Source organism: Lethenteron reissneri, chromosome 6, assembly GCF_015708825.2.
Source record: "Lethenteron reissneri isolate LAM-NWPU_2019-01 chromosome 6, ASM1570882v1, whole genome shotgun sequence".
Classification (NCBI taxonomy): domain Eukaryota; kingdom Metazoa; phylum Chordata; class Hyperoartia; order Petromyzontiformes; family Petromyzontidae; genus Lethenteron; species Lethenteron reissneri.
The window spans coordinates 7,565,586-8,084,019 of record NC_083784.1 but is presented as its reverse complement, the minus strand read 5'-3'; the positions used below and the strand labels follow the sequence as shown (position 1 = coordinate 8,084,019).

General features: G+C 47.6%; 10 protein-coding genes and 1 long non-coding RNA gene across 21 annotated transcripts; 5 read left to right on the top strand and 6 right to left on the bottom strand.

Moving 5' to 3' along the window:
• Positions 1 to 7,405: 7,405 nt before the first annotated feature.
• Positions 7,406 to 48,661, bottom strand: LOC133354539 (thiosulfate sulfurtransferase/rhodanese-like domain-containing protein 3). The gene is made up of 5 exons (XM_061571449.1): positions 48,415 to 48,661; positions 13,037 to 13,212; positions 11,391 to 11,601; positions 10,625 to 10,787; positions 7,406 to 9,176 (listed from the first exon to the last, which is right to left on the bottom strand). Exons 1-5 carry the CDS (start codon positions 48,518 to 48,520, stop codon positions 9,119 to 9,121), a joined length of 714 nt encoding a protein of 237 aa, XP_061427433.1. The 5' UTR covers positions 48,521 to 48,661; the 3' UTR covers positions 7,406 to 9,118.
• A 9,386-nt stretch (positions 48,662 to 58,047) lies between these two features.
• Positions 58,048 to 92,680, bottom strand: LOC133354534 (centromere protein J-like). The gene is made up of 18 exons (XM_061571435.1): positions 92,561 to 92,680; positions 86,997 to 87,282; positions 85,464 to 85,646; positions 84,236 to 84,335; positions 82,362 to 82,475; positions 81,771 to 81,921; positions 81,219 to 81,312; positions 79,426 to 81,031; positions 76,891 to 77,038; positions 76,265 to 76,430; positions 73,701 to 73,949; positions 73,042 to 73,264; positions 71,504 to 71,652; positions 70,578 to 70,700; positions 67,325 to 67,465; positions 65,302 to 65,386; positions 63,165 to 63,285; positions 58,048 to 62,529 (listed from the first exon to the last, which is right to left on the bottom strand). The coding sequence occupies exons 2-18, from the start codon at positions 87,234 to 87,236 to the stop codon at positions 62,331 to 62,333; spliced, it is 4,092 nt and encodes a 1,363-aa protein (XP_061427419.1). The 5' UTR covers positions 87,237 to 87,282; positions 92,561 to 92,680; the 3' UTR covers positions 58,048 to 62,330.
• Positions 92,681 to 102,615: 9,935 nt separating this feature from the next.
• Positions 102,616 to 142,544, bottom strand: LOC133354517 (interferon lambda receptor 1-like). 3 transcript variants are annotated; one of them, XM_061571423.1, is made up of 9 exons: positions 142,026 to 142,544; positions 131,990 to 132,081; positions 120,056 to 120,196; positions 113,719 to 113,839; positions 112,641 to 112,825; positions 112,068 to 112,213; positions 110,416 to 110,593; positions 106,668 to 106,834; positions 102,616 to 105,335 (listed from the first exon to the last, which is right to left on the bottom strand). In XM_061571423.1, exons 2-9 carry the CDS (start codon positions 132,009 to 132,011, stop codon positions 105,207 to 105,209), a joined length of 1,089 nt encoding a protein of 362 aa, XP_061427407.1. In that variant the 5' UTR covers positions 132,012 to 132,081; positions 142,026 to 142,544; the 3' UTR covers positions 102,616 to 105,206. The 3 variants fall into 3 exon arrangements, with proteins under 3 accessions (XP_061427407.1, XP_061427411.1, XP_061427405.1); XM_061571427.1 differs by lacking the exon at positions 131,990 to 132,081; XM_061571421.1 differs by lacking the exon at positions 142,026 to 142,544 and having other exon boundaries at positions 131,990 to 132,197.
• Positions 142,545 to 157,949: 15,405 nt separating this feature from the next.
• On the bottom strand, positions 157,950 to 249,367 carry LOC133354507 (chloride intracellular channel protein 5-like). 2 transcript variants are annotated; one of them, XM_061571400.1, is made up of 6 exons: positions 248,799 to 249,367; positions 180,544 to 180,653; positions 169,131 to 169,256; positions 164,850 to 164,956; positions 162,537 to 162,718; positions 157,950 to 161,068 (listed from the first exon to the last, which is right to left on the bottom strand). In XM_061571400.1, the coding sequence occupies exons 1-6, from the start codon at positions 249,294 to 249,296 to the stop codon at positions 160,907 to 160,909; spliced, it is 1,185 nt and encodes a 394-aa protein (XP_061427384.1). In that variant the 5' UTR covers positions 249,297 to 249,367; the 3' UTR covers positions 157,950 to 160,906. The 2 variants fall into 2 exon arrangements, with proteins under 2 accessions (XP_061427384.1, XP_061427394.1); XM_061571410.1 differs by lacking the exon at positions 248,799 to 249,367 and adding an exon at positions 196,478 to 197,101.
• Positions 249,368 to 256,848: 7,481 nt separating this feature from the next.
• Positions 256,849 to 278,055, top strand: SCCPDH (saccharopine dehydrogenase (putative)). Its single transcript, XM_061571389.1, has 12 exons — positions 256,849 to 257,269; positions 261,361 to 261,473; positions 264,284 to 264,364; positions 264,921 to 265,050; positions 268,725 to 268,774; positions 269,064 to 269,194; positions 271,863 to 271,980; positions 272,710 to 272,829; positions 273,815 to 273,871; positions 274,580 to 274,691; positions 275,456 to 275,537; positions 276,349 to 278,055. The coding sequence occupies exons 1-12, from the start codon at positions 257,080 to 257,082 to the stop codon at positions 276,464 to 276,466; spliced, it is 1,302 nt and encodes a 433-aa protein (XP_061427373.1). The 5' UTR covers positions 256,849 to 257,079; the 3' UTR covers positions 276,467 to 278,055.
• A 5,510-nt stretch (positions 278,056 to 283,565) lies between these two features.
• On the top strand, positions 283,566 to 311,407 carry LOC133354493 (opsin-5-like). Its single transcript, XM_061571377.1, has 5 exons — positions 283,566 to 284,000; positions 293,778 to 294,068; positions 302,129 to 302,225; positions 305,002 to 305,236; positions 310,740 to 311,407. The coding sequence occupies exons 1-5, from the start codon at positions 283,913 to 283,915 to the stop codon at positions 311,364 to 311,366; spliced, it is 1,338 nt and encodes a 445-aa protein (XP_061427361.1). The 5' UTR covers positions 283,566 to 283,912; the 3' UTR covers positions 311,367 to 311,407.
• A 10,566-nt stretch (positions 311,408 to 321,973) lies between these two features.
• On the top strand, positions 321,974 to 372,210 carry LOC133354466 (adapter SH3BGRL-like). Of its 6 annotated transcripts, XM_061571320.1 has the most exons (10): positions 321,974 to 322,233; positions 336,499 to 336,684; positions 338,541 to 338,621; positions 340,098 to 340,160; positions 347,219 to 347,323; positions 348,949 to 348,984; positions 352,005 to 352,034; positions 356,116 to 356,160; positions 370,421 to 370,456; positions 371,388 to 372,210. In XM_061571320.1, exons 1-9 carry the CDS (start codon positions 322,189 to 322,191, stop codon positions 370,433 to 370,435), a joined length of 606 nt encoding a protein of 201 aa, XP_061427304.1. In that variant the 5' UTR covers positions 321,974 to 322,188; the 3' UTR covers positions 370,436 to 370,456; positions 371,388 to 372,210. The 6 variants fall into 6 exon arrangements, with proteins under 6 accessions (XP_061427304.1, XP_061427340.1, XP_061427311.1 ...); XM_061571356.1 differs by lacking the exon at positions 347,219 to 347,323; XM_061571327.1 differs by lacking the exon at positions 352,005 to 352,034.
• Positions 372,211 to 373,113: 903 nt separating this feature from the next.
• LOC133355180 (SH3 domain-binding glutamic acid-rich-like protein 3) lies at positions 373,114 to 396,521 on the bottom strand. Its single transcript, XM_061572530.1, has 3 exons — positions 396,358 to 396,521; positions 375,573 to 375,740; positions 373,114 to 373,883 (listed from the first exon to the last, which is right to left on the bottom strand). The coding sequence occupies exons 1-3, from the start codon at positions 396,400 to 396,402 to the stop codon at positions 373,818 to 373,820; spliced, it is 279 nt and encodes a 92-aa protein (XP_061428514.1). The 5' UTR covers positions 396,403 to 396,521; the 3' UTR covers positions 373,114 to 373,817.
• A 9,100-nt stretch (positions 396,522 to 405,621) lies between these two features.
• LANCL3 (LanC like family member 3) lies at positions 405,622 to 436,016 on the top strand. Of its 2 annotated transcripts, XM_061571298.1 has the most exons (7): positions 405,622 to 405,677; positions 409,821 to 410,264; positions 411,712 to 411,983; positions 419,706 to 419,829; positions 424,289 to 424,486; positions 432,266 to 432,473; positions 432,951 to 436,016. In XM_061571298.1, exons 2-7 carry the CDS (start codon positions 409,862 to 409,864, stop codon positions 433,111 to 433,113), a joined length of 1,368 nt encoding a protein of 455 aa, XP_061427282.1. In that variant the 5' UTR covers positions 405,622 to 405,677; positions 409,821 to 409,861; the 3' UTR covers positions 433,114 to 436,016. The 2 variants fall into 2 exon arrangements, with proteins under 2 accessions (XP_061427282.1, XP_061427271.1); XM_061571287.1 differs by lacking the exon at positions 405,622 to 405,677 and having other exon boundaries at positions 409,658 to 410,264.
• LOC133354456 (uncharacterized) lies at positions 429,539 to 444,128 on the bottom strand. 2 transcript variants are annotated; one of them, XR_009756588.1, is made up of 3 exons: positions 443,578 to 444,128; positions 440,357 to 440,472; positions 429,539 to 432,456 (listed from the first exon to the last, which is right to left on the bottom strand). It is a non-coding gene; the product is annotated as an uncharacterized LOC133354456 (long non-coding RNA). The 2 variants fall into 2 exon arrangements; XR_009756586.1 differs by having other exon boundaries at positions 443,796 to 444,128.
• A 9,882-nt stretch (positions 444,129 to 454,010) lies between these two features.
• On the top strand, positions 454,011 to 485,910 carry TRAPPC3 (trafficking protein particle complex subunit 3). Its single transcript, XM_061571273.1, has 5 exons — positions 454,011 to 454,114; positions 461,188 to 461,285; positions 463,250 to 463,349; positions 464,797 to 464,979; positions 483,653 to 485,910. Exons 1-5 carry the CDS (start codon positions 454,073 to 454,075, stop codon positions 483,770 to 483,772), a joined length of 543 nt encoding a protein of 180 aa, XP_061427257.1. The 5' UTR covers positions 454,011 to 454,072; the 3' UTR covers positions 483,773 to 485,910.
• The last annotated feature ends 32,524 nt before the right edge of the window (positions 485,911 to 518,434 follow it).

Sequence of the window (518,434 nt, the reverse complement as noted above, 5' to 3'; positions counted from 1 at the left end):
TGAACACGCGCGCGATGCAGTGACCAGGATACACTAACCCTCTGAAACCCTTCGTCCTGCAGCAGCCTCTGTTGGAAGCCACCTTGGGCCTTTGGACTCGTTTTTGAACCTCGAGTCTCGGGTCTCCATTGAATCTCCATCGCGCCCTTTCAGATGCGCTTCTGCGGCCGTCTGGAACGCTCTCCCCTTCCGATCGTAGTAAGCCATTGGGGCTATGCACTGTTAAATCATCCCGATTTAAAACTAATGTTTTTTAGAACTGCTTGTTGTTAAGGTGTGTTGTCCTTCCCCCCGCACCTCCGATTAGCATGGTTGGTTACGTACGGTGAAAAAGAAGTTCAAAGTGCCTTTACAAATCGACCCTCCAAGAATATCTAGAAAAGGCAGGGGATGTAAAATTTTTGGCTGGGCTAGTTGAATACACAAAAAAATTTTGATATTTATTTTAGAACAACACATGCCAGGTACTTGGTTTTGCAAACACGTTTAAGTCTGCTCCTAACGTGTATCATATAATTACGTGCCAGGGACTCTATGAGATGATATGACAATAGTCTGAGTCCATAATTGGCAATAAGTAACGGCAAAGCAGTTATAAGTGACTCACAGAATTGTGCGCAGTTGCGTCTACAGTCCACGACTTCCCTGAAGGCATCAGCACCTTCAGCGAGCGCGATGCCAATCACACGACGCGGTTCGAATTCGTCCCTCGATCGATGGCTGCGCCATCGCCGTACACGTGTCGAATAAAAAGCAAGGGACAAGTCCTTACTTACTAACAACTCCTTACTTACTCACAATTCCTCTATCATTTTTCATTGCTGGAGGGGTTGCCCCCCCCCCCCAACCTGAAAATCCTGGCTCCGCCATTGCGTGCACCGAATAATCCATCTATGTTGGCTGACCTGTTCTTGCTTGTATATAAGGGCATTTAATCGCTATAATGAAATAACGTGTTGTCTCGCTTTATAAGTGTTCTCCCAGATTAAAGTGGAGCTTCTCGAACAAACATCCCACCTATAGTTAAACCAACGCCTGACAATGTGAACACTGATAGAGGTGCTCGCAAACACTGCGCCGGCCTCTAAACATCGAGGGGCACTGCGGGTGCCTGGGAGATGCACAACATGGTACCATGGTGGCTAGGAGATGTTAACCACCTCGCCTGGTCTACAGGAGGTCGTGGGTTCGATCCAGACCCTGGCGCCTGAGTTTGCATGTTCTCCCCGTGATCGCGTGGATTTTTTTTCTTTCTCCGGGTTCTCTGGTTTTCCTCGCCACATTTAGAAACAACATCACGCGTTCAGAGTATTTGGCTGCTATAAATGTCCGCATGACAAGCCAACTTCGTTGAGCTGTCATTTGCGACGGCCACATCGCTTCTGAAAAAGAGCTACGTAGCTCAGTGGGCCTTCCTTACCTGGTTAAATAATATATATAGTTTATAGTAATCATAAAAAAGAAAACCACAGTATAGCTTGCTTGGAATCGGACCGATTGGGATGAGCTGCGTGATGTGAGGTCTTTTGAAGGCACCGGGGCATTTCAAGCGCGCCGACAAATGCACATCCTTATCCATCGGCAAAAACGATTGTATGAACGTAAAAAAAAATATTACGCCAGTATAAAATACGCGTCCGTTCTGTGGCCCGCATCCCGACGCTGAACGAGTTTGCGGGCTGGCAAATATTGAATGTGGAAGAAAGCCCACGAGCCGGTGAATGAAGTTGCCGACGGTTGCCAAGTTTGCGAGCCTTCCTTTGCCGGCCCCAAGTTTTTGGTGAGAATTCGCCGGTTTCTCCACCGACCACCTGTGTTGGATCATCACATTGTTGAGAATGTGTTTTTTGTCGCTGTGTGAATCTGGCCCCAGTTATTGTGTCTGCCCTGAGTCGTACGCATTTCCTCTTTCCTACCTAACGTCCTCAATGTGATTTATATTGCCGGTGTGTTATATACGTGGCCGTGTATATAGTGTAAACGTGTTTCCATTGTAAAGTTGTTACTCGGCAACTTAAGGTTACTGATTACATTTTAGCACTATCGATTTATTTTTCATTAAACACCATTTTTTTTACAAAATTTAACGTGTGCTTGTTCACGTTATTTGCTTTTAATGTGTTATCAAATCAGGTGAATTGAGGGTGACTGATTTGCTTGCCATGCAGCTTAGCTCACTGGAAAAAAAAGTGTCTAGAGTATGGATGAGATTTGGATTTTCAGATGTTCAAGGGCACCCCTTCATATCTTTTTTTTCCAATTTTAGATCGTCCAGAATGTCGAATTTAGGACCGAATTTATCAGACGAAATCCGAGTCTGCAGGCCTCTCGTGCTCACGAAGTTGCCCCAAGATCGTACAGAAATAAACAGGGGTCCTGACAGAGGAACGTGGACAAACGGTGCAGCCAAACATTTACCCAGCATTCACTGCAGCACAGAGACGTTTTCCGTCACTTAATAATTGATGACGGGTGGCAGGACGGAGCTTAGTGTCGCCTTGCGCCATCCAGTGGCAATGATTGTGCAGCGGTAACACTTGTGCCTCGGCAAGACGACTCCTGGGTTCGATTCCCCACTCAGGTGCCTCGATGTGGACTTTGTATGTTCTTTCCCTGTTCTGCATAAGTTTCCTCCAGGTTCAGCTAAAAATAAGTAATGCAATTCTTCTTGGTTCTTTCGGTAAAGTCACATAGAAGGGAAATAATAAAATAAAAAAAAATTAAACATAATAAAATAATTCTCACGACGTTTCAGCCACAATGCAAGCAGCCGTCCTCAGGTGAAAAACAGGTCTGTCGGAAAGACAGCGTCTGAATGAAACACCACCAGGCTTGGCAGCGTATATGTAAGCTGGGTTGGAGGGGGAAGAGCGCCTTGACAAAATAATTTGCATATCAAGAGGAATTTAGCATATTTATGGGAAATGCAGATATGGGATTAGTCACTACTTGTGGAATGCGTAGGAGGTGGGTGGGGGGTTTCAAAGTCATATTATGCCCGTGCATTATGCAGGATTAGCAGCATCAAAGGGAGGGAGTAGGGTTAGCATTAATAAAGGGAAGGAATGTTAATAGTATGGAGTTGCAGCAACTAAACCACCACGTAAAAAACTAAAGTATAAACTACATAGTATCATCAGTATACTAAATATACTCTCCAATAAGCTGAGCTACTAACCGTAAGACATACAGCGCTAACCCTAACCCTAATGTACCCACTAGTGGACCATGGGAGGTAATGACAGGGGAGTCAACTTGCAGTACGAATGGACTGGTGGCTACGAGAATGATAAAGAATAGAAGCGGGGCCAGGTGTCGGAAGAGGACAGTAGAGTCTGCCGGTGGAGCAAACATCCAGAGCCAGCGAGAAGGTTCGGGAATGGGGGCGTGGCCTCGGACTGTATATAAGGAGACTCGGGGCTGTTGCAGTGAGGTCTCCGCTTGTTGAAGTGGGGAGCGATAGTGTAGCGGTTAGCGCGCTGCGCTATGAACCTAGCGACCCGGGTTCGATTCCCGCTCACGGCCAACACCAGTGACGATTATCTGAACCGGTCCTGGGCCTCCCCTAGGTCGACTCAGCCTGAAATGAGTACCTGGTGTGGTGTGTAAACATCGCCACTGGGAAGACAAAGGCGGTCGGGCGTGGTGCTGGCCACCCGCCCCCTCGTGTACCGTTCCGGCCTTCATAGGTGCTCGCTAACAGCACTTGCCCCTACAGTCTGTTAAGACTATACGGGGGACCTTTGTCTTCAATAAAGAAACCATCTCAAGAAAGTGTGTCAAGTCGTCATTACAATAATAACCTCTAGTGTATAAAGCACCTTTCATACTCAACTATCTCACAGCGCTGTACATAAAAATACAACTACACTCACGAGTATAGATATAATCTCGGCGAAATAGAAAGCTGATAATAACAATATCAATGACTAACACTCGAAATTTCGACTACAATCGAAATACCCGTCTGTTCTCCTACAACCGCGCGTGTTGTTTTCATAACGCGAATTGGACGTAACGCGATTGAGTGAACGGAACTCCGTCGCGCGCGAGTAATAAGCGGTTGTACGGCTGACATGGCGTAGCATCGTCGCACGAGGCACTGGGATACTGCTGGATGCATCTAGATGCCGTCCACGCGGCTCAAGTCTTTGTTCAGCCTGCGTACGCATCTCACGTGTTATCGCGTACTGTGCGGTGCTCTTCAGGAACGCATCTTCCACCACGTTCTATGAGAACAGACCGTAGTGGCTTCGTCCCCTTACTGCAAACATTTGTCAGGACCCTCCTGAAAAGTAGTCTTAAGACTCAGTGAGGCTTTCCTGGGTCCACCAGAATAGTAATAATAATTAAGAGTAGCATTCTGGATAAAATTATAGTTTGCATTGCATACGATTTCAGCATGGCAGTTTTAAAGAATATGACACCAGAAAAAACCACGTGAACTTTTTCTCAAGTTTTAATGACTGTTAAATATTTAATTGAACGATTCTGGGCATATCTCGACAACGCACATTTGCTTTAGAGCATCAGGCTCGTCTTGAAATGAGCATCAGTCCTATTTAACAGTCATAGTTGTTACTTTATGTGAGAGGGGGGAAAAAACGTGCTTTTTATATTTCAGAGAGAGAAACACAACCTGTGAAAGTTCATTGTTTTACACGTGAATGGATTTATAATCGTTCAAAATAATTTGTATTTCATAGACAAAGCATAGCGCTAAATATGCAACCATAGTTCTACAGAATGTTCCTTGAGTACAAATGAACGTGCATTGTAAAAAAAAAAAAAATTCCAAAAGCAATTCGTTACAAATTTCTTCCCTATCAAAACAAAGAACACAATTCGTTTCGTAATTTTCTCACAAACGGACCAGTTTTAGTGAATCCACGCACACTGGGCTTCACAGATGGACCTGTTCAAGTGAACCGAATTGTGACATTGTGCTTCATATTCTTGGATCTTTCGGTAATGTCACGTAGAAGGTAAACAATACAATTATAAAAATTAAACATAAAATTCTCACGTCCTAATTAGGACGCTGTCTTTCCGACAGCTCTGTTCTTCAGCTGAGGACGGCTGCTTATGTTGTGGCCGAAACGTCGTGAGAATTTAATTAGATGTTTTAGTATTATTATTTAATTATTTCCCTTCTACGCGACTTTACCGAAAGATCCAAGAATATGAATCCCTGCAGTAGTCACGAAGCTTTACATCGAAATTGTGCTTCATATTCACGAGTAAGAGCCAACGGGGAGCTCCGGATAACTGCAAAGTCACAGGGACGTGTGTAATGATAGTTGTCAGATTGTAAGACGTAGCAACTCAAAGAGTGAGCCAGACCCCGCCACGGGTTGTCGTTGTCGCCAGCCCTTGTCACTTACTCTTACAGCACCAGGTGTGCTTGGGGGTCAATCACCCGGCAGAGATTACCAGGCACCCCGTGTCAGGAGTCAAACCGTGGCCTGCGGTGTTGCTCATCGGTTCCGCGGAGGTGGCCACCAGTGCAAGGCCATGACCCAGCGACGAATCGGTAACCGCAAAGTGGAGATGGCAGCCTTGAAATAAACGCAAAAGTTTTCAATCTCTTTTCTTTATTCTGGAAAGACTTAATATTTGACGCAACGTGCTGTAATTTTAACAATATTATATACCATGATATAGGATTTTGGGTTAGATCGCGTGAATTAAAATGTGTCGTTAAACCCGCCACCACCCGACACAGCCAACTAGTAAGGTTTGTCACGTAAACAGAACGTGGCAATTCGTTACTAGTACAGCAACACCGGTGTGTTGGAGAGCCAAGCCACAACATTTACCATACTAATTGGCTGTGTGGGGTGGTGGCGGGTTTAACGACACATTTAATTCACGCGATCTAACCCAAAAAAAAACCTATATTATAGGTGCTGCCATTTCTATTCATTCCACGTGAGTGCCTTTTGAGTAAATGAAATAAAAGATTACCCCCCCCCTCGGGGAAATGTCATGGTAACATTACGGCTACAAACAACACCAACAACCACGTGCACACAGTCGAAGGAAAGGAAACCCAAGACAGACGTCAGTCTCGTTCAAGCGCCGTTAAGATTCACGGCAACGGTTGTACAGAGGGCGGAGAGGTGAACTTGTCAAAGTGTGAACGTCGCGAACGAGTCGACTTTTTGCGGATTTACAAAGACGGTCATCATACACAGGGTGTTCCAAAATTGATGGACCCAATTTCAAGGCAGTATATTTCACAAACTGTTTAATGAGTTATCAAGTTTTAGTAACCAGTTTATAAATTCTCTATGTGCCCTGCACCTGCTGTACGGACAACATCGAGACGATAGTTGAATCCGTCCCAAACGCCTCTCAAAGTGTCTTCTTCCACTGAAGTCACCGCTGCCGTGATTCTGTTTTTGAGCTCTTCCAGATTAGTCGCTAATGGTGGCACAAAAACACGGTCTTTGACGTATCCCCACAAGAAAAAGTCGCAAGGTGTGATGATGAAACGCACACTGCACCACAATTACGGATTCAGTCTTGCTGAACTGCAGAACGCACGCAAAACGCCCCTTGTGTGTTGCGGGGTCACCGTCTTGCGAATGACTGAGGTCAGGGGCTGTTTGTGCGCTGGGAGAGGCATCCAGCAGAAATCATTTCAAACTCTATGCCCCACCCTCTCTATGCCCCGCCCTTTCAAGTGGTAAGAGTTTCATTCATGGGCGGTTCGTGGTTGCAGAGATATAGCGATTTCAAATCGGGTCCATCTTTTTCAAACACCCTGTTTATTTGTTGTTGTTTTTGTCTCTAGCTCCGTCGATGATTCGCAGACATTTACATTTCGTCGGTGTCAACGTCTATGTGGTGGCGGTGCATGCAAAACCGACCTCAGGGTCGTACCACAATGAGGCTTCTTCTTTACGTACACAACACGATCACTTGTGAATTGTAAGTGAACTTCATTCATCATTCTGTGCAATCAAATCACTGCACTACATCGGTACGCTGTCTAAGACCAATACAGCATTGTGTCTGTGGGAAAACTTGGGATAATTCGTCTAACAGGTTTGACAGAACACCAACGTACCCACAATTTCATGAAACCATATTTATATTTATATATGAGGATCACGATAAGAATTATCTACCGAAAACACTTACGTAACTTAACAGTATTATTTAGAATTTAAGAAGTGATAATTTGCCACATATAGGGCTCGAGATAGTCGTATGGCTGTTGCCAGGGTGACGGGCAGGGCTACCACCGTGGGGAGAGGTTATGGTTCTGGACAGGGATGGTGCTAAGGGGCGGTCCATAAATGACGTCACGTGATTTTGGACGATTTTTGACCCCCCCCCCCATCATCACACGGCGTCACAAAATGTCAGACCCCCCCCCCCCCTCAAACATGACGTCACAAAGCTCTGCCCTCCCCCCTCCAAAAATATAACATGCTTCAAATCGCTTTCAACTATTGTCATTGTAGTGCGTATTTAATGCACTCTGATGTTGTAGGAGAAAACATTTATTAAAAAGTATATTTAATTAAGTAGAACTTGTTTATATTTATTTAAAGTTGCGTATTTTGATGTGACGTCACATTTCTCAAACACACCCCCCTCGTCACACATCGTCACAAATGTCTGACCCCCCCCCCCCAGGTGCGTGACGTCATTTATGGACGGCCCCTAACGGTTTTGTGACGGGGTTATGGTTCGACCTCCCATCGCGGCCAGAGTGCCAGAAGCCGCGGGAGGTTCACGTGGCGTTGTCTAGAGGGCAGCCCTGGCAAATCGGGCTGAGAAAGCCACCAGAGCCGTCCGCGCAGCAGCCGTGGAATTCGACCTCCACGTGCTCACGCACAAATCCCCCTCGAGGAAGACGGCCACACACACGCAGGGGTGGGCGTCGAGGAGTGTCACGGGGCTCCCAAATGAATGCTGTGGCCAGGCCGAGTGTTTCGCGGGGCGAGCGAGTGTTGTTATTTAGAGGGCTCTAGGGTCGGTGAAGCGTTATGGCGAGAGAGGCTCGGGTCCCTAATCCACCTTTTCCACTTTACAAGACGGTCCAGATTTCTTATCACCCCCATTTAATTCCCGAAAACGTAATATTTGTTTTTAAGTAAGGTTGATTTTAAACAGATATGAATATGCAAAGGAAAAATAAATGTTCGGGGTTAATTAATTGAGGGGGATGTCGCAAGACATCTGGACCACCCTGTACTTTAGACTAAACCTGGTAATGTTTCTCCAGTCAACACTTGGGTTTAATGAAACTGTGCAGTATTTGTTTTTTGTTATCCGAAAGTTCAAATCAATACTGGTAGAAGACCTCACTTACGAAGGAATTCCTGCCACCCGAACAAAGATGCCGATCCCAGACTGTTCGTGTCAAGTGGTTGCCACCTGTCCGAGTCAAATCCCGAACAAGTGGTGGACCAATGAGGAACATCGCAGCGACAGGGTGAGCTGGAGAATCTGGGAATCGGCAATTGTTTCTGCGATGTGGAACTAAAGCAAAATGCAATGCCCGTCTGCCCTGGGCTGGCGATGGAAGGGGTTAAAACAACCACTCGTTCTGCGGTATTCGACTTGGGGCTGATTGAACTTGGGGCCAATTAGCCGCAACAAATGAATGACCGTGAATGGGGTGGTTCTGGACCGGGGTTGGACCACCACCGATTGGCTGCGAGCAGGATAAGTACGCACCGTTTCCACCTCGCACACCACCACCTGACCATCGTTTATTTCGCCACACTTAGTGAATCGGGCCAGGATTGTGGTGGCAACCGCAGTCAGGCATGATGTTAGCCCTGCGTGGCTAACTACTGTAGCCAGTCAAGGTCATGGTTAGGGTTCATTTGAAGTTTTAGGCTTATTTGAACCGTGGTTAAAAAAAAGACTTTGACTTAGGACTAGGACCAGGTCTCGCGTATCATTTGAAGTTAAGTGAGCCACATGAACGGTATTGGTTTAAGGATAGGAGCCAGCTGCTATTGTGAAAGGATATAGGTCTGTGTCATGGGATAGTATTCGGCCCTTGTGGCCAGAATGGATCGCGTGAAGACGGTGGCGTTGGCGGGTGTGCCGTGGGTCCAGGGAGTTCGTGGCTTGCTGGGGAGGATGGCCATCACGCCTGCTGTTCCCTTCTCTCCCAGTCGAGCCAGCCTCCCCCATAATGCCGAGCCCTGCACAATTGGTAAACAAGCACACACGCGCACGCACGCACGCACGCAATCCGTTAGGGCCCACACACCGCCCACACAAGATGCCTTCTCAAGCAGGAGCCCTAATTCTCGACACTCCAGGTATGGCACGCGGGTGCCTGCTTCCGTCAACCTCAAGGCAATTTTTTGCTGATACTGAAATTATGGAATTGATAATCCATATTTAACTTTTTTTTCTTGAAAAAAAAGGAATTTTTTATATTGCGATTATGATTTGCTATCTATTTTAAATTTGGCGTATCTGTTATTGTTTATTATTGAGTTATTTTACTGTGACTTGTGCGTATGTTGGGGAAATGGCGGTGTTGTTTTTGGTTGGTTAAACACCGATTTAAAAGCTTATTGGCTCACGGGGTAATTAAAAATAAACTGAAACTGGTTGGTTCAGTTTTTGGTTGATTGCGCCACATCCACCATCAATATCAATCAATGTCATGCAGCTTTAGTTCATGTGGCACCCTTCACCGACAGAATTGTCACAGACTGCTGCACCAGTCAACGTAACATCACATCAATGAAAGTTACACAAAATAGTAATAGTAGACACCTTAGTTAAAAATATAAAAGAGAGTAGAATATATTTAAACCCCTTAGATGACATGTATATAGAACTTATTTTGCACCATACGTAGCGAAACGTGCTAATCGGACACGGTGTTCATGGTGCCCTGGACCACAAACACAAAACCATGCTCAGAATCCTCAAACTTGGGACTACGAACCCACAAACCCAGACTACGAACCCACAAACCCAGACTACGAACCCATAAGCCCAGACTACGAACCCATAAGCCCAGACTACGAACCCACAAACGTGAACTAGCAAACCATTAAACTCAGACTACGATCCCATAAACCCAGACTGCGTACCCACAAAGCCGAGTGTTGTTGTTGGTAAGTGTTGTTGTTGAGTGTTGTTGTTGCTGACTGTTGTTGTTGAGTGATGTTGTTGTTGAGTGTTGTTGTTGTTGAGTGTTGGAAAGTGTTGTTGTTGCCGAGTTGTTGCTGAGTGTTGTTGCTGAGTGTTGTTGTTGAATTGTTGTTGCTGCTGAGTGTTGATGAGTGTTGTTGTTGGTGAGTGTTGTTGGTGAATTCTTGTTGCTGCTGAGTGTTGTTGTTGGTGAATGTTGTTGTTGGTGAGTGATGTTGTTGTTGAGTGTTGGTAAGTGTTGTTGTTGGTAATTGTCGTTGTTGATGATTGTTGTTGCTGAGTTATTGCTGAGTGTTGTTGTTGCTGAGTGTTGTTGGTGAATTGTTGTTGCTGCTGAGTGTTGGTGAGTGTTGTTGTTGCTGAGTTATTGCTGAGTGTTGTTGGTGAATTGTTGTTGCTGCTGAGTGTTGCTGAGTGTTGTTGTGGGTGAGTGTTGTTGTTGTTGTTGTCGAGCGTGTGGCGGCTGCATCTCGTGTACCTGGTGTATCCCAGCTTCTGCGCGACGAGCAGCGCCTCCTTGCTGCGCCTCCCCGCGCGGCACAGGAAGACGGTGTTGGGGGCGCTCGGGGCGGCTAGCTCCGATCCGTAGCGCGCGCGGAACTCACGCGGGGACAGTTGCAGAGCCTCCCGCAGCTCCCCCACTGCAACAAAGACGAAGATCTGCCATCGCGTGCGGACTGTTGGGGCAAGCGCTGCTCGCGAGCCGCGTCCTGCGAAGGCCGGCCCCAGGTGGCTTATCGAGTGGACATTTACAGCGGCCAAATGCCTACACGCGTGCGTTCGAGGGGGAAACACTCGATCCCGTAAAGGGGGACCAGGTGGCGTTCGCACATGTTTGCTGTCGCGCCTTAAAGCCACCCCAACAAGCGCGATGACGACTATGACGACGATGATGACAACGACTATGACGACTATGATGACTATGACGACTATGATGACTATGACGACTATGATGACTATGACGACGACTATGACGACTATGATGACTATGACGACTATGATGACTATGACGACTATGACGACTATGACGACGACTATGACGACTATGACAACGACGATGACGACTATGACAACGACTATGACGACTATGACAACGACTATGACGACGATGACGACTATGACGACTATGACGACGACGATGACGACTATGACAACGACTATGACGACTATGACAACGACTATGACGACTATGACGACTACGACGAAGACAATAATAGCAACAGCGATTGGCGGGCAGCACTCACGTGGGACATTGACGCAGCCCTCGATGGTGCCGTTCTCCTTGAGCTCCGAGGGCTCGCGCACGTCCACGAGCCACACGGCAGAGGCCGCCAGCAGCGCCTTCAGCTCCTCGTACGGCACCGACACGACCCCCTCGGGCCCCTCCAGGGGCTGCGAAGCCGACCCCAGCGCCGACTCTCCGGCCCAGGCGCGCTTCCCCACCAGCTCCTCGATCTGGCGGCGGCCCAACGACAGACGGGCAATGTCGATTCGACGAGCCGTGGACTCGCCACGCCGTCGATTCAACGAGCTTTCAACGGATAAAGCATTTGGGAGGCCTAGTTGGTGTGCTGGTGTATGATCGGTGAGTCGGTGTGAATGAACAGGCATCACGATGGGTCTTCTATTCCTATTTTTTTTTATTTTACCAGGTAAGGCCCACTAGGTTATGGAGCTCTTTTTCAGAAGCGACCTGGCTATCACAAATGGTAGCACCAACGAAGTGGCTTATCGCGTGAAAATTTGTAACAGCCAAATACTCTGAACGCGTGGTGTTGATTAAAAACGTGGAGGGAAAAACCGGAGGACGCAGAGAAAAATCCACACGATCACGGGGAGAGAGAGACAGGCAAACTTCAAATGTACAGCAGGCACCAGGGTGGGGATGGCACCCACGACCTCCTGTATACCAGGCGAGGTAATTAACATCTCCTAGCCACCGCCTGTAGGCTGCCTGTGTGTGGATGGTGGCTGTGACGAGTGAGAGACACGTGGGGTGATCTGGGGCCCCTCGAGTGCCGGGAGAGACACGAAGCAGAAGCAAGAGGACAACGGCGTGTGGCCTACCGAACGTTGGCGACTTGATTGGTGAATAACCACCCCGCGTGTTCACGGCGAGGGTCACGGCCAGAAGAATGAGACACGATGGCCACGAGTTGACACTGGAATCAACCACTTTCATTTATTCCATCACCCTGGCCTTTCTGTGGCTGTGATATGAAAAAGGGCTATTGGCCAAAACGTCACTTTTTACAGATAACTTTTTCATTTTGTAAGGCCGCAGAGTGCTATTGACGAAAGTGTTGAGTTGTTTTGTGGCATGCGCGTCTGCGCACCGCTATTTGAAACAAGTCAGAACCATCCAATAATTGGAGGAATCTGTGATCGCGTTTCGTAAGACAGTATATACGTGTAAGACAACGAATTTTAGTGGGAATATTTTGAACACCACAATCGGGCCGGGCTCCATCTCTCGGATCAGGCGGAACTGGGGGGGGGGGGGGGGGGGGGCGTGGTGCGTGGATGGCAGGGAGCGGGGGTGAGAGTTGTGGATTGCGGCCACCATATCAGTGGTACAACCACGAAGAAGTCCGGGAGCAGGCCAGAGCGGATATCTCACTTGCCGGGACCACCGGATGCGGTTGTTACTTTCGCAGTCTCCAACACTTCTCAACGTAGCCAATCGCGGTGAATTACACGACAACACACTTTCAATTAGTGTCGGGGAGGGTGGGGGGCTTACTTTGTTGGCCACGTAAATACATCGATAGGGCTAAAAGTGTTGCTACCATTGAGGTGGGACTCTACCGATTCCTGCTCTGGCACCATGGGCTCCGAAGGGAGATTTGGGTTGGGCCAGAGGGAGATTTGTGGGCGCACGACCACGTACGTCGTCGATCTTGGCCTGAAATCCATCGTTGATGTCGTCAAGTTGTGTCCCTGGCCGCGCGTTGCCGACGTCCGGCCGGGCCTGAGGGCGACTGCTGACCTCGTCGGCGTGCGTCGCCAGCAAGGGGCGGCCTGCAGTCACCAGGCCGCGCTGCCACCACGGGGTCAACAGGGCACCTGTGGACAGATGCGGCAGCCACGGACGGACACTCGGAAACGTTTCTTCGAGGGTGCCACGGTGGCGAGATGTTAACTATCTCGGCTGGTGTGCAGGAGGCCGTGGGTTCGATCCCGACTCTGACGCCTGCTGCTGTGTATTTGGATTTCGCATGTCTCTCTCTGCCCGTGGTCGCGTGGATTTTTCTCCGGGTCCTCTGGTATTTCCCTTCAATTTTAGAATCAACGTCACGCGTTTAGAGTATTTGGCAACTAAATTTCTACCCGATAAGCCACTTGTTAAGCTATTATTTGTGGCCAGGTCGCTTTTGACAATAATAATAATTCAAATGTATAATGCGCATTCCATCCTAGGAACTCAATGCACAATGCATGGAAAGCAGGAAACAAAAATAGAACCGGGGCAACCGACCAAACTAAAGAGGGAAGGCCACTTTAAAGAGATGGGTTTGCAAAGCAGACTTAAATCTATCTACCGACTCCGATTGCCCTGATTTCAAGTGGCGAGGCATTCCATAGTTTGGGTGCCACGCAAACAAAAGCCCGATCACCAAAAGTGCACAACCTAGACCTGGGAGTGCTGAGCAGTTGCAGATCAGAAGTTCTTAATGACTTTGATTGAATATATAAATGTGTTAGTTCCTGCAAGTAGTGTGGGTGAGCCCTTTTAAAGCATAATAGGTTAATAGCAGTATCTTAAAATCCACTCAGAGTTTGACCGGTAGCCAATGAAGGAATAAGAGGACTGGTGTAATATGCTCACCGTACGGTGTACGTGGTGTAATCACTCTAGCAGCTGCATTCTGAACAAGCTGGAGTCTGCCCAGTACTTTGCTCGGTATCCCAATCAGTGAGGCGTTGCAGTAGTCGAGATAACACAAAAGCATCGACCAGTGTCTCCAAGTTTGCGGATGGCAGGAAACGATGCATCCTGGCAATATTTCTCAGGTGTAAAAATTACATTGTGAAGAGATATGTGCCTCAAAGGAGGCGGGCCTTACCTTGTAGAATTAAAAAAATAGTTTTGAATAGTTGAGTTTATTCAACCCGGCAACGATAGCGTGATGGGCAACACTGTGACTCGGCAGGGGCTTAACTAAACACGGCGTGTTCGACCGCGTGGCTCGGCGGGAGGACAGCCATCGGAAACGCTGCGAGTTCAAATCCTCAACTAAAACTACGACTAATTTGACTTTACCAGGTAAGGCCCACTAAGCTATATATCTCAACAGCCTGTCAAACATTTAATCATGACCGGGCAAGCCGATTCACGCCAGGGTGTGCCTTTGTGTATCATATCATATCTTGTCATTTTTTCATTTATTTTACCAGATAAGGCCCACTGAGCTATATTGTTGCCATTTTTCAGAAGCGACCTAGCTATCACAAATGATAGCTCAACGAAGTAGCTGATACCGTGGAAATGTATAGCAGCGAAATACTACTTGCATGTTGATTCTATATGTGGAGGGAGAAAACCGTAGGACTCGGAGAAAAATCCACGCGACCGCGGGGAGAGAGAGACACGCAAACTCCAATTATAATTGGATCTCGACCCTGACGCCTGATCAAACCCACGACCTCCTGCATACGAGGCGAGGGAGATAACATCTGGCGGATGACTCAGAGCATAATCTCATCCATCTGGGGTCGATCACATAAGCACCACTTTGTAGGGAAGTCAACAGCAGTTGCCTTATGGATAGACTTCACACTGTCATAGGAATGTCGAATTTACACGGTGGCACAATAACGACACGTTAACTCCCTTTCTCAGTATGCAGGAGGTCGTGGGTTCGATTCTAACCTCGAGATCCGTATATTTGGAGTGTGCATGATTCCCCCCGTGTTCACGTGGATTTTTTGCCGGGTCCTCCGGGTTTTCCCTCCACAATTAGAAACGTGTCCTTGGAGTGTTTGGCTGCTATACATTTCCACATAAGTCACTTCGTTGAGCTATCATTTGTGGCCAGGTTGCTTCTGAAAAGAACCATGTAGCTCAGTGGGCCTTACCTGGTCAAATAAAAGTAGGAAATACTGTAGTAGTAATAGTAGGCAGAGCAGTGCTTTTAGTGGTAGCAGCCAGCACCACCATAAGCACTGCTTCTGCCAGTTGTTGAAGTCACAGCTTCATGGTTTAAATGCAATACTGTCCTGCTTCTTTGAAACTAACAGGAATACCTCGAATGCATTCATTTCCTTTCCCCTACACACACCGTATCTAATATTGCTCTTGCTCAAGTGCAAGCAAAAACCATTATCTCTTTCATAACAATCAACAATATTTGTCCGTTATCTCAAACCTCCTTGAATTGATAGAGAGTTCCATTTCCGCGGTTACTGATTTGGCACCGAGATCTAGGAACCCGTTTCCAGGATACTTTTGTTCACCGAAGCGAGTTTGAGGTTTTGCCACATCACCACGGGACATCTAGAGGGCATTTCAAGTTGACCTGTTTTTAAAAATATTTTTTATTAGATTTTTGCTGTACATAAGAAGAAAGGCCCGCTGCAGAACGTTGGGCGATATGCATCTTTCTTTTCTGCATGGATCATTAAAGACACCGGCCACAGCAGTTCGATTGTGGCCCATGCAAACCAAACTAGGGACCGTATAGTAATTTTCTTGCTGTGGTTTTCCCACCTCATGATGATTGCTTGTGTTGCAATCGAAACGTCGTATTTAATTTATTTTATACCTACGTGACTTTACCGAAAGAACCAAAGAGTATGGATCCCTGCAGTCACGAAAACTTCAAATCTAGATTATACCCACTGTAGTCTGCTCTTCTTCAACAGAGGAATAGCAAAATTCCACAATCTCTCTCCAAAAGCCCTCTCATCGTGACTATGAGACCTCGACATTGGCATTGTAACTCCTGAACCCGTATTGCTGCTGTCATCATGCGCAAGAGTAGAATTGTTGCACCGACCAACACCTGGGAACTCCACCTCTGGAGACAGAATAAGTATAACCAGTAAAAACAAAGTTTTTCACTATAAATCCTTTATATGCGTGGCGGCTAGAGTCCTCTCGTCCTCTGGCTTGAGATGGCTGCCACCTATGGGTCAGATGATTGCATTGCACCATTAAGCAATTGGTAATTAAATATAATATTTTTGTCCTAAAAAGTGTAAAATTTTGGAAAAAAAATTTCACGAACATTAATTGTCACGCACAACGAGTCTGTGTGGAAAATGTCAGCTCGATTGGATCACAGGAAGTGGGTTAAAAAACGACCGAAAGATTTGCACGGTCCTAAGCAAGCAAGCGGACTTAATATAAAGGATTTTAAAATAAGTAAACCCGTAAAAACAAAGTTTTTCACTCTAAATCCTTTATATGCGTGGCGGCTTGAGTCCTCTCGTCCTCTGGCTTGAGATGGCTGCCACCTATGGGTCAGATGATTGTCTGCAGTATTAAACAATTGGCAATTAAATATAATATTTTTGTCCTATAAAGTGTAAAATTTTGGAAAAAAATTTTTACGAACATGAATTGTCACGCACAACGAGTCTGTGTGGAAAATATCAACTCGATTGGATCATGGGAAGTGGGTTAAAAAACGACCGAAAGATTTACACGGTCGTAAGCAAGCAAGCAAGCACGCAAGCACGCAAGCAAGTGAACTTAATATAAAGGATTTAAAAACCCGGGACGCATCACGGGAAGATTTAGAATAATATCTCACAGTACCCGAACGAGGGATCAACATGCGTGTTAAGTGCATGGTCTTACGTGGTGCATGATTATACACTCTTGGTGTCGAGTGGGTTGTTAAAATATATTTTCTGCACAGCTGGTAACCACGCGAAAGAAATAAAACAAAAACCCGGTAATCATTTTGTTGTTGTTGTTGTTGCACATTGAGAAATGTCTCGAGCAATAAAGCACGGAATATATAACGTTCAGCCGACAGCTGGGGGGAGTTGCCGCGGTGGTGGAATTGTCAGCGCCATGGAACGTGCAACCCAGAGATGACGCCGGGTTCGATCCCGTCTCCTGGCACGACGGTTGAACTTAAAGACGCAGGGTTCTCAAGCCCCAAATGGGCATGTTTCTTGGCGCTATAACAAATAGCCCATTGCCTGAATTGTCACCACTTAGAGATACATATGTTCGTATCTGTGTATGTATATGTAAGGTTTTTAATAGAAATTTTGAAATATTTTTTTCGCTCGGGCAACGCCGCTAGTTATATAAAAATATGTTCGTATTATAATGCAGCGGTAGTTTCGGAGTGCGTTGAGTTTTGTGCTTTTGCTTTAAGCCCCCACCGCGTCTGTGCACCCGACCGTGTAAGTGGGCGAACCGTGGTCAGTCCATCGGCAAGGCCACGTGTTGGTGGGGCAAAGCGTGATTTACACCCCCCACACATCCTCCGAGACGTCTGCTCAGTGTGGAAGAGCGAATCAAATATCCCTCCTCGAGGGCTGGTTGGGGTCCCAGTGCCACCAATTTGCGTGGGTTTCCAGGAGAAACGCATTTCCCGTGAGAATGCGGTCCCGATGCCAACACACGATGTTCGGCTCCCTCCAACGGCAATCGTTATTAAAAATAATTCACATGCAGGACTTACTGTCTTCAATGCGCGGATTTGTTTTTTAAACGGCGCCCGTTCTATTTTGCCAATCGTGGCACTGCTGTGTAACCGGCGTCCGTGCCACGCAAGGAGTCCATTCGGAAATCTCACAGGAACTCTCCGGTCACCCAAAGTGTCTAAGAACGGGCAAGGGACAAAGAGGGTTTTCACAAAGCTCCTTCTTCTACTTAAAAAAATAAACCCCCTTCAAGGGAGATTTTTAGGTTCACGCGATAGGGGGCACGTTTACCCGGCACACGCTGCTACAAGATTGGCGTTTTGTCGCTCGGCGTTCAAAGTTACATCCAAAGTCTGAGAATTACAAATATTGAAATGTCAGGTTTAACTGTCACGGTCAAAATTGATATTTTAATTCTGAGGTTTGGAATTTGTCAATATAAATATAACATTTTTTTTTATGATGGAGGGGTTTGCGTGCAGTTCTGCGTGATCTGGCTGCGAGAATTGATCAGCTCCACTTGACAATCGAGTTTACAATCGAGAGAACCCCCCCCGGGTGTACGTGATCGTGGGCGGTTCACAAAGGCAGCGCCGTCTTCGGCACTCCGAGCACTCAGCCAAATGTGAACACAATAAACGCACGCGCTCCCAAACACGAAGACAAAGATCTCCCGCATAGGACCTATGAAGGCCGGCACGGCACACGAGGGGGTGGGTGGCCAGCACTACGCCCGGCCGCTTTTGTCTCCCGAGTGACGATGTTTACTACATACCGTACCCGGTACTCATTTGAGGCCGAGTCGACATAGGCGAGGCCCAGGACCGGTTCGGATGATCGCCACTGGTGTTGGCCGTGAACAGGAATTGAGCTCGGATCACCGGGCTCCTAACGCAGTGCGCTAATCACGACCCTTTTTATTTAAAATGATCAAATGCTACGTTGAGCATGAATGTGATTTGCCGAGAAAGGTGCCGCACGTTTTAAAACCAAAAAACATTCCTGCGGAGGGAGCTGGTAGGAACGTTGGGTTGCTCGGTCAATGGCCAGGGTCAACGGCGGCGTGGTGTATTCTGCAAATATGCCCGATTGTGAGGGCGGGCACAAGCCAGCGTGAGTAGGTTAAACGTTGAGTTTTATAAGGGCACCCAGCCCCACCCTCCCCACCCAGCCCCTCCCCACCCAGCCCTTCCCTCCCCACCCAGCCCCTCCCTCCACGACGGACGGACGGACACAATAATCCCCTGTGGGCTGGTGTAACCAGGGAGGTTCCTACCAGTATTAAACTCGACTTGCCTCCCCAACACACACAGACACACGTGTCGTCACGCACACCAATGTAAATACGATTAGGAAGTGGAAAAAAACCTTCCAGACTCAGAAAAAGCAAATTCAGGAAACTCGAGTGGGCCCTGGTAGAGGTATCCAATCTAGAGACACCTCTCTGCAGCTGAGGATGGCCGTAAAATTGCCGAAATGAAAATAAATAAATAAAAGCACGAAGAAGGGCTGTTGCCCGAAACGTTGCCCGGTATTAACTTGTGTTGCCTTCTTTTTTTAAGGCAGTGCTAGTGACGATTGCGATTGAGTTCATGTCAATAAGAGTGATCGTTGTTTTTTTTATTTTGTATCCAGGAAAGCCACGCTGAGTCGAATGACCCTGTTTCTAGAGCAGCGGTCGCGAACCTATGGCTCGCGAGCCATATATGGCTCTTCCGGTGACGGCATATGGCTCCCAGACAATTTTGAGTTGAAAAAAAAATCAGTTTGGAACTGATTTTAAAATGCTTGCGATATTACGTAATAATACTGTGTCATTATAAAGTAAACAGAAATTAGTTTTGAAGATAAATTTCACGGGTCACGCCTGCACGAAGCTCAACCTCGCCACGTATGAACCAGACTACAAGGCCATCAGCAAAACCATGTAGCACCAGAAGTCGCATTAAAAGTAAGACATATTTAATTTATTATACGTTAAAAATACTATATGGCTCTCAATGAAATATATTTAGAAATATTTGGCTTTTATGGCTCTCCCAGTCAAAAAGGTTCCCGACCCCTGGTCTAGAGGGCGTTTTTTTTATTTTAGATGTTTTCAGCCAATTCATGACGAGTGTTAATCATGTGCAGGGTCGGGGCAATGGAGAAGCTCAGGAAAAAAATATCAAATGAACTCAGTTCAGTGTCTAGATTTGAAGCTTTCGTGACTGCAAGGATTCACTCTTAGGTTTTTCGGTTAAGTCACGTAGGTAAAAAAGTAAGTAAATAATAAAATAATAGAGGTAATAATAGAAATAAAATAATAAATCACGACGTTTCGGAGGCAACACAAGTCTCCGTCATCAGGTGGGACCGTCACAACTAAATTTACTGCATCAAGTGATGCAGTAAATTATTACTTCTAGTATTTTATTTTTTATTTTTATTTTTGCCTACGTGACTTTACCGAAAAAACCTGAGAGTATCAGTTCAGTGTCTCTGCAAATAAACAGCAATTTATGTGTTTTTTCTATCAGCCTATCGGCCTTTCTGACCGATATTATCAAACAAAATAAAAACCTCTGGACCAGTTTCGACCTTTTGGGTCTCATCAGCCGAGTCGGGCTTGTTAAACAAATGCTGCTTGGATCAACAGATCTGACCTCCGTACAGGCAAGAGAGGGGTGAGGTGACTTAGAGGATTATACGCTTGGCTAGAGGGGCTTACAGGGGGAGGCAGTATGGGACAGGACAGGGATTGCGACCAGCAATTGAATTTCAAAGAGTGTGGACGAGTTTCTGCTGGTGGAGCAATGGGTCCTTGCAGTGACATCGAGGCACATTGCTCTCCTTTTGAAATGGATCGCTCTCTTACCCCTCATCCATCTCTCTCATCTCTTTCTCATCTGTGGCGAGATGTTAATTCCCTCGCCTGGTCGACAAGAGGTTGTGGGGTTCGATCATGACCCTGACGCCTGTTGTATATTTGGAGTTTTCGTGTCTCTCTTTTTTCCTCCACGTTTAGAATCAACATCACGCGTTCGGAGTATTTGGGTGCAAGACATGTCCACGTGATAAGCCACTTCGTTGAGCTATCATTTGTGACCAGGTCTGTTCGGAAAAGATCTACATCGCTTCGTTGGCTTTACTTGGTCAAATAAAAATAGTTCAGGTAAGTTAGCTAAGCTGCTCACGCCAGATTCTCGCCAAAACGGGTAGAAGGTTATTTCTGGGATATCACTGCAAAACAATAAAAACTTATGCTGTTAAAGGCTATTTTGAGTCTTTATAGAGCCAAGAAGGGGCACCCGGCTTGCCACGAGGCTCTTTGTCACGTGACGAGCCCCCCGCCCCCCCCCCCGCAAACAAAGGAACCCCCCACGCCCAACTGTCCAATCACCGACGCGCATCTCCACGCGCGCGTGCACGAGACCCATTCGGTGGGTGCGGCGTTTTTGACGGTGCCGCTGATTGGTGGCCCTGACGCTGATTGGTGGCCCTGACGCTGATTGGTGGCCCTGACGCTGATTGGTGGCCCTGACGCTGATTGGTGGCCCTGACGCTGATTGGTGGCCCTGACGGGGGATCTCTCTGCTCAAGTCGTGTCCGTCGCGGTGCGGGAAATCTTTTTTTTGTTTTTTTTTATTCCACGCGTCAAAGTTGTTGTCTCTACGGTGTCACGAAGATCGACGTTGTAGAACACCACCCTTCCGTGGGCAAACAGAGTAAGGAATTCCAACAGCCTGTCAAATATTTAATCATGACCGGGCAAGTCGATTCACACCAGGGTGTATCTCCTTGTTGCCCTTTGTGTAACATATATGACGATTTATTTTTGTATTTTACCAGATAAGGCTCACTGAGCTAAAAAGCTCTTTTTCAGAAGCGACTTGGCTGGCTATAATCACAAAATGATAGCTCAACGAAGCGGCTTATCGTGTGGAAATGTATAGCAGCCAAATGCCGCAAACGCGTGATGTTGATTCTAAATGTGGAGGAAAAAACCGGAGCATCCGGGAGAAAAATACACGCGACAACGGAGAGAGAGACACACCGCAAAATTCAAATATACTGGTAGGAACCTCCTGGTTACACCAGTCTACAGGGGATTATTGTGTCCGTCCGTCGTGCAGGGAGGGGCTGGGTTGGGAGGGAGGGATTGGGAGGGGTGGGGCTGGGTGGGGAGGGGCTGGTCACCCCGTGGTGTCCTTATAAAACTCAACGTTTAACCTACTCACGCCGGCTTGTGCCCGCCCTCACAGTCGGCCATATTTGCGGAATACACCACGCCGCCGTTGACCCTGGCCATTGACCGAGCAACCCAACGTTCCTATCAGCTCCCTCCGCAGGAATGTGTTACAGCAGGCGTCAGGGCGACTGCATCCAACCACGTGGCATATCATGTGGCGTCAGGGTCGTTTAATGATGATGATGATGATATATGTCGTCATCATATAACCCAGCCATGATCAATCCGCTGCTGGATGAAGGCCACCCCTAATCTGCCCGTCGCCTTCCACGACCACTGCGAGATAACAAACCCGATTTCATCGCTCCGTCTCTCAACTGGACGTGCTCTCGGAGGGCATTTGTGATCCCTGGACTTAACACTCCGTTGTTGTTCTGGACCATCGTCCCTTCGAGCCGTGACACGTCCTGCCCAAGCCCCCCCCCCCCCCCCCCGCTCCACTCGCTTCCCTTAACAGGCTGGGATGGCTGTCACAAACCTGTGTATGTTCTCCAATCAATGCTGGCCCCTTCCCGTCTCTCAATGTGCAATACCCCACCAATACCCCACCAATATCCCACCAATACCTCACCGTTTGCCACTCAAGTCACGGTGACGTCGCCACGGTGCCTGTGCCAGGCCAGGTGCACTCTGAGGCCACGTGAAGTGTCAGAAGGCTCGCTGCTGGCAGGAGGTCACGGGGCAGGCCTAGGTGCCATGGGTTGGCTGACTGAGATGACCGGCAGATGCACCAGCTGTACCCCCTACTGTGCCAACTTGCTGCATTTTATCGCCAACTGCCCTCCGTTGTTGCTGGAGGGCCACTGCTTACAACTGCCCAGTAGCAGCGTCCTTCACAAGCCTCCTCATCTCAATGTGTACGTATTTATATACACGCATTCATAAAAAAAAACACTGATTCATATAGAAGTGTAAGTATTGATTGTACAAGGGGAGTGCACATTCTCTTTGGAAAGGTATATCGCAGTGTTCTTCACTATTTTCAGAGCGGGGGGGGGGGGGGCACATTCGCTGATAAGACATCATCAGTGAAACCATTGGAAGTTTGACAGCACGATGATGATGATGATGGGGGGTGTTTTCACTCTTTGTGTATTGTCGGGGGCCGCACTTCAGGGGCTGAACTAAAGGCCACCAGGAGCTGCCAGTGTCTCGCGGGGCCTTGCAATGAAGACCACCGGTATATCGGATTTGTCTCTGATTTTATGGGAAGTCTGACCATGTAATTGCAAAAGAGCAATGACCAAAAATGAGAGAACGGGCAGCAACACACGAGGGCATCACGCCTACCGAGCCGAGTTTGTTTCTCCCAGTTTAACATTCACACACGGCACATGGCACACCAACGCCAGCCCACCCACTCACTAAAACGTCAACCAAAAGCACCTCGCCTCCGGCTCGAGCGCTGATCCCCCTTCTGGGATCGCACGATCACCATCCTAAAATCTCACCCAGATGCGGAAGGACGAGGCTGTGTGAACAGAGTGAAACAACACGGACGTTCCAGAGTAAACAGCGGCATTCGGACCCAAACATCGCGCCTCCTGGCTTTGGCATTCCTCGAAGACACTCGTGGAACCGTCAGCCGTATCAGAACATCAACAGGCAGCTTGCGCGCGTCTCCTTCACGAATTGAAAATTGAAAACACACCACAATGGCGTGATTGTAGCCATGAAACCCAAACTATGGACCATATAATAAACCAATTTAGTCTGCACTATGAAAAGAGGGAGGATAACTACACAAATTATCTCCTGAAGCCCTTTCATCGTGGCCAGCAGACCTCAACATTGGCATCTAGCTGTTGGGAGATATTGCCATACGCATGAATAGAACCACACCAAGAGCTGAACTTGAAAATGAAAAGTGGCATTGCTTACCTGCTGTGACACATTTATTAGAAACATGGACAATGCTGAAGACTATGGAGCAATTGACAAAAGTGCGCAAAGAAGCGTGGAGAGATGCACGCTGGGAAAATTACATTGGAGAGACAGAGGAACAAATGGATTGGAGAATACGCATACATCTCCATATATATAAAAGGCAAAGTTGTGAATATGTGTGTCTGTTCAAAATGTTTAGCGGACTTCCCGACATGCAACAAACTGGAAATTTGCCATGTGGGTACTTTCAAGACTGTACACCATGCAAAAATTATAAAATACACTTTTTTTGGGGGGGGGGGAGCTCAATAATGCATATATTTTTTGCACAGCAAGTGAGCTGTGACGTCAATCTGTCACGTGACCCGCGCATGTGGAAGCGTAACGCATTGTAGTGTGGTGGTTAGCGCGCTGCGCTACGAACCCGGCGACCCGAATTCGATTCCCGCTCACGGCCACCACCACCACCGGTGATGATTATTTGAACCGATCCTGGGCCTCCCCTAGGTCGACTCAGCCTCAAACGAGTAACTGCTGTGGTGTGTGAACATCACCACTGGGGAGACAAAGGCGGCCGGGCGTGGTGGATCCAAGTCTCGGGCGAAGCCGGATAGTACAGCTAGTTATCCATAATAGAAGGGTTTTTTTAGTTAGATCGTGTAAATCTAAATGTGTCGTTAAACCCGCCACCACTACCCAACACAGCCAATTAGTAAGGTTTGTCACGTAAACTAAAGGTGCCAATTCGTTACTAGTTCAGCACACCGGTTGTGTGTTGGAGAGTAAACCCACTACAACATTTACAATGCGAGTACAGTGATACCTCGGTTCACGAACGCTTCGGTTCACGAACAACTCGGTTCACGACCAGAAAATTTCATAAAAATATGCTTCGGTTCACGAACAGGTGCCGCGCAGATTTTTATGCTAATTCCAGGCTGTCACATGGTCAAGGTAAAGTTCCTCCCCCCCAACACAACACCACTTCTGCAGCCCATGGACCAGCAAGTCATCTGCAACTTCAAGAAGCTGTACACAAAGGCGCTCTTCACTAGGTGTTTTAAAGTCACTGAAGAAACGTCCTTGACTTTGAAAGACTTCTGGAAGAAACATTTAAATGTTGTCCACTGCATTAACCTCATTGACAAAGCCTGGGAAGAGGTCACTCCCCGAACCCTAAATTCAGCCTGGAGGAAACTGTGGCCAGAATGTGTCACTGAACGTGAACATGACTTAGAAGGGTCTGATGCAGAGGTAGTGGAGGAAATTGTGTCCATGGGCAAGAGTATGGGTCTGGACGTTGATTGTGCTGATGTGGAAGAGCTTGTTGAGAAACATAGGGAGGAGCTGACCACGAAATAACTTTCTGAACTCCACAGTGAGCAACAGAAGGCACTTCTTGAGGAGCATTCCACTGAGGAAGAGGAAGAAAGGGAGGAGGTTAGCAGTGATGCCATAAAATCCATTATGCAAAAATGGAATGAGTGCCATGACTTTTTTGAAAAGCACCACCCCAACATAGCTGTCACGAACAGAGTGTTAAATCTCATGAATGATAATGTGGTCTCTCATTTCCGGAGGGTTATGCAGCGCAGGAAGAGACAAGTGACATTGGACAGATTTTTCAGCAAAACTGAGCCTGCAGCTAGGAGACAAAGGAGAGAGGAAACCCCTGAAGGAGATCCCCCTGATGTCCTTATGGAGGGGGACTCTCCCTCCAAACAATAACCGCCTCCCACCCGCCTCCCACCTGCCTTCCTCCATGCCAGAAGTCATCTCAAGCAAGGTTAGTGTTCTCTCTTTATACATTACTATACTGTACAGTACTACAGTAATGTGTATTGTCATTTGTTTCATATTTTTGTGCTTCAAAAACCAAAAAAAAAGGTCAGAACGGATTAACCGGATTTACATTGAACCCTATGGGAAAATGTGCCTCGGTTCACGACCAATTCGGTTCACGACCAGAGTCATTTCACGAATTAAGTTCGTGAACCGAGGTATCACTGCGTTCAGAGTATTTGCCTGTTGTAAATTACCACGTGATGAGCCACTTCGTTGAGCTATCGTTTGTGATAGCCAGTTGGCCTTACCTGTTAAAATACAAAATATATTTTTAATTTTAGTTTTAGCTTTGGGGAATAACTGACGAGCTGAGGATACCGGGAGGATATTTGGGTTAATTATTTTTTTATCGAAGCGAGAATGTTTTATCGAAAGAGAAACAAAAAAAATCTTAAGAAATTATTTATTCGCTTTGTTCAAGAGGATCCAGCATTTTGATGTTTTAGGGGCGTCCATAAATGACGTCACGCGATTTTGGACGATTTTTTACCCCCCCACCCCCTTCGTCACACGGCGTCACAAAAAGTCAGACCCCCCCTCAAATATGACGTCACAAAGCTCTGCCCCCCCCCCCAAAAAAAACATGCTTCAAATCGCTTTAAACTATTGTCAGTGTAGTGCGTATTTAATGTGGCGCTGCACTCTGATGTTCTAGGAGAAAATATTTATTAAAACGTCTATTAAATTAAGTAGAACGTGTTGTCTATATTTATTTAAAGTTGCGCATTTTGAGGTGACGTCACATTTCTCAACCCCCCCCCCCCCCCATCGCCACACATCGTCACAAATGTCTGACCCCCCCCCCCCCCTGGTGCGTGACGTCATTTATGGACGGCCCCTTAGCTCAATTCCTTCAAGTATGTGGGAGGAATCTGGGGAGAAGCTACCCAGAGAATACTCAAGTATCTGCACAAACCATGGCACCAGCATATACGGTTATTCTTGGTGGTGGTGGTGATGATGATGCTCTCATGGGAAATTTAAATCCTTCGGTCAGTGTGCGGTGACTGTGATCACTACCCAGAACAGAATCACGGAACACAAAACGACTCAACGGCCGACTCACACAAACTAAGGAGAAGAAGGAGGTGGTGGTGGTGTTGGTGTCATCACGAAGATGATTCACCACTACGCTCCTCCTCACGCAATCGTCTGGCTCGTGAACCACCACAAACTACCAAATCATCGTTGTCGCTCGACATCAATGGTGCCCAATTGGCGTCTCCCCAGCCGCGTGCGCGCTCTTTAATCCATCGCACGCGGCTCTAACGAAGGGGCATAACGTGGACAAAGACAAAGATCCCCCGTATAGCCTTAACGGACTGTTCGGGCAAGTGGTGTTAGCGAGCACCTATGGAGGCCGGAACGGTGCACGAGGGGGTGAGTGGCTAAGACAACGCCCGACCGCCTTTGTTTCCCTAGTGGCGATGTTTATAAATTGGGTACTCATTTGAGGCTGAGTAGACCTAGGTGGGGCCCAGGAACGTTTAAAAAAATCGCAACCGGTGTTGGCCGTGAGTGGGAATCGAACTCGGGTCACCGGGTTCGTAGGGCAGCGTGCTAACCGCGACACCACCACTCACCTACCATAACGTAGAACATCCTATCACAGTAGCAAAGGGTAATGAATGTCTCCCGTGCTGTGCCGGAAACTGTCAATATTATTAATTGGCTATGTCGGGTGGTGGAGGGGTCAACGACACATATTTACGCGATCTAACCCAAAAACCTCTCTTGTGGATGACTGTCAATATACAAACGTTGTGCATATAAACTTGTCTCTTTGCAAAACTCACAGCTACCTTTTGCCTCTTGGTCTGTTACGGGTCGGCCACCACTTCCTCGACATCGACAGCCTCACGGAGAAGAGTGAGATGAGTGCAGAAATCATCAAAAGTAATCGCGAGGTGTCGTGCCCAAGCTCAGATTGAAGTTTATTCACGGCAATGGGGATGTGGCAGAGAGAGAGGGGATTTGCCGCCTTCTTCACGGACAAAGCCAGGACGTGTTTCTCAGTTCGCACGAGGTCTATGTCCACCACTGTGCAGTGTGTGTTACGTTGAACTGTAATAGAGTTCGACACGGCATCATCGGTGCCAGATCTCGGTTACAAATCAATTCTTGCCAACCACACACACACACAGATGTCAGTTCCCGTACTGCCCAGGCCAAATACAAACAGTCTGGATTCAATCCACCAAAACGTGGGTCAAACCCGGGACATATTAAAAAAGAACCCTAAAATGAGTAACACATTGACATGGGGGACCGTGCAGTTAGGCAGCGGTGAATGTGTGGCAGTACTAGCCCCTTCATCCTCTGAGCATATACCACGCCATCCTACATGACCTTACCTCCCTGGCCTCTCTATATGCTATAAAGAAGGATCTTTGCCTGAAACGTAGCCTGTTTTATCGTTTCCTTTGTAAGGGCCGCAGTGTTATTGACAAATGGCTTAAGAAGAGAAGGGCATCCGTTATGTAAGATCCATTCTTTGGCGATGCTGCAGCTGCATTGGTAGCGGTGCACAGAGCACGGCGAAGAACAACAAATATCTCAAAACATTTGGCAAGAACTCCGTGGCGAGATGTTAACTACCTCGCATGGCATGGAGGAGTTCGTGAGTTCGATCCCAAACATTAACCCTGCTGCTGTATATTTGCAGTTTGCGTGTCTCTTTCTCGCCACGTGGTCGCGTGGATTTTTTTCTGCGTCCTCCGGCTTTTGCCTCCGCATTGAGAATCAACATCACGCGTTTTAGAGTCTTTGGCCGCTGTACGGTGCTTTTTTCTGGAATTTTTGCTGTTTTTTTCCTGGATTTTCAGTTTGCACATAGTCACTTTAAGATGTTTTCTTGTTCATGTTTTAGTTTTTTGTTTGTTGCGGTTGCACCCGATTCAAGAGCCGAATGGCTCCCAGGGCTCTACCTAATAAATGAACTTGAACTTGAACGTGATGAGCCACTTGATTGAGCTATCATTTGTGGCCAGGTCTCTTCCGAAAAAGAGCTACCTACATAACTCAGTGGGATTTTTTTGGTAAAATAAAAAAAATAGACGACGTTTTGGGCATGGCCCTTCATCATAGCACACAGATCAGGAAGGAGCATTGCCTGAAACATCACCTGGTTATATCATTATTTTATATCCTTAATACAGGTTTTTTTGGGGTTAAATCGCGTAATTATAAATGTGTCGTTAAACCCCACACAGACAGTTAGTAAGGATTGTCTATGCCTCTATTTCAGGAACGAAACAGGAAGATTTCTCCACAACTATGTCTGATGATGCTCGTTGTAATTACTGGCGAAACGTCGTACTCAGATTGTAAATGTTGTGTATTTGCTCTCCAACCGGTGTGCTGTACTATTTGTTTATGTGTTCTGTTTACGTGACAAACCTTACTAATTGGCTGTGTCGGGTGGTGGCGGGTTTAACGACACACTTATATTTACACCATCTAACCCAATGCATTATGGATGATATTGGTCGCAAAAGCCTACGTGTTAAACTGTATTTAATATATATTTACATATTTTTGTTCTTTTTAAGGCCACATCGTGTTATTGACGAACGCGTGGAGTCAATGTTTGTGTTATCTGTGCTTGTGTACCAATGCCAACGCAGCCTCCATAACCGGATAAGTTGCGCTTAATTCATACTGGCAGGAACCTCCTGGTTACACCAGCCCACAGGGGATTATTGTGTCCGTCCGTCCGTCGTGCAGGGAGGGGCTGGGTGGGGAGGGAGGGGCTGGCTGGGGAGGGGCTGGTCACCCCGTGGTGCCCTTATAAAACTCAACGTTTAACCAACTCACGCCGGCTTGTGCCCGCCCTCACAGTCGGGCATATTTGCGGAATACACCACGCCGCCATTGACCCTGGCCATTGACCGAGCAACCCAACGTTCCTACCAGCTCCCTCCGCAGGAATGTGTTAGCGAGCACCCTCCCTGTTTCGTTTCCGCTCCTCCCTCAAGACCCTCACCTCTCCTCCCTGGCCCATCCTTCCCTCTATCCCTAGGTACCCACCGTAATTCCCGAACCCACTCACCTCCTTCACCGCATCACTTTTAGTAGCTACCCTCATTGTACCACTCATAACCCTTGTAAATATAAATACTAGCTTAACTACCCGGCTTCGCCCGGGACTTGGATTCACCACGCTCGGCCGCCTTTGTCTCCCCAATGGCGATGTTCACACACCATACCAGTTACACGTTTGAGGCTGAGTCGACCTAGGGGAGGCCCAGGACCGGTTCAAATAATCGTCACCGGTGGTGGTGGTGGCAGTGAGCGGGAATCGAACTCGGGTCGCCGGGTTCGTAGCGCGGCGTGCTAGCCGCTACACTACACCGCGTGACGCTTCCACGTGCGCGGGTCACGTGATAGTTTGACGTCACAGCTCACTTGCCGTTTGGCCTCGGCAAGGTAAGTTAAAAGGTAAAAACAACGAGCCTACCTTTACCCTACCTTTTACCCTTACCCCAAACAAATTACCTGATTACAGGGTAATTACTCGGGTACTACTACACATGAACAAGGTGTATAACGGTAAATGCTACAAGGTAGAGCGCTTTATTCATTGAGAATACTCTCGATGATTCCAATTTTACACGCTTGTCGTTGTTGTCATTGTTGTTGTCGTTGTATCCTCAAATCTTGTAACTCAGTTTTAACCCACTTCCCAATGTGGTATCGACTGCAACCTTGCATTACTTATGTCATACTGATGACAATACTATATTCTATCATAAAAATATTATTTTTTTATATGTTATGTTTCGGCTTGGGTCTAATTGTCCACGCTCAACTGACGTTGGCTGTAATTGGCCACGGTACCCTTACGTTATGGCAAGCTTCGGGACCACTTCCTGGAGTCGTGGAGTTCTGCCATTACTAGTACATTTCATAAAAGCGTGTTTAAAAAAAAAGTTAAAAAAAAATATTACTTATTAAATGGAAGCCACGGACTGCGCCATGGAGCGGTAAACAAGGTACCGTATTTACCGGCAAATAATTTGCGCTACCTTTACCCTACCGGGTAATTCTTCCGAGCTACCTTAACCTTACCCTTTACCTTACCCCTTGGCATGTCGACACCTTTACCTTTACCCTTTTACCCGGTAAAAAGGGTAAATTACCTTACCGTGCCGAGGCCTACAAAAAATGTATGCATTATTGAGCTCCCCCCCCCCAAAAAATAAACTAAAGTGTATTTTTATAATTTTTGCATGGTATACAGTCTGGAAAGTACCCACATGGCAAATTTCCAGTTTGTTGCATGTCGGGAAGTAGGCTAAACATTTTGAACAAACACACATATTCACAACTTTTCCTTTTACATATACATGGAGATATAAGATTCACGTAAAAATAAATACTGCGTTCATTAAGAGCCCAGGCTCGACCCTTTGCAACAGAGAGGCCGATGGGTTTAACTTCATCTCTTGCTCAAAGCGATGCAACAGGGCGCTTACATAACGACAAAGCGGAGACATTGAACTCGCACATCGTGCTGGAGTCAGCAGGCGATTTTCCATGTTTAGAGCTCTTGCCTTGAACTTTGCATCTTCCCCGACCTCTCTCCCCATGCATAGTTGGGAAGACAACGCAGATTCCTCCCTCCCCCATCACCCCAGGCCTGCTGCGCTTCTCAGTGCTCACAAAGTGTTGTGTTTTACACGGGGGGAGCATTGTGTGGTTGTTTTTTTTGCTGGGGATTGGACCAACGGCGATGTTGCGCACAGAGGGTGGAATAGAAAGTTAATGAATAACCAAGTGGTTTAAGATGAGATAATTTTTGGGGAGCGATCCAATAAGCTATTGGGGTAAATCAAAATCGTCAAAGCCATGATCTCCGAGGCGGTGCTCGTCTGCTGTTTACAATCCTGAGCCAGTGGTGGAAATTCCACATTCCTATGACAGGGGAGAGCATCTCCGGAGGGCAGCCACCGGTGAGGTAACGACGCCTTCAGCTCAGAGGGGTGCGGCAGTCGGTCAGGTGAGGCCCTTCAAGCTGTTGCTGAAGACAATCTCACGGTGCGTGTCAGGAGGGCGTGGGGGGGGGGAACTAAAAATAACAAGAAGAGATATTAAAAATATATATATATAATTCGGTAAAAAATAACAACTCAATATTTCAAGAGCCACACTGGCAGTCCTTGAAGAGCCACCGCATGCGGCTACGGAGCCGCAGGCTGCCGACCCCTGCTCCAATATGAATAGATGATCATGCTGAGTGTCATCTTCATCATCAGCAGCAGCCATGGCAGTCAATGCCATGCTGGATGTAGGCCTCACACGAGTCGCCCACGTACTCCCAGCGCTCCTGTGATGTAACGATCCGCTCTGTTGGGGGGAGCCCAACTCAAGGAGGGGGGGGTTGTCAAGGCGGGGGGGGGGCACCAGGGAGAGCCAAGGCACCCTCTGTGCCTGCCCCCCACGTTCGTAACGCTACGAGCAACCACTGCTGACTTCCCCCCCCAACGGAGTGATTTTCTACTGCTCATTGTCAGTGACCCCAGAAGGGCAGTGAGCTGAGTCAACCAGCCCATCACTTGGACGCACGACCAATGCCCCTGCAAAATGTTTACCATTCGATGATGTAATCCGCTGGGTGCACTTATTGTATTATCCGCATTATAATACCCCCCCCCTCCCGCCTCCTCCATGTATTCTCTTGCGAATCGTACAGTTTGATCTTATAAACGCGGTAGGCGTGTGATTGTTGTCGTGCATGTGTGGATGGGTGCGAGGGGCTGGTAACCCCTCCACCTTCAATTAATTACCACTAAACCATGAACAGAAATATCTAGCTAAGCTTGTGCCGGAGGCCCCGGGGGGACAGTCGTCTATGACGTCTCCTGGCCTAAACCCCATTTGGCGGAGCCAGGAGATTGAATCCTTACCCTTGGGGTTCCTCCAGAAACAGCAAAAAGCCACTGCGGGTGGCCACGTGGAATGTTCGAATGCGCCACTGCAGAGGAGAGGCTGCCACTCCTCTGTTGGGAGCCAGACCGGTACCACCTGGATTTCTGTGGTATTCAGGAGGTCCGGTGGACCGGCTCTGGCTTCAGCCACGATGAGGGGTGGACAGTCCTCTACTCAGGGCAGGAGACTGCCAAACTACAGTGAGTGGCTCTTCCTCTGAACAAAAGACTGAAGGGGGCGCGGGAGCGTGGCGGTGAGGTGTGGGAAGCTGTCAGTCCAAGGCTACGTTGGGCTCGCCTTCCCATCAACCAGAGGTGAGGAGTAGTGGTCGTGGTTACTTATGCTCCCACTGAAGACGAACATCTGTGGAGGGATGTAGGCAAGGCCGAGGAGTCTGATGCCTTCTATGACCTCCTGTCACAGGTGCTAGTTAAAGTGGCCCCTCGGGATAGAGTCATCCTGTTGGGTGACTTTAATGCCCGAGTTGGTCATGATGCTGGCACCTGGTCTGGAGTAATTGGAAGGCATGGGCCAGATCAGCTCAATAACAACGGTAGGAGGCTGCTAGATTTTTGTGCAGCCCATGGGCTTGTAATAACCAACTCACTGGTCCGGCATCGGCACATCCACACCACATCATGAATGCACGACAGGTCCAAGCAAGAACATCTGCTGGACTATATAGTGATGGAACAGCGGATGCAGGCCCATGTCCTTGACTCCAGGACCTACTGTGCAGCTGATCTGCCCAACGACCATCGACTTGTCATCATAAGGCCCACTGCATCTCCGACCAGCACCACCTATCCAGTGAACTGGAGCACGTACGCCAAACCCTCAAGTTGAATGGATATTCGGACCGCACAATCCGCAAAGCTGTATCCCCAACCATGGGTAGAGAACCATCTGAGGACCCAATCAAAACCATCACCTTCCCATACATAGCAGGGGTTACCAAAAAGATTTCCAAAATCTTGAACAAACACAAGATCCAGGTTCGATTCAACACAGTTTACAAAAACCGTGACCTGATCCCATCTTTGAAAGATGTGATTCCTGACATGCAATACCCTGGTGTCTACAAAGTAAGTTGTGTCTGTGGTAGCAGTTACATTGGGGAAACGAAACGACATGTCTCGGACCGTGTTCGCGAACAGAAGGCAGATTTGAAACACGGCAGAACCAATACCTCTGTCGTGGCTGATCACTGCTTGAACACGGTGGGCTCACACGACATTGTTTTTTTCCGAGACCAAGGTACTCTGCAAACTTTCGGGCTACCATCAATGATTTGTTCATGAAATCATTCAGATATATAAACACAGACATAACTTCAACCGAGAAGATGGGTACAAATTGAGCAATCATTAGAAGGACGTTATTAACCAGGTAAATCCTAAACTGATTGTTGATGTTTCCATCCTACCTGCCATTGTCATCAATTTTTTCCGACTCTCTGAGTTACATTACCAAGTTAAATGTATTTACTTTAACGGGCTAAATGTCTCACTAACAAAGCCAACTGGCTGTGATGTTGTTGTGTGTGTGTCTCTGTGTGTCTCTGTGTGTGTCTCTCTCTTTGTGTGTCCCTCGGTTTGTGTGTGTGTGTCTCTCTCTCTGTGTCTCCCTGTATGTCTCTCTCTTTATGTTCCTTTGTGTGTATATGTGCCTCTCTCTCTCTGTGTCACTTTGTGTGTGTCTCGCTCTGTGTGTGGGTGTGTCTTTCTGTGTCTCTCTCTCTCTGGGTGTGTCCCTCTATGTGCGTCTCTGTGTCTGTCTCTGTGTGTGTCTCTCTTTGTGTGTCTCTCTAGGTGTCTCTCTCTCTCTCTATGTGTGTGTCTCTCTCTCTATGTGTGTCTCTCTCTGTCTGTGTGTGTCTCCTGTTGTGCGCTCTATCCCCCAAGTGGCTGATATACCGTCAATACACATTGACATGCTAATCTCTCACAATACAATGGCCACCTCCTCAGCACAATCTCTAGCCTCCACCCTCTTGCCCGATGTGGCAACCCCCTCCACCCCTCCCGGCTCTATATATAAAGACTTGTTTCAGCAGCCTGTTTCTCACTCCCACCTGAAGACGGTTGCTTGAGTGGCGATCGAAACGTCGTGATCTATTATTATTTTTTACCTACGTGACTTCACCGAAAGAACCAAAGAGTATGGATTCCTGCAGTCACGAAAGCTTCAAATCAAGAAGATGCGCCTGCCATTCTTCCACTCTGGTGGTGGGTGTACACCTAGGACCCCATTCAAACCCACAGTGGCCTGGTCTCAGCTAGCTGAAGAAAGTTGCAAGCGAGAATTTCATCATCGCTTGCAGCTGGGGTTTGCATCGTCCTCCACTCCACCTGATGCCGAGGGGAAATGTGCGAGGTTTAGGACCATGGCTCACGCAGCTGCAATGGCTGCTTTGGGTACACGGTCCAAACCTCCCCAGATAACCTGGCTGACAGAGGAGGTGTTCAGGCTGGCTGAGAAAAACGACAGGCCCACTCTTACCGTCTATGGCGTCCCACATCAGTGAATGAGGAAGCTTACCGCAGCCTTCGTTCGGAGGCGCTGCAAGGATGGGTGGTGGTCGCGGGTTGCTGAGAAGATGGAATCTGCCTCAGTGGCCCGCGATCACAAATCACTCTTTAACTCCATCAATAAAGTAACTTTCAGCGGCACACCTATCACGATCATTAGGGGAAAGAACGGTGATCCAATATTCGACCCCCAGGAACAGGTTTGCAGATTTGCTGAGCATTTATGTGAGGTCTTGGGGGAGGGGAAATCCCTCAGCCTGGAAAACATCATGGGGCAAAGTGGGGATGACCCTGCTGAGGATGCGGAACCTCAAATATTGGAAGTAGTCATCCCCCGTAAGTGGCAGGCTGAGGTGCCATCTGTTGAGGAAGTACTGAAGGCGATCCAGAATCTGAGACCAGGAAACACACCGGGCAGAGATGACCTCCCAAGCAAAATGCTGAGGAAGGGTGGCGTTTGTGCACAGACTGCCCTATACGACATCATAATAAGTCTGGACCACTGGACGGGTTCCGCAGGATTGGAAGGCTAAGAAGGGGGACTGCACAGACTGTAACAACTACAGGGGCATCTCACTCCTCAGTGTGCTGGGAAAGGTACTGGCAAGGATTATTCAACATCGCCTTGCTAGACACGCTGAGGAGAGGCTTGCGGAGCCCCAATGCGGTTTCAGGAAAGGGCGGTCCTGCACAGATGCCATATTTTCTGTCCGTCTGCTACAGCAGAGGTGTAGGGAATTCCAACAAGACCTACATCACTGCTACATCTCGGCCTCTGTGGAGGCTCGTCAAGGACGCTACTGGGCAGTTGGAGGCAGTCGCCCTCCAGCAATAATGGAGGGCAGAGGAGTGACGCTCACAACAACGAGCGGAGTGGCGGGTGGCTAAAACAAAAGTCGGCACAGTAGGGGGCACAGTTGGTGCATCGGCCAGTCATCTCTGTCGTCTCAGTCAGTCGACCCATGACAACTGCTGGGCCTGCCCGTGACCTCCTGCCGGCGAGCGTTCGGCTAGCGTGCTACGCTACGAACCTGGCGACCTGGGTTCGATTCCCGCTCACGGCCAACACCAGTGACGATTATCCGAACCGGTCCTGGGCCTCCCCTAGGTCGATTCAGCCTGATATGAGTACCTGGTGCGGCGTGTAAACATCGCCACGGGGGAGACAAAGGTGGTTGGGCATGGAGCTGGCCACCCAACCCCTCGTGTGCCGTTCTGGCCTTCATAGGTGCTCACTAACAGCACTTGCACTAACAGTCTGTTAAGGCTATACGGGGGATCTTTGTCTTTGCGTGTAAGATCAGATTTGCGTCACAAAAAAGAACGGGTTTTTGGGGGGTGGAGAGGGTGGAGGGGTTGGGGGTAGAGGGGGCGGGGGTGATGGAGGGGGTGGGGATGGTGCGTCTTACTTTCCAGTGAATCCTGTAATTCAGAGAATGCGGTAAAGTGTCAGTTGTTTAATGGATTTAATGTGTTGTATGTATTTAATGTATTTAATGCGTTTATTGTATTTAATGTGGTTAATTAATTAAATGTGGTTAATGCATTTAATGTGTTTAATGTATTTAATGTGCTTTATGTATTTAATGTGTTTTATGTATTTAACGTGTTTAATGTGTGTTGTGTATTAAATGTGTTTTATGTATTTTACGTGTTTAATGCATTTAATGTTTTTATGTATTTTATGTCTTTTGTATATTAATGTGTTTTATGTATTTAATGTGTTTAATGCATTTAATGTGTTTTATGGATTTAATGTGTTTCATGGATGTAATGTGTTTTATGTATTTTATGTGTTTTATGGATTTAATGCCACAAGTTGCCATACGTGCGTGCACCACGCTGGTCGATGTTGTTGTGGTTGTTGTTGTTGTGGTTGTTGTTGTTGTTGTTGCGAGCTGGCTACATGCGCGGTCAGGTTTCAATGCGATCAACACGGGGTCCTTATAAAGCTCAACGTTCATCCTACAAAGTCCCATCACAAGGGAGAAACACAAACAAATAGATATATTTTGCTCTTATTGAAACGGCTGTACGCCGTATGGACCTGACAACTCAATGTCCCTGTACACGAATACGGGGTAAGCCGTACGGGTTGACAGGTATGAGATTGTCAACGTCTGTAAAGATATTATTACTATGAATTATTCGCGCTTGAGACTTTTCGCGACTGCGTTCCATGTCGACGCACGATTTTGTTTCGATGAAACTGAATTTCGGTTTAAAGCTTTCGTGACTGCAGGGATTCATCTTCTTGGTTCTTTCGGTAAAGTCACGTAGAAGGGAAATAATAAAATAATAAAAATTAAACATAATCAAATACAATTCTCACGACGTTTCGGCCACAACGCAAGCAGCCGTCCTCAGGTGAAGAACAGGTCTGTCGAAAAGACAGCGTCTGAATGAAACACCACCAGGCTTGGCAGCGTATATTTAAGCTGGGTTGGAGGAGGAAGGGCGCCTTGACAAAGTAATTTGCATATCAGAGGAATTTAGCATATTTATGGAAAATGCAGAGCTAGTTCTAGACAGAATTCGTTTAGATGAAACTGCTTTGAGCGTCATCAGGCAAGCAAATCTTATGTCGTAATAGTAATGAGTTTGTGCTGCACAGTCATTATTCAAGGGGGTTTCTGTTCCTAAATATCTAACGATTTACCTTCTTTTGCACCGTACGTAGCCAACCGCGCTAATCGAAGGTGCCGGGGGAAGGACAACAAGCTAAACGCGAATATTTGCTCGTATAATTTCCGTTTGCTTTGACGGTTCACGCGGCATTTTAAAACTATTCATCAGGCTTAAAAATATATATATATTCTCATCAGGCTCCAACCTGGTGCATCGTGAGTTTAACATCGACAGCGTCAAGCTTCATCAGGCAGTGAGCTCGCTGTTTCTCCGTCGTCCTGTCGTCAAATCAAACAAACAAATCCACTCATCAACACGTTCGTCAGCGACGCTGTGGCCTCATCGTAACGCGTACGCTTTCCATTTAGGACCGAGACAGGAGGAGGATTTCTCCACAACTCTGGCTGTCGCCTGATGATGCTGGTTGCTGTAATTACGGGCGAAACGTCACTATACTTGAATTGTAAATGTCGTGGGTTCACCCTCCCAATGCGCCGCTGTGCTGAACTAGTAACTAATTGGGGGGTGGTGGCGGGTTTAACGACACATTTATATTTAGCTAAAAAACCCTCTATTATCGATAATCTATGCGTATTCCCCAATCCATGCGTTCCTCTGTCTCTCCATTGTCATCTTCCCAGCGTGCATCTCTCCACGATTCCTAACCCAAAATTCTCTATTATGGATACTGTGGCCTCAACAGGATGCCGTGATGGCGAGATGTTAACTACCTTGCCTGATATGCAGGAGGTCATTGGTTCGATCCTGACCCTCACGCCTGTATATTTGGAGTTTGCATGTCTCTCTCTCTCGCCGTGTAGATTTTTCTCCGGGTCCTCCGGTTTTTACCTGTGCGTTTAGAGTATTTGGCTACTTTAAATATCTACATGATAAGCCTTTTTTAGTTGAGCTATCATTTCTGGCCATGACGCTTCTGAAAAACAGCTCTATAGCTCAGTGGGCCTTACCTGGTAAAATATTAATATTTTATAGTTTAGTTTTATAGTTTATAGTTTTAAAAAGGGATATAAATATAATAGGCGAAGTTACGAGCAATGATCTTTCTTCATAGCGCACGGTAGATGGGCCATTGGCTGTAAAGTTGCCTATTATGTTTTTTTTTTCCTTTCGTTTTAAGTCCTGTTGATGAAGGTGTTGAATTATTTAGTTATTTGTTGCTTGTGCACCACTGCCAATGCAGCAGCAGCAGCATCACCAGAAAATGTGGTGATTCCTCCTCGGTATGTATGGATTCATAATCAACAAGCACCATGCTTTTGTTGTTGTTAAGCGTTTGCCCTCTGAGCTAGATTTTGAACAAATCAATGTAACGTGATTTATAGTTTCTTTTTGGTGGAGTTTTTGTGCAGTGATTGGGGCAGAACCGTCCGAGACAATGATCAGAATCAGAATATTTAATTCTACTGAAGGAATCCGATGAGCTATGAAGCTCTTTCATCACAGGTGTCCAGTAGGGTCACGGGGTAAGAACGTTACGACAACAAACGGAACAACAACACGATAGGGGTGCAAAGTACAAGAAAGCTAAACAAATCACCCAAACACAGACATACAAAATACACGTGTACTGGGTTAGATCGCGTAAACATATGAATGTGTCGTTAAACCCGCCACCACCCGACACAGCCAACTAGTAAGGTTTGTTACGTGAGTTTGCATGTCTCTTTCTCTCTCCACACAGCCAATTCGTAAGGTTTGTTACGTGACACCTTCGACACATTTATATATTTACGCGATCTAACCAAACCCCACCCCACCCCCCTGTATTATGGATGATATCGATCTACGTGTTAAACTGACATACATACAAATACAACCATCCCCAATTCAACTTTCTCCACCAGACATCCCAGTTCTCTCCGCATCGGCAGCCCAAGCTTCTCACTCACGCGCTGGGCACTGCTCAGCACTTTCTGACATTTGCATCGGTCACCTCCGCTGCCCCCCTGCCCCACCCCGGAGCAACTGGGGTATGCGTCACACCTTGGTCTGTTTTCGTATGGAAGGGTACACGCCGGGTGATGGGGCATGATAGCTGAAGGATTCAAGAGAGGATGCTGACTCGAGAATTCGGATCGCAACGGCGCTGTAATCAAAAAAATGTGGCTTTGCCTCCCGGGACACTCAGAACGTGCACGGTCAAGGTTAGGTTAATGTTTTTAGACTGTCAATCATTGCTATGACAAAAAATAATAATATAAAAAGCAGCTATTAAGGTCAAGTTTTCATTTCTCACGAACTATTTACATTAAAGCTGCGAGCTTAACTTGGTTTAACTTAGGATACATTGGCGTAAGGCACTACCACTAGAGTATACAATAATGGTCAGCCGGTAAGGTCCATTGAGCTTGGCAGCTCTTTTACAAGGACCACCAACCTCCCTTGGCCTCAAGTAAGAGGCTGCAACTTTGGAATGGAGGCCATGACCCAGTAAACGGTGCCAACGTTGGCACGTGGTGGGCAACGTTGTGCCCAGGCCCAGAGTGGCCATAGTGGCAGCAGTCCGTAGGGGCAAATGCCCGGTGGGGCAGTCCATTTTGAAGGCCGGTGGGCCGGTGTGTGTGGAGGAAATTGCAAATGTGATTAATTTTCAATTAATTTTTTGAGTAAAAACGACCCCACCAAAGAGGGCATGGCAATACTTTACAGTCTAACTTAAACGAGTAAAAAGTAAAATGTTATTACCTCGAATGTGTACGCTACATTACTTATTTACGCTCTCAGTTCGCATTAAGTCACCATACATTCGGCAGCCCCAATGATCACTTTCTCACCGGCCCCATATGTTTTTTGGACCCAGCCCCAAATGGGCCCAATGAGATCGCACGGCAATTTGGGGCACCCTCTGTGTTTACAAAATGCCTGGGGCTGAGTTGTTGTTGTTGTTGTCCCAGTCCGCCACTGGAACGTCCTAATTGTAAATTGGTCACCCCTGATTAACTTTTTTTTACCTATGATTTAATCTCAATCAATTAGAAATGCCAACAAATGTTAAGAGCGTGACTTTGATAAATCCCACTTGATGTGAATTAAAATACGTACATTTTAGGGTGTTTTTATTTGAATTAGTTTTTTTTTATATTCAAGTAAATATACGAATATTATTAAACGACGATCACTTTAGTGGGGGTATAACCCCATCTAATCAGTGACTGTTTCGTGAATTATTTTTTTGTCCTGCACGCCGACCGTGAATTGTGCCAAGAATTCCCGTGCCAAATATGTCAGTCTTTACCCCAAATACATTACTTTGTTAAAAAAAAGAAAACAATGTGTTAACTGCTTATTACCTTACAAACGCTGTACCTTGTACCTTTAGACACACACACACACACCGTCCCTGCAAAATAGATTTGTCTCAAACTACCGTGCATGTGCAGTGTAGTAGAACGACACGACTGTGGCTCGGTATGGGGGCTGTAGGCGGGTGTCACGGAGGTCGTGTCAGGCCGTGACACTCTGCGTGAACCCAACAGGACACGTGACCGGATAAAGGGGGGCCAGGGGCCCCAGGGGGGTCACGTGCTTGGGGGCTCAGGCCTTCCCGAAAGATCGGGAAGGGGGGCGTGACCTGGGGCGGATCCGGCCACGCCGGAGTGGTTACAAGCGGGGTGTGGACGGAGATCTGGGCTGTTCTGGGCTGTTCTGCTGGGTCAACTCTGGGATGAAGCCACCATCTATGATTCTAGATTTGAAGCTTTCGTGACTGCAAGGATTCATATTCTTAGGTTTTTTCGGTAAAGTCACGAAGGTAAAAAATTAAAATTAATAAAAGTAAAACAAAAATAAAATAAAAATCACGACGTTTCGGAGGCAACACAAGCTATCCGAAACGTCGTGATTTTTATTTTATTTTTATTTTACTTTTATTAATTAAAAATTTTTACCTACGTGACTTTACCTAAAAAACCTAAGAATACCATCTACGATCCTCGGTTTCGGGTCCAGAAATTGAGTATCCTGGTGTGTTAGCTAAGTTAGGAACGGTGGTTACCACCCTATGTCGTTATCCTGTTGATGTTACCCGTTGTGTTTAGCTAATACATAGTGTTGCCTCCAAAGTCCAGTGTGTGCCTGAATTTAACCCACGACACACGTAACTGCACCTGACAGACAAAGATCTCCTGTACAATCTTTAACAGACCGAAAGGGGCACATGCTGTGAGCGAGTAGCACCGATGAAGGCTGGCACAGCACACGATGGGGTGGGTGGCCAGCACCACGCCCGGCCGCTTTTGTCTCCCCAGTGCTGAATGTTTACACACTGCACCAGATACCCATGTAAGGCTGAGTGGATCTAGGAGAGGCCCAGCACCGGTTCAGATATTCGCCACCGATATTGGTCGCGAGCGGGAGTCGAACTCGGGTCGCTGGATTCATAGCACAGTTAACCATAGTGCCACCACTCCCCACAGCCGTACCTGCATGCACACATGCACAGCTACCCCAGTGAGTAATATCGATCATCACCACCACACAATGCAATCATTGAAATGACAGCACGACATTGGCATCATATACAGCAATCATCGCGCCTCCCTCGTCTACTGCATTAACTTGGCAGGACCCTCCTGAAATAAAATCATCACGAGACTCAGTGAGGCTTTCCTAGGTAAGCAAAGCATAGTAATCATAATACAACATCGGCTGAGTCAACCTCAGGGAATAGTCACTGGGATTGAAAGCGCAGCGCCGACAATGACACCCAAGAGTTCCCGCATGCCACGTGGCCACAGCCACTGGCAAGCACCCTCCCCAGGAGCAGCCCTGGCCTGATCCAGTAATGCCACGCTTAAATTTGTACTCTTAGGTTTTTTCGGTAAAGTCACATAGGTAAAAATAAATATAAATAAATAATAAAATAATAGAAATAAAATAATAGATCACGACGTTTCGGAGGCAACACAAGTCTCCGTCATCAGGTGGGACCGTCACAGCTAAAATTGAGACAGTAAATTTTTGCTGTGACGGCCCCCACCTGATGACGAAGACTTGTGTTGCCTCCGAAACGTCGTGATTTATTATTTTATTTATATTATTATTTATATGATTTCTATGATTTATTTATTTTTATTTATTTTTACCTACGTGACTTTACCGAAAAAACCTAAGAGTATGAATCCTTGCAGCCACGAAAGCTTCAAATCTAGAATAAAGCTTATATTTGTATTAAAAATTTGACGATCGCCTTCACTCAAGGCGCTTAGCATCGTTACAAAAAAACGGCGACAGAATAAACGAACGGATTAGATGGCAGGAGGGGGGTTGAGGAATGAGTGGCAGCATTAGAGGGTTACTTAGGGGTCACGAGAAGGTAGGGGAGGGACGGGAAGGCATGGAGGGGCGCGCGGGGAGGGAAGAGAATGGAGAAGAGGTGACGCTTGAAGAGAGGAATGGAAGGAGGTTAATGACGGGGACTGCTTTATCCCAGTGGAGGGGTGCAAGAAGGTCGAAGGACCAAACACGAGCTGGAGGTGAGAGAGGCAAGATGAAGGTGGGGCAAGGCCATGGAGAGATTTCGAGACTCACGTCAGAAAAGACAGCGGTGTCGTCGACTGGAAGCCAGCGGAGTTGAAGGAGGAGAGGCGACGTGTGAGAATTCATGGAGGGATTGACAATCACCCCGCGCGGAAACATTACCAAATTGTTGGATGGGAGTGACAGAGCATCGGCAGGGAGACCAAAAACGAGAGAATTACAGGACGGAAGGACGGCTGGCCGGGTAAAGATCTGAGAGTGAACTGGGAGTTTGAACGCAGAGGAGCGAGAGTGTTGAGAGAAGAAGCGATCGCCACATCGCGAGTGGAAGCGGCGGTGTCGGGGTGAGCAGAGGAGGCACTGACCGTGGTGGCTCTCAGTGTTTTTGGTGGCTTCTGTGACGTCTCAATCGCCCTTCTGTGACATCTCAATCACTGCTCCCTACCTTCCACAGCCAGAGGGAAGTGCGATTATAACTAGATGTAAAAGTTTAGTCAGGGGTCTGCAACCAAAATGACAAGAAGAGACATTTTATTTTTTCGAATTCGGTTTAAAAAAGTTCAATATTTCAAGAGCCACAATGCACCGCGTGGTGAACACAAGACGCCCTGGTCCTTACTAAATGACGTTACAAAGCGGTCCATTCATTGGCTACCACATTCTGATGAGCCCCCCCCCCCCCTCTCCTCCCCCTCAACTTGCTTTTAAGGGATTACATCTTGAATCATTGCCTCACTTGATGCAGCTAATCCGGCTGTGACGGTCCCACCTGATGACGGAAACTTGTGTTGCCTCCGAAACGTCGTGATTTTTGTTTTATTTTATTTTTATTAATTTTGATGTTTTACCGACGTGACTTTACCGAAAAAACCTAAGAATACGGTCCTAAAAGAGCCGCACACGGTTCTGGGAGCCGCAGGTTTGCCGACCCCTGGGTTCGGTCATGCTACTCGAATTTTGATTATTTCTACATAAAAATGTTTCTGCGTAAAATAAATGCAAAAACATGGCCCTTAAATTGAAACGAAGGACATTAATGGGGGGGGGGGGGCCGTAATGCCATGAGTGGTTCGGAGAACAACCTGCATTGAAACGTGCTCTCTATGCAATGTGTTCTATTAGCCTCGTGTTCATCTGCGCCAGTTGTACCATGTCGATGATGTACGACCTTACGTGACCGTGTGCTATCGTTTGTGGCCAGGCCGCTTTTGAACAATAAGTTAATACCTCGGTGGACTTTGTATGGCAGGATGGGGATGGTTTAGTTGTTGTATTTGTGTGTGTGTTTTGGTGATTTGTTTACCTTTATTGTACTTTGCACTCCTATCGTGTGTTTGTACTGTTTGTTGTTGTTGCGTTCTTACCCGCCCTGACTGGACATCTGTGAAACAGAGTTGTGTGTCCATGTGTGTGTCTATGTCCCTCTCTGTGTGTCTATGTGTGTGCCTCTCTCTGTGTGTCTCTCTCTGTGTGTCTCTGTGTTGTCTTTCTCTGCTTGTGTGTCTGTCTGTGTGTGTCTCTATCTGTGTGTCTATGTTGTGTCTCTCTCTGTGTCTCTCTCTGTGTTGTCTCTCTCTGCTTGTGTGTCTGTCTGTGTGTCCCCGTGTCTGTGTTTTGTCTCTCTCTCAAATTTAGCAATCTTTGGAAGAACGTAATCAACCAGGTAGGGTGTTGACTGTTGTGTTAGCCGACTCTCTGTGTTGTATTGCATTGCATTTCTAAGTTTATTAGGTTTGTTTTCTACCTGATGACGATTGCTTGTGTTGCGATCGAAACGTCGTATTCTATTATTTAATTTACTTTCTGTCTACGTGACTTTACCGAAAGAACCAAAGAGTAATTCCTGCAGTCACGAAAGCTTCAAATCAAGTTTGAGTTGGACAGCTCCTCAGATTCCTCCTGCAGGATAAATTCATATTCTGATTCTGTATTGTTGTTTTTGTATTTTTTTCATGGTTTTTGTTGTTGTTGTTGTTACCAGGTTTCGGTAACCAGGGTAACCAGGTCCCCATGGCGAAAATTCGCATTTATTGCCCGACCGGTTTTTTACCCGTTTCAAGATAAAATCTTAAAAGCCATACTTTTCTTGTTTATTCCGATCGTATTTTGTTGTATTGTTATTGTTGTTGTTGTCACTTGATGACCAGCCCCTACGAGACATGTGTGGGGAAAAATAGCTTTAAAGCTCATCGCATTCCTCCAATATATAAACAAATATTCTGCAATGAAGAAAGGCCATGAAATATCACCAATTTTTCTCTTGTTGATTTTATTTTAGACGAGCAATTTTTGGAGGTTATAATGAATCAATGCGAACGCGTGGCTTGGCGTGAAGAGCGAGCCATCCGTCTCACGAGCTTGTCAACTTGAGCTCGGGACCACGTTGCCGTGAAAACGTGGGGCCATGCCCGTCCAGGTCCCGTTGACGAACCAAGCCGACCGGCTTCACCGCTGGTCGTGGACACGAGGCCTTGGGGGCAACGCTTGGCACAGAGGGGCTCGAGTGAACGCACATTATCGAGGCTGAGTCGACCTAGGGGAGGCCCAGGACACTGTTATCTGTTCTAGGTCACGAGCGGGGATTGAACTCGGGTGGCCGGGTTCAGTGCGCTTATCACTAAACTAACGCTCCACACGGGACACAAAGATCCCCCGTGTAGCCTTAACAGATTTTTGGGGCAAGTGCTGTTAGCGAGCACCTATGAAGGCGGGCACGGCACACGAGGGGGTGGGTGGCCAACACCGCGCCCGGCTGCCTTTGTCTCCCCAGTGGTGATGTTTACACACCACGCCAGGTACTGATTTGAGGCTGAGTCAACCTAGGGGAGACCCAGGACCGGTTTAGATAATCGTCACTGGTGTTGGCCGTGAGCAGGAATCGAATTCTGGTCGCCGGGTTCGTAGCGCAGCGCGCTAACCGCTACACCACCGCTCCCTACACACCACACGCACGGACCCTCGCAGGCGACAGTGTGGATCGCTTACATGTTGTGAATCTCCCTCTCCGTGGGCATTAGAGGAGGTGGTATAATCCTGGATCTGCCAGGGAACGGCGGTTAAGCCTGTGCCGTGCGGGATCGAGTGTTGCGCCCTCGCACGCGTGGGTTTTCTCCGGCTGTTTCTGGTTTCCTCCCATACAATAAACACTCATTGCTTGGCTGAGCGCATCTTAATATATAGAGAGATATATAGAGGACCGCAGAGCTTGGGAAATTGTTGGCGCCAGCTCACCGCCTGGCTGCTGCTGCCATCCCACTTGCCTTGTGGTTCATCCTCGCCGCCTGTGAGTCAATCTCTCTCACTCTGTGTCTGTCCTGGAGAGTGAGCAAATGCTGTCCGCGTTGCAATTTGCAATTATTATGATGTGCAAGTTCCATTAGCGAGCACGTGTTAAGGTCGACCACGTGGACACACACAAGGTAAAGCTTGTTTTTGTCATTGCCAACTCCCAGCTCCGAGTACTGTACAGTAACCTATTGTTTACAGACTACACCTAGAGCTCGTTTACCGCCGAGTCTACCTAGAGGGGGTACACGTCGGGTTTAGATACAATCTGCCACCGATGTTGTTCATGCCTGGGAATCGAACTCGGGTTCTCGAGTCCGATTGGTAGCACAGTGGAGAGAATTGACTGTGGCATCACAAAGACAAAGACCCCCCGTATAGCCTTAACAGGCCGTTGGGGCAAGTGCTCATTTGAGTCTACGTCGACCTAGGGGAGGCCCAGGACCGGTTCAGATAATCGCCACTCACAAAGACAAAGACACACACACACATTACTGTGTTGTACGCAGTGCGTAATGCATGAATGCATGTATGTATGTACGTTGAACGAAATTATTGTATGAACTTCTTTCGCACCGTACGTAGCCAACCGTGCTAATCGGTGGTGCGGGGGAAGGACAACAAACTTAACAACAAATAGCAATTCTAAAGAATGAATTTACACTCTAGATAACGATTTAAAAGTGCATAGCTCCAGCGGCTTCCTAATATCGGAAGGAAGAGCGTTCCAGACGGCCGCAGAAGCGCATCTGAAAGCGCCACGCGATGCGGTGACCGCCGTCTTCATACAAATCAACAGCAGAGACGAAGATGCCCCTGTAGCAGACTGTCGGGGCAAGTGCTGTTAGCGAGTAGCACCCAATGAATGCCGACAGGGCACACGAGGGGGTGGGTGGCCAGAACCACGCCCGGCCACCCTGATGGTGATCTGTGTTTACCGCACGAGGCATTCCCAGGTGACCGGTTCAGGTTTGTGTCATGAGCGGGAATCGAACTCGGGTCGCCGGTGTGATAATCGCAGCGTCAGCGCCTCCCCACTCACGAACACAAACACGTGGACATCAATACACACAGATGCATACACACACACAGACGCACCCAGACCCAAAGACGTGCACACAAACACACACATATGCACGCACGCACACACGTACACAAATACATGTATACACACATGCATGTACCCACACGTACACGCACACATGCAGGAATGTACGGGCAGACACGCGCAATCGCACAGTCAACAGCACGCACATGCACACGACGACACACACGTGCATCCACCTACACATGCATGCACACACACCTGCACACACACAGACACACAGACATACAGACATACGTACACTACACGTAAACACACGCATACATGTACACACACACATGCACACACACGCACACATGCACAAACATGCACACATGCACAAACACGCATGCACAAACACACATGCACAAACACACGCACACATTCACACGACACACACATAAACAAATACACATACACACGTGTGTACACACACATACACGCACGCGTTATGCAATCACACACACACACGCGTTATGCAACCACACACACACACGCACGTGTACACACACACACGCACGTGCACACACACGCACACACACGTGTACACACACACACACACGTGTACACACACACACGTGTACACACACACACGTGTACACACACACACGTGTACACACACACGTGCACACACACACACGCGTACACACACACACACGTGCACACACACACGTGCACACACACACGTGTACACACACACACGTGTACACACACACACACGTGTACACACACACACGCACCGGCTCGCTGGTGTGCGGCCCCCGGCCCCGCCCGCACTGCGCCCCGCAGCAGCCCCCAGCGCGCCGCCTGCTGCAGAACTCGGCCCAGCTGCATCGTCGTGGCCATCGCCTCTCTCTACCTCGTCCTCCTCCTCGTACTCCTCGTCCTCCGCCGCCGCCTTATATATATATGTGTGTGTGTGCGTGGACCTTCTCGCCCGGACAAAGCAGCCGTAGGGGCAGGAGCGCGTCTCTCCTCCTCCTCCCTCCCCTCTCCTCCCCCTCCTCCTCCGCCCTCTTCTCCTCCTCCTCCGCCCTCCCCTCTCCTCCCTCCCCTCCTTTCCTCTCCTCTCCCCCTCCTCCTCCTCCCCTCTCCCCTCTCCTCCTCCCCTCCCCTCTCCCCCCTCCTCCTCCCCTCCCCTCTCCCCCCTCCTCCTCCCCTCCCCTCTCCCCTCCTCCTCCCTCCCCTCTGCTCCCCCTCCTCCCTTCTCTCTCCCCCTCCTTTCCTCTCTCCTCCTACACCTCCTCCTCCCTCTCCTCCTCCTCCCTCCCTTCTGCTCCCTCCCCCCTCCTCCTCCCCTCTCCTCCCCCTCCTCCTCCCCCTCCTCCACCCCCTCCTCCACCCCCTCCTCCTCCCCCTCCTCCTCCCCCTCCCCTCTCCTCCCCCCCTCCTCCTCTTCTCTGTTGACAGCTCCGGCTGACGTCAGCTCGCGAGTCTCAAAGCGAGGGGAGAGCTCCCAGAGGCTGGGGATGGCATCGCGTGTTGTGTTGTGATTGTTTAAAGATTAACAAATGAATATCGAGTATCTACATCAGCGCTTCTGGTGACTGTGAGCGGGAGTCGAACTCGGGATGGCGCCCGGTTCAGTGGCGCAGTGCGCTAACCGCTGCGCCACCGCTCCCCGCGCGCGTACACCAAGATCGCTTGTGTTGCGATCGAAACGTCGTGGGTTTTTTGCTTTTATTATTTAAAATATTTTATTTTATTTTTTAGTAAATGTATAATTTTTGTTTTATTATTTTAATTATTTTTATTTTATTTAAAACATTTAGATTTTTTGTTTTCTATTTACGTGACTTTTCCGAAAGAACCAATAACACGTAAACATCAACACGCGCGTGTGTGTGCACGCGCAGGCGCGCAGACACACAGACACCGATACAACAAAGACACACACCGATACAACAGCCGTTCGCCACGACGTGACGGTGACGTTACCACGGCGCCTGTGCCAGGCTAGGTGCACCTTGAGGCCACGTTGAAGCATGCTGTCAACCCATTCGGTTTACCTGTGTTCTGCAGGTGCAGGGACATTGAGTTTTGAGGTGCAAAGGGCGTACAGCCGTTTCAATACGGGCAGAAAAAATCATCATATTTTTGTCTATTTGTTTGTGTTTTTCCCCTTGTGATGCGACTTTGTCGGATGAAGGTTGATATTTATAAGGGCACGGGGTGACCAATGAGGTCTGCATTGGTCTGTAATAAGGTAGGGCACTGATAAGGGGTTGACAGGTGTGGTGAAGTGTCGACGGTTCGCTGACAGGAGGTCACGGGACAGACCCAGCAGGTGCCATGGGCTGGCTGAGATGACCCGTAGATGCACAACCACCTGTACCCCCTACTGTGCCAGGCTAGGTGCAGGAGGTCACGGGACAGACCCAGCAGGTGCCATGGGCTGGCTGAGATGACCGGTAGATGCACCACCACCTGTACCCCCTACTGTGCCAGGCTAGGTGCAGGAGGTCTCGGGACAGACCCAGCAGGTGCCATGGGCTGGCTGAGATGACCGGTAGATGCACCACCACCTGTACCCCCTACTGTGCCAGGCTCGGTGCAGGAGGTCACGGTACAGACCCAGCAGGTGCCATGGGCTGACTGAGATGACCAGGAGATGCATCACCACCTGTGCCCCCCTACTGTGCCAACTCGCTATATTTTATCCACCCGGCGCCCCGCTCGTTGTTGTGAGTGTCACTTCTCTTACCCTCAGTTGTTGTTGGAATATACAAAGATCTCCGTGTAGCCTTAACAGACTGTTGGGGCAAGTGCTGTTTAACGAGCATATATGAAGACCGTCACGGCACACGAAGGGATGGGTGGCCAACACCACGCCCGGCCGCCTTTGTCTCCCTAATGGCGATGATTACACACCGCACCAGGTACTCACTTCAGGCTGAGTCAACCTAGGGGAGGCCCAGAACCGGCTTAGATAATCGTCACTGGTGTTGGCCCACCCAATAACAACAATAACCGCCATTCGCCACTAAGTGGCGGCGATGTCACCACGGCTCTTGTGACAGGCTATGTCCACGTTGAGGCCACGTGAAGTGTCGAACGCCCGCCGACAGGTCACGGGACAAACCCAGGTGCCATGGGTCGACTGACTGGCCGATGCACCACCTGTGCCCCTACTGTGCCAACTTGCTGTGCTTTAGCCACTCGGCGCTCCGCTCGTTGTTGTGAGCGTCACTCCTCTGCCCTCCGTTGTTGCTGGAGAGAGACTGCCTCCAACTGCCCAGTAGCGTCCTTCACGAGCCTCTTCCACAGAGGCCGATATTGACACCGCTGGTACCAGTCATTGGCAAGTCCACTCAGCTCCACGTCCTCCTGTACCACATCACTCCATCTCTACTCTATCCCGTGCAACGCCCGTTAAGCCCCCTCGATCCGGCCGAACAAAAGCTGCTTAGGCCTGCGGTGGCTGGGCATGCGGGCTACATGACCCAGCCAACGCAGCCTTGCCTGCCGGAGGAGCTCCCCAATGGGACTTTGCCCAGATCTTTCAAGAATTTGTGAGCTCCTTACACAATCCAGCCGGTTAAATCCAGGAAAGATCGTAGGCAGGTCAGCCAAAATGTTTCTAACTGGCGAAGATGTTCCATTATGGGGGTCTATGATTCGCAAGTGTAGAGAAGGGAGAGCATGACCATGGCCGAGAAGACCTAAAGCTTCGTGTGGAGCGAGAGACCAGGTAGCTTCCACACAGCGTTATGCAATGAAAAGATAATGCCGCTCAACTGATTCGGAGTGAGACATCTGCTGTCGCACTGAAGCCGGTCATGAGGACAATGCCCAGGTATGGGAAACTCTCGACTCTCTCCACAACTGCCCCATCGCCGATTGGTAGTTGTGAGGGTGGAGTGTCTGATGGTTCAAAATACCAAGGCAGGTGCTTGGTTGTGGTGGGGCTGGTGGTAAGGCCCCACCTCTTAGTGGCAAGCCCCAAGTTCAGCAGCAGCGTCCCCAACTCCTCCTCTGAGTGAGCAGCAATCACCAGATCATCAGCATACATAACGTGGTTGACCATTAGGGAGCCATCTCTTGACCGCACCCGGGCATCGATCAGCCTCCCATTGTATCTGTACCAGATGGAAATTCCTCCGGTACAGCCATCGAAAACTTCACAAGCTATGTGGTCGAAATAGATGTTAAATAATGTGGGGGCCAGAGAACATCCCTGTCGCACTCCAAGGTGAACAGAGAATGGCTCCGACTCCCGTCCACGTAGTTTTACCCGGGCCCGCTCACCATCACGAAGGTCCTTAATGATTGTGAGCAGAGAGTCAGGGACTCTGAAAGCAGGAAGAACAACCAAGAGCCCAGGCCTACTGATAGTATCATAAGCCTTAACCATGTCAATAAAGCTTAGATGTCGGTGTTGTTGGCATTCCCTACACCTCTGATATAGCAGACGGACAGAAAAGATGGCATCTGTGCAGGACTACCCTTTCCTGAAACCACATTGGGACTCCGCACGCCTCTCCTCAGCTTTCTTGGCAAGGCAGTGTTGAATAATCCTTGCCAGGACCTTTCCCGGTACACTGAGTGAGATGCCCCTGTAGTTGTTACAGTCTGTGCGGTCCCCCTCTTAAAGAGAGGGACCACCAGGGCATCCTTCCAATCCAGCGGAACCTGTACAGTGGTCCAGACTGTTATTATGATGTCATTATATTAAGCCAATGCTGATTTAAAATAATTACTCCAGGAAAACTGTCTGGCTGATGGGATGTGTAAAAAACAATGTGTTGATGTGGAGGGACATTTTATGGGAAGGAGGCGAATTTGTCTGCTTGTATTTGCTTCATTCTGTTTGGTTTCTCTTCAGTTCGTTTTGTTTTAACCGCGTGATAACTCTTCTTAGAGATCACGAAAGTCTCAGCTTGCGACCTGAGGCCACGAAAATGAGAAAAGCAATGATGTTAAATAAAAAGTACAGACGTGAGGCAAATAGAAATCGAATCAAAAACCAACTGCGTTGCATGAGAAGAATAAAAAAGAGCATGAACTCTATTCAATACTCAATTAAAACAAAATCTTGGAACGAAAGTTGGTTTAGACAAATTACTTTGCTTGCTTCGAGTACAAATTTGTGACGATGTGACGAGGGGGGAGGGGTTTGAGAAATGTGACGTCACATCAAAATGCGCAACTTTTAATAAATATAGACAACACGTTCTACTTAATTAAATAGACTTTTAATAAATGTTTTCTCCTACAACATCAGCGTGCAGCGGCACATTAAATACGCACTACAATGACAATCGTTTAAAGCGATTTGATGTTTTTTTTTTTTGGGGGGGGGGCAGTCATATTTGAGGGGGGGGGGGTCTGACTTTTTGTGACGAGGGGGGGTCAAAAATCGTCCAAAATCGCGTGACGTCATTTATGGACTGCCCCTTGCCTGATGGAGGCTCATTGTCCCCACACGTGACACACGGCACCGCTTTAACCAGTCGGGGGCGACGATTGCGATGCATATTCCCCGTGGCATAACTATGAAACTTGGCACAAATTGGAACCACGACCTATTCTTGCGAATTGCGTCACGGAAACGTTCCTGTGAAGCAGACAGCGTGCGGCTTGTTGTTGGTTAATACATCCACAGCACTAACCAGGGCGGCCGCTGGATTCCAACCGTCAACCTCTGCAACAAGCGGGGATTACACTACCACTGGCTGAAAGCAAAATGCATCGTTTTGTTAATTTTACAAGGGGAGGCGGGGACTGTTTTAGTTCTGACGCTGTTAGTCATATCAGGGAAGATGTTTACCGGTTTTTACTCAATGGCGTTTGTGTTGAAAACCATAATCGAGCAAATCTTCACGGTTTGGTCAGGTTTCTCTTTAAGAGCAGAAACGTCTCCTGATAGCAGCAATGAGGTCTGGGTGGCATCAATGGCGTGTGGCCACGATGACGTCTCGAAGTTTGAGAGGTCCGTGAAAACGAGGAACTAGTTTGGTATGGATGCTATTCACAATTCTGGTTAATCGCTTGATGGAGTTGGTTGTAATGAGCAGTGAAATTTCGTACTCAAATTGTACATGTTGTGGGTTTACTCTCCGACACACCAGTGTGCTGAACTAGTCACTAATTGACACGTTTTGTTTACGTGACGCACCTTACCAATTGGCTGTCGGGTGGTGGCGGGTTTAACGACACATTCATATTTATGCGATTTAACTCAAACACCTTTATTATGGACTTTAATGTATGTAGAACTTATTTTGTACCATGCGTGGCCAACCGTGCTAATCGGAGGTGCAGCTGGGACTCGAAACTTACGTGAAGTTAGGGCGCGGACACCAGGATAGATTGGAGGGAATGCCATTAAATGGCAGTGCCATGCTTTATTGTTCACTAAAGCCACAGATAAACAAAACACAAAAACAAATCTTTATTTACAAAAAAAATAACACGCAATTTTGACCCTTAAAATATCAAGGCCCCGTTTCACAGTTTAAAGATAAAAAAAAAAACGTTAATATTCATATCAACACTGCACACTTTAAGGCACACGTGTAAAAGTGATTTCAGCTCCGAGAACTTTGTAAAAGTATAAGCACAGCACCGTTTTTGTATTTCTCACGGCGATTGTTGACCCGCCACTTTGCCAAGGCGTTCACGTTCTCTTCTATAAGAGACCTGGTCGGGAAACTGTCAAAGGTCGCAGGTGACACGTTGCATGTTGGCAGGAGTAGGTTCCACAAGCCGTGTGAAGTCTTGCGATTTCTCCACGGCTCTGTGACGATTTCGTCTGGCCACTGCAGCTCCCTCCCAGATGTAAAAAAGGCACGCATCTGATATACCGACGACTGGACCAAACATCCCAAGAACAAACTTTCTGAAAGTATCGATCCTCAGATAGGCCCTCCTGGGCAAAAGCACATCAACACTTTCACAAAACGTGTCTGTACAAAAGAGCAATGCACTCACAAACATACCACAAAGGATTGACCCACCACAGGATTTTAGTTAACAAGTATAAAGTTTTTTCCCCATAAAAAAAAACACGAGGAATTCGTTTTTACTCGGATAAAAAACACACCATCACACGCCATGGTAAGAGGAGTAGAGTCAAGATATATACTGCACGGGAAGAATTCGTTTTGATTAGGATAAAAAAAAACACTGTCGCACGTCATGGTAAGAGGCGTAGAGTCAAGAGATGCAACGTATGGGAAGAGAGAAAGGAATGGGAAAGGATACCAAGACAAAAATCCACAAGGCGAGAGAGCAAGGGCTAAATGAAGATTTAGCAGCAGGAAGAAAGACGTGCTGGACAGAGAGAGAAGTAATGCCCGGGCCAAGATGTGTGCGATAAAACTAAACTATTCTATTATTTACCAGGCAAGGCGGCCTGGCCACAAATGATATCGGAACTCGGTGGCTTATCACGTGGAAATGTATAGCAACCAAATACTCTAAATGCATATTTCTAAATGTGGAGGGAAAAACTGGGAGGACCCAGAGAATAATTAATGCGACCACGGAAAGAGCGTGCAAACTCCAAATATACCAGCGTCAGGGTCGCGATCAAACTCACGACCTCCCGCATACCAGGCGAAGGAGTTAACATCTCGTCACCGCAGATGAAAAGGCGATGAGAGGGGACACAGAAGAAAATGCGGGAGCAGAAGTGAGCACTGTCCGTTTTCATTCAGGGCGGGGGAGAGATTCAGAGCGGGGGTGACCACATACGTCAGCTGATTTACGGAGCCTTGAGCTTATTTAGAGATATTTACGAGATTCTGGGGCAATGGTTTGATAATCACCAGAATGGAATGGACGGCTGGGGATGTGGAGTAAGGAGATGCTGGAGTGGCATTCGGGTTGCCCAGGACGTTGGCGAGGTGGTCCTACACGTATTGAGCGCGCGGGGTGCAAGTACGTGCACAGTGTGCGTGCACATCAGTAATTACACGGTGTCCGCAAGGATGTGTGCATGCGCTTATAATGTACATGCAAGAAGAATTTATATTTTGTACGTGCAGGTGCTAGGGGTTGGTTATGACATTGTTAGATGGTGGTGGCTTTGGGAGGCGTTCATAGAGCAATGGATTAATCATAGAGATGATGATAATGATGATTTGCCATACTAATTATTTATACATCAGTCATGTGGATACTTTTGGATTCGCCTTAATATGACATGGCATGGAGCAACCTTTTGGTGGAAACAAAGCCCATGGGTTTATATTAGGCAATCCATGGATACCCCCTAATGCCCACGGAGTAATGTATTCCTGAATCCTGAGCTCCACTTCACAGCGGCGAGCTTTTCTCTAGTCTGGTCAACCAAGCGCTAGCCGATGTCATCTGAAATCACCAAGTACAGACCAGAAAAAAACCTCATTCATAAGGAATGTAACTGTAATTGAAATTCGATAATAATTCCATGCATATTCATTGTACACAGTTCTCAGAACTCACTGGCTCATACTTGCATACATACATCGCAAGCCCATAAGTATGTACCGGACATACATACTTAAAAAAAAATGTATAAAAAAACAGATCAGCCTTCATCACGAATGTTTGACTGTAGTGGCCGTGGAATCCTTGTAGGTACGATACATGTGCAGCCCTGCAGCTGCTTCCTCATGCCACTGCTGGCCAGACGGGCCTCCCCACTTGAAGGAGCTCTCGAGGGACAATTGGACAATTGGCCTAACGCTTCCACGCCGACCAGACATGTTGGAAGAGGTCGGTGTACCCACAGTTTACCCCCCACCACACGCGGCCTGCCGATTGACGTCGCTTCGACGAACCCATTTATGCCGCTGGTTGGTCAGAGGCAGTGGTCGGGTGATGGGTGAGGTGGAGGGTGAGGTGGAGGGTGAGGTGGAGGGAGAGGTGCAGGGTGAGGTGGAGGGTCAGGTGGAGGGTGAGGTGCAGGGTGAGGTGGAGGGTGAGGTGGAGGGTGAGGTGTAGGGTGAGGTGGAGGGTCAGGTGGAGGGTGAGGTGCAGGGTGAGGTGGAGGGTGAGGTGGAGGGTGAGGTGGAGGGTGAGGTGTAGGGAGAGGTGGAGGGTGAGGTGGAGGGTGAGGTGGAGGGAGAGGTGTAGGGTGAGGTGGAGGGTGAAGTGGAGGGTGTAGGGTGAGGTGGAGGGTGAGGTGGAGGGCGAGGTGGAGGGAGAGGTGGAGGGTGAGGTGGAGGGTGAGGTGGAGGGAGAGGTGGAGGGTGAGGTAGAGGTGGAGGGTGAGATGGAGGGTAAGGTGGAGGGTGAGGTGGAGGGTGAGGTGGAGGGTCAGGTGGAGGGTGAGGTGCAGGGTGAGGTGGTGTAGGGTGAGGTGGAGGGTGAGGTGTAGGGTAAGGTGTAGGGTGAGGTGGAGGGTCAGGTGGAGGGTGAGGTGGAGGGTGAGGTGGAGGGTAAGGTGTATGGTAAGGTGGAGGGTGAGGTGGAGGGTGAGGTGGAGGGTGAGGTGGAGGGAGAGGTGGAGGGTGAGGTGGAGGGTGAGGTGGAGGGAGAGGTGGAGGGTAAGGTGTAGGGTAAGGTGGAGGGTGAGGTGAGGTGGAGGGTGAGGTGGAGGGAGAGGTGGAGGGTGAGGTGGAGGGTGAGGTGGAGGGAGAGGTGTAGGGTAAGGTGGAGGGTCAGGTGGAGGGTGAGGTGCAGGGTGAGGTGGAGGGTAAGGTGTAGGGTGAGGTGGAGGGTGAGGTGGAGGGTGAGGTGGAGGGTGAGGTGGAGGGTGAGGTGGAGGGTGAGGTGGAGGGTGAGGTGGAGGGTAAGGTGTAGGGTAAGGTGTAGGGTAAGGTGGAGGGTGAGGTGGAGGGTGAGGTGGAGGGAGAGGTGGAGGGTGAGGTGGAGGGTGAGGTGGAGGGTGAGGTGGAGGGTGAGGTGGAGGGTGAGGTGGAGGGTGAGGTGGAGGGTGAGGTGGAGGGTAAGGTTTAGGGTAGGTGTAGGGTGAGGTGGAGGGTGAGGTGGAGGGTGAGGTGGAGGGTGAGGTGGAGGGTGAGGTGGAGGGTGAGGTAGGGTAGGAGAGTGGGGTGAGGTGGAGGGTGAGGTGGAGGGTGAGGTGGAGGGTGAGGTGGAGGTGAGGTGTAGGGTGAGGTGGAGGGTGAGGTGGAGGGAGAGGTGGAGGGTGAGGTGGAGGTGAGGTGGGGTGAGGTGGAGGTAAGTGAGGGTGAGGTGGAGGGTGAGGTGAAGGGTAAGGTGGAGGGTGAGGTGGAGGGTGAGGTGGGGTAGGTGGAGGGTGAGGTGGAGGGAGAGGTGGAGGGTGAGGTGGAGGGAGAGGTGGAGGGTGAGGTGAGGGTGGTGAGGGTGAGGTGAGGTGGAGGGTGAGGTGGAGGGTGAGGTGGAGGGTGAGGTGTAGGGTGAGGTGGAGGGTGAGGTGGGGGGTGAGGTGGAGGGTGAGGTGGAGGGTGAGGTGGAGGGTGAGGTGTAGGGTGAGGTGGAGGGTGAGGTGGAGGGAGAGGTGGAGGGTGAGGTGGAGGGTGAGGTGGAGGGTAAGGTGTAGGGTGAGGTGGAGGGTGAGGTGAAGGGTAAGGTGTAGGGTAAGGTGGAGGGAGAGGTGGAGGGTGAGGTGGAGGGAGAGGTGGAGGGTGAGGTGGAGGGTGAGGTGGGGGGGAAGAGAGAAATCTGCCCCCCATTGTTTCCACTGCCTCGCTGGGAGGTTGAGTCAGACCCGGAGCGCTGTGAATTGCAAGTCGAGGGTGCAAACCATTCACACAGCTTGCAGGTGCCGTAGGTAACACCTCTTGCAACATGACCCGCATTTCGACTGAATAAGCCAGTGCTCTTCAACGCAAGGCCCGCGCGGCGCCTGACAATACACAAATGGTGAAAACACCCCCCCCCCCCCATCATCATCGTGCTGCGATCAAACCCCTAACGGTTTCAAATGTGTGGCGGCTCTCACACTGATGATGTCTTATCGGCGAAAGTGACCCCCCCCCCACTGAAAATTAATGAAGAATGCTGGAATAAGCAACACAACTGTTTACAATCTTAAAATATCAAAGACATACGGATCATCATCTGATTTGCGGTTCGTTGGGACTGCCTACATCATGTCGTATTTCCAAATAAGATAATGATCGTGTTATTTTTCCATTGGAATCAAGTGACAGTGATCCCGATGCAAGATTTTGATCGCGAAATGACCGTACCTCTAGAGCCTGTGTCGCCTGAAAACCCGGCCTTGTTAAGAGGTGGGCCTCTAAATGGCTCTGAAGGAGTAGGTGCAGGTTAATTGTTGCGAACATGCATCGGGTTGGCGTTCCCCAAGCCAGGGGCTGATAGGTACTGGAATGACTAAATCCTGACATGTACTCCGATGAGGTCGGGGGTTCGATCCCGACCCCGACGCCTGCTGTATATTTGGAGTTTGCATGTCTCTCCGGTTTAGACTATTTAGATTATTTTGCTGATAAAAATGTCCAAATGAGCAGCCACTTTGTTGAGCTATCATTTGTGGGCAAATCTTTTTTGGAAATTATTTAATGCCTCAGGGGGCTTTGTCTGCTAGGATGGGGATGGATTAGTTTCATACTGGTAGGAACCTCCTGGTTACACCAGCCCACAGGGGATTATTGCGTCCGTCGTGCAGGGAGGGGCTGGGTGGGGAGGGGCTGGGTGGGGAGGGGCTGGGTGGGGAAGGTGGGGCTGGGTGGGGGGTGGGAGGGGTGGGGCTGGGTGGGGAGGGGCGGGTCACACCGTGGTGCCCTTATAAAACTCAACGTTTAACCTACTCACGCCGGCTTGTGCCCGCCCTCACAGTCGGGCATATTTGCGGAATACACCACGCCGCCGTTGACCCTGGCCATTGACCGAGCAACCCAACGTTCGGACATCTGTGTTAAAGAGCTTTAAAGCTCATCGGATTCTTCCAGTATAAATATTCTGATTCTGAATTAATCGTACCACCGATTATTATTCCACTGAATGGCGTGAGCAGCAATGTTTTTAGATTTCTGCATGTTGTATGTGATGGGGTTACGGGACATCTGCAGCTACTTGAGGCCGCTACATTGACTTAAGACATCAGTTCTGACTTGGCACGCATGCTAGCATGGGTTCGAATCCAGGCAGTGGACTGAGATTAAACCTGTTTCTCAAGTGTAGTTGCTTCATCTCAGCCTGATCACCAATGACCGCACAACAACAAAAAATCACATTTGATTTTCCCCTTGATTTTGCTAAAGTCCAGCTTTGAGAATTAAAAAGATCAGCTTTGCCGTCGCGCGTCAAACATTACTCTGTAGCTGGGTGGGCGGATGACTGATAGTGTACGTTGAACTTCTTTAGCACCGTACATAGCCAACCGTGATAATTGGATGTGCGGAAAATCTTTAATTCCGACTCCATCCACCGTGCGTTTGCCTTGCAATCGTGTCCAGAAACTGCACGTGGTCTTGCCTCTCCGTTATTGGCCATTTGTGATGATCTGATGGAGCTAAGTGTACGTTGCCTGTCAGTGTAAACACCTGCCAATAGCCTCATCTCCCATCATTGCGTGGGAAAATCCCAAAGTTCTACAAAGATTGGACCAGCCGTGCGCATTGGTCCAAAACACATCAGCTTTGGCATTTTAACGACCGAGGAGGCATCTCTGCTTGACTGCTCAGCAGTGGCAAGCGCTGAACATATGTAAGTATTAACATTACAATAAAATGTTTGGGGGAAGAAAAAAAAACGACAGTTGTAGATTTGACTCGCCAACAAATATCGGCACGATCTTCCGGATCGCATGCCCTAAAGATTGCAAACATGAGCAGAGGCAGATTTTTCCGTAGATAATAACAACGCAGCTGCCAGCTCAGGTGGCGCTGTGGCAGGCGCTCCCGCTCACAATCGGGCAGAATGAGAGAGCTCTATTTGGGGGTCAGCTTTACCCAGGGGGTCGGCAACCTGCGTCTCCGGGGCCGCATGCGGTGGCTCTTTAAGGGGCTGCAGTGCGGCTCTTGAAATTCGGGGAAAAAAAATTGGCTCGTCTTGTTATTTTGGTTGCTGACCCCCTGACCATGGAAGTCCAGTTCACCATGGAAGTCCAGTTCACCATGGGTAGGGGTCACCAACCTACGGCTCCGAAGCCGCATGCGGCTACTCAAGGAACTGTTTTGTGACGTTATTTATTAAGGAGCACCGTCTCGTGTTCACATCGCATTGCAGCTCCTCTTGAAATGTTTTTATTTTATTTACAGAATTCAAAACAAATGACTCTTCCCGTTGTTTTCGTTGCCGGCCCCCGGCTTAACCCATCGTCGCAGTGGCCATCCTCCAGAGGCAACATTGGCTCAAGACCAGCAGCAGACACGTGCTCTGCCTCATGCTCGTTTCAAACAGGGGGCACTGTGACCTAATTTCTACATTCGACTAATCTGTTAGCTTATAATGAACCCATGTTCAGCCGTAATCATATCGTTAATGAAGAGTCACTGATAAAAGTAAATAAAATAATGCAAGTTGATAAGCAGCTTGTTCTGTAAAAAAATGCATCGATTTCCAGTGAAGGAATGCATACCTACATATCAAACTCTTGATAAAGCAATCCCACAGACTTGGACCTGAATGTTATGTGAAACTCATGAACCCCTACTGACCCATCTCAGGCACGGGGATCAGCCGACTCCGACCTCCTTCGTAGCTTTGCCACCCTCTCCGGCAGACATCGGCAGTGGAATCATCTGCCAAATTAGTGCCAAAATTCTGAAGCCATCTTTTATGACACATTCAGGATTGCCCTTCTTTGATCTTAAGTCACGTGTAATTCCTTCAGTGAGCACGGCTTATATGAGATGAGGAAGCCGTGGCTCGCGGTTGAATATTGTATCATCGTTAGTTTTTGTCAAGCTTTGTTTACCCGTGAAAGCCTCGTCGAGTCTCAAGAATCTTTATCGGGAGGCTCCCGCCAAGTTTTGCAATCCCAATAGAGGAGCTGAAGTGCGAAGTGTGACGTACGACTTGGCACATGATAAGGCACCGTGTGCTGACTCTTTGACAAAAGGCACGACAACAAATGTGCATATCTATTGCATCAATATTATTATAAAAAACATTTTAAAATAACTGTGCCAGTGGGGTTTTTTTTCTTCTTCTTCTTACATCGGTTTGAGTGAGTGAACGCTGCCGGGTGGTGGTGGCCTTAAAAAAACAATGCCCTTCTGTGCCCTGCTATAGGCAGGCTATGCGGGTGGAAGTTCAGAACGACTGTTCCATTGATTTATACAAGGATCCAATTTCAGATCTGTATGGAATATGACAAAGGCTGTGGGAATAAATGTGTCAAGGGTTTGGGACCTGTCTTGGATGAGATGAGAGATCTGAATTGGCACGTGTCTGAGTGGATGCATTGAGCATTTTGAAAGAGATCATTAGAAGGTTTCACTGTAATTGTATGAGATGTGTCAGATTGCGTTTTAACCGTGTCTATAACCACGACCATTTTCAGTGTGCCACAGCTTGTTCAGTGTACCATGACGTACGAAAACATGCCAGAGCTTTCCACGGCATGCGACTGTGTCACAGAGCAGACTGCAGCACCAACCGGCACCGCCACGGCGCGCCACAAAACTTGGTTCATCGTGCCACGGCATGTCACCGGCCCAGCTCACGCGACGGGACTTGAGCCAGGGGACAGAGGGCGCCAGCGCTGATGTACGTACGCACGTTGAACTTCTCCTCGCGCTGTACGTAGCCAACCGCGCGAATCGGGCGGCGCTTAGTGGGCATCGGTGCCGTCAAAGACGATGTTGCCGGCGCTGTCCTTGAGGCGGAGACGCCCCGAGGCGTATCGCGTCTCCTGGCGTCCGTCGGGGAACACCGTCTTGACGGTGCCGTCCGGGTACTCGCGCCGCTTGTAGCGCGCCGTGTGCACCTCGCGCTGCCCGTCCGCAAACTCGATCTCGCGGTCGCCGTTGCTGCGAGAACAACGAACGCAAAGTCAGCAAACGCAGCGTCGCCGCTGTTAACCTTGCACCACGGTGACTAGGAGATGTTGACTATCCCGCCTGGTATACAAGAGGTGGTGGGTTCGATCCCTGACCCTGACTGCCTGTATACTCGCGAGTTTGCTTGTTCTCAGTGTGGTCACGTGAATGTATCTTTCCAGGTGCTGCAGTTTTTCCCTCCACATCTAGAAACATGCACTTCAGAGTATTTGGCTGCTATACATTTCCACGTGATAAGTTACTTTGTTGAGCTATCATTTGCGATAACCAGGTCGCTTCTGAAAAAGAGCCGAATAGCTCAGTGGTGCCTTACCTGGTAAAATAAAAATAGTTTAATAGTTTTAGTTAATTTCAACTACAAGGCATCTCACATTCCAAAGAAATGTTACATTACTGGCATTGCCCGAATGCCATGCTGGGCTCCACATAGCCCAGCGCCCACCAAAATTCTCCTTATTCCATGACCAGCTAGGAATCGTACTCGACGCTAAGTACGGAACCGCAATGGCAGGCCAGCAATCGCGGCGATCGCCCAGCCCTGGTTTGGTGTTGGCAGTGACGCTGGCGACCGTAGGTGAATGTGGAGGTGAGGGGGTTTGGCTCACAGCTGAGTGTGAATGACGGTGCCATCTGGACAAATCGTCTCCTCGCGCCCGTCCACATGCAGGTGCTTCACGGTCTGGTCGGGAAACACGATCTCCTTGCTTCCGTCCGGGTAGTGTTTCTCTGCATGTACACAGGCAGCAACCGAAGCAGCAACAGCACCAAGCAGCAACAGCACCAAGCAGCAACAGCACCAAGCAGCAACAGCAGCAAGCAGCAGCAAAAATCAACAGCAGAAAGCAGTAACAGCAGAAAGCAGCAACAGCAAGCGAAAAAAGCAGCAGCATCCGCAGCAAGCAGAAGCAACAGTAGCAGCAGCAACAGCAGCAGGCGAAGCAGCAACAGCAGCAGCAGCAACAGCAGCAGCATCCGCAGCAGCAGCAAGCAGCAGAATTAGGCGGGGACCTCAAGTGGGGGTTTGGTCACCATGGCACACGTGCCAGGCCATGTGGCGTGGTCAAGGCTCACACGGGGAGGTAAAGCGGCCGGCCCAGGTGTTGAGTCATAATCGCACCTCCGATTAGCACGGTTGGCTACGCAGTGTGAAAGACGTTCAACATGCATACTGTACATACAACCCAGGTGCCATGGGTTGAGTAACAAAGGCTTCCTGACTGAAAAGCCACTCCCAAGTTAAACTTTTAAAAATATATTAACGCATTGTAAAAACAGCCTTCCTGGGTCAATTGCGTTATTGCTATCATATATGTAAGTAAACGCAGCAGATGGTTTATTTTCGTTGACAATCGCAAAAAAAAAAAGTGTGTGTCATGACTTTCCATCAAACACGACAGTTAATGTCAAGCTCTGACCACAAAAACATTAATATTCACGAGCATTCAAGTAATTCATATTCACGTTCATGCAAGGAATTGTCTCAGGAGCGAAACACGCCCCTGTTTGAATAAAGGACTTGTGATTTTACAGCGGTAACTTGAATGGGATAAAGATTGAGCATCATACTTCGTCTGTTGGGCTGCCTTACTTTATTCAAACAAAACAGCTATGGGGGAAAAAAAGATTACAATAGGCAGTCGGAGGCTGGCGAGATGGAGCCATGATCCACGATGTTAAGTTGTACAGATGGCAGGAGTTCATGGGGAGAAGTAACAAGGTCACTGCAAACCTATTGTGCAGTAGCTGCAGGAATCTGAGAGTGTTGGCGATGAGGTGTGGTGGGATCAACGGCTTTGGCGATGGGCGCCACGGTGGCGAGATGTTAACAACCTCGCCTGCTATACAGGAGGTTGTGAGTTCGATCCCGACCCTGACGCCTGCTGCACAGTTGGAGTTTGCATGTTCTCCCCGTGTTCGTGTGGATTTTTCTCCGGGTCCTCCGGTTTTTCCCTCCACATTTATAAACATGCCTTTAAGAGTATTTGGCTGCTAGAAATTTGCACGTGATAAGCCACTTTGTTAAGCTATCATTTGTGGCCAGGTCGCTTCTGAAAAAGAGCTACATAGCTCAGTGAGCCTTACCTAGAAAAATAAAAATGGTAATTTTTTAGTAGTTTAACGGAGGTGTGGGGGCATCAATGGCTTTGGCTGTGATTGAGTCTTGATCTTGATAACAAGTTGGTTTGTTTTGAGGATGGGGCAGCCGGAATCAGAGGAAAGAAACAGACTTGAGTCCAGGTGAAAAGAAGGCTGAGATCGAACTGGAATGAAGACAATTGCACCAGGAGAGCTCTGTAGCCGATGACAGATGACAGCGGGACCTTGAGAACTGGTGAAATGTAGTTCCCTGTTATAAGTTCAAGTGAGGAACCCCAAGCGACAACATTCTGTTTCAAGGGAAATATCATCAGGATCCATCTTCTTGGTTCTTTCGGTAAAGTCACGTAGAAGGGAAATAATAAAATAATAAAAATAAAACATAATAAAATAATTCTCACGACGTTTCGGCCACAACGCAAGCAGCCGTCCTCAGGTGAAGACCAGGTCTGTCGGACTTCACCTGAGGACGGCTGCTTGCGTTGTGGCCGAAACGTCGTGAGAATTGTTTAATTTTTATTATTTTATTATTTCCCTTCTACGTGACTTTACCGAAAGAACCAAGAATATGAATCCCTGCAGTCACAAAAGCTTTAAATCGAAAAAAAATATCATCAGGATCATCATCAGCAACTTAATACTCACCAATCTGATTGTCCGGGAACTGTAGAATCTCCAAACCGTCCGGAAAAGTGGTCTGTGTGGTCTGTGCATCTGCGTAGTAGTAAATCTAGAGAGGAAAGTGTAGAACATTATTAATATTTATATGGCATACGTCCACATGACGGCAGGTGATATGGCTCGTGACAGTTCTGCGATTGTGCTCAAGAGTGAGGACATGTGGGGTCACGTGGGGTCACTGGGGTCACGTGGGGTCACGTGGGGTTTGACGGCAGCGTCAGAGCCAGCACCTCGGTCTCTGGTGAAAGCAGCAGCAGCAGCCAATTTATGGGAAAGCGACAGAAATGACGGAAAAGTTATTATGCATGAATAGTTATGAATCGAAATGGGTTGGTTTGGTCGTTACAGTTATTCAGAGTGGTGTGGAGGTTTGGTTTCTACAGAGAGTTTGTCTAACCCCTAGTTAAATGAGAACTTCAATCAGGAATGCATCACTCAGTGGATTATGCTAATTATGACTTTACAAACCTCGTTAAAACAAGCAGTTCCACCCATAATGCATTGTGCCAGCCAGTTAAAGTTTTATTTTAATACAAACGAGTTTATTTGGTAGAAATAGTTGTTTTATTATTGATGAAGGGTGAGTCTGCTGCTGATTAGCTACCAATACTGTATTCATGTGCCAATTAAAAAATAGTTCATCAGGATTTTTTAATTTTCATTAATTCCCACAGTGTTAAGTGCAGACTACAATTATTATCCGTAACAGTTTTTTTTTGGGGTTAGGTCGCCTAAATATAAATGTGCCGTGAAACCCGCCAACACCCAACAGTGCACAATTAGTAAGGTTTGTCAAGTAAACAAAAACATGCTACTCTGTTACTAGTTCAGCACACCAGTGTGTTGAAGAGTAAACCCACGACATTTACAATTCGAGTACGACGTTTCGCCGGGCATTACAACTAGCATCATCAGGTTGGTTGTAACCACATTTATATTTACGAAATCTAACCCAAAAAAAATCTCTATTATAGATAATATTGGTCGTGAAAGCCTACGTGTTTAACTATTATCCACTACCTCCCTGTCATGCTATGAAGAAGAATCATTGCCTGAAAAATCACATTACATATATTTTTTCTATTAAAGTCAAAGTGTGCATGAGACATGTGTTGAGTGTTTTGTTCTTTGCGCTTGTGTACTGCTGCCAATGCAGCAGCAGCAGCATCACCAAAGAATTTGTTCTAAAGAGAGAATCGTATGACATCACATCAGGGACGGACCAGGGGAGACGATGCCACACGCGATGATACCGCCACCGATATCTCTGCAACACGGGGCCCCTTTAACAAACATCCGCAAAACACCGGCTCACGTTGCGTTTAACCGAATTACGTCTAGCGGCGTGGAAGGGCGGTGATGATATCTTTGTGCAGTCATGGGTGACGACTGGGCTGACATCTCAAACTCCCCACAGATAAAACTTTGCTCCCGTTTCCTCCCACATGTGAACATGAATAGGCCGTTAACACCTTCACACACGGAGGACCGCAGAACTCGGGCAATGGTTGGCACCGGCTCATCGCGCGGTTGCCTTCCCGCTCGTCCGTGGTTCCTCCTCTCTCGACGATGAGCGAGGAGCGTGGACCGTGCAGCGACGCGTTACAAGTTGAAATGAGACGTCTTGATGCGCAAACTCCCGCAGCAAATTGCGCACTTCAGTTGGCGGGCGACGTTCGAGGTGGACTGCGACCCTTCAAAAGAATGGCGCCACCTACATCATTGTCGCCCTCCCCGCCACCCCCCCCCCCCGTGATCCATGGATCACACAAATCACTCGAGGCGCCAGTGTACGGCAGCCAAGAGCAGTTTTGTCGCAAGAGGTCTCGCGTTTGGGCGCAACTTTCCTCTGCTGACTACGCGTAATGAATGAATGAACTCCGCGCCTCTGCATGCAGTACTGTGACTTTAGCACCAGTGGCGACTGGCGACCAGGCGAGGGGGGGGAGGGGGGGGGAGGGGGGGTGGGGGGGGTTGGATCGCTCACCACGCGCTGGTCGGGCAGCACGCGTTTCACGTCTCCGTTGAAGAAGGCCACGAGCACCGAGCGCCCGCCGGGGCTCACCTCCCTGCGCGTGCCGTTGGGGAAGCGCAGCGTGCGGCGGCCGTCGCGCGACACCACCTCCACCTGCGGCGCAGACAGCAACGCGTGCAACCACCGTCACCGCCGCTGCCTTTCTAAAACTAAACTATTTTATTTAACCAGGTAAGGCCCACTGAGATATATATAGGGACTCCTCTACTTATGAAACATTCGACTGATGAACTTTCAGAAATATGAACAAACCTGCCCGTATGTCCAGTTGTCTGTTCAGACCGAGATTCGTAAGTTCAACCGCCGCGCAATAGATGGCGGTGGTGGCATCTACATCTGCAGAACGTGAAGAACCAGTGGCATCTACATCTGCAGAACGTGAAGAACCAGTGGCATCTACATCTGCAGAACGTGAAGAACCAGTGGCATCTACATCTGCAGAACGTGAAGCACCAGTGGCATCTACATCTGCAGAACGTGAAGAACCAGTGGCATCTACATCTGCAGAACGTGAAGAACCAGTGGCATCTACATCTGCAGAAAGTGAAGAACCAGTGGCATCTGCAGAACATGAGGCACCAGTGGCATCTACATCTACAGAACGTGAAGAACCAGTAGCATCTACATCTGCAGAACGTGAAGAACCAGTGGCATCTACATCTGCAGAATGTAAAGAACAAGTGGCCTCAACATCTACAGGAGATTATACAACTTTTAAAGCCATTCTTCGACAGGAGTAAAGTTGGACTTACGAACAGAACCCTGGAACCTAACTCATTCAAAGGTAGAGGAGTCCCTGGAGTTGTAACTTTTAGACCCACATGGACCGGGTGCCGCGGTGGCGAGATGTTAACCACCTCGCCTGGTATACAGGAGGTCGTGGGTTCAATCCTGGCCCTGAAGCCTGTATATTTGGAGTGTGCATGCTCTGCCCGTGGTCACGTGGATTTTTTCTCAGAGTCCTCCGGTTTATCCTCTACATTTAGAATCAACATCACGTGTTTAGAGAATTTGGCTGCTATACATTTAAACCTGATGATAAGCCACTAGGTTGAGCTATCAATTGTGGGCAGGTCGCGTCCGAAAAAAATTAAAATAGTTTATAATTTACACTGGACATCTGTGAAAATGAGCTTCAAAGCTCATCGGATTTCTCCAGGATAAATAAAGATTCTGATTTCGATTTCAGAACCGACCTAGCCACCAACGACAGATAGCTCAACGAAGTGGCTTATCGCGTGAGAATTTATAGCAGCCAAATAATCTAAACGCACGTTGATTCGAAATGTGGAAGGAAAAACCGGAGGACCCGGAGAACAATCCACGCGACCACGGGGAAAACATGCAAACTCCAAATTTACAGGCATCGTCAGGGTTGGGATGGCACCCACGACCTCCTGTATACCAGGCGAGGGAGTTAACGTCTCGCCACCATCGTGCCCCAGACGACTGCGCCTGGGGACCACGCAGGGAAAGCAAAGCTCGGTTTATAGTTTCAGTCTCGTGGGGCTGCTTACGATGGCCTTGGGTTTTCCAGCGTATGGAATGTGAGAGCAGTACCCCCAGTAGATAGGAAGCACGTGGTTATGGCCTAGCATGGGTGTTCAATGTCGCTTCTGCATTCCAGTTAATACATTTTTCGCCTCCACGTGTCGGGTGGAAAATGGAAACTCAGATTAAACGGTGCCAAGCCACCAAAGGATTTCAAGGCGACATAAAACATTGTCGCACAACCCATTGGTGGCATTCCCTCACCAGCACACACTGTGGGTACATTCATCATCAGACACGGTCAATCCATTGCTGGATGAAGGCCTCCACAAGTCGTTGCCATCCATTACGGTCTCGTGATGTCACGATCCATCTCGCTCGCGTAAACGAGCTCGCTCATATCATCGTTACATCTCCATGGTGGTAATCCTCTCAGGCGCTATTCCATCACCAATGTTATCCATCGACCGTCATTCCCTTTTTGCCACGATGGGTCCAAAATAGTACATTTAAAAAATCACCCACATTTTTCTCATATGCTGTTATACAACGGAATCATCGTCCACTACCGGAAGACTAATGTCCCATGTCACTCTTGCATATGAGACTCTCCTGGCCTGTAGCGTTCTCACCTGGAAAAACTTAAATAAACTTGAAAGTGTCGTGCTTTGTCAACAAAAACCAACATTCTTTTTCTTAACTCGGGAATTGACCTTGCGAAAGCGAAGGGACGATGCATAACTTTAAATGTCAATAATATGCAGCGAATATCACGGCACTGCGATGACATGCAAAATTGGAGATTACCAGCATCGTCGTCAGATAATCTCGTGTCGTCTTATCGCAGCGACCCTCACGTCTAATGCCCCTGTACGGCGGCAGCCGCAACCTCTCCGTGTTTCTCAAATTGACTATCGCCGACACCGACCGCCCTCATCACAGCTGGTAAAACCCTATGGATACAAACTAAAAACTTAACTCAATCGTAGAAACCTCCCCCCCGCTCTCGCACATATTTCTAAAGGTCAACGGGTGCATATTTTTCTTGACCTAATGCAAATAATATCTGTGCAGCATGTGCATCGGGCGCCCTGTAATTCATCTACCGGTGCCGGTGAGAGGCTAAATGGGTGCCGGTGAGTGGTTGGAGAGTGCCGGTAAATATTGGGCAGGGAGCGACATGCGTCGAGTGTTATCAAGTGAAGTGGCAAATGTGCGTTAAGTGCAGATCGCAGGGTTCTAGGAAAGGGGGTGATGTTTTCTGACCTGTGTGACGTTTATGGGCACAGCCTCCGGTTGCGAAATCACTTCATGAGACTCCAAGGCAGTGACGGCTCCCACAGTTTCAAGTGAAATTTATCGAACACAAGGGTTATCAAGGTGGAACTTTTTTTGCTATCACACATTTTTCATTTCAATGGTGATAGGGTACAGGCCAGGGCAGAAAGGAGCGTGTGTGAGCACTCCACCAACTTTATTAAAGGTGGGGTGAACAAGTGAGCACCGACTCCCTGCGACATGTTTTAATTTTGCCGTGTTTGACCTCGCACCTCCAATTGGCTGAACCTTTCAAGTTTTTGACTCGCCATTTTTGTTGTTGTTGCGCATTTCAGTTTTTTGTCCACATACAGAGACAGCTTCTCACATCAAATTGCAACAGGCACCTCGGGCGGACACCTACACGGTTTAACGCAATGGGCCATAAGTCTCTTACCTTGCCATCGGGATGTGTAACCTCTTCCAGCACCTCCTCGTCCGCGGTCCTGCTTCCGTCCAGCGAGCTCGCACCCCAGTCGGGAGACTGCTCCACACCCGGGCCGCAGTCACCGCCGCCCTCCTTGCGCACACAGCCAGGAATCGTTTCATGTAAAATGGCGTGGAGCATGCATCCGGGCTCCAGGTGGTTGGGTAGCTCTAGAGGTTCTGCCACCAGCACCGAGTCGGCAAATTGCCGACAAGCCAACAACCAAGCTGTGGATTTCACACCTGATGATGATTGCTTGTGTTGCAGTCGAAACGTCGTGAGCATTTTTATTGTTATATATTTATATTATTTCCCTTCTACGTGACATTACCGAAAGAACCAAGAATAAAAATAAATCCTTATTTACGTCAGAAAACCCCCTTCAGCCTTTCACATGCAGTCAACTTCAGCTTTCCACCTTTGCTTCATGGTGATGGTACCCGGATTAAACTATCCGGGAGTAATTTTCAAGCGTAATTGCATAGTAAGTATTTGGTTAGGTGTCATTAAATGTGAAATAATCGTGTTAGGTATGAGATGTAAATTAATAATTTGCAGTACTCTGGACATCCCCCCAATACCAGAAAGCCAATTCGTCCAGTTTTAATAGGGTTTAACCGCCGATGTAATCAGAAAAAGGTGGTTGTGATGGGTGGAACACGCGTGCAAGACGGAGGAGGGCAGGTTACCGAGACCGGCGCGAGAGTGGTCAGGGACCGAAGAAAAGTCCACAAATGCCAAATTTGGTGCGGGACTGAACGAGCAGACCTTGAAGGTCACTCGACAGCCGAGGGATAAGCAGAGGGAAGTGAGCTGCGCCGCGTTGCCATCGTCGGCCGTGACGATTGACTTTTTCAAGGCGGTGCTGAGATTGAGTGTGTGGGGCTCGGTTTTACCGGTTTGTGGTGAGAGGTGCCGAAGGGATGCGACGAGTCTTGAGTGGCGGCTTTCAGGGTGGCCGTACGTGGGGTGTCCTCCGCTGCCGCCGCCGTCATCGCCGCTGCTGCTCCCGTTGAACTCAAGTCCGGCCTCGTGGTCCTGGAAGCTGAGAGACAGCGACATCGGTGTTGACAACAACTGTAACATACGTCTTGAGCACTTAAGTCCAGTCCCATACGTGTCGTTGTCATGAACGCTCCCATTCTGAAACACGTGAATGTTAGACTGACGAGTTGTCACGGTATGTGAGATCTCAAGACTTAAGCGGTTGTGCTTTCGCTACGTTGTCCCCACCTGAAGACGGCCGCTTGTGTTGAGCCCGAAACGTCGTGATTTAATTTAGTTGTTTTCATTTTTTAATTTTTATTTTTTTACTTACGTGACTTCACCGAAAAAACCAAAGAGCATGAATCCTTGCAGTCACGAAAGCTTCAAATCTAGGACTGTAATGTCGTTAATGGTAGAGGAGCAGCTTGCAACTGGTAGGCAGCAAAGTTCAAAGCTTGGTTGGGGGTTGCCTCGGCCGATCGTTCCTCCCCAAGCGCTGGGGTCGAAAGAATCAGCACCACGTTGGGGACAAGTCAACAGTGGCTGGACTTGCAGCTGCCATAGGAATGAGGAATTGACACCACTGGCTCAGGACTACAAACAGAAGATGGATGAGCACCGCCTCAACGTTACTTTGGGCAGGAAATCGCTCTGACCCACTTAAGTCGTTAATTCACAACCGTATTTGTTTAACCAACAACACAGATAATTATACTAATAGGGTTTTTCCCCTTTTTTCTGGCAACAAAACTGACACCTTTTGCAAGGAATCATGCTTACATTAACCACAATACTTGCAGTCAAATGCAAACAAAAAACAATACTCTGATAATTTATGCATTGTCAATGCATAAATTATCAGAATATTGTTGTCAATGCATAAATGATCAGAGTATTGTTTTTTTTTGCATTTGACTGCAAGTATTGTGGTTAATGTAAGCATGATTCCTTGCAAAAGGTGTCAGTTTTGTTTCCAGAAAAAAGGGGAAAAACCCTATTAGTATATTTTGGTACTGGCAAAGGAGGTCCCATTATGTTTTATAAACAACATCCCATTGTTTTTCATAAAGGCAAAATGTATCCCATTTACAGCTTTCATTAATTTTGCTTTAATACTGAAACCAAAAAGAAAATATAAAACGCTGAAATAATAAAATCTATGTAACCTCTCTCTCTCCTCTCTGTACCAGCGTGCACGGCACCCTCATGTTCACCTTATGAAGCGCTCGCTCGTCACCGTGGCGTGCGCGATGACCACCACAGCCACGTGACTTTTCTTTTGTATTGTGCGCGGTGCTTGTAGCGCCACAGAGCGTGGATTTGTAGCGTTTATTTTCATTTGTTTGCTGGTGACTTTGTGTATTTCGAATCGAAATCGCCTCCAGTGCTGTTGCTGCTGGCGGCAATAAAAGTTGTTTAAAAGTCAAAAGTCTCCTCTGACTCTCACCAGCTGACGCAGCTTGGCTAGGCCTCCCCAGTTTGGTTTCCGTGCCCTTCTGGGATCCTAGGCTGGGAGCCTGCGACTTGAGAGACGAGGACTTTGGCTTCAGGGCGCCAGCCTTGGCCGCATCACTTGCAGGAAGGTGACCCGCCGCCACCTTAGTCGGAGCGCCATTCGCAGGATGAGCGGCGAGCTGTGGACCCACGTCCAACTTCTGGGTTCCCAGAACCTGGCAAGATATACAAGCGGCAGCGTTGAACGAATATCACGAAACGTCGTTTGTCCGTGATGATATGTGACACTGGTATAATAAGTAGCAATCTCAATTGAAATACTTAGAAATTTGAGATCTTGGTATTTTTTGTAACCAGGTTGAGACTGCCAGATTTTCGAAACTTAACAAGTTGATTCCATCACGATAATGAGGACCTCAGCGGTGTCACCTCGGTGTCTATAGCCAGACCACTGAATGTTCCCCGAGACACTCAGCCTGTCCCTTCCGTTCTCCCCAAAACTTCGGAGAACACCGTGGAATACTTACAAATTTTAGACGTAAGATTTGCTCTTGGTTTTGTTAAAACGCCGACACCACCCAACCTTATACACTGGCAAAAATTGGTTCTATCCTGACCGCTTGCCCAAAACGTCCCGCGTCCTAGTCTTGCCTGCAGAGCGACCGCCTCCCTGTCCATCGCGGGTCCTCCCGCGGGGGCCCCGCCGTTGCGCCCAGCCGCCCCGCGCCGCCGTACGGCCTGCAGACGCAGGCGCTCGGCGGTGCTGAGCTCGCGCCGCAGCTCGGCGTTGAGCCGCTCCGCCGCCTGCAGCTGCTCGCGCGAGCGCGCCTGCCCCGCCGCCCAGCGCGCCTCCCGCCGGCGCAGCTCGTCCTGCAGCTCGGCCAGCTGCTGGCGCAGGGTCTGGGCGGGCAGCAGGGAGGGGCGGCGGCGGCAGAGGGATAAATAGAGAGGATCAAGATAATCGTTTGCATTCACGTGGCGCTACCAGTGGAGGAGGCTCGTGAAGGACGCTACTGGGCAGTTGGAGGCAGTCGCCCTCCAACAACAACCGAGGGCGGAGGAGCGACGCTCACAACAACGAGCGGAGCACCGGGTGGCTAAAGCACAGCAAGTTGGCACAGTAGGGGGCACAGGTGGTGCATCAGCCAGTCATCTCGGTCATCTCAGTCAGTCGACCAGTGGCACCTGGGTCTGCCCTGTGACCTCCTGCCAGCGGGCGTTTGACACTTCACGTGGCCTCAAGGTGCACATGGCCTGGCACAAGCGTCGTGGTGACGTCAACGCCACTTAGTGTGGTTGTTGTGGTTAACGTGTGTGTATGGGTGAGAGTAGTAACGCGGTAGCGCGTGTGTGTATATGGTAGTATGGTAGCACGTGTGTGTATGTGGTAGTGTGGTTAGCGTGTGTGTATGTGGTAGTGTGGTTAACGTGTGTGTAGGTGGTAGTGTGGTTAGCGTGCGTGTATGTGGTAGCGTGTGTGTATGTGGTAGTGTGGTAGCGCGTGTGTGTAGGTGGTAGTGTGGTTAGCGTGTGTGTATGTGGTAGTGTGGTTAACGTGTGTGTATGTGGTAGTGTGGTTAACGTGTGTGTATGTGGTAGTGTGGTTAACGTGTGTATAGGTGATAGCGTGGTTAACGTGTGTAGGTGGTAGTATGGTTAACGTGTGTGTAGGTGATAGCGTGGTTAACGTGTGTGTAGGTGGTAGTGTGGTTAACGTGTGTATAGGTGATAGCATGGTTAACGTGTGTGTATGTGGTAGCGTGGTTAACGTGTGTGTATGGGTGAGAGTAGTAACGCGGTAGCGCGTGTGTGTATATGGTAGTATGGTAGCACGTGTGTGTATGTGGTAGTGTGGTTAGCGTGTGTGTATGTGGTAGTGTGGTTAACGTGTGTGTAGGTGGTAGTGTGGTTAGCGTGCGTGTATGTGGTAGCGTGTGTGTATGTGGTAGTGTGGTAGCGCGTGTGTGTAGGTGGTAGTGTGGTTAGCGTGTGTGTATGTGGTAGTGTGGTTAACGTGTGTGTATGTGGTAGTGTGGTTAACGTGTGTGTATGTGGTAGTGTGGTTAACGTGTGTATAGGTGATAGCGTGGTTAACGTGTGTAGGTGGTAGTATGGTTAACGTGTGTGTAGGTGATAGCGTGGTTAACGTGTGTGTAGGTGGTAGTGTGGTTAACGTGTGTATAGGTGATAGCATGGTTAACGTGTGTGTATGTGGTAGCGTGGTTAACGTGTGTGTAGGTGGTAGTGTGGTTAACGTGTGTGTAGGTGGTAGCGTGGTTAACGTGTGTGTAGGTGGTAGTGTGGTTAGCGTGTGTGTAGGTGGTAGCGTGGTTAACGTGTGTGTATGTGGTAGTGTGGTTAACGTGTGTGTATGTGGTAGTGTGGTTAACGTGTGTGTATGTGGTAGTGTGGTTAACGTGTGTGTAGGTGGTAGCGTGGTTAACGTGTGTGTAGGTGGTAGTGTGGTTAACGTGTGTGTAGGTGGTAGCGTGGTTAACGTGTGTGTATGTGGTAGCGTGGTTAACGTGTGTGTATGTAGTAGCGTGGTTAACGTGTGTGTATGTGGTAGCGTGGTTAACGTGTGTGTATGTGGTAGCGTGGTTAACGTGTGTGTAGGTGGTAGCGTGGTTAACGTGTGTGTATGTGGTAGCGTGGTTAACGTGTGTGTAGGTGGTAGCGTGGTTAACGTGTGTGTATGTGGTAGCGTGGTTAACGTGTGTGTATGTGGTAGCGTGGTTAGCGTGTGTGTATGTGGTAGCGTGGTTAACGTGTGTGTAGGTGGTAGCGTGGTTAACGTGTGTGTATGTGGTAGCGTGGTTAACGTGTGTGTATGTGGTAGCGTGGTTAACGTGTGTGTTGGTGGTAGCATGGTTAACGTGTGTGTAGGTGGTAGCGTGGTTAACGTGTGTGTAGGTGGTAGCGTAGTTAACGTGTGTGTAGGTGGTAGCATGGTTAACGTGTGTGTAGGTGGTAGTGTGGTTAACGTGTGTGTAGGTGGTAGTGTGGTTAACGTGTGTGTATGTGGTAGTGTGGTAGCGCGTGTGTGTATGTGGTAGTGTGGTAGCGCGTGTGTGTATGTGGTAGTGTGGTAGCGCGTGTGTGTATGTGGTAGTGTGGTAGCGCGTGTGTGTATGTGGTAGCGTGTGTGTATGTGGTAGTGTGGTTAACGTGTGCGTAGGTGGTAGCGTGTATATGGGAAGCAGGATGCACGACACCTGTGCCTCGTTGCGCTGCTGTTTGTCGGGGATGGCCCGGGCGGCCGCCGCGTGCTTCTGGAAGACGCGCCGCTCACGCTGCAGCCGCTGCTGCCCCTCCAGCCGCTCAGCCTCGAGCTGGGCCACCCCCTCCGCCCTGTGCCTCTCGAACGCCTCCCTCTCCTTGCTGTGGGATAAACGCGGCTGGTTTAGGTGGTGTCAAGGTGGCTTGGGCTGCACGGGTAGCGGTTGCCATAGAGCAAGAAAAGTAAATCGGAAAGGATTTTTTCTAAATCGAGGAGCTAGTGTGAGAGAATGAATCGCGGGATCTATATATTATATTGAAAACGATGTATTTATTTTACCAGGTAAGGCCCACTCAGCTACATAGCTCTCTTTCAGAAGCAACTTGGCCACAAATAATAGCTCAACAAAGTAGCTTATCATGTGGAAATGTATAGCATGTTTCTAAAATGTGCAGGGACCCGGAGAAAAAATCCCCGCTACCACAGGGAGAGAGTCACGTAAACTCCAGGCGCCAGGGTCGGGATCAAACCCACGACCTCCTGCACACCAGGCGAGGTAGTTAACATCTCGCCACGGCGGCGCCCCCATCTAGCTCGAGAGAGAAGTTTATGGGCGAGCACCGTAGGGTTTCCAGCGAGGCCTCGTGCTCGGCGCGCAGGCGGGCGAGGGCGGCGTTCTCGGTGCGGAAGCGTGCGATCTCCGTCTCCAGCTCGGCCAGTCGCTCCTGCAGCAGCCGCGACTGCCCCACGTCCGCCGCAGGGGCAACAGCTGCACCCCACAGAGGCGGGTTAACGTACGACGCATTCGCGGGAACGCGTATGCCAACGCGAGCGCTCCGTGTGCGGTAACACCCATATTACGTCTCCCGCTTTGACATCGTTTTGCAAATACGTCGTCGCTTTATGAATACCGCCACCTGAATTGCGTCGCCTCAGTCAACACTTATGTCGCTGACACAGCATCGTCCGTCCTTTCTCGTTATCCGTCGCCTCTCAGCCTTCGCCTCCACCACCACCTACCCCGTAAATCTCATTGATTGACTTTGTTTCGATGTTCGTCGTCGCACCTTTTAGGAATGCATCCCTGACGTAAACTGGGGCATTACCGTAAAAGCACTCACTAATCGGCCGAAAACATCTTAATATATAGAGAACTGCAGAGCAACTGTTGGTGCTGGCTCACCCCCTGGCAGCATTCTAGCTTGTCTGTGGTTTCTCAGAAATTGTGAAATGCAATTTGTATGAATAACACTACAAATTTCACAAATGTCCAATGACGATAATCAGACGAACAGATGAGAAGTTTTATTGTACGTGGACAAGGATGGTGGTTTTTCAGCATCTCAAGTGAGAATCACTGCAACTCTTTGCCATATTGTGTGTGCATTTTGCGTGTTGACTCGGGCTACTTGGAAGCATTATTCGGCTGTAATGCAACCAATGCTGCTGAAATTATGCACTGCTAGAAGGCCATGTGGCTGATAGGACGTGGAAAAACAAACTTTTTTTATGCGGAGAGATATGGGAAGTAGGTATATTGTCTACTTATTCATTCGGCAATACAAGGTTCTGGGTGCAATTAAATTTGAAATGCTTGAACAGGAGCGTCCCATTTGTCACAGGCTCCAAATGGTAATGGGCTAAATTATATGAAGGTTACATTTTCTCTCACACTGATCATCAGTGAAGAATAACGTGTTCACATGAAGATGGTAAAATAATGCTTTCAGATTTGCCAAGTGAATACAGATTTTGTATGAACTGAAAACCAATCTGAAAAACCTGCACCGAAGTAAAATTCTCGACACCGGTTTAAACCTTGCGCACAAATCACAACTCTACGTCATTTAAGTCGAGGAACTAGCACGATCGCCTTTCAGGGTTATTAAAACGTCTGCACGTTCTAAAAGCCCTCCTATTTCTCCTATTTTTGGATTTTGCTGGCGATCCAGCAAAAATCTACAAATTTCGACATTTTGGAAATTTAACTGGCACTCAATCGTGATTTTCTAAGCTGCGGAGAACACGGTCTGCTCAGCGACTTTTGACAGCAGCCACCGTGGTGCCTGAGTTGACTCCACAGATCCTGTTAATTCGAGTCACGTCTGAGCTGGCATGAGAAGCTATAACGGAGCTTGTGGTTGGTGGCTGGCAAGACATCGCTTTCCCAGTGTTAGTGCTCGCCACATGCCCACAAAAGGACATGTCCACTCGTAATAATGACACAATTACCCATTATATCAATAGCTTGTGGTGGATGTTATAACCACTCATAATAATTACATAATTACCCATTATATCAATAGCTTGTGGTGGATGTTATAACCACTCATAATAATTACACAACTACCCATTATATCAATAGCTTGAGGTGAATGCTATGTCTACTCATAATAATGACACAATGACCCATTATACCAATAGCTTGTGGTGGATGTTATAACCACTCATAATAATTACAGAATTACCCATTATACCAATAGCTTGTGGTGGATGTTATAACCACTCATAACACAATTACCCATTATATCAATAGCTTGTGGTGGATGCTAGGTCTACTCATAATAATTACACAACTTCCCATGATACCAATAGCTTGTGGTGGATGTTATAACCACTCATAATAATTACACAATTACCCATTATATCAATAGCTTGTGGTGGATGCTATGTCTACTCATAATAATGACACAATTACCCATGATACCAATAGTCTGTGGTATATGCCATTGGCTTACCATAGGCCTATTATATCTGTGCGATACTAGGCGTGCAAAAACCAGAGACCATAGTGCCTTTAGCAACCACTTTCAGACAATGCCTACCTCTAGTGCATGTTCACCATGATGATGAGAGGGGTTTCTATTCGGGCATGTAAACAAATAAACCCAAACGCTCGCACACCACCTCGCATGCTGCTTGTGCACAGCACCAGCGATGCCGCCCCTGTCAGCTTCGTGGCTATAATCATCTGAAGGTTTGGATCTAACCTAGAGGATCCTAAAAAATATGACTTGGATCAATCTGTCCCATTCCTTAAAGAAACTCTGTACCAAAGGTTGATGAAAACAATATCTCTGCTGGAGCAGTGAAATGAGTGGCGAAACCAAACATTACCCCATTTAATATTTTTGAAACCATTTTTTAAACACTTACCGACGTCTTTCTTGGGCGGTTTAAGTGCCGGGAAAAGTTTTGCCACGAGTCCAGATGTTGGCGGTTCATTAGGAGACACCTTCCCATTGTGAAAGTCGCCCAAGTCTGTCCTGTCTACTGTCCTACACTGTGCCACCTTACGCGTGACCGCTCGTTGCTCCGAGCCCTCCAGGCGTGCGTGATTTCTATCCTCCGCCATGTGGTTCTCCTCCACCAGAGTCCTTTCGTCTTCATCAACAACATCATTGTCGTCGTTCCACGTGTGCTCATCTTCAAAACCATCAGGATCCTTGCAAGGGGTCGGTGGCTTTTCACAGTCGCCATCGTCATTGTCGTCTAGATCGTCACACTCCTCGACGCCGCTTAAAAAGCTAGAGACTTCAGAAGCATCGGAGCTGTCATCGCTCATCAGTTCCGCATCTTCAACAACTCCCGGGCGAGACGGCAAACAATTCGTGGCCCCCAGGGCCTCCGCCACGCCGCCTCCACCACCACGTTCATCGTCGCACTGTCCGTCGCCTCCATCGACTCCTCTGACCTCACCGCCCCTGTCACCGCCAATCTCCGTGGGCTGCTGCCAAACGGACTTTAAAGCCGTAGCATGTTTTGGGGCCTGAGCACCGGGTACCTCGCTTGCTCCTTCACTCTCCGGCGTGACGGCCCTCTCCGACTCCTTGATTGGCGTCGACGACAGCCGACGCCAGTTTCCCCAGTTGTCCAGGTTCATCGGAGGCGGCAGCATCTGCGGTGGCGGCGCCCTCGTCGTGGTCAACGAGGCGTTGCTTGCAAACGAGAGGTCCTGCGCCGCTTGCTCCAGCAGCTCAAACTCCTGCAGTTCGTGATCGTCCACGGCTCGCTCAGAGTCCCAGCGTTCCATCTTGCGCTGAAAGGACGTCTCAAAGGAAGACTCGGCCACGCACGACACGGGCAACTGGGCCCCCATGCACAGACCCTCGTGCCGCTGGCTCGGCGTTTGTGCGGCGAGTTGCGCTCGATCAATTTCAACATCCTGCCTCGTTTCATTCTGTGTCTGTGGATACGACTCCTTGATCGCAGGTGGCATTCGCAGGTTCTCTTCTCTGAGCTGCGAGCCAGACATTTTAGCGGAGGGCGGGTCATCGGGCAGGTCAAATGTGACCATTTTACGGGGTTGTGCGCTACTCTGCGCATTCCTCGCAGCCTGCGTCGCCACCTCACTGGCCCTGCTCGCTGACCGTGCGCTGGAGATCTCGGCGGGTGGACGGGTACTTGCGTACGACCGTTCTGCTCCACCGGACACCAATTTGGACCCGACGGATGGCTTTAGCTTCTCGTTTCCCCTGCTCGCGTGCATTTGGCGATCCGGTTTCTGGACCTGCGGATGACTCCCTCTCGCCTTCTGCACCGGCGCTGTGCTCTTTAACGACATCTCTTGGGCAGCACCGCGTTGCGTTTTTGCAGTGACGATCGAACTGCCATCCTCACCAACGCCCTTGGACATTCTAGCCGGGACTTCTTTTCCTCTATCAAAGCGAGCGATGCCTTGACCACGTTTCAAAAATGGTTTCCGTGCACGACCGCCACCATCGCCACCTCCAGTATCTCCTCCAGCACCTGCAAAAGGCTTCTAAGTGGAAATAAAGTAATGACAGTAAAATTGTCGGAATAACGTTTCTGTGCACTGATGCAACAGCTTCTGCACATCTTGAGCTACGGTTACGTGTAGATGCTTTATAAATCAAAATTGTATTGCATTGCAAAACTACACCAACAGAAACAAGTGTTACGTTAGAGACACGGGAAGCATTACACACCTCACATCCTCTTAGTCTCTCCTCCTCAGCCTTCATCTGCTCCTCCAGGAGTTGCTCAAATCTCCGAGCACCTTGAATGCCAGGTGTGATGGGTCTATAGATGAAAATGCACAAAGACAAATTTGTTGCGAAAAAACCTCACAAGCTCCACGAAAAACACCGCTAGACCATCAGCCTAATTCTCATGTTAATAATCTTAAGGGATCCCCCATGTATTTTCGCGTTCTGACCACGCGGCTCTTCCACCGCTCTGCCACATCGGTTAGACGACAACAAACTCCGCGAGGATCAAGCAACTACCGCTGCGGACGACCAAGGCAGGGAAGACTCTCAAACCACGCGAGCGAGGCTCTCGTAAGGCAACGGGTGCTGCATCGCATGTCTACACCGAGAAATATCCGGCTATAACAAAATAAAATATTCGCCGAGCAATTTCCAGACCTGCCGTCCGCGATCTCGTTGAGCGGATTCGCTCAGGAATACGCACGCGGCCACGGAGATGGAGACAAGCGAGCGAAGAAACGCGCAGAAACGCAAGAGGCCCGGTCGTACCTGTCCTCCGGGTGGACGGGAAGCGGCGAACGTTGTCGGTGGTCCTCCAATTCGCTCTGCTCGCTCGGCCATTGCTCGGGGCTCGACGCGCCGCGCGGGGAGTACCTGGAGCGCTCGAGAGAGATGCTTTCGTCGTCTGGTACGCTTTCACCTGAGCCACATGGAGGCGGGGAAATAAAAAAAAAATGAAAACGTCATCGGCGCCGTCACTTTCATTTTTTCGTGCATATGTTTACTTTCGACGCAGAGTAAATAACGAGCAACAAAAAAAGGGCCAACTTATAATGCAAGCTATTGATCAGACGATACATTATTTGTCTCACTTTAGAACACCGTATTCTACCATGTGCAGTTTAATTAGCGTGCGGCAGTGTTCTGATAAAAGGCTTTAGGTTTTGATTTAAAGCTTTCGTGACTGCAGGGATTCATATTCTTGGTTCTTTCGGTAAAGTGGGAAACAATAAAATAATAAAAATATAAAACAATAAAATTCTCACGACGTTTCGACTGCAACACAAGCAGTCGAAACGTCGTGAGAATTTAATTGTTTTATAGTCGGCTGCGACAGGAGCCCAGCATCCTGCAACTCACCTTCACCAGGAGAGCTGGGTTTATGGGCCTTCGCATGAACATCAGGCTGCTCGGGCCTCCCCATGCTCCCAAAGTGTTCCATTGGTGGAGGCTGTGATAGCTTCTTGCCAGCTCCTGTGTTGTTATCGAAATACAGAAAGCTGAATCTCGAAGGTACACTTTAAAGCGACACGCACGATAAAACAGAAATTACTGTACGGTTGTAGTGGGAAGTGAAACAGTGACTCCTTTGAAACTGCCCTGAAGAGGTGATGCCTGCTGATGTGAAGTCTATTGGTGCTTTTGGCAGCACAACAAATATAAAAAAAGCAAGTCTGGACTGTGGCCAACGTCAAAAATAAACATCTCATACAGGACCCTAAAGTCGAACCTCCCGGTTTAAACTTTCCACGGCGACAACGGTCGACCATCAACCCAATCAGGACCGGGCATGGCCGATGTGACCACTCGATGCACAAATGGCGCGTCGAAGATTCGGCGGCCTGCGAGTAGTGCGGCCAAGAATCCCAAACAATCGACTGCATCGTAAACACCCCACCACTGCTGCCGCCTTCACTCCTTGAAAGGAGGAACGGACGAGATCCACTCTGCGTCTGAACAGACGTTTGAGTGGATAACAAATCTAAAATTACATCTCTAAGCTGATATTAATCCATACCAAAGAAGATTTGTGAGAGCAGCAAGGCTCGCAAATGTGATTCTCGAACCCGAAGTTCAGCTAAGGGTCTAAAGTTATCGCCGTCCTTTCTGATAAAATGAGCACAGCTGAGGGAGGCCGCACTATTTGGTCAAAGAACGACAAGAGTGGTTGTCGTCTTTAAGTGCATTAGTCACACCACCTGACCACCCACCCAAAAAAAGAGAATTACTTAATCAGAATCTCTATTTATAGTGGAGGAATCTGATGAGCTATAAAGCTCTTTTTTTTTACAGTAGGGGCGGGTTAGAAAGTTACAACAATACAAAAACACGATAGGAGTTCTAGATTCGAAGCTTTCGTGACTGCAAGGATTCATACTCTTAGGTTTTATCGGTAAAGTCACGTAGGAAAAAATAAATAATACAAATTACAATAATATAATTAATAATAGAAATAAAATAATAAATCACGACGTTTCGGAGGCAACACAAGTTTCCGTCATCAGGTCGGACCGTCACAGCTAGATTTACTGTCTCAAGTGAGGCAAAATTCCAAGAGACAAGCTCTTAAATACAAGTTAAGGGGGGAGGAGGGGCTTATCTGAATGTGGTAGCCAATGAATGGAACGTGTTGGGAGGGTGGGCGGGGCTAAAAGAGAACAATAGGTGCACATGTTGTTGTACCCGGTGTTGGTTGACAATCCAAATACATAAAGGAGAGTACTGTTAAACGCTGGGGATGTCAACACTCGGTAAAGTAGAATAGTACCTGTCAAATAAGATGGTCCAAATATGTGTAGTTAAATCTTTTTTTTTTGTATAGTTAATAACATCTTTCCAATGATTACTCACTTTGTACCCATCATCACGATTGAGTGCAAAGTATAGGAAAGGTAAGATCCCAGGATCTCCAACAGAGATGAGCACTTTGCTACATTCATTTGGCCATGGGGCCACCTGTTTACACAGGGACTGCACACGCGAAAAATGCTAGAGGTTTTAAGAGATGAAGACTTTTTTCGTATTATTAATTTTGAACCCAAAGAAGAGGCGTCAGAGTGGATACATTCTGCATGTGCACAACATCCTCGGTCCAGCCACGAACTCCGAATTCGAACCACAACCTCTAATTCTCCCCCGAATGGGGGCCGATTAAAGTTACCCAGGTTCAACTACCCTGTAATGGTAGGGATAACGGTCGGTAGCAGTGGGGGGAAGATTGTATTTATGTTTACCTCTGTGGAGCCACGGTCCAGAAACCAAGTTGAGGACAGACATCTTCTCCTGCTGTAGCCGCTGCATCTGCTGCTGCTGGTGAGCCTGCCAAGCCTGCAGCTGTATGAGCACACGGTACAGCAGTTAACCTATGCAATTTCCCAATTGCTATGTTGAGTCGTTCAAGGCCATCAGTTAGACTGATGGCCTTAATCTAAGTTGTCTTGTGGTTGTTGTTGTTTGACTTGCATCCCACTGGGATTTTTGCACACAGTGTTGGTGTACGGTGCTTTTTCTGCAATATTTTGCTGTCTTTTCTTGGATTTTCTGTTTGCACATAGTCACTTTAAGATGTTTTCTTGTTCATGTTTTTAGTTTTTTGTTTGTTGCGGTTGCACCCGATTCAAGAGCCAAATGGCTCACAGGGCTATACCTAATAAATGAAACTTGAAACAAAAAAATCCATGACTTAACATAAAATAAAAAATGTCATCCCGCTGATGCCGACTAGGTCAGATTAGGTGGAAGGGAAGTGATTTCTGCCATCATTGGTGCGCCTAGGGTGTGACCGTTACGTCTGCATGTTAGTACAGCGATACTTTTGACTTTCGTCCACTTGACTTTCGTCGCTTCGCTCTTTCGGCCGTTTTCAATTATCACCACATTTCAAATTTCGTCCACGCGTCTTTCCTCTCGTCCGATTTCATCCCCAAACCTTCCACGCCGTTCGTGCCACGCGCCGTCTTTTTCGTTCAGACTTTGAATAGGAGTCGTTCAGTGAGCATCTCTTATATTTGTGTTTATTCATATATTATTAATACTGTACTTATTTCTGTGATTATACTGTTAACAGTTCATAGTTATTTTCGTGATAACAGTATAATATTCATACTGTGCTTATTTTTGTGATTATATTCACTGTAGTTATTTGCATGCACGTTTTTCGTTGGCCAAAATAAATTTGCCAGCTAAATAAAGGCTCTGCTTTGACATTCGTGCATCTTTGACATTCGTCCATGCTCTGGTCCCTAACCAGACGAAAGTGCAAGGTATTCCTGTCACCTGGTTCAATCGCAAGTGGTTTTGTGGATTGGACCCTGGCTCGGTGCCGACACAAGCACTATACACGCACCACTGAGATAATTAGCCACGTGAGCAAATTTGCATTTTGACAGCTAATCAACAGCAAGTTGATGGTGCAATGTAAGTAAACGGTACGTGGGTCAGGGGTAAAATGTCTCAGTGCACCTGCAGCAACTGCTGCTCCAGCACGGTCCCTCGACCGGTAGAGCTGAGAGCGACGGGGTCAAAGTGCGTAGTTCCCAGCATGCCCGGTGAGAACGGTGGCAGCAGCTGCATCTGTCGTGGGTCCTTTCCCGCCGCGACACGCTCGTCTGCCGCCAGGCAGGCGGGCCGCGGGTAACCTTCATCCTGCACGCAAAGGTACAACACACGTGTTGATTTCCACCTCAGTATTGTGAGCTTGCCTCTTAGCAGAACTACTAATTGCATGCAATGTAGCAAAAAACGGCTTGCACTGGGGTCCCACTGCCCTGCTGTTGGTGCAATTGGCCTGCATAGAGCTCATCTGTCTTGAGGTTTCTAGTTTGTACTTCACCCAGGGTCCCACACTCCGAACCCAGAGACCCCTTAATCGTCACTTTAAAAACGACAAAAGCATTGATGTGGTGCATCTCACAAGGATCAGAGGGATGGGGTTAGAATTTGGGAGATTAAATAACATTGAATATAATAGCAGTATTGGTCTCTGTATGTATATATCCATATACCCAGTGACTGCTTATGCTGCAGCCGCAAGCCTGGAAGTGGAGCCCAGGTTGGGTGCAACTCTGCAGTCTATGTCTTGATAAAATGGAGAGGTAGTGGATTTGGTATCATGCCAAACTCATGAGTAGAGGTGCTTTGTTTGATTACTGAGTTTTTGAGCCAGTTGGTCCAGCGTTGGGCATAGGTAGAGCCCACTTTTCACCCCTTGTTTACGTACGGTGCAAAATAAGTTCAACCAGAGCACAGACTAGATATTTTCTGACTTATCGCAATAACAACAATGAACCTACACTTAGATTGAAACAGAGCTATAGACGAAGCAGAATCTTACAAAACACACCAAGTAACTGCCCGGCAACGAGGTACACACACACCACTCCCGGGGCCCTCCTCCCTGTCCAAGCCACTATTAAAAATAATAATGATGCCATGTTGTGACGTGCCTCAAGAGTATTTACTCTCATAGACGGAGAACAACTCAGAGGTGCATGGAGGAACCACAAACAAGCAGGAAGGCAGCCACAAAATGGGCCTGCGCCAACAACTGCCCAAGCTCTGTGCTCCTCTATATAATAAGGTGTTATAGGGCAATTAATAAGTGTTTACATGTGGGAGGAAACCGGAGCAGCCAGAGAAAAGGCACGCATGCGAATGGGAAACACTCCATCCCATACAGAGGGAACAGTTGGAGTCCACATTTTTGCTGCACCGCATTCTCCTGGCGTGCCAGGGTATGGCACCTCCTCAAGGCCCACGGGAAGGGAGTTTTACGACATTTGTGCGAACCACCAAACCCGCGCTGCCTCAACAGTGCTCGATTACAGACCAATACCAATACCCGCCATTCGCCACTAGGTGACGGTGACGTCACCTCGGCACCTCTGCCAGGTGCACTTTAATTACATACCACGTGAGTAGCTACCACCGCTCGGCTAACCCACCCTTACAGTCACAGTGATCAACAGGTGTGCGCCACCACAGGAACACACTCACCTGTTGCGACATATCCCCGTACACCTGCGCTGTCGAGTCGAGGCTGCCCACGAGCATCGGTCGCAGGGGTTGAAAAATCTCGGGGCCATCGGGGTGAGCGGGACTGGAGCTCATCCGCCTCTCTTGCCGAGACCCAGCGAAGCGCGCCGGTGGAAGTGGCTCATCGAGCAGCACGCCGGCCCGCGCCGTGTCCACCACCTCCCAGCGCAGGAACGCCGCGCGCTCCACTTCGCCCGACATGGCCGCTGTTCCCGGGGCAGTCGGCACCAAACGTGGTTTTGTGGCGCTGTGGGCGACGGAGGACTCACTCGGTTATTGGTGCTTTTTAAACGTTATTGTCAAGTGCAGAACACGTACTCCCACTTTCTCCCGTGTGTCTTGCAAGCGTGGAAGAGTTGGACAAAAACCACTCCAGTTTCCTCTCGCTGAGGCCCTTCCGCCAGCAGTGGTTTGAGCAAGAGATGTCACGGCTGCACCTTTACCCTTGTTTTCCACGTGGGTAGATTATCAAGCGATGCAGAAGAACACCAATTTTGGTCCAAGTGTTGCTGTTCAAGCCGATCATTAATCCCTGATGTTCATCAGAAGCATTCCCAAAAAGCCGAGTCAAGTGTCGTGCGGCAACAGAGCGATGTCCCTTGGTGTTGTGTGACTTCCGAGCACATGTTGGAAGGCAGGGGTTATCGAACCAAATGACTACAGGGTCGTCAATGATTGGGGTCGTTGGCCAGGTCACATCAGCCACACCTTGCGTGCACTTGATGCTATCACACGGACAGATGACAACACAACGTATAAGATGATGTTGGCAAGCCACGGGGATGGCTGAATGACGACACTCCCAGCAAACTTGGAGTGTCAGTCTTCACAACAGAGTTAAGCAGGGAGCCAAACTTAATCTCAAGATTGTTTTCTTCCGGTAATTTAAACACTACGGATAAAATAAAAGACTCTTTACACACAAGACGACGGGCAACATTCAAAACACTTTAGTTCAGAGGAATGTGCACACGAAAAAAACACATAATAAACGTACAAACATAACGCAGCTTTAAATAGGTTCAAATAACTAAGAGAAAAATAGAGTATAGTAAAGCACACAATTGCATTTTACAATGTGGGAAATCAAAAGATGTCTCGCATCAGCAATCCATCACTGTTATTACTCGTCCTGCGTCCAGTGGTGTAAAAGCACAAATAACAAAAAGTTATTCAAGAACACTGCCTTAAGCTCATGTGCCATGAAGAAGGGCCATTGCTGGAAACGTTGCCGATTATATATTTGTTTTACCTTTAAAGCCACAGTGTTATTTGATGAACGTGTTGGGATTTGCCCTCATAATGGAAGTACCTTCACAATCATTACCACCACCATCGCAAACAATAATTACCACCAACACCATCATCATAAATGTAACGCCTGCCGGCTACTGCCACCTTTGCGATCACTCCTTGCTAACTACACACAGAAGTTCGCTGTGAGCGGGAGGAAAGGTCACACGGATAATAGGAGTTTATAATTTCCATTGAATCGATGGTCTGCGATTAATAATTTGGTTCAACACGTATGCCTTCACGACCAATATTATGCATGATAAAGATTTTGTGGGTTACGCGTTCTAACCAAAAACAAAAACTTTATCATGAATATATTTATTTACTAACCACGTTTGCCGAGCACCGGCACCATCAACTTTCTGAACCGCCCCTACTCGACATCTGTGAAAAGAGCTTCATAGCTCATCGGATTCCTCCAGGATAAATAACGATTCTTGATTCCGTGAAGGACCAAGGGGGAATTCCGAAGTCGATCTTCACACGGGAAGAGAGCGGTGAGAGTCAGTGTGGCGAGTGGGGAGCGGTGGTGCAGTGGTTAGCGCGCTCCACTACGAACCCGGTGACCCGGGTTCAATTCCCGCTCACGGCCAACACCAGTGACGATTATCTGAACCGGTCCTGGGCCTCCCCAAGGTCGACTCAGCCTCAAATGAGAACATGTTGCTGTGTGTAAACATCGCTACGAGAGAGACAAAGGCGGTCGGGCGTGGTGCTGGCCCACTCACCCCCTCGTGTGCCGTGCCGGCCTTCATAGGTTCTGCTCGCTAGCAGCACTTGCCCCTACAGTCTGTTCCAGGCTACACGGGGGATCTTTGTCTTTGTTGAGTGGGTGGGCGAGTTTGGTGTCGTGAACCTGCAGTCAGCCCCCCTGGGTGACACCGCAGGCATCAAGGGGGTCAAGTTCACGGCAAATCGTAACCAAAAGAGCAGCGACGGTGACCGACTGGGACTGAGCACGTGAGTGCTGGATCATCAATCAACCCGTTGGATATAAACGACGTTCCAGGCAACCGACCAAATTCCTTCCAACGACACAAGAAATGCGTGTGAAGTTGGTTATTGCCCGAAACACACGTGTGTTGTTGAGTTGTTGTTGTTGTTTGTGTACCGTAGCCAACGCAGAATCACAACAACAAAAACAACAGCAGCAGCAATTGCTAGAAATCAGCAGGGATTGTGTCTGGTGATAGGTGCCGGCGTGAAGTGTGTTAGGAGCATGTGTTAGTGTGTTAGTAGCATGTGTTATTCATGCCTTCGTGTGTCCCTGTACTAATGTGTTAGTGTGATTGTGTGTAATGTGTCAGTAACGTTTCTCCCCTCCCTTCGTACTCATTGACATGTAAATGTTTTCCCTACCCCCTCTCTCTCTCTGCCTCCGCCCCCCTCTGTCTATTTAAGGCCACTTGTTTCTTTCGGTAAAGTCACGTAGAAGGGAAGTAATAAAATAATAAAAATAAAACATAATAAAACAATTCTCACGACGTTTCGGCTACAACGCAAGCAGCCGTCTTCAGGTGAAGAATGAGACACTACCAAACTAGGAGCTTATATATAAGCTGCATTGGGGGTTGAAGAGCGCCTTAACAAAAAGAATGTGCATGTGAAGAGGGATTTAGCATATTCATGGAAAATGCGTAGGCGTTGGGCGGGGGGGTGTCAAAGTCATATTATGCCCATGCATTATGCAGGATCAGCAGCAACCAAGGGGGGTGCAGGGATTAGCAGTAACAAAGGAAAGGAATGTTAATGATATGTAGCTGCAGTTACTCAACAACACCGTAGAAAACTAAAGTATAAACTACATAAAAAACTAAAGTATAAACTGCATCGCACCATCAGTATACTTACTATACTCTATAATAAGCTGAGTTACTAACAGCAAGTAATACATTACATTAGGGTGTGTAGAATAATACATAGTGTGATATTAAATGTATAAGATATAGGTTGGTTTACAGCAATACAGTATATAATTTAATGTTGGGTTTATCTATGGCAGTATATAGTACGGTATATGCTCGTGTGATGTAAGAGAATAAGGTTTAGATGGAAGCATATTATAGAATTTTTACGAGGTAAAATTGTAATGTATTACTTGCTGTTAGTAACTCAGCTTATTATAGAGTATAGTAAGTATACTGATGGTGCGATGCAGTTTATACTTTAGTTTTTTATGTAGTTTATACTTTAGTTTTCTACGGTGTTGTTGAGTAACTGCAGCTACATATCATTAACATTCCTTTCCTTTGTTACTGCTAATCCCTGCACCCCCCTTGGTTGCTGCTGATCCTGCATAATGCATGGGCATAATATGACTTTGACACCCCCCCGCCCAACGCCTACGCATTTTCCATGAATATGCTAAATCCCTCTTCACATGCACATTCTTTTTGTTAAGGCGCTCTTCAACCCCCAATGCAGCTTATATATAAGCTCCTAGTTTGGTAGTGTCTCATTCTTCACCTGAAGACGGCTGCTTGCGTTGTAGCCGAAACGTCGTGAGAATTGTTTTATTATGTTTTATTTTTATTATTTTATTACTTCCCTTCTACGTGACTTTACCGAAAGAAACAAGAAGATGTCAGTAACGTGTTGGTGTTTTAGTAGTGTGTTCGTGTGCAGTGTGTCAATAACGTGCGTGTGTGTAGTTTGTAAGTAACTGTGTGTAAATGTGTCAGTGTGCAATTGTATAGTGTAACAATGTGTTAGTAATGTGTAGTGTAGTGTGTTAACGTGTGCAGTGTGTCCGTCTGTAATGTGTCGTGTTCGTAGTAGTGTATTAGTAGTGTAGTGTGTTAGTGTAGTGTGTTATTAGTGTGTTGTTAGTAGTGTAGTGTGTTGTTAGTGTTAGTGGTGTAGTGTGTTAGAGTTGTTAGTAGTAGTGTGTTGTTAGTGTGTTAGTGGTGTAGTGTGTTAGAGTTGTTAGTAGTGTAGTGTGTTGTTTGTGTTGTTAGTAGTGTAGTGTGTTAGTGTTGTTAGTAGTAGTGTGTTGGTAGTGTGTTAGTAGTGGTGTGTTAGTATTGGTGTTTTGTTATGAGTGGTGTGTTGTTAGTAGTGTCGTGTGTTAGTGGTGTAGTGCGTTGTTAGTAGTGTGTTGTTAGTAGTGTAGTGTCAGTAGTGGTGTGTTGTGAATGATGTGTTAGTAGTGTGTTGTAAGTGTGTTAGTAGTGTATTAGTGGTGTATGAGTAGTGGTGTATGAGTAGTGGTGTGTTAGTAGTGTATTAGTAGTAGTGTATTAGTGGTGTAGTGTTAGTCGTAGTGTATGAGTGGTGTAGTGTATTAGTAGTAGTGTGTTAGTAGTGTAGTGGATTAGTAGTAGTGTATTATTAGTATTGTTAGTGGTGTATTAGTAGTGTAGTGTGTTAGTAGTAGTGTATTAGTGTATGAGTGGTGTATTAGTGGTGTATTAGTGGTGGTGTGTTAGTAGTAGTGTATTAGTAGTGTATGAGTAGTGTATTAGTGTATGAGTGGTGTATTAGTAGTGTATGAGTGGTGTGTTGTTGTTAGTGGTGTATTAGTGGTGTATGAGTAGTGTGTTAGTGGGTTATGAGTAGTGGTGTGTTAGTAGTGTATTAGTAGTGGTGTATGAGTGGTGTATTAGTGGCGTAGTGTATTAGTAGTAGTGTGTTAGTGGTGTATGAGTGGTGTAGTGTTAGTAGTGGTGTATTAGTGATGTAGTGTATTAGTAGTAGTAGTGTATGAGTGGTGTATTAGTGTTGTATTAGTGGTGTAGTGTATTAGTAGTAGGAGTGTATTAGTGGTGTATGAATAGTGTAGTAGTGGTGTATGAGTGGTGTGTTGTTAATGTATTAGTGTATTATTGCGATGGTGGTGTTAGTGTATTAGTAGTAGTAGTGTATTAGTAGTGTAGTAATGTATGAGTGGTGGTGTTAGTGTATTAGTAGTAGTAGTGTATGAGTGGTGTATTGTTAGTGTATTAGTAGTAGTGTATTAGTAGTGGTGTATGGGTGGTGTATGAGTGGTGTGTTAGTAGTAGTGTATTAGTGGTGTGTTAGTGGTGTATTGTTAGTGTATTAGTAGTGTATTAGTGGTGTATGGGTGGTGTATTGTTAGTGTATTAGTGGTGTATGAGTAGTGTGTTAGTAGTGGTGTATTAGTGGTGTATGAGTGGTGTGTTAGTGGTGTATGAGTGGTGTGTTGTTAGTGTATTGTTAGTGTATTAGTAGTGTAGTAGTGTATGAGTGGTGTGTTGTTGTGTTCGTACCTCGCGTCCGCCACCCAGCTACGAAGATGCCGCCTTTCGCTCCCGCCGCGTGACGTCACCGCGCACCGCCTCCCGCCGCGTGACGTCACCGCGGACCGCCTCCCGCCGCGTGACGTCACCGCGCACCGCCTCCCGCCGCGTGACGTCACCGCGCACCACCTCCCACCGCGTGACGTCAACACGCACAACCTCCCGCTGCGTGACGTCACCGCGCACCGCCTCCCGCCGCGTGACGTCACCGCGCACCGCCTCCCGCCGCGTGACGTCACCGCGCACCACCGGGCGCCGAGCGGCGTCGCCTCGCCCCTGTACCGCGTGACGTCACCACGCACCGGCGCTTTAGACAAAGGTCCCCCGTGTAGCCTGTGACAGACTGTTGGGGCAAGTGCACCTGGCCTGGCACACGAGGGGAGTGGGTGGCCAGCAACCCCGCCCGGCCGCCTTTGTCTCCCCAGTGGCGACGTTTTTTTTACACACCCGGACTGGGTACCCGTTTGAGGCTGAGTCGACCTAGGGGTTGAATGTATAATCGTCGCGGGTGTTGGTGGCCGTGATCTTGAGCCGCGAGGTTCGCAGCGCTTCCCGTGAGCTTCACCAACAAAGGGGCCGCCCATAAATGACGTCACGCACCTAGGGGGGGGGGTGAGACATTTGTGACGATGTGTGACGAGGGGGGGGGGGTGAGAAATGTGACGTCACATCAAAATGCGCAACTTTAAATAAATATAGACAACACGTTCTACTTAATTAAATAGACTTTTTAATAAATGCTTTCTTCTACAACATCAGAGTGCAGCGCCACATTAAATACGCACTACAATGACAATAGTTAAAGCGATTTGAAGCATGTTTTATTTTTTTGGGGGGGCAGAGCTTTGTGACGTCATATTTGAGGGGGGTCTGACTTTTTGTGACGCCGTGTGACGAGAGGGGGGGGGGTCAAAAATCGTCCAAAATCGCGTGACGTCATTTATGGACGGCCTCTGAGGCTGCGTTGACTGGGTCACGTGGCCCGCACCGCTCAAGACCACCGCGTGGCCAAGCAACGGCGGTGGGTAAACCAAGAAAACAACGATAATTCTAGATTTGAAGCTTTCGTGACTGCAATGATTCATATTCTTAGGTTTTTTCGGTAAAGTCACGTAGGTAAAAAACATTAAAAAGTAAAATAAAATAAAAATCACGACGTTTCGGAGGCAACACAAGCTTCCGTCTTCAGGTGGTACCGTCACAGCCACGACAGCTGTATCAAGTAAATGAGAGATTGCAGAAGCTACCACTCCGTATATATAATGGTTGGAGAAGGTGGTGGGGCAAGGGCCGCATACTTTTATTAATATGGTAAGGTGAGGCTTGAGACTAAGAATAGACTGCATAACAAAGGCTGAGCCTTTGTTAAGAGGATAACAAAATATCGAATTCGGTAAAAAAAAAATCCGCAGCAGCAAACTCAATACTCTTAGGTTTTTTCTGTAAATTCACGTCGGTAAAAAATAAGTAAATAATAAAATAATAGAAATAAAATTAGTATTAGCAAATAATAAAATAATATTGATAATAATGGCGATAAAAGAATATTTTTTATCTATTATTTATATTATTTTATTATAGTAAAGTAATATAAAAAATATAAATAAAATACTTATTTTCGATTATTATCAATATTACTTTATTATTTACTTATTTTTACCTACGTGACTTTACCGAAAAAACCCCAAGAGTATGAATCCTTGCAGTCACGAAAGCTTCAACTGTAGAAGCAAATTTCGATTTAAAGCTTTCGTGACTGCAGGGATTCATCTTCTTGGTTCTTTCGGTAAAGTCACGTAGAAGGGAAGTAATAAAATAATAAAAATAAAACATAATAAAATAAAATAATTCTCACGACGTTTCGGCTACAACGCAAGCAGCCGTCTTCAGGTGAAGAATGAGACAATGCCAAGCTAGGAGCTTATATATAAGCTGCGTTGGAGGTGGAAGAAAGAGCGCCTTAACAAAAGAATGTGCATATGAAGAGGAATTTAGCATATTCATGGGAAATGCGTAGGAGGTGGGCGGGGGGGTTTCAAAGTCATATTATGCCCATGCATTATGCAGGATCAACAGCACCAAGGGGGGGGTGCAGGGATTAGCAGTAACAAAGGAAAGGAATGTTAATGATATGTAGCTGCAGTTACTCAACAACCACGTAGAAAACTAAAGTATAAACTACATAAAAAAACTAAAGTATAAATAGCATAGCACCATCAGTATACTTACTATACTCTACACTAAGCTGAGTTACTAACAGCAAGTAATACATTACAATTCTACGTCGTAAAAATGATATAATATGCTTCCATCTAAACTTTATTCTATTGCATCACACGAGCATATACCGTACTATATACTGCCAACATTAAATTATATACTGTATTGCTGTAAACCAACCTATATCTTATACATTTAATATAACACTATGTATTATTCTACCCACCCTAATGTGTGTCGAAATGGTTTATTACGTCCTTCCAATGATTGCTAAGCCAGAATCCATCTTCTCGGTTAAAATTGTCTCTGTGTTTGTATATGTGGATCGCCTCATGAACGAATCTCTCATGATAGCCAGATGGCTTGCAGAGAACCTCTGAAATCCTACGGCCTTTCACTGGAAAAACCACCTCTGCGGTACTAAACTCTACTGACCTGGTATCGACAATCAAGGGGATTGCCCTGTCCCCAGACGACCTGCTTGTCAGTTTTGATGTGGTTTCCTTATTCACCAAGGTTCCTGTACCTGATACCATCGCAATCATTGAAGACTTGGTTCATCATGGACTGAATGCTGGGGTACCCCCCCTGGTGAGACACTGCTTAACCAATACATACTTCACCTGGAATGAAACTTTCTACAAGCAAACTGAGGGCACCCCAATGGGCTCCCCCCTATCTCCGGTTGTAGCCAACATCTTCATGGAGAAATTTGAGACGGACGCCATCCAGACTGCCACTCTACGCCCGACCTTATGGAAGAGGTACGTAGACGACACTTTTGTCATCTGGCCACATGGCCGTGCTGCTCTAGACCAATTTCTCGACCACATCAACTCCATACACCCAGCCATCAGATTCACCATGGAAGTCGAAAAAGATGGCAAGCTACCCTTTTTGGATGTCCTAATCAAAAGGAGACCTGATGGTTCAGTGAGCCACTCTGTCTACAGGAAAGCCACCCATACGGATGCTTATCTAAAACCGGATTCCCACCACCATCCATCCCAGAATAATTCCCTCATCAAGACTCTATATCATAGAGCCCAATGCATCTCCGACCATGAACACATTGCCAGTGAACTCAAACACGTACGCCAAGCTCTTAAGGCTAATGGTTACTCCGACTACACAATCCGCAAAGCCATCACTCCAACCATCAAGAAGGATCCTGTTGAGGAGCCTTTCAAGACCATCACCTTACCCTACATTGCTGGGGTCACAAAAAATATCTCCAAAATCCTGATTAAACACAAGATCCAGGTCCGATTCAACACAGTACATAAAATCCGTGATCTGGTACCGTCTGTAAAAGATGTGGTTCCAGACATACAGTACCCTGGCGTCTACAAACTAAGTTTCCTCTGTGGTAGCAGTTACATTGGGGAAACCAAACGACATGTCTCGGACTGCATCCGTGAACATAAAGCTGACCTGAAACACGGTAGGACAAACACCTCAGCCGTGGCAGATCACTGTTACAACTCAGTGGGCTCACATGATATTGACTTCTCCAAGACAGAGGTTCTCTGCAAGCCATCTGGCTATCATGAGAGATTCGTTCATGAGGCGATCCACATATACAAACACAGAGACAATTTTAACCGAGAAGATGGATTCTGGCTTAGCAATCATTGGAAGGACGTAATAAACCATTTCGACACACATTAGGGTGGGTAGAATAATACATAGTGTTATATTAAATGTATAAGATATAGGTTGGTTTACAGCAATACAGTATATAATTTAATGTTGGCAGTATATAGTACGGTATATGCTCGTGTGATGCAATAGAATAAAGTTTAGATGGAAGCATATTATATAATTTTTACGACGTAGAATTGTAATGTATTACTTGCTGTTAGTAACTCAGCTTAGTGTAGAGTATAGTAAGTATACTGATGGTGCTATGCTATTTATACTTTAGTTTTTTATGTAGTTTATACTTTAGTTTTCTACGTGGTTGTTGAGTAACTGCAGCTACATATCATTAACATTCCTTCCTTTGTTACTGCTAATCCCTGCACCCCCCCTTGGTGCTGTTGATCCTGCATAATGCATGGGCATAATATGACTTTGAAACCCCCCCGCCCACCTCCTACGCATTTCCCATGAATATGCTAAATTCCTCTTCATATGCACATTCTTTTGTTAAGGCGCTCTTTCTTCCACCTCCAACGCAGCTTATATATAAGCTCCTAGCTTGGCATTGTCTCATTCTTCACCTGAAGACGGCTGCTTGCGTTGTAGCCGAAACGTCGTGAGAATTATTTTATTTTATTATGTTTTATTTTTATTATTTTATTACTTCCCTTCTACGTGACTTTACCGAAAGAACCAAGAAGATGTAGAAGCAAACTCAATGTTTCGAAGAGCCGCGATGGACTGCGGCGAATACGAGACGGGCACGTCCTTTTGATCGAATTAACGTCACGAAGCAGTCCTTTTTTAAAGAGCCTCAGGTTGCTGACCATTTGGGGGCCGTCCATAAATGACGTCACACGATTTTGGATGATTTTTGACCTCCCCCCCCCCTCGTCACACGGCGTCACAAAATGTCAGACCCCCCCCCCCTGAAATATGACGTCACAAAGCTCTGCCCCCCCCCCCCCAAAAAAAAAAAACAAATAAACATGCTTCAGTCAAATATACAACAAATTCTTAAGATTTTTTTAAAGATTTAAAGCTTTCGTGACTGCAGGGATTCATCTTCTTGGTTCTTTCGGTAAAGTCACGTAATATGACTTTGAGACCCCCCCCACCACCTACACATTCCACAAGTAGTGACTAAACCCATATCTGCATTTTCCATAAATATGCAAAATTAATCTGTTGATATGTAAATCCCTTTGTCAAGGCGCTCTCTTCTAACCCAACTTAAATAAACGCTGCCAAGCCTGGTGGTGTTCATTCAGACGCTGTCTTTCTGTCAGCCCTGTTCTTCACCTGAGGACGGCTGCTTGCGTTGTGGCCGAAACGTCGTTGTATTTGATTGTTTAATTATTTTTTATTTTATTATTTCCCTTCTACGTGACTTTACCGAAAGAACCAAGAAGATACATTCTTAAGACTTGTTTCAAGAGAGAACCTGTCAATGTTTCATATTAAGTGATCACCCTCCCTGTCTAGTTCAAGACCCCACCTCTCCTCCCTGGCCCACCCTTCCCCTCCATCCCGAGGTACCCACCGTAATTCCCGGACCCACTCACCTCCTTCCACATACCCCATCCCTACTCACCGCATCACTTTTAGTAGCCACCCTCATTGTGCCACTCGTAAAACCTTCTTATTGGTTCTTTCGGTAAAGTCACGTAGAAGGGAAGTAATAAAATAATAAAAATAAAACATAATAATGTTTTATTTTATTATGTTTTATTTTTATTATTTTATTACTTCCCTTCTACGTGACTTTACCGAAAGAACCAAGAAGATGAATCCCTGCAGTCACGAAAGCTTTAAATCGTAAAACCTTGTTAAGCGCCTTGGATTAAAGCGCTATATGAATATAAGATTACTATGTTTTCCAGTTAAGTAATTTGCGGGTAAATGTTTTCACATTTGGACCATGACGCCACGGCATCTTAAACGTCCAATGCGAAGCAGACGCCACGTATGATATTAATTTCGATAGGTAGATTCCCGCAGTATTAACCAGGGCGGTCACTGGATTCGAACCTGTGACCCTCTGCAACAATCGGCGAACACCATATCGCTCGCCTCGTGGCATTGCTGCACTGGCAGGGTGCGGTTTCCATTTGCACGACATAGAATTGTAATGTATGACTTACTGTTAGTAGCTCAGCTTATTGGAGAGTATATTTATTATATTGATGATACTGATGTAGTTTATATTTTAGTTTTTTTACGTGGTGGTTTAGCTGCTGCAGCTCGTTACTATTAAATTTCCTTCCCTTTATTACTGCTAACCCTACTCCCTCCCTTTGATGCTGCTAATCCTACATAATGCACGGGCATAATATGACTTTGAGACCCCCCCCCCCACCTCCTACGCATTCCACAAGTAGTGACTAATCCCATATCTGCATTTTCCGTAAATATGATAAATTCCTCTGATGATATGCAAATTCCTTTGTCAAGGCGCCCTTCCTCCCCTAACCCAGCTTAAATATACGCTGCCAAGCTTGGTGGTGTTCATTCAGACGCTGTCTTTCCGACAGACCTGTTCTTCACCTGAGGACGGCTGCTTGCGTTGTGGCCAAAACGCCGTGAGAATTGTATTTTATTATGTTTTATGTTTATTATTTTATTATTTCCCTTCTGCGTGACTTTACCGAAAGAACCAAGAAGGTGCGAAAGAAGTTCAGGTCCGTATGTGGTGAGTCAGGCGTCATACGCCGTCACCACGACTGGTTATAGGCAGCGCCAGCCATGGGTCAACAGGGGGCAGTAGCGGCTCCCTCCTGTACCAAGTAGGACCCGTGGGTCAGGCAACCTGGAGGTGGACACTCCAGGCCCCCAGTAGGGGCTGGGGGATTAGGGGCCGTCCATAAATGACGTCACGCGATTTTGGACGATTTTTGACCCCCTCCCCCCATCGTCACAGCGTCACAAAGTCAGACCCTCCTCAAATATGACGTCACAAAGCTCTGCCCCCCCTCCCCCCCAAAAAATGCTTCAAATCGATGTAAACTATTGTCATTGTAGTGCGTATTTAATGTGGCGCTGCACTCTGATGTAGCAGAATTTTTATTTATTAAAAAGTCGATTGAATTAAGTAGAACGTGTTGTCTATATTTAAAGTTGCGCATTTTGATGTGACGTCACATTTCTCACCCCCCCCCCTCGTCACACATCGTCACAAATGTCTAACCACCCCCCCCCCTCCGCCAGGTGCATGACGTCATTTATGGACGGCCCCCAATGATGAACGGAACGAAGTGATCCGTCTTCCCCTCGAACGCGTTCTCTCATTTGGCTGCCAATTCAATCACGATTCTCGTCTATTGCCCTGTCCAAGCCCAACGTTTCCAAGCAGTGAATTTATGATGTCTGTGCTGTGCGTTTGTGCCTCGTCCCGGATGTTCCTGGCAGTGGCGATGCACGCCAGAGGTCGCAACCGGGTACCCGATACCCGTACCCTACCCGATACCTGGCTACCCGTACCCGTTTGCGACCCTGGTGCGGCTGGGTACGGGTACGGGTAGACCGTGAGTCACTGGTAACTGTTTGTCACTCATTTCCCAACGTCTTGTCTCTTCTCACAATTCAAGTTCCTAGAATCAACCCACCCGCGCCTGCAATATGGCTTCATCCCAGAGGTCGCAATCAGGTACGGATACCCGTTTGCGACCCTGGTGCGGCCGGGTACGGGTACGGGTAAGGAATCAAAACCCGTTTGCGACCTCTGATGCACGCCGATAGTCCAGCACGGCGGAGGTGAGGGTTGATGGGTCCCACAAATGTTGTGGGCATCCAGGAGACATGGCTTCATTTTGGTGATTTCGAGAACGTTTTTTGGTTTGGCCATGTTTGTTTGTTGGAGTACGGAGTTCGACTGATGGCCTTAATCTAAGTTGTGGTCAGTGGCGGCTCCTGCAAAATCTCTCAGGGGGGGCAAATGTCTGGATGATTGATAAGGATAAGGTCCACCCATGCAAAGGATAAATTAACAGCTTAAGCATGTAAAGGCAACTTCACTTCTTAATATTAATGAAAAATAAAGTGACTCTTACAATACATCTTGTTTGTTTCTATACTCACTATTAATACAATCCACTCATGTTTATTTTATTAAAGATTCCACTAGGTGGCGACAAATAATTTTGTTGGATGAAACGTGCTTACGTATGATGACGTAAGCACGTTAGTGCGAGCCCTCCCGGAAGCCATAGAGAATGCATTGCAGCGCCCCCCGTTCGAAAAAAAACATCTTTGAATGTAAGTCTATGGGACCACTCGGGGCGATTCTCAGCCGGAGGGAAATCGCCCAAAAAGAGGCGGTACTCCACAGAACGTAGCATGACGCTGATTGGACTATATCCAGAGGCACAGTGACGGCTAGCGTGACTCTGTGGTTGAATGACATTGGTGGTGCGTCGCCCAATCGCCCTAATGAAGAAACCGCCCCTGGTTGTGGTTGTTGTTTGACTTGCATCCCACTGGGATTTTTGCACACAGCGTTGGTGTACGGTGCTTTTTCTGCAATATTTTGCTGTTTTTTCTTGGATTTTGTTTGCACATAGTCACATTCACTTTAAGATGTTTTCTTGTTCATGTTTTTGTTTGTTGCGGTTGCACCCGATTCAAGAGCCGAATGGCTCACATGTCTATACCAAATAAATGAAACTGAAAACTGAAATGCCCTGGCTTGCCATGAGAAGGCGGTACAGAGAAACGTGGACTAATCCCCCATCCGTGTTTCTTCTGGATGATGGTGTTCCCCTCGTGCGCGCGTAGGGTTTCTCCCGGGTGCTGCAGTTTGGCCAATTGTTGGCACCAGCTCGCTTTGTCTGCGCTTCCTGGCGCCTCCCGAGTCTTCGAGGGGGGCATAAACTGTGCACACTGCTGTACAAGGTAGTTCATAATACACCACACATGCTGTGTTGGTGTAATTAGAGGCATGCATGCAGGCAGACATGCATAGACCAATGCCTGATTACGAACGATACATGCATAGGGTTCACAACAAATTCCTGCGGAGGGAGCTGGTCGGAACGTTGGGTTGCTAATCCCGTGGGCTGGTGTAACCAGGAGGTTCCTACCAGTATAACACTGTATGTGTAGGGGTGTTACCGGTGGGCAAATAAACACACAAGGGGTGTTTGCGCCCGCACACATAAGGGTGCCTACATCCACGTCCGCAACGGTTAGCCCTGGGGGGCTGTGGTGGCGCTGTGATCCCCCACAGCCCCACCCCTCGGGGGGGAGTTGCTATATAAGGCGGGGAGCCGGTGGGCTCGAGGTCGAGTGTTGCAGCTTAACCAGCGAAGATCGAAGGCCAGCAGAATAGGCCCAGGGACTCCGCTGGCTCGCTGTCCTTCTAAGGACCGACCAGGGCAAGCCAGTGGCGCGGCCCTGAGAGCCCAGATCCGATGCTCTTGTAAGAGCCGGTCTGGTTGGCTAAGGGTGCCGAGATCCGAGCTTGACCAGGGCCGGATCAGCTAGCCTCCCCTAACTCTCTAGTGGAGGACCCGGGAGCAGACTAGCCGGGGTTAGCGCTAGTGGTGTCTCTTTGTTAGACGGGTGAAGGGGCCGCTACCCCTTCAAGAGCTGTATTATTCCCCCGGTGTGTAAATAAATAAGTGTGCCTCCGACTACGTCGTCTATGTCTCCTTGAACGCACTACATATGTAGGCTTACAATAGCAAAATATCAACTTTCTTGCTATCCCAATAGATGAAAATTAGGTAAAGGCGCAGTCCTCGAAATGTCTTGCTTATGCCACTGCCAGCGGAAGGGGCCTCCACTGGAGACAGCGCTTGAGAACCCCTCCGAGGAGGGGCGGGACTTTGGCCTACTCTTCCACACTGGGAGTCGTCTTACAAGAGATGGGAGTACCAACGCTCTACCCTCGCCACACTCGATCTGCCGATCAGCTGTGGTGTAAACATTTCTATCGCTGGGTGGCCAGACACCGGGTGGTGGGGGGGAAATTTCAAAGAAAAAAATCTTGCATCGTTGTTTCAACTGCCGAGCAGAGAGATCGAAGCAAATGCAGTGTGCCAGCATGCCCGCAAACCGAACCCAATGCAGTCAATTTATTACAAGGATTCACATTGACAACATAGATTGTTCATTGCAACAATCAAGTAAAAAAAATGTACAGGTCACGCAACGGACTTGGCCAAGTGCAGTATGCGACACGCATTTACGGTATTTTATTGTGTGCAAAGAAGTTGAACATTCAAAGTTCACGGATGCGAGATCCAGTGTTTATACGAAAGCATGGAGGAATTCAAAGCTAAACAGGATATTGGAATAATCTATATTACAAACTAATTTTAAGAAACGGATTCCATCCTCTTAACCGAACCCCCCCCCCCCCCCCATTTCATCATGAATAAATAAGAGGGGTTCCCCCACTACTGTTTAATATTTCATTAGCATAGTGGTTAACGCATTTCAAACCAAGGCAGTAGAGTCTTCAGGTGGTCAAACACCCACGTCAACAGAAGTCCACTTTGTAATGTAACTGAGTGGTGAAGAGGTCAACCTTCTGACAAGTGACTTTTAAGATCATGTGACATCATTAGCGAGAGTTACGCAGTGATACGACATGAAGTACATATTACCTGCAATCAGTGGCGGCTCCTGCAAAATCTCTCAGGGGGGGCAAATGTCTGGATGATTGATAAGGATAAGGTCCACCCATGCAAAGGATAAATTAACAGCTTAAGCATGTAAAGGCAACTTCACTTCTCTAATATTAATGAAAAATAAAGTGACTCTTACAATACATCTTGTTTGTTTCTATACTCACTATTAAAACAAACCACTCAAGTTTATTTTATTAAAGATTCCACTAGGTGGCAACAAATTATATTGTTGGATGAAACGTGCTTACGTATGATGACGTAGGCACGTATGATGATGTAAGCACGTTAGGGCGAGCCCTCCCGGAAGCCATAGAGAATGCATTGCAGCGCCCCCGTTCGAAAAAAAACATCTTTGAATGTAAGTCTATGGGGCCACTCGGGGCGATTCTCAGCTGGAGGGAAATCGCCCAAAAAGAGGCGGTACTCCACAGAACGTAGCATGACGCTGATTGGACTATATCCAGAGGCACAGTGACGGCTAGCGTGACTCTGTGGTTGAATGACATTGGTGGTGCGTCGCCCAATCGCCCTAATGAAGAAACCGCCCCTGCCTGCAATGACAAAGTGGACCAGGAAACACGGTCTAAAAAATGGGGCAAAAACTCCATAAGAGGTTTTTTGGGATAAAAACTGTTAAGTGCACATAGAAGCATGGGGGAGGTGCATGGTTGCAATTACGCTGAGAGACAGAGGACCACACGGACAGGACACAAATCTATGTCTCATAAAGCCAGGTGGATCGCTATGTCCATGCATTTTCCAAAAAGAGTGATCAAACGGGCTGGATAGCAAGTTAAATTACACTCCACGTGTTAATGTTAAATGCGCGACACCGATTCTAAACTGTCACTCGTGTTCCCTCGGTTTTGCATTGTAGCACAACTCAAACCCACACGCTCCAATAAACCGCCATGTCCTATCATTTCGCAAATTAACCGTAGCTCACGACTCGTCCCAACATCTACGGGACACGCTGATCCAGAAATCGTCCGTGAATCGCGGATTTCTGGATCTCTTCCGATGAGGGCTTCATTGTAAAGCGCTTCGCATTGCCAAGGGGCCGCTGGCTTCCATCCAATCCATCCAAATTCGCACTGTAAAGTGTTTGAATAGCCTAGCTGCAGGTAAAATCGCGGAGCTGCAGATCGCAACGGAGGCGAACATTATTTGCCTTTGTTTGACAAGGTAGGGAAGATGGTGAATTATGTTACAAAACGATTTTAATAAATGGTTAAAACCGGAAGTATCTTACGCGAAGTTCTTGAATAATAATTGCATGAACAGAGATAAATGTGAGGAAGCCCATAATCGCTGACATCTTTGAGAAAGGACATGGCACAGAGAAAGACTTGGATACCGAGTCTCAAAAGTGCACTAACATCCTTTAGCATTGGCCGATGTGTCAGAATTGTCTCAATTTGGGTCTTGAAAAAAAAAGTATGACCTCGAAATCCGCAAATTTATTGTGGATTCATGGAGTAACTAATCAGGTGATGGATTAACAGAGTCACATGGCTAATTACTCCTGTAATCCACTGTTCACCGATAATTGGAATTTTGCTGTATTCATTTCTTAGAACATGTAATCATTAAGTACTCTTTTGTCCAGTGTAAACACAAATACTGTACACGCATCATAAAAATTACACAAGTACTTTGAGACTCCGCGCGTGAACAACCAGGGGAAATTATGAAATATTAATAAAATATATGTACGTGTAATATATACATAATTTAAAAAGGTACTGCAAAATTGGTTGTTTCCAATGCTTAAAACATGTCTTGTTAACCTCAGCAGGCCAATATTATAATATGTACGACGTTTGGGCCAACGGGCCTTTCTTCATCGGTTTGATTAATTTTAAATGATCCATGAGAGTTGAATTAACCAACATTTCTGCTGATCCAGTTTTAAAAACAGCAACGAGACATGGAGTCATCATTGATAAAGAGACAAAATCAGCATTGTGACGAAGGCTCATAATGCAGCATTTGTACAAGAGTGGGAGACATAACCCTAAACTTGTCTGTCAGTTCAAAAGTGTCTCTAAATCCATTACACGTCAGTGATGGCAAAAAATGTTTTTGAATAAAAAAAACAACAGAAAGGACTTTAGAAGCTATGATTGTAGGCCTAACCCGTTGACAATGTAGTCGTCTTCCACGTCGTCACACATGACTTCAACAGTGCTGCAGATGTTCACTTCTTTAATCACATCTTTATCAGAGCTGAGTAGAAACGTTCCGTTCTGCAAGCAACACACGACAGCTGATGTCAAGAGTAACGAGGCCAGACACTAATGGTGGTAACAGAACAACCTTTACCCGTGGCATACAACGGGGAAGGGGGTAGAGTCAATGGATATAACATATGGAAAAAAAATAGAAAGTAATTGGCAAAGGAAGGGATGCCATGACAAGATAAACCCCAAAACAAAGAGGGCACAGCTCAAGATGAGCAGCAGGAAGAACAAGTATAACCCGTAAAAACAAAGTTTTTCACTCTAAATCCTTTATATGCGTGGCAGCGAACTTAATATAAAGGATTAAAAAATATATTCGCCTGTGGAGGACGCGGGGATCGATCCCGCGACCTTTGGCATGGGAAGCGAGGGCGCTACCAACTGCGCTACTCCGCCACGGCCTGTCGAGGGGTTACGCTCTGGGCTCTTATACTGTGACGTTCAGCCAAAGCCAAGAATGAGTTCTATTTGAATATATGTAAAATATTATTTTTTTGCCTAAAAAGTGTAAAATTTTGGGAAATTTTTTTCACGAACATTAATTGTCTGGCACAGCGAGTCTGTGTGGAAAATGTCAGCTCGATTGAATCACGGGAAGTGGGTTAAAAAACGACCGAAAGATTTGCACGGTCGTAAGCAAGCAAGCACGCAAGCAAGCAAGCAAGCGAACTTAATATAAAGGATTTAAAAAGGAGCGCTGGGCAGACAAGTCCCCTCCAAGCTCTGCAGTCCTCTATATAACAAACATTTTTTCTATTTTACCAGCTAAGGCCCACGGAGCTGTATAGCTCTTTGTCAGAAGCGACCTGGCCACAAATGATAGCTCAACGAAGTAAGTGGCTAATCATGTGGACATTTATTGCAGGCAAAAATATTCTAAATATATTTTGGGGTTATCAGCACAATTGACAAATGTTCACGTGTGGGAAGAAACCGGAGCATCTGGAGAAAAGACACAAACAATGCCAAGGTTGAAGCGTTGACAGATGTTACTGCACGCCATCTTATTTTTGGTGATATGTGGCAAATGTTAACGGGTAGATGAAACCAAACAACACTCTTACCTATTCTTGGGTCTTTCAGTAAAGTCACGTAGATAGGTTCAAAGAAAATAACAAAAAATAACAAAAATCTACGACGTTTCGATCGCAACACAAGCGGTCGTCTTTTTTTTTCTTCCTGAAAACGACCGCTTGTGTTGCAATCGAAACGTCGTAGTTTTTTGTTGTTATTTTTTGTTATTTCCTTTGAACCTATCTACGTGACTTTACCGAAAGACCCACGACTATTAATTGCTGCAGTCACGAAAGCTTTTAAGTCAAGATTTAACACTCTTACCTGTTTGGAAGGTATGCCACAGAGAGTTTTAGGAAGCGGCATATCCACTACAAAGACGTAGCGAGCCATTTTGAAGATCTTGTGTCCCAGCAGCAACAGCGTGAACACGACGGCAAATGAAACGATCACCGACACCAGGAAGGTGGTGAAAACCATCCACTTTGACGCTGCCAAGAGAAAGTTTGTTCAGGGACAAATACAAATCACGTGGAACTACAGGAACAATAAGTAATATTTTAAAAAAAACTTTTTGAAAACACGCTTTAATGAAATGTACCGTACTGGTAATGGCAAAACTCCACGACTCCAGGAAGTGGCCCCGAAGCTTGCCATAACGTAAGGGGCCGTGGTGATTTACATAACATATAAAAAAGATGGTTTAATTTTTTTATTTTTAATGTTAGAATATAGTATTGTCATCAGTATGACATAAGTATACCAAGTTTGCAGTCGATAGCACATTGGGAAGTGGGTTAAAATTGAGTTGAGGATACGACAACAACAACAGAGTGAGTTAAATAAAAGCGTGTAAAAAGCACTCAGCATTTGTGCATTATGCAAAAACCATCATCAGATTCTGATGAACTGCGCGGTTGTCCTCTGTTCTTCGGTCAACCTCAAAATAAATTTAAGCACGTGGCCTGACTTGACAGGCAGAAGTGAGATGGAGACTGGAAACAGGAGACCAGTTTCGTCCATATTAGGACTCATCGGTCTACTCTTGAGTGTTGCACAAAATCCTCAGACGAGGCTGGCTCCAAAGTGCCACATCACAGGCAACGACAACTGCGTGTCACGTGCTTTTAGCTATAGGACTCCGGACATACGCGTACGTGCGTTAAGATTCGCCACAACATGACAATATAACGTGGCGAAAAATGTTATCCCCGTGTTCAATCCCAACCATGACGCCTGTATATCTGGAGTTCACGTGTTCTCTCTCCCAGTATGTCACGTTCATTTTTCTCCGGATTCCTCCGAGTTTTAGCCTCCACATTTAGAGTATGCATCAATATTATTTGGTTGATAACATAACTTCCCACATGATGATGTCAGTCATTTCAATGAGCTATCATGCGTTGATCAGGTCACCTCTTTAAAAAAATTGCTTATAGCTCAGCGGACTTGACCTGGTAAATAAAATAGGGGGAAAAAAATCTCTAGTTTTAAGGTACCAAACCTTTTGAAAATATCGTCATATGTGATAATTGTTGCTCATTTAATACTTTCTAAATTACATTTGTAACATTACCCGATGAAAATGTTATGAAACAAGAAACTCTGTCATTAGAGTTGTTATCCATTACACTGCATTTTGCTAAATGTTTGTTGGAGTGCGATGGCAAATAATACTCCATCGTTTTGGCAGTCCAGTAAATTACGTAAACTATTTTGTGATGCTTCTGCGTTGCCAGTGGTGCACAAGCACAAATAACAACACTAACACTCGTTTTATTTTGCCAGGTAAGGCCTATTGAGCTATATGGCTCTTTTTCAGAAACGACCTGGCTATCACAAATCATAGCTCAAAGAAGTGGCTTATCACGTGGAAAATTACGGCAGCCCAACACTCTAAATGCACGCGACCATGGGGAGAGAGACACTCAAACTCCAAATATACAGCAGGCGTCAAGGTTGGGATTGAACCCATGACATCCTGTATACCAGGCGAGGGAGTTAACATCTTGCCATCGTGGCAAGAGCTAAAAAATCACATTTGTCAACAATACCGTGGCCTTAAAAGGAAAAATATGTTAATAGGTGATGTTTTGGGCAACAATCCTAACATGAAGAATGTGCCATGTAGAAGGGCCATAGCCCAAGGCATTGCCTATTACTGATAGGCACCTCCTGGTTACACCAGCCCACAGGGATTATTGTGTCCGTCCGTCCGTTGTGCAGGGAGGGGCTGGGTGGGGAGGGGAGGGTGGGGAGGGGCTGGGTGGGGAGGGTGGGGCTGGGTGGGGAAGGGAGGGTGGGGAGGGTGGAGAAGGGCTGGGTGGGGAGGGTGGGGCTGGATGGGGGGTGGGAGGGGTGGGGCTTGGTGGGGAGGGGCAGGTCACCCCGTGGTGCCCTTATAAAACTCAATGTTTAACCTACTCACGCAGGCTTGTGGCCGCCCTCACAGTCGGGCATATTTGTGGAATACACCACGCCATTGACCGAGCAACCCAACGTTCCGACCAGCTCCCTCTGCAGGAATGTGTTATATAGTCATACCTGTCAACCCATACGGTTTACCCGTATTTTTGTGCAGGGAAATTTTATTCTCAGGTCCATACAGCATACAGCTGTTTCAATACGGGCAACATGTTTTTGTCTATTTGTTTGTGTTTTTCCCTTGTGATGGGACTTTGTAGGATGAACGTTGAGATTTATAAAGGGCTCGGGTGACCAATGAGGTCTGAATTGGTCTGTAATAAGGTAGGGCGCTGATAAGGGGTTGACAGGTATGTATAGTTCGCTATTTAAGGCGACGCACAGTGTTACAGACAAATGTGTTTTGCTTTTCGTTAAAACTATTCGATTATTTTGCGTGTAACTTGACAGCGTGTGCGTTATACGCACTGCGGACTGCAAATGTGGAGTGATTATAGGCGGACAATTTTTAGGGCGTTGCAGAGTGAACTGCCGTGGAAGAACCTTGACGCAATCTTTATTTGTACCAGACGTACAGCGAAGAGCAATTCATTAAAGTCTAAAGCTATGGGAATACAGATATTGCGATCGTCATATAGTGAGATCTAATATCGTATCGCGAAAGATGATATGGCAATGTGAGTGCACGCACACTGGGCATGCAACTACACACACAGGTGCACCCCTTTCCACAAAAGTTCTTCACTAATTTTCAGACATCATCAGTGTGAGGGCCGCCACACATGTGAAACCATTGGGGGTTTGACAGCACGATGATGATGATGATGGGGGGGTGTTGTCACTCTCTGTGTATTGTCAGTGCCCCGCACGTCAGGGGCCGCACTAAAGGACACCAGGGGGTCACGGGCCTTGGAATGAAGACCACTGCCTGACACACATCGGGTTAGAGTAATCCCCTACGTTACGGACGCATAGCCATTAATTAGCTTTAATTAACCAGGATGGTGGTTTCCTGTTGTGACTTAGTCCCCCTTTTCTTTACCCCTATACAGCCCCATCCCACCAAAGAAAATCCCATACCCGTTAAGTTCGTACCTGTCTAAACTATTTTGGAGAATGAGTAAACACGTGGGTCCCCCCCCCGACTACTGTACGTGTGATAGCGATATCATCATTCTTCACCCAGCCCCACCATTTACCCCCCCACCCACCCCCCGCCCCTCTCGACCCGACACCCAATTCCCCTCCAGAGTGTAAACTTAAAATTCCGGTTGGCGCTTTCAAACCTTTTTAAATCCTTTATATTAAGTTCGCTTGCTTGCTTGCTTGCGTGCGTGCTTGCTTGCTTGCTTACGACCGTGCAAATCTTTCGGTCGTTTTTTAACCCACTTCCCATGATCCAATCGAGTTGACATTTTGCACACAGACTCGTTGTGCGTGACAATTAATGTTCGTGAAATTTTTTTTCCAAAATTTTACACTTTATAGGACAAAAATATTATATTTAATTACCAATTGTTTAATACTGCAGACAATCATCTGACCCATAGGTGGCAGCCATCTCAAGCCAGAGGACGAGAGGACTCTAGCCGCCACGCATATAGAGGATTTATAGTGAAAAACTTTGTTTTTACGGGTTAATTATTACCTTTCTCCTTTTCGGTCGTGCGGCACACCTGCTGGGACACGGCACTGAGCTTGTCCCGATTATTATCCACTTCCATTACAATTTGGCCCGTAAAGCAGTACTCGGTGTTGTACTTGAGATTGCTGAAGTCCATGCTGGTGGTCTCGGGCGTGTAGTACTCGCACTGCTGCTGATGCTCCTGACAGTGACACAAAAATAATCACAAGACACACAAAGACAAAGAGCCTGTTAGCGAGGAGTACCTATGAAGGCCGGCACAGCACACGAGAGGGTGGGTGGTGAGCACCACTGAGGACCACCTTTGTCTCCCCAGTGGCGATTTCTTCACACACCGCACCAGCTACTCATTTGAGGCTGAGTTGACCTAGAGGAGGCCCATGACCGGTTCAGATAATCGCCACTGGTGTTGGCCGTGAACAGGAATCGAACTCGGTTTGCTAGGTTAGTAGCCCAGCGCACTAACCGTTACACTATCACTCCCCACACACACACACACGCGCGCGCATGCTATTTAGAAACAACAGCCAACACCATTCTAGTTTGGTACGTTTCTTTGTGTAGTGAGTAGCTCTCGATGCTCAGTAGTTAAGTGAGGCTTTTAGGGCTTTCTGCACCAATAAATTTCATGATAACGGTTTTTTTTTTTGGGGGGTTATATCGCGTAAATATCAATGTGTCGTTAACCCACCTCCGCCCGCCACAGCCAATTCGTAAGGTTTTTGTCAAGTAAACAAAACGTGCCAATTAGTTACTACTGCAGCACACCGCTGTGTTGGGAGAGTAATCCGACAACAACATTCACACTCTGAGTACGTTTCCCTGGTAATTACAACCAGCTTCATCGGGCAATTTCCCATGTTCGCATTGCATGGCTATCACTCACTCCCCATTCATTCAATCCATTAATCAGCATTGACTGTCATCAATTTCGCTTTCACCGATTTCGCATCATGACAGATTCGCCCCCAATTGCTTCATCTATTTTTATTCACCTCATCGCCATTACGTTCACACGTTGTTCCATTCCTAATTCTCTGTAAAGTGCCTTGGTCAGGGCGCTATATAAATTCCGTTAAGATGTCTTCTGACCCCCCAATTAATCGACCCCTAACATTTTTGTCCTTTGCATATTCATTTCTGTTTTAAATGAACCTTCAAAAAAACATTAGGTTACGATTTAAAGCTTTCGTGACTGGAGGGATTCATCTTCTTGGTTCTTTCGGTAAAGTCACGTAGAAGGGAAGTAATAAAATAATAAAAATAAAACATAATAAAATAAAATAATTTTCACGTTTCGGCTACAACGCAAGCAGCCGTCTTCAGGTGAAGACGGCTGCTTGCGTTGTAGCCGAAACGTCGTGAGAATTATTTTATTATGTTTTATTTTTATTATTTTATTACATCCCTTCTACGTGACTTTACCGAAAGAACCAAGAAGAAAACAACATTAGGTTTTAGATAATTTAATTGGGGTCACATGACATGTGGATCACCCTGCAGAACACGCACCCTCCAAGATCTGTCCTGACAGCATCCCTATATCTGGTCCAAAGTCTCCTCTGGCTCATCAGACACGTGGCCACCATACATCTTCACATCCCAATGCCGTTCATATATCCCCATAGCAAAGGGGGAGGGGACCGCTTACTCACCTGAATGCCCACACACAACGTAACGTTGTAAATGAAAGAGTTGTACACGTATTTAATGTCCTCTTCATGTAACTTTGGGGGCGACATCGCCATTTTGATGTGGTTTCCGACGACGTAGAGGTCAATGTAAGGAGCTTCTATCTGCGCTGTTGGATAAAATTCAGCATGGTTATTCAAGCAAAATTTCACTTATGTGTCACACACGGCAATAAAGCAAACATACTTCACCAGGATCTGTCATCAAACTAAAACTATTTTTTATTTTACCAGGTAAGGCCCACTGAGTTGTAAAGCTCTTTTTCAGAAGCGACCTGGCCACAAATGGTAGCACAACGAAGTGGCTTATCGCGTGGACATTTACAGCAGTGAAATACTCTGAGAGCTTGTTTCTAAACATGGAGGGGAAAAACCGGAAGATAAATCTGCGCGGCCACGAAGAGAACACGCAAACTCCAATATACAGCAGGCGTAAGGGTCGGGATCGAACCCACGCCCTCCTGTATACCAGGCGAGGGAGGTAAACATCCCGACACCATGGTACCCCTATCTTTCGCGCTCAGGTAAGTGACTTACTGTCGGTTCGAACTGAGATCTCTTCCATGTCGGCACAAGCCAAGGCGCTCGGGGTCCAAGCGCAGACTTCGATGTCGTAGGGCGCCCATATGGAGAGGGCATCTGTGAGGTTGCAACTCAACTTGCTGGTCCTGTTGCAGCCGTCCATGACGAGCATCGTCTCATTATTAAGTTTCTCGAAAGGTCTGCTCACACAAAGGCACACACATTTCGTCCATCGGTTGATGACAATAGCCGCACAACGATCTTGTCGTACGTATTTACACATTTCAGCCTCGGCGGCCGGGTATGTGAGGTCGTGTGTGTGCCGTGTCTGGATTTTGTCATCATCATCATCAGCACGGTTAAGCCACGGCTGAAGGCCTCCCCCACCAAGCCGTTCCTTTGCCAGCACTCCGTCATTATCCACGACTATCGGCCATCGTGCCTTCTAGCCGTGACGTGTCCTGCCCATGCAGACTTCGCTCAATGGTTCAAACGACGTCATCAATCTCGATTCACAAGCTCATTACTTTAGAACTGCTTTTTGTGATTAGTTTGTTGTAATTCCCCAGCACCTCCGATTAGCAAAGTTGGCTACGGACGGTGCGAAAGAAATTAAACATGCACACACACAACCAATGTGCATTTCTCAAATCCATGTCTGCTCTCTGTCAATGTAACTTCTGTCTGTCGATATAATTCTGAACACGCATCTCTTCACGGTTCTTTGCATGGTTTAAAACATATTTTTAGAGCGTTTGTAATGACCCCTGGTTCTGAACCAACCGTACACATGTACGTATGACACTTTTCCAGGAGGGTCCTGCCACGTTTGTCGCAGTAAAGGGGGGCGACATTGCTTGGTGTGTGATCCCACTTGAGTAATTTTCAGTGTAATTTTCTTCTCCGTTATACGGAATGCAGTGAACCCATGCCCTTGGTTGCCTCAATCGTTTCACACCACTGCCGTTGTTCTCTTTGGCACTCGTTTTCTTTTTACGTACGCACGTTGATCTACTTTCGCACGGATGTTGAACTTCTTTCGCACCGTACGAAGCCAACCGTGATAATCGGGGGTGTCCGTGTCCTGACTTACCCTCTGTAATGCACCAAGTAGAGCTGGTCAGCTGGCGCCCCATGGCTCGGTTTCCAGCTCACCGATGTGAATAAATTTACCGACCTCAGCACAACGTCACGCGGGCGGGCCAGAGGCCATTCTGAAACAGACCCCACCCCCCCAAAAAGGCAACATTTTTGTTAAGCTACGGAACATGAGGCTGGAAACTCAATTCCAGGAAGTTTAAAAGTTTAACAAATAACAAAAAATATCCCAGAGCCCTGTTGTGTAAAAACACAACAGAATTCGCGGAGCCGTTAATTAATTCAAATGCATTATTCCGCGCACGACGACGCATGCACCCCCCCCTCCCCCACCCGATGAATGCGTGCGAGAAGCACGCTCCAGAAAATTTCATCATCACATTTGGGCTGGGCTGTACGAACAGGACTTAGCGCGTGTGGGAAACAATATAAATGAGAGCGTAAAAAAGAGAGAGACGAAAATATGATCTCTTCTTGAATTAAATTGCGACCCTGAATTGTGACACAATGAACAACGTGGGAGGGTGGGGGCAGGGGGAGGGCGGCAGCACTCGTGAGGCAGTAAACAACACATCATTAATCCACTGCTGGATGAAGGCCTCTCCATGATGGTGTGTCGGCCATCGTGGGGGTTGTTCAACCATACTTTACCACAATGGTCAATATTCTGGATTGCAACGTGAAGCGGACTCAAGGGTTAGCTAAGGGGAGCCGAAACGGTTCAGGTGTTGGCCGCTACTGGCGTTAGACGTGGCCAAGAATCGAATCCTGGTTGTTGTTGATTAGAGTGCAGTGCAGCCGTACTGTTTTTGTTCACGTTACTGCAAAGAAAATTACCAACAGAAAGGACATCTCGCAGTCATCCTTTAATATACCAAACTTATATTTCAGAGGCGCAAAAAAAAGTGCAAAAATTAGGTCCATAAAATTAGGTCCATAAAATAAGAGAGTAGACATACAAGACACATTACAAAAACAAGTTTAGCGCTGTCCGAGTAGAGAATCAAAAGGCTTGCTCAAGGTTGACACGGAGAGAGAATGGATTTGAAATATAGTCGCAAGAGAGCTTTGTGAGAGGCGATGTATCCACATGTATGCGTCGCTTAAACACGAATGGGGATTTGCATAGAACATGCAAAACTTTAATAAAATACTGCACGCTTCACAGCTTCGACAGCTTCAGCATTGCACCCTTCACGGTGAGTCCACGGCTTCGTGGTTGAGTAGGCAACATTGTAGCAATGTCCGTGTACATTGAGTCCACTGCTGGATGAGAGTCTCCCCCATGCCGTGCGGGTCAGACCGCTACTGAATCCTACGCCGCGCTTTTCCGGCACGGGTTGGCAAAGGCCCGGGCAGGCGTGGGAACATAGGATCACAGTACAACGGCCGATTGTGCAGCGATGCGCCGCTCACAACGTGGCGCGACTCTGCGGCGAACCACCTACGATAACCTGGTGCGCGTGATGGTTGCCCAATTCGTGGGCTGTCCAGGGTAATGCCGTCGCAGCTGATGCAAAAGCAACGCGGGTGGGTGCATTCTGGGGGATTCCGTCAAAGGCAGTACAAGAACAAGGTGTACACGTATTGTATGGCTTTGCCTATACTGTATTAAAATCTATATTTGAATGTTTGCCGCTGTGAACCCGTCTACAGTACATGAAAAGCAGCTGTTACCCTTACGCGGGAAAAAAAATCTGCATTGCAGGAAGGTTCCCGTTGACTAGAGGGGTTTTTGTGTAATTGCTCATGACGCATTAAGCAAGGGGGCAACTCCGTCACGGTGAAGAAACCAATCTTTGGATACATGGCGTTGTCTTCGTATTATCTGCAGGAAAGAAAAAAAAACAACACACCTCTTCCTGTGACTGCTACCTACCATAAGCTGCCCAATACGTGTGTTCGTCTGGCTAAAACGATTACAGTCGGCCGGCTCTGCCAATTTAAACGAGCGGGGAGTCGTTTCGAAAGCTCGCAAACGTTTAATTTGTACGGGGACGAGGCGAAACACGCTGAGCGCTCCGGCTCAATTGAGCTGCGGCGTTTTGAAAAGGCACGGCGCAGGACACCAATCTCGCTTTAAAATCATGTGTCAGATAGGCGTGCACAGATAGGAAGGCACAGATAGGAATGTACAATCGGGGCAAGGGGTGCGAATGTGAGGAGGCAGAGGTCATGCAAAACTCGGCCGGCGTCCGGCTCATCTGCAATAGCCTTGAGTTTTATCTACGGGACTTTTTTTTGCCAGAATCCAAGTTTCGCCTTTTGGCGTTCTCTGGTCTAATACTGGTGAGACAAGGCCACGAATAAGTAATATTTAAAAAAAAACTTTTTAAAAAACACGCTTTAATGAAATGTACCCGACTAGTAATGGAAGTACTCCACGACTCCAGGAAGTGGTCCCAAAGCTTGCCATAACGTAAGGGGCCATGGTGATTTACAGCCAACGTTAGTTGAGCGTGGACAATTAGACCCAAGCCGAAACATAACATAAAAAAAAGAAAAAAATGATATTGTCATCAGTATGCCATAAGTATACCAAGTTTGCAGTCGATACCACATTGGGACGTGGGTTAAAATCGAGTTACAAGATTTGAGGATACAACGACAACAACAGACAGTGAGTTAAATAAAAACGTGTAAAATAAAATCTTTAAAAATACTTTAAAACACGATTTAATGAAATGTACTGTCCGAGCTGCCCATCCCCCTGCCCCCTTCCCCCATCGCCCCTCCCCTCCTTCCACATCCCCCGCCCCTGGACGTGGCTCCCCGAGGCTTGCCGTGACGTAAGGCACCACGTGGTGATTTACAGACAACAACGTGAGTTGAGCGTGGACAATTAGAGCCGTTAAAAAGATTGTTAAAAAATATATATTTTTCATTTTTAATGATAGAATATAGTATTGTCATCAGTATGACATAGCTATACGAAGTTTGCAATCGATACGACATTGGGAATACGGTTGAAATTGAGTTACAAGATTTTTGGATACGACAACACATACAGGAAGTTAAATAAAAGCGTGTAAAAAGTTTTAAAATATATATTTTGGATTTTGTATTATAGAATATCGTGTTGTCATCAGTATAACATACCTATACCAAGTTTGCAGTCGATAGCACATTGAGAAGTGTGTAAAAATTGAGCTACAAGATTTCTCTTTTGAGGATACAGCAGACAAGCGTGTATAAAAGGCTGTCTCTGGTATAGACCAATCAGTTTCAAAGACGATGCATATATCATCAGAGCGTGTGCATTTGCATGTTTTGCCACAAGTATGTGTGGCTCATGCAAACTTGGTGCCTTGCAAAAGGTACCTATTTTGTATTCGAACATCTTAACACCTGCTTCATTGCACAGAAATAGTAAAACCTACTCCGATTTTTTCATCACCCTTGAGTATGCCGTGCACCGTGTGCGTAATGTGGCCGCGTACATGCGGCAGAAACTTGGGGGCTCTCAACGGAGGAACACGTAACGAGAAAGAAGGGGCACTTATTGTGGGGTCGTCGTGGGAGTCTGGGAAAGGTGAAGGCTAGGAGTGGGACCCAGGGTAGGGGAATCTAACAAGGGGACTAAGACTGGCTCTGTTCCCGATTAACCGAAGTTGGATCATCCCTCGGCCAGTCAAGGAGAAGAGCCTGGATAGTTAAGGGGGTATTAGGGATTCCCAGTACCCTTCCCTGGGGGGGGGGGGGAATAGAATAGCCAGGAGTGTCGGTGGGAGCAATAACGAGTTAGGCATAAAGCCTCAAAATAAACCTTGGCGTCATCCCCTCTGAAGATCTGTCTCAGCGTCACCACAATGAATGTATTAAAACCACCACGGATATCCCACGACCAGCTCAGCACTGTCTAAGGAACACATATCCACGGTGGAAAGATGATTTCTATAAACAAAAGGAGGGAGCAGCAATGGGCTATCTTTTGTACAAAGCAGACCTTGAAGCAGCAGCTTATGTGGATGACACATTGGTGATCTGGCCACGGGGTATAGATAGACTTCATGTATTTCTAAATCTACTGAACTCGCAAAACCCGTCCATCCAGTTCACGATTGGCAGTGGAGGTTCAATGTCTGGATATTCTGCTTGGGCGTGGCCAAAACGGTAAAATAACACCGAGTAAATGGCAAGCAAACGCACACTGACGCCTATCACCCCCCGCATAGAAATCCTCTCTCATCAAGACGCTCATACATCGGGATAAGAAAGTGTCAGATGGTGAAAGCCTGAGGAGTGAGATTAAACATGTTAAAGAAATGTGAACGGTTACAATGATGCACAAATCGACAGGGCACTGAATGCTAAAACCAAATAAAATGAAACTGATCAAGCAATTAAAACTATTAAAATAGCTTACATTGCGGAAGTAACTGATAAACTAGCCAGATTTTTGGAAAAACAACACATCCGAGTGAGATTTGGCACGGTACATAACATGCAAAAGCTAATGTCTGTTACTAAAGATGTATTACCGACGCTATCAACAGAAGGTGTGTACCGGATTAATTGCTCCTGTGGAAAATGCTATTTTAGTTAGGATGAATTATCAGCACGAGACTAAAAGAACACAAAAGGAACATTAAATACTCCCGAATAAAATTGTCGGCAGTGGCAGGACACACGTGCCAACAAGGACACTCAAATGATTTTGATAATGTTGAAGTTCTGTGCAAAACTAGTTACTACTGGCCAAGACTAATTAGATAATCTATAAACATTGTAACCGTATGAATAACCCAACCGGTGATGGATATACATTATACAGTAAACCCTTATTCATATTCTTTGTAATAATTCAACACATGATGTTCTGGCCTTGCAGAATTATCCAATATTCCGATTTATGTACATTGGTGATCCCCAGTGCCTCCTGTCCCAATAAATGTCGTTTTTTTCAAAATTAGTTTTCCAAACATTATTTTCCAAAAACAAGTAACCAGCACTGCAGGCGAAGAAGGAATATGCGGTAGGTTCTATGTGGTAGGTGATGGAGGTTGTGAAGGGGGGCTTCATGCACTTAGTATGCACTTACAGTACTGCATGTTCACTTTAGCACGACATTTTCACTTAAACATCAAATGACACTGCACTTAAACTTCACATTTATCACTTAGCAATTCATGTTTACTTTGAGACATTCTTTTACACCACATTACTCGCTGCCAGACGACACCAGCTGATGTGACACTTCACTGCTGACAGAGGTGCCTGTGGAAGAATGTCCTTGATCCTCTTCTGCACCTTTTTGTAGCTGCTAGGGTCCTTCAACGTTCAGGCGCTGGAGGATCATCCCAGGCGCCACCACGAGACTGACTCATTGTTTTGGGTCATGCCGAAATTGGACCATCCGGTCCGGCAATTCGGCTCATGGCGAATTACTAATACTGCATATGTGCTGAAAGCGCAGTTGTGTTCAAGTATCCCCAATTACGAATGATCAAATACCGAAATAACGAGGTCTTATTATAATTTATACGCATACATTAACCCCCCCCACCCTCTGGCCTTCCCATATGATTTGCTCACGTGTGACATCATCATCACATGTATCCCTCTATTTAAGACCGGGGCAGGAGAATTTCTCCACAACGCTGGCTGTCCGCATGATGACGCTGGTTGTAATTACTGGCGAAACGTCGTACTCGAATTGAAAAAGTTGTGGGTTTACTCTCCAACACAGCGGTGTGCTGACTCGTAACACATTTGCATGTTCCGTTTACGTGACGGGTGGTGGTGGGTTTAACGACACGTTTATATCTACGCGATCTAACCCAAAAACCTCTATTATGGATAATGTTGGTCACGAAAGCCCACGTGTTAAAACCTATCAGTCCCATAGAGCGGTGATCGAACAATGCCCGATGATTAATTGTTAAAACACGACCCACATGAACGCGTAGCGCCTACCACATGATGGGCAGCAGACAGGTAGTGTAGCAAAAACTATCGTTGTGCTGTACTTCTATGCTCTCGCGTAGGTACTCCCCACCTTCGACAACCCACAATGACCAGCGTCGTGAAGTGTAGATGTCAACGTGTCCCCCATGAGTCGCACGGTTTGCAGAGGCCCTCATCCAGCAGTGGATCGACAAAAGGGGCTCTACATGTACATTTATGTACGTTACCAAGTGACCCACAAATAGACATGGATGGGTATGCGTTACGTACACATACAAATCATGGATAACAGGATGAATTCGGCTGCCTGCAATTCCTCTTATCAGAGCTGTGCGTATCTTTACGGATAAAAGATAACAGACCGCAGCGATAACAGGAGTCACGGTTTTCGGGAATACTAATAGGTGAAAGTGGACTGAACTCACCACTCGAAGACGCTCGCTGGACAAACGGCAGCATACACAGCAGCAACGTGAAGCCACAAAAGGTCTTCTTCGCATTGAGATTTTGAGGGTTGTTGTTGTTCGCAGATAAATCCATCCCCTTATCTCTGTCGTCTTCACAAGCTGTGCGAATAAACACAATCGCAGAAACATTGCCACAACAGCTGCTCACAACGTATGCCCTATTGTTGATTACAAGTGCTTCTGGTTTGTCTGGCAGTGTCAGCGGAGCCGGGTCTAGGCCTGTCCCCTCTTCCCGCGACAGCACTGCCCATCACAATGACTGGGACGCCGCGGTGGCTAGGAGATGTTAACTACCTTGCCTGGTATACAGGAGGTCGTGGGTTTGATCGCGACCCTGACGCCTGCTGTACATTTGGAGTTTGCGTGACGTCTCTCTCGCCGTAGTCGCGTGGATTTTTATCCGGGTCCTCTGGCTTTTCCCTCCATATTTACAAGCATGTGTTTAGAATATTTGGCTTATATACATTTCCACGTGATAAGTCACTTCATTGAGCTATCCTTTGTGGCCAGGTCGCTTCTGAAAAAGAGCTACACAGCTCAGTGGGCCTTACCTGGTAGAATAAAAATACGTAGAATGGAATGGAAATAAAAATAAAATAATAAAAAGAAAACATAATAAAATAATTCTCAAGACAGAGTCGACAGACCTGTTCTTCACCTGAGGACGGCTGCTTGCGTTGTGGCCGAAAGGTCGTGAGAATTATTTTATTATGTTTTATTTTTATTATTTTATTATTTCCATTCTACGTCACTTTACCAAAAGAAACAACAAGATGAATCCCTGCAGTCACGAAAGCTTTAAATCGAAATTTAAAAGAATAAAAATAGTTTATAGTTTTAGTTTTTAGAGTGGCTTCAGAAATGCCCATTACCAAACCACTCAATGTCAACGATGGTTATGAGTGGATGAACATCCTCAAGCAAATGATGATTATCTTACTTTTTTTTTATTACCATTGGGTTTTTCTTATCACCAGGCTGCACTATTTTCATAGGTTTTCCACTGCATTTTTCGTCTGTTTTAAACTGTATTTCCCTTTGTACCTCTGTACAGCAACTTTGGAAGGTGCTATACCGGTGTGCATTATTATCAATACCACCACCCGCTAAGATCCGAAGCATTGCTACTTTTGGCAAAAATAAATTTCGATTCCAAATGAAGATGCAGGTCGAGATAAATTAGTCACGCAAATAGAGACTTCCAAAGTTGGTAATTGGCTATATATGTAAATAAAGACATGTATGAGATCACTGATTGGCTGACACTGGGTGGGTGGGGGGTAATTTCTTACTCCTCACAACAACGTTTTTTAACTAAGAGTGGGTTCAGTGTTCTGACCGCTTTTGGTCAACTGGACAAAAAGTAATGATTAAAGGAAATCCACGGACTCAGACTTGCAGTACATAGGAAAAGCGCCGAGTAGTTAACGGCTGCCCACAACGTGTCCTTACTTGGACGTCACAACAAACACCTCCACAAATTAAAGTGCCTCCAAATCAACAACATGTCTTGCGCTATTCTGGGCATCAGGCGTGGCCCACGTGGCTTCCATGGCTATGTTAACAACCATGCACTGGCTCCCCCATCAAATCAAGGACATGGTACAAAACCACTATCCTGTGCCACCATCCTGTGCCACCAAGGTGTCTCTCTCAAGGTCTCCCCGCCCCCACACCTCTCTACCCTTCTCACTCCACTGGACCATGGAACACCACCGCGTCCCGCCGAGCAAGTCCAACAATCTGCTCATCGTACCCAGAGCCAGGACCGTCCGTGGGGGAGCGGCGGTTCTCCGTAGCTGCACCGGCAGTCATCCGAACTCTCTCCCACTTCTCTTTGGTTCTTTCGGTAAAGCCACGTAGGTATGATGACGGACGCTTGTGTTGCGCCCGAAACGTCGTGATTTATTTTATTTTTCTACCTACGTGACTTTACCGAAAGAACCAAAGAGTATGGATTCCTGCAGTAACGAAAGCTTCAACTCAAGATCTCTCCCACTGCTGCACACGCAGCGGCACCCAAGCACCATGATCCACCTTCAAGCAGCAACTCAAGTATCTCACCTGGTTCAGACTCTCACCTGGTTCAGGCTCTCACCTGGTTCAGACTATCACCTGGTTCAGGCTCTCACCTGGTTCAGTCTCTCACCTGGATCAGGCTCTCACCTGGTTCAGACTCTCACCTGGTTCAGGCTCTCACCTGGTTCAGGCTCTCACCTGGTTCAGACTCTCACCTGGTTCAGACTCTCACCTGGTTCAGTCTCTCACCTGGTTCAGACTCTCACCTGGTTCAGGCTCTCTCACCTGGTTCAGTCCCTCACCTGATTCAGTCTCTCACCTGGTTCAGGCTCTCACCTGGTTCAGTCTATCACCTGGTTCAGTCTCTCACCTGGTTCAGGCTCTCACCTGGTTCAGACTCTCACCGGGTTCAGTCTCTCACCTGGTTCAGGCTCTCACCTGGTTCAGACTCTCACCGGGTTCAGGCTCTCACCTGGTTCATGCTCTCACCTGGTTCAGGCTCGCGTATGAAGGACTCTAAACTCTGGCTCCGTGCCTCAGAGATCTCGAACGATGCGTTATGATTCATGAAATGTGCACACTATAAAGTGTGTTTATTGATACTACCAAGGCAGTGATTTTCCACAGCTTCACTTTATTGTGCTGAAAAATCCCCTGTGTTGTTGACTATTGCCAGAACTATTTATTACACAAGCCACACCCCGCTGAACAAGACCCAGATAAAATTCAACTGATGTTGATTTATCTGCTTAAAGAAATGCTACCGGGAAATTGTTCCTCACAGCCTGTAGGTTGGTACTGCATTGTTCCAGACACCCCCATATGGTGGACCTGCATTGTTCCAGATAGCCCATAGGCTGGACCTGCATTGTTCCAGATAGCCCATAGGCTGGACCTGCATTGTTCCAGATAGCCCATATGTTGGACCTGCATTGTTCCAGATAGCCCATAGGCTGGACCTGCATTGTTCCAGATAGCCCATAGGCTGGACCTGCATTGTTCCAGACACCCCCATATGGTGGACCTGCATTGTTCCAGATAGCCCATAGGCTGGACCTGCATTGTTCCAGACACCCCCATATGGTGGAACTGCATTGTTCCAGATAGCCCATAGGCTGGACCTGCATTGTTCCAGATAGCCCATAGGCTGGACCTGCATTGTTCCAGATAGCCCATAGGCTGGACCTGCATTGTTCCAGATAGCCCATAGGCTGGACCTGCATTGTTCCAGATAGCCCATAGGCTGGACCTGCATTGTTCCAGATAGCCCATAGGCTGGACCTGCATTGTTCCAGATAGCCCATAGGCTGGACCTGCATTGTTCCAGATAGCCCATAGGCTGGACCTGCATTGTTCCAGATAGCCCATAGGCTGGACCTGCATTGTTCCAGATAGCCCATAGGCTGGACCTGCATTGTTCCAGATAGCCCATAGGCTGGACCTGCATTGTTCCAGACACCCCCATATGGTGGACCTGCATTGTTCCAGATAGCCCATAGGCTGGACCTGCATTGTTCCAGACACCCCCATATGGTGGAACTGCATTGTTCCAGATAGCCCATAGGCTGGACCTGCATTGTTCCAGATAGCCCATAGGCTGGACCTGCATTGTTCCAGACACCCCCATATGGTGGACCTGCATTGTTCCAGATAGCCCATAGGCTGGACCTGCATTGTTCCAGACACCCCCATATGGTGGACCTGCATTGTTCCAGATAGCCCATAGGCTGGACCTGCATTGTTCCAGACACCCCCATATGGTGGAACTGCATTGTTCCAGATAGCCCATAGGCTGGACCTGCATTGTTCCAGATAGCCCATAGGCTGGACCTGCATTGTTCCAGATAGCCCATAGGCTGGACCTGCATTGTTCCAGACACCCCCATATGGTGGACCTGCATTGTTCCAGATAGCCCATAGGCTGGACCTGCATTGTTCCAGATAGCCCATAGGCTGGACCTGCATTGTTCCAGATAGCCCATAGGCTGGACCTGCATTGTTTCAGATAGCCCATAGGCTGGACCTGCATTGTTCCAGATAGACCATAGGCTGGACCTGCATTGTTCCAGATAGCCCATAGGCTGGACCTGCATTGTTCCAGATAGCCCATAGGCTGGGCCTGCATTGTTCCAGATAGCCCATAGGCTGGACCTGCATTGTTCCAGATAGCCCATAGGCTGGACCTGCATTGTTCCAGATAGCCCATAGACTGGACCTGCATTGTTCCAGATAGCCCATAGGCTGGACCTGCATTGTTCCAGATAGCCCATAGGCTGGACCTGCATTGTTCCAGATAGCCCATAGGCTGGACCTGCATTGTTCCAGATAGCCCATAGGCTGGACCTGCATTGTTCCAGATAGCCCATAGGCTGGACCTGCATTGTTCCAGATAGCCCATAGGCTGGACCTGCATTGTTCCAGATAGCCCATAGGCTGGACCTGCATTGTTCCAGATAGCCCATAGGCTGGACCTGCATTGTTCCAGATAGCCCATAGGCTGGACCTGCATTGTTCCAGATAGCCCATAGGCTGGACCTGCATTGTTCCAGATAGCCCATAGGCTGGACCTGCATTGTTCCAGATAGCCCATAGGCTGGACCTGCATTGTTCCAGATAGCCCATAGGCTGGACCTGCATTGTTCCAGATAGCCCATAGGCTGGACCTGCATTGTTCCAGATAGCCCATAGGCTGGACCTACATTCAGTTCATTTCAGTTCATTAATTAGGATTTACCCTGTGAGCCATTCGGCTCTTGATTTGGGTTCAACCGCAACAAACAATAAAATTACAAGATACACCTAAAATTCATTGTACACAAATCTAAACATCACATACGTAAACAATAAAATCCTACGTTAAAAAGCGCAACCCGTCCATGCTGCGTACAAAAAAGTGCAAAAAATTCCATTTCGATGTTTGATCCCAATAACAATCATAATACAATAAAGATCACATGTTTAAGTATAAATCTATACTAAATAAAAAAATCGGGCCAAACCAAGCCCCTCTAAAACTTACTAAAACAATGCTATATAAACAACGTAACAGTTTTCCCAACAAATGTGATTAAAAGTTTACAACAGCGACACACACAGACTGGACTTACATTGTTCCAGACAGCCCTTAGGCTGGACATTTTATTTAATTATTTGACGATGATGCATACACGTGTCTATTAAATCGGTAATGTATTAAAACGACAAGACAAGAGGTTTTTAAAATCTTTTTTTCATATAAGACATCCTCTGAGTCACTTCTTCTCAATAAATCATGTTACCCATAAGAGAAATGGGATCCAAGACCATTCCCCTGCACCCACGGGATCTATAAACAATTTAGACACAAAACACCCTTCAGCTTCTCCCGAAAATTCCATCCCCATTGCGTTGTCAGCGTCACGGGACGGAGAACGCGTTTGGATCTCTCGCACGGCAGCGTAACCCTTCAGATGCTGCAAGATCCGACCTGCATTGGCTTCCGGTTGCCGAACAAATACGTTCTAAGATCGCACTCATTGCACACATACAACACACACACAGTTTTCTTCTCCCACGCGTTTGTCCCACTCATGCGGGTTCCTCTGACCTGGCCACCTTCTCCACACTGCCCTGTCCTGTGCCATCTCTCTTTCCGCTTCTCGGGCCACCATGTCCGATCGCACCACATCGCCCCACACACACAAAGTGACTGCCACAAACGAATCACCAATAACCTTGCTGATCTCGTCAAGGAGTATACAGACACGTACGGGCCTAAACGAAGAGCGATTCCCCGCGACTAAAACAAACACAGGCCACATTTTTGCCAAATAAATAATCGGATAATGCGTCTCCTTCACATTTCCATCTCTCCACGTAAAAAAAAGTATTTTCTGTTACACAACCCATCGGCCATACTACGTCCTTCCGGGAGTGCATACTTTCAACAGCACTGTTCGAGACACGCAAACTCTTGACTCATGTCTTGTATCAGCAGTCAGGCTTGCCTGAATAAATTTGGTTAACCGCTGATCGTACAGGCAAGCACCCCTTCCTTTCCTTATGCTATAGGAGCCCATCTGCCCCGGGGTTTGACCCAGAGAGTCGGGGCAATGGCATCTGTGTTTGGGCGGCAGGAATTCATCTATACCGGTATTGCGCTGAACTTTTATTGCAGCAGAACTACCTAGGGCTGACCTGAGAAATATGTCCGCGTGCACGCCACTGACCCCGGCACCGTGTAGGCGAGGCTTTGTGGATGGCACAAATGCTGTGAAACTCCCTTCCCGTGGGGCGTCGAGGTGCCTCAACGCTGGCTCGCCAGGAGAAGGCGGTTAAAGCAAGTGGAATGATCGCCACCTGTTTCCATCTGTACAGGGATAGAGCGTTGCCCCCTTGTGGGTTTTCTCCGGGTGCTTCGGTTTCGTCCCACAACTACAAGCAACTCGTCAGTGATTGGCCGCAAACATCTTGAAAGAAAAACCCAATGTAGCAGGACCCTCCTGAAAACGAGCCCTGTGACTCAGTGTGGCTTTCCTGGATAAATACATTATTATAGCTAAATCAGCCTGACCTGCGTGCTTCCTTATCGCATTACCAAATTAACATTCGAACATGTGTACACTCCTGCATGGAGTCATGAGCATACCAGGAATTGAACCGGCCACCCTCTTCAAACTGCTTCTGCGGTCAGAGTGCGCTGACCAGTTGGTCGGAGATCCAGCTGCCCGATTAACGTAATCGCGCTACAACCATCCGATAAAAAAAAAGCATTAAAAAATACGAGGAAGGTTTTCGACGTTGTTTCTACACCTCTCTGTGTACAGTGTTTCGAACATTTGTCAAGGTGCGGCATTGCAGTAGTTTGTGGATATCTGTGAAAAAAATTGCTTCATAGCTCATGGGTATTCTCGACGACAAACAATATAAAGATTTTGTCGATGGACATGAAATGCGCGATAGAAGCAGAGCAGTGTCATCTTATGAAGGGGAAAAAGTGGCCGTATTTAGTTCGACGTCTTATCGAAGCAGCATCTGTATTCCAGTCACTTTCACTTTTTGACTGACTAGCCTTAATACACGGCTTCGCCCGGGACTTGGATTCTTGTCTTGGATTAATACACGGCCTACACGGAGAATGGGGGATGCGTGACGTCAGCAGGCACACTGCGTGACGCTGCCGCATGCGGGTGACATCACAGATGTGACGTCACCGCTCACTTGCCGTGCAAAATATTACATGCACTATTGCACCCCCCCCCCCCCCAAAATGCAAAAGTCTAATTTGATACTTTTTGCATTGTGTACAGTCTGGAAGATACCCACATGCCAAATTTCAAGTTTGTTGCATGTCGGGAAGTATGCTAAGCATTTCGAACAGACACATTCACAAATTTCCCTTTTACATATATAGATGAGCGTTCAGCTTTTGTTGGCTTGCATTCTTGTATAATGTTTTTAATTCCTTTGAACGGCTTCTCTGATGGAAGACAGTGCGATCCTTGGCTCACATCTGCGATTACGGTGCTTCTAAGTGCGGTTGTTGTTCGGGCAGGGAGGGTTCAAAGCCCAAGCCCTTCGACGGACTCTTTTCACCAGCAGAGAACTCGCACGCCACTCCACAAAGGTGGACACAGAGCATAGGTTCCTGGAAAGTAGTGCACTAATGTACTATCTTGTACCAGAAGTGACTGAGCCTGAATCTACAACGTCTTTTGGCCATACGCAGAAAAGGTGAAATAACAAATGTTACTTTTAAGACCGGGCTAAAAAACATATTTTTTTTTCCTTCTGTTCAGTTTAATGTTCTCAGTGCCGTCCGTGCTTGCATCTCAAGTTTTTTTTCGTGTGTGTGCTGAATATGGCACATCATTCACCTTGGAAGGACCGATTGAACAAAATGAGAACGGTCATCTACAGCCCTTTGTCCATCCACCGCTGGATGAAGGCCCTCCCCAAGAAGCATAGTCGTGGGAGGCAACAACCCCGGATGGCACGATGCCATGTCAGCAATGGTGGTTGTTTGACCACACGTCACCACGCTGGTCAGTGCCGATTGGTGAAGGTGGGAGCCGTCCCGGATATCGCTTGCCGCTGTTACCCGTGGCCCAGGATTCAAACGTATGTGGCTTATATCGATGGGACCTTTTTTGTCCCATTGATATAATCCATCCTACCAATAAAACAGGAGGTGTTATGATGTTCAAACACCAAATAGAGATACCTTTTGCAAGACATCAAGTCTGCATTAACCACACGGTACTTGTGGCAAAAACATGGCAACAAGCATGCTCTGATAATGTATGCATTGTCTTTGAAACTGATTGGCCTACACCAGTCAATCAGAGAGGTGGCTTGGTTCATTCTGCACTGTGCTAACCGCTACGCCGAATGGCGTTCAATATAACTTACAAACAACTTGTGACAGACCAAACACAGAAGATCCCTGGGTTTTTAAACTTCTATGAAGTTCACCCTAAACAGCATCCGCACAAATAATGGTAGATGCGGATACCTGATGCACAAATGTAAAATTAAAAACTCTCCAGTAACGTGCGACTGTGGTCATCCAGGACAGACCGTACAGCATGTAACGACGCAATGCCCCGATCCAGGAATACGAAGAAGACATCACAGCGATACACTCCGCTGCTCCTGACACAGTCATCTGGCTTGACCACCTGAATGTGAAATTGGAGTTGTTGCTCTGCATCTACATCAGTCGTACTCAAGAAGAAGCAGCCCGCTATGCGACAACTCACCAAATGGGCGACTTCTTATTACCAATCGTAATTATTTTATGTAGTTGCAACCAACTTTAAGTTTGTATTTGAGCACTAACTCCTGTATAAGATGGCCTACATGTGAGAATAATCAAGAGTGTTTGACATCCAATGTTCTCTTCTTTAAAGGGGTCAGTGGACCCGTGGAACGAAGTGGATTAGTCATCGGTCCCTGAACCTGGGACATGCAGTCGCCCCAGTTACACTGTAGTCAAATTCTTTCAAAACCTCCTACATATCAACCTGCAGGGCATTCATGAGCTTTACATATTTACTGTGTTTACTTATTAACCAGAAGTTGGTGCACGCGATTGATCGTTCCGATTACACCACGAAATAATCATTGGTCTCATTGCGTTTCCGCTGCTGGCAAGGTCACGGGACAGACCCAGGTGATACTGGTTAACTGACCACACAAACTTAGACACGCCGAATACGAGGGGGTGGGTGGCCAGCACCATGCCCGTCCGCCTCTGTGTCGTTGGGCGTTGTTTGACCGCATTTCACCGCGGCTGGGGTTGTGCGCCTGGGGTTGTACGTGCCGGTGAAGGTGGGGGGAGCATGAACGTGGGAGTGTAGAAGTGCAGTGAAATGCAGTGCCCCCTTCTACCCACCACGTAAGAAGCGCTGCCCGCAAGTGCTGCGTCTCGCTGTCTGGCACCAACACAATTATATAACAGTGCGGGCGACCTTTATTGTCTACATGTCCGACCCCTGACACGTCATCAGCATTCCAGAGTTTTGTCTTTGACACCGATTGGTCTACACCGGAGACAGCTTTCTTTATGGCCCAGTCTCAACCAGTGTCAGACCAGACAAGACAATGCATGTATCACCGGAAGCATGTTTTTTGTTTGCACGTTCACCACAAGTACGTGTGGTTAATGCTGACATGATTCCTTGCAAAAGGTTTCTGTTTGGTGTTTGAATGTCTTATCACAATTGTTTTATTGCCAGAAAGGTAAAACCAATTCTAATACGCTTTGAGAACACAGCCAAGAGCTTTTGAGTTTTAGTGTTAGGCAAGTTTCATCATCATCATCATCAGCTAGGGTCAGCCGACTGCTTGATGCAAAGGCCTTCCCAAACCGATGGCTGCTCACGATTCTGCGATGTAAATAATCCAAATTTAGATTTAAAGCTTTCGTGACTACAGGGATTCACGTAGAAGGGAAATAAAAAAAATAAAACATAATAAAATACAATTCTCACGACGTTTCGGCCACAACGCAAGCAGCCATCCTCAGGTGAAGAACAGGTCTGTCCTGACCTTACCGAAAGAACCAAGAAGGGTAAATAATCCACCTAAACTCCCGCACACACGAATTGATTTCATCGCTCTGTCTCCTCGGTAGACGTGCTCTCCGATACGCTCCAATCCTGGGTTGCCACTCAATCATCATTCTCAGCCATCGGCCGTCGACCCCTTCCAGCGGCATGCCCTGCACTTACATTTGCAGAGAAGTTTGAAAGATGTCTTTCACCTGCGTATGTTCTACAATCAGTGTGTTCCTCTCGCAGCATCTCAGGGTAATTGCAAAAGTGCATTTGGAAAGTTTTAAGTGTGTATTATGTTTTTTTGTCACTTGATAACCTTTGCTTCAATGCAGCAGCATTGTTTTGTTTTCAAATTCTAATGTCAATCGTGTAATTTTCAAATGTATTATTACCTTTTGGCATTTTTATTTGCTTTTTCAAGTGTGGATAAAAAAAAATCTGTGTAATTTTTTTATATGAAATCAACTTTATTTTAAAACTTAATTTTTATTCCTATTCTGTATTTTTCTTTTCTTTATTCTTTTTCGTTTCATTAAAACTAAAATTCTGCTGTACCCCCATCCTCTGTCTCTTTCTGATGTGTTCACGTCTATCTGCATGTCAGATTCTTCTCGTTGTTTCACTTCTTACACATTCACTTCCTTTTAGTTTATTATCCACTGCCCTCACACTGTGCCTCTAACCCTTCGCTTACTTTACACAATTTCACTTCTTTTTTCAAATTCCTATTTAGTGCTCCCCCCATTGCTCCCCCCTCCACCACATGTCTTTAATTGGCAATTCATCCACGCAAAACGCAAACGGCCACGAGTTGCGTGAGAGGGTGGAGGCCTTCCCCACACAACTATTACGATAAACTAAACTTTTTTTTACCAGGTTAAGGCCCACTGAGCTACATAGCTCTTTTTTCAGAAGTGACATTTCCAAATGGTGGATAGATGGGTCTGGAGTTTGACAGTAACAATCAATAGCCCATTTCATGCACAATTCAATTTGGGACAGTTTCAGAAATTCTTTCAATGGTCTGGATTAAAATAATTCTAGCTTCTTACACAGATGTTTTAAAACATCGGTGTAAGATGGGTTGCTTTTGGCTTCAAAGGCGGCAGGAAGCTTATCGGCAAATTGGCAAATACAAATGTCTCAGATACTCGTCACCTGACATTTACCTGCCGAGGCAAAGTCAAAGACGCCAAGTGCAACCAAGGACTCCGTAGAGAGATTTACCCACATGGGGAGGGTCTTGTGGAGCGCCCAGATAAAATACAAAAATTGTAAATATTTTTTTTTAGGCGTTAGGGTTGGAATCTAACCCACGACCTGTAGACCAGAGCGAGGCAGTTAACATCTCGTCGCCGTGGCGCCCTAAATATGTGACTTCTTCCCAACACCGGCGGAGCCAGTGGGGGGGGGGTGGTACGTGCCCCAGCAATGATCCGACCTTAATCCATAATTTCGATCGGATCATTGGGGTTTATTAGTAATAAATCGGCATTTTGCGACCCCCACTGCCACTGTGTAGCATATTATTACGTGCCAGAGACTCTATGAGATGATAGGACAATAGTCTAAGTCCATAATTGGCAATAAGTAACGGCAAAGCAGTTTTAAGTGACTCACAATTCTGCGCAGTTGCGTATACAGTACACGACTTCCCTGAAGGCATTCACCTTCAGCGAGCGCGATGCCGATCACACAACGCGGTTCGAATTCGACCCTCCATCGATGGCCGCGCCATCGCCGCACACGCGTCGAATAAAAAGCAAGGGACAAGTCCTTACTTACTAACAACTCCTCTATCATTTTCCATTGCTGGAGGGGTTGCCCCCCCTACCTGAAAATCCTGGCTCCGCCATTGCGTCCCAATGTGGTGATGATGATCCAATGAACCCCACTCAACAGAGAGAGGCCCATGGATGTCCCGCACTGGCACAAGGAAACACGTTCGGGGCAGAAACAGATTGGCTCGCAGACACGGACACCGCGAACGCGCTCATAGCGAGAGCGGATCGAGAATGGAAATCCCCCCCCCTCCCCCTCGCGTGTTCTGGTCAGTGCAAAAGAGGAAGAAGAGAGCCAATGGGAGGAGGATGATAATGGCTTCGTGCCCTAGCCGGCGTGGGTTTCATAATGCTTACACGTGACAACACCGCTGACGCTTTCCAGCCTGTCCCTCAAAGGGCGAAGGTTGCACTGCTTATAAAACGTATGCGCAGACGACGAAAACTATTGTCTTCTGCGAATTTGCTTATGTGCAAACGAGCGGTATTTCAATGTACTAGACATGCTTATCCCCTTGTCAATTAAAGGTTGGCCGAGGCAACTGCCTGCGCCATGTCAGCCATGGGGGTTGCTTGAACATACTTCAGCACGCCGGTCAGTGCGGATTTGGTGACGGGGGGAGGAGGCCCAAGACTGGTGTTGAGCCGTGACCAGGAATCAATCTCGGTTCTCTGGGTTCAAAGTGCAGTGCGCTAACCACTATGCCACCGTTCCACCCCCATACTGTCAAAGACAAAGTGAAATCGACGCCGATGCACGCTTCTTCAAAATTTCGGTACCCCTACGGAACTTGGAATTCCTCACTAAATAAATCTGAACCGACTGTGACTGAAAGCACCGTCATGCGTAAAAAACGAGGCACAATTTAATTAGGAATTAATTTTTGGGTTAAATCGTGTGACCCCAAAAATCGAATGTGAAATGCGACATTGGTCATGAAAGCCTGTACGCATTTCACGGCACAGTTAACTTCCTCATTAACCACGTCCCTTGAGCTCACTCCAGTGGCCTCGTGGCTGATCTTTACTGAGCGTCACCATCGGCGAAGGAGTAAGCAGATCTTAATGAAGGTGAAACAATGCATTTTAGAAATAGTTCGATCTATTCTATTATTTTAGCTAAATACCAAAGTCAAGGTCTGCTAGTCGCGAGAAGGCTTCAGGAACGAGCTTTGTGTAGTTTTGGCATTCCCTTGTTGATGGAGCACAGACGACAGTGGTTTACGATATGCTCCAAAGTTTGGGTTGCATGACCCCAATCGTACTACTCTGGCTTGTGTTAAAATTAAAAATGTATGAAGGAGATGTGCGCATCGCCCTGTTGATGTTCGGATCCGGTTGATGGTTACAACACAGTCAGTTAAACACAGGAGGCCTTCACGACCAATATTATCCACAAGAGGTTTTTGTACGAGAGGAAACGTCGTACTTCGAACGCTTAATGTTTTGGGTTTACTCTCCAACACACCGGTGTGCTGAACCAGTCACGAATTGGCATGTTGTGTTTACGTGACAAACCTTACTAATTGGCTGTGTCGGGTGGTGGCGGGTTGAACGACACACTTATATTTGTGCAATCTAACCCAAGAAGGCCTCTATGATGTTACACCAGTGTCTACGATGAGGAGCGAATGCCATATCCAAGAGGTGTGCTTGCGTTGCAATCGAAACGTCGTATGCTAGTATTTAATTTATTTTTTCTTTCTACGTGACTTTACAGAAATAACCAAAGAGTAAGAGGTGTGTGACGTTTGGGTCCCGATTGAGGCGTTTACTCCGAATGTCGTTCCACCGTGCACGCCAGCACTCTTCCAGATCTTTGTCGATCATATTTACGTGAAGGATACCGCTTTATTATGAACTACAGAACCGTGCTGAAGTACATACTCTATTAAAAGTGGGCGTCAACGATAACATCAACAGCTGTCACTTGCCACCAAGTGATGATGACCCAGAGGTCGCAACCGAGTACCCAATACCCGTACCCTACCCGATACCCGGCTACCCGTACCCAGCCAGGTACAAGTACGGGTACCCGTTTGCGACCCTGGTGCGGCCGGGTACGGGTAAGGAATCAAAACCCGTTTGCGACCTCTGTGATGACCCCCCCCCCCAGCTCGTGCACAGTCAGGTGCACTTCTGAGTGTGTTTGAAGTGCCAAGTGTCATAAAGCTCTCCAGGGAAGGAAGTAAAAGGGACACACACACACACATCCCCCAGTTGGTAATGGGTTAAATCGAGACGGGCTGGCAGACACGCCACTGGATAATTTTGGGATTGGGGAAACGTTGATATCAACCCGCTCTCCAAATAGCATCCTCCAAACCTGTCAGGTCCATGGACGAAGTGGCAGGAATTTCACGACGCGAGTCACCAATGACTCACGCCCCCGTATGCGCCAACGCACGGACCTTCGGTTTCTTGCACAAAGAAGAAGAAACCGCATGCCACTGTTGTAACCGCCAGCATTTGTTGTTCACCTATAACAGCTGTGGGCTGATTACATTCAGCTCGCACGTACTCAACAAAAAGCCCACACACACACCTCACGGGGCCCGCCGGCTTCGTTCACAGCAGCGATCGCCAATGCCCGATCTTATTCGAAGTCAGGGGTGGGCGGCTCGACACAGTCGGTGTCGAATGAACTTTGAACAAATATTAAATGCTAAACCACACAATCTGATTGTGGATACGGTGCATTCTGCTCCGGCTCTCACCCCGCTGTGTGTAACAAGGCTGCGACACCCATCGCGAATTTGTGCTGAGTTTTCTAAGTACTGTGTGTTGAACTTCTTTCGCACCGTACGTAGCCAACCCTGCTAATCGGAGGTGCGGGGGGTAGGGGAGAGACAACAAACTGCACACAAAAAGCAGTTCTTCAGAAAAATTTTAAATTGTCTTCTGTCCAGTGCCCTCTGCCACTGCTGACAATATCCCAACATTCATAAGGTTAATTTATTCACTTGACAATAATAATTTACAAAGGTGGGGGGGGAGGGGGTCTCAGCTTTCAGCAGGGGGGCTAAGGCCCCTCCAGCCCACCCCTCCCTCACCCCCCCCCAGATGCTACAGGGCTGCACAACAGTGAAGGCGTTGTTCACGTGTTCCATTGTAGTTTGTGAAGCATCTACCAAGAACAAAGGGAGTGCAGAAAACAATACATTGTTGCACTCGACTATAATTAGTATTCCCAACGTCTAAGCTTCCCGCCGGCACCAACTCAGCAGTGCGCAGAAGTGTACGTGCACCGACAAAAACCTTTTTTTTTCTCAAAATTCCAAGCAGGACATTTCCTGCGAATGAAACACCGACGGTACAATTTTAAATAAATTTCGCAAGTCGCTCATGACTCACAACCGCCAATGTTGATAAAAGGTGTTCCTGCTAGAACTCCCAACACCCAACAGTGGCCCCAACGGTGGCCATGAGCAAGTGGTTTGAAATTCCACATTCCCATGACGAATGGCAGTCCATCCTGAGTGAAATCGCGGTATGGAATATATGCACAACACTTCTGTGCGGAATTGTGTAGTGATGCCACACAACCATTGTGTGTACATACCATATTGCAGTAAAGCATTCAAGTACATGCAATACATAATGGCATCATTCTATCTATGGAAAAATAAGGGAAGGATAAGTTGGGTAATATGGCTGTTAGCAAAGGCGGAGCCAGGATTTTTAGGTATGGGGGGGGGGCAACCCCTCCAACAATGAAAAATGAAAGAGGAGTTGTTAGTAAGTAAGGAGTTGTTAGTAAGTAAGGAGTTGTTAGTAAGTAAGGAGTTGTTAGTAAGTAAGGAGTTGTTAGTAAGGACTTGTCCCTTGATTTTTATTCGACGCGTGTGCGGCGATGGCGCAGCCATCGATCGAGGGTCGAATTCGAACCGCGTCGTGTGATCGGCATCGCGCTCGCTGAAGCTGAATGCCTTCAGGGAAGTCGTGTGCTGTATACGCAACTGCGCACAATTCTGTGAGTCACTTATAACCGCTTTGCCGTTACTTATTGCAAATCGTGGACTCAGACTATTGTCCTATCATCTCATAGAGTCCCTGGCACGTAATAATATGCTACACAGTGGCAGTGGGGGGTTGCAAAATGCCGATGTATTACTAATAAACCCCAATGATCCGATCGAAATTAGGGATTTCGATCGGATCATTGGGGGGGCACGTGCCACTCCACCCTCCCGCCCACTGGCTCCGCCAATGGTTGAGTAATCGGGTTTGCAAAATGAATGAGATATGCCAGCAGGGGAACGAGGCAATGGTGCAGGGGGTTGAAGGAGGTATGGGTGGAGCGTGATAGTGTATGAGGCTGATAGAAGGGTGTCGCAAAGCAAGGCATTAAATAATACATTGCACAGGAATGCCCTCATCACGTGAAGGTGTATGGGTATGTGGGCATGTGTGAGTGCGTGGGCACACCTCTTGGCAGGCCTTAACGCATGCCACAATTACCAGATTCAATGAAGTTAAATTAAGTTAGCTGGAATGTTTATTCATTGCTGCTTTCATGATTGTTTTGCATGTGGGAAAGAAACGAAAGTACCTTCAAGGTCAAGTTAATTTGTTTAACCAAATGAGAACTCAAATCGGCCACGAAAAGCCTTATTTGCATGAGTAACCTGGGTCAACAAAATGACAAAGACGACACAGAAATCAAGCGAACAGAAATGAGACCCAACAAACCAATGAGAACATCGCACTTGTCAAAAAGCCTACGCTGATGAGGCAGTAGCACTTAAAGGTCATCACCGACACATTCACGTACACCCACCGAATTGCCATCGCTTTCGGTCCGGCACATTTATTGTTCCCCTTCCTTTCCGGCACTTTCTTCAGAAAAGTTACGTGGGTTGGGTTCGGGTATGGGGGCATCTTACGAGAAGCCAAAACGTGAATAACAGGAAGGAATTTGTCGCAAGCTCCGGGTCATTCGTCTTACCCGTGGGAAGGGGGGGGGGGGGCAGCGAATAGGACGAGACTATTCCCATGTGAATATTATCCACAAGGCAATGTGGGTGATGGGTTAACACCGACAACTTTCTGGTGACCGATCTGTAAAAAATACACGAATAGGAAGAGTCCATCCACTGACAACAGGATTTATTTTTACAAAAAAATTACGCGTCTTTGTGGAGAATATAACAAAGTAGATAAGCAGACAATGTTACTTTCATATGTCTCTCTCTCCGTGTAAAACAGTTAAGTATTTCTGACATAACCCAGGTGCCCAATGGCCTTCTGGGAGTGCATAATTTCTGAGATCATATAAAAGTATTTCTTACATAACCCGATCTTGAGATCATGCACTCCCACAAGGCCACTGGGCCGACAGGTTGTGTAAGAAATACTCTTAGATATTTTACGTTGACAGATATATGAAGGAGACAATGTCTGATCAACTATAATAGGACTTTTCACAGATCGATGGTGGCAGCGGATATTAGGAGTCATGGGTAAGACGGCCACGGATGGGATACATCTTGAGTTTCACTGCACTACGATGAGAATTTGATTGGGCAGGAGTGCCCAAACTGCTTGGAACGCAAAACCAAAATTCTCATTTGTGGCGAGACACGAAAAAACGTGAGGCAGGGGCATGGTTCGCGCTACGCAGGTTGGCTGTGGAGTTTTGAAATTAGAAATCTGGTGTACTCACACGCCTGCGTCTCTTGCTTCCAGGGATGAGCACCCGGGACCCACTCCTACTACTACCGCGGAATTATTTCTGTTAAACTTAAAAGCTGCGTCCAAAAGTTAAACAATTAGCCGCGTACAATTGCCCGGGGTCCACACGCAACTCACGAGCCGTGGTGTGGTCGATTCTATTATACGTGCCCTACGATGAAAATAACCACACTTTGTCCACTAAATTGTGGCCGAAAATCGGACTACAAACTACAGTGGTACCTCGGTATACGTCGTTAATTTGTTCCAGAAGGTAGGACTTAAACCGAAAATGACGTATACCAAACGAATTTTTCCCATAAGAAATAAAGGGAAAGGAAATAATCCGTTCCAGAGTATAAGAAATTATATTTCACATGGCATATTATACATTAATGGGGTTGTATAAAATCATTTAGACACTACTTATTACTAAAATGCATACATAAATTAAAATGACAAAAAACACGTGAAATTTCACGGAGAGTTCTAGCAAGGGTCGTGCGCTGAACGAGATCTACAGGCAGGCTGAGGAGCGACGCTTTGTTTCAGTCGTGAACGGGGTCGACGCGGGGTCTACGCGGTGACTCATCCCGACCCATACAAGTTCTAGCAAGCGCGTCGTATCCCAAGCAAGACGTCGTATCCCAAGGCATTTTTAATCGTCAAAACTCGACGTATACCAAATTCGACGTATTCCAAAGCGGTCGTATACCGAGGTATGACTGTGCTGTACCGCAATACACCACGCACCGCAGTGCTGCCTACCCGTTAAATTACCACAGAACAGAGGTCGCAAACGGGTTTTGATTCCTTACCCGTACCCGGCCGCACCAGGGTCGCAAACGGGTACCCGTACCCGTACCCGGCCGTACCCGTACCCTACTCGAAACCGGCCGGGTATGGGTAGGGTACGGGTATCGGGTACCCGATTGCGACCTCTGGGGTGAAGCCATGTTGCAGGCGTGGGTGGGTTGATTCTAGGAACTTGAATTGTGAGAAGAGACAAGACGTTGGGAAATGAGTGACAAACAGTCACTCACCCGTGACTCACGGCCTACCCGTACCCGGCCGCACCAGGGTCGCAAACGGGTACCCGTACCCGGCCGGGTACGGGTACATGGGTATCGGGTAGGGTACGGGTATCGGGTACCCGGTTGCGACTTCTGCCACAGAACTCTTCTTATCCACGGTGATTATGGAGGATGAACATTCCGTACCCTGTTATCCGTGATGTTATCCTCAAATATGCTCCAATTGCGGATTTGTAAAAAAATAAATGTTTGTATCGCGAAAAATTGATAAATTTAGCAATGAACTCCTCTTATCCGTGAAAACTTTGCGAGTTCGGAGTTAAAACACCGTTCGGGGACCAGTGGCCAAAGTTGCTGCGGCTGTGTAAAAGTCTGCGTCTATTACACTGGTCAACAAAAGCAAAACATTTCTTTCTGGCCTGGACTTTTGCAGACTAATTTCAGGGTGCTGATTCCAAATTTGATCTCAGATTTGCTCTATCACATCATTTTTATGCTATCGGCATACCCCATTTTCATTGATTTTACCCGAAATTAACTCTGTCACTTATGATTGCAAGTTGTTGCGAGTCAGTGACTGCTTTAGTGTTAAAATATGGTGCTGTATTTTTAGGATAGTGTGTTTATAATATAATTTTATGTAGATATCCACATTTATTTAATATTTTTCTTCTGCAGTTTTCATTGAAAATGCAATATTTAATATCTCAAAAACCTGATGTGATAGACAAAAACTGATGCCAGATTTGGAATCAGCACCCCCCAAAATTAGCTCAAAACCGTTGGAATACCTTATGCCAGAAAAAGTGTGTTGACCAGTGTTACTTTAAGTTGCCGTTGAGTTCGGCACGGCGCTTACCATAACACGGCAGATGATGGGATGAAATTATCAGTGCGACTCCTCTAATATCTGAAAAAATTGCGGATAATAGGAAAGCCGTTCCGAAATTTAATAACGTGAAAACCCTGCGGATAACCACAAATACTCTTGTGGTTTTTACAGACCCTACAGCTCCAGCGGATAATAGGAGTCACAGATAATATAGCCATGGATAAGGGTTGCGATGAAGCATTGTACTGCAATACACCATTAACTCGAGTACACTCATTTGTGCTGTACTACACGAACACACGATTGCAACACAGTACACTTCACAGCACACTACGTAGAGTACTGTGCCGCAATAATGAAGACCACACAGTACTGTACACAATACACTACACAATAATGTACACTACTACTCTACACAGTACACTACTCTACACTACACAGTACAATACACTGTACACTACACAGTACACTACACACTACTCTACACAGTACAGTACACTGTAGACTACACAGTACACTACACTGTAGACTACACAGTACACTACACTACACACTACTCTACACAGTACAGTACACTACACAGTACACTACACTACAGTGCACTACACAGTACACTACACTGAGTTTGTACAAAAGGTTCCACACCAAAGTGAGTCCCTGTCACCTGTGTACCACGACTTGGTCGTAATTTCACTACGCACACACAAACACACTGTATACACACACACACACTGTATACACACACAAACACACTGTATATACACACACAAACACACTGTATATACACACACAAACACACTGTATATACACACACAAACACACTGTATATACACACACAAACACACTGTATATACACACACAAACACACTGTATACACACACTGTATACACACCAAACACACTGTATACACACACTGTATACACACACACACAAACACACTGTATACACACACACAAACACACTGTATACACACACACAAACACACTGTATACACACACACTTTATACACACAAACACACTGTATACACACAAACACACTGTATATACACGCACACTGTATATACACGCACACTGTATACACACACACTGTATGCACACACACACAAACACACTGTATGCACACACACAAACACACTGTATGCACACACACTGTATACACACAAACACACTGTATAGACACACACAGTATACACATACACACTGTATACACACACACAAACACACTGGATACACACACACACAAACACACTGGATACACACACACACACGCACATGCACACACACTTTATACACAAACACACACGCACACACACTGCACACACACACTTTATACACACACACACACGCACGGCATTGCTCCACGTGTGTGCCAACAGCATGTAGTGCAATTTATTAACGGCGTTATTGAATAATATACGAGTGGAAGTATGTACACGACCTTGTGTGTGTGTATACAGTGTGTGTATACAGTGTGTGTGTGTATACAGTGTGTGTGTACAGTGTGTGTGCAGTGTGTGTGCATACAGTGTGTGTGCATACAGTGTGTATAAAGTGTGTGTATACAGTGTGTGTATACAGTGTGTGTGTAAAGTGTGTATAAGTGTGTGTAGTTTGTATACAGTGTGTGTACAGTGTGTAGTGTGTGTATACAGTGTGTGTATACTACAGTGTGTGTGTATAGTGTGGGGAGCGGTGGTGCAGCGGTTAGCGCGCTACGCTACGAACCCGGCGTCCCGAGTTCGATTCCCGCTCACGGCCACCACCACCACCAACCCCAGCGACGATTATCGGAACCGGTCCTCCGCCTAGGTCGACTCAGCCTCAAATGACGACCCGGTGCGGTGTGTAAACATCGCCACTGGGGAGACAAAGGCGGCCGGGCGTGGTGCTGCTCGCTGACAGCACTTGCCCCTACAGTCAGTCGCAGGCTACACGGGGGTCTTTGTCTTTGTATTCTATCGTATCGAGGGTAACTTCGTGGTAAGATCGCGGATCGATACCGCGGCACGGAGAGTATCGATTTGTGAACACGAACACGCGATCGATAACTCTAACGCGCTAGAGTCGTAGACTGCGTTTAAGGAAATAGATCTTATACTCACACACGCGCAGTTTGACACTGTACAGCATCAACAACATAATCAACATCATCAACAACATCAACGACATCATCATCAACATCAACAACATCGTCAACATCAACAACATCAACGACATCATCATCGACAACATCAACAACATCGTCAAAGTTCTCGATTTGAAGTTCATCAACAACATCGTCAACATCGACAACATCAACGACATCATCATCGACAACATCAACAACATCGACAACATCAACAACATCGTCAACATCGACAACATCATCAACGACATCATCAACATCATCAACGACATCATCAACGACATCAACATCATCAACGACAACATCATCAACAACATCATCAACAACAACATCATCAACAACAACGATCGTCAATGGGACCCGTGGCGTTGTTCGCAGGAAAGACGTCGGCGTCTTTTCAGATCACAAACGAAACGAATCCTCACCGCGTGTCGAGCGAAGCTTTAATCCTCCTCCTCCTCTTCTTCTTCTCTTCAAATCCTCGAGACGAACTCCCCCCACACACCAACAACAACACCAACAACAACAACCCAGCGAATGTGGAGTTCTATCACGAACTTGTTAAGGCGGTCAACAATTCACCACCACCAACACCACCACCTACGATATACATTAACTGCGATGTCTGTTCGTGTTAAGTCTTATCTATCTCTCTCTATCTCTCATCTATCTCATCATCTCTCTATCTCTCATCTATCTCATCATCCCTCTATCTCTCTCTATCTCTCATCTATCTGTCACTTCCTAGCACACACACACAGAGCGAACGCCACGACAATTTGACGAATTCGCGTTCAGAAACCCCGCACGCTGCCACCGACTGTGAGACCCTCCCACTGGGCGGGACTTGTCAAGAAACAATTTCCCGTAAACCCGTCAAGAGTTGCTGGTTGTTGTTGTTGTCTTGTTGTTTGTTTGTTTGTGTTACCACACACGAGGGCGGCTCTTCACCACGATGGGGGGGGGGGTCTCTCTCTCTCTGGGGGTCGAGACGCCACGTGGGTGGAGATGGCCCCCCACGAGACTTCCTGGAAAGTGAGCTCTGAAAGTTGTAGATTTCAAGTTTTCGTGACTGCAAGGATCAATACTCTTTGGTTATTTCGGTAAAGTCACGTAGGTGAAAATAAAAAAAATAAAAAATAATATAATTTAAAATAAAAATTAATTATGAAAATTTTTACTTTATTTTTTATTTTTTTATTTTCACCTACGTGACTTTACCGAAAGATCTAAATGTGTTTGAGCTCTGAAGGTGTTTGAGCTCTCACGTAGCACCGGGCTGGTCACGAGAGACGCGAGTCATTGCGGGAGTGGGTGGCGTGGGATGTGTTGCTGGTTTCTGGGAATTGGAAGGAGTGAAATGGTCAATGATACATGCACAGAATATGAAAATGACGTGTTTTGCATGACAGTACACTGATTCACTGAATGTAATACATGCTAGGGCTTCTGAAAGCAACGGGTGGATAACGTAGCAGGTGCATCGTACTCAACCACCCCCTGCTTGGATAATTGGATATCAAAACATAATTACAGACCAGAGGTCAAATTCCAGAGTGTTGTCACTTTTTTGTGGGACAGCATAAACTCACCAAGATTTAACAAGATGTGTGTAGATTTCAGAACTGCAATGTTCCAATGAACAAGATTAAGCTGTACATACCTCTACTGTCATCATCATCATCACGATCCATGAGCAGGCAGATAGCCCTGTAGGTGTTCACTGCACATTTCGTCATTTTCTTGGTTCTTTTGGTAAAGTCACGTAGAAGAGAAATAATGAAATAATAAAACATAAAACATAATAAAATAATTCTCACGACGTTTCGGCCACAACGCAAGCAGCCGAAACGTCGTGAGAATTATTTTATTATGTTTTATTTTTATTATTTTATTATTTCCCTTCTACGTGACTTTACCGAAAGAACCAAGAAGATGAATCCCTGCAGTCACGAAAGCTTTAAATCGCTATTTCGTCATTTATTTCCACTTTCCTCTCTATCTTGTGCCAATGTGCTCAGGTAGTGGCCACATCTGCCACCGATCTCGTCAAAGCCATTCTCTGTTGGGTCTTCCTCTCTCTCCAATCAAACAACAACAACAACAACACTTTAAATGTTCTTGTTGTCCATTCTACCTGCACTCAACATCCGCTCCTAGATGAGGTTTGTTCGACTGGACGCTGCTAAATGCGCTTTCGGTGACTTCTGGCGGACGTACACGAGTACAGTACAACAATTGATGTAGTTTATATTTTAGTTTTTTACGTGGTGGTTTGGCTGCTGCAGCTCCTTACTATTAAAATTCCCTCCCTTTATTACTGCTAATCCTACTGACTTTGAGACTGCCTCCACCTCCTACGCATTCCACAAGTAGTGACTAATCCCATATCTGCATTTTCCATAAATATGCTAAATTCCTCTGTTGATATGTAAATTCCTTTGTCAAGGCGCTCTCCTCCCCTAACCCAGCTTAAATAAACGCTGCCAAGCCTGGTGGTGTTCATTCAGACGCTGTCTTTCCGATAGACCTGTTCTTCACCTGAGGACGGCTGCTTGCGTTGTGGGCCGAAACGTCGTGAGAATTTTATTTTATTATGTTTTATTATTATTTTATTATTTCCCTTCTACGTGACTTTACCGAAAGAACCAAGAAGAACAATAGATGTTTATTGCCAATGCCAGATGGGTCTTTGAGTTTGACAGCGACAATTAAGGGCCCGGTTCATGCGCCCAATTCGTTTTTCTGACAGTTTCAGGAATTATTTCGGTGGCATGAATTAAAGTAAATATACCCTAATTCACGCACACGCGTTGTCCCTTAAATTGCCCAGACGAATCTTGGGTGGCACAATTCCTCACCCACACCCACAGGCAGGACAAGAGGGAGGGGGCATTTTGCTGTGGGCATTCTAACACAACAAGCCCTGCCACAGACTGAGCCAACCAACTTGGCTCCTTGCCATCTAAATTAAACTTATTTTATTTTACCAGGTAAGGGGCCGTCCATAAATGACGTCACGCACCTGGGGGGGGGGGGGGGGTCAGACATTTGTGACGATGTGTGACATGGCGGGGGGGGGGGGGTGAGAAATGTGACGTCACATCAAAATGCGCAACTTTAAATTAATATAGACAACACGTTCTACTTAATTAAATAGACTTTTTAATAAATGTTTTCTCTTACAACATCCAAGTGCAGCGCCACATTAAATACGCACGACAATGACAATAGTTTAAAGCGATTTGAAGCATGTTTTATTTTTTTTTGGGGGGGGGGCAGAGCTTTGTGACGTCATATTTGAGGGGGGGGGTTGACTTTTTGTGACGAAAGGGGGTGGGGGGTCAAAATTCGTCCAAAATCGCGTGACGTCATTTATGGACGGCCCCTAAGGCCCACTGAGCTGTGTAGCTCGTTTTCAGAAGCGACGTGGATATCACAAATGAAAGCCCAACGAAGTGGCTTATCACGTGGACATTTATAGCAGCCAAATGCCCTAAATGCATGTTTCTAAATATGGAGGGGGAAACCGCGACCACAGAGAGAGACACGCAAACTCCAAATATAGAGCAGCAGGCGTCAGGGTCGAGATCGAACCCACGACCTCCTGTATACCAGGCGAGGTAGTTAACATCTCCTAGCCACCGTGATGATGATGAGAGAGAGAGAGACACGCAAACTCCAAATATACAGCAGACGTCAGGGTCGGGATCGAACCCACGACCTCCTGTAGACCAGGCGAGGTAGTTAACATCTCCTAGCCACCGTGATGATGATGAGAGAGAGAGACACGCAAACTCCAAATATACAGCAGCAGGCGTCAGGGTCGGGATCGAACCCACGACCTCCTGTACACCAGGCGAGGTAGTTAACATCTCATAGCCACCATGATGATGAGAGAGAGAGACACCGCAAACTCCAAATATACAGCAGCAGGCGTCAGGGTCGAGATCGAACCCACGACCTCCTGTATATTAGGCGAGGTAGTTAATATCTCCTAGCCACCGTGATGATGACAGAGAGAGACACGCAAACTCCAAATATACAGCAGCAGCCGTCAGGGTCGGGATCGAACCCACGACCTCCTGTATACCAGGCGAGGTAGTTAACATCTCCTAGCCACCGCGGCGTCCACATATCGTAGACGATTGAACGTGTGCGTCAATGAACCCTTGCAGAGCCATCCCACACATGTTGTTTATGTCGTTTATTGTGAGAATTCGGTAACAGTTCCTATGGTCACTGTTACATTGCTTTTATGGCTTTATTTTGGTGATTTCGAAAAGTTTTTTGGTTTGGCCATGTTTGTTTGTTGTAGTACGGAGTTAGACTGATGGCCTTAATCTAAGTTGTCTTGTGGTTGTTGTTGTTGTTTGACTTGCATCCCACTGGGATTTTTGCACACAGCGTTGGTGTACGGTGCTTTTTCTGGAATTTTTGCTCGGTTTTTTTCTGGATTTTCAGTTTGCACTTAGTCACATAGTCACTTTAAGATGTTTTCTTGTTCATGTTTTTGTTTTTTGTTTGTTGCGGTTGCACCCGATTCAAGAGCCGAATGGCTCACAGGGCTCTACCAAATACATGAACTTGAACGACTGACTCTGCAATTCCCTTGCACAGAGGCATGCCACCGCCGCCACCACCATCATCGGCCACTGCTGGATGAAGCCCTCCGCAAGTCGCCGCTAACTCTCATACTTCTGTCACTGCAATTATCCACCTGCACATGAGCAGATGTCATCGCTGCATCTCACATTTGGACGTCCTCACGACCGCCCGCATTACATTCAGCGGCTGCCACTCGGTTGCAATCTTGGCCATCGTCCCTGAGAGTCACGTGTCCGGCCCAAGCTCACTTACTTTTCTTAACTGCTGAAAATATTTTGCCACCATACCTCTCGATGACATGCTTCCGTTTGCCAAGCCGACGTCTGGTGGACAGTCCCTTCTCTTTCACTTACCTGCTCGCATCCTGTTTTTATTATTACTCACTCTGTCTGTTATTGTTGTATCCTCAAATCTTGTAACTCAATTTTTTCCCACTTCCCAATGTGGTATCGACTGCAAACTTGGTATACTTATGTCATACTGATGACAATACTATATTCTATCATTAAAAAAACATTTTAAAACGGCTTGGGTCTAATTGTCCACGTTCAACTAACGTTGGATGTAAATCATCACAGCCTCTTACGTTATGGCAAGCCTCGGGGACACTTCCTGGAGTCGTGGAGTTCTGCCATTACCAGTACGGTACATTTCATTAAAGCGTGTTTTTAAAAAAGTATTTTTCAATATTACTTCATTTTAAATCCTTTATATTAAGTTCACTTGCTTGCTTGCTTGCGCGTTTGCGCGCTTACGACCGTGCAAATCTTTCGGTCGTTTTTTAACCCACTTCCCGTGATCCAATCGAGCTGACATTTTGCACACAGACTCGTTGTGCGTGACAATTTATTTTCGTGAATTTTTTTTTCCATAACTTGACACTTTTTAGGAATTTTTTTATATTTAATTACCAATTGCTTAATGGTGGCAGGCAATCATCTGACCCATAGGTGGCAGCCATCTCAAGCCAGAGGACGAGAGGACTCTAGCCGCCACGCATATAAAGGATTTATAGTGAAAAACTTTGTTTTTACGGGTTAATTTTTACTCAGTTCAAATGACCGTGGCGAATTGCGAATTCCTGTGAGTGGCGCGCTCCCTGCTGGACTTAAAGTACTACTGCACTAACGCGCACTGCAAAGTCAGAATCAGCACATTGATTGATACTGGAGGAATCCGATGAAGCTATACAACTCTTTTTCACAGATGTCCCGGTCAGTAGTGGAGAGAAACCTCTGCTATGGACGGTGATAATGTGAGTTGGCCGTGTCTGGTACGGTAAGTGTGACTCGTGGTGATGTCTACTGTGTCTGGTATCTGGTGAGCGGTGTGTCTGATGAGTCCATAATACAAGTTTTTTTGGGTTAGATCGCGTAAATATATAAATGTGTCGTTAAACCCGCCACCACCCAGCACAGCCAATTGGCAAGGCTTGTCACGTAAACGGAACGTGCCAATTCGTCACTAGTACAGCAACACCGGTGTGTTGGAGAGCCAAGCCACAACATTTACAATCTGAGTACGACGTTTCGCCAGTAACTATAGCTTGCTTTAGCAGGCGACAGTCAGATTTGTGGAGAAATCCTAGTGTTTCGTTCCTTAAACAGAGGGGTAGATGTGATCACATCACTTGTGAGCACTTCATGCGCGAAGTGGTGGGAGGGGATTAATGAATGCAAATACATTACTATGGTTATCCATTCCTGGTTGGGTTATTTATATGGTAATCAACTTACATTTGTTATTATTTTTATATAATTGTATTTTTTTATTATGCAAACGCATTTTGCAAACCCATTATTCTTGTACCTTTGTTTTTCAATGTGCATTTCATATTTATTCATACTGGAGGAATCCGATGACGCTATACAGTTATTTTTCACAGATGTCTCGTGAGTCTGGTATCTGGTGAGCGGTGTGTCTGGTGAGTACTTGAGTGGTGAGTGATGTGTGGTGAGTGAGTGGTGAGTGATGTATGGTCAGGTTAGTGGTGTCTGGTGAAGATCTGTTGAGCGGCATCTATACCCTGTCTATGGGGTAGGCTGCCCTCTGATAGACATCCAATTACCTGGGGATAACTTGGAAACCAAATCTTCTTTCGTATGGCTGATGTAGATGCAGAACAACAACAACTATAATTGCACAGTCAGGTGGCTCAAGCCATATAATCGCGTTAGAAGCAGTGGAGTGTATCGCTGTGACCTCTCCTTCGTATTTGCGGGTTGGGCATTGCGTCGTTATACATTGATTGGTCTGTTTTGGAAACTTTACAGGGAAAGACTTGAAAATCGTAATTTTTTTTGAACGGCATCTTATCCGGCGAGGGGGATTATTTAAGTGAGGAAATATCAGCCGTATGTTGAATTTGTACGTAGTCAACCGTGATAATCAGAGGTGGTGGGGGGTGAGAGGTGCTTGGCAGGGTATCTACTAGTAGGAGATAAAAATACCTTTGAACTTTCACACATACACACGTATAATGATTATTTATAGTTTTATTTCAATGTCCATTTCATGTGCATTTTCAACAAACACCGCATGGGTTTGTAGGAGATGAAAATACCGTTGAACTTCCACACATACACATACACACGAATAATGATTATTTATAGTTTTATTTCAATGTCCATTTCATGTGCATTTTCAACAAACACCGCATGGGTTTGTGGCCATCGCCCGTGTCAGCCACTCGCTGCGTCAATGCTATAAACCCGAATGATTATTGCAATCATATTCACTGAATCATTCATTCAGTGGCAAAATGGTGAACCAGTCGAGTGGAACACCACGACCGATGTGGCTTTCTCGCTCTGCCTGGGTACGGCCGTGCCAGGAGATGTCAGTAGAGGGCCTTGGTTGCTTATCCCTATGAATGTTCAGGCGTTTGCCTTTAAGCGTTGCTCTAAGTCGGTGTTCTTCACTCATTTTTAGAGGAGGGGGTGGGGGGGGGCATTTTCGCCGATAGGACATCATCAGTGAAATCATTTTCTTGGTTCTTTCGGTAAAGTCATCACGTAGAAGGGAAGTAATAAAATAATAAATATAAAACACAATAAAATAATTCTCACGACGTTTCGGCCACAACGCAAGCAGCCGTCCTCAGGTGAAAACCAGGTCTGTCGGGGAGACAGAGTCTGAATGACGGACCTGGTTTTCACCTGAGGACGGCTGCTTGCGTTGTGGCCGAAACGTCGTGAGAATTATTTTATCATGTTTTATTTTTATTATTTTATTACTTCCCTTCTACGTGACTTTACCGAAAGAACCAAGAAGATGAATCCCTGCAGTCACGAAAGCTTTAAATCGAAAGTGTAATCATTGTGTTAATACAGTACGTATGTATGTTGTTGAATTTATATCGCACCGTATGTAGCAAACCGTGCTATTTAGAGGTACGGGGGTAGGACAACGAGCTAAACACAAAAATCTGTCAAAAAAAGAGTTAAAAAAATGAGTATTATTATTTATACTACTACGCATGTCTATCAAGGAAAGCATAACCGGTTGGTTCAATGGCTCCCAACGTTCCATGTTTCCTGGGGTAGCTGTGGACACGATCTATCATTCTTCCACCACGCAGCCCTCCGAGAGAGAAGATCCAGGAGCCCTGAGAGACACGTGATATGTAACCATTGATCTAGTTCAGTGTTTCTTCACTAATTTTCAGAGCGGAGGCCACTTTCGCCGATAAGACATCATCAGTGTGCGAGAGCCACCACACATTTGAAACCATTGGGGGTTTGACAGCACTATGATGATGATGATGGGGGGGGGGGTGTTTTCACTTGTTGTGTATTGGCATAGGCCGCACGTCATGGGGCGATACTAAAGTCCACTAGGGGCACCAGCGACCCGCATGTCTTGCGATGAAGAACACCGGTCTCGTTGCATGGGCTCTGAATCAACTCAAATGCCTTCATAGACGCGTAGGCCTCAACACACACACACTCTCATCTATCAGTCCCTTGGCCCCGAGCAGATATTGAGCTTGTCGGTATCACCTGGGGTACGTAACTGTAGTGATTCCAATTTCTTTATGTTGCCAATTATAGTGCATGTATGCGATAACGAGTTGAAATGCGTGGGTCACCAATTAGCTCACTCTTATTGGTCATATAAATAAACTTGTACGACTTATTTTTGCTATTTCAGTTGGTACTGAATTCTGCTGTGGCCCATTAAGTGACCGTTTAAAGGCCAGATCTCACGTATTGTGGTGTCTAAACAGCATTCACAGCTGTTCTGTGTTATGCCAGATATTTCCCTCTGAAGGTAAATAGGCTACTGCCATTACCACATCCAGCCTGTGCAGCCAAGGATAGCTCCTTCGAATTGGAGGGCTTAAGGCAAAATGGCAGCAGGACGATGTCCACATTCACTTGGAAGTCCGAACGCACTTTGGGAATAAGCATTGGTGCGGTCCAATCGGCCAAGTTTGTCCTTGTTGATTAGAATTATGGTGGGCAATGCCATCAGCGCCCGGAGTTTCAACCCATTCTGGGTGTGCAGTGTTCTTAACGAGCTGCCAACGGCCCCAGTGGGAGATTTGCACGACGCATTCTGCAAGAGGCCATTTCCATGGGGCCGACCACTGACTGTTAAAGAGAGCTTCACAGCTGTGAAAAAGAGCTTCATAGCTCATCGGATTTCTCCAGGATCAATAAAGATTCTGATTCAGGATAGGGTTGCCACCTGTCTGGGTTTGACCCGGAGAGTCTGGACTTTTGGCATTTGGGTATCGGTGGCAGGAGTTGGTTTTTACGACGATCTGATACCGTTGTTGTTTTGAGCTTTATTACAATAGACTGCACAACCTTCATAGAGCTAGTGCTGAGAACAATGTCTGGGTTTGAAGTTTTCGTGGCTGCAGGGATCCATACTCTTTGGTTCTTTCGGTATTTTTATTTTCACTTCCGTGACTTTACCGAAAGAACCAAAGAGTAACAATGTCCGGGTTTTGTCTCCAGTGGAAACAGCGACAACCCCTATCACTGACCCAACTGAAGACCTTTCCTGCTACAGTGCCGCCAATTACCTTAATATAAACCTCGACCCCCCCCTCCCCCACTGAGCAGCCCCAACATCCTCGTGGGGTAATTTATATCGACGCCAGTCTGGCTCTGATGCAAGGAACATATCCCCGTGAAACTCCTGAATGACAAATCCCACCATGGATGATAGCATGCAGTTTGCAACCCGGGGCTTTTCCACATGGTCCAAGTTTGACCCCGGACAGACTGGGGTTTAGCATTTGTGTTCGAGTGGCCGGAATTGATTTGTACCATGATCGGGTACCTGGAGTGTGTTGAATTTCATTACAGTAGAATGTTGTGAGACATAGTGCCAACCAAAAAATGTGTCCCAGTTTGGTTTAGAGTGGAACCCCTTGGTCTCACACTGCCAAAGGAATCTCCAGTGACATCTCTAGATCCTCCAGGTTACTGCTCTCTAGGGCAACTACTAAGAACCCTTGGGCACTTCGGAGAAACCTAGATCTCTCTAAATCTATCACGCTCACCTTCCACGCTGTCAGACCCAAGTTAGGTTCTGAGACGACACCTTCCCCGTGGGGGATGATCCCAGCACTCTGAACGAGGCGAGGCTGTCCTAGGATAATATCCAGTTTGTCGGAATTGGTTTAGAGCCACCACTGTCAGTCTATGTACTTATGCTGAACTTCTTTCACACCCTACGTAGCCAACTGCGCTAATCGGAGTGGAACCCCTTCCTTGTCCGCTGTCTGCACGAGTGTCCGGACGAGGGAACCAGAGGGGAAATGCAGACCTTGAATTCCCCAAGTCGCAATTCAGTGTGTCTGCAGCTCCCACCTTGGCACGATACCTGGAGAAAAATCCCCAGGCCAATTCCTATGGCTCGCTCCGAAAACCCGGCTCGAATCTGCTCGAAAAACTCAACGGTTTAGTGAGAATTCCTCTCGGACAGTCAATTTTCATTTCTGTTCAAGGCAGATTGCAATCACATTATGTCCAAGCCACATGCCTGGCTGTTGCAGACTCTGCCCTGCCCGCAATACGAGTCGATCAGCCTCCTTTACGAGCCTGACTTGTCTTGGTGCGTCACCGCGGTCTTTTGGCATAAAGATGGAATATTGAGAGAGGACCTCCCTTCCTCTCTCTGCCTGCAAGCGCAATGCACAAGCGTCCTGGCCCACAGCCTGTGCTGCCACTCGGCCGGGTTCGATCCCGACCCTGACGCCTGCTGTATATTTGGAGTTTGCGTGTTTTTCCCTTGGTCACGTGGATTTTTTTCTCCGTGCCGCTATAAATTTCCATGCAATAAGACACTTCATTGAGCTATCATTTGTGGCCAGATGGCTTCTGAACAAGAGCTACATAGCTCAGTGGGGTTTACCTGGTGGAATTAAATATATACAGAGGTTTTTGGAATTAGAGCGCGTAAATATGAATGTGCCGTTAAACCCGCCACCACCCGACACAGCAAGGTAGTAAGGTTTGTCACATAAACAAAACGTGCCAATTCGTTACTAGTTCATCACATCGGTGTGCGTTGGAGAGTAAACCCACATTTACAATTCGAGTACGACGTTTCGCCAGGATTTCTAACTAGCATCATCAGGCGTTTAACGCCGCATTTATATCTACGCGATCTAACCCGCAACCTCTATTATGGATAATATTGGTCGCGAATGCCTACTACGTGTCAAACTAAAATAAAAAATAGTTTTAGTATAGTTTAGATTGCCACTGTTGTCGTGATTGTGAATGTCTGTGCCACCTTGTGGCTCCTCAAGTGCCCCCTCCCCATCCCCTATAACTTTCTGTCCTCTTGGCTGGCGGTCCGGTGTAGCCATCGACCACAACCTGAGCCGAAACTTGAAGGGCCTTCAGGTGTTGGGGTGCAACCCTGAAACGTCGTGTTCACGCCCCTGGTGGTGGCAGGGCCTCCTCCACCAGAGGGCGCTCTTGGGAGCCCCACCGAAAGTCTGTTCATAGTTTAGTAGTGTAGTGTTGTAGTGTATAGATGTGTATAGTGTTGTAGTAGTGTATAGTGTAGTGCAGGGGTCCTCAAACTACGGCCCGCGGGCCACATGCGGCCCGCCGAGGACATTTATCTGGCCCGCCGGGTGTTTTTGCCGCCGCTGCCTGTCTGTTACTTTTTTTCTGCATGAGAAGGACGGTCATTGGTGGAAGAGGGAGAGGGGGCGGAGTTCCCCCCAATCAGACTGCATTGATGGGCAGTGCAGTCTGTATGTCTCTGTGGGCAAAGTTATTGCTGGTATATTGTTTTTGTAGCGCTGTATATATATTGGTATTTTACTAATAGCAATTTTGACTCCCTAGGAAACAATGATGTCAAGAAAGAGAAAAAGTGACTCGGAGTGTAGGATATTCAAAGAACAGTGGACTTATGATTACTTTTTCATGCAGTACAAGGAAAGAGCTGTGTGTCTGATATGCCAGAATATAGTGTATTTATGGGAAATGCAGGAATGTTATTAGTACAACATATGCAGCACGGGCATATGTAGTACTAATAACATCCTGCATTTCCCATAAATATGCTAAATTCCTCTTGATATGCAAATTCTTTTGACAAGGCGCTCTTTCCCCCGTTTCCAACCCAGCTTATATATACAGTGAGGGAAAAAAGTATTTGATCCCCTGCTGATTTTGTACGTTTGCCCACTGACAAATAAATTATCAGTCTATAATTTTAATGGTAGGTTTATTTGAACAGCGAGAGACAGAATAACAACAAAACAATCCAGAAAAACGCATGTCAAAAATGTTATAAATTGATTTGCATTTTATTGAGGGAAAAAAGTATTTGACCCCTCTGCAAAACATGACTTAGTAATTGGTGGCAAAACCCTTGTTGGCAATCACAGATGTCAGACGTTTCTTGTAGTTGGCCACCAGGTTTGCACACATCTCAGGAGGGATTTTGTCCCACTCCTCTTTGCAGATCTTTTCCAAGTCATTAAGGTTTCGAGGCTGACGTTTGGCAACTCGAACCTTCAGCTCCCTCCACAGATTTTCTATGGTATTAAGGTCTGGAGACTGGCTAGGCCACTCCAGGACCTTAATGTGCTTCTTTTTGAGCCACTCCTTTGTCGCCTTGGCCGTGTGTTTTGGGTCATTGTCATACTGGAATACCCATCCACGACCCATTTTAAATGCTCTGGCTGAGGGAAGGAGGTTCTCACCCAAGATTTGACGGTACATGGCCCCCGTCCATCGTCCCTTTGATGTGGTCAAGTTGTCCTGTCCCCTTAAAAGAAAATCACCCCCAAAGCATGTTTCCACCTCCATGTTTGACGGTGGGGATGGTGTTCTTGGGGTCATAGGCAGCATTCCTCCTTCTACAAACACGGCGAGTTGAGTTGATGCCAAAGAGCTCCATTTTGGTCTCATCTGACCACAACACTTTCACCCAGTTGTCCTCTGAATCATTCAGATGTTCATTGGCAAACTTCAGACGGGCATGTATATGTGCTTTCTTGAGCAGGGGGACCTTGCGGGTGCTGCAGGATTTCAGTCCTTCACGGTGTAGTGTGTTACCAACTGTTTTCTTGGTGACTATGGTCCCAGCTGCCTTTAGATCATTGACAAGATCCTCCCGTGTAGTTCTGGGCTGATTCCTCACCGTTCTCATGATCATTGCAACTCCACGAGGTGAGATCTTGCATGGAGCCCCAGGCTGAGGGAGATTGACAGTTCGTTTGTGTTTCTTCCATTTGCGAATAATCGCACCAACTGTTGTCACCTTCTCACAAAGCTGCTTGGCGATGGTCTTGTAGCCCATTCCAGCCTTGTGTATGTCTACAATCTTGTCCCTGACATCCTTGGAGAGCTCTTTAGTCTTGGCCATGGTGGAGAGTTTGGAATCTGATTGATTGATTGCTTCTGTGAGCAGGTGTCTTTTATACAGGTAACAAGCTGAGATTAGGAGCACTCCCTTTAAGAGTGTGCTCCTAATCTTAGCTCGTTACCTGTATAAAAGACACCTGGGAGCCAGAAATCTTTCTGATTGAGAGGGGGTCAAATACTTATTTCCCTAATAAAAATGCAAATCAATTTATAACATTTTTGATATGCGTTTTTCTGGATTTTGTTGTTGTAATTCTGTCTCTCACTGTTCAAATAAACCTTCCATTAAAATTATAGACTCATCATTTCTTTGTCAGTGGGAAAACGTACAAAATCAGCAGGGGATCAAATACTTTTTTCCCTCACTGTATGCTCCAAGCTCGTGTGCTGTTTCATTCAGACGCTGTCTCCCCGAAAGACCTGGTTTTCATCTGAGGACGGCTGCTTGCGTTGTGGCCGAAACGTCGTGAGAATTATTTTATTATGTTTTATTTTTATTATTTTATTACTTCCCTTCTACGTGACTTTACCGAAAGAACCAAGAAGAGAGGATATCTATGAAAAGGTTTGCCAAACTGAATGGTTTGGAGCTGAACTGGGCTAAACTAGCCAGTGTGACAACTGATGGTGCTCCTAGCACGGTGGGGTCTAAGAAAGGAGTAATTGCTCGCATTAACCAAGAGATGGACAAACATAACCATTCTCATCCAATAGCCATACACTGCCTCATCCACCAACGAGCGCTGTGTAGTAAATCACTGAAGTGGGACTCTGTTATGAAATTTGTGGTATCTTGTGTTAACTTCATTAGAGCTTATGCACTAAACCACAGACAATTTCAGGAATTTCTGTCTGAGCTAAATGTTGAATATGAAGATGTTCTGTATCACACAGAAGTCCGTTGGCTGAGTCGAGGGAGAGTTTTGAAACGTTTCTATGACTTACTTCCACAGATTACAGCTTTTCTGCTTTAAAAAAACAAAGAAGTACCAGAGCTCAATGATGCAGAATGGAAATGGCATCTTGCCTTTCTGACAGATGTAACAGAGCTACTCAACAGTTTCAATGTGCAACTTCAAGGAAAGGGGAAGCTCATCTGTGATATGCAATCAGATTTCAAAGCATTTTAAGTAAAATTAGGCCTCCTCATCAAACAAGTGAAGGAGGAAAACTTCTGCCATCTCCCCACAACTCAAAATCTGTTAGCGGAAAAACCATTGGTTGCATTCCCAAACAAAACATGTGTGGATTCACTGGAAAAATTGCAAAAGGAGTTCCAATTTGGATTTAAAGAGCTTCATCTCCATGAACAGGACATACAGCTTTTCCGTAACCCATTTTCTATTGACATTGAAAATGTGGATACAATTTACCAAATGGAACTGGCTGAACTGCAGAATTGTGACTCTCTGAAAGACGCATTCAAGTCAAGCAGCCTTCATAATTTATATGCATCTCTCCCCTCTGAGACATATCCTCCTCTCAGGAACCATGCACTCAAAATGGCAACCATCTTTGGCAGCACTTATGTCTGTGAACAGACTTTTTCCAGAATGAAACATTTGAAATCTCCAACCAGATCTAGACTAACGGATGCACACTTGCATCACTTGTTACGACTAGCAGTGACAAATATGGAACCGGACATTGACCATCTCATTAGCCAAAAGCAGGCCCATAGTTCCCATTGAAATACTGGCAAGTTCGTTGATTTAACTTTACTTGTTCTTCATTTTAAATATTGTATTTGTTCCCGTTTTGATTCTTTACTTCAAAATAAGATATATGCAGTGTGCATAGGAATTTGTTCATAGTTTTTTTTAACTATAGTCCGGCCCTCCAACGGTCTGAGGGACAGTGAACTGGCCCCCTGTTTAAAAAGTTTGAGGACCCCTGGTGTAGTGTATAGTGTAGTGTATAGTAGTGTAGTGTATAGAAGTGTATAGTGTTGTAGTGTATAGTGTTGTAGCGTATAGAAGTGTATAGTGTTGTAGTGTATAGTAGTGTATAGTGTAGTGTATAGTAGTGTAGTGTATAGAAGTGTATAGTGTTGTAGTGTATAGTGTTGTAGCGTATAGAAGTGTATAGTGTTGTAGTGTATAGTAGTGTATAGTGTAGTAGTGTATAATAGTGTAGTAGTGTATAGTAGTGTAGTGTATAGTAGTGTATAGTGTAGTAGTGTATAGTAGTATATAGTATAGTAGTGTATAGTAGTGTATAGTGTAGTGTATAGTAGTGTATAGTGGTGTATAGTGTAGTGTATAGTGTAGTGTATAGTAGTGTATAGTGTAGTGTATAGTGTAGTGTATAGTAGTGTATAGTGTAGTGTATAGTGTAGTGTATAGTAGTGTATAGTGCAGTGTATAGTAGTGTATAGTGTAGTGTATAGTGTAGTGTATAGTAGTGTATAGTGTAGTAGTGTATAGTGTAGTGTATAGTAGTGTATAGTGCAGTGTATAGTAGTGTATAGTGTAGTGTATAGTGTAGTGTATAGTAGTGTATAGTGTAGTGTATAGTAGTGTATAGTAGTGTATAGTGTAGTGTATAGTGTAGTGTATAGTAGTGTATAGTGTAGTGTATAGTAGTGTATAGTGTAGTGTATAGTAGTGTATAGTGTAGTGTATAGTATAGTAGTGTAGCAGTGTAGTGTATAGTGTAGTGTAAAGTGTAATAGTGCTGGAGTCTGTCGCCAGGGAAAGGAAGATCTGCACCGTCCCACTCAACAAGCTGCCGCCGCGACCCTCACCGGGACAAGCGGATTGAGAAATGAACGAGCGAGCGAATTCAAATAAAAACGGCGCATTGCAGCGTATTTTCTATTCTGAAAACGACTTACCCATTTGACACGCAAACACATGCGGAAGCGACGGCTTCCATGAACCACGTACAAAAGCTCGATTTGCGCTTTAATTAAAATAAAAAAAATCAAACTCGGAGAGCAAACTGAGATACATTCCTTTGTGCACGAAAATGCTTAATAGTGGGGTTCATACAGGACCTAGACAAAGACAAATATCCCCCCACCCTCGTATACCTTTAACAGACTGTTGGGGCAAGTGCTGTTAGCGAGCACCTATGAAGGCCGGAACGACACACAAGGGGGTTGGGTGGCCAGTACCACGCCCGACCAGCCTTTGTCTCCCAAGTAGCGATGCTTACACATCGCACCAGGTACTCATTAGAGGCTAAGTAGACCTAGGGGAGGCCCAAGACCGGTTCAGATAATCGTCACTGGTGTTGGCCGTGAGCGGTAATCGAACTCGGGTCGCCGGATTCCTAGCGCAGTGCGCTAACCGCTACACCACCGCTCCCCACAATGTTACCTCCCACACACACACACGCACACACGCACACATCTTCCCACGAGCGAATAGGGGATTCCAACTAAAATACTCAAATGGTGGGTTCTATACAGGATCTAAGCATACGCATTAGGTAATGCGCTTATTAAACTTTCAGCATAAATACAGACGTAACGTTGCCGACGTAACAAACTCGTGATATTGTACTGGTGCTACAAGAGCATAAAGGGGCCGACTAATGGTGAACTGCGTCTCGTTTACCATGCAGAGAAACCAAAAGAAAAAAAAAAGATAATTCATAAATAGTCCTAAACAACATAGCCACACTCTTTACATTGTTATGCCAAAGTTACATGCGTGTGTGTGGAGAAGAGACAGAGAACACATGTGCAGATTGTTACCAGGGTGGGGTGCTCATCAACATTCGCCGATGATCACCCCAGCGCTACCGTTTGTGGATATTGTAACAAGCCAGTGATGAAGTGATGAACTGAGAGCGCAAAGCCAGCACATGGGAGCCGTGCATGCGACCCCCGACTCTCACGCCCGCTCTGAGAAACAGGGCGTTTGCGTTCGCTGGTGCATATGTACAATTGCCAATGAGAAACACTTTTTTTAAATGTATTTAAAACGTAATAATACTTTCGCAATATGAACAAAAAAATCTGTCGTGGTAAACTGCAAGCCATTTTTTTACATTCTACGGCCGATGCCAATTTATTTGCAATTCTTTTTTTAACTTTCAATAGTGTAATGTTGCCGATTGAACAACCGTACATTAACAAGATTAAGGAAATATTATTTATTTAAACTCTGATGCTGCTGCTAAGAAGAAGAAATATTTATTCCCTTTGCTTGCACGCTCATCTTCAGGAACGTTAAAGGATAATTATTTTTAAAAATAAATATCGGTGTTGAATTTTCGTATCGCCTGCTCTCGGGGTTCCAGCGTGCCTCTCTCTCTCTCTGAGCCCAACGCAGAGGCCTTCGGGCAAAGCTTTGGAAGCCCGCACGGCAGAGATGCACACACCAAACACGAACCACGGCAATCGACTTGCAAGCACCCGCCAAACTCAACCCGCGCACCCCCCCCCCCACCACCACCACAAAGAACTCCGCACTATCTGCCACCGTGCGCGTGGGGCTCACGGTCGCTACGCGTGTGCGCAAAACGCCACGTGGGGAAAGGCGATTTAAATGCATTGCCCACTCTTATTGGTGACCCCCCCCCACCGCACCGCACCCACTCACGGTGTATAATTGGGTAAAATCACACAGCAGCAACATTGCTCCTTAGCGGCAAACTAAACTCACAGCACCCCCGTGAGAGCCTGGCACTTTCAGGACGGCGCGAATACAATGTCCGCACCTAAAGGTTCGTATATTGAACGTCTTTTGTGCCGTACGTCGCCAACCGTGCTACTCGGAGGTGCGGCCGGGGTTGGGGGAAGAAATATTATTGTCATGAGTTAGCGGCAGAGAATGAGAAGCAAGGTCAGCGGATTGGAGTGGGGGGGGGGGGTGGTCTCGGGACAGAGAGGGGGGTGCTCCCGCATGGACGTTCTTCGTCGGACCCAGTCACCGGCAGAGTCCGGGCTAAAGTCCACCATGGTGGACGAGGCTGCCACCGCCGCGGGGTGGACGTAACGTGCCAGCGAGCGAGCGAGCAAGCAAGGGGCATGCATGGGCCATTCTTCGTAACAACAGCTACGTACGAGAGCGCGAGGCGCCGCCGTGTGATTTATGCGTCGCGGGTTGGCCGTTTGCCACGTCCAAAGTTGCGATAACGAATTATTATCGATGAATATAACGATCATGCATCATTGCGTCGGCGGATGAGATCTACACGTTTAGCGAATAGTTCAGACACGCCGCCGCTACTCGACTGACGGCAACGTGCGTGAATGATACGCGTCCCCACGACTACCAGACCGTGCGGAGCCCCCCCCCCGACCCGCACTGCCGTCAGTGCTGCCCCTTGCCTGAAACATCATGTCACGCGTTCCCGCGACTGCTGCACAGAGCCGTGGCAAAGCGCCGAGCGCAACGAGCAGCGCGGTCCACGGGGACTGCTGTCGCCCGCGAGCGCGTGTGGAAAACAACGACATGGTGACCTTGAAGGGGTCAACTGATTGACTTATCGGGCGAACTATAGTTAGATCAAATGCGTTGTTAGTTTTAGCCCCCCCCCCGCCCCATCATATATATGTATACTGTACATATTAAAGAGTTGGCAAAGATATCATTTCACACCCTATGTTACCGAAACCCGCACAACACAACACACTCTACCGTCCCCACCAGCGCCCCCCCGGTGTCAGATTCGTCCCTAGCGGGTGAATCGCGCGTGCTGGGGCACCACGTGGATGATGGTGGAGCAGGGGGTTTGCAGGGAGGTGCACAGCTTCGCCCACTTGCAGCCGAGCGTGGAGGGGCACTGGGGGAAACGAGGTGGTGGGTGCGTACGTCGCGAGGCTGCCGGGAGCTACGCGTGGGCTGCCGGGAGGGCTGCCGGGAGGGCCTTCGATCGGGCGCCGGGGCGGCTCAGCTCATCCGCTTGGCCACGTCCGCGTAGGCCAGCTCGATCTCGCGGTCGGCGGGGCACGTGTTGGTGAACTCGTCGCGCGCGTACGCACCGCGCAGGTACTTCCACACGCCCGTCATCTCGGCCGGGATCTCGAAGTCCCGGTATTTCTTCGCCACAATCTGCGACACAAAAGAAAACGAGGTTTTGTTTTAGTCTCTTCTGTTATGAACACCTCCTTTGAGACGCAAACAAGCCATTTGCACCTCCTGGCTCCGTCATTCCTCCTCGAAGGCACCAGCGGAACCATCAACCGCGTCAGAACATCAACAGGCCGACGCGCCCATCTCCATCATGAATGGAAAATTTTGACGCAAGCCACAGCGGTGCGATCGTGGCCATGCAAGGGAATATTTGGACCGTGCGGGATAGTAAACCACTGTAGTCTGCGCCACTTCAACAGAGGAATGGCCAACCCGCACAAACTCGCTCCTGAAGTCCTCCCGTGGCTGCCCAGACATCTGACCACAAGACCCTACGCAAGAATAGAACATGGAGGAAAACGTACGGGGAACGCCATTGAATATTGGCGTCATGGCTTCTCAACGCACGCATTCACTCACGTCGTTGGAAGTCATTTAAATGAGAATTTTAAATGTCACGTGCGAAGTCGCCGGTGGGCCGAGGCAAAAGTTAGGCAAGACGATGTCACCGCGGGTTCGCGTTTGTGGTGTGTGTGGTGTGTGTGTGGTGTGTGTGGTGTGTGTGGTGTGTGTGGTGCGTGTGTGGCGTGTGTGGCGTGTGTGGTGTGTGTGGTGTGTGTGGTGTGTGTGTATGTGTGGTGTGTGTGTGTGTGTGGTGCGTGTGTGTGGTGCGTGTGTGTGGTGTGTGTGGTGTGTATGTGGTGTGCATGTGTGGTGCGTGTGTGCGTGTGTGGTGCGTGTGTGTCGCGTGTGGCATCATCACGCTGGCCAAGAAGGCTCAACCATTATCGCTTTTTTTTTGTTGGCAAGTTTTGGGCTACCATTTGATCAATTTGTCCTGTTTTCCAATACAGGCTGGGAGACAGATGGATGAGCGCCAATGGATTAATGGTATAAAAAAAATAGTTTTTTTACCTTTTTGGCAATAAACAGGGGGTGTTAAGATGGTCAAGCACCAAATAGAAACCTTTTGCAATTAATCAAGTCTGCATTAACCACACGGACTTGTGGCAAAAACATGCAAACAAAACATGCCCTGATGATGATGCATGCATCGTCTTTGAAACTGATTGGCCTACACCAGAGACGGCCTTCTTCATGGCCTAGTCTCACCGGTGCCAGACCAGAGAACACCATAAGACGAGCATTTATATCTCGTGGTGAGCAGCTACATCATCATTAATGGTCACGAATAACTTCAAAGAGGCCAAGTTCAGATTTCACTTGGGACTAGTGTCACAACACGGGTTATGAAGAGTTTTTTGGGGTTAGATCGCGTAATTATAAATATGTCGTTAACCCACCACCACCACCACCCAACACAGCCAATTAGTGAGGTTTGTCATGTAAACAAAAAAGGACATCCTGATGGAAGTTGAAAGCTGTGACTGGGACTGCCACGTTCACCAAGTGACTGCCACGTTCACCAAGTGACTGGGACTGTCACCTTGACAATGTGCAGCTTGGGCAGGAGGTTGCAGTCGGCGAGGGTCAGTTCATCGCCGTCCAGGAACTTGCGCGGGGAGATTCCGTCATCCCCCATGCTGCAGTCATCGATCTCTTCGGGAAGGGGCGACAGCAGGTAGTCGTCCAGCTTCTTGAAGGCCTTGAGCAGAGCCTTCTCGAGATCTGCCAGCGGACACGGAGCATGCGGCGGACGCTGCGGTTAAAACCCCTGCAAGCCGGACTTGGCGAAAGGCTCCCTGAAAAATTGATGAAAATTCGGGAAAAAATGGCAGCGGAATGCTGAACTTGCCGTCATTATGCTGTGGATCGGAGGATGCGGCTCTCTGTGGCCATGAGGCACCCACTGGCCATCACTTCACAGTTTGCATCAGTTTACAGAATGGTTTCCTTGTGATGGCCTTGTACTCTCTTGTTAATGGGCAATAATTGTGTCAATAAATTAAGATATTAATTAGTCCAAAAAAATCCAACTTTACTTTTTACCTGGAACCTCAAACTTTTCCCTCTAGTTGACACTAATAATTTAATAATTTGCTCAGATTAAACTTGAGTGATGTTTGCAGAGTTATTCATTTTGTAAAAAAACACATTTGGCAAAGTTATTAGCATTTGGTTATTACTCTTTGGGTCTTTCGGTAAAGTCACGTAGATAGAAAAATGATAAAATAATACAAAATCATGACGTTTTGATCGCAACAAAAATACAGCAGGCGGACTGCTGAGGCAGGAATAAATATAATATTTTCCTGCCTCAGCAGTCCGCCTGCTGTATTTTTCATCTGAAGACGATTTCTTGTGTTGCGATCGAAACGTCGTGATTTTATTTGATAATTTTTGTCTCCACGTGACTTTACCGAAAGAACCAAAAAGAGTATGAATTCCTGCAGTCACTAAAGCGTTAAGTCAACATTTGGTTCTTATTTATTGAACACTAAATGTTAATTAAAGTGAATGTATTTAAGCGTATTAATTTACTGTCTACAAAGTATTTGTAGGATGCTGGAACACTCCCATCACCGGAAAGATCCTCCCCCCTCGTTTAACCCGGCCTTCGAGAGGCTTCACTAAGCTATCAACAGCAGGCTAATGTTACCCCAACACCAGTGACAGACCGGGACTAAAAATTGTCCCTGGCATTTTGTAAACACAGCAGGGCCCAAATTGTCGTGCGATCTCATTGGGCCCATTTGGGGCTGGGTCCAAAACCCAAATGGGGCCGGTGAGGAAGTGATCTTTTGAGCTGCTGAATATGGGGCCTTAATGCCAACTGAGAGCGTAAATCAGCAATGAAGCAGACACATTAGACATAATAACATTAATAAAAAAAAATGTACTCCGATCACATTTGCAATTTCCCCACACAGACCAGCCCGCCAGGCCTCCGAATGGACCGGCCCACCGGGCATTTGCCCGGACTGCTGCCCTCTGGCCAGTCCGGGCCTGCCCCACACACACACACGACTTCCCACGAGCAAGTAGGCGATTGCAACGAACAGTGGCCGTAAAAAGACACTCGAACTTGCAAGGTTGCTTGCGATAATCACTCTCTATTCGTTTGTTAATGGCGTGGTGAATCATTTCCTTATTGCTGTGGGTCCAATAGCAATGTCAAATACCTTTGGCGAGCAGCCACACATTAACCACACACTTCAGTCACTTCTATCACTCCAAGATGCCCTTGTAGTGATATAAGTGATAGAGCGGCCTAAACTTAGACACACAGTGTTACCGGGTACCTGATTAGTGCGGCTAAGATGTTAATTGCAGTGACAGATTAATGTCACTGCAATTGAAGCGGTCGGCCTCGTATGACCGTGGCCTCTATGAAGTGATGTTGCAGGTCATATAGGTACCCCCCCACCTCTGATGTAATGATGTGTACTTGCTATCATTGGTATAAACTTTGTCCTTGTAACAAACTAATAATTTTCGATTTAAAGCTTTCGTGACTGCAGGGATTCATATTCTTGGTTATTTCGGTAAAGTCACGTAGAAGGGAAATAATAAAATAATAAAAATTCAACATAATAATGACTTTACCGAAAGAACCAAGAATATGAAACTAATAATTAGTTACAATTTTAATAATAAGCCCTTCATTAAAAAGACATTCAACGTTACACACAGCGTACGGAGTGTCAGGCGTTAGGCACAGATCACCAAAACTATATATGTAGCATAATAATATTTAGCCAGCGTCGTTTGATGGGTGTGCTGAGGTTCGTGAGAGTTGCGGCACCAATGCACGCACAGGCGTTCACTCATCTGCGGATTTAGATGCTCCGTTACGTACTGTCATTGGCCTCCTTCTTGGCGTTCTTGATGTAGGCCGAGAACTTGGCAAAGATATCGTTTCCCGCCAGGTTCGACTCCCGGTGCCTGGCCGCCAGCCGCACGTAACTGCCAGAGTAGCAATCCACCGCACGGAGAGAGACAACGAGCAGACATCGGTGATGCAGTGCCCCTTCAATGATAATGGCATGAGCAAACTGATACAATTACCGCGGGACCTTGCATCGTACGGTACATCGTGGTACTGGCATTTCGCGGCCACCCTCATTGAAAGCGCGCCCGATGATACCGCGGCGTAACTCAACAATTTACACTGTGAGACCTCCTTTACCAGTATCAAAATATAGTAATAGGTTTTTACCCTTTTATCTGGTACAAAAACTGACACCTTTATACAAGGGATCATGTTTGCAATAACCACAACACAAGCAGTCAAAATGCAAACAAAAAGAAACAACTCTAATGATGATAATGATATGCACTGTCCTTGAAGTTGATTGGTCCACACCCGAGACAGCTTTTCTTAGAGCCTAGTCTCCATTGGTGTCAGACCAGATGATGCCTTTGCATTTTGACTGCTTGTGTTGTGGTTATTGCAAACATGATCCCTTGTATAAAGGTGTCAGTTTTTGTACCAGATAAAAGGGTAAAAACCTATTACTATAACTCAACAATGTCGCACTCTGCACTGCACGCAGCGTTGAATGCTTGACGTTTCTGTGCAGTGCCTTGAGATGGGGTTGCATTTAGACGCTCAGTGAATCCGCATTGTATTGTATCATATCATTGTAGTGTGCTTTCGCTAAGTTGTCCCCACCTGAAGAAGGACGCTTGTGTTGCGCCCGAAACGTCGTGATTTATTTGATTTTAAGTTTTTTACCTACGTGACTTTACCGAAAAAACCAAAGAGTATGAATCCTTGCAGTCACGAAAACTTCAAATCTAGAATTAGCACAATGTTGTATTGTAATATTGTATTGTGCTACAATATAAATTATATTGTATGCACATTGTATTGTGCTACAATATACATTATATTCTTAATTTGAAGCTTTCGTGACTGCAGGAATCCATACTCTTTGGTTCTTTCGGTAAAGTCACGTAGGTATAACGTGACTTTACTGAAAGAACCAACGAGTATACATTATATTGTATGCACTTTGTATTGTGCTACACTGCAATATGTATTGTATCATAACTGAATACATTGCAATGTGAATGAAAGTGTAGTGCGTGAATTAGACGCAGCCTTGTACTCGGAGGCAACACAACGGGTAACTCTTTAACAGGATTGTAACATAGGGTGGTGACCACCACGGCTAACTACGCTAATACTTGTGGCTCTTCTGTCACCGGACCCGGACAGCCAACGTGCTGCCTGGTCCACACGTGGAGACCGAGGATGGAGGATGGCGACTTCATTACTTCATTGGTAAAGATTGTTTTGATTCAGATATAAGAAAGAATAGTTGCCTTATATATTTATTATAATTAAAATTACTTTCCTAATTCATGGTATATTAGTATAATTGGATTATAAAATATATTATATTACAAAGCATTGTACATTGTTATTCTTTGGGATCTTTCGGTAAAGTCACGTAGATAGGTTCAAAGAAAATCACAAAAAACTATGACGTTTCGATCGCAACATAAGCGGTCATCATCAGGAAAAGGGAGCTTAGCTTCTAAAGACAACTGTTTATAAGGGTTTGAAATGGACATAGCCCAAATGTCAGCAGCCAATGTTAATGTAGGTGGTGGGCAGCGACTGCGGCGGTGGTGGGTTTTCCACCAATCAAAGGGCTGCCAGTTAAAAATTTGCATGTTAATGTGAGTGATTAGCATGTTAATGGGAGATCGCTGAGCAGCAACCGTGAGGATGGTGCGCGAGGTGGCTGTGTTAGTGTGAGAAATTTAATCTGATAATTGGGTTTTTACCCTTTTATCTGGCAACAAAACTGACACCTTTTTTACGAGGAGTCATGTTTGCATAGACGACAATACCTGCAGTCATAATGCAAACAAAAAACATAACTCTGATAATGTATGCACTGTCCTTGAAGTTGATTGGTCCACACCCGAGACAGCTTTCCTTAGAGCCTAGTCTCACATGGTGTTGGACCAATTTAATCTGTTAATGTAAAAAATCAGAGCCGAAAATAACAACTAACATCGGAAGGTGGTAGGATGGGAACATCACAGGCAGTTATGACTTAAACTGGTCAATAACGTCCTTCTAATGATTGCTCAGTTTGTATCCATCTTCTCGGTTGAAATTGTGTCTGTGTCTATATATATGGATGGCTTCATGAACGAATCTTTGTTGATAGCCAGTGGGTTTGCAAAGTACCTTTGTCTTAGAGAAATCAATTTCGTGTGAGCCCACTGCATTAAAACAATGATCAGCTACGGCCGATGTATTGGTCCTACCGTGTTTCAGATCTGCCTCATGTTCACGAACACGGTCCGAGACATGTCGCTTAGTTTCCCCAATGTAACTACTGCCGCAGACACAGCTTAGTTTCTAGACACCGGGGTATTGCACGTCAGGGATCACATCCTTCACAGATGGGATCAGATCACACATTTTATGTACTGTGTTAAATCGAACCTGGATCTTGTGTTTGCTCATGATTTTGGAAATCTTTTTGGTGACCCCAGCTATGTATGGCAAGGTGATGGTTTTGATTGGGTCCTCAGATGGTTCTTTCCCAACGGTTGGGGTGATAGCTTTATGGATTGTGTGGTCTGAATATCCATTCATCTTGAGGGCTTGGTAAACGTATTCCAGTTCACTAGCTAGATGATGATGGTCGGAAATACATCGAGCTCTATGGTGTAGAGTATTATTGAGGGAATTCTTCTGGGATGGATGGTGGCGGGAGTCAGGTTTTAGGTAGGCATCCATATGGGTGGCTTTCCTGTAAACAGTGTCCTATTGAGCCATCTGGTCTCTTTTCGATTAAAACATCCAAGAATGGTAACTTGCCATCCTTTTCCACCTCCATGGCGAATTTGATGGCTGGGTGTATGGAATTGATGTGATTGAGGATTTGGTTGACTTTCGGTGTACTTTCGGTTTCGGCCAAAAGTAAATGTTTTACTTTCGGTCTGGTTTCGGTTTGGGCCGAAACTGATATTGACTTTCGGTCGTCATTCGTCAACCGAACATCTATTTTGAGAATATAATGCGAGTGCTATGTCTATCACTCTGCCTATCGGCTGGTCAGTCGGCGCTAGGCAATCCTATGCGATAGGCTGCAAACACACACACGTCAGCAGCAGCAGCTTGGGAGCGAGGTTACAGCCGCAACCACGGTCTGCTAATGTATATACGACCGGTCAACAGCCGGCAGGCCATCTGGCTGAATGTGGAAAAACTGTTGTTTCTTACTCTTAGATTTTTTTACCTACAACATCCGTTTGTTTGAATATAATTACTAAGTAAGTAACACACAAAGATTTGATATTTAGCGACTCTTACTACAGGCTCTGAATGATTAGTTCTAGATTTATTTTTAATTAAAGTAGCTATGGATCATGACATATTTCATAAATCTTGTGTTTGGTAACTTTGGTTATTTCCCTTTCTGTTTCGGTCTCGGTCGAAAGTGTAGTTAAACTTTCGGTTTTGGCTGAAAGTAAATTTTTTACTTTCGGTTTCAGTCGGCCTTTAATTACGTTTTACAGAACTAAATGGGAGGGGGGGGTCACAAAACACCACCCTGTACAATGTGCATTGCATTTGTAACCTGTGTGGTTATGTACTTGTTAAATAGTGCATATGTTCACGCTTCAGTAAGGAGAACCTCCTTAATTTTCTTTTGAACATTTTTGAAAAAGTGCTGCGCAATTGTGTTATCAATTTATTAATTAATTATCCATTTTTCTATCAATATTAATGCTTTAATATGTTCTTGTAACATTTATTAAAGTTGTGTGTCTAAATATAAACTGTTTTTATGGTGAAAAAGGTAAACTTCCGATCGTTTTGGAACAAATTAAGCATTTAGCACGGATTTTCTATATTTGATTAACGGTAATTTCAATTAACGATGGTTTTACTGGAATAAATTTATATCGTTAACAGAGGGACCACTGTAATAATTGTATCTTAATACATTGCAATGCACAGTGCAACACAAAGCACCATACACACTGTGTTGGAAGACACTATAATGCGATGTACGATATGGAATGTGCATTGTGTTGTGTACACAGTATAATGCTGTGGCACAACATGCGCAAACGCCGTGACAAAGCCGTGACAAAGTTGTACTTTGGGGGTGAGAGCTGCTCCTCCAGGAACTCCTCAATCTTGTTCACGTCGGTCTTCACTTCGCCGTTGAACGTCAGGAACGGAGGGTGCGTGCCAGGTGCCAGGTTCTGTAGTTCCGGTGGCTTCCTGTGACAACATTCCCACAAGTAGAGTGTGTCAGACTTACGAACGATTGAACGCAAGGACGCCCCGGTAAACATGCGACGCTGGGCCAATGGTTGGTTGGCATGTGGCTGGGACCATTGGAACAATGTCGGCGCAATGTTGTTCCAATGTTCCATGATTACTCGGACATTGTGAGTCCTTGCCATGTGCATTCATATCCAGTTGTTTTTAAGAGAGAGTGGTAATTCATCAGCGTAATCCAGAGCGCAGTAGGCCAGGCGAAATGATGCATCAGATGGGAATGTGAGTTCTGTATCGATGTGCCAAAGACACCCACCAAGGTGAGTGGGATCACACTGGTACTTTGAGGAGGTAGTACAAACAACATGTTTCATGATCCATCTTCACAAACTTTGAGTGGTGTCCCTTGTACGTAAGTTTGTTTTCCCCAGACACTCCGATTTCCTCCGGTACACCGATGGACTGAAATTGTACTTCATAAAAACACCCGATACAGTGATCTCCTGCAAAGTACACCTTGTGATACAGCAATGCTTCTCTCACTTAAACAAACTAGAATTTCGGAGGCCTATGGCCGCCTTATTCTAGCTCCCGCAGAGGGCTTCTCAGCGCTACGCACCTCGCCCATCGCCCCCACTGATGTCCTCTTCCCCCCCCCCCCATGTGTGCAGATACTACTGACTAGTGCATGTGTAGAGGTGTTACAGAGGGGGTGTTGTAGAGTTGTTACGGATGGGAAACAAACACACTGGGCGTGGCTATGTCTGTACGCGAGGAGGTGCTTACAGCGACGTCCGCACCGTTCAGCCTGGGGGGCTGACACGGAGCTGGGATCCCCCGCGGCCCCACCCCTCAGGGGGGGAGTTGCTATATAAGGCGGTGAGCCGGAGGGCTCGGGGCAGTGTGTGTTCAGCTTTAATCAGTGAAGAAAGAAGATCTGCTAGATAGGCCCTGGGACTCCCCTGGATCGCTGTCCTTCTCAGGGCCGACCAGGGCGAGCCAGTGGCGTGGCCCCGAGAGCCCAGAGCCGATGCTCTTGTCAGAGCCGGTCTGGGGACTCAGTGTGCCGTAATCCCAGCTTAACCAGGGCTGGGTTAGCTAGCCTCCCCTAGCCCGGTAGTGGAGGACCTAGGAGTAGGCTAGCTGTGACCTAGAGAGTTGACCTCCCAGTTAGACGGGTGAAGGGGCTGATACCCCTTCCAGTGTTGTACATCCCGGCCTGTTCTGTACTTGGTACTTAATAAATAAGTGTGCCTCCAACTACGTCGTCCAAGTCTTCTTGAACCACACTACATATGTAGGGTGTGTAGCCATATAATAGTCAGTAGATAGTAGATAATACTGACTTGTGTATGTAGGCATATATAGAGGCAGTAGATAGTAAATACTACTGACCCTATTGTATGCAAGGTGTGTAGGCATATAATAGTCAGTAGATACTACTGACTATTGTATGTAGTGTGTGTAGGCATATATAGTCAGTAGATAGTAGATACTACTGACTTGTATGTAGAGGGTCTAGGCATGTATGCCTACATATACAATTGACTATTGTATGTAGGGTGTGTAGGCATAGAGTCAGTAGATAGTATATATTATTGACTGTTGTATGCAGGGTGTGTAGCCATATATGCCTACAGATACTGTTGACTATTGTATGTAAGGGGGTCCACTTTCTATAACTTTGTAACTCAGGCCTTCTGAAAGGCTCTTATAATTTAGTCGACGGACAAACGGACCGCTGGGCTTTCAAAATCGATCAATTACCATGATTCATAATAGATTTTTGGTTCAGATCCTCGACCCGACGCAGCCAATTAATAAAATTGTCACGTGAATACACGTGTCAGTTTATGACTGCTTCAGCACCACGGGTTTGTTGTCAGATTATTGAAAATGTCCTCCAGTCGCGGGGCTTAAATAGGTAGTGTGACGTCATCAATGTGCGCCCACACACGCGTTTTACCCGCGAAATCGGACCCAAATATCAATCGTGGATCAATTTGGTTTCGAAAGCCCGCGTGTTGAAAATAAATTACCACGTTCTCTTACTGTAGTGTCACATCATGTTTTTAAAACGACTACGACATTATGTATGTATGTTGAACTTCTTTCACACCCTACGTAGCCAACCGTGCTAGTCATTAAATCAAATCATAGCGACTGGGTAGCGCTTGGAATACCGAGGAGAAAAATCAACCCCACGCGGTGCGCACATCCGTACGCGCGAACTCATGCGACGTGTGGTCAACAAGAGTAGATCGAGCGGTGTCGTGAGCACGCCTGCCAACTAACCGCACAGGGGTCAGCAAAGGTGACGCGAGCGTTTCCTCAGGAAAGCGCACAACGCCCCCACAAATATGCTGCGAGCACAGTGGGGCACACACATCACCTCTAATACCAAATGCCACGGATGTTACTTTGATTCCAGGAAACCCATACGCCCACCACAGTCCACCCATCAAACCCTCCACATACGTTTATGGATACAGCGTTTAAACGCACACTTATGTGTGGCCACTGTCAGTCCACTGCATGAGCGTACGTATGCATGTTGAATTTCTTTTGCACCGTACGAAACCAACTGTGCTCATCAGAGGTGTGGGACCTGTCGTAGGCAGCTATTTGACCTAACTGTTGTCGACTGCCAGCAGTTGAAACCAGGGTTCTTAGCGCAGTGCACCAACCACTGCTCCACCGCTCCCCACTGCCACACACATCGAAGATAGCTGCAGTTCACACTGCCAATGGAAAGTGAGCCTCCATGAAATGTCAGTCTTCTGTCAACACAGGCTCTTATGTTGCTGGTGTTTTCCATTCGCGACGCATGGGCCACCGCTACAAAATAGATTTCTCTGTGTTGACGATAGGCGATTGCGTCAATCCATAATAAGTAGCCGCTTGTGCACGCAGCAATGAGCCCATAAAACACTACCCCCATCACCCAAGGGGTAATGGAAAGGGGGTCAATCTCAGTGTGTTTCAGATGAAAAATAATCAAAATGCAGTTTCTTCTCCTTTAACGCAGTAGTTGCATTCCTGAAGAACACCGCATTATGGAAAAATCGCGTGATAATGAATAATATGTAATGTAGGGTAAAGCAGAGCCCGCGACAACACGTACGATGCCTACGCAGGCTGAACAGAGACTGAGGCGCGTGAGTAGCATCTAGAAGCATCCAGCAGCATCCCACTGCCTTGCGTGATGCTACGCCGAGGCAGCCGTACAACCGCTTATTCCTACTCATGCCATATATATCCAATTCACATCCGTGTTATCAAAAATGTATTCCCTAATACATCCATCGCGTTATCAATCAATCCGCATGATAAAAATGCGGCGTTAGAGGAGAACAGACTGTACATGTATCGCTTCACAATACAATCTACCAACATCGTAAACACACTTATTGTACTATGCACTCTAGAGGACTCTCATTTATAACAGTTTTCTGAGACAGATTGCGTAATTAAAACATGTGTCATGCACTCTCCACCAGCTGACACAGCCCAATTAAACACATTCCTGTGGAGGGAGCTGGTAGGAACGTTGGGTTGCTCGGTCAATGGCCAGGGTCAACGGCGGCGTGGTGTATTCCGCAAATATGCCCGACTGTGAGGGCGGGCACAAGCCGGCGTGAGTAGGTTAAACGTTGAGTTTTATAAGGGCACCACGGGGTGACCAGCCCCTCCCCACCCAGCCCCACCCGTCCCATTTTTGGATGCACGACGGACGGACAGATACAATAATCCACTGTGGGCTGGTGTAACCAGGAGGTTCCTACCAGTATAAAGTTGTTACTTGAACAAACGTGGCCAAGTTGTTACTGCTTCAGCACTCCCCAGTGTGTCATGTTGCAGAGCAATCCACACATTTAACAATTTGGTACAATGTTTCACTGGCAGTTACAACCAGCATCGTCGCCAGAATTTTTGAATTGTGAGAAGGGGTGAGGTTTAAGACATGCAATTACTTATGCAATCCGACGCAAAAAATCAAGTAATGAATCGTACAATCGGTCGCGAAAGGCGAAGTGTTAAAACTAAATTTCGATTTAAAGCTTTCGTGACTGCAGGGATTCATATTCTTGGTTCTTTCGGTAAAGTCACGTAGAAGGGAAATAATAAAATAATAAAAATAAAACGTAATGTATAAAATTCTCACGACGTTTCGGCCACAACGCAAGCAGCCGTCCTCAGGTGAAGAAACAGAGCTGTCGGAAAGACAGCGTCTTAGTGAACACTGCTAAGCTTGGCAGCGTATTTACTTTGTCAAGGCTCTCTCCTCCTTCCACCCAGCTTAAAATACTGCTGCCAAGCTTAGCAGTGTTCATTCAGACGCTGTCTTTCCGACAGCTCTGTTTCTTCACCTGAGAATGGCTGCTTGCGTTGTGGCCGAAACGTCCTGAGAATTTGATAATGTTTTATATTTCTTATTTTATTATTTCCCTTCTACGTGACTTTACCGAAAAAACCAAGAATATGTTCAAACTAACTTTATTTTTTGGATCGTGTCTCCCTTCTTTCGTATATGGCACGAGGGGAAGCGTCAGTTTTGAAACGCGCGCTAATTGAATGCTCGGTGTATTAGATCAATCCAAGGGGGCAGTAGAGGCTGTGTGGATGGCGCAATCATCTTCCTTTCATCGTTCCCCACGGAGATTCGATATCCTTATTGCAAGGCCGCTCTGAATATCTCGGTAACCTAGTGACCGTAATTATTTTTTACATTTCCTACAGCTGTTTACCACGCGTTATATCATTATGAGATTGTATTTTTTCTCTCTCCTTTTGCAAACGGCTGGATGAATAAGCAACCAATAAGGCGGCTATTCATGCCCAGATGAGCTTATATCCAGAAAACGTCTTCAGCTGATGTGTGTGGCGGCATTGCTCCAATGCCTCGATTGCATGTCCAGAGTTCACAGTGGGTCACTATATCACCTCCGATGAACACGGCTGGCTACATACGGTGCGAAAGAAGTTCAACATAATAAAATAATAAAAATAAAACATAATAAAATTATTCTCACGACGTTTCGGCCACAGCGCAAGCAGCCGTCCTCAGGTCTGAATGGATTCAGATGCTGTCTTTCCGACAGACCTGTTCTTCACCTGAGGACACCTGAGGACGGCTGCTTGCGTTGTGGCCGAAACGTCGTGAGAATTATTTTATTATGTTTTATTTTTATTCTTTTATTGTTTCCCTTCTACGTGACTTTACCGAAAGAACCAAGAAGATGAATCCCTGCAGTCACGAAAGCTTTAAATCGAAAGTTCAACATACATACACATGCTCAATTGTTGGTTCTGTAAGGCCAGGAAATCGATACTGTAATCTTTAAGAGCCCTGAAAAGACAGTTACACCCTGCAAGGGGCATTATTATGATGCATTTATTGTTTTGTAGTGCTCCCAAGATAACGTCTGTGACTCAGTTGGACTCACTACAGCTTACTCAGGAAAGCCTCACCAGGTTTCACGCTCCGCAGTCACGCTTGGAGGGTCCGGCCAAGTTTCCGTCGCAGGGGGTAACACTTGCTCTGTGTGGTCCCAACTGAGAACTTTGCAGGTAATTTTTCGGCACTGAGATATTGGGCTGTAAACGGTTACATTGCATACTCTCCCTAGAACTCGGTTCCCTTTCTTCACTCTCCCTCGTTATGTCACTAATCAACCAAAACACAGCTTTCTTGCATCTGTACCTAACCTTTTCTGGCACGGTATTGTTTGAATTTTTTTTACGATTCAACTTTAAAGACCTCGTTTGTTGTGCAACGTTCCTTAAGGATCCCCCGTAACTCGTTCTCAGCAATATTGGTGATTTTTGTTTTTGTTGCTGCTGCTGCTGCTGCTACTGCTGCTGTGCTCAAGCACTGAGGATCTAATGTAAAAAATAGCCAGGCATCTGGCTAAACGGGACCATCCACGTAACCGTAAACTCAAAACACTATTCCGTTGGTAAGGACGTAGGCTTGCTCCAACACTTCAAGTGGAGAGAACAGTGCCGTTTTTGCCATTGCTATCCAGTGGAGTTGATGCATGTGATGACATTCGTGTTACCCATGTTGATGCTGCGTGTTCAAAGCCATCTTCCAAAAGATGGGTCTCCATATTAATATATTATCTAGAAGATTTGTTTAAATCTAAATGTTCAGAATGTATGTGTAGTGACGTAAATGGAGTCACTATTGCGCTTAGCGCCAGCTGCTGCCACAAGATTGGAACTGTGCGTCTTGAGTCTCTCTCTGGCACCAGAGTTGGTATGGCATGAAAGTGCGCCCTAGGGGGCATGGTTCTGGTGACGGTCAGAGAGAGGGCAAGTAACGACGTGACAGTCTGGGTGAACCAGAAGAGGGCACGTGACCGGGACAGGGTAGCGAGGGGGCCCAAAAGGGGGCTCGAGGGACACGTGGTGCTTGGTCGAGAACCTCCTGGTAAGAGCCAGAAGGGGGCGTGACCAAAGGCGGAGCGAGGCCACGCTCGGCGGTATAAAAGGGAAGTCCCGAGAGCGATCGCGGCTGTCTTCTGGAATCAGCCCGCCATGCTATGTCTCCTCGATCTTCGGTCTTCGGTCGTCACGTTTGGCATCGTGGGTCAGGCAGGACGTTCCTGGCCTGACCCGGTTATGTAGTTACCCTGTTGGGGTCTAGTTAACTATCGTTGTGTGTTATGTAGTTACTCTGTTGGGGTTGTTCTATAAACGTGTTGCCTCCAAGTTAAAGTGTGTGTCTCCGTTAGATACGCTACATATGTATGTTGAACTTCTTTCGCACTGTATGTAGCCTACCGTGCTAATCGGATGTACGGGGGATGGACAAAAAACTAATCACAAAAAGCTGATGTAAAGAAATGAGTGTTCAATCTAGATTCTGATTTAAAAGTGAATAGCTCCAATGGCTTCCTAATATCGGAAAGAAGAGTGATCCTGAACACGTTTCTCTTTCCTAATTTCAACGCTGCGTGTTCATAATCACCTTCCAAAAGATGGCTCACCATAGCAATACATTGTTTCCCAGAAGATTTGTTTTAATCTTATTGTTCGGAATTATATTCTTGATTATGTCTCTCTTTCCCCGTGGTGGTACATGTTGTTTAAGTCGTTTATTGTGAAAATTCGGTCACAGTTCCTATGATCACTGTTTCATTGCTTTCATGGCTTTATTTTGGTGATTTTCGAAAAGTTTTTTGGTTTGGCCATGTTTGTTTGTTGTAGTACAGAGTTAGACTGATGGCCTTAATCTAAGTTGTCTTGTGGTTGTTGTTGTTGTTGTTTGACTTGCATCCCACTGGTATTTTTGCAGTGTTAGTGTACGGTGCTTTTTCTGCAATATTTTGCTGTCTTTTCTTGGATTTTCTGTTTGCACATAGTCACTTTAAGATGTTTTCTTGTTCATGTTTTTGTTTTTTGTTTGTTGCGGTTGCACCCGATTCAAGAGCCGAATGGCTCACAGGGCTATACCTAATAAATGAACTTGAACTTGACGCTGCGTGAAGGTGACGGTCTGTAGCGATGCTGTCTTCCCCAGGTTCGTAAACGTATTTTTTTTTTAAGCGCCCAAAACGTTGTTGTGCGTCTCACATCCCGTGGCGTTTTATAATCCGGAGATCACGATTGTGATGCATATCACGGGGGTCTTGGTCGTCCACATCGCAGTAAACAACTGTGCGCTGAAACTACCGGACTGCTGTCAGAATAGGACCGATGAGTCGGCAGTAGTGTCCCGGTGGCGAGCACGCTGAACGCGAGGCTATTGAGCTGCCCTTTGTGTGGTGTCACTCGGGGGGGGGGTGAGGGGGGCGACCGCGGAGTGGAATTGCACAGAGGCAGCGAAATTTCAGCGTCAGGGGCCGATCGTGCCACGCTGCGGGATTATGGAACGTTGCTGAACTCCGAGTAACTGCACGATGGGACCACGGACGCCGAAATGCACTAATTTACACAAACTTGTTATTCTAATTGTCACGCTGATTGAGGCACTAATTAATGCATTCCACACTGGGGGCCGACAAATGGCCGACCTCACTCGGTTCATTTGTTTGGCTAAAACTAAAACAAAAATGCTGGAGACCATCCCTTGCCATCTTTGTGATAATTGACAGTGATCATTAAATGAGGAATTTTACAAGTAGGCCCACATTCATAAATCATCGCATGACCTAGTTCCCACTGCTGAATTATCGCACACCGCGTAACAATGCTCACACATCAAGTGCTTCTCGCTGAAAACCAGGTCTCTTTAGGGCTCCGCAATGTAAAGAGTCCTCTGATAATTACAGGCAACACATAAAAAATAAAAATTCCAACAGCTATTATTTATATTCTTGTTTCTTTCGGTAAAGTCACGTAGAAGTGAATATATATATAAAACAATAAAATTATCACGACGTTTCGACTGCAACACAAGCAATCATCATCATTTCACACCTGATGATGATTGCTTACGTTGCAGTCGAAACGTCGTGAGAATTTTATTGTTTCATAAATATATATTGTATTATTTCCCTTCTACGTGGCTTTACCGAAATAACCAAGAATATGAATCCCTGCAGTCACGAAAGCTTTAAATCAAAATTGAGCTATTATTTAGTTTAACACGTAGGCTTTCGCGTAAATATGAATGTGTCGTTAAACCCGCCACCACCCGACAAAGCCAATGATTAAGGTTTGTCACGTGCACAACACATTCCAATTCGTTGCTAGTTCAGCACACCGGTGTGTTGTAGAGTAAAGCAATTATTTAAGCGCATCGTTTGGGTGATACATTGCACAAGCACCAATCACAATAAACACTTAACAATAAAACTCAACACACATTCCTCAGTAACACTGTGGCTTTACATTGAAAATGAATAAGCTTATTGTATGATTTATTGTTTCATTTTTAAGGCAGCGTTCATGACAAATGTATCGAGTTGGTTTAACGCGTAGGCTTTCGCGACCAAAATCATCCTTAATATGTTTTTTTTTGGGTTAGATCGCATAAATATATAAATGCGTCGTTAATACCCACCACCACCCGACACAGCCAACTAGTAAGGGTTGTCACGTAAACAGAACGTGCCAATTCGTCACTAGTACAGCACACCGGTGTGTTGGAGAGCCAAGCCACAACATTTACAATCTGAGTACGACGTTTCGCCAGTAATTACAACTGAGGAAGAGGGGCTCTACAAATCACTGGAATAAAATCGATACAATTACACAGCAATCAGCTGATAATGTATTTAATAAAACTAACACTTCCCAAATTAACACATTTGCTAGACTGACTAACAAACAACTCTCAACTAAAAATGAAAATTTTATAAACCAAACGGTTATCAACATGACTAACTTTGAATTATCCAGCGATATGGTTTCAGGCCCGTCTAAAGGTTGTTGCCCCACGTACAATCCCTGTCGATGAGATAATTTCTGAAGTGGAATCAGCAGTTAGACATCTCCCCCATAATAAAGCTGAGATGACTCGGCACGAGGTTGCCAAACTTATTGAGAACAGCAAATTGTCAAAAAACAAATATTAACTTCAGTGAAGCAAAAGCCTTCAGAGAATTGAGAGCAAATAAAGATATAAAAATTATTGCTGCTGATAAGGGCCGATCGACTGTTGTGATGCCCCGTGAGGATTACGATAATAGATTTACTCGATGAAGGTACCTACCTTAAAATTAAACCAGACCCAACCAGCACCTTGCAATGTAAAACAACGGCAATCATTGCCAAGTCATCAATTCCCAAGGAAGAGCAATACCTGATCAAACCAAGGGCATCAAAACCACCAAGACTACCAACAATTCACAAACCTGACGTCCCATTAAGACCCATAGTACAATAGGCTCTGCCACGTACTAATTAGCACAATACGTAATGAATAAAAATACAGCCCTACATCGGTAGGACCTCTTCGTTCATCAAAAACCATGAACATCTCGTAAATATAATTAAAGATATTAGGCTTAACCTTAATCATATTCTCGTAAATTTTTATGCGACTTCTCTGTTCACGAGGGTTCCGGTCAACGAGTCAATTAAATTACCGACACTGGTAATGAACAAAGGTTTAGCCAAAGATATCCCAAGACTAGTTGAACACTGTCTAAAGAACACCTACTTCTTGTAGCAAGGTGACTTCTATAAACAAAAGAAAGGAGCAGCAATGGGCTCTCCTTTGTTTCCTGTGATAGCGAATTTGTACATGGAAGATTTTGAAAAAAATTTACCCGTAAAAACAAAGTTTTTCACTCTAAATCCTTTATATGCGTGGCGGCTAGAGTCCTCTCGTTCTCTGGCTTGAGATGGCTGACACCTATGGGTCAAATGATTGTCTGCCAGCATTAAGCAATTGGTAATTACATTTTTTTCCCCCTAAACAGTGTAAAATTTTGGAAAAAAATTTTCACGAAAATTAATTGTCACGCACGAGTCTGTGTGGAAAATGTCAGCTCGATTGGATCACGGGAAGTGGGTTAAAAAACGACAGAAAGATTTGCACGGTCGTAAGCAAGCAAGCAAGCACGCAAGCACGCAAGCAAGCAAGCAAGCGAACTTAATATAAAGGATTTAAAAAGCAATAGCTTCAAGCACACTAAAACCATCTGCTTGGTTTAGATATGTGGATGACACATTGTTGGTCTGGCCACACGGCAAAGATACACTGAACGCATTTCTAAATCATCTCAACTCGCAAACCCCATTCATCCAGTTCACCATGGAAGTGGAAGCTGACAGAACTCTACCATTTTTGGATATTCTGCTCGGACGGGGTCGAAATAGTAAAAAAACACACAGTGTTTACCGAAGGAAAACGCATACTGACGCTTATCTGCTCTTATCAAGACGTGCATTCATCGAGCTAAGGAAGTGTCAGATGGTGACAGTCTGAGAAGTGGAACTGATCTTCTTAAAGAAGTGCTGCAAATGAACGGTTACAATGATGCACAAATCAACATGGCATTGACTACCAAAACCAAATCAAATGACAAGAGCATTGAAATGACCCAAGTAATGAAAACGATCAAAATACCGTACATTGCAGGAGTAACTGATAAACTAGCCAGATGTTTGGAAAAACAAAACATCCGAGTCAGATTTGGCACGGTACATACAATACGGAAATTAATATCTGGTACAACAGATGTATTACCGAAGCTATCAACAGAAGGTGTGTACAGAATTAACTGCACGTGTGGAAAATGTTATGTTGGACAAACAGGACGAATGATCAGCACGAGCAACTGGTCTGCCAGCGCACGCTGTCCGCAGGCCCTCTCGACACGGTCGGTACCTTTTGATGTCCACTGTGGTGACGTTGAAGACGACGCCCTTCAGCCAGAGGATCATGAAGAGGCGCTGAGAAAAAGGGCAATTTCCAATGCTCTCTCCATCGCTCCCCGCCTGCAAGACACAGAACCCACACAGTGGCCGTCTCAGTGTTGATGCTTCGGAATGCAAAAATTCAGAGATTCGTCGAACAGCGGCGATTGTTTAAACTAGAAGAAACATTTTCTTCAAGTTCAGTGAAAAAAACACGAAATATTTCGAGAGCTGCAATGTATGCGAATAGAGGATGGTACTTTATGAATAATGTCAAACCATATTTTTGTGATCAACACTTGGAGAACAGCGCACAGCACAATGATTTTTAATGCCGCATTACGAATCGTTGTTGGGCTTTTAGGCGTTCACCGTTGATCGAAAATAATTAGCTGTGTTTCTTTTACTTTGCTATTCTAATGTCGTGAGCCACGAAGCGGTCCTTAAAGAGCCGCAGTCGGCTCCTGGAGCCGCAAGTTGCCGGCCCCTGTGGTCTAAGCTCACGATCCGTGCCACAATCCGTGCCACGATCCGTGCCACGATCCGTGCCACAATCCGTGCCACGATCCGTGCCACGATCCGTGCCACGATCCGTGCCACAATCCGTCAGGGGCTTTGCCCACAGCAGCCTCTTTTAAATCGAGGCCTAAGGCCCATTTCTGCAATTTAGCCTTACGATTTTATTCTGCTATCTTACGATAATTTTACTATTTTATTCATGTTTCCTTATACCTGTTAACTCATGCGGTTTACTCCGTATTCTTGTACAGGGAAATTGAGTTTTCAGGTCCATACAGCGTACAGCCGTTTCAATACAGGGAAAAAACACGTTTTGTTTTTGTCAAATTTTTGTTTCTTCCTTGTGATGGGACTTTGTAGGTTGAACGTTGAGATATATAAGGGCACGGGGTGACCAATGAGGTCTGAATTGGTCTGTAATAAGGTAAGGCACTGATAAGGGGTTGACTGGCGTGTTTTTTTCTCGTTATGTATTTAATCATCATTATAGTTGTTGTTTTCGTGAGTGTTCTTACGACATTTATCGTTGTAAATGTTTTTAGTGGCCTGGAACCGTGTGGCAAGAAACGGCACTCTATAAATAAAGATTATTATTCTTGATTGAAGTTTCAAAGGTGCGCTGATTTTGGGAGGTGTTTGTCATGGGTTTAACGTGAGCCCTTGCAGTCAATAAATGCTGCTATTATTAGCAAAATGTAAAAAAAAACAATTCTTGAACCGCAACCCTGAGTCGTGACAATTCATGACACTTGCGTACCAGGTGAAGCAATACACCACTCATGCGTGTAATGGGTTTTCACCATGACAAGCACATGTAGGAAGTGCGAAATATTAACCTTAAAAGAGAGTCGAGAATTACTGCGGAAAAGCAGAACAAACATTGCAATGAGGACACTGAACAGCCATTAACACGTGTAGATATATAATCAGCATCATCATTATGTTTTGCCATCGTTAACATATGCCAAGTGCTGTGTCCTGTGGTGTGTTAGCTCAGGATAGCCACACAAAGGTCCAGACACAGTGTCAGAGGGGTACATTAAAGTTCTTCTCAATCCACTGCTGGATGAAGGCCTTCCAAAGCCACCGACACCTCTCACAATCCTGCGATGCCGCGGTCCATGACAGCGAGCGCCTGCGCGTGATCTCATTTCATCGCTCCGTTTCCCCAGTCCACGTCATCTCCCATTCCTTCGCTGGCACTTCGCTATTATTGTTGGCCATCGTCCGTTCGATACGTCCTGCCCAAGCCCACTTTACTTTCGTTAAAGGTTTCGATGATTGTTATTTACCCACTGCTGTTCTCCAATCCACGTGTTTATTTCTCTGCCTGTCTCTCAGAGTAATTCCCAGCCTGCATTTCAACAACGTGCACGCCTTTTAGATATTGTTCTATATTTCTCTCTCATTACCACATTTTGAACCGAATAAAACCTTTTACCTGTGGTACCCGATGGGAAAGGGAGTCAATGAGAGTATCAAATAGGAAGAAGGAAAGAGTGCGAGGCAAGAAGGGGAGAAGGGGAGGAGGGGGAGAAGGGATCAACACGTCCAAGATGTTGGGGATGAGAGGGTGATGATGAGAGGGGAGGGGCAGCCTTGTCCCTGTGAAAACAGGCACTCCTCCGTGCAGCTCACTTGTGTATGCTCATTCATTCTCTCTCCATCTCGGAGAGGGGAGGGATTCAGAGTTGGGATGGCCACACCTGGGAAGCTTGAGCTGAGTTAGCTACATAAATGTCAACGCATCTTCTTGGTTCTTTCGGTAAAGTCACGTAGAAGGGAAATAATAAAATAATAAAAATAAAACATAATAAATTATTTAAAATTTTTAAATTTTAAAATAAAACATAATAAAAAATGTTATATTTGTATTAGTTAATTATTTCCCTTCTTCTAAAATAATAAAAAATAAAACCTGAGGACGGCTACTTGCGTTGTGGCTGAAACGTCGTGAGAATTATTTTATTATGTTTATTTTATTTTATTTTTTATTTCCCTTCTACGTGACTTTACCGAAAGAACCAAGAAGATGAATCCCTGCAGTCATGAAAGCTTTAAATCGAAATGTCAACGCATCTTTTAGCTATTATGGGATATTCTCCAACCTGGCCGATAAACCCACCGTCATATTATTGGTTATTTCGGTAAAGTCACGTAGAAGGGAAATAAAAAAATAAAAAATATATAAAACAATAAAAATTCTCACGACGTTTCAAGAACATTTTCTTGCTGTGGCTTTCACACCTGATGATGATTGCTTGTGTTGCAGTCGAAACGTCGTGATAATTTGTATTGTTTAATATTTGAATGACCTCATTCAGACGCTGTCTCCCCGACAGACCTGATCTTCACCTGAGGACGGCTGCTTGCATTGTGGCTGAAACGTCGTGATAATTATTTTATTATGTTTTATTTTTATTATTTTATTATTTCCATTCTACGTGACTTTACCGAAAGAACCAAGAAGATCAACTTAATTAAATCACGACGTTTCGGAGGCAACACAAGCCTCCCTCATCAGGTGTAAAAATGCACAGCAAAATAACTGTTTTACCTACGTGACTTTACCGAAAAAAACAAAAGAGTATGAATCCTTGCAGTCACGAAAGCTTCAAATCTAGAATCGCAGAACCCCTCCATAGATGTCCCTCAAGAGGCTCTTTCGCGCAGCCAGTTGCACTTTTTTCAGCAGCACAGCGACCGGTCGACTTTTACGCTCGATGCGTTCAAAGGACAAGGTTCAGAGGTCACCGCAGCCAAAGCTGTTGAAGTCACCACAACTTGCCAGCGCTTCCTTCCTGTAAGTTGCATTATATATATTCCCCACAGTCACTCAGGTGAATGTGCATCCCTGCAAATGACTTGCTCACTCCAGCAAGTGGCAGAAGGGCCTCCCCTACCCCTCCACATTGGCCGGAGGTCTTGGAGGAGGTAGGAGAACCCATATTTTACACCACCACACGCGGTGCACCCCATTTACCCTGGGGGGTGGATTTAACGTAACGTCGCACCGTTGTTTGAACTTGCTGCGCCGGGAGATTGAATGGAACCCGGCGACCTATGGATCTCAAGTTCAGTGGCGCCAACCGTTGCGTGAATGCGCGAGGACGTGCGTTCATCTGAGAGGTGAGAGCTGGGAATGTTTAAAACCTGGCTCTGTGGTCTCCACGCGAGAGCTATAAGAACCCGCTGAGCATCAAAGGCACAATCCTGAGTTTGATTTTCATTAACATCACCAGCAGGATTGCTGGGGGCTCAACTGACCTCTTGCCCCTTCGGTGGGGCATACTCAGAGTAACATTCATCGCAGGAAGCATTTTCCGAATTCAATTGTTCGACAATAAAGTGGGGCCACGGACGGAGATTGTGTTACTGGCAAACAGAACTCATAAGTGATGGAAAATAAGAATAGGTTTGACCAAATTCTGGCAATAAAATCAGAGGCGTTATGATGTTCAAACGCCAAATAGATACCTTTTTCAAGGCAGTTAGTCTGCATTAACCACACATGCTTGTGACGAAACCTATTATGTTTCATCATTATTGATAGACCTCATAAGGCAACTACCAGAAGGCATTCAAGTATCGGAAGCAATCTGACCACCGTTATTACCCTTTAGTAAAAACCCTGCACCACAATGAAGGCCATTTATAAGGCCCCCACACAAAACGCACGATTCAAATCGTTCACACAGAGTGCCTCTGTCACATTACGAGTCGTCCGATCATTTCTCATATGCATCTGATGGACTTTTTACTATTGAAAGGAATACCCCCTCCCCCACTCCCTCACCCATAAATGTATTTCTCAATGAGAATTTTTTTTTCTCCTTTAACATTTTCTTACTCCCAACCATTTCTTAGCTCTGTATTTTCCCAGTCTCATCTGACCGATCAGTCAGTCATATACTAAAACTGAAATAAAGATAATATATCGATTTCAAATTGTGAAAACGAAACTAAAACAAAATCTTAAATCCCGCCGATGTCAACTTGTCACCGCCGCTTTACGTTAAGGGGCCGTCCCTAAATGACGTCACGCGATTTTGGGCGATTTTTGACCCCCCCCTCCCCATCGTCACACAGCGTCACAAAAAGTCAGACCCCCCCCTCAAATATGACGTCACAAAGCTCTGCCCCCCCCCCCAAATAAAACATGCCATTGTAGTGCGTATTTAATGTGGCGCTGCACTCTGATGTTGTAGGAGAAAACATTTATTAAAAAGTCCATTTAATTAAGTAGAACGTGTTGTCTATATTTATTTAAAGTTGCGCATTTTGATGTGACGTCACATTTCTCAACCCCCCCCTCCCTTCGTCACACATCGTCACAAATGTCTTAACCCCCCCCCCCACTAGGTGCGTGACGTCATTTATGGACGGCCCCTAAAGAGTCAAAGCCACGAATGGAGAGCGGCTCCCGACTCGAATGCGAGTGTGCGGAAAGGTGCACGCTCGTCTCCTCTACACATCCCCCGCGCCAGCGATGGCATTCCAGGTGCCCATCACAGGAACCAGTCGCTAAAACAAAAACGACTGTCGGCATTCCACACTGGTGTTCGATCGATCCTGCCGATGATTGAGTGGATGAGTTGACCCCAAAAAGGTCATTTGAACTCGCGACTTCCCCGCTCTGTGAGTTAATTGCTCTACGCACGGCACCACGTGGCTGACCTTCGTACGTATGTACGTTTAACTTCTTTCGCACCGTACGTGGTCAATCGTGCTATTCGGAGGTGCAGGGGAAGGACAACAAACTAAACACATAAATCAGTTAAAAAGAAATTAGTTTTCAATCTAGATTTAAAAGTGTCATAGCTCCCAGTGGCTTTCTAACATCGGAAGGAAGAGCGTTCCAGACGACCGCAGAAGCGCATCTGAAAGTGTGTGAAGCGGTGAGCGTCTCAACTTATGGTTTAGAGTGGCAGAAAACACCTCACCTGCATTATGCAACTGCACCACACCACATTAGCAACTTGATAAATAAAATATGAGCGAGAATGAATAAACAATCAACTTCCATTGTGCATCGTCATAAAGTAATCTCTCTCTGTGAGCCAAGCACTTTCTCAAAGACGTTGGCCACCAAGGCCTTCCTGCCACTCAGCTCTGTCCGTGATATTTACCCATCAACTTTGCACTGGATGCTACTCTCAGTTGCATCCATTTGTACACATTCGTTCGAGTTGCTTATGCAACTTCATTGAGCCGTCTTCCCCGGGGTTCCCTTTGGTACCTCGAATGTTCCCAGTCAGAACACATTTACACTCACTCTCTTGTTTCCTCACTACTCGTCCAAGCAATCTAACTCGCCTTTCTACGATTATACGTCAGATTATTAGATGCTACGGGAAAGTAAGACGCAGCCCGAATAAGTAGCACCTGAATCTCGACTTAAAGCTTTCATAACTGCAGGAATTCATATTCTTTTGGGTCTCTCGGTAAAGTCACGTAGATAGGTTCAAAGAAAATAACAACAAAATATTTTAAAAACTACGACGTTTCGATCGCAACACAAGAGCGGGTTTGCTTCTAAAGAAGAAGCTCACCCCCTCTTCCTGATGACGAGTGCTTGTGTTGCGATCGAAACGTCGTAGTTTTTATTTATTTACTTTTAAGTGGGCCCATAAGTTCACAAAGACAAAGATCCCCCGTATAGCCTTAACAAATTGTTGGAGAAAGTGCTGTTCGTGAGCACCTATGAAGGCCGGCACAGCACACGAGGGGGTGGGTGGCCAGCACCACGCCCGGCCGCCTTTGTCTCCCCAATGGCGATGTTTTTACACACCTCACCAGATACACATTTGATGTTGAGTCGACCTAGGGGAGGCCCAGAACCGGTTCAGATAATAATCGTCACTGGTGTCAGCCGTGAGCGGGAATCGAACCCGGATCGCCGGGTTTGTTAGCGTGGCGCACTGGCCACTACACTACCCGCTCCCCATAAGTTCAGAAAACACACACACACACGCAGGCATGAATTGCAAACCTACAAAAATACGAGAGCTTGTAAGCATACACACGCGCATATGTCGGGCTGCAGATTTCAGCGTGCGCGTGTTAATTAAAAGCAGAGCTGAATCGCCACTATTCCACACTCGCATGAATGCCCGCTCCTGTTCGTCACGTGGCACGAGCGACGTTTCGAACCGAATCCACTCCTCTCTGTGAAATAACGAGAAGCCCAATTGGGCCAGAAAACGAACGCAGTTTCGCTAAAAAACAAACTCGCTACATGGCATTTAACACGAACAACTTCTAAGAAGGTTTGCATGCTCTCATATTGCACCGACATGTGCACGTCTAACCACCCACAGGCTGGCCACCGCGGTGCTGGAGACCTTCTTTGAAGGACGCTGATGACGACTGGGGAAGAAAGCCGCCGCTTGCAGGCGATTTCGTAAAAAAATAAAAACACGTTTTCTCCTTCCAGGACGTGTGGCCAGCGTGGACGAGTTTGAGGCCTCTTCTGCCAGCAGCGCTGCGCCTCTTCCACCAAAATGAACACGCCGGTGTAAAGCGAACGTGGCCTGCGTACTGCTAATAGGCGCTTTCCCGTTTTCTGCTGAAGGTGCAAAGCCCACACTCTTTGGTTCTGTTTTAAAACAGTCTGCTGCCTCAGCAGCAGGCCGCGCTTTACCACCTGATGACGGACGCTTGTTTTGTGCCCGAAACGTCGTGATTTATTGTATTTTTCGATTTAAAGCTTTCGTGACTGCAGGGATTCATCTTCTTGGTTCTTTCGGTAAAGTCACGTAGAAGGGAAATAAAAAATAAAATAAAATAAACATAATAAAATAATTCTCACGACGTTTCAGCCACAACGCAAGTAGCCGTCCTCAGGTGAAGAACAGGTCTGTCGGAAAGACAGCGTCTGAATGAACACCACCAGGCTTGGAAGCGTATATTTAAGCTGGGTTGGAGGGGGAACAGCGCCTTGACAAAGTCACGTAGGTATTTTCTACCTACGTGACTTTACCAAAAGAACCAAAGAGTATGGATCCCTGCAGTCACGAAAGACTCAAATCAAGTACAAACCCCAGTCGACCCGCGACATTGGACCAACGTTGGCAAGTGGACGGAACCACTGGACCAACATTGGCTCAACGTTTGTCCAACATTGGCCCCTATCGTCAAGGGGTAACGGCTTCCACTTGCCATTTGGGCGCTTCACCGATGCACGCCGAACGATCGCATCCTGCCGATGCGTTTCGTTTTTCAGGCTCTATCTATACAGGCGATCCACTGCACAGGCAAACAAAGACAAAGATCCCCCCGTGTAGCCTCAACACACTGTTGAGGCAAGTGCTGTTAGCGAGCAGCACCTGTGAAGGCCGGCACGGCACACGCCTTTGTCTCCCCAGTGGCGATGTTTACACACAGCACCAGGTACTCATTTGAGGCCGAGTCTACCTTGGGGAGGCGCAAGACCGGTTCAAATAATCGTCGCTGGTGTTGGTGGACGTGAGCGGGAAATCGAACTTGGGTCGCCGGGTTCGTAATGTGGCGCGCTGACCTCTGCACCACCGCTCCCCACTACCACAGGTACACACACAGTGATGCACACACACACAGTGATGCACACATACACAGTAATGCACACACACACAGTGATGCACGCACACACAGTGATGCACACACACACAGTGATGCACACAAAAACAGTGATGCACACACACACAGTGATGCACACACACACATTGATGCACACACACACAGCGATGCACACACACACACAGTGATGCACACACACACACAGTGATGCACACACACAGTGATGCACACACACACAGTGATGCACAAAGACAAAGATCCCCCCTCTAGCCTTAACAGACTGTTGCGGCAAGTGCTGTTAGCGAGCACCTATGAAGGCCGGCTCAACACACGAGGGGGTGGGGTGGCCAACACCACGCCCGGCCGCCTTTGTTTCCCTAGTGGCGATGCTCACACATCGCGCCAAGTACTCATTCGTGGCTGAGTCGACCTAGGGGAAACCCAGGACCGGTTCAAATAATCGTCACTGGTGTTGGCCGTGAGCGGCAATGGAACTCGGGTCGCCAGGCTCGTAGCGCAGTGCGCTAACCGCTACACCACCGCTCCCCACTATGCACACACACACGCACAGTGACACACACACACACGGTGCAACCCGTGCCACGGCTGGGATGGCGCAAGCACGCGTGGGCAGTCACACGCACACACGCCACGAATTTGCGCAACCCTCCCCAACTGTGACTCTGATGGGCTCCGGGTCAGAGACCTTGCAACGGATCGTTCGTCGCTTTAACAGTGACACCGCGTCACAACAGCGTACACCAATTGACGTTGATTTCTATACACGTGACGTACGCTGATTGTGTTTTTCAATCTACTGCTGGATGAGGGCACCCCCCCCCCGATGCCGTGCGGGTCTTTGTGGGTAATTTGAGCGCACTTTGCGACACTCGTCACTGAGGGTGAGAGCGTAGAAGTACAGCGCGACGATTTGATGTAACAGCACGCAATGTGTCCATCGCACGCACAAAGAGAGTCGGGTGATTCTAAACGACAAAAAAAACACCGGGCAGTCTCGTTCTCTGGAGATGGTGGTGTGGACAAGGCTGGGAGCTGTCGTATAATGCAATGCACAGCTCTGTGTGCGTGTAAAATCGTGCTTGTCTATGACTGAGTGTGATCGTTTTGTTGTACCGTACTTCCATGCTTTATATTTAATTATTTGCGACTTGCTTCACTTTTCTCTATCTTGCTCTTGTATCATTTATTTATTTTGTGTTGTTACTTGCTGACCCCCCCTCCCCTCCCCAAGCTAGGACATCTGTGAAAAATCGCTTCGCGGCTCGTAAGGTTGCTCCAGGATAAATAAAGATTCAGCTCCACTGTATAAATATACGCCATGTAAGTTACAGATTTCAAATGGATTATTTTTGTCGACAGGTATCGTCACGTGTTTGCTATGTGCCGTCAATTGACACCCTGTGCACACCCGTACAAATGAGGTGTTTCCATCTCGAAGGATATTTCCAGATGCAATATATACGGGGACTCCTCTGCTTACGAACATTCGACTTACGACTTTCAGAGATACGAACAAACCTGTCCGTATGTCCGGTTGCCTTTTCGGACCGAGATTTGCAAGTTCAACCGCCGCGCAAAAGATGACGGTAGTGGCATCTACATCTGCAGAATCTGAAGAACCAGTGGCCTCTACATCTGCAGAACGCGAAGAACCAGTGGCATCTACATCTGCAGAACGCGAAGAACCAGTGGCATCTACATCTGCAGAACGCGAAGAACCAGTGGCATCTACATCTGCAGAACATGAAGAACCAGTGGCATCTACATCTGCTGAACGTGAAGAACCAGTGGCATCTACATCTGCAGAACGTGAAGAACCAGTGGCATCTACATCTGCTGAACGTGAAGTACGAGTGGCATCTTCAGAACATGAAGAACCAGTGGCATCTACATCTACAGGAGATGAAACAACTGTTAAAAAGCCATTCCCCGTGTTTAGTGTACATGCCGTACAACGTGTTTGAAATCGACAGGAGTAAAGTTGGACTTCCGAACAAATCGACTTACGAACAGACCTCGAGAACCAAACTAGTTCGTAAGTAGAGGAGTCCCTGCACATTTTAAACAAATAAAACATTAAAATAGCTCCGGGTGATGTTGTCACAGGCACCTCTGCTCATGATACCTCCAACAAATCGTAGTCGACGTGAGGGCCAATTACTGCACTTCCTATTCATATACATTGCACGTTATTGGTTAACAGAAACCTCCTGGCTCATGGGATCGTTAAGACCGCCGTACATTCCGTGGGCGGAGTGGTAGCGCAGCGGTTAGCGCACACTGCGCCGACGAACCAAGTCACCGCCCGAGTGAGATTCCTGGCTCACGTGGTGGTGGCGAGTGTTTCCGCGAACTCGTCCCGAGGACTCCCCGAACCGTTCACCAATCCGCACTCGCCAGCGTGGTGAAGTACGGTCAAACAAAGCCCCCTTCTCCACAACTGGCAGCAAAGGGCTGTATAAATATAAATGTGCCCCAGCTATCACCGAGGCGGAAATATTCGAATCTTGAATAAAATCACGACCATTTGCCACAGCTATCACAGCTGTGATGCTACTTTGTTCCTTTTTTGTAAATGCGGTTATTAGCCATTGCGGTACAATTAAATGGCCCATAGCACCGGGGTCAATAGGTCATCATGCCGAATGCCACAAAGGCCACCTGCACCTCCGGTTAGCACGGTTGGCTAGCTACATACGGTGCGAAAGAAGTTCCACATGCATACATACATACATACATCACGAAGGATAGGCGCTGTAAAACTATTTTTTAAATACCGTTGTGTTGTATGAACCCAATGACTGGAAGTGCAGAATCGAGGTTAAGATTCCGGTTAATCGCTGCATTGATTCATTGACAAGCGAATCACGGATCTGAGTAATCCCATGGGTTAGTTTTGCGTCATGTGATATACCATTGTCCGCCTGCCTTTTGCGACTGGCTGCTATAGAAACGATCGGTGATTCCGTTGCAAGTCCGAGTGCGTAGTAGTTCTGTGTTTGCGCTGCGCTGCTGTGTGTCACAGACACACTGGCTACACACCTCGCCAGCCACATCCTTTCTTCCCCCATGGCCTCAAAGGTTTGCTCTTCACAACTCATCGCCACCACCTGAAGTCCACTTCTTTCCACTCAGTTATGGACCCGTGGGCGCCACTCCAAAGCCAGTCACCTGCCCTCCCCCATCAACATCAAGCACAGCGGCGTCACCCATCACGACCTCGTCTCTCCCCGCTGACGTCTACCAGTGTTCCCTCGTTATTCGCGAGGGGTAACGTTTCCGGAGATCCTCGTGAATAGCAAATTGGGCGGATAACGATATTGGCTCTACGAATGTCGTACGCGCAAACGTCTGCAGATGCTTCGAGAAGTTCTCTCTCTCTATCTCTCCCATCTATTTTTCTCATCACTTTATCTCTCGTCACTTTATTCCTCATTACTTTGTCGCATCGCATTCTCTCTCATCACTTTCATCACTTTATATCTCATCACATTATTTTTCTCTCTCTCGATGCAGTCCGTGTAGATTTCCAGATGCGATTTGCGGATAGCAAGTTCGTGAACAATGACGGATCACTGTACAGCACTCTCCAAGGCGCGTACTCTTCCGAACAATCTTGCAGGTTGCCTTACCCCGATCGTCCATTATTTTAGTTTCCACTAAACAGATTTGAATCATGAAATAAACCCTGGGCAAACTTAAATGGCATGCGCCATGCACACGTGCGCATTTACTTCGCCTGCCTTGAACTGCGAAGATGGAATATCCAATCGACTCAATAGATTTCAACCAAACGATGCTTGGTGTGTGTGTGTGTCACACGACTGTTTTAGGGACTAAGAGGAATACGCATTTAACAGAGGGTGACAGCCTCACTCAATTTCCGAGAAATAGGGTTGCGACAAGGATTGAATTCTCAATTGAGACACAGTTGCTTCACCTCAGATGACATTGATGTTATTCTCGTGTTCAGGAGCTTAGACGCTAATGTCAAAATGTGCCAGCCTTCACGAAGGGGGCTTCAGGGGAGAGTTTGTGTTAGTTTCGCTGTTCCTCCTCCCTCCTCCGTTGAAGGAACGTAGACCACAGTGGTTTACTATATGGTCCGTAGTTTGGATTTCATGGCGACAGCCACACTGTGGCTTGTGTATGTTCTAATACGCCTGATATTTTCTAAAATGCCCCTGATATTAGTCAACGGAAACAGCCGTCCCTTGAAGACAGCTACTGCTCAAACCTTCGAGGTTGTGGAACGCTCTCCCGTTCAGGTTCTCGAACAGTGTTGATATATTTGAGTGCCGATTAAAAACTCACTTTGTAAAATAAAAGATAAAACAGGTTTTAACCATTTGTTGTGTTCCTATTTGCCTCTAATTCCGCCACCCGGTTCTCTATTATTTTATTTCTCCTTTTCATTCAGGGCGCTTTAACACCTTTTTGTGAAAGGCACCTTATAAGTACAAATTATTATTATTTCAACTACATCAAATTGACCAAAGTAGGGCTTAGTTAAAAAAATCCACATTGCACGTGATTTAGAGCTTTTTTGCCTTATTTAAGAAAGTGACACGTTTTTAAACGAATGCACCCCAATATCTAGCACAGGAGCCTGCAGATTTTTATGGGGCTAAGGCAATCATAAGGTGGGGTCAATGACAGCACACATATTGGTGGCAACACAGACATTAGTGGAAACAGAGATTAGTGGCAACACAGAGATTAGTGGCAACACAGAGATTAGTGGTACACAAAGCTGAGTGGTACACACAATGATTCGTGGTAACGCAATGAACAGCTGTAGGGGTTTTGGCGCACATGTCATTTGTAGCGGAGGCTCTGCGAAAAATGTGTGAATCCGTGCCAGCTGATCGGCTTGACAGCGTACACCCCCCCACCTACCCCACCCCCCCTCCAACTCGCCCAACAAATAACAGGGCACCGGCAAGAACACACTGACAGGAACGTGTCAAAAGTGTGAAGATCTCAACACGCAGATACGTGAACGCGTGACGGCGGCGCAATGACTTCTTGAGACGACTCGCCCATCAGAACAAATCGCGTTGCGTAAAAAAAACGACGAGGAATAATTGGTGGGAACAGGAAAAATTAAGTTTCAGGCCGGAGTTTCAAACAACAACAACAACAACGGGCACTCGGCCTCTGTGCTTGACGCAATCAAAATCATCAGGGTCCGCTGTGTTCCTCTTCGTCTTGGGTCACCATCGAAATAAAATTATCAACGTGCCGCGCATCAAAACAGGAGCGCGCGTGTTCGCGCGGTCGGGAAATTACGCAAGGAACAGCTAAAGCACGGCATCTCGATGCAGAGGGGACAACGCGCGCACAGCGTGAAACACACGGACACGTGGTTGGCGAGATGTAATCCGGAGAAGTTGGGAAAGTAACAACAGCATTGCACCACAGTGGGACCAGTACCAACTGCTCCGAATCTGATTAGATGTGTTGATTAAAGAGGACCAATCGTGATGATAAGTATTCGTGAAAAAAAGAAACATCAGTGGGGTAAGCGCCAGCGACCAAGGCTTTCCATCCAAGCCTCCAGTCAATGTTTTGCTCGGTAGGAGGTCGCTCATTCTCCTCTGCTGCTCCTATAGTCTGGAACTCCACTCATCCGTGATGTCCCTATTCAAGTCCTGCCTATGACCGACTGTCTATCTCTATAAATAAATCCGCCCACTGTTTCTGTTGTGATGAAGACGCGACACGAATCCACGATATGTTGGCTTCTGGTCATCAGACACACAAAGTGCTCGCCACATGTGAACCACAACACCTCGCTGATCTCGTCAAGGAGCATAAACCATCAAACACGCGAACTCCGGTGATCCTCGCAGCAGCAGCTTTTGGCTGCGGGCCATCGAACAAAGACGGTGGCCACCGCATCGCGTGGCGCTTTCAGATGCTCTTCTGCGGCCGTCTGGAACGCTCTTCCTTCCGATATTAGGAAGCCGCTGGAGCTTTTCACTTTTAAATCAACATTGAAAACTCAGTTAATAAGAACTGATTTTTGTGTTCAGTTTGTTGTCTTCCTCCCCCGCACCTCCGATTAGCACGGTTGGCTACGGTTGGCGACGCAAGGTGCGAAAAAAGTTAAACTTCCATACATAATACGCTACACTGTATGAGGCGTGGGCCAGAAGAGGTCGCTCATCGCGGTCAGCCTCAGCACCTTCATCATCGCCGCTGTCATCATCTCAGCGGGGCGTGTAACATTTTCCAGCACTTGTGGGCAACGCCGCTCGGTTGTGACGCCGTGGCAAGCGAGACCTGGTGGCTCCCGTCACAGGTAGGCAAGAAACTTTCTTCACCGACTCGACAGCGCCGATGGTGATGGGAGCGCTGCCCCGTGCCCAGGGGCTGGCTGGCGCTCGGGCGGCCGCTGCTGGGCTGGGCCCTGCACCACCTCCGAGTGTCCCGTTGGCACCAACCAAGTTTAGTGGTGAATCGCTGTCACGGTGCCCCCCACCACACACAACAGTTCTACTGGCCCCCCCCCTCCCCCAGCACCCCCCCCAACAGTTCAATCCGAGAGGAAGCTACTAGAGCCGGGCCTGCCCTGCGCTCAACAATGAACGGTGTGTGCGTTGAGAAAGGGATGCCGCATAATGGATCATTGCGAGCGATGGCGCGGCGGTGGTTCCCACGCTGCGTGATGAACCTGGCCACCCGAGTTTCGATGCCGGGCCACCGGTGAAATCAGTGATGAGCGACATCAGAATCGGTCCTCTGGCGCGCCCGCACTGACCAACGTGGTGAAGTATGGCCAAACGAACCACGTGAGCGACACGGGGTGGGGGGGTTTAATTAATCAGTGCAATGACAGTAAGCTGTAGATCGTTAGAGTGAAATGACCTCGACAGATAGATATCTCATGAGATACATTGATGAGGCCTGCCGCCCATGCTCTAAGACAGGGGTGGGGAACGTCCGGCCCGCGGGCCGTATAAGGCCCGCAAAATCATTTGGTGTGGCCCTGCCAAGGCAACCGCAGGCGGGACTCGAAATTCACTAAATCTAGGAGCAAACCTGGAAAAGCAGTTGCGAGTAGCAACATCATCAATACCAGCTAACATTACACACCTCACCAAGGAGAAGCAGTTCCAGCCATCACATTAGGGGTGAGTTAATTAAATGTTTGACCAAATATAACAGGACATTTTTAAGTTGATAATTTTGTACGGCCCGCGAATGATGTTATAAATATCCAAATGGCCCTTGGAAGAATAAAGGTTCCCCACCCCCTGCTCTAAGACGTTGCTCTGCAGACCACTGTGGAGCTTCGTGGTTCATGCACTTCGCCTTCTGAACCGATCTTCCCCAAGTTCCAACTCTCGTAAGCGCACTCCGACGCTGCCGGGACATTATTAGTATTGTGTTGTTACTGCGATGTAGCATAATGCCGTGGGGGGTGGGGGGGGGGGGGCGCACACGTGAAATGTGCTCACGGCAACACAACCCCTACCGTGGATTGAGCCAGAGCCCAACTCCCCCCGCCCCCCGAAAGCGTGACACTTGAGCCAATTCAGACAAACGCAAAGATGTAAAACAATAATCATCATCATTATCATCCTCCTCCTCCTCGTACGGACTCCCAAGTATCTCGTGACACTCTCAATCCCCCCCACCCATCCCTACCCCCATCGCCTGCTCCTAAATAAATTACGCCCGACCTGTCCAACGAGCGAACCGGTGCACGCGGCTGTCAATTCGGACGTGGTTCTCTGCGGAGATCCAACAGCGGTGGATGGGGGGCCCTCACCCACACCCACACTGGGCCGTCAACTCACCTTGACAAAGAGCTCTATCTCAGGGTCTCCCTGCAGACCGTTCGCAGGGGCCGAGCTGGCCATGAGCGCGGCCTCCGACGATCCGCTGCCGCCAAAGCGTCACCGGCGTTTCTCCCGGTGCCGCCGCCACCTTCCACGTCGCTCGCGAGGACGGCGACTGCTGCCGCACGCTCACAGCTCTCTCTGTCTCTCAATCTCTCCGGGTGTTCGGGCAGTGGTGGCGACGGCGGCGGTGGGTTGGCTGGGTGGCTGGGTGAGGGTGGAGAGGTTTTTGTTGTTGTTGTGGTTGGTAAACAGTGACCCCCCCCACCCCCTTTGACTTTCCAAAGCGCAAAATTTCTATTTGGAAACGCGTCTCCTCTCTCACTCCGCCTCCCGCGTCCGCGAACCGCTTCCTCTGCGCTAAACACTTTGGGGTCTTCTGTCCGCCGCGATACAGTGCCGCGCGGTGTGCAGTTTCAGCGCGGGGTTTTAAATTGCCGCCGCCACCTCTCCACTTCTTTACAGAGCCACTGGCTCGGAGAGAGCGACAGGGAGAGAGAGAGAGAAGGGGAGAGGGTCAACAGCTACTGGAACATTCAGCCCATGTGCGCTGTGCGTGTGCGCGCGGGGGTTCTATGAACCCCCACCACCGCCACCACCACCACCGTCACAACCTCGCCTCTCTGCACGCGGACTGGTTGATCGCACCGTCACTGCATCTGTCAAATGCCAGAACTGGGCAGCGAGGCTGAGAAGCCGCGGGGCACCGTTACACATCCCGGATCGCGTTACACACCCCGGGCCGCTAACAGCGCGCAGCCGTAGGGGGGACGTGTCATTGCGGCAGCGTGTGTGTGTGTGTCGCTGTGTGTGTGTCACGGTGTGTGTGTGTGTATTAGTGTGTGTACAAGGCCTACATCTCTGCTTTATTCACCTGGTCAAGGCCTATAATACCATCAGTAGGTCTGGGCTCTGGGTTGTTCTTCGTGCTTTCGGAGTCCCTGACCCTCTGCTCACAATCATTAAGGACCTTCATGATGGTGAGCGGGCCCGGGTAACACTACGTGGCCGGGAGTCGGGAGTCATTCTCTGTACACCTTGGGGTGCGACAGGGATGTCCTCTGGCTCCCAAATTATTTAACATCTATTTCGATCATGTAGTTCATGAAGCCTTCAATAGCTGTACCGGAGGAATTTCCATCTGGTACAGGTACAATGGGAGGCTGATCGATGCCCGGGTGTGGTCAAGGGATGGCTCCCTATTGCTCAACCATGTAATGTATGCCGATGATCTGGTAATTGCTGCCCACTTAGAGGAGGAGTTGGAGGCGTTGCTGCTGAACCTGGAGCTTGCCACTAAGAGGTGGGGCCTTACCACCAGCCCCACCAAAGCTAAGCACCTGCCTGGGTATTTTGTACCATCGGACACCACCCCCACAACTCACAATTGGTGATGGGGCAGTTGTGGAGAGAGTGGAGAGTTTCCCATACCTGGGCAGTGTGCTCATGACCGGCTCCGGTTTGACAGCAGAGGTCTCACTCCGAATCAGTCGAGCGGCAATATCTTTTTATCGGTTGCGTAACGCTGCATGGAAGCTACCTGGTATGTCGCTCCGCACGAAGCTTCAGGTCTTCTCGGCCACGGTCATTCCCTCACTTCTCTATGCTTGCGAAACATAGACCCCCTAATGGAACATCTTCGCCAGTTAGAAACATTTAGGCTGGCTTGCCTACGATTCATCCTGGGTTTAACCATGCTGGATTGTGTGAGGAGCTCACAAATTCATGAAAGATCTGGACAAAGTCCCATCGGTGAGCTCTTCCGGCAGGCAAGGCTACGTTGGCTGGGTCATGTAGCCCGCATGCCCAGCCACCGCATGCCTCAACAGCTTTTGTTTGGCCGGATCGAGTGGGCTAAACGGGCGCAACATGGGCATGGAGTAATGTGGTACAGGAGGATGTGGAGCTGAGTGGACTTGCCGATGACTGGTACCAGCGGTGTCAAGATCGGCCTCTGTGGAGGAGGCTCGTGAAGGACGCTACTGGGCAGTTGGAGGCAGTCATTCTCCAACAACAACGGAGGGCGGAGGAGCGACGCTCACAACAACGAGCGGAGCGCCGGGTGGCTAAAGCACAACAAGTTGGCACAGTAGGGGGCACGGGTGGTGCATCAGCCACTCATCTCAGTAAGTCGACCCGTGGCACCAGGGTCTGTCCCGTGACCTCGTGCCAGCGGGTGTTCGACACTTCACGTGGCCTCAACGTGCACATAGCCTGGCACAAACGTCGTGGTGACGTCACCACCACTTAGTGGCGAATGGCGGTTGTTGTTGTATGTGTGTGGGGAGTGGCAATGTAGCGGTTAGCGCGCTGCGCTACGAAACTGGCGACCCGGGTTCGATTCCCACTCACGGCCAACATCAGTGACGATTATCTGAACCGGTCCTGGGCCTCCCCATAGGTCGACTCAGCGTCGAATGAGTGCCTTGTTCGGTGTGTAAGTATCGCCACTAGGGAGACAAAGGCGGACCGATGTGGTGCTGGCCACCCACCCCCTCGCGTGCCGTTCTGGCCTTCATATGTGCTCGCTGACGGCACTTGCCCCAACAGTCTCTTAAGGCTATACGGGGGATCTTTGTTTTTTGGTGTGTACGTTGAACTTCTTTGGCGTCTCATGTAGACAACCGCGCTCACCGGAGCATAACGACATGCCGCCGCCACCGCGTTTTCGCGTCAAAGCTTTCGCCCCGGCGATGGATCTCTGACCGATGGGTTCCACTACATTCGCAGAATGTGGTCGATAAAGGCAGATCTGGTTTTGTGGTTTGTTTGCACGTTTTACCATCGGTGGTTAGGGTTATAGAAGATGGAGTTGGGTTTTTTTTACTGTCCGCAAGGAAAACTGTCGTGACTCCAACTGTCACTTGAAGCATATGTCCATTGCTGGATATGAAGACCTCTCCCAGCTTTTTTGTCTTTAGTTTGTTGTCCTTCCTACGCACCTCCGATTAGCATGGTTGGCTACGAATGGTGCGAAAGATGTTCAACGTGCACACGTTCATTTGTCGCGACCTTGCGATGCAACACAATATCCAGGTCGTGCACAAGAGCTGACTCGGTTGCTTCATCACCGCGGTGGACAATCTCCTGGGCGTGTCCCTCCCTCGGCGGCCACTCCATTGTGAGTCTCGACCACCGGCTGCGATGCTCTCAGAGCGACGCGTCCTGCCCCACGTCCACTGATCGGAGTGGGCTCTTACGTCAACGCGATGTTGATGTCTCTAACTTTTGTGCAAAGCTTCACATGTTCTCCGGTGACGTGTGTTTGCCTCTTTCCACCTACCAATCGGCCTCTGTTACTTGTCAATGCCCATGTCACTGATCCAAATGTCACAGCATGACAATGTACAACATTCTTCTCCAGCAACACATTGGTATATTGCTTTGCGTTATTAAGATCACTTTTTATAAGCATTCAACCGTACTCTCATGCCATTATTTGATACCAGCCCGCCTTCAATAACGGGCCTAGGTATACTGTACACAAACTCTGATGTGCTTTCCAGGTGTGTTTCCAGGTGTGTTCCCTCCAACCTTGTGCTAATTTAGTGAACTGTGCATGTGTTTTTTTGCTCGTATTTTTTTTACTGAGCCCTGCTTTTTTCAGCCTTCTCTACGATGTCTTTCAGTCAGTTGCTGCAGTTAATTTCCACGTGTACCAACATGGCGATGGGCACATCTCCGTCATGGATAGAAACGTAACGACGCGAGCCACGGTGGTGCGACTGTGGCCGCGCAACCAAACTTAGGGACTCGTACATATCGAGCAAAAAACTGTGCTCTGTGCTCCATCAACGCGGGCGGAACAGCAAAACTACGCAAACTCTCACTCCTGAAGCCCTCTCATCGTGGCTACCATACCACGCCATTGGCATCTGGCTCCTGGAACACGTGACATTAATCAAGAGTAAATTAGAACTTTGATGGTATAGTTACGATGGTATAAGTCAAAATGAGACGGAGATTCGTTTCCTCTATTCGTCTTTAACGTCTTCCTTTCAATGCAGTTTGTTTGCAAAAATTATGTAAAACGTCGCTGTGAGTTATTTTGGCTGAAGGTTACTTTTTTTTTGCATTAAATCTCAGTGAAGATGTCAATATTTTCCGTATACTCCACTCGCATTGTGTTTTTTTTTTACCAAATGTTATATGAAGGCTTTCACGACCGACGTCATGATTAGCAATCCGTGTCTCTCGGGTCAGATCAAAGTATAGCAAATGATAACGGAAAATTTTAACGATAACCCTCCACTAAAAAAAAATTGTCAACATGTTTTGCCTGCTTTTTAACACTCCAGTTTTGCCGATAAACCAAACTAATTGGCACATTTGCCCGTGACGTTATACAACTTGTTTTGATTATCTCTGTCGGGCTTGGTAGAGCATTATAGTCGAAAAATGAACATGATATGCTACATAATACAGGTATTTGGATTAGATCGCGTAAATATATAAATGTGTCGTTATACCCGCCACCACCCGACACAGCCAACTAGTAAGGTTTGTCACGTTAACAGAACGTGCCAATTCGTCACTAGTACAACACTAACCGATGTGTTGGAGAGCAAAACCACAACATTTACAATCTGAGTACGACGTTTTGCCAGTATTACAACTAGCATCATCAGGCGGCATCCAGATATATACACGATCTAATAAAAAAAAAACTGTATTATGGATGATATTGGTCGCGAAAGCCTACGTGTTAAAACTGAAACGCTACGCTGCGCGATCTAAATTTAAAACGAAACTAATTATGAATCGTCGTATTTTTTTCCATTTTTAAGATAAAATAAACATATATTTTTGATCTAGGCCTCAGGCTGCGATCGCTAAAGTGCGACGCATAATATTCTACAGTTGCAGTCACCAGCGGGGAGAACATTCTCAGCGAGACCATTGCGGAACACGCCACAGTTTAAAACCTCCCCAATTATTATGTTGTGTTATATATTAGAATCACCTTCAGTTGAAACATATAATATATTATTATTTCATAATTTAATGTTATTTTATTCTTTTATTCTTTTATTTTATTATGTTGTATTTTTATTATTTTATTATTTCCCTTCTACGTGACTTTACCGAAAGAACCAAGAAGATAAAAATAATAACATCATGAAATATAATTACGCAATGCGATTAATTATGCGATTTAATAACGTACGGTGACACTTCTGGAAGCCGGATCAGGAGAACGCCGGAGTTCGGGGAAAGCCTGCCGAAAGTAAATCGACGGAACGTTTCAGAGTTTCAATTACTCCGTCGGCAAAACCCTTCATGCGCTAATCGCGCTTCGCCGTGCCCTCTCTGGTGCCCTTCTGTCAATCTGCGTGTGTCAGTCTACGAGAAGAGTGATGGTGGCCAGTGACTCGAATGAAATTGTCCAGCGGTGAAGTTTCGTTGTCGCCAAGTGGCGTAACATTGTAAACGCGACATCGTAAACATTAACTTAATTCTTATTCCGCGAGGAAACGTTCGCTGCATGTAAGTGTTCGGCGTTAGTGACTGTACGTACAAGTGCAATTATTAACGCATTTATTGAGGATATCTAAAAGTATGCCATCAATTAATGAAACAATTCATTCATTGGCTGACATTTCGCCCGTAACCCCACGCAATGTTAAACGGCTTCAAGACGGTCTCACGGGAACAAACACCGTTGCTCGCGCTCACATCTCGATGGTTAAACGTGGGTCTTATCGGGCAACGTGTAACCTGCTGCGCCCTAAAAGTATCTTTAACTACGATGCCGCATTTGTACGCAAATGATATTTGCAACCGCGACATTCATCACAGTCCACCGTTTTGATCCGGCTTTCGTTTCACATGAGCCGGCCGGCAGCTGTTTTGCAGCTGTGATGCCAAGACCAGGGCCGGCGGGCAGAGTTACCCAGACCGATTAGCGAACGCTCGATGCCAACTTTGCTGCCGAACCCGTGGCCGTGCACTTGGCTAAGCGCAGCTGCATGGAAATGATGCCGTGAAAATCATAGCTGCAGCCGACCGATGCCACAAGGAGCCTACTATATGACCTCCTGTCGAGTCACGATCACATTCGCTGGCGCCAAGGTGGGCGAGACCTTAACTCCCTCGCCTGGTATGGAGGAGATCGTGGCTTCGATCCCGACACTGACGCGTGCTGCTATATATTTGGAGTTTGCGTGTCTCTCTGACCGTGGTCGCGTGGATTTTTCTCTGTTTTTTTTACCTCCACATTTAGAAAAAACTTGCGTTTAGAGTATTTGGCTGCTGCTACAATTACTGAGAGCCAGGTCGCTTCTGAAAAAAAGTTAAGTGGGCCTTACCTCGTAAAAAAGAAATATATATTTTTAAAATAGTTTAAAATAGTTTATTCGTAAAGGGCTTTGCTATGTAACCACGTGACACAATTCCAAGCCACAGTGGTCACTTCTGAAAGCAGTTCAAAAGTGATGAACGGAAAATGTTCTGTCATGCGACGATTAAAATGATCTGTGCCTCACGTTTCCTGGCTAGCTGCTGGCTGGGTTCTTGTCCACCCCAAGAGTAACTCCGTTCATCTTCTTGGTTTTTTCGGTAAAGTCACGTGACTTTACCGAAAGAACAAAGAAGATGAATCCCTGCAGTCACGAAAGCTTTAAATCGAAAAGTAACTCCGTTGTTGTTGTTGTTGTTGTTGCTGTTAGTGGCTGCTGTGGGCTCTTGTCACAGAAACTAGCTGGGTAACTGGCTACACGGGAGTTTCTGTGTAACATAGTAACGTTGACCTGGAAATGCGTAAGAAGTTTGGCAGACGTATCTTACCTTATATGCTTTGGGTCTTTCGGTAAAGCTACCTGGCTTTACCGAAAACACCCAAAGAATATGAATTCTTGCAGTCACGAAAGCTTTAAGTCAAGATGTATCTTACCTTAATGAAATGTATGTGTAGCCACTGGTTAAGGCGCTTTACGGAGAATTAAAAACGCTACATATGAATGTAACGGTGAAGAAGAGGCAGATAACATAAATGAGAGGAAGCGATGGGGGCAAATCTGTCATGATGTGTGACTTTGGTGAACGCGAAACTGATGACAGTAAATGATGATGAATGGATTGAATGAATGGGGAATGAGCGATTGGCATATAATGAGAAGATACTGGATAGTGACATCGGAGACACGGGAGTAACCAATATGGAAGACTGACATTGTTCATCTAACATTTCTCTAACTTTTAAATCTGTGCTCCTATTTATGCAACTCTTTCACCAGAATGTTCCAAAAATCTTAGAGGGGTTGCGAATCGTAAGGAAGAAAATGTTGCTTTTTTAATATACCGTGCACCACTGGTGTACTGCCAATACGTTCAAATATCACTCGCCACTGAAGCTATCAGTGGCCAGGATTCAAAACACGACTTCGTAATCCTCTATACATATACTTTCCGCTAAGCGAGTATCGCCTTTTTCTTTTTCTTTTAGTGAACCAATTTTTTTTTCTCTGTGCTAATCAGCTAAAGCATGGTCGCCTGGCTTGTGAGTTCCCCCGGAAGCAGTTTTGTGTATTCTGTGGTGCACGTGTGAGCTTCGGAGATTCTTACTTTATAAATTATTTATCTCACGAGAAATATTCACCGGGCGATAATTCACGTGTTACGTGAAAACAAAACATTTAATGGAGTGCTCCGGGAGGACTGACAGATTCAGGACTGCGCACACCACATATCAAACATTCACTACTCAAAAAGAAACACAGCCTCCACATTCCCAAAAGAAGAAACAACGGTTCTACTGAGTGAAGCTCACCCTCCACCACTGCATTAAGTCGGTGGTGAAAACTTGACATTCTGAATTGCAAGGACGAAATTCGCTTTTTGTTAATCCTTAAAACACCAACCTACCTTTGCTTACCCACCCGGTGGTACGGTATTAATTTTGGAGGCTCTGGAGGAATGATGAGCTCACAAGCCACAGCCGACGAGGGATGCGATGTCACAACTCTACTAGACAATCTGTGGCACGACTGGACGTCTGTGAAAAAAGAGCTTCATGGCTCATCGGATTCCTCGAGGGTCAAAACAAATATTCTGATGATGAACTCGACAGCCAGAAGTCCCAACCACTGCAGATATTTTGAGCCATCTCGGCTGTTCCACTGATCAACAAAATACAAATATCTTCTTGGTTCTTTCGGTAAAGTCACGTAGAAGGGAAGTAATAAAATAATAAAAATAAAACATAATAAAATAATTCTCACGACGCTGCGGCCACAACGCAAGCAGCCGTCCTCAGGTGGAGAGCAGGTCTGTCGAGAAGACAGAGTCTGAATGTCTTCTCGACAGACCTGCTCTCCACCTGAGGACGGCTGCTTGCGTTGTGGCCGAAACGTCGTGAGAATTATTTTATTGTTTAATTTTTATTATTTTATTACTTCCCTTCTACGTGACTTTACCGAAAGAACCAAGACGATGAATCCCTGCAGTCACGAAAGCTTTAAATCGAAAAATACAAATAATGTGGAGCCTTGTGTCAATATACTGCTGAATGAAGATCTCCCCATGGCCGAGTTGGTCACGGGGGTTGTTTGACCATACTTCACCATGCTGGTAAGTGCATGTTAATGTAGGAAGTGGTGGGGGGCAGACATCACTTTTCACTGAAGTGAATAATTCCCGGAGGTCGATTGGTAATTGTGCCAATTACTCCACCACCGCTCCCCCGCCTCCATTAATACCATTAATACATCACATTCGCTGCCAAATGATAGGGTACCAAAGTGCGACTGACATGCTGCAATAGGCATTTGGCTGAGAGTCACATGTGATATACAGCATAAGAAATAACACAAAACGAATGAAAAACGAAAACAAATAAATTAAATCACGACGTTTCGGAGGCAACACAAGCCCCCATCTTCAGGTGGAACAGTTACAGCTGTGATTTAATTAGTTTGTTTTCGTTTTCCTTTTTTAACCTACGTGACTTTACCGAAAAAAACAACCAAATAGTATGGATCCTTGCAGTCACGAAAGCTTCAAATCTATAAAAAACAAATGCTATAATGTTATGTTCACGGCGGTTATATTGAACAAAACGCCGATTAAAGGTTACCATGAGTGGCTTAAGTTTTCCATGAGAGAGAGAGAGAGACGCTGGGACTGTCCAGAACTCATGCGGTGTCACACGCTGCGTGCACGGCCCTTTGACGGTAGCCCCCTTCGTGGCAATGCTATTTTTGGTTCGTGCCGCACGGAACCGCGGTGCTGATTAGAGATGTCAAGAAAGTGTGTCACCCGCTAGCTAGCCCAGCATTTGCCTCACACACGCGTGTCCGCGTGTACTGTACGCGCGCATAATGCGTGCGCGCGATGGAGATGAGTCTTTGGGATTTTCCGAATTATAAAGGGGTCGTCCATAAATGACGTCACGCGATTTTGGACGATTTTTGACCCCCCCCTCTTCACACGGCGTCACAAAAAGTCAGACCCCCCCCCTCAAATATGACGTCACAAAGCTCTGACCTCCCCCCCCCCCCAAAAACCATATTTCCATTTTGAAAATAAAACATGCTTCAAATCGCTTTAAACTATTGTCATTGTAGTGCGTATTTAATGTGGCGCTGCACTCTGATGTTGTAGGAGAAAACATTTATTAAAAATTATATTTTATCAAGTAGAACGTGTTGTTGTGATGCCGCCGCCACGAAGCCGTTCGGCAGGCACCAAATCCCCGACCTCGCCACCACCAAGCAACGGAGCCGACCCCGCGTCCCCCTCACCTCACCTCACATGAACACACCCGCACTCATTTCCCCCCCCCCCCCCCATAGAGCTCCGAGGGGAGGTCGCCTGGCCGACCGGTTTTTATCCGAGAGACCCTTATCGGGATTAATTCTCACGGTTTCCGGCGATCAGGGAATTGGATGACCTCCCCCGTGCTACGTGGCACCGCGGCGCTGCGGCCGGCCTTAATATGGTGTGGTCGCGGCGTGGGGCATTCGGCCACCGCGGTTGAGGCGCATTTCCCCCCACACACACTCCCACGGGTCGACGGGGCAAGCAGGGGAGGCACGGGACAGCATGAATAGCGGGGTCACAGGGGCTGTTGCGCATAGTCATGGAGGGTTGGGATAATTGCGCTTGAGCGCGCAGGCCCCATTGTTAGGAAGGGTAAGGGAGTAATTAGGATGTACGCCGCCAACGTCGCTCACTGATTAGCATATCAACAGCGCCCGGGAACCGCCGTGCGCGGGCTTGGGGTGCACGAGCCCATTGTTCAGCGCAGCATCCCCTTTGAGGTAGGGAGGATAAATAGAGGAGCGCAGAGGGGAAATCGCTCTCTTCTCTCCAGCGCCAGGCGACAGGACGCTCTCCAGTCCAGCGACCCGATCGTCCGTGAGACGCATCGAGGTACGCTGCGAGCACGGGATCAACGAACCGCCGTGGGCATCCAGCAGGAAGTAAGTAGGTGAATTAGAATCATAGCAGATAAATCGGGAATAGGTATAAAGGTATCAGCGTAGGCCAGCCTCGTCGACTCACTGATTTAACATTAAATTACCAGGTATCAGATAATAAATCATTAATAGCGAAGCGTGGTCTCGCGTGATATTGTCGTGCAGTGTGAGCGTGTGGGTGCGCGTGTGTACACTGTGGTTCACCACGTGAGTGAGCGCTGCGTAGAGCGGCGCACGAGTGGGTGTCGCGTGTGTGCAGGTGTGTGCGCTCGTAGTGTGGGTGAAGGGGTCGGTGCGTCCGCAGGTCCCCGATCCGTCTGTCGCCGCCGGGACTCGCGCAGTGTGAGGGCAGCGTCGTTCGCCCCCGACCCCCGTTTAATAGCGCGTGATCCGTGGAGAGACAACGCAGCGTCTGCAGGTGAACGAGGGCGTGCGACGAGCTATGCCTCTCACACGAGCTCGCGGAGGGACGGACCAGGGAGGGGAGCCGTCGGGCGATGAGCCCAGCGACGGCAGCAGCTGCTCGCAGAGCAGCGAGGGGTCGGCGCACGGCGGAGCCCCTGCCATAGGCACGGAGCAGGGAGGGACTCCGGGGACCAGCGGCCCCAACAACTTGGTGCCAGAAGTGGGACGAACCCTCACATCTTCACGGGAAGGTGGCGCGCTACTCCACGCAAAGGTAAGGCATGTGTTCACCGGCCAGGGGACCCCTACATGGAAAGCGTTTTCCCGTAATATCATAGGGGCTAAAGAGCTTAATGGCTGGTCGGACGCGCAGGCGTTGCGACATCTTACGTTAAACTTAGACGGGCGGGCAGCCGACTTTGTAGAGGCACTACCCGAAAGCGCGCAAACCCAACTAGAAGAACTAATGCGTAGATTAGACCTGCGTTTCGGCACGCGCAACGCGATACGGGCGAAGACCGCCTTAGAGGCGCGCCGACGCCAAACTGGCGAGGACTTCCGAGACTACGCTGAGGACGTGCGATCACTAACCCGGATCGCCCGTCCAGAGTTCTCGAAGGAGGTCATTGACGCGCTAGCTGCAGACAAGCTACTCAGGTACCTAGCTCGCACCGCGTGGTGGCAGCCCAAAAAGAGTAGCGCAGGCCTCCCTTTCGATACCCTAGTCGAGCAAGCGCTGGAGTGTGAGGAGCTCTCCAGCGAACGCGCGCAGCTCCGAGGGTCGGGACAGGAGTACACCGTGGCGAGCCTGATCCCTGACGAGGAGGAGGATGAGGATGAGCCCGCCAGCCCCATGGGGAGACGGGCAAGAGAGGCCCAGAAACCCCGCGAGACAACCCCGGGTTGGGTAGCTGGGTTACAGACCGGCATGGGAGATATTGCTGGCCGAGTAGACCGAATGGACGGTAAGGTAACCCAAGTAGGGGAGAGGGTAACCCACGTAGTTGAGAGAGTAACCCAGGTACGCGAGGAAGCGAATAAAAATATGAAGACCCTCCAGTCTGAGATGGGGGAACTACGCTCGACCGTAGGGGGGCTGGCCGGGAGAGTAGCCCAATTAGAGTCCGATGTGGGACAACTGCGTACTGGGGGAGGGAGAGGGAGCGGACAGGGGACCCGCTACGGAGCCACCCCCCCTCCCCGGGCATGTTATATGTGCGACCGCCGAGGGCATCTAGTGAGAGACTGTCCTGAAATCACCCGAGCTAGGCAGACGCGGGGGTTAAACTCCAACGCCCCCAAGAAAGCGGACCAACTAGGGGTGCAATCGACGCGGTCCCGATACAAATAGACGATAATGAGAATAATGGCGAGCGAGTGATCTCCACACAGGTTCCAGCAACAACGCCCACAGAAACGGTGACTCCTGGCGACTGGCTGCGGGAGCTGGTGGCGGGGATCACGGGGGCCACGTCGCTGGTGGAAGGGGAGGTAAACGGAGTGCGTACCCGAATCCTGCTGGACACGGGGGCGGTGGCCTCGCTCGTGAGCGCAGCGCACTGCAGCACGATCGGGGTCGACGTGCGTCACCTGCAGGCACCGGACCGCGCGCTGCACACGGCGAGCGGAGCCGGAATGGGGCTGCTGGGGAGAGCCACCTTAGAGGTCCGCATAGGCAGCCAGGGGTGCACCCAGGAGTTCTACGTGTCGAGTGCGTTGTGTCACGAGTGTATCGCAGGTACCGACCTCTTAGAACGGCTGGGACTCAACGTGCAACCCCGCCAGCGATGCGCCACCGTGGAGAGCAACGGCGAGCGGATACCGTTCCTGGGACGAGAACCGACGCGCCCCCGCTTCACACCTGTGGCCGCTATCCTGGCGACGGCAGTCACCATCGGGCCGCTCACCGAGATGCTGGTGCCGGTGGCAACATCCCCCACCGACCCCGCGCTCCGACCATCAGGGGAGGTAATGCTAACTCCTCACCCGGAGTTGGCAAAACGGTATGGGATAGTGGGATCCGCCACGTTGGTAAACGCAGATGGGGACCGATTGTTTATGCGGATGTTTAACCCCCACAGTTCCCCAGCGATACTGCGACGGCGCACCCCGATAGCCACAGTACACCCCCTGCACGCACGCCACTCTAACGACTCAGTGTTCGCACTCTGGGCTGAGGACCCCGGTCGTCCTGAGGGTGAGCAGGACCTGGCCTGGCGAGTCGGCCCAACTCCGCGAGCCGAAGTCGTTCCCCTGCTCGACGCGTTACATGTACCATGGGCGGATTTACCTAAGGGAGAGGCCGATCGGCTGCGCGAGTTACTACGGGAGTATGCCGACGTGTTCAGCGAACACGACTCGGACGTGGGTCGGACCGACCTTGTTAAGCACCAAATTGACACCGGTGCAGCCCGACCCATCAAACTCCCTGCATACCGAGTGGGCGCACCCGAACGCACCCAGATCAAAGAGGCGGTTGGGGACATGCTTCGCGATAACATAATTCAGCCCTCGGCGAGCCCCTGGTCAGCCCCGGTGGTACTAGTAACGAAAAAGGATGGGTCAACCCGGTTCTGCGTCGATTATCGTAAACTGAACGCAGTCACGCTCGGCGACGCCTTCCCCATACCCCGCATCGACGACACTTTTGACAGCCTCGCCGGAGCGCGATATTTTTCCACCCTCGATCTCGCGTCCGGGTACTGGCAGGTGGAGATGGCGAAGGAGGATCGGCCGAAAACCGCATTCACCACCCCGATGGGACTATTCGAGTTTCGAGTACTCCCGTTCGGACTCACCAATGCACCCGCGACGTTCCAGCGGCTGATGGAGTTGGTGATGCGGGGTTTGCAATGGGAACAGTGCCTGATTTACTTGGACGATGTGATCGTGTTCAGTAGATCTTTGTCTGAGCATTGGTCCAGGCTACGAGAGGTGTTCCAGCGACTGCGAGCGGCTCATCTCAAGCTCAAGCCACGTAAGTGTTACATCGCACAACGCGAGGTGGGGTACCTCGGGCATTGCGTCAGCGAGGCAGGCGTGCGTACCGATCCGGAGAAGGTACGCGCCGTAGTGGAGTGGCCACGGCCAAGGAATCTGACGGAGATCAGATCATTTTTGGGGCTCGCCACCTATTATCGTCGATTTGTAAAGGGATTCAGCGAGATCGCACGCCCCCTCACCCAACTCACTTCCCCTAAGCACCCCTATCAGTGGACGGGGGCCTGCCAGACGGCCTTCACCACTCTCAAAGACCACCTCACCCACGCCCCCACCCTCGCTTTCCCCGATTTTACCACCGATTTTATTTTGGACACCGACGCCTGCAGCAGCGGGCTGGGCGCGGTGTTGTCACAGGTACAGGATGGGACGGAACGAGTCATCGCGTACGCCAGCCGGACCTTGAGTGGGGCCGAGCTGAACTATTGCGTGACCCGCCAAGAGTTGTACGCCGTGATTTTCGCATGTAAGCAGTTCCGGCCGTATTTGTACGGCAGGAGATGTCGCGTACGCACTGACCATTATGCTCTTCAGTTCCTTCTTACATTCAAGGAGCCGCGGGGGCAGATGGCCCGTTGGTTGGCGCAGTTGCAGGAGTACAACCTGCAAATCGAGTATCGGGCTGGCCGGACGCATGCAAACGCGGACGCCTTGTCGAGGCGGCCCACGGTGTACGCCGAGACAAGGGCGGAGGAGGCCTGCCCGTGTTTCACGGGGGGACGCTGCTGGCAGGCAACGGACCCCCGAGAGGCCGCGGCCACTGACCCCCCCCCAGCGAGAGAGAGTGCAGTGTGCGCCACAGAGACCCTCACAGGTGGCACCGAGGATCCCGTCGACCCCCCGGCAAGCGCGGGACCCGCGGCTCGGGACCCGATCGGACGGATCCAGGAGGACGTCGGCTGCGCCTTCCCGGGCCTGAACGACGAGCAGCTGAGACAGACCCAGCAGCGAGATCCGGATCTGGCGGCCGTGGAGGCGGCACTGCGGGAGGAAAAGAGCGCCCTACCAGGACCCTGGAGCGGTTTGTATGCCCGGTTGTGTGTGCAGAACGGAGTGGTACGGGAGTTAACCGAGGCCGGCCAGCCGGGGTGCATCTGTGTTCCTGCCCAGGTGCGACCCCAGCTGCTACGGCTGGTGCATGACCACCCACTCGGGGGCCACGATGGGGAACGACGCACTCGAGAGACCCTGCGTCGCCAGTATCTCTGGCCCAAATTGGCACAAGACATGGCGGCCTGGGTACAGGGCTGCCGCGCCTGTCAGCAGTGCGGGCCGAAACCGGCACGATACCAGGTACCCCTAAGGCCGTTCCGCGTCAGCCGCACGAATCAGCTGGTCGGGATCGATCTACAGGGGCCATTCCCACGATCCCATCGAGGCAACCGGTATATTCTAGTCGCAGTAGAGTATTTCACCCGCTACCCCGTGGCAGTGGCCATCCCTGATAAAACGGCCTTGGTGGTGGCCCGGGCATTCGTAGAACATTACGTACTCAAGCACGGGTTCCCGGAACGAGTCCTCACCGACCAGGGTAGCGAGTTCGAGGCCGAGCTGTTCCAGGCACTGTGCCGAGAATTTGGAATCCAGAAGGACCGAACCACAGCGTATCACCCCCAAGCGAACGGTATGGTAGAGCGCATGAATCAGACCCTAGCGGGGAAACTCAAACGTATGGCGGCCGCAAATCAACGGGATTGGGACAAACACCTCCCCTACGCCCTTTTCGCCTACGCCACCACCGTACACACGTCGACGGGACAAACCCCGTTTTTAATGATGTTCGGCCGTGAGTCTCGTTTACCCGCAGATCTGCTATTCGGCGTCCCTTCCCCTTAGCCGGAGCAGGGAAGCCGCCCCGTGGAACACCTGTTGGAGACCCTGCGAGAAGCCCGAGGCCGAGCATACCCGCAAGGGGAAGCCGCGCATCGGCGGCAGGAACAGGGCACCCGACCCCGCATGGAACCCCCCTTATTCCTGACAGGCGCTAAGGTGTGGCTACACACCCCTCGCGTCGGGGCCGGGCAGGTGGAGAAACTGACGACCTACTGGCGGGGACCCTGGACCGTGGTGCGGCAGATATCCCCCTGGACGGTACTAATTTACGGCGGGGAGAGGGGTCGAGAGACGGTGGTCAATGTCCGCCACTTAAAACCATGGAAAGCGGCCCCGGCGAGAGAGGACTCCGTCACCCGAAAGCCCCGAAATCCCAGAGTACCCGCACCCCTCGTGTTGGGGGGCCTCGCACACTACATGGGCCCCGCCGGGTCCCCGAGACGCCCCGATCCAGTCCGGAGACGGCGCGGACGACGGCCACTAAACCCTTCCGCTGCTGAGTTTGTGCCCCAGCCCACAGGTGCCGGGGGACGGGGAGAGCCGCTGGAGTGGAGGAGGAGACCGCCGCAGGAGCTACAGAGGACGGAACCACCCGCCCCGAGGCCAGCCACCAGGTCCGGACGGATCCCCCGGACCCCGCAACGTTTCTTCGTGGGCGCGGCCCAAGCGAGGTGCTCCAGTCAACCCGGGATGGGGACTGGCACCTCGGGGGGCTATGTGATGCCGCCGCCACGAAGCCGTTCGGCAGGCACCAAATCCCCGACCTCGCCACCACCAAGCAACGGAGCCGACCCCGCGTCCCCCTCACCTCACCTCACATGAACACACCCGCACTCATTTCCCCCCCCCCCCCATAGAGCTCCGAGGGGAGGTCGCCTGGCCGACCGGTTTTTATCCGAGAGACCCTTATCGGGATTAATTCTCACGGTTTCCGGCGATCAGGGAATTGGATGACCTCCCCCGTGCTACGTGGCACCGCGGCGCTGCGGCCGGCCTTAATATGGTGTGGTCGCGGCGTGGGGCATTCGGCCACCGCGGTTGAGGCGCATTTCCCCCCACACACACTCCCACGGGTCGACGGGGCAAGCAGGGGAGGCACGGGACAGCATGAATAGCGGGGTCACAGGGGCTGTTGCGCATAGTCATGGAGGGTTGGGATAATTGCGCTTGAGCGCGCAGGCCCCATTGTTGTTAGGAAGGGTAAGGGAGTAATTAGGATGTACGCCGCCAACGTCGCTCACTGATTAGCATATCAACAGCGCCCGGGAACCGCCGTGCGCGGGCTTGGGGTGCACGAGCCCATTGTTCAGCGCAGCATCCCCTTTGAGGTAGGGAGGATAAATAGAGGAGCGCAGAGGGGAAATCGCTCTCTTCTCTCCAGCGCCAGGCGACAGGACGCTCTCCAGTCCAGCGACCCGATCGTCCGTGAGACGCATCGAGGTACGCTGCGAGCACGGGATCAACGAACCGCCGTGGGCATCCAGCAGGAAGTAAGTAGGTGAATTAGAATCATAGCAGATAAATCGGGAATAGGTATAAAGGTATCAGCGTAGGCCAGCCTCGTCGACTCACTGATTTAACATTAAATTACCAGGTATCAGATAATAAATCATTAATAGCGAAGCGTGGTCTCGCGTGATATTGTCGTGCAGTGTGAGCGTGTGGGTGCGCGTGTGTACACTGTGGTTCACCACGTGAGTGAGCGCTGCGTAGAGCGGCGCACGAGTGGGTGTCGCGTGTGTGCAGGTGTGTGCGCTCGTAGTGTGGGTGAAGGGGTCGGTGCGTCCGCAGGTCCCCGATCCGTCTGTCGCCGCCGGGACTCGCGCAGTGTGAGGGCAGCGTCGTTCGCCCCCGACCCCCGTTTAATAGCGCGTGATCCGTGGAGAGACAACGCAGCGTCTGCAGGTGAACGAGGGCGTGCGACGAGCTATGCCTCTCACACGAGCTCGCGGAGGGACGGACCAGGGAGGGGAGCCGTCGGGCGATGAGCCCAGCGACGGCAGCAGCTGCTCGCAGAGCAGCGAGGGGTCGGCGCACGGCGGAGCCCCTACCATAGGCACGGAGCAGGGAGGGACTCCGGGGACCAGCGGCCCCAACATTGTCTATATTTATTTAAAGTTACGCATTTTGATGTGACGTCACATTTCTCACCCCCCCCCCCCCCCCATCGTCACACATCGTCACAAATCTCTGACCCCCCCCCCCCTAGGTGCGTGACGTCATTTATGGACGGCCCCTAACGCGTGCGTGCGATGGGGATGATTCTTTGGGATTTTCCGAATTATAAGGACAACTTTGGGTAGTTTTCGGACTTGCGTACAAATTGCACCGTGCGCTGTGCGGTGCCTTCGTGCCGACAGTAGCGATGTCACCCGGCGGGCACGCGGCACCACTTTTTGGTTCCACGGGGGGTGATGGGGGTATTTTTGACGTCACTTCGGTTTTTGTTGTTGTTGCGAAACGAAACGAATTGTTTCGCGATGCTGCCGTATGCACGTTGAGCTTCTTTCGCACCCGCAAGTCGCCAACCGTGATGATCGCCGTGGTGCCTAAGCACAATCAACAAAACGAGCTCACTATCTAACTCCGTCTCTCTGGCCTTTCTCTCTGGGTGTCCAAAGTGTCACCTATCATACACAAATATTTGTTGTTCATTTAAGGCCACGCAGTGTTGTTGACGAATGTCAAGAATTGTTTTGGTTAAGTCTCATCATGCTCCCACATGCCTTAAACTATTATCGCTGCCAGGCCTGGTGGTGTTCATTCAGACGCTGTCTTTCTGACAGACCTGTTCTTCACCTTAGGACGGATACTTGCGTTGTGGCCGAAACGTCGTGAGAATTATTTTATAATGTTTTATTTTTATTATTTTATTATTTCCATTCTACGTGACTTTACCGAAAGAACCAAGAAGATGAATCCCTGCAGTCACGAAAGCTTTAAATCGAAAAATATTATGGTTATCAACTTGCATACTTAACACAGCATAGTGTTGCTTAGTCTGTGCCTACAACTAATATCCTGTTCTCAACCCCTCTTAAGCACCACTCATGAACACACATACAGTGTGTGCTAATCCATGTTGGCTTGTACAATGTATGTCTTTGTGCAATATGTTTTATTTTACCAGGTAAAGCCCACTGAGCTATAGAAGCTCTTTACTCAGAGGTGACCTGGCCACACATCATAGGTCAACGAAGTGAGATCATATAGAGTCACCACAGATAATCTAAACGCACGTTCACTCTTAACGTGGAGGTCAAACACCGGAGGAACCCAGAGAAAATCCACACGACCACCAGAGAGAGGGAACACGCGAACTCCGTTCATACAGCCATCGTCAGGGTTGGGATGGAAACCACGACCTGCAAAGCAGGTGAGGGAGGTAATATGAGTTGTACGTGCAAGTATATCCGTGCGTATGTATGTTTGCATGCACCTTATGTTCATAACAACAGGCGGAGAGCGCCAATGCTTTGTTAATCCTTTCAACCATCATTGGAAATCGTAAAACAAAAACAATTGGATTTGGGAAACAGATATATTTGGAGTTTTTATTCAAATACGCCGCCAGACTGGAACATCGGACTTCGATTAAAAAAGTCTCTGTCCAATACCAAGGAGGGGACAAGCGGTTGATAGTCAATTTCCTTCTGAATGATAAAACGCAGTTTCACTAATATGCTGTAGTGAGATGACCAACAAAAATATATATTGAAACGTCGTTAAAGTTTACATATAGGTATACCCAAGTGCATTCTATTCTCGCGCACGATGGCAATACGTTCCGGAGCTAAATGGCAATGTCGAGGTCTGCTCGGCATGACAAGAGGGCTTCGGGAGAGGGAGAGAGAGAGTTCTTGTAGTTTTGCTATTTCATCCGTAAAGAGTAATTTACGATTCGGTTCACTCAAGTGCATTTTAACGACAGTGTGCACACGAGCATCGTGGTCCACTGTCGTCGACGCTGCGTCTGCCACATTCCGCAACACAAACACACACAACAGGAAAACACAACGAGAGGGCACTCATCCTGCAGATCGGCAGTTGCCCGGACCTTGGAGCCGTGTGACCCCCTTTCACCCGATTTTGCCATCCTTACAATTTGGGTGACTCTCCCTCCCTCCCCCACCACCGACAGCTGTGCGTTTGGGTGTGGGCAGTCGAAATCGTGACCTTAATAGGCGCTCGCTAACAACACTTGTCCTACCATTCGAGCAAACCCGAAAGGGCAATCTTAGGCAATTGCTGAGATCAATCTCAGCTGCACCGTGACCACATGGGTCAGGAATCGAACTCGGATAGCTGGGAATCTCTTGAACCTATTCTATGTCTGTCGTATGGCATGTAAGCAACGGTTTGTATAGATGTCACAGTTGAATGGTGACGTGCTTCCACCTATCCGAGGCGGCAGTAGATGCCGTACATACTTCAAATCTAGAATAGATGCCGTACAGATTGGAAAGATGACGTCAGGGTGTGCATGGGTGGCACACTCGTCGGAGATGTTTTAAACATATACTGAACACAAAGTGCTGCGCATGATGAACATCACGTGGAATTAAAACAACAGAAAGCGTGATAGTTTTGCCGAGGCAAAAAGATCAACAACAACTTCAGTTTAGGCAGTGTTGTCCACTCATTAATTTTTATTGAACAATTCCAACACGTTTTTCCCCCCTGTAGGTTTCCAGGATAACTTAAGCACATTAACTTCCATTTATCACGGATTTACGGTCGGGTTATAACTCGACGCGAGATGAGCGGGGGGTGGGGTCCCCCGGCGGTTGTGAGCTCGTAAAGTTCAAATCCTGCCCACCGGTTCACAAAGAGCCCTCCCTCGATACCACCCTCCAGGGATGGGTAAACTGAGCGCCTGTTTGGCGAGGCTGCAAACACAGAAAACCTCGGTGGGAAGTCAAGCACAGTTGAACGTCTTCGGGAAAGGGACCCATCCTTGCCATTGGAACGAGGAATTGTCAGCATCGCCAGCTGCCCGCCGCCACCCAAACTCCTTTGAGACATGGGGGTGCACATTGTAAATTTATCTTCAAACGGGGATTATTCGTCTCCGCGAGCGTCAAATGTATCGCAAAGAGCCGCAGGTTTTTGCGCGCCGTGCCGTTTTACTTAAATTCTCGGGCACAAATGAAAAACTAAATCCAACAAAGTCAATGCCCCCTTTTGTGAGACCCCCCCCACCCCCCCACATGCCCAGGGAGCGCTGTTCTGTGAATTTGCGGCCGGCTGATTAAACGGCTTTGAAGTCGTCGGCCCCACGCCGATGCCGACTCGGGTCCAACGTTCATCAGCATTAGCCGCAGCACGTGCCAAACCCAGGGGGTGGTCACAGCCATCGGCTCATTCACCAAAAAAACCCAAGCCAGATGTGGTTAATAAGCCACCTCTACACCAGGCAGCTCGTTTTGAACAAACGCCCATTTGTTAAAAATGTAAGTGGAGCCGATTTTAAACTCGCACACAGAGGTCAGAGCTCGAGTTCAAAAGCACGGTACCATTTTCCCACTGGCTCATCGAAACGGAGCCAGTGCAGGGTCCCTACGGCACCGGTGGTCTGCCCATTAGACAAAGCGGTGGCTACGAGATGTTAACTACCTCGCCTGGTATACAGGGGGTCGTGGGTTCGATCCCGACCCTGACGCCTGCTGTATAGTTGGAGTTTGCATGTCTCTCTCTCTCTCACCGTGGTCGCGTGGATTCATCACCGGGTTCTCTGGGTTTCCCCTCCACATTTAGAAACCTGCGTTGTAATAGTATTTGGCTGGGATAAATGTCAACATTGATTGGCTCTGACTCGGAACAGCCAATAGCCCAAAACTGAACTATTTTAAATTTAATGATTTTTTTTACCAGGTAAGGTCCACTAAGCTATATACCTCTTTTTCGGAAGCGACCTGGCCACAAATGATAGCCTTCATTTAAAATGTCATATTTATTCTACTGTCAGCCAAAATGTCTAAATCATATTTTCCTATATGTACAGGTAATAAAAAAAATATTAATTAACCTGATAATTGTTTTTTACCCTTCTATCTGGCAACAAAACTGACACCTTTTTTACAAGGAGTCATGTTTACATAGACCACAATACCTGCAGTCATAATTAACCTGCTTTTTTTACATATTAACTGACCGATGCAACAACCCAATAACGTATGATTAGCTTCAGATCAGCATTACTTGACAACATAAATTACGATGCAATCATTCACCCCCTTACGATTCAAGCGTCACGATCACATTCAAATGCAATGTTATAATGGTAGGAACCTCCTGGTTACACCAGCCCACAGGGGATTATTGTGTCCGTCCGTCGTGCATCCAAAAATGGGAGGGGTGGGGCTGGGTGGAGAGGGCTGGGTGGAGAGGGAGGGGCTGGGTGGGGAGGGGATGGTAGGGAGGGGCTGGGTGGGGAGTGTGGGGCTGGTTGGGGAGGGGAGGGTGGGGAGGGGCTGGGTGGGGAGGGAGGGTGGGGAGGGGCTGGGTGGGGAGGGGCTGGGTGGGGAGGGTGGGTGTAAGTGGGGAGTGGGAGGGGTTGGGGCTGGGGCTGGGTGGGGAGGGGAGGGGCTGCTCACCCCGTGGTGCCCTTATAAAACTCAACGTTTAACCTACTCACGCCGGCTTGTGCCCGCCCTCACAGTCGGGCATATTTTCGGAATACACCACGCCGCCGTTGACCCTGGCCATTGACCGAGCAACCCAACGTTCCTACCAGCTCCCTCCGCAGGAGGAATGTGTTTCTCCCATTGTGTTGGTACGAGTCTGTACAGGCAGCAGGGGTAAAACTAAACAATAAACACGCTGTGCATGAATCAGTTACAAAAATACATTATTCGATGCGTGCAATGCGAGTCGAAGAGCCCATTTGAACTAACCAATCGATACATTTGTATACGTTCATAAAATTAATCATCACAAATATATATTTTTTTAATAAAACAAATTTAAATGTATAATGCGAATTCTATTCTATGATTCCCAATACGTAATGCACGAATATCATAAAACACAAACAGAAGCAGGGCAACCGACCAAACCACAGGGGGAAGGCCACTTTAAAGATATCATCATCAGCGACGGAGCACCACTCCCGCCACTCTACACAGTCCTCTGGCTCGACCGCCGCGATGTAAGATTCTAGTTTTTTCTCGATAGCAACATCAGCGGCCGTACGGAGGATTTTAGATTGCGCCACGTGGCATCTTATTTAGAGTTTTTGGATGCCATAAATGTCCACGTGATAAGCCACTTTCGTTGAGCTATCATTTGTGGTCAGGTCGCTTCTGAAAAGGAAGCGAGTAGCATCATGGGCCTTACCTGGTAAAATAAAACATTTGGTTTAAAATTTTTTGTGATTTAATTACCTTTCCTATACTTTGCACTCCTATCGTGTTTTTGTATTGTTTGTTGTTGTAACTGTTTGACCCGCTCCGACTGAGCATCTGTGAAAAATAACTTTATAGCGCATCGAATTTCTCCAGTATAAATAAAGATTCTGATTCTGATCTTCTCAGCTTGGTGAAGCGTCTGCTCTTCAAAAGTGATTGATCACCGCTGGACTGACGGGGAACGCTGCTCCTAGAATAGCAGGAGTGCTCCTAAATCTAGATTGAAAACGCATTTCTTTAGGACTGCTTTCAGTGTTCAGTTTGTTGTCCTCACCTCCGATGAACACGGTTGGCTATGTACGGTGAGAAAGAAGTTTAACGTATAAACATCGACTCATACAGAGACCCATAGACTCACTCAGAGACCCATAGACTCACACAGAGACCCATAGACTCACTCAGAGACCCATAGACTCACACAGAGACCCATAGACTCACACAGAGACCCATAGACTCACACAGAGACCCATATACTCACTCAGAGACCCATAGACTCACACAGAGACCCATAGACTCACACAGAGACCCATATACTCACTCAGAGACCCATAGACTCACACAGAGACCCACAGACTCACACAGAGACCCATATACTCACACAGAGACCCATAGACTCACACAGAGACCCATATACTCACTCAGAGACCCATAGACTCACACAGAGACCCATAGACTCACACAGAGACCCATAGACTCACACAGAGACCCATAGTTTGTTGTCTTCCCCCACCCCCGCACCTCCGGGCAGCACGGTTGGCGACGTACGGTGCGAACGAAATTCAGCACACATACATAGGCACACGGTGCCAGTATGTGGGCGTTACATGTCTACACACACGCAGACGACGCATGCACGCGCACACACGTGGGTCGTGAGCTCACGTGCACGAGCGCAAATAGAGCGCGCGCGCGTCCTTAAAAGGGACATGCCTATAATTAGCGACTATATAAGCAGGCGGTGTGGCAGCAGGGCTCGCGACACAGCCGCGTGCAGCCGAGCAGAGCCCCCCCCCCCCCCCAACGAGGGGGGCCGGGCTTGGGTTTGCGGGACGTGGTCACGTCCAGAGGAGACGCGGCGAAGACGCTCGCGTGGAACGGCCACGTTGTCTCTGCTCCGCGTGTTATTTTGTTAAACGCAGTGGTATTATCATCACTGAGTGTTGTTCTGTCTTCCATAATAGAGTTTTTTTGTTTGGGGTTAGGATGCGTAAATATATGAATGTGTCGTTAAAACCTGCCACCACCCGACACAGCCAACTAGTAAGGGTTCATACTCTTAGGTTTTTTCGGTAAAGTCACGTAGGTAAAAATAAAATTAAAAGTTAATAAAAGTAATAATGGAAATAAAATAAAATAATAAATCAAGACGTTTCGGAGGCAACACAAGTCTCCGTCAGCAGGTGGGACCGTCAGAGCTAAAATTACTGCATCAAGTAAGGGTTGTCACGTAAACAAAACGTGGCCGATTCGTCACTAGTACAGCACACCGGTGTGTTGGAGAGCCAAGATCTGTCTGCAGACTGGTCCGAAGCAGGAATCTCTCTCTCTCCACGCTCCTCCTCTGCCTTCCACTGCTCGTCATCTCTCCACACCTCCTTCCTTGTTGAACATTTTCTAGCACCGCCCTTTTATTTCCAATCCGCTTGGTCTTTTTTGAACGAAACCAGATAAGTCCCACCGAGTTATATAGTAGCTCTTTGTTAGAAGCGACTTCGTTGAGCAATCACAAAATGATAGCTCAACGAAGTGGCTTATCACGTGGAAATTCATAGCAGCAAAATACTGGAAACGCATGTTGATTCTAAATGTGGAGAACAAAAACCGGAGGACCCGGAGAAAAATCCACACGACCACAGGGAGAGAGACACGCAAACTCCAAATATACAGGCGTCAGGGTCTGGATCGAACCCACGACCTGCTTTCTGTATATGCCAGGCGAGGTATTTGGCCGCTCCGCAGAGGCAACTCTGACCGGAGGCCCACCGAGAGATGTGACTCGCCGAGTCGGAGAGAGCGAGAGATAAACACGCGAGCGAGAGATGTAGAGATGAACGAGTAGGGATGGAGATGAGGCGGCCGCAGGCGAGCGCTGCAGATTAGCGTGTCGCGTGCACAGACGTCACGATGCCGGCCGTAATAACGCAAGACGTCACTTGTCGTCGGTGTGAAAGGGCGAGTCACTCCTGCGCTGTGTTGCGACGAACACGGCCACCCCAATGAGAAGAGCCCAACAAAGGCAACATCAAAGTCATCCGCGTAGCCAGGAGAGCCTCGCTGAGCCGCCTAGGCTAGATATATTTATTTTTGTTCACGAGGGCCCTGCATTGCCATCTTCTGGTCGTCGCGCACACACGGCCCAGTGAGTTTATTGGAGTTTCACAAAATCTGTCCGTGAGCCACTGACCACTGCGTTCCAAGCGCCGGATTAGGGGGCCATCCATTCAGGACGTACGCATGGAGGGGGGAGGGGGGTTTAACCCAATTGCGTAGCTTGCGTATGGGGGGTCTACTGAAAATGTACTTATGCATAGGAAATGGGGTGGGGAGGGGGGGTGAAGCCTTGATAATACTTTAATTGTCTACATTGGTCTTCAAATTAGTTAGACAGTCCGGCGGTGGACTATCTGTTTGCCTAAACACGTTAATATTACTAATCCTTGATCGTTTATGCGTGGATTAAATATCGGCCGTTCTATAGGATTCGGGGGTGGGGGGGAGGGTCAAGCGTACGTACGCAGGTGGGGGGGGGGGGGGTGTAAAAAGTCCGCGTGCGTATAAGGAGGGGGGGAGGGGTCAAGTTTTGACAGATCTTCGCGTACCTACTCAATGGATGGCCCCATACGGACGTGCTCTACGACCGGCGGTGGTAGAGATCCGCGGGTTGTAGCCGTGCGGGATGCTTTGCGGCCTGCGCATGTCTGTTTATCGTTTTGTTAGTAAAGTATAGGCGACAGACAAAGGATACTGGCGTGGTGTTATGGTCAGTGTCATGGTCAGCGATACACTGGACTTGCAATCCCGAGGTCCACGGCTCAATCTCCGTGCCCGGCAGATGAAACAACGGCGCAGGCTTCTTACTTCTTCCAACTTCCTCTGTCCACCCAGCCGTCTACATGTCCACATCGCAGCCAGCCAATCGGCAGGTCACGTGTGGTGGGGTCAAAGTGTGGCTACTTACAAGATGCCCTGCCATCGTGGAAGGGTAGGACAAAGTACCCCCTCGAGAGTTTCACCAATTTGCTCCCGCTCCTCCCTTAAAGCCCATCTCCTCTCTCTAGCCCAGGGGTCGGCAAACCTACGGCTTCGCAGCCGCGTGCGGTGGCTCTTTAAAGACTGCCTCGTGATGGTTATTCACAGTGGATTGCGGCTCTTGAAATATTGAGGGTTTTTTCCCCCCCTGAATTTGATAAAAAATGTCTCTTCTTGTTATTTTGGGTGGCGACCTTTGCCCTAGCCCATCTTGGTGGTACTCCCTGCTCCCGTCCCCCAACTACGACCAGGTCTAGTCCAACCCCTATCACTACCACAACTGTGGTGCCACGACCACGGAGCAACTCTGCAAGTGCCGCGATTTCCTCCTGGCCCCCGCACTAAACACACAACCGCACGCAGTGCACCCACGTAGTGTCCTGGTGGGGGGATTGCCCTGGCACATCGGGTTTTAATCCGAAGGGCCCCTAGAGGGAAAGTCCCACGGTTTCCCGGTGCCAGGGGATTGGCCGACGCTCGCAGGACAGGTTACATTGCGATGCCCCTAAAATTGGTTTCAAATTGTATGAGCGCAGAAAGAAAAGGTTCCCTGGGCCAACCGCAATGAGGTACAACTCGGGGGGGAAAAAGGAGGACAGAACATTTAGCAACAAGGGCGCAAGTGCCCTTCCAGACAAAGGGACAATGGGTGGCCACCGCCTGCCGGTAACAGGGGGGGGGGGGGGGGGTGGTAACCACAGGTAAGCGCACCATTTCTCCCGTCCTTCTCCCTCCGACTCTCACGGCGTCCGTGCGACGCCGTAAGTCCAGCTTCGAGGTACGTGGTAGGACCTTTGAGTGACTGGGTTCGTAGGCAGTCAGGCTAAGCTCTTCTCGCAAGATATTCTCCGTCCAGGTAGTGTGTATTTGCGCCGTTAATAAACTTTAGTACAGAGTATCGGTGCAGTGTGATTTCTGTGTGTGTGGGTAGAACATCGGCGTGGTGTCTGCGATTTGTGTGTGGTGCGACTGCGCGGGGGGACGGTGTTCACGGGAAACCAAGCGCAGGGCTGCAGCGTCGGTGTGGGGTTGCTAATTTGAGGGTGTGTGTGAGGCGCACGCGTGTATTAAGACATAAGCGCTCGCGCGTGTTCGCGCGAGCGCTTATAAGCTTAACCACCCGGAGGTGCGCGTGCATATTCATACCGCCGTTTTCTTTAGCCGTTAGCCTTTGTGTAAAACAAGCACCTGCAGGGGTCCACGCGTGCACGCAGCCGCCTTCGTATTAGTGGTGGTGTACGTGGGCGTGTGCGAGATAGCCTGGGGCGGTGGTGAGCCAGCCACTTCGCGATGTCCCTCAGAGAGGGCGCTGGGGGGGGGGGGATCACCTGATCGGCATGAGCCCGGTGAGAGGCGGCCGACGAGGAAGAGGGGGGAGTGGAGGGGGTGGATGTCGCGCCTCCACACAACCCCTATCACTACCCCAACCCCTATCACTACCCCAACCCCTATCACTACCACAACCCCTATCACTACCACAACCCCTATCACTACCACAACCCCTATCGCTAACACTGCCCCTATCACTGCCCAAACCCCTATCGCTACCCCAACCCCTATCGCTACCCCAACCCCTATCGCTACCACAACCCCTATCACTACCACAACCCCTATCACTACCCCAACCCCTATCACCACCCCAACCCCTATCACCACCCCAACCACTATCACTACCCCAACCCCTATCACTACCCCTACCCATATCACCAGCCCAACCCCTATCACTACCACAACCCCTATCACCACCCCAACCCCTATCACTACCACAACCCCTATCACCACCCCAACCCCTATCACTACCACAACCCCTATCACCACCCCAACCCCTATCATTACCACAACCTCTATCACTACCACAACCCCTATCACTACCCCAACCCCTATCACTACCCCAACCCCTATCACTACCCCAACCCCTATCACTACCCCAACCCCTATCACTACCACAACCCCCATCACTACCCCACCCCTATCACTACCCCTATCACTACCCCAACCTCTATCACTACCCCAACCTCTATCACTACCCCAACCCCTATCACTACCTCTATCACTACCCCTACCCATATCACGATCCCAACCACTATCACTACCCCTACTCCAATCCTTCCTTAACCTCTCCCACTTGTTCTCCTGTCACCATAACTACACCACCGCTTTAAATAACGTCACCACTATCACGTCATGTGCTATGTTTTAATCTCTGTAAAGTGCCTAGGGATAAGGCGCAATATAACTATTATATATATAAAATCGTTCATGTCTGTCTGTCTGTGTGTGTGTGGACTTTGGCCCATACGCACTTTCATTGGACGGCGGTTGCCCCTGGCAACGGCTAGCCACGCCTTCGCCGCTTTCATTGGACCTGGCAACGGCTAGCCACGCCTTCGCCAAGGGCTGCAGTTTCATTGGACGGCGGTTGCCCCTGCCAACGGCTAGCCACGCCTTCGCCACTTTCACAAGCTCCGTATTTAATTAAATAATTGCCATTACACAGTATTGTTGGAGCGCTAGGGGGGGGGGGGAAGGAACGCCACCCGTACCCTGCCTCTTCCAAGCCGACAATTTTAGGCGAGGCCGCAGGCTTTGCACGCTACTAGGCCTCGACACCCACCACGCCACTCTGAGGTAAATTCATCAAAGTTTTTCCTACTCTTCACTACACCCCCACCACAATGTGTGCTATTAATATTACTTTTAAACCCAACGCGCCAACAATCGATTACTTTAATGTTCACTGTACAAATACTCATTAAGCTGGGTGAGCGTACTGCCAGTCTATCATGTACACTGTAGCCTGCTTATTAAGCTCGGTGAGCGTACTGCCACTCTATCATGTACACTCTAGCCTGCTTATGAAGCTGAGTGCGTGTACTGGCAGTCTATAATGTGGACTCTTGCCTGGTTATTATAATCGATTCTTTATATGTTCTTTGTACAAACAGTCATTAAGCTGCTTGAGCGACCCCAGTTCGATTCCAACTCACGCCCACCACCGCTGACGATTATTTGAAACGGACCTGGCCCTCCCCTAGGTCCACTCAGCCTCAAAAGCGTAACTGCTGTCGTGTGTGAACATCGGCACTGGGGAGACAAAGGCGGCGTGGCATCGTGGATCCAAGTCCCGGGCGAAGCCGGGTCATGTGTATGTGTTTATGTGTATGTCTGTGTGTCTGTATGCATGTGTGTTTGTATGTGTGTGTATGTGTTTGTGTGTATGTCTGTGTGTGTATGTATGTCGGTTTTGCCGCCGTGGTGGATCCAAGTCCCGGGCGAAGCCGGGTCATGTGTATGTGTGTATGTGTTTATGTGTATGTCTGTGTGTCTGTATGCATGTGTGTATGTATGTGTGTGCATGTGTTTGTGTGTATGTATGTGTGTGTGTATGTATGTGGGTTTTTTTGTATGTGTTTATGTGTATGTCTGCGTGCCTGTATGTATGTGTGTATGTACGTCTGTGGATGTGTTCGTGTGTATGTATGTGTGTGTCTATGTATGTGTGTGTATGTGTTTCTGTGTTTGTATGTGTGTGTATGTATGTGTGTTATGTGTCTGTCTGTGTGTCTGCATGTATGTGTGTGTGTATTGTGTATGTGTTTGTGTGTGTTTGTGTGTTTACGCTCGCATTACACAAATGTATAATGCGGGTCTAAGGCGTTCCTTACACAGCATTGCCGCTTTATTATTTCAGTCGTTTACTGCCGTATGCACCCTGAAAGTCGTGTGTGTCTGCAGCAAGCGCGTGTATGTGTACCTATGGACGCGCGCGCGTGTGTTGTGTAGGGGGAACGGTAGTGTAGTGCTTAGCGTGCTGCCTGTGTGTGTGTGTCTGTGTGTGTGTGTCTGTGTGTGTGTCTGTGTGTGTGTCTGTGTGTGTGCGTGTGTGGTGTGTGTGGGGAGCGGTAGTGTAGTGGTTAGCGTGCTGTCTGTGTGTGTGTTTCTGTCTGTGTGTGTCTGCGTGTGTCTGTGTGTGTGTCTGTGTGTGTGTCTGTGCGTGTGTGGTGTGTGAGGAGCGGTGGGTGTAGTGCTTAACGCTACGCTGCGCTACCAACCCGGCAAACCCAGTTAGATTCCCGCTCACGGCCACCACCGGTGACGATTATTTGAACCTCCCCTAGGTCGACTCTGCCTCAAACGAGTAACTTAACTACTGTAGCGTATTAACATCGCCACTGGGGAGACAAAGGCGGCCGGCCGTGGTAGATACAAGTCCCGGGCGAAGCCGGGTAGTACAGCTAGTATATATATGTTTAAATAGGAACGCCCGCCAATCTTGGCCCTGCGTCCAGCAGTGGTGTGAGCACGGCATTGCGGGGTCTGTGTCTTTAACTTTTTTACATGACAAAGCCGGGGCCTACTCTAGTTCCATTGTGCTCCTAAAAGTTATATTGGTACAAGGTAGGTAAACAAAACAATATTAAACTATTTTTTTTATTTTACCAGATAAGGCCCACTGAGCTGTACAGATCATTTCCAAAAGCGACAAGGCCACAAATGATAGCTCAACAAAGTGGCTTATCGTGTGGAAATGTAATGCACCAAATACTCTAAACGCGTGTTTCTAAATGTGGAGGGAAAGACCGGAGAAAAGTCCACACGACCACGGGGAGAACATGCAAACTCCAGGCGTCAGGGTTGGGGTCAGGTTCAAACCCACGCCCTCCTGTATACCAAACGAGGTAGTTAACATCTCGCCACCGTGGCGCCACAACAACAAACGACGTAACAATCATAACATACAACAAACGACCGAAGCCTCTCTCTATGGGGAGAACCATTCAGCGGCTTGTCATTTTGCTCACCATAAAATATTGAGTGGCCGCCGCACTCGTAATGATCCACATCTGTTCCGAGTGTAAACGGTGAATGCATATTTGATAACTCCGGCGAGCAATGGTTCAGCTTCATTTGCATTGCAGCTGAGGTCAAAATGCCATTCTTTTCTCTGGTGTCGTCTGTGAAACAAATAACGAACTAAGCACGCGAGTCACGGGCATCGCTCGCTGATGAAGGATGCGCTGCGGTGGCGAGATGTTAAGTACATCGCCCGGTGTGCAGGTGGTCATGGGTTCAATCCCGAACCTCACGCCTGTATATTTGTAGGTTGCATGTTCTCTCCCTCCCTGTGGTCGCGTGGATTTTTCTCCGGGTCCTCCGGTTTTCCCCCCCACATTTAGAAACGTGCGTTCAAGAGTATTTGGCTACTGCTATACATGTCCACGTGATTATAAGACACTTCATTAGGCAATCATTTGTGGCCAGGTCGCTTCTAATAAGTAAACCCGTAAAAACAAAGTTTTTCACTGTAAATCCTTTATATGCGTGGCGGCTTGAGTCCTCTCGTCCTCTGGCTTGAGATGGCTGCCACCTATGGGTCAGATGATTGTCTACAGTATTAAACAATTGGTAATTAAATATAATATTTGTGTCCTATAAAGTGTACAATTTTGAAAAAAAATTTTCACGAACATTAATTGTCACGCACAACGAGTCTGTGTGGAAAATGTCAACTCGATTGGATCATGGGAAGTGGGTTAAAAAACGACCGAAAGATTTACACGGTCGTAAGCAAGCAAGCAAGCACGCAAGCAAGCGAACTTATTATAAAGGATTAAAAAAAAATTTTCACGAACATTAATTGTCACGCACAACGAGTCTGTGTGGAAAATGTCAACTCGATGGGATCATGGGAAGTGGGTTAAAAAACGACCGAAAGATTTCCACGGTCGTAAGCAAGCAAGTACGCAAGCAAGCGAACTTAATATAAAGGATTTAAAAAAGAGCTATATAGCTTAGTGCGCCTTACCTGGTAAAATAAAAAATTGTTACATTTTAAAATATTTTTTTAAGTTTCCTGCGTTCTATGCTCCGCCGCCTTTACTGAGCCTCGCTGACCAGGGTGGTGAAGTATGATCAAGCAACAGAGCTGTTGCACGTCTACATGAGTCTCATCTCATCTGAACGTAATTTATACAAAGCGCCTCGACCAAGGCGCTTTATAAAGAATTAGGTACGCTGCATATGAATGTAATGGTGAGAGATGCGGTGAATAAAATAGACGAGAGGAAGCAATGGGGGGGTGAATTCTGTGAAAGCGAAATTAATGACAGTCAACGGTGATGAACGGATTGAATGAATGGGGGGGGGGGGGATGAGTGATAGCCATGCAATGATAATGTGAAGAGGGAACAGTAGCGGTGGTTATGAAGGGAGGAGATTAAAGGTGAGCCAGGGTGAGCTAGGGAATAATTCCAGCCACCTGCACACCGCACGCACCCGCCGCTCCGTATTCACGCAGAGCCGTGCCGTGGGTGAAGGGTGGCGAGGTTTGGAGTAACACTGCCGTAGAAACAAGCGCCCCATGGGTGCAGAGACACTGCCCCATCGACTAACCCTCATTACCTTCCTTGGAGTAATACTAACAAAAATAATTGTACGTGGGTGAAGGGTGGCGAGGTTTGGAGTAACACTGCCGTAGAAACAAGCGCCCTATGGGTGCAGAGACACTGCCCCATCGACTAACCCTCATTACCTTCCTTGGAGTAATACTAACAAAAATAATTGTACGTGGGTGAAGGGTGGCGAGGTTTGGAGTAACACTGCCGTAGAAACAAGCGCCCCATGGGTGCAGAGACACTGCCCCATCGACTAACCCTCATTACCTTCCTTGGAGTAATACTAACAAGAATAATTGTACGTGGGTGGAGGGTGGCGAGGTTTGGAGTAACACTGCCGTAGAAACAAGCGCCCTATGGGTGCAGAGACACTGCCCCATCGACTAACCCTCATTACCTTCCTTGGAGTAATACTAACAAAAATAATTGTACGTGGGTGGAGGGTGGCGAGGTTTGGAGTAACACTGCCGTAGAAACAAGCGCCCTATGGGTGCAGAGACACTGCTCCATCGACTAACCCTCATTACCTTCCTTGGAGTAATGATAACAAAAATAATTGTACGTTATATGGCGTCATTCATACTAATCGCTACCCATTGGCCTTCAGAGCAGTGATATCATTAAGACCGAAACAGGAGGACTTTTTCACAATCCTGGCTATCGCCTGAAGATTCTAGTTGTAATCATCGGCGAAACGTCGTACTCAAACGTCGTGGGTTTACTCTCCAACACACCGGTGTGCTTAAGTAGCAACTAATTAGCACGTTTTGTTGACGTGACAAACATTACTAATTGGCTGTGTCGGGTGGTGGTGGGTTAACGACGACACATTTATATTTACGTAATCTAACCCCAAACAACAACAAATCCCCCTTCATTATGACCACCGGTCTAGCGACATCTGGCGAACTTCTAAACGTCCGTTCCGTCACTGTTGATGACAACGATGTCCATTCCCCCACAAAGACAAAGATCCCCCGTGTAGCCTTAACAGACTGTTGGGGCAAGTGCTGTTAGTGAGCATTTTTACGCAATCTAACCCAAAAAAAACGTTATTATGGATAAAAGCATCCCATGACGCTGTGTATTAATTATATATGAGGACCAAATCCCATATACAGCCACTCCGAATCAAATAAAAATCGTAAATTTGTAAACAAATTAAGTGAATTGCACTGAAACTTAAAAGCAACAAAATGTTATCACGACGAAGAAAGGAGTCCGTGAGGTACACTGTACATCCCAGACCACAATCCTAACTTCCCAACCAAGCCAGGACGCCTTCACACGATCCCTATTGGCAAAATAACACATCCCTCTTCAGGAGGGAGCTGGTAGGAACGTTGTTGGGTTGCTCGGTCAATGGCCAGGGTCAACGGCGGCGTGGTGTATTCCGCAAATATGCCCGACTGTGAGGGCGGGCACAAGCCGGCGTGAGTAGGTTAAACGTTGAGTTTTATAAGGGCACCACGGGGTGACCAGCCCCTCCCCACCCAGCCCCACCCCTCCCACCCCCCACCCAGCCCCACCCTCTCCACCCAGCCCCTCTCCACCCAGCCCCTCCCTCCCCACCCAGCCCCACCCCTCCCACCCCCCACCCAGCCCCACCCTCCCCACCCAGCCCCTCCCCACCCAGCCCCTCCCCACCCCACCCTCCTCTCCCCACCCAGCCCCTCCCTCCCCACCCAGCCCCTCCCCACCCTCCCATCTCCACCCAGCCCCACCCCTCCCATTTTTGGATGCACGACGGACGGACGGACACAATAATCCCCTGTGGGCTGGTGTAACCAGGAGTCCTACCAGTATAACAATTGGTTTTGCCCTTTCTGGCAATAAAACAGATGTTAAGATGTCAAAACACCAAACAGAATCCTTTAAGAAATCCTGTCTGCATTAACCACACGTATGTGTGGTGAACATTCAAACAAAAACATGCTCTGGTAATTATATATGCATTCATTGAAACTGATCTTAACAGTTAACACCATTACTCATTACTCACTATTACTTAACATTTTAACACCTGTTTTATTGCCAGAAAGGGTAAAACCTATTGTTATATGTTGATACTGGCAAGAAAGGTCCCATATTAACACATTCCTGCGGAGGGAGCTGGTAGGAACGTTGGGTTGCTCGGTCAATGGCCAGGGTCAACGGCGGCGTGGTGTATTCCGCAAATATGCCCGACTGTGAGGGCGGGCACAAGCCGGCGTGAGTAGGTTAAACGTTGAGTTTTATAAGGGCACCACGGGGTGACCAGCCCATCCCCACCCAGCCCCACCCCTCCCACCCCCCACCCAGCCCCACCCTCTCCACCCAAGCCCTCCCCACCCTCCCCTCCTCACCCAGCCCCTCCTCACCCTCCCCTCTCCACCCAGCCCCACCCCTCCCATTTTTGGATGCACGACGGATGGACGGACACAATAATCCCCTGTGGGCTGGTGTAACCAGGAGGTTCCTACCAGTATTATTCCTATTGTCATTGGCTTTCAGAGCAGTGACAAAAGAACCACGTAGCTCAGTCCACCCTAAACCGCATCCACTGCACAAATCATGGCAGTAGATGCGGATGACAGCTGATGCACAAATGGAAAATTAAAAAAAACTTTCCAGTAGCGTGCGACTGTGCTCATCCAGAGCAGACCGTGACAACATGTAACGACGCAATGCCCCGATCCACAAATACGAAGGAGACATCACAGCGATGATGCGACTACTCATCTACTCCTGACGCGGTTGTCTGGCTTGACCACCTGAATGGGAAATTGTAGCTGTTGCTCTGCTTCCACATCAGCCGTAGGAAAGAAGTGCAGTGACAAATGGAGCGTGGCATTCATTCACGAAGTGTTCCCCTGCCTGCCTGTATTGTGGAAGGGTCCAATGAGTAAACGTGACCTATTTCTCATCGTCCCTCGTGGTTTCATGAATTATAACCACATGGTTCGGAGTCAGCGGTGAGTAGTCATCGCATCCGAGTGTCGTGGATGGCTCTTGTCCCCATCAGCGTTTATATAGTGGCGTTTGTTTAACAGGCTGGAGCCGTGCTGATGATACTCAAAAGCACGTTAAGCCGAAACCACTGAGATGCTGCTTTTATTTATACAGATGTGCCACTGAAGGGAAGACACACGCCTGAAAGGCCTTTCAGTCTGACACGTATTCAAAGTTACCCTAAAATTGATGTACCTGGCCTCGCGTACCTGGCTTCCTGCATATATAATCACGTGGGGAGTGGTTGCACAGTAGTTAGGGCGCTGCGCTACGAACCCAGCGACCCGAGTTCGATTCTTGCTCATGGCCAACACCGGTGATAGATTATCTGAACAGGTCCTGGGCCTCCCTTAGGTCGCCTCAGACTTAAATGAGTACCTGGCGCAGTATGCGGTGCTGGCCACCCACCCCCTCCCATGTGTCGTGCCGGCCTTCATAGGTGCTCCTCGCTAACAGAACTTGATTTTCATTAAAAGTCACACAATGTACATCAGTAATCCAATAATAATACGTCGACCGGTGCATGATGTAGTTACCGATATGCAATGAAACACTGGCCCCTGGTGGCGGTTGAAATGCCATCATTTACATTTGGCATAACGCTTACCAGATACACGGTGCCCTGCATACTTCTGTGTGGAGCCTGCTTGCGAATGGAGTTTACGAGAAAGTCCCAAACGAACTCCTCGTCGTGAGAGAGCCAGATGATGTAGAATATCCCTGGCTTAGATCTTGCTTCCGTGAAGCTTCTTGGGCCACAAGCCCCGTCACACCACATCCACTGCACGAAGCGTGAGCAGCGAGCGGATGCAATATACTGGATGCACAAAATGTAAAGATTGTAAAGCTCTCCGGCAAAATGTAAAGATTGTAAAGCTCCCCGGCAGTGAGCGCTAACTGTGACCGCCACTGCCAAAATGAGCATCACGAAATATCACGAAAGTACGACGTTTCAGGGAAAGCAGGAAACAAGGGTGTCCAAAATGAAGACAAGGAACTATATGGAGTGGATGGTGGGAAAACGAAGTGCATATTATCACGCGGAAAAATACGGTGATAATTACGGTAGAAGTAGCTCTGTGGTGACGGCAAAGTTGTATTCTTGGTTCTTTCGGTAAAGTCACGTAGAAGGGAAATAATACAATAAAATAAATATAAAACAATAAAAATTATCACGACGTTTCGACTGCAACACAGGTGTGAAATCCACATCTGATGATGATTGCTTGTGTTGCAGTCGAAACGTCGTGAGAATTTGTATTGTTTAATATTTTATTATTATTTTACTATTTCCCTTCTACGTGACTTTACCTAAAGAAAGCTTTAAATCAAAACTTGACGGCAACGTTGTTGACTGTACCTGGTACCAATGAAGTTATTCCAACCTGGTCATGACACATTATCATCTGTCTCTACTTGAGCCTTGAGTCAACATCTTCTGCAGGCAATCTCCAGGTTTCTGCAGAACGTATCACAGGAACAACATCATTCTCTTCTTGATTGGCGTATGTGCTATGAAGAAGGGACATTGCCCGAAACGTCACCTGTTATATATTTCTCATTTTAAGGCCACAAAGACAAAGATCCCCCGTATAGCCTAAACAAACTGTTGGGGCAAGTGGTTCTTAGCGAGCACCTATGAAGGCCACCACCGCACACAGGGAGTGGGTGGCCAGCACCACACCCGGCCGCCTTTGTCTCCCCAGTGGCGATATTTACAAACCGAACCAGGTACTCATTTGAGGCTGAGTCGACTTAGGGAAGGCCCAGGACCCATACAGATAATCGCCACTGGTGTTGATCACACCCACTTTGAATGCAATGTCATCATGGGAAACACTTTCCAACTGGTTCCCTGTAAAGTCTGGACTGAGATCATGTGAGGGATGGAGCGATGGCACCCAGAGGGTTAGAGGGGGGGGGCTCTGGTGAATGTGGAAGTGCGTTCATCGATTTGCTTGTTCTTTGCAGCGATTATTTTTTTTAGGCTTTCAGGGAGACATTGTTCGTCTTAAACGATGGATAGACGTGGACGCCAACACATGATTTTTTTTTAAGTGTAGGGGAGGGGGGTGGGAATACTGACTTCCATCACACTCTGTCCTTGGTGAATATGGCCACGTATATATAAAATATGGCCACTCTGCAACACGCGCACACGTAAACATGAAACTTTCATTATTAATGAATCCAAACACACAATGAATTACAACACGATGATGTGTATTTGTGAAGGGGCATCAGACCTTATGATGTTGCAGTTGCGGGGTGGAGCAGCAGCGTAGCGGCTCAGCGTATTTGCACCATGAGCCCAGGAATATGAGTTCGATTCTTGGCTACGGCTAACACCAACGGCGATTGATATCGAACACGTCTAAGGGGCCGTCCATAAATGACGTCACGCGATTTTGGACGATTTTTTACCCCCCCCCCTCCTTCATCACACGGCGTCACAAAAAGTCAGACCCCCCCTCAAATATGACGTCACAAAGCTCTGCCCCCCCCCCCCAAAAAAAATAAAACATGCTTCAAATCGCTTTCAACTATTATCATTGAAGTGCGTATTTAATGTGGCGCTGCACTCTGATGTTGTAGGAGAAAACATTTAATTAAGTAGAACCTGTTGTCTATATTTATTTAAAGTTGTGCATTTTGATGTGACGTCACATTTCTCAACCCCCCCCCTCCTCGTTACACATCATCACAAATGTCTGACCCCCCCCCCTGCCCTAGGTGCGTGACGTCATTTATGGACGGCCCCAAACCCACATGCACCCGGCTGATACTGTTCGACCAGCTGGAGGACCTGCACGTTGCCACCAACCACTCAAACCTACAGGACAGACAACTCATAGTCTTTGGTCTGTTCGGTAAAGTCACGTAGGTAAAAAATTAAATAAATTAAATCACGACGTTTTGGGCGCAACACAAGGTGGGGACAACTTAGCGAAAGCACACCACTTAAGCGGTGTGCTTTTTCACCTACGTGACTTTACCGAAAACACCAAAGAGTATGAATCATTGCAGTCACGAAAACTTCTAATCTAGAATTAGACAACTCATAGGCTCGAAAACCGCGCCAAGCAAACGGGGCCAAACATCAACACTTCCAAAACGCACTGACCAGCCCCATCGATCACTCAATATATATTTTACGCGGCAATATCGCCCCAAACCCGCGCACATTACAACAGAACGGGCATGGAACAACAGGAGCGAGCAAAGAAACCCGTCACGATCTGAGCGGCTAACACCGACCGCGAAAAACACAAATTGCAAACCGGCCGCAACGATTATATTATCGTGATTAAAATAAAGTAGCAGTGTCCCCCACCCCCCTACTCACCCCGCACCCACGATTAGCACGGTTTGCTAGGTACGGCGCGAAAGAAGTCCAACACGCGTGCATGCATCACGTAGAGTAGAAGAGGCGGGGGTGACGCACGGTCAGACGGCTCCTCGCGTGAGAACGGTGGTGGCAGGATCCTTCATCCAGCATCGGATCGATTGCAAGTTGTTTTTACACGAGACATTACAGTTGCTCGATTAATGGGACTTGTTTGTTGATATCTGAAAGCTCTGCGCATCGACCGAACGATTGGCAAAATGTGCCGCGGCACTTTGCGTGCGCACAAAAGACAAAGATCCCCCACCGCGTAGCCTTCGCAGACTGTCGGGGCAAGTGCTGTGAGCGAGCAGCACCTACGAAGGCCGGCACAGCACACGAGGGGGTGGGTGACCGCATATATCTCCACCAGAGGCGATGTTTACACACCGCACAAAGTACTCATTTGAGGCTGAGTCGACTTAGGGGAGGCCCAGGACCGGTTCAGATAATCGTCACCGGTATTGGCCGTGAGCGGGAATCAAACTCGGGATGTCGGCTTCGTAGCGCAGCGTAGCGCTAACCGCTACACCACCGCTCCCCACACACGCGCGCATCAGCAAGTGCAGTAAATTTACAATGCCATCCGATTCACACCTGCAAACGCAGCATATTTAAAATATATACAGCCTGCACACTACAGCGATGACAGTGTGTGTATATATATGAAACTGCGTGTGTATGCATGCTTCATCGATCACCTCAACGACAGATGTGGAGTGGTGGCGGAGTGGTTACAACAATGCACTGTGAACCAGGAAATCTTAAGTTCGATTCCCTGCTCACAGCCAACATCGGTGAACACCCAAACGGGTTCTGTAGGTCGTCTCAGCCTTAAATGAGTACCTGGTGTGGGGGTGTAAGCATCAGCATAGGGGAGGCAAAGGCCACCCACCCCCTCTTTCACGATGCTAACCTTAATAGGTGCTCGCTAATACCACTTACCGCAGCAGCTTGTCAAATGCTACACGGGGGATCTTGGTATACGTAAGTTGTGGGCTACATGTGTGTTTGTATCTGTATCTGTGTCTTCATGTGTAGTCGTGTCAACCTTCACAGGTGCTCGCTAACACCACTTACCGCAGCAGCTTGTCAAAGGCGAAATGAACCTTATGGCAGGGCCCCGGGGTCCCATAAGCCCTCGGCTCTCGCACAAACTGCGTTGAGACGTCATTTTATGTCTGTTGAAGGCGAACGACACGGCAATCTATTCCTCTCGGCGAGCTCAACACGATGCGCTAATCAAAGTTTCGTTTCTTCTGCGCATTCTTCCTCGCTGCGACGGAACGACACGACAACAGAATGATCCGCGCCAGGTGGGTCGCGGCATTTATGTGCGCGGTGGGACGGAGTTGCCAAAAATAAATAGATCAATTACGATTTTGGCTTCCGTGTATTCGGGACCACCGGGGTCCCGCCATAAGGTGGATTATTACGTGGCATCTGTGTCTCTGGTTTTTTTAGGCGTCCGCATTCCTCCACGCACTCTCTCCCGTCCATTGGAACGGTGCCCGAGTGAATCGTTTCACACTTTTTTTGTTGTGGGGACTCAAGCGATGAAATTCCACGGGCATACACGTACACGCATTCCATTGTCATATGAAGAAATAATAAGTACTCGTCCATAATAGAGGTTTTTTTTGGGTTAGATCGCGTAAATATATAAAAGTGTCGTTAAACCCACCACCACCCGACACAGCCAACTAGTAAGGGTTGTCACGTAAAGAGAACGTGACAATTCGTCACTAGTACAGCACACCGGTGTGTTGGAGAGCCAAGCCACAACATTTAGTACTCAAATTGTAAATGTCGTGGCTTGGTTCTCCAACACACCGGTTAGTGCTGTACTAGTGACGAATTGGCCACGTTCTGTTTACGTGACAACCCTTACTAGTTGGCTGTGTCAGGTGGTGGTGGGTTTAACGACACATTTATATATTTACGCGATCTAACCCAAAAACCTCTATTATGGATGATATTGGTCGCGAATGCCTATGTGTTAAACCAAATAAGCACTCACTAACGTGAACAAATCTCTCACTACTTCAAACAAATGTTTTAATAAAAACTAGTCTTTTCGAATCGAGAACAAATCAAAAAAATTAGGGTCTTCAAAAATAAATTTACAGAACAACCACAAGTGCTTGCTTCGCTAGGGCCCTCGATTGTAACCATGGGACCATTTTTAAAGTTTTACACAAGCCAAGCGTGCACCTGGCGTGTATACACAACCTCGAGTGGCACTCTACAGAGAGCACGCTTCAATGGGCAAGGAAGCTCTCGTCAGCACTAAACGAGATCCCCTCTTTTTGCACGCACGCGCGTGCGCGTACTTATGTTGAACTTCTTTCGCGCCGTACGTAGCCAAACGTGCTAATCGGCGATAAGGGGGGGGGGGGTGTGACAACAAAATAACCACAAAAAGGCAGTTCTAAAGATATTAGTTTTCAATCTTTTTTTTCCACGATCGGATGAACTATTCCCCACACGCAAGACGTCTCGATATGCCAGGCAGAGATTTCAGGCGCGACGCTGCTGAAGCGAACTCAAAGGTGGCCTGATGTGTTGATGTCTTTACATTGTAGTTTGTACCCCACATTTTGGTGCGTCTCTCTCCATGCTTCTTTGTACACTCGTAAGGTTTTTTGCTCGATGTTTCACGAGCGAGGATTGATTTTTTTTGGGTCACGGAGTTTACAGCGGGTAAAATGCACGGATTGAAATAATTTTTTTTCACGCATGGCAGTATATATATTTTTTAATATGACGTTAATTTTTCCAAAAAGTATTCCACAATGTTTGTGTCCGTATCTTCATTACCGAGGCCGCCTTCAAGAACTGCCATCGTCACGCAGACCCTGAAAGCGTTTTCCCAGTTATGCCCCTCCGCTCCTCCACTAATGTCGTGCATTTCTCAGCAACAGCTGATCCTTATGGCGGGACCCCGGGGTACCAAATAATACTAAATCTCCGAGGCAATTAAATACTTTATTTCTGGGACACTATTTTTTCCAGGGGTGTACTTCAACTCCGCGACTGGGGTACCAATCAATCCGAAATCTGTGGTGCTACTCCGCGATGTCGAGACGCCAAACATTTTAGCATAAAAAAAATCCATTTTTGAAAAATTCAGCTTTGAATAGTGCATCGTGTACAGTTCGTCGGGATGAGTCGATTGCCGCATCGCCGACCAACAAAAGACTCAAAATGACTGCATCACGGACATTGGTACCCCGGAGTACGGCCATAAGGTTTAGTTGTTGAATGTTAATTTTGTTTCCGCTCATGTTTCAACTCGAGCCAATGTTTGGTTGTTTTGACGATTCCGTCATCGGCAATTCTGAGTTGGTTAACGTTCTGTACATTCACCTTCACGCCTTCAAATTTCAATCCAATGTCAGAAAACAACTTATATGTGTTTTCTGTGAATACCTTCGGCAGAGGCTTGTCTCCTTATGTGAATCCCTTTAGAATTTTATGTTGCATAGACTTTTTCGTGGGATCTTTTATTAATTATAAAAAAATAAACATGATAGAGGCCTTCGTTTGCTAGAGCGTCGATAACTGCATCAATTTCCATTGAGTCAAATGCCTTTGTCATAGTCCACAAAGGTTAGGAATGAGAGCAAATGACACGTATCGTTAATTTACACGTCCGTGACAGGAGTTTATTTTACACTGTTTGTGAATTGCATGTAAGCACTTTTTATTTGTTGTTTATCATCCTGTTTAAAGGAAGTTCTGGTGTGGGTTTCGTGTAAATAATGCGTGTGGTTGCTCTTGTTAGCTTGCACATTCCCTTCGCCCCTGCGCTGTCCTGGAGCTGTGGCCACTGCTGACAGTCCTTGGCTGTGGTCTATGGGTCTCTATGCAACTCTATGGATTTCCATGCAGCTCTATGCACCTGTGATCTCCTGTAACCTCCACCACTATCACCAGTCTTGGCCTGTGGTCTATGGGTCTCTATGCAACTCTATGGATTTCCATGCAGCTCTATGCACCTGTGAGCTCCTGTAACCTCCACCACTGTCACCAGTCTTGGCATGTGGTCTATGAGTCTCTATGCAACTCTATGGATTTCCATGCAGCTCTATGCACCTGTGATCTCCTGTAACTGCCACAACTGTCACCAGTCTTGGCCTGTTGTTTATGGGTCTCTATGCAATTCTATGGATTTCCATGCAGCTCTATGCACCTGTGATCTCCTGTAACTGCCACAACTGTCACCAGTCTTGGCCTGTTGTCTATGGGTCTCTATGCAACTCTATGGATTTCCATGCAGCTCTATGTATCCGTGATCTCCTGTAACCTCCACCACTGTCACCACTCTTGGGCTGTGGTCTGTGGGTCTCTATGCAAATCCATGGATCTCTACATAGCTCTATGAATCTGTCAACTCCTGGAACAGCCACCACTGGCGACGGTCTTGGTCTGTGGACGTCCTTGTGAGAGAGAGCTGCCTAGCTCAATGGGGCCTTAGCGACTGAGTGCTAAAGTCTGAGCCTTGCTAGAGAGAGGGAAAAGTTAATTACAGGCAAAAACATAATGATTCAAAGCTTTCGTGACTGCAGGGATTCATCTTCTTGGTTCTTTCGGTAAAGTCACGTAGAATGGAAATAATAAAGTAATAAAAATAAAACATAATAAAATAATTCTCACGACGTTTCGGCCACAACGCAAGTTCTCCACCTGAGGACGGCTACTTGCGTTGTGGCCGAAACGTCGTGAGAATGATTTTATTATGTTTTATTTGTATTATTTTATTATTTCCATTCTACGTGACTTTACCGAAAGAACCAAGAAGAAAAACATAATGGTTAATATCAACATTTTAAGTGAGGAGATAGCCAATTAGAGACATGTTTTTCTTTCTTCTCCATAACATCATGAGCACTTGACGAACTTTCTGCCAGCATAGAGACAACTGTACAGAGCAGGATGCTGCTTTGTGTGTGCCTGTCCTCAGGCCACACCGGCACATTGTTCGAGAGGTTCTCTTCACAACAGCTGTTGAGGCACAATGCAGCGGTGAGCAGCTGGCTGCTGCCTTGGCAGTGAGCGGCACCACTCACCACTGCCAAGCGTAGCGGCGCACGCCTGTAATCCGGCGTTTTGGGAAACTGGTGATCACGCAGCGTTGGTAAATGTGAAATATTCGGCGACGTCTCATCACCCATAGCGCTGTTGCTGAGGCTATTGCTTTGCGCTAAACAGTGGTGAGATATTAACTACCTCGTCTGGTATGCAGGAGGTCGTGGGTTCGTTACTGACCCTGACGCCTGCAAATTTGGAGTTTGCGTGTTTCTCTCCCCGTGGTCACGTGGATTTTCTCCGGGTCCTCCGGTTTTCCCCTCCACATTTAGAAACTTGTGTTTTTGGAGTATTTGGCTGCTATACATCTCCACGCGATGAGCCACTTTGTTGAGCTATCATTTGTGATAGCCAGTGTCGCTTCTGCAAAATAATTATATCGCTCAGCGGAGCCTTAGCTGGGTAAAATAAACATAGTTTAATAATAGTAAAACATGAAATAGTGCAAAAGAACACCAAAGTAAAGGTACCGCCCTGCAATAGCTTGTTCAAGCCACTGCTGGCGGAAGGACCTCCATTAGAAAAAACTGTAGAGGATACTTGGTCTACTCTTCCATGTTGACCAGACGTGTTAGAAGAGGTGGGTGTACCCATATATTGGGACAGTTATATATTTTGGAAATCAGTGTTTTTTTATATTTTAAATAAAGCAAGTCAATTTAAATATTGCAAAAAGAACACTCTAACCAGGCCTGCGTGTGAATAACCAACAGGCCATTAATCAAGTTACGTATTCAAGTTACGTAACCTTAAGAATCAGCGTTTGAGCGTTTATCTAACAGAACATGTTTCATATTATAAATATAAGTGTCGCTGGGCAGCTCAGTAGTCCATACACTCCTCTTAACCGTGACAGATCAGGCAGGATTCATAGTTTATCACCTATGCCCAACCTCTTCTGCCCCCCACTCCCCACTCCCCACATTTTTTAAAAGCGATTTCGTTTTTCATGACCAAGCATATTCTTATTGCAGTCTGAAAGTTTTCCAAAGGTAAATGTGTAAGATTCGTCCTTGACGCATCATTGGATCATACGGCGGGGAAGTCTATTTAACGCTTGCCTGGTCTCTCGCGATGGACACTAAATTAAGCTCCACGGTCTGCAGGTTTTGGTGGGATTTTTGAGGCTCCACTCAAGGCGTATGCTAAGAAAAGACAATCGTAGTCTATGGAAAGCTACCGTAAAGTGAACAATGCTCCTGAGCATTCTGGGTGATTACCCACATTGCAACATTTTTTGACTGTCATGCCATGAATATTTCCTCTCCGTGGAAGAACGAGTGGGGAATTACTGCCCTCGACTCTTGTGTGGCCCAGAGGCAGAGGTCGCAATCGGATACCCGATACCCGTACCCTACCCGATACCCGGCTACCCGTACCCAGCCGGGTACGGGTACCCGTTTGCGACCCTGGTGCGGCCGGGTACGGGTAGGCCGTGAGTCATTGGTGAGTCACCGTTTGTCACTCATTTCCCAACGTCTTGTCTCTTCTCACAATTCAAGTTCCTAGAATCAACCCACCCGCGCCTGCAACATGGCTTCATCCCAGAGGTCGCAATCGGGTACCCGTACCCGTACCCTACCCGATACCCGGCCGGGTACGGGTAGCCGGGTATCGGGTAGGGTACGGGTACGGGTACCCGATTGCGACCCTAGTGCGGCCGGGTACGGGTAAGGAATCAAAACCCGTTTGCGACCTCTGCCCAGAGGTCACTTGGAAGAGATCTCAGGCGCAGGTCCGTAATGTCCGCTTCTGTGAGCTGTTCCCTAACGCTAGAGATTGCACTTCCCTGTGAGAGATGCGCATGCCGCGATCGGTGTAAAGCTGGGGGTGAAAGCTATAAACGAGTGCAATGCCTGCCTTTCCAACTTACTGAAGACTACACTTGTTATTGTTTAATATTTCGTCACCAGTTTTTTTTCCATCCAAAAAAAGTGATACAAGTTATTGTTTTGCAAATGCCGCACATAAAAGTATTCCAGAATTTTCAGTTAAAAGCTATCGGAAAAAAAACATGCCAAGAACAAATTGATGGGCATGACGAAATTGTGTTAAATACATAAACTTCGGTTGTATAATATGTCACTCGATATTTGGTCATTACAGAATTAGGAAATTATTGATGGAAAACTAACAGGTCGCAAGTTAGCCGTTTGAACAGCAGTGTTGTGCATTGAAACATTAATGAAAGTCAATTATAAATATATAAAATTTCGATTTAAAGCTTTCGTGACTGCAGGGATTCATCTTCTTGGTTCTTTCGGTAAAGTCACGTAGAATTGAAATAATAAAATAATAAAAATAAAACATAATAAAATAATTCTCACGACGTTTCGGCCACAACGCAAGCAGCCGTCCTCAGGTGAAGAACAGGTCTGTCGAGAAGACAGCGTCTGAATGACAACCCCAGGCTTGGAGCGTCTTTTTTAAGCTGGGTTGGAGGAGGGGGATATTTTTACATTCTAACTCAGAAAACCCTCGCGCGATCCGTAAGACCATCGTACAAGGGAGTCGGGATGCTGGAACTTTATTTGCATGTGGCTACATAGTAAAGTCGCCGGAGAAACTTACACTGACATGAGGAGAATGCTCAAGACTCTGCTGAGGTTGTCTGTCAGAAACCTACTTGCTGTATTCTACACGTTCGTCAATAACACTGCAGCCTTCAAGTTAAAACTATACGTATGCAAAATGCTATGAAAAAAGGGACATTGCCAAAAACGGAAATTATTGTATATATTATTCATTTTAAGGCCTGTGTTTTTGACAAACATGTTGAGTTTTATTGTTAATTGTGCTTGTGCGCCACTGCAAAGCAACATCACCAAAGTTTTGTTTCACTTACTATACTGTCCTATGGGGAACAATTTGCTTAGCAGGCTGGTGGTCTTGGGGACATTATCGGTGTCAGCCTATTGAGTGAGATCTGAAACAGCCTTTCAATTTTGTGTGTTTATCGGCGAGTTTCACCACGCCGCAATGTGCTTGGCAGAATCGGTCAAGCCCTGAAAGCTTTCTGTTCTGCTGTGGAAATGTGCCGGGGCCAGGCAAATGTGTAGGCAGAAAAAAATATCCCTAGCGGCTACCCATATGGGCCCTAGAACCAATCACAGTAATTTAGTGGCTGGTGGCAGTTCTCCAAATCTGACCATGTGTGAATTGTGCCAAGCTTGTGTGGCAAATTCAGTCGTGGGAGCTTCCAACAGCCAAGCTGATTGTGGATTTGTGCAGTCTGTTCTCCTAGTAACACAGTAGTTGCGTTCCTGAAGAACACCGGGTGCGGTATGAAAAAATCGCGTTATAATAACAATTGATTCAATGGGAATTAAGGGGTTAGGTGGTAGTAGGTTTCAAAGCAATTTTTTAACCAAAATAAATTATTACGAAATGTTAATTAACTTTATACCCTTGCCACTCATTGTAATTAAAATCAACATTTGTATGCACAGCGAGACGAATTACATTTTGTTAAAGCACAATCCACGATAGCACGTGAGATGCGTATGCAGGCTGAACAAAGACTGAAGCATCCAGCTGCATCCCGCCTGGTGTGATGCTACGCCGAGGCAGCCATACGACCATGCTCACATGCCCTTTGGATTGCACCCTTTGGGTTGCACTCATGCCTTTGGGTTACACCACTCTTCGATTTTACATTAACATGCTAATCTCTTACATTAACATCATGCTAATCTCTCACATTAACATAGCCACTTCCGTGCCCTCGTCGAGGAGGCCGCTCTCGTATCTTACAGTTACATGCTAATCTCTCACATTAACATCACTAGCCCCGGCCACTTCTTTATGACCCTTGGGCTACACCCATTTCAAACCTTTTAAAACAGTCTGCCTCAGCAGCAGACCATGCTTTCACACCTGATGATGGACGCTTGTGTTGCGCCCGAAACGTCGTGATTTATTGTATTTTCTACCTACGTGACTTTATCGAAAGAACCAAAGAGTATGGATTCTTGCAGCCACGAAAGCTTCAAATCAAGATTGATACGACCGCTTATTCCTACTCACGCGATGTAGTTCTGATCACTCAATCGCGATATATCCAATTCGCATTCGCGTTACAAAAAATGTGTTCCCTAATGCATTCATCGCGTTATATCCAATTCGCGTCATGAAAACACGCAGCGTTATAGGAGAACGGGTTGTACCTTTCACACTGCCAGTGAATGTTGATTGGGTCAAATGAATAAAGCAGAGAGGGGACGCAGTACTGTCTTCTTAATCTAGCTGCAGACCTGTATGTACAGCAGGCAAATTATCAACTTGAATAGGCAATGAGAATACTGTCTGCGTGGAATATCTTCCATGCGTTTGGCTGGTTAATTATGGTCGCTTTTGCTGGGAAATTATCAACGCTAAATCTGCTCATTAGCAAAACGGAGTCGTTGAGAAACACTGTTAACCTTTCGAAACGATGGCACGTTAACAGGTGTTGCTGAAAGTAAACGGGGTTTGATGGGTTTTTTTGGAATGCGTCACCAGAACACGAGGGGCATCATAGACTGGGGCGCGTTGGTGGCAACTACTCTTCTGACGATTTGCAGTGCAAAATCACCCCCCCCCCTTTAACTTGCGGTGTTCCCAGTACGGTACGCAATAACATCCAACCTCTCTTCCATCAACATCGCACCCGTTGTGTGCATTTGGCGTACGTGTATAAACTATTATTATAAGCAATGTGTTTGGATACTACTCCTGTATTATGTTTGCTTTGTTGAGGAGCTTTGTGAAGCACTAATATAGCATACAAATGAAGATTCAATGAAAACCAGATGTATGCAGACACTATCATCATCAGTCACGATCAATTCACTGCTGGTTGAAGGTGTCCCCAAAGCATCGACATCTCTCACAGTCCTGCGATGCAGCAATCAGATCCGACCATGTCCATCCAGTGCTCGCTGGCTTCAGGTTGGTGAACGAATACATTATAAGGTCGCACTCATTACACGCAAAGTCCTTGCCACTAATGAAACACAAGACCTCGTTGATCTCGTCAAGGAGCGAGCTCCGGTTATCCTCCCAGCGGCTTTTGGCTTATAGCCATCGAACAAAGATGGTCACTAGATCGCGCACTTTCAGATGCGCTTCTGCGGCCGTCTGGAACGCTCTTCCTTCCGATATTAGGAAGCCACTGGAGCTATTCACTTTTAAATAATCTCGATTGAAAACGCTTTTCTTTAGAATTGCCTTTTGTGTTTAGTTTGTTGTCCTTCCCCCGCACCTTCGATTAGCACGGTTGGCTATGTACGGTGCAAAAGAAGTTCAACATACATAAAGTACCTGCACACACTCTCATTTCCTCGCTCCATCTATGCTGTGGACGTCCTCTTGTGAACAATCCATACTTTGGCTGTCACTCCAATGTAAGTCTTGACCATTGGCCATCAGTTCCTACTATGGTGATGTGTCCTGCAAAGGCCCGATTACTTTTCTTAAAATCCAATGTATCTTCTTTTAGCATGTTCTTCAGCTCACAAGACCTTCTCCTTTGCCTCTCAATCGTATTCCAAGCATCACGATATACAGTCCTCTATATGCTGTGTTTGGTCAAGAATAGAAAATAAACCGATACACCGAATAGCTAAACATATACACAATAATAAGTATTGTACACATACACAAAGGGCTGATTAATTGTTGGCGAAATGTATTTTTATAACGTGTTTTTCTAAAGATGTTCACTTCTCAATCGCCATAAATAACAATAATATGTTTTTAGATAACGCCCATTACACCGTGGCTGCTTTGCATGCGACGAGCGACTCGAATCTCATATCAACACATTTCAAAGGGCACCCCCAGTAGCAGCTGTCCCCTTGTAGTGGCGCACAAGGTGACTTTGCACTTAACCTCTGAGCGGGCATTTGTCTGCCAGGAGGAGGGGAGGAGGAGGAGGGGGGGCAGATGTTTGCTCGGGAAATAATGGAGAAAAAAAACCACCAGGGTGATGATGATGTGTTTCAGCTGCTTTGGTACATGGTGCAGAGATAAGGGAGTGAGAGATGAGGCTTGGACAGAATGCACCGTCTGCATCTGACGGGACCTGACTTGTCACGACTGCGTTAGCACCAGCGAGAGCCCATCGAGATCAAGAAGCCTCTATCGTCAAGGAAGAGCTGGATCGATAACAGCATGGGGCATGAACGTTGGTGAGGTTAGCACACTGCGCTCTGTGCACCACGTGACCTGGGTTTGCGCTCGGCCCCGGCTAACATCAGTGGCGAGTGATATCTGACAAGTTCTGCGCCCCACCACCCAGTAAACATGAAACGTCAGGGCAACGTTGAGCTAACGTTGATCCAACGGTACGAACCAGATTCTAACGTTGTACGTTTACACGGAATACATGGTGGTGGTGGGTTTGGTCAAGGGTAAAATTTGGTTACAATTAAATACGTAGGTGGTGATATGTCTCGTATACAGTACAATCAGCACAAGGCAGTAGTGGATATGTATCGACGCAACGATTAAATATTATAATATCGCTTTTGCTACTCTGGCTACGCAATCTTCATCGGGCTAATGGCAGGGTCGAACAAGGCATAAACAGACGAGACAGAGAGAGGTGTGAGACGGAGAGTGACGCGGTGGGGGAAGCTGCCACCAGAGTTCAGGCCTGTCTGTGGTCATCACATCGCACGAATCTCGTCAAATCTCCGAAGCTAAGCAGGTTGGCGCCTGGACTCCGCTTCGATGGGTGACCGTCTTTAAATTAAGAGCAGTGCCCCCCTCCTCCCTCCCCCCTCCCCATGTGCCCCTCTATTTAAAGACTTTTTTATTTTCTCCAGGTAAGCCCCACTGAGCTATGTAGCTCTTTTTCAGAAGCGACATGGCCACAAATGATAGCTCAACGAAGTGGCTCATCATGCGGAAATGTATAGCAGCCAAATAAATACTGTAAACGCGTGATGTTGATTCTAAATGTGGAGGGATAACCAAAGGACCCGGAGAAAAAATCCACGCGACCACGGAGAGAGAGACACACAAACTCCAAATATACAGCAGCAGGGGTCAGGATCGGACCCACGACCTCTTTCATGGTAGGCAGCGAGCAGGTAGGTTATCACGGCATGAAGATAAAGTTTCAGTATTGGAGGTGCCGGTGAACGCACATGAGCACGGGGAGAGAGAGATGCAAACATCAAATATACAGCAGCAGGCGTCAGGGATCAGGTTCGAACCCACGACCTCCTGCATACCAGGCGAGGGAGTTAACATCTCGCACCGGTGGAGCTGGCCTCATTCAGAGGCGAGGTATCCTGCCCTTCGTACTCACCACTGATGTACAACGCTCTGGCGAATGGCTTTCTCGAGACCACTGCTTTCTCAAAATTTTGGACCTTGACAAAAGAAGGCGCTCTTTCCCCCCCTTCCAACCCAGCTTATATATGCTCCAAGCATGATGCTGTTTCATTCAGACGCTGTCGCCTCGACAGACCTGGTTTTCACCTGAGGACGGCTGCTTGCGTTGTGGCCGAAACGTCGTGAGAATTGTTTTATTATGTTTTATTTTTTATTATTTATTACTTCCCTTCTACGTGACTTTACCGAAAGAACTAAGAAGATGAATCCCTGTAGTCACGAAAGCTTTAAATCGAAATTTCTGGACCTGCGTGGGGGGACGCACAACTGTGAACCCTCCTCACAACGCTTTTCATTACATTTACTCTATTTTATTTATAGGTATAGCCCTGTGAGCCATTCGGCTCTTGAATCGGGTTCAACCGCAACAAACAAAAAACTGCACCGACGAATTCCACGGACCTCTGTGCCACTTGTTAGGGGACCACCACCCAGTGGGTCCAGCGCAGTGTTTCTTCGCTAAATTGCCAGAGAGGGAGAGAGGGAGAGGGGAATTGAAGCCACTTTCGCCGATAAGACATCATCAGCGTGTGAGGGGCTCTCCACAGCGTGTGTGGTGGTTTGACAGCAGCACGATGATGATGATAATGGGGCAGTGTTGTCACTCTTTGTGTTACTGCCGGGGGGCCGTACGTCAGGGGCCGCACTAAAGGCCACCAGGGGCCAGCCAGTGGCCCACGGGCCTTGCAATGAAGACCACCGTTCCCCGGCTTATCTCACCTTCACGAAGATGCCGATCTCGAAGTCCTGATGCAGGCTGCCATTCGCGACCGCCGAGAGCCCCGACTCCACCTCTCCCCCTGCTCCTCTCGCTCCCGCTGCTGCTCCCCTCCCTCCCGCTCCTGATGCCGCTCCCGTCTCGGCCGCTGATCCGTGCTCCCCACGGATGCCCTCGTCGCAGGCCGGCTCCTCCAGCAGACAGGGCGGCGGGGGAGGCAGCTCGTCCGACAGGCAGAACTGCTCGCCGTCTTCCTCGCCGCAGAGCCCGTCATCTCCACTCGGAGGAGGCGGTGGTGGCGGTGGCAGCAGCATGTCCTCCTCCTCCTCCTGCTGCTGCTGTTGCTGACTGTCCTCCACCTCCCCCTCTGCCACCTCCACCTCCTGCTGCTGCTGCTGGTCGTGCTGCTGGTCTTCGTTGTCGTCCCCTGGGCACCTCGGCTCCTGGCTCGCCTCGCCCGCCGCCGCCGCCGCTGCTTCGCCGGACTCGGTCTCGGCCATGTGAACGTCCCCGTGTCCGCGCGGGACAGCAGCAGCAGCAGCGTGCGGCGCGTGGCAGCGCGAGCCCAGCGAGGAGCCCGTGGCTCGCGCTCTTAGCCCCCCCCCCCCTCTCTACCCCCCCCTCTCTCTACCCCCCCTCTCTCCTACCCCCCTCACCTTCTACCCACTCCTCCCTCACCCCCCCCCCTCTCTCTACCCCCCTCTCCCTCCCTCACCCCCCACCTCCCTCACCCCCCACCTCCCTCAACCCCCCCTCTCTACCCCCCTCTCCCTCACCCCCCTCACCCCCCTCCCTCACCCCCCCCTCCCTCACCCCCCCCCCCCTCCCTCACCCCCCCCTCCCTCACCCCCCCCTCACCTTCTACCCACCCCTCCCTCACCCCCCCCCCCTCACCTTACTCCTCCTTCCCTCAACTCACTCCTCCACCTTTTCACTAAACTCACTCCCCTCCTCACCTCACTCCTACCTCACCTCACTCCTACCTCACCTGACTCCCCTCCTCACCTCACTCCTACCTCACCTCACTTCTACCTCACCTCACTTCTCCCTCACCTCTCCCTCCCTCCTACCTCACCTCACTCCTGCCTCATCTGACTCCCCTCCTCACCCCTCCCTCACTCCCTCTCCTCGCCTCACCCTCACCTCACTCCTACCTCACCCCTACCTCACCTCACCCCTACCTCACCCCTCACTCCTACCTCACTCCTACCTCACCTCACCTACCTCACTCCTACCTCACCTCACCCCTCACATCCCTACCGCTCGTCTACACACAAACGAGATATAACGGAGCCCCCCTCCCCTTCTCTCCTTTTATATGTAAATGAGGCGCGAGGTAGAATTGAGACCCCCACCCACCCACCCCTGTTCTATGCAAATGAGGCGTCGTCTATGCAAATGAGATGATGAGGATGGAGGAGGATGTAGGAGGATGATGATGATGATGGAGGGGAAGCCCCTTGGCCGCGCTGTCTCCGCCGCGCGCGCCGAGGTGGAGTGAGCGAAAGAAGACGCGGAGCGATGCCCCCACAGCCCCCACCCCACACCCCCACAGCCCCCACCCCCACACCCCCCACAGCCCCCACCCCCACACCCCCCCAGCCCCCACCCCCACACCCCCACCCCCACACCCCCCACAGCCCCCACCCCCACACCCCCCACAGCCCCCACCCCCACACCCCCCACCCCCCACCCCCCACAGCCCCCACCCCCCACCCCCCACATCCCCCACCCCCCACACCCCCCACAGCCCCCACCCTACACCCCCCACAGCCCCCACGCCCCCCACCCTCCACAGCCCCCACCCCCCACACCCCCCACCCCCACCCCCCACACCCCCCACCCCCACACCCCCCACAGCCCCCACCCCCACACCCCCCACAGCCCCCCCCCCCACCCCCCCCCACACCCCCACCCCCCAGCCCCACCCCCACACCCCCCACAGCCCCCACCCCCCACCCCCCACAGCCCCCACCCTACACCCCCACAGCCCCCACACCCCCGCCCCCCTGCCCCCACCCCTCCCCCCACACACCGAACCTCGGCCGCTCTCCATCCACGGCGACTGCCGCAGGAGCCACCAGCGACAAAGCCCTCTCGGAGGGGGCCTCTAAAGCGTGACCATTGTTTAAAGAGACGGGGGGGGGGGGCATCACACAGAAAACTCCCGGGGGGAGGGAGTGGGTGTGGGGGGGGAGGAGGTCATGACACAGTCAATGTTGAAGCAAATGTCAACGCCAAATAGAATGAGTAACGACTTGATCTGCTCACTAACACCTCGTGTGTGTATGGGGAAAGGCTGCGACGCCGTGACGATAAGAACTTAGAGTTGGGGGGCTCGGGTGAGCCTCCCCCCCTCCCCAGATACCGTCTCCCTCCCTACCCCCTGCACTTTGACTACAATGCAACCTCTTCGTATCTGCTAACGTCCCAAATGTTTCTCTCTCGCGCGCTGCGTAATGTGGTCAATGGGACGGGAGGTGTTCCTTGGGTCTCAGATGATGCTTGGCCATTGTTCTGAATGTAATGTTAAATGTACGTCGGCGTGTACAGCCCTGTGTGGGTCGCGTGGATTGTTTGTCAATAATTCTGATGCGGGTTGGTCGAAGTCAAGGTGTGTAGATCTTTGGAGCCGCGATTTAATACGACCTCTGCTGTGCACCACAACTCCAGGTGGCAATTACTCGATACAACAGACGTAAGGGTTGTCTTTGGTGCGACTAAAAAGCTGATGTGAACAGTCTGGAAGGTGCACGCTATTGTTCCACAAGTCACACTTTGAGAAAAAGAGAATGGGGACAAATTCCGCCGAGGAAAAATTGGACACGTCCGTGTCTGCTCACGCTGTGGAGACTGTGAAATGTATTTCTACAAGGTCGGCTGACCGAAATATTGAGAAAGCATTCGTCAACTTCGCATAGCCCACACCGGCTTGCATCTCGTAGTAAAAACGTCTCAGTGTCACAACGGGTGCGTCAGTAACTGTTGCCATGTCCGACGGATGGAAGCCACTAAAGTCAAAGGCAATAAAAAAGCCAGGGGGTCAGAAAAGATACACAAGCCTAAGCAAGCTCTTATATTCCGGGGAAAATGTATGATAAATTATTGTTATTTTACAGATCAGACATTATGCCAAAGCACGCCACATTCTGCCAACACAACACCAGCGATGCATCATGGGAATAGACTGCCGAATGCCTCTCTGGAAATAAACAAAAACCTGAAAAGTCTGATATCAACGAATAGCAAAGTTCACTCTCATCGCCGGAAAACTACACACGGTCCTTTTGTTAATCCACTCACTGATGGACCTGTGAGCTATCTACACACGCTAACTTCGTAATGCTAAAAATGCAATCCTGCAATGCAGAGTTCACGCTCGGTTATCCGTGGGTGCATTTACCAGCGTTGATGATTAACCGTGATTGCCAAAAACAAACATCCTTTTCTTTGCCGTGTTCATACATTTTAATAGCATAGGTTGCATTTATTGCATAATATCCGTGTTGTTTTTATTTTATCTCAATCACCCTTCACCCATTTTCCCAAGAGTTGACCATACGCTAGATCTGGAGGTTAAAATACCCCACAACACTGGTTTAATAATACAAAATAATATATAATTATTTGTCAATCCACTGCTGGATAAAGGCCCTCTCTGCCCCGTGTCCATTAAAGATTATGTTTAACCTCGCTGGTCAGTACGCAAGGTTGCCACCTATTCCCACCGTGAGACCAAACACCGGACATTTCTCAGCCAGAACTAGGCTTATCAAAACCGTGCAGTATACCGTCATACATCTTAACTCAACACCGTTACGAGATCTCTGTACAAATCAATTTCTGCACACGCACACACGCAGATGCCAATTTTCGTCAACCCCGAACGGGCGGCAAACACCCTATCATATCATATCATCACTTGCCACCGATGTTAACCGTGGCAAGGGAATCGAACTCATGTTGCCTTAGATTCATAGTTTTGGCACGGCTTAAAAAGCCAATGTGCCAACAAACTCCCATCGCTCTGTATCTAGAGGTGAAAATCTCTGTTCTGCCAACGCTGGAGCCATGGGGCGCGTGACACGTGGACACGGACGCGCACGCGCGTGTTTGACGTTGTCGCGGCAACCGAACAAGAGTTGGGGGGATGTGTGTGGGGGGGTGCTGGAAATAAAAAAAAATTAATGGGGGCCCTCTTATCTCTACACTCTCAGGTCCAGGAAAATTCCTCCCGAAAACAAAGACGAACCCCAACAACAAACAAAAAAGGCTGACATGCATTCAATAAAAAAGCCACGCGCGCACAAGCTTGTTTCATTGTCCTTTTGCTACATCAAGCTGCGATGTGGTAAATGTAGAGGTTATGGCAGCGGGCTCGGGTGAGCCGAGCGAATCAGCGCTGCACATTGAAGTTGGAGCGTTAAGTTCGAATCCTGGTCAGGGTTAACGCATTTCCAATCTCGCCATCGTCATCACCACCATAAAATCGCACATCTTCATACAATTGTACTCTACACGGTATGGAACATTGATATTAGTATCAAAAAGGTGACACAGTATAGTAAAATTAGGGCACTTTATTCAGCGAACGCCCTAATTGTAGACAATAATTGTAAACTTATTTTGCTATGATTGGCTCAGCATGTGGAAATCCTGACACTACCGTATTATAAATTGTGAAACTTGGATGACAGTGCCTTTAGAATAACATCGGCCACCCATTTCAGTTTGTCTTTGTCCCTCGACTCCCTCCTGTGATCAGCACACTTTGAGTGGGCATCATTGCCGGCGGCTCAAAATAACCTGGCCAGTGCAGCTCACTGCAACGATACACTTGCAATTATTGTAAAACACAAGGCATTCAAGTGCAAGGGTCTGATTCGTCAATTTAGCAGTTTTTTGTGGGAGGGGTAGAAAATCAACAGAATATATTTTTCATTGAAAATCCGGTGGTAAACCCAACTGCAATGATAGCTACTTTGTTATAATCAAATGCGTAGACTATCTTTTTCAGTGCCAAATTATTATGTTTTATCTTTAACCGAGATGGATTATCTTTTGTGTTGGGGGTGGTGTGCTGTGATTAACGTGTTCGTTTCCCAGAATTGTCCTGAACATAACTACAGTATATTGGATGGAGTTTGTGAGATGTAGCTTTATACATTGCGTGCTACATTTTAATTCTGCAAAATATTAAAAAAATCGTGTTCGCATGTAGGAAATGTTTTTTTGGAACGACGTATGTATTATTTGTCCCAAAATTTTTCCAAATAAAACAGGACACTTATCGGAATCTAAAAATGGTTAATTGTAAATTAGTAGTCCAATTATCTGTTGCCCAATTTATGTCGCTTGCCATTGGAAAGCAACTTAATAAATTATGCAAACATCGGGAACGTGGCCTTAAATTAGTACTGTACTGTGTCTGGGGCGGCTTGCAAACATCAGCATTGGGGAGACAAAGGCAGCCGGGCGGTGGTGCTATCGGACTTCATAGGTGCTCGCTAACACCACTCGCCCCAGCAGTCTGTTAAGGTCTACACGTGGGTGGGGGGGGGGTAATCTTCGTCGTATTGCTCATCACGAGTTGATATTGAGTGGCGTTGAGCAGGTGCTTTGCCTCGAATTGTAAATTGCTTTAGGTAGGTGTGGCCTCTACTCACGGCGTGAATTGATTTTTCAATTCATTAACACCATGGGATTGATTCGTTGAGTTGGTATCTGGTTATGGGTCTTTCGGTAAAGTCACGGTAAAGTCTTTGAACCTATCTACGCGACTTTACCGAAAGACACACAGAATATGAATTCCTGCAGCCACGAAAGCTTTAAGTCGAGAAGATGCGTGTTGTTAACTTCGCAATACACTAGTATCGCTAGATCGAATACTGCATGGTACGTGTATAATAGTTGACTGTGTACTGTATAATAGTTGATCATTTATAATATAACTCGATAAACGCTGCGAGGATACGTTGTGGGTGGTAGAAGGCAGTGGAACAAAACTAACTGTTGTAGTGTACTTCTATGCTTACGCGTCTAATGCTCCACAGCCTTCAGCAAACCCTCGCCCACCATGGACAACAAATACGCATAGCTCATGGAATAACTCTATGAGCTATGAAGACTTCGTTTTCACAGGTGTCCAGCCAAAAGCTGGGGTCAGAAATGGTATAAATCTAGAGAGGCGAGCGTGATGAAGTATGGTTTAACACCCCTCACCCCCAGCAGCAGTGGGTTGACACAAGTGGCTGTACATGTTTCAAGTTTCATTCATTAGGTATAGCCCTGTGAGCCATGCGGCTCTTGAGTCGGGTGCAACAGCAACAAACTAAATATGAACAGAGAACATCTTACAGCGACGACGCGCAACAGAAACATCCTGGATAGATCAGCAAATCTTGCAGAAAAAAACCCACCGTATTACAACGCTGTGTGCAAAAATCCCAGTGTGATGTAAGTCAAACATTAACAGCCATAAGACAATTTAGATTAAAGTTATCAGGCCAACTCTGCAACTTGCCACGGTGGCGAGATGTTACTTACCTCGCCTGGTATACAGGAGGTCGTGGTGTTCGATCCCGACCCTGACGCCTGCTTTATATCTGGAGCTTGCATGTTCTCCCCGTGGTCGCGTGGATTTTTCTCCGGCTCCTCCGGTTTTCCCCTCCACATTTTGAAACAACATGCGTTTAGAGTATTTGGCTGCTATACATTTCCACGTGATAAGCCACTTCGTTGAGCTATCATTTGTGATAGCCAAGTCGCTTCTGAAAAAGAGCTATATTATCGCTCAGTGGGCCTTACCTGGTAAAATTAATACAAAAAAGTGTCATAGTAGTGGGGAGAAACTTTCATGCCTGTCGAGCGCAGTGTTTCTAATTGCAAGGCCCCTGATGGCCTTTAGTTTGGCCTTTGACGTGCGGCCCAACACAAAGAGTGAAAACACCCCCCATCATCATCATCATCCTCGTGCTGCTGTCAAACCCACCCAATTGTTTCAAATGGTGTGGCTCCTCTCTGAAAAGTAGTGCAGGACGTTTAACACGTAGGCTTTCGCGAGCAATATTATCTTATCAATGGTAACGTTTTTTTGGGGGGGGGTTAGATCGCGTTAATCTAAATGTGTCGTCGTTAAACCTGCCACCAGCCAACAACCCTGCCAAATAGGAAAGTTCGTCACGGAAACAGAACGTGCCAATTAGTTACTAATTCAGCACACCGGCGTGTTGGAGAGCAAATGCTGTGTTGCTGAACGATTAACTAATTGGCACGATTTGTTTTGCGTGTCGAAACTTACTAATTGGCTGTGTCGGGTGGCGGCGGGTTTAACGACGACACATTTATATTTACGCAAATCTAATCACAAACAACAACAAGATCCCCCTTCATTATGACCACTGGTCTAGCGACATCTGGCGAACTTCTAAACGTGCGTTCGGTCACTGTTGATGACAACGATGTCCATTCCCCCACAAAGACAAAGATCCCCCGTGTAGCCTTAACAGCCTGCTGGGGCAAGTGCTGTTAGCGAGTAGCACCTAATGAAGACCGGCACGGCACACGAGAGAGGGGGGTGTGTGGCCATCACCATCTCTCCAGTGGCAATGTTTACTACACACCGCTACACCAGGTATTAATTTGAGGCTTGGTCGACCTAGGGGAGGCCCAGTACCAGTTCAGATAATCGTCACCGATGTTGGTATTCCAAAGAACACAGGATGAGATGTTACTATCCTTTGTGCAAGCACTTCCAAGAGTTCATGAACAGTGAGCCTGGTGAAATTTGGGGAGCGCATCGTCAGTAGACCCTTTGGGTCCTAGGGTGTTTCGGCCTTTCATACTATACACCCTCCCCAAAGGCGGCCAGCGACAGGGTGATCAATCCTACGCTTGCGTCCCATTCCCAATTAGTCATAGGAGTTGCCTTGTTGTTGGTAGCCAACATCCCACGGTAAACCCGTGAGCGGGAATCGAACCGGGATGACCGGGGTGCGTGGCGCAGTGCGCTAACCGCTGCACCACCGCTCCCCCCACGTGCCCCCCCCCCACGCACCCAGCGCCCGCCCATCCAATCCCAGTAATTAACGCCGCCGGCTGCTGCTGCTTGCTGCTTGTGGGGGGCAGGAGGTAGTTAAATTGAGCCAAAGGTGCGTCGCTGGGTGAGAAGCGAGCAAGGGTTATTCGAAGCAAAGGAGGCTTGTGGAAGAAGGACAACGGGGAGAGCGAGCGAGCTGAAAGCGAAGTCAAAGACAAGCGAGAAGAAGCCCTCTTGTAGAAGCCATGGCCGACACGCAGCGTTCCCCTCGCTACGACCTGGTGGTGTTCGGTGCCACGGGCTTCACGGGGCAGTACGTGGTGGAGGAGGTGGGCCGAGTCGCGGCGAAACGCGACGGCGATTTCACTTGGGCCGTGGCTGGACGCAATGGGGAGAAGCTCCAGGATCTGCTGGAGAGAGTCTGCGTCTCTATAGGTGAGTTGTTTGTTGTCGTTGTTGCTGCCTCCCTCTTGCGGGGTTCGTGCTGCCCCAACCCGGCCGCTGTCGTCAGGCAAGGCCGTAGGGCTGGGTGAGGCCTTGCTTGCACGGCAATGTCGCACGCAGTGATGCAAGTGGTATCCAGTCCAACGTTACGTTTGTGTTGCATTCTTTACACTTTATAGTAGCGTATGGAAGGAACTGTGCAATGCACGATTGAGGAATGTTAACGATGAGCTTGAGAAAGATGCGTCTTCACGGGGTAATGGATCCTGGTGGTCGAGATGTTAACTACCTCGCCTGGACTACAGGAGATCGTTGGTTCGCCTGCTGCTGCATATTTTAAGTTCTCGTGTCTCTTCGCTCTCTTTCCTCGTAGTCGCGTGGATTTTTCTCCAGGTCGTCCGGTTTCCCCCATCCCAAATTTGTAATCGGCATTTTTTTGGTTGATATAAATTTCCACAGGACGTTACGATACGCTACTTAATTGAGCATTCATTTGTGCGCCAGGTCGCTTCTGAAAGGAAAGGGCTGCATTGCTCGGTGGGCTTAACCTGGGAAAAAAAAAATGGTTTGTTTTTAATGTGAGGGATGGTCATCATCCAGCAGTGGATAGTACTGGCTGATGAAGTTTGTAGGCTGCAACCCGGTTAATGGCAATATCTCGTGTCTTTGTAGATTGTTTGTTTTTGAGTTAAGGTGATGTGATCCCATAACACATCTGCAACGAAGTCGAACTAACACTGCCCACGCATTTTGCGCGGGATGTACAACGCCAGTGAATTGCCAGCGATATGCATTTCTTAATTTATTTACCAAATGATACACTGGCCAACTTTCCACCACCCAAAAGATATAACACCAACATTAGCGACAATTGTATAACGTATCCACACCACCGAGTTGACATCAACATATTGCATGTGACGCGGTGATGTTACCGGAGTTGCTATAATGCCACACATGACCACATGGTTATGCACGTGTATTGAACTTTGTAGCCAACGATGCTAATCGGAGGTGCAACTTTAAAAGTATGAAACGGGACATGAGCGTGTTTTTGTGCTCTGTTATGCTTGTGCGTTTTTATTGTGTTTTTTTTAATTAATTGTGTTTTTACATAATGCTTAGATTTGTTGGCAAGGCTACAAATTATAATAGACTACATTGTAATCAATTTATCGTGTGCCTTTTAAAAATGGCTACTGCCACCACGTGTTGCCTCCAAAGCGGGAACCACCACACCCCCAACCCCTTACAAGCCATTCTTGGGTGTGATACCCCCTAAAGTCAGAATCCGAATATTTATTTTTACTGGAGGAAATCCGATGAGCTATAAAGCTATTTTTCTCCAAGCCTCGCCCCCGTCACACGTTGGAACAGAGCTTGGGGTTTTTTAATCCAACTTAATGCTATCCGATTAGTCAAATAATCTCCCCTCTCCCTCCTTAAACGTTCGTTACTGTTTAACACGTAGGGGTTTAAAGCCCCGTTTTTATGGCGTGCAGTAGTACACGGACTTCATGAACCATTTGATAATTCGTGTGAAATAAAAATGACTAAGTTTGCACAACCATTCATTTCTCCAAAAGCCACTCGCAACCGGCTCCTTGTCCACCCATTTATCATTCTCATCCAAGTCGACTGTGAATAATTTGCCCCAGCTATCATCCTGTGTTTTTGTAGTTGTCCCAACCAGATCTCATCACTAGTATAGCAAAAATAAGTAATATTTTTAAAACATGCTTTAATGAAATGTACTGTACTAGTAATGGCAAGCTTCGGGGCCACTTCCAAGGGACCGTGACCAATTAGACCCAAGCCGAAACATAACCTATAAAAAAATGTTTAAAATATTTATTTTTATTTTCTATGATAGAATATAGTATTGTCATCAGTATGGCATAAGTATACCAAGTTTGCAGTCAATACCACATAGGGAAGTGGGTTAAAATTGAATTACAAGATTTGAGGATACGGCAACAACGACAGTGACGGTGACTTAAATGAAAGAGTCTTAATAAGCCTCACTCGCATGCCAACAGCCTTGCACTGTAAATTAAAGCACGCTATGAGGCAGTGATGATGAGGTTGTGGGTTTTTTGTGTCTTTACACACTGATGCCAAAACGATCGCACCTTTTGAATGTTTGTTCTCTGACTTGTATGCATGTACGGTGGCTTTGTCACTCCACTGCTGGCCTGGGGCCTTGCTGTGCCGTTTTTGCGGGTCGTGTTTTTGCGTTATAATACTTCGCAACGCTGCTTCTGAACTACTAAAACGTGATCTCTTTACTGGGATTTATTAAAGGTTGCATCCAGGGCTGGATTAAGGCATGGGAGCTCTAGGGGCTGCAAGCCCAGGGGCCTCTGTCAGCTGGAGGGCCTCCAGAGATGCAGTGAAAAATTATTTCACTTGTGAATGCTGAATTTTATTGTTAGCCTTGTAAAAATACATTTTATTTTTCTTTAACTTTGTTTTCCTTTTGAAAATATTACTGGGGGCCTCTAATATCTTAATCCGGCCCTGGTTGCATCTCCACACAATCCGCACCTCCGATTTTAGCCACGGTTGGCTGCGTAGATTGCGGAAGAAGTTTAACAAACTGCATACGTTTGTAATTTTTTAAATCCTTTATATTAAGTTCGCGTGCTTGCTTGCTTGCTTAGGACCGTGCAAATCTTTCGGTCGTTTTTTAACCCACTTCCCGTGATCCAATCGAGCTGACATTTTCCACACAGACTCGTTGTGTCAGACAATTATTGTTCGTGAGAAAAAATTCCCAAAATTTTACACTTTTAGGCAAAAAAAAAAAATATTTTACATATATTCAAATAGAACGCATTCATGGCTTTGGCTGAACGTCAGAGTGTAAGAGCCCAGAGCGTAACCCCTCCACAGGCCGTGATGGAGTAGCGCAGTTGGTAGCGCCCTCGCTTCCCATGCCAAAGGTCGCGGGATCGATTCCCCGCGTCCTCCACAGGCGAATAATATTTTAAATCCTTTATATTATGTTCGTTTGCTTGCTTAGGACCGTGAAAATCTTTCGCTCGTTTTTTAACCCACTTCCCGTGATCCAATCGCGCTGACATTTTCCACACAGACTCGTTGTGCGTGACAATTAATTTTCGTGAAATCTTTTTTTCCAAAATTTTACACTGTTTAGGGAAAACAAATTAAATACTTAATTACCAATTGCTTAATACTGGCAGACAATCATTTGACCCATAGATTGCAGCCATCTCAAGCCAGAGGACGAGAGGACTCTAGCCGCCACGCATATAAAGGATTTATAGTGAAAAACTTTGTTTTTACGGGTTTACTTGTTTGCTATAAAATATGGTGTACTGACGTGTCACTCCTGAAGTTGAACTTCGAGTTTGCTGCTCTCATTTGGGCAAATGGTAAAGTTGCAACAGTAAATTTACAACATTCTGACTCCATTATGCAAAGTTACCATTCTAGTTTTTAATGAAATGCCAGTAACCCTGGAGGCTTTGCCGTCTCCGATACTATCTAATTGTAAATATTTGTCCATGGTATTAAAATGTAAAAAAAAAATGCATAAAACGAAATTGCACCTTTTTTTAGCAATTTGAATACAGCCGTATGGTTGGTAGTATTCTTGATGTGGTGGTAGCTTTTCTAGCTATGCAATTGGTAACTTGGTCAAAAGTCGCTTTTGCATACTGCATTTGTCCAAATTATTGTTCTTGTATTTTTTTTCTTCTTGGTTCTTTCGGTAAAGTCACGTAGAAGGGAAGTACTTCCCTTCTACGTGACTTTACCGAAAGAACCAAGAAGATGAATCCCTGCAGTCACGAAAGCTTTAAATCGAAACTTGTATTTTTTGTTTCTTTACATTGTTGCACTAACTTTCTACCATGCAGCCTTTTATCTCCAGTCTCTTGCACAAGAAACGTTGGTCTCGTTTGAACTCTTACCTAGCTTATTAAGTTTATGTAAATTCAGATGAGGTACAGTATTTTATATGAACTAACTTTTCTTGCCATGGTCAGATATTTAACTTTGTTATTTAGTTGTGCAGTGTTTGTCAACGATTTTAATGTAAACTTAATCTTTTTCAGGACAACCACACGCAAAGAACAGTGTCGGTCTTCTCATATGCGATGTGGGAGATGAAGAGTCTCTGGCTACTATGTGCCAGAATGCCAAGGTTGTCCTTAACTGCGTTGGACCGGTATGTACTTTACACAACCATTTAATCTGCAAAGGAACATGGGTGAAAGTGCAGATTTGATAACCCCGTCTTCCTGCAACGGCTATGTTTCAATGCGCCTAACGCCTCGATCCAACTTCATCTCCAAGGTGCTGTACAAACGTGAAAAAAACTCGATTGGGGCTGAAGGGCAGTGGTATCAGGATGGGCAAAACATGGGTGGGGTTGGGTAACACTGGTACGGACTGGAACGAATCTAACAGGACCGGCAGTGCTAACACAAGCCACGGTGCAGCTGGGTCGGCCAGGACTGAACCAATGAGCAACTGGGCATCCTTGAGCGTTTATGTGGAAAGCGATAGAATAAATTTTACTTCGTTATTAATATGCCCAAGAAATAATATGCTGAGTTGCGAACGCTCCTAGATTTTTAACTATTATCAGATGGAATCAATATCACAACCTTGGGGATTGCAAGACCATGGCATCACCATGATTATTGTTGTAGCACTCAATTTTCCCTTTTTCAAGAAGATCTGTGGTATATTTTTATAGCCTCGTATAAACAGACGGTAAATAGTAATTTTAAAAGTGCAATTGTATTCCTTTTTATATTTTCAACCTGATTATGGACCGTTTAATCTTTAATCTTAATTCAGGAATTCATATTCTTGGGTCTTTCAATAAAGTCACATAGTTTTAAAGAAAATAACAAATAAGTAATATTTTTAAATGCTTGTTTTAAAAACATGCTTTAATGAAATGTACCATACTGATAATGGCAGAACTCCACGACTCCAGGAAGTGGCTCCGAGGCTTGCCATAACGTAAGGGGCCGTGGTGATTTACAGCCAACGTGAGTTGAGCGTGGACAATTAGACCCAAGGCGAAACATAACGTAAAAAAGATGGTTTAAATTAGTTTTTTAATGATAGAATATAGTATTGTCACCAGTAAGACATAAGTATACAAAGTTTTCACTTGCTACCACATTCGGAAGTGAGTTAAAATTGAGTTACAAGATTTGAGGATACAATAACAACACAGAGTTAAATAAAAGCGTGTAAAAACTACGACGTTTCGATCGCAACACAAGCTGTAGCTCTGATCTTACATTTACATGCAAATTTCTCAATTTAACATCACTAGCCCTGCCCACTTCGCTTATGACCCTTGGGCTACACCCATTTCAAACCTTTAAAACATGCTGCCTCGGCAGTTTTCCCGCTATTTTTTTTCTCCTGATGACGATTGTGTGTTGCGATCGAAACGTCGTAGTTTTTTATTTTTTTATATCCTTATGTCCTTTGAACCTATCTACGTGACTTTACTGAAAGACCCAAACATATAGTTTAATCTCTTGCCATGAATGACAATTTAACGCATTTCATGTATATATTCAGACTCACGAATGTCATGCATGCAGCGTACAGTATCCGGCATAAACATTGTTAGGACATTTTGAAAGGTGAAAATTACCTGGCACATATTTTGCCTTTGGTGTGCAGTCTTCGAGCGGTGTTAAACTAGCAAAATCGTCGTGTACATGTTTTCAATTTCTCTCCCACAGAATTTGTGCAGCGTCTGCAGCCATAAATTGTGGTACTAATATAGTGTCCACCGATAGCGTGGGTGACCTTTGTGCAAGGCTGAATCGCACCTGGGTGTATTGCATAGGCTTGGTTTGGGTGTAGCGTGTAGCACTTATGAGGCTAGTCTTAATTTCAAAGAGGACGAATACCAAATGTAAAGCGATATGTACATATACAGCCCTTTTCTCAATGGATCTGTCCATGAGGATTGACTACAACATTATTAAATGTGGGTTTAATCAAGCAGCATAATGCAGTAAAAGGCATTTTGCCATATTGCCGTCTGCTAACAATGTCCAAGCAGCGAACCTGTGACACCACCTGTTTATAAATTGTGGTCACCTTCCAAGCACTATCCAGTCTCAAACCTGCTTGGCCTTCGATCTGATGTTATTTGGCACATGCCATGTGATTTTGGTCCAAGGCACAGTGCTATACAGATTCCAAACATTTTTGGAAGCCGTAATTTGCTAATCTTGTGTGCTGAGAATGGTGGTACCGTTTTATTACACTGTGCTTGCGTCCTGGGTTTGTACGATCATGCTTGGACACTAGTGGCCAGTGTTCCGACAACTGAAAATGTAACGCTGCAAAATTCGTGCAGTACAGCTGGGAATGAGAGCTCTGTCGTCTCTCTAGTGTGGTGGCACAGGACCCAAGATGCATTTTGGATTCGTTTCGGCAATGGGACACTGAAGGCAGAGCATGAACCCTGTATTACATTCTGTGGTGGGAACATTCTGGCCTGTCTTGAGCAATATTGATGACGGGATGCTTTGTATACTTGCTCAAGAGCGGCAGTTTATCCAGAATAAGTATTTGTTTTTTGTGCATGTATACTTATACTACTTTCATTTTTTTAATGAAGAAAACTACTCTTTGTTTTGGAGAATATTAAATGATATTGTTAAAGCAGAGTTATGTCATGGGCATGACTTGACCACACTGTGTGGAGCAAATTCCACATTGCCATTTTTGTGGGGACCAGTAGTTCAGTATAACATACATGCAGTCCTTTTTGTAATTCTGCTGATGCTTGAGGACCATCCCACATCGTGAATTATTTGGCCGTACCTCAGGCGAGTTATTCTGGGTTGTTGGAGCAGGGAGCATAGATGTGAAAGCGTTGACTAGATTTTGCCGCACTGGGTCCTCACTTAGCTCCACAACCCTAGTATACAAAGTATCTGAATATTTACGCAATTTTCATAATTCTATTTGGATTATTTTTCTTTTCAGTATAGGTTTTATGGCGAGCCAGTGGTGAAGGCGTGCGTGGAGAATGGCTGCAGTTGTGTGGACCTCTGTGGTGAACCGCAAGTACGCACACGCACACATGCAATGCTTGAGCGTGCAGTTGTTTTTGCCCTGCTTTCTATTTGCTTCATGGGCTGTACTTAATTGATTTTTTTTGCCTTTGTCCTTTTTTAATCCAGGTGACTCGCAAATGAGACCAATCCTGGTCTCTGGAGTTCTTGCCTTGTTAATTGAATAAACGTGACACTGTCAAATATTGATCTTCGTCCACTTCATGGCTGCCGTGTCCTGAGAGGTTATTTGACTCGCTACACTCCAGTAACCAGATGTAATTTACTCCTAAAGTTGTACCTGGCAACATAAGATGTTAAATTACACTAGGACAACACTGCCCCTTTTATATTGTCCACAGCAGCCAGAGAAGGAAACTAATTGTCATTGAACCGTACACGCGTCCTCTAGCAATGTTGCCCAAAATCAAAATTCATGACCCAGTGAAAATGGCCTGTAACCCTGCCTCCTGTTCTCTTGGAATGATGTTCAAATCCACTGAGCCCTTGCAAAGTGGCCTCGTGTTGCCAAGGCCTGACACTCGTGTTTTTTTTGCTTTTGCGTGCAGTTCCTGGAGGAGATGCAGCTTAAGTACAGCAAGGCTGCGGAGGAGAATTCCGTTTACATCGTTGGAAGCTGCGGATTCGACTCCATCCCAGCGGACCTGGGTGTGCTGTACACCCGCCACCAGTTCCCAGGTATTGCAGATGCACGCGCAAACACACGCGCGTCATACGTTTTGGTGTATATACCCCACTGACTTTATAAATTATGCTCTTTTACTTTTCAAAAGGTTATTTAAAAAATTAGCTGGGCAATGGTGGCATGTGCTTGATCTAGCACTGCAGGCAATGCTTTGTGGGTCACACAAATGTTGCGAAACTGCCCTCCTGTAGCTGTCGGAGGTGCCATACCCTAGTTCTCCTGGAGAATGCTTACTACTTCTTCTTGGCTCCCTATGGACCATAAGGCTGAAAAAAGGCCACGCCATGCCGGACAATCTTTAGCGGCTTTCTCTGCGTCACCCCAAGACCGAACCATGATCTTCAGTTGGTAGAGTTTCAACTCGTGGGCAACTTTTTGCCGTCTTGGACATTTGGTACGTTCCAGGCTCCAACCTTCATGTTGTGCTTTGGATCCAGGAAGGTGCACTTTTACCCCTCCAACGTCCTGCTGAGAGCTGTGATTTGGAGAGGGTTATCCTGCCAGTTTTGTGGGTAGGTGCCTCCTAGTAGTCTGGTATTGAATGTTTATTTTCAGTTTGCATAACAATGCTTGTTATTTTCTGAGGTTGGGTTATTAGCCCCATGCCCAACCCTCAACCTGAAGGACCCAGGCATTATCCATTTCGTCTGTCCTCTACCCTTTGACCAGCCTGGCATAATTGGACCTACTGTATGTTGAACTTCTTTTGCACAGTACATAGCCAACTGCTAATCGGAGATGTTACTTGGTGAGATGGGTTGGAGAAATGACCATTACCCATTCCAAGACCGGGTGGGTCCTGTTAACTACTGAATCTCGGAACGCGCAAGTGGTTCGGCTCTAATTTTATTTAGAGGTATAGCACAGTTTTTTTAAACCTTGCACTCTCCATACAACCATAGTGACACGACTGCACTATGTGATAGCTAGCACCAAACTGTGCCACAAGCCCCACCCGCATGGCCTTGTGGGAGCCTCCATACCAACAGTTAGTTTATTTTATTTCGATTTAAAGCTTTCGTGACTGCAGGGATTCCTCTTCTTGGTTCTTTCGGTAAAGTCGCGTAGAAGGAAAGTAATAAAATAATAAAAATAAAACAATTCTCACGACGTTTCGGCCACAACGCAAGTGACTTTACCGAAAGAACCAAGAAGATAGTTTATTTTAGTTTTTCTTCCGGATTCATATGAACCTTTTCCCATTCCGGTGACCTACGTGTTTTTTCATGGAAAATGGGAAAAGTTAAAAATGTTATTTTTATTTTTTAATGTCTGGGGGCGAATGTTTTGCCGATACCTTGCCACGTTGTTGAGTGCGGGTTTGCGAGAGAGGTGATGCAGGAGCAGATCAGAAATCGTACCACGGTGGCTGTGCATCAAACTTGTGTCCATGCGGGGGGGGGGGGGTTAATTGCACATTGAGCTCACCGCTGCACTGCTCCTCCAACCCCTGTATTAAACTGCTGGCAATGCTGAAAGTTTAGTATTATGGTTAGATAATTAAAAGTACTGCTTTCTGCTGGAAAATTAATGGTCCGGTCGTGGTGCAATGTCTTTGAGAAAAAATGTTCCCCGTTCCATGATGTTTTTACCTTATTCTCCTGGATTATAAGGTGATCTCTTTTTCCCCTCTTGGTAAAGCAAACTTTGCGGTAGTAAACAAAGCAGATGAGATGCCATGTGACCCAGATTTGGTTAACTTCATTGTTACTGGGAACATGTTATGGCGGAGTATCTTTTTATCTGAAGAATACAGTGCTTTGTACTGGATTAGCTGCAGCTCTGAGTTTGGACCCGGCCTTTTGGGGGCAGGGGGGAAATGTCCCCATGTTTTGATTTGTTGCAATTCTCTACAACGGGTTTCTAATGTTGGGCCGAGTCTCCGAACATCTGCCATCAATTTTGGAAAACATGTGTTTTTTGTCACGTAAATGTAGCTTTGTCTATCTGTAACCATGTATTCCCCTCCATCTATCATTCGGAACACGATATCGTGCTGCGTGTATTTTAATACTCTAATTATCAAATGTTTTTGAACATGACTTTTTTAAAATTAAATGGTTTTAAACTAACGTTTGCATTTTCCAACCCTCATTTGTAAGGGCATTCTGACCAGCAAAAACACGTATGCCAAGCTTTAAACATTTAAATAAACCCAGGAACCCTGTTAGCAAGAGCAGAACATCGTGTATTGATGGGCTCCTTTCCGCATACATTCAGGGCCATTATATCGCACTGTAAATTTGCTTTGTGCAGCATAAATCAAATCTGGTAAGTGATGCACACAACCCATCCAAAACAGAATAATAGTGCAGGCTGAAATTATAACGCTTCAAACTATACGCCAAATGTATGAAACGCACACCGACTTTGTGCATATACAGTACAATATACCATCAGCATTTCCCTAAGTATATGGTCTTAGCTTTGACAGCAGCGTAGTAGTGATCCTGTCAAATTGCGACCTCCCCCCCCCCCCCCCCCCCCCCCCCCTTATTTAGAAGTTGTCACTTTTTTTTATAACGTACATTACCTGGGGTGCTGCGGTGGCAATCCTGTTATCTCGCTCTCCTAGTATGCAGGATATTGTGGGTTTGCGTCTGACCTTGATGCCTGCGTTTTATATTTAGGGTTTGCATGTTGTCCTCGTGGTCATGCGGATTTCTCCCTGGTTCCTCTGGTTTCTCCCTCTTTTTTTAGAAACGTGCGTTTTTAGATAATTTTTGGTTGCTATACATTTCCACAAGCCACTTGAGCTATCATTTGTGGCCAGGTTGCTTCGGAAAAAATTGCTCTAGCTCCTGAGGGCCTTATCTGGCAAAATAAAATGGTTAAACTTAAAGAGCCTGGGACTTTGGAGGTTTGCTTTTGATAAGTGGGGCGACTGCTGTGGATCTCCCAGTTTGAAGCAAGTTTCTCAGTCTACCCACACTGCTCCTCCACCGGGCAGTACAGATGGGCACACCAGAGTTAGTTTGAACGGCAGGTTTTGTTTGGGCTTAAGTGTAGATATTTCCGCTGCCTCCAAGCTACCTAGCTAGCATGGAAAATTTTGCCAAAATGTTCTCTAAGGGCTCTAGCGCTTCCACAAGTGGAGACCCTTCCACCACCAGTGACAGAGTAGGTAATTGCAGAGCTGCACATAATATACATGGATGCTGCAGTGGTGAGATGTTAACTACCTCGCCTCGCATACATGAGGTCGTGGGTTCGATCCCGACCCTGACGCCTGGTAGATTTTGGAGTGTTGCGTCTCTCCCCATGGTCGTGTGGATTTTTCTCCGGGTCCTCCAGTTTTTTTTCTCTACAAATTTCTTAATAAAAATACATGGTAAGTATTTGGTTGCTCAACATTTTTATGCAATAAGCCACTTCATGGGGCTGTCATTTGTGATGGCCAGGTTGCTTCTGAAAAAGAGCTATATAGCTCGGTGGGTTTTACCTGATTTAAAATAAAACAAAGTTTTGGTTTAGTTTAAATTAGCATTAAACATGCGCCCTTACCGTGTGCAGTGGTGGCAGGCTATTGCTCCCCTAGGCCATCGCATTGTGCTCGGTCTGCTTGCAAGAGCCGCTCGTGCTTTCATTTGTAGTTCCATTTTTATAGCAGCTGTGCTTGGCATGGTGTTCTCCTGGAAGACTAACATCGTGTACCGTCTGCTTTCAGGCACTCTGTCAGGAGTGGAAAGTTACCTTGTTATTGAGACTGGTCCGCAGGTAAGAAATGCATTTTGTTACCAAAAATTTTCATTGTTTAGTAATCCAAGGTTGTATTTGAGAATTTATACCTTTTCAATGCTTGAATTAATTTAATGAGCTCGTTTAACCATTACTGTTTTAAATTGTTTGTCTGCATCTTTTGCATTTATGAAAAAAAAGATCCCCACTTATTTATTGTGAAGCTCTTGTGTGTGGCGGCACCCCCCCCCCCCCCCCCCCCCCCCCCCCCCCCCGGTTGGTCTTGGAAACAACTTTCTCCACTGTGTGCACTTTGTGTTTTTTGTAGGGTGGTGCTGGTCACTATGCCACGTGGCAGTCTGCCATCTATGGCTTTGCCGACCAAGACAAGCTCCGCAAGCTCCGCAAGGAGATGAACCAGAAGCCTCTGCCGGTCGTCGGCAGGAAACTGCCAAAGAGGTAAAAGGGGGGGGGGGGGGGGGCGTTGCCCTGTAAAATGGTCTGACCTACTGAAGCTGAACGGCAATCACAAATGAGAACGTGGGCCCAGGCTAAGCCCTGAAGGAGATGGGGTTGGTGTTGAATTTTGGGCAGGGTGGAGTGCCATTTTTAGTAAATGGCTGCCATAAGGTTTTTTTTTTTTGGGGGGTTAGATTGCGTAAATATATAAATGTCGCTAAAACCCGCCACCACCCGACACGGCCAACTAGTAAGGGTTGTCACGTAAACAGAACATGCCAATTCGTCACTAGTACAGCACTAACCGGTGTGTTTTAAAGAGTCGAGCCAGAACATTCACAATCTGAGTACGACATTTTGCCAGTAATTACAACCTAGCTTCATCAAGGGATAGCCAGATTTGTGGCGAAGTCCACCTGTTTGGTTCCTTTATATAGAGGTGTAGATGTGGTGACTACACTCTTGTGCAAAGTGCAGGGGGGTGGGATTACTGAGTCAATGCACATTATACATTATGCGAGCCCTTTTTAACTTGTCCTTCCTGTCTATTTTGTGTCTTAAAACAGCTGTACCAACGGTAATACCTAATTGAAGTATGCTGCCCTTTAATTACTGCCAAAGTAATTTAAACAATCAAAATACCGTACACTAGCCAGATGTTTGGAAAAACAAAACGTCAGTCAGATTTGGCGCAGTACATAAAATACAGAATATAATATTTGGTACAAAATATTACCGAAGCTATCAACAGAAGGTGTGTACAGGATTAACTGCACGTGTGGAAAATGTTATGTTGGGTAAACAGGACGAATGATCAGCATGAGACTAAAAGAACATCAGAGAAATTCTCCCACGTACAATTTTCAGCAGTAGCAGAACACGCGTACCAACAAGGACACTCAATTGATTTTGATAATATTGAAGTTCTTTGCAAAGCTATCTACTACTGGCCAAGACTAATTGGAGAATCTATCAAAATTGAAAGAAATAAAAATAATTGTAACCGTTCTGATAGCTACTGCCTTGGTACTGCATGAAAGCGAATCCATCAAATACATTAATTAAATGCATGCCTAAATAAAGGGCAGCATGCTTCAATAGGATTACCATTGGTACAGCTATTTTAATACACACATGTTCTGTTTACGTGACAGAATATGTGTGTGGTGGCGGGTTTTAACGACGCTTGTATATTTACGCGATCCAACCCAAAAAATCCTCTACGGATGATATTGGTCGCGAAAGCCTACGTATTAAACTAGTGCTGGCTGGTTGGTTTGGAGGTAGTGAGCGGGCTTGTGCTGATACTTACAGCTGGAAGGTATGTGCCCAATTTTCAAGTCCATAAATGGTGTAGTGAGTTGGCGCACGTCACAATTATCCAGATTTCCCAAGCTTAGCCGTGGGCTGGAGGCGACCTATACATGCGTGCCCCCTCGTGCACGTGAGTTTTCTCTCGAGCTGCAGTTTCCTCTTCCATGTAAACGATCATTTTAATTGGCATAAAACATCTTAATATATGGAGTACCGCAGAGCTTGAGTAATTATAGGCGCTGAATCGCTGCCTGGTTGCTATGTTCCTGCTTATCTGGTTACTCGTGCCTCCTGGGATCATTTATTTGTGCTCATTAGTATTATTCTCATGACTTCAATTCCTGACCACGGCTAATATAAATGACGACGTGTCCGGAAACTGTCCTGGGGCTGCTCTAGGTCAACTCTGCCTTTTTATGCATAGTTGGTATGATTTGCAAAATATCACTGCTGGGATGCAAATATGCTCAGGCATGGTGTTGTCCACACCACCCACTTGTGTCATGTCAGCTGAAGTTGGTGTTGGCTAACACCACATTCCCGTTTTCGTTTCTGGCGAGTCTTGCCGAGAGACGTTACCTCACCTGGTATGCAGGAGCTCGTGGGTTCGATCCTGACCCAGACGCCTGGCTGTATATTTGTAGTTCCATGATAGCTTTCTTGCTGTGGCCATGTGAAATTTTCTCTGGGTCCTCCAGTTTTTCCCTCTGTTTAGAAACACGCATTTAGCTGCTGCACATTTTCACATGATGAGCCACTTCGTTGAGCATCATTTTTGGCTAGGCCGCTTCTGAAAAAGAGCTGTAAATAGCTCATGCCAGATGTGGCTAATAAGCCGCCTCTACACCAGGCAGCTCGTTCTGAACAAGCGCCCATTTGTTAAATGTAAGTGGAGCCGATTTTTTTTTTACTTGCACACTGAGGGTTGGAGCTACAGTTCAAAAACGCAATGCCCCATTTCCACTGGCACATCTAAACAAATCCAGTCCAGTGTCCTTACAGCACGGGTGGTTTGGCCACTTAACCAAATCAGTGACCATGATGCCTGGTATATTTGGAGTTTGCATGTTCTCCCCGTGGTCGTGTGGATTTTCCTCCCAGGACCTCCAGTTTTTCCCTGCGCATTTAAAAAAACATGCGTTTTAGTGCATTTAGCTGCTAATAAAGTTTCACGATGAGCCACTTTGAGCTATCATTTGTGGCCAGGTCTCTTGTGAAACTGAGCTATAGGGGGGCTCCGTCGGCCTTACTTTAAAATAAAAAATAATGCAGTTGCGTTTTTAGTTTTAATCGCGCGTTTGTCTCCTGGCTTGCCTAACACCAGTTTGTGTGTCCCCACACCTCTCCTTTTTAGGGGTGCAGTCTTTTACAGCAAAGACTCCTCTCGCTGGGCCTTCCCGTTCCCGGGCTCCGACGCGTCGGTGGTCAGACGCAGCCAGCGCTACCTGCATGAGGAGCTCGGCGAGAGTCCAGTGAGCAGTGATGATGGATTGAGCGCGGTCGTGCAGAGTGCTCGTGCGCACATTCGTGTGTTTCATGCCTGCCCCCCGGCTGCTGAAGCAGAGATTTGGTTTTCGCGTGCTGATGGCAACCTCTGCTAGTACTAAGATTTCTTGTTTGTGTGCGGGTGATGCAGCTTTAAATGTGGCGACTGTTTGAGAAATGTATCGTGTACAAATCTGATCGTCGTCATCAGCCATGGTCAATTTGCTACTGTATGAAGGCCTCTCAAAGCTGCTGCCATCTTTTGGATAATGTGTTATTGTAACTGTCAGTGATGGATGACAAGGCATGTAATTGTATTATATGTTGACTTTATTTTGCACCGTATGTTGCCAACCATGCTAATTGGATGTGTGGGGGAAAGATGACAAACTAAACAAACTAGTTTTTAAAGAGATGAGTTTCCAATCTAGATTTAAAAGTGTGGTTCCCATGGCTTCCTAATATCGGAAGGAAGAGCATTCCAGACTGCCGCAGAAGCGCATCCGAAAGCGAACGATGCAGCGACTAATTTTTGTTTGATGCCAAGCTAAAAAAGAAACTGTGCGAGGATGACCAGAGGTTCATGTGACCGGTTTTGTTCCTTGACGAGATGGACAGGATATTATTTAATTTGTGGCAAGCACTTTCCGTGGTAATGTGTGCGACCCTGACTTTTTTCATATGCTGATGAGCAGCCGCCCCTGTGCTCCGTGCAGGTTCAGTACGCAGCATACGCCACCGTCCCCGGCTTCGGCAGCCTCCTGCTCACGATCGTCGCCGGATTCTTCTTTGGCGTCCTGGCAAAGTTCCGATTTGGCCGCTCGTTGCTGGAAAAGGTACCGCTCTATCGGTGTGACGTTCTGACCCCATGGGTCTTGTGTGTGTGTGGTCTGACTTTCAGATGCATCGCCATAATGATGCATCTGCTCTTGGCTTTTGTAAATGTTGAAAATGGGTTACCCTCTCGCACCTCGGCTATGTACGGTGCAAAAGAAGTTCAACATTACGCAATTATAGCAACTGCCTTTCTGCACGTTTGTGGCGCTCAGTAGTTGGTGTCCTTTTTAAATTCTGCAATGACACAACGATGAAAATCCACTTTGTGACCCAACGACATGTGCATGAAATCAAGGAGAGGGAGTAGGCAAATCCATACAGTAGGCTACAATGGTGAAGAGAATTTATGCGACTGGAACAAAAGGGAGAAATTAAAAGGGGTACAGGAGAAACGCACTTCAAAAGATACAAACAAAACATTGCACAATCCCTAGGCACATCGTATGGCTGGGCTCGCCTTGATCCACATGTGCAGATGTGAACGAGACCAAGGATGATATAACAATGACCCATAATATATTGGCCATTCGTCCTTGCATCCAAATGCAATGGGAATGTGTTTTTTGTATTTACTTGGATTGGAAAAATATAAATTGTCATTTTGTATACAATTTGCCAATTTCAGGAAAGGAACTCAATTTGATTTTCTAAGAAGAGAATCTGGAACCTTTGCCTATACGATGCATAGAATTTCCAGGGTCTCAGTTTTTTTTCTGGCCCTAATGTTACAGACTGTGGTTTTTTGTGTGGTACAGTACCGTATACACTGCTGTTTTTTGTAATGCCATTTTTTATTCGTTCTGTGAAGTGGGCAAGAGAGCCCTTGATGCCTTTTTCTGATTTTTGTAATTGTGGCCATAATAGGAGGAACTTTTGTTGTGGTGCTCCTTTTTAAAATAAATCCCAAGGTTGTTTTTGAACGTTGATAGCTGTTTTTCTCTTGTAGTGAACGCACTATGAATGAATTTCTTTTTGTATTTGCAGTACCCCAGGTTGTTTTCTCTCGGTGTGTTTTCTCATGAAGGACCCACCGAAGCTCAGGTACTTGTGCGAGTTTGTTTCGTAAATCGAAGGTTAAAATTGTTTTTAAATGAGTAATAATGTTTATCAACTTGTTCCATTGTATCTTCGTACCACCTACGACAGACCCTGCTCCCCTTGCCACCTGAACACCACCCACTTGTGCACTCACCAACTCCCTCATACTCTTACAGTCATGCTTGACAATTTGTTAGTGTTTTTTGCTTTGTTTTTTGGGTTTGACGCAAGTGATGTGTGACTTAAACTCTTCTCCACAAGGCACAGCCAGCTAATCAGAATATGTATTTACACTGGATGAGTTTTAGCTAAAGCTCTTCGTCATAGATGTCCAGTAGGGGTGGGTCACAACGTTACAACAACAATCAATACAAAAACGCGATAGGAGTGAAAAATATAATAAAATTAAGCAAATCACAAAATATACACCAAGACTTTCTATTTTACCAAGTAAAGCTCACAGCTGTTAGCTTTGTCAAATGAAACCTGACCACAAATGAGAGCTCAACGTTTGGCTTATGTGGACATCTACAGCAGACAAATAATCGAAGCAGAGTTGTGGAAAAGATAAATGTGCTTCAGCACACCTGAAGAGTAAATGTCTCGCAACATTTTCGTAGTTCATAGACGGTTGCCGATGCCGCTTTTAGATGCGTAAAGTATCCCAGGACTGCACCCGAGTAATTTTTGTGTGCCTGGTCCCTTTCACAGATGAAGGGGACTTCTTTCAAGATGACCTTGTTTGCACAAGGGTACAGCCAAGGGCGGGACCCTCAAAGCGAGAAGCCCGACGTCCGCATGACCACGCGAGTCAGTGGCCCGGGTGAGTTGTCTAACGGGGGGGGGGGCATGCGTTGCTACGTAGTGGACGTCAAATTGTCTTCTCGCTCTCGTGAGCAATGGAGGAGCTCTTGTCGTTGCTGGCACGGAGCCCAGGGCGTGGATATTTCGGCCATGGCGGGGGGTGTCCATGCACTGTCTCGCAAACTGGTGCTCTGTTCCCACTTGCCAACTTCAAATGAACTTTAAAGTTTGCGAATTTTTAAGTTGTCTACTTTTTAAAGACAAGTCTGCACAGATGGGTACGCACACTTTCCTGGTGTTCTGCCATCACCTTTGCAGCCTCAAAGCCCCCCAGCATGTTCTGGAAGTTGAGACTAGTCTACGACAGCCACAGCCTTGCATGTCAAGTATTTTTTTGCTTTATTTGGGTAGCCATGCAGACTACATGGCAATTGTATTGCCTTAACGTTTTTTTGCAGCCACTATCATGATTGAAAATATTATAGCTTGTGGGATTTTTTATTTATTCTGACGTTGAATACGTATGGTGCGAAAGATGTTCGCGATACAGATGAAACATCCGATCTACTTGCTGAATTTGTAAGAATTGCAGATGTTTGCGTAAGGGGTCATGTCTCTTTGTATGGCCGCAACTCTGATTTCCAGTGCTGCTCTTGGACGAGAGATGTACCATGCTGCCTGCAAAGTACTTCAATGTGTTTGCTTTTAATGAGCGAGCTGTGCCTATGGTCGGTGTGACCCCGGTGAGATTGTTTTCGTGTGCTCTCCTCCTCGTTATTGCAGAGCCAGGCTACGTGTCCACCTCGATGCTGTTGGTCCAGGCTGGGCTCACCATCCTCAAGGAGCACAACGCCCTGCCCAAAAGGTGCCATACGTTATACAGAGTAGTGTGTGTATGGTAGTATAGCGGTTGGCACACTCTGCTATGAACTGAAGTTCGATTCCCGCTCGCGGCAAATACCCCAGTAATGATTCTATAAACTGGTCCTGGGCCTCCCGAGGTCGACTCGAATACGTGGTGCGATGTGTAAGCATTGCTACTTTGGAGATGAAAGCGGCCGGGTGTGGTGCTGGTCACCCATCGCCTTCTGTGCCGGCCTTCATAGGTGCTCCTGAACAGTACTTTCTCCAACAGTCTAAGGCTATGCAGGGAGAGGTTTGTCTTTATAGTGGTTATACACATGCCACTGAGCCCAGAAAACCAAAATTTATACAGATAGGAACAACAGTTCCACACTGCCCACCAGGGATTATTTGTCTGTCGTGCATAGCCACGCCCTCGATTTGTATTTAATAGAGCTTCGGACAGGCTCAGTGCCACGTGATGCGCCGCCCCACGCAGCTTGCACCGCGTGACTCGGATCGCACGAATGCGCTGTCCAACCAAGTTCCTACCTGCCCACTCTGAAGGAACGTGTCCCACTTGCGGCCAAGAGCAGTAACGATTGTCTTTACCGGGCCTTCCCTAGCTCGACTTGTCCTCTTGGATGCCTGGTGTGATTTTGTGTCAACATTGCCGCTTTGGAGATGAAGGCACGGCCGGACTTGGTGCTGGTCACCCATATGCTCATGTGTGCTGTGCTGGCCTTCATAGGTGCTCCGCTAATAGCACTAGCATGGCAACCAAGTAAGGATTCGCGTCCAATGTAAGTGCGGGTGAACGCGTGGCTGTGCAGGGGCGGCGTCTACACCCCGGCCGCGGCGTTTGGACGCACCAGCCTGGTGGAGCGTCTCTGCGAGTGCGGCGTCGCCTTCTCGATGGTCGAGGAAGCGGGCGACAAGAAGTCTGCATGAGGGCAGCGGTGGTCGTCCTCACTCTGGCCCGGCTCTCCGGGGAGGCTTGTGGGCACCCCCCCACTCAGTGGTGCGTTGGAGGAGGTGGGGGGGGAGGTCCAGTTTGCTTAATCCTCTTCAATGCTGGATGATGGAGGATGCACTGCTAGCAAAGCCCTCTGTTGCTACGCTAGCTTTTCGAGATTTGCGTACAGATTTGTTTGTTTGTTCAGGCGGTGGTTTTTCGCACTTCAAACGGTTCGCTTAAAATTGCTGCAGGTTTTCGAGGTCCTTGTTTTGACCAAGTCGTGCTGTGTATCTCTCGCCATGTGTTTTTTGGGCTGGGTTTTTTTACCCTTTGTCTGACGCATTGCTCGTGCTAATGTATGGGGGACTACGTGAGAAAACAACGCACGGTGGTAGAGCCCCGAAAAACACATCGGCGAGAGTTTTCGGTACGTTTTTGATTTGGCGCGTCCCATTTTTAATTGCTCCGATTTAAAATGTTTCGATTAATTTTGCAGTCGTCAATAAACGTACCAACAATTAGCACTGTCTTGGGAATCGTTACGGTTGAAAGGGACTTGCACTGGTTGTGAACCCAGGATAAATGTAGTTGCGTTTGTTTTTGGCTTTTGCACACGTGACATTTTGGCACTTAAAAAAAAAACTGACTGTGTTATACCCAAGTTGACTTTGTATAGGCGGGGAGGAACTTGTGTGTGGCATCCAAACGGTTTGTAAAGGCTGTGGTGCAGTCGGTAGAACCTTGAACCTCTTGATGCTCGTCTAAGCAGAACATGGTTTGGGCCCACAACGTTCTGATACAATCCCAGAGTTTGCATGACTAGGACAAAGCTACCTGATTTTTGTAACTGAAATTTTCCAGTCATTTGCGGTTTGTCCTTTTGAGTTTTGTGGCAGTAATGTTGCCGTCTTTACAATTGCCTCTCCCTAATGCTGTGTAGGCTAAAGCTGCCTTTTTGCCTGGGGATATTTAACGATTGCGAAATGCAGTAATCTCGCCCGCTGCTTCAAGAAATACTGTCACGTTACTTAGGATGTACCTTGGCTATGTATGTACAGGTTGATAGGTTTAAAGATGAGATGCACTAGAAAGCTAAGGGGTCTCTGGTGTTTTGCACTGTCCTATTAAAACAAAGTATAAGATTTTCTAAAGCACTTAAAGCCACCATAAATTAAATATCCCAGTTTTGCCACGGTCAATTCCCGATTTTTGCCTGCGATGTTCTGCGTGTTTTTCCGCAAGTGATTGCATCGTGAGTACAAGGGATGTTGCACCGTGATGACTTGCACTGTAATACGGTGACAGAAGACACTTTATAGTCAAATCGCCTGGATCATTCCCCCTAACCAAGTTGTGGGTGAATTTGTACTTGGTTTACTATTTCCATTTAAAGGTTTTTACTCGCGTCCCTGCAAGCATCATTTTGAAGTGTTCCACATCCATCTGGCTATATGCTGCATCATAATCTGCCGAGTGAGTAGCGTAATTACGCATTTAGTGCTAAGCCTGCATTCTTACGCGTTTACTGTTCACAAATGTTGTGCTCCGACTGGTTTGGAAATTAATAAATCTGCCTAATACACGCCTGGTGGTCAAAATGTATGACTTGTCATGTGACGTATACATGCGACACGATGATCGTTTTGCACATTTCTTCACTGCGATGCCCTGTACCTTCTGCCACTGACGGTCTTGTGCTGTGGTCGTCCTTTTATAACGGAGCTACTCGACTCCGGATGAAAACCCATTCCTGCAGAGGGAGCTGGTAGAAACGTTGGGTTGCCTCGGTCAATGGCCAGGGTCAACGGCGGCGTGGTGTATTCCGCAAATATGCCCGACTGAGGGCAGGCACAAGCCGGCGTGAGTAGGTGAAACATTGGTTTTATAAGGGCACCACGGGGTGACCAGCCCCTCCCTGCACAACGGACGGACAGAATAATCTCCTGTGGGCTGGCGTAACCAGGAGGTTCCTACCAGTATAGTTGAGGAATACAACCATTTTTTTATGTGGTGTGAGAAATTGCTTTGCCAGTTGCATGAAGGGACAAGGTCGATGATCCCCCCCCCCCCCCCCCCCCCCCCCCCCCCTGATTCTTTTTGACGGAATTTTATAACTGCGAGCTTCACTGCCGTATTCCTCCTTCTGGAACTTTCTCAACGAAGCATCACGTGCTGGGCAATGATCCTGGATGACGTCACCACTGCCAGGATCAACTTAACCATGAATCTTGTTAAACGAACGACTCTGCGTTCTTTGCCAATAACGCTGCTGCCTACATTGGTGGTTCTTAACCTGGAGTACACGCACCCCTTGGTGTGAGAGATGCCCTTTTCTGGGGGTGAGATGTGGGCAGATTTTTTTTTTTAGAAGGTAAATCCTCAACACGTGATGCACGAGCGGCGAAATAACTTCTTTGTGAACATGCAAACCAAGGTATATATGTGATTAATGCAGACATGATTCCTTGCAAAATGTTTCTGTTCGGTGTTAACATCTCAACACCTGTTTAATAGCCAGAAAGGGTAAAACCTATTCTTATAACTACTTTGTTTCATCAAACGGTAACGTACGTTTTTACGATTGATAACCAAAGGGGTGCAAGGATGCAGTAAAGGCAAAGAACCACTCCTAGATTATACTGTTTTATAGTGACTTCAGAAAATGGGGGCCCTTAAAAGCAGTCTTTTTTTTAAATCCTCTATATTAAGTTCACTTGCTTAGGACCGTGCAAATTTTTCGGTCGTTTTTTAACCCACTTCCCGTGATCCAATCGAGCTGACATTTTGCACACAGACTCGTTGTGCTTGACAATTAATTTTCATGAAAAAAATGTTCAAAAATGTTACACTGTTTAGGGAAATTGTTTAAAATATTTAATTATCAATTGCTTAATTGTGGCAGAAAATCATCTGACCCATAGGTGGCAGCCATCTCAAGCCAGAGGACGAGAGGACTGTAGCCGCCCGTTTCATGATGACGCAAATGTTGACTAACCACATGGCATGAAATCCCTGCCCCCACGCTGTACAATGGAGACTATTTAGAGCAGTTACATTGAAGCCGCCAGGTTCTTCAAAGTGGTTAAAACGGGTCAACGCTAGTGCCCTCGGGAATATACGGGGCATGTCAAGAGGTGATCTTTCATTTTTTTAAATCTTTTATATTAACTTCACTTGCTTGCTTGCTGACTCGAAAAACAGAAATGAATAAAATGAAACCGATGCCACGCATATAAAGGATTTATAGTGAAAAACTTTGTTTTTACGGGTTAATTTTTTTTTGGTTGTGCACCCCTTGCCAACGCAGCTGCAGTCTCGCCAAACGTGTTTCGACAATAGAGGGCGCTCCTACGTGGTCTGCGAGGAAGTAGTCCCCAATTTTTATTTTAGTCTCGCCGAGTTGGGGCCGAATCGTGTCCACGTACTGTATTAGAGAAACACGAATTTCTGGCTGGCAGGACCTGACGTCTGCAGGGGGAAGGACGGATGGTCACGTCCAAAGGACGTGTGGGACTGCGAGAGTAAAACCCATTGCCATGGGTTGAGTACGCAGACAATTCCTGGATTGAGACCACTTCATTCATCTATCCTAGGGGTGGGGAATATTTTTTTTTTCTCTCCCAAGGGCCATTTGGATACTTATAACATCATTCGCGGGCCATACAAAATGATCAACTGAAAAATTAGCCTGTTATATTTGGTCAAACATTTAATTTACTCGCCCCTATTGCGATGGCTGGAACTGCTTCTCTTTGAGGCGTGTGATGTTAGCTGGTATTGATGTTGCTACTCGCAACTGCTTTTCTAGGTTTGCTCCTAGAATTATTGAATTTCGAGTCCCGCCTGCGGTTGCCTTGGCAGGGCCACACCAAATGATTTTGCGGGCCTCGTGCGGCCCGCGGTCCGGACGTTCCCCACCCTTGTCTATCCAATTTCGCTCGCAGAGTGGGGTGGGGGGGGGGGGGGGCAGATGCAACCAATCCGGTTGCAGGAGCTCTGAACGGTTGCGTGGTGTTCTGATTTAAAGCGGTGAGACTAGAATTCACTGGAGTGGCCATGGCAATACACGTGCCATGGGATTGTGACTGATGATGATGAATGCCATCGGATCGGGGCCGGATTAAGATGTTGTAGGCCCCCTGGGCTACAGGGACTGATGCCCCCAGTAATGTTTTCCTAAAAAAAACAAAGTTAAATAAAATAAAATGTATTTTTTACAAGGCTAACAAATTAAAATTCGGTATTCACAAATGAAAACTTTTCACTTGCATTTTGATTTAAAGCTTTCGTTACTGCAGGCATTCATCTTGGTTCTTTCCATAAAGTCGCGTAGAAGGGAAATAATAAAATAATGAAAATATGAAACAATAAAATTCTCACGACGTTTCGACTGCAACACGAGCAATCATCGGGTGTGAAATCCACAGCAAGAACATCTCTGGAGGCCTTTCAGCTGACGGAGGCCCCTAAAGCCCCCGTGCCTTAATCCGGCCTCTGCATCGGATGAGCATCGATTGCCGGCTATTGTGCCCTGCCATCGGCGTGTGGAAGGTTCGCTGCGTCTGAACACTGACCTCAAAGCATCGTTGTTACATCAGAGACGAAAATCTCAAAACCCAAATGTTGCTAACGTTCCACTGGGGGGCGCTCTAGAAGTGAGAGTTGATGTCCAAAAATCCCGTTTGGAGCGCGAATTCTGCGGGCCAGGTAAGTTCATTTCATTTTCTTGGTTCTTTCGGTAAAGTCACGTAGAAGGGAAGTAATAAAATAATAAAAATAAAACATAATAAAATAATTCTCACGACGTTTCGGCCACAACGCAAGCCGAAACGTCGTGAATTATTTATGTTTAATTTTTATTTTATTCCCTTCTACGTGACTTTACCGAAAGAACCAAGAAGATGAATCCCTGCAGTCACGAAAGCTTTAAATCGAAATTCATTTCATTTGTTACGCAGATGGTCCGCATCCACACGTTTGACGACGCAGAGCCCCGATCCACAAACACGGAGGAGGAGACATCGCAGCGATGCACAACTCCGCTGCTCCTGACGCGGTTGTCCACCTTGACCCCCTGAATGGGACATTGCAGCTGTTGCTCGGCATCCACATCGACCGTACGAAAGACGCAGAAGAGGAAGGCGACAACGACGTATGGTCCCGTTTAGCCAATTTGCCCGGCTGTCCTGCAATCAGAATCAGAAACGGTTTTAATCGCCATGTAAGTTTGCACAAACAAGGAATTCACTATGGCGGGACGGTGCATACATTGAACAAGTAGGAATCTTAACTTATATAAAAGGTATACACTCTAACTATACTAACGTTACAAAGTATAAGTAATACCAAAGGGCTAAAATCTTTAAAATTATGAATAAGTAGACCTTATAAATTGCGAATGTAAAATGTTAATTAGCCGTATTAAACAATCTTAAAATACAAAAATACAAATAAGATTACACGTAAGTATGGAAAGGTGTAATTATGTAGATACAATGTTATAGTAAGTGTAACAGTCATTTTAAGTGTAAAAGTCATTTTAAGCCCTTGGCCTTGTTGAGGAGGCCAACAGCAGATGGGAAAAAACTGTTTTTATGACGTGAGAGCCGTGGTGCGTGAGCACACCCACATCAACAACAATCGCAATTAAAATTAAACCCCATCGGTAGTTTAATAGAGCGGGTGCAGGGTCCTTAAGGAATATTGCACATCCTAACACGCGGTATTTTAGGAACGTTGCAATATAAACCTTCGAAACAAACCGGCTCTGACCAGCGTGGTGAAGTATAGTCAAATAACCCCCACGTCCGGCACGCCATGGGGAGGGAGTTGTCCCGCGGTGGACTGGTAAAAGGGGCTTTAACTTGTAATCAACAATCTTTATTTGTGGGACCTTTTTTTTTGTTGGCCAGTATCAAAAGTAAGAAAAATAAGATTATGTTTTGCCCTTTCTGACTGAAACAGGTGCTGGTGTCTCGCGTTCTCACTCTGGTTACACGAAATCAACTTGGCTTGACAGCCCTAGATTTGGACTCAACATCAGGAGCATCATGACTTGTACGTGTTTAAATAAAATACAAATAACAATTATTTTATGTATATATGTTGAACTTCTATCGCACCGTACGTAGCCAATTGTGCTAATCGGAGGTGCTTTATTGTTGTTATGCCACCGCTTCCCTCGCCTGCTGAGGCATTCGACCAACACAGAATGTGTATCCATAAGAGGTTTTTTTAGTTAAATCGCGCAAATATATTAATGTGTCGTTAAACCCGCCACCACCCGATGCAGCCAATTAGTAAGGGTTGTCACGTGAACAGAACGTGGACATTTCGTCGCAAGTACAGCACTAACCGGTGTGTTGGAGAGCAAAGCCACAACATTTACAATCTGAGCACGACTTTTCGCCAGTAATTACAACTAGCATCATCAGGCGGACAGCCAGATTTGTTTCGTTCCTTAAGCTATATTATGGATGATATTGGTCGCGAAAGCCGACGTGTTAAGCAGAATGTTTAACAGAATGTTTAACTGCTGCTGCTGCTGCAATTAGCGTACCAGGGCAAAATAAGACAAAGATCCCCCCAATAGCCTGAATAGACTTGGGGCAAGTGCTGTTAGCGAGCACCTCTGGATACCCACACGATGCACGAGGGAGTGGGTGACCAGCACCACGCCCGGCAGCCTTTGTCTCCCTAGTGGCGATGTTTACTCACCGCACCGGGTACTCATTTGAGGCTGAGTCGACCTAGGAGATGCCCAGCACCGGTTCAGATAACCTCAGTTATTGGCGGCCGTGAGCGGGAGTCGAACTCGGCTGGCCGCGTCACCGCTCACCGCACGAAAGTGAAACGAAACAGTGAACTCCGCTAGACGCCTTGGGGGTGTTGAGCGTCGTCACATCACCCACTCTCGAAATTTGTCGCCTCGCGGTCTCCCTCTGCCCCGCAGTGTGCTCAGAGTCCCGGACGGGAGAGGCGTGCGCATGGAGGAATGACAGGAGGATGATGAGGAGGGGGGGGCAATAGTGGAGCTGTCTCCCCCCCCATCCCCTTTAATCTCTCTCTTCTCTCTCTCTGCCCGCCCACCACTCTCCGTTCGAGATCAGACGCGGAGTATAACAACTCGTCCTCTGTTGAGCTCCTGGGCAGCCACACACAGCACAACATCACGCACCTTCTTACTTCACGTGCTTGTATTTGCACAACCACGTTACGTGGACGGTATTTCAGGTTGATGGGGAATTACAGGAGGTTTTTTTGTGTGTGTATATATATATGAGTACGTATGTTGAATTTCTTTCGCACGGTACGTGGACAACCGTGCTAATATATTGAGAGGCAGTATTAAATAGAATTTTATTGGGTGAATAAAAATAACATAACCACACGCGCTCGCAAAATTTTGGCTTTTGGGGTTTGCAACGCGTTCTTGGGACATGGCAGAGCAGGGTGAGGACGATCAGTTTCGATCCAAGCTCTCTCCGACGGCTGACATCGCGGCAGGGACGTTCCTCCTGGCCGTAAGTAAGTCCCTCGTGCTCACGCGACGTTCGCACGCACACCCCTCACGCAGGAAAAGACAAAGAGCCACTCCGTGCAGCCTGTAACAGACTGTAGGGGCAAGTGCCGCTAGCGACTAGCACCTATGAAGCCCGGCACGGCACACGAGGGGTGGGTGGGCCAGCGATGTTCACACACCGCGCCAGGTACTCATTTAAGGCTGAGTCGACCTAGGGGAGGCCCAGGACCAGGCTCAGATAATCGTCACCGATGTTGGTCGTGAGCAGGAACCGACCTCGGGTCGCCATGTTCGTAACGCAGCACGCGAACCGCTGCACCACCGCTCCCACTTCATACCGCTACATACACACACGCACACACACACGCACACACACATGTTGTCTGTGGGGTTGGGACATCATGCAGCAACTTTGCGCTTTGGTGGTTTGACGATAAACTAAATTTGTGTGCTTTTACTCTTTGGTTATTTCGGTAAAGTCACGTAGGTATAAAATGAAATAAATGAATTTTCGATTTAAAGCTTTCGTGACTGCAGGGATTCATCTTCTTGGTTCTTTCGGTAAAGTCACGTAGAAGGGAAATAATAAAATAATAAAAATAAAACATAATAATAAAACGGCTGCTTGCGTTGTGGCCGAAACGTCGTGAGAATTATTTTATTATGTTTTATTTTTATTATTTTATTACTTCCCTTCTACGTGACTTTACCGAAAGAACCAAGAAGATGAAATAAATTAAATCACGACGTTTCGATTGCCACACAAGCAATCATCATCAGGTGGGAAAACCACAGCAAGAACATGTTTTGCTGAAGTGGGAAAAAATATTTGCTGTGGTTTTCCCACCTGATGATGATTGCTTGTGTTGAAATCGAAACGTTTTCATTTTATACCTACGTGATTTTACCGAAAGAACCAAAGAGTATGGATCCCTGCAGTCACGAAAACTTAAAATCTAGATGGTGTGCTTTTGTGAAGTACAACGGCTGGTGGCGCAATCGGCGAGATGGCGATTGAGTCAAATTACTGATTGCAGGGACAAGCGCTTCCTTCTGGGGATAAAGAATATTTTCGATTCTTTTTTTGTCAAATAAAAAAAGAATAGGGGCCGTCCATAAATGACGTCACGCACCTGGGGGGGGTTCAGACATTTGTGACGATGTGTGACGAGGTGGGGGGGGGGTTTGAGAAATGTGACGTCACATCAAAATGCGCAACTTTAAATAAATATAGACAACACGTTCTACTTAATTAAATAGACTTTTTAATAAATCTTTTCTCCTACAACATCAGAGCGCAGCGCCACATTAAATACGCACTACAATGACAATAGTTTAAAGCGATTTGAAGCATGTTGAATTTTTTCGGTGGGGGGGGGGGCAGAGCTTTGTGAAGTCATATTTGAGGGGGGGTTTCACTTTTTGTGACGCCGTGTGACGAAGGGGGGGCGGGGTAAAAAATCGTCAAAAATCGCGTGACGTCATTTATGGACGGCCCCATATCCCAATAACGTGGGGTCGTATATATGTCGAAGATCCACACCGCTCGCTTGGGTGTGCGACGTCTCGTAATTGCGGTACAGATTTATCAGACCGATGTCATTCCGAATCAGAATATTTATTTATACTGGAGGAGGAATCCGATGAGCTATGAAGCTCTAGTTTCACAGATGTCCAGCAGTTCAAAATAACTAGGAGATTACTTTTTTTAACGTAGGAAAAAATCGCACGCATCAGTCTTATCGTGTTCAGAGTGAAATGTTTTACCGTGTTCAGAGTGAAATGTCTTGTCATGTGCAGAGTGAAATGTCTTGTCGTGTTCAGAGTGAAATGTGTCATAGTGTGCAGAGTGAAATGTCTTATCGTGTGCAGAGTGACATGTTTTACCGTGTTCAAAGTGAAATGTCTTGTCGTGTGCAGAGTGAAATGTCTTATCGTGTGCAGAGTGAAATGTTTTACCGTGTTCAGAGTGAAATGTCTTGTCGTGTTCAGAGTGAAATGTCTTGTCGTGTGCAGAGTGAAATGTCTTATCGTGTGCAGAGTGAAATGTTTTACCGTGTTCAGAGTGAAATGTCTTGTCGTGTTCAGAGTGAAATGTCTTGTCGTGTTCAGAGTGAAATGTCTTGTCGTGTGCAGAGTGAAATGTTTTACCGTGTTCAGAGTGAAATGTCTTGTCGTGTGCAGAGTGAAATGTCTTGTCGTGTGCAGAGTGAAATGTCTTGTCGTGTGCAGAGTGAAATGTTTTACCGTGTTCAGAGTGAAATGTCTTGTCGTGTGCAGAGTGAAATGTCTTGTCGTGTTCAGAGTGAAATGTCTTGTCGTGTTCAGAGTGAAATGTCTTATCGTGTGCAGAGTGAAATGTCTTGTCGTGTGCAGAGTGAAATGTTTTACCGTGTTCAGAGTGAAATGTCTTGTCGTGTGCAGAGTGAAATGTCTTGTCGTGTTCAGAGTGAAATGTCTTGTCGTGTTCAGAGTGAAATGTCTTATCGTGTGCAGAGTGAAATGTCTTGTCGTGTGCAGAGTGAAATGTTTTACCGTGTTCAGAGTGAAATGTCTTGTCGTGTTCAGAGTGAAATGTCTTGTCGTGTGCAGAGTGAAATGTCTTGTCGTGTGCAGAGTGAAATGTCTTGTCGTGTGCAGAGTGAAATGTTTTACCGTGTTCAGAGTGAAATGTCTTGTCGTGTGCAGAGTGAAATGTCTTGTCGTGTGCAGAGTGAAATGTTTTACCGTGTTCAGAGTGAAATGTCTTGTCGTGTGCAGAGTGAAATGTCTTGTCGTGTTCAGAGTGAAATGTCTTATCGTGTGCAGAGTGAAATGTCTTGTCGTGTGCAGAGTGAAATGTTTTACCGTGTTCAGAGTGAAATGTCTTGTCGTGTGCAGAGTGAAATGTTTTACCGTGTTCAGAGTGAAATGTCTTGTCGTGTGCAGATTGAAATGTCTTGTCGTGTGCAGAGTGAAATGTTTTACCGTGTTCAGAGTGAAATGTCTTGTCGTGTGCAGAGTGAAATGTCTTGTCGTGTGCAGAGTGAAATGTCTTGTCGTGTGCAGAGTGAAATGTCTTGTCGTGTGCAGAGTGAAATGTGTCATCGTGTGCAGAGTGAAATGTTTTACCGTGTTCAGAGTGAAATGTCTTGTCGTGTTCAGAGTGAAATGTCTTATCGTTAAACCCCGCCTCGAGGCGCATTCACCTTCCCTTGTTTCTGCTTTCTGAATCGGCTTCTGTCTGTCTTATTTGTTATTTCTGCCCATTGATGAACGTTATGTATATTTATTTATGTTTTTTTCTGCCACGTGTGATTGTATATTCCTAGATTGCATGGTTTGAACATCGCCACACTTTAGACAATCGCCAGTGTCAATCTTCTAATCGTCGCTAAATTACTGTACACGATCACAAAAATAAACTCAATACATTCATCAATAACACCGTGGCTTTTTTTGCCCCCTTTTTGAGACCACAGTGTTATTGGCGAATGTGAAAAGGTGGCGTTTTTGTTGTTATTTGTGCTTGTGCACCGCTGCTAATGCAGCAGCAGCATTATCACTGAATGATTTATTTATAAAGATCGTGGCTCTTGATTTGAAGCTTTTGTGACTGCAAGGATTCATATTGTTAGGTTTTTTCGGTAAAGTCACGTAGGTAAAAAAAATAAAAGTACCCACCCTCAACCAGTATATATACAAGGACTGTTTTCTTGGAATTTCTCTCACTTGATACAGCTATCTTGCTGTGACGGTTCCACCTGAAGACGAAAGCTTGTGTTGCCTCCGAAACGTCGTGATTTTTTTTATTTTACTTTTATTAATTATTTTTTTTTACCTACGTGACTTTACCGAAAAAAACCAAGAATATCGTGGCTCTTCATCGCAAGGCCCCGCGGCCACTGGCGGCCCCCGGTGGCCTTGAGTGCGGCCCCCTGGCAATGCACAACACGTGACGACAACACCCCCCATCATCACCATCATCGTGCTGCTGTCAAACACCCCAATGGTTTCAAATGTGTGGCGGGCCCTCGAACTGATGATGTCTCACCGACGAAAGTGCCCCCTCCCCTCGCTCTGAAAGTGAGTGAATAAATTTCAATTTAAAGATTTCGTGACTGCAGGGATTCATCTTCTTGGTCCTTTCGGTAAAGTCACGTAGAAGGGAAATAATAAAATAATAAAAATAAAACATAATAAAATACAATTCTCACGACGTTTCGGTCACCTGAGGACGGCTGCTTGCGTTGGGGCCGAAACGTCGTGAGAATTGTAATTTTATTATGTTTTATTTTTATTATTTTATTATTTCCCTTCTACGTGACTTCACCGAAAGAACCAAGAAGATGAGTGAATAAACACTGAGAAACAACCACGAGGAACGCCCCCCCCCCCCCGTGGGTCGTGATTCACAGCGCTCAAGAGGGCCGAGGATGCGATTCCAGAGCCGAAAGGTCGGCAGGTTCGAATCCTGGCAATGGAAAGTGAACCGATTAAAAAAAATACTGGCCCCAAGATGCATCGGTCAAGGCACCTTGGCGGAGTGTGAGTGAGCGAGTGTGCAAGCGAGGGGAGCGGGGGCATAGCGGTTAGCGCGCTGCACCACGAACCCGGCGGACCGAGTTCGATTCCCGCTCACGGCCAACACCGGTGACGAATATCCGAAACGGTCCTGGGTCCCCGCAAGGTCGACTCAGCCCCAAAAATGAGTTCCTGGTGTGGTGTGTAAACATCGCCACTGGGGAGACAAAGGCGGTCGGGCGTGGTGCTGGCCACCCACCCCCTCGTGTGCCGTGCCGGCCTTTATAGGTGCTACTCGCTAACAGCACTTGTCCCCAACGGTATCTTAAGGCTCGATTTAAAGCTTTCGTGACTGCAGGGATTCATCTTCTTAGTTCTTTCGGTAAAGTCACGTAGAAGGGAAATAATACGATAATGATAATAATAAAATAATGTGAGAATTGTATTTTATTATGTTTTATTTTTATTACTTTATTATTTCCCTTCTACGTGACTTTACCGAAATAACCAAGAAGATGATATCTTAAGGCTATACGGGGGATCTTTGTCTTGTGCACGCGAGGATGCTTGAACCCATGATGATGATGCAGACTCGAGACCTTGGAGAATCTCGACAATGAATGAGAAACTGAGAGAAGGCAATTTGAGTCACCCCGAGGGGACAGTTGAACTTCTTTCGCACCGTACATAGCAAAACCTCGCTCATTGGAGGTGCATGGTTCTATTAAAATGTTTGAAATATGCGACCAACTTATTCTTAGGTTTTTTTCGGTAAAGTCACGTTGGTAAAAAAATTAAATTAATAAAAGTAAAATAAAAATAAAATAAACATCACGACGTTTCGGAGGCAACAAAAGCTTCCGTCTTCAGGTGGAACCGTCACAGCACGATAGCTGTATCAAGTAAGCTATCGTGCTGTGACGGTTCCACCTGAAGACGGAAGCTTTTGTTGCCTCCGAAACGTCGTGATTTTCATTCAATTTTTATTTTTTACCTTCGTGACTTTACCGAAAAAACCTAAGAACATGAATCCTTGCAGTCACGAAAGCTTCAAATCTAGAATGTGACCAACTGTTCATTCGCATAATGCTGCACGGCTGATGTGATGCGTTCAAATGTTTGTTTTACATGAATGAACAGATATGCGGTGAAGGGGTTGGGATTGTCTGCGTGTTTATTTTGTTAAACTGAACTTACGTTGCTCCAAATCGGGGCGAATGATTTCGTGTTCAGTTTTAAAAAAAAATCTCCCCGTGGAACACGTGGAGAAACGTCGGACATGGCGCCGAACCAGGGCTGCCACCTGTCCGGGTTTGACTCCGATAGTCGGTAAATTGGCATCTGTGTTTCGGGTGGCAGGGATTGATTGATTTGGAGCGAGATCTGGTACCGGTATTGACCTTTTTTTCCAGTAAACTACTGCACAGTGTTGGTAGATCTTAGGCCGACGAAGAAGAATGGCCGAGTTTCGTCTCCAGTGGTGGTGCGGGGCACGAGCCTAGCACGGCACCAGCCTAGCACGGCACCAGCCTAGCACGGCACACGCCTAGCACGGGCTCTACAACATCGGGCACCAGCCCTGCACCCTCATAGCACCGGCCCAACCATAAACATTTATATTTTATTTTACCAGGTAAGGCCCCACTGAGCTATGTAGCTCTTTTTTCAGAAGCGACCTGGCCACAAACGATAGCTCAACTAAGTGGCTTATCATCACGTGGACATTAACAGCAGCCAAAATGTGGAGTGGAAAATAGACGGAGGACCCGGAGAAAACCCCACGAGACCACGGGGAGAGAGACACACAAACTACAAGCTTACAGGCGTCAGGATCGGGATCGAACCAACGACCTCCCCTACACCAGGCGAGGTAGTTAACATCTCGCCACCGTGGCACCTGCACCTACAGATAGGACCACCAGCTCAGCCCCCTGAAACGTCACGTGGCCACCAGGCAAGTCCACTCTCGATTTGAAGCTATCGTGACTGCAGGAATTGCTCTTTGGTTATTTCGGTGAAGTCACGTAGAAAGAAAATAAGTTAAATAATAGAATACGACGTTTCGATTGCAACACAAGCAGTCGTCATCAGGTAGAACTAAATTTGAGAGACAAAACACAGACACGGAGACACACAGACAGACACACAAGCAGAGAGAGACAACACAGAGACACACAGAGAGAGACACACAACTGCCTATTTTTCTCTCTAAAATGTACCAGGCTTTCATAGGTCTATTCGCTCTTTCTCTCCCCCGGCCGCTTCGGGGTGGATTTCCACACAACTCTCTCTAAAATGTACCAGTCTTGCTGGATCTTTCTCTCCCCCGGCCACCGCGGGGTGGATTTCCACACAACTCTCTCTAAAATGTACCAGTCTTGCTGGATCTTTCTCTCCCCCTGCCACCGCGGGGTGGATTTCCACACAACTCTCTCTAAAATGTACCAGTCCTGCTGGGTCTTTCTCTCCCCCGGCCACCGCGGGGTGGATTTCCACACAACTCTCTCTAAAATGTACCAGTCTTGCTGGATCTTTCTCTCCCCCGGCCACCGCGGGGTGGATTTCCACACAACTCTCTCTAAAATGTACCAGTCTTGCTGGATCTTTCTCTCCCCCTGCCACCGCGGGGTGGATTTCCACACAACTCTCTCTAAAATGTACCAGTCTTGCTGGGTCTTTCTCTCCCCCGGCCACCGCGGGGTGGATTTCCACACAACTCTCTCTAAAATTTACCAGTCTTGCTGGATCTTTCTCTCCCCCGGCCACCGCGGGGTGGATTTCCACACAACTCTCTCTAAAATTTACCAGTCTTGCTGGGTCTGTCTCTCCCCCTGCCACCGCGGGGTGGATTTCCACACAACTCTCTCTAAAATTTACCAGTCTTGCTGGGTCTTTCTCTCCCCCTGCCACCGCGGGGTGGATTTCCACACAACTCTCTCTAAAATTTACCAGTCTTGCTGGGTCTTTCTCTCCCCCTGCCACCGCGGGGTGGATTTCCACACAACTCTCTCTAAAATTTACCAGTCTTGCTGGATCTTTCTCTCCCCCGGCCACCGCGGGGTGGATTTCCACACAACTCTCTCTAAAATTTACCAGTCTTGCTGGGTCTTTCTCTCCCCCGGCCACCGCGGGGTGGATTTCCACACAACTCTCTCATTGACATGCTAATTTCTCTGCTCCCGCAGACCCACCTCGCTCTCTGCCCCCCCCCCTCTCTCTCTATTTAAGGCCTCGACACAGAGGCATTGGGTCTCTGTGTGTCTATGTTGTGTGTCTCTCTCTGTGTGTCTATGCTGTGTGTCTCTCTCTGTGTCTCTTTGTTGTCTCTCTCTGTGTGTATATGTGTGTGTCTCTCTCTGTGTGTCTATGTTGTGTGTCTCTCTCTGTGTGTATATGCTGTGTGTCTCTCTCTGTGTGTCTCTCTCTGTGTCTTTTTGTTGTCTCTCTCTGTGTGTCTATTTTGTGTGTCTCTCTCTGTGTGTCTATGTGTGTGTCTCTCTCTGTGTGTCTCTCTCTGTGTCTCTTTGTTGTCTCTTTCTGTGTGTCTATGTTGTGTGTCTCTCTCTGTGTGTCTCTCTCTGTGTGTCTATGCTGTGTCTCTCTCTCTGTGTGTCTCTCTCTGTGTCTCTTTATCTCCCTCTGTGTGTCTATGTTGTGTGTCTCTCTCTGTGTCTCTTTGTTGTCTCTCTCTGTGTGTCTATGTGTGTCTCTCTCTCTGTGTGTCTCTCTCTGTGTCTCTTTGTTATCTCCCTCTGTGTGTCTTTGTTGTGTGTCTCTCTCTGTGTGTCTCTCTCTGTGTCTCTTTGTTGTCTCTCTCTGTGTGTCTATGTGTGTGTCTCTCTCTGTGTGTCTCTGTGTTGTCTCTCTCTGCTTGTGTGTCTGTCCGTGTGTCTCCGTGTCTGTGTTTTGTCTCTCAAATGTAGTTCTACCTGATGACGACTGCTTGTGTTGCAATCAAAACGTCGTAATATATTATTAAATTTATTTTATTTCTACGTGACTTTACCGAAAGAACCAAACATCAAGGCCACTCACTCTCCTTCGCGGTGAGCCGCTGTCACTGCGGCCCCCTCCACACAGCAGCTCAGAGGTCGCAAACGGGTTTTGATTCCTTACCCGTACCCGGCCGCACCAGGGTCGCAAATAGGTACCCGTACCCGGCCGGGTACAGGTACCCGTTCCCTACCCGAAATGAGTGACAAACGGTTACTCACCAGTGACTCACGGCCTACCCGTACCCGTACCCGGCCGCACCAGGGTCGCAAACGGGTACCCGTACCCGGCGGGGTACGGGTAGCCGGGTATCAGATAGGGTACGGGTATCGGGTACCCGGCTGCGGAGATGCCTAAAGGCGCCTTCATGTCATCCGACGGTTGGACTTGGTCCGCAATGTCACCGTCAGCATCTGCGACGGGTCTCCTCGCGATCGAGAGCTCAGTTGGAGGGAGACGGCTGCGGTGTCACTTTGTGAACGCCGCGTCGCGCCCCCGTCCTGATGCGCAAACCCCTGCAGCAGCAAATTGCGAAACTCCAGCCGGCGGTCAACGCTCGAGGTGGACTGCGACCCTCAAAGGAATGGCGCCACTCTCGTGGTCACCCCCCCCCCCCACCATCACCCCCCCCCCCCGTGATCCGTGGATCTAACAAATCACTCGAGACGCCGGTGTACGGCAGCCAAGGGCAGTTGACGCGAACGCTGTCGCAAGAGGTCACACGTTCGGCGCAGCGTTCCACCGCTGACCACGCGTGACGAACGAACGAATGAGTGAATGAACGAGTGAGTGAATGAATGAGTGAATGAACGAATGAGTGAACGAATGAGTGAATGAATGAGTGAACGAATGAGTGAAAGAATGAATGAACGAATGAGTGAATGAATGAGTGAACGAATGAGTGAAAGAATGAATGAACGAATGAGTGAACGAATGAGTGAATGAATGAGTGAACGAATGAGTGAGCGAATGAGTGAACGAATGAGTGAACGAATGAGTGAAATAATGAATGAGTGAACGAATGGGTGAAATAATTAATGAAGGAATGAGTGAACGAATGAGTGAACGAATAAGTGAATGAATGAGTGAACGAATGAGTGAAAGAATGAATGAACGAATGAGTGAACGAATGAGTGAGTGAATGAGTGAATGAATGAGTGAGTGAATGAGTGAATATATGAGTGAGCGAACGAATGAGCGATTGAATGAGTGAATGAATGAGTGAACGAATGAGTGAACGAATGAGTTCCGCCGTGGTGGCGCTCCCCCTCCCGCCCTCCCCGTAGCGGTGCTCTCCCTGTTGGGCAACGGCGCCGTGCTGGGAGTCGCGGCGCGCCGCTGGGCACGGCTCAATGGCCCCGAGCTGCTGTCGGTGAACCTGGCGCTCACCGACCTGGGCATCGCCGCCTCCATCTACCCGCTGGCGGTGGCCTCGGCGTGGAGCCACCGCTGGCTCGGGGGGCAGTCCGTGTGCACCTACTACGCCTTCGCGGGATTCTTCTTCGGCACAGCAAGCATGGGGACACTCACGGCCATGGCCGCGGTGCGTTACAAGGGCACCTCGACGCAGGTCCACGGTGAGAGTTGGTGCATCTCGTTGTTGTTGTTATTGTTTGTGGTTGTTGTCAACAACACGGCCTCCTTCGTGGATGGAACGTCGAAGACGCGAGGTCACAGTGACCGTGGCCATGCAAAGCAAACTAAGGACCGGTTGTACTGGTAGGAACCTCCTGGTTACACCAGCCCACAGGGGATTATTGTGTCCGTCGTGCAGGGAGGGGCTGGGTGGGGAGGGAGGGGCTGGGTGGGGAGGGGCTGGTGGGGAGGGGCTGGGTGGGGAGGGTGGGGCTGGGTGGGGAAGGGCGGGTGGGGAGGGGCTGGGTGGGGGGTGGGAGGGGTGGGGCTGGGGCTGGGTGGGGAGGGGCTGGTTACCCCGTGGTGCCCTTATAAAACTCAACGTTTAACCTACTCACGCCGGCTTGTGCCCGCCCTCACAGTCGGCCATATTTGCGGAATACACCACGCCGCCGTTGACCCTGGCCATTGACCGAGCAACCCAACGTTCCTACCAGCTCCCTCCGCAGGAATGTGTTTTGGGAGATCGTGCGTGCCTGGTCAGGGTGCCATGGGAATTCCGTCTAGCCCTAATTGACTGGCGCGTAAACCCGACCGGGTTCGCTGTTCAGCGGTCGTAGGAACGCAGCGGGAACAGGGTTTTCATGAATAAATAAAGACATTCCCATCGTTGTTTTTTTTCTCTTTTACGGCTCTCCACTAGATTAAGCTTGGAGCACTTCTGTTTTATTCACTCTTTGGTGTTTGTAATTATGGATTGGAAAGATTCGATGCGTTTTTTAACACGTCAATAGTTTCTTTAGCTGTGCCTTTTTCTTTACGACAGAACCCTTGGTAAGTGAAATGGATTGCACCCCCCCCCCCCCATCTCTGGTGGTTTCGGGTTTTTTTTGCTGTCAATTATCCATCGTTGGCTTAGCTGTAGACCATCGCCCTCTAAATCCTCTACCCGGAGAGACGCCGCCTGGCACCACCGCCTCTTGTCGCTGTTGCAATGGACAACGCGACAAATAAATTCGCGGTGTCATCCGAGTAAGTTCTTAGGAGAGCCAATGAACATTTTTTGAGGGTTTTTGGAAGCAAACACGCGGGGAAAGTCGCACGCTGTGATTCTCCGAATGCGTGGTGAGCGACAGCACGGAGAGTCGGGGCACCGCGTTGGTGAGGTGTTAACTATCTCGCCTGGTATACAGGAGGTTTGCGGGCTAGATCCAAACCCTATTTCTTGTATACAGTATTTTGAGTTTGCATGCCTTTCTCTCTCCGTGGTCACGTTTCATTTTTCTCCCGGTCCTCCGGTTTTTACCCTCCACATTCATAATTCAACGTCACGCGTTCAGAGTATTTGGCTGCTACGATACATGTCCACGCGGCGACGAGCCCCTTCCTCGAGCTATCATTTGTGATGGCGACATCGCTTCTGGAAAAGAGCGATGCAGCTCAGTGGGCCCTTACCTGGTCAAGTAAAAAATTAACCCGTAAAAACAATGTTTTTCACTATAAATCCTTTATATGCGTGGCATCGGTTTTATTTTATTATTCATCTCTGTTTTTCTTGAGTAAGAGTTTCATTTTTATCACATTGGTATTTTAAATTAAATATGAAAAAAAAATCCCTAAAAAGTGGAAAATTTTGGAATTTTTTTTCATGAAAATAAATTGTCACGCACAACGAGTCTGTGTGCAAAATGTCAGCTCGATTGGATCACGGGAAGTGGGTTAAAAAACGACCGAAAGATTTGCACGGTCGTAAGCGCGCAAGCAAGCAAGCAAGTGAACTTAATATAAAGGATTTAAAAATAATACAAAATATTTAAAAAATACTTTTTTTTTTAAACACGCTTTAATGAAAGTACTGTCCGAGCTGCCCCTCCCCCTGCCCCCTTTCCCCCATCGCCCCTCCCCTCCTTCCACATCCCCTGCCCCTGGGCGTGGCTCCCCGAGGCTTGCCGTGACGTCAGGGACCACGTGGTGATTTACAGGCAACGTGAGTTGAGCGTGGACAATTAGAGTCGTAAAAAAGATTCTAAAAATGTTTTCAATGCAAGAATATAGTATTGTAATCAGTATGACATACCTATACCAAGTTTGCAGTCGATACGACATTGGGAAGACGGTTGAAATTGAGTTACAAGATTTGAGGATACAACAGACAGTGAGTTCAATTAAAGCGTGTAAAATGTTTAAAAATATATATATTACAATTTTTATGATAGAATATAGTCTTGTCATCAGTATGACATAAGTATACCAAGTTTGCAGTCGATAGCACATTGGGAAAGTGGGTCAAAATTGAGTTAGAAGATTTTTTGAGGATACGACAACAGACGGAGTGAGTTAAATAAAAGCGTGTAATAAAAAAGTTGCTGACCAATCTCGGTTTGTGCAATTAGCGATGGTACGCTATTGGGTCACCTCTGGTTCCTCCGCTCTCCTCTAACAGGCAATGAACTCGTCAACAAAAGCAAGAATAACAACTAAATATGGCCAATCATAATGCAGAACCCTTGTGAAAAATACAACTTTTAAAAGCCTGAGTGAGGTTTGTCTGAATAATTTATATTCGTAATTTGTTTTGTACGATGTCCCAAGCTGACGGTGGCACAGTGGTTCCACCACGCTGCGCTTAAAAACCCGAGTTCAATTTTCGGCCACAGCTAATGCCATTTTTATTTAAGTGACATCCGAACCACTTCTGGTTCATCCACGTCGCTGGCCCGCACTACGCTAATCTCCTGCTGTTGCGCGTGGCAGCAAATGTGTTCAGGAGCTATGCGCCAGCGTCGGGCTCTGCTGCTCGCCACGAGAGGATTTTCAGGAAGAGAGTTTGCATAGCTTTTGCTATTCCTCTGCTGAAGGAGCGGAGATGACAGTGGTGTACTACGTTGCCCACAGTTTGAGTTTGCATGGCCACAATCACCTTGCTGTGGGTCGCCTTTAATTTTCCGAACCGCACTGACCGCCGTGTCGAAGTCCACTCGAAACGAACGACGCCGCGTGGGATAAGGGGGAGGAGGGTCATCATCCCTCGAGCGGCGGACAGAACGCCGTGAATCGTCACCCCTAGGAGTCGAGCAACGGGGTCGTGAGGTGGCCGCGTGCTCGGCGTGCCGTCCGTCGCGCTGCGAGGTCACGGATGCGCGTGGCGATGGCTCCGCACGGGGTCGCCGCAAGTTGCCCGCCGGGGTTGACTTCCTGGGGCCAGACCCACTGGGCGAGCAATTAGAACCGCGCACTCCGGGACAAAAAGAGAAACCAGAGGTCTCTGCGGCAGTGCGTGACCGTCACGTGACATTTTGCTTAAATGTCCCATCTGCGTGTCAGCTGGCCAATGCACCCCCATGAGAAGCAACACATCTCGTCGCAGAGGGGGGTGGGGGCTACAAAGATTTTGTCGTGATTAGTTTCCACCCCCTCCCCCTCCCTTCCACTCGATGTCACAAATTCGGGGTCACGATGGAGGCGAATTTAGTAGCTGACGAGTGGGAGGAAAGAGCAGTCGTTGAGCTCAATCTCTCTCCTCTCTCTCTAAGGGTGAATTGACGGCCAACGGGGGATTAGGGCTACCGATGCCGCCGCCGCTGCTGCTGCTGTAGATTTAAGAAGATTGATCGAGGGCAGCGAACGACGGCGACGATTTAGCTGCCCTTCGAGGCGGGGCAAAAAGTCGAGAGTGTTTGGGGAAGTCAGGCACGGGCTTGTCCCCCTCGTAGACGAGTCAGCTGATGGAGCCGAAAGTGGAGCAACGAAAACGTCGTCTCCACTTCAGAGCTGTGTACCCCCCCCCCCCCGACATAACCGTCGCTCGTTGACTCGTGAACAAATAGAAACCCCACACAGCCTCCGTGTCTGTGCCTTAGAAGATTCATCTCATCCCCCCCTCCCCACGTCAATCACATGCTGCGATTGGTTGCTCGGCAAAAGTTGAATTTGATTGAAATTTTTTTTTTACGCTCAGCTATGTCTCAGGACGGCAGTGATGAACTTTCACAATAATGTTGGTGGACTACAAGCTCACAAGTTTCATTGCGGATGATCTTATCTCAAATAGGGGGCGGAGATCGGATCACGAGCGCCATGATTTTGATGTGAGCGACGTTCACTGGCATTCTTGGAATGTTTGTAAGGTTGACGCCTTCCACAATATCGAAAACAACTCAAAGCACACTGGTTGGCTTTGATCAGAAGAAACAAACAACACGAAAGGTGACGTTTCGGGCACTAGACCTTCTTGAGAGAACGTTTACAATGACGCAAAAGACATTGAGCACATTGTCAGCTATTATGTTTTTTGTTCGTTTAAGGTCACACAGTGGTATTTATGAATGTGTTGAATTTGATTTTGCATGCATGTATGTTGAATTTCTTTTGCACCGTACGTAGCCAACCGTGATAATCGAACACATTGCTAAAAACACTAGCATACGATTGTATAAATATTTAATTTATGAATGCGAACAATGAGTCTGTACATTTACAAACAGTTTATTGGAAGAAAAAAAATATTTAGAAAAATAAAGATATTGTTGTGACCGAAAACTCAACCGAGAATATTTATTTTATATATAAAAATATCTATTAAAAAAAAAAAATTTGTCCCAAATAAAAACTCCCGCAATCTGCCAACTAAAATTGGCTGTCCAATGGTTCACCAATTTTCTTGAAGTGAATGTCGTTTCACATTGATCGGCACTATGGATTTTCACCGCTGCTCCCCTGATTCGACAGAACGTGTTCACTGATTCGAAGAGATATTCACCTTTGAACATTTTCCGCAAGAGCACACGCACACACACTCACAAGTGGTACTACACAATTGCCTCTGAAGCCAGTAAACGTTACATGTTCACTGGGTGCAATTTGAAGGAAAAACATTCTTACTTATTACGTCACTTCTGTTCACCCAAAAAAGTCTCACCGAGTCTCAAGACTCTCGTTCAGGAGGGTCCTGATACGTTGTTTTGCAGTAAGGCACGATGTAGTTCAAGTTTAAGTTCATTTATTAGGTATATAGCCCTGTGAGCCATTTGGCTCTTGAATCGGGTGCAACCGCAACAAACAGAAAACAAAAACATGAACAAGAAAACATCTTAAAGTGACTATGTGCAAACAGAAAATCCAAGAAAAGACAGCAAAATATTGCATAAAAAGCACCGTACACCAATACTGTGTGCAAAAATCCCGGTGGGATGCAAGTCAAACAACAACAACCACAAGACAACTTAGATTAAGGCCATCAGTCTAACTCTGTACTACAACAAACAAACAAGGCCAAACCAAAAAACTTTTCAAAAATCACCAAAATAAAGCCATAAAAGCAATGAAACAGTGGTCATAGGAATTGTGACCGAATTTTCACAATAAACGACATAAACAACATGTATTACCAAACTCTGCAGCCATAGCTGGCTGCACGAGTCACTCCACAACAACAGGAGCATCAGTCGGAGTGTCAACATTTTTCAATGCACCTTGTAGCCCCTGTTGCTGCTGCTGCGACTACTGTGTGTGATCCCAATTGAGTAAGTAGCAGAGTCATTTCTTTCAGCATTTGGATATTGTGGCCAATAACAGCCTTTATAGATCTAAGCCGAGTGCTGGAGTTAAACCGTGGACTGGAGGGCAACCGGGGAACGGATTGAATCCAGCCAGAGTTGACGGACCCGTGCGATGGATGGAATGGAAGCGGTTGAGAAAGGGTTGTCTCCACGTGTCCTTTCAAATTATCCTCGCCACGTGCGTCCTCTTTATTTCATACTCACGCCATCGTCTCACCCCTGCTCGCTCGGACCCGATGAGAGCGATCGTAATGATGGCAACAATGATAACGACGATGACAATCTTCTTGGTTCTTTCGGTAAAGTCACGTAGAATGGAAATAATAAAATAATAAAAATAAAACATAATAAAATAATTCTCACGACGTTTCGGCCACAACGCAAGCAGACCTGTTCTTCACCTGAGGACGGCTGCTTGCGAGAAGACAGACCTGTTCTTCTCCTGCGGACGGCTGCTTGCGTTGTGGCCGAAACGTCGTGAGAATTGTTTTATTATGTTTTATTTATTTTATTTTATTATTTCCATTCTACGTGACTTTACCGAAAGAACCAAGAAGATGAATCCCTGCAGTCACGAAAGCTTTAAGACGATGACAATGATAACATAATGATGCCGGATGTAATTACCGGCGAAGCGTCGTGCTCAAATTCTAAATGTTGTGGGTTTACTCTCCAACACACCGGTGGGCTGAAGTAGTAGCTAATTGGCGCGTTTTGTTTACGTGACAAACCTTAATGGTTGGATGTGTCGGGTGGTGGCTGGTTAACGACACATTTATACCGACGCGATCTAACCCAAAGAAACCTCTATTGTGGATACACTTTCTGTGTTGGTCGAATGCCTTAGCAGGCGAAGGAGGCGGTGGCATGACAATAAAGCACCTCCGATTAGCACTTTTGGCTACGTACGGTGCGAAAAAGTTCAACATATATACAACCCAAAAAAACCCCTTAATTATGAATAATATTGGTCGCGAAAGCCTACGTTTGAAACTGACAATGACAACACATTTCCGTGTGCTGTCCGAGGTCGGTGCGAGGGAAACTTTTCCTTACCTCTCTAATAGCTCAAATTAACCTTTGGTGGACAACCACACATCAAAGACAAAGATCCCCCATATAGCCTTAACAGACTGTAGGGGCAAGTGCTGTTCGCGAGCACCTACTTAGGCCGGCACGGCACACGAGGGGGTGGGTGGCCGGCACCACGCCCGGCCGTCTTTGTCTCCCCAGTGGCGATGTTTACACACCGCACCAGGTACTCATTTGAGGCTGAGTCGACCTATGGGAGGCCCCAGGACCGGTTCAAATAATCGTCACCGGTGTTGGCCGTGAGCGGGAATCGAACCCGGGTCGCCAGGTTCGTAGCACAGCGTAGCGCTAACCGCTACACTACCGCTCCGCAAGTCAATACACACAGTGACACACGCACACAGTGACACACACACAGTGACACACACACAGTGACACACACACACAGTGACACACACAGTGACACACACACAGTGACACACACACACAGTGACACACACACAGTGACACACACACACAGTGACACACACACACAGTGACACACACGGTTAAGATGCCGTTAAAATGAAAGAAACGATTCGGCAATGCTGCTAACTGCTGCGTTGGCAGTGGTGCACAAAGCGCTGTGAACCGGGAAAAATAACCCCACAGTGCATTCATCAATAAGACAGAGGCCTTAAAATGAAACGTCGAATGGGTAAAGCTTGGGTAGTAATTTCTGAACACAATTACAGGTTTATCGATTATTATCTTTTAACAACTCTGTTTCGTGACAAGGTCGCGGGGTGCGTGGGGGGGGGGGCGTGAGTGCACCCGTAAGTGTGTACGTAATCATTGTTGTGTGTGTGTACGTTGAACTTATTTCGCACCGTGCGTAGCCAACCGTGCCAATCGGAGGTTTGTCGTTAATATTCTTAGGTTTTTTCGGTGAAGTCACGTAGGAAAAAAAAATTAAATTAATAAAAGTAAAATAAAAACAAGTATAACCCGTAAAAACAAAGTTTTTCACTATAAATCCTTTATTTGCGTGGCGGCTAGAGTCCTCTCGTCCTCTGGCTTGAGATGGCTGCCACCTATGGGTCAGATGATTGCATTGCACCATTAAGCAATTGGTAATTAAATATATTTTTGTCCTAAAAAGTGTAAAATTTTGGAAAAAAAATTTCACGAACATTAATTGTCACGCACAACGAGTCTGTGTGGAAAATGTCAGCTCGATTGGATCACGGGAAGTGGGTTAAAAAACGACCGAAAGATTTGCACGATCGTAAACAAGCAAGCGAACTTAATATAAAGGATTGAATAAAATAAAAATAAAAATCATGATTTTTATTTTATTTTATTTTTATTAATTTTAATTTTTTACCTACGTGACTTTACCGAAAAAACCTAAGAATATGAATCCTTGCAGTCACGAAAGCTTCAAATCTAGAAGTTTGTCGTTAACCTCGATCGATGTTTCTCGTCCGCAGTGAAGAAAATGACCAAGCGAGCGATGGTGGTGGTGATCGTGGCGGTGTGGGCCTACGCGATGCTCTGGTCCTGCCTCCCTCTCCTGGGATGGGGCAGGTGCCTTCTCGTCTCTACCTCCGCCAAAGACAAAGACCCCCCCCCCCCCTCTATAGCCGAAACAGGCCTTTGGGCCACATTCACAATGCCAGGGTGGCGAGATGTTAACTACTCTTAGGTTTTTTCGGTAAAGTCACGTAGGTAAAAAATAAAATTAAAAGTTAATAAAAGTAATAATGGAAATAAATGTATTAACTTTTAATTATTTTTTTTACCTACGTGACTTTACCGACAAAACCTAAGAGTATGAATCCTTGCAGTCACGAAAACTTCAAATCTAGAAGAGATGTTAACTCCCTCGCCCGGTATACAGGGGGTCGTGGCTTCGATCCCGACCCTGACACCTGTTGTATATTTGGAGTTTGCGTGTCTCTCTCTCTCCGTGGTCGTGTGGATTTTTTTTTCTGCTCTCGATTTCCACATAATAAGCAAACTTCGTTGAGCTGTCATTTGTGGCCAGGTCGCTTCTAAAAAGAGCTTTTCGCTCAGTGGGCCTTACCTGGTAAAATAAAAAAAAAATAGTCGATTTAAAGCTTTCGTGACTGCATGGATTTATATTCTTGGCTCTTTCGGTAAAGTCACGTAGAAGGGAAAAAATACAATTCTAAAAATAAAACATAATAAGATAAAATGCTCACGACGTTTCGGCCACAACGCAAGCAGCCGTCCTATTCTGTTTTATTTTTATTATTTTATTATTTCCCTTCTACGTGACTTTACCGAAAGAACCAAGAATTAAAAAAATAGTTTTATAGTTTCGTTTTTTATGACATCGATGCGCGCCAGAGCGTTTTCAACCCACTGCTGTATGGGTGGAGGCCTCCCCACGCCGCGTCGGTCAACTGGGGGTCGTGTGACCATATTTAACCTCTCCAAGTGAGTTGGTTAAGTTTGGGGGCAGCAGTGGCACGATCGGCGAAGATCTTTTGCTCGTAATCCACGGCCGTGAGGCAAGGCCAGGAACCTGAACTCAGGTCACGGGGTTCATAGCGGAGTGCAGTAACCACCGAAACGGCCAACTGCTCCCATCATCTGCATTTCATCATCAACATCATCAGCAATGGTCATCATCTGCCTGGAGAAGAAAAGTACAGGACGGTGCAGTCCTCTGTGAGAGTAGGAGAAGCTCCTGTGCTATCTTGAAGAGGCAGCAGCGCAAATCTACCAAGGAAGGACTGGTGGCTGCACCTCAGAGCTCTACATCCTCCCTGACCTGTCCAGTGTGCCACAGGGAATTCCCGGCTCGGAATGGCCTGTTCAGCCATCTGCGCACTCATCAAAACCCAACAAAATGACAAACGTGCCATGGTCATCAGCAACTATGATGGACGAACGAGAGAGAGAGAGAGAGGGTTATCGAGGTCCCCATGAGTTACATCCTGGTTTCCCATCACTGCATTGCAAATAAAATTCGCACGCATTTTATTCCAACTGAATTCAAATCAAGTTCAGGTTCATTTATTAGGTATAGCCCTGTGAGCCATTCAGCTCTTGAATCGGGTGCAACCGCAACAAACAAATAACTAAAACATGAACAAAAAACATCTTAAAGTGAATATGTGACTAAGTGCAAACAGAAAATCCAATAAAAGATGGCAAAATATTGCAGAAAAAAACACCGTACACCAACGCTGTTTGCAAAAATCCCAGTGGGATGCAAGTCAAACAACAACAACAACAACCACAAGACAACTTATATTAAGGCCATCAGTCTAACTCTATACTACAACAAACAAACATGGCTAAACCAATACACTTTTCGAAATCACCAAAATAAAGCCATGAAAGCAATGCAAAAACAATCATAGGAACTGTGACGGAATTTCACAATAAATGGAATAAACAACATGTACTACCAAATGAGCTCTGTTAAACGTCACCATCACAATCATCATCATCAGTAACTGACAATTCACCGCGGGATCCAATGGCTCCCCGCACGTCACGTCGGCCACGCGGGTTGTTTATCCAGACTTCACCGCGCTGATCCATGACAAGTTGGGCAAGCGGTGGAGGGGCAGAACCTGTGCAGTATCTTCTTGGTTCTTTCGGTAAAGTCACGTAGAAGGGAAGTAATAAAATAATTAAAATAAAACATAATAAAATAATTCTCACGACGTTTCTTCACCTGAGGACGGCTGCTTGCGTTGTGGCCGAAACGTCGTGAGAATTATTTTATTATGTTTTTATTTTTTTATTTTATTACTTCCCTTCTATGTGACTTTACCGAAAGAACCAAGAAGATGAATCCCTGCAGTCACGAAAGCTTTAAATCGAAATATTACGGTGCAGTATCATTCACTGCCGCCCTTAGCCTTGGCCAGGAGAAGGATCAACGGGGCATCTGAGCAGCCGAGCCCAACATGTGTCTGTGAAGAACAGGCAGAGAGCAGCACTTTTCTCGTCAAGCAGCATGATCCATTACGGCAACTCCGGTCATCCTCGCAGCAGAAGCAGCAGCGGCGGCTTTTGGCTGACCATTGAACAAAGGCGGCGGTCACCGCATCGCACGCACTTTTAGATGCGCTTCTGCGGCCGTCCTCAATGCTCGACCTTTTCAATAAAATCATCTAATAATATCATCATCTAGATTGAAAAACTACTTTTTTCGTTCGAACTAGATTTTTGTGTTAGCCTATCGTCCTTCCTCCGCGCCTCCGATTAGCACGGTTGGCTACGTACGGTGCGAAAGAAGTTCAACATACTCACACACGTGCACGAGTGAACCGTCCACTGAGGGCCCGCATGGGGTGGTCTGTGCGCGTGTGGCGAGCAGCTACGGCGTGGAGCCGTTCGGCGTGTCGTGCACGCTGGCCTGGGCCGAGCTGCAGCTGACGCCGGGCGGCGCGGCCTTCCTGTACGCCATGTTCGTGCTCTGCCTGCTGTTGCCGGCGATCGCCATCGGCCTGTGCTACGCGGGCATCGTGTGCAAGCTGCGGCGCGCGTACCACCAAGTGCGCAGCAAGCGGCGCACGCCCACCGCTCGGCACGTCGAGAGCCGCCTCACCAAGGTGGCTCGCCCCTGCCCCTTCCCCGGGGGTCGTGGCATGAAATCCATGTCAGGGGTAGTGGAATTAAATCCATGTCATGGGTAGTGGAATGAAATCCATGTCATGGGTAGTGGAATGAAATCCATGTCAGGGGTAGTGGAATGAAATCCATCCCAGGCGTAGTGGAATGAAATCCATGTCATGGGTAGTGGAATGAAATCCATGTGATGGGATGTGGAATTAAATCCATCCCAGAGGTAGTGGAATGAAATCCATCCCAGGGGTAGTGGCATGAAATCCATGTCATGGGTAGTGGCATGAAATCAATCCCAGGGGTAGTGGAATGAAATCCATGTCATGGGTAGTGGAATGAAATCCATGTGATGGGATGTGGAATTAAATCCATCCCAGAGGTAGTGGAATGAAATCCATCCCAGGGGTAGTGGCATGAAATCCATGTCAGGGGTAGTGGAATGAAATCCATCCCAGGGGTAGTGGAATGAAATCCATGTGATGGGTAGTGGAATTAAATCCATCCCAGAGGTAGTGGAATGAAATTCATCCCAAAGGTAGTGGAATGAAATCCATCCCAGGGGTAGTGGCATGAAATCCATCCCAGAGGTAGTGGAATGAAATCCATCCCAAAGGTAGTGGAATGAAATCCATCCCAAGGGAAGTGGAATGAAATCCATCTCAGAGGTAGTGGAATGAAATCCATCCCAAAGGTAGTGGAATGAAATCCATCCCAGGCGTAGTGGCATGAAATCCATGTCAGGGGTAGTGGAATGAAATCCATGTCATGGGTAGTGGAATTAAATCCATCCCAGAGGTAGTGGAATGAAATCCATCCCAAATGTAGTGGAATGAAATCCATCCCAGGGGTAGTGGCATGAAATCCATGTCAGGGGTAGTGGAATGAAATCCATCCCAGGCATAGTGGAATGAAATCCATCCCAGGGGTAGTGGCATGAAATCCATGTCATGGGTAGTGGCATGAAAACCATCCCAGGCATAGTGGAATGAAATCCATCCCAGGCGTCGTGGAATGAAATCCATCCTAGGGGTAGTGGAATGAAATCCATCCCAGGGGTAGTGGAATGCAATACATTTTTGTGGAACAAGCCAGCAACACCGACGAATATCTGAGCTGTTCCTGGCCTCCCCACTGTTGTGTGCTGTGTTTTGTTTGATGTCATCATTACCTTATTTGTTCATTTGGCAAAGGAGGGGGGAGGGGTTTGAGGGAGACCATCCCGAAACGTCTAATTATTGAAATACTGTAGGGCCCTACGGGAATGGTGAGGACCCACATTGGCCCCTCTTGTCACGTTTCGTATTTTGATGCCGGACACAAAGAGACGTGCGGAGTTACGTCCGTCACAATGGGCATCATTTTGTTTTGCAACTCCTTTCAGATCTGGGAAGCTAAGCAGGTGTTGAGCCTGGCTAGTGCGTGGATGGGCGACCACCGTGCAGGAACCGGTCGCCAGAGGGCTTGCGTGCGGGCGCTGCATGACGAGCAGCAAGAGGACAGGCCAGCACAATCCATGGTGATGGACTGCACTTCTATGCTCTTAGTGTAATGAGTTACTGGAAATCTGTAACACTACCAGACATCTGTGATACGGAGCTTCGTAGTTCATCGGATTCCTCCAATATAAATAAGTATTCTGATTCTGAAAGAACAAAAGAATCGGATTATGAAGTTTGTGGAACTTTCTGGACAGGATTGGGCAAAACCAAGCGCCACGTTTCACCCAGGCAATTGGAGAGCACAGACTGAGTGTTTCTCAACGAATATAAAAAAATAATAATAACATATTTAAAAATCACAGTTAAGAGACAAATAATACATATACTATAAAAATAATAAAACTAAATTTAAACTAAAACATTATCATCAATGGTCCTCCAACTCTCTCCGGGACACTGTTTGTTCCAGTGTCCAACCAGGCTGCTATTATTGTTGAATTTAAATCACCGTGAGCCACCAACTCAACGCCGCGAGGAAAATGTTTGCAATTTAAAAAGCGGTTACTTGAACGACGCCACCGATCTGCGTGCGAGTAGTGAGGATACATTTTATCTTCAGATAATAACAAACACAATGTGTTTATTAAGGAAAATGCTGCCACTTGCGTGGCCCTGCGTCCTCACCAACCCGCGGTGAGCGGCGTGGTGAGCGGCGTGGTGAGCGGAGTGGTGAGCGGTGTGGTGAGCGGAGTGGTGAGCGGCGTGGTGAGTGGTGTGGTGAGCGGCGTGGTGAGCGGTGTGGTGAGCGGCGTGGTGAGCGGAGTGGTGAGCGGCGCGGTGAGTGGCGAGGTGAGTGGCGTGGTGAGCGGCGTGGTGAGTGGCGAGGTGAGTGGTGTGGTGAGCGGAGTGGTGAGCGGCGTGGTGAGCGGTGTGGTGAGCGGCGAGGTGAGCGGCGTGGTGAGTGTCGTGGTGAGCGGCGTGGTGAGCGTCGTGGTGAGTGTCGTGGTGAGTGTCGTGGTGAGCGGCGTGGTGAGTGGCGTGGTGAGTGGCGAGGTGAGTGGCGTGGTGAGCGGTGTGGTGAGTGGCGAGGTGAGCGGCGTGGTGAGTGTCGTGGTGAGTGTCGTGGTGAGCTGCGTGGTGAGCGGCGTGGTGAGCGGCGAGGTGAGCGGCGTGGTGAGCGGCTTGGTGAGCGGCGTGGTGAGCGTCGTGGTGAGCGGCGTGGTGAGCGGAGTGGTGAGCGTCGTGGTGAGTGGCGTGGTGAGCGGCGTGGTGAGCGTCGTGGTGAGCGGAGTGGTGAGCGGCGTGGTGAGCGGCGTGGTGAGCGTCGTGGTGAGCGGCGTGGTGAGCGGCGTGGTGAGCGTCGTGGTGAGTGGCGTGGTGAGCGGCGTGGTGAGTGGTGTGGTGAGCGGTGTGGTGAGTGGCGTGGTGAGCGGCGTGGTGAGCGATGTGGTGAGCGGCGTGGTGAGCGGCGTGGTGAGCGGAGTGGTGAGCGGCGTGGTGAGAGGCTTGGTGAGCGGCGTGGTGAGCGGCGTGGTGAGCGGCGTGGTGAGCGGCGTGGTGAGCGGCGTGGTGAGCGGCGTGGTGAGTGGTGAGCGGTGTGGTGAGCGGTGTGGTGAGCGGTGTGGTGAGTGGCGTGGTGAGTGGCGTGGTGAGCGGTGTGGTGAGCGGCGTGGTGAACGGTGTGGTGAGTGGCGTGGTGAGCGGCGTGGTGAGCGGTGTGGTGAGCGGTGTGGTGAGCGATGTGGTGAGCGGTGTGGTGAGTGGCGTGGTGAGCGGTGTGGTGAGCGGTGTGGTGAGCGGTGTGGTGAGCGGCGTGGTGAGCGGTGTGGTGAGTGGCGTGGTGAGCGGTGTGGTGAGCGGCGTGGTGAGCGGCGTGGTGAGCGGCGTGGTGAGCGCCGTGGTGAGCGGAGTGGTGAGCGGAGTGGTGAGCGGCGTGGTGAGCGGCGTGGTGAGCGCCGTGGTGAGCGGAGTGGTGAGCGGCGTGGTGAGCGGCGTGGTGAGCGGCGTGGTGAAGCATGGTCAGACAACCCCCATGACTTACATCGCGTGGGTGGTGTGGGGGGGGGGGCTTTCATCCAGCAGTGGATTGAAAAAGGGCTGAATATGATGGCTGGGGAAAGGGGTGTATGTATGGTGGTGGGGGGGCGGTGGGGGAGGCGGGTGGGGGGCGGTGTAGGAGGGGGGTGGGGGGAAGGGGGTGGTGACGGGGGCGGTGTAGGAGGGGGGTGATGGGGGGGCGGTGAGGGGGCGGAAGGCGGTGGGGGGGTGGAGGAGGGGGGTGGGGGGAAAGGGGCGGTGGGAGAGAAGGGTGTGGTGGGTGGGGGGAAGGGGGTGGTGGGGGGGGGGTGGTGGGGGGGGGGCTGTGGGCATCTCCCGTGCCACGTGCTCGCGACCGTCACCAGCCCGTCGACGCGTGGCCGCGTTCGGTTTTTCTCTCTCTGACGTAACAGAGACGTCGGTTTCTGCGAACGTCCACGTCAAGCGGCGTGATGCTCGCGTTGTGACGCCTGTCAAAGTATTCTCTCGCACGGTGACTTGTTTTGAGAGCACAATTGAATACGAATACAAACACGCGTCCTCCCGAAGAAGGTGTTTGTAGTGCGCGGCAGTGCATACCCCCTCTCCCCCCTCTCAGGTGTTCGTGCTTCGATTCGTGTGATCTCCGCCTAAAAAAAATCGAACGTATGTACGCGTGTAAGCTGAACTTCTTTCGCACCGTACGTAGCCAACCGTGGCTAATCCAGACAAACGTGGGTGACCGTGCCGGATAAGGAAACACTGACAAAGACAATTGAACAATTTAGCCGAAGCGTGCGGCGGTGACGTGTTGGGAATTACACCGAGAGCCAGCGAGAGAGAGGGGGGGGGGGGATCGCGTGAATCTGGGGAACAAACCCAAAATCAGACGTCGCCCTGTGCGACTTTGGGACAGCAAGGGCGCGCCTGGGCTGGGCACAGCGAGATTGGCAGAGGGCCGATTGATGAGGCTGCGGTGGTTGTGAGTGGCAGTCGAAGGAGAGAGAGAAGCCTTGATGCAATGTACAAGGCAGTGTTTATGCAATGTATCTGGGATTATAGCAACACAATATCAGATGCATTGTATTTATGCAGCCAAGGCAGACCTTATAGATTGTATGATGTACAAGGCAGTATTTATACAATGTATCTGGGATTATAGCAACACGATATCACATACATTGTATGCATGCAGCCAAGGCAGACCTTACAGATTGTATGATGTACAAGGCAGTATTTATACAATGTATCTGGGATTATATAACCACAATATCAGATGCATTGTATGCATGCAGACAAGGCAGCCTTTATGCATTGTATAATGTGCAAGGCACCAATTATAAAAATGTATGTTACATTGTATACCCGTAAAATGTATACGTTGTAGATATGAACATGTTTGTATCGGTGCGATTGTGGGTTTGCCTGGCGTGTGAGTCGCTTGACGCTGGGGACACCGTAGCAAAGCGAGATGTTCCCACCTCTAGCAGATTATCCCGGTGAAATCATTGAATGAAAAAATTAACCCGTAAAAACAAAGTTTTTCACTATAAATCCTTTATATGCGTGGCGGCTAGAGTCCTCTCGTCCTCTGGCTTGAGATGGCTGCCACCTATGGGTCAGATGATTTCCTGCCACCATTAAGCAATTGGTAATGAAATATAAAAAAAAAATTCCTAAAAAGTGTAAAATTTTGGAAAAAAATTTCACGAAAATAAATTGTCACGAACAACGAGTGTGTAAAATGTCAGCTCGATTGGATCACGGGAAGTGGGTTAAAAAACGACCGAAAGATTTGCACGGTCGTAAGCGCGCAAGCAAGCAAACAAGTGAACTTAATATGAAGGATTTTAAAAATAAATCAGACGCCTGTCACGGTACGTCTCAACCATTTGGCACCGGTGTTCTCCCTGAAGGGACGGCCGCTGCCTGTGACTCACAGCCACCTGCGACAGCTGATCTCTGTGTGACCACGAATATTGGAGACGCTCCACCACTGAGTACGAATGTGAGCCTTGCCCACGCTGTGTTCCAGATGGCGGTGCTGGTGACTGTCGGCTTCATCGGCTGCTGGTCTCCGTACGCGATCGTCAGCCTCTGGTCGCTATTCCGCAGCCCGGGCTCCATCTCCCCGCTGGTGGCGCTGCTGCCCTGCCTCTTCGCCAAATCCTCCACGGTCTACAACCCCTTCATCTACTACCTGTTCAGCCGCTCCTTCCGCGCGGAGCTGCGCTCCATGGCCTGCCCCTGCCTCGACGCGCGGCGCCCGGGCGCGTCCAGCGAGAGCGCGCCCCCTCTGCCCCCCCAGCGCGCCGCGCGGAGGAGCTCCCAGCGCGTGTGGAGCATCACCGAGGCGAGGCCCGCGGGCAGGTCCCATCCGCCGGGCGACGGCGGCGTGGGTCTCCGCAGGAGCAGCGCCGCCGCCGCCGCTCGCGATGCCGCCGACGAAGCGGTGGAGGGCACGACGGATGACGACCCGCGCCCGTCGAAGGACGTCGCCGCGATGATCCCGCTCGTCAGCTTCGACGGCGGCGGCGGCTCCTACGCGCCGAGCTCGGAGGGGCTGCTGCTGCCGCCGCCGCCGTCTCCCGTGGGGGGCACGCACCGCGTGCTGCTCGAGACGGCGCCTGCGGGGCGCAAGCCGGAGAAGAGGGGGACGTAGCTCGTGGCCGCGTCTCGCGTGATTCCGCGTCTCGCGTAGGTTTCTGTAGCGATTAAAACACTCGTTCGTTTAGATGATCGTGTAGTTGTTCATAATGATGAGTGGTGGGGGCGGGGGGGGGGGGTTATTAAAAGTGGTGGTGTAGCTTTTGGCGAGGACAGGTGGGAGCGGTTAGGAGTTAGTGATAGGGGTTGGGGTAGTGATAGGGTTTGGGGTAGTGATAGGGGTTATGGTAGTGATAGGGGTTGGGGTAGTGATAGGGGTTGGGGTAGTGATAGGGGTTGGGGTAGTGATAGGGGTTATGGTAGTGATAGGGGTTGGGGTAGTGATAGGGGTAGTGATAGGGGTTGGGGTAGTGATAGGGGTTGTGGTAGTGATAGGGGTAGTGATAGGGGTTGGGGTAGTGATAGGGGTGGGGTAGTGATAGGGGTAGTGATTGGGGTAGGGATGGGGGTAGGGGTAGTGATAGGGGTAGTGATAGGGGCTGGGGTAGTGATAGGGGTTGGGGTAGTGATAGGGGTTGGGGTAGTGACAAGGGTTGGGGTAGTGATAGGGGTAGTGATAGGGGCTGGGGTAGTGATAGGGGTTGGGGTAGTGATAGGGGTTGGGGTAGTGATAGGGGCTGGGGTAGTGATAGGGGTTGGGGTAGTGATAGGGGTTGGGGTAGTGATAGGGGTAGTGATAGGGGTTGGGGTAGTGATAGGGGTTGGGGTAGTGACAAGGGTTGGGGTAGTGATAGGGGTTGGGGTAGTGATAAGGGTTGGGGTAGTGATAGGGGCTGGGGTAGTGATAGGGGTTGGGGTAGTGATAAGGGTTGGGGTAGTGATAGGGGCTGGGGTAGTGATAGGGGTTGGGGTAGTGATAGGGGTTGGGGTAGTGATAGGTGTTGGGGTAGTGATAGGGGTTGGGGTAGTGCTAGGGGTTGGGGTAGTGATAGGGGTTGGGGTAGTGATAGGGGTTGGGGTAGTGATAGGGGTTGGGGTAGTGATAGGGGTAGTGATAGGGGCTGGGGTAGTGATAGGGGTTGGGGTAGTGATAGGGGTTGGGGTAGTGATAGAGGTTGGGGTAGTGATAGGGGTAGGGATAGTGATAGGGGTTGGGGTAGTGATAGGGGTAGGGGTAGTGATAGGGGTTGGCGTAGTGCTAGGGGTTGGGGTAGTGATAGTGGTAGGGGTAGTGATAGTGATAGGGGTAGTGATAGGGGTTGGGGTAGTAGTAGGGGTAGTGATAGGGGTTGGGGTAGTGCTAGGGGTTGGGGTAGTAGTAGGGGTAGTGATAGGGGTTGGGGTAGTGATAGGGGTTGGGGTAGTGATGGGGTAGTGATAGGGGTTGGGGTAGTGATAGGGGTTGGGGTAGTAGTAGGGGTAGTGATAGGGGTTGGGGTAGTGATAGGGGTTGGGGTAGTGATAGGGGTTGGGCTAGTGATAGGGGTTGGGGTAGTGATAGGGGCTGGGGTAGTGATAGGGGCTGGGGTAGTGATAGGGGTAGGGGTAGGGGTAGTGATAGGGGTAGTGATAGTGATAGGGGTAGTGATAGGGGTTGGGGTAGTGATAGGGGTAGGGGTAGTGATAGGGGTTGGGGTAGTGATAGGGGTAGTGATAGGGGTAGTGATAGGGGTAAGGGTAGTGATAGGGGTAGGGGTATTGGTAGGGGTAGTGATAGTGGTAGTGATAGTGATAGGGGTAGGGGTAGTGATAGGGGTAGTGATAGGGGTAGTGATAGGGGTAAGGGTAGTGATAGGGGTTGGGGTAGTAGTAGGGGTAGTGATAGGGGCTGGGGTAGTGATAGGGGCTGGGGTAGTGATAGGGGCTGGGGTAGTGATAGGGGTTGGGGTAGTGATAGGGGTTGGGGTAGTGATAGGGGTAAGGGTAGTGATAGGGGTAGTGATAGGGGTAAGGGTATTGATAGGGGTAGGGGTATTGGTAGGGGTAGTGATAGGGGTTGGGGTAGTGATAGGGGTTGGGGTAGTGATAGGGGTTGGGGTAGTGATAGGGGTAGTGATAGGGGTAGTGATAGGGGTTGGGGTAGTGATAGGGGTTGGGGTAGTGATAGGGGTTGGGGTAGTGATAGGGGTAGTGCTAGGGGTTGTTTCAAGTGCAGGGAGAGGCGGCTGCAGTGAAAGGGAACCAAGACGGGAGAAGGAGCGAGAGAGCGAGACGGGGCGCAGCAGGGCGAGAGAGGCACAGGGAGGGACAGCAGAGGCTGGGAGCGTAAAGGGGTCGTCCATAAATGACGTCACGCACCTGGGGGGGGGGTCATTTGTGACGATGTGTGACGGAGGTGGGGAGGGAGAAATGTGACGTCACATCAAAATGCGCAACTTTAAATATAGACACGTTCTACTTAATTAAATAGACTTTTTAATAAATGTTTTCTCCTACAACATCAGAATGCACCGGCACATTAAATATGCACTATAATGACAATGTTTAAAGCGATTTGAAGCATGTTTTATTTTTTGGGGGGTGGGGCAGAGCTTTGTGACGTCATGTTTGACGGGGGGGGGGGGTCTGACTTTTTGTGTCGCCGTGTGACGAGGGGGGGGGGGGGTAAAAATCGTCAAAAATCGCGTGACGTCATTTATGGACGACCCCAAAGGACGGCAATGGGACAGAGCAGTGGAGAGATGAGAGAAGCGAGATTTTGGAATGGGGCAAGACCACGGAGGGAAGTTGCGGGCACGAGCGATGCATTGAGGCCGACAGCGATAGAAAACGGGGAGCCGATGGAATTGTCAAAGTAGAGCAGTGGGACTTGTGGGGAAGGTTAAACACGATCCGGGCTGTGAAATGACTGAAAGCGTGGGCAGGGAGGCTGAAAAGAAAATAAATGCAGTAGCCGATGTTCTGCTATCCATTCTAGATTTGAAGCTTTCGTGACTGCAAGGATTCATACTCTTAGTTTTTTTTTTTCGTTTTTTTACCTACGCGACTTTACCGAAAATAACTAACAGTTCTGCTATCCAGCTCTACAATGTGTGTGTGTGTTTAAATATCTTGCAAATTACTCGTTTGGGATTACGCCTCGCAAGATTTCTCTCCCTGCTGCGACAACTTCAGAAGTGCTTCCCGTGTTTAGTTTGTTGTCCTTCCCACCCCCCACCCCGGCACCTCCGATCAGCACGGTTGGCGACTAGGTAAGGTGCGAAAGAAGTTCAACGTACAGGGCCCTACCGAGAAGAAGTCTCGAGACTCGATGAGGACTTGTTGACTATGCGAGCGCAAGTAATGTTCATGATAATAATCACAATAACACTAATGCTGAATTCTGCACGTGTAGATGTCGTCTGTTCAACTTCGCCTCCCTAACTCGTGGCTGCAAGAGACACCTCGTCGTCTGTCACTAGACCCTAATACCTCGTCTGTCACGAGCCCTGAACCCCAGACACCTCGTCTGTCAATAGCCCCTAACCCTCACCCATAATCGCAATCATCTCCCAAACACTGAAAACTTAACCCCGAACTCCAAGACGGCAACCCTCCTAACTAACCGCTGGCGCTAAATGCCCAGTGGTTGCCAAGCGCGCTGGTACGGTCGCTCCCCAATGGAGAACGCCGGTTACTTAGGCAGTCATACAGAGAAGTCACGTGTCCACCACTCCAGTCAATGCGGTGTTAGGAAGGCTACGTTTTTTTCATGGCATCATGTATTGGTGTGTGTGTTTTTGTGTAAGGCATTCGTTTCACGTGGTGTATTGGTAAGGTATTCCTTTAAAGTTGTGTATCAGTGTGTTCCTGAGGCATTAGTTTCACGTTGTGTGTGAGTATGTTTTGTGTGAGTAAGGAAATTGCTCCAAGTCGGAGCTTGAAGTGTGTGTTGTGTTTCACGTTTGTGTATAGGTGTGTTCTGTCACCACAACGTGTCCACTGATGCACCCTACGCACATTCGAAATTTCCACCTACACGGTATCCATGCTGCAGTCTGCGTGCCTCCCGAAAGGCTTTCATGCGGGGCAATGCGACCCACGGATTTAGAAACTGCCGTCTGAAACCCTAACTCCTAACCTGAAACCCGAAACCCGAACCTTAACCCCCAACTCTAACCACCAACTCTGACCCCCAACTCTGACCCCCAACTCTGACCCCCACCTCTAACCCCCAACTCTCACCCCCACCTCTAACCCCCAACTCTGACCCCCAACTCTGACCCCCAACTCTGACCCCCAACTCTGACCCCCACCTCTAACCCCCAACTCTGACCCCCAACTCTGACCCCCACCTCTAACCCCAAACTCTCACCCCCAACTCTGACCCCCAACTCTGACCCCCAACTCTCACCCCCAACTCTGACCCCCAACTCTTACCCCCACCTCTGACCACCACCTTTAACCCCCAACTCTAACCCCTAACTCTCACCCCCAACTCTGACCCCCAACTCTTACCCCCACCTCTGACCACCACCTCTAACCCCCAACTCTAACCCCTAACTCTCACCCCCACCTCTAACCCCCAACTCTGACCCCCAACTCTGACCCCCACCTCTGACCCCCAACTCTGACCCCCAACTCTAACCCCCAATTCTGACCCCCCAACTCTGACCCCCAACTCTAACCCCCAACTCTAACCCCCAACTCTGACCCCCAACTCTGACCCCCACCTCTGACCCCAGTTCTTACCCCCAACTCTGACCCCCACCTCTGACCCCTAACCCTACAGCCGTCGCCATGACTACCGCCACTGTTTACTGCGTTGGGCCTCCGTGGTCGTCCTGGTAACGGATCTGCTTGAGCCCAACGGGCCTTACCGGCAGAAATAATAATAACAACAATAACTAAAATAATAACTAAAATAATAACAATAAAAATAAAAACAACAACAATAACAACAATAATAACAATAAAAACTAACAACAACAACAACAAAAACAACAATACTAACAACAATAATAGCAACAATAATAACAATAACACCTGGGTCTGATTCTGAACTCACCGTACGTAACCTTACACTCAGCACTCAAAACTGAAGGGAACCAATTGTCCCTTCATCAGCTCCGAGGTAAAGCTCTGGGAATCCAACGGAAGCTCTTTGGGTAGAAGAACACTGTGGGGGGGGGGGGGGGTGGCTGCTGCACAAGAGACTCGGTTGTCTGCCCGCGTCTGTCAAAGAGCAGTCGGTTTTATAACACTGAATCTGCTACCTCTCTGATCTATCTATTTGCTTTGAATAAGTGCCATTGCCTGAAACGTCACCTATTACGTACTTTTTTATTTAAATTTTTAATGCCTCGGTGTTATTGACAAATGTGTTTTTTGTTTGTCGTTACGAATGCATTGAGGAGGGGAGTAGCCAAATGTCTGTGGGCACCTCGGTGGCGAGGAGATGTTTAAAAACCTCGAATGCATCAGCACACGGTAGTCACACATGCTCACTGCTGCAGAGTCTGTTTGTGGGAATTATACTGGTAGGAACCTCCTGGCTACACCAGCCCACATGGGATTATTGTGTCCGTCCGTCCGTCGTGCATCCAAAATGGGAAGGGTGGGGCTGGGTGGGGAGGGGAGGGTGGGGAGGGGCTGGTGGGGAGGGAGGGTGGGGAGGGGCTGGGTGGGAAGGGTGGGGAGGGGCTGGGTGGGGTGGGTGGGGCTGGGTGGGGAGGGTGGGGAGGGGCTGGGTGGGGAGGGAGGATGGGGAGGGGCTGGGTGGGGAGGGTGGGGAGGGGCTGGGTGGGGAGGGTGGGGCTGGGTGGGGAGGGGCTGGGTGGGGAGGGTGGGGCTGGGTGGGGAGAGGCTGGGTGGGGAGGGTGGGGAGGGGCTTGGTGGGGAGGGTGGGGCTGGTTGGGGGGTGGGAGGGGTGGGGCTGGGTGGGGAGGGGCTGGTCACCCCGTGGTGCCCTTATAAAACTCAACGTTTAACCTACTCACGCCGGCTTGTGCCCGCCCTCACAGTCGGCCATATTTGCGGAATACACCACGCCGCCGTTGACCCTGGCCATTGACCGAGCAACCCAACGTTCCTACCAGCTCCCTCTGCAGGAAAGTGTTAAATGTGCAGTGCCAAATGTGATTACCAATCTTTTCTCTTCTATAGCACGTCATCACATCTCAGAAGCTAAGCAGGTCTCAGCCTGGATAATACTTGGATCAGTGATTGCCACGCACAAGCAGATTGCTAAACAGGCTTCATGGTTGCGTGCGGTAGGCATGAAAGGGGCAGTGTGGCAAAAACACATTGTCGTAAGGTGGCTAGGAGATGTTAACTCCCTCGCCCGGTACACGCGAGGTCGTGGGTTCGATCCCGACCCTGACGCCTGTTGTATTATTTGGAGTTTGCGTGTCTCTCTCCCTGTGGTCGCGTCGATGTTTCTCCGGGTCCTCTGGTTCCCCCCCCCCCTCCACATTCAGAAATGCGCGTTTCGAGTATGTGGTGGCTGCTGCTGGATATCCCCACGTGATGACAAGCCATCTGCGTTGAACTATCAATTGTGGCCAGGTCGCTTCTGACAAAGAGCTACGATATAGCTTGTGGGCCTTACCTCGTAAAATAATATATATAGTTGGTTGTGGTATCACAAGCAAATCTTTAAATTGTGTTTACATTTCGATTTAAAGCTTTCGTGACTGCAGGGATTCATCTTCTTGGTTCTTTCGGTAAAGTCACGTAGAAGGGAAGTAATAAAATAATAAAAATAAAACCAGGTCTGTCGAGGCGACAGAGTCTGAATGAGACATTCAGACTCTGTCGCCTCGACAGACCTGGTTTTCACCTGAGGACGGCTGCTTGCGTTGTGGCCGAAACGTCGTGAGAATTATTTTATTGTGTTTACATGGCAACGCTTATGAAACGACGGCCCGGTAACTATTGTGCACCCATCGATGTTTTGCGTTTGAGTCTTTGTGTTACAAACGCTCCGTACTGTGGGACTAGTCACGCTTTACCTGCTGTATGCAAACACTCTGTCGTCTTTCGTCGTCCTCAAATGAGAAGACAGGCGAATTATTAAACGATGTTGTCAACTGGTTTATCACGGTCTTTGGTGTCCGCATTCCTTTAGAACAGGGGTCGGGAACGTCCGGCCCGCGGGCCGTATAAGGTCCGCGAAATCATTTGAGTCTGGCCCTGCCAAGGCAACCGCAGGTGGGACTCGAAATTCACTAAATCTAGGAGCAAACCTGGAAAAGCAGTTGCGAGTAGCAGCAACATCATCAATACCAGCTAACATCACACGCCTCGCCAAAGAGAAGCAGTTCCAGCCATCGCATTAGGGGTGAGTTAATTAAATGTTTGACCAAATATAAACGGTGCTAATTTTTAAGTTGATAATTTTGTATGGCCCGCGAATGTTATTATAAATATCCAAATGGCCCTTGGCAGAAAAAAAGTTCCCCACCCCTGATTTATGCACGGAGGTACGTGTAACGTCTTTAGCACCGTACGTAGCCAACCGTGATGAACTGGAGGTAGCTGGGGAAGGACAACGAACTAAACGCAGAAAAGTTCATGGAGGGCCAGAGAGATATATTAAACCTCTCTGCTGAGCTAGCATTTGTGGCCAGGTCGCTTCTGAATAAATAATAGTTTTAAAAACTTGTTTAAAATCACGCTTTTATGAAATGTACCGTGCTAGTAATGGAAAAACTCCACGACTCCAGAAAGTGGCCCCGAAGCTTGCCATAACGTAAGGGGCCGTGGTCAATTACAGCCAACGTCAGTTGAGCGTGGACAAAATACAGTAACTTTTAAAAGTACGATATTAAATTTCGTCTATTTGTATGTTTAGTTACGCCATTTTCACATAGTAAACACATGTTTAAAACACACACGAAAACATAACGACACCTAAAAACGTAATGTAATGCAAGAATGTGCAAAAATGAGCACTAATAATAATCACTAATGATCATTAGTGACTATTATTACCCCTCCCCCCTGAAAGCGGCCAGATGTACACATTCCTGCGGAGGGAGCTGGTAGGAACGTTGGGTTGCTCGGTCAATGGCCAGGGTCAACAGCGGCGTGGTGTATTCTGCAAATATGCCCGACTGTGAGGGCGGGCACAAGCCGGCGTGAGTAGGTTAAACGTTGAGTTTTATAAGGGCACCACGGGGTGACCAGCCCCTCCCCACCCAGCCCCTCCCCACCCAGCCCCTCCCCACCCAGCCCCTCCCCACCCAGCCCCACCCTCCCCACCCAGCCCCTCCCCACCCTCCCCTCCCCACCCAGCCCCTCCCCACCCAGCCCCTCCCCACCCAGCCTCTCCCTTCACGACGGACGGACGGACGGACACAATAATCCCCTGTGGGCTGGTGTAACCAGGAGGTTCCAACCAGTATTAATCGATTAACTCCTGTAGCTCAGTGGGCCTTACCTGGTGAGATAAAACAGACATGAAACATGGGAAACATGGGTTGGGTTCCAGTGCCTGACTGAGCATATGGGATATCAAAATTTTTTTTTATCATGACATATTATTCCCGTACGGTATTAGTTATAACGTCCACCACCACATTGTACGATTCAACCTTCGACGAGCCACGCGTGTCCTCTGGTGCCGTCTGTAACCACCATGTGTCCTCGTCCCCGAGTGGCCGGTTTAATGCTCCAGACCCTCGTAATTTTGCCACTCGTTCCCAAAAGTGCGTGTGATCCATATGGCCACTTTTAATGAGTGGCAATTTTTTTTCCCGAGTTGATTGAAATGAATAATTTCTGACGGTTATGTAAGAAAAGTGACCCTAACAAAAGTGAAGAAATGACACGAACATATTTTTGTGTGTGTGCGTGTTAACTATGGCACGGACACTGATGTAGTATTGTGGTCTATGTCCCTCTTACCGTTTCCATTTGCCATCTCCTCGCCTTGTTTCTGTCATTCAGTCGGTTGATCCTCTGCGATCACCTTGCTGTGAGCTCCTTCATCGCCAAGCAGCGTCAGCTTCGCTTCCCTGGCACCCTCTCTGCGACCCTTCATGTGGCCCCTTCAGTTTAAGCACTTAGCCAATTATACCCATTTTTCCTTAATTCGGGACCTCGAAATTCTGCTTTTGCCTCAACTGCAATTACCGCAAGCCTTCCCAAATTGTACATGCCTGCCCATCTCGGGATTGCTGCAATTACGATTTTTTTTCACCGACAATTGTTGCTCCACCTCTGATCTTTCGCTCTTTCTGCAAAGTTGCCAGCCACGTGTCCCTCTGCTTTTCTTACTCAGCCTCGCTTCGCTCTCCCGTAACAACTCCGTTGTTGGTTGTGGTCTGAGCTGACGTCTGCAGCCCTGGAAGCTTTGGTCTGAAGAATGCATGTCCTCCGCTGCCCCCTGGTTACGATGAGTCTCGGTGTTAGCGATGGACTTCAGGTTTCAAATGAGACAACCAAAATGTGTCAAACACACAGCCATCTGTGCAAGCACCCAGCACTTCCTGCACAAGTGCATTGTGGTCCTCTTGTACAGGGTGTCCATAAAGTCTCTATTTTAGTGAACTAATGGTATATATCTTCTTGGTTCTTTCGGTAAAGTCACGTAGAAGGGAAATAATTAAATATAATAATAAAAGACGCTGTCTTTCCGACAGACCTGTTCTTCATCTGGGGACGGCTGATTGCGTTGTGGCCGAAATGTCGTGAGAAAAATTTTATTATGTTTTATTTTTATTATTTTATTATTTCCCTTCTACGTGACTTTACTGAAAGAACCAAGAAGATGAATCCCTGCAGTCACGAAAGCTTTAAATCGAAATTTAATGATATATATATAGGTCACCAGCACAAATACATTGTGGAGAATGTGACCGACTGACTGCAACAACAACAGCAGCAGCAGCAATAGACAACTGTGTAATGGTGTTGTTCTACTTAGGACTCATCAGCACGGTGTAGCCACCAGTGCTCGCTGCTGCAAACTTTGCCTCTGGGAACTGTCTGTAGTTCCCACATCCACACGACGGGGCCCATGAAAGCCGTCAACGCTCAACTCTGTAAATGACGAAACGAATCCCATCATATAAGAAAAAAATGTCACGCTGGGGGGGGGGGGGGGGTTACTTACACATTATTCTCTCATTATTTACAGATTTAAGTCAATAAACCGTATACTCTAAGTGTATGGTCCTTAAGTTAATTGTTCACTCAGGCATTCATGTGTGAATGACGTTCACTAACGATGCTGTGGGCCATACGGCATCTTTAATGAGGGTCTCTTTCCACGTGACCCCCGTTTAGCGTCTTGGCAGACTGTTGGGGCACGTGCTGTTAGCGAGCAGCACCTATGATAGCTGACACGGCACACGAAGGGGTGGGCGGCCAGCACCACGCCCGGCCGCCTTTGTCTCCCCAGTGGCGACATTTACACATCGCACCAGGTAAACATAGAACACACACACACACACGGTATTAAACGCCTGTATCTCTGAACACAGAACCACAAATGTCCAATTGTCGCTGAACTTTCTAAAATAAACTGCTGCGGCAGACGGAATCTAATCACCCCTCTTCCAGTTGCTGCCGGAATCGATTTAGTCCAGGTCCTTTATTTAGCCTTCCGTGGGACAAGCACCACCAGCACCACCAGCCTCTCCTCCTCCTCTGAGTGGTCCTTGCCAAGAGAGCAGCAAAAACCATCGGCCACCCACCCCTTCTCTCCCGCCCGCCCGTCAACCTCGCCAGCCCCCCCCCCCCCCCACAAATCTACCCACGACACACAGACGCACAGTGAGAGACACTGACAACCCAGAGGAGACACGTACAACTCTGGGGACAACTGGCACCCTGAGACAGAAAATCAGGCAGCAGAGAGAGAGAGAGGGAGATAGAGAGACGTTGGCTGGGCCAGGAGGTGCGGACGAGGAGAGAAGGAAGAGAGAGAGAGGAGGAGGAGGAACGCAACGATGGTGATTCGCGTGTTCACAGCCGCCCTGGCGGGTTCCGCCGTGGTGAGTTCACGCACCGGTCAAGCCAAACGCCAAGCAAGGATCGATCGATCGATCGTCTAACTCGCTGTGACGATTGCACCTGTGTGGGCACGTGCGTGTGTTGAGTGCCGATGTGTCGTGTGCTTGCGTGCCATGCGTCCGTGTGTGTGTATCACGCGTGCGTCATGTGTGTTCGTGTCATGTTGCGCGGGTCTGCGTGTCGAGTGTGTTAGTGCCATGCGCGTGTCGTGAACCGTGTGTGCGTGTGTTATGGCGTGCGTTTGTGTCACGCGTCGATGTAGGTGCGTCACGCATGTTGTGTGTCACGCGTGCGTCATGCGTGCGCCCACACGTGTGCACGTGATGCGCGTGTTTGTGTGCATGTGCGTAGTGGTTAGCGCGCTGCACTACGAACCTGGCGACCCGGGTTCGATTCCCGCTCACGGCCAACACCAGTGACGATTATGTGAACCGGTCCTGGGCCTCCCCTAGGTCGACTCAGCCTCAAATGAGTACCTGGTGCGGTGTGTAAACATCGCCGCTAGGGAGACAAAGGCGGTCGGGCGTGGTGTTGGCCACCCACCCCCTCGTGTACCGTTCCGGCCTTCATAGGTGCTCGCTAACAGCACTTGCCCCTACAGTCTGTTAAGGATATACGGGGGATATTTGCCATGCATGTAGTTCGCGTTTGTGCGCAACATAAACGTGTGTGTCATATCATTCATACGTTTCGTCGTGTGTGTAATACATGATTTACACGTGTGTAATATCAACAGGTCACGCAGGTTGTATGTTGCATGTGCTTGTAATTCACGTATATTTGTCATGTGCGTCATACGCATGTGCGCATTGACTCTAATACATGTGTGCGTCACATATCATGCACGTGCATAATTTCTGTTTTCACGTGTGGGATATGAACATACGTGTGTCATACGTGTGTATATGCCATGTATGTCACGCACGAATGTTTGCCATGCATACGTGTGCCATGCCCATATAATTTATACCTATGTGTGTGTTCATCTACCGCACATATGTGAATCATGAATGATGTGGGGCATTTGCGTGTGCGTGTGTGTCATGAATTTTGTCCATCATGCGTATGTCATGCAAATGCATCACGTGGGGAGCGGTGGTGTAGTGGTTAGCGCGCTGCGCTGCGAACCCGGCGATCTGAGTTCGATTCCAGCTCACGGCCAACACCAGCGACGATTATCTTAACCGGTCTTGGGCCTCCCCTAGATCGACTCAGCCTCAAATGAGTACCTGGTGCGGTGTGTAAACATCGCCACAGGGGAGACAAAGGCGTTCGGGCGTGGGGCTGTCCGTTCCGCGCCTTCATAAGGTGCTGCTACGCTAGCAGCACTTGCCCCCGACAGCCCGTTGGAGGCTACACGGGGGATCTTTGCCTTTGTGTGTCGGTGTGCTGTGGCCGAAGCTAAACTTAGCATCGACAGCCCCGGGGTGGTGATGGTGGTGGTGGGGGGGGGAAGTTTCTCGAGCGAGTTTATTTTCGTGACAAACTTTGCCGTGGCCCTGCGGGCGCGAAGCATTTCAATTACCCCCCCCCACCCCCCCGTACGAGACTTATCATCCCACCCACCCCCCCACCCCCCCGTACGAGACTTATCATCCCACCCACCCCCCCACCCCCCCGTACAAGACTTATCATCCCACCCACCCCCCCACCCCCCCGTACAAGACGTATCATCCCACCCACCCCCACCCCCCCGTACAAGACTTATCATCCCACCCACCCCCCCGTACGAGACTTATCATCCCCACCCACCCCCCCACCCCCCCGTACCAGACTTATCATCCCACCCACCCCCCCACCCCCCCGTACAAGACTTATCATCCCACCCACCCCCCCACCCCCCCGTACAAGACTTATCATCCCACCCACCCCCCCGTACGAGACTTATCATCCCACCCACCCCCCCACCCCCCCGTACAAGACTTATCATCCCACCCACCCCCCCGTACAAGACTTATCATCCCACCCACCCCCCCGTACAAGACTTATCATCCCACCCCCCCGTACGAGACTTATCATCCCACCCACCCCCCCACCCGCAACAACGACGATTGGTGGCAAGTTCTTGTCGTGGTGGACATCGCGTTGGTGTTTCAAGCCCCGTCGGATATTGCCGTTCCAACGGCGGGGTCAATATTCGAGCAGGCGGAGACGTCAAAGCAAAGAGGCTCAGCAGGTTGAAACCTGTCCACCCCCTCCAGCCCGTGCCTACTGCCACTCACGCTGTCACGCATTAGAGACAAAGACCCCCACCCCCCCACCCCGTAGAGCCTTTGGCAAGCTGTTGGGGGGGAAAGTGCCCGAGCACACATTGAGGCCGGCAAGGCGGCGGGTGTGGCCAACACCTACGCCCGGCCGCCTTTGTTCTCCCCAGTGGCGATGTTTACACACCGCACCAGGGTACTCGTTTGAGGCTGAGTCGACCTATGGGGAGGTCCAGGACCGGTTCAGATAATCGTCAACAACCCCACAAGTGCGCTGACTACTCACACTACCGCTCCCCGCACAGACACAAAGACAAAGATCCCCCGTGTAGAACTTTACACATCCGTTGCGGCAAGTGCTGTTAGCGAGCACCTATGAAGGCCGGCACGGCACACGAGGGGGTGGGTGACCAACGCCAAACCAGGCCGCCTTTGTCTCCCCAGTAGCGATGTTTACACACCGAACCAGGCACTCATTCGACCGGTTTTGATAATCGTCATAAACCCACGAATTGAACTCGGGGTTCCTAGGCGCAGTGCGCTAACCGCTTCACACGACCGCTCCCCACATAGACACACAGACATGCACACACTCTGGCACACCACCCATCTCACCATCCATCACTGACCCTCTCTCTCTTACACACACACACACAACTGTTTGGCGGTATGGAAGATACCGCCATATTCTGGGCACATCTCGGCCGCTGGTCACACAGTTCGCCGCGTAGCAGCAATGCAAATGTTCAAGCGTGTCTGGTCCTTAGCGCATGACTTGTGTAGGAGGTGTTATCAACAGGAGTGTCTTCATGATGTCATTAGCGTTCAAGGTATTCGTTGTGTAATAGCGCAAGTGGGTAGATTTGTTTACATTATGACTGCAGGTATTGTGGTCTATGCAAACATGACTCCGTGTAACAAAAAAGGTGTCAGTCTTGTTGCCAGATAGAAGGGTAAAAAACCAATTATCATATTTTTTACTGGCAAATGAGGTTCCAATGGTGTAAATGCTTACCCCGAGCTCTCATACTCTGATGGTGCATTGTCTTTGAGTTGTGCGCCTTTTGGCGTCATCTGGTCCAACCCATGTGAGACTAGGCTCTAAGGAAAGCTGTCTCGGGTGTGGACCAATCAACTTCAAGGACAGTGCACATTATCATAGTTATGTTTTTTGTTTGCATTATGACTGCAGGTATTGTGGTTTATGCAAACATGGCTCCTTGTAAAAAAAGTGTCAGTATTGTTACCAGATAGAAGGGTAACATTTTTTAAAATCAGATTTGCCAATCTCCAAGCAGTGAGGCCCAGAGTTCAGGCCCCAGTAAGATTATACGCTGCCTCGATATCATCATCATCATCATCGTGTGTGATTAGTGAAGATCGAGTTGAGCCACTACTCTGGCAATCTCTTAGATTCAAGCAAGCCTGACTCTGCTGATGATACCACTGAATGTCGTAAAGAGGCCCCCAGAGTTTGTGTTGGAGCGATGCTGCTGCAATGACGCACTACCAGAATGCAGTGTGACCGATGGAATGTGTAAAATAAAATTGTTCACGTGGATGGACGGACACGTGAAACAGGCGCATTGTGTCAAATGAACGGATTGTTGGGTCAGTTCAATTGCGAATCGTTAATTTGTATTGCGACGGTTTGCTGTTGAGTTATAGCTCAAGAAACATCGTATTCTGTGCTCATCAGTTGGTTGAGTGGAAAGTGATGGTGGTGGTGGAATGTCCTTGCCAAAATTCTGGCCAGTGAGGCGGAAAGATCCCAATACATGGGGCACGGGCAGAGTCGCAAGGTAACAACAACAGGCGTTTTGAGATCATTGATATTGCATGTGTCAGCGTATCTAGTTTAACACGTAGGCTTTCGCGACCAATATTATCCATAATAAAGGGCGATTTTTGGGGGTTATATCGCGTTAATATAAATGTGTCGTTAAACCCACCACCACCCGACACATCCAATTAGCAAGGTTTGTCACGTAAACAAGAGTAAACCCACTGTCCAACACAAAATTACTACTCATAATCAACGTTTTTGGGTTTAGATCGCGTTATTTATAAATGTGTCGTAACCCTCCACCACCCGACACGGCCAATCAGTAAAAATGTGTCACGTTGACAAAGACAAAGAGTTCACTGCTTTAGCCCACCGGTGTGTTGAAGCCACAACATTTACAATTTGAGTACGACGTTTCGCTGGTAATTGCATCCAGCATCATCGGGCAATTCGCCAGAATGGTGAGGCTCTGCTGTGTCTCCCGTTCTTATATAGAGCAGCAGCAGGGTGACGTCATCATTAACTCATTAACTCGTGTTAAACTGACAAAATTACTAACCTTCCTAATTGGCTGTGTCGGGTGGTGGAGGGTTTAGCCACACATTTATATGTACGCGACCCCCCCCCCCCCGCCCCGTATTACGTATCATACATAGTCCAGCAATCTTGATTTGAAGCTTTCGTGACTGCAGGAGTCCATCTCTTTGGTTCTTTCGGTAAAGTCACGTAGGTAGAAAATAAAATAAAATCGACGTTTCGGGCGCAACACAAGCATCCGTCATCACCTGATGACGGGCGCTTGTGTTGCGCCCGAAACGTCGTGATTTATCTTATTTGATACCTACGTGACTTTACCGAAAGAACCAAAGAGATAGTCCAGCAAGTTTCATTGCTGGCCCAATGAATATACAAATCCCAGGAACGTTTAACAGTTCGGTACCAATTTCTACTCGTCATTATGGACAAAACAAAAACAGTTCCCAGGCACACGGAAAGCATTCGTCAACACACGGGGGAGTGGAGAGGGTGGAGAGGGAAGGATGTTTACAAGGAACCGATTGTGTGTGGATGCGAACGCGTGCCTCTGTGTGTTGTTCCTACGTTTGGGCACGTGGCCGTGGTGTCGGATGCCTCCAAAGAAGCAGGCTTGCAGAGGAACAATCGCATGCGCCCCGCGATGTCTCTGTGCAATAGTGCTGTGGAGTGACCAGTCTCTCTGCCTATTGTCTAGAGACCCCGTCAGGGATCAGTCAGCCTATTGTCTAGCGACTCCATCAGAGACCGGTCAGTCTATTGTCTAGAGACCCCATCAGAGACTGGTCGGTCAGTCTATTGTCTAGAGACCCCGTCAGAGACTGGTCAGTCTATTGTCTAGAGACCCCGTCAGAGACCAGCCAGTCTATTTTCGAGAGACCCCATCAGAGACTGATCAGTCTATTGTCTAGAGACCCCGTCAGAGACTGGTCAGTCTATTGTTTAGAGACCCCGTCAGAGACTGGTCGGTCAGTGTATTGTCTACAGACCCCATCAGAGACCGGTCAGTCTATTGTCTAGAGACCCCATCAGACATTAGTCAGTCTGTCTATTGTCTAGAGACATCATCAGAGACTGGCTAACATCACAATCAAGTTATACCTGAAATGACCCCTGGGCAGTGTAAAAACGTCAGCAAAGGTGACCGGGCATTATGCTGCCTACGCCACCTCCACGTGCGCCGTTGTCGACCTTAACGGGTGCTCGCTTACAACACTGGCTCCCAAAGTCGCATGTGGAGGCCTAACACGGCGGGGCGGGGGGTGTTAGGGGTGGTGGGGGTGGTTAAGGTGCGTGAACGTCTGCTGCTGACACGGCCATCGGGCGGCATGGCGAGCGAGCCGGCTGGCTGGCGGGTCCACGTCGCGTGGCGGTCGCGATCTGCGAGACCGGGGCCGGCTCGGTGAAGGGCACTCGTGCTGGCACGGGACCACGGGGGGCCACGTGTCCTTCCCTGTTGTTCGTGCCCCCCCCCCCCCCCACCACAGCGCCACGTGAATTATTAAACCCCGTGCTGTTGTGTTTGGAGGTGACACTTCTGCGTAGCAAGTGACTTTTTTTTCGACGCGATTTATTTGGGAATGTTTCTTTGATTTGTCGGATGGGTGTGTCCGTTCCTCAATAGCTACTCCAGAGTGTCGTGTACTATCTTCTTGGTTCTTTCCGTAAAGTCACGTCGAAGGGAAATAATAAAATAATCAACATAAAATATAATCAAATAATTCTCACGACGTTTCGGCCACAACGCAAGCAGCCGCCCTCAGGTGAAGAACAGGTCTGTCGGGAAGACAGCGTCTGAATGAAACACCCCAGGCTTGGAGCGTATATTTAAGCTGGGTATACTAATTTAGAAACTGGTGCCATCAGAAAACACTCTTTTTTGAAATGAAATTATAATCAGGCCCCAACAGATTTCTCCACCATAAATAAATATTCTGATTCTGAATTTTTGTTTCTAATTCTCTAAAGTGCAATCTCCAACTATTACTATCCACTCCTTCTCTCTGGCCTCTCTAGCTGTGTGCTATAAAGTAAGGGTCATTTCCCGAAACGTAACCTCTCTTATATATTTGTTTAAACTTTTAAGGCCGCACACAGCGTGATTGACTAATGCGTTCAGTTGTTGTTGTTAACTGTGCTTGTGCACCACTGCCAACGCAGCAGCATCACCAGATAATTTGTTTACATTTTTAAGATGGCATTGCTGCCTCCAACAGATTGAGCTTATTTACACCGATGTTTGAAAGCCCACAATGATGTAGATGGTTAATAGAATTTGGGATTGCAATCTAAATGTACACCGTGGTGGCGAGATGTTAACTACCTCGCCTGGTATACAGGAGGTCCTGTATATTTGGAATTTGCATGTCTCTCTCCCGTGGTCCCGTGTATTTTTCTCCCGTTTCGTTGAGCTATCACTTGTAGCCAGGTCACTTCTGAAAAAGAGTTACATAGCTCAGTGGGCCTTACTTGGTGAAATAAAAATAGTTAAGTTACATTTGTTAAACTGCCTCCACAGAGATGTGTTTTTCTTGTGCCCACATCTCACTCGAAGCCTCTCATCCAGTACGAAGCAATTAATTCAGTCTTGCACAAGTGACCAAAGAGTGACTGAAATTCTAGATTCGAAGCTTTCGTGACTGCAAGGATTCATATTCTGAGTTTTTTTCGGTAAAGTCACGTAGGTAAAAAAAATTAAAATTAATAAAAGTAAAATAAAAATAAAAATCACAATGTTTTGGAGGCAACACAAGTCTCCGTCATCAGGTGTATCAAGATACAGCAAATCTAGCTGTGACGGTCCCACCTGTGACTTGTGTTGCCTCCGAAACGTCGTGATTTTAATTTTTATTTTATTTTTTATTTTACTTTTATTCATTTAAATTAAAAATAATTTACCTACATGACTTTACCGAAAAAACCTAAGAATAAAAGTGACTGAAATCGAAGTTGTGCAAAATGTAATTCCTTATAGCGCTCCGATGCGTTTCCGCGTCCAACCGCACGTTACTCGGCTTGTTGTCCGACGTTTCGCTCCACATGCTGGGAGCAACACGACTCGACACAGATTTCCTGTAGTTCGGCTTCGCGGCAGGAAGTGCCAGGCACAGTGCATGCCGGCACACGTGGGCTATACGTGTGCACAGATTGTGAATTGTCGTTCGCTCGCGCGCCACGTTACAACATTTTCCATCGGCGCCTGGGATTTGATTTTCGCCCCTTTCCGAATTACGTTACAACCGCGGTTATTGATGTCGCATAAACAGACAAAGAAATGACCGACAAATAAGAATAGGTTTTATCCTTTCTGGCAATGAAACAGGTGTTAAGGTGTTCAAACACCAAATAGAAACCTTTTGCAAAGAATCAAGTGCGTTGTAGGCCAATCAGTTTCAAAGCCAATGCATATATAATTATCAGAGCATGTTTGTTTGCATGTTCAACACAAGTACGTGCGGTTAATGCAGATTTGATTCCTTGCAAAAGGTTTCTATTTGGTGTTTGAACATCTGAACACCTCCTGTTTTATTGCCAGAAGGGGTAAAAGTTTTTCTTATTTCTAAAACTTGATACTGCCAAAAAAGGTCCCATGATTAAAAAAACTAAATGTCCATTCAGAATGCTGGCAGAGGGCACGGCTCGACCAGAATTGCTTGACTGGAGGCCTCAAAGCAAACTCAGGAGGAGAGCTGGGGACGCGATTGGTGATGTCTGCTTATTTATATGATTATAATTCACTTATTTATCTAGGAGAGCCACACGGAGCTGTAGGACACATTTTCAGGAGGTTCCTGCCGATGCTACATATGAGTTTTATTTTAAATCTTAAGATGTTTTCAGCCAATTAATGACGAGCCGTGTTTATATTGTACAAGTGGGGTGGAGACCGGAGAACCTGGAGAAAATCCTACGCCTTGTGGCAGGAAGAACACTTTATAGCGGTGTAGACGGGGAACTGATGGTCATTGGTCCACTGGCTGTACCGGCTTCTCCTAGCGAGCCAGGAGAAGCCGGTACCTCATCGACGTCCACGGGAAGGGAGTTTCACGACTTGATTTGAAGCTTTCGTGACTGCAGGAATCCATACTCTTTGGTTCTTTCGGTAAAGCCACGTAGGTAGAAAAATACAATAAAAAAATAACATATCACGACATATTCTTAGGTTTTTTTCGGTAAAGTCACGTAAGGTAAAAAACATTAAAAAGTAAAATAAAATAAAAATCACGACGTTTCGGAGGCAACACAAGCTTCCGTCTTCAGGTGGTACCGTCACAGCCACGACAGCTGTATCAAGTGCAAACAAAAATAAACAACTCTGATAATGGTAATGATATGCACTGTCCTTGAAGTTGATTGGTCCACACCCGAGACAGCTTTCCTTAGAGCCTAGTCTGTTTGCATTTTGACTGCTTGTGTTGCGGTTATTGCAAACATGATGCCTTGTATAAAGGTGTCAGTTTGTACCAGTTTAAAGGGTAAAAACCTACTACTATATTTTGCCACTGGTAATGGAGGTCTCATAGTGTAAAAACATATCACGACGTTTAGATCGCAACACAAGCGATCGAAACGCCGTGATATATTGTTTTTATATTCTTGGTTCTTTCGGTAAAGTCACGTAGAAGGGAAACAATAAAATAATAAAAATATAAAACAATTGTTTCCCTTCTACGTGACTTTACCGGTAGAACCAAGAATATGAATCCCTGCAGTCACGAAAGCTTTAAATCAAAATGTTATTTTTTGTTTCCCTTTATTTTTCTACCTACGTGACTTTACCGAAAGATTCTAGAGGAGTAAAGAGTTTCACGACGTCCGTGCGGATGATCCGCCAACTCTCGCTGCTGCCTCCACGGTGATCCACTGACAATTCTAATCGACTGCTCTGTGGCCACCACCTGCCACATCTGTATGTGGGTACGTGTATGTCGAATTTATTTCGCGCCGTACGTAGCCAGCCGTGCGAATCGGAGGTGCGGGAAACTTTCTGTCAGGAAACCTCCAACAAAGGCCGGAGAAGGCTGAGCATCCCTCATACTCCCCCCCCCCTTTTTAAATTGTTATCAGAATCCGAATGTTTATTCATACTGGAGGAATCCGATGAGTACGTTGCCACGTTTTGTTACGTGACAAACCTCACTGGCTGTGTCGGGTGGTGGAGGGTTTATCACAGATTTACACTTGCACGAACGAACCCAAAAACCCTATTATTAATAATATTGGTCGCGAAACTCTACGTATTAAACAGACTTAAGAAGAGTGCGTTTTAAGAGTAGACTTAAAAGTATTCACATTATCGGATAAACGAATTTACTAATAATTATTATTGTGACGCTTGCTTACCCGAGAAAGCCTCACCGAGTCTCGAATATTTTACACGCTTTCTATTAACTCAAATCTTGTAACTCTATTTTAACCCACTTCCCAATGTGGTATCGGACTGCAAACTTGGTATACTTATGTCATACTGATGACAATACTATATTCTATCATTAAATACAAAAATTTTATTTTTAAACATGATTTTTTATATGTTATGTTTCGGCTTGGGTCTAATTGTCCACGCTCAACTGACGTTGGCTGTAAATCACCACGGCCCCTGATGTTATGGCAAGCTTTGCGGGCCACTTCTTTGAGTCGTGGAGTTGTGCCATTACTTTATTAAAGCGTGTTTAAAAAAAAAGTTTTTTTTAAATATTACTTATTTCAGGTCCTGCCAATGTTTTTTTGCCTTAGGCGGCGATACTGCTGCTGCTGCTGCTGCAAGTTCGATTCTCGCTCACGGCCACCAACACCAACGACGATAATCTGAACCAGACCTGGGCCTCCCCATAGGTCTACTCAGCCTCAAATCAATCACTAGGGGAGACAAAGGCGGCCGGGCGTGGTGCTGGCCACCCACCCCCCTCGTGTGCCGTTGCCGGCCTTCGTAGGTTCTCGCTAACAGCACTTGCCCTCACAGTCTGTTAAGGCTACACGGGGGAACTTTGTTTGATCCCAATTGAGTCATTTCCATGTCGCTTGTCAGCATTGGGATGTTGGGCCAATTCCGGTGACATTAGGGGCCGTCCAAAAATGACGTCACGCGATTTTGGACGATTTTTGACCCCCCCCATCCTCACACGGCGTCACAAAAAGTCAGACCCCCCCCCTCAAATATGACGTCACAAAGCTCTGCCCCCCCCCCCTCCCAAAAAAAATAAAACATGCTTCAAATCGCTTTAACTATTGTCATTGTAGTGCGTATTTAATGTGGCGCTGCACTCTGATGTTGTAGGAGAAAAGATTTATTAAAACGTCTATTTAATTAAGTAGAACGTGTTGTCTATATTTATTTAAAGTTGCGCATTTTGATGTGACGTCACATTTATCAACCCCCCCCCCTCGTCACACATCGTCACAAATGTCTGACCCCCCCCCCCTAGGTGCGTGACGTCATTTATGGACGGCCCCTTACGCGGTGTGTGTGTGTGTTTTTTTGTAGCGATGAGGATACATTGTAGAACCTGGAGGGAAATGGAGGAACCTACATTCAGAGCAGGGTACAAAATAAACATCCACACACGAGTTGGGAATTAAACCCAGGCCCTTCTTGCTGTAAGGTCACGGGCATTACCACTGCGCTCCACTGTCGCCTAAAAAAATGTGAATACCTTTTAAACAAGGTCACACCGATATCGAATTGCCTCCCACCGTTCCGCCTATTGGCGCAAGTGTGGTGTGTGTGTGTGTCCCAGTGCTGTGCAACCAACGCTACTAGGGAGACAAAGGCGGCCGGGTCGTAGTACAGTACTAGCCACCCCCCCCCCCCCCCCGTGTGCCGTGCCGGTCCGATTCTTCGTAGATCGCTCGCGAACAGGCACTTTCCCCAACAGCCTGTGAAAGGCTACACGGGTGATCTCTGTCTTTGTGCGACCCAGTGCTGTGCTCATTCCTGTGGCTGCTGATGTGTTTGGGGAGTACAGGCTCAGAGCCCAGCTGCCCAGCAGTGTCATTCACGAGCCTCCTCCTCCTCCTTGCTGGACACACACTCGCTCACATCGCCACTTCCACACTTGGGCACACAGCATGCAGACAGTTGGCACAAAGACAAAGATCCCCCGTATAGCCTTTCACAGACTGTCGGGGCAAGTGATCTCAGAGAGCGCCTATGAAGGCCGGCATGGCACACAAGGGGTGGTTAGGACCACGTCCGGCCGCCTTTGTCTCCCCAGTGGCGATGTTTACACACCGCGCCAGGTACTTATTTGAGGCTGAGTCGACCTAGGGGAGGCCCATAACCGGTCACCGGTGTTGGCCGTGAGCGGGAATCGAACTCGGGTAGGTGGGTTTGTAGCGCAGTGTGCTCACGACTGCGCTATCGCTCACACACCCGTACAGATGAACACACCAATAACTCCAACTCTCATCCACTCTATCTTCCTGGCCTGAAAACGGGTCATTGCCCAAAACGTTACCTGATGTATTTTTTTCTTTTTAAGACCACAGTGTTCCTACTGAAGAGTGTGTGGAGCTCTGTGTTGTGTTGTGCACTGCCAATGGAATGCCAGCAAATATTGTTTGTTAGAGCCATTAGCTGTCCACGTTTTGCTAAGAAGCCAAATGTGTTTATGCAAGCAATTGTGTCCCAATGACAGCTACAGTCCGGGCACCTGCCTCTATGTCCCCGTATCTGTTTAGGGGTGGCAGGAATTGATTTGTGTCGAGGTCTGCTGCCAGTATTGCGTTGAACTTTTTCATAGTGGACTGCACATTGTTGGCAATAGACTGAGAAATTAATCTGTCCGCGTTTGGTCTAAAGAGTTTAAGGTCGCATTCGCAGCGATGTTTTCAGAATCTGAATATGTATTTATACTGGAGGAATCAGATGATCTATGAAGCTCTTTTTCACCGATGTCCAGTTGGGGCGGGTCAGAACGTGACAACAGGAGCCATCCTTGAAGGGCACTCTTTATGAACACGACAACATATTTTTCCATGTAAGGCCTCACTGGGCTATGTAATAGCTCTTGTTCAGAAGCGACCTGGTCACAAACGATCGCTCAACGAAGTGGCTTATCAAGTGTACATTTATAGTAGCAGCCAAAGACGTTTTCTTTCTAAATGTGGAGGGAAAAACCGGAGGACCCGGATAAAAATCCACGCGACCACGGGGACAGACACACGCACACTCCAAATATACAGCAGCAGGCGTCCGGGTCGGGATAGAACCCACGACCTCGTGTATACCAGGCGAGGTAGTTAACATCTCCTAGCCGACCGTGATGATGATGACAGAGAGAGAGACACGCAAACTCCAAATATACAGTAGCAGGCGTCCGGGTCGGGATAGAACCCACGACCTCCTGTAGACCAGGCGAGGTAGTTAACATATCCTAGCCACCGTGATTATGATGACAGAGAGAGAGAGAGACGCAAACTCCAAATATACAGCAGACGTCAGGGTTGGAATAGAACCCACGACCTCCTGTATACCAGGCGAGGTAGTTAACATATCCTAGCCACCGTGATGATGATGACAGAGAGAGAGACACGCAAACTCCAAATATACAGCAGACGTCAGGGTTGGAATCGAACCCACGACCGCCTGTATACCTAGCGAGGTAGTTAACATCTCATAGCCACCGTGATGATGATGACAGAGAGAGAGACACGCAAACTCCAAATATACAGCAGACGTCAGGGTTAGAATAGAACCCACGACCTCATGTATACTAGGCGAGGTAGTTAACATCTCCTAGCCACCGTGATGATGATGACAGAGAGAGAGAAGACACGCAAACTCCAAATATACAGCAGCAGGCGTCCGGGTTGGAATAGAACCCACGACCTCCTGTAGACCAGGCGAGGTAGTTAACATCTCCTAGCCACCGTGGCGTCACAGTCTGCTCCTGGCTTGGCTCGACAAATAACCGGAGGGGAAGCCACCCGTCCTGGAAGAGCCCAGCGCCGGTTCGCCATCACGACTCTCTCCTTCACGAGGCTGGGTGACACACAAAAAACATGGAACGTTTGGCCCCAAACGTCGACACGACGTTGGAGGTGCACGCACGTTCGGCCGTGTCTTAGGGGCCGTCCATAAATGACGTCACACACCAAGGGGAGGGAGGGGGTCATACATTTGTGATGATGTGTGACGAGGGGGGGGGGGGGGTTGAGAAATGTGACGTCACATCTAAATGCGCAACTTCCAAATATAGACAACACGTTCTACTTAATTAAATAGACTTTTTAATAAATGTTTTCTCGTACAACATCAGAGTGCAGCGCCACATTAAATACGCACTGCAATGACAATAGTTTAAAGCGATTTGAAGCATGTTTTATATTCAAAATGTAAATATGGTTTGGGGGGGGGCAGAGCTTTGTGACGTCATGAGGGGGTGGGGTCTGACTTTTTGTGACGCCGTGCGACGAAGAGGGGGGTGGTAAAAAATCGTCCAAAATCGCGTGAAGTCATTTACGTACGACCCCTTACACACCTCTCCTCCCCCCTCAACTCGCTTTTAAGGGATTACATCTGGAATCATTGCCTCACTTGATGCAGCTCATCCGGCTGTGACGGTCCCACCTGATGACGGAGACTTGTGTTGCCTCCGAAACGTCGTGATTTTTATTTTATTTTCATTAATTTTGATGTTTTACCTACGTGACTTTACCGAAAAAACCTAAGAATATGACCCCTTACACACCCCCCCCCCACCCCTTATCGTCGCCGTCAGATCAAGAAGAAACAGCAGGACGTGGTCGGCTTCCTCGAGTCGAACCGCATCGCCTACGAGGAGCTCGACATCGCCATGAACGACATCAACCGCCAGTGGATGAGGGAGAACGTGCCGGGCGCGAGGAGGCCCGTCGCTGGCTACCCGCTCCCGCCGCAGATCTTCAACGAGGAGTCCTACTGCGGGGTCAGAGGCCTGCATCCACACCACGGGGGAATCACCCCCGTGGGAGGGAAGGGGAGGGTAGCACGGGGACTGCGTGGCACCACGGCCCGCTAGATGAGCAGGGAGCACACAAAGACAAAGGACTGCCCGCGCCGTGTAGCCTTGACAGGCGGTCGGGGGTAAGTGCTGTTGTTGGCGAGCAGCACCTGTGAAGGTCGGCACGGTTCACGAGGGGTGGGTGGATAGGTGTGTGGCCAGCGAGGGTGAGGGGGGGGGGGGGCTAGAGGGGGGGTGGAGTGTGAGGGGGGTTGGAGGGGGGTCATCACGTGACGACCCCCCTCCGCATGAAGTGAATCTAACAATTTCCGTTGATCGCATCATTCCGATAAACCATCGTTGGTGATTCCAATTGACGGTCAACTTCCGTGACCACGTCCGTCACCTTCGCGTGCGAGAGACAAACAGCACGGCGTCATTCACCCTTCAAAACAAGATGTGTCCTCCTCGATTTGGTCAATGAGACATGTTTTTTCAGCTACCGCCGTGCCTGCTGCAATTACCCCGCTTACTTGCAGTTTACACGCTTCGTGATGAACGAGCACATTTGCCGACAATCTCGCGCAGTATGATGTCATACCCCGTTGTGGGCACGCAATATTACATTTATCGCAGGCCCCATGGCATAGCAAAATCATAATCTTCGCTAAAACGCCACTGATCCCCCTCCTTCTGAACACAGCGATTGAGCAACCACTCGACATTCGCAACAGATATCCGCAAGTACCCGGGCAACGCCGGATATTTCCTGCTCGTGTATTCATATAAATTACAATACATGTATATTATTGGTGGGTTATTCACAGTTAATCAATATAAATAATGCATGTACATTTACATATATACATCATGCATGTAGATTACACTGGTCAACACACTTTTTTCTGGCATAAGGTATTCCAACGGTTTTAAGGTAATTTCGGGGTGCTGATTCCAAATCTGGCATCAGTTTTTGTCTATCACATCAGGTTTTTGAGATATCAAATATTGCATTTTCAATAAAAACTGCAGAAGAAAAATATTAAATAAATGTGGATATCTACATAAAATTATATTATAAACACACTATCCTAAAAATACAGCAGCATGTTTTAACACTAAAGCAGTCACTGACTCGCAACAACTTGCAATCATAAGTGACAGAGTTAATTTCGGGTAAAATCAATGAAAATGGGGTATGCCGATAGCATAAAATGAGATGTGACAGAGCAAATCTGAGATCAGGTTTGGAATCAGCACCCTGAAATTAGTCTAAAACAGCTGCAAAAGTCCAGGCCAGAAATTATTTTTTGTTGTTGACCAGTGTTATGTATGTACATTCTGCCGCTACTGCTGCAGTCATAATAATCATAACAACAACGAATCACGATTACTCAGTACAATGCATTTACGTGAACTTATCTCATCTTCTTGAGCTGCGGTCGTCAGCGTCGAAACGTCGGGCTCAGCTCCAACGGGGCCTTCCCAGCTGCAATGATAAAGTCCACGTCCGAACTCCTCTGCCCTCTGCACTTACATTGAAGGAGGGTCAGCGGCCCCGTTCATCCACTGAGATATTCTGCTTCACGATATGTCCCGGGTAACTTTTTTTGCCACCTAACTCGAGGTGGCAACCTTATCTCTGCACTCCTCTGCTCTTGGAGAGATTCATTATTATTATTATTGTTTTGGAATAGATTCTTCATCTCGTGAGATGATGTCTAGAGCGGATTTGTAATCAATTGGCTGGAGGTAAGGGGAGAGATACAACAACAACAAATATCCCAATTACCCACTTGATGTGATATCGTGTGATCTGACTTCCCCTCTCACTCCTTCAGGATTATGAGGCTTTCTTCAATGCGAAGGAGAATGAAGCCATCCTCACGTTCCTCGGAATAGCCCCACCGCCCCAAGAAAAGGTTTGACACCCACCAGTGTTAAAAGCACACGCACCAAAGACAAAGATTCCCCGAATAGCCTTCAAAGGACTGCTGGGGCAAGGGAGGTTAACGTGCCGGCATGGCAAGTTGATGTTAACACACACCGCACCGTTTACCCATTTAAGGCTGAGTCGACGTAGGGGAGGGCCCAGCACCGGTTCAGATCATCGTCACCGGTGTTGGCCGCGAGCGTGGCTCAGCCGCTAGGTAATTGTTTCACGTGTAAACTTATTGTTTTGAGTGGGCATAATTCCTACTTGTACAACTGATTGAAAAAAAAAAAACTGGACTTTAGAATTTTGGTGGAAGACCTACCAATTAGAAGTTCTGAGAACACCAGGACCAGGTGGAAATCCGAGAATGCATCTGGGCTACGCGCGGCTCGAATTCTCGATGCGGCTGTGCCGGCCTCCAGCAGGGCTGGGGCACGCACACACAACCCCTACTGGGGCACCGCATTGCCCATTCCCGCGACCCAGCGGAGACGAAATATTCAAAGTAAATACTTCCTGTCGGCCCTATTAATAGAGCGGCACATTGACCGTTTAGGCAAGCAAGTGGCCTTGGGTAGGGCATACGGCCCAAAGGGGATGGTGGCCGATGGCCAAAACAGACGAGGCAGTGGTGGCCAACAAAGGAGGGATCGCGCCTGAGCGGACGACCACAGAGGAGATGGAGCTGTGAAATCGGAGCGCGTGTGCAGTAGCAGTGTGGGATTGTGGCGTTTCTGATTTATTTGGAGCCGGCGTTTAGCGCCACGGAAAATATGACCGTTAAACATGACCCCATCTCCACTGACACATCCGTTAAACATGGCCCCATTTCCACTGACACATCCGTTAAACATGGACCCATTTCCACTGACACATCCGAGCCGAACCTGCGCTGGGCTCTTTCAGTATGGGTGGCTTTCCTCTGGTTATTTGTCGAGCCGAGCCAGGAGCAGACTGTGGCACCACGGTGGCTAGGAGATGTTGACTACCTCGCCAGGTATACAGGACGGTCGGGGATTCGATCCCGACCTGATGCCTGTTTATGTGGAGTTTGCATGTTATTTTCCCCGTGGTCGCGTAACTTTTTCTCCAGGTCATCAGGTGTTTTTCCCTCCACATTTAGAAACACACGTTTTGATTATATTATTTGAGTATCTGGCTGCTATACATTTCCACGTAATAAGCCACTTCTTTGAGTTATCATTTGTGGCCAGGTCACTTCCCGAAGAGAGCTATACAGCTCAGAAGACCTTACGTGGTCAAATAATTTTTTATTTTTTATTTAGTGATTCAGGCTCGGGGCCAAGCAGGGCCAGGGTCGGGGCTAATAATTGTTGCCATACGTGCGTCAATCGGTAGACTCATCAGCAGCGTGGCTCGGGTTCTGCTGTAGAAAAAAAACTTTGTTTCTTTGGCACGGCTCAGTTGAACAGCAAGATGCATGTTCTTGTCGCCTCCACAGGCAGAAGTGGAGGAGGCCGCAGTGGAGGAGACTTTGGAGGAACCGCAGGCAGAAGACCACGAGGTACAGGAAGTTAAGCGTCTTTTGTTCGGGCGGTGACACGGCGTAGCGGTAGAGCGTTCGGCACTTTGTTAGCAAAAGCTCACGGTTCGAATCTGGCAGCCTGCCACGGTTAATAATTATAAATCGTGACTCACGTTCATCGGAGGAAGTCTGACGCAAAGGGTTTGATAGCTCACTGCTATTGAGCCGCTTTTTATCTTCAGTTTTTATTGTCCTTCCCCCACACCTCCAATTAGCACGGTCGGCTACGTACGGTGCGACAGAAGTTCAACGTGTAAGTTCAACGTACAACATAGAACACCGCGGTTGTGTGTGAACCGGGGGCAACACCAACGCACCACGCTGCTTCATTAGAGGACGTCGTTCGCGAGAGAAGGCCATTGTGCGCTGGCGTCAACGGTCTACGCACGTGGCCAGCCTGAAAAAGAACGCGCCCTGTCGCTCAATTTTTTTTGCCCGAGTGAGAGAAGAGAGCTGCGAACAAGATCGAGGCGACGGATAGATATTAATTAGCGCGCGTGTGCTCTCAGGTTTCAGCGGGGGTGGGGGTGGTTTCACTTTTAGCAGACTCTGAATGAGGAGCTGATATTCGGTGCACCGCAATTGATTTTTTTACGTGATTCCGGGACCCCTTGGGTCATCCCTACACTGTCGCTCGGTCTTGCTCGCTCACTGCTGGGCGCAACACCCTTGAAGTGAACACCGTCGGTCGATGAAACCTGGCGACGCGTTTTGTTGAAAGCGACGATGCTCGTGGCGTCCGCCGCCTGTCACGTGACCGTGTTTTTTGTACCATGCTGATGAAAAGGAGGAGGAGGGGGAGGAGGTGGAGGAGGAGGAGCAGGTGGAAGAAGAGGTGGAGGAGCTGCCTGCGAATGAGGCAAGCAGGACTGCTGGCCCGTGCGCGCGCTGTGGTCAAATGTCAATCGATTGCGTGCTGTGCTCCATCGCATCCCAGGCAGCCCGCCGCATTGAGTCCACTCAGGGCCAGAAGCGATGGAGGAATGGGTGGGTAGGATTACACTGCGGGGAGGAACCAATGGACTGTTACGAAATGGTGCCAAGATGGCGAGATGTTAACTACCTTGCCTGGTGTGCAGGAGGTCGGGGGTTCGATCCCGACCCTGATGCCTGTATATTTAGAGTTTGCGTGTCCTCCCTGTGGTCACGTGGAATTTTTCTCAGAGTCCTCCGGTTTTGCCTCCACATCTAGAAACAACGTGCGTTTAGAGTATTTGGCTGCTATACATTTCCACGTGACGAGCCGCTTCGTTGAGCTATAATTTGTGGCCAGCTCGCCTATTAAAAGAGCTACATAGCTCAGTGAGGCCTTACCTGGTAAAATAGAAAAAAGTATAAAAGTTGCTTAATAGGGCAGGATATGTCCCGAGAAAGGATGACGGCAGCCAAATGAGAGAAGGCCCCAAAAATGTCGTCCTCTTCGGAGATGGAGCGATGACATCGGCTCGTGTGCAGGAGCTGAATAGATCGTGGCGGACTGAGCGAGGTGTTGACAGCGTGGGCGAGGCCTCCGTCCAGCAGTGGATAAAGCATGCCTCGTGATCACGTCGGTGACGCTGAAGCACCGCTGCACATTTATCGAGTTTTTTTTTTTGGCGTGCTAATTAACTGGCGGTGGTTAGACAGCGCACTGCACGGCGGTAGGGAGACGTCTTGTACGAGGGGCGATCAAAGAGTCTGCAGCGTGACGTAGAAGGAGCGGTGCTGCTGGTAAGGATTCAGGACAGGTTAAAAGGCAAGTGCCGGACGGATTGTTACACCGAGATGGCGTGTGGCATGGCGATGACTTGGGGGAGGCCTTCATCCAGCAGTCGATTGATCGTGGCTGATGACAAGTGACAACGATGGGTCATAGTTGCTCAGAACCGGCCAACGTTGGTTCAATGCGTGCGCACTACCTGGGATGCAGCCCTCATTCATCATCTTGGTAATGACTAATCTTGTTCATCCCTGCTTGCCCCATTGTGTGTTATTTTATGGTACAGGACTCCTTTCTCCACAGACATGGTGGGTTTGTTTGAGTTTCCTCCGCTCTGGGGAGTTTCTCCGTACAACGTCATTCGCACACGAACATCGCTTCACCAAATTGTGCTTTATTTACAACTCAGTTTGGTTACACAATTCAAACTTTTTGGTTCTTTTGGTAAAGTCACGTAGGTATAAAATAAAATAAATTTAATTTATTTTATGTTGCAGTCGAAACGTCGTGAGAATTTGATTGTTTTATATATTTTTTATTTTATTATTTCCCTTCTACGTGACTTTACCAAAAGAACCAAGAATATGAATCCCTGCGGTCACGAAAGCTTCAAATCAAAATTTAACTGCTGAACTGTGAGCCACTTGGCCGGATGGTGACACGGAACTTTGGACATCACCAACATTGTCACAACACAATTGTATCCGTACCGGTACAGAGCCACAGTGCAGTACAACCGGTACTGGATAGGACATTGTTTTAAATATTCGTATGAAATGCCGCAAAGTTTGTGAAATGTCAATTCAATGTTCAATGGGGAATGAGGTCCCGCCTCAGTGCCCGCATGAGCGGGGAGTCACTTCACGTGATATCCAGGCTGGCAGTGCTGTTGCATTCATTCTTGCCTCGGCAACGATTTCCGTGCCTCGTAAACGCCACTTAATCCTTCCACCGCAAGGTGCTTCGCGTCAAGTGCCGTATTTCCTCCTTCGCAAAGCTCACAGCGAGGTCGGATGACGTTGATGAGAAAACCGAGGTCAAAGTTCACGATGGATTTCAGCCGCTCTGCTCGGTGGATCGTTACGTGGTCATGTGGCCGCGAGGTGTGGCAGCTGGGCAGGACGGTTTCATCTAGCAGTGGATTAACCCAGGCCGATGATAATGATGATGTTGCTGTTGGTATTGTAAAGGGATTGTAGAGTGGTCAAACGCATTTTGAGATTTGCCTCATCTTTAGCAATGCGCCCATTGCAATGAATATCACGACCGAATTAGTCCAGTCATTACTATTAGTGCCATCATCATCATTCGATCATCATCATTGTGTGTGATTAGTGAGGATCGATTTGAGCCACTCACTGGCCACCCCTTAGGTTCAGGCGAGCATGACTCTTGCTGATGAGACACTGAATTTCAAGAGAGGCCCCCAGAGTTTGTGTTGAACGGTGCTGCTGAAATGACGCACTCCCAGAAGGCAGTGTGGCTGATGGGATGGGTAATATAACGTCGTTTATCATGTTATGTGGATGGATAGATTCGTGAAGGAGGCGCATTGTGTGGGTGTGTGTTAAGCTATCGGGGAAATTTACCAAATATCCCAATGAAAGGACCCTCATGAAAAAGAGCCTTGAGACTCGATGAGGTTTTTTTCTGGTGGATCGACAAAGAGGGCCTTAATCTCCTTGTCGTGTTTCTTCTTCTTATGCTACGTCGCGTTAACGAGGCCAGTTCGTTGCTCGGTGACATATCGCGGCGTGTAACGTTGCGTAGATGCCGCGAATGTTGATGTCCACAGACGCCCATTGAGACACGTGGCAACCGTCGTGGAGATGTAACCTCCTCAGTGACGTCATTTCCTGTCACATGACCGTGTGTGGCTCCACACTGACCCAGGAGGAGGTCAAGGAGGAGGAGGAGGCTGAGGAAGTGGAGGAGGTTGCTGGGGTTGAGGCAAGCCAGCCCTGCGGCCTGTTCCGATGTTCGCTCGGCTCTTAATGCTTCGCTGACTACTTATTGACAGTTTTGGTTGTTGGATATTTTAATTAATGTATTTACAGTTTCAAGGTTTTTCTTCCGTAACCTCTTTGTTCACCGCTTCTCTTTCAGCTCACATTGCAGTGTCGATTTGGTTTTGAAACACTAACGCGGATTTAAATAATTTCGTCCGCAGATCATTTCCATTTTAATTTCTCTAAGTTTTTATTTGACCTCATTTCGTATGGCACAGTGGGGGTTGAGGTGAGCGGTGGCACGGCGGTTAGCGCACTGCACTACGAAGCTGGCTACCAGAGTTATATTCCCAGTCATGGCTACATCAGTGACGAGCAATAACTGATACCCGTCCTGAGCAGCGTCGTTCCACCAACCCGCACTGACCAGCGTGGTGAAGTATGGTCAAACATATCCATAACCAACACAAGCGTGGGGAAGCCTTCATCAGCAGTGGAGTGTCAGTGATTGATGATGATCGTGGTGAATTTTCGCAGCGAAGTCAGTTAAAATCACTTTCGTGCGATTTTTATTTGTAATGCAGTGATGGGCAACCCCGGATGAGACCATGAGCGTGTAACTCATGGGGACCTCTGTCATCACAGTGCACTGGAGTGTGGCATTACTCTGTGTCAGAGTAGGGTTCACCATTAGACATCAGTAGACTAACTACCACATCGCCCCCAATGCACCTTACCTCATTGGAACTGGAAATCCAAGCCAAGTTCAGCCTGTCTAGTGTACCTTCTTGGAGACTGCCTTCATTATCACCTGTTGAAGACACTCACTGTGAGCGGGTCAGGAGGTTGCAGTGAGGCATTTGATTCTGAAATCTATCTGAGCAGAGATTTCAGTATTTTTTACTCTCATATTGAGCCACGGTGGCGAGATGTGAACTACCTTGCCTGGTCCATCTTCTTGGTTCTTTCGGTAAAGTCACATAGAAAGGAAGTAATAAAATAATAAGAATAAAACATAATACAATAATTCTCACGACGTTTCGGCCACAACGCAAGCAGCCATCCTCAGGTGAAGACCAGGTCTGTCGGGGAGACAGCGTCTGAATGACCAGGTCTGTCGGGGAGACAGCGTCTGAATGACCAGGTCTGTCGGGGAGACAGCGTCTGAATGACGCTGTCTCCCCGACAGACCTGGTCTTCACCTGAGGACGGCTGCTTGCGTTGTGGCCGAAACGTCGTAAGAATTATTTTATTATGTTTTATTTTTATTATTTTATTACTTCCCTTCTACGTGACTTTACCGAAAGAACCAAGAAGATGAATCCCTGCAGTCACGAAAGCTTTAAATCGAAATTTACCTTGCCTGATATACAGGAGGTCGTGGGTTCAATCCCGACCCTGATGCCTGTATATTTGGAGTTTGTATGTTCTCCCCGTGGTAGCGTGAAGTTTTCTCCAGGTCCTCCCGTTTTTCCCTCCACGTTTAGAATCAACATGCGTTTATAGAGTATTTGGCTGCTATACATTTCCACATGATGATAAGCCACTTCGTTCAGCTATCATTTTTGACCAGGTTGCTTCTGAAAAAGAGCTATATAGCGCAGTGGGCCTTGTATGTTAAAATAAAAATATATTGAAAATAGTTTATATTTTTGGCTTGTTTTCTCCGGGTGCTCCTGTTTTCTCCCACGTGAAGCCAAATCACTCATTGATGGAAAAATACCAAATACCCCATGGCTTCAGACTCGGCGAGGATTTTCCTGGACGAACCGGGTCATTGTTATCACACCTGTGGCACAACCGTCGTGAAGATGTAACCTCCTCAGTGATGTCATTTCCTGTCACGTGACTGTGTGTGGCTCCACATGGTCCCAGGAGGAGGTCGAGGAGGAGGAGGTGGATCCTGGGCTTGAGGCAAGCCAGACCTGCGGCCTGTTCCGATGTTTGCTCGGCTCTTAATGCGTCGCTGAGTTCTTATTTACAGTTTGTTGTTGAATTTTATACATGAATATATTTACAGTTTCAAGGTTTTTCTTCCATAACCTCTTTGTGTACGGCTTCTCTTTCAGCTCACATTGCAGTGGTGATTTGGTTTTGAAACACTAACGCGCATTTAAATAAATTCGTCCGCAGAGAATTTTCCGAGAGGTGGGTTTCAGAGGTGAGTTTTAGAAGTGAGATTCAGAGGTGAGATTCAGACGTGAGATTCTCAGAGGTGACATTCTCAGGTGAGATTCCTAGAGGTGGGTTTCAGAGGTGGGTTTCAGAGGTGAGATTGAGAGGTGAGATTGAGAGGTGAGATTCTTAGAGGTGATATTCAGAGGTGAGATTCATAGGTGAGATTCCTAGAGGTGAGATTCTCAGAGCTGAGATTCTCAGGTGAGATTCCTAGAGGTGGGTTTCAGAGGTGGGTTTCAGAGGTGGGTTTCAGAGGTGAGATTGAGAGGTGAGATTCTTAGAGGTAAGATTGAGAGGTGATCTTCAGAGGTGAGATTCCTAGAGGTGAGATTCTCAGAGCTGAGATTCTCAGGTGAGATTCCTAGAGGTGAGATGCCTAGAGGTGGGTTTCAGAGGTGAGATTCAGAGGTGAGTATTCTTAGAGGTGAGATTTAGAGATGGAATATAGAGGTGAGGCTCTCATAAAAGACCGATGAATGTCACAGTCCTGTCATGGTAGCAGGATGAGAACCCTGTGGAGCCACTCGTCCAGCTGCTCTTTCCATTCAACACACGACACTGGCTTTGAAGGGATGTGCTTGTAAGAGAGACAGAGAGAGATACTGCAATATTAATGCACCCCCCCCACACCCCCCAGTCGAGAATACAGCCACTCATTCTCTTTAAGTCACGCCCAGACATTGGGCCACTGTCTCAGAGCAGAGCGACCGCTGCTTTGGGGCCGTCCATAAATGACGTCACGCACCTAGGGGGGGGGGGGGGTCAGACATTTGTGACGATGTGAGACGAAGGGGGGGGGGGGGGTTTGAGAAATGTGACGTCACATCAAAATGCGCAACTTTAAATAAACATGGACAACACGTTCTACTTAATTAAATATACGTTTTAATAAATGTTTTCTCCTACAACATCAGAGTGCAGAGCCACATTAAATACGCACTACAATGACAATAGTGTAAAGCGATTTGAAGCATGTTTTCTTTTGGGGGGGGGCAGAGCTTTGTGACGTCATATTTGAGGGGGGGGGTCTGACTTTTTGTGACGCCGTGTGACGAGGTGGGGGGGGGGTCAAAAATCGTCCAAAATCCCGTGACGTCATTTATGAACGGCCCCTTTCCACTCCTTCACTCGTCAGCGCTTTCACAACGTGCGGCGTCACTGCGCGCGTGTGTGAGAGACATGACCAGACAGCTCTTCATGTCCACCAATAGGAGGAGGAGGAGGCTGAGGAGGAGGCGGAGGTGGTGGAGGCCGTGGAGGAGGAGGAGGAAGAAGAGGCTGATGTGAAGGAGGAGGAGGAGGAGCACGTGACAGAGGCAAGCAGGGCGCCCCTGTCTGGTGGATTAACGCTGCTGCGTGTTCGGTTTGCAGCTCTGTCGTGGGCCCACACTGCGCACTGCTGTGCAGAGGTCACAAACGGGTTTTGATTCCTTACCCGTACCCGGCCGCACCAGGGTCACAAACGGCTACCCGTACCCGTACCCGGCCGAGTACGGGTACCCGTTCCCTACCCGTACCCTACCCGAAATGAGTGACAAACGGTTACTCACCAGTGACTCACGGCCTACCCGTACCCGGCCGCACCAGGGTCGCAAACGGGTACCCTACCCGTACCCGGCCGGGTACGGGTAGGGTACGGGTATCGGGTACCCGGTTGCGACCTCTGCTGCCGTGAGCCACCACAGCAGCGAGAACATTCCCAACAAGGTTGTGGAAGTGCCTAAATTCTAAGCTTTTTTTTATTAAACGGGGACCGACTTTAAAAACAATTAATAATAATAATAAAACCCATTCGTTGTTTATTCACTGGCACAGTAAGTAGATTATCAATGGAATACCACATTTAGGGGCCTCACGGGACTCGGGTTCGACCACGAGGTGTCGAGTTTTCGTATCTTCCACTCAACTCAAGTTCAAAATCTCACCTCCCATTGGCGCAGTTGGCTATACGTACGGTGCGAAAGAAGTTCAACATACGAAAACTTTTTTTGCCTCAGATCGCGTGAGTAAAATGCGTGCCAAAAATGAAAACCAAAACTTTATTTGCCAACCTGCGCATCAGGCCCAGTGAGTGTCAACACGGACGTTGCATAGAGCATTAGGCCACCACCACCACCGGCACCACCGCTGCCACCGCCACCACCACCACCGCCACCACCGTTACCACCACCACCGCCGCCGCCACCACCACCACCGCTACCACCACCACCGCCACCACCGCCGCCACCACCACCACCACTGCTACCACCACCACCGCCACCACCGCCGCCACCACCACCACCGCTACCACCACCACCGCTACCACCACCACCGCCACCACCGCAGCCACCACCACCACCACCGCTACCACCACCACCACCGCCGCCACCACCACCACCACTGCTACCACCACCACCGCCACCACCGCCGCCACCACCACCACCGCTACCACCACCGCTATCACCACCACCGCTACCACCACCACCGCCACCACCGCCGCCACCACCACCGCTACCACCACCACCGCCACCACCGCCGCCACCACCACCACCGCCACCACCGCTACCACCACCACCGCCGCCACCACCACCACCGCTACCACCACCGCCGCCACCACCGCCGCCACCACCACCGCTACCACCACCGCTACCACCACCACCGCCACCACCGCCGCCACCACCGCCGCCACCACCACCACCACCGCTACCACCACCACCGCCACCACCGCCGCCACCACCACCACCGCTACCACCACCACCACCACCACCGCCACCACCGCCGCCACCACTACCACCAACACCACCACGGCCATCACCACCACCACGAGCGAGCCAGCATTCAGAAGATAGCGGCGCGCCCGTCAATCCGAGACGCGTTTGTCTTCAGCCTCGACTGCCGCCTCGAAAGATAACGAATGACGCGACGGGCCTGTGTGTATCCACCCCCCACCCCCTCCACGTAGACGGAGGAAGACCCAGAAGATGAGCCAGTCACAGAGGTAGAGTGACCGTGCAGCGGATTGTTTCGTGTCTCTTTGATTTCACTTCTCTTTCGCCGTGCCCTTCGTTGTATGTATCCATGTTGAACTACTTTCGTGCCATACGTAGCCAACCGTGCTAATCGGAGGTGCGTGGGGGTGAAAGGACAACATGCTAAAAACACACACACACGAAAAATGTGTTGCGTTCTCTCTTACAGCCGTAAGTCATCACGATTTGACACGAGGCGCGTAACCATCCATCGATGCGTGGATTACGATTCGGGTTGCCGAATTTCACTTTGATTGTGACCACAGACGAGAGGACAACAATGCACCTTTACGGGACAATGCTGATGGGTTGTTGTTGTTGTTGTTTTGCTGTACAATGCACCGAGGCTGTGTGCGTTTAACAAGTGGCTGTGTATGACAAAATAAGAATAGGTTTTACCCTTTCTGGCAATGTGTTAAGACGTTCAAACACTAAATAGAAACCTTTTGTAAGAAATCTTGTCTGCATTAACCACACACCATACTTTGCGGTCGATATGCAAGCAAAACATCCTCTGATTGTGTATGCATTGTCTTTGAAACTGATTGGTGGATAGCCTTCTTTAGTACGTGTGGATAATTCAGACACGTTTCCTTGCAAAAGGTTTAAATTTGGTGTTTGAACATCTTAAAACCTGTTTTAGTGCCAGAAAGGGTAAAACCTATTCCTATTTATTCATACTTTGGGACTGTCTGTGTGTTGTGTGAAACTCATGGTTTTCCTGGCCTGCGAAATGTATATATATTAATGATTGTACTCCTGGCCATTTGAAGGAGCTTTCATCAGGAACCCCGTAAATTGTCCATGACCCGCCCAATGCTCGGATTAACTAACAAAGACAAAGATCCCCCGTATAGCCTTAACCTACGGTCAGCACAAGTGCTGTTAGCGAGCACCTATGAAGGCCGACATGGCACACGAGGGGCTGGGTGTGCCAGCACCACGCCCGGCCGCCTTTGTCACCCTAGTGACAAAGTTTACACATCGCACGAGGCACTCATCTGAGGCTGAGACGACCTAGGGGAGGCCCAAGACCGGTTAAGATAATCGTCACTGGTGTTGGCTGTGAGCGGGAGACGAACTCGGGCCTCCGGGTTCGTAGCGCAGCGTAGCGCTAACCACTACACCACCGCTCCCCACAGATTCACTGACAGCCACGACCCCAGCTGATGATGCTTTCCAAGTGACTGTTGGATGCCCTCTCCTGGGCACATGGAGTAACTTGTTGGTCATATCCCACGACAACAGTAGCCATCGCATTCCAGTGTAGAGCTATAACATTGATCGTCGCACCGTTACATTTTAAAGCGTGCATTGGACAATACGTCGTTGATCATTTACGAATGGTGCAAATAAAACATTCTCGGCTCTTTAGAAAGAACCGGCAGATATAATGCGATGAGCACACCTTGAATACACGGGAAAGCTCCGAGGTAGAAACAATAAAGAAGGAAATGTTGGCCTAAACGTTCCATGCCTTGAGATTATTTAGATTATCTTGATGCTACAAATGTCCAAATGATGGCTGCCACTTTGTTGAGCCATCATTTGTGGCCAGGTCGCTTCTGAAAAATAAGTTAAATACCTCAGTGGGCTTTGCCTGGTAGGATGGGGATGGTTTAGTTGTTTTTGTGTGTGTGTTTGGGTGTTTTGTTTACCTTTCTTGTACTTTGCACTCATATCGTGTTTGTGTAAGTATTTGTTGTTGTAACGTTCTTACCCCGTGCCACTACTGAACATCTGTGAAAAAGAGCTTCATAGCTCATCGGATTTCTCCTGCAGTATAAATACATCATCTGACTCTGATTCTGGATACGCAGGTTTTCGAAACGTTTGCAGTTTGAAAAAAACTAAACAAATGAAGCTTACATGCCATCTCCAACCAGAACACACAAAGTGCTGATCCTATGGAGCAAATCAACCCCATTGGGCCACATCTCGTCAGACCTGGGAAGCTAAGCAGGCGGGTTGAGCCTGGAGCGTCCGTGCGTGGGCGACCGCCGTGTATGAAGTATTAGCAGGTGCTATAGGCAGCTCCCGCTGTTGCTGCTGGGCTGAGCTGTGGGCAGCAGAGGGCATCGCAGCAAAGCGCCCATTGTCATGCACAACTTCTAAGCCCCCACGCTTTCTAAAGTGAAAACCTACTTCTTTAGAACTGCTTTTTGTGTTTAGTTTGTTGTCCTTCCCCCGCGGCTGGTTGGCTACGTACGGTGCGAAAGAAGTTCTACACAATACATACATCTACGCTCCCTGTGTTCAGCAACCCGGCACTGACCAGCGCGCTGAAGTATGGTCATGTAACCCCGACGACCCGCGCGGTGTGGGAAGGCCCTCTTCCAGCGGTGGATTTGACAAAGAGGGCTTGAACCTTGTTGTTGTTATTTTTGTAAATATGTTGCGTTATACCATGGGAACCTCATTTGCCAGTAAAAATATGATAATAGTTTTTTTACCCTTCTATCTGGCAACAAAACTGACACCTTTTTACAAGGAGTCATGTTTGCATAGACCGCAATACCTGCAGTCATAATACAAACAAAAGACATAACTCTGATAATGTGCACTGTCCTTGAAGTTGATTGGTCCACACCCGAGACAGCTTTCCTTAGAGCCTAGTCTTACATGGGTTGGACCAGATGACGCCGAGTTATGTCTTTTGTTTGTATTATGACTGCAGGTATTGCGGTCTATGCAAACATGACTCCTTGTAAAAAAGGTGTCAGTTTTGTTGCCAGATAGAAGGGTAAAAAAACAATTATCATGTTGCGTTATGTTAATGTTCTCTGTGACGTGTACGTACGTACGTGTGTGTGTGTGTGTGCACGTGTGTTGAACTTCTCTTGCGCACCGCACGTAGCCAACCGTGCCAATCGGAGGTGCGGTGGAGCTAATCGGACGTGTTGCGTCGTGCGTAGCGTCGTCTAAGGTGCCGTTGATGTTAATGTTGACGAACGCTCATTGACACTCGCGTCTTGTTGAACGCTTCTAGGACGAAGACGAGGCGGAGGCGGTGTCAGAGGTAGTATGTCTCAAGAGATAAATCCATCCCCCATTGCTCTGCCATCCTCTCTCTCTCTCTCCGAAGTGCGGTACTAACGTCTTATAATCTCTCATTCCAGCTCTTCTCCTCCGAGTGCGTTTTTTGTAACAGCAGTTGGGTGGTGGAGTTCCTCCCGTTGCGTCCGTTTGCATGGAGTTCACTCGTCATTGGGTGCCGTGATTCCATTCCTTGGTTGGCATCCAGTTTGTAAACTTCATATATATTCTTCTTGGTTATTTCGGTAAAGTCACGTAGAAGGGAAGTAATAAAATAATAAAAATAAAACATAATAAAATCAAATAATTCTCACGACGTTTCGGCTACAATGAAAGCAGCCGTCTTCAGGTGAAGGCTGCTTGCGTTGTAGCCGAAACGTGAGAATTATTTGATTTTATTATGTTTTATTATTTTATTACTTCCCTTCTACGTGACTTTACCGAAAGAACCAAGAAGATGAATCCCTGCAGTCACGAAAGCTTTAAATCGAAATTGATATATATTTTTTGGAACTTTTTTTTTTTAAATGTTACCAGGTAAGGCCCACTGAGCTATATAAATATTTTCTCGGAAGCGACCTGGCCACAAATGATAGCTCAACAAAAGTGGCTCATCGCGTGGAAATTTACAGAAGCCAAATAAAGCATTTTTTATGCACATTTTGGAAACGCTCAATTTATTGGCCGACGACACCTTGATATGTAGAGGACCGCAGAGCTCGGGCAATTGTTGGTAGCTCAGGCTAAACCGTCTGACTGCTGCCTCCCCGCTCGTCTGCGGTTCCTTCTCGCGCCTCCGAGCCGCATTCACATGATGCGCTCTCTACGAGAGAGCCAACGCTCCGTGGCGGTGGCGGCAACGCGTTAAAATTTGAGGTTATTGTGAAATTATAATAATCATTTCATTTTAGACAGCGTCAGTCATGCAATTGCATCCCACAACGCTGCACATCGATTATCCAGTTCCGTACACAGATAATACAAAAACAAAACCCCACTACTTAGCGAATAAAAAAAATGAATACATGTATAACGAGAAAATAAATACGCATCATAACTTAATGTTAATTTTCTTTGGTTCTTTCGGTAAAGTCACGTAGGTAGAAAATAAAAAAATAAAAAATAAAAAGACTAGATCACGACGCTTCGATCGCAGCAAAAAGCGGTTGTCTTTTTTTCTTCACCTGAAGACTTGTTGCGATCGAAACGTCGTGATCTATTATTTTTATTTTATTATTTTTATTTTCTACCTACGTGACTTTACCGAAAGAGTCAAAGAGTATGAATGCCTGCAGTCACGAAAGACTCAAATCAAGATTAATATTCATTGCTCGTCAGAATTGCGTCATGGACAGTTTCATTGTTGGGTGAAATCATCAATGCAATCATGACGGTAGACTTAAATTTCGATTTAAAGCGTTCGTGACTGCAGGGATTCATCTTCTTGGTTCTTTCGGTAAAGTCACGTAGAAGGGAAATAATAAAATAATAAAAATAAAACATAATAAAATTATTCTCACGACGTTTCGGCCACAACGCAAGCAGCCGTCCTCATGTGAAGAACAGGTCTGTCGGAAAGACAGCGTCTGAATGAAGAACAGGTCTGTCGGAAAGACAGCGTCTGAATGACGCTGTCTTTCCGACAGACCTGTTCTTCTCCTGAGGACGGCTACTTGCGTTGTGGCCGAAACGTCGTGAGAATAATTTTATTATGTTTGATTTTTATTATTTTATTATTTCCCTTCTACGTGACTTTACCGAAAGAACCAAGAAGACGGTAGACTTTTTTTTGTTACTTGGGTGCAGCGTGAGTCAAAAGAACTAGGAGCCCAGCGATTGTGAAAGGCACAATTCTTTCCACCTTTCGTGAGCAGTTGTGAAACCGCTCACGAAATTCCACGGTGTCGGACGTACGCAGACGAACGTCCGTCGTCCGCGCTACGGCGGCGGTGATGGTTCATTTGGTTTTGAGTGGTTTTTTTTTCAAATGTCTTGTACATGTCATTTTTAAAACAAATTCGAAAAATATATATAAACTAAACACATTCATCAATAACATCCGTGTGGTCTTCAAAAAATACGTAATAGGTGACGTTCAGGGCAATGGTCCCATTTTAAAGCACGTGGACAGCGAACGCATCCACGTGCTCTAAAGAGTTGCCATTTCCCGCGATGTCGCCTATTATATATTTTTACACATATATTATTTTATATATATATTATATATATAAAACATACAATTTTGACAATTGTATAAAACCGCCGAAAAGCTGCGCTCGCTTTTCAACGTAACTGGTTTGCTGAAAAACAATATCACTTGGCGCACGTGACGACTGCTATTTTATTCGGCTGTGTTTCGCGATGCTGGTCGGTGCATTGCTTCTCCAATTGACGTTATACCCACAGGACGATCCAACCCAAGAAAGGAAACAATCATGAACAACAACAACAACAATAATATCAGTCGTGAAAGCCAACGTATGATATAAAAAGCGACATATTTCACTTTCACCAAAACCGGGAGCGTTTAGGAATGCCAGCTGCCGGGATAACAAACATCGCAGTGAGTTGTATTCAGGGCTTCATTTATCGCTGAACATTTTCCAGGTTCGCCCGGAGACTTGGGAGTTTAGGCGCCGTGGCCGCAGCGATAGGGAGATGCACGCTGAGCGTGGTGTGTTGCGGGGTGGGTGCAGAGATATTCAAATTAAAGCCGTGGCCGTGCGTAGTTACAGTCAACGGGTGTCTACGGCACACAGGGCTCCCTTGTTGTGGACGTGTTCAGACGATTTGGACCGTGAGCGGGGCGTGAATTTGTAGATTCAGGCAGCAGAGGGCACACTTGGAGTGAATTGCAGGATTTGGTAATGTTGCGTTTGGCAGCGGTGCGCACAATCACAAACAACTGAGCACATTTGTCGATGACACAATGCCTCATTGAGCGTAAAATAAGGCGGTGTGTTACGGCACACGGTGAGCTACTAAGAAGGGCGTCTTCTCGAAACGTCGCCTGGCTGAAATGAACACAGCGACAGCGGTTGGTTCACGTTCCCTTGCGAGATTGGGGACGATGCTAGGATTTCCATGGATGGCGAGATGTTAACTACCTCGCCTGGTATACAGGAGATCACGGGTTCGATCCCAACCCTAACACCTGTATATTTGAAGTTTGCGTGTCTCTCTCTCCCCGTTGTCGCGTGGATTTTTCTCCGGGTCCTCCGGTTTTCCCCTCCACATTTACGAATCAACGTCTCGAGTTTCGAGTATTTGGCCGCTAGAAATTTCCACACGATGATGAGCCACTTTCGTTGAGCTCTCACTTGTGGCCAGCTCACTTCTGAAAAAGAACTACATAGCTCAGTGGGCCTCACCTGGTAAAATACAATTTCCACCAACAATTAAGGAAGTGGCAGGAAAGTGCTGTAGATGTGAGCGGGACGCATGTTTCAGGGCGGGAATGGGGCAGGTGGTGACATTTGAGTGGCACTGTACTCATCGATAGTTATAGGAGAGCAAGGGAGAAGAGAGCTGAAAGCCAGGTGGTGGTCACCGTTAATTACCCTGACCTTGGAGGAGGGATGTTAACTTTGCGAGGGAAGGAATCGATGGGAGAGCTGTGGTGGCATCAACCGCATTGGGCCATGATGACCTCCCTGATGGGGATTTTTGTTGTTGCAGGCATCTGAACGTTGAACTCTCAAACTCAATGGGCAAATAAACACGTGGTCGCAATCTCTGAATACATCGTCAGGCGTACTGCATAGGCAGGGTTAACTCTTCAACATATTCTCCATTGACAGCACACAAGTTGCCCGTCCACTCTCGAATGAAAACTCATTTCTTTAGAACCGTTTTTTTTGTTGTGTTTAGTTTGTTACCCTCCCCACCCGCACCTCACGGCTGGGTACGTACGGCGCGAAAGAAGTTCAACGGACGTACGTACGTACGCCTTCCGCATGGTGGCTGCAGACACCATCACCTGTCCGGCGATATTTAACGAATTTGCTTTTGTGTCTTCCCTTAAAAACGCACGCACGCACCACCCCCACCCCACCCCCCGGCAGGAGGAGGCCGAGGAGGAGCCGGCAGAGGGTGACTCCCAAGGCGAGGTAACCCCGGAGGCCCCGCGCCCTGTGTTGAGGGTGGACCCTGCCCCCGCTCGCGCCTCTAGAAGTGCACGCAAGGGTGACTCCAAGGCCATGTGGAGTGCTTTGTTGAAGGCCCTGCCTCAAGTGACCCAGTCCCAGCCTGCCGCCCCCCTGCATGTACATACGCCGCATGCACACGTACAGCCCGCATGCACCTCCATGCATTCCGCCGCAAGCACGAAATCTGCACCGCCGCCCCCTCCATCCCATTCCTCATTTCCCGACCTCCGCTCGCGCGCACGCCGTGCGACCCTCGTCCTACGGCAACGCACGGGCCATACGGACGGGGGGCTGCACGCCGCGCGGCGTGTGTGGCGTTGCCTGCCTGTGCCATGATGCAAGCAGCCCGTGTTGCATTTCCTCTTTGCAGAGTGCGCGCGCGCGCGCGTGCGTGGCGTCTTGCAGCGCCCCCTGTGATGACGGGCACTGCACCGCAGGGGGTCATCCGAACACGATGACCTCTGGGTTTTTGTCCCGCCGCCCCGCCCGCGGTGTCACTTGCTTTTCATAAATGACTAACTCCGTGCACGAGTTGAGTTATCGTCGTCAGCGGCGGCTACTGTCGGCACTCCGCTGCTGGATGAAGGCCTAAACCGATCAAAGCCATCACCTTGCCATACATAGCAGGGGTGACCAAAAAAACTTCCAAAGTCATGAACAAACACAAGATCCAGGTCCGATTTAACACAGTACATAACATTCGTGACCTGATCCCATCTGTGAAGGACAAGATTCCTGACATGCAATATCCGGGCGTCTACAAACTAAGCTGTATCTGCGGCAGCAGTTACATTGGGGAAACTAAGCGACATGTCTCGGACCGTGTTCGTGAACACAAGGCAGATTTGAAACACAGTAGGACCAATACCTCGGCCGTGGCTGATCATTATTTTAATGCGGCTGGCTCACACGAAATTGATTTCTCTAAGACGATGGTACTTTGCAAGCCTACTGGCTATCAAAAAAGATTTGTTCATGAAGCCATCCATATATACGGACACAATTTCAACCGAGAGGATGCTTATAAACTCAGCAGTCATTGGAAAGATGTCATCAACCACTTTGGGTCATGACTTGATTTGTGTTTTCTTGTCAACTTCAACAGTCAGCAGTGTGGGTGTGTGTAGCGAGGTGCAATGATTGCCTGGCGGCCCTTTGATTGGTGTAGACCCGCTGCGTTGGCGTTGTTTTCTCACACATTAACATAAGCTGCCCCACCCATGTTGCTGACACACTTTTCTGCGAGCCACTTGCTGACACACTTTCCTGCGAGCCACCTGCTACAATCGGCAGATTTGACGGCTCCATCTCCAGCGTCTCTGAGTCCTCCTGGACACGTTCCACTCCGTGGCTGCCACTCCATCTCCATTCTTGACCACGGGCCTTCATTCCAGCGATGTGCCTACCGCTAGCCCACTCACGTGTCCTAACAGTTTTAACGATTTCATTAACCTGTATGTGTGTTGAACTTCTTTCGCACCGTACGTAGCCAACCGTGCTAATCGGAGGTGCAGGGGGAGTGCAACAAACTAAACGCGCAAAAACTAACCTGCACGTTTGTGACAATCCGTGTGTTCCACTTTCTGTCCCGGACTTTAATTCCAAGCGTGCACCTCTCTCGTTGCTTGTGAACTTTCCAGTCTTCGTTCCAATGTTTCTTGTTGTTCACGGCCATGCTGATGAACCGTATTTCGTAGCGGTTAAGTGCGCGCACCGCTTGAAACGTTTCAAATTGAGGCACGTCGGCATGTTGCTCTTGACCATCAAGTTCAAAAGTCCTCCGTCCTGCCCTCATCCCCCTCTTTATTTGATTGTCTTGATCCCGAACTGCCTTCAACTACTGCCCTCGGTACACAAACCCTGCCACGTGTTGCAGTTTGCGACGTCCATCCAGGCAGAATCATCTCCCGATTTTTTTTTTGAGAGTTTAGCGAACTTGTTGTACATGAATCTAGATCCGAAGCTTTCGTGACTGCAATGAACCATCCTCTCTGGTTCTTTCGGTAAAGTCACGTAGGTATAAATAAAATACAACAAAATTAAAATAAATTAAATCTCGACATTTCGGATGCAACACAAGTGTCCGTTTCTTTGACACAATTTCCACAGTCACCCCATCTGATCCAGTCAATGTCCCCTCTTTTCATGCTGCGATGGGCAGATTTTATTTATTCACACGTGACTTACATAACTTCTTCCTCTGCGGGAGTCGGTCATATTACGAGGCTATTATCATCCGTTTGATATTGCGATCTCTATAAAATTCCTCCACTGATCTTGAGAATCCGTATCTATCATGAGTTGAGGTGTTAAACATTTTCAGATATGGTATTATTTATCTTTAAAGGCCACCACTGGCACCGTGTGCTGTGATTACACCATTACTTTGCACTGGAGTTCCTGATTATTACAGTAAACTGACGGAGGATCCGTCACATGCTTGAGTAATTCTAAAACTGTTTAGTGTGATCGATCCAGTAGAAGCCGGTAGGCAGTGGCTCAACATGGGCGGAGAAATCGATGAGCGAAGTGCATTCATTGAACACATTAATGAAAGTGGCACGCAGTGACGCGTGGCGATGATGATGACGACGACGATGATGATGACCATGATGATGAAAATTATGATGATGTCGATGATGGCGACGATGATGATGACGATGATGATGATGACGATGATGACAATGATGATGACGATGATGAAAATTATGATGACGATGATGGCGACGATGATGATGACGATGATGACAACGATGATGATGAAGATTATGATGATGATGACAACGACGATGATGACGATGATGACAACAACGATAATGACGATGATGACGACAAAGACGATGATGAAGATTATGACGATGATGATGACTATGATGACGATGATGGCGATGATGCCATTAGACCCTCGTCATCTTGACCTCCAGACTGGCACCACGTCACATTTTGATTTTTCGTGTCAAATTTCCACCTTCAAATGAATATTTCAGGATAGTCGACTAACAAAAATGCTGACGGATAACATTGCTCTCAGTACAAGTTGCCTTTAACCCCTGCGTTTAAACACTCACGTGTTGAGGCGACTGTGACTCAATAGTTTTTGTGTTTAAGCTAACGACACGCAGATTACACGCTATTGTTTGAATTAATGCATTATATTAATCTATATATGTTAGTCGCAGCCAGGACGTACTTTCAGTCCAATCTATCCGAGGGGGGGGGGGGGCGGGGTGTTCGGCGATTCGGAACATAATTCAGCACCCCCGGCACACCACATCCAGTATAACTCTCTTGCTCTGGCTGCGGCGGGGGCTGTGGCTGGTCACGTGCCACCACCCCGAGAGATTGGGCGAGAAACTCAGCCCTGGCTCGTGGCCCTTTTCAGTTGCGAGTGGAGGGGGGGGGGGCGTGCCCCCCCCCCCCCAATGATCCGATCGAAATCCCTAGGGATTTCCATCGGATCATTGGGGTTTATTAGTAATAAATCGGCATTTTACGACCCCCGCTGCCACTGTGTAGCATATTATTACGAGCCAGGGACTCTATGAGATGATAGGACAATAGTCTGAGTCCGTAATTGGCAATAAGTAACGGCAAAGCAGTTATAAGTGACTCAGAATTGTACGCAGTTGCGTCTACAGTACACGACTTCCCTGAAGGCATCAACACCTTCAGCGAGCGCGATGCCGATCACACAACGCGGTTCGAATTCGACCCTCGGTCGATGGCTGCGCCATCGCCGCACACGCTTCGAATAAAAGGCAAGGGACTAGTCCTTACTTACTAACAACTCCTTACTAACAACACCGAAAAAAATATTTGCTGGAGGGGTTGCCCCCCCCCCTCCCTGAAAATCCCGGCTCCGCCATTGGCCTCGATGGTTCTTTGTGACGCGCGCGGCGTCGTTCGGAAACCCGGAGCGGCCACCTGTCAACCCATCGGGGTTACCACGTGCTCTTCATGTGCAGGCAAATTGAGTTTGCAGGTCCATACGGCGTACAGCCCTTTCAATACGGGCAAACTAAAATGTCTATTTTTTTAACTTGTGTTGCTCCCTTGTGATGGCACTTTGTAGGATGAACGTTGAGATGTATAAAGGGGGCACTGGGTGACCAACACGGTCTGCATTGGTCTGTAATAAGGTAGATCACTGACTTGCATTTCTAAAGTATACTAGATTTGTGTTTCTATTTAATTTATACCTGCTGATGATTGCTTGCGTTGCAATCGAAACGTCGTATGCTAGTATTTAATTTATTATTTTATCTTTATACGTGACTTTACCGAAAGAACCAAAGAGCACTGACAAGGGGTTGACAGGTGTAGGGGCGCCTCGCGCACGCGCGCGCGTGAACTCGGAAATGCAACACTGGCTCTAGATCTCCCATGATGCACGCGCCCCGCACTAAACACGGGGACACGTTGGTGCTCCACCGATTCCGGTCACGGTGCCAACAACGTCGGTTGCATGTTCACCGAGCGCACACATGACGATGTGTCTCTATGTGTGTGTGTGTGCGCGCGCGCGGAACACGTGTGTACGTGATGATGTGTAATGTAAATGTACACGTGGTAATTTGTGTGTGTAGTAGTGTTTAGCGCCCTGCGTTACGAAGCCTGCGACCCGAGTTCGATTCCCGCTCATGGCCACCAACACCAGTGTGACGATTATCTGAAGCAGTCATGGGTCTCCCCCTAGGTCGACTCAGCCTAAAATGAGTACCTGGTGGGGTGTGTAAGCATTGCCACTGGGGAGACAAAGGCGGTCGGGCGTGGTGCTGGCCACCCATCCTCTCGTGTGTCGAACTGGCCTTCGTAGATGCTACTCGCTTACAGCAATTGCCCCCAACAAAGTCTGTTTTCAGTTACATTTTTTTGGTATAGCCCTGTGAGCCATTCGGCTCTTGAATCGGGTGCAACCGCAACAAACAAAAAACAAAAAACATGAACTTTTGCAAGCTACACGGGAGAAGCTTTGTATTTGTCTTCGTTGTCTATGCAGTGGTAGAAATGTGCCGGTGCACGATGGGAAATGTCCCATCGGCACTTCTCAAAACAGCAAGGAGTATGTCGTCGGCGGGTTTCGAAACGGTTGAACCTGAAGTAAGAACTTTGTATTTGTTTGGGTACAACGGCAGAGAACGTGGGCTGTAGGAGTAATGGGTTTTCATCCCGAGGCTTCTAATATTCTAATTCTGCCACGGTGTGTGTTTGCGTGCGTGTACATCTATACATAACAGAGGGTGTTTTTTTTTTAGATCCCGAAAATATAAATGCGTCGTTAAACCCGCCACCACCCGACGCAGCCAATTAATAAGGTTTGTCACGTTAACAAAACGTGGCAATTCGTTACTAGTACAGCACACGCCGGTTGTGTGTTGGAGAGTAAACCCACAACGTTGCTGCTTCGCGGAGTTATTTATCAATGACCCAAACGTATTGCGGCTTCTGAAATATTGAGGGGTTTTTACCCAATTCGAGGAAAATGGCTCGTATTGTTATTTTGGCTGCCGACCCCTGTGTTGGTGACAGAGAGAGAGCGACAAAGAGTGTCGCACGAAGCGGTAGAGAGACTCTGCTCTGACGCCGGCTTTTAGCAACAGAGATTACTTTAAATCTCGATTTAAAGCTTTCGTGACTGCAGGGATTCATCTTCTTGGTTCTTTCGGTAAAGTCACGTAGAAGGGAAATAATAAAATAATAAAAAATACAACAGATAATGATTTTGTTATGTTTTATTATTATTTTATTATTTCCCTTCTACGTGACTTTACCGAAAGAACCAAGAAGAAGACATTACTTTGGCAACATCACAGCGGGCACCCAGCCGAGAGCCGGGGGACCATTGTTGTTGTTGTATTGTTGTCGCAGAGCGTGACCCCACGCAGCCGTGACCCTGGGGTCATTTTACTCGGCGGACCGACAAGACCGGCCTGCACGTCGTGCGAAATGTGTCTGTGTGTGTCCGTGTGTTTGTGTCTGTGTGTGTGTGTCTGTGTGTGTGCCTGGTGTGTCTGTGTGTGTCTCTGTGTGTGTGTCTCTGTGTGTGTCTGTGTGTGTGTCGGTGTGTGTGTCTCTGTGTGTGTCTGTGTGTCTGTGTGTGTGTGTCTGTGTGTGTGTCTGTGTGTGCCTGTGTGTGTCTGTGTGTGTGTCTATGTGTGTGTGTCTGTGTGTGTCTGTGTGTGTCTGTGTGTGTCTGTGTGTGTGTCTGTGTGTGTGTCTGTGTGTTCCTGTGCGTGCCTGTGTGTTCCTGTGCGTGTCTGTGTGTGTGTCTGTGTGTTCCTGTGCGTGCCTGTGTGTGTCTGTGCGTGCCTGTGTGTGTCTGTACGTGCCTGTGCGTGCCTGTGTGTGTCTGTGTATGTGCCTGTGTGCGTGCCTGTGTGTGTCTGTGTATGTGCCTGTGTGCGTGCCTGTGTGTGTCTGTATGTGTCTGTGTGTGTCTGTGTGTGTCTGTGTATGTGCATGTGTGTGTGTCTGTGTGTGTCTGTGTGTGTCTGTATGTATGTGTCTGTATGTGTCTGTGTGTGTCTGTGTGTGTCTGTGTATGTGCCTGTGTGTGTGTCTGTGTGTATCTGTGTGTGTGTGCCTGCCTGAGCGCGCACGCCCTAGGAGAGATTTGCATCTCCTGCAAGGAATGCGGTGGTGCGAGAGTTCACGGCACAGGTTCTGCAGAGCAGTCGCGAGCTCCCCTTTGCACTTGGACAGGAAAGAAACTGGTTTAGCGACGAGATATGCTACGCTAGGTCACAAACGACATTTTTTGTGCGGTTATCGATGACCCCCCGGGGTTTTTGACCGACAGCTCGCTCCGCTTGATAACAAAGCGGTAGGTGGTCACAAGTGGCTCAAATGTAATTTCGAATCTAGTATCTTGGCCGTGCCTGTCCGGTAATTCGACGGCCGGTCCCGTAATTAAGGTTACAGTTTGTAACGCGCCACATAATTTCCGTTCACTCTCGGTGAGAGAGAGAGCAAAAGATTCAGAGGAGCGAGAAACGACAGTAAGAGGTGGGAAGGAAGCCAAAACTGGTGCTGATAATTGCCCAAGTTCTGTCGCCCTATATTGGGATCTTTGGCCAACTCCATACTTGCTCTGAACCGTGATCCACGAAGTCAAACAAACGGTGGAGCGCATTGTGAACTTGGATTTACAACCTAGACATGAAGTTGTAGTTGTTTCTAATTTCGTACGAGATAGGGACGAGAGTGATTTGGCGACATAAAAAACCACGGCTCCGTTATGGGGTCATCTTTTATTTGAGGTCTGGAGAAAGTTTCCCCGTTTCTCCACCTCTGTGGGCGGCCCTGCTCTGTTAGCTATCGGAGCCACCCGACTGCATCCCAGATTGCTTAACGAGCGCCACTTGTTGGGTGGAGGGGGGAGAAGTCACAAACAAACGCCTCGTGAAAGACCCGACGCAAATGATCGCTGGCTCCGATCGTCAGCCATGAAGCTGGTGAGACAACACTAATTCACATCCAGCGCACAAACCATGGCAGCAGATGCTGATGATGATGATGCGGTCACCCAGAACAGAACCATGGGACATATTCTTGGGTTCTTTCGGCAAAGTCACGTAGAAAGAAAAATGTATTAAATACTAGCATACGACGTTTCGATTGCAACACAAGCAATCATCAGGTACAAATGAAAGAGAAAACAAACCTAGTAAATTTAGAAATATAATGCAATACAACACAGCGAGTCGGATAACATAACAGTCAACACTGTACCTGGTTGATTACGTTCTTCCAAAGATTGCTACATTTCAGAGAGAGACAAAACACAGACACGGAGACACACAGACAGACACATAAGCAGAGAGAGATAACTCAGAGACACACAGAGAGAGACACACAACATAGACACACAGAGACACACAGACAGACACAAGCAGAGAGAGACAACACAGAGACACAGAGAGAGACACACAACATAGACACACAGAGACACACAGACACAAGCAGAGAGAGACAACACCGAGACACAGAGAGAGACACACAACATAGACATACGGAGAGAGACACACAGACAGACACATAAGCAGAGAGAGATAACTCAGAGACACAGAGAGAGACACACAACATAGACACACAGAGACACACAGACAGACAAAAGCAGAGAGAGACAACACAGAGACACAGAGAGAGACACACAACATAGACACACTGAGACACACAGACAGACACACAAGCAGAGAGAGACAACAGAGAGACACAGAGAGAGACACACAACATAGACACACGAAGAGACATACACAGACAGACACAAGCAGAGAGAGACAACTCAGAGACAGAGAGAGACACACACATACGCACACAGAGAAACAACGCCTCTGTGGGACATTAAACCACTCAACATCCGATTCACAAATACGAGGAAGGAGGCATCACACAGCAATTATCTGGCTCAACCACCCCGATGTAAACTCATAGTTGTTGCTGCTCTACAGGAGTGTGGTTCCCGCACCACCAGTGAGTGGTCCGTGACGGTTCCTCCAGGTAGTCCGTGGTAGCTGTGATGCAAACACGGCTCGATCCGGACAATGATTACATCAATTCATATTTTACTTATGATATTTAATAATATAGAAATTAAGTTCGGTGAACTACCCTGGTTAAACTACCCTGACCCGAAGATCTGAATGTCCCCCGATCTAATTTTTTTTTATATTTCTGCGTAAACGAATGTTCCCATTATGACTCATTTAGTATAAGTGGTATTTAGAGAGAGAAGTGAATGCGTTTTTTCACCAGGAGTGTGGGTGGGGGGGTCCGTAGAAATGTTTGCATCGGCTGAAGCGGCCCGTGGGACATGAAAGTCCGAGAAAGACCGCTTGCATCACGATCAGCAGCCATTCCAAGAAGAAGCCAAAAACAAATCTGGCCATAACTTACCCCGTGGTAATTGTTTTTTTACCCTTTTATCTGGCAACAAAACTGACACCTTTTTTTACAAGGAGTCATGTTTGCATTGACCACAATACCTGCAGTCGGAATGCAAACAAAAAACATAACTCTGATAATCTATGCACTGTCCTTGAAGTTGATTGGTCCACACCCGAGACAGCTTTCCTTAGAGCCTAGTCTCACATGGTGTTGGACCAGATGACGCCAAAAGGCGCACAACTCAAAGACAATGCACCATCAGAGTATGAGAGCTCGGGGTAAGCATTTACATCATTGGAACCTCCTTTGCCAGTAGCAAAATATGATAATTGATTTTTTACTATTTTATCTGGCAACAAAACTTACCCCGTGTTAAGCTACGAAATGTGTCAATGTAGACATCAGTGCCCCGTGGTCAAGTGGTCCCACGGGCATTGTACCCCGAGCGCATCGACAACACGTGACTCGTTGGCGCGTGCGTTGTGTGTCTGTGGGGAGCGGTGGCGTAGCGGTTAGCGCGCTGCGCTACAAACACGACAACCCCAGCTCGATTCCCGCTCACGGGCCAACACCGGTGACGATTATCTGAACCGGTTCTGGGCCTCACCTAGATCGACTCAGCCTCAAATGAGTACCTGGTGCGGTGTGTAAAAACGTCGCCACTGGGGAGACAAAGGCGGTCGGTCGTGGTGCTGGCCACCCACCCCCTCGTGTGCCGTACCTGCCTTCATAGCTGCTGCTCGCTAACAGCACTTGCCCCAACAGCCTGTTCAGGCGATACGGGGAATCACCCCGCCCCCCCCCTCGGCTGTGTGTGATGCCCACACGCAACGGTGCCCACTGATTGCATCACCCCCCCCCCCCCCCCATTAGCAGCGCGTGTTAATTCGCGGTGTTTGTTCAAAGGTGACCGCGGAAGGAAGTTAGTATGGTCTCGTTTTCATGGGGCGCATTGGATATAACGCGAATTTTTATGTGTTAGGGAAGACTTTTTTTTTAATCCTTTATATTAAGTTCACTTGCTTGCTTGCTTGCGCGCTTACGACCGTGCAAATCTTTCGGTCGTTTTTTAACCCACTTCCCGTGATCCAATCGAGCTGACATTTTACACACAGACTCGTTGTGCGTGACAATTTATTTTCGTGAAAACATTTTTCCAAAATTTTACACTTTTTAGGAAATTTGTTTTTATATTTAATTACCAATTGCTTAATGGTGGCAGGCAATCATCTGACCCATAGGTGGCAGCCATCTCAAGCCAGAGGACGAGAGGACTCTAGCCGCCCGTTTCAAAAACCAATGTGGGCTGGGTTGTGGCCCATTGAACACGCATATAAAGGATTTATAGTGAAAAACTTTGTTTTTACGGGTTAATTTTTTATATACCGCGGATGCGAATTGGATATAACGCGATTGAGTGAATGGGACTACATTGCACGTGTAAGGAATACGCGGTTGTACGCTTGCCTCGGCGTCGCATCACGCATGGCTGGATGCTGCTGGATGCTTCTAGATGCTACCCACACACCTCAAGTCTTTGTTCAGTCTGCGTACGCAGCTCACGTGTTATCGCGGACTGTGCTTTACCCATACATTATTTATTATAACGCGATGTTTCCATCATGCGGTGTTCTTCAGGAACGCAGCGACTACTACCGTGTTAAAGGAGACTGTAGTATTTTGAGCGTGTGTCCTGGTCACGTATCTTCATTAATTGTTGTAACTTCACGTCCGTGCCCGTGCCGTGTTCACGAGTGCACGTTTCGTATTGAGACGGACAGATCTTCTCTACATTTCCACAAAGTTTAGCTGCACTCTTTTCAGAGATATGCCCACGTTGGTTTTCAATGAGAATTGAAATTGTGTTGGGAATTGAGCGTGCCCCAGTGTTATGAACTCGGTGACCTTGAGTTAGATTCCCTGCCACGACTAACATTAGAAGGCTGAACTGGTTGGTTCTGGTGTCTCTGTTCACCAACCTGCGTTGACCGCCGTGATCTGAAAGCCTTGATCCAGCAGTGGGTCGACACAAGGGCTGTGGGTGGCTGTTGGTCTGCGTGTAGATGCATTTTTAAATCCTTTATATTAAGTTCACTTGCTTGCTTGCTTGCGCGCTTACGACCGTGCAAATCTTTCGGTCGTTTTTTAACCCACTTCCCGTGATCCAATCGAGCTGACATTTCGCACACAGACTCGTTGTGCGTGCCAATTTATTTTCGTGAAAATTTTTTTCCTAAATTTTACACTTTTTAGGAAAAAAAATTATATTTAATTACCAATTGCTTAATGGTGGCAGGCAATCATCTGACCCATAGGTGGCAGCCATCTCAAGCCAGAGGACGAGAGGACTCTAGCCGCCACGCATATAAAGGATTTATAGTGAAAAACTTTGTTTTTACGGGTTATTTTTTTCTTTGTGATTACGGCCAATGCTGCAAAACGTGCTGTCATATAGCCGAGTCAGCTCTTGCACATAGCAGCTGTTGGCAAATGGCTCAATGTGCAGTGTTGCGTGTCCGGCTTAGTCAACGTCACCCCTTGCTTATTTTACCCTGTGCTTGTATGTGTGTGTGTACGTGTGCGTGCGTGTGTGGGGAGCGGTGGTGTAGTGGTGAACGCGCTGCGCTACAAACCCGGCGACTAGAGTTCGATTCCCGATCACAAGCCAACACCGGTGACGATTATCTGAACCGGTCCTCCCCTAGGTCGACTCAGCCTCAAATATGTTCCTGTTGCGGCGTGTAAAATCATCGCCACAGGAGAGATAAAAACGGCCGGGCGTGGTTCTGGCCACCCGCCCCCTCGTGTGCCTATCTGGCCTTCATAGGTGCCCGCTAACAGCACTTGTCCCAACAGTCTGTTCAGGCTATACGGGGGATCTTTGTCCGTGTGTATGAATGTTGTTCTTCGTCTGTACTTGACTGGCGTATTTTCGGAAGATGCCGCGGAGCGATGGTTAGCAGCGCCACCGGACTCGCGATCCGGTGCTCGCAGGTTCGATTTCAGATTCGTTCATCACCCCCCTCTCCCCTCGCCACCGCCGCTTCTCACCGGCAGTCGAAGTGGATTCGCCACAATTAAGTCGATCGGCGGGTCGCGTCCGGTGGGGTAAAGTGTGGGTACCTCTCCGACTCAGAGCCGGCCCAGCCACTAAGCGACCCTTGCAATTGCAAAGGGCCCCGTGGCCAGCAGAGGGCCCCCTAGAGTCACTGCTAGTTAGTGGGTGAAAAAAATCATACATCAAAGGGGCCTCCAACCAAATTTTGCTTAGGGCCCCCAAAGGTCTAGGGCCGGTTCTGCTCCGACTCTCCCGAGACGTCTGTCCCGTTGCGGGAGGTGTCGACCAATGCACGTGGGTGAGGGGGCTCCTCTCTGGGAGCTGCCTGTGTTGGAGAAGGTCACTGGCGTCGGCAGCGGCGAGAATGAGCGCACTTTTGCAGGGCTGCGCTTTTACCTTTACACCTTGGACGCGTGCGTCAGTGAGTGCACGTTGAACTTCTTTCGCACCGTACATGCGGCGATTTGTTGAAACAGGCACAGGCGATTGGAAATGGCGAATCAACGCTGCGCAGCGAGGACCGCGAGGCAGTGTGACAGTCGTATCTTTGATTTTAATTAAACATTTCTCGATGCATCGATATGACAATGCGCTCGAGTCAAAGTCACCACAAACTCCCAGCCGGCGATTCCATGAAACCAAACGACGACAATTCATATTTATAACCCTTCAAGTCATTGCGAATGTGTGTGGTTTATTTTGTTTAGTTAATTCCAATTCTAGATAATATTTTTTTTTTTCGCTCAGAGTTTATTGACGACGCGGCTCGATTGCACCCCCCAAAAAACCCCGATCCTCAACCGCGCTCGCGTGTGCGTGGAGTGTTCCTCTGCACCGCGTCCCGTCGACAACCCAGAGCTGTTTGCTACTCGACGCGTTTGCGATCTCACACAAGCGGGCCCGCTGACGGTCGTGCCATCGCAGCGGCCGTGGTAGGGCACAGGCCGACGCGGCAGCGTTGTGGAAATTAATTGACGCTGCCGTACCACAACTGACGGGGCAGTGACAATGACAGCGATGTCGTGACGTCTCTGTGTTAGTCCGTGTACAGGCTTAGCGAAAGCTGCCACCGACAGCCCATCTATGGAAATTCACGTTCGCGTGGGGATCATATCTCAGCCAATGTTCTCCACGTCGCTGGCAAGCGCGTGACCAGTAGCCGCAGTCATTCTCACACCTCCGATTAGCGCGGTGGGCTACGTACGGTGCGAAAGAAGTTCAACATGCGTGCATTGTGAGAGCCATACTGGATGTGGTGGGTTGGGTCAGGCAGCGATGGAGTAATAGAGTTGAAATATTACTGGAGTATGGTAATGCGGTGTGTTGATACAAATTATGTATTAACCGCGTCTTGTGTAACGCAGGTACAAATGACCAATTACTTTGCGGTGTGTAATTTAGTTGCCAATTAGATTACAAATGAAATGACATTGCCTATTTAAAATACGTCGGTTTGATGTTGCCCATCTCGATGTGACCCGGCCTAGCCTGGCGATGCAATTATTTTCCAGGTCACTGACCAGGACAGACCCGAAGGCCAAGATTTTCTAAAATTAATCGGCAAATTACTCGGTTGGGATTGAACATATCAACCATTAAAACTATAAACTATCTTTTATTTGAACAGGTAAGGCCCACTGGGCTATATTGCTGCTATGATGTTGTCCTCGTCTCTCAGAAGTGAGGCGTGAAATTACGTTTGTGTTTTCATTACAACGCATTATTTACGCAGGAAGGCCCCACCGAGTCTCAAGGCTCTTTTTCAGGAGGGTCCTGTCACGTTTTCGCAGAAGTGGTGTAATCGTTCAGCATTGCACGTGTGTATGCTGGACTTCTTTTGCGCCGTACGTATCCGACCATGCCAATGGGAGGCGCGGGGGAAGGACAGGCAACTAAACACAAAGCAGTTCTAAAGAAATGAGTTCGTCAATCTATATGATTGATAAGTGCATGGCTCCATTGGCTTCCTAAGAGCGTTCCAGCCGGCCGCGCAGAAGCACACCTGAAAGCGCGTGAAAATTGCGATGTGTTGGCCGATACAAAGTTACATTGTGGGGTTTCGTTTAGCTGCGGGAACAAACCCGGAGCGTCCCGGCGGCAACCCACGCGGCACAGGGGGTGAACAAACTCCAAACAGAAAGGCGTCTTGAGTCGGGGAGTCACACCCAGAAGATTCTCGCTGCGAGGCACGAGTGTTGCCAACTGTGCCACCCCCTCTGTGCCACCACGATGATAACGATTCACTTCTCTCGTTTCCCTCCCCTGGTCGTCGAGCAGGATGCGGCGGAGTAAAGCGGCACGAAGGCCAACATGGTAATTATTGGCAGCTATTACGTTCGTGTAACTTTATTAAAGTAGAGAGTGGGGCTAGTTGATGGTCTTAGTCCTGGTTACCAATGACTGCATTCACGTTGTTTCTGCACCAAATTTGGCTAAAATATGAATTCTGAAAGAAAATATTAATTCTAAAATAAAATATCTAAACTAAAATATGAAGTTAAATTCAAAAATAAAATATCAATTCTAAAATAAAATATAAATTCTAAAAAATATATCAGTTCTAAAATAAAGTATCTAAAATAAAATATAAAATACAAATTCTAAAATAAAATAAAAATCGAAAATAAAATATTAAACCGAAAATAAAAAATCTAAAATAAAATAAATTCGAAAATATCTAAAATAAAATTCTAAAATAAAATATACATTCTAAAATAACAAATTCTAAAATAAAAAATTTGGCTAAAATATCAATTGTCATAATTGGCTTCACTCTCATGCGATGAACGCTACTCTCATATGCAGAGGCGGGTAGGAAGGTGCTACCCTCTACTGTGGACCAGAGGGCGCATGAAACGGTCTCAGAGGGTAGTTCCACGGTATCCGCTTCTGTGGGCCGTTTTCTTAACAAGCAGGTGGCACTGCTTTGCCAGAGATCCGAATGGATACTTCTACTCGTGACGTCGCGCAATCGGAGAAACAATTGGGAAAAGTAAAACAAGGTGGCTGACGTGACGATCAACTCGCTGTATTTGCCGAACGCCACCAGCTTTAATCACGTTGGCACACACCACTTGTGCACCAACACTTTGTGGAAAACAGCCAAATTGGAAAAAAAACCAGCGGCTCAGCCGCTTTTCCACCCAATGTCTGAGAAAATGCCGACACCCACATTTTACGCCTAACGGACGAGTCCCGTTCGCCCCGAATGTCACGTTCCCGTCCGCCGTGTGTGCTCCCGCAGGAGTTTCCGCGTTCAGGCCTTGGAACACGGCGGAACACGGCGGGAGGCTTCACGGCCGTGGTGGCAGCTGCCGCCGCCGGTGGGCCGTCACCGTCGCTCGCCGCCGGAGGGAGGCCGCATCACGAAGCGCAGCGGCGTTCTCCCGCGTCCCACAGGCCACTCCACGGCGTTCGTGTTTAAAATGCATGTCCGTGTGTTACCGGAACCCTCGCGCAACCTGCCACCGGCGCGTCGATGTTTGCCTGCCCACTGGCACGCGGAAGCAGACGACGTTTTTGCAAATTCGCTCGTGCCACTGAACCCTTTACCCGTTTCCGTTCACCGCTGAATCATGGAATGCCGCGCAAGCGGTTCAGCGTTAATTTTATTTCGAGAGGCGTAGCGCCATTGTTTTTAAAGATATTGTCCTCACCGCAGAGAACCGTAGCGAAACGACCGTATTCTATCATAGCTGGCACCAAACTATGCCACACGCCCTCCCGCATGGCCTTGCGGGAGCCTCGGTAACGATAAAGTTGTTTAGTTTTTCTTCCAGTTTCGGAACGGAATCGGAAGAAAAACTAATGACGTACATGCACGTCATCGGAATGGGAGAGGGTTGGGAGTGCAATCGAGCCGCGTTGTCGAAACTGTGAGCAAAAGAATTAGCTACTTGTAAAAATAAACACATTCACAATGACTTAAGCGTTCTAAATATACGATGTCGTCGTGTGGTTTATGGAAGTTCCGGCTGGGAGTTGTCATGACTTTGACTCTCGCGCATTGCCATGTCGATGTATCGAAAATTGTGTTAAGATTAAAGATGCGACTGTTACACTTCCTAGCTATCATCGCTCTCAGTAGTGTTGATTTGCGGTTCACAATCTCCTGGGCCAGTTTTAAACAAATCGCCTGAAATAGATCAAGTTTGGACAGCGACTGCTACACGCTCATGAATCGACTTACAGATACAAGATCACACCTGGTCCTGTCCAGAGCCACGATTGTTACAAACAACAAAAAACATTAACTGAACCTGTTGACAATCGACTGGATTTCACCTCGTCACGAGATTCAAGGTTGCTCAAGTTAGGGCACTCTCAGCTGACACTGCTGAGATTCTGGGTTAGAATCCAGGCAGCTGCCTCCGATTTTCTGGCCCCTCAAGTGTAGCTAGTTGATGGTCTTAGCCTGAACACCAATGACTGCACAAAAAACGCAGGAACTAAAACAATGTAAAAGTCAAAATCTTGGCCTTGTGATTTTAGAGAGGAGCAGATGAATTAGACAAGTGTACACTGGTTTCATCCGTGTTGGGAATCATCAGGACTTAAAGCTTTCGTGACTGCAGGGATTCATCTTCTTGGTTCTTTCGGTAAAGTCACGTAGAAGGGAAGTAATAAAATAATAAAAATTAAACATAATAAAATAATTCTCACGACGTTTCGGCCACAATGCAAGCAGCCGTCCTCAGGTGAAGAAACAGACCTGTTTCTTCACCTGTTTTATTTTTATTATTTTATTACTTCCCTTCTACGTGACTTTACCGAAAGAACCAAAAAGAATCATCAGGACTTTGCAACCGTCATGGCAACTGCAGTAAACAGACAACGCAGCATGGACAAAACAAACTGGAAGTGATACGATAGTAATGGCGATGGCTGAAGTAAAAAAAAAATTCGAAAGTAGAAAATCCACGAGAAATTAGTTTTGAATCAAACCAGATAGGAAACGTGCACGCAAATAAAACTTTTTCTCAAGAGCCACAATTTATTGCTTTCTTCATTGAACGGATTTTTTTATTTAAAAAACCACAACAGACCCGTCTTGATTTTCCGTTATTTTCCAAGAAAACGACCCCCCTTTCTCCCACAACCCCGCTAAATCCAGACAACACGAAGTTCGTGGCACGGGGGGGGGAGAGGCAAAACGTTCAGAAACACTCCTCGTGCAAAGGGGCATCCCGCTCGCAGATTGGCTGGAGAAGTGCCACCAGGCACCCGCGGTGACCTTATGGCAACTGTGGTTTTCGTGGCTTTAAGCTCAGTGTGGATGGGTCGACAGCGCGGGTGAGCAAAGGGACGACGATTGCATTTAATCCACAAGCCAGGACGCAGCAAGAAAAAAAACTAATGCTAAATGGCAAGAATTCAAAGCATGTCCACAGAACTGGCCCGGAGGAATGTGTTGCGTGACCGTGCGCTTGGGCGGAATGGACAAGGTGGGGGGGGGAATTGGGTCCCGGGCATGAAACGCTCGGGCGAGGAAAGTCGGTCCGTGGAAAGTTTGCCAAAACGTGCAGTGGCGTCCATAGAATCGGCTTGTTACAAATATCAACGTAACAAGAAGCAGTGCGTTCTGGCGGCGGACTATCGCGAGCGAAAAAAACGATTGGTAAGGGGGCGCGCACGGAGCGGTGTGCGTGGGGCCGCCGCGTGGAATGGCAACGTTTCATTTGAGCTTCAGGAAAGATTCCAGGCTGTCCAGCTCCACGGCTTCTGCAAACTGCTCGTAGTCCTGCAGGGTCGAGAGAGACGGGGGGGGGGGGGGGGGTCACGGAAGGGTGTCATAGCAACAGGGCAACTTCACGATAACGCCAAGATGCATTTCACGCATGTCACAGATGCGGGTGACCATTCGTAAAATCGGCGGCTACGAACGTGGTAAACAAGAATATCATTGGGGACCCGACCGTAGAAGTGCCGGGATTCTCTCTCTCACGACGGCTGTGGACCACACTGAGCCGCGCTCGGACGCAGCACGGGAGATGTGCGGCGTACCACGTTGGTCCATAAATGGAAAATCAAAGATTCGCCAATCTGCGACTGGTAAAGATCAAACCATCAAACACATCACCGGCGAGCGCGCCATCCATGCACACCCTGGCAGCATCGCTGCGATCCATGCAGCATCTACTGCCGCCTTGGATTGGGGTTAAAGAACCTTAACATTCATAAACAAAGACAACCGCGGACCAGTTTCGTCCAGATTAGAACTCATCTGTACAGTGCAGCCATGTTTGCTGCTGCCATCTTCCCCTGGCAACCTAATCTATGAAGATGACTTTGTGGCTGCATGCTATGGGGGACGCTACTAGTCCACATCTGTAAATTACGAGAAAACCAATCACAACGGAAGGGTCGGGCCAAGTGAGAGCTGCACATCTGTGTGTGTGTGCGTGTATGCTGCGGAGCGGTAGTGTAGCGGTTAGTGCGCTGCGCTATGAACCTGGCGACCCGGGTTCGATTCCCGTTCACGGCCAACACCAGTGGCGATTATCTGAACCGGTCCTGGGCCTTCCCTAGGTCGACTCAACCTGAAAGGAGTACCTGGTGCGGCATGTAAGCATCATCACTAGGGAGACAAAGGCGGTCGGGCGTGGTGCTGGCCACCCACCCCCTCGTGTACCGTTCTGGCCTTCATAGGTGCTCGCGAACAGCACTTGCTCCCACAGTCTGTTAAGGCTATACGGGGGATTTTTGCATGCTGTTGACCTTTTCCCATTCCGATGACGTACGTGTACTTCATCAGTTTTTCTTCCGATTCCATTCCGATGACGTACGTGTACCTAATCGGAGCGTAATCGGAAGCAAAAGGCAGTGCAAGAGGGCGTGTGCCACAGATTGGCACCAGCTATCGTAGAGCGCGGTCGTGTCGCTACAGTTCTTTGCGGTGAGTAACGTCTTTATAAACAGCGGTGCTACACGCATCTCTAAATGAAATTAACGCCGAGCCAGCTAGCGCGTTTTGAGATTCGCCGGCGAACGGATCACCCAAATTCTAGATTTGAAGCTTTCGTGACTGCAAGGATTCATATTCTTAGGTTTTTTCGTTAAAGTCACGTAGGTAAAAAATTTAAATGAATAAAAGTAAAATAAAAATAAAATAAAAATCACGACGTTTCGGAGGCAACACAAGCTTCCGTCTTCAGGTGGGACCGTCACAGCACGATAGCTGTATGATACAGCTATCGTGCTGTGACGAAATTTTTTACCTACGTGACTTTACCGAAAAAACCTAAGAATAGGAACACCCAAACCCCTTGCAACTTACAGACGTCTCGGAATGGGGAAAGGGGTTCAAATCTGTTCCCAGCCTGCGTCAGGTTTTCTGTTTGCCACGTGTCTGCTCGTCGTTTTATTGTTTTATTACAGATTAAAATCCGAACGGGAGGGGGGAGGGGGCAGACGCGGAGGGAGGGCTCACCCCGCAGTAGGTGTTGTCGTTGAAGATCTGCGGCGGCACAGCCGTGGGGTTTCCACTCAGGTGCCTCATGTTCTGGCGGAGCTCATCGTTGGAGGCGATGTCGACCAGCTCGAACCTCACGGCTTTGCCCTCCAGCACGCGCCACACGTCGCTCTGGTTCGACTTGATCTGGATGATCGACACAGGCGCACGCGCAAAAAAGACAAAGGTGGTCCCGGGTTAGCGAGCAGCCTATGAAGGCCGGCACGGCACACGAGGGGGTAGGGTGGCCAACACCACGCCCAGCCACCTTTTTCTCTACAGTGGCGATGTTTACACATCGCACCAGGTACTCATTTGAGGCCAAGCCAATATAGGCGATGCCCAGGACCGATTCCGATAATCGTCAGTGGTGTCGGCCATAAGTGGGAATCAATCTCAGGTAGCCAGGTTCGTAGGGCGACGCCGCGCTAACACGACACTAACGCTCCCACGTGTTGTGCACACGCACAATATGCCTGGGCACACGCACAGACAAAAAGACAAAGGTCCCCCGTGTAGACTTAACAGACCGTTGGGGAAAATGCTGTTTGCAAGTAGCACCTATGAAGGCCGGCATGGCACAGGAGGGTATGGGTGGCCCAACACCACGCCCGGCCATTGTCTCCCCAGTGGCAATATTTACACTCCACATCAGGTACTCATTTAAGACCAAGTCGACCTAGGGGAGGCCCAGGACCGGTTCGAATATTCGCCACTATTTTTGGTCGTGAGCGGGAGAGGAACTGGCGTCGTTGTGTTCGTAGCACAGCAGCGCTAACCTGCGTGAAGGTGGGCAGCCGAGATGCACCATTGCACACGTGCACAAGTGGAGCCCGTATGTCAATCCACTGCTGGATGAGGCCTTTCACCATGCTGTGCAAGGCAATTATTACCGTTGAACAAACGAGTCGAAAGCGAACGTTCTTGACCGAATTCCGACAATCCAGAGGTGCGCAATTTTTTGTTATATTTTATAACCCGAAGTTAAAACTATAAACTCAACTAAACTATTTTTTATTTTACCATGGCGCCCAATCCAGTGGTAGATGGAGGGGGTTGTTTGACCGTGCTTCACCACGTTGGTCAGTGTATAGTTGGCGACGGGGCGAAGGGGGTGTGGTGGCCAGTAGGAATTGAGATATCTCGTGCGATGCCACCGATGATAGCCGTAGTTGGAAATCGAAGTCCTGAAGGTCGTTGAGTTCACGGTGCAGTGCACTAACCATTGCACCACCACTCCAAAACTGTCACCCGTTCTTGCAACATCTTAACGTGATCTTGCCAACCGATATGCGCCGAACGACAGATCTGTAAACACGCGCGCGCGTCTGGTCCTCTCGTGCACTCGCTCTGCAAGTTTTCATGGAGACACGACCGGCCACCCGTGACTTCTAGAAAGAGTGACGTGAAAATCGGCGCGCATACCTGAGGACGAGCATCTCTTTACAACCGTGCACTCGTAGTCAAACATGGGTTTGCAGCCACCCAAAACTAAACTGGTTTCCCAAGCGTAGCAAGCCGATTGCCTCAGCCTGCTGCCCAATCGGAGGTGGCACAGTGGCAACACGCCCTGGGTTCGATTCCCCGGCTCGGGCGCCTTTCTGCGCGGAGTTCGTGCGTTGTCCCACTGCTCTGCATGGGTTTCCGCCGGTTTACTTCCACACAAACGCCACCGGTATTTTGTCAAGCATCGATCCCAACCACACGTGACGGTAGAGCCTTGGCAATGTCGCTCCTGCACGAGATGAAAGTCTCGAGGGTATTTGGCCTACTGCGCTATGCGGGCGAGACGGCGTGGAAGAGGGATGAGTACCCACACTTTACCCCACCACACGCGCCTTGCCGATCGACTGCTGCAACCATTCGCTTCACGATGGCGAGATGTTAACTACCCCTCGCCTGGTATATGGGAGGGCGTGGGTTCGATCCCGACCCTCACGCCGCTATATTTGCAGTTTGCATGCTCTCCCTGTGGTCGCGTGGATTTTTTTTTCTTGGTCCTCCGGTTTTTCCCTCCACATTTAGAAACGTGCATTAGAGTATTTGGCTGCTGTACATTTCCACTTCATTGGGCTATCATTTGTGGCCAGGTCGCTTCTGAAAGAGCTACTTAGCTCAGTGGGCCTTACCTGGTAAAATAAAAAAAAATACTGTAGTTTAATGTTGTTTATAGTTTATACTGTTGGGTGGACAGGTGCAGTGGATGATTTTAGAAACTTGCACCATTGGTTCAACTGCCGCAGACCTCTGGATTGCATAACCAGTGAGCTACTACACCATTGCAGTATTCTCATGCGTTAGGGAGGAAGTAAAATTCCCCAACAGTGAATTCAATCAAGATATTTACCATGGAGATAAGTGCACGAATGACCACAAATATATCACTCAACAATCAATCCCAAATAGCAAGTGGCATGCAATGCTAGCTTCACAAACCCCAGTAATAATAATGATGATGATATTTTTTTCATTCCAGATTTGAAGTTTTCGTGACTGCAAGCATCCATACTCTTTGATACTTTCGGTAAAGTTACGTAGGTGAATTTAAAAAAAAAAAATATTTAAAAAACTTACAGCCCCGCCCACTTCCCCCCCCCCCCTCTCAGTCTCAATCACACATGCAACGCTCCCCCTCTCTGACTTATATAAACCCTCTTAACTCCGGCATCTCTCCCGCTTCAGTAAAAAAAAATTCTTGCTGTGGTTGTCACATCTGATGATGATTGCTTGTGTTGCAATCGAAACGTCGTGATTTTTGTATGTTTATTTTTGTTATTCTTATTTTTTTTATTTTCACCTATGTGACTTTACCGAAAGAACCAAAGAGTATGGATGATGATATTATTTACTTATTGTGGAAATCCCTTACCGAGTCCCAAGACTCTTCTCAGGATGGTCCTTCCTGCCTTGGGATGTTTGACCAATTTTCTTTCAAGCGGTGTGTTGCTTCGTGTTGGGGTGAAACCGGAGAACCCGGAGAACAACCCGCGCATACGAGGAGACCACACTCACCGATCTGCACACACGCGGAGTTTCACAAACCTACACTGCCCTCCCCCAAACAAAAACCTTATCTTTGAAGTGCTGGAATAAAAAAATAAACTTTTTTTATTTTACTAAGTAAGGCCCACCGAGCCATATAGTTGTTTTTCAGAAGCGACCTGGCTATCACAAACGATAGCCAAAAGAAAGTGGCTTATCATCATGTGGAATTTATAGCAGACTCTTTAAACGCATGTTGATTCTCAACGTGGAGGTAAAAACCTGAGGACCTGGAGAAAAATCCACGAGACCACGGGGAGAACACACAAACTCCAAATATACAGACATCAGGGTCGGGATCGAACCCATGAACCTCCTGTATACCGGGCGAGGTAGTTAACATCTCGCCACCGCGGCACCCAGGTGAGTGCCAGCTATCTCCATATAAAAAAGGCAAAGTTGTGATTATGTGTGTTCAAAATGTTTAGCGTAATTCCCGACATGCAACAAACTTGAAATTTGCCATGTGGGTACTTTCCAGACTGTACACCATGCAAAATTTTTTTAAATACACTTTTTTTGGGGAGGGGGGAAGCTCAATAATGCAGATATTTTTTGCACGGCAAGTGCGCTGTGACGTCAAATCTGTCACGTGACCCGCACATGTGGAAGCGTCACGCATTGTAGTGTAGTGGTTAGCGCGCCGCGCTAACAACCCGGCGACCCGAGTTCGATTCCCGCTCACGGCCACCGCCGGTGACGAATATTTGAACCGGTCCTGGGCCTCCCCTAGGTTGACTCAGCCTCAAACGAGTAACTGCTGTGGTGTGTGAACATCGCCACTGGGGAGGCGAAGGCGGTCGGGCGTGGTGAATCCAAGTCCCAGGCGAAGCCGGGTAGTAAAGCTTGTAATGTATAAAGGCAACGTAATGCAAACGTAGGCCCATGACGATTTGCGGTTTCTGTGCAAACCTTGTGCATCAAGATGGCCAGCGCAGCTTCACTGGGGGTCTCCGGCCCCGAACACGTGGACCCAGTTACGGGTGACAGACTTTAAACAGTGTTTCTGCAGAGAGCTTACTACGCAAATATACAGCGATGAAACCCTGAACTATGATCCGTCGTGAAAACTTTGAAACTAAGAAGTCTTCTTAGCCACGAGTTATTTGGCGATGCTGCTGCTGCATTGGCAGTGGTGCACAAGCACAATAAACACGAAGAAAACTCAACATATGTCCGTCAATAACGCTGCCTAAAAACAAAACATATAGATAATAGGTGAAGTTATGGTCAATGCCCCTTCATTTGTGTGCTATGAAAAAGGGCCATTACCCAAAACGTCGCTAATTAAATATTTTTGATTTTAGGGTCACAGTGTCATTGACGAATGTGTTCAGTTTTCTCATGGGTGGAAAAAACCCGATTTTTCCAGCGGCAGGCATCGGGTTTTTTCTTGAATACAATTAAACCCGATTTCGGGGAATTAAAACCTGGTTTAATGAATACGAAGCTCTGATCCAAGGCTTAGGCTGCTTCCTCGTCGGTGCTGCTATCGTACTCGGGGGGGCCGTCGGGCACGGGGTAGTCGTAGAATGCGGCGGGCAGGTTGGTCGTGATGAACACGAGCTTCTCCTCCACAATCGTGGGCGCCAGTGAGTTCCTTGGCTTGGAATGGATGAAGCCCATCGTTGAGAAGTGCGGTTCTGCAATTAGAACCCATTAAACCGGATTTCTCCCAATCTCAGATGATCGGGTTTAATATAAAAAACAATTAAACCCGATCGTAAAAAACCCGACTGCCACCCTTGAGTTTTCTTGACGACAGAGAGTACTGTACTGCAGTGCTATGGTTACATGCCGTTGCAGCCACGCGTGTGTCGACAGGTTGTCATCTGTAATCTTCAAAGAATGCAGAAACAAATACCAGTATCGACTCTGTGAGCCTTTGGCCACAAAGGACTCGTGCAAACACATGACCTGATAAGATCGACCTGTCAACATGTTCGCTGATAGCACGTAGCCAAATCTTAAAACCACAGCCCACACACCTCAAATAATCAAATAACAATACCTAATTTCGAACCCCAAGCCAAAGCACTGCTGTAAGAAGGCCTCGCCACGCCTGCTGGTTGTGTGTTCATACTCCATCACGCTGGTCCATGCAGGTTACTCGCTTGCCAGACTTTTCCCCCCATTATATCCATCACCAACTACCCCCTGAAGAATCTGGATGTCGAACCGGCCATAGCTGCTGCTGCTGCTGCGGAAAAGGCGGTCGGTGTCTTCCGTAAGAAGCCGGGCTCAGGCGCCGACAGGTAAAAAGCGGCACGGCAATTATTGACCTCTCTACCGACTACGACGACGCCGTGTGGCATCATGGCCCCCGCTGATGCTGCTGCTGATGATGATGCCGCGGTTCTACTGCTCACCGATTGGACGCGATGCGCAGGAACCGTAACTTTGACGGTGAACGCCTCGCAGGAGAACGCAGCTGCAAGAGAATTGATGAACGATGGCCTCCCTCAAGGCTCCCAACTAACGCCGCCACTGTTTAACATACGTACGCGTGCGTGACCTGCCATGTACATCACCTCGCAGGCTCGCATATGCGGGTGACGTAGCCCTGGCCGCACAGGGCACTCACCTCGAGGACATTGCCAATACTCTTAAAAGCTGATCTAACTTTATTGGAGGCGTATTTATCTTGCCGGAGGCTCCGACCAAATCCCTCAAAAACCACCACGAGCGTTTTCCACCCTAACAACCGTGCAACAGATGCCACTCTCGATGTGTCCTTCTTTGTGAGCCCACACCCAGATACACAAGCCTGACCTTCAGGGCCCGCATAAAACGGACCTGTGAAAACACCAACTCACGCATCACCCAGCTTAATAAATGTGCAGGAACGACCCAAACTAGGAACCGTGCAGTAAACCACCGTAGTCTAAGTGCTCGGTCGACGGAGGGATAGCAGCATTACAAGAACTTGATTTGAAGCTTTCGTGACTGCAGGAATCCATACTCTTTGGTTCTTTCGGTAAAGTCACGTAGGTAGAAAATAAAATAAATCACGACGTTTCTGGCGCAACGCAAGCTTTCCCACCTGATGACGGACGCTTGTGTTGCACCCGAAACGTCGTGATTTATTTTATTTTATACCTACGTGACTTTATCGAAAGTATTACAAGAACTCTCTCCCGAAGCCCTCTCGTCATGGCATGGTTAGCTACGTACGGTGCGAAAGAAGTTCAACGTACACACATACATACATTCTAGATTTGAAGCTTTCGTGACTGCAAGGATTCATACTCTTAGTTTTTTCGGTAAAGTCACGTAGGTAAAAAAAATGAAATTAAAATTAATAAAAATAAAATAATAAAAATCACCACCTAATGACGGAGACTTGTGTTGCCTCCGAAACGTCGTGATTTTTATTATTTTATTTTGATTAATTTTAATTTCATTTTTTTACCTACGTGACTTTACCGAAAAAACTATACATGGCAAACAGACCTCGACACTGCCATTTAGCTTCCTGAGCAGGCAGGTGAAATGATGATGATGATGGTGTGGCGGGGATGGAGGCGGTGGCACGGAACTGGATGAGATATGACTCGCCCCTGATGAGAGCCATAGGGGGTGGACCTAACTCGTCGTGTGCAGCGTCAACCCTCTGCGGGGCCACTCCACCCCCAGAACTGCACTGCTCTTCTGTTGGGCTCGTGAGGAAGTCTGCGCATCCGTGACCGATCGTCAACATTCTTACAAATTACCCCCCGAGACATAAATGTGAAATATCACACGAGCGACGAATAGAAACGACAAAGCGGGAGTTACGTGCGCATGTTGAACTTCTTCCGCGCACCGTACGTAGCCAACGGTGCTGATCGAAGGTGCGGGGGGGGGGGGGGAGGAGGACAACAAACTAAACACAAAAAGCAGTTAAATGTCGTTCCCAGTTCAGTACAAACAATTTTACATCATGCATTATTAATGAAGTTCACTTCTCTAAGCTGACTATATATACATAATAATAATAATAGTACAATTTGTAACGCGCGCAAATTTGCAGACGTAGTGGCCGCAACTCAGAGGCGCGGAGCCAAGCTCAGAGTCGCTCAAAAGCATGATTGTAGAGGTGAGTTTTTAAGTGTCTCTTGAAGGAGGCGATTGAGGTGATGCTGCGAATGTGCATGCACATATCCAAGAATCCATGTTTTGAACCGTGTAACCACACCCCGCAGGCACTAGCCGTGCTACTATTCACCGCAATCATACTACAGTAATATGAAAAAAATATCTATGCCTCGAGTATCTTGGCTGGGCTCCTGTCAACCCCAACAGGAACTCTGTTGTCAGTGGCTGCTGTCTGCTGTTGCTAATTAAACTAGCTGGGTAACTGGATAAAAGGGATGTTCTATGTGGCAGGCGATGCATTATTCAAACGGAAGTTCAGAAGACATAAGAGATAGCGATACCAACAAGGTGGGAGTAATTAATACAGAGTGAGATGTTAGTTTTAAATTGGCTCTAACTTTTAACTGCTTCTAATAATGCACTTATTTTGCCAGAATATTATTTAAATCGTAGAGAAAGAAAACAAACCTTAACAATATGTATATTCTTGGCATATTATTATGTAAAACAACTGATTATTCTTCATGCTCCCAGATTATGAAAAGAGTATGAAAATGACAGCTGTTATTTTCCATTGCAGAGCCACAATTAATTTACGAGTGTTAGTTTAAAAAAATGGATTGAGGAATACATTTTTCTAATCTAAATCGTGACACTTCGTCAAAATTGCCAGGGTGAAAAATCGTTCCACCTCGAGCCCGAACGCAAACACAACAGCAGAGTGCACATCGTGTCACAACATGGGTGCGTTACTCTTCATTCAGCTACGCTCAATGCTCAAGGCAACAAGGAGTGTGCAGAATACGCTCCCATCCCACGTCTGATGATGATGTGGTCAACCCTGAAAACTGTGACCTTGGGTCCAAGCGTCTCCTAGTTGTGTGTGCAAATGGTATGTAAATTGCATGTTTATTATGAATTAGATTCATAGATGCAATAATTAATAAATTAATCATTTCAAGAGTCTGGTAGTTGTAGCTCTAGTGCGAAGGAGCGCCTGAAACAATAATAATTCAAATGTATAATTCGCTTTCCATCTTAGGATCCCAATGCGCAATGCATGAAAATCAAGAAACAAAAACAGAACCAGGGCAACCGACCAAACTAAACAGGGAAGGCTGCCACTTTAAAGAGATGGGTTTGCAAAGCAGACTTAAATCTATCTACCGACTCCGATTGCCCTGATTTCAAGTGGCGAGGCATTCCATAGTTTGGGTGCCATGCAAACAAAAGCCCGATCACCAAAATAGCGCAACCTGTAGACCTGGCAGTGCTGAGAAGTTTGAGAAGATGCCAAAGGACCTTGATGGAATATATAAATGTGTTAGTTCCGGCAAGTAGTGTGTGGTGAGCCCTTTTAAATCCGTACAGGTTAATAGCATGATCTTAAAAATTCAGAACAGCCACAGAAAAGCTCTTCAGATGCCTTGCAGTGGTGAACAAGGCCCCGTGGAGACCTGGCAAAGGCTACACAGCAAGATTAATGGAGATTTTTAAGAAGCCCACAAAGGATTCAGCAAGCTAAGGAGAATTGGAGCGCACGGCCTCAGAAAACTCACAAGATAATGGAATCGTGGATTTTGTAGGCGGTCAGATAAAGTTGTTTCGTTGTTTAAGCAGCTGATTGATGAGCCAGCATTTACTCATTCATTCCGGTAACTTTCTCACTGCCGCTTAGTCACATCCTTATCACTCTTCTATCGCTTGGTTAGTGTTTTCGTGCACTGCTCATTGACTTCTCTACCCATGTTTAGGACTTGGTTCTGGCAGACCCACCGTTTTGTCTCATCCATATTGTGTTCAACCACCACACTGCAGGTCAATACAACACAACAACAACCACCATTAAGTGGCGGTGACGTCACTACAGCACTTGTGCCAGGCTATGTGCACTTTAATGCCACGTGAAGTGTCGAACGCTCGCGGTACAGACCCAGCTGCCATGGGTTGACGGAGATGACTGACCGATGCACAACCTGTGCCCCCTACTGTGCCAACTTGCTGTGTTTTAGCCGCCCGGCGCTCTGCTCGTTGTTGTGAGCGTCACTCCATTGTCCTCCAATACAAACGCACTCGCTCACCTGCCAATTCACCCACTCACTCACCCACTCACCACACATGCAAGGTCACAACATCTCTCTTTATGCTTCTTCCCACGCACTGCTCCACTTTTAAATTCCCTACCATTATCGCCTTTCCCACGCCCGTATAACCTTGCTCAACGCAAGGTTGGCTACGTATGATCGTGTCCTATGTTGCTGGCTCCCAGACGTTTTCGGCCATTGGGCCTGTGCTCAGTGAATGGACTGATTATTGAGTTTAGTTTGCCCCACACAGGTAAAGACTGCTCACCATCTATTCCATCTGTTGGCAACTACTGCAATGATGAGTCCTAATAGTAACGAAAACCGGTCTGCGATTTATATCTGTCTCCCTGCTGCCTGTCAGTTGGTCATATTTGCTCAAATTTATTTTGATGGTGACCAAAGACAAGAAGACTACAATGCAGTTCTTCAGGAACCGCCGATGGGTTTTGTTTTGTGTGTCATGCACAAAGGCGGAGGAGTGCTTTTCACACGATCTGCACCGATACGGTTTTCAGGCCTGTGCTATTATTCTGTTGTGGCTGATTTCCATCTTGTCGTTCAGACTTGATAAAGCACGTGTTGCAAAATGTGCGGGCATAGAGGGAGTAGCCTCTGCTTTCAGGAAATTACAGCTCCTGCTTGTTAGACCGTGGAACCACCCTCTGTGATTGGCGTGGCATGATGACAGGGATAACATCGTCGTCGTCATCTGTACGCGTTCTGCATGGACATGTCTGTGTTATGCACCGTGTGCTAGACACGTCACAGCCCTTTCGTCAATCCGCTGTGGGATGATCATTCTTCACCACGCTGGTCAGTGCCTGATGGTGAAGGTGGCAGGTTGCATAGATGTGGGAGCATAGGAATACAGTACAGTACGATAATCCAGTAGGTGTGAGTGTGCGTTTGTGATTAGATGTGCATAACTTCATTGACAATGGCCACAAGTTTGGGGTGAGGTTTTACTTTTTGGGGCATCTTACAATTCGGAGAATATGGTAACTGCCGCCTTCAATGCAGGAGGAATGGCAAAACTGCATGAACGCTCTCCTGAAGCCGTGTCTCTTGTCGTGACAAGCAGACCTTGGATACTCCTCCGGTCATCCTCACGCAAACTCCGGTCATCCTAGCAGCGGCTTTTGGCTAGCCATCGAACAAAGACGGTCACTGTGTCGCTCACTTTCAGATGCTCTTTTGCAGCTGTCTGGAGCGCTTTTCCTTCCGATATTAGGAAGCCACTGGAGCTATGCACTTTTAAATCATTTAGATTGAAAACTCATTTCATTACAACAAATTTTTGTGTTAAGTTTGCTGTCCTTCCCCGCACCTCCGATTAGCACGGTTGGCTACGTACGGTGCGAAAGAATTTCAACGTACACATGTACGTACCACCGATGGCAATCCGGCTCGTGAACATATTGCTGCCATGATGTGCAGGAATAGAACGGAGGCATGACATGAAACGCATTTCACGTCCACGGCGCGATGACAAGGTCACTGCACTCTACCGCCGGAGGTGCACTCAGCGGGGATGCGCATTTGTAACAAAAAAAACGACTGCTCGCAGCGCACAGCGTGCCTGCAAATGTTGTAAGTTAACAAGCCCAGCGAGTTCTCTTTCTAAACCTGCGCAGTGCGCCGGGTCACCATGGCTGGGTCAGTACGGCAGTCACAAAGACGCTGCGCAGAGGAGCAGCAGCAGCAGCAGCGGCGGCAGTGCAATGCCTCGGGCTAACACTGTCCTTTTGGTGGCTGCAGTTTGCTAGGAGGCGCATGTTTTTTTTAACAGCTCTTTTACAGAGGGAGGTGGAGCAGCAGCAGCAGCAGCTCCCCCGTGTCTGTCCCCCGAAACCTCAACGTTCACTCCCGCAGGTCGAGACACGCTGCTGCTGTTCATGGTTGCTGCAAGCCAGAACACAACTCACTCGACCAGACCTGCAGCATCATCTCATCGATCCGTGCAGCCACCAGCGCACTCTGAACGCTGCTGCAGTAAAACCCTAAAATGTATTTGTTCTTCGTAATTAGCCAGCTTGTAAATGTTACAAGTCTTTACAACTGCTTTTGTTTTTTTGTTTGTTGTAATTCACCCCCGCCCCGCACCAAAGATTAGCACGGTTGGCTACGTATGGTGCAAAAGAAGTTCAACATACGTACGTACATACAAGTCGCCTATGTATGGCATTTAGTCTGAACACTGCATTTTATTTCGTTGAAAAGCGGTTTTAGCTGGACTCACAATGTTGCGCAAGTTGTACGTGTTTATCACGCCAACTTGGCAAGTGTTTGTTGCTACCACCACTCTGAATAAGCCAATGCCTCGTACATTAATAATGATACTATAAGGGCGCCCCCATGCCATTAGTTCATGGGAGTTGTTTTACCATCAAACAATTATTTACAAATATTTTTTATTTTACCAGGTAAGGCCCACTGAGCTACGTAGCTCTTTTTGAGAAGCGAACTGGCCACAAATGATAGCTCAACGAAGTGGCTTATCATCATGTGGAAATTTATAGCAGCCAAGAACTCTAATCGCATGTTGATTCTACATGTGGAGGGAAAAACCGGAGGACGCGGAGAAAAATCCACGCAACCACATGGAGAACATGCAAACTCCAAATATACAGCAGGCGTCAAGGTCGGGATCGATACCACGACCTCCTGCATACGAGGTGAGGTAGTTAACATCTCTCCACCGTGGCGCCCCATATTTTACTAGTGAGTAAGGGTTGTGGAAAGGGGTGACCAATTATCAATCTAAATATCACTCGCCGGTGATGTTAACCGCCCAGGCGGCTAGAGGTCAAACATTGGTTGGAGGTCATCTCAGCCCATTCTCCCGTCACAGTCGACAAAAATGAGGACCGCTTTGTAGGAGAGTCGTGGTGATTATGATTATGATGGTGTTTGTCTGATTTACTGGAATGCCAATAAAAGTTGTTCACTGTGTGCAAAGTCACGCAACAGCTCTGTGTTGTATTCCAATAAACAGACGGGATCACAACGACCCTCCGTGTGGACTTACATTAAACCTGTGTCCATCAGCTGTCGTTATTTTATGAAGCTGCTAAAACAAAGTTACGAAGATATATTTGTTTACCAAACAGATATTTTGCGCTTAGAGACAACTGAGGCATACAAGGCTCTATAACAAACAATTAGCATCATTATCGTATTAAAGGCGACCAAGGCAATTTTGTTTTCAATTAACTAAAAAGTATAGCAGGTGATAACTACATTATTTGTATTTATACTATACTACATGGTGCGAGTCAATATAAATTCCATGCTACCAAAGCATTGGGTCACAATGAAGAAAAATTAACCCGTAAAAACAAAGTTTTTCACTATAAATCCTTTATATGCGTGTTCAATGGGCCACAACCCAGCCCACATTGGTCTTTGAAACGGGCGGCTAGAGTCCTCTCGTCCTCTGGCTTGAGATGGCTGCCACCTATGGGTCAGATGATTGCCTGCCACCATCAAGCAATTGGTAATTAAATATAATTTATTTTTTCCTAAAAAGTGTAAAATTGTGGATTTTTTTTTCACGAAAAGAAATTGTCACGTACAACGAGTCTGTGTGCAAAATGTCAGCTCGATTGGATCCCGGGAAGTGGGTTAAAAAACGACCGAAATATCTGCACGGTCGTAAGCGCGCAAGCGCGCAAGCAAGTGAACTTAATATAAAGGATTTAAAAATAGTGTTCACTTGCACCCAAATAAATGCCCCACTGCAAAGTGAACACAACAAAAATGTGCATGAGAAGACTTGTTTGTTGGCTCAATTACCGCACCGTGGAATGAATACCAAGCAAAAACGTGGCCCATCTCGGCAACAATACACGCGCTCGCGTTCTGTGGACATTGCAAAAAAAAAAGAAACCATGCACTCCTAGCAAAACCACAGCAGCCGCAAAAACAGCATGGGCACCAGGCGTGGCCACGTGGCTTCCATGGCTACGCAGAAAAAGCTGAAACTCGCTCTACCATAAAACCAAGGACACGGTACAAAACCACTACGTCGTGCCACTGAGCTCTCTCTCTCTCAAGGTCTCCCGGGCCCCAGACACCTCCACCCTCCTCACTCCAATGACCACGGCAAAACCGCCGCGTCCTACGGAGGCACGTCCGATAATTCGCTCATCGTACCCAGAAGCGGGATCGTGCGTGGCTGAGCGGTGTCACCGTAGCTGCAGTGGCAGCTGTCTGAAACTCTCTCCCAATGCTGCACATTCGCAGCATGCAAGTCCCGTTAAAGCACAATTATCTACCTTCAAGAAGCAGCTCAAGGCTCTCACTCATGCAGGCCTCAACCGTTCAGGCCCTCACCCGTTCAGGCCATCACCTGGCCAAGCCTTCACCTGTCCAGGATTTATCCTGTCCAGTCTCTCACTGCACTGCGAAAATTTATTTCTGGTTTGCTTTACAAAACCAAGTAAAAGTTTGGCTTCCTTGGGAAAAAAACATTATTTAGTAGCCTTTCAAATTTTTTACACGTAAAATATCACTGGCCTCTGCTATCGATCTACCCTTGACACCCAGCACAATCCCAGCACAATCCCACCACCAGTCTCACAATTTCTCAGTGGCGATATATATATCAGCCATGGTTGAGTGAGGCTATCCAACTAATTAAGTATTATATCGCTCTGATTATTGATTCCATTAATTCGACGAATCGGATAATGTGGAAAAACAGTAACAGAAAAACGTATTTCCTCTGTTGCCACATGTGCCACCGGATTGGAAGTGATGAACGGGCCTTGGTAATGTCAACAGCATCGTCGTCCTCGTCACGTCAGGCATGGCCCATAAAGGGTTTCCCGCCTTCGGGATGCAGGATTCTCTGGGTGACGCTTTAATTGTAGGGGCCTGCGTAACCGACCGCAAGAGAAGTAATCGATTACAAACCTGAGTCAATTTGTCAACTCTTCGTCCCAGCTAAAGTTGATAACGTCCGTTATTCCATCGCGTCACATGGTAGCGTGCGTCAACTCAATGTCACTGCCGAGCCATTCGACAGCGAGACCCGAGGGGTAGTGATCGCGTTTCTTCTTACCATCGCGGTGCTCAATTTCCCGTGAGCACGCGCTTCTCAGTCGCGTGTTGTCACACCTCTAACCTGCACCGGCTGTGATTACTTCGTCTCGCCTGGAGCCAGGCCAAAAGGTCATCTCCAGTGAGCTCGCTTCGATTGCCTATGTCAACTGCACCAGGTTAGAGCTTCACCAAGCTCTCACATGGACCAAATTTGAGCTTGTGGTGCCTCGGTGGTGAGATGTTAACTACCTTGCCTGGTATACAAGAGATCGTGGGTTTGAGCCAGACCCTGACGATGCTCGCTGTATATTTGGAGATTGCGTGTCTCTCTCTCCCCATGGTCACGTGGATATTTTTTTTGCGGGTCCTCCAGTTTTTCCCTCCACATTTAGAAACGTGCGTTTTCAGTATTTGGCTGCTATATATTTGACACGTGATAAGCCATTTCGTTGGAATATTATTTATGGCCAGGTAGCTTCTGAAAAAAAGAGCTATATACCTTAGTGGTCGTTACCTATAAAAATAAATAAACGTTTAGTTTTATAGTTTTTCACCACCACTCACCTCTCGTGCAACCAGCACCCGAGTGGGCACTCACTGCCTTTATTAGCAGGCTTACAAAAACCTCCATCCTCTTATCTTAATAGTGCACGTTAAACCAAGGTGACATTTGCCTGCAGTGTTGTTACTAAAACAATGTTGATGATGAAACAAACTATTCGGTGCTACTGCTGATGCATTGGTAGCGATGCACAAGCACAAATAATCCTTAAAATCAAGTCACCGACCCTGACACCTGTATATTTGGAGTTTGCGTATCTCTCTCCCTGTGGTTGCGTGGATTTTTCTCCGGGTCCTTCGGTTTCCCCTCCACATTTAAAATCAACATCACGCCTTTAGAGTATTTGGCTGCTATATATTTCTACACGATAAGCCACTTCATTGTGGCCAGGTCGCTTCTGAAAAATAACAATTTTGCTCAGTGGGCTTTACCTGGTAAAAAATAAGAAGTCAAATGTTTAGTTAATTTTTGTTAAGCCACGGTGTTATTGACGAATGTGTCGAGATTTGTTGTTAACTGCCCTTAAGCACCACTGCCAATGCAGATTCCCTTTCCTGGGCTCTCCTTGGGCTGCACCGTGTGGGAAAGATTGGAGCGCAAGAGCGGGTTAGTCCTCAAAAGTCTGTAGCACCTTCGATGTTAATCATTAAAGACACACGAGGCCCTGACTTATTTAAACGGTGTCAGCAATGTGCAACCGTAGCCCTTTTTAATGCGTTCCGATTCAGGTCCAAAGCGTTAACGCATTCATTAGCTCTGTCCGTAGTGGGGGAGGCGGGGCATGATAACACCCAAAAAATGATCCAACATACTAAAACTATTGTTTTTATTTTACCGAGTAAGGCCCGCTGAGCTATACAGCTATTTTTCTGAAGCGATCTGGCCCCAAATGACAGCTCAATAAAGTGGCTTATCACGTGGAAATTTATAGCAGTCAAATACTCTAAACCAGGGGTGCGGAACCGTTTTCCTGCCAAGGGCCATTTTGATATTTATAACATAATTCGTGGGCCATACAAAAGTATCAACTTAAAAATTAACATTTAATTAACTCACCCCTAATGTGATGGCTGGAACTGCTTCTCTTTGGTGAGGCGTGTGGTGTTAGCTGGTATTGATGATGTTGCTACTCGCAACTGCTTTTCCAGGTTTGCTCTTAGATTTATTGAATTTCGAGTCCCGCCTGCGGTTGCCTTGGCAGGGCCAGACCAAATGATTTTGCGGGCCTTATACGGCCCACGGACTGGACGTTCCCCACCCCTGGCTCTAAAAGCATGCTTCTAACCGTGGAGGGAAAACACGGACGACCCGGAGAAAATGCACCTGACAATGGGGAAAGATACACGTACACTCCAAATATACAGCAGGCGTCAGGAACGGGATCGAACCAACGACCTCCTGTATACCAGGCGATGTACTTAACATCTCGCCACTGCAGCGCCCCATATGAATTGAATATGAATGGAAGTTTAGCAAAACATTTCCGTGAGTGATAACTGGCCAAAAACGGATCAAGCGGTTGCGTCAAAAACTTGAGGATTAATAAGAAACACTGCTAAAAGAGAATTAACCTTAGGTGGCATGGGCAAGTGTGTGTCATTACGTTGTGTGACGTCTCCTATGTCACATGTCACGGGGTGAATCTCGCCTGATGATTACATTCTCATGTGTACTGTGTCATCATCTACAACAGGCTTTGCATGACGTGTGCCATACGACTTGGAACGCATCGCTATTATTGCCCAGACAAAAATCGAGGGCAAACGCAGATTGGGGAAAGCATTTAAAGAGTCCACGCCTATGGATGATGTGTTCTTCCTTGTTTACACGAGCAATTCAATCGGCGTATTGTGACCAATACATTTCCAACAAAAAAACGTGAACGACCTCCTGGCGAAAGGTTGTAATAGTAGTTTGCAACATGCTAAAAATCGGCGTGAATTCATTTCGCATGGTGCAGCCAAATCAGTTGCAATAAACCAGAGCATTGTTCCTCTAGTTAAAGGTGTGTGCTGCTAAGAACGGAAGCGACCAAGTTGCATAGCTTAACGCGGGATAACTTAACGTATTAGGTCTGCACAGCCAATATTATTCATAACCGATTTAATGGGTTCAGGCCTGGTAATGATCTGGCCACCCGCCAGGCAAAGTCAAACAAAATTTAATTCTCACGCACACAACAGAATGTAGTAAATCTATACCAGAAATACTTCTTCAACTTGCGAACTGAAACAATAAATAACCGTAGTGGTGTTAACAACACAAAGGTCCCCCGTGTAGCCTTAACAGACTGTAGGGGCAAGTGCTGTTAGCGAGCACCTATGAAGACCGGCACGACACAACGAGGGGGGCGGGCCAACACCACGCCCGGCCGCCTTTGTCTCCCCGAGTGGCGACGTTTACACACCGCACCGGGCGCGCATTTGAGGCTGAGCCGACCTAGGGGAGGCCCGGGACCGGTTCAGATAATCGTCACCCGCGTTGGGGCCGTGAGCGGGAGTCGAACTCGGCTCCGCCGGGTTCGTGGCGCAGCGTGGCGCTGACCGCTGCACCACCGCTCCCCGGTGTTAAACCGCGCGTGCGGACACACACACACGCGCCTTTAAATTGTTTGGCTATGACGGTGGTGGTGGTGGTGTTGGTGGGGTGGGTGGTGGTGGTGGGGTGGGTGGTGGTGGTGGGGGTTGGTGGTGTGGGTGGTGGTGGGGGGGGGTTGGTGGTGGTGGTGGGGGTTGGTGGTGTGGGTGGTGGTGGTGGGGGTTGGTGGTGTGGGTGGTGGTGGTGGGGGTTGGTGGTGTGGGTGGTGGTGGTGGGGGTTGGTGGTGGTGTGGGTGGTGGTGGTGGGTGGTGGTGGGGGGGGTTGGTGGGGGTGGTGGTTGGTGGTGGTGGTGGTGGGGGTTGGTGGTGTGGGTGGTGGTGGTGGGGGTTGGTGGTGGTGGTGGTGGGGGTTGGTGGGGAGGATGGTGGGTGGTGGTGGGTGGTGGTGGGTGGTGGTGGTGGGGTGGTGGGGTGGTGGTGGTGGGGTTGTGGTGGTGGGGTTGTGGTGGTGGGGTGGTGGTGGTGGTGGGGTGGGTTGGTGGTGGTGGTGGGGTGGGTTGGTGGTGGTGGTGGGGTGGGTTGGTGGTGGTGGGGGTGGTGGGTGGGTTGGTGGTGGTGGGAGTGGTGGGTGGGTGGTGGTGGGGTTGTGGTGGTGGGGTTGTGGTGGTGGTGATGGGGTGGGTGGTGGTTGTGGTGGGGTGGGTGGTGGTTGTGGTGGGGGTTGGTGGTGGTGGGGTGGGTGGTGGTGGGGTGGGTGGTGGTGGTGGGGTGGGTGGTGGTGGGGTGGGTGGTGGTGGTGGGGGTTGGTGGTGGTGGTGGTGGGGTGGGTGGTGGTGGTGGTGGGTGGTGGTGGTGGTGGTGGGGGTTGGTGGTGGTGGTGGGGTGGGTGGTGGTGGTTTGGGTGGTGGGGGTTGGTGGTGGTGGTGGGGTGGGTGGTGGTGGGTGGTGGTGGTGGTTGGTGGTGTGGGTGGTGGTGGTGGGGGTTGGTGGTGGGGGTGGGTGGTGGTGGTGGGTGGTGGGTGGTGGTGGTGGGGGTGGGTGGTGGTGGGGTGGTGGTGGGGGTGGGTGGTGGTGTGGGTGGTGGTGAGGGGGTTGGTGGTGTGGGTGGTGGTGGGGGTGGGGGTGGTGGTGGGGTGGGTGGTGGGTGGTGGTGGTGGTGGGGGTGGTGGGTGGTGGTGGTGGTGGGGTGGGTGGTGGTGGTGGGGTGGGTGGTGGTGGTGGGTGGTGGGTGGTGGTGGGTGGTGATGGGTGGTGGTGTGGGTGGTGGTGAGGGGGGTTGGTGGTGTGGGTGGTGGTGGGGTGGTGGGGTGGGGGGTGGTGGGTGGTGGGTGGTGGTGGTGGTGGGGGGGTGGGGGGGTGGGGGGGTGAGGGGGTGAGGGGGTGGTGGGTGGGGTGGGTGGGTGGTGTTAGATCGAAAGTGGAGAGGAATTTTGGCCAGATAATTGCGTGGGCCTAACCCTGAAAAATCTGCGGTGGATTCTAGACACGGCAGAGTTGCCACGGCACTTTGAAAAGTGCCTGTAAGTTTAACTGTAATCGCGTTAATAATCTAGATTTGAAGTTTTCGTGACTGCAGGGATCCATACTCTAGGTATAAAATAGCGTTGCTTTTTGCGAGTTTACCAAACTTGCACCGATTCCAATATCTTACAACTATTTGTTATATTTAACCAGGTACGGCCCCACTAAGTTATATATAACTATTCTTTTCACAAGCTATCTGGCCACGGGTCACTTATAGCAAAACGCGTGATGTTGATTCTAAACGTGGAGAAAAATCCACGCGACCACGAAGAGAAAGAGACAGACACGCAAACTCCAAAATATACAGCAGCAGGCATCGTCAGGGTAGGGATCGAACCCACGACCTCCTGTATACCGGGCGAAGTAGTTAACATCTCATAAATACCGTGATGATGATGATGAGAGAGACACGCAAACTCCAAATCTCCAGCAGCAGGCGTCAGGGTAGAGATAAAACCCACGACCTCCTGTAGACCAGGCGAGGTACTTAACATCTCCTAGCCACCGTGATGATGATGATGAGAGAGAGACACGCAAACTTCCAATATACAACAGCAGGCATCAGGGTAGAGATCGAACCCACGACCTCCTGTAGACCAGGCGAGGTAGTTAACATCTCCTAGCCACCGTGATGATGATGATGAGAGAGAGACACGCAAACTTCCAATATACAACAGCAGGCATCAGGGTAGAGATCGAACCCACGACCTCCTGTGTACCAGGCGAAGTAGTTAACATCTCATAGCCACCGTGATGATGATGAAAGAGACACGCAAACTCCAAATATACAGCAGACGTCAGGGTAGTGATCGAACCCACGACCACCTGTGCACCAGGCGAGGTAGTTAACATCTCACCACCGCGACGCCCTCTAACAGAGGTAGAATTGCTTCTCAAATGGAACGTCTTAAGTTACTATCATTCCTACCGATAACCAACCCTCCATCTCGACGTATGACTTACAAAAACACGTGTGTCAACCTCCCACCTGTAGCCGGGCTTACCGATGTCTCTGATCGGAGGTGCACTCTTACTTACCTAGCCACGTGGGTGTCCTTACTAACGCCTCTCACGTGAAGCTTGGTGCAATCGTCCACCACCCACAGCACCAACGTCGTGATGCTTATACAAGTCTCTGCACCCATGCTCACTAACATCAGTCACCTGCACCCATGCTAACTTCACTCACCTGTAGCAAGCAACGTGTACCCCCCCCCCCCCCCCCCATTGCAGCCATGCTCACTAACATCAGTCACCTGTACCCATGCTAACTTCACTCACCTGTAGCAAGCAACGTGTACCCCCCCCCCCCCCCCATTGCAGCCATGCTCACTAACATCAGTCACCTGTACCCATGCTAACTTCACTCACCTGTAGCAAGCAACGTGTACCCCCCCCCCCCATTGCAGCCATGCTCACTAACATCAGTCACCTGTACCCATGCTAACTTCACTCACCTGTAGCAAGCAACGTGTACCCCCCCCCCCCCCATTGCAGCCATGCTCACTAACATCAGTCACCTGTACCCATGCTAACTTCACTCACCTGTAGCAAGCAACGTGTACCCCCCCCCCCCCATTGCAGCCATGCTCACTAACATCAGTCACCTGTACCCATGCTAACTTCACTCACCTGTAGCAAGCAACGTGTACCCCCCCCCCCCATTGCAGCCATGCTCACTAACATCAGTCACCTGTACCCATGCTAACTTCACTCACCTGTAGCAAGCTACGTGTACCCCCCCCCCCCCCATTGCAGCCATGCTCACTAACATCAGTCACCTGCACCCATGCTAACTTCACTCACCTGTAGCAAGCAACGTGTACCCCCCCCCCCCCCCCCCATTGCAGCCATGCTCACTAACATCGTCCCCAACCCTCGTGCCCACCTGCCGGGAGCCCGCCACGCTGGTGTAGTAGATCTTCACCACCATGGCGACCCCGGGGGAAGAGTGCGCCGGAGACGAGGTCTCGACAACAAGTGGCGAGATCTCTCTCTCGTGTCTCTCTCTCTCACTCACTCCTCGGCAGTTAAGCTGCAGTTTGACGCGGACCCCCCGCACCCACACACCAACGCACCCCGCACCACCCCCACCCATCTCGCACCACCCCCCCCAGCACCAACCCCTCCCCCCGCACCAACCCCCCCCGCACCAACCCCTCCCCCCGCATCACCCCCCCGCACCAACCCCCCCGCACCACCCCCCCCCGCACCAACCCCCCCGCACCACCCCCCGCACCAACCCCCCCGCACCAACCCCTCCCCCCGCATCACCAACCCCCCCCGCACCAACCCCCCCGCACCACCCCCCGCACCAACCCCCCCGCACCAACCCCTCCCCCCGCATCACCACCCCCCCCCGCACCAACCACCCACCCGCACCCCCTCCCGCACACCCCCCCCCCACCCTCACCAACCCCCCCACTTTCCAGTGAAGGGGCGTGGTCAGAGGGGTGGGGCGAAAAAGGGCGGGGTGGGCTTAGGGACCGCGGTAAATAGACACAGCCGGCACTTGAATTAAATGACGTGAGAGAAACGACGATACGCGTCAGTTTTGAGGCAGCGTTTTCTAATTACTATTATATATTTTTCTCGTTGATAATACGGTTATTGCTACGTCGCAGTGGTGCACAAGCACACTTAACAATACACTCCACGCATTCGTCGACAGCGCCGAGCGTGCGTCCGTCTGGAACGTTCTTACTTGTGATAGTAGGAAGCCATTGGTAGATGTGCACTTTTAAATCGTCAAGGTTTTAAAGCTAATTTCTTTAGATCGGTGTTCTTCCCGCCCCGCAACTCCGATTAGCCACGTGTGGCTATGTACGGTACGAAAGAAGTTCAACATGTAGTACATACATAGGGGCCGTCCATAAATGACGTCACACGGCGTCACAAAAAGTCAGACCCCCCCCTCAAATATGACGTCACAAAGCTCTGCCCCCCCCCCCAAAATAAAACATGCTTCAAATCGCTTTAAACTATTGTCATTGTAGTGCGTATTTAATGTGGCGCTGCACTCTGATGTTGTAGGAGAAACCATTTATTAAAAAGCAGTGGCGGCTCCTGCAAAATCTCTCAGGGGGGGCAAATGTCTGGATGATTGATAAGGATAAGGTCCACCCATGCAATGGATAAATTAACAGCTTAAGCATGTAAAGGCAACTTCACTTCTTTAATATTAATGAAAAATAAAGTGACTCTTACAATACATCTTGTTTGTTTCTATACTCACTATTAATACAATCCACTCATGTTTCTTTTATTAAAGATTCCACTAGGTGGCGACAAATAATTTTGTTGGATGAAACGTGCTTACGTATGATGACGTAAGCACGTTAGGGCGAGCCCTCCCGGAAGCCATAGAGAATGCATTGCAGCGCCCGCCGTTCGAAAAAAACATCTTTGAATGTAAGTCTATGGGACCACTCGGGGCGATTCTCAGCCGGAGGGAAATCGCCCAAAAAGAGGCGGTACTCCACTAGAACGTGACATGACACTGATTGGACTATATCCAGAGGCACAGTGACGGCTAGCGTGACTCTGTGGTTCAATGACATTGGTGGTGCGTCGCCCAATCGCCCTAATGAAGAAATCGCCCCTGGATTAGAAGCATGTTTTATTTTGGGGGGGGGGGGGGCAGAGCTTTGTGACGTCATATTTGAAGAGGGGTCTGACATTTTGTGACGCCCTATTGACGAGGGGGGGGGGGGTCAAAAATCGTCAAAAATCGCGTGACGTCATTTATGGACGGCCCCTATACTCCTATGCTTTCCGTCTTCACCAACACGCTCTAAACCAGCGTGGCGAAAGTATTGGACAATTAACGCCCACGACCCGGGCGGAGTAGGAAGTCGGTCATCATCCAGCAGTGGATTTACAATTGATACTCCTGCTGTTGTGGAGTGGCTTTTGACTTGCATCCCACTGGGATTTTTGCACACAGCGTTGGTGTACGGTGTTTTTTTCTGCAATATTTTGCGGTCTTTTCTTGGATTTTCTGTTTGCACTCAGTCACATATTCACTTCAAGATGTTTTTTGTTCATGTTTTTGTTTTTTTTGTTTGTTGCGGTTGCACCCGATTCAAGAGCCGAATGGCTCACAGGGCTATACCTAAAAAAATAACTTGAAACTTGAAATGTTCTCGCAACGTATGCACAACAATCCAGTATTCGCTCGGTGGTGACCTGTGCACGTGGCATGTGATCCTGTGCTGTGGACGACACAAGGATTGGTGGATGGCACAAGCGTTGTGGTCATACTTTCTCCGCACGCTTCGTGGAGCAATGCGCCAAAATCTGAATATTTATTTATATATACATACTATTAATACATACATACTATTAACATTCCTTCCCTTTGCTAATGCTACCCCCATCCCCTCCCTTTGATGCTGCTAATCCTGCATAATGCACGGGCATAATATGACTTTGAAACCCCCCGCCCACTTCCTACGCATTTCCCATAAATATGTTAAATTCCTCTTGATATGCAAATTATTTTGTCAAGGCGCTCTTCTTCCCCGTCCAACTCAGCTTAAATATACGCTCCAAGCTTGGTGGTGTTTCATTCTTCACCCGAGGACGGCTGCTTGCGTTGTGGCCGAAACGTCGTGAGAATTATTTTATTATGTTTAATATTTATTATTTTATTATTTTCCTTCTACGTGACTTTACCGAAAGAACCAAGAAGATGAATCCCTGTAAGTCACGAAAGCTTTAAATCGATATTTATTTATACTGGAGGAATTCGATGAGCTATGAAGCTCTCCCCCCCCCCCCCCCCCCCCACACACAGATGTCCAGGAAGGGTCGGGTCAGATTGTTATAACAGCTAATAATGACAAAAAATACAATGTCTTCACGGGAGGACGGAGAACAGCGGTCCAGGGAAGAGCTGGACAACGTGGCTTGTGTTGAGGACTTCAAATTAATTGACACATTAAAAAAAAAGTACTGTACTCGTCAGGGCCTGACGAATATACCGGACAGCATCCAAAAACAGTTTCAGTGATACATTTTTCAGAATATGTCTGTGTGTTTGTCGAGCTAATCTCTCCCATCAACACGGTGCTAATCTCCCATTAACACTGCTGTTGTGCGCATATGCGGGGACGATACTCTTATGCTGCAACGGAAGCTAATTTCATGCTAATCTCTCTCCCTAATGTCTCTCTCCCTAATCGCCCCCATTAACACAACTGACGTGCTTGCGTGCGGGGATGGGACTCCTTTCCAGCTCAGACCCCGCCTGCTTGCCCTTCGCCACGTATATAACCTCTTGTTGTAACTGCTCTCTCGCTGTGTTCTTCCTGGTTCAGCAGTTCCACTGCTGGATTATTTTTTCCGCCTGAGGACGACCTCTTGTGTTGCGATCGAAACGTCACGATTGATTATTTTTTATGTTATTTTTCTAAACTTACACATCTCATTTCTCATTGTGGCTGAGACGTTAAGATCAGCTGACAGCCACCGTGAGCGGTAACACGCGGGGTTTTCTGTTATTTTTGTTTATGTTTGTTGTCACTTTAGATTATGTTCACGATAATCCAAGATCGTGTTCGGGTCCCTATCCGTACGCTGCACAGAGATTTCGCTGCACGGAGATTTCGCTGCACGGTGATTTCACTGCACGGAGATTTCACTGCACGGAGATTTCACTGCACGGAGATTTCACTGCACAGAGATTTCGCTGCACAGAGATTACGCTGCACGGAGATTTCGCTGCACGGAGATTTCGCTGCACGGAGATTTCGCTGCACAGAGATTTCGTTGCACGGAGATTTCGCTGCACGGAGATTTCACTGCACGGAGATTTCACGGCACGGGGATTACGCTGCACAGATTTCGCTGCACAGCGATTTCGCTGCACAGAGATTTCATTGCACGGAGATTTCACTGCACAGAGATTTCGCTGCACGGAGATTTCACTGCACGGAGATTTTGCTGCACAGAGATTTCGCTGCACGGCGATTTCGCTGCACAGAGATTTCGCTGCACGGCGATTTCGCTGCACAGAGATTTCGCTGCACGGAGATTTCGCTGCACAGAGATTTCACTGCATGGAGATTTCGCTGCACGGAGATTTCACTGCACAGAGATTTCGCTGCATGGAGATTTCGCTGCACGGAGATTTCACTGCACAGAGATTTCACTGCACGGAGATTTCGCTGCACAGAGATTTCACTGCACAGAGATTTCACTGCACAGAGATTTCGCTGCACGGAGATTTCGCTGCACGGAGATTTCGCTGCACGGAGATTTCGCTGCACGGCGATTTCGCTGCACAGAGATTTCGCTGCACGGAGATTTCGCTGCACAGAGAGTTCACTGCATGGAGATTTCGCTGCACGGAGATTTCACTGCACAGAGATTTCGCTGCACAGAGATTTCGCTGCACAGAGATTTCACTGCACAGAGATTTCACTGCACGGAGATTTCGCTGCACGAGATTTCGCTGCACGGAGATTTCACCGCACGGAGATTTCGCTGCACGGAGATTTCGCTGCACAGTGATTTCACTGCACGGAGATTTCACTGCACGGAGATTTCGCTGCACGGAGATTACGCTGCACGGAGATTTCACTGCACAGAGATTTCGCTGCACGGCGATTTCGCTGCACGGAGATTTCGCTGCATGGCGATTTCGCTGCACAGAGATTTCACTGCATGGAGATTTCGCTGCACGGAGATTTCACTGCATGGAGATTTCGCTGCACGGAGATTTCGCTGCACGGAGATTTCTCTGCACAGAGATTTCACTGCATGGAGATTTCGCTGCACGGAGATTTCACTGCACGGAGATTTCACTGCACGGAGATTTCACTGCACGGAGATTTCACTGCACGGAAATTACGCTGCACTGAGATTTCACTGCACGGAGATTTCACTGCACGGAGATTTCACTGCACGGAGATTTCGCTGCACGGAGATTTCACTGCACGGAGATTTCACTGCACGGAGATTTCACTGCACGGAGATTTCGCTGCACGGAGATTTCACTGCACGGAGATTTCACTGCACGGAGATTTCGCTGCACAGAGATTTCACTGCACGGAGATTTCACTGCACAGAGATTTCACTGCACGGAGATTTCACTGCACGGAGATTTCACTGCATGGAGATTTCACTGCACGGAGATTTCACTGCACGGAGATTTCACTGCACTGAGATTTTGCTGCACAGAGATTACGCTGCACGGAGATTTCACTGCACGGAAATTACGCTGCACAGAGATTTCACTGCACGGAGATTTCACTGCACGGAGATTTCACTGCACGGAGATTTCACTGCACTGAGATTTTGCTGCATGGAGATTACGCTGCACGGAGATTTCACTGCACGGAGATTTCACTGCACGGAGATTTCAATGCACGGAGATTTCACTGCACGGAGATTTCACTGCACGGAAATTACGCTGCACGGAGATTTCACTGCACGGAGATTTCACTGCACAGAGATTTCACTGCACGGAGATTTCACTGCACGGAGATTTCACTGCACGGAGATTTCACTGCACGGAGATTTCGCTGCATGGAGATTTCACTGCACGGAGATTTCACTGCACGGAGATTTCACTGCACGGAGATTTCACTGCACGGAGATTTCACTGCACGGAGATTTCACTGCACGGAGATTTCACTGCACGGAAATAACGCTGCACGGAGATTTTACTGCACGGAGATTTCACTGCACGGAGATTTCACTGCACGGAGATTTCACTGCACGGAGATTTCACTGCACGGAGATTTCACTGCACGGAGATTTCACTGCACGGAGATTTCACTGCACGGAGATTTCACTGCACGGAGATTTCACTGCACGGAGATTTCACTGCACGGAGATTTCACTGCACGGAGATTTCACTGCACGGAGATTTCACTGCACGGAGATTTCACTGCACGGAGATTTCAATGCACGGAGATTTCACTGCACGGAGATTTCACTGCACGGAAATTACGCTGTACGGAGATTTCACTGCACGGAGATTTCACTGCACGGAGATTTCACTGCACGGAGATTTCACTGCACGGAGATTTTACTGCATGGAGATTTCACTGCACGGAGATTTCACTGCGTACATTTCCTGGGGAGTGAAAGACGTGGGTGTTTTCCTGAAGAAGATAAACACATTAGTTTGTTCAATTTTATTTCCTCTTGGGCACGTTCCATCCTTTGTCTGCAACTCGGTTATTATTCTCGACCACCGGTTATCATCCTTGCTCGTGGTGTGTTCCTGTCCAAGCACACTCACTTTTTTTTGTTAACAGTTTGTCTCGTTTAACACGACCAATATCATCCATAATAGAGTTTTTTTGAGTTAGATTGCGTAAATATATCAATGTGCCACTACCCGACACATCCAACTAGTAAAGGTTGTCACGTAAACAGAACGTGCCAATTCGTCACTAGTACAGCACTAACCGGTGTGTTGGAGAGCCAAGCCCACAACATTTATAATCTGAGTACGACGTTTCGCCAGTAATTACAACTAGCTTCATCAGGCGACAGACAGATTTGTGGAGAAGTCCACCTGTTTCGTTCCTTATATAGAGGCGTAGATGTGGTGACCACACTTTTGCGCTCTTGAATCGACGCACATTATGCATGCGCATTATGCGGACCCTTTGATCATGTCCTTTCTGTCCATTGTGTGTATTAAAATTGCCCTACCAACGGCAACCCCTATTGAAGTATGGTGACCTGTATAGGCATGCATTTAAACAATGACCGCAGAAGTTTGGTCAGCACATGAAGCTAGTTGTAATTACTGGCGAAACGTCGTACTCAGATTGTAAATGCTGTGGCTTGGCTCTGCAACACACCGGTGTGGTGCTGTACTAGTACACTACACTATACACTACACTATACACTACTATACTACTATACACTACACTATACACTACACTACTATACTACTACACTACTATACACTACACTATACACTACTATGCACTACACTACTATACACTACACTACACACTACACTACTATACACTACACTACACACTAGTGCTGTACTAGTGACGAATTGGCCACGTTCTGTTTACGTGACAACCCTTACTAGTTGGCTGTGTCGGGCAGTGGCCGGTTTAACGACACTTTTATATATTTACGCGATCTAACCCAAAACAAAAACCCCTCTTATGGAGGAGTTTGGCTCGTGTCATCAGGCCTGCGTGCGCTGTGTAATCCGTGCGTTCCTTTTGTTGTCATCTCCATGCAGTTTCCCAGCACGCGTCTCCCTCCTGGTGGCGCACGCCTGGTCGTCCGGCACACGTGGAGACGAGGGTTGATGGACCACGCACATCCCTGCAAACCCCGTCGTGCTGCGAGGTCGCCATCTACCTGCCTGACCAGCGCATCGCAATATAGCAATGGGTACATTTACATCCGGATGCCAGCTGTACACATGATGAAGTGGTCTCCCTGGGTGTGCTCCTTTGCTGAGATCTTGGCAGTTCAACAGTAATCACCCTCCCGGTCTGAAAGCACGAAAGCCCAAAACGTATGAACCAAAGGTCCTTTCCAGGACCAACCCACCAAGATAATCGGTTCCTAGCACTCAGTATTTATCACCGCAATTTTGAAGGCTTATCCAGAGCAAAATGTGAGGTCTATGTAAAAAAAATACCTAGAATGCAAAAGATCGATGTTCTTACCTTCCAAGAAACCCGCCTATCCGAACCCTAACGCATGCCGGAAAAAAGTTCAAGAATTCCACGGATTCCACATGGTAGCCTGCCGATGCCATACGCAAGGTGGTATGGCCTCATGCGTCCAGGCCAACCTAACTACCAAAGCTGAAGAAATGCTGCCAAAAGACAGCACACCGTTTTCCATCACAATTAGAGTGGGAAAGCTGACCATTGTGAATGTCTACGAGCCTCTGAGAGTCATGGCCAACCAACCCCTTAACCACCCAGCCAATCTATTTTATTACTTACTTACCTGGTATGGCCCACTGAGCTATACAGCTCTTTTTTCAGAAGCGACCTGGCCACAAATGACAGCTCAACGAAGCGGCTTATCACGTGGACATTTATAGCAGCCAAATACTCCCAGCGGATGTTTCTAAATGTGGAGGGAAAAACCGGAGGACCTGGAGCAAAATCCACGTGACCGCAGGGAAAACATGCAAACTCTAAACTGTACAGCAGGCGTCAGGGTCGGGATCGAACCCACGAGCTCCTGTATGCCAGGCGAGGTAGTTAACATCTCACCAAGAATAGGTACTCGTTGGTTCTTTTGGTAAAGTCACGCAACACAAGCGTCCACCACCTGATGACGGACGCTTGTGCTGCGCCCGAAACGTCGTGATTTATTTTATACCTACGTGACTTTACCGAAAGAACCAAAGAGTATGGTGGATTCCTGCAGTCACGAAGCTTCAAATCAAGATATAACAATAAGGTTTACCTTTTTTGGAAATAAAATCGCCTTTTGGCGTTCTCTGGTTTAAGACCGGTTGAGACTAGGCCCTAAAGAAGGCTGTCTGGTGTAGACCAATCAGTTTCAAACACAATGCACACATTACCAAAGCATGTTTTTTTTTGCATGTGGTAAATGCAGACATGATTCCTTGCAAAAGCGTTCCATTTGGTGTTTGAACATCTTAACACAACTGTTTTATTGCCAGAAAGGGTACAATCTATTCCTATATTACAAAACTATACGAGACTATGTTTTATTGTACCAGGTAAAGCCGCTCTTTTTCAGAAGCGACCTTGCCACAAATGATAGCTCAACAAAGTGGCTCATGTGGAAATGTCTAGCAGCCAAATACTCTTAAACAATAAAAACCGGGCATCCCAAATTCGCATCCTACTCACGGCCAACACCACTGACGATTATTTATCTGAACCAGTGCTGAGCCTTTCCTACGATCAACTCAGCCTTCCATGAAAACATCATCCCTGGGGATACAAAGACGGCCGGGAGTTGTGTTGGCCACCCACCCCCCTTTTGTGTGCCGTGCCGGCCCCTAATATGCGCTCTCTAACAGCATTTGCATCCCCAACAGTCGATTAAGGGCTATACGGAGGGGAGGGGAAGAGGTAGGGGATGGGATATTTGATGCGTGAGGACCACCCCTGCCTGGGTTGGTCGCGTGGTTGGCTGAGCCAGGCTGAGCCAGGCTGATGAGCCAGGCTGAGCCTCGTCACCCGTGAGCCCAGGCTCTCACTCGACCGCTGCGCTCTCTCCCAGGTAAGAACGGGGCAGTTGATGTCGCTCGCTCGCTCGCTCACTCACAGCCAATTGATAATCGAGTGACTGATTGAATGCGTGTCGGTGACTGTCAATGAATGTGTTCAGTGAATGTCAATGCATGAATTAATTCATCCATCGAGAGTCAACGCATTTTAATACACTATTGTAGTTTGATGAATGCATGCTCGTTAATATGTGAATTAATTAATGAACGAATTACTTTCATTGAATGATTGGGAACTATTAGAACATGTTTACACATCGATTGGCTGTTAATCAATGGGTATCAGTGGATAGTTACGTCAGTGAATACATGGTTGTGATCGACACTGAATCCACAAGTGGCGATAATTTAATACTGAATTACCGTCAGTGAATGAATATCAATGAACACACGGATGGAAATGGAGTGAATGAAAAATGAATGTCAATGAATAAATGCATTACTCTCCCACGTGTAATGACAGTATCGTCCGTCTTGACGCAGACACACACACACCGTTGTCAACAGCAACAACAATAGCAACAGCGTGCCTGCGTGTGTGTGTGGGGGGAGCGTTAGCCCAGTGGTTAGCACTGATCTGCAAACCCGGCAACAAGATTTCAATTCTCATTAACCTGGTGCGGTGTGTAAACATCGTCACTGGGGAGACAAAGGCGGTCGGGCGTGGTGCTGGCCACTCACCCCCTCGTGTACCGTTCCGGCCTTCATAGGTGCTCGCTAGCAGCACTTGCCCCTACAGTCTGTTAAGGCTATACGGGGGATCTTTGTCTTTGTTTGAAACAGAGATGCATACATTGTGATGTATTATTATTGCATTGCCTCGACCATAGCCACAGCGTAACAATACTCGTGATAGATCACGAGTATTCATCTTCTTGGTTCTTTCGGTAAAGTCACGTAGAAGGGAAGTAATAAAATAATAAAAAGAAAACATAATAAAATAATTCTCACGACGTTTCGGCCACAACGCAAGCAGCCGTCCTCAGGCAAGCAGCCGTCCTCAGGTGAGGACGGCTGCTTGCGTTGTGGCCGAAACGTCGTGAGAATTATTTTATTATGTTTTATGTTTTATTATTTTATTACTTCCCATCTACGTGACTTTACCGAAAGAACCAAGAAGATGAATCCCTGCAGTCACGAAAGCTTTAAATCGAAATTCATTAGTATTGTTACTCTGTGCAATGCGAATCGTCGCCCAATGAGGACAGAACTTGCAGCGCCTTATCATATTAGTGCCTCGTGGAAATCCCACGTGCCTGCCATGGAAATGTGGGATTCCCCACCACTGGTTCTGCTCACACCGGAGGATATTGTTGTTGAAGCATTGCGAGAGAGAGGGAGGGAGAGAGGGCTGTTATGGCTTTGACGTGTCCCAGAGTGAAAGCCCATCTGGCTCTGGGACTGTACCAGGCTGCCTTATCGGCTTAGTCTCTTTCTGTTCTTCACGCGATTACACAGAGCCGGAACCTCGTGGCCCTGGGTGCTGCAACTCGCAACGACTGTGCAGCAGGAGTGCAGCAGGTTAGCGAACTCTAAGAAGGACGTGCAGCGACGTGTAACAGAAGTGCGGCGAGTGTGCGAGGTTACGCAATTCCGCAAAGAGCAATAGCCTCCAGCAATGATTGGTACGTCGTCTGTTCGTGCAGCCAGGCGTGCGGCAGGTTTGGCAAATGTGCAGTGTGCATCATGTGCAGCAGGCTACCACAGATGCAGCAGTGCTTGCGCGATGCAACAGATGTGCAGGGACGGGTTGCAACAGGCTGGTGTGCATGATCAGGTGCCTGCAAAGTGTGTAGCCGGGCTGCACGATTTAAGGAGGGGGGGGGGGGGTACATCCCATTTTGACATGTAGGTAGGCAAGTTGTGCTGGGTGTAGTGGCAGTGCAGCAGGGCCATACTGGTAGTAACCTCCTGGTTACACCAGCCCACAGGGGATTATTGTGTCCGACCGTCCGTCGTGCAGGGAGGGGCTGGGTGGGGAGGGAGGGGCTGGGTGGGGAGGGAAGGATGGGGAGGGGCTGGGTGGGGAGGGTGGGGCTGGGTGGGGAGGGTGGCGAGGGGCTGGGTGGGGAGGGGCTGGTCACCCCGTGGTGCCCTTATAAAACGCAACGTTTAACCTACTCACGCCGACTTGTGCCCGCCCTCACAGTCGGGCATATTTGCGGAAGACACCACGCCGCCGTTGACCCTGGCCATTGACCGAGCAACCCAACGTTCCTATCAGCTCCCTCCGCAGGAATGTGTTATTGCTGTAGTTAATGTACAGGGTACTGCAGGGCTAACGTAAAACAGCAGGGTGCAGTGGCAGTGTAACAGGGTCTATATTGCTGTGGGTGTTGTGCAGGGTGCAGGATAGCTCAGCTAAATCTGGGGGGTGCAGTGGAAATTGCTGGGTACCGGCTGGTGAGCTTCATAATCCAATGCGTCCATCGGCAGAATAAAGCTCCTCTTTGCGTGAGCCGTCGGGGCTCACTGTGGATTTCCCACTGCCGTGGGTCAAGCGCCTATCAAGGTAATGGTCCCACTGTTGGACGTTTCCATAAATGCCCATAATTCTTCTAGACGATTGCAGACGAGCCCGGCGGTAATAAACTGATAACACAATTGACACTCGTCGATTGAAGTAAAGGCCCGTTGAAGCTTCTTTATACATTTGGTTTTTAAAAATGAATAGTGAGCATCAGCAGCAAATTTTTTTTTAGATCCGCTACCTCGTTGTCTGTACGGTGCTGTGCTTCTATGCTCCCGTGTCAATGCTGCTTGCATTCTGGCATTCACCAACCCGTACTGACCAGCGTGGTGAAGTATGGTCAAATGACCCGTACGATATGGGGAGGGGCCCTCATCTAGCACAGTGGCAAGATGTTAACTACCTTGCCTAGTGTACAGGAGGTTCGTGGGGTCGATCCCGATCCTGACGCCTGCTGTATATGTGGAGTTTGCATGTTCTCCCAGTATTCGCGTGGATTTTTTCTCCAGGTCCTCCGTTTAGAGCATTCGGCTGCTGCTCTAAATTGAAACGTGATAAGCCCACTTTTCTATGTATGTTGAACTTCTTTCGCACCGTACGTAGCCAACCGTGCTAATCGGAGGTGCGAGGTCGCTTCTAAAAGAAGAGCTATATAGCTCAGTGGGGCCTTACCGGGTAAAATAAAATAAAAATGTTAGCAATGGATTGATGAAAGGCAGCCGTGGTGCTGCTACGCTGCTCCTTTTGCTCGCGTGGAATTTAAAGCGGTTTCTCTATTTAGATCGCGCGGGGCATCTGAAACGTTAAGATTCGCGGCTTAGAGGAATACAGATCTTGTTCCCCCTCTCGGACGCGTTCCATTCTCTGACTGCCGCTCCGTCACGATCCTTGACCATCGGACATCACTCCCTTCGAGTCACAACGTGTGCTGCCTGATCAAGCCCACTTTACTTTTCTGAAAAAGTTTTAATAATTTTTAAGCTTTAATACAATTGACCTTGCGTGTGCATAAAACAGTTTTTTTTGGGGGGGTTCAGATCGCGTAAATATAAATGTGTCGTTAATCCACCACCACCCGACACTGCCAATCAGTAAGGTTGGCCACGTAAACAAGACGTACCAATTGGTTACTACTTCAGCCCACTGGTGTGTTGGAGAGTAAAAAAGAAAGAATTTACAATTTGAGTACGACGTTTCGCTGGTATTTACATCCAGCATCATCGGGCGATTTTGTCAGAAAAACCATGCTGTGTTGGGTGGTGGTGGGTTAACGACATTTGTATATTTACGCGATTCAACCCCAAAAAAGCTTTATTATAAATAATATTGATACGCGATTGCCTACGTGTAAATCTTGCTCATGTTCTCTGATCCATGGGTTCTTCTTTCTGCCTCTCAGTGTAATTCCAAGCGTGCACCTTTCAATACACGCAGGTCAGAGGTCGCAAACGGGTTTTGATTCCTTACCCATACCCGGCCGCACCAGGGTCGCAAACTGGTACCCGTACCCGTACCCGGCCTGGTACGGGTAGCCGGGTATCGGGTAGGGTACGGGTATCGGGTACCTGGTTGCGACCTCTGCAGCAGGTACACACTGATTAACAACAAACACAATGATGACATACAATGCAATTAACGACGACTGTTTAATGTCCTTCCCCCAAAGCCCCTTTTCATATCAGGCCAAACTCGCCTCCCCGGGGCAGCATGGAGGACGACCGTTGCTTCACCAATCGCTTCGACGACCGCGCGGGCTCGCCGCTGCCCGGCCGCTCGCGCGAGGCCCTGCTGCCCATCGTCACGGCCATGCTGGACTCCATCGCCGGGCAGGCCCCCCCGGGCAGCGGCGAGGGCGACGGCGGAGTCGGTGGGAAGCGTGCGGGGACGGTGGCGGTGGCGCCGGAGGGCGGGTTGTACCGCGGTCCGGCGGGCATGGCCCTGGCGCTGGCGTTTGCGACGGCGCCCGACAGCAGCCTCCTGCCCGGGCTGGACGCGGGGCGGCGGGAGAGGTACGCGGACGCGGCGCGCAGGCTGGCCGAGGCGTCCGTGGAGTACGCCGAGAAGATGGAGGGAAGAGCGACCTGCACGGGAGCGGCTGCCATCAGTAGCGGTGGGGCAGAGTGGTGTCTCCGCGCGTGCGAGTGTGCGCGTGTGCGCGCGTGTGTGATTGCGCGCGTGTGTGATTGCGCGCGGTGGCGCAACGATTAGCGCGCTGCGATACAAACCCAGCGACCTGGGTTCGATTCCCACTCACGGCCGAGACCAGTGACGAATATTCGAACTGGTCCTGGGCTTCCCCTAGGTCGGCTCAGCCTCAAATGAGTAGCTGGTGCGGTTGGCTTCCCACCACCTCGTGTGCTGTTCCGGCTTCATAGGTGCTCGCTAACAGCACTTGCCCCAACAGTCTGTTAAAGGCTATATGGGGGATCTTTATCTTTGATGCGTGCATGTATGATCTGTGGAGTGGGACATGATTACTTGACTTTTTAGTGTGTTTTTTTTTCTTTCTGTCGTCTTTTCCGCATTTATGGTGGATGCCAGCAACATCAAATCTGTAAATGATGAATAATGAAACCCCAAACTTTGGACCGTACAGTAAACCCACTGTGCTCTGCACTTCTTCAATAGAGGAGGAACAGCAAAACTACACAAACTCTCTCCTGAAGCACTCGACATTGGCATTTAGCTGCTGAAATTATTGCCTTACGCAAGAATATGACAAAAAAATCCGAACAGAAATTGGTGAATATACTTTACTAATTGTTGACTATACTCTATTGATAAATATTAATAAGAAGGCACCTGGCGTGAAGTTGTCTAACTCTTCAGTTAGACAAGACGGCCACATTTGCTTATATTTATTTCGAGTGATAACCTAACAGGACCATGATGCAGTTCTTGGGGAATTGGTGCCAACGATCCGATAGCCGCCGCTCTGCTTGTCATCCGCACCTCCGATCAGCATGGTTGGCTACGTACGGCGAGAAAGAAGCTCAACATACACACGTTCATCTTCTTGGTTCTTTCGGTAAAGTCACGTGGACGGGAAATAATAAAATAATAAAAATAAAACATAATAAAATTTAGATGTAAAGCTTTCGTGACTGCAGGGATTCATCTTCTTGGTTCTTTTGGTAAAGTCACGTAGAAGGGAAATAATAAAATAATAAAAATAAAACATAATAAAATTTCGATTTAAAGCTTTCGTGACTGCAGGGATTCATCTTCTTGGTTCTTTCGGTAAAGTCACGTGGACGGGAAATAATACAATAATACGAAATTAAACATAATAAAATAAAATAATAAAATTATAATATAATAAAGTAATATATTATTATGTTTTATTTGTAATTTTATTTTTATTATTTTATTACTTCCCTTCTACGTGACTTTACCGAAAGCACCAAGAAGATGAATCCCTGCAGTCACAAAAGCTTTAAATCGAAAGATACACAAGTACATTTGACTGACCGACCCCCTCACCCTCTGACCCCTGACCCCAAAACCTTCCCCAAACCCCCGACCGACCGACGGCCACCGACGGCCACCGCCCTCAGCCAGCAACGGGGAGCGTGAGAGCGGATCTGAGACGAGCGCGTCGTTCCTGCTGGGCGGCGCGGGCGCCTTCGTGGCGGCGGCGTTGGCGAGCGGCGCAGCGGGCCGGGCGGCCGCCGCTGTGGCCTACGCGCAGAGCTTCGCGCGGCTGCACCGCGAGCTGCCGCGCGCCGTCACCGTGCGGCCGCACCGCCTCGGCTCCGACGAGCTCTTCGTGGGCCGCGCCGGCATCCTGTGCGGCGCCCTGCTGCTCAAGCGCCGGCTCGGCATCGAGGTGAGAGCGGCGTGGTCCGTCCGCGCGCCTAGCTGAACTTTTGGCGTCATCTGGTCCAACACCATGTGAGACTAGGCTCTAAGCAAAGCTGTCTCGGGTGTGGACCAATTAATTTCAAGGACAGTGCATACATTATCAGAGTTGTGTTTTTTTTTGTTTGCATTCCGACCGCAGGTACTGTGGTCAATGCAAATGTGACTCCTTGTAAAGAAAAAAGGTCTCAGTTTTGTTGCCAGATAAAAGGATTAAAAACCGAATTATCAAATGCATTTCTCTTCACTGCCCTCTGCTGCTCACTACGTGTAGCCTTTTGCTTTCATGCGGCTGATGATGTAGATGCAGAGCAACTACAACAGTTTCACATTCTGGTGGTCAGGCCAGATAACCGCGTCAAGAGCAGCGGAGTGTAGACCAGCTATAACTATAAGCCCAGCTGTGACGATATGCATGTATGGTAGGCACCCATTCAAGCACTTTTCAGATTCAACTCATCCCTAGCTTCTGCACGTTGGTGACATCGGGCACATTTCCATGCGACATTGGTGTACCTATATTTATTGTCACTTTCGTTATGTCCCACATTATTGAGTTGCTCTTCCCTCCAGCATCAATAAAATGAGCACCAGTTCACTTGTGGGAAGTCCACCACAGGAGTGGGCAATTTCCACCACTTGCTCGTTCGAGTGTGTAAATGGAAGACGAGCAATGCCTCAGTGCGCCTATGAATGGTAACATCACTTTGGCTGTCATCGTCCGAATCAGAATCTTTATTTATAGGTACGGGAGGAATCAGTTGAGCTATAGAGCTATTTTTACAGATGTCCTAGAATTAGGGTCGCAGCCTATTCCACAGACTACACCAGAAAATGTTTCTCAGACAGCCGAGGTCAGGGGGTTGGTAACCAGAATAACAACAAGAGACATTTTCAATCTTGATTTGAAGCTTTCGTGACTGCAGGAATCCATACTCTTTGGTTCTTTCGGTAAAGTCACGTAGATAGAAATACATTAAAATGAAACAAAACACGACGTTTAGATTGCAACACAAGCAATCATCAGGTGAGAAAACCACAGCAAGAAAAAAATTTCGAATTCGGAAAAAAGCTCAATATTTCAAGAGCCGGAATGAACTGTGTGGCGAATACGAGTCGGTGGGTCCTTAATAAGATAACTATCTTCTTGGTTATTTCGGTAAAGTCACGTAGAAGGAAAATAATAAAATAATAAAAATAAAACATAATAAAATAATTCTCACGACGTTTCGGCCACAACGCAAGCAGCCGTCCTTCCTTCTACGTGACTTTACCGAAAGAACCAAGAAGATGAATCCCTGCAGTCACGAAAGCTTTAAATCGAAATTTAAGATAACTTTCACGAATCAGCCCTTCAAAGAGCCACCAACGCACGCAGCTTCGGAGCCGCTGGTTGTCAACTCCTGGCCTCGGTCTATCAACACTTGTGCAGTGTACAGCAGCAAAGTTCAACACAAAGCCAGTTGCAGATCTCGGTACAAATTAATTTCTGCCACCCAAACACAGAGCGCCACGGTGGCGAGATGTTAACGACCTCGCCTGGTATGCAGGAGGTCATGGGTCCGATCCTGACCCTGACGCCTGCTGCTGTATATTTGGATTCTAGATTTTAAGCTTTCGTGACTGCAAGGAATCATACTCTTAGGTTTTTTTCGGTAAAGTCACGTAGGTAAAAATAAATAATAAACCATAAAAATAATAGAAATAATAATAGAAATAAAAGAAAATATTAATGATTTTATTTCTATTATTATTTCTATTATTTTTATGTTTTATTATTTATTTTTACCTACATGACTTTACCGAAAAAACCTAAGAGTATGTATATTTGGAGTTTGTATGTCTCTCCCCGTGGTCGCAATAATTTTTCTCCGGGTTCTCTGGTTTTCCCCTCCACATTTTCGACGCAACATGCAATTAGAACATTTGGCTGCTGTGAATTTGCACGTGATAAGCCACTTCGTTGAGCTATCATTTGTGGCCAGGTCACTTCTAAAAAAGATCTGTTTGCCTCAGTAGGCCTTACCTGGTAAGAACAAAAGTTTAGTTTAGTTTCAGATACCAATTCCCGGACTGTCCAGGACTGCTTGGGTCAAACCTGGATAGCTGACAACTCTACCTATGCCTTGAATAAATACCTGGTTGCAATGTACACGAATCAGTAATGGGAAGACAAAGGTGACCGAGGGTTATACTTGCCACACCCACCCCCTCGGGTGTGCTGTGTTGATCATCATAGGTGCTCGCGAACAGCACTTTCCACAACAATCTATGTCGGCATATACGGGTACGCTTTTGTTATTGTCTATGCTTTCTTGTATGTGTGTACTGTATGTATCCCTGTACAGTACAGCTGTTCCTCGTTATTCGCGAGGGATACGTTCCGGAGATGCTCGCGAATAGAACATTTCGTAGATAATGATATTGGCATTAAATGACTATAAAAATAAGCTATTAAATACATGGGAATTATCATAATAACAATCTCTTTATCTACCATCACTTTATCTCGTCACTTTATCTCTCTCTCTCTGTGTCTATGCAATCGTGAAGAGTTCCAGATGCTTTTACGCGGACAGCCAAAATCGCGGATTGCACGTTCGTGAATAACGAGGGATTGCCGTGTGTGTATGTCCCTGTGTGTGTATGTCCCTGTGTGTGTATATCCCTGTGTGTGTATGTCCCTGTGTGTGTATGTCCCTGTGTGTGTATATCCCTGTGTGTGTATATCCCCTGTGTGTGTATGTCTCTGTGTGTGTATATCCCCGTGTGTGTATATCCCTGTGTGTGTATATCCCTGTGTGTGTATATCCCTGTGTGTGTATGTCTCTGTGTGTGTATATCCCTGTGTGTGTATGTCCCTGTGTGTGTATATCCCTGTGTGTGTATATCCCCGTGTGTGTATATCCCTGTGTGTGTATGTCCCTGTGTGTGTATATCCCTGTGTGTGTATATCCCTGTGTGTGTATATCCCTGTGTGTGTATGTCCTTGTGTGTGTATATCCCTGTGTGTGTATATCTCTGTGTGTGTATATCCCTGTCTGTGTATGTCACCGTGTGTGTATATCTCTGTGTGTGTATGTCCCTGTGTGTGTATATCCCTGTGTGTGTATGTCCTTGTGTGTGTATATCCCTGTGTGTGTATATCTCTGTGTGTGTATATCCCTGTCTGTGTATGTCACCGTGTGTGTATATCCCTGTGTGTGTATGTCCCTGTGTGTGTATACATCCCCGTGTGTGTATGTCCTTGTGTGTGTATATCTCTGTGTGTATATCCCCGTGTGTGTATATCTGTGTGTGTATATCCCCGTGTGTGTATACATCCCCGTGTGTATACGTCCCTGTGTGTATATCCCTGTGTGTATATCCCTGTGTATGTATATCCCTGTGTGTATACATCCCTGTGTGTATATATCACCATGTGTGTGTATGTCCCTGTGTGTATGTCCCTGTGTGTATACATCCCGTGTGTGTATACATCCCTGTGTGTATACATCCCTGCGTGTATACATCCCCGTGTGTGTATGTCCCCGTGTGTATACATCCCTGTGTGTATACGGCAATCGTATCCAAGAGTGGTCACGGATGAGGAAGGACACCTCCAATGCCACGTGTTCCGCTGTTTGCCCGGGTTGCCGTCGCCATGGCAACCAGCGAGTTGCTCCGGTTGCCGTGGCAACAGGTCCATTCTCTACTCTTTGGTTCTTTCGGTAAAGTCACGTAGGTATTAAATAAAATAAAATAAATCACGACGTTTCGGGCGCAACACAAGCGTCCATCATCAGGTGGGAAAGCATGACCTGTTGCTGAGGCAGACTGTTTGAAAAAGGTTTGAAATGGGGTTGAGTACACACATTTCAAACCTTTTAAAACATATTCTTAGTTCTTTCGGTAAAGTCACATAGAAGGGAAATAATAAAATAATAAAAATTTACAATAACATTCTCACGACGTTTCGATTGCAACACAAGCAATCATCATCAGGTGTGAAAACTACAGCAAGAAAATTTGCTTTTTTTTAAACATGTTCTTGCTGTGGTTTTCACACCTGATGATGATTGATTGTGTTGCAATTGAAACGTCGTGATTTATTTTATTTTCTACCTACGTGACTTTACCGAAAGAACCAAAGAGTATGGATTCCTGCAGTCACGAAAGCTTCAAATCAAGATTAAGGTCCATACCCTTCACACCAGATTCGCCAGCGTGCAGGAGAAAATAAGTTCACATTACGGAGCGCATCGAGCGCGGGTTTGTGATTTGTATGCCGGGATTACATTGTCACATCTCTCGAACGGGCGTATGAAACGTGTTCTTTTCTTTTTGCGTGAGGTTTTCGGTTTCATTTTAGGCCGGTTTTTTATTTCTTCTGTAAATTATCTATTTTAATTCAGTGCTGTCTCGCGATTTAACTGTGTCTGGGGGGAATTACATCCCCATCCAAAATGATGGAGCCTGTGCCATAGTAATGTGGAATTTGCACCACTGGGTCTGGATTGTGACACTGATATCAGCAGCAAGCCACTTTCACTTGGACACATGTCATTATAAAAATGTTCATGATGTGGCTGATAAGGCACACAACTGTTCACTAACACATTCCTGCGGAGGGAGCTGGTAGGAACGTTGGGTTGCTCGGTCAATGGCCAGGGTCAACGGCGGCGTGGTGTATTCCGCAAATATGCCCTACTGTGAGGGCGGGCACAAGCCGGTGCCAGTAGGTGTAACGTTGAGTTTTATAAGGGCACCACGGGGTGACCAGCCCCTCCCCACCCAGCCCCACCCCTCCCACCCCCCACCCAGCCCCACCCTCCCCACCCAGCCCCACCCTCCCACCCAGCCCCTCCCCACCCTCCCCACCCAGCCCCTCCCCACCCTCCCCACCCAGCCCCTCCCCACCCTCCCCTCCCCACCCATCCCTTCCCTCCCCACCCAGCCCCTCCCTGCACGATGGACACAATAATCCCTGTGGGCTGGTGTAACCAGGAGGTTCCTACCAGTATAATGTCACCAGCTATCCATCTGCTGTATATCTAAATCAGCTCAAGCCTCCCGCAAATCACGTGACTTCCGGGTGGCCACCCTCACCTCTGAATCCCTCCCCCTGTTCACACCGCCCACTGTGAAAACAGACGCCGCTCCACCGTGAAGCTCACTTCTGATCACTCCGTCTCTCTCTTCCCTCCGCTCGTATCTTCATCACTATCATCGCTCTCTCACCCCCCCCCCCCTTCGCCTTGGTGCGGGCATTCTTTCCCTTCTTCTGTGTCTGTCTTTGAACTTCTCGTGGTGTGCCACGGGGAAAAGTTTTTACGGTACTTTAGGGGCTGTCCATAAATGACGTCACGCACCTAGGGGGGGGGGAGGGGTCAGACATTAGTGACGATATGTGACGAGGGGGGGGGGGTGAGAAATGTGACGTCACATCAAAATGCGCAACTTTAAATAAATATAGACAACACGTTCTACTTAATTAAATATACTTTTTAATAAATGTTTTCACCTACAACATCAGAGTGCAGCGCCACATTAAATACGCACTACACTGACAATAGTTGAAAGCGATTTTAAGCATTTTTATTTTTAGGGAGGGGGGGGGGCAGAGCTTTGTGACGTCATATTTGAGGGGGGGTCTGACTTTTTGTGACGCCGTGTGACAAGGGGGGGGGGGGGTCAAAAATCATCCAAAATCGCGTGACGTCATTTGTGGACGGCCCCTAACGACACAATGCCCGATCCACAAATACGAAAGGAGACATCGCAGCGATGATGACCCACTCCGCTGCTGCTGACGCTGTTATCTGGCTTGACCACCTGATTATGAAATTGAAGTCGTTCCTCTGCATCGACATCAGCCGTGCGAAAGAAAAATTTTAAACTAAACAAAGACCTTGGAGTGGACAGGACTGGCGTATTCTCTGGATTAAAAGACGCTCCAGAAAGTATGACGCACCTCAAACTTGCGCCTGGTCTTAATATAGTTCTATAAATCTGCACTCCAACAGGCATCTACAAGATTATAAGATGCATCCCTCCAACGTTTTGCTTTAAAGTACAGGTTTAAAAAAAGATATGGTCTTATCATCAGCAGAATACGGTCATTTAAGGCGCTGGCTCGGATACAAACACATCTGGCGATGTTGTGTGGGTCAAGTTTTGTGTTACCTGTGGTGTACGTGCACTTTACATGTATACTCAGATGTGAATCTACTGCTGGATGAGGGCCTCCCCACACCTTGCTGGTCATTGGGGCTATCTGACGATGCTTCATCACGCCGATCGGTGCGACGGGGTGATGGAGGTTCAGGACCATAGACACGGGAGCATAGAATTGCTGCAGTGCAGTACAACAGTGGATTTGTGTGCACTGCACTCCGCTGCCCGCTATGCGGCAGCAACAACGACAGGGCTGCCGATAACAAACCTGTCCTTCGTGATTGATCACCCATCAAGGCACTATCCTGCCACTCAATCCCGCTCAGCTACCGGAGGATCTGATGAGACAAGGCACGTTCCGGGGTGATTTGGTCCGAGGCTTGAGACTGGAGCAGAGCTGGAAATACCCCACAAGTCCCACACGATGGAGTGAGAGTGTGCGAATTCCTGCACCGCATTTTAACGATGGAATGCATGGGCTCTGCATGTTAATAAAGGCCATGGTACGATATAAAATGTTACAATGTAACGAATATGACGATATCAGTTGTGACCCTGTATTTCTGTGCTGTTGCTGTGCTTTTGCCGTATTTATAGGATGAGTTAAGATTTAAAAGAACAAAAATCCACTGCATTTGACCACTCTGCACGAGCCTGCTAAATCTTGCGATTGTTCGAGATAGAGAGCACTTACAATGCACATGCCGTCAGTTACCAAAGAAATAATCTAATTATCATACGCACTAAAGAAAATGATATTAAAAAATCTGGTTGTCGCCTGATAAGGCTAGTTGCTGTAATTGCCGCCGAGACGTCACTGGTACTCGAATTGTAAATGTTGTAGTGGGTTCACTCTCCAACACACAACGGGTGTGCTGAACTAGTAACGAATTGGCACGTTTATTTTACGTAACAAACCTTACTAATTGGCAGTTTCGGGTGGTGGCGGGTTTAACGACACATTTAGATTTATGCGATCTCACCTTAAAAAAACCTCTATTATGGACCAAATGATGGCGTTATACAATTGCCATGCCATCAGTCATTCCGAAACACCTTTTGCAAAGCACTAATTTAGTGATTATTAGATTTTTACAACGTTTAATAATCGAGTTAGTTTTGTCGTAAACATTATCAAATTTGTTTTTAATATACATAAACAAATTAGTGCCGATAATCATGATATAATGATATATATTTTATAAACTGACGATTAGATTATCATGGGATTTCATATTGTACGACATCGTAGTATTGTCGTATCGCATACACTCGAGTTGCCATCTTATTTCTCGGTCAGCAATTGAGTCTGTTATCAAAACTCTGCAGTCCACTTTGACAAAGTTCAACGCAACATCGGTGCCAGATCTCGGAACAAATCAACTCCTGCCACCCGAACACAGATGCCAATCCCGGACTGTCCGAGTCAAACCCGCTCAAAACTCGGACAGGTTGTAACCCGAGTGGCACTGCTAATGTCCACCGCTAACCTTCGGTGCCTTGTGCGTGTGTGTCCTTTGATCTTGTGCCCTAGATCCTGACGGACGAGGAGACCTCCACCGTGTGCCAGGCCATCGTGGACTCGGGAAAGGAGTACGCGGCACGCAAACACAAGCCCGTGCCTCTCATGTACGCCTACTACGGCACCGAATACCTCGGCACGTTGCATCGCAGTCCCTTCTCACCTGAGCACCTGCGCTACCACACACGGCTAGTGTATGTATGTGTGTTGAAATATTAGTGGGGAGCGACACACACGTGACGATTATCTGAACCAGTCATGGGCCTACCCTAGGTCGACTCAGCCTCAAATGAGTACCTGGTGAAGTGTGTAAGCATCGCTACTGGGGAGAGAAAGGCGTCCGGGTGTAGTGTTGGCCACCCACCCCCTCGTGTGCCGTGCCGGCCTTCATAGGTGCTCGCTAAGAGCACTTGCCCCAACAGTCTGTTCAGGCTATACGGGGGATCTTTGTGTTTATTTTGTTGAACTATGACCACAACATTGCCCTGCCCTCACTTCTCATCTTGCTCCACCTGTCCTTGCCTTGAGTCTTTGCCAGCCAGGAATCGTCTGTATGTATCTACGTTGAACTTCTTTCGCACCGTACATAGCCAGCCGTGCTAGTCGGAGGTGCGGGGGGAAGGGCAACACACTCAACACAAAACGCAGTTGCAAAGAAATTAGTTTTCAATCTTAAGTTTAAAAGTGCATGGCTCCAGTGGCTGGGTGTCAAACTCAGTCGCTGCCCATTCAGTGTCGTTCGTGTCCATTGGACTTCACGGCCACCAGCACCTGTGATAATGATGATCATTTCGTATGGCCAAGGAAGAGCAGCTCCCTTATCTGATATTTATAGAGCGCCTTTATCCAAGGCGCGTTACAAGGGTTATGAGTGGTGCAATGAGGGTAGCTAATTTTGATATGGTGATGGGGTATGGGGAGGAAGGTTCGTGGGTACAGGAATTACGGTGGATACCTTGGGATGGAGGGAAGGATGGGCCAGGAAAGAAGAGGTGGGTCTTGAGGGAGGAGTGGAAACGATACAGGGAGGGCGCTCACTTAATGCGGAGGGGAAGTTTGTTCCAGTACAAGGGGGCAAGTACGGAAAAGGATCGGAAACGGAGATTGTGCATAAGGAGAGGGGGGGGGGGGTTAGGAGTATAGGAGAAGAGATTGAGAGTGGAGCGGGCGGGAGGGGATATAAAAGGAGATGAGGGAATTCTAGATTTGAAGCTTTCGTGACTGCAAGAATTCATATTCTTAGGTTTTTTCGGTAAAGTTACCCACGTGACTTTACCGAAAAAACCTAAGATTATGAGATGAAGGAAGCGAGATATGGTGGGGCCAGGCCATAGAGAGATTTATATACTACCTGTGTAAGAGATTCATTTCTAAGCGATTTACCCATTCAGTGTTGTCGTTGTTCTTGGAGAGTTTGTGAATTGCAGATACACCACATTCAAGTTTATTTTTGGGGCGGGGTGAAGTTATATGGTCCACGAGGTGCACCCATAATACTCTTTGGTTCTTTCGGTAAAGTCACGTACAGTAGGTGAAAATAATAATACAATAAAATAAAAAAGTGAAAACAACTAAATTGTGAAAACAACTAAATTAAAAGACAATTTATTTGTTTTCACTTTTTTATTTTATCATTATTTTCACCTACGTGACTTTACCGAAAGTGATTTAATTTCGTTGTTTTCACTTTATTTATATTATTTTATTAGTATTTTCACCTACGTGACTTTAACGAAAGAACCAAATAGCATGGATCCTTGCAGTCACGCAAACTTCAAATCTAGAATGCACCCATAATGCCTAGGCACACGTCCCATAAACTACCCAGTCCGTGTCTTCCACGTGTGCAGTTGCAATTCCACACATCGAGAATAGAACACCTCCTATAGCCTCATCTACAGAGCAGCGGTTTCCAGCCTCTGGTCCACAAGGCCGTGGGAAGTGTAACTGCTGTAGAAACGATTGTTTTTTTTTTGTAACAAAAGCACCAAATTGTCTACTGCACGGTGGTCCTGGAGAACGATTCGAGGATTGACAGTGGCACATGGGTCTAAAATATGTTGAGAACCACCACTCTCTGTCAGTGGTTGTCAGCCTTTCTGGACCCGCAAGGCCGCGGGAAGTAGACTACACGATTTATCGTCGTTTTCCATTTTGAAAAAAGCTATTGGTGGCATGGTCGTCCGAGGAAACACGTTTGAGGGTTGATCGTGAGAAGAAACTCATTCAGACAGAACAATCCAGCGCAGGCTGGCAACAAATAAGAGTCACGTTCAACGCAAAAGGTGATGCGATCTTATTTGCAGACAACCGTCACGAGACACGCTACCTCGAACAGCCTGGCATGTTTTCAACTTACAAACCAATAGCGCCAGCAATTACAATTTGCAGAGCGTATTGCGTTTAAACGCTAGGGGTCAGGGCAGGGAAAGACGGGAGAGAGGAGAGAGACCGACTTAGCCCGGAATATGAACCCTACGTATGTATTTCTAGATTTGAAGCTTTCGTGACTGCAAGGATTCATACTCTTAGGTTTTTTCGGTAAAGTTACGTAGGTAAAAAATACAATTAAAATTAATAAAAGTAATAATAGAAGTAAAATAAAATTATAAATCACGACGTTTCGGAGGCAACACAAGTCTCCGTCATCAGGTGGGACCGTCACAGCTACATTTACTGTATCAAGTGAGACAAAGATTCCAAGATACAAGTTCTTAAATACAAGTTAAGGGGAGAAGAGGGGGGGAGGGGCTTATCTGAATGTGGTAGCCAATGAATGGAACGTATTGGGAGGGGGGGGGGGCTACGTATGTATGTTTTAATTTCTTTCGCACCGTACGTAGCCAGCCGTGCAGGAGTTCGCAGTTGAATAGGCTTCACCCTTTCTGGCAATAAAACAGGACGTGTTAAGATGTTCAAACACCAAATAGAAACCTCTTGCAAGGCATCAAATCTGCATTAGCCACACGTGCTTGTGGCAAAACATGAAAACGAACATGCTCTGATAATATACGCAGCGTCTTTGAAACTGATTCGCCTACACCTGAGAGGGCCTTCTTCTTGGCCTCATCTCACCGGTGTCAGACCAGAGATTGCCAAAAGGCGAACAGTCCAGTGACAATGCAAGTATCACAACATTTGTAACTCGAACAGTTAAATAAAAATGACGCCTTGCATAGAGCTATCTGTTTGGTGTTTGAACATCTTAAGACCTATATTTTTGGTTCTTTCGGTAAAGTCACGTAGAAGGGAAATAATAAAATAATATTAATATAAAACAATAAAATTATCACGACGTTTCGACTGCAACACAAGCAATCATCATTAGGTGTGATTGCTTGTGTTGCAGTCGAAACGTCGTGAGAATTTTTTTTGTTTCATATTTATATTATTTTATTATTTCCCTTCTACGTGACTTTACCGAAAGAACCAAGAATATGAATCCCTGCACTCACGAAAACTTTAAATCAAAATTTAAATCTTAAGACCTGTTTTATTGCTAGAAAGGGTAAAGCCTCTTCTTCTTTTTCAGTATTTTTTTGATAGTGGCAAAAAAGGTACCATCATGCTTTCCCACCGGATGATGGATGCTTGTGTTGCGCCCGAAACGTCGTGATTTATTTTATTTGTTATTTTATACCTACGTCACTTTACCGGAAAAACCAAAGAGTAAGGTAGCATAGACTCCGTACACCTCGTTCCACATCAGACGGCAGCAGCGGCCGGCAGCGCTCGAGCCGATTTGTTCACTTCCTGATGAAGCTCCCGGCACGTGGAGCGAAACGCCGGACATCGTGACGAACAGTACGCGGTACGACCCGGCAACGCGTCGAAGAGCTGCGGAGTCGTTTTTGTTGTTTTCTTTGAACAAGTGGAATGATTTCTCCTGACATCTCACGGGGAATCCAACGAGTGTGCGCCCAAGCCTCCCAAACAACAAACACAATTCCACCCTCTGCAGTGACCCCTTAAAGCAATGCAGCGGCATCAGTCTCCAATCGCCCAGGTGCAAAGAATGAAATGTTTGGGGGGCCCCACCTGTGCCTCCTCCGGGGACCGCTGGTCCTGTGCAGTTGCACCGCCTGTACACTTCATAGCTACACCCCCGCCCCCCACCCCACCAACCCTACCCCAGGCTCAACCCAACAACAATGGGAGGCAGTTGGCGGGGGAAAAAAAACATATTTTCTGGAATTCAGCCCCTGACAGCTTCGGCTGATCTTCTTGGTTCTTTCGGTAAAGTCATGTAGAAGGGAAGTAATAAAATAATTAAAATAAAACATAATAAAACAATTCTCACGGTCACACTCGACGGTGAGAATTGTTTTATTATGTTTTATTTTTATTATTTTATTACTTCCCTTCTACGTGACTTTTACCGAAAGAACCAAAAAGATGAATCCCTGCAGTCACGAAAGCTTTAAATCGAAATTTAGCTTCGGCTGAATTTAATGCCGGGCTAAGCCACTGGGAAACCGAGTGAGTGTGCCCGGTGCTCCCTTACCAACCAGCGCAGCCGAGCACCGGAGCGTCTGATGCGTTAACGGGGCCGTGTGAGAGCGCGCACGTGTGCTGGCGGCGCTGTGGTTTTACAGGCGCAGCTCACGGCCTCTCCTCCATCCTCCTCATGCTGCTCTCCTACCAGCAGCACCTCGACGCCGAAGACCGAGAGCTCGTGTGGAGGACCCTGGACTTCCTGGCCGAGCAGGAGCGCGACGGGAACTGGGCGGCTGAGCTCATGGAGCCCGCGGCGCACGACAAGAGCCTGGTCCACTGGTGTCACGGCGCGCCAGGTCAGAGCGCGTCGCGGGCCGATCGATCAATTGGCCGGTCGGCTCAAGCTCGCGAGTTTGACCGGCACGAGGGGCACGTGGCGGTCGCGGTGGTGGCGGCGGCGGTGGCTACGTTGCACGCGGCCTGGAATGCCGGCACTGTGGAGGCGGCAGCGAGGGTCGGTGGGTCGCGTAAATGCGGTGAAACTCCCTTGCGGTGGGTCGTGAAGGATGGAGCCACCGACTGACTCGCCAAGAGAGAAGGCGGTACAGGAAAGTGTGGACTCTGCATGCGTGGGTTGTTCTCCCACACGTATGAACACCAATAGGTACATTTAAACAAAAAATTGCCTGCAAAAATCTTAATCTATACGCGCCTCGGTGTTTGTGGATTGTTTGGCGTTGCGTGATACAGTTGCATAACTGCAGCAGCAGCAGTACCTGCAGCTCCCTTTGATGCTGTTAATCCTGCATAATGCACATGCATATGTAGTACTAATCACATTCCTGCATTTCCCATAAATATGCTAAATTCCTCTTGATATGCAAATTCCTTTGTCAAGGCGCCCAGCTTATATATATGCTCCAAGCTCGTGTGCTGTTTCATTCAGACTCTGTCGCCTCGACGGACCTGGTTTTTCACCTGAGGACGGCTGCTTGCGTTGTGGCCGAAACGTCGTGAGAATTGATTTATTATGTTTTATTTTTATTATTTTATTACTTCCCTTCTACGTGACTTTACCGAAAGAACCAAGAAGATGAATCCCTGCAGTCACGAAAGCTTTAAATCGAAACAGTTGCATAAATTACGCTACTATATAAACGCAATGTTATCATCTGGGGCAGCGTGCGTAGTGAGGGAAAAAAGTATTTGAATCCCCTGCTGATTTTGTACGTTTGCCCACTGACAAAGAAATGATCAGTCTATAATTTTAATGGTAGGTTTATTTGAACAGTGAGAGACAGAGTAACAACAACAAAAATCCAGAAAAACGCATGTCAAAAATGTTATAAATTGATTTGCACTTTTAATGATAACAAGGCAAACGTGTATGATGGGCAACGTTTAGGAGAATGGCACTTTTTCAGAGCACACAGAGAGGCACCTGTTGTGAGGAACAGCCGTTGCCAGAAACGTCATCTATTCATCATCATCGTCGTCGTGACTATCCATACGCAGGGAGCCCGTAGTAGGTGCTCACTGGACATTTCGTCATTTGTTTCCACTTTCCTCTCTGTCTTGTCGTGCCAATGTGCTCAAGTAGGGCCAGATTTTTACGGCACCAATCTCTTGATGTCGTCATCAAGCCATTCTCTGTTAGGTCTTCTTCTCTTTCCGGTTCCTTACAATGTTTTCCGAACAACAACACCACCACACTTCTAATTGCACTGTTGTTGTTGTTGTTCATTCTACACGTGTCCGAAGAGTGCCAGTTTCCTTCTCATCGCCGTCTGCAATCAGGTCTTCTTCTATGTGCAACCGTTTTTCTTACTTCTAACCGTCACCTATTATATTAGAAATATTTTAATTTTAAGGTCACGATTAATTCTTATTGATGAATGTGTTGGGTTTATCTTGATTGGTGCAGCATTATTCTACGGTGCAAAACCTTACATTTTTTTTTTAATCTGCCCACTGCTGGTTCAAATATTGACTGGCAATACCGGTTTTTCATAATAGAGGCTTTTGGGTTAGATCGCGTAAATTTAAATGTGTCGTTTAACCCGCCACCACCTGATACAGCCTATTAGTAAGGTTTGTCACTTAGAAAACAGGCCAATTAGCTACTAGTACAGCACACCATTGTGTTGGAGAGTAAACCCACAACATTTACAATTATATTCATTACTAGTAAAGCACACCAGTGTGTGTTTGAGAGTAAACCCACAACATTTCAAATTATATTAATTACTAGTACGGCACACCATTGTGTTCGAGAGTAAACCCACAACATTTACAATTATATTCATTACCAGTACGGCACACCGGCGTGTTGGAGAGTAAACCCACAACATTTACAACACCATTTATTCTTCCCTGGCTGGACTGCATCGCATTCCCTACATTTGGGTTTCCTTCGAGTGGCGAGGGTGAGGGAGGTTGCAGTCGTGCCTTTAGATTATTTTTTGTGGTGTCGCCACAAATAGGCACACAATTTCAATCTCGCCTACGGAAAAAAACCACACACGCGCCCAAAAGGTATTGTGGGCCCCACCCGTGGAAGACACGAATGAATGAATGAAATAGCATTTGCGATCGTCCTTTGCAAGCTCCATCGGATGCCCATTATAAGGTCCCATTTTAAGTTGATTGGTGAAATCGTTTGTGAAAGTTACCGAGCTCATGCTACCAGCGTCAATTTTAATTTGTGCACATAATTGCGATTGTGGCTACGCAACCCAAACTATGGACCATGTATTAAACCCACAGAGAGACGTAGATATTGATACAGATACGTAGAGACCCATAGAGATGTATGGAGACTCAGAGCGATACATAGAGACGTATAGAGATGTATATATACTCATAGGGATACACAGGCAAATATTTAAGACAAAGCCACAGTGCGACCCACACTATGGACCAAATAGTAAACCCACTTTCGTCTACGTTCCTTCAACGGAGGAAGAACACCAGCAAAAAACGAACTCTTCCCCAAAGCCCACTCATCCTGACGAGCAGATCTCCACATTGGCATTTAGCTCCTGAGCATATTGCCGCCATACGCAAGATTATAGTAGAATATAATTCATGATATTATCTCACGTGAATAATAGTGTGGCTTTAAAAGAAAAAAAATACATAGAGTAGGTGATGTTTTGGGCCATAGCCCTTCTTCATATCCCAACATGAGCTTTGTAGCTTTACAATCTATAATGCTTATCACGCAAATGCTGTCGGCAAATTATGACGTTATTTAACCGGCACGTTCGGCAATTCCTCCGAAAATAACGTTTCACAAAGCGGTTAACGAATGCGTCATGCGGTTATTTATGAAGTTCATTGTCACGTTTGTCATTTCACATTTTTTAAAAAATCAGGAAATAAAATATAAAAAAGGGAGTAATGATAACCACGAAACGATAATGTTTTGCAAAACGAATGAGACAATTATCGCGGGGTTTAATTTTTTTTAATCAAATATCGTAGCATCACAGCGTCGTGGCAATGCTACTGCCACACAACTCTTGTTGTCATTGCAGTGATTGGCACAAACCAAAACTCTCTTAGGATGAACAAAAAAAACCACTCCAACACATTCTTCAATAACGCTGTGACCTTAAAATAAAAATTTAGAATTTGTCGACGTTTCAGGCAATGACCCTTCTTTGCACCTGTTATTTTTTCCTTTAAAGGATATTGTTATTGACGGAGGGTATTGAGTTTATTTGTTGATATTTGTGCTTGTGCACCACCGCCAGTGCGGCAGCATTGACCACGCAATTTGTCGGAAGGGAACATTGCGATGGGGAAGAAGCAGCGAGGATTTCAGAAATTGATTCGCCAATCCATACCTGCCGGAACGGTAATCATGCATACTGAGCGCGCGAGTGTCCTTGAGAGAAAAGCCATTTGAAAGAACGACTGGCAGAAGTGGATAAGGACTTAGCGCTGACCTCAAGTGGTCTCTTGGCATTAATGAGCCAATATTGACCACAGAGATAATGATTATGACCCTGAAAGGGAATCTGAATAATTATTCCCGGAGCGACTTACTTGGGCGTGGGGGGGAGCGGGTGTGGGGGTATCATGTGCATCAACCTCCCCGCACGCCGACGATGGTCGTGGCATCGCGTTTCACAGCCACCAGCGCCGTTTTGCTGCCAGGTTCGTCGCGATTTAAAGCGCGGCGACTCGCCGGCACGCGCTCGCACGGCAACGGCGCGCGGCGAGCCCCGGTGACCGCGCGCGGATTAACGGGCAAGTGGATTGAGTGTGCTTTTTCGGGCCATTCAATTACTGGGCACTTTGGTCCGGCCTGATTTGGTCCATAAACGGGCGCGGCTTAACAAGGTATACATTATACATTAACGGAGAGCGGAGCAAAGTCGTGTGCTTGCCTTGCGAGTCGGACTGAACTCAAAACACCGTGCCTCTGTATAAGGAATTAGACAATTTATATATGTATTTGTTTTATTTAACGACAAGCCCTCTGTTTATATTACCCATTATCATAATAATCATCGTCATCATCCATAAGAGGTTTTTTTGGGGTTAGATCGCGTAAATATAAAAGTGTCGTTAAACCCGCCACCACCCTGATACAGCCAACTTGTAAAGTTTGTCACGTATACAAAACGTGCAAATTCGTTATAATTGTAAATGTTTTGGGTTTACTCTCCAACACACAGGCGGTGTGCTGTACTAGTAACGAATTGTCACGTTTTGTTTACGTGACAAACCTTACTAGTTGGCCATGTGATCTAACACAAAAAAACACTCTATTATGGATAATATTGGTCGCGAAAATTACACTTTAAACTCAATAATAATCTTAATAATGTCGTTTAGCAGTGGCAGAGTGGTTTGTGCACTGCACTATGAACCCGGCGACCTGGGTTTGTATTGCCGGCCACGGAAAACATCAGTTGCCGGTGATATCTGAACCATTCCTGGGCCTCTGCCTTCACCAGCCCGTGCTGACCAGCAAGGCGGAGTGTGGTCAAGCATGATAATTGTTTTTTTATCCCTTTTATCTGGCAACAAAACTGACACCTTTTTTTACAAGGAGTCATGTTTGCATAGACCATAATACCTGCAGTCATAATGCAAACAAAAAACATAACTCTGATAATGTATGCACTGCCCTTGAAGTTGATTGGTCCACACCCGAGACAGTTTTTCTTAGAGCCCAGTCTCACATGGTGTTGGACCAGATGACGCCAAAAGGCGCACAACTCAAAGACAATGCACCATCAGAGTATGAGAGCTCGGGGTACCAACACCATATGAGACTAGGCTCTAAGGAAAGCTGTCTCGGGTGTGGACCAATCAACTTCAAGGACAGTGCATACATGATCAGAGTTGTGTTTTTTGTTTGCATTATGACTGCAGGTATTGTTGGTCAATGCAAACATGACTCCTTGTAAAAAAGGTGTCAGTTTTGTTGCCAGATAAAAGGGTAAAAAACCAATTATCATATTTTTTTTTACTGGCAAATGAGGTTCCAATGGTGTAGTCAAGCAACCACTATGACCGACATGACGAGGGGAGGCCCTCATTCAGCAGTGGATTGGCAAACGCCTGTAAATTAATCATCGTAATTTTTCACTTTAATTCGAATTTCATATCGCTTGAGTTGTTGCTCTGCAGACCGAGAGATTGATGATCAATGTTCAATCGTCGGGTTGATGGTGGCATCACTCACCATTTCTCAATTAACGGAGTAGGTCGCGTGAAGGCTGGCATCTCCCACTTGGAAATTATAGTGGTAAAATTAGAGCTGTGGCTCTACATCACCATCAGCCATGCGAAGAATGAGATGTTTTTGACAATTTAGAAATGTCCTATATACAGCAGATCTCATTTGGTAAGACCAGCAGAGGTCCCAATTGTGAGTTAAATTCTTTGGCATGTGTCGTGACGGATATTTCAAGATCCGACCACGTAGGTCCAGTGCTCGCTGAGCTGCATTGGCTTCCGGTTTGCGAACGAAAACGTTCTAAGGTCGGACTCATTACACACAAAGTCATTGCCAGAAATTAACCACGATACGTTGCTGATGTCTTCAAGGAGCATAAACCATCAAGCAAACTCCGGTCATCGTCGCATCGGCTGTTGGCTAACCATCGAACAGTCAATGCATCGCACGCTTTCAGATGCGCTTCTGCAGACGTCTGGAACGCTCTTCCTTTCGATATTAGGAAGACACTGGAGCAATGCACTTTAAAACCTAGATTGAAAACTCGTTTCTTTAGAACATGCTTTTTGTGTTTAGTTTGTTGTCCTTTCCCCTCACCTCCGATTAGCGTGGTAGGCTATGTATGGTTACCTAATAAGTTCAACATACACACATACAACATACACACATACAACATACGTGCGTACAACTCCTGGCTGGGGAAGACTCAAGGCAAGATCAGGTAGACCAAGATGAGAAGTGAGGCAGGGCAATATAAAAAAAAACTATTTTTTTTTTTTATTTTACTAACTAAGGCCCACTGAGCTGTATAGCTCTTTTTCAGAAGCGACCTGGCCACAAATGAAAGCTCAACGAAATGGCCTTATCACGTGGAAATGTATAGCAGCCAAATAATCTAAATGCATGTTTCTAAATGTGGAGGTGAAAAACCGTAGGACCCGCAGAAAATCCACACAACCACTGGAAGAACACGCAAACTCCAAATATACAGCAGCCGTCAGGGTCGGGATCGAACCCACGACATCCTATATATCGGGCGAGGTAGTTAAGATCTCATAGCCACCGTGATGATGAGCGAAAGCAACACGCAAACTCCAAACTAAACAGCAGCAGGCATCGTCAGGGTTGAGATCGAACCCACGACCTCCTGTATACCAAGCGAGGTAGTTAACATCTCATAGCCACCGTGATGATGATGGGAGAGAGACACGCAAACTCCAAATATACAGCAGCCGTCCGTGTCGGGATCGAACCCACGACCTCCTGTATATCAGGCGAGGTAGTTAACATCTCGCCACCGTGGTCATAGACTCCATGCCTGAGAGCTGCTGAGACTGGAACGTCACTGTGGCGGTGATCCGGGTGTAGAGTTCCAGAACAACAACAAAAACAACTCCTGACAAACACAGAAACGTCCACCGCTGGAAGTTGACCAGAGGAAACTGGAGCGTGGACTGACGTGAAGAATGAGCAGTCTCGCGATTGGCTGTCGAAACGCTCGGAGATTAAATTGCTTCGGGTTCGGAGAAGCGTGCTCTTGTGGCGAGATCTTTCCTTACCCACGATAATTGTTGATCTATTTAGGCAAAAGCACGGGCAGATAAACAGCATTAAATTGTGAATGATAAACCTGCTCATCCAAATGTGTTCGTGACATTTTGGCGCCCGCTGTGGTGAGCACGCGCGCCGTTCTCGTATTTCTCGCCGTGCCGCTGATGCTGAATGCGGAGCAACAGCTGTAGATTTTACATTGAAGTGGTTGAGTCAGATAATTGCATCGGCAGTAGCGGAGCGCACTGCTGGGATGGTGCCGCATTCGAAATAATTTGTGAATCGGCAATTGAGTCGTAATACGCTCCATGGTGGTGCTCTGGACGACCGATTTTTTTTTTCTATTTGTTGTCCTCGTCAGCTTTTATGGCGAATGTGTTCGCGGACAAGTTTAATCGACTAACGTATTTATCGAGGCGTTTGGGCAAGCAGCGTAACGTCGGTCTGAAGTGGGCTTTTCGCTCGGGTGCATCGGGAGGCAGACTCCAGTAGGTCCTGCGTCTCTCGCGAAGTGAAGGCAAAAGATCATTGCTCTGATTGGCTTGGCCTGCACTGTGGAATTGCGAGGCCTTTAGCTCTCCGACTGCTGCACCGGTGGATGACGTGGGTGAGGCAGGGGTGTGTGCTCACCCCCTACAATTTTCGACGCTTGCAGTAAGCATTATGCTCAGCTCTCGGTCTGCACGGGGCATCCTTTGGTCGAGTGAAGGTCACTGACCTTGTAAGGGTCACTGACCATGTGAAGGTCACTGAACTTGTGAGGGTCACTGACTGTGTAAAAGTTACTGACCTTGTGATGGTCAGTGACTATGTGTAGGTCACTGACCTTGTGAAGGTCACTGACCGTGCAAAGGTCACTCCACGCTTTGCTGCGGTGCTCCCACAGGTGTTGCGTACGTGTTTGCCAAGGCGTACCTGCTGTCGGGCGAGGCTCGCTACCTGGCGGTGTGCGTGCGCTGCGCCGAGACCGCCTGGCGACGGGGCCTTCTGAAGAAGGGGCCGGGCATCTGTCACGGAGTGGCCGGGAGCGCCTACGTCTTTCTGCTGCTCCACCGGCTCACGGGAGACCCCAAGTACCTGTACCGCGCGCATAGGTAAAGTCGGCACACACGCACGTGCATGCGTGCTCTCCGGATTGTAAGAAGCGCAGCAAAACGAAAAGTAAAAACACCAATACAACCGCCGTTCGCCACTAAGTGACGGTGACGTCACCACGGCGCCTGTGCCAGGCCAAGTGCACTTTGAGGCCACGTGACGTGTCGAAGGCTCGCTGACAGGAGGTCAACCCAGGTGCCCTGGGTTGACTGAGATGACTGGCAGATGCACCAGCTGTGCCCCCTACCGTGCCAAAAATACACACACGCACTCGTGCGTACGGTGTAACCAATGTTGGCCAAAACATCGCCAACTTCAGAAATTTGTACCTGCACATTAAGGACCCTGTACGCATCCTCTGCAATATCGACGTTATTGTTTTGTGTGCCATGCCGGCTTTCATAGCTTTCCCGCGAGCACCATTTGCCCCAAGAATCCGCTAAAGGCCATACGGGGCGACTCTGTCTTTGCTGCAGGTTTGCGGAGTTCATGTTCTCCGAGGAGTTCAAGGCGGGGTCACAGCCGTTGGACGCCCCGTTCAGCCTCTTCGAAGGCCTGGCCGGAACAGCTTGCTTCTTCCTCGATTTGCTACAGCCGGATAAAGCCGAGTTCCCCATATTCAGTGTCTTCACGCCGTGAAATGACGCCACAGCGTAAGGAAGGTGAAAGTCTGTGCCACGCTGGCGAGATGTTAACGGGTGCCACGGTGTGTCTCTCCCCGTGGTTTCTTCTCCGGCTCCTCCGGTTTTTCCCTCCACATTTAGAATCAACATGCGTGGAGAGCAGTTGGCTGGGATACATTTCCACGTGGTGCTAAGCCACTTCGTTGAGCTATGCTTCGTAGCCAGGTCGCTTCTGAAAAAGAGCTGCATAGCTCAGTGGGTCTTACCTGGTCAAGTAAAAGTAGTTTTATAGAAATCTGCGGAAGCTTTACTGCTCCCCCCTTTGGGTAAGAACGCCAGACTTCGGTTATCACGTGGGATGCCATGATGTGATGCTTCACGGTACGATATAAATGGTCATGTGGTGATCATGATGATGATTATCGTGATATTAGTTTCCCAAAACGTTGTGTCCTTTGCTGTACTTCCAGGACCAATGAATATTACTTAAACATTCTTCAACCGCAGTTCATTGAACATAACCCAGCCAAGATGGAACGTGGGACCAACGTTGTGGGAGCGTTCGTCTAGTGATTTCCAACCACATGCCAATGTTGGCCTCATATTGGTGTAATAAGACTCTTTGAGACGACTTCTGGAATCCGTCTTTTATTCACTTTGGGTTACATCTACTTCACGCTGCTGGTAGACAACGTGAAGGGACAGATAGACCGAGAGAGACGCACTGCCACGTGGCAACTCGGAGCCCCGCTCCCGCGTGGCTCCTTCCTTCGTTGGTTCCCGTTCTGACCACGTGTCGTTCCTTTCTACCCCTATTTAATACCCGGGTCACGTGGTACGCTTCAGCCAATCCTCGTTAGCCTGCGTCGAATCTTCCAGGCTCCCTCGTCAGCTCCCGGGACCACACCGCTGACTCATCTCCCCATTGGCTGAGGCCAAAGCCAGCAGAACCAATCTCCATAGCTGTCACCCTTCCATCACGTCAGGGCCATGCCCCCAGGCTTCTTCCCATTGGCTGTAAAGCAGGACCGGCAGAGCCAATCACCATGACAAGTTGTGATACGTCAGTGAGCCGGATATATTCTCATATTACATTGGCATATTTACTGGGAAGTCTGGTGTGCATCTTCTCATCATCGAAACTTTACATTCCTTAAACTTATAATGCCAATGCTGTCGGTTACAGAAGCACGCATCCTGCACATCCGATTAGCACGGTTGGCTACGTACGGTGCAAAAGAAGTTGAACATACATGCATGATCAATGAGAAATATGGCTTTTCAGAATGCTGTCATAAATGTCAATTTACAAATATTTTGTCAGAAACATGAGCTGTACAAAAAAGCAGCAAGAATATGATATTTAGCAAGATAGACGATACGATTATCATAGACATCATTTTGCTCGATGTATCGTGTCGTTATCAGCATATTGCGGCAACCCAATTTTCACACCGCACTTCAACAGTAACAATGATTAGCCTCGGGCTTGTGAAAATCAAATGTGAACACACCTGGCCGTACAAAGTCCGATTGCATGTTATCTCGACGAGTTCTTACCACTAACCCTACCGGGTGTAGCTCCTGTCCTTAAACCTGTCATGCATTTTCTTGGTTCTTTCGGTAAAGTCACGTAGAATGGAAATAATAAAATAATAAAACATAATAAAATCATTTTTTATGCTTTCTTTTTATCATTTTATTATGGAAATAATGGCAATAATAAATAATAAAAATAAAACATAATAAAGTAATTTATTTATAATAAAGTATTTTATTATGTTTTATTTGTATTACTTTATTATTTCCATTCTACTGTGACTTTACCGAAAGAACCAAGAAGATGAATCCCTGCAGTCATGAAAGCTTTAAATCGAAACTGTCATGCATTGTTCAGGACGAGGTGAATCCTGAGCTATTGAATATTTTCAATTCCACAAGGATGTGGTCCGTTACTATGCACCCTAACCCCACAGTGCTATTACCTGTAACATGCCATGGTGGCGAGATGCTAACTGCCTCGCCTGGTATACAGGAGGTCGTGGGCTTGATCCGAACCCTGACGACTGCTGTATATTTGGAGTTTGTGTGTCTCTCTCTCCGTGTGTCGTGTGGATTTTTCTCCGGGTCCTCCAGTTTTTCCCTCCACATTTAAGAATCAACACCACGTGTTTAGAGTGAGACTTTCGTGACTGCAGGAATCCATACTCTTTGGTTCTTTTGGTAAAGTCACGTAGATAGAAATAAAATAAAAAATATGTGACTTTGCCGAAAGAACCAAAGAGTACGTGTTTAGAGTATTTGGCTGCTATAAATGTCCACACGGTGAGCTATCATTTGCGATAGCCAGGTCGTTTCTGAATAAAGAGCTACATAGTTCAGTGGGCTTTACCTGGTAAAATAAAAAAAATAGCTTAGTTTAAAATAGTTTAGTTTTTGCGATCGGATTTGTGACGTTCAATCGGCGTGCCCTCTGGATCCGCAGCGTAGAATTTGACAAAACGCCTGCCTCAATGTTCTACCATGGGTCTGGTTTTTATCCTCGCATAAAATGCAAATTAGGCCGTTTTGCATTTTACAATAAAATACCAATTTGTTTCATACTCATTTTATAATGGGACTCGGAAGAGATGCCCGAGACTTTGTTGTTGTTGTATTATCATATGCACTTAATGATTGGTGAACTGCTGATAGGCGACTGAATCTCAAAACCGGTCCAGAGTTTGCTTCTGTTAAACCAATGCTGCTGAAAGAATTTACTCCCAGAAGGCCGTTTGTGGCTGATTGGATGTAAACAAAAAAAACCTGTCCTTTTCATGTGGAGGGACAGACATGAAAAGGAGGTGTATTCACTATGAGACCTCCTTTACCAGTGGCAAAATATAGTAATAGGTTTTTACCCTTTCAACTGGTACAAAAACTGACACCTTTATACAAGGCATCATGTTTGCAATAACCACGACACAAGCAGTCAAAATGCAAACAAAAATAAACAACTCTGATGATGATAAGTTGATTGGTCCACACCCGATACAGAAAAGCTGTCTCGGGTGTGGACCAATCAACTTCAAGGACAGTGCATATCATTATCATCATCAGAGTTGTTTCTTTTTGTTTGCATCTTGACTACTTGTGTTGTGGTTATTGCAAACATGATGCCTTGTATAAAGGTGTCAGTTTTTGTACCAGTTGAAAAGGTAAAAACCTATTACAAGGAGGTGTATTGTCTGCTTATTTATTTCGTCCGTTGGATATAGGGCCTGGGACAAACTGTTCCACCCCTTCCGCCCTGATAGGTAAACAGGGAATCATGGAGCATGGTGGCGTGACAAGTGGTGTTAGTTTCGGGTCACTCTCCGTATGTATGTATAACTTCTTTCCCACAATAAGTAGCCAATCGTGGTAAATCGGAGGAGAGCGAGGAAGGACAACAAACTCAAAACAAGGAAGCAGATTTAAAAGTGCATAGCTCCAGTGACTTCCTAGTATCGGAAGGGAGAGAGTTCCAGACGGCCGCAGAAGCGCATCTGCAAGCGTGCGATGCGGTGACCGTCTTTGTTCGATGGCTAGCAGCCAAAAGCTGCCGCTGCTGCTACTGCGATGATGGTGGGTATGGAGCATGGCGGCACGAGAGGTGGCATTGGTATGCACAGGGTTTCTCCACAAGGAGAATTTCTCCACAATTCTGGCTGTCGCCTGATGATGCTCGTTGTAATCACTGGCGAAACGTCGTACTCGAATTGTAAATGTTGTGGGTTTACTCTCCAACACACCGGTGTGACAAACCTTACTAATTGGCCGTGTCTGGTGGTGGTGGGTTTAACAGCACATTCATATTTACGCGATCTAACCCAAAAAAAAACGTACAGGTATTATGATAATATTGGTCGCGAAAGCCTACGTGTTAAACTGACAGGGTAACTTTCCGTCTGTATGTATGTCGAACATCTTTCGCACCGTACTTGACCAATGTGTGACAGCAGCAGCTAAAGTGATGATACAACGCTCCACCACTGGGTGTCAGACTGCCAACACTCGTGGACTCGCTCCCAAGTCACACGTTCAAGTATGAAAAATAAGAATAGGTTTCCACCCTTTCTGGCAATAGAACAGGAGGTGTTAAGATGTTCAAACACCAAATAGAAACCTTTTTCAAGGCATCAAGTCTGCATTATCTTCTTGGTTCTTTCGGTAAAGTCACGTAGAAGGGAAATAATAAAATAATAAAAATCAAACATAATAAAATACAATTCTCACGACGTTTCGGCCACAACACAAGCAGCCGTCCTCAGGTGAAGAACAGGGCTGAGGACGAAGAACAGGGCTGTCGACAGACCTGTTCTTCACCTGAGGACGGCTGCTTGCGTTGTGGCCGAAACGTCGTGAGAATTTAATTGTTTTATTTTTATAATTTTATTATTTCCCTTCTACGTGACTTTACCGAAAGATCCAAGAATATGAATCCCTGCAGTCACGAAAGCTTTAAATCGAAAAATGATGGTGGTGGTAATGGTCAGCCACAGAGATGTGGTAGTCGCCTAGGAGTTGTACAGATTTTTCATGAATCCGGATGAGTGTGGGAACCTCTACTCTTATAGTCTTCTGCGCCAAGTGCTTCATCTTTAGTCTCTCTCTCTGTCTAATTTGTGTCAATACGATGCGGAATAAAGTGCTACCTGCGGAGGTACGATTTATCCTTTGCGACAGACGCCGTGTTATATCTCATACGAGAAAATTAACATAATTAGCTTTATATTATTGAACTCTTTCCGTGGTTGTGGACCATTCGACGCAAAGCACCACTTTGGGCCTCGATAAACAGCGCGCGGGTGTGACGCGCTTTTACGAGCGTCGCAAGGCCACCAAAGTCGACTTGGTGGCGGACGGAGGGCTTTTGGCGAATGCCACCCCCACTGAACTCTGCCCGCTCGCTGGTGAGACATTTTCACTCTCTCTCTCGCTCTGAGCCATGCTCAGTGGTTTAGAATTTAACCCCCGAGGCGATGTTTCCTCCAGCATAGCTGGTTCACACTCTTCAGACACGTGCAGCCCGGTTTACGATCGTACACAGAATGGATGTACTATTAGGCCATACAATGCAATGCGACTTTGATGTATTGTGTATAGCCATCGCGATGCAAATGCATTTCACGATGTTGCGGAAAGGAGGTTTTTAAAAAAAAAAATTCTCTATAAGCTATGAAACAATTTTTTTTTAGCAGGTAAGGCCCACTGAGTTATACATCGCTTTTTTAGAAGCGACCTTGCCACAAATTATAGCTCAAAGAAGTGGCCTGATGTGGAAATGTATAGCAGCCAAATACTCGAAACTCATATTACTACATGCGGAGGGAAAAACCGGAAGACCAGGAGAAAAATCCACACGATCACGGGAAGAAAATGCAAACGGAAAATATACAGCAGCAGGCGTCAGGGTCAAGATCTGACCCACGACCTCCTGTATACGAGGCGAGGGAGTCAACACATCGCCACCGCAACACCCCAGGACTTGCACAGGGGCTGGCAGTTGACAACACGGACGGTTGGTGGAAGAGAGTTCTAGACAATAGGAACAGCAGAGGTGAGAGCGCAGTTTATAACCGAGCTGGAAATTGACCAAGGGCCTCGAGAGAAGGTTTACGTTGCTGGAGCGGAGAGTGCGTGGAGGGTGGTAGAATTAGGTAAGAGGAGAGAGGTAAGAGAGTGCTTGGAGGGTGGGAGAGCGAAATGTAAGCAGAGAGTTGGTGAATGCGTGGAGGGGAGTTGAATGAGCTGAGAGGGGAAAGCGCGTGGAGGGGAGTAGAATGAGATGAGATGGGCGTGTTAAGCGAGGGCGGGTCTATGGAGAATCGTGAAGGTGGCGAGTGTGATCTTGAAGTTGATCTGAGATTGGACTGGGAGCAAGTGGAGGGATTGGGATTATTGGGGTCAAGGGGTCATGTCATCTGGAGTTGTGGAAGTGAGGGATTGCGGGAGATATGAAGGACAGAGTTGCACTCAATGTTTAATGACTGCTAAGGGGCCGTCCATAAATGACGTCACGCACCTGAGGGGGGCGGTCAGACATTTGTGATGGGTGACAAGGGGGGGGGGGGTGAGAAATGTGACGTCACATCAAAATGCGCAATTTTAAATAAATATAGACAACACGTTCTACTTAATTAAATAGACTTTTTTTCTCCTACAACATCAGAGTGCAGCGCCAAATTAAATACGCACTGCAATGACAATAGCTTAAAGCGATTTGAAGCATGTTTTTTATTGGGGGGGGGGGGGCAGAGCTTTGTGACGTCATATTTGAGGGGGGGTCTGACTTTTTGTGACGCCGTGTGACGAAGGGGGGGGGGGTCAAAAATCGTTCAAAATCGCGTGACGTAATTTATGGACAGTGCCTAATGCAGCATTACCAGAGGGACTGGTAATATTTTCTAGATGTTTTTGTTATTGCTGTAAACTAACAAAAGTGTTGCTGAAAGCACACCGAGTACAACAATACCTTCCATGATCTCTATCTCAACACTTGAGTTCGGATCGATACATTATTATGATACTGAGCTTTTGGGAGCGTGATTTCCCCAAATTGCATTTCTGAGCATAAACCTTCACGTGTACGGTTCGACTCTCGATTATCCGCGTGCGGTTGATCGGATTTGCGGATTAACCGCGCACCTGAGATTTTGACGTAAACGAATAACTCGTGGATTTTCCCTTGTTCAAATGTATAATCTAAAAACAGTCTTACATTGTTTAACTTGGAAATGTGTATTACCAGTCACGTGCTAAAACCGAAAAAAATCTGTGCTCCGGTTCATCTGAAATCCACGTGATCGCCTCTACAGTACAGTAGTTGCATATATTTACATCAGTGGGTGTAGTTTGATTGATTTTGATTGGCGTGGCTCTGCTATCCACTTAGTGGGCCGAGTCTTCTGCACGGGAGCAAGAAAGTGTTATCACTGAGCACGCGCATTGATCGGTCAATCGTTAGTATTAATTCTTAATGTATACCTGTATTCATGGTTTTTGGCATATAAATCCACGGAAAATTGATATTTTTGGATTATCCGCGATTTTAAATTATCCGCTTCCGTCCTGCCCGTCATTAGCGTGGATCGAAAGTCTACTGCATTTGGAATTTCCCCGCAACCAGCGATTAGCACGGTTGGCTACGTACGGTGCGAAAGAAGTACAATATGTCATAATAATAATAAATAAAAGATAATCTCGTGCAGGTGTATCGAGTGCGTGGCCCCGCTCACCTTTCCCCGCGCGGGATTCTCTCCGACCTTGGCCGCACTCGCAGGCCGTTCTCCGACGGGAACTGGCTTGACAAGTGCTCCCCCTGGTGCAGACGCCCAGTCGGAGACGTTCCACCCTTTTCGGGATGACAGGACAACGGAACGTGGTCCGGGAGACAAAGAGAGGTTTCGGGAGGGAGGGATGATGATGGTGGTGGGGGGGGTGCACCAGGGACCTCTTGTCCAGCCTCTGTCCGTCGTGAGCGTCCTCTCTGAGTGTGACCAAGGTCGAAGAGCCTCGCACCACGTGACGTGAGTGGGAGGCTGTTACACTCCCAAGTTACATCTCAATTTTTATTGAGTTTTTTTTTTAACGGGGCAAATATATATTTTCCTTGCACATTAATGCTCTGCAAACGCACGACCCTGACGCCTGCTGTATATTTCGAGTTTTCATGTCTCCCGGTGTAGGCGTGGATTTTTCTCCGGGTCCTCCGGTTTTTCCTTCCACACTTAGAATCAACAACGTGCGTTTTCGAGTATTTGGCTGCTATAAATGTCCACACGATAAGCCCCTTCGTTGAGGCTATCATTTGTGCCCTGGTATACGGGAGGGCCTGGGTTCAATCACGACACTGACGCCCGTTTTATACATTTAGAGTTTGCGTGTCTCTTTAGTTTAGTACGTCGCTAACCACTGACATCTCGCGCATTGTTTATTTTTGGTTAATGGAAACTGCAAGCTTACGGGGCATAGAGTGTGAAGAGTAACCTTTGAACAGAACTGCTGATCCGACACAAAGGAAACATCAAATGAGCCGAACGAACGTGACCACTTTTCCTTGATGATTGCGGAATAATGAAGCATTCAACACAGCTCTAATGAGTATTAGCCTAATGGTGAACATTATTCTCTTTCTCTCGCGCCTAATTGAAGCTGTGGAAGCAGATAATACATTAGACTTGTAAATGGCCAACTCTGCGTTTGATTTTTTTTTCCATTCAATTATTTATGGTCCTCCAAATTTAACATTTTATATATATATTTAGCGTCCCATGTATGCATGCATATATTAGACACGGTCGACCGGCAGGTTGCGTGTGGTGTGGTAACGTGTGGGTACATCCACCGCTTTGAAGACATGTGGCCAGTGCTGAAGAGTAGAGCCAAACACTCTCTGGCAGGGGCTGTGTCTCAGCCTGCCTTTCGTGGGGGGCCTTTTTGTCAGAATTGACCTGAACGAGTAATTGCAGGGCTGCATCTTTATCGTTTACATATACAGCACACACAGACGTCCTCAATGTAATGTCTTGTGGTTGATTTCGGATACCTCAGCGTGGATGAGAATTTCATGACACGGACAATCCTAGCACCGAGTCCCTGCATCAAAGTGCTTCCCCCTTTTGAAGTCAGAATCTGAATCTTTGATCAGCATCTGTTATTTATCCTCGCGAAATCCGATGAGCTATGAAGCTCTTTTTGTCATGTCCAGCGACAAGTCACTCGGGATTGGAGTTGTTGTGTTTTGCGTGAGATCCCCATCTCCACAATTGGGGTCATTAGGAGGTTGTACGAATGGGAACAACACATTTGGAAACACATTTTGCGATCTTCTTTAAAAATAAATTGTATCGGTCGATACATTCCATTGTCGGCAGTGTTAAGCCCCAGCTTTTTTGAGGCTTATGTGAAATTCTCCACGCGGCACAAATGTCCGTGTTGTCGAGAGCAAGATTCCCAACCTTGCTTTTCAACATTCCGGGTTTTGCTGATACGCCAAAATCAATTCTATATCTTCCCGTGGCGTGACAACTGGAGTTTGAGCGGCTCTGCGGGTTTGACACTGCTTCAACAGCACCACGGAGAGATGTGTTGTTGGAGAGTGATCCATAATACATTGAACAAATGGGTGCGGTATTTTTTTTACCCCCCTTGACAATTACAACCGGCATCATCAGGCAGTTGTGAGAAAAAAATAAACAAAATTCGAGCAGCATTTGTTTAAGCGGGCAGACTCTGTACCGACTTTTGTTTTTCTTTCATGAGGCTCAGCAGTAGTGTGGCCCACTAAGGAATTGCCGTACTCGCATTGTAAATGTTGTAGTGGGTTTACTCTCCAACACACCGGTGTGCTGAACTAGTAACGAATTGGCACGTTTTGTTTACGTGACAAAGCTTACTAATTGGCTGTGTCGGGTGGTGGCGGGTTTAACGACACATTTAGATTTACACGATCTCACCTAAAAAAAACCTCTATTATGGATCAAATGATGGCGTTATACAATTGCCATGCCATCAGTCATTCCGATACACCTTTTGCAAAGCACTAAATTTGTGATTATTAGATATTTACAACGTTTAATAATCGAGTTCATTTTGTCGTAAACATTATCAAAATTGTTTTTAATATACATACTAAATTAATTAGTGCCGATAATCATGATATAATGATATATATTTTATAAACTGACGATTAGATTATCATGGGATTTCATATTGTACGACATCGTACTATTGTCGTATCGCATACACTCGAGTTGCCATCTTATTTCTCGGTCAGCAATTGAGTCTGTTATCAAAACTCTGCAGTCCACTGACTAAAAAAATAATAATCTGGATTTGAAGCTTTCGTGACTGCAGGAATCTATACTCTTTGGTTCTTTTGGTAAAGTCACGTAGGTAGAAAATAATAGTTCACGACGTTTCGATCGCAACACAAGCAACCGTCATCAGGTGAGAGCAACACAGCATGGGAACTCCCCCAAAAAAACCTTTACTACGGATAACCAATTGGGTTGCCTGGGGTAACAGGCGAGACCTTTCTAAGAATACCGTGGGACCCAAATCAGCACACCGCTTGTACAAATAGTTTTCTGCACAATTTCCAACCCCATGGTTTTAGGCGACAGGCTGATGAATTTTAAACCGCGATGACGATATTGAAAGCAAAATTTTTGCTAAATTCGTGTTCTGCATCGAACAAAAAAAATGTGCAAAAGTAAAAATCGATCTGATTATAGCTTTGAAAATCAATATGCGGCAATAGGGTTTCAAACTCTGCAGCCGACTGCTTACATCTCCAGGGCTGGCAAACATGATACTGCAAGGCCCTTAATCACCATATCAATATAACAAAATTGGATGTCATTAATTTTTCACATGAATAACATGCTTAATGACATACGTGCCGTAACGGCCGTCCATCCCCCCCTCCCCCACCCCAGGTCACTGATTCCCGTACCTTGGCAATTTCCACAAGCAACGGCATCGTCTCTCTCTCTGTATTCGCATGGAAATCGGCGGGGGCCCCGATTGATATGTGAAGTGCGTTGGATGCGAACTGGGTTACGTGCGCGGTATGCATACTGCGAGCTCACTGCTGCCGGCCCCCGTGATTTGCACGATTTGCCAACGCCAACTCGGAATTAGGAGTTATCAGCAGAGACAACCTCCACCCACCGAGGTCCGCTGGGGCCTCTTGCTGCAAAAGAGCAGAGTGCAGTTCGGAAGATGAAGCGGAGTTTGTCCACGCGAGCGCATCGTGTGATCCTTCCGAGGGCCCGCCCTTTGGTGCCTTGGCTTCTCCGATTCTCCCCGCACGTACGGTGCGAAAGAAGTTCGAGGTTACATCCGTGCATTGCACGGCGGCCGTTGGGTACCACCGGTGTCCGTTGGACACGGCAGACTCAGAAATAATTAACGAAAAATCCACTCCCATTAAGTGAAAGAATTGCAGGGGCGTGGGCGGGTGACGCGATTGCAAATGAAATGTGTTGACAACTAAAATGTCGAGCAATTATCAATGTTGGGTATGAGTTTTTTTATAACAATTGTGAATAATTACCCCCCCCCCCAAGGCGTTATGATCGTGTACATCTACAGGAAATCCGTGAAAAGAGCTTGAAAGCTCATTGGATTCCTCCAGTATATATATAAAAAAAATCGGATTCAAGCGGTCTTTGGACGAGCAAGCACGACGTCTCTTCTTGTGAAGTCGTACTTTAGGATCAGTCCGAAACATCAGTAACAACAACAATAGCGACAACTAAATTCGGAGCATCATAAATGTCCTCTCTAGGTCTGATTTTTTCTTCGAATTAAATAAAAGTTGGGAACACGTCCCCTATATCTTCGTGGTTCTTTCGGTAAAGTCACGTAGAATGGAAATAATAAAATAATAAAATAAAACATAATAACAGACAGTGTCTGTCTTCTCGACAGACCTGTTCTCCACCTGAGGACGGCTGCTTGCGTTGTGGCCGAAACGTCGTGAGAATTGTATTTTATTATGTTTCATTTTTATTATTTTATTATTTCCATTCTACGTGACTTTACCGAAAGAACCAAGAAGATGAATCCCTGCAGTCACGAAAGCTTTAAATCGAAACGTCCCCTATAGTTTGCGAGACGTAGTGTGTTGTCATTTAATGTATCCGGGCGTGGTGGCACACACGCGCAAACCAGCTCTATGGAGGCAAGGGTCGGTGGATGGCACAGATGTGTGAGCTCCCCTGAGGTACGAGGTGGCCCGGGAGGTGGCAGCACAGCAAGTGGGTTCGTGAAGCTGCCTTGTGAGTGTACTTTGCAGTGTAAATGATGACCTTTGGTCCGTACACAACGGGGTTACTCCAAATGATGTGGTTGTCTTCCACGTGTGCACAAACGGCCGTTTAAAAGGAATTGTCCAAACATTCCCATGCAGGTCCCTCCTTGAAAAGTCTTGAGACTCGTTGAGGTTTTGCAGGATAAGTAAATGAAATGACTATCATATATTAACTATAGGGGTGTCGCGGTGGCAAGATGTTAACTCTCTCTCTCACCTCGTATGCTGGAGGTCGTGGGTTCGATCCCGACCCTGACGCCTGATGTATATTTGGAGTTTGCATGTTCTCCCCGTGGTCGTGTGTATTTTCTCCAGGTCCTCTGGGTTTTCCCTCTACATTTAGAAACATGCGTTTAGAGTATTAGGCTGCTATGCATTTCCACGTGATAAGCCACTTTATTGAGCTATCATTTGTGGTCAGGCGGCTGCTGAAAGAGAGCTACTGTAGCTCAGTGCGGGCCTTGCCTGGCAAAACAAAGTTTAGTTTATGCACTCTTTCATTTAGTTAAGAGGTATGCACCATGTTCTGTTTTATTTGTTCCGTATGCTCATTAGGTCCAGTTGGTATACACGTCGGAATAAATAGCGAAGCGACGCAAACTCTCTCCTCAAGCCCTCTCGTAGCTGGCAGACCTTGACATTGGCATTTAGCTCCCGAACATTTCTGCCATACACAAGAATACAAATGAACCCCAGTGCATCTCAATGTCCCTCATTTGGCGTGACTATAATGAGTAGTCCAGTTCATTATAATAGCCTCTAAATGCTTTATTTATGTTCTCCGTGAATTGTGGGTCTACATATATTTCCGAGCACCCATTAATTAATTAGTGATATTGCCGGTTTCCCATGAATTTGTAATTGCATTTCCCCATGTGTTCATTGCATTGTGTTGGTGCTTTCGTGTACCCCAATTCTCGCATAGATCATGGTTGCTATCCGGTCAGGTGGTTTAGCGGTTGAGATAGTGGCTCGCACTCGGAAGGCGGCGAGTTCAACTCCTGTAGATTTGAAGCTTTCGTGACTGCAAGGATTCATATTCTTAGGTTTTTTCGGTAAAGTCATGTAGGTAAAAAAATTAAATTAATAAAAGTAAAATAAAATAAAAATCACGACGTTTCGGAGGCAACACAAGCTTCCGTCTTCAGGTGGAACCGTCACAGCCACGACAGCTGTATCAAGTAAATGAGAGATTACAAGAGCTACCACTCCATTATATATACGGATATATATACGGAGTGGTAGCTCTTATAATCTCTCATCTCTCATTTACTTTATACAGCTGTCGTGGCTGTGACGGTTCCACCTGAAGACGGAAGCTTGTGTTGCCTCCGAAACGTCGGGATTTTTATTTTATTTTACTTTTATTAATTTTTAATTTTTTACCTACGTGACTTTATCGGAAAAAACCTAAGAATATTCAACTCCTGTTTGTGGGCGGTGGGGGGTGGGGGGTGTTCACTCAGCCCATCATCCCTCCGGAGTTCGATTAAGTAAAATCAGTGCCACTTTGTGGAATAGTCAACAGTCGTTGTCCGGATTCTCGTGCCGGTCATAGCAACTGGGAATTACGATCATTGACTGAGGGCTGTTAACAATAGATGAGCATCTTCTTGGTTCTTTTGGTAAAGTCACGTAGAAGGGAAGTAATAAAATAATAAAAATAAAACATAATAAAATAATTCTCACGACGTTATTTTTATTATTTTATTACTTCCCTTCTACGTGACTTTACCGAAAGAACCAAGAAGATGAATCCCTGCAGTCACGAAAGCTTTAAATCGAAATAGATGAGCACTGACTCAATTACTCTTTGGTTCTTTCGGTAAAGTCACGTATAAAGAGAAAATAATAAATTAAATACTTTTTATTTTCTCTTTATACGTGACTTTACCGAAAGAACCAAAGAGTAATTCCTGCAGTCACGAAAGCTCCAAATTAAGTATGACACTGACTCAATATTCATTTGAGCAGGACATCGCTGATGTTTGAGTTTAATATCAAATCAAATATAGCATTTCCTTATAGCTGAATGTAAGCGATGTCAATTCTAACTATTCCCATCATTGGTTAGAGCCACCAATCTATCCGTTTAAGACACTGTTATGGTCAAGGGGTCCACAGAAAATAAACTTGGCTTTGCATTTCAGTCCATTCTTAGTCCAGTGACTTGGACATTCTAGTTTAAAATGTTCTTCTTTTCCAGCACCACGTATAGAAAATGACTCACCTCGATGTTGAGTGGCTGTTTTAAGTCGAGGTCACAAAACCTGCAAGCACACTGATCCAGTGGCGGCTCCTGCAAAATCTCTCAGGGGGGGCAAATGTCTGGATGATTGATAAGGATAAGGTCCACCCATGCAATGGATAAATTAACAGCTTAAGCATGTAAAGGCAACTTCACTTCTTTAATATTAATGAAAAATAAAGTGACTCTTACAATACATCTTGTTTGTTTCTATACTCACTATTAAAACAAACCACTCAAGTTTATTTTATTAAAGATTCCACTAGGTGGCAACAAATAATATTGTTGGATGAAACGTGCTTACGTATGATGACGTAAGCACGTATGATGACGTAAGCACGTTAGGGCGAGCCCTCCCGGAAGCCATAGAGAATGCATTGCAGCGTCCCCGTTCGAAAAAAAACATCTTTGAATGTAAGTCTATGGGGCCACTCGGGGCGATTCTCAGCTGGAGGGAAATCGCCCAAAAAGAGGCGGTACTCCACAGAACGTGACATGACGCTGATTGGACTATATCCAGAGGCTGCAGTGACGGCTAGCGTGACTCTGTGGTTCAATGACATTGGTGGTGCGTCGCCCAATCGCCCTAATGAAGAAACCGCCCCTGCACTGATCACCCGTCGGGTTTTAATGCAGTGCTATGTGCGTGTTGTTTCCTTGCTCATGGATTTAATTGCTGGGAATTTGCTTTTACATTGACCACTGATGTATATGTAATAAATCCTATTCAGACGACGTCTTGACTTCAGAGTTGTTTATTCGTTTCCCGTTCACAGCCTTCCACCACACCCTTGCCTCCCTCACGCTGCTGCCTGACAGCGTGAGAGAGACTGCCACGGCCCGCCACGTGGCTGGAGCGGGACCCCGGCACCAGCGTGGTTTCCCCCTTCGTTCCTCCGCACACTGACCACGTGCTGCCTTTCTCCACCCCTTATAATCCCTGGCCCACGTGATACCACGTAGCCAATCCTCAGCCACACCCCTGGAACTTTTCCGAAGATACTGTCCAGCTCAGGGGCTACGCCCCTGGCTCGACTCCCCGTTGGCTGCGGCTGAGGCCGGCAGAGCCTATCACTATCGCCCAGGTGTAACCTCACATTACATGTAGTTTTAACCCCAAAAGTGACCCTTGCGATATTTTGTGCTGCCTTTAAAAACACGTTCCTTCGGAGTGGGCAGGTAGAAACTTGGTTGGACATTGCATTCGTGCACGACAGAAAGCTCGCGGTCACGTGACACACTTCAACCAATCCGGGAGCGTACTACATGAATGGGAGGGGCTATGCACGACAGACAAATAATCCCTGGTGGGCAGTGTGGAACTGTTGTTCCTACCTGTAATACACGTACTGAACTTTCCAACACTGTTTTGAGCGGTGACGTTTGTCAATTGCTGGTTACATTCGCGCACTTGAGTAATATACCCTGTGTGTGTAATAACACTTTTTGTAACCTTGACCAGTGGCTATTAAACACTCATATTCGTGGCTCTTCTTCGATGTTTCGTAATGTCCACACATGTTGTCTGTGCGTCGTCAGTGCGGTGGTTTTAAGAGAAAATTTATCTGCGTACAGACATATCTTGAAGAGATAAAAATAGCAAAAATATGCACTATATTAATTAAAGCACGAACAACCTTCATTAGACCTCCTTTGCCAGTACCAAAATATAATAATAGTGTTTTCCCCCTTTTGTCTTTGAGCTGTACGCCTTTTGGCGTCCTCTGATCCAACACCATGTGAGACTTGGCTCTAATAAAAGTTGTCTCGGGTGTGGACCAATCAAATTCAAGGACAGTGCATACATTATCAGAGTTGTGTTTTTTTGTTTGCATTCCGACCGCAGGTATTGTGGTCAATGCAAACATGACTCCTTGTAAAAAAAGGTGTCAGTTTTGTTGCCAGATAAAAGGGTAAAAAAACAATTATCATATTTTGCTATTGGCAAAGGAGGTTCCAATGGTGTAAATGATCAGTGTGTTTTTTGTTTGCATTTTGACTGCAAGTATTGTGGTTAATGCAGACATGAATCCTTGTAAAAAGGTTTCAGTTTTGTTGCCAGAAAAAAGGGGGAAAACCCTATTATTATCACGAACAATCTCTTCAGACAAAACGCATCGCTCATAATGACAGACAAGCAGACTTGGAACTTTTCTAAGCCACGGAGGACGGCGATTCGATTGCCAAAGCTTGGGAACGCGTTAGCAAGGAGGAAGAGCACGGAGAGACGACGAACATATTGCAGCGATTAAATGAGGGCTTACGTTGAAACACACCGCTGTGCTTCGTGCTCACGGCTACCAGATCGAAAGCTTTTGTGTAACATTGGGCATTGTTTTAAGCTGCTATTCTAATCTGGTGTATGGCGGCAATGCGTTCGGGAGCAAAATACCAAAGTCGAGGTCTGCTAGCCACGACGAGAGGGCTTCAGGAGAGAGGGTTCTTCTGGCTTTGCTATTCGTCCAATGAATGCGCGCAGACTACAGCAGTTTACTATACGATCCATAGTTCTGGTCGCATGGTCACAATTGCACTACAGTGACTTGGAATTAATTTTAAATTCACGAATCAGATGTGCACATTGGCCTGTTGATGTTCTTTTGTGAAGAAATGCGATTCATAATTATTATTTATTTTCCAAAAATGTATTTCTATTTTCTTGGGCACCACTCTTGCAAATGAGGGCACCCTTCTGCCCAGATACTGGGCTCTCCTGTCCAAATGCTTAGGTGCCCTTTACATGGGAAATCTGGAAGCGGAGTTATTACTGAAAGTGTAGTGAAACACAATCCTTTTGAAGACATTGCCTCACGTACAAAGAGATCGAGAGGCTATATGATAAAGGGATGTGGCACCACAATGAAGAACTGCAGGGACGAGACTACAAACTCGTAGTGCCGAATATTGACAGCACCACTGAGTGGACAGCGCACCACTCCTAGAGCTCGTGGGTGTGACGTGGAGTGCGATGGGCTGACAGGGGCAGTTAACGGACAGCCACGAGGCTACCAGTTGAAGCAATTAAGGGAGTTTAAGAACAAAAAAAGGGGTGAAATTGCAGTTGAAGTTAAGTCTGGAGAGGAGGGGGAGTGGCGGGGTTGTGAGAGCTGTATGTGAAGTTATTGAATGCATATGAAGTATAAGAGTAAAAGTAACCACGTTACTAATTATTATTCTTGGATCTTTCGGTAAAGTCACGTAGAAGACTTTACCGAAAGATCCAAGAATATGAATCCCTGCAGTCACGAAAGCTTTAAATCGATATTTAACGTTATTAAGTGTTCCAATTATGGAGCCGTATATTTTTATTAAATTGTGTTATCCATTTGGGGGTCAAACATACACAATTGCCAGAGTATTTTCTTACTGTTCATGTAGTCAAATTTAGGGACGCTACATTTGGTGGCAAAACTGGCTTGGAGAGGAACTGTGTGGATAAGAAATGAAAATGTTATTTTCAAAAGATTGGATGTAGCACATATCCATTTACTGTTTAGGAAATTCCACATTTCTAATACAGAGACTAAGTTCGCAACAACAAACACCCACTTTGTGAATGTGTACTAATGCAGAGACACGCATAGGAGGCGTTATCCCTCTTGTACGGGTAGGAACCTCCTGGTTACACCAGCCCACAGGGGATTATTGTGTCCGTCGTGCAAGGAGGGGCTGGGTGGGGTGGGGAGCGTGGGGAGGGGCTGGTCACCCCGTGGTGCCCTTATAAAACTCAACGTTTAACCTACTCACGCCGGCTTGTGCTCGCCCTCACAGTCGGCCATATTTGCGGAATACACCACGCCGCCGTTGACCCTGGCCATTGACCGAGCAACCCAACGTTCCTACCAGCTCCCTCTGCAGGAATGTGTTTCCGACTCTCACAACAATAGGGGATAACTCCATACCAGGTCAGGACAGCCAACATGCTTCCAGACCCAAAGCTTGAAGAGATGAAGACCACGACGCCAGCAGCATGCCGAGTTCCATTCCCGATGGTAGCAGGCCCGGACTGTGAGTCGGAGCTCGCCTTTTATTCTCCCCAGTGTGGCCAGGCTCCGCCCTCGGCCACGCCCCCTTCTGGATCCCCCAGAAGGCTCCGGGCTTGGCCCACGGGTCCAACTGGGAAAGCGGGCTGCTACCCATAATCCCATTGTCTACCAATCTCCCAGCGCCACGCGCTGGGAGATTGGTAGACAATGTTGTGGAGTGACTCATGCAGCCAGCTATGGCTGCAGGGTTTTGGTAGTACATGTTGTTTATGTCATTTATTGTGAAAATTCCGTCACAGTTCTTATGATCACTGTTTCATTGCTTTCATGGCTTTATTTTGGTTATTTCGAAAAGTGTATTGGTTTAGCCATGTTTGTTTGTTTTAGTACAGAGTTAGACTGATGGACTTAATCTAAGTTGTCTTGTGGTTGTTGTTGTTGTTGTTTGACTTGCATCCCACTGGGATTTTTGCACACAGCGTTGGTGTACGGTGTTTTTTCTGCAATATTTTGCTGTCTTTTCTTGGATTTTCTGTTTGCACTCAGTCACATATTCACTTTAAGATGTTTTTTTGTTCATGTTTTTGTTTTTTGTTTGTTGCGGTTGCACCCGATTCAAGAGCCGAATGGCTCACAGGGCTATACATAATAAATTAACTTGAACTAACTTAAACTTGAGCTACAGTGACTCATTCAATGTCACTACAAATGGGTTAACTCTGAACTGTGTTATCTCCCAGCCACGGGTCAAGGCTGCCTGGTGATGAATAATTGACAATATAATTACGAGTCACGTATGAATTAGTGTGAATTTTTAGGTTCATTAGTTACAATGTCAGAAAGCAATGCACATTGTAAACAGTCTTCTTCCTATGGCTGATATTGATGTGGAAGAACAGCTACTATAAGTTTACACTGAGGCGATTGAGCCAGATAATTGCGTCAAGAGTAGTGGAGTGTATCGATAATAGCGGAGTGTATTTTAAACAGGAATAATTAGCCATGGGCAGAAATTGGCACAACCAATAACGTGATAAGGATTTCTTTATATGACCAATAATGCTATGACCAATAATGTTAAATTGTGCTTGGCTCTTTTGCCAAAGAGGTTCTCATGAGCATGCACGAAATGATTCACCCCCATCAGCGATTCCATAAATTATCACTTTGTGTGGCCGTGATCTGATTCAGGAAATTGTGATTTTGTCTCAATTTAAACATTTCTGTTTTCTAATATTTCTATTAGTTTTCGCTTCGGTTGTAATCGTCCGGTTCGCAACCGTTAATCTAAATGTGACATCAGAATATCGTCTCCATATAATTTGCATTGATTGTATAAATTTCTTAGACTCAACATTGAACGGATCTCTCGCGATCGTAATAACTGATTTCATTCGATGACTCAGCGCACCGTTGTGTGCCTTATAATTAGAACCGTATGAAGTACAATTGTTACATTTTTATTCTCCCACCTTTACAAAAATACAGTATTTACGAATAACGTTCGTTGAAGTTCACAATCATAATTAAAGTTCTGAAAAAATAGATGTTAGTGCTTTGTAAAATGTTCGTGGATTAATTGACGGCACCGTAGTTCTCATGAAGCCACGAATTTCCAACAGCATGTGCCTTGTACGCTTTGTCGATTGTAAAGTTGTAATTAATAGACGGCTTGTGGCAGACTTATGATTCGTGAACTGCAGTTTAATAGTTTAAAAAGTCAGTGATTTACTGCTCACATGCCCACGCATTGAGACATTGGTTCTCATTTCCTTTTTACAACACTGAGCCACTGGTGGACATTCCAAATTCCTATGGCAGGGACGAGTCTATCCGTAGGGAAACGACTGTTGGCTTCCCACAAAGTGGTGGCATTTTATCGACCCCGGAGGGAGGTATGATGGGCTGAGTGAACTCCCAGGCAGAAATTCACAACCTTTCGACTGGAAGCCTCTCCTCTCTACCGCTGAGCCACCTTGGCCGGATGGAATACACCTTGTCATCTGTAATTGTACGAGTAGTCCGGTATTACTTAAGAGCCGCATGGCTCACAGGGCTATACCTAATACATGAAACTTGAAACGTGTTCCAGTTCACTGGCTAGGTGGTGTTGGTCAGAAATGCAGTGGGCCCTATGGTGTAGTGTCTTGATGAGGGAATTCTTCTGTGCCGGGTGGTGGTGGGAATCAGGTTTCAGATATGAATCTGTGTGGGTGGCTTTCCTGTAGACAGTGTCCCAACGAGCCATCAGGTCTCTTCCATTTATTGTGAAAATTCCGTCACAGTTCCTATGATTGCATTTTCATTGCTTTCATGGCTTTATTTTGGTGATTTCGAAAAGTGTATTGGTTTAGCCATGTTTGTTTGTTGTAGTACAGAGTTAGACTGATGGCCTTAATCTAAGTTGTCTTGTGGTTGTTGTTGTTGTTGTTTGACTTGGGATTTTTGCACACAGCGTTGGTGTACGGTGTTTTTTATGCAATATTTTGCTGTCTTTTTTTGGATTTTCTGTTTGCACTTAGTCACATATTCACTTTAAGATGTTTTTTTTCATGTTTTTTTGTTTGTTGTGGTTGCACCCGATTCAAGAGCCGAATGGCTCACAGGGCTATACCTAATTAATGAATTTGAACGTCTCTAACAACACAGTTGAGAAGAGGCCACGCCTAAAGGGAAAAAAAAACTATATTCTAACAACACAGTTGAGAAGAAGCCACGCCTAAAGGGAAAAAAAACTCTATTCTAACAACACAGTTTAGAAAGGGCCGCGCCTAGAGGAGAAAAAACATTTGTTCTAACGACACAATTGAGAAAGGGCCGCGCCTAGAGGGAAAAAACCTCTGCTCTGGCAAGTGCAGAGGCGACATCCCTGGCAGGCGGAACAATCCCCGTAACAAGAATGGCCCGGCAGGCGAACAGGGCGACGGAAAACAAAAAAATCGTAAGCTTCTCGGCGTCGCTACGAGCCCGCGGACACCTCGCTAGAGTTCATTAATCGGCTCTGTGCTCTCGTTTGAGTACAAAAGAGCGCCCCGGTCAACCGGACGATTTTTTACACGGGCCGCCACGTAGGCCGCGGGCTTTTTGCGGTTTTCCTAGCTTTCACCTGGGTGGCTAGGGCGGCCTTTATCCCGTACGCGTACGCTACTAAAAACAACAATTCGCCGTCTACGTAGGAACTGTCACGATTGCGCGTATTTGCAGCGTCGATCTCTTATATAACGAATACCGTCTAGCAACAATTTCGACTTGTATCGCATCTGAAATGATACGGGTCATGGATAAATTCACTTTTGGACCAAGGCCTTCTTCCCAAGCGTCGCCAGGACGCTATCCCAGCGGCGATGTCACGATCCAAAGGGGATTCCATGGCTCCATCTCCCTGTGTACACGTCCCCTGGGCCGTGTTCTCTGCCCTTGGCTGAGGCTCTCTTCATTATTCTCGACCAAGAGTTGTTCTAACTCCACCGGGGCCTCCCGTGTCGTTGTCAAGCAAGGGTCGTTGCCCGAAACGTCGCACATGATATGCCTTAGCCTTTTAAGACAGTTCTGTTGCTGTTGTATGTGCGTTGAAGTTCTTTCGCACCGTACGTAGCCAGCCGCGCTAATCTTAGGTGGGGGAGGGGGACAAACAACACAAAAAGCAGTCCTAAAGAAACGAGTGTCAATTTAAATTAATTAAAAGTGAATAGCTCCAGTGGCTTGCGAATATCGGAAGGAAGAGCGTTCCAGACGGCCGCAAAATCGCATCCGAAAGGGCGCGATGGGGCAACTGGCTATTGACGAAAGTGTCGGGTTTTTAGTTATTTGTGCTATCAAAACAGATTTTTAAAGTTAACACTGCAGTACGGCTTTACACTGCGTGCGCTGTCTATTTTGCTAATGTTACCGATGTGCAGTATGACATGGATGAACTAACAACACGGGATACCGAAGAAATAAATGGAGTAAAAGTTGAAAAGTACCCTAAGAAGTGTGGAGGGGTCATTCCCGTGAGAGTTTTTTGTTGTTGCAATAGACCACAGGATAGACTGCCTCCTCGTCGTAGGCGTTAAGGTTGTAAATAGGAGGTGAGTATTATCGCATAATAAACTAAAATATATATTTTTACGTTATATCGCTTTAACCCAAGTGATAACTGAAGTCTGGCGTTGTTACCCAGGGGGAGCAGTAAAGCGTTCACAGATTTCTATAAAACTATTTTTTATGACTTTATTTTACCAGGTAAGGCCCACTGAGCTACATAGCTCTTTTTCAAAAGCCACCTGGCCACAAATGATAGCCCAATTAAGTGACTTATGTGGAAATTTATAGCAGCCAAATACTCTGAAACGCGTGATGTTGATGCTAAATTTGGACGGAAAAACCGGAGAACCCTGGATAAAAATCCACACGAGAGAACATGCAAACTCCAAATATACAGCAGGCGTCAGAGTTGGGATCGGACCCACAACCTCCTGTATACCAGGCAAGGTAGTTAACATCTCGCCACCGTGGCACCCCATTCGTGCAAAAAAATTAACACAGGAAACCCTGGGTCTCTAGACTCTTTCAGGGGGGTCCTGCACTGTGATATGTAGTAGGTCCTTTGTAAGGTGAAGTTAGCATTTGAGCACAGGTGTCTGAGACAGATGCCAGAAATGTCGTGGCAAGACATGATAAGCCATGCATTAGACTGGAATAGAACGTGGTAGGTAGGTGTTGTCGACATGTTTTGGCAAATACGGTGTGCTCAGGAGGATGTGGAGGATGGAGGAGGTGCTGATTGCCAAGACAGATATTGGAATGGTCTCCCACGAGTCTGGCAACCAAGGGGAAGACCTAAGACCAGCTTTTGTGGGATTCTGTCAGAGCAGAGATGTTGGAGATCGCGTATCAACTGCAGCAGCTGTGGTATCTGGAAGACGGTAGAAAGCATTGGTGCGGTGTCGGTGGCATTAAAGGCATTGGCCATGATGACATATTGATCCCTTTTTTAAAGGTGCGAAGAAATCAGAGTACTCGGAGAAAACCCCGTGCATAGGAGCGAGTAGCACTCTTAAGCTCTGCACAAATAGCTTCGCTTGCGTTATTGTCATTTTGCATCCCTTTGCGCTCGGGGGTCCAGATTCATGTATATCTGATCCACCAACCCTTAGTGAACCACCACATTGTTGTCTGCAACCAGCTACAGGGCCTGTCCAGTTGGTCATGGGACTGTTTGGTTTGGGGATGAGTACACCTTTGCGTTATCGTAAAATACAAATTAAAAAAGGTGATCCCTGCTGCAAACGAGGCGAGTTCCACGATATTGACATATTTCAGACACCTCAAAGTTGTCGGTCGTCATTAGTATACTCGTGAAGTAATTTTTACTTGGCATAATTCGGCAGCAGTAGATAGCTCCTGGCTGATGACGATGATGCCATTTAGAAAGTGTCCCCCTTCCCGTTTGTTTTTATAGGAATTAGGATGATTTTTTTAATGTTTGACTGTGAGGTTTCTGAATTTGTGAAACTGCCAATGAGTCACTGGGCGATGCTTAAATGCCACATTATTTGTGGTAGGGGCCACTGATTCTATAGGATGACTCCTGGTGACTCATTACAATATTTTATTTATTTTATAAATCCTCAGATGATGGCCTGGGTCAATCCCACAACTGGGATTTGAACGCGCAACCTTTGTTAATTGCATTTTAATGTATCTCAGTGAGCCAATACACTGCTTTTAACACACTGGTATCAATTAATGGAGTGCATTGATTTCCAATATGTTTATAAATACAAATTGGATTTGTTAAGCATTAAAATGCAGCTGGATCTCAGTAAACTATTTTCAGTTTCATTTGGAAGGTTACATTGCTGCATCTATGACAACTGGTGCTAATGTCACTTGAAGGTAATGAAAAACTAAATATTATTTTCAAAGGGTGGGCGTTTAATCGGCATGAATAAAAAACGTCATGGTATAGACTGAAATTAACCAAATTCCATTCTGTGAAGATGATACAGTGTGGGATTTTGGGGATCACTAGTGACTTCACGTTTTGAATATTGCAATGCATTTTGATTGTTTTCATTGGGGTCTGGTCTATTCCACAAACACGGTCCTTTCACACTGACGGTCAAGTTCAAAGTGGCTCCCTGCTGAAATCACCAAATGGGGAGGTACTCATCTCCCATTAGCAGCCCTCAGTCAGTGGTGGAAATTCCACTTCACCATGATGAAGGCCGGTCTCTCATAGGGCAACCAATCAATGTTTGTATGTTGAACTTCTGTTGCACCGTATGTAGCCAACTATGCTACAGTATTGCCTCGTTATTCGTGAGGGATACGTTCCGGAGGTGTTCGTGAATAGAAAATTTCGTGGGTAATGATATTGGCCTATGAATACCTTTTTTAAATCCTTTATATTAAGTTCGCTTGCTTGCTTGCGTGCTTGCATGCTTGCTTGCTTGCTTACGGCCATGCAAATCTTTCGGTTGTTTTTTAACCCACTTCCCGTGATCCAATCGAGCTGACATTTTGCACACAGACTCGTTTTGCGTGACAATTAATTTTCGTTAAAAAATTTTGCCAAAATTTTACACTGTTTAGGGAATTTTTTAATATATTTAATTACCAATTGCTTAATGCTGGCAGACAATCATCTGACCCATAGGTGGCAGCCATCTCAAGCCAGAGGACGAGAGGACTCTAGCCGCCACGCATATAAAGGATTTAGAGTGAAAAACTTTGTTTTTACGGGTAAATTTTTTTATCATTCATTCATCGCGCATAGTCAGCGAAGGGCTGTTGCGCTAAACGTGTGACCTCTTCCGACAGCGTTCGCATGAACTGCTCTTGGCTGCCATCGAGTGATTTGTTTGATCCATGGATCACTGGGGGGCGCCATTCCTTTGAGGGTCGCAGTCCACCTCGAACATCGACCGCCAACTGAAGTGCGCAATTTGCCGAAGTTTGCGCATCAAGAGGGGGCGACGTGTCCAAAAAGTGACTGCCATCTCCCTCGTACTAATCTTTCAGTCGCTGAGAAACTAGTCGCAGATGCAATGGTGACATTTCTGACGAAGTCGAACCATCCGATGCCAAGAAGGCGTCTTTGGCAACGCATGTGGAAGGTGCGGGCAGCCGATCCAAATCGGCCTGAAGCAATGTCCAGGCCTCCCCACCATACCGCAAAACTGACAAAATACCACACTGGTAGACCCAATTTTGGACCAAATGCGGTTCAGACCATTATTCCTGAGGCCAAGCCAATCAGCGCATGACATCAAGTCTCCATCAGTACATGGGTTTTCTTTTCATTAAAGTACCTTGAATAAATACGTAAATAAACTCTTAAATACATAAAAAATATAATCACACAACAACATGAACATTGGTTATCATAAACATAAAGTCAATAAATATTAAGTTATTAAATAAGTGTTTATAAATTAACTTATCTTAAATTATGATGATGCTTGACATTATAACTTTATCCCATCACTTTTAGTCCATGGGCCCATAACAAAGTTACTGGTAATAATTGTGTGCATGTTATGAAAGTTTACAATTAATAGAAGCAAAATATTTAAAAAATAAAAAAATTGACAAACTGAACAAAAAAAAATATTTTTGCCTGTCGTACCTGGCCTTAACTAATCATCTTAACAGGTACATTAACAATACATGGAGGGTAAAGTCAGTACTTCAGATATCTTTACTGAACAGAAATAATACAGAACCACCACGTCACCTGCCAGTAAGTGATCATGAGCAAACAAGCTGCTAGAAACAGAAGGAAAAGAGATAGCGCCAATCTATTCCAATCTTAACTAAGTCACTGAAATTGAAGAACAAGCGTGAATAAATGCAAGAATATGTATGACATACATGCCTTGGGGACAAACATCCATTTTGTAAATTATTTATTGTCTTAATTAACAGCAGAGGTATTGGAATGTTTTATTTGTAACGTCCGGGCAAATGGGCGTGATTGCGATAGGTGCAAAAACAGGTTTCCTGCGAGAAAAATGTAACAGCTGTTCATTTGGAAAGGTTATCGCGTATTATTCTACTTCTGTTGGTGTAACAAATAAAATGGCACCATTGAAGCTTTGCCACCTTGGGTGGTACCGATATCTCAAGAGCCGAATGGCTCACAGGGCTATACCAAATAAATGAAACTTTAACTGAAATCTGGTCTCGCCCAAGATAATTATTTATCTTGTCATTTTATCTCATCACTTTCTCGCATCACATTCTCTCTCATCGCTTAATCTCATTACTGTATTTCTTTCGATGCAGCCGGGTAGAGTTCCCTATGCGATTCGCAGATAGCCAAAAAAAAATGGAATTCTGTGTTCCCAAAAAGTGGTACTTAGTAATTTTCGATGGAATGATATGCTCAGTTGATCCCTGAAATTGAAACCTGCCAGTTGTGAGCCAAGCACTTTACCAAATTGCCATTCTGTTAAAATTATATTTAAAAAAAGAATACACTTTTTATTTTTCCAGGTGAGACTCACTGAGCTGTATAGCTTTTTTTCAGAAGCGACCTGGAAATTCATAGCAGCCAAATACTCTAAATGCACGTTTCTAAATGTGGAGGGAAAAAACTGGGGGACCTGTAGAAAAATCCACGCGATCACAGGGAAAACATGCAAACCCCAAATATACAGGCGTCAGGATCGGGATGGAACCCACGACCTCCTGCATACCAGGCGAGGTAGTTAACATCTCACCACCGTGGCCCCTCCCCCCATTCTACTAAATGAAGTCTAAACTTCTTAAACTCCATACAGTATTTAAGTGCTCGCCACATACCCAATGTTCCGTTGCCGCGTATGTCTATTTGTGTGGAATGTGTTAAACATGTGAAGACATGCAACAATATCACACCAACACTGATAATTCTTGCACGGGCAGCATCATTATAACACGTCGCTGAGCACGCCCACGTACCAGCGGCTCTCAATTGCATTGCAGACTGTCTCTGGGCTCAATTTGAAACGTTTCAGGTCCATTGAATTGAGCGTGGTGCATTTTCGTTATTTGCACATCTTGCCATTCAAAGAGGAATGGTCTACCGAGGCGTTTTTGTTTAGTTTACGCGACCATTAATTGTATACACCTCACTGCCACAAGAAAGGTCATTTTATACATTGAGGTTTTTGAATAACATATTCTCACGTGTAAATTAGAAATGTTTTTGCTGAACCAAGGCATACGGTGAAATATATTGGGAGGTATGTGGAGTGCAAGTCATAACGAGTGGACAAAACAACACTGCAAATTAACACATTTATACGACTATATGACGAACCGACGTGTTTAAATGACAGAAGTCGCACCTTCAAATTGACAAAACCTAAATGCCGCTAATTTACAAGTATCAAGCAATCTTGACACCACCTGAATTGACTGAAGCCTTCAACTACACTTTCAAGTTAAAGTCTATGCCACCGTAGCCTCTACATTTACTGGTGTATTGCATTCAAATATTTTGTTAAGTTGAACATGATTTTTATTTTCAAATCAAAGCTCTACCACCAAACCAATTTGTCAATGATTATGTCACATCTCCCCATTGCCCAAGCACCAAAGATTTTGAAAAGCTCACCATTTGGGTCAGAACTGGGTAAGCGTTGAAATCTGGTAAAAAAAAAAATAGATGCGTGTGGTTGGTGACGACACAGTGGCTTGCACGCAAATATGCGATCCTGTCAACCTGGGTTCTATTCTGGACGATGACTAGAAGTGGCTCGTGCACTCGGTCTGATCCTCTCTTGGGTTGACACGGCCTTAAGAGAGTGCCTCATGTGATGTGTAAACATCGGCAGAGGCGAAAACAACGCCAGCCATGCATAGCGCTGGCTTCATTTCCTCCTCACGTGCCGCACTGGGAATAATAGATCCTTATATTATTCTATCACACGTCCCTGCGCACGCCTATGTATGAGTGCCCTTGCATTTTGCCGCAGAATGATGGTCTCTGATGCTTAACGGAGAACCTTGTGTGTGTGTGTATATTTGTGCTGCAAGCAGAGTTCAGAGCTGTTCTCTCTCACATATGGAGCACTGGTGACTCAGCTCTGCAAGGACTATGAGAATGATGAGGACGTCAACAAGCAGCTGGACAAGATGTGAGTGTTTCCGTATAGAGCGCAAAGCAGTCCTGGATAACCTTCAAGAAAGACGCAATGCAAACGCCAACAAATTAGCTTTTCATAAAAACATACTGAGGCTCCGCTTTTCCATAGTGGTCTAAATGAACGAAAAGCCTCATTCATGGGAGAGAAAAAAATCATTTTAAGGTATGGTCAGGAACAGTGTAATGATCTAACTGGAGTCATGTATAAAAATACGGGAGTGATTCCAAAGTGAAAATTCTGTCGTGCACCTGGCTGATCTAATTAGATTTTCTGTAGAGTAAAGCTTTAAACTCATGTTGGACGGCCAGCATTACACTGCCTATATGCATATCTACAAGATAAGAACTGTTTGATTTTCACTTATGCCTTCTTTGAAACAATCACCACCGTATCATGACCGAGGTGAATTTACAGATGTCGACTGTAATGTGTAGGCCTACATCAATTTACATTTGTCAGCTCTGGAAAATTCCAAATTAAAGTATACTCTACTCTGATTGCTGGTGGTGTTTAATCCCTCCTGCATCCCCGGAACCCGGCTTCCTCCACTGCCCTGTCAGTTGAAATGTCAACAACTTGCCTGCTACTTCTCTAATTTCGGTCCTCTTGTTATCTGTTCCCTCTGTGTCACCAACACCACGACCAGCCCTTGACATCCCTCAGTCCGTGCCCATGAACAACATTACTACAATTATCTCCAACATCACAAAGTCAATTTCCTCACTGCTTTCCCAACTTGACCCAATACATTACCAGCTTTGCCATTGCTGCCTCCTTCTCATCCAGTACCGTTCCCTTTGTTCTCAAGACTACTGCTGCTGTCACCCACGACCTGACAAAACCCCATCATTTATTATGTATACCATGCCTCCCATGTATAGCGTCGTGGAACATCTCCTGCATTCCACATTTCCTCACTCTTTTACTGGACATCTGTGCAAAAGAGCTTCATAGCTCATTGGAGTCTTCCAGTCGAACAAAAAATGTATCTGACTCTGACTCCAGCCACCGCTGAGATCCTCATCCAGGCATTCGTCACATCCTGACAAGACTGTTGCAAGTTTTACCTCCAGCCTGGCCAAAGTCCTTCATCTGCGAACCCGGGATGATCCAGCATTCCGCTGTCAAGATTCTGACCCACACCCGTAAAAGAGACCACGTCATTCCCGACGCTGCAATCGCTCCACTAGCTCCCAATCCAGTCGTGGATCAGTTCCAAGATCGCAATCGCATTTCTTCGAGATTCCCCATGGACCTACCCCCTCCCCTACCTCTCTTCCTGTTATCATCTCACTCTGTGCTTGTGATGTAGGGCATTTAAAGTTGCCGATGCAGTTTAGTGCCCTATAAATGCAAATGCTTATCCTCTGCCCTCGGTGTTCCTTCATTCACCTCCGATTGGCACACTTGGCTACATATGGTGCGAATGGAATTCAACATGAATCGTGACTTAAAGCTTTCGTGACTGCAGGAATTAATATTTTTTGGGAATTTCGGTAAAGTCACGTAGAAGGGAAATAATAAAATAATAAAAATAAAACATAATAAAATTCTCACGACGTTTCGATTGCAACACAAGCAATCATCATCAGGTGTGAAAACTACAGCAAGAAAATGTCCCTTCTACGTGACTTTACCGAAAGAACCAAGAATATAAACATGCTTAGGTTGGCATTCGTCATCAGGATCGCTTGTGTTGGAATCGAAAACGTCGTAGTTTTTTGTTTATTTTATATTTATTCTTCTCATTAATTTGTACCTATCTCCGTGACTTTACCGAAAGACCCAAAGAATATTAAATTCAACATACATACGCAGTTCATATTGGCATATTGCTTTGTTTATCAATGAAGCTTCTCGTTCTGTACCTATTAACAGATATTGATGTGTAGCATCAGTGATGTTCACTATTTGTGTGAATACCTTGTGTCGGCTTTCATCCAACATCTCCCCAGGGGTTACAACATTGGTGTTCGTATCATCGAGGACTTTCTGGCCCGCTCTAACATTGGCCGGTGTAACGATTTCCGGGAAACGGCTGATGTCATAGCCAAGGTGGGAAATTGATTTTCTTGTTTGTTTATGAGAATTGGTATACACAATAGAACACCTCGTCCACTACCGTCTCCCCCGCAGGATAATGCCAGGAGAGATAAGGTGAGTGTCGCGTAACTGCGCTGCGTTGCAGCGTATGCGTGTGCTGTACTCCAGTGGTGATCAATACATGGATCGTACCTCCGATCAGCACGGTTGGTTGCGTTCGGTGCGAAAGAATTTCAACATACATACGTACATACACACACACAGGTGGATCACAAAAGGTTTTTACGTGGATCTCAGGACAAATCAGAAGAAATGCTAACGTGAGCTTACAATAGTTTTTGTTGCGGCTGATGGAAAGTCACAATGCCCGCTTTATGAATTCATACATGAATAAAATAATAACTTGTGCCCATAGATGGTGTCAGTACTTTTGGGTTATTGTATATCACGGGGGTTAAATCGAAGTAATTGTTGGCGGATTGTGGAGTCCGTTGAGATCCACCAACATGGATCACAGTGGGTGTGGAAATATTTTCGGAGTCGTTGCCCCGAGCAGACCCGTCTGAAGGCTTGCTTATTACAGTGAATGGTCTAATGGGCTCTTGAGGCAGCCTTGACGTGAGGCAGTGGAAGGATAAATAAGCGAATCTGACAGGCTAATGAGTTGATCTTGGGTCTTGTATTGGGGGCATAATCCTGTTAGCAAGTCTGTATGCTCGTTCATTATGACAGAGAGTGAAATAACATTTTACAGCTCAGAGCATTAATACTTTTGCTGGTTAATAACTGAACAATTCCACGTGTCTGATCCAGTTTTTCTCTTGTCACATGACTAAATGTCTACATGTAATGTATGCATTGTAATTTCGATGCAAATGCATATTCATTGAGCGGTTTACGGCAGGTGTTTTAATTTCCATGTTCCCACATTGATATCCCTTAGATCATCTCTCACCACGTTACAAAACAGTTTAACTGGTTAATATTGATTTCTTAATATCTACATTTTGCAATTTCCCTGAATTTAACATTTACAGCCCTTTGTCATTCCACTGCTGGCTAATTGATGAAGGCCTTCCCATACCGTGTCGTTCACGAGGACTGATTTTTACCGTACTTCACTGTGCTGCTTGGTGAAGGTTGAAGATTGGGCCCAGGATCAGCCCCAGTTATCACTCGCCACTGACATTAGCCGTGGCAATGAATCATCCTCGGGTCACTGGGCTCATAGCACAGTGCGCTAACCACTCCACCACCACTCACTCCTCTGTATGATATTACAATATGTATTGTTTATACAATGAGCAAAAATATGTCGGGAAATAAAATTGGTCGTAACCCTCTTCGGGGAATCGTTTTTATTTAGTAATTCATTATGAATTTGGTTCAAACTCCCTTTAACCAAAGCATAGTTTTGTTTAAAAAAAACATTTTGTCATATATATTTGTTTCTCTGCAGACGGCTTTTAAAATTTACTTGGGTGTGACTCCGACTGTGACCAACTGGAGCCCAGCTGGTGATGAGTTCTCACTGCTGCTGGAGACCAACCCGCTGGTGGACTTTGTGGAGCTTCCAGACAACCACTCCAACCTGGTGTACTCCTCCATGCTGTGCGGAGTGCTGCGCGGAGCCCTGGAGATGGTATCTCACACATTTTAACAAAAATCATAATTTTACAATTTTCATTTCAACCGGTAACGCTCCTCCACACCGTAGTCACTCGCTCTCGAAGAGCCCAAATGGTTCGGTGGTGTGTGCAACCACAGACCGGCAGGGAGGCAGCCACGTGGTGAGGAACCGGTGCCAACCGTTGCCAACCGTTGCCAAAGCTCTGCGTTCCTCTATATGTGAAGACGTTATCGGCCAATTCACGAGTGTTTACACGTGGGAGGAAACCGGAGTACCTGGAAAAAAACCCACGAATGCGAGGGCTAAACAATCTATCCCATACAGATGGGTCAGGTTTGAGTCCACATTTGCTGTACTGCATTCTCCTGGCGAGCCGGGCTATGGCACCGCGACGCTCACGGGAAGGGAGTTTAGCAACGTTTGTGTGAGCCGCCAAGCCTCGCCTCGGCACTGCTGGATTACAGACGGGCACCACCACCGCTTAATCATTGTTTACTCTTCCCATCTGAGGTTGAAAGCGTTATTGCATTCGCTCTATCCACCTGCCTACTCTGTCTGTGATATGGGGTTAGAGTAACTCTGGTAAGAGTTGATGACATGTAAATTGAAAGTTTTGGTTGGACGGCGATCACCTCGTTGGTGCACGGATGCGTCGTCTCAATGGGGAGGTCAGGAGTGGGAAATGGGCACAGCCAGAAAGTGGTCGTCTCTCTCACGTGTGGTATGATGAGTGATTCTCAACGTGAATGTTATTTCAAGCGTTTAAAAAAAAATCGTGGCGCAAGGCACACAGAGTGTATTTTATTTTAGAGTTTGCAGCTATCAATCAGAGGGTTGCGAGTTCATGTCCCAGTTGGTGGTCGTCGCGGAGCCCATCATTCATCCAGGGTTAGTAAAATGTATTTCACTGTGTGGGGAAGTTAACAGTGGCACTCCCACCAGATGCGCTTGTGCAACCGTCTGGAACGCTCTTCCTTCCGATATGTTGTATATGTTGGGTATGAAAATTTGTTATGTTGTATGCGTGCGTGGGTGAAATTATTATGTTGTATATGTGGGTTATGGATATTCAGTGGAAATAATAATAATTAAATGAAATTTGGCCAAATGTGTAATTATCCGGAAATATGTTAATTTATGTAATTACGCACATTTTAATTATGCCAATTCGAGAGGTAATCGTATTAATTATGCGAGTGGGTGTAATTATGATAACGCAAGTCGTTATGATAACCAGACCCCGGTTCACCCCGTTATCGCTTTAACATTTACTGAGTATGTATTAGTGTGTTTATTAAGGTCACCAAGTTCAAATCTCAACGCAGAAGCAGATCTTATGCATAGATTTCAGGAAAGAATCACACAACCACTTCTGTATTGATCAATTTATTACTAATTCAACCTTAACTATGATATAGTATGTGAACTCTCAATCCCGGAACGTCAATACGGCATCAATACAGTATCATCAACGATTGTCTGATTTCACTTTGACAACTGCACATGGATCCCGCATAACGCGATGGTTATTAGTGAGAGAGAGAGTCGTTAAAACATGCAAATACTATGCTAAGAAAACCTTAACGTTAATGAATGATTATACTCAATATTGTTCACGCAGTACCGCACTCCTTATTGATCATACGCAACCCTTATCACGTTGTTAACACCTTGGGTCACGGGACAGTTGAATATTCTGTAGAGGATGCGAGTACGTGCGGCGATTATGACTGAAAGATACTTGAAAGATTATACGGCGAAAAAAAAAACACAATCAAAAACAGTTATTATTCTTAAAGGCACCAATCTCAACAGATACATCGGCAGGTTATCTCAGAACGGCTCGGAGTAAGGGCCTGCGACGGTGCTCCTTTTCCGAAGATCGTTATCTTATACCAAGTTTACTAATTGGGGACCAGATCACCTGATAAGGATCCGGTGGGCCACCACTCCCCACGTGAGCGTGGCTCGGCGGAAGGAGGTGCCAAGAATCAGTTCGTATTGATGGATCTGTTGGGAATTTATGCGATTAAGAGTACAGCCCACTAAATATTAAAGATAAAAATTAAGAATACTCTTATAAACGACGGATGGCCACCACTCGGTCTCGTTGTGATGCCTTCCCAGCCACGGATGACTTATGGGTTCGAGTGTGTTTGAGTGGTAAGAGTTGTCTTGAATAGTCAGTGTTCGGAGTCGATTCTTTATGTCAAACAGACGCCTGGTGGTCGTGTGGTGAGGGGGCGGTGCGCGTCATACGTATCAGGCGCTCCCCTGTCACCGTGGTGAATTGGCTCGGATGGCTGTTGATACGCTGTCGCAGTTCGGAACCCGGTCGGTAGGTGGCGCCCACAACTCGCTCGTAGCGTGCAGCGCTGGATCGTCGCCAAGTCGCGACGCTCACCACCGGCGGCAGCGGAGATCTCCGGCGGCAGCAGAGATTGACGAGCTGAAGATGAGTCGAGCCGACCCGCTGGTCGCAGCTCGCTCCTGAGTCGACCCTCCCGGTCGAGCTCGCTCCTGGGTCGGCCCGCTGGTCGCCCTCGCTCCTGAGTCGACTCTCTGGTCGCACTCCTGAGTGGACCCGCTGGTCGCGCTCCTGAGTGGACCCACTGGTCGCACTCCTCCTGAGCCGACTCTCCCGGTCGCGCTCCTGAGTGAACCCGCTGGTCGCACTCGTTCCTGAGTCGACCCTCCCGGTCGAGCTTCTGAGTGGACCCTCCCGTCGCACTGGTTTCCAATGTTCAGGATCCGTTCCTTTATGCTGAAAAATCCCCCTGGATCCCGCCCACAAGGCGGGGCTTCCGATTTTTGCTGTGTCAGGATCTGTCCGTAGGCAGGTGTGTCCATGTGTGTGTCCGTATGTCCTTGTGTGCATCACTGACGGTATATTCCGTTGTCAACTCCCTCCATAAAACCCACGAGCAAACAACCAGATGTTACAAATTGTCTCGAAGTCGTCTCTCTGTCTGGGTGCAATTTATCTCTTGTCTGGCCTTCTTCATGAACCCAAAACACAGACGTTACAAATCGTCTCATAGGCGTCTTTGTTCGTGTTGCACAACCTGGGGGGAGGGGCAACACTCTCTCCGACCCGGCGCACAAAGAAATGGTTAAAAGTTTTAAGTTAACATTTGTCCCTTACTATTTCACAGTTATGATTCTGTATGTAACCTAAGGTCTGTCGTTTCCCATCGTGGTTCCCGACCCAAGTGTAGGTGTTTCCCCGAGCGTACACACACTCCTATCCCGCGCTGCGGGGATACAAAGACGGCCGGGATCTCCCTTTCTCTCCGACCCTGGGTTTAACATTGTTTTTTTTTTATTATGTATTTATATTCGACCTGGTGGTGATTCATCCCGTTATCCTGGCTTTTCCATAAGTTTAACTTTTGTCTTTCATGCATATACTTATTACTATTAATTTATTTCCGATATCTTAGGTTAAGGGGTAAGTTTCTTGATCCTAGGAATTCGTATTCCTTGGTGCCTGGATGGTTATATAAGCGGAATATAGTTTACGGTGAATAGCGTTAACATTGATGTTATGTGCGATATTATGTATTGTGATGTCTTTAACTTAACTTGTTTGTCAGGGCTTTACTGACACGAAGTTGCATTCCATAGCCCGCAGTCTTTGCCCCACCCTATCTCTGCTCGCCGTTGTTGTTGCCTGCCGTTAATTCAAGGCCTCATTAATTTCCGTCACCCCTGAGTAGGTGAGGGCGGTTGAACCTTGGAGTCAGTTCTGGTTTTTGTCTGCCTGCTTCTTCTTGTGTCCCCTGACCCCGGGAGTTATTATTCTACTTTATGGCCTGTCGAAGCCCCACTCGCTGTTGCTGGGCTGGTGTTGTTCCCGGCTTTTTGCTTACGTTTGCAGTTCGCCGTGCTCTTGATTTCCTTCCCTCTTCAACCTTATATTGACTATTCGCTCCTGTCTGGGTGCGATTCAATTTTGACTTAGGAAGGTTCTGATTGTCATATGCTTCGGGTCGAATTGTATAGAAAGTATTGAAGTATGGAAATAACATTTCATATTGACTTAATAATGGTGATGGTTCAGTAGGCGTAACTTGTGGCCTGGTTTAATTGGAGTGGGTGTGAATATCGATAACTTTAGCCTACCCTGTTGTTAAATTCCGACTTTAACGTTACTTTAATAGCAATACAGAATAATTGAGCTTTTTGTCTTAACTAGGCGAATGCGAACTTCTGGTGACCCCGCAGCCTTGTTGTTCAGCTGGGTCTGCCTCCTTGAGAGATATACACCACTCTTATTCTCGTCTCACTGTGGTCATCCAACCTTCTGCTCTGGGAGTGTTATTCTTACTTTCAGGTCAAAGGCCCCCTCACATCCAGACGCGCAGGGTTGTTTACATCAGCTCCCCCCCTGTGCACGTGTTCTAACTAGCTCGGAATTCCTGAACACACAATCAGTGATGATTCCTGGCTTTCTGTGGTTGTGATTTAGACAAAGGCGCCTCTGTTTTCTTCCATTGCCTTTGAGTCGACACTGCCCTATTATTTGCCCATGTGCTGAGGTCATAGAATTCGTTTTGACTTCAGTAATATTAACATTCAGTATTGGATTAGCAAATGGGCAATGGTTCATTGATGTAGCTCGCAGCCTGGTCTCCAGTTTGAGCGAGCGCGAGGATCGATAATTTAGCCTACTCTGTTGTTGAATTTCGAATTTTGACGTTACTTTAAAACCATGCAGGATGATTGGGCTTTTGCCTTAACTATGTCTGGCTGACACTCCCACTGTCTCTGCCGCCTGCACGGGTGACATGTGCCCGTTCATCAGGCCTTATCTTCCCTTGAAGCAACGTTGTAAATTCTGCCATCCTAGCCCTCCTCCGGTTCATTACTTAACAACACCTGGTGTTTTGCAGTTTGCTGCGCTTGGTGTGTTTCACTCATTAAAAAAACAAGTAAAAAGATAATATATAAAAATCATCAAATATTATTAATCTCAATTATGGAAGAAGGGTTAGTATACAACATTCCGCCCTTTTAAAAATGACCAGTGGTCAAATGGCCACGGGTTATTTTTAAAAATATGTATACCCTTCTTCCATCATGAACCATCGATTGTCCTCAAGTTTTGCTGCTATTCCTTACAACGCGCGCGTACGTGTCACAACTTAACAGGTTATATGTGACAAGAGAGAAAAAAAAAATTCTAAAGGAAGGTAAAACGATAAGGGAGGGAACGTTATTCTATTGACTACATGTTATAGGAGATATCGTTAAAAAGATAGTCTCTACGGTTATTCTTGGGTGGCATCATCAGGCCTTGGCTCTATCCCTGTTCCTGGGCTCGAATGGTATGTGGCTTGTGCCTGCGATTAGTCTTTTAAGTTCGGCATTCATTTTGGCCACACGGTATGTTAAGGTTAGAATAGCCAGGACTAGTATGATCATCCCTGTTGCCCCTGTGATTCCCATCCCCATCTGTTGATTTCGCTGATATCCAGCCACTTCGGTCGCCCAAGTAAGATCTGTTATGTTAATCTCTGATTCGCTGAGGGATAATTTCACCATATGGAATTCTTTACTGTTCAACAAGTTGGACAGAGTGCTGCTTATCTCAAACTTGTGGCCTCGGAATGTGTCTACGATTTCTACCTCCGCTTGGTGTAGGCTTTTGTCTAGGTTATATAATACCTTGTCCCCTATGCGTACGAATGTTCCTCTTGGTATTGTGACCAGTGCGACGTGGCTTGGAATCGGAACTTCCATGGTTATGGAGTGTTGATCGGTGGAAACAATTGCCGTGTCTAGAGGGGTGCTAATCAACCACTGGGCATTAGCTATCATGGCCACTGTTCCGGTTCTTTCTTTGGGTTTACTTAGCTTAAACTTGCAAGTTTCCTTGGAGCTTAGGTTTGACAGACCACACATTAGTTCTGCTGTATTGGTCAGAAATGGTTCCCCTGGGCAGAGCCAATGAACCTCTTTCATTATTTGACACAGGTTTAGGTCAGGCACCAGGTACTTAAGGGGGCCTTCTTCCTGGTAGGCCACCACTAAGGGAGTTTCCATCTTGGAGTAAATGTCGTTATTCCATGTACCCACGTTCAATACTGTCCGCAATCGGAATACATTTCCGGGTTTAACCAGGGGTAAATTTAGCAAAAACGCCAGCTGTCTAGTTTGGGGGTCCACATGTATGGGTGTGGCTGTACCCATGTTGAAGGCAATTTGTACTTGAGTTGGACTGATTGTTTCCGGGGATGCTGCTTGTAGCACATCTTTTATCAGTGTTGGAGTTACCAGATATGACGGAATTTGTCCTTGTATAAGATCACTGACGCTGCCGCTGATGCTACGCAACAAGTCTTGGATCACCCACTGAATTGGCTCTCGAATACTCTCTTCTTCGTATAGACCTCGGATTGCAGAACTCAATTCTTGGAATGTTAAGTTAATCATGATAGAATGTAGGTTTACGAGAACCACGGTGTCTCGGAGGGTGGATCCCATTTCGACCAGATTCTTTTGTTGGTGTTGTATTTGCTGATGGATCTGATGCATATCGAGCTGTAAATTCTCGATACCTTGCGTGAGGTGTCCAATCTTTACGGCGTTGGATATGGATACTCCTAGTGTGATTAAGGAGCTAAAACCGGATAGTATTCCAAAGACCCCTCCCAGGCCGATAGACCTCTTGGAACGTGTTAGGTTGACAGTGGTGGGGGGAAGTATCATGGTTCTTTGTAATTGCTTCAGGATCGTTCCGATATTCTGTTCACTATATCTTAGGAAGTCATAATACCATATTCGGGTTGCTTGGGTGGCTTGGGGTGGTAACTTCCCGAAGTGCTTCTTTACCACCAAGGCAGGTTCCAAGGAGACATAGACTTGTTGGGTTACTATTTTCGTTTCGGTTACTAGGAAGCTGGAGGAGTCTCTCAGCATCACCCCGGATTCTGGTCCTGGCTTGATCAGCTCTTGGCTCCCTTCTAGCTTGACAAGGTACGTTAGCAGGAGCGTGAGCAGGAGGGCTGCCATTCCCTGGAAAACATGTTACATATTATTGTAGTGTGATAAGCCCATTAGTTTAGTCCCCCCCCTTTTCCACCTTTATTCCTCATCTCGCTCCACCAGCACAGGGTACGGTTTGATTTGGTTGATGTGCACCCACTTGTATTGCTGCTCTCTTCCTGTCTTTGTGATTTTTAGCTGATATACGACTGGGGACATTTTGTCAACCACCTCGTGTGGTCCTGTCCAGGAGGGCAGGAATTTCCTGCACTTCTGTTTCCTTTTCTCGTAATTGAGGTACCACACCTGGTCTCCTAGCTGGTATTCTGCGTGGCTGGCTTTTTGGTCATAGTATGCTTTGCTCCCCTGAGCCTCTACTTGCAACTGGTCCCTGACCATAGCGAATGTGCTCTGTAGGTGACTATTGAGTCCCGTCAGGTATTCAGTTGGCGTCATTGCCGTCGGGGTCTCGTCCTCCGCTGGGACATATAACAGGTGTACTGGGAGGGTCATTAGCCTCCCTGTCATGATCTCGAAGGGTGTCCTGCCTGTAGCTCGGTTGGGTGTGGCTCGCATGGCCATCAAGACTAGGGGTAGTTTCGTATCCCAGTCGCGGCCCGTGGTAGACACATATTTCTTTAGGAGGCTCACGATGGTCCTGTTGGCTCTTTCCACCTGTCCTGAGGATTGTGGATGGTATGCGACATGTAATTGTCTTTTTACTCCCAACATCTTCCACACTTCTGTGATGACCTCGGCTGTGAAGTGGCTTCCTTTGTCTGAATCGATCGTTGACGGTAGGCCCCATCTACTGAATATTTGGTTAATCAGTAGTATAGCGGTTGTTTCCGCGGTGTTGTTGGGTGCTGGTAGACACTCTGTCCATTTAGAGAATGCACAGGTCACAGTTAGCATGTACTTGTTCCCTTTGGTTGATCGGTTGACAGGTCCTATCCAGTCGATTTGTAGGTTGGACCAAGGATAATCTGCTCCCCTCCTCTGTAGGGGTGCCCTATGCTGTGAGGTCGTTGGCTGGTACTTACAACACACGAGACAGTTGGACACATGTTTGTGTATGTCTACCCCCATTTTTGGCCAGTAGGCCACCTGTCGCAGCATCTGTCCCGTATTCACCTCGCATCGGTGGCCGCTACACGGTTCATTGTGGGCGTGTTGTAACATTATTTCTCGATATTGAGAGGGGACTACCCATCTAGGTCGACCGTCTTTTTCGTTTGTGTATACCAGTAGCCCTTTTCGCATTGAGAACCTTTTGATTTGGCTATGCATGATCTCGAGCTCTTTGTTGTCATTCAAGTTGTCAGTAGTGATTGGTTTTCCTGCTGGATCTTGGATATGATCGGCGAGTGTCTTTAGTGTTTCGTCCTCTTGTTGCATTCTGATCAGGTCTTCGGAAGGCTGGGCACTGTTCAATTGGGCTCTGGTTCCAGCTTCTGCCGGGTTCTTCCCACTTCTTGTGACCAGTCCTATCACGGCGATGTCTTGGTTCGTCGACTCTTGTTGTCCGTCTCTGTCGGTTTGGTCTTCTAGCTTCCACGGGGTGCCTTCCAGGCTTCCCACTTTTGCTATAGCATCTGCTTGGTCGTTCCCAGTTTTCTCTTGACCAGGTATCTTGGAGTGTCCTTTGACTTTCTTCCAAAATATCTTCATATCCTTGTTCTGAACCATCTTATCTATGGCCTCGAATAGTTCTCGATGGCGAATTGGTTTATTCCTATGGTTCTTCATCTCGTTTTTTTTCCATATGGGTAGGTGGTGCAGGAAGCTGTGCTGTACGTAGTTGGAATCAGTGCACACCACCATGGTCCGTATTTGGTTATCGGATGCCATCTGGACAGCGATGTGTACCCCGACCAACTCTGCATACTGGTTTGACTTTGGTCCCAGCTGAAATCCCTCTTGAATCCCTGCGAGTGGGCCAGTTTCCCAAATGACTCCTGACCCAGCGTGAAGCTTGTTCTCCTTCATCTTGGAGCATCCATCGATGTATACCACTGGTAGGTCGGCACATGTCTCCTTCCTGAAGGGCAGGTACCTGTTGTCCTCCGGAGGTATCTTTTCGTCCTCTGCTTCCATGCTGTCAAAGGTACAATCATGTAAATCGGCAAGACCTTGGGCCATTGGACTTTTCTTGTTCTTTGCGTATTTCACTGTGATTGGTAGGCCTTGGAGTGTCAGTGCCCAGCTGGCTATTCGGCTGCTGGTTACGCGGCCCTCTCGAATCTTCTTACTGTTGAGGTATGCCAAGGATTCATGATTCGTTTCCAGGATGATCCTCTCTCCGTTCAACAAGTTCCGAAAATGTTGTATGGCCCAGATGTTTCCAAATATCGCCTTCTCACACTCGGAGAACTTCATCTCCACTCCCCGGAGGGCTTTGCTGGCATAGGCAATAACTCGTTTCTCGGCTTCCTGTCTCTGGTACAGTACCGAGCTGATACTATGATCTGAGTATGCGGTCTCCAGGTAGTATTCTTTCCCTTTCTCTGGGTATGCTAGGCAGGATGCCTCTGTGATCTGTCGTTTTAATTCTTTTTCTGCGGCTTCCTGTTCCTGTCCCCACTCCCATGGTTCGTCTTTTTGCAGTAGTTTGACTAAGGGTCGAACGATTCCTGCGTAGTCGTCCACGAACTGTCGAAGGTAGTTGCAAATCCCTAAGAAGCTCCGAAGGGTCGTGACTGTGGTGGGCGATTTGAGTGCGAGGAGGGCTTCAAGTCTTTTGGTTTGGGGTAACATTCCCTCAGTGCCGACCTGGAGCCCGAGGTAGTCCACCCTTTTGCGTGCCCACTGTCCTTTTTGTATTGAAATCTTTGCGCCTGCTTCCTTTAACTGCTCGAGGGTATGCTGGAGGCTCTCGAGGTGTTCTTCCCATGAGGAGTCCTTGACTAGTATGTCGTCGACGTAGACGATGGTGCCTCGCTCTTTTGCGTCGCCCATCGCCTTGTGGAGGAATATGTTGAAGTCTGCAGGTGAGTTCGAGTATCCGAACGGGCAGCGATTCCAAGTATACTGTATTCCGTTGAAGGTGAAGGCCAACTTGTATTGATCGGTTTCTTTTACTGGCATGGTCCAGAAGCCATTTGCTAGGTCCATTGTGGTGAGTACCTTTGCACCTTTTATTTGGTTGAGACCGTGGTCGATTTCTGCCATTGGCCATCGAGATAGGGGAACTGTTTTATTGAGTTGTCGGTAGTCGATCGTGAGTCTCCATTTTCCCGTGGGTTTTAGTACTGGCCAAATGGGTGAGTTGTAGGTCGAGTTGCATTCCCGGATTATGTTCTTTTTGAGTAGGTTCTCTAGGGTTTCTTGGATCGATTCATAGGCGGCCAGTGGAATCTTGTATTGCTTCACGTATACCGCTGGTGCTCCCTCCAGTGTGGGAATGGATACCACATGTAGGTCGGTTTTGCCACAATCATAGGAGTCTTTGGAGAACAGGGAGTTGTATTTTTGGAGCAGTTGTCGTAGCTCGTCTCGTTGAGTGTCGCTCTCTAGGGCGTCTGCTGCTTCAATTTGTTGTTCTATTTGTTCTTCTATTGTAAGGACTCCTTTCTCTTGGTTTGGATCTAGGGCCTTCGTGGTTTCGGGCGGCTCAGTTGAAAGTTCCTTTTGCGTTACTATCGGTTGAGTTGCCTTGGCTTCATCCGAGGGTAATACGCTCTTGCCCTTGTGTTCTCCTTCATCAGTTTGCAGTTCGTCGGTTTGGCCTCCAGGGGGCGGTGTATACTCCATGAGGGGACGGTCATTTGGTGATACTGACTCTAAGTCGGCTTCCTTTCGGTCTTCTCTCAGTCTGTTAGTCATTAGCTGAGTGATTCGAATTCCTGCTGGGAGCTCGTCTTCGTTCCTGATTGTCGTTGATAGGTCGTCGAGCTCTTGTGTTATCACTTGGATTCCCGTGGAGTCTCTCATAACGTCTTCATCTTCTGAGTCCCTTTGTTGCTCCGGCATTGACTGTGCCCAAATTTGTCGGGATTCAAGGTTCATAATGGGTTTCAGGCGATTCAGTAGTTCGATCCCAATAATCAGTTCTTTTCCTGGGTATTGTATGACATATAGGGGATGGTTCATGTTGATTTTGTTGAACGTCAACTTCGTCATAACTTTGCCCAATGGTCGCATGTGGGTCCCTTCACATCCTGAGTAGGTAAGTTTACTTGGCATCACTTGTAGTGTTTCATTCTTCCTCTGGAGGGCAGTCTGGAGTTCGTCAAATAATTCTCTGGATATCATGGATATTTCTGCTCCAGTATCACAAAGGCCTTGGCTGGTCAGGGTGTCTTGCAGTATTACTTCCACGTGGACTCGTCCGACTGGTCCTACGGGAATCAATTCCCCCAGATGGTACCCTTTTCCTTCTGGTACCACTTCGGTGATTGCTTCGAGGCTTCTTGTCTTCTCTACGTTCACTTGGGCTACCTTTGCTCTGGGTGTGCCCTCCTCCTGTGTGGGTATAGTTGGTATTCTTCCCTTCGCTACTTGCATGGAAGTCTTCATACTCCCTAGGAGCTCTTTTTCCATCCTAATGTGGTGAGCATATCGATTCCTGTTAGCTAACGGCGGTCTATGCTCTATTGCTGGTGGAGGCGGCAGTAGGGGACGATATGGTGACTGGTTTGGTGGGCGTCGGCCTCCGCGGGGTAGGTGTGGCCCGTCACTCTCTCTTCCTCGTCCATAATTCCAGCCTCCGCCCTCTTCTGAATTCCATGGTGGTGGCGGCTGTGGGTGCCAAGTTCCTCTGGCCTCGTTCCTCCCCCCACGTGGAACGTTATTCAGCGTGTTGTGGACGGGTGTCGATTCTATTGGGTTAGGCGCCCTCTCCTGGGGGAATTCATGTCTACCCCGTGTGGCGCTAATATTATTCCTTGGAGATTCGCTTCCCTCCAGATCGAGGCATTCTTTATCTCTGGTGACGATGTGGGTTTTGGCTATGCCAGTGGTTTTCCGTCCGTTCACCCAGGCCGTGTGGGCCTTGCTTTCAATCTGGCGTAGGGAGGCAGTCTCGGGGTCCAACATCATTCCTACTATTCTCACTATTTCAGGTCTCAATGATTGGAAGAACATCACTTTTAAGACTGTCTTATCTCCCTGGGCATTGTCCACGTCCCCTGCGTAATATGCTTTCTTAAGGCGTAGGAGATAATCTCGTGGGTCTTCGTCTACACGCTGGGTCATCAACTTTGCCGCGTTCAATCCTTCGGATAGTGTGGAGTATTCCCCAAATCTCTTAACTACTGCTCGGCTCAATTGTTTAAAGTCACTCTTCACCCTATTTGGCAGGGAGGCTACCCATGGTCTGGCGGGTTCATGTAGGCTCCTTGATAATAAACATGCCTTTTCTGCTGATTTACCCAGACCCCGGATCTTAGCCTCCTGTTCTACTGTAGTTATGTGAGTGTGGATATCCCTGTTTTTGTTATGTGGATCGAAATAGGGAATTCTCACGAGTGCTTTGTCCATTAGTTTTAGTGTCTTACTGTTAAAAGTGTGTTGTTCGTCATCAGTGGTGTCGGTTCCTGAGGAGTGCTCCCTTGAGCTACCCTTGTCTCCACTATCACTGTTGTCATGTGTCCCGTGTCTGTGTCGTGATCTCCCTCTGTCCGAGGATTCGTATCTGTCCCGTTGCTTGTGTCTCTTGTTTTCCTTATGTGGGTCTTGTGATTCGTGCTTGTGGGTTGGTGTGCGTGATCTCCTTGAGCGGTGTCTATGTGGTGAGTGTTTTTGTCCTCGACCTTCATGCTGCCTACTACGTGTGTGGTGCCTGCTAGGTGAGGTGTTGAATTTATGTTTGTCTCGTGCTTCATGGTTATCGGGATTCCTGTCTCTGTGATTTTTGGTGCGGGTGGTTTTGCGTGGGTGATTTTTACATGTCATGCGTCCCTCTGGTGAGCTCTCTCTGGTACCCATGTCGTGTTGGTCATTGTCAGAGGAGTCAGTGTCAGATGAGCCGTCACCATCACGGTGGCTCTGCTTAACATAACTTTTGTAGTGCCTTTTGCACCTGTTACGTGGGTCAACTTGGCTCGGTGATTTCTGCTTATCCCATGGCTCATGCTTGTGTGATGTGCGTCTCTCTGGTGAGCTCTTGTTACGTGTGTCGTGTTGGTCGTGTTTGTGCGAGGTGCGTTTCTCTGGTGAGCTGTCTCTGTCATCTGCATCATGTCGGTCATACTTGCGTAGCGTGCGTCTGCCTGGTGTTCTGTTTATGTCATGTTTCCCGTCTTGCACCAGCTCCGCCCTTTCCCGCTCTATCATTACAGTGTATCCTGATGACTTAGGGTTAATTATTTGTCTCTCTCTAACGTTGGGGTGGTCGGCCTCATGTTTTCCCGTTTGTATTATTATTTCCTCTTCTCTCTCCTCGATTTGCGAGGGTGTTACTTTATCAAAATTGCTTTGCATAGTAGCCACACTCATTGTGGAATCTGGCCCTGGGCTACGTCCCCGTGGCTCGGAGTGTGGTAAATTGTTACTCCCGTATGTGTTCTGTGTATCAACGTCTGGGTGTTTCACTGGTGCATTTAGTGCGGATTCTTTCTCTCTCACGAGGGCGTGCAGACGCTCTACCTGCACCATTAAGGACAGTTTCTCTTGTCTCTCCCTTTCAAATTTTTCCTCATTCCATAATCTTTCTCTGTCTGTCTGTGCGATGAGATACGAGTCTACCCTCGCTATTTCTGCAATTTTTACGTCACGTTTGGCTTTGCCACATTTCATCACGTCCTTAAGTAGTTTCCTTCTATGGGCCTTAACATCTTCTGTATGGCTCCCCTCCCATATATCTCTCTGCTCCGTCTGCTGGCTAGCAGTCCGTCCAGTACGTTTTAACACAAATTCCCGATATTGTTTTTCCATAGATTCCATCTCCTCCTCAGAGGTCCACTCTGTATCAGTGTTATGCGTTGGTGTGTCAAACTCAGAATGTTGTGGATCCTGTGCCATCTCTATTATGTAGTGTGGTTAATAGACTTAAGAGTGTATCTTAATTCTAACATCTCATGTGCGTCGTGAGTTACTCTAGAATTCCCTTTCAGAGCACATATAAACAATTGTATCACAGGATGCGTCAGTTCAACTCGAGCAAATAATCTCAGCCCAGCTGTCTTTGTTATACTCTGCTACTCTGGTATTTCCCTTCAGAGCGCGTTTTGTTTGTATACCCCCGTTTACAATCACAAGGCAACGTTAGTTCACAACACTTTGATTAACACATCAGTGATTCGTTCCTGAATTCATGCATAACTGTCTGCGAGAGATCCCGGACGAGCCCCCATTATGTTGTATATGTTGGGTATGAAAATTTGTTATGTTGTATGCGTGCGTGGGTGAAATTATTATGTTGTATATGTGGGTTATGGATATTCAGTGGAAATAATAATAATTAAATGAAATTTGGCCAAATGTGTAATTATCCGGAAATATGTTAATTTATGTAATTACGCACATTTTAATTATGCCAATTCGAGAGGTAATCGTATTAATTATGCGAGTGGGTGTAATTATGATAACGCAAGTCGTTATGATAACCAGACCCCGGTTCACCCCGTTATCGCTTTAACATTTACTGAGTATGTATTAGTGTGTTTATTAAGGTCACCAAGTTCAAATCTCAACGCAGAAGCAGATCTTATGCATAGATTTCAGGAAAGAATCACACAACCACTTCTGTATTGATCAATTTATTACTAATTCAACCTTAACTATGATATAGTATGCTGAACTCTCAATCCCGGAACGTCAATACGGCATCAATACAGTATCATCAACGATTGTCTGATTTCACTTTGACAACTGCACATGGATCCCGCATAACGCGATGGTTGTTAGTGAGAGAGAGAGTCGTTAAAACATGCAAATACTATGCTAAGAAAACCTTAACGTTAATGAATGATTATACTCAATATTGTTCACGCAGTACCGCACTCCTTATTGATCATACGCAACCCTTATCACGTTGTTAACACCTTGGGTCACGGGACAGTTGAATATTCTGTAGAGGATGCGAGTACGTGCGGCGATTATGACTGAAAGATACTTGAAAGATTATACGGCGATAAAAAAAAACACAATCAAAAACAGTTATTATTCTTAAAGGCACCAATCTCAACAGATACATCGGCAGGTTATCTCAGAACGGCTCGGAGTAAGGGCCTGCGACGGTGCTCCTTTTCCGAAGATCGTTATCTTATACCAAGTTTACTAATTGGGGACCAGATCACCTGATAAGGATCCGGTGGGCCACCACTCCCCACGTGAGCGTGGCTCGGCGGAAGGAGGTGCCAAGAATCAGTTCGTATTGATGGATCTGTTGGGAATTTATGCGATTAAGAGTACAGCCCACTAAATATTAAAGATAAAAATTAAGAATACTCTTATAAACGACGGATGGCCACCACTCGGTCTCGTTGTGATGCCTTCCCAGCCACGGATGACTTATGGGTTCGAGTGTGTTTGAGTGGTAAGAGTTGTCTTGAATAGTCAGTGTTCGGAGTCGATTCTTTATGTCAAACAGACGCCTGGTGGTCGTGTGGTGAGGGGGCGGTGCGCGTCATACGTATCAGGCGCTCCCCTGTCACCGTGGTGAATTGGCTCGGATGGCTGTTGATACGCTGTCGCAGTTCGGAACCCGGTCGGTAGGTGGCGCCCACAACTCGCTCGTAGCGTGCAGCGCTGGATCGTCGCCAAGTCGCGACGCTCACCACCGGCGGCAGCGGAGATCTCCGGCGGCAGCAGAGATTGACGAGCTGAAGATGAGTCGAGCCGACCCGCTGGTCGCAGCTCGCTCCTGAGTCGACCCTCCCGGTCGAGCTCGCTCCTGGGTCGGCCCGCTGGTCGCCCTCGCTCCTGAGTCGACTCTCTGGTCGCACTCCTGAGTGGACCCGCTGGTCGCGCTCCTGAGTGGACCCACTGGTCGCACTCCTCCTGAGCCGACTCTCCCGGTCGCGCTCCTGAGTGAACCCGCTGGTCGCACTCGTTCCTGAGTCGACCCTCCCGGTCGAGCTTCTGAGTGGACCCTCCCGTCGCACTGGTTTCCAATGTTCAGGATCCGTTCCTTTATGCTGAAAAATCCCCCTGGATCCCGCCCACAAGGCGGGGCTTCCGATTTTTGCTGTGTCAGGATCTGTCCGTAGGCAGGTGTGTCCATGTGTGTGTCCGTATGTCCTTGTGTGCATCACTGACGGTATATTCCGTTGTCAACTCCCTCCATAAAACCCACGAGCAAACAACCAGATGTTACAAATTGTCTCGAAGTCGTCTCTCTGTCTGGGTGCAATTTATCTCTTGTCTGGCCTTCTTCATGAACCCAAAACACAGACGTTACAAATCGTCTCATAGGCGTCTTTGTTCGTGTTGCACAACCTGGGGGGAGGGGCAACACTCTCTCCGACCCGGCGCACAAAGAAATGGTTAAAAGTTTTAAGTTAACATTTGTCCCTTACTATTTCACAGTTATGATTCTGTATGTAACCTAAGGTCTGTCGTTTCCCATCGTGGTTCCCGACCCAAGTGTAGGTGTTTCCCCGAGCGTACACACACTCCTATCCCGCGCTGCGGGGATACAAAGACGGCCGGGATCTCCCTTTCTCTCCGACCCTGGGTTTAACATTGTTTTTTTTTTTATTATGTATTTATATTCGACCTGGTGGTGATTCATCCCGTTATCCTGGCTTTTCCATAAGTTTACTTTTGTCTTTTCATGCATATACTTATTACTATTAATTTATTTCCGATATCTTAGGTTAAGGGGTAAGTTTCTTGATCCTAGGAATTCGTATTCCTTGGTGCCTGGATGGTTATATAAGCGGAATATAGTTTACGGTGAATAGCGTTAACATTGATGTTATGTGCGATATTATGTATTGTGATGTCTTTAACTTAACTTGTTTGTCAGGGCTTTACTGACACGAAGTTGCATTCCATAGCCCGCAGTCTTTGCCCCACCCTATCTCTGCTCGCCGTTGTTGTTGCCTGCCGTTAATTCAAGGCCTCATTAATTTCCGTCACCCCTGAGTAGGTGAGGGCGGTTGAACCTTGGAGTCAGTTCTGGTTTTTGTCTGCCTGCTTCTTCTTGTGTCCCCTGACCCCGGGAGTTATTATTCTACTTTATGGCCTGTCGAAGCCCCACTCGCTGTTGCTGGGCTGGTGTTGTTCCCGGCTTTTTGCTTACGTTTGCAGTTCGCCGTGCTCTTGATTTCCTTCCCTCTTCAACCTTATATTGACTATTCGCTCCTGTCTGGGTGCGATTCAATTTTGACTTAGGAAGGTTCTGATTGTCATATGCTTCGGGTCGAATTGTATAGAAAGTATTGAAGTATGGAAATAACATTTCATATTGACTTAATAATGGTGATGGTTCAGTAGGCGTAACTTGTGGCCTGGTTTAATTGGAGTGGGTGTGAATATCGATAACTTTAGCCTACCCTGTTGTTAAATTCCGACTTTAACGTTACTTTAATAGCAATACAGAATAATTGAGCTTTTTGTCTTAACTAGGCGAATGCGAACTTCTGGTGACCCCGCAGCCTTGTTGTTCAGCTGGGTCTGCCTCCTTGAGAGATATACACCACTCTTATTCTCGTCTCACTGTGGTCATCCAACCTTCTGCTCTGGGAGTGTTATTCTTACTTTCAGGTCAAAGGCCCCCTCACATCCAGACGCGCAGGGTTGTTTACATCAGCTCCCCCCCTGTGCACGTGTTCTAACTAGCTCGGAATTCCTGAACACACAATCAGTGATGATTCCTGGCTTTCTGTGGTTGTGATTTAGACAAAGGCGCCTCTGTTTTCTTCCATTGCCTTTGAGTCGACACTGCCCTATTATTTGCCCATGTGCTGAGGTCATAGAATTCGTTTTGACTTCAGTAATATTAACATTCAGTATTGGATTAGCAAATGGGCAATGGTTCATTGATGTAGCTCGCAGCCTGGTCTCCAGTTTGAGCGAGCGCGAGGATCGATAATTTAGCCTACTCTGTTGTTGAATTTCGAATTTTGACGTTACTTTAAAACCATGCAGGATGATTGGGCTTTTGCCTTAACTATGTCTGGCTGACACTCCCACTGTCTCTGCCGCCTGCACGGGTGACATGTGCCCGTTCATCAGGCCTTATCTTCCCTTGAAGCAACGTTGTAAATTCTGCCATCCTAGCCCTCCTCCGGTTCATTACTTAACAACACCTGGTGTTTTGCAGTTTGCTGCGCTTGGTGTGTTTCACTCATTAAAAAAACAAGTAAAAAGATAATATATAAAAATCATCAAATATTATTAATCTCAATTATGGAAGAAGGGTTAGTATACAACAGATATGAGGAAGCCACTGGAGCTATGCACTTTTAAATGTAGATTGAAATCTCACTTCCTTAGAACTGCTTTTTGTGTTTAGTTTGTTGTCCTTCCCCCGCACCTCTGATAAGCATGGTTGGCTACGTACGGTACGAAATAAGTTATACATACAGCACGGTTGACGACGTAGCTGCGAGAGAAGTTCAACATACATTCGTGAAAAAGAGCCTTGAGACTCGATGAAGCTTTCCCGGGTCAATAAACGAATCGGTCCCCAGAGTTTTCTTGCTGTCGAAGCGACGTTTGCCGTAACAGCGACGGCACTCGTCGATGGGAAGCTCAACTCGCAGCTTGCATCGCTGTCGCCCTGCTCCGCTCGTGTCGACTGAAGGTGCAGATGGCGGTGGACGTGCGGTTCGTTCAAGACTCCCTCAAAGGCGACGGCAGCACGGAGATCCGCCTCAAGTTCCTCAAGAGGATCGAGGAGAACATTCCGGCGGGAGAGGAGTAACCGGCCTGGCCACCGCCCGCGATCTTTTGCTCACACGGGGGGTGACAAGCGCCCGTATAGGGCGGCGAGGGAGAGCGACTCAATTATTTAACGGGGCTTCACACTGACGGATGCTGTTTCTTTTTTTTTAGAGTAAGGTGCACCCCAGAAATGAAATCTCCTCTTGTGAATCTTGTAGGTATACGATGCATACAATCTCTTGTGTCACCGACTGCGTGACATCAAAGTCTCGGAAGTGGTTGATTGTTTTTCATGGTGATCCGGTGCGTCGTGATGTCATTGTGATGTCACTTTCGTCCATAAATCACAGCTGTAATGTCTTGAAGGCAATGACTGGGTGCTTGTCTATATTTGTTAATTTATGGTAGTTATTTTCATCATATCGACAATATAAAAGCCCGTTTATTTTCTTGGTCGCATCTTCCTTCATGTTATAACACCGCACCTCCGATTAGCACGTTTGGCTACGTACGGTGCGAAAGATGTTCAACATACATGACGTAGGTTATTTCAGCGGTTATATCTTGTGAAATGATCAGATTCCATTCCTAAAGTTAAATCCTTGGTGGTTTATATACATGCGTCATCACTCGGGCCATAGATTTTCCACCGGTCAGTCTCGCTTCCTGCGAATGATTACATTTAACCAAACAACACCCGATCACCTTTGACCCCATCAATCGCAAGTGTGTACAGATTTGTAAAATAGTACGGCATTGACTTTTACAGCGGCGATTCTTGTTGATTGCAATAAATAACCGGTCAAGGTCGCTTACAATGAGACGCTCTAGGAACTAGTTGGACCTTGTGGAAAACGCAACTTGAAAGGCATTTGTTGCGTTGACAGCGGCGTTGGCTTTTGTGTGCTGCGCGTGTGCCGATGAGTGATAGCGTAGTCGTTGGCGCGCTGCGGGGCCAGTTGACCAGAGTTCGATTCCTGCTTCGTGGCGAACATCATTGGCGTATATCTGAACCGTTCCTGGGCTTCCCCTAGGTCGACTCGGCCTTAAATGAGTACCTGGTATGGTTTGTAAGCATAAGCATTGGGCTTCCCCCGCACCTCCGATTAGCACGGTTGGCTACGTACGATGCGAAAGAAGTTCCTTTATGCAAAGGCAGTGGGGCATGGTGCTGGCCACACCACCCGCTTGTGTACCATGCCTGCCTTCGTAGGTGCTTGTGAACAGCCCTTGCCCCAAAGGTTCCGTTAAAGGCTATACAGGGGATGTTAGCTGTGTGTGTACTGCACTGTATTGTGAATACGGTACTATAATGTGATTTTGTACGGCCTATTAATGTCTACATTTGTAAAGAAGTGTGCATCCACAGTAGAAATTATTGTAACCGAATAATTGACTCTGATTAATAGGCGTGTATGCGAGTGCAGTACGCGCACATGCCCGTATATGCTCTGTGCGGCGGTGTATTGAAAAGTAATAAATTGCAGGCCTGTGTTTGTGCACTGCTGGATGAAGGCCTCCCCATGCTGTGCAGTCGTGGGGGTTGTTGAATTGTTCACTAGCACACTGATAAGTGTAGGTTGATGTGGAGAGGACCCACCGTTCAACTAGGATATCGCTGCTGATATTAGCTGTGGTCAGGAATCGAACCTTGGTTAATGTTTTGAGTGGGTTTTTTTGTTCTGCCTTTTGTGTTGCTTTCAATATTTTATAATGTAAAAAATACAAATAACATTGCAAGCTGCAAACGGACTACACTTGGCGTCATGGAAATAATAAGCACGGTTGGCTGATTTGCACCGCTGGCTACATACGGTGCGAAAGAAGTTCAACATTCATAATGGGGTATTCCGAGGACTTGCTGTCCACTGGAACCTATTGGCCTCCTCGTGGCACTATGACGACACATTTCCTGACCACGTGACGCTCTTAACGTGAAGCGGATTGGCTGCGGCCAAGTGAATCGGGCTCGCGACCCGTTCCAGGGGATATCGGAACACAAGTTTGGTTTGTCGCGACAATATTTCGTCGCGATATCCCCTGACGACTCTCCCAGCGACAGTTCCAAGTACGGTGAGTCCGACAGCCGTTGCCACCAATGCAAGATCATGAAGTTTTATGTTCCTTCTGTATGTTTGGAGAGAAAAAATTAAGTAAAGTCAAGTGTCATGGTGTCACTGAGTCGTCACCCCCATGTGGTTTATTAACAAGGTCAATGCGGTGACGTTACTGCAGCGCTTTTGATGGAGCCCTTGACTGAGACTCGGAAGATTTTAATTATAAAAACTTTAAACTCATTATAATTGTTTTTTTACCCTTTTATCTGGCAACAAAACTGACACCTTTTTTTTACAAGGAATCATGTTTGCATTGACCACAATACCTGTGGTCGGAATGCAAAAAAAACAACTGATAATGTATGCACTGTCCTTGAAATTGATTGGTCCACACCCGAGACAGCTTTTCATAGAGCCTAGTCTCACATGGTGTTTTGGCGTCATCTGGTCCAACACCATGTGAGACTAGGCTCTAAGAATTAAAGTTGCCTCGGGTGTGGACCAATCAATTTCAAGGACAGTGCATACATTATCAGAGTTGTGTTTTTGTTTGCATTCCGAACGCAGGTATTGTGGTCATTGCAAACATGACGCCTTGTAAAAAAGGTGTCAGTTTTGTTGCCAGATAAAAGGATAAACAAACTATTATCATATTTTGCTACTGGCAAAGGAGGTTCCAATGGTGTTAAACGCATATTGTTGAATAGCCAGAGATACGCAGCTTCGGATTGTATCTACAAAAGAAGATTAATATGATTTTGAGTTGCCTCTTAATTGATACGATATTGTTCCTAATGGTCTGCCGGGTTAAAAGGTAATCAATTAAAACGAACGTGAGTGAATAGTTGGTAATTTCTGATATTCCCGATGTTACTTTAATCTCGTCGTAAAATTAAGCACTTAAACACTTAGGAAGTATAACAATATAGCAGTGCTATGGATGACGTCAATAAAATCAACGGCCGTAATTTGTGCACTGCTGGATGATAGCGTCCCCAAGACTTCGCCGTGGTGTTGCGACGCGCCAATTCATCTTCTTGTGCGTGAACCAACCTCATCATCGCTCCATCTCCACGGGGGTCATCTCTCGGGCAGGTTTTACGTCTTTGGCTGCCACTCTGTCATCGGGTGTGTACCATCGGTCATCATCCCTTCCGGCTGTCTGTCGTGCCCAAGCCCCCCATTAACTTTTTTTTTTTCTCAAGTCAATATGACGTCTCTAAATTGTTACTCGATCCAATGTCACTCCTCTTGATGGCTGTGCTTCCAATTGTGTGCGGCGTCCTCGCCTATTTGCACGCTTTTTCGGTGTCCCGTTTTCTTTGTGAATGTTCCACGATTCAATTTGTAACCTTTAAAGGTGTTTTTTTTTGTTCGATTGGGGAAAATCAACCTTGAGTTTACAAAAACGTAGGTAGGCCTTCAGGTTGTTGTAAATTATCTTTTGCCATTGAAGACGTCACGATGACAGATTCTACATCAACCAGTAAATTATTTACAAACGGGAAAATTTGCGTTTACAGCAAAACAATATATACAATAGTAAAAAAAAACTCGGATGTTTCAAGTGCTGGTTCTTGTGTTTCTGTCTCAGTCCATCTATTTTATTTTCGTATAGGTAATATATAGTGTATACTTCTATACTATATAGTGTATACTACTATACACTACACTAAAATATTTGTTTATGATTTGCTTACTTTTCTTGTTCTTTGTACTCCTATCGTGTTTTTGTTGTCACGTTCTGACACGCCGCTACTGAACATCTCGTGTAAAAGAGCTTTATAGCTCATCGGATTCCTCCAGTATAAAATAAAAAGATTCTGATTCTGATATCTTTCCAAGAGAGGAGTGCCTATACAGTTATTCATCATGCAAACGATTATTGAAATATAATTCTCGCGGTTTCTTTTTTTTATCACTCGCGCATTGCCATGTTGCAGGGCTTCTCACCTGGGGGTTCAATCGTGGCTTTCTGAATAAGGCGAAGCAGAATATTGATCAGAGTCGGAATATTTATACTGAAGGAATCCGATGGGCTATAAAGCTTTTTTTTCACAGATGGCCAGTAGGGCCGAGTCAGAACGTTACAACAGCAGAGTCCACAGCGGCGTTGAAGGTTCCATTCCCAGATCACACTCGCACACTTTGGCTTGGGGTAGGTGTTCTTGCATAGCATCTGTAGATATGGCTGGGCAGGCTTTCGTGAGACGGGACTGGCTTGCTGAAGGATGTGATCGAGGGAATTCCACCTGAAGACGGAAGCTTGTGTTGCCTCCGAAACGTCGTGATTTTATTTTTATTTTACTTTTATTAATTTTAATTTTTTACCTACGTGACTTTACCGAAAAAACCTAAGAATATGATCGAGGGAAGCTTATTAGGGAAAAGACCCAGAGGAAGGAAAAACGAAGGCGAGGCTAGACGATGTTCAACAAGGAAGGGCTTGCGGAGGAGACATGAGCGCAGTGGAAGACAGGATTGTGAGGGGAAAGGTACGGACCTTCCTGTAGACAACGCTGAATGAGTGTAGAGTAGAACCCCTCTCAACAAGCACCCCTGTTAACGACGAATCACTTAACGACGGGCCTCCATCGAGCCCAATGTGTAGTGTATAGTGTAGTGTAGTGCCTCCATAGAGCCCAATGTGTAGTGTATATTAGTGTATAGTGTTATAGTGTAGTGTATAGTAGTGTATAGTGTAGTGTATAGTAGTGTAGAGTATAGTGTAGTGCCTCCATAGAGCCCAATGTGTTCGCTTACCGACCATTCACCTGTTAACGACGGGCTGTTGTTGGTACAGTAAATATGAATGCATTGATTAACCGTGTTCCTTTTAATAGTATGTGTTTATAATATTAGTATCTTTACGTATTAATCTCCAATGTATACATATTATAAAGTACGTTTTTTGGGTGGAAAGTAACTTTCGATGCCATCGGAACGACCGAAGCGTTTCACGTGTATTCCCTTCACTCGCTTAACGACCGAATCGCTCGACGGCCGGTTTCGTGGAACCAATGACCGTCGTGAACAGGAGGGATTCTACTGTGGTCGATATGGCTACATCACACTGCTCGCTACAACTGTAAACGAGGGTTAAAGAGGACTTTCAAAAGAAAAAAAAGTATAACCCGTAAAAACAAAGTTTTTCACTATAAATCCTTTATATGCGTGGCGGCTAGAGTCCTCTCGTCCTCTGGCTTGAGATGGCTGCCACCTATGGGTCAGATGATTGCATTGCACCATTAAGCAATTGGTAATTAAATATAATATTTTTGTCCTAAAAAGTGTAAAATTTTGGAAAAAAATTTTCACGAACATTAATTGTCACGCACAACGAGTCTGTGTGGAAAATGTCAGCTCGATTGGATCACGGGAAGTGGGTTAAAAAACGACCGAAAGATTTGCACGGTCGTAAGCAAGCAAGCGAACTTAATATAAAGGATTTTAAAAAATGTGCCGGTTCCGCACGTGAACGAACGCGTGGGTCACTTCCGTCACGTGCAAGAGGCCCCCTGACTTGAGCGTGGGCGCCCAAATTCGAAACGTTGCCAGGTCGATAAATAGTTCACCGCCGGCACCTGAGCAGCGCTACGATGGGTGCCACTCGCTCGCAGCGATGGATACAAACATTCTTCTTAGGTTTTTTTCGGTAAAGTCACGTAGGTAAAAAATTTCAATTAATAAAAGTAAAATAAAATAAAAATTCACGACGTTTCGGAGGCAACACAGGCCTCCGTCTTCAGGTGGAACCGTCACAGCACGTGATTTTTTCTTTTATTTTTATTTGACTTTTATTATTTAATGTTTTACCTACGTGACTTTACCGAAAAAAACCTAAGAATATGAATCCTTGCAGTCACGAAAGCTTCAAATCTAGGATACAAACAAGTGGGATTGTTGGGCCGGCCGCGGGCTCTTTAAAGTGAAGCCTTTGACGCTTTTGGCGGTCAGGAGTGGGGGGATGGGGCTCTGTGGGTTATTTGTCCCCCCCCCTTCCCACTCCACCCACTACTTCCTGCTGCGACTTCGAGTCTCGCGTAGTTTCCAATTGGGGTTCGCGAAGGCACAAGAAGGAAGGTGACGTTCAATTTTTGGGTGCGGGTCGTTCGTGGCCTTCGTTTATATATATTAAAAAACGTGTTAGGAATATCTGACATTGGATTTGTCCTCGGCGGTTTTTTTTTTTGGGGGGGGGGTGGGTGGGGGAAGTTTCAAATCATCGGTGGGCTTGACAGCTGCCGTCCAAAGGGATGGAGGGAGGGAGCACGCAATCCCTCTTTGAGAGGAATCTCATTGTCCTGAACTAATGCAGTCCCCCTCCCTACGTTTTGCATTCGAGAGCCATGAACCTGTGGGGGCAGCCAGGAATACACGGGGTGGGGGCGGGGGGGCTGGTTGCATATTGCGCACGCCCAGTGGAACAATTTGGAAGGTGTGGACGGCTCATTGCTTTCCAATGGCACTAAGCCCAAATGGATTTCAGCCTCCTGTCAGGCAGGCCGTGTCCTCTTTTTAAAGCGTGATTCCGTCAGCTGCTCTTGGCAAGGGCTGAATTGACGACTCGTTGGGCGGCAGGGGCATATTTTGTTGATATTTATGCCTCCCACGGAGTAAACGTTAGAAAGCAAAACCCAAATTAGCACCGTTTCATCTCAATTGATAGCAGTTTTCTTTTTGTTCTCTACACCTACAAAATTGCAGGGAAATAATCTCCTCCCAGCACTTACTCTCTGGTTCTTTCGGTAAAGTCACGTAGGTATAAAATAAAATAAAATCACGACGTTTCAATTGCAACACAAGCAATCATCATCAGGTGCAAAAACCACAGCAATGTTTTTTTGCTGAAGTGGGAGAGAGATGCCGTGCTAAGAGGTTATATAGATACTCCCAGCACTTGTATTGGGCGTTTGGTGTATTAAAACATACATTTGTAGAACTCGCACACACGCGGACTGCGCCAGGCAACGGTATCCAGATGTAGTAAGTATTTAGGAGGCTTTGACGACGGGGTCGGAGGCACACTTATTTATTAACACCAACTTGTGCACAGTAACGGGTACACACAGTACTTAAAGGGGTATCGTCCCCTTCACTCGTCTAACAGGGAGACACAACATCTAACCCCGCTAACCTACGCCCGAGTCCTCCACTACGGAGCTAAGGGAGGCTACCTATCCCAGCCCTGGTCAAGCTGGGATCCCGGCACCCTGAGTCTCCAGACCGGCTCTTATAAGAACGTCAGTCTGGGCTCTCGGGGCCACGCCACCGGCTTGCCCTGGTCGGCCCTGACAAGGACAGCGAGCCAGGGGAGCTCCGGGGCCTACTCTAGCTGGTCTTCAGTCTTCGCTGGTTTAAGCTAACACTCGACCTCGAGCTCTCCGGCTCACCACCTTTTATAGTACTCGGCCCCCAGGAGGGGCCCGTGGGGGATGCAGGTGCGGACGTCGGTGTGAGCACCTCCTCTGTGTACGGCCCTAACTACGCCCCTTGTGTTTGTTAGCCATCCGCGCCCATACACAATTACACCTCTACACAAGCACACTCCACAACCTGACCGCATCCCTCATTAATAATGTTTAATAATAATAATGTCTCAAATTGTAACAGTGCGTCGACGTCGACGACCCACAGAATTCGCGGGCTCGCGTAGAGAGGGAAAGAAATGGGGAGGATGAGTCACGTACAGGCGGAAAGGCGACAGCAGCAGCAGCCACGCAGGCGAGCCGGCGCTGCCAGCAATTGTCCAAGCTCTGACGACCTCTACATATTGCAAGTGTTATCGGCCGATGGAGCTCCCTAGGAAACATTCCAAGAAAACACTGCCTCAGTGGGAACGAGTAATTGACTGCAAGAAGGGAAATTGCCTGAAACATTAAACGCTTTGAAAGGATGTATTACGTTGTCCTTTATTTTCAAGCCACTGCTGCATTGTGGGTCATGCGCTGTTACGTTGGCCATATTTCACTGCTCGTCAGCGCGGGTTATGGGTGAAGTCGGGGAGCATAGAAGTACAGTACAATACTAGATGTTGCTGTACTACCGTTGGAGCAGCCTATAACAATCAGTGTTTGACGGTCACCCATCGAAGCACCATCCAGGATCATACCTGCTTAGCTTCCGCAAGATGACGAGGCCATGTGAATTCCAGAGGGGTGAAAATGTGGTTAAATCCTATTATTATTATATTTCAAATTGTTCATTAATTGGTTGAAAATAAGGAGCCAAATCTTTAACAAGTTATCTTGCATGCTGTGCCGTACCGCTACGGTGGTGTTACAGCGTATAAATAAATAAAACAATGGCACACATTCGTCAATAACACTTTGTAAGTCTTGAAAATAAAAAAGTATATAACAGGTGACGTTTCGAGTAATGACCCTTCATCATAGCACAGAGAGTGGCCACTTTACCTCTCTGGCCTCTCTATAAGTGCTCTGAAGAAGGTCCATTGCCCAAAACGTCGCCGAAAACGCCAGAGTGGCCTAGGGTTACATTTATTTTATCAGATCACTTACGGTTATTTCATTTATGTTAAACGTTCAAACTGACTTCCATTCACATGAATGCATGATGCATGAATTTTCTTTTGAAATTAATTTAGGACCTTTTTTAAAAAAACGATTATACTGGTGAAACATTTGAACGTTCATCAATCGTAGTGTGTTGTCTCAATTTCATGACGGGCTCTTGGACGAGTTTTGTAAACGGCGGATCGGAGGTGACCCCCACAAGAAGAGGAATAAAAGAAGAAGCAATGCATTATGATAACAGATAAAATATTATTAACCTAAAGAATAAACAATTGCAATGCTGAATGCCAGTGTAAAACTAAATAGCATAACCTCATTTGTGTCCCGACTTTTGGACCCACCCTATATGCATTTTTAAGTCCATAAAATACAAAGACAAAGATCCCACTGGGCCACCGCTCATCCAATACAGGCCTGTTCAGTACATAAATATAAAGTCAAATTTTCGATTTAAAGCTTTTGTGACTGTAGGGATTCATTTTCTTGGTTCTTTCGGTAAAGTCACGTAGAAGGGAAATCATAAAATAATAAAAATACAACATAATAAAATACAATTCAGACGCTGTCTTTCCGACAGGACCTGTTCTTCACCTGAGGACGGCTGCTTGCGTTGTGGCCGAAACGTCGTGAGAATTGTATTTTATTACGTTATTTCCCTTTTATTACGTTATTTCCCTTCTACGTGACGTTACCGAAAGAACCAATAAGAGAAATATAAAGTCCGCAAGCACATGCGGACATTAATCTACATTGCCACAAAGACAAGAAAAATACTCCACGTGTAGCCTTAACAGACTGTTGGGGCAAGTGCTGTTCGCGAGCACCTTTAAAGACCGGCACGGCACACGAGGGGGTGGGTGGCCACCACCTAAGCCCTGTCCGCCTTTGTCTCCCCAGTGGTGATATTTTACACACCGCACCAGATACTCATTTGAAGGCTGAGTCAACCTCGGGGAAGAGGCCCAGGACCGGTTCAGATGATCGTCAGCGGTGTTGGCCGCGAGCGTGGAACCGAACTCGTGTCGCGTGTCCCGCTAACCGCTACATCACGGCTCGCGACGCACACGCAGTGATGTTCGTGAACGAACTTGTTGAGATGTGATTTTGGAGAGGGGTAGCGGTGCTCGCTGACCACCGCCAAGCCCGGCGCGGCCAAGGAGCCGCATCACCACTGCGGCGCGTGCGTGATTTACACGCGTGGCGAAGCGACAAATGCGTTAACATTAAAATGCTCAATCAAGCCTTCGTTTGTGTGGTCCATCCAACCCACCCGTGGCGTCACGGGGGGTTGTTGCCAAGTTACACCCCCCCCCCTCCATGTGTCATTTGTGTTGTTGATTTTTCTAAACCGTTCTCAAGATAATGTGGTTATACAAAATTGTTCTCGCTGCTGATGGATGGGCGAGCATTTGAAGGAAACGCGAGCAAACACGCACGCGAGGCACACGTAATGGGTTGGGGGGGGAGCGGTGGCGCAGTGGTTAGCGCGCTGCGCTACTGAACCCCCCCCCCACCTCCCTCCGCTCCGAGTTCGAATTTCGCCCGCGGCCACCACCAGTGACGATTATCCGACCCAGTCCTGAGCCTCTCCTAGGTCGACTCAGCCTTACATCACCGTACCTGGTGAGATGTGTATACATCGCCACTTAGGGAGGCCGGGCATGGTGTTGGCCACACACCGCCTCGTGTGTGCCGTGACGACCTTCATAGGTGCTACTCGCTAGCAGCACTTGCCCCAACAACTTGTCAAGGCTATACGGGGGTTCTTTGTGTGCCAGTGTTGGCGCCGGTGCAGGGCCCGGTCCATTTACAGATACTCCACTCATGTCTAGTGGCGTTTTTGTTCAACTTTTTGCCCAACAGGTGATTTAATGTTGTTCGCCACCCACGTCTTACGGAGGGACAGAGAAGGAAGCGGGCTATCGTGGACAGAGAGATTTTGGTGGGAGACATTTGCAGAGGCTTGGCATTACAATGTTGTATTTTCTATAACGTATTGCTGTTATTTCTCTGGAGTATCTATTAATGGATCACACAGCATTCGCTATCACGCTATTAGAATTTGAATGGCTCACCCTGGATAGTAGCTCTCACGATGCTAGCAATTCCAGACGTCTATACAATTAACAATACATTTATTTACGAATTGTATACGTCACAGCCCTTTGTCAAGTCAATCCACTGCTAGATGAAGGCCTCTCTTCTCTCTTGTTGGGCATGGGGGGGGGTCACTTGACTATACTTCACCGCGATTATCAGTGCGGGTTATTGAAAGTGGGGTGGGGCAGGATTTGTTCAGGTATCAGTCACCAGCGGTGGTGCCCGTGGCCGGGAATCGAACCGAGGTCACTGAGGTCACTGGGTCCCGTGGGTGCGCTGTGCTCACCGCTGCGCCGATGGTCAAATCCCACCCAACTTCACGTTTACATCTTCTTGGTTCTTTCGGTAAAGTCCCGTAGAAGGGAAATAATAAAATAATAAAGATATAAAATAATTCTCACGACGTTTCGGCCACAACGCAAGCAGCCGTCCTCAGGTGAAGAACAGGTCTGTCGGAAAGACAGCGTCTGAATGACGACAGACCTATTCTTCACCTGAGGACGGCTGCTTGCGTTGTGGCCGAAACGTCGTGAGAATTATTTTATTATGTTTTATTTTTATTATTTCCCTTCTACGTGACTTTACCGAAAGAACCAAGAAGATGAATCCCTGCAGTCACGAAAGCTTTAAATCGAAATTTCACGTTTACACTTCAGCCGATAAACAATGCGTGTCGTCTGGGCGAGGCTCATTGATTCTCAAGACTCGTTTTTGGGGGAGGGTCCCTCTGCATTGGGGTGTTTGGCCACCTCCTAGTTAAGTTCCAGCCACTCTTTACCCAACACAAATGTTTTTTTCGCCACGAGTGAACCACACAACACCTTTGCTGATCTCGTCAAGGAACATAAACCATCATCGCGCGAACAAAGACGGAGGTCACCTGCATCGCCCGGCGCTTTCAGATGCGCTTCTGCCGCCGTCTGGAACGCTCTTCCTTCCGACATTAGAAAGCCACTGGAGCTATGCACTTTGAAAGCTAATTTCTTTAAAATCGCGTTTTTGGGTTTCGTTTGTTGTGCCTTCCACCGCACCTCCAATTAGCACGATTGCCTATGTATGGTGTCAAAGAAGTTCAACATACATACAACTCTCCTCGTGGTCTCGTGGATTTTCTCCGGGTTTTCTCTCCACATTTAGAATCATCACACGTTTAGATTATTTAGATGATTTGGCTGCTATAAATGTCCACGTGATAAGCCACTTCGTTGAGCTATCATTTGTGGCCAGGTCGCTTCTGAACGAAAATATCTAATAGCTCAGTGGGCCTTACCTGGTCAATAAAAATTAAAATTACTGATTTGCTTACCTTTCCTATACTTTGCACTCCTATAATTGTTTTGTACCGTTTATTAAAGTAACTCTCTGACCCGACCCTTACTGGCCATCTGTGAAAAAATAACTTTATAGCTCATCAGATTCCTCCAGTATAAATGCATATTCTGATTCTGAAGCTGCAGTTTTCACGCGAGCGGAATTCAAAGTACCCCGAGAAAACCCATGCACGTGAGGGGATAATACAATTCCACTCAGACGCGTTCATAAATCGATTTTTTTTTGCCGTATTTGAAATTCATTGCTTTCGCTTGTGTATCTTGTACATATTTACCCACGGTGGAGATTCAAATTGTATTATGCGCTCTAAGCTATCAACACCTGTCAGGCAGCGGAATTTCAGTCGGTGCATATATTTTGTAGCCAATCCTCCTCCACCCCCCCCCCTCCTACCCCCGTCCCCCAATGGCTCTGCATTCATACTCTTGGCTATATCGGTACCTTGTTTATTTTAGTTGAGCCCTCTCCAGCGAGAGAAACGATTATGAAAGTTGGCAGAAAAGGGAGATTTTCTCGGTTCGGGCGAGGGTGCAGAAAATGTCTTACTCGATTTCCACGTGGCCAGCAATGCAGTAAAAGTTATTATTATAATAAATTCTGCGCACGGTAAAAAGCACCTTGATTCAAGGATCTCAGTGCGCTGCATCAGACACAGCAGCGGACACTCAGCATGGCAATGACTTGTGAATTGCAGAAACCTAGGAATGGCAAACTAATGAAATCAACGTCTTTCTAGATTTGAAGCTTTCGTGACTGCAAGGATTCATGCTCTTAGGTTTTTTCGGTAAAGTCACGTAGGTAAAAATAAATAATAATAAATAAAAATAATAGAAATAATAATATAAATAAAATAATAAATCACGACGTTTCGGAGGCAACACAAGTGTCCGTCATCAGGTGGGACCGTCACAGATAAATTTACTGTATCAAGTGAGGCAGAAATTCCAAGATACAAGCTCTTAAATACAAGTTAAGGGGGAGGGGCTTATCTGAATGTGGCAGCCAATGAATGGAACGTATTGGGGGGGGGTGGGCGGGGCTAAAAGAGAACAATAGGTGCACTTGGGGGTGTTACCGGTGTTTGCTGACAATCCAAATACAACCCCAAGGGCACATATTGTTCTCTTCTAGCCCCGCCCACCCCCCCCAACACGTTCCATTCATTGGCTACCACATTCAGATAAGCCCCTCCCCCCCTACCCCTTAACTTGTATTTAAGAGCTTGTCTCTTGAAATAAACGTCACAAATAAAAAAACACACAATTGTTGACATTGTTAAAAGGTGACCAAATGGAAGTGCAAATATAAAATTTAAGACGAGAGTTATTCGATGTTCACAGACTCGGAGATGCTGGATATCTCGTGGGAGATAGTTCCAAAGTCTGTAAGGCCACACGGGAAAGAAGAACTCTTGGTCGCCCATCGACCGAAGCCTCTACGACCTGGGGAACGTCAGAGCCGATCTGCGTCCACAGATCGTAGAGACCTTGAGGGGACGTGTGGGTGCAGAACCAGCGTGTCTCTGATGATGTAGGCTCGGCTTATGCCAGCTGGTTCAATGTTTCGTGGGTTAGCGAGCAGGATTTGTAAACCGAATCCTAACATGAACATTGGAAGCCCAGTGCTCTGACGGCAGTGTTCCGCTTCGCACGTGCACCCCGGGGCGAACGAATAACGAGGCATGCGCCATCCTAACGAGGCAGGGCAACCGCGAGTGGATTTGCGGGGAAGACAGCAAACATAAATTAACGCGAAGCCGACACCTACGCACGCTGCAAGCCAGACAGCTCCGGGAGGGGGGGAGGGATTGGGTTTGTGTGGCGTCGTGGTGGCAAAACTGAGGCCGCTGGTCTGAAAGCATCGGCCGTGCCCCCCACCCCACCCCGCACTGCGCCTGCCCCGTGCTTCCGTGGGCAAATATCGTTCCTGGGTCGAGAGGCCCCCTAGAAACCACGGCGCCTCGATTATAATGAGCCCGAAATCGCCGTCCTCGCCTCGCCGTGCGGGCTTTTGGAGGCCGTGGTAAATCGGCACAAGTGTAAGGCACCGCCGCAATTTATTCCGTCATTATTCAGCTTGGAGCATACTTTATTTTGATTCAGTCTCTGGCCTTTAAATGACCTTTCTGCTTTTTTTGGGGGGGGGGGGGGGGTAATTTGAATGTAACTTCACGTGGGATTGCTTATTACCAAAGCCTTCCTTTCCATCTCTCGCTAACAAGGTATTTTATTATAATACACGGCCGCCTGTGTGTCATCATCACGATTCAAAGGTACGGGCTGTACGCGTAAAGTTGTGTGCGGTGGTGGGGGGGATGGTTCTTGCCGTCGTGCATAAACAAGGGTTTTATTCATGTATTCACACTCGCGTCAAAAAAAATTACGCAAATCAGCGTTAGGACCGTGTCGCATGCGAACGTAATGCCATAGGTAAAAACAAAATTACGAGCCATTTATATTTTGCGCCATAGAATGGAGAGATCCATGACATCCAGTTTGTCATCCTGCGTCACGTTCGTGTCGATGTAACCCACATGTACAGACGTCTCCCCGAACACATGTCGCGCCTAACGAGTCGAGCGACGTCGAGAAGTCAAGTGAAGGTGGCGGGTTAAGGCGAGGAGCTTCGATATAGGGGGCGCACAGATCTTCATTACATAGATGTAGGGGCCATAGAGGTACATTACAACAATCGATTTGTTTCGATTTAAAGCTTTCGTGACTGCAGGGATTCATCTTCTTGGTTCTTTCGGTAAAGTCACGTAGAATGGAAATAATAAAATAATAAAAATAAAACATAATAAAATAATTCTCACGACGTTTCGGCCACGACGCAAGCAGCCGTCCTCAGGTGGAGAACAGGTCTGTATGTTTTATTATTTCCCTTCTACGTGACTTTACCGAAAAAGAACCAAGAAGATGAATCCCTGCAGTCACGAAAGCTTTGAATCGAAAAATTCAGTGCGTGTTTGCTTGTCGCCTATCCAAGCGCTATCCAGGCTCACGCCTGCTTAGCTCCAGAGATCTGATGGGATCGGGTGCGCAATTGCAGGCCATCTGGTGCACATGCCCCTCGTGCAAACAGCGAGCGCTCGCGTTTAGATGTTGGCTCAAGCACACTATGTCCGTCGGTCACGTTTACTGACGTTTATTTCGGTTGTGACCTAAATCAAGAGGAGCACAGTGCAGTTCTTCAGGAACTGCTGATGGTTGTTGTTGTTGTAGCTGCGTAATGCACGAAGGCTGAGTGCTGTGTGTTACGTTAGAAACTCTCCTAATTGACTGCTTGTTGTGCTCCCCTCGCACCCGCCGATTAGCACGGTTGGCTACGTACGGTGCGAAAGAAGTTCAACGTACATACATTTGCGTGAACGCATGCTGTGTTGTTCACCGCAGCGGGCTTACAGCTATACGAGAGACATCAGTTTAATTGATTACTTCAATAAAAAAACCCTAAACAAATGTCCTTAATTAAATTGGCTCATGCAAATACTCATCAAGGCCTTTCCAAATGACACATGCATACTGAGTTTGGCAACGACGGATGTGACACGTTTCCATTAATTCCCTCCGCACGTGTTTAGTTCTGGGCGTCTCCTTCACCAAATCGCCCTGACCGGCGTGGTGAAGTATGGTGAAATGACCCCCAGCGATCGACATGGCGTGGGGAGGCCGTGTAGATTTTTCGAGGAGAGATTTTCCTTGTTGTTCCATCGCTAGACCACGAGGCATGGCGCTGCGAATTCCTCCCCCACGCACACGACTCATCAATTGGTCGATAAAAGCTTTGTGTACAGAGGACGGCAGAGCTTGGAATGGGGGAGAATTTGGTGCCGGCTGACCGCGCGGCTGCTGCTGGTGCTTTTCCTTTTCAGTCGTCCTCTCTCTCCGTTATCCAGCAGTGGATTGACAATGGCTGTACGTATTCATGTAGAGCATTGGGATCCTAGGATGGAATGGTCATTTATCAAATATAATTATTTTGAACTTATTTGCGTAGCGTACGGAGCACAACCGTGCTAATCGCGGAGGTGCGGGCGGGGGGTAGTTCTAAAAAACGAGTCTTCAATGTTGATGATTTAATAACGCATAGCTTCCGGTGGCTTCCTAATATCGGAAGGAAGAGCGTTCCGGACGATGGTCATCCATTTAGAAGGAGGCCTTGCGATGCAACGACGGTGGACTAGGCGGTGCGCGGTGCGCGTGGTGGTTCGCAAATAACGGCGACGTATCCCGTGGCTTTGTGTCCGCTAGTTTGAAGACTTCATAGTTTGAAGACGTAATTTTGAAGACATCATTTTCGAACGGGGCGTTCACCAAAAAACGGCGTCGTCAGTTTCCCCACTCGGAGCTTAAATATGAGCTCGGGGTTAATTCCATTAGCAGCGTTGCATATTGGAAACTTCTCACGAAGCTGAAATTAAACCGATTTGTCACCGTGCCTGTACGGGTAATGCACCACAAGTGGGTTAGTCGGTTTGTTTGTAGTTTTACATTCTCGTGACCCCTGCGAATGTTGCGAGCCATTACCTGCTGAGCTGAATAATTCAGTGCTGTTCCGCGTCTCCGAGAGCTCGGTTCTCTTTGCTGAATTATTTTAAGCCGCGAAACGGTCGGCCGAAATGGAGCGGTCGGATGTTTACACTCGCGAACAATATTAGGATTCATCATTTAGTTTCGTTTGCGTTGCAGGCCTGAGCTTTTGTTGTTGTTAAGATATGCCGATGCTGCGTGTGATCTCCAGCGAAACATCGTACACGATTGTCAACATTGTTGTTTGCGTTTCAACATTCCTCGTTCTGCGCTTTTGCAGCAAATCAAACTTTTTTTGTTTTTCCCACGACGCGACAACTTGATTTGATTGGCTCTGTCGCCGAGTGGTGGAAGGGTGACAGTCACAGCATTTGCTTCACAGCTCCACCATCTTTAGCGAAATAAACTTCCAATGAATCACTCGCCAGACCAATTATTATAATTACAATTATAGTTGTATCATCATCAGCAGCAGCAGCATCATGGTCCATTGGCTGATAGCCCGAAGGTCTTAACTGCACATTTCGTAATTTGTTTCAACATTCCGCTGTCTCGTGCCCATGTGCTCAAGTTGTGCCACATCCTCCTGGCACCAATCTTTTCATTACACGCTTTTATACTGGTAGGAACCTCCTGGTTCCACCAGCCCACAGGGGAATATTGTGTCCGTCCGTCGTGCAGGGAGGGGCTGGGTGGGGAGGGGCTGGGTGGGGAGGGTGGGGCTGGGTGGGGAGGTTGGGGAGGGGCTGGGTGAGGAGGGTGGGGAGGGGCTGGGTTGGGAGGGTGGGGCTGGGTGGGGGGTGGAAGGGGTGGGGCTGGATGGAGAGGGGCTGGTCACCCCGTGGTGCCCTTATAAAACTCAATGTTTAACCTACTCACGCCGGTTTGTGCCCGCCCTCACAGTCGGGCATATTTGCGGAATACACCACGCCGCCGTTGACCCTGGCCATTGACCGAGCAAACCCAACGTTCCAGCCAACTCCCTCCGCAGGAATGTGTTTTTCACACGCTTTTATTTAACTCACTCTGTTTATTGTTGTTGTTGTTGTTGTCGTCGTTGTTGTCGTTGTTGTATCCTCAAATATTGTAACAAAAATTGTACCCACTTCCCAATGTGGTATCGACTGCAAACTTGGTATACTTATGTCATACTGATGACAATACTATATTCTATCATAACAAATTAGAAACATATTTTAAAACATTATTTTTTATATGTTATGTTTTGGCTTGGGTTTAATTATCCACGCTCAACTGACGTTGGCTGTAATTGGCCACGGTCCCTTACGTTATGGCAAACTTCAGGGCCATTTCCTGGAGTCGTGGAGTTCTGCCATTACTCGTACGGTACATTTAATTTAAAAAATAGTTTATTTTTTAATATTACTTATTATGTCGTCGTCCTCAAGCCATTCTCTCTTGAGTCTTCCTCTCTTTCCCGTTCCTTTCATTTTTCCCGAACAACAACTACAACAACAATGCTTTTAATTTTCTTGCCGTTGTCCATCCCACATACGTGTCCAAACAGTGCCAAATTTCCTTCCCATCACTTGCCTGCATCAGAGTGTCACGGCCCTTTTGCAATCCACTGCTGGATAAAGGCCTGCGCCGTGCCCGGGTAGTTTGGCCAATACGTCATCGGGTTCATGAAGAGAGACGTCTGGAACCAAATCAGACCTCACTCGCCACTGATGTCAGCCGTGACCGGAATACGAACCCAGGTTCAGGAGTTCATCATTCACTGGTTCGCTATGCCAATAGTTCACGGGTCTTTACTGCAGGTTGCACCATGCTATTGTGAAATGCCACCTTTGGCATCAGCTCACTTATCTAGATTTAAAACTAATTTCCTTATAACTGCTTTTTGTGTTTAGCTCCTGTGTCCTTTCCCCCCACAACTTCGATTAGCACGGCTGGCAACGTACGGTGCGAAAGAAGTTCCACACACGTGCATAACGTATCTACACCCATGATGTCCAGTCGCGAATCGCTATGAACACGTCACAAACTCACCGAAAGCATTCCCAACCCGGGGTTGTTAACAAAAATGCCATTTTCTGATGTCAGCCGAGGCCGCGAAATGAATTCAGGTCACCGGGTTCGGAGCACGGGATCTCCTTGGCCACCCCCTGCCCTGCCAGGTTGTTGTGGGATCGCTGCTGCACCGACTCACACGGTCTTGACGCGTGCGTAAGCGTTTCGTGAGCAACAACATTGATTTTAATGAAGAAGAAAAACTATATGTATATACTTGAGAGTCATGTTGCATTCACATTCAGAGTTAATTGTGGTCAGACAGTTGAGCTCGGCAGCTCTGTGTCACAAAGATGACCACATCACAGCACAGGCGACAGTGGTAGCAGTTACAGGAGATCACAGATACATAGAGTTCCATAGAGTTCCATGGAGTTGCATAGAGACCCACATACCACAGCCCAAGACTGTCCGCAGTGGTGGCAGTCACTGGAGATCAGACACACAGAGCGCGATAGAGATCCATAGAGTTCCATGGAGTTGCATAGAGACCCACATACCACAGCCCAAGACTGTCCGCAGTGGTGGCAGTCACTGGTGATCAGACACACAGAGCTGCATTAGATCATCCATAGAATTGCACAGAGACCCACAGACCACAGCACAGGACCCGTGAGAGTGGTGGCAGTCATTGATTCCTGGGAACCGTGACTAACATCAGTGGCGAGGTGTATCTGAACCGGTTCATCTCACGGTGACCAGCATAAGTGAAATAATGTTTCAACTATTTTTCACCAGTGGTTTGGCAAACGCTGTAAAATTATTATATGATGCTGCATTGCGTTTACGTAACGTTTTGACCAATTGTTGCTGGGGTTTTTTTTAGTGTCACATTCATATTTAGATTTGTTTTGCTGCTATGAATGTCCAAATGAAAAGCCACTTTGTTGAGCTATCATTTGTGGCCACGCAGCTTTTTATAAATAAGCTAACACATCAGTGTGTTTTGCCTGGTAGGATAGGGATGGTTTAGTTTTATTTTGTACGAGCTTTATTACCCGGCTTCGCCCGGGACTTGGATTCACCACGCCCGGCCACCTTTGCCCCCCCAGTGGCGATGTTCACACACCACAGTAGTTACTCGTTTGAGGCTGAGTCGACCTAGGGGAGGCCCAGGAGCGGTTCAAATTATCTTCATCGGTGGTGGCCGTGAGCGGGAATCGAACTCGGGTCGCCGGGTTCGTAGCGCAGCGCGCTAACCACGACACTACAATGCGTTACGCGTCCACATGCGCGGGTCACGTGACAGATTTGACGTCACAACCCACTTGCCGTGCAAAAAATAGATGCATTATTGAGCTCCCCCCCCCACCCCCCAAAAAAGTGTATTTTTAAAAATGTTGCATGGTGTACAGTCTGGAAAGTACCCACATGGCAAATTTGCAGTTTGTTGCATGTCGGGAAGTCCGCTAAACATTTTGAACAGACACACATATTCACAACTTTGCCTTTCATATATATGGAGATGTGTTTGGGTGATTTGTTTGCTTTTCTTGTACTTTGCACTCCTATCGTGTTTTTGTGTTTGTTGTTGTAACGTTCTTACCCCGGGCCCCTGCTGGACATCTGTGAAAAAGAGCTTTATAGCTCGTCGGATCCCTCCTGCAATAGAAAATAAAATTTCTAATTCTAGAAATTAAATCACTAATAAAATAATCCTGAAGCTCATCCGGAAACAAACAAAAAAATGGCCCAGATGGTTAAAAACGAGGATAAAACTTGACAACATTGACACTCATTAGAGAGATTTAGAGAGATGCTTTTTTTTTCCAGAAGCAAAGTGGCCCCGATTGGCTGTCCGGCTCCGCTTTATGGGCGTCCTGCGACGGCGCAGATGCCACAGAGCACCGAGTTGATTCTCACTGCCACGGGGAACTGCTTCTCAGCCGACGCGTTAATTACCGGCCCTTCTCGTCTCATTTGCGAGATGCTGGATCGGGGGGTGGGGGTGGGGTGTTGAGGAAGGAGGAGGTGGGGGGCTGGCGAGTGAAGGTAAAGTGCTGAGCCCTGAGCCCTAGAGGCTCGTTTAAAGTGGTGCTGCTGGCACCTGCAATTCACACATAAAGTCGCTAACTACGTGAGCGGCACCTGGGCTGTTTGAGCTACTGAATGAGCAAACAGATTGATTTTTGTCCTTCGATGAAGTGTACCATCCGCACACTGCGTGAATCGGAAGCTTTCGTATCCAGTCATATATTCAGAGTGGCTTAATTGTGTGGCGTTAATAACACAATTCATGCTAAGGTCTTTCTGGCTCCAGTATTGGGTGTTGGTGCTGCCTTGGTTTTGCTATTTTCACTCTCTACAACTGAGATTTATTCGAGTAGGTCGCACCACGTGTAGAGCTAATGCACAGTCTGGCTCACTGCGAATGCATCAGAGACAGAGAGTCATGTCGCCCGGGGCCTGTGTGCTGTTTGTTGGATGTATGCGTGTATTGCAAAGCATCTCCCAGTACACGCCGCATTACAATGTTGATTTTTTTTGTTTGTTATGCTACTTGAGTTGGCTGACAATTAGGGCGGGAGAACGAATTTCAAGTTCGAGTTTGTGGGTTCGATCCCGACCCTGATGCCTGCTGTTTATTTGGAGTTTGCGTGTCTCTCTCCCATGGTCGCGTGGATTTTTTTTTTTGCACCGGATCCTCCCGTTTCCCCCTCCACAATATTTTGCTGTGATACGTGTCCACGTGATAAGCCACTTGGTTGAGCCATCAATTGTAATGGTCAGGTCGCTTCTGAAGAAGAAGCTAATAGCTTAGAGGCCTTTATCTGGTAAGATAAACAAACATTCATTGAATTTTGATTTAAAGCTTTCGTGACTGCAGTGATTCATATTCTTGGTTATATCGGTAAAGTCACGTAGAAGGGAAACAATAAAGTAATACATATATAAAACAATAAAATTATCACGACGTTCCGATTGCAACACAAGCAATCATCATCAGGTGAAAATTTAAGAACATTAAAAAAAAATTCTAATTTTCTTGCTGTGGTTTTCATACCTGATGATGATTGCTTGTGTTGCAATCGAAACGTCGTGAGAATTGTATTGGTTTTTATTATTTTATTGTTTCCCTTCTACGTGACTTTACCGAAAGAACCAAGAATAAACATTCATTTAATAGTTTTATTTGTACATATTTTAAGTGATTTGTTTACCTTTGCTATACTTTGCACTCCTATTCTGTTTTTGTATTGTTTGTTGTTATTGTAACATTCTGACCTGTCCCTTCTGGACATCTGTGAAAAAGAGTTGTATACCACATCGACATTCTCGAGTATGAATAAATATTCTGATTCTGATTCTCACCGTACGTAGCCAACCGTGCAAATCGGAGGTGCTTCTTAGATCGGCCTGAATTCTGTCGGCAGAATTCGGGCCACCCAAAAATATTAACGTCCGATTAAAGATCCGCCCAACATGTGCAGTAACTCGAGTATTTCGTAAAAAAAAACATGGAAAACGCCTTGTTTCTCACGAACCCGAGATATCCTCCAACTTCAATTCTGGGAGGAATCGAACCAACTTTCATGAGTTGGCTGTCCGTCGAACTCAAGCATTATTCTGTATCTCCATTCCATTCAATTTGGCACTTTCAATCGCGGCGTCCGTTCAACTTTTAGTTGTTTTAACGCCTCCAGGGACGGTATCAAAAGCGGCCGCGATGCGTTACATTGCAATGCCCAACAGGCTGAGCACGCCCGCACGCTGCACTTGAGGCCTCACTTCGCAGAGAAGCCATCTCCTTGATGCACACATCACGATTGACTCCTTGATTGCACGCCAGGTGAGAGAACCCGTGGAGATCTCTGCTCGATTTCCCCCCGGTGTTTCCAACTCTTTACAAGTCTCTCCCGCGTTATCCACATCTTCGGCGTCATCTCCCAGTTCAAATCTTTGCTCAAATGCTTCCTTCTCTCCCCTCCGCTTGTGACCGTCTCCCAATCCCACGCCGTCTTTTTGCGGCGATTCCCAAACCTAGCAGACCTGCCGAGCACAGTCAACCCTCAACATTCTTATTTTTTATCGGACCACCGTGCACCAATGAATATATATTTTTAAAGTTAAAACTACTCGCGCTGTAAAGTATTCATTAAAAAGCCAACACAATTAATAATGACTTTAAGCTTTCGTGACTGCAGGCATTCATATTGTTTGGGTAAAAATTTAAAATAATATTTTTTTATTATTTGATCTATCTACGTGGCTTTGCCGAAAGACCCAAATAATACAATTAATAATGTCCCTTTGAGTGGCCAATCTGAAATGGATATGCAATGGAGAGTAATGAATACGGTGTTCTGTGAACAAACAATCACAGTATCTGTAGCAGTTTCACGGACAACTTTCTAGGCCGTTACGGACCCCATGTACAGGTGGTTAGCGTTCCACAGCTTGGCAATCACTGCCCTGTGCTATTCATTCTGAAGTCCATGGACTTCGCTACTTACGAACGAGTTCGGCTCCAGAGTTCTGTTCGTAAGTCGATTTGTTCGTAAGTCCAACTTTACTCCTGTCGATTCCAAACGTGTTGCACGGCATGTACACTAAACACGGAAAATGGCTTTAAAAGTTGTATAATCTCCTGCAGATGTAGATGCCACTGGTTCTTTGTGTTCTGCAGATGTAGATGCCACTGGTTCTTCACGTTCTGTAGATGTAGATGCCACTGGTGCTTCATGTTCTTCAGATGTAGATGCCACTGGTGCTTCACGTTCTGTAGATGTAGATGCCACTGGTGCTTCATGTTCTACAGATGTAGATGCCACTGGTGCTTCACGTTCTGTAGATGTAGATGCCACTGGTGCTTCATGTTCTTCAGATGTAGATGTCGCTGGTTCTTCACGTTCTGTAGATGTAGATACCACTGGTGCTTCATGTTCTGCAGATGTAGATGCCACTGGTTCTTCACGTTCTGTAGATGTAGATGCCACTGGTGCTTCATGTTCTACAGATGTAGATGCCACTGGTTCTTCACGTTCTATAGATGTAGATGCCACTGGTTCTTCACGTTCTGCAGATGTAGATGCCACTGGTTATTCACGTTCTGTAGATGTAGATGCCACTGGTTCTTTACGTTCTGCAGATGTAGATGCCACTGGTGCTTCATGTTCTGCAGATGTAGATGCCACTGGTTCTTCACGTTCTGTAGATGTAGATGCCACTGGTGCTTCATGTTCTGCAGATGTAGATGCCACTGGTTATTCACGTTCTGTAGATGTAGATGCCACTGGTGCTTCATGTTCTACAGATGTAGATGCCACTGGTTATTCACGTTCTGTAGATGTAGATGCCACTGGTTCTTCACGTTCTGTAGATGTAGATGCCACTGGTTCTTCACGTTCTGCAGATGTAGATGCCACTGGTGCTTCATGTTCTGCAGATGTAGATGCCACTGGTTCTTCACGTTCTGTAGATGTAGATGCCACTGGTGCTTCATGTTCTGCAGATGTAGATGCCACTGGTTATTCACGTTCTGGAGATGTAGATGCCACTGGTGCTTCATGTTCTACAGATGTAGATGCCGCTGGTTATTCACGTTCTTTAGATGTAGATGCCACTGGTTCTTCACGTTCTGTAGATGTAGATGCCACTGGTTCTTCACGTTCTGCAGATGTAGATGCCACTGGTGCTTCATGTTCTGCAGATGTAGATGCCACTGGTTCTTCACGTTCTGCAGATGTAGATGCCACTGGTTCGTCGCGTTCTGTAGATGTAGATGCCACTGGTTATTCACGTTCTGTAGATGTAGATGCCACTGGTGCTTCATGTTCTACAGATGTAGATGCCACTGGTTATTCACGTTCTGTAGATGTAGATGCCACTGGTTCTTCACGTTCTGTAGATGTAGATGCCACTGGTTCTTCACGTTCTGTAGATGTAGATGCCACTGGTGCTTCATGTTCTGCAGATGTAGATGCCACTGGTTCTTCACGTTCTGTAGATGTAGATGCCAGTGGTTCTTCACGTTCTGTAGATGTAGATGCCACTGGTTCTTCACGTTCTGTAGATGTAGATGCCACTGGTTCTTCACGTTCTGTAGATGTAGATGCCAGTGGTTCTTCACGTTCTGTAGATGTAGATGCCACTGATTCTTCACGTTCTGTAGATGTAGATGCCACTGGTGCTTCACGTTCTACAGATGTAGATGCCACTGGTTCTTCATGTTCTGCAGATGTAGATGCCACTGGTTCTTCGCGTTCTGTAGATGTAGATGCCACTGGTGCTTCATGTTCTACAGATGTAGATGCCACTGGTTCTTCATGTTCTGCAGATGTAGATGCCACTGGTGCTTCATGTTCTGCAGATGTAGATGCCACTGGTTCTTCATGTTCTACAGATGTAGATACCACCAGTGCCGGATTAAGCTAGTGCACTCCTCCTCCTCGTCCTCCTTGCCCTTTCATTCACCCACCTGCAGAGCACAGTCTTGCGATGCTGTTACATTTGAGACAATATCATGGTGCGCACGGCAGCTGGGTTTCTTTGTCGCATCAATGTTGTCTAATTTTCCACGAGCAATATCAGCATCAAATGCTACGTTGCCGTATAGCGTCAATAACTCGCTAAGTTGATACGGTTCAGTGCTCTTCAATAGACCTGTTCATTTGGTTCTTTTACCACATCAATGTTCTATCATTTGTTTGCCGAGCAATATCAGCATCAAATGCTATGTGTCTGTATAGCGTCAGTAATGTACAATAACTGGCTAAGTTGATACGGTTCAGTGCCTCTCCAATGGAGCTGTTCAGATGTTTCTTATATCACATCAATGTTGTACAATTTTTTCCTTAGCAATGTCAACACCAAATACCACGTCGCTGCATAGCGTCAGTAATGTACAATAACTTGCTAAGTTTATACGGTTCAGTGCCCCTCCAATGGAGCTGTTTAGCTTGCTGTTATAAATGCCCCCATATATTTTGGTGGTCTTGTTAACAACTGTTTTTTTTTCAAGAGCGAGCCATTGACATCTTGAACACATTTTGCGGCCAATTAGCCATCTGCTGTGACGAATGCATTCACCGCTGCCAGCATGCTTTATATAAATGGTATCATGCCACTACAGCAAGAACCGTGGATTTATCATCGCAGGAGTTATTGGATTTACGCCGTGGAAAAATCAACAAATTCCACCAACTCGTCTCAGAGTAATTAATACTGTGCAGTGATTAATTATTTGTGAGCTTACAACAAGTTTGTCTTTGTTGTGCGTTATCGAACTTCCATTGAAATTTGTGGACCCTATATATATTCACAATATTATTTTTTTTTTAATATATATCGGCATTCAGGATCAAGATAGTCACAATCACCAATCCGTGGATGCCACCACCGATGATTTCAAACGCTTTGCGAACCTCCGTCAGACCCCGCGGTTAGTGCACAGTCGGCACGCAACCCCCACCACCACCTGCCCTAGCAATCTCCTCCTCCCACCATCGGGTCGTCTTGGTCACCACACTCGTGGTGATCAGCTCCATCATTGCCTGTCTCGGCAATCGGCCCTTACCCATCCCGCGCACTCACTCACTCACACACGAGTCCCACTCCAGCCTGAACTTATCCACAACACCCGCCTGCCACACGTTCTCTTCCGGACTTCTGCGATACTTCAGCCTTGCCACGGAATTCGCCGAATGCCTCGCAGACACCTGGCTTCGAATGACAACCACTTCTCTTTCGAGCTGCTAAGTTAGTTAGGGTCCAACACAGACATCGCTCCTACCTCGAATCCCCTTTCCATGACACGCAGACCCATCTCTCTCCTCCTCCTGCTCCTCCACCCAAGTGATTTCCATTGGCCATCAGAAACCTGCCCCTGCTAAAGCAACCCGCCCCTAAATTTCGATTTAAAGCTTTCGTGACTGCAGGGATTCATCTTCTTGGTTCTTTCGGTAAAGTCACGTAGAATGGAAATTATAAAATAATAAAAATAAAACATTATTAAATAATTCTCACGACGTTTCGGCCACAACGCAAGCAGCCGTCCTCAGGTGAAGAACAGGTCTGTCGATAAGACAGAGTCTGAATGACACGTCCTGGTCTTGGAGCGTCTATTTAAGCTGGGAGGGAGGAGGAAGAGCGCCTTGACAAAATAATTTGCATATCAAGGCGCTCTTCCTCCTCCCTCCCAGCTTAAATAGATGCTCCAAGCCCAGGACGTGTCATTCAGACTCTGTCTTCTCGACAGACCTGTTCTTCACCTGAGGACGACTACTTGCGTTGTGGCCGAAACGTGGTGAGAATTATTTTATAATGTTTTATTTTTAATATTTTATTACTTCCATTCTACGTGACTTTACCGAAAGAACCAAGAAGATCAACCCGCCCCTCTTGCCCCCCTTCACCACAGCCCCCTTGCGCGAAGGACATCCGCGCACGCCAAGTCCCGTCCCAGATCATCAACCTCCTCTCCTCCTACCGCGACGTCGCGACCCAGCACAGAGGAGCCACGTGGCCGACCACCGCCGGCGAGATCTGCGTTCGGGCAGCTCGCCTCTTCCGACCCCCGTGTCCAACCTCAGTGTCGAAGTTCTTCATTGCGAGGGGCGGGTCCCTGGTGGCCTTGAGTGCGGCCCCCGATAATACACGAGGAGTGAGATCACCACCCCCCTTCCCACCCATCAGCATCGTGCTGCTGTCAAACACCCCGATGATCGGCGAAAGTGCCCCCCCTTCTCTCACTGGCAATCAGTGGAGAACACTGCTCTAAGACCTTCCAGAAGCTGCACGGCTCCATACGAAATCCTAGTCAAGAAACCGGCACACTCCAAGCACCGCACATTCATCTCATTATTGACTGCCGGGTTTGCTGCTGTATGCGTAGATGATTGCGCAACAGCACTTGCCCCGACAGCCTGTTAAGGCTACACGGGGGATCTTTGTCTTTGTTTTTTTTCTTAACGAGCCCTACCACCTAGAACGCGGCAGTAGTTGCTGCGTTCCTGAAGAACGCCGCGTTATGGAAATCAAATCGCGTGATAATGAATAATATATAATGTCGGGTAAAACACAGTCCACGATAACACATGAGATGCGTATACAGGCTGAACAAAGGCGTGTGGGTAGCATCAAGAAGCATCCAGCAGTATCCCGCTGCCTTGTGTGATGATGCTACGCCGAGGCAGCCGTACAACCGCTTAGTCCGACTCGCGCGATGTAGTTCCATTCACTCAATCGCGTTACATCCAATTCGCAATCGCGTTTAAAAAAACACGAGTTCCCTCGTACATCCATCACGTTATATACCAATTGGCGTCATGAAAACACGCGGTGCTAAAGCAGAACTGATTGTATGTATATATATTTATATATTTCACCATAAGAGTCGAATGATTGTAGAAAGCGTTGACAAGAAGAATAAAATTATGTAGAAAAAGAAGATGATGATGATGATGATGCAGTAGAGGAAAAAGATGATGATGATGATGATGAAGAAACAGAAGATAAAGATGATGATGGTGAATAAGAACCGGAAGAAGCTCAAACCTGCTTAGCTTCCGCAAGATGACGAGGCCATGTGAATTCCAGAGGCCTTCCGATAATATAATGTAGCGGCGTTAATTGAAAATGTGGTTAAATCTTATTATCATTATTTTTTAATTGTACATTAATTGGTTGAAAAAAGGAACCAAATATTTAACAAGTTATCCTGTATGCCGTGCTCTATCGCTACGGTGGTGTTACAGCGTATAAATAAAAACAATGTCACACATTCGTCAATAACATTTTGTGGCCTTGAAAATGAACAGTATATAACAGGTGACGTTTCGAGTAATGACCCTTCATCATAGCACAGAGAGTGGCCACTATCTACCTCTCTGGCCTCTCTCTAAGTTCTCTGAAGAAGGTCAATTGCCCAAAACGTCGCCTATAACGCAGAGTGGCCTGGGTAAATTTTATTTTATCAGATCACTTACGGTTATTTCATTTTTGTTAAACGTTCAAATTGACTTCCATTCACAGGCATGCATGGTGCGTGAATTCTCTTTTGAAATTAATTTAGGACCTTTTTGAAGCATTTGAACGTTAATCAAACGACGTTGTGTCGTCCCAATCCCATTCGGAGCTCTTGGTCGAGTTTTGCAAACGAAGAAGAAGACGAAGACCAAGAAACCCCATTGAAAACGTCCTCGACGAGATCAAGGACCCGTGCGTGTGAGCGCAGCACCGTCAATGCGGCTCATTCCCCTCCCTCCACTCCGACTCATTCCCCCCCCCCAATCTGACTCATTCCCCCCCTCCACTCCGACTCATTCCCCCCCCCACTCTGACTCATTCCCCCCCTCCACTCCGACTCATTCCCCCCCCCCACTCCGACTCATTCCGCCCCCCCTCCACTTCGACTCATTCCGCCCCCCATCCACTCCGACTCATTCCGCCCCTCCACTCTGACTCATTCACCCCTCCCTCCACTCCAACTCATTCCCCCCCTCCACTCCGACTCATTCCCCCCCTCCCTCCACTCCAACTCATTCCCCCCCTCCACTCCAACTCATTCCCCCCCTCGACTCCGACTCATTCCCCCTCCCCCTCCACTCCAACTCATTCCCTCCCTCCACTCCGACTCATTCCCCTCCCTCCACTCCGACTCATTCCCTCCCTCCACTCCGACTCATTCCCCCCCTCCACTCCGACTCATTCCCTCCCTCCACTCCGACTCATTCCTCCCCCTCCACTCCACTCTGACTCATTCCCCCCCTCCACTCCGACTCATTCCACCCCCCCCTCCACTCTGACTCATTCCCCCCCTCCACTCCGACTCATTCCCCCCCTCCACTCCGACTCATTCCCCTCCCTCCACTCTGACTCATTCCCCTCCCTCCACTCCGACTCATTCCCCTCCCTCCACTCCGACCCATTCCCCCCCTCCACTCCGACTCATTCCCCTCCCTCCACTCTGACTCATTCCCCTCCCTCCACTCCGACTCATTCCCCTCCCTCCACTCTGACTCATTCCCCCCCTCCACTCCGACTCATTCCCCCCCTCCACTCTGACTCATTCCCCTCCCTCCACTCTGACTCATTCCCCTCCCTCCACTCCGACTCATTCCCCTCCCTCCACTCTGACTCATTCCCCCACTCCACTCCGACTCATTCCCCCCCTCCACTCCGACTCATTCCCCCCCTCCCTCCACTCCAACTCATTCCCCCCCTCCACTCCAACTCATTCCCCCCTTCACTCCGACTCATTCCCCTCCCTCCACTCCGACTCATTCCCTCCCTCCACTCCGACTCATTCCCTCCCTCCACTCCGACTCATTCCCCCCCTCCACTCCGACTCATTCCCTCCCTCCACTCCGACTCATTCCTCCCCCTCCACTCCACTCTGACTCATTCCCCCCCTCCACTCCGACTCATCCCCCCCCCTCCACTCTGACTCATTCCCCCCCTCCACTCCGACTCATTCCCCCCCCCCACTCTGACTCATTCCCCCCCTCCACTCCGACTCATTCCCCCCCCCCCCACTCCGACTCATTCCGCCCCCCCTCCACTCCGACTCATTCCGCCCCTCCACTCTGACTCATTCACCCCTCCCTCCACTCCAACTCATTCCCCCCCTCCACTCCGACTCATTCCCCCCCTCCCTCCACTCCAACTCATTCCCCCCCTCCACTCCAACTCATTCTGCCCCTCGACTCCGACTCATTCCCCCTCCCCCTCCACTCCAACTCATTCCCTCCCTCCACTCCGACTCATTCCTCCCCCTCCACTCCACTCTGACTCATTCCCCCCCTCCACTCCGACTCATTCCACCCCCCCCTCCACTCTGACTCATTCCCCCCCTCCACTCCGACTCATTCCCCCCCTCCACTCCGACTCATTCCCCTCCCTCCACTCTGACTCATTCCCCTCCCTCCACTCCGACTCATTCCCCTCCCTCCACTCCGACCCATTCCCCCCCTCCACTCCGACTCATTCCCCTCCCTCCACTCTGACTCATTCCCCCCCTCCACTCCGACTCATTCCCCCCCTCCACTCCGACTCATTCCCCTCCCTCCACTCTGACTCATTCCCCTCCCTCCACTCCGACTCATTCCCCTCCCTCCACTCTGACTCATTCCCCCCCTCCCTCCACTCCAACTCATTCACCCCCTCCACTCCAACTCATTCCCCCCCTCCACTCCGACTCATTCCCCTCCCTCCACTCCGACTCATTCCCTCCCTCCACTCCGACTCATTCCCTCCCTCCACTCCGACTCATTCCCCCCCTCCACTCCGACTCATTCCCTCCCTCCACTCCGACTCATTCCTCCCCCTCCACTCCACTCTGACTCATTCCCCCCCTCCACTCCGACTCATTCCCCCCCCCCTCCACTCTGACTCATTCCCCCCCTCCACTCCGACTCATTCCCCTCCCTCCACTCCGACTCATTCCCCTCCCTCGACTCTGACTCATTCCCCTCCCTCCACTCCGACTCATTCCCCTCCCTCCACTCCAACTCATTTCCCTCCCTCCACTCTGACTCATTCCCCTCCCTCCACTCCAACTCATTCCCCTCCCTCCACTCCGACTCATTCCCCTCCCTCCACTCTGAATCATTCCCCCCCTCCACTCCGACTCATTCCCCCCCTCGACTCCGACTCATTCCCCCCCCTCCCTCCACTCCAACTCATTCCCCCCCTCCACTCCGACTCATTCCCCTCCCTCCACTCCGACTCATTCCCCCCCTCCACTCCAACTCATTCCCCCCCTCCACTCCGACTCATTCCCCTCCCTCCACTCCGACTCATTCCCCTCCCTCCACTCCGACCCATTCCCCCCCTCCACTCCGACTCATTCCCCTCCCTCCACTCTGGCTCATTCCCCTCCCTCCACTCCGACTCATTCCCCTCCCTCCACTCTGACTCATTCCCCCCCTCCACTCCGACTCATTCCCCCCCTCCACTCCGACTCATTCCCCTCCCTCCACTCTGACTCATTCCCCTCCCTCCACTCCGACTCATTCCCCTCCCTCCACTCTGACTCATTCCCCCACTCCACTCCGACTCATTCCCCCCCTCCACTCCGACTCATTCCCCCCCTCCCTCCACTCCAACTCATTCCCCCCCTCCACTCCAACTCATTCCCCCCTTCACTCCGACTCATTCCCCTCCCTCCACTCCGACTCATTCCCTCCCTCCACTCCGACTCATTCCCTCCCTCCACTCCGACTCATTCCCCCCCTCCACTCCGACTCATTCCCTCCCTCCACTCCGACTCATTCCTCCCCCTCCACTCCACTCTGACTCATTCCCCCCCTCCACTCCGACTCATCCCCCCCCCCTCCACTCTGACTCATTCCCCCCCTCCACTCCGACTCATTCCCCCCCCCCACTCTGACTCATTCCCCCCCTCCACTCCGACTCATTCCCCCCCCCCCCCCCCACTCCGACTCATTCCGCCCCCCCTCCACTCCGACTCATTCCGCCCCTCCACTCTGACTCATTCACCCGTCCCTCCACTCCAACTCATTCCCCCCCTCCACTCCGACTCATTCCCCCCCTCCCTCCACTCCAACTCATTCCCCCCTTCCACTCCAACTCATTCTGCCCCTCGACTCCGACTCATTCCCCCTCCCCCTCCACTCCAACTCATTCCCTCCCTCCACTCCGACTCATTCCCTCCCTCCACTCCGACTCATTCCTCCCCCTCCACTCCACTCTGACTCATTCCCCCCCTCCACTCCGACTCATTCCACCCCCCCCTCCACTCTGACTCATTCCCCCCCTCCACTCCGACTCATTCCCCCCCTCCACTCCGACTCATTCCCCTCCCTCCACTCTGACTCATTCCCCTCCCTCCACTCCGACTCATTCCCCTCCCTCCACTCCGACCCATTCCCCCCCTCCACTCCGACTCATTCCCCTCCCTCCACTCTGACTCATTCCCCCCCTCCACTCCGACTCATTCCCCCCCCCCCCTCCGCCTCATCCCCCTCCCTCCCCTCTCACTCCTTCCCCCCCCTCCACTCCGACTCATTCCCCTCCCTCCACTCTGACTCATTCCCCCCCTCCCTCCACTCCAACTCATTCCCCCCCTCCACTCCAACTCATTCCCCCCCTCCACTCCGACTCATTCCCCTCCCTCCACTCCGACTCATTCCCTCCCTCCACTCCGACTCATTCCCTCCCTCCACTCCGACTCATTCCCCCCCTCCACTCCGACTCATTCCCTCCCTCCACTCCGACTCATTCCTCCCCCTCCACTCCACTCTGACTCATTCCCCCCCTCCACTCCGACTCATTCCCCCCCCCCCCTCCACTCTGACTCATTCCCCCCCTCCACTCCGACTCATTCCCCTCCCTCCACTCCGACTCATTCCCCTCCCTCGACTCTGACTCATTCCCCTCCCTCCACTCCGACTCATTCCCCTCCCTCCACTCCAACTCATTTCCCTCCTTCCACTCTGACTCATTCCCCTCCCTCCACTCCAACTCATTCCCCTCCCTCCACTCCGACTCATTCCCCTCCCTCCACTCTGAATCATTCCCCCCCTCCACTCTGACTCATTCCCCCCCTCGACTCCGACTCATTCCCCCCCCTCCCTCCACTCCAACTCATTCCCCCCCTCCACTCCGACTCATTCCCCTCCCTCCACTCCGACTCATTCCCCCCCTCCACTCCAACTCATTCCCCCCCTCCACTCCGACTCATTCCCCCCCTCCACTCCGACTCATTCCCCCCCTCCCTCCACTCCGACTCATTCCCCCCCTCCACTCCGACTCATTCCCCCCCTCCCTCCACTCCAACTCATTCTTCCCCTCCACTCCGACTCATTCCCTCCCCTCCCTCCACTCCAACTCATTCCTTCCCTCCACTCTGACTCATTCCCCTCCCTCCACTCCGACTCATTCCCCCCCTCCACTCCGACTCATTCCCTCCCCTCCACTCCGACTCATTCCCCCCCTCCACTCCGACTCATTCCCCCCCCCCACTCCGACTCATTCCCTCCCTCCACTCCGACTCATTCCCCCCCTCCACTCTGACTCATCCCCCCCCCCCACTCCGACTCATTCCCTCCCTCCACTCCGACTCATCCCCCCCCTCTACTCCGACTCATTCCCCCCTTCCACTCCGACTCATTCCCCCCCTCCACTCCGACTCATTCCCTCCCTCCACTCCAACTCATTCCCCCCCTCTACTCCGACTCATTCCCCCCCTCCACTCCGACTCATTCCCCCCCCCCCCACTCCGACTCATTCCCTCCCTCCACTCCGACTCATTCCCCCCCTCCACTCCGACTCATTCCCCCCCTCCCTCCACTCCAACTCATTCCCCCCCTCCACTCCAACTCATTCCCCCCCTCGACTCCGACTCATTCCCCCTCCCCCTCCACTCCAACTCATTCCCTCCCTCCACTCCGACTCATTCCCCTCCCTCCACTCTAACTCATTCCCTCCCTCCACTCCGACTCATTCCCCCCCTCCACTCCGACTCATTCCCTCCCTCCACTCCGACTCATTCCTCCCCCTCCACTCCACTCTGACTCATTCCCCCCCTCCACTCCGACTCATTCCCCCCCCCTCCACTCTGACTCATTCCCCCCCTCCACTCCGACTCATTCCCCCCCTCCACTCCGACTCATTCCCCTCCCTCCACTCTGACTCATTCCCCTCCCTCCACTCCGACTCATTCCCCTCCCTCCACTCCGACTCATTCCCCCCCTCCACTCCGACTCATTCCCCTCCCTCCACTCTGACTCATTCCCCTCCCTCCACTCCGACTAATTCCCCTCCCTCCACTTTGACTCATTCCCCCCCTCCACTCCGACTCATTCCCCCCCTCCACTCCGACTCATTCCCCCCCTCCCTCCACTCCAACTCATTCCCCCCCTCCACTCCGACTCATTCCCCTCCCTCCACTCCGACTCATTCCCTCCCTCCACTCCGACTCATTCCCTCCCTCCACTCCGACTCATTCCCCCCCTCCACTCCGACTCATTCCCTCCCTCCACTCCGACTCATTCCTCCCCCTCCACTCCACTCTGACTCATTCCCCCCCTCCACTCCGACTCATTCCCCCCCCCTCCACTCTGACTCATTCCCCCCCTCCACTCCGACTCATTCCCCTCCCTCCACTCCGACTCATTCCCCTCCCTCCACTCTGACTCATTACCCTCCC

Excerpts from the sequence above, each read along its gene's own strand:
- LOC133354539 (XM_061571449.1), bottom strand. The coding sequence starts at position 48,520 with ATGGCCACGACGATGCAGCTGGGCCGAGTTCTGCAGCAGGCGGCGCGC. Across the intron at positions 11,602-13,036 it reads TTCAGGCCAAGATCGACGAC|ATCGAGGAGCTGGTGGGGAA; the intron begins GTACGTGGTCGT and ends GGCCGCCGCCAG. Across the intron at positions 9,177-10,624 it reads CAGAAGCTGGGATACACCAG|GGCTCGGCATTATGGGGGAG; the intron begins GTACACGAGATG and ends CCAATTGTGCAG.
- LOC133354534 (XM_061571435.1), bottom strand. The coding sequence starts at position 87,236 with ATGTCGGGCGAAGTGGAGCGCGCGGCGTTCCTGCGCTGGGAGGTGGTG. Across the intron at positions 81,922-82,361 it reads ACCCAGCTCTCCTGGTGAAG|GTGAAAGCGTACCAGACGAC; the intron begins GTGAGTTGCAGG and ends CATGTGGCTCAG. Across the intron at positions 81,032-81,218 it reads AGAGACTAAGAGGATGTGAG|AAGCCTTTTGCAGGTGCTGG; the intron begins GTGTGTAATGCT and ends ATTTCCACTTAG.
- LOC133354517 (XM_061571423.1), bottom strand. The coding sequence starts at position 132,011 with ATGGCGGAGCCAGGATTTTCAG. Across the intron at positions 120,197-131,989 it reads GGCGGAGCCAGGATTTTCAG|CTTGTGAAGACGACAGAGAT; the intron begins GTAGGGGGGGCA and ends TTATTCGCACAG. Across the intron at positions 106,835-110,415 it reads CACGACCGAAAAGGAGAAAG|CGTCAAAGTGGATGGTTTTC; the intron begins GTAATAATTAAC and ends TTCTCTTGGCAG.
- LOC133354507 (XM_061571400.1), bottom strand. The coding sequence starts at position 249,296 with ATGGCCGAGACCGAGTCCGGCGAAGCAGCGGCGGCGGCGGCGGGCGAG. Across the intron at positions 164,957-169,130 it reads GAGCAGCTCTCACCCCCAAA|TTACGTGCGGCTGGCGGCCA; the intron begins GTACAACTTTGT and ends CTACTCTGGCAG. Across the intron at positions 161,069-162,536 it reads CCAAGCTGCACATTGTCAAG|ATTGTGGCGAAGAAATACCG; the intron begins GTGACAGTCCCA and ends TTTGTGTCGCAG.
- SCCPDH (XM_061571389.1), top strand. The coding sequence starts at position 257,080 with ATGGCCGACACGCAGCGTTCCCCTCGCTACGACCTGGTGGTGTTCGGT. Across the intron at positions 261,474-264,283 it reads TCCTTAACTGCGTTGGACCG|TATAGGTTTTATGGCGAGCC; the intron begins GTATGTACTTTA and ends TTTTCTTTTCAG. Across the intron at positions 269,195-271,862 it reads GGCAGGAAACTGCCAAAGAG|GGGTGCAGTCTTTTACAGCA; the intron begins GTAAAAGGGGGG and ends TCTCCTTTTTAG.
- LOC133354493 (XM_061571377.1), top strand. The coding sequence starts at position 283,913 with ATGGCAGAGCAGGGTGAGGACGATCAGTTTCGATCCAAGCTCTCTCCG. Across the intron at positions 294,069-302,128 it reads CACCTCGACGCAGGTCCACG|TGAAGAAAATGACCAAGCGA; the intron begins GTGAGAGTTGGT and ends TCTCGTCCGCAG. Across the intron at positions 302,226-305,001 it reads CCTCTCCTGGGATGGGGCAG|CTACGGCGTGGAGCCGTTCG; the intron begins GTGCCTTCTCGT and ends TGTGGCGAGCAG.
- LOC133354466 (XM_061571320.1), top strand. The coding sequence starts at position 322,189 with ATGGTGATTCGCGTGTTCACAGCCGCCCTGGCGGGTTCCGCCGTG. Across the intron at positions 336,685-338,540 it reads ACGAGGAGTCCTACTGCGGG|GATTATGAGGCTTTCTTCAA; the intron begins GTCAGAGGCCTG and ends TCACTCCTTCAG. Across the intron at positions 348,985-352,004 it reads AAGATGAGCCAGTCACAGAG|GACGAAGACGAGGCGGAGGC; the intron begins GTAGAGTGACCG and ends GAACGCTTCTAG.
- LOC133355180 (XM_061572530.1), bottom strand. The coding sequence starts at position 396,402 with ATGGTGGTGAAGATCTACTACACCAGCGTGGCGGGCTCCCGGCAG. Across the intron at positions 375,741-396,357 it reads GCGTGGCGGGCTCCCGGCAG|ATCAAGTCGAACCAGAGCGA; the intron begins GTGGGCACGAGG and ends TCGATCATCCAG. Across the intron at positions 373,884-375,572 it reads ACGACAACACCTACTGCGGG|GACTACGAGCAGTTTGCAGA; the intron begins GTGAGCCCTCCC and ends TCGACCCTGCAG.
- LANCL3 (XM_061571298.1), top strand. The coding sequence starts at position 409,862 with ATGGAGGACGACCGTTGCTTCACCAATCGCTTCGACGACCGCGCGGGC. Across the intron at positions 419,830-424,288 it reads CTACGGCACCGAATACCTCG|GCGCAGCTCACGGCCTCTCC; the intron begins GCACGTTGCATC and ends GTGGTTTTACAG. Across the intron at positions 432,474-432,950 it reads TACCTGTACCGCGCGCATAG|GTTTGCGGAGTTCATGTTCT; the intron begins GTAAAGTCGGCA and ends TCTTTGCTGCAG.
- TRAPPC3 (XM_061571273.1), top strand. The coding sequence starts at position 454,073 with ATGGCCCGGCAGGCGAACAGGGCGACGGAAAACAAAAAAATC. Across the intron at positions 454,115-461,187 it reads CGACGGAAAACAAAAAAATC|AGTTCAGAGCTGTTCTCTCT; the intron begins GTAAGCTTCTCG and ends TGCTGCAAGCAG. Across the intron at positions 464,980-483,652 it reads TGCGCGGAGCCCTGGAGATG|GTGCAGATGGCGGTGGACGT; the intron begins GTATCTCACACA and ends TGTCGACTGAAG.